The sequence below is a fragment of the Dermatophagoides farinae genome, chromosome 6 (genome assembly GCF_024713945.1).
Source record: "Dermatophagoides farinae isolate YC_2012a chromosome 6, ASM2471394v1, whole genome shotgun sequence".
Taxonomy (NCBI): Eukaryota; Metazoa; Arthropoda; class Arachnida; order Sarcoptiformes; family Pyroglyphidae; genus Dermatophagoides; species Dermatophagoides farinae.
The window spans coordinates 2,409,614-2,977,658 of NC_134682.1; the positions used below are offsets into that span (position 1 = coordinate 2,409,614).

The 568,045-nt window shown below is 29.9% G+C and overlaps 93 protein-coding genes, 2 long non-coding RNA genes and 2 other non-coding genes across 159 annotated transcripts; 60 read left to right on the forward strand and 37 right to left on the reverse strand.

The window, feature by feature from the left end:
• Positions 1-8,916: 8,916 nt before the first annotated feature.
• On the reverse strand, positions 8,917-11,926 carry LOC124493353 (lysine-specific demethylase 7B). Of its 2 annotated transcripts, XM_075732385.1 has the most exons (3): positions 11,713-11,926; positions 10,009-11,642; positions 8,917-9,946 (listed from the first exon to the last, which is right to left on the reverse strand). In XM_075732385.1, the coding sequence occupies exons 2-3, from the start codon at positions 11,594-11,596 to the stop codon at positions 9,312-9,314; spliced, it is 2,223 nt and encodes a 740-aa protein (XP_075588500.1). In that variant the 5' UTR covers positions 11,597-11,642; positions 11,713-11,926; the 3' UTR covers positions 8,917-9,311. The 2 variants fall into 2 exon arrangements, with proteins under 2 accessions (XP_075588500.1, XP_046912378.2); XM_047056422.2 differs by having other exon boundaries at positions 10,009-11,926.
• Positions 11,927-19,792: 7,866 nt separating this feature from the next.
• Positions 19,793-22,780, forward strand: LOC124493423 (uncharacterized). Its single transcript, XM_047056500.2, has 2 exons — positions 19,793-20,997; positions 21,051-22,780. Exons 1-2 carry the CDS (start codon positions 20,594-20,596, stop codon positions 22,621-22,623), a joined length of 1,977 nt encoding a protein of 658 aa, XP_046912456.2. The 5' UTR covers positions 19,793-20,593; the 3' UTR covers positions 22,624-22,780.
• Positions 22,781-22,795: 15 nt separating this feature from the next.
• On the reverse strand, positions 22,796-23,867 carry LOC124493426 (CDAN1-interacting nuclease 1). The gene has a single exon (XM_047056502.2). The coding sequence runs from the start codon at positions 23,767-23,769 to the stop codon at positions 22,858-22,860; it is 912 nt and encodes a 303-aa protein (XP_046912458.2). The 5' UTR covers positions 23,770-23,867; the 3' UTR covers positions 22,796-22,857.
• Positions 23,866-26,346, forward strand: LOC124493424 (uncharacterized). The gene is made up of 4 exons (XM_047056501.2): positions 23,866-23,898; positions 23,958-24,057; positions 24,128-25,244; positions 25,312-26,346. The coding sequence occupies exons 3-4, from the start codon at positions 24,826-24,828 to the stop codon at positions 26,240-26,242; spliced, it is 1,350 nt and encodes a 449-aa protein (XP_046912457.2). The 5' UTR covers positions 23,866-23,898; positions 23,958-24,057; positions 24,128-24,825; the 3' UTR covers positions 26,243-26,346.
• A 2,605-nt stretch (positions 26,347-28,951) lies between these two features.
• On the forward strand, positions 28,952-104,039 carry LOC124493662 (uncharacterized). 2 transcript variants are annotated; one of them, XM_075731886.1, is made up of 6 exons: positions 28,952-28,978; positions 54,820-55,918; positions 65,564-65,666; positions 96,736-97,091; positions 100,246-103,185; positions 103,258-104,039. In XM_075731886.1, coding segments are annotated over exons 1-5 (4,473 nt in total). In that variant the 5' UTR covers positions 28,952-28,976; the 3' UTR covers positions 103,159-103,185; positions 103,258-104,039. The 2 variants fall into 2 exon arrangements, with proteins under 2 accessions (XP_075588001.1, XP_075588002.1); XM_075731887.1 differs by lacking the exon at positions 28,952-28,978 and adding an exon at positions 50,472-50,841.
• LOC124493369 (forkhead domain 102C) lies at positions 29,887-32,202 on the reverse strand. Its single transcript, XM_047056442.2, has one exon. It carries the CDS (start codon positions 31,823-31,825, stop codon positions 30,140-30,142), a length of 1,686 nt encoding a protein of 561 aa, XP_046912398.2. The 5' UTR covers positions 31,826-32,202; the 3' UTR covers positions 29,887-30,139.
• A 273-nt stretch (positions 104,040-104,312) lies between the features above and the next one.
• On the forward strand, positions 104,313-106,019 carry PGS1 (Phosphatidylglycerophosphate synthase 1). The gene is made up of 2 exons (XM_047056318.2): positions 104,313-104,530; positions 104,593-106,019. Exons 1-2 carry the CDS (start codon positions 104,327-104,329, stop codon positions 105,856-105,858), a joined length of 1,470 nt encoding a protein of 489 aa, XP_046912274.2. The 5' UTR covers positions 104,313-104,326; the 3' UTR covers positions 105,859-106,019.
• A 556-nt stretch (positions 106,020-106,575) lies between these two features.
• On the forward strand, positions 106,576-109,077 carry LOC124493257 (diaminopimelate decarboxylase). Of its 2 annotated transcripts, none has more exons than XM_047056326.2 (3): positions 106,576-107,228; positions 107,300-107,731; positions 107,795-109,077. In XM_047056326.2, exons 1-3 carry the CDS (start codon positions 107,060-107,062, stop codon positions 108,814-108,816), a joined length of 1,623 nt encoding a protein of 540 aa, XP_046912282.1. In that variant the 5' UTR covers positions 106,576-107,059; the 3' UTR covers positions 108,817-109,077. The 2 variants fall into 2 exon arrangements, with proteins under 2 accessions (XP_046912282.1, XP_075588005.1); XM_075731890.1 differs by having other exon boundaries at positions 106,660-107,228; positions 107,798-109,077.
• Rat1 (5'-3' exoribonuclease 2 Rat1) lies at positions 108,923-112,174 on the reverse strand. Its single transcript, XM_047056577.2, has 2 exons — positions 112,121-112,174; positions 108,923-112,058 (listed from the first exon to the last, which is right to left on the reverse strand). Exon 2 carries the CDS (start codon positions 112,008-112,010, stop codon positions 109,092-109,094), a length of 2,919 nt encoding a protein of 972 aa, XP_046912533.2. The 5' UTR covers positions 112,011-112,058; positions 112,121-112,174; the 3' UTR covers positions 108,923-109,091.
• A 3-nt stretch (positions 112,175-112,177) lies between these two features.
• On the forward strand, positions 112,178-114,571 carry LOC124493500 (protein KRI1 homolog). The gene is made up of 2 exons (XM_075731888.1): positions 112,178-113,658; positions 113,734-114,571. Exons 1-2 carry the CDS (start codon positions 112,288-112,290, stop codon positions 114,562-114,564), a joined length of 2,202 nt encoding a protein of 733 aa, XP_075588003.1. The 5' UTR covers positions 112,178-112,287; the 3' UTR covers positions 114,565-114,571.
• Positions 114,572-114,580: 9 nt separating this feature from the next.
• LOC124494272 (putative ferric-chelate reductase 1 homolog) lies at positions 114,581-120,348 on the reverse strand. The gene is given in 9 exon segments (XM_075731889.1): positions 114,581-114,944; positions 115,036-115,372; positions 115,448-115,534; positions 115,602-115,717; positions 115,802-116,305; positions 116,468-116,834; positions 116,931-117,038; positions 117,040-117,459; positions 119,950-120,348. Coding segments are annotated over 8 exon segments (2,142 nt in total). The 5' UTR covers positions 117,451-117,459; positions 119,950-120,348; the 3' UTR covers positions 114,581-114,732.
• Positions 120,349-121,202: 854 nt separating this feature from the next.
• Positions 121,203-126,005, reverse strand: LOC124493665 (uncharacterized). Its single transcript, XM_047056766.2, has 3 exons — positions 124,026-126,005; positions 121,936-123,957; positions 121,203-121,871 (listed from the first exon to the last, which is right to left on the reverse strand). The coding sequence occupies exons 1-3, from the start codon at positions 125,371-125,373 to the stop codon at positions 121,264-121,266; spliced, it is 3,978 nt and encodes a 1,325-aa protein (XP_046912722.2). The 5' UTR covers positions 125,374-126,005; the 3' UTR covers positions 121,203-121,263.
• A 45-nt stretch (positions 126,006-126,050) lies between these two features.
• Positions 126,051-130,397, forward strand: LOC124493563 (lamin Dm0). Of its 3 annotated transcripts, none has more exons than XM_075732116.1 (5): positions 126,051-127,263; positions 127,351-128,085; positions 128,140-129,439; positions 129,519-129,596; positions 129,670-130,397. In XM_075732116.1, the coding sequence occupies exons 2-5, from the start codon at positions 127,625-127,627 to the stop codon at positions 129,706-129,708; spliced, it is 1,878 nt and encodes a 625-aa protein (XP_075588231.1). In that variant the 5' UTR covers positions 126,051-127,263; positions 127,351-127,624; the 3' UTR covers positions 129,709-130,397. The 3 variants fall into 3 exon arrangements, with proteins under 3 accessions (XP_075588231.1, XP_046912615.2, XP_075588232.1); XM_047056659.2 differs by having other exon boundaries at positions 126,051-127,257; XM_075732117.1 differs by having other exon boundaries at positions 126,051-126,539.
• Positions 130,398-130,488: 91 nt separating this feature from the next.
• On the forward strand, positions 130,489-131,116 carry LOC124493474 (uncharacterized). Its single transcript, XM_047056550.2, has 2 exons — positions 130,489-130,695; positions 130,800-131,116. The coding sequence occupies exons 1-2, from the start codon at positions 130,525-130,527 to the stop codon at positions 130,977-130,979; spliced, it is 351 nt and encodes a 116-aa protein (XP_046912506.2). The 5' UTR covers positions 130,489-130,524; the 3' UTR covers positions 130,980-131,116.
• On the reverse strand, positions 131,077-137,252 carry Mob3 (MOB kinase activator 3). 3 transcript variants are annotated; one of them, XM_047056767.2, is made up of 4 exons: positions 135,620-137,252; positions 135,091-135,208; positions 131,803-132,266; positions 131,077-131,737 (listed from the first exon to the last, which is right to left on the reverse strand). In XM_047056767.2, exons 1-4 carry the CDS (start codon positions 135,683-135,685, stop codon positions 131,504-131,506), a joined length of 882 nt encoding a protein of 293 aa, XP_046912723.2. In that variant the 5' UTR covers positions 135,686-137,252; the 3' UTR covers positions 131,077-131,503. The 3 variants fall into 3 exon arrangements, with proteins under 3 accessions (XP_046912723.2, XP_075588429.1, XP_075588430.1); XM_075732314.1 differs by having other exon boundaries at positions 135,638-136,813; XM_075732315.1 differs by having other exon boundaries at positions 131,146-131,737; positions 136,445-136,813.
• Positions 137,253-137,701: 449 nt separating this feature from the next.
• LOC124494341 (uncharacterized) lies at positions 137,702-141,636 on the forward strand. The gene is made up of 4 exons (XM_047057513.2): positions 137,702-138,398; positions 138,465-138,541; positions 138,608-140,072; positions 140,144-141,636. The coding sequence occupies exons 1-4, from the start codon at positions 138,315-138,317 to the stop codon at positions 140,381-140,383; spliced, it is 1,866 nt and encodes a 621-aa protein (XP_046913469.2). The 5' UTR covers positions 137,702-138,314; the 3' UTR covers positions 140,384-141,636.
• LOC124494342 (uncharacterized) lies at positions 140,815-141,525 on the reverse strand. Its single transcript, XM_047057514.2, has one exon. It carries the CDS (start codon positions 141,523-141,525, stop codon positions 140,815-140,817), a length of 711 nt encoding a protein of 236 aa, XP_046913470.1.
• A 103-nt stretch (positions 141,637-141,739) lies between the features above and the next one.
• Positions 141,740-147,449, forward strand: LOC124494339 (cysteine--tRNA ligase-like). Its single transcript, XM_047057512.2, has 3 exons — positions 141,740-142,901; positions 145,533-146,299; positions 146,907-147,449. Exons 1-3 carry the CDS (start codon positions 141,782-141,784, stop codon positions 146,928-146,930), a joined length of 1,911 nt encoding a protein of 636 aa, XP_046913468.2. The 5' UTR covers positions 141,740-141,781; the 3' UTR covers positions 146,931-147,449.
• Positions 147,450-159,731: 12,282 nt separating this feature from the next.
• LOC124493735 (uncharacterized) lies at positions 159,732-165,174 on the forward strand. Its single transcript, XM_047056840.2, has 7 exons — positions 159,732-161,644; positions 161,847-162,086; positions 162,160-162,236; positions 163,538-163,623; positions 163,729-164,009; positions 164,106-164,263; positions 164,324-165,174. The coding sequence occupies exons 1-7, from the start codon at positions 160,513-160,515 to the stop codon at positions 164,504-164,506; spliced, it is 2,157 nt and encodes a 718-aa protein (XP_046912796.2). The 5' UTR covers positions 159,732-160,512; the 3' UTR covers positions 164,507-165,174.
• A 113-nt stretch (positions 165,175-165,287) lies between these two features.
• Positions 165,288-166,502, forward strand: LOC124493741 (uncharacterized). Its single transcript, XM_047056845.2, has 2 exons — positions 165,288-166,097; positions 166,180-166,502. The coding sequence occupies exons 1-2, from the start codon at positions 165,344-165,346 to the stop codon at positions 166,368-166,370; spliced, it is 945 nt and encodes a 314-aa protein (XP_046912801.2). The 5' UTR covers positions 165,288-165,343; the 3' UTR covers positions 166,371-166,502.
• Positions 166,503-169,798: 3,296 nt separating this feature from the next.
• On the forward strand, positions 169,799-178,233 carry LOC124493736 (uncharacterized). Of its 4 annotated transcripts, none has more exons than XM_075731892.1 (6): positions 169,799-170,581; positions 174,622-176,812; positions 176,885-177,050; positions 177,114-177,403; positions 177,474-177,631; positions 177,690-178,233. In XM_075731892.1, the coding sequence occupies exons 2-6, from the start codon at positions 174,883-174,885 to the stop codon at positions 177,876-177,878; spliced, it is 2,733 nt and encodes a 910-aa protein (XP_075588007.1). In that variant the 5' UTR covers positions 169,799-170,581; positions 174,622-174,882; the 3' UTR covers positions 177,879-178,233. The 4 variants fall into 4 exon arrangements, with proteins under 4 accessions (XP_075588007.1, XP_075588008.1, XP_075588009.1 ...); XM_075731893.1 differs by having other exon boundaries at positions 169,799-170,574; XM_075731894.1 differs by lacking the exon at positions 169,799-170,581 and adding an exon at positions 170,841-170,918.
• A 2,487-nt stretch (positions 178,234-180,720) lies between these two features.
• LOC124493739 (trypsin-1) lies at positions 180,721-187,201 on the forward strand. Of its 3 annotated transcripts, none has more exons than XM_075731895.1 (7): positions 180,721-181,642; positions 185,177-185,478; positions 185,544-185,729; positions 185,797-185,977; positions 186,039-186,250; positions 186,408-186,692; positions 186,775-187,201. In XM_075731895.1, the coding sequence occupies exons 2-7, from the start codon at positions 185,178-185,180 to the stop codon at positions 186,858-186,860; spliced, it is 1,251 nt and encodes a 416-aa protein (XP_075588010.1). In that variant the 5' UTR covers positions 180,721-181,642; position 185,177; the 3' UTR covers positions 186,861-187,201. The 3 variants fall into 3 exon arrangements, with proteins under 3 accessions (XP_075588010.1, XP_046912799.1, XP_075588011.1); XM_075731896.1 differs by lacking the exon at positions 180,721-181,642 and adding an exon at positions 184,937-185,095; XM_047056843.2 differs by lacking the exon at positions 180,721-181,642 and having other exon boundaries at positions 184,936-185,478.
• A 626-nt stretch (positions 187,202-187,827) lies between these two features.
• LOC124493740 (tryptase-2) lies at positions 187,828-190,023 on the forward strand. Of its 2 annotated transcripts, XM_047056844.2 has the most exons (7): positions 187,828-188,313; positions 188,385-188,476; positions 188,555-188,661; positions 188,724-188,998; positions 189,250-189,387; positions 189,470-189,489; positions 189,650-190,023. In XM_047056844.2, the coding sequence occupies exons 1-7, from the start codon at positions 188,220-188,222 to the stop codon at positions 189,809-189,811; spliced, it is 888 nt and encodes a 295-aa protein (XP_046912800.2). In that variant the 5' UTR covers positions 187,828-188,219; the 3' UTR covers positions 189,812-190,023. The 2 variants fall into 2 exon arrangements, with proteins under 2 accessions (XP_046912800.2, XP_075588012.1); XM_075731897.1 differs by lacking the exon at positions 189,470-189,489 and having other exon boundaries at positions 189,250-189,391; positions 189,643-190,023.
• Positions 189,510-192,623, reverse strand: LOC124493738 (uncharacterized). Its single transcript, XM_047056842.2, has 4 exons — positions 191,350-192,623; positions 190,947-191,284; positions 190,729-190,868; positions 189,510-190,664 (listed from the first exon to the last, which is right to left on the reverse strand). The coding sequence occupies exons 1-4, from the start codon at positions 192,085-192,087 to the stop codon at positions 190,231-190,233; spliced, it is 1,650 nt and encodes a 549-aa protein (XP_046912798.2). The 5' UTR covers positions 192,088-192,623; the 3' UTR covers positions 189,510-190,230.
• A 546-nt stretch (positions 192,624-193,169) lies between these two features.
• On the forward strand, positions 193,170-200,248 carry LOC124493668 (uncharacterized). Of its 3 annotated transcripts, XM_075731906.1 has the most exons (8): positions 193,170-193,705; positions 193,825-193,950; positions 195,727-196,036; positions 196,117-196,607; positions 196,724-197,525; positions 197,650-197,731; positions 199,652-199,814; positions 199,903-200,248. In XM_075731906.1, the coding sequence occupies exons 2-8, from the start codon at positions 193,855-193,857 to the stop codon at positions 199,951-199,953; spliced, it is 1,995 nt and encodes a 664-aa protein (XP_075588021.1). In that variant the 5' UTR covers positions 193,170-193,705; positions 193,825-193,854; the 3' UTR covers positions 199,954-200,248. The 3 variants fall into 3 exon arrangements, with proteins under 3 accessions (XP_075588021.1, XP_075588020.1, XP_075588022.1); XM_075731905.1 differs by having other exon boundaries at positions 193,170-193,950; XM_075731907.1 differs by having other exon boundaries at positions 193,170-193,950; positions 196,814-197,525.
• A 2,697-nt stretch (positions 200,249-202,945) lies between these two features.
• On the forward strand, positions 202,946-206,288 carry LOC124494330 (uncharacterized). Of its 2 annotated transcripts, none has more exons than XM_047057504.2 (7): positions 202,946-203,390; positions 203,540-203,643; positions 203,711-204,407; positions 204,486-204,849; positions 204,920-205,316; positions 205,386-205,560; positions 205,627-206,288. In XM_047057504.2, exons 2-7 carry the CDS (start codon positions 203,578-203,580, stop codon positions 206,007-206,009), a joined length of 2,082 nt encoding a protein of 693 aa, XP_046913460.1. In that variant the 5' UTR covers positions 202,946-203,390; positions 203,540-203,577; the 3' UTR covers positions 206,010-206,288. The 2 variants fall into 2 exon arrangements, with proteins under 2 accessions (XP_046913460.1, XP_075588019.1); XM_075731904.1 differs by having other exon boundaries at positions 205,386-205,554.
• A 66-nt stretch (positions 206,289-206,354) lies between these two features.
• atos (atos homolog atossa) lies at positions 206,355-219,328 on the reverse strand. 6 transcript variants are annotated; one of them, XM_075731901.1, is made up of 9 exons: positions 216,151-217,045; positions 214,885-216,039; positions 212,553-214,666; positions 208,160-208,230; positions 207,937-208,051; positions 207,700-207,870; positions 207,548-207,607; positions 207,295-207,470; positions 206,355-207,221 (listed from the first exon to the last, which is right to left on the reverse strand). In XM_075731901.1, exons 3-9 carry the CDS (start codon positions 214,446-214,448, stop codon positions 207,050-207,052), a joined length of 2,661 nt encoding a protein of 886 aa, XP_075588016.1. In that variant the 5' UTR covers positions 214,449-214,666; positions 214,885-216,039; positions 216,151-217,045; the 3' UTR covers positions 206,355-207,049. The 6 variants fall into 6 exon arrangements, with proteins under 6 accessions (XP_075588016.1, XP_075588015.1, XP_075588013.1 ...); XM_075731900.1 differs by having other exon boundaries at positions 214,790-216,039; XM_075731898.1 differs by having other exon boundaries at positions 212,553-214,718; positions 214,790-216,039.
• A 965-nt stretch (positions 219,329-220,293) lies between these two features.
• Positions 220,294-222,571, reverse strand: LOC124494007 (ATP-binding cassette sub-family F member 1). Its single transcript, XM_075731911.1, has 2 exons — positions 222,206-222,571; positions 220,294-222,070 (listed from the first exon to the last, which is right to left on the reverse strand). The coding sequence occupies exon 2, from the start codon at positions 222,067-222,069 to the stop codon at positions 220,393-220,395; it is 1,677 nt and encodes a 558-aa protein (XP_075588026.1). The 5' UTR covers position 222,070; positions 222,206-222,571; the 3' UTR covers positions 220,294-220,392.
• Positions 222,572-222,805: 234 nt separating this feature from the next.
• LOC124494009 (delta4-sphingolipid-FADS-like protein ifc) lies at positions 222,806-227,821 on the reverse strand. 4 transcript variants are annotated; one of them, XM_075731908.1, is made up of 5 exons: positions 227,596-227,821; positions 227,182-227,536; positions 226,288-226,975; positions 225,944-226,164; positions 222,806-224,630 (listed from the first exon to the last, which is right to left on the reverse strand). In XM_075731908.1, the coding sequence occupies exons 2-5, from the start codon at positions 227,225-227,227 to the stop codon at positions 222,919-222,921; spliced, it is 2,667 nt and encodes an 888-aa protein (XP_075588023.1). In that variant the 5' UTR covers positions 227,228-227,536; positions 227,596-227,821; the 3' UTR covers positions 222,806-222,918. The 4 variants fall into 4 exon arrangements, with proteins under 4 accessions (XP_075588023.1, XP_075588025.1, XP_075588024.1 ...); XM_075731910.1 differs by lacking the exons at positions 225,944-226,164; positions 226,288-226,975; positions 227,182-227,536; positions 227,596-227,821 and adding exons at positions 224,888-225,068; positions 225,495-225,906 and having other exon boundaries at positions 222,806-224,822; XM_075731909.1 differs by lacking the exons at positions 225,944-226,164; positions 226,288-226,975; positions 227,182-227,536; positions 227,596-227,821 and adding exons at positions 224,888-225,068; positions 225,456-225,906 and having other exon boundaries at positions 222,806-224,822.
• A 42-nt stretch (positions 227,822-227,863) lies between these two features.
• Positions 227,864-229,848, forward strand: Parp16 (Poly(ADP-ribose) polymerase 16). Of its 2 annotated transcripts, XM_075731912.1 has the most exons (5): positions 227,864-228,549; positions 228,605-228,772; positions 228,839-229,214; positions 229,288-229,414; positions 229,536-229,848. In XM_075731912.1, exons 1-5 carry the CDS (start codon positions 228,253-228,255, stop codon positions 229,645-229,647), a joined length of 1,080 nt encoding a protein of 359 aa, XP_075588027.1. In that variant the 5' UTR covers positions 227,864-228,252; the 3' UTR covers positions 229,648-229,848. The 2 variants fall into 2 exon arrangements, with proteins under 2 accessions (XP_075588027.1, XP_046913100.2); XM_047057144.2 differs by lacking the exon at positions 229,536-229,848 and having other exon boundaries at positions 229,288-229,418.
• A 728-nt stretch (positions 229,849-230,576) lies between these two features.
• On the forward strand, positions 230,577-232,286 carry LOC124494008 (uncharacterized). The gene is made up of 2 exons (XM_047057142.2): positions 230,577-231,127; positions 231,209-232,286. Exons 1-2 carry the CDS (start codon positions 230,687-230,689, stop codon positions 232,100-232,102), a joined length of 1,335 nt encoding a protein of 444 aa, XP_046913098.2. The 5' UTR covers positions 230,577-230,686; the 3' UTR covers positions 232,103-232,286.
• A 400-nt stretch (positions 232,287-232,686) lies between these two features.
• Positions 232,687-234,812, forward strand: LOC124493356 (uncharacterized). The gene is made up of 3 exons (XM_047056425.2): positions 232,687-232,971; positions 233,045-233,834; positions 233,941-234,812. Exons 1-3 carry the CDS (start codon positions 232,894-232,896, stop codon positions 234,075-234,077), a joined length of 1,005 nt encoding a protein of 334 aa, XP_046912381.2. The 5' UTR covers positions 232,687-232,893; the 3' UTR covers positions 234,078-234,812.
• Positions 234,813-235,543: 731 nt separating this feature from the next.
• LOC124493670 (uncharacterized) lies at positions 235,544-242,313 on the forward strand. Its single transcript, XM_075731848.1, has 10 exons — positions 235,544-235,763; positions 235,888-236,587; positions 236,695-237,446; positions 237,514-237,545; positions 238,277-238,911; positions 238,967-239,691; positions 239,755-239,783; positions 240,707-241,249; positions 241,378-242,077; positions 242,161-242,313. The coding sequence occupies exons 2-10, from the start codon at positions 235,924-235,926 to the stop codon at positions 242,311-242,313; spliced, it is 4,233 nt and encodes a 1,410-aa protein (XP_075587963.1). The 5' UTR covers positions 235,544-235,763; positions 235,888-235,923.
• Positions 242,314-252,313: 10,000 nt separating this feature from the next.
• On the reverse strand, positions 252,314-253,071 carry LOC124494324 (cuticle protein 16.8). The gene is made up of 2 exons (XM_047057496.2): positions 252,927-253,071; positions 252,314-252,828 (listed from the first exon to the last, which is right to left on the reverse strand). The coding sequence occupies exons 1-2, from the start codon at positions 252,933-252,935 to the stop codon at positions 252,523-252,525; spliced, it is 315 nt and encodes a 104-aa protein (XP_046913452.1). The 5' UTR covers positions 252,936-253,071; the 3' UTR covers positions 252,314-252,522.
• Positions 253,072-256,337: 3,266 nt separating this feature from the next.
• Positions 256,338-258,100, forward strand: LOC124494037 (cuticle protein 10.9). Its single transcript, XM_047057176.2, has 3 exons — positions 256,338-256,770; positions 256,886-256,940; positions 257,239-258,100. Exons 2-3 carry the CDS (start codon positions 256,932-256,934, stop codon positions 257,557-257,559), a joined length of 330 nt encoding a protein of 109 aa, XP_046913132.1. The 5' UTR covers positions 256,338-256,770; positions 256,886-256,931; the 3' UTR covers positions 257,560-258,100.
• A 422-nt stretch (positions 258,101-258,522) lies between these two features.
• Arl6IP1 (ADP-ribosylation factor-like 6 interacting protein 1) lies at positions 258,523-259,630 on the reverse strand. Its single transcript, XM_047056393.2, has 2 exons — positions 259,219-259,630; positions 258,523-259,144 (listed from the first exon to the last, which is right to left on the reverse strand). Exons 1-2 carry the CDS (start codon positions 259,362-259,364, stop codon positions 258,691-258,693), a joined length of 600 nt encoding a protein of 199 aa, XP_046912349.2. The 5' UTR covers positions 259,365-259,630; the 3' UTR covers positions 258,523-258,690.
• tho2 (THO complex subunit 2-like protein) lies at positions 259,571-265,076 on the forward strand. Its single transcript, XM_047056445.2, has 10 exons — positions 259,571-259,909; positions 259,974-260,100; positions 260,176-260,307; positions 260,373-260,494; positions 260,558-260,849; positions 260,917-261,855; positions 261,910-262,793; positions 262,848-264,408; positions 264,479-264,577; positions 264,660-265,076. The coding sequence occupies exons 1-10, from the start codon at positions 259,851-259,853 to the stop codon at positions 264,723-264,725; spliced, it is 4,281 nt and encodes a 1,426-aa protein (XP_046912401.2). The 5' UTR covers positions 259,571-259,850; the 3' UTR covers positions 264,726-265,076.
• Positions 264,585-266,134, reverse strand: Rpp30 (ribonuclease P protein subunit Rpp30). 2 transcript variants are annotated; one of them, XM_047056446.2, is made up of 7 exons: positions 265,969-266,134; positions 265,737-265,900; positions 265,513-265,677; positions 265,342-265,458; positions 265,205-265,272; positions 265,062-265,141; positions 264,585-264,983 (listed from the first exon to the last, which is right to left on the reverse strand). In XM_047056446.2, exons 1-7 carry the CDS (start codon positions 266,048-266,050, stop codon positions 264,745-264,747), a joined length of 915 nt encoding a protein of 304 aa, XP_046912402.2. In that variant the 5' UTR covers positions 266,051-266,134; the 3' UTR covers positions 264,585-264,744. The 2 variants fall into 2 exon arrangements, with proteins under 2 accessions (XP_046912402.2, XP_075588029.1); XM_075731914.1 differs by having other exon boundaries at positions 264,585-265,141.
• A 24-nt stretch (positions 266,135-266,158) lies between these two features.
• Positions 266,159-267,556, forward strand: mRpL28 (mitochondrial ribosomal protein L28). Its single transcript, XM_075731915.1, has 6 exons — positions 266,159-266,412; positions 266,470-266,595; positions 266,648-266,927; positions 266,991-267,123; positions 267,198-267,246; positions 267,327-267,556. Exons 1-6 carry the CDS (start codon positions 266,240-266,242, stop codon positions 267,391-267,393), a joined length of 828 nt encoding a protein of 275 aa, XP_075588030.1. The 5' UTR covers positions 266,159-266,239; the 3' UTR covers positions 267,394-267,556.
• Positions 267,557-267,692: 136 nt separating this feature from the next.
• Positions 267,693-271,173, forward strand: Gart (trifunctional purine biosynthetic protein adenosine-3 Gart). The gene is made up of 3 exons (XM_047056419.2): positions 267,693-268,087; positions 268,150-269,281; positions 269,344-271,173. The coding sequence occupies exons 1-3, from the start codon at positions 267,940-267,942 to the stop codon at positions 271,031-271,033; spliced, it is 2,970 nt and encodes a 989-aa protein (XP_046912375.2). The 5' UTR covers positions 267,693-267,939; the 3' UTR covers positions 271,034-271,173.
• Positions 271,174-271,244: 71 nt separating this feature from the next.
• LOC124493350 (ubiquitin carboxyl-terminal hydrolase 48) lies at positions 271,245-277,303 on the forward strand. The gene is made up of 12 exons (XM_047056418.2): positions 271,245-271,672; positions 271,756-272,271; positions 272,352-273,087; positions 273,146-273,710; positions 273,790-273,956; positions 274,026-274,330; positions 274,403-274,664; positions 274,738-274,932; positions 274,990-275,121; positions 275,808-275,856; positions 276,053-276,085; positions 276,777-277,303. The coding sequence occupies exons 1-12, from the start codon at positions 271,479-271,481 to the stop codon at positions 276,797-276,799; spliced, it is 3,177 nt and encodes a 1,058-aa protein (XP_046912374.2). The 5' UTR covers positions 271,245-271,478; the 3' UTR covers positions 276,800-277,303.
• A 2,743-nt stretch (positions 277,304-280,046) lies between these two features.
• On the forward strand, positions 280,047-287,904 carry LOC124493932 (uncharacterized). 2 transcript variants are annotated; one of them, XM_075731916.1, is made up of 6 exons: positions 280,047-280,162; positions 280,283-280,804; positions 283,743-284,264; positions 284,440-284,966; positions 286,375-286,702; positions 286,764-287,904. In XM_075731916.1, exons 2-6 carry the CDS (start codon positions 280,297-280,299, stop codon positions 287,726-287,728), a joined length of 2,850 nt encoding a protein of 949 aa, XP_075588031.1. In that variant the 5' UTR covers positions 280,047-280,162; positions 280,283-280,296; the 3' UTR covers positions 287,729-287,904. The 2 variants fall into 2 exon arrangements, with proteins under 2 accessions (XP_075588031.1, XP_075588032.1); XM_075731917.1 differs by lacking the exons at positions 280,047-280,162; positions 283,743-284,264.
• Positions 287,905-289,892: 1,988 nt separating this feature from the next.
• On the forward strand, positions 289,893-292,626 carry LOC124493931 (uncharacterized). Of its 2 annotated transcripts, XM_075731919.1 has the most exons (6): positions 289,893-290,421; positions 290,497-290,731; positions 290,812-290,848; positions 291,017-291,379; positions 291,441-291,596; positions 291,660-292,626. In XM_075731919.1, the coding sequence occupies exons 1-6, from the start codon at positions 290,261-290,263 to the stop codon at positions 291,956-291,958; spliced, it is 1,251 nt and encodes a 416-aa protein (XP_075588034.1). In that variant the 5' UTR covers positions 289,893-290,260; the 3' UTR covers positions 291,959-292,626. The 2 variants fall into 2 exon arrangements, with proteins under 2 accessions (XP_075588034.1, XP_046913008.1); XM_047057052.2 differs by having other exon boundaries at positions 291,441-292,626.
• A 143-nt stretch (positions 292,627-292,769) lies between these two features.
• Positions 292,770-295,274, forward strand: LOC124493929 (voltage-gated potassium channel subunit beta-2). 2 transcript variants are annotated; one of them, XM_047057051.2, is made up of 4 exons: positions 292,770-293,416; positions 293,597-294,835; positions 294,907-294,995; positions 295,078-295,274. In XM_047057051.2, exons 2-4 carry the CDS (start codon positions 293,632-293,634, stop codon positions 295,213-295,215), a joined length of 1,431 nt encoding a protein of 476 aa, XP_046913007.2. In that variant the 5' UTR covers positions 292,770-293,416; positions 293,597-293,631; the 3' UTR covers positions 295,216-295,274. The 2 variants fall into 2 exon arrangements, with proteins under 2 accessions (XP_046913007.2, XP_075588033.1); XM_075731918.1 differs by lacking the exon at positions 292,770-293,416 and having other exon boundaries at positions 293,435-294,835.
• On the reverse strand, positions 295,227-300,117 carry LOC124493928 (uncharacterized). Of its 2 annotated transcripts, XM_047057050.2 has the most exons (11): positions 299,190-300,115; positions 297,687-299,128; positions 297,483-297,629; positions 297,274-297,424; positions 297,122-297,208; positions 296,925-297,071; positions 296,323-296,862; positions 295,932-296,256; positions 295,848-295,871; positions 295,561-295,793; positions 295,227-295,496 (listed from the first exon to the last, which is right to left on the reverse strand). In XM_047057050.2, the coding sequence occupies exons 1-11, from the start codon at positions 299,922-299,924 to the stop codon at positions 295,338-295,340; spliced, it is 3,990 nt and encodes a 1,329-aa protein (XP_046913006.1). In that variant the 5' UTR covers positions 299,925-300,115; the 3' UTR covers positions 295,227-295,337. The 2 variants fall into 2 exon arrangements, 1 of the variants encoding a protein (XP_046913006.1); XR_012832281.1 differs by lacking the exon at positions 295,848-295,871 and having other exon boundaries at positions 295,915-296,256; positions 299,190-300,117.
• Positions 300,118-302,197: 2,080 nt separating this feature from the next.
• Positions 302,198-309,927, reverse strand: Mi-2 (chromodomain-helicase-DNA-binding protein Mi-2 homolog). Of its 2 annotated transcripts, none has more exons than XM_047057415.2 (7): positions 309,820-309,927; positions 306,033-308,937; positions 304,639-305,948; positions 304,445-304,572; positions 303,378-304,250; positions 302,941-303,316; positions 302,198-302,875 (listed from the first exon to the last, which is right to left on the reverse strand). In XM_047057415.2, the coding sequence occupies exons 1-7, from the start codon at positions 309,857-309,859 to the stop codon at positions 302,766-302,768; spliced, it is 5,742 nt and encodes a 1,913-aa protein (XP_046913371.2). In that variant the 5' UTR covers positions 309,860-309,927; the 3' UTR covers positions 302,198-302,765. The 2 variants fall into 2 exon arrangements, with proteins under 2 accessions (XP_046913371.2, XP_075588035.1); XM_075731920.1 differs by lacking the exon at positions 309,820-309,927 and adding an exon at positions 309,093-309,231.
• A 212-nt stretch (positions 309,928-310,139) lies between these two features.
• On the reverse strand, positions 310,140-311,309 carry LOC124494270 (uncharacterized). Its single transcript, XM_047057443.2, has 2 exons — positions 310,851-311,309; positions 310,140-310,777 (listed from the first exon to the last, which is right to left on the reverse strand). Exons 1-2 carry the CDS (start codon positions 311,150-311,152, stop codon positions 310,333-310,335), a joined length of 747 nt encoding a protein of 248 aa, XP_046913399.2. The 5' UTR covers positions 311,153-311,309; the 3' UTR covers positions 310,140-310,332.
• A 63-nt stretch (positions 311,310-311,372) lies between these two features.
• On the forward strand, positions 311,373-312,429 carry LOC124494271 (dnaJ homolog subfamily C member 8). Its single transcript, XM_047057444.2, has one exon. It carries the CDS (start codon positions 311,501-311,503, stop codon positions 312,230-312,232), a length of 732 nt encoding a protein of 243 aa, XP_046913400.1. The 5' UTR covers positions 311,373-311,500; the 3' UTR covers positions 312,233-312,429.
• A 76-nt stretch (positions 312,430-312,505) lies between these two features.
• On the forward strand, positions 312,506-318,173 carry melt (ventricular zone expressed PH domain-containing protein melted). 2 transcript variants are annotated; one of them, XM_047057347.2, is made up of 4 exons: positions 312,506-314,120; positions 314,210-314,354; positions 314,425-316,701; positions 316,769-318,173. In XM_047057347.2, exons 1-4 carry the CDS (start codon positions 313,912-313,914, stop codon positions 316,979-316,981), a joined length of 2,844 nt encoding a protein of 947 aa, XP_046913303.1. In that variant the 5' UTR covers positions 312,506-313,911; the 3' UTR covers positions 316,982-318,173. The 2 variants fall into 2 exon arrangements, with proteins under 2 accessions (XP_046913303.1, XP_046913304.1); XM_047057348.2 differs by having other exon boundaries at positions 314,425-316,698.
• Positions 318,174-318,218: 45 nt separating this feature from the next.
• Positions 318,219-319,445, forward strand: Spx (Spliceosomal protein on the X). Its single transcript, XM_047057358.2, has one exon. It carries the CDS (start codon positions 318,283-318,285, stop codon positions 319,432-319,434), a length of 1,152 nt encoding a protein of 383 aa, XP_046913314.2. The 5' UTR covers positions 318,219-318,282; the 3' UTR covers positions 319,435-319,445.
• Positions 319,446-319,460: 15 nt separating this feature from the next.
• On the reverse strand, positions 319,461-321,785 carry LOC124494184 (serine/threonine-protein kinase RIO3). Its single transcript, XM_047057353.2, has 4 exons — positions 320,403-321,785; positions 320,001-320,336; positions 319,827-319,943; positions 319,461-319,762 (listed from the first exon to the last, which is right to left on the reverse strand). Exons 1-4 carry the CDS (start codon positions 321,477-321,479, stop codon positions 319,622-319,624), a joined length of 1,671 nt encoding a protein of 556 aa, XP_046913309.1. The 5' UTR covers positions 321,480-321,785; the 3' UTR covers positions 319,461-319,621.
• Positions 321,786-323,560: 1,775 nt separating this feature from the next.
• Positions 323,561-326,317, reverse strand: LOC124494186 (uncharacterized). Its single transcript, XM_047057354.2, has 7 exons — positions 325,693-326,317; positions 325,425-325,632; positions 325,235-325,360; positions 324,964-325,160; positions 324,361-324,901; positions 324,213-324,287; positions 323,561-324,150 (listed from the first exon to the last, which is right to left on the reverse strand). Exons 1-7 carry the CDS (start codon positions 325,891-325,893, stop codon positions 324,110-324,112), a joined length of 1,389 nt encoding a protein of 462 aa, XP_046913310.1. The 5' UTR covers positions 325,894-326,317; the 3' UTR covers positions 323,561-324,109.
• A 382-nt stretch (positions 326,318-326,699) lies between these two features.
• Positions 326,700-330,008, forward strand: LOC124494191 (uncharacterized). The gene is made up of 7 exons (XM_075731934.1): positions 326,700-326,896; positions 326,986-327,480; positions 327,574-327,943; positions 328,091-328,413; positions 328,499-328,772; positions 328,875-328,949; positions 329,249-330,008. The coding sequence occupies exons 2-7, from the start codon at positions 327,478-327,480 to the stop codon at positions 329,287-329,289; spliced, it is 1,086 nt and encodes a 361-aa protein (XP_075588049.1). The 5' UTR covers positions 326,700-326,896; positions 326,986-327,477; the 3' UTR covers positions 329,290-330,008.
• A 786-nt stretch (positions 330,009-330,794) lies between these two features.
• On the forward strand, positions 330,795-332,713 carry LOC124494190 (uncharacterized). Its single transcript, XM_047057359.2, has 4 exons — positions 330,795-331,566; positions 331,641-331,966; positions 332,038-332,329; positions 332,405-332,713. The coding sequence occupies exons 1-4, from the start codon at positions 331,164-331,166 to the stop codon at positions 332,518-332,520; spliced, it is 1,137 nt and encodes a 378-aa protein (XP_046913315.1). The 5' UTR covers positions 330,795-331,163; the 3' UTR covers positions 332,521-332,713.
• Positions 332,714-332,845: 132 nt separating this feature from the next.
• Positions 332,846-334,924, forward strand: LOC124494187 (uncharacterized). The gene is made up of 2 exons (XM_047057355.2): positions 332,846-334,315; positions 334,379-334,924. Exons 1-2 carry the CDS (start codon positions 333,329-333,331, stop codon positions 334,736-334,738), a joined length of 1,347 nt encoding a protein of 448 aa, XP_046913311.2. The 5' UTR covers positions 332,846-333,328; the 3' UTR covers positions 334,739-334,924.
• On the reverse strand, positions 334,700-337,033 carry LOC124494194 (glucose-induced degradation protein 4 homolog). The gene is made up of 5 exons (XM_075731936.1): positions 336,522-337,033; positions 336,242-336,399; positions 336,034-336,178; positions 335,857-335,954; positions 334,700-335,791 (listed from the first exon to the last, which is right to left on the reverse strand). Exons 1-5 carry the CDS (start codon positions 336,864-336,866, stop codon positions 335,728-335,730), a joined length of 810 nt encoding a protein of 269 aa, XP_075588051.1. The 5' UTR covers positions 336,867-337,033; the 3' UTR covers positions 334,700-335,727.
• Positions 337,034-337,920: 887 nt separating this feature from the next.
• On the forward strand, positions 337,921-339,284 carry LOC124494196 (ras-related protein Rab-22A). Its single transcript, XM_047057364.2, has 6 exons — positions 337,921-338,048; positions 338,149-338,228; positions 338,308-338,389; positions 338,464-338,535; positions 338,625-338,748; positions 338,812-339,284. Exons 1-6 carry the CDS (start codon positions 337,971-337,973, stop codon positions 339,039-339,041), a joined length of 666 nt encoding a protein of 221 aa, XP_046913320.2. The 5' UTR covers positions 337,921-337,970; the 3' UTR covers positions 339,042-339,284.
• A 106-nt stretch (positions 339,285-339,390) lies between these two features.
• On the reverse strand, positions 339,391-348,306 carry LOC124494200 (uncharacterized). 2 transcript variants are annotated; one of them, XM_075731932.1, is made up of 6 exons: positions 347,732-348,306; positions 347,036-347,672; positions 343,925-344,399; positions 342,056-342,464; positions 341,725-341,972; positions 339,391-340,239 (listed from the first exon to the last, which is right to left on the reverse strand). In XM_075731932.1, the coding sequence occupies exons 2-6, from the start codon at positions 347,198-347,200 to the stop codon at positions 339,980-339,982; spliced, it is 1,557 nt and encodes a 518-aa protein (XP_075588047.1). In that variant the 5' UTR covers positions 347,201-347,672; positions 347,732-348,306; the 3' UTR covers positions 339,391-339,979. The 2 variants fall into 2 exon arrangements, with proteins under 2 accessions (XP_075588047.1, XP_046913323.2); XM_047057367.2 differs by having other exon boundaries at positions 347,036-348,301.
• Positions 348,307-353,587: 5,281 nt separating this feature from the next.
• On the forward strand, positions 353,588-355,543 carry Cpes (Ceramide phosphoethanolamine synthase). The gene is made up of 3 exons (XM_047057361.2): positions 353,588-354,412; positions 354,505-354,798; positions 354,935-355,543. Exons 1-3 carry the CDS (start codon positions 354,305-354,307, stop codon positions 355,523-355,525), a joined length of 993 nt encoding a protein of 330 aa, XP_046913317.1. The 5' UTR covers positions 353,588-354,304; the 3' UTR covers positions 355,526-355,543.
• Positions 355,544-355,567: 24 nt separating this feature from the next.
• LOC124494180 (uncharacterized) lies at positions 355,568-362,159 on the reverse strand. Its single transcript, XM_075731929.1, has 5 exons — positions 360,973-362,159; positions 360,096-360,813; positions 359,200-360,038; positions 358,505-359,106; positions 355,568-356,665 (listed from the first exon to the last, which is right to left on the reverse strand). The coding sequence occupies exons 2-5, from the start codon at positions 360,677-360,679 to the stop codon at positions 356,105-356,107; spliced, it is 2,586 nt and encodes an 861-aa protein (XP_075588044.1). The 5' UTR covers positions 360,680-360,813; positions 360,973-362,159; the 3' UTR covers positions 355,568-356,104.
• A 1,136-nt stretch (positions 362,160-363,295) lies between these two features.
• LOC124494182 (amidophosphoribosyltransferase-like) lies at positions 363,296-368,534 on the reverse strand. Of its 3 annotated transcripts, XM_075731930.1 has the most exons (11): positions 367,642-368,263; positions 367,332-367,535; positions 365,958-366,001; positions 365,601-365,858; positions 365,215-365,495; positions 364,840-365,137; positions 364,710-364,780; positions 364,450-364,639; positions 364,221-364,385; positions 364,003-364,134; positions 363,296-363,918 (listed from the first exon to the last, which is right to left on the reverse strand). In XM_075731930.1, the coding sequence occupies exons 2-11, from the start codon at positions 367,520-367,522 to the stop codon at positions 363,737-363,739; spliced, it is 1,812 nt and encodes a 603-aa protein (XP_075588045.1). In that variant the 5' UTR covers positions 367,523-367,535; positions 367,642-368,263; the 3' UTR covers positions 363,296-363,736. The 3 variants fall into 3 exon arrangements, with proteins under 3 accessions (XP_075588045.1, XP_046913307.1, XP_075588046.1); XM_047057351.2 differs by having other exon boundaries at positions 367,332-368,534; XM_075731931.1 differs by having other exon boundaries at positions 365,943-366,001; positions 367,332-368,000.
• A 1,274-nt stretch (positions 368,535-369,808) lies between these two features.
• On the forward strand, positions 369,809-377,968 carry ATP8B (ATPase phospholipid transporting 8B). 4 transcript variants are annotated; one of them, XM_075731924.1, is made up of 15 exons: positions 369,809-369,823; positions 370,005-370,581; positions 370,690-370,849; positions 370,960-371,021; positions 371,150-371,595; positions 373,359-373,417; positions 373,493-373,606; positions 373,691-373,789; positions 373,874-374,079; positions 374,166-374,496; positions 374,561-375,268; positions 375,329-376,379; positions 376,438-376,661; positions 376,728-377,057; positions 377,128-377,968. In XM_075731924.1, exons 5-15 carry the CDS (start codon positions 371,565-371,567, stop codon positions 377,815-377,817), a joined length of 3,843 nt encoding a protein of 1,280 aa, XP_075588039.1. In that variant the 5' UTR covers positions 369,809-369,823; positions 370,005-370,581; positions 370,690-370,849; positions 370,960-371,021; positions 371,150-371,564; the 3' UTR covers positions 377,818-377,968. The 4 variants fall into 4 exon arrangements, with proteins under 4 accessions (XP_075588039.1, XP_075588037.1, XP_075588038.1 ...); XM_075731922.1 differs by having other exon boundaries at positions 370,005-371,021; XM_075731923.1 differs by lacking the exon at positions 369,809-369,823 and having other exon boundaries at positions 369,939-370,849.
• A 2,797-nt stretch (positions 377,969-380,765) lies between these two features.
• Positions 380,766-384,170, forward strand: LOC124494199 (uncharacterized). Of its 2 annotated transcripts, none has more exons than XM_047057366.2 (2): positions 380,766-381,478; positions 383,586-384,170. In XM_047057366.2, the coding sequence occupies exons 1-2, from the start codon at positions 381,058-381,060 to the stop codon at positions 383,648-383,650; spliced, it is 486 nt and encodes a 161-aa protein (XP_046913322.1). In that variant the 5' UTR covers positions 380,766-381,057; the 3' UTR covers positions 383,651-384,170. The 2 variants fall into 2 exon arrangements, with proteins under 2 accessions (XP_046913322.1, XP_075588052.1); XM_075731937.1 differs by having other exon boundaries at positions 383,604-384,170.
• A 2,955-nt stretch (positions 384,171-387,125) lies between these two features.
• LOC124494181 (protein O-mannosyl-transferase TMTC3-like) lies at positions 387,126-398,573 on the forward strand. 3 transcript variants are annotated; one of them, XM_075731926.1, is made up of 9 exons: positions 387,126-387,811; positions 392,650-393,035; positions 394,701-394,715; positions 394,806-394,927; positions 395,455-395,639; positions 395,742-395,857; positions 396,007-396,236; positions 396,372-397,506; positions 397,566-398,573. In XM_075731926.1, exons 2-9 carry the CDS (start codon positions 392,664-392,666, stop codon positions 398,157-398,159), a joined length of 2,769 nt encoding a protein of 922 aa, XP_075588041.1. In that variant the 5' UTR covers positions 387,126-387,811; positions 392,650-392,663; the 3' UTR covers positions 398,160-398,573. The 3 variants fall into 3 exon arrangements, with proteins under 3 accessions (XP_075588041.1, XP_075588040.1, XP_075588042.1); XM_075731925.1 differs by lacking the exon at positions 387,126-387,811 and adding an exon at positions 390,905-391,095; XM_075731927.1 differs by lacking the exon at positions 387,126-387,811 and adding an exon at positions 392,364-392,578.
• Positions 398,574-399,059: 486 nt separating this feature from the next.
• On the forward strand, positions 399,060-400,933 carry LOC124494188 (uncharacterized). 2 transcript variants are annotated; one of them, XM_075731933.1, is made up of 3 exons: positions 399,060-399,094; positions 399,247-399,962; positions 400,041-400,933. In XM_075731933.1, the coding sequence occupies exons 2-3, from the start codon at positions 399,537-399,539 to the stop codon at positions 400,842-400,844; spliced, it is 1,230 nt and encodes a 409-aa protein (XP_075588048.1). In that variant the 5' UTR covers positions 399,060-399,094; positions 399,247-399,536; the 3' UTR covers positions 400,845-400,933. The 2 variants fall into 2 exon arrangements, with proteins under 2 accessions (XP_075588048.1, XP_046913312.2); XM_047057356.2 differs by lacking the exon at positions 399,060-399,094 and having other exon boundaries at positions 399,104-399,962.
• A 180-nt stretch (positions 400,934-401,113) lies between these two features.
• On the forward strand, positions 401,114-402,381 carry Arl1 (ADP ribosylation factor-like 1). Its single transcript, XM_047057365.2, has 3 exons — positions 401,114-401,566; positions 401,639-401,832; positions 401,894-402,381. The coding sequence occupies exons 1-3, from the start codon at positions 401,428-401,430 to the stop codon at positions 402,101-402,103; spliced, it is 543 nt and encodes a 180-aa protein (XP_046913321.1). The 5' UTR covers positions 401,114-401,427; the 3' UTR covers positions 402,104-402,381.
• P5CDh1 (delta-1-Pyrroline-5-carboxylate dehydrogenase 1) lies at positions 402,241-404,933 on the reverse strand. The gene is made up of 5 exons (XM_047057352.2): positions 404,444-404,933; positions 404,116-404,299; positions 403,349-404,055; positions 403,128-403,284; positions 402,241-403,077 (listed from the first exon to the last, which is right to left on the reverse strand). Exons 1-5 carry the CDS (start codon positions 404,590-404,592, stop codon positions 402,490-402,492), a joined length of 1,785 nt encoding a protein of 594 aa, XP_046913308.1. The 5' UTR covers positions 404,593-404,933; the 3' UTR covers positions 402,241-402,489.
• An 89-nt stretch (positions 404,934-405,022) lies between these two features.
• Positions 405,023-406,596, reverse strand: LOC124493675 (uncharacterized). Its single transcript, XM_047056775.2, has one exon. It carries the CDS (start codon positions 406,144-406,146, stop codon positions 405,118-405,120), a length of 1,029 nt encoding a protein of 342 aa, XP_046912731.2. The 5' UTR covers positions 406,147-406,596; the 3' UTR covers positions 405,023-405,117.
• A 1,000-nt stretch (positions 406,597-407,596) lies between these two features.
• LOC124493357 (uncharacterized) lies at positions 407,597-409,542 on the forward strand. Its single transcript, XM_047056426.2, has 3 exons — positions 407,597-407,719; positions 407,806-408,296; positions 408,361-409,542. The coding sequence occupies exons 1-3, from the start codon at positions 407,677-407,679 to the stop codon at positions 409,492-409,494; spliced, it is 1,668 nt and encodes a 555-aa protein (XP_046912382.2). The 5' UTR covers positions 407,597-407,676; the 3' UTR covers positions 409,495-409,542.
• Positions 409,543-409,617: 75 nt separating this feature from the next.
• Positions 409,618-412,592, forward strand: LOC124493676 (uncharacterized). Its single transcript, XM_075731942.1, has 5 exons — positions 409,618-410,416; positions 410,494-410,803; positions 410,955-411,365; positions 411,448-411,734; positions 411,899-412,592. The coding sequence occupies exons 1-5, from the start codon at positions 410,116-410,118 to the stop codon at positions 412,405-412,407; spliced, it is 1,818 nt and encodes a 605-aa protein (XP_075588057.1). The 5' UTR covers positions 409,618-410,115; the 3' UTR covers positions 412,408-412,592.
• A 156-nt stretch (positions 412,593-412,748) lies between these two features.
• On the forward strand, positions 412,749-417,487 carry LOC124493411 (uncharacterized). Of its 2 annotated transcripts, none has more exons than XM_075731941.1 (6): positions 412,749-415,255; positions 415,324-415,468; positions 415,541-416,578; positions 416,674-416,994; positions 417,061-417,091; positions 417,170-417,487. In XM_075731941.1, exons 1-6 carry the CDS (start codon positions 415,073-415,075, stop codon positions 417,387-417,389), a joined length of 1,938 nt encoding a protein of 645 aa, XP_075588056.1. In that variant the 5' UTR covers positions 412,749-415,072; the 3' UTR covers positions 417,390-417,487. The 2 variants fall into 2 exon arrangements, with proteins under 2 accessions (XP_075588056.1, XP_075588055.1); XM_075731940.1 differs by having other exon boundaries at positions 413,070-414,222; positions 415,066-415,255; positions 417,061-417,487.
• Positions 417,488-417,924: 437 nt separating this feature from the next.
• Positions 417,925-424,448, forward strand: LOC124493410 (uncharacterized). 2 transcript variants are annotated; one of them, XM_075731939.1, is made up of 5 exons: positions 417,925-418,022; positions 418,127-419,116; positions 419,197-423,475; positions 423,573-423,732; positions 423,826-424,448. In XM_075731939.1, the coding sequence occupies exons 3-5, from the start codon at positions 419,324-419,326 to the stop codon at positions 424,308-424,310; spliced, it is 4,797 nt and encodes a 1,598-aa protein (XP_075588054.1). In that variant the 5' UTR covers positions 417,925-418,022; positions 418,127-419,116; positions 419,197-419,323; the 3' UTR covers positions 424,311-424,448. The 2 variants fall into 2 exon arrangements, with proteins under 2 accessions (XP_075588054.1, XP_075588053.1); XM_075731938.1 differs by having other exon boundaries at positions 419,239-423,475.
• A 1,426-nt stretch (positions 424,449-425,874) lies between these two features.
• LOC124493677 (protein RCC2 homolog) lies at positions 425,875-428,002 on the forward strand. The gene is made up of 3 exons (XM_047056777.2): positions 425,875-426,498; positions 426,558-426,892; positions 426,950-428,002. The coding sequence occupies exons 1-3, from the start codon at positions 426,192-426,194 to the stop codon at positions 427,754-427,756; spliced, it is 1,449 nt and encodes a 482-aa protein (XP_046912733.2). The 5' UTR covers positions 425,875-426,191; the 3' UTR covers positions 427,757-428,002.
• On the reverse strand, positions 427,911-429,975 carry LOC124493254 (peptidyl-prolyl cis-trans isomerase FKBP4). The gene is made up of 3 exons (XM_047056322.2): positions 429,575-429,975; positions 428,362-429,515; positions 427,911-428,297 (listed from the first exon to the last, which is right to left on the reverse strand). The coding sequence occupies exons 1-3, from the start codon at positions 429,708-429,710 to the stop codon at positions 428,127-428,129; spliced, it is 1,461 nt and encodes a 486-aa protein (XP_046912278.1). The 5' UTR covers positions 429,711-429,975; the 3' UTR covers positions 427,911-428,126.
• On the forward strand, positions 429,949-432,897 carry cass (apoptosis inhibitor cassowary). 2 transcript variants are annotated; one of them, XM_047056321.2, is made up of 6 exons: positions 429,949-430,338; positions 430,402-430,563; positions 430,633-431,091; positions 431,153-431,218; positions 431,283-431,691; positions 431,747-432,897. In XM_047056321.2, exons 1-6 carry the CDS (start codon positions 430,261-430,263, stop codon positions 432,292-432,294), a joined length of 1,722 nt encoding a protein of 573 aa, XP_046912277.1. In that variant the 5' UTR covers positions 429,949-430,260; the 3' UTR covers positions 432,295-432,897. The 2 variants fall into 2 exon arrangements, with proteins under 2 accessions (XP_046912277.1, XP_075588063.1); XM_075731948.1 differs by lacking the exon at positions 431,153-431,218 and having other exon boundaries at positions 430,045-430,338.
• On the reverse strand, positions 432,318-433,127 carry LOC124493255 (uncharacterized). Its single transcript, XM_047056323.2, has 2 exons — positions 432,859-433,127; positions 432,318-432,617 (listed from the first exon to the last, which is right to left on the reverse strand). The coding sequence occupies exons 1-2, from the start codon at positions 433,007-433,009 to the stop codon at positions 432,394-432,396; spliced, it is 375 nt and encodes a 124-aa protein (XP_046912279.1). The 5' UTR covers positions 433,010-433,127; the 3' UTR covers positions 432,318-432,393.
• A 969-nt stretch (positions 433,128-434,096) lies between these two features.
• LOC124494001 (ATP-binding cassette sub-family G member 1) lies at positions 434,097-438,054 on the forward strand. 4 transcript variants are annotated; one of them, XM_075731946.1, is made up of 6 exons: positions 434,097-434,529; positions 434,877-435,022; positions 435,586-435,961; positions 436,045-436,669; positions 436,731-437,180; positions 437,251-438,054. In XM_075731946.1, exons 3-6 carry the CDS (start codon positions 435,609-435,611, stop codon positions 437,938-437,940), a joined length of 2,118 nt encoding a protein of 705 aa, XP_075588061.1. In that variant the 5' UTR covers positions 434,097-434,529; positions 434,877-435,022; positions 435,586-435,608; the 3' UTR covers positions 437,941-438,054. The 4 variants fall into 4 exon arrangements, with proteins under 4 accessions (XP_075588061.1, XP_075588058.1, XP_075588060.1 ...); XM_075731945.1 differs by having other exon boundaries at positions 434,398-434,529; positions 434,700-435,022; XM_075731947.1 differs by having other exon boundaries at positions 434,398-434,529; positions 434,700-435,022; positions 435,589-435,961.
• A 118-nt stretch (positions 438,055-438,172) lies between these two features.
• ldbr (lariat debranching enzyme) lies at positions 438,173-439,807 on the forward strand. Its single transcript, XM_047057135.2, has one exon. The coding sequence runs from the start codon at positions 438,252-438,254 to the stop codon at positions 439,611-439,613; it is 1,362 nt and encodes a 453-aa protein (XP_046913091.2). The 5' UTR covers positions 438,173-438,251; the 3' UTR covers positions 439,614-439,807.
• Positions 439,808-440,937: 1,130 nt separating this feature from the next.
• On the reverse strand, positions 440,938-442,218 carry RpL10 (ribosomal protein L10). The gene is made up of 4 exons (XM_047057136.2): positions 442,078-442,218; positions 441,878-442,019; positions 441,752-441,814; positions 440,938-441,547 (listed from the first exon to the last, which is right to left on the reverse strand). The coding sequence occupies exons 1-4, from the start codon at positions 442,098-442,100 to the stop codon at positions 441,113-441,115; spliced, it is 663 nt and encodes a 220-aa protein (XP_046913092.1). The 5' UTR covers positions 442,101-442,218; the 3' UTR covers positions 440,938-441,112.
• A 50-nt stretch (positions 442,219-442,268) lies between these two features.
• On the forward strand, positions 442,269-443,037 carry LOC124494005 (U6 snRNA-associated Sm-like protein LSm8). Its single transcript, XM_047057139.2, has 4 exons — positions 442,269-442,397; positions 442,472-442,512; positions 442,576-442,703; positions 442,790-443,037. Exons 1-4 carry the CDS (start codon positions 442,367-442,369, stop codon positions 442,878-442,880), a joined length of 291 nt encoding a protein of 96 aa, XP_046913095.1. The 5' UTR covers positions 442,269-442,366; the 3' UTR covers positions 442,881-443,037.
• Positions 442,975-443,799, forward strand: LOC124494004 (uncharacterized). The gene is made up of 2 exons (XM_047057137.2): positions 442,975-443,353; positions 443,417-443,799. The coding sequence occupies exons 1-2, from the start codon at positions 442,975-442,977 to the stop codon at positions 443,692-443,694; spliced, it is 657 nt and encodes a 218-aa protein (XP_046913093.2). The 3' UTR covers positions 443,695-443,799.
• Positions 443,800-444,110: 311 nt separating this feature from the next.
• Positions 444,111-448,498, forward strand: LOC124494000 (uncharacterized). The gene is given in 4 exon segments (XM_075731949.1): positions 444,111-445,031; positions 445,095-445,575; positions 445,636-447,642; positions 447,716-448,498. Coding segments are annotated over 4 exon segments (3,963 nt in total). The 5' UTR covers positions 444,111-444,209; the 3' UTR covers positions 448,369-448,498.
• Positions 448,390-452,732, reverse strand: LOC124493505 (uncharacterized). Of its 2 annotated transcripts, XM_047056584.2 has the most exons (7): positions 452,502-452,732; positions 452,047-452,438; positions 450,920-451,993; positions 450,154-450,850; positions 449,957-450,098; positions 449,675-449,882; positions 448,390-449,543 (listed from the first exon to the last, which is right to left on the reverse strand). In XM_047056584.2, the coding sequence occupies exons 2-7, from the start codon at positions 452,175-452,177 to the stop codon at positions 449,327-449,329; spliced, it is 2,469 nt and encodes an 822-aa protein (XP_046912540.2). In that variant the 5' UTR covers positions 452,178-452,438; positions 452,502-452,732; the 3' UTR covers positions 448,390-449,326. The 2 variants fall into 2 exon arrangements, with proteins under 2 accessions (XP_046912540.2, XP_075588065.1); XM_075731950.1 differs by having other exon boundaries at positions 448,390-449,882.
• Positions 452,733-452,741: 9 nt separating this feature from the next.
• stv (BAG domain-containing protein starvin) lies at positions 452,742-458,337 on the forward strand. Of its 6 annotated transcripts, none has more exons than XM_047056471.2 (3): positions 452,742-453,458; positions 455,640-456,478; positions 456,565-458,337. In XM_047056471.2, the coding sequence occupies exons 2-3, from the start codon at positions 456,215-456,217 to the stop codon at positions 458,119-458,121; spliced, it is 1,821 nt and encodes a 606-aa protein (XP_046912427.1). In that variant the 5' UTR covers positions 452,742-453,458; positions 455,640-456,214; the 3' UTR covers positions 458,122-458,337. The 6 variants fall into 6 exon arrangements, with proteins under 6 accessions (XP_046912427.1, XP_075588068.1, XP_075588067.1 ...); XM_075731953.1 differs by lacking the exon at positions 452,742-453,458 and adding an exon at positions 454,282-454,857; XM_075731952.1 differs by lacking the exon at positions 452,742-453,458 and adding an exon at positions 455,154-455,249.
• A 930-nt stretch (positions 458,338-459,267) lies between these two features.
• On the forward strand, positions 459,268-459,393 carry TRNAY-GUA (transfer RNA tyrosine (anticodon GUA)). The gene is made up of 2 exons: positions 459,268-459,305; positions 459,358-459,393. It is a non-coding gene; the product is annotated as a tRNA-Tyr (tRNA).
• Positions 459,394-461,136: 1,743 nt separating this feature from the next.
• Positions 461,137-463,133, reverse strand: LOC142597595 (uncharacterized; the record flags this gene model as incomplete). Its single annotated transcript, XM_075731850.1, has 3 exons — positions 461,137-462,351; positions 462,764-462,806; positions 462,911-463,133. Coding segments are annotated over 3 exons (606 nt in total), but the record flags the coding sequence as incomplete, so codon positions are not given.
• A 6,399-nt stretch (positions 463,134-469,532) lies between these two features.
• Positions 469,533-472,031, forward strand: LOC124494104 (uncharacterized). The gene is made up of 5 exons (XM_075731623.1): positions 469,533-470,441; positions 470,814-471,040; positions 471,095-471,193; positions 471,257-471,348; positions 471,403-472,031. The coding sequence occupies exons 1-2, from the start codon at positions 469,533-469,535 to the stop codon at positions 470,841-470,843; spliced, it is 939 nt and encodes a 312-aa protein (XP_075587738.1). The 3' UTR covers positions 470,844-471,040; positions 471,095-471,193; positions 471,257-471,348; positions 471,403-472,031.
• Positions 472,032-478,546: 6,515 nt separating this feature from the next.
• On the reverse strand, positions 478,547-491,542 carry LOC124494105 (uncharacterized). Its single transcript, XR_012832282.1, has 5 exons — positions 489,764-491,542; positions 479,813-481,189; positions 479,176-479,655; positions 478,944-479,113; positions 478,547-478,871 (listed from the first exon to the last, which is right to left on the reverse strand). It is a non-coding gene; the product is annotated as an uncharacterized LOC124494105 (long non-coding RNA).
• A 2,413-nt stretch (positions 491,543-493,955) lies between these two features.
• TRNAY-GUA (transfer RNA tyrosine (anticodon GUA)) lies at positions 493,956-494,081 on the reverse strand. Its single transcript has 2 exons — positions 494,044-494,081; positions 493,956-493,991 (listed from the first exon to the last, which is right to left on the reverse strand). It is a non-coding gene; the product is annotated as a tRNA-Tyr (tRNA).
• An 871-nt stretch (positions 494,082-494,952) lies between these two features.
• Positions 494,953-496,742, forward strand: LOC124493936 (uncharacterized). 3 transcript variants are annotated; one of them, XM_047057061.2, is made up of 3 exons: positions 494,953-495,084; positions 495,697-496,002; positions 496,079-496,742. In XM_047057061.2, exons 2-3 carry the CDS (start codon positions 495,723-495,725, stop codon positions 496,594-496,596), a joined length of 798 nt encoding a protein of 265 aa, XP_046913017.2. In that variant the 5' UTR covers positions 494,953-495,084; positions 495,697-495,722; the 3' UTR covers positions 496,597-496,742. The 3 variants fall into 3 exon arrangements, with proteins under 3 accessions (XP_046913017.2, XP_046913016.2, XP_046913015.2); XM_047057060.2 differs by lacking the exon at positions 494,953-495,084 and adding an exon at positions 495,516-495,532; XM_047057059.2 differs by lacking the exon at positions 494,953-495,084 and adding an exon at positions 495,534-495,612.
• Positions 496,743-496,835: 93 nt separating this feature from the next.
• THADA (Thyroid adenoma-associated protein homolog) lies at positions 496,836-502,574 on the forward strand. The gene has a single exon (XM_047057054.2). It carries the CDS (start codon positions 496,914-496,916, stop codon positions 502,464-502,466), a length of 5,553 nt encoding a protein of 1,850 aa, XP_046913010.2. The 5' UTR covers positions 496,836-496,913; the 3' UTR covers positions 502,467-502,574.
• On the reverse strand, positions 502,458-503,988 carry Vha26 (V-type proton ATPase subunit Vha26). The gene is made up of 4 exons (XM_047057062.2): positions 503,803-503,988; positions 503,544-503,719; positions 503,165-503,485; positions 502,458-503,103 (listed from the first exon to the last, which is right to left on the reverse strand). Exons 1-4 carry the CDS (start codon positions 503,833-503,835, stop codon positions 502,953-502,955), a joined length of 681 nt encoding a protein of 226 aa, XP_046913018.1. The 5' UTR covers positions 503,836-503,988; the 3' UTR covers positions 502,458-502,952.
• Positions 503,989-504,181: 193 nt separating this feature from the next.
• LOC124493935 (toll-interacting protein B) lies at positions 504,182-506,724 on the forward strand. Its single transcript, XM_047057058.2, has 4 exons — positions 504,182-504,390; positions 504,460-505,845; positions 505,910-506,129; positions 506,197-506,724. Exons 2-4 carry the CDS (start codon positions 505,352-505,354, stop codon positions 506,545-506,547), a joined length of 1,065 nt encoding a protein of 354 aa, XP_046913014.2. The 5' UTR covers positions 504,182-504,390; positions 504,460-505,351; the 3' UTR covers positions 506,548-506,724.
• On the reverse strand, positions 506,658-514,889 carry LOC124493934 (uncharacterized). Of its 3 annotated transcripts, none has more exons than XM_075731750.1 (4): positions 514,480-514,889; positions 513,896-514,300; positions 509,048-509,174; positions 506,658-508,939 (listed from the first exon to the last, which is right to left on the reverse strand). In XM_075731750.1, the coding sequence occupies exon 4, from the start codon at positions 508,913-508,915 to the stop codon at positions 506,918-506,920; it is 1,998 nt and encodes a 665-aa protein (XP_075587865.1). In that variant the 5' UTR covers positions 508,916-508,939; positions 509,048-509,174; positions 513,896-514,300; positions 514,480-514,889; the 3' UTR covers positions 506,658-506,917. The 3 variants fall into 3 exon arrangements, with proteins under 3 accessions (XP_075587865.1, XP_075587864.1, XP_046913013.2); XM_075731749.1 differs by having other exon boundaries at positions 513,896-514,405; XM_047057057.2 differs by lacking the exons at positions 513,896-514,300; positions 514,480-514,889 and having other exon boundaries at positions 509,048-510,911.
• Positions 514,890-514,967: 78 nt separating this feature from the next.
• Positions 514,968-518,849, reverse strand: LOC124493683 (mitochondrial glutamate carrier 1). Of its 3 annotated transcripts, none has more exons than XR_012832309.1 (7): positions 518,056-518,849; positions 517,316-517,459; positions 517,174-517,247; positions 516,931-516,991; positions 516,702-516,851; positions 515,618-516,630; positions 514,968-515,508 (listed from the first exon to the last, which is right to left on the reverse strand). XR_012832309.1 is itself a non-coding variant. In XM_075732309.1 (7 exons), the coding sequence occupies exons 3-7, from the start codon at positions 517,378-517,380 to the stop codon at positions 515,889-515,891; spliced, it is 1,092 nt and encodes a 363-aa protein (XP_075588424.1). In that variant the 5' UTR covers positions 517,381-517,459; positions 518,056-518,104; positions 518,394-518,540; the 3' UTR covers positions 515,632-515,888. The 3 variants fall into 3 exon arrangements, 2 of the variants coding, with proteins under 2 accessions (XP_075588424.1, XP_075588425.1); XM_075732309.1 differs by lacking the exon at positions 514,968-515,508 and having other exon boundaries at positions 515,632-516,630; positions 518,056-518,104; positions 518,394-518,540; XM_075732310.1 differs by lacking the exon at positions 514,968-515,508 and having other exon boundaries at positions 515,632-516,630; positions 518,394-518,540.
• Positions 517,866-523,023, forward strand: LOC124493453 (uncharacterized). 2 transcript variants are annotated; one of them, XM_075732308.1, is made up of 6 exons: positions 517,866-517,911; positions 518,527-518,794; positions 519,497-519,582; positions 519,647-522,266; positions 522,333-522,409; positions 522,474-523,023. In XM_075732308.1, the coding sequence occupies exons 4-6, from the start codon at positions 519,675-519,677 to the stop codon at positions 522,568-522,570; spliced, it is 2,766 nt and encodes a 921-aa protein (XP_075588423.1). In that variant the 5' UTR covers positions 517,866-517,911; positions 518,527-518,794; positions 519,497-519,582; positions 519,647-519,674; the 3' UTR covers positions 522,571-523,023. The 2 variants fall into 2 exon arrangements, with proteins under 2 accessions (XP_075588423.1, XP_075588422.1); XM_075732307.1 differs by lacking the exons at positions 517,866-517,911; positions 518,527-518,794 and adding an exon at positions 519,085-519,325.
• A 26,059-nt stretch (positions 523,024-549,082) lies between these two features.
• Positions 549,083-552,940, reverse strand: LOC124494323 (uncharacterized). 2 transcript variants are annotated; one of them, XR_006959185.2, is made up of 4 exons: positions 550,823-552,940; positions 550,556-550,770; positions 550,351-550,501; positions 549,083-550,145 (listed from the first exon to the last, which is right to left on the reverse strand). It is a non-coding gene; the product is annotated as an uncharacterized LOC124494323 (long non-coding RNA). The 2 variants fall into 2 exon arrangements; XR_006959186.2 differs by lacking the exon at positions 549,083-550,145 and adding an exon at positions 550,194-550,285.
• Between the last annotated feature and the right edge of the window lie 15,105 nt (positions 552,941-568,045).

Consider the following 568,045-nt stretch of genomic DNA (forward strand, 5'->3'; position numbering starts at 1 on the left):
GATAATATAGAAAGGTTTACGAGGATATAAAAAAAAACTATCCCGAAATATAAAAGAAAAAAAAATTCCGTTAACAATCGATATATAAATCAGCTATATAGAGACAGAAAGCTAACCAGGCCAGACACATCGAGAAAATCCACAGCTCAAACACACACACACACACACGAAGTTGTTAAACAAGTGGAAACTGAACAACACGGTTGATTGATCATAACCTGTTCATAAGTTATGACAAAAATGTTAACTATTCCGTTTTTTTGTTGTTGTTGTTGTTGTATTTGCTTTTGCTTTGTTACCGTATTTGAAATGTTCAAAGAAAAAAAAAATCAAACTGAAAAAAAACGATTGATAGAAGCCTGGTGCTGGATTGTGGTCATCAATGATGACCTATGGGGAGCATCATCATCATCAGAACGTTTACATAATTTAAATAACGGGCCATTCAACTCGTCGTCGTCGTCGTCGTCGTCGTCAATCATCATTATGAATGAAAATGGTGATGATGATGATGATGTGATCACACACAGGTGATCTTCAAGTAATGCCGATAGCTATTTCTATGATCAAATGGTTGAAAACCACTTACTTGCTATGATTTGATATTGTCCATTCCAAAAAAAAAAATTCAACTCTTTGATTCCTTTGCCGTTGTTCAGCTAGTTTATTGATGTTTGTCTGCTGTGTGCTATTCAATAGATTTAGGATTCTATTCATTTTTCTAGAAAAAAAATGATTGGCATTTTTTTCCATTCATTTTATGGGCCTGTTTTTTTTTGTTTGTTTGTTTGTTTGTTTGTTTTACCAGACAAACAAAACAAAACATGAAAACAAAAATGACAAACCTTAATCACGACAATCGAATCGACCTAAACCTAAATATAGACCTAACAACAATCAACTTATCAAAAAATTGTGTGAGTGTGTGTGTCCATATCATCAGGCGCCAAATCAACTTCCACTACTTCTTCAATCATGATAATTAGGTAGAAATAATAATAATAATAAGAATTTTATATTTTGAAAAAAAGTAAATATTTGTTCATTCCGAGTATTATATACTCTGTTTATGATGTTGACAAATTAGGTGTTGAAAATTATGATTTCATTTTTTGTTTTTTTTCAATCAATCCTAGTCTTGAATTCCATATTTGATCAAAAAAAAAAAAAAAAACATGTATGATGATTGTTGACCATATAAAGGAAAGGAATGAATCCATATATTATTTTTTTTTCTTTCATCATTTAAATTCATTAATAACTTTTTGCTTAGTTTTTTTTTCAATTGAATCAACAAAAACAAAAAACAAACGTTTAGTAATCATAATAATAATGATAAGATTTAGAGGAAAAAAACAACAACAACAACAACAAACGACAAACTGAATAAATTCAACTGAAAAATGTGAAAATATTTGTGTCGCCAACATGAAAACGCACACACACACATCCTACTACTATTTAGATCGGGGCGAAAAAAACTAATCCACATGCTGCCATTGAACATTGTAATGTACACACACACACACACATATCCTGTGTGTATTTAAAATGAAACAACATTCATATAAACGATTTATGATGAGGTCAAGAGGGATTAATAATAATAATAATAATAATAATATGACCACCAAGTCCGGCCGGCTATTTCTATCTAATGCCTAATGATCATTATTCATTCATTATTTCTTTTTTATCCATAAATAATGTGGATTTAGGCCATCACCACCACCACCACCACCATCACCATTTCATTTGATAAAAATCAATCACAATAATCGAATCAATAAAAATATTTGATAGAAAACAAAAAAAAATAATAATAATGATTATTGATTATTCATCACTAAACACTTGTGTACACATGCGTCATGCAACTTCCGTTTGTAAATCAATAAATTTTTTTTTCTTCTTCTTCTTCTTCTTCTAATGAATGATTGGAATGTCTGTGTTTTTCTTTAGGCGTTTGTGTTTGTGTGTGTGTGTGTGTGTGTGTAACAATATTTTCTTTTATGATTCAATCCCTTTTTTTCACTATAATAATCAAATAAACGAATGTATTGATCAATCAATCAATTGATTGATTGATTGATTGATTTCCGTTACAATGAAAATTATTGATGAGTTACCTGGAATGGTGATTCTTTTAAAATTATGTTATTTTATGAATAGAAATTAATATTGAACGGTTTAAAAAAAAAAATTTTTTTTATGAGAACCAAGGTGATTATAACATTGTTTGTTTGTTTGTTTGTTTGTTTGCTTGATCGATTTTTTATACTTATTTTTGGATAAAAAAAACCGGCCACTTTTTACTTTAGAGTAGTGTGTTGTATGGGAAAAAAATTGGTCGCTTATCTCGCTTTTACTATCTTGCTATGAATTTTCCTACTGGAACTGATTACTTTCTCAACGATATTTTTTTTTGTTTTCATTGAAACATTCAACAGGTTGTCGTCGTCTGTTTTGTGATGATGTTGTTGTTGTTGTTGTTGTTACTGCTGCTGCTGTTGCTGCTATTAACCTGAATGGATTGATATAGACAGATGAAAAATATTTAAAAACCGGCATAGACATGAAATGAAATAATTTTTCTAAATAAATAGATTTAGCCGGTAATTTGGCGACATAAACAGCAAACAAACAACTCAAAAAAAAAAAACAAACATTCATTGAGATATGATAATGAATAAACAAAAATGTCATCAAAAGCAAAGCAAAGTAAAAAAACATTTCGGATGATCATTCATCCTCATCATCATCATCATCATCATCATCATTATCGGGTTTCATTCAATTTTAATTTCGGGCGTCACATTAAAAGTCAAGTTTTGAAAAAAACAGAAAAAAAATCCTCATAATCATCATGATGACCCTATGTGTGTGTGTGTGTGTGTGTGTGTATACAGGTAATTCACCTCTGACCTCAAATTTTTTTTCGTACATTGATCGGGTCATCATCATGCTATGTATGTGTATTGCCATCATCATACTTCTGCTGTTGCTACCATCATCATTTGCTGAATTTATCATTTTAGCTACATTTAACTATGATTACGACTAAGTTCATCGACATTATGTTGATGTCTATAGAACAAGAATAGTGTGTGTGTGTGTGTGTGTGTGTGTATGTGTCTGTGTTATTAAAGTAAAGCGGAAAACAACAAAAAAAAATGTTCGGTATCTCTTCTTTTCGATATCATTCAAAAAAAAATATTCACAAAATTCAGCTCTTATGGATGGTAGTGGTGGTGGTGGTGGCGGTATTTAGTAGTATTTAGTGTTCATGACATCCACAACAACAACAGGAAAAAACCAAAATACACATCCGTTGAATATAGAAAGAGAGAGAAAAATGTGAATATTTTTTTTTTTTTTGGGTTTTTCATTCACATTCTCATCATCATTGAAAACATTCGCAAAAATGATGATAAACAGTTTTGATGATTTAAATACAATATATAATATATATGGTATTAAAGCCGGCATTTTTTTTCTCTTTTTTTTTCACTACAATCTCTTCAAGATTGGATTTTTCATCAATAATCTCCAAGTATTTGTAAACCAAAAGAGAGCAAGAGAGTGAGAGAGAGAGAGAGGTTAACTAACAACGACCTAAGTTTTAGTTTTTTTCTTCTTTTCATTCAATACAATATTTGTGACCCAAGCCAAAATCACTATGTATGTCTCTGTATGTATGTTTTTCATTCATTCATTCATTCATTCATTTATTCAGTGATATCTTTCTTGTAGAGAAGAACAACCGGTGTGTGTATGTGTGTGTGTATTTGTGTTAAGGGTGAGCCAAAACCAAAACCAAAGAAAAAAAACGGATAACTTTTCTCTATTTGATCTACTCGATTTTTTTTACTGTTTTTTTTTCTTCAGTTCGACAAACACAAACATTGAATGTGTTCAGTATTCGATCGGTATTCAAAGTGTCCGGTTGATTGATGATGATGATGATGAATGGTTTGTATGTGTTTTTATACCTGTGTGTGTGTGTATGTTACCAGATGATGATAATGATATCCGGTACAACAACATTACAGAATTCGATGTTAATTTTTGAATATCATCAACGATGATTGTGTTGATTGTGAATTTCTTTATTTTTTTATTTTTTTTTTTTTTTTGGTTTCCGAACGAATAAATTTGATGGTAAGTTTGATTATTTATTATTTCGATTGATTGATTTAAATTCTTGTTGTTTAAATAATTCTGAAATGAATTTCAGAATTTCAGGATTATTACTATGATAATATCTATTGTTTTTTTTTAATTTTGATCGCCACGCAAACAACGACAACAACTGCAGACAAATCGAGTTGATTATTATTTTTTAACCGGCACAATTGACAATTTTTTTTTGGTGCCACCTGTATTACTTGTTTGTATATTTTAGGTGTATCCGTTGTTGTTGTTGTTGTTAGCTTGTCCGGCGGTTATCTTTGGCTGCTGCTTCTGCTTGGTTGGTTGGTTGGTTAGTTGTTTGATGGCCTGTTCTGTTCATAAGCCGGTTATGCATGACTGGCTTAACATTTAAGGCCAGTATAAAAAAAAAGAGAGGGGAGATATTTTGAAATACCGAATAATAAAATATCTGGAGCAAACACACAGTGTATGTATCGTTGTCTGGTGTGGATAAAATGAATCGGCCAGACATTTTACAAGATTTTTTTTTTTTTTGCTTCTTTTCTACACCAATCCTATATTACTGAATGGAATGTTGCCAATCAATGAACTTATTACACACACACACATTTTTTTTCTTGGCTTCCATCATCATCATCATCATTACGGCATATCCCGGACAACGTTTCACCGGTGTGTGACGCCAATTGTCGGTTGATTGTTTGTTGCAATACAGCAAGCAAGCAAGTAAGCAACAAATCGGTTATCGAACTTTTTCATTTTATCCTCTCATCAAATATCCTGTTCATCATAATTGTCTATGTGACTATATTTCGATACAATACTATCTATGGATTATTAACTCATTCTATTATTTATTTCGAATTAAGATTTTTTTTTTGATGATTTTGTCTTCATTTTTCTACCTTAATCTCTGAATGATCATCTATTACAATTTTTGTTTTATGAAAATTTTCATTCATAATTCGTGAAAAAAAATAGATGACATAGATTTTGTTGTTGTTGTTTTTTTTCTCATTTGATTGCTCATGACATTAAACGACAACGACATCAAATTGCAATTTACAATTGCAATTTTTGCGTTTTTATTTCTATATAAATTCATTCATACAAAATCAAAAAACAAAAAAAAAAATCCTTCTCTCATCATCGATGATCATCATAGTAAAAACGAGGAGGATGATGATCATGATGACAGTGTGTGTGTGTGTGTGTGTACAGGTTAAAATAGTACATGACAAACTTCCGGCTTGTTTGTCATTTTTCTGTGCAACAACAAAAGCAACAACAAAAAATGAAATAATTTTGTTTCTTTTTTTAAAAAAGTTTATATTTAATTTCGTAGTAATTTTTTTTTCTTTTTTTTCTGTATATAATAATGAGTTTTTTCTTAATGAATTATCGTAGATTCATTTCATTCATTCATTCATTGAATTTATTTTTCAAAAATAAAAAAGTTAAGCTTTAAGCAATATGATGTGCTATTTTTATGAATCAAGCCATCATCATCATCATCACCATCATCACCATCATCATCATGATCAGGATCAACAGACAACCGATTTTAACCAGCCAAGCAAGTCATTCAGTTAGTGATAACATACACACACACAGCATTTTTTTCTCTCTTTTTTTTGTTTATTCTTTCAATTTTCATGACAATATGATTATCCCCTTCGTTTTTTTTTCTCCAAAAAAAAAAAATTTTTTTTTTTTTTTTTTGATCATTGTGGTGATGGATGATGGACATCATATTAAAGAATGTAAAAACAACAGAAAAAAAATTGGCAAAAAAAATGCCAAACATTCCTTTAATAACACAGACACATACATACAGAAAAAAAAACATGATGATTGACCACATATTCAGGTAAATTTTTTTTTTTTTTGATTTTTTCTCTTTAATAAAAAAAAACTTGCTACTCTTTTTCATCATCATCATCATCATCATTGCTGAAAGATGACTATTCTGGTTGGTGAGAATTTTATGTAGCTCACACACACACACACAGTGATATTCATCAGGTTTTCAGGTTTCTCTATAATTTCTCTTTCTCTCTCTCTCTTGTTGTTTCAGGTGCATTCACAAATGTGTGGACGTCGTCGTCGTCGTTACATGACAACTCGTTATGACGCCCGTAATATACCGCAGCAAGTCACACACACACACACATTTTTTTACCTTTAATTTATGTGTGAGAGAGAGAGAGAGAAAAAAAAAGATAACTATGCTGCTGTCCACACTAAATAGCTATAGTGTAGACCTCTTACTAGTTCTTTTTTTTTCTCATTATTTGATTTTTGACAAACAAACCAAACCAAATCAAAAAAAAAAAAAAAAAAAAATCCGGTTGAAAATCGAAAAAAGAGAAAAAAAAATTTTTTTAGTAGAGACTTGCATTTAAAGAGTTTAGTCTGTATATACTATGTCTGTGTGTGTGACGATGAATAAAACGTTTAGTTTTTTTTTCATGAATTGAATCTCATATAAAGTGTTTGGCGTCAAAGTTTTTGAAATCAACAACAACGATGGATAATGACGCCAGCAAAGATTTTTATATTTGCTACTATACACATACACATACACACACACACACAATCCCGTTCGTTGTGTGTGTTTGTTTGTTTGTTTGTCTGTTTCTCATAGTGAATTTTCAATTTGGCAAGACAAGATATAATATAGTTTGGATTGATTTGGTGTATGTGAATTCACACATACTACAAATATATTCTGTTTTCATTTGTGTTTGTGTAATGTGTGGTTATGATATATATTTTTCTAAATATTAAGAATTGATCATCATTATCACATCGAGATAGATGACCATCATAATCATTGTTCATCATTATGATATTTATGTGTGTGTGTGTGTGTGTGTGTATGTGGTTAATTCTAAAATTCTATTTCATTGTGAATAAAATCGTTTATTAATATCCGGTTATAAATAATTCGGGAATTATTTTTTTTTTACTTCATATCACAAACTTCCTTCTCTTCAATGCTAATGCTTCATTCATCATCGTTCAGAATGGACATGAAAAAAAAATTGGGTCTGTTGACAAGCTTTTCAAACAAACAAACAAAAAACAGCACATCAACCCACAATCAGCAACAGTAAGATATTTTATTGAATAAAAAAAAAGTGGCCGGCGTTTATTGTATGCCAAAAAATGGTGAGAGGCACCCAGAAAAAAAAATTTATTATTATTATCACCGTTTGAATTGATGATGATGATGATGAGTATGCTTGTTTCAATGAATCTCAATCCATCCATCCATCCAAAAAAAAAAATATACAATAGATAACAAACAAACACACACACACACACACAGTGAAAAGAGGAAAGAGATTCATTCGAGTCAATATAGTCGGCCTTTATACCGATTAAATGCATACCAAACGGAAAAGTCTGGTATTATTTATTATTATATTCATTTTAAGTTAGAAAAAAAAACTTGTTGCGCTTCTCACATCAAACGACGAACCATCATCATTATTATCATGATCATCGTCGCCTTGTGTGTGTGTGTGTGTGTGTGTGACACCATACACATACATACCAATTTTTTTTTGTTCGGTTTGTTTGCTCCCTTCTTCCTTGATTGTGCTATAGCAAATAACAACACGAACATAGATATACAGACAGGCTGACGACCTGTGTGTGTGTGTACACTCCCAGATTCTGTTGTTGTTTTTTTTCATATTTTAATTTACCAGAAAAAAAAATCTCAAAATTGAATGAATTTCTGTTTTTTGTCAATGTTCATTCTGATTGGTCAGCATTAAATGGACAAATTTTGATTTTTTTTAAACTTCTTTTTCACACACACATTTTGTGACGTCATCTTAATCATCATTTGGTTAATATATTCGCAACAATTTATAAAAATTGCATTTTTCAAAAAAAAAAAAAAAAAAATTAAAAAAATTAAAATCCATCAAAGATTCTTTTGAACATGCGCATATCACATGTGTAAATCTGTTGCTTGTGTGTATATATAATATATATATCTGGCGTAAATATATCCAAAAAAAAAAAAATGAAAAAAAAACTCCAAACGAAAAAGAAGAGGAAAAGCAGTAGCAAAAGCTACAAGTGGTGTGATGGATTTTTTTTTTTTTTGGCGAAGGAGGAGTATGAATAGGATAAAGGGCACGGAAGCGCCTGAATACATATCAGTATGTCTGTCTGTCTGTACATCCATCCATCCATACATCTCTATGGTATGGGCAAGTGAAAAAAAAATATCCATTCCATTCGATTTCTATGTTTGTGTTGATTTTTTTTTTAATATTAAGAGAAGAATATATTGCGCATACATTGAATCGTCGATTATGTTTGTGTGTTTTGTGTAAATGTAAAATGTTTTTTTTTTGTCCATTTAATTGATCGTCAGAAAAAAAAAATACTGTGTGAAGAAATGTTGTTTTTTTTTATAACTCATGATGGAATTACAATTCATCATCATCATAATGATGATTTGTGATGAGTGAATACAAAATAACAACAATGAAAAAAAAATAAAAACAACTACGCCATGTGATGTGATGAATTTAAATATTTTTTATATATTATTAGGTAAGTAGAATTAGTTTTATGAATGTTGAATTATAGTGGCCAACAACAACAACAACAAAACAATGGTTGTTGGTATTTATGGTTTTTTTTTTTTACCAATTTTCATTTATTATATGACTACCTCTTTTTTTTCTTTATTTCTTTTTTTTTTAAATCACCATTCCTGGTTGTTTCGTTTGCTTTTTCCATGATGATGATGATGATGATGGTAGCCGTCGCGCCGTCAATCGATCGGATTCCCACCCCAATTTTTTTTTCTAAGGATTGATCGATTTGAATTGGTAAGTATACCTGATTTTTTTTTGTTTTGTTTCTACCTGACAACAACGACAACTACCTGTGTATATTATAATACAACATACACATACAGTGTCTGTAGCATCATCATTATCATTGTTTGAAGGTAAGGAAATATAAAATGAATAGAAATGTGATGATTGTCATATACCTTGTTCAATTTTTTTTCTTTTTTTTCTATTTAATCGATCATTCATCGGACATAACAAAATAAGGATAGAAATTATACAACCAAAATATAGTTATTTTGCTTACAATTTTTTTTCTTCATTTGATTATTACATGGACATCATCTTAAGTTTTTTAGCCAATCGTTGTTTCGGAGTGGCCAGACCTTTTTTATATTTTTTATTCATAGTATTTACAGCCATTGATGACGATGATTTCTCTGGTGGTTGTTGTTGTTGTTGCGTATGATGATGATGAATATCTCCTCCTGTTTCAACGGTGCTTAACTTTGTTGTTGTTGTTGATGATGATGATGATGATGATTGGCCATGTTTTTCAATTTTTGCCTGTTGCTTATTGATAATATCAGCAGCATTACTACTGCCAATCATAGTTGTCGTCGTCGTCGTCGTCGTAGTCATTTTGGATTGCTGCGACGAATTTTTCGAATATTTCTTACCACTGCTGTTACCGTTACTATTCATTGCCGTTGATGATGTTGTTGTTGATGTAGATGAGGTTCCTGGTTTCCAGATTTTATCATTATCAATATTTTGTTGATGATCTTCAGGTGAATCTAGATCCATATAGATATAATCATCATCTTCACGTTTAGTACTTTCAATTATTTTCACCAATTCATCATCATGTTGACGTTTTTTCTTTTTTTTAGATTTTGAAAATAATAATAATTCGTTGCTGACATTTTGATCACTATTCAAATCATATGGATCATCCATCGATCCTGGTTGGTGAAAAATTGGAAAATTTGGTTAATCAACAACAACAACAGATATAATAACTTACTCCTGATAACATCCTGGGCAAGTTTCATATTAACTTTAATTTTTAAATTTGAATTTGATGATGATTCTGTATCGACTAAATCTTTGATTTTTGTTTCCTCAGGATTTAATGTGAATGGTTGTGATGATGATGATTGTTGTTGTTGTTGATGATCGATTGTATCTTTTGATTTAAGTTTTATTTGATCTTTATTTTTGTTTTGATTAATTTTCTTCTTTTTCCTTAGGCATCGATTCAGGTCACGTATAATTTTCGAACAATTTACAGCTTTAGGTATTAATTGTTGTTGTTGTTGCTGCTGCTGTTCATTATTTGATCGTTTTGATTTCGATCTTTGTAGCCAGAATCGAAGTTTTTCAATCAATGCTGCTATACCCATCGATAGATGTTTAGGTGGTTGATTTTTAAGATTTTCTTTCGCCAATTTTAATATATTTGGTGCAGCATACCAATTGGTCAATTCATAAGCAGGAAAATCTAGACCAGGTTTCTGTAATGATTTAAGAAAATCATTTATCGATAATTGTGTGGCAATATTTAGACTGTGTAGGAAATAACCACCGAATGCAATGGTATCATCTTGTGTGAGAATCGAATAAATCCAACCATTAGGTATGAATATTGTTTGGCCTTGTGTTAATTTTATTTTGAATACATTAGCTACATTTCTATAGAACATTATTTCATGTAGATTTTCTGATTTGATCCATTTTTCAAAATGTGCTAGATTCTCACTATTTGGTTCAATCAAATAGAATGTTTGTTCGCCTTCGATTATATGATACCATGCAGATGCACCACCAACATCGATATGAAAATCATTGTATGCATTACGCATTGATAAGAAACAATATTTCGATAGTAATGGTTTAAAAGGCACATCTGGCCAATACATATCGACCCAGCTAAGTCTTTGAACAATCCGTGGTTGTACAAATTGTTCGCCTTTAATATTTTTAGACATATTCACACGAACAGCATATACATCTTGTCGTTCATCTTGGCCAAGTTTAAATTGAGCCAATAGATAGGCTAGTTTAGTTTTCACTTTAATCTGACGAGTAACTTCGATTGCATCGACTATTAAATCTTCGGAATAGTATTGACAAGCTGTTATTAGATTGAATTCTGAATCCATAGACATTTCTAGACCATTTTTTGTTTCGACTACAATTGGTCGATCAAAGCCACTTAGTATTAATTCTTTCAATGTTAATTGTTGTCCACGCATACGTTTCACATCGACCATTGATCTTGCATCCGGTATCGATGTTGATCGTTTTAAGTAGTTGATAAAATCAGGTGTACCCGTTTGTATGGGTAATTGATCGGCATTTTCAGCATTTCGATTATGACGATGATGATTTGTGATTGTTTTTAATATGGATGGTCCTGTATATGGGCGACATATTTGACAATAAAATACTGATGTTTCTTGTGCTTGATGGACTAGTAGATTAGCACATTCTAGATGAATAAAACGTTGACAATTGTTGCATGTAATTGATGATGATGATGAACCGAAAACGACGCCATCTTTATTATTATTATTTGAGCTCATTCCCTGTCCACAGATGCATAAGGCCATTTTATATTGCTGATGATTATTGTTTTTCGTAATCGTAATAATGTATCTTTTGGTCACCAATTATGCACATTATTAAGATGAATTTACAATTTATCACATTAATCATCAACACTTACCAACTTAATGTTGTTGATGATGATGATGATGGCTATATCAAAATTGTTTTCATCATTTTAATCGACACATTTTTTTCATAATTTTTTTTTTATTTCAGTCAATCGAATTTGAAATAGCAGTGGTAGCAAAAAAAACTACACACTGGGCAGAGACAAACACACACACACACACACAACAGGCGAGTAAATGTTATTTGTTTTGTATTTATTTGTGCTCAATTGTGCATTGTTCATAAATGACGTTTAACTTTTTTTTTTTTTTTGTGTTTGGCCGGGCCAATTGTGGTTGGTCGACTGACTGGCAGCACAAAAAAAAGGCAGTAGCATAACGTCACAGTATTTCTTGTTGAGCTTGGTATATTATTTTTTTTTTTTTTGGCGTGGCGTGGTTAGAAGGAAAAGAAAAAAAACGTGTCCTTTATCCCCGAATCAAACTAATAAAAAAATTATAAGTTTAAAAAGACACATTGTTCCGATTTTGTTGTTTTCATGTAATTTGAATTTGACTAATTTCTTTTTTTTTCTGTTTCAGATACGAAAATTCTATCAAGATACGAAAAAGTGGATACGAATCAATTGTGGAAGGAATAATTCTGAGCTACAAATGGGGTTTTCACAATGATTTTACACAACCAATTACCAGGTTGTTGGAGAACAAAAAAAACAAACCTTAAAATCATTCCATTCTGTGTATCAAATTCTTTTGTAATTCTTTTGGAACAACAAGAATTAGATACACTGTGGAAGGTTTGAAAGATTTGCTACCTAAATGTGAGATCATTGTGAAAGCTGTTTTTGTATTGCTCAATTTAATTCAACGCCCATCATCATGAATTGAATTTTGATTTTGGTCGACCAGATTTATCTAATTTTTCCATTCTTTATTTTAATTTCTTTATTTTATTCTTTTAGTATGGTAGAACACACACACACACGCAATTTTTTTGTCAATTTACCAAATGTGATTTTATCGATTTTTAAAATAAAATAATTGAATCTTTTTGTTTTTCTGTTGTTTAATCATCATTGAATGTAATTGTCTACAAAAAAAAAAATAAAGATTCATTGACCAAATTTTATTTGTGACCATGTGATGTGTTTGTGTTTTGTTTTTCTTAAGAAAGAATTTTTTCCTTGGAAATTTAAAAGGCCATGCCATTTGTTGAATGCACAGACACACACACACGCAAAAAAGCATATCCGTATCACAACGCATGAATGTAATCTTTTAATTCCTGGCCACAAGATGGCACAACAATTGTATTGTTTTTTTATTCAAATTCAAATCGAATGTTGTTGTTTCAGTGAATCTCACATAAATTAAGTTTCGACCTTTAGTCAGAGGCCAATGTGTGTGTGTGTGTATCAATAATCAAAACATAAAGACAAGATAGAAGACAAGATACATTGATGGATGGATGTATTGCATTGGTGTAAAAAACCGTTTGTGTTTCCGAATGATTTTTTTTTTTGGTCGTTGATATTGATCAAAAATGAATTTGTTTTTTTTTGGATTTCATTGCAAAAACGAAACAAAAATTTATCACACACACACTCAGTTATCTAATGCTAACAACAACGGAAAACAACCAATCAACCAACCAAGATATCAATATGATCATCATCATCATCATCATCATCATCGTCGTCATTTAAGTTGATCGATTCGATCATCACCAGGAGATTTTTTTTTTGTTGCATTTTTTTCAATTTAACATTTTTTTTTCTTCTTCAAAGTCGTGGGAAAGTTTGGTGGATATGGTAAATTTTTTTTTTGTTTTATGCCATACATAGCATCAATCAATCGATCGATCGACTGATTGATTGGTTGATTGATTGATTGATTGATTGATATCATCGTTTTGCTTATATATTTTTTCTTTTTACCGACAACAGAAAAAAAATACAAACCAAAGATAAGTGGACAAAACATGTAAGCAAGTTACAAGTCTTGAATGTTTTTCCATCAAAAAAAAAAAAAATGACGACGATGATGATGACTGCCTATTGATTTTGGGTTTGTGAACCAAAAACAAAAAAAATCATGACCAGAAAAAAATGTGAATTTCATCTCATTATCACAAAACTATAACATGATGATGATGATGATTGGGTGCCATCCATCCAATGATAACGACGACTATGACGTTTATTTTGTGTTTTTTTTTCTATGAGAAATTGTTGATTATTAAACTCAGCATAAATTCCTAGACAACCGCCACCACCACCACCACCAAAACAACAACAACAACAACAAAAAATGTAATTTTCAAAATATAAATTGAATTTTATAAAAAAAAAATCCGGTTATCCCCATTGAGAATGTCATCCAATAGAATATTATGTGGGCATTGTTTTTGTTTTTGTTTTTGGTTTGGTCGGGTTAGAGCAAAACAAAACAAAAAACGATCATCAAAGTATAATGTCCTGTTGTTGTTGTTGTTGTGTTTGTGTTTGTATTGATGATTTATGGATGTTTTTTTTTCTACTTTCTTGCTGTTTTTTTTTCATTGAAATTGTTTTGGATTTAAATTAAATTAGAATTCTGTTTTTTTTTTCATCATTTACTATTTCTAGCCACTGTAATCATTTTATTCACAAATACATTGAATGAGTGATTTCTTGTGAACCAAATAAACAAAAAAAAAACTAAAAAAAAAAACGGCAGCTACCACTTGCTGGTTGGATTGATGATCAAATTATTATTTTTTTTCTTCATTTTTATTTTTTTTTTCACTATTGAAATCCAAATCAATTTATCATTGCTGAGATGATGTGTGTGTAAGTGAATAGAGATAGATAGATAGATAGTCTGGCTAAAAGTTTGAGAAAAGTAGAAAAAAAAATCTATCATCAATTTTTTTAAATAAAATAGATAGATATCATATCTAATCTTAAATCCGGTATTGTTATATGTCCGAATGGTCCGAAAATATACACAATATGCAACATGATTGATAATACAATCGCACACACATGCAGATATGATAATGTAATAGCCTGGACAATACATACAAATTGATGATATCCGTAATGATAATTTTTTTTTGTTCGGATTTTTTTTTCTTCTGATTCATATTATGATTATGATTGTGATTATTATTATTCGGACAAACTTGTGATAAAATCCAATTGGAATTTATTTTTTTTTTCACTTTGTAGTTGTCTTCTTTTTTTTTGTTCATTGCTCTGTTATCATTTAAATTTGATCAGTGTCATAATATGTCAGTTGATATTAGTGAGTTTGAATTATACCCATTTTATTCGTTTAGCAATCACACTATAGTTGGCCTTGTTGGCTTGTTCACACACACAGACACACAATTACAGAAAAGCATCTAGCATCTATTTAGATAAATGTGTGTGTGTTTCGTGTAAAAAGTGACGGCCAGATCATGTTATTTGTAACAACAACAACAACAACAACAACATGATAAGATCTCAAAATACGAATTTCATATCTAAAATAGACATTTTTTTCCTTTGATTATTATTATGGACCGAACAACAACAACATTTTGTATGGCGGCAAATGTGATGATAAATTTTCACAGCAAAAAAAAAAAAAATAAAACAGTAATCATTACAATGCCAAAACAGACAAGACTTTTTTTCTCTCAATCATCAATCTATCCATCAGAATAATAATAAAAAAATGTTTGATAACTGATCATCAACATTTCAATATATTTGATGTTGTTAAAATCATCTGTTGTTATGAATGAATAAATGTGAAAAAAAAGGAAGGAAGAAAAGCACAAAAAAAGGTGTGTGTGTGTGCGTGCGAATGTTGTCGTGATGTCACGAATTTATTATATGGCTATTTAAAAATGTGAATCTGAATTCTACAACAACAACAACAACAACGAGAACTAGTTGAAAAATAAAAATTGTTGTGACCAAAGGCGTGAATTAAAATGAATGATTTAAACTGTTACTTTCAATTTATCAATTGTTGTTCAATGACCTTTTTTTTGTTTGCAAGTTCTGCCCATTGTTTGTTTGTTGGGCTAGTCATTTTTTTTCTTGGGTCCGATGATTTTTTTTTCACTTTGAAGAAACCTTGTCATTTTGGTTAGGTGATTCTTTTTTTTCCATATCATAATATCGATATGCATCAATGATAGTGTCAATAGTGAGTGTGTGTGTGTTTTTTTTTTTTATTCAAAAATCAAAAATCGCTTAACCATGAAAAAAAATGAAAACAAAAAAATTCAAAATCGATACAGTAGTTGGTAATTTGATTGATAATTTGATAATTGGTAAATGATAGGTTTTTGTCACCTTTTTTTCGCTAAAGTGTGTGTGTGTGTGTGTGTGGCCATCACTAATATTGGTTTTTGGGTTTTTTTTTCGTACGAAACTTATTATTATCCACTCGTTTTATCTGATTTATTTTCTGTTTGTTTTTCTCAAGATCTCGGTGTATGTGTGTGTGTGTGAGTAGTTGAGCATTTCCGAAATTGATCACCATTTCATTTTTTTTTCTTCACTGGATAAGGACATTACTCTCTAAATATAGATTGCTTCCTCATCATCAAAATTTTTAAAGTTTTCATTTCAGAATTTGGATTTTTTTTTCGGTTTCAAAACAAAGCATATTCATACACACACACACGGTATATATATCGATTTCATAATTTGACCGCAGAAATTTCTTTATAACCAAAAACATCTACCATCTACATCGTTAAGCGTCATTATAATATATCCAGCCCTCGAATTTTATCTTCCATGGATTCATGGTTCAATGAGAATCATCATAGAATGAATGCCGCTTTGAATTGAATTGAAGTGAATTTTGAAGATGGTGTTTTGTTGACTATCATGGTCGGTTCGATGGTCTTTTTGGTCGGTCGGTCGGTCTTTGGTCTACAACATTCATCAACAAACAACCGAACCAAACCAAGATGGAAAAAAAAGACCAAAGACCGAAACCAGATTTTTATTTTTATTTACTTGACTTGACTTTGATTTTGCTTCGACTCATTGCGAATTTAAACTCGCGCGCCAATTGTTTGAAAATCAAATGAAAGAAAAAAAAATATTAAAATTTTGTTAAATTTCCATACAAAATTTGGCCACTTTAATGCACAACAGAGAAAGATTGAGTGGAAATCATTATCCAAATCTTTTTTTTTTTTTTTTGATATTGCTTGTTTTTCATCATGACATACACATGTGCGGCTTTATTCAAAAAGCGTCCATATTTTCCGCCACTTTAGTCGAACCAAAAAAAAACAACACAACACATTTCAAAAAGCTTGTCTTATTGTTCAAATTTTCGGGGCCCATATTACATAGTTGATCATCATCATCATCAACAATTGTTTCATGGATGTGTTATATATCATATCATGCATATAGATCAAATAAAGGAAAAAAATGCCGTCCTTTTTTTTAAAAAAAAATATCAGTAAATTATGTCATAATGTATTCATCCATGTTGTCATTGCATACGAACATTTTTTTTTCTGAACATCCGAATATTTCAAATTTGAAACAAAAATCATCAGTATTGAATAAATACATGATGATGACGACAACAGAAAAAAAGTATCGATTATTATTAGTATTGATTTGCATATCATATCTGGTTTTTTTTTCTTGATTCTTCTATTTGTTTTTATTATATATAAATAAATATCATCAATGCTACTACTGATCAGTGAACGAAAAAAAAAAATTTTTTTTTTTTGATTCATTCAATTGAAATAAATTTAGACACCATACACACACACACACACACACATAATAGATTTTCTTTGTTTCTATATGTGGAAAAAAATACTAATATTTAGAGTTTTAGTTTGTTTGTTTGTTCAATGTTGTTGTTGTTGTTGTTGTTGTTTTTGATTTCGCTGTCAACACAAATCCAAACATACACAAACACACACCCACATTCAAAAAAAAAAAGAAAAGAAAATGTTCTGGTAAATTGGATTTTTCATACCAGAACATGTTTATTTCCGATTTTTCAAGCAATGATGATGATGATGATGATTATTATTTTTTGTTTTGATTTTGGATTCAAATGTTTCGTGCAGTCAATTATTATTGTTGAATAATAATAATGTCACCGTTAATATTTTATATTTCTATATATTATTATAGTTTCAAAATTGATTCTGGTTGTAGTTAGTTGAATTTAAAAACTTGGATGCCTGTCATAAATGACCAAGAATTGGCTTTTGTACATTTGCATTTAGATGAACATACACAACACACGTAAAATCTAGTGTATTGAAAATGTGTCTGTTTTCTCTTCATAATATTCCAATGAATAAGAAGAAGAAGAAGAAGAAGAATCATCATCATCAGCAGCAGCAGCAGCAACAGTTTTAAATAATGCAAAATCATTGTTCTTGTTCATTCATTCATTTAACTGTGAAACTTAAAGGAAGCGAACAAAAAAAAAGAAATTCTCAATCTGAAACATTCAAAAATTTTTTTTTCTTACAGTATAGAATAATGACAGAATTTATTTTGTTTCTTTAGAAAATTTTTCTTATTTGATCAATTTTTTTTTCTTTCTCATTCTCTTTGTTCGTTGATATGCTCTTTCGATGTCTATCTGGGTGATGATGATGATGTTGATATTAAAAGAATATGGAATGGTGACAATCTCATGATGATGACACTATCAGGCATGATGATGATGATGATGATGATGATGATGATGATTAAGATCAGTTTTGTGGAAAAAAGGCGCCATGTTTTCAACTTATTCTTCTTGCATTATTTTTTTTTTTTTTACTCAAAAAATATTTGGCATCATAACCACAACAATTTCATGTGTGTGTGTGTGTGTTCACATATGAGCCAAAATTTATGAAATTTTTTTTCCATTTCCATAACCAAAAAGAAAACAAAAAACCTGTGTAATGAGAATAAATTCATTGCTAGAAATTTTTTTTTTCATGATTGGGTTTTTATTCACTGATCGATTATATCTTAATCATCATCACCATCATCATCATCATCACTGAAAAAGAGGTGTTGAATAAATAGCAACGATTATATATCATAGCTAATTGATTTCAAATGAAAATTAATCACTTAATTATTTTTATTTTTGCTTTTTGTTTTTTGTTCATTTATATAAAATTACCACTTTTTTTTCCACAATACAAATATAAACTAAAAATGAATGAAAATTCATTTTTACATCCATTTATATGATGAATAGAAATGAATTTTCTTGTTCTCACTTCATCATCATCATCATCATCATTACAAAAATCGTTCAAAGAAATTGCCATTAAGAATAGGATGCCTTTGTGTATGTGTGTAATGTGACATAAATGTGTGTGTATGTGTTTTTTTGTGTCCTCGAGTGTGATACAAACAAATAATTGGAATATAACAAAAGATTCATTCAAAAAGAATAATAAAGATTGGATTTTTTTTAATAAAGAAAATTCTATGTTTTTTTTTCTTTAATATTCCTTAAGATTAATTTCGATAATCGACAACAACGAACAACACTTATTTTGTTTTAATAGTATTAAAAATTAATATTAATGAATCACTTCAATCAACACTGATTAATTAGTGCCTGAATAATTATCACCACACAAACACAACCACCTTTCGATTGTTTAATGATTAATGATGACAAAACCATTTGCAAATGTTGAAAAAATCAATCAATCAATCGATTTGTAACATTATAAAAAAAAATCAAACAAATTTCCTATAATGAAATCATTCGAAGAAAGAAAAAAAACATCATCAAACCCCATTTTATTCCATTTAACCGACTGGTTCCGTTGGTCATCCTCATTATTATTATCAATGTGAAAAAAAGATGTATACTATTCAATGTAATGGTGGAGGTGTGGCTTCAATGTTAAACCACTTGATGCTTGTTTTATATACTTCAATTGTATCTAATGTTATTTTTTTTTTTGGGGAGGATCTTGGCTACAACAAAATCATCAATCGATGCTTGACAAAGTTACGCCCATTGAATTTTTTTTTCCATCATCAGCTTGTTGCTTTCTATCCTGAAAGAGTGAGTTGTGTTCAATGTTTTTCAAACACACACACACACATACACACACACATCTCTTATGCATAAACAAAATCCATTCAATATGGTTTTATTTGAACAAAAATCCTCGATTCATTCAACATCGATATCATTTTAATTCAAACAAACAAACAAAAAAAAAAACTAGTTTTTGATTTGATTGGCCATTATCATCATCCAAAGAATAATAAAAAGAAATATTTCTGTTTTTCAACCAAACAACCAAACATCTTTAAATCTGTCATATATTACAATTATCTCTTATTTAACGAACAACAACAACGAAGACGACGACGACAACGACGACGATCAAAAACCAAAAAAAAAAAAAAGAAAAAGAAAAAAAAACTTTCATCAAACCAAATTGTCAATACAATAATCATTACATATATTTTTGAATAAAATTTGTGAAGCTGAAAAAAAAACGACAAACCTCTCAGAATGAATGAATGAACACAATGAATAAACATTCTTTGCAACAACACACACACACACACACAAACAATTGTGTTTAATTAATATTAATTTAGCTTTATACTAAATACCGGCAGTTTGTTATTTAACAAACAATCGAATAACATTCAATTTTTTTGTTTTCGGTAAACACGAAACATCATCATCTTATCAATTATCGAATCGATTTTAAAAACAATAAAGCTTTGTCTATATATGTCGTGTGTGTGTGTATGTGTTGCTGTTGTTTGTCACACCGTCAATCTTTGAGTTTGTTTGTTTATTTGTTTTTGACATCTTTTTCTCTCTCTTTCATCTGAATCGTGTCCTTTTGTTTTAGTTTTTTTTCATCAAATACTAATAATACAATCACCGAATGTTTAAATAGCCGAAATGGATACAACAACAACAACAACAGCATTGTCAACAGCTGCTACGACTAATGATGATGATACATTAATAATACCGATATCAAAATATTCAATACCATTAGCAGTTGCTGCAAGTGGAATTGATTCAACATCATCCAAACAATTGAATGGTGTTAATCATATTAATGATGATACAAATCCTGAAATTTATGAAGCTGTATCAAAAGTGTTACAAAATTATAGCTGGTCATTAGTACCGAAAACAACAAAACCGGTTAGTTCAACAACAGTGAAACAATCACAACATGTAAAACGTCCAATGAATGCATTTATGGTATGGGCACAAGCTGCACGTCGTCAATTATCGGAACAGCATCCTCATCTACATAATGCTGAATTGAGTAAAACTTTGGGCAATCTATGGAGGTAAGGCGAACAGTTTCCGGTTAATATTTTAATACAATTTTTTTTTGCCATAGAAATTTGGATGAAAAAACTAAACAACCATTCAAACTGGAAGCCGAACGTTTACGATGTCAACATAAAAAAGATCATCCAGAATATAAATATCAGCCAAGAAGACGAAAATTATCAAATAAAGCTAATAATAACGACAACGCTGATAAACCTCAGCAACAACAACCGAATAGTAGAAGAATTAATCGTAATACAAAACGAAATATGCAACAACAATCACGTAACCAAAATGATGTTGTTGGTAGTGGTGTTGTTGATCATGATAATTGTTACAGTGATGATAGTAATGGATTAGCACAATGTAATGATCATCATCATCAAAATATGGATCATGATCCAATTAGTCCACAATCAATGGAATCTACATCGAAAGGATCATCTAATTATATGGCTAGTAATAGTCCACCGACACCGCCTACAACACCGCAATCTGCAAATCGATCTGGATTACATCGCAATAGTAATAATAGTAATAATAATAATGATAATCAACAACAACAGGCTGCATTTACATTGAAAAAATATGAATTCTCACCATATGCTCATCTTGTATCACCAATCGATAAGATTGAAGATGGTATCGATTGTATTAAAGATCATCAATCAGTTTCACCACCAACAACAACAGAATCAACAACATCGATCATTGGTTTACATAATTCGAATAGCTATGATAATCATCTACAACATTCGGTTGGTGGTGGTAATCACAATCCTCATCATCAAACCCATCATCATTTGGTCAATGATCATCATCATCATAGTCCTGGTAGTAATTGGTCTCGATTGGTTGAATCATCACATGGACCAACGTCATTTTATCATCCGCATCATCATCATCCACATGTTGGAAGTGAAGCAACAAGTTTGATAAGTGGAAACGCTGATTCGAATACATCGAATACTTTATTAGGTCCAAGTAGCAATACGGCTGCCGTTGCTGCTGCCGCAGCAGCTACAATGATTGGACAATATGGTGGTGCTGCATCAACTACTACTCCATTCATCAATAATATGTCTGCATATCATCCCGGTTCACATGGTCATCAAAGCTGGTCAAGATTTGTCACCGATAATCATCATCATCCATATGGTCATCATCATCATTATGCAACCACAGCTGAAACAGCTGCTAATTATGCACCACCACCACCACCACCACCAGCGGCTCCAAGTTCATTTCATGAATATTATGTAGCCACAACAAAACGTAATAATATGACCAATTATAGTGCAAGCCAAATCGGTAATAGTTCGACAGGATTTATAACAACAACGTCAACAATGGCAACAACAACAACACCACCGGAAACGTTAAACGATCATCATCATCATCATCTAGCAGCAAGTTCATTATGGAATTCTAAAGCATCATCACCAACAACCGCTGCTGCTGCTGCTGCTGCTACTAATGTTTATCATTGTTCAAAATTAGATCCATCTTTTGAAACAAATGTACATCAAAATTCATTGCTTGCTATGAATAGTTATCGTATGATGTCATCGAATCCATCATCATCGATCACAGCCACAATCACCAATACGGCAACACCAGAGACCATTAATCTTAGCTAAAAAGAAGAAAAAAAAACGTTAATCTTCTTTTTCATTCATTATAATATATGATTCTATAATTTAACGATTATTTTATAATTATAAAATATAATAACCATGATTTTATTCTACTTAAATTAATTTTCAAAAAAAAAATAAAATAAAATAAATAATCACATGCACAGATTTAGTAAAATATTTATTACAAGTAAAATTTAAAATTTTCTCAAATAAAACAAAAAACAATCAACGTAATCAAGCAAATGCTGGCATCTGTTGCATGATGATTAAATTACGAGTAAACTCTGCCGGTATAGCATCATCGATGAAACCATGTTTATAGAGGACAATACCATTACCGAAACGATTTATATATGAAAGATATTGTCTTTCATAATAATCGATATGACAATCGATCGATGCAAACATTGCTTTACATTCGATCCATGTGATCAACATTATTCGTTCATCATTATTGTCGATTGATTCTTGTTTGATTTGATCCATTTTATTGATACGAAATAATCGTACATTGTTGTCATCATCTTTGTTGTTGTTGTTGTTTGATTGTCGTATCAACACTAATGGCAGATTAAGACGAAAATCTGGCGTTACATCATAATTTCGATCACGTAACTGTTGTTCACATAGGAATGAAACTTGATTCTGTTGTAAATAATCACGAATTTCCATCTCAAAGGCCATACCAACATTTAGACTGATTTTTTGTGAGAAAACACCATCCATTAAATCATATAAATTGATTTCCATGATTTCATAAGCTAATCGTCCATTAGCACAATGATTGGGATTCTTTAGCCATAGTTGGGCTGTATCTTTGTTTGGCGATGTTTGATTAACAATATATCGCATCAATGAATAAGCACATACATTGTATTTTTGTGCCAATTCTAGGATAGATAACGTTCGAGTGGTGGCAGTATTATTCCATTCGTGTAGAATCTGTTGCATATTAGCTTTGGTATTTGAATATTTATTCGGATATTCTCGACGAAATTCATAGCTGACCAAACTGTAAATAAGAGAAAAATCTAATGAATATTTATTACAAAGAAAATCGATATTAATCTTCATTTGATTGACGCCATTTTGTTGCGTTAAACTTTTTAAATCCTCGATAATTGAATCGAAAAGATATTTTTTCATCCCGGACAATTGAGAATTTAAATTTTTTTTTACACGAAAAAAACAAAAAGCGACTATTTCGATTAAGTGAAAAATCTGTCAAAATAGATCGAATTGCTCAATTTGAATCAATCATTCAGGTCCAAACATGTGAGTTTAATCCAAATTTTTTTTTCTAAATTTTAAATTAAATTTTGTAAATTTTACAGAAAACTGCCCAAAATATAAACCAAAATCGGATGAAGATTAAATATGCAATTAATTCGGGACTAATCTGTATTATTTGAAAACGTTACGTCAAAAAATCAGGTATTATTATTAGTGATGATTATTCTCAACACCATTCTAACGATTATTTGTTTGAAATTTATTCTACTAGTGTGGTGTTCGATAATCAAATTAGACTACAAGTGGTATTTAAGCTACGAGCTAAAATTTTCGATACGATCATTATTTTGCTTTGTTTTTGTATTTTTGAATGCATTTATGCACCTAACCTAACTCATCGACCATTGAGCTATTTCTTGCTTACAATAACTTGGTGGCAGAGGTGAAATTCGAATTCACATCCCAAGAGATTCTTTTTTGGTTATAGAAAGAAATCGAAAAAATTGTGATCATCATCATTAATTTAATTCACAAAAAATTAAAAAATTCTGTCATAATACACAGCATGTTTCTTTTTTTTATATGGCTAAAAATGCTGAAAAATTATTGTTCCGATCCGCTAAACCCGGAATCATTTTTATGTAATCAGAATTCAATTCAATTGTAAATGATTCAATGATAAAGTCAAATGTTCCATCCAATTTTTTATTTTTTTTTTTTTTTTCATATAAAATTTATTGTAAAAAACTTTTTCGCCTATTTCAATCCATGTCTTACATTTTCTGTAGATATAGACGAAATTGTTTTGGCGCTTTAAACCAATACAATTTCATTGTTTGATTGTTCAAAGAACTGTGTGTGTTTTTTTTTTGGTTGCAGTAAAGCTTTCACAATTTTTTCGATTATATCACACCTAAAAGTGCCTCAATTGTTTAAAGAGAAAAAAAACAAATTAATACAATCATCAAAATGCCTGACATTATAGATCTGACAATGGAAAATGAACTGAACGATATTTCTATGACAAATCCTGATGATAGTATTAATGTATCGAGCTCTAATGAATCATTTGAGAAGCCTTCAGCTAAAAAACGAATCAAACTTTCACATGAAGATCGTATCAGAATCAAAGCTGAAAAGGAAAAATTACGTGAAGAACGTGAACAATTACGAATGGAAAAAGAAATGGCCAGATTGGAACGAGAAAAAGTTCGTATAGAAAAAGAGAAAATGAAGATGGCTCGAGAAAAACAGATTCTTGAAGAACGAGAAAAGAAACAGAATGAACAACAGATGAAGATGCAAATGAAGGAGAAAATTCGTAAAGAAAAAGAAGAAGAAAAAAATCGTAAAGAAATGGAAAAACAAAAGCGATTGGAAGAGAGACAGTAAGTTTTGTTATAATAATTTAACTAGATTAAACTAACCAATATTATTTTTATCCGAATTAATCAGGGCCATCGTTGAAGAAGAGAATAAAAAAAAAGAAATGGCAAAAAAATTGGAGGAAAAAAGTCGAGCCGTTCTTTTTAATTTTCTCAGAAAATCCAGCTCAGGTGTTAGTGAAAATGATCAAAATTCTTCCTTTACGAATCGAATGGCAATGTCAACAGATAATGAAATGGATTGTGGTGGTAGTGGTGGAGAATATTCATTTGTTCCGAAAAATCTAATCAATTCATTTGATTCCGATCAATTTGAACGTTTAATTACCGATCAGAATGAATCTGTCGAACATTTATATCTTGCCTGTTTATTGTCTGGTCAAAAAGTTCCTTATTCTTGTCCAATCATTCAATCATCTTCATCATCGATAAATGTTGATGATGAATTACTTGAACAATATCATCCAGTTAATTATATTTACCTGAAATTTCATGAAAATCTTAAACCACCTTATTTTGGACCTAAAACATTGACTACTGAAATGGATGGTCGACGTCCATTTATTAAATTAGAATCATTGGATTATGAAGTTGATAGTGATGAAGAATGGGATGAAGGTGGACCTGGTGAAAGTTTAAGTAACACTGATTCTGAACCAGAAGAAAAAGATGATTATGAAATTGATAATGATTTTTTTGTACCACATGGTTATCTATCTGATGATGAATTTAATTTGAATTCCGATCTAGCAGCCAATGCTAACAATGAATCACAATCAAGAAATAATAATAGTCCATTAACTAAAGAACAAACATTGCTTAATGAACGAAGTAGACTTGCCGATAAATTAACACCACAAGTGATTGGATGTTTTTGGACATCATCATCACCAACATTGGAACAACAACAACAACAACAGCAGCTATTCGGTATGGATAAATTAAAATTTCTGGAACAATTTAAAATCTGTCTTATACCATCGATTGCTATTAAGCCATAATAATAATGGTAATAAACCTGAATATATTCATCCTTTGTGGTTGTATAATTATCAATCATTTTTGTATCGTTTTTTTTATTATTATTAAATTTTTGAAAAACACTGTGTTTGTATGAATAATGTTCAATTGGAATAAAAAATTCATTTTTTATTTTTTAATTTTATAAAAAAAAATCTACCTATTTGCTTTCTGTTATTTTTTTATTTTGTCGTATGTGATGGTAATAATTCAATGGCCATCAATATACTCATTAAATACAGGAAATAATCATTCGAATATCATGAACAATTAGAAAAACGAACATCGGAAGTTATTTGTACCAAGTTGTTCATCATTAAAAATGAAACAATTTTTTTTTCTCTGTTCAATAAAAATATCTTGCTCAATTGTTATGCACACAAACACTACCGTGTGTGTGTATAGAGTATATGCATTGCATTGTGTCACGACAATGGGAATTTTTTTTCATTCATTCATTGTTTGGATACGATATGATGATAGTAGTTGATCGATTTGGTCTTTGTGTCATCCGTATTTGATTCACGTGTGAGTAATTCTATTCATTCTGATTTTTTTTTGTCATTTGAAAGTAAGTTTGATTCGATTCGTGTACGATAATGATCCAAATGGAAAATTGAAGCAATTTTGAAATTGAATGAAGATTTTAATTCCTACAATTTTTTTTTTTTGCTAGCTTGTTATTGCGTGACAATTAAGTATCGGTAATTATTGGAAAATTTGTTTTTCAAACGATATTGTTGTTGTTGTTGTTGTTGATGATGATATTTGAAAACAAACAACAACAACAACAACAACATGATTGTATTGATTACAATCGGTTTTTTCATCTTACATCATCGTTGTTGTTGTTGAACAAAGTCAATTAAAGTTGATTGTGTTATACACAAACACACACACATCCATACACAGGACATATGACAACCGATATTCGGATACAATCATCATTTTGAATGATTCATTTCATTTCTGGATCAAATTTGTAACGCGATCATATGTATCCTGTTATTTTCTCATCTTCTTATTCTGTGGAAAAGTCCAAACAAGCTAGAAAAAAAACGAATTCGATTCAGTTTCATCTTCATAGTACGCCCCGATGAACCAAACAATAAAAAAATAGTGGAAACAGGAAACTCAATTTTCTAAGCTCGTATTTTGTTGAGAAGAGAAGAAAAGAGAAAGAAAAAAAGCCGCTGAAATTGTTGTTGTTTGAATCAATGAATGAATGAAGAATTGTACAATACAATTGCAGAATAAATAGAAAGATGAACTAGAGAAAAAAAAACGGAAAAAATGATAAATTCATTTGGCTAAACTTCAATTGTATGTTGTTTTTTTATCTCACCGAATATAAGGAATGAAAGTGAATTTTTTTTTTTCTAGTTGCACATACTTTGAATCATATATGATAAAATGAAATTCTATGCACGTATTTTATATGTTTGAGAGAGCATATGTTTTTAGCAATTACACGATCTATGGGTATTAAATTACGGAACAAGAAAAGGAAGAAAAAAAAAGAGAAAAACAAGAATTTATCAGAAATTCTTTTTGTGATTCTTATTCAAAACTATTTTAACATCAATTCGAAAGACACTATATTAACCGAACTATACTGGTATACCACTTTATTTTTAGAGTCATTATTTTATTGATTGATTAATCCATTTGTTTATTTATTTGTTGTTTTTTTCTGTTCTTCATAAATCCATTATATCCAATAAATCGATTGAATTTTGATAAGTGTTTGATTAATTGATTGAATTTTAATTTTCTATGTATATTTTTGCCGCCTGATTATACAAAACTATCGTTACGATTTTTTTTTGTTGAAATTATTTTTTATATCAAACAATGTGATCACATGACAATGGATGACGGCAAAATATTAACAATTCATTCAGGCATATAAATGCATGAATTTTCGAACATATGTACCCTCTCTCTCTCTTTTTCTCTCACTGTGATAGATTCGAATCCAATTGATTGATTGGCTTATCAATAGATGAAATGATGGTTGAATGAAGCAATTATCCGAAAAAAAAAATTTGTAACCATATTATTTTTATTTGTTTTTTTTTAAAGTGACAAAATAAAGTTGTTTCAAATATCGGAATAATGATGAAAAAACGGAAATCATTCATTCAACCCGTTCGTTATCAACAATTTATTTTTATTTTTTCATTCATTCACAACCAAAAACAACAACAACAACATACACACACTTTTTGTCACCCAAATACGATATTCATTGTTGTTTTTTTTTTTTTGGTTACTGACCGATTTCATACTTTGAAATTGTACCGAAATGATTCACTTTATATATGAATTATGACAATGTTTTTTTTTATTTACATTCAGAATGATTGAATCAAATCGAGCGAAATGAAATGAGTGTGTTGTGTTGTCACTCATGTGTTTGTTGAAAGTGAAAATCAATTTTGTTGTCCGATACAAATGAATGAAAAATAAGCCCTGCAGGCTATTGAATATATCCAAAATATGTCATATGTTGTGTGTGATGTCATTGAATGTAACAAAAATAAATATTTTATAAATAAAATGTCTCAATACTAACGAAAGTGATAAACTGTCACCCATCAACCCGAATATGACTAAAGACATTTTTATCATTCAATATTTCACAGAAATAATAATTGACTTAGTGTCAAAAATATTTCAACCAACAACAACAACAACAAAAATTTATATCCAATGTAAGTTCCCAAACATCTTTCTAAATATGATACACACACACACAACATTAACATTTACATTTATTTTCCATTCATTCAATTCATACCTAGAGGCTGTTTTTCAATTTAACACCTGAACGCCTTTTTTTCACACACAACAACAACAACAAAAGTGACATTTTTATCATCATACAAAAATTTGTATCAATTTGTTAATCTATTAACCTAAAAATAGGGTGTTAGGGTGTGTGTGTGTGTATGTGTGAATCATCTGAAAAACAGGCACATCCATTTATTTTCTATAGAAATCTATGAAATGATAAAAAAAGAAAGAAAGAAAAACGGTGATTGATTTACACTTGCATGGCTTTCAACAACAGCAACAACAACTAATTGACTATAGTTAGCTTCTCTATTTTTTTCCAATGTAATATTTGATTGTCTATTTCTGTTTTTATGATGGATTTTGGTAACGAAGAAGAATTTTTTTTCATGTCTATTCGTGTGTGTGTGTGTTAAAAAATTCAATTTTGAATCCTGGTCCATTTTTATTATATAGAAAATTACTGATGAATGATGATGTTGATGACAAGCTAAGTGTTAATGTAAAAAAAACATAATGTTAAATTGAATGGTTGAACAATTCTAATGTCTGTGTGTGTGTGTGTGTGTTCATGTCGATAATCATATTATTCATTCAATTACCACCAATATATATTGGCCCTTTATTTTTTTTTTTGTTCAATTTCATTTTATCAACATCGAACAACAGCAGCAATAATCATCATCTAATCGATTCGATTGAATATTGGAAAGTTTTTCATTTGCTTTTTTTTGTTGGAAAAATGCAGGCGACTTTTTCCATTGTGTGTGTGTGTGTGTGTTAATGGAATTTGTAATAATGAAAAATGGACTGATTGGGCAACGACTTTTTGTTTTGTTTTTTTCTTATTTGATTCAAATAGAATAAATTTGTATTTTTTTTTAAATTTAAATTTTATTTACATTTTAAAATTGTCACTAGAATTTCAATCAATTGATGAAAATGAATTCAAAGTGCCAAAAAGAGATAGAGAAAAAGAGAGAGAGAAAAGGAAAAATAAAATGAACAGCAATCAAAAAAGAAAGGATTGATAGGAGGAGAGAAAAGGTTTGTATGAAATTGTTTTTAAATTGATCGAATTAATCTTTGCTCAAATTAACCGGTTGTTGGTTCGTAGTGGTCGTTGTAGTAACCAGATCCACAATTTCATCATTATCATCATCAACATCATCATCATCATATTGATCTTGTTTCACTGATAATGAATTGTCATCACTGATTGATTCATTATCAGGAATAATTGATGATGATTTTTCATTATTGATGAGTTCTTCATCTACATCATCATCTGAACCAAAATTTAATGTTGGTGATACATTCAAACGATGATTGTGATTCAGATGATGATTGTCCACATTATTTGATGCCAATAGACTTTCAATACTGAATTCCATACGATTTGTGGCTGATCGTTGATGGTTAATCATCATCGATCGTTGTTTATCCATCAATGATGTATAATGATGTTGTTGTTTGACATTTTCATTATGATTATCGAATCCCATCAGACGTTTGTAGATGACATCCATTTCATTTTGTTGTTGATGAAGTTGTGATTGTTGTTGTTGTTGCTGCTGCTGCTGTGATTGATTCATTGCGAATCGATGTGTTAATGTTTGAAAGAAATTTATAGCATGTTGTGTTGCAAGAAATGCGGCCGCATTTGTTGGAACGATATGATTAGGTAATAATGGCTGTGTAGATGTAACCGTTGGTGGTACAATCGAAGATGGTGGTGGCGGTAGTGTTGGCGGTGGTAATGTTGGTATTGAATGATGATGATAAGCCAATTGACGATTAACTGCCGCTATTGGCGGTTTACCATTAGCAGCCACCAATGGTACTGGTGATGAAATTGGACTATCATCATCATCATCGTCGTCATCATCATCCGGTACAGAAAGTCCCATATGACGTCGAACTTTTCTCTGTGCTTTACGTCGACGAAAATCACCTTTTTTAAAATCCTCTAGATTCGCTGGATGAATTGCCCAAAAATGACCTTTACCATTGGCACTACGGGTTGATTTAACAAAACAATCATTTAATGATAAATTATGACGAATACTGTTACGCCATCCTGGTCCACGATTACGAAAATATGAATAATTATCCAGAATATATTGATATATATCGGCCAAAACCATTTTCTCATCAGGCATACTTAATATTGCCATTGCAATCAATCCAATATATGATTGTTGTGGTTTAGGATCATCATGTGAATATGGATAACGTGAATGATGATGATGATGATGATGGTGGTGAGGATGGTGATCTGAAGATCGATTATAACTACTATTGGTCGTCTTCGATGTTGGTTGTCGATTAATAACTGTTGTCGATGGCTGACCACCACCAATAAATACTTGTGGTGGCGTTGATAAGTTTGTACCATTATTCATTCCATTTGCTACCAATGAATGATGGTTATGATGATGTTGATGAAGATGATGTATTGATTTTGGCAATTGATATTCAGCCAATCGTTCTTTGTTAAAATGTTGTGCTAAAATTGTTGCCGCTGTTGTTGATGATGATGGCTGTACTGCTGGTGTTGTTGGTGTATGATGATTTAGACAGGAATTGGATAATGCTAGTAAATGATTCATATAAATTAATTGCTGCTGCTGCTGTCTTTGTTGTTGTTGATCAATATCATCAATTGATAATCGATGTATCGATGATAATGATGACGACGTTGATGTTGGTAATGGTGGTGATGATGATGATGATGATGATGAATTATTCTTAATTAAATCCATTTTTTCAAAAAAAAAAAAAAAATATCTGAGATTGAAAATAAAATGACCCGATTTTTATAATGACAAATGTTGAAATGATGATGATCATCATCAAATCATTTCGGTTCTGTATATGTTCGGTTTACAAAACTTGCAAAAAAAAAATTCATTCATTCACTCATTGTGTATATATAAAAAGTTCCCAATGTGCACACATATATTTCACATACAGATTTGTTTGCATTCAGTTTTTGTTTGGATGTATATAAAAAAAACCACAACAACAAATACACACACACACACACACAGCCAAACAACAACAACAACAACAATAACAATAACAACAACAACAACAACAACAACTATAGCCACATAGAGAAAAAGGCAGACCTTATTTTTTTCCTATCTATGTATGTGTTTGTTGTGTGTGTTTAAAAACATACACAACAACAACAACAACAACAAATTTGCAACAAACTTCATACAAATATTTTTATTTTCTGCCTCAAGCAAGTAAGCAAGCATTGTATGTGTGTATTATGTAAAAATATCCGAATATAAAGGTGGAGCCTAAAAAAAGGTTAGAATCTTTATGTTTGTATTCTTGTAATGTAGTGAAAAACCATTTTGAACAATTGTTATGATGTTTAATTAACACAAATGGAGAAAAAATCAAATATTGTGAATTCCGTTGCCTTCAATTGATGATTGTGTGTGTGTGTGTGTTTTTTTTCGCTGATCGTTGACATAACAACAGCAGCAGCAGCAATATCCTTATTTCATTTTGGATATTTTTTTTCATACCCGATGATCATTTATCGTGTTCATTGAGAGCGCATGTTTTTTTTATTTTTTTTTTTTTTTACTTGCTTAATATCTGACCACACCATCAATAGCTATCCTATAGCTATTAGTTTGTTAAAGCTAAAAAGGTGTGTCTTGTACTAGATTTTCTCCTCCCATTTTTTTTTTATTTGCACTATTTATATTTGTTTGTTAGTTATTCATTCATTGTTGTTGTTGTTTTTTTCCAACAAAACGGATGTGATTATCAAGCCAAACCAGAAACATACAGAAGCATCACAATTTTTGGAAATTTTATTTTTATTTTTTTCATTGCTTCTGGCTTTGTTGTTATTATTCAATTTATTTCAGGTTTGATGTTGTTTTTGTATCTCTATATGTATGTATAGAACACTGAATTCGGTACGAAAAAAAAACTACGTTTTTTTCTCATTTTCAGACACAAACCTAAACGAACAATACAACATCATATTAATGGGAAGCCATTTTTTTTGTTGTTTTCTTCATCCTCATCATACAATAATTGTTGTTTTGTTATCATGTTGTGAATGAACAATAAAATGTATATATGGATGTTGTTGTTTTTTGTTGTTTAACACCAACCATGGCAAATACAATTTGATCATTTTATACATTGACCTTTTTATTGTTGTTTGAAAATTGTACATTTTGATAATAATAAAAAAAAAACTGTGGACCGGAACTATTTTATTTTTCGACTATTTGAATCAGAGAAAAAACACAACATAGGACAAGATAGAAAACCTGGACCTCTCTCTCTCTCTCTCTCATTCTCATTGATTATGAACTTTGATTGATTTGATTGATAAATAAAAAAAAAGAGTTGATCATTTTTTTTCTGAGTTTCTGACTCTTTTTTTTCACTACCAAATCATTTATTCTGTATTTTTTTTTTTTTTTGGATTTTCGTGTTGTCATTTCATGAATGGAGACAGAACATTTTTTTTTCATTCAATAATAAAAATGATCATCATCATTTGACCGAGACGTAGACAATTTGACTGACTGAATGATTGTGACAGCAGACACATTTGTTTTTGATCACAAATGATGATTGTTTTGTAAAAAGAAAAAATCTTTTTTTTTCTTAATCACTGACTTAACACACACACACACACACAGTGGTCAATCACAGTTGTTAGTTGAATCAATTTAACACTTTTTTTTTCTACTGCTGCTTCTGTATATCTGTTGATAATGATGGCACCAAACAAAAACATTATTGTAATAATCTATTGTCCATTTGTTGTTGTTGTAGCCATTGTCCATTAACTGTTGTATGTATGTGTGTCGATTTAGTTGCTCTTTTGTTGTTGTTGTTGTTGTTATTATTGTTGTTAATTTTATTGTCATTTATGTACAGCAACAACAACAACAACAACAACAACAACAAATTAAATCCAGACATTTTGTGAAAATGTACAAATATTCATTCACGCGAACAGAACTGACAATATTCAATGTAGTGAACAAAATAGAAAGAGAATTAAGATCAGATCAGACAAATTGTCACCAAAAAAAACATTGAAAACAAATTTGTGACAATAACATGCAAACAAAAACAACAACAAAAAAGGATTTTTGTATGTAATGAATGGGTTTTTTTTCTGGAACAGACATTACATTAATTAAAGATTGACAATAATAATAACTACAACAACAACAACAACAACAAAACGACAGCCATAATTCGTTTCATTCATTTTTATCAGTTTATTATTCATCTGGTGATGATGATGATGATGATGATCATGACCCTATAGGTGTGATAAATGTTTCCATGATGATGATCATCATTGTGGAAACATTTACGAACAGATCAGACCATTAACAGTTTTTTTTTCATTTTCAAAACGATTTTTTTCCTTTACCCTGCCAAAATATATGATATAAGTGGTGCTGATAGTGGATATTTTTAATCTTGATTCATAATTTATTTGTTCCACGTTCTGTGTTTATTTATTTATTTATTTATTTATTCATGATTCACACCTTGATGAGTGGTGTTGGTGGTGGTGGTTCATCCACTTATTTGTTCATTTTTTTTTCCTCGTTTGATTCAAATCAAAATCAACAAAATTATTAATACATTAAAATGGTTGAAACAGAAATCATATTTAGGTGTGAATATTATTCATTTATCTAGAGAGAAAAAAAAGTGTAACATTCAGGTAGATTGAGTGGTGTTGAATAAAATGGTTGGACCACACCATGAGTTATGGTTTGATGGAAATTTTTTTTTTTTGTTTACATTTTTTGAACCAATTTTTTCTTTCTATTGAAGTGTTCAAGAACCATTATTATTATGGATGATGATGGTGATGATGATGATGATGATCTTGATCTTGATGGACAACACACCCTGACACCACCATAACTACCATCACCACTAAATGAGCCAATCAATCGTTATTTTTCCGGAGTAGTAAATCCAAACCACCGCAATCATTATCGTCATCATTATCTCGATAATGTAAACAACATTTGAATCTCGTCTAAGCCTTTTTTCATTCACACACACACACAGATATTCTTGGTTGTTGTTGTTTACCATTATTTCATTTCATTCATTCAAATCAAATCCAATTCAAATTCACGAATGAAAACTTCATTCATAGTTTTTTTTTGATTGTGAAAATTTTTTTTTTTTTTGCAATTTTATTCAAGTGATTATTAAAGTTTTTTTTGTGGGTAGCCATAAAAATGCGTGCGTGTGTGTGTGTGTGTGTGTGACACAATAGTAGACCTCAAATCCTCAAATCCTCATATTATATTGTTATATATGACTGTTGTTATTGTTGTTGTTGTGTAAATAAACAAATCTAAAGGATTTATATCCCACACGCACACACACACACAATGGATCAATCAATAATATTTATATATTCATTAGTCTAGCCATTTTGGAACCATTAAAGATGATTTTTTTTTCTTCTTCTTTTCGTTGATTATTTGTCGACTATGACGACGATGACGACGACGACCAGATAGAATTTTTCATTCGTTTGTGATCCAAATAAATATTAAATAAGAAGAGGATCAAATCATTTTGCTATTTGTTATTATAGTTGGACTGAATGTTCAAAAACTTTTTGCTTGTCTGCTGTATTTTTAATCAGATTTACATTTGACCGATTATAATATTAAAAGATTGTGGGACAGCTGACTGTGATTGTGATGATATAATCTTAAATCAGAAAAATTTATTCATATCGTGCATATAGTAAGTTGTTGTTGTTGTTATTGTTGTTGCCATTTCACTTGGTACAGAGTTGAATGATTTAGACTGAATTTATTTATTTTCCCTTAAATAATAAACACATCATGATGACGATATTGGTTTTGAACAAAACAAAACAAAACAAAAAAAAATGCGAGAAAAATTGCTTTCAAGTGTCCATAATAATGTATGTATGTCCATTATATTGTGATGGCCATCAAAAAAAAAAAAAAAAAAATTGTAAAAATGTTTTCATCTAAAATATGTCTTAACTTAAAGAAAAAGGGGCAGCAGTGGCGGGCTGCCAGTCAATTTTAAGGTTATATAGCCTCACTATTCATCATCATCATCATCATCATCAACACTAACCTTTAGATTCTTGATCAAAAACAACAACAACAAATGTATGTGTCGAGTGTATCTTAGCAATAGTGATCATCATCATCATCATTCATAGGTTCAAGTGTTAATGCTCGCATTGCAAATCATCATCGTCATTATTATTAGTCAGCCATAGAAAAAAAAAATAACAATAATCCAATCCACATTCATTTGATATAGAATATTGTTAAAACACACACACACACACACATAGCAATCTTAACACATTATGGTCAGCAATGATGATGATGATGATATTGATTGAATGATATGTCAACAATCAAGTTATTTATGTATGTAGAATTGATTCAATCACACACTATAACCACACGAATAAATTGTTCATAGAAAAAATGTATTTTTTTTTTTTTTTTGTTAAATGGCCATGGTATTCATCATCGTTAATGTTGTTGATGTTGATGAATGAATGAATGACAGGAATCCATTATAGTTGCTCAATCAAATGGTAATGGTGATGGCGATGATCGTCAAATATCAACAATTGTTTTTTTTTCTTTTGGAAAAAAAAGAAAAACTAGGAATTCGTTAATTTAACACCTCTGGGTTTTCAGTTTTTTTTCGGTTTAAACTTGTGATGGAGATTCATCATCATCATGTCAATCATTTATCGTTTTGTAGTTTTGTAATTAGTCGCTGGTCATTTTTTTTTTCTTAGTTCAAATCATCATTTGTTGCTTTCTGGAAAAACGTTGTTGTTGTTGTTTTTGTTGATGTCCTGGTTTATGGTCATAATATCCTGTGGACATTTTCTTTACATAATAATCAGATTGATGTTTGAATGACAATTGTCGTATCACTTTTGTTCCATAATTTGAATGCCATACACACACACACACACGCCACCTATCAATCAGGATTCGAACAATATCATTGTCTGTTAATGACCTCTATTGTTGTGGAAACAAATAAAAATTTACTGAATCATTATCGATCACATCAGATAGATGGCGTACATATTGCTTTATGTTATTTTTTTCACTTAAAATTATTACCATTATCATTACCATAATATTTTCTGATCGAATTTACTAACCGAACATAATATTTCAAATTCTTCTAAAATCAAGTGGCCAAATAATGTCAAGTGGTTTGATCAGATTACATTTGCTTTTTATTCGATTCAGCGGCTGATACAAAAAAAAAATAGAATTATAGAATATCTGAGAGAAAGAGAGCAGGATAAACAACGAATGAATTTTTCACTCAAATGCATTTCCCATTTCACATATGAACGGGCATACATACATTTGTTGTGACCGGAATGATCAGACAAAATGAAAAAAAAACAAGAAAATTTTTTTTTGTTTTGTTTTGTTTCATTTGTTCGTTATTTTTGTCGATTGGGCACATCTTTTTTTTTGTTGCTGTTGCTGTTGCTGTTTAACTAAAATACACAGAGTGTTAAGCCTATCAAAATTAGGCAACGAACCGAAAGGAATTACTAGTTGAGCAAACAGAACAGAGCTACATATCCGATAAAAATAACAGAGAAAACAGTTAGACAGTGGTGACTGGTGAACAACATCCCGTTTGAAACAAAAAAAATTTTTTTTTTTTTGCCAATTCAGGATTCAGGACTAATTAAGGCGACCACAACAACAACAACAATTGGAATCAGCCAACTAACCATCATCAGTATATTAACACGATCTTGTTCTATCTAATTTAACCCCCGTTTCCCCGTATGATCTACATATTATTGACTACTGTATATGAAATATGTGTGTGTGTGCGTATTATTTATTATTTAGCGATTAGAATACCATAATGATAATAGAAAAAAAAACAAGTTCAGAAAAAAAACAACCATGGCCAGTGTGGTGCTGTTGTATACACATTATTATTCTATCACAATTCACAACAACAAATCATCTAACAAAGTTAAGAGATAAAGAATCGATGGATAAAGAATCAGGTTCGAATGATTCGTAAAAAAAAGAACAAAGAAGAATCATCCGCTTTTGATTCATATAAGTGTGTGTGTGTGTGTGTAGTGAGGATTTGTTGGTTGATGATCATAATGCTAATGTTGTTCATTGTGTGTTTTCAATTGGCAATTTTCTTTTCTTTTTTTTTGTTTTGTCTCCCCATTTATATTTCATATAACACTATACAGAATATATACAGAATCAAGATACTCAAAACCATTCTGTTGTTTCCTTTTGTTTTATGTTTTTTTTATGTATTCTTTACTTCCATTTTCTATCATCTATCTATATTTTGATGATGATGATGATGATGATACACCAAGTGTGATGGGCGGCCAAATCTAATTATATTGTGTGTGTGTGTGTGTATGTGTTTGGATTCTATCGATGCACAATACACAAATTGAATATGGGTTTTTTTTTCTCTCTGTGGCACGTGAGACTTAGCATCAGGCGGACATCAGTATGACGGCACATATAACTCTGTGTATATGAATTAGATTTTCAGAATATTGGATTGGATTTTTTTTTCCTTTCAGAGAGAGAGAGAGAGAGAGAAAAAAAAAGAGACATCCATCCATCGCCAATTGATATCGGCAATATAAAAGAATGATGATGATGCGGAACCATTGTTGTTGGCTGGTTGATTGCTGTTGATATTATTACCATTGTTGTTGTCGTTGTTGTTGTTGTTGTTGTTGTATTATCGTTCCAGAAAAAATGATTCAATTTAAAATTGAATTTTTGAAATAAATAAAAAAATTTTCCGTTTCATTCCCGATTATTCCCGGCTTACCATCATCATTCAAAGTAAATTGATCGAATTTTTTTGTTTTCAATGCACACACAATAGCCATGCATGGGGTCATGGCTACAATTTTTTTTTTTTTTTTTTTGTCTCAACAGGATCTTGATTGAGCAATATAATCATAAGGAACCACACGCACGCATATATTAATGGTTGTCTAATTGGCAATTCTAAAACCAAAAAAAAAAAAAAAATCCAGTCCAACATATGTGTGATGTGTGTTTGAAGAAAAAAAAATAAAGGTGCGCAATCTGTAATTGTACGTTTTTTTTATCAACCAGATGAAATGAATTGACAAAAAAAATAACTTGAAAATGATGATCATCATTATCATTTTCAAGCTTATTTAAGCTTTGTAAATGATATATTTATTTGCTGAGGTGTGTTTCATACATACAGCAAATATCATTCATTCTGTATCCACAAGAATTTAATGAAAAAAAAAACAGAAAGATCAAGAGAGAGAGAAAGATTCAGAAAGTGTCTTGACAGGCCAAATATAAATATACATGGTATAGACAGGTATGGTCATCTGACAGACTGACTGACTGATGGATGGATGGATGTATGGATTAAATAAAGATTTTTTTTCAGCTTGAATATTTTCAAATGACAATCATTCTTTTGTTGTTGTTGAGATTAAATCCACTCATTCACTCACTCACACACACACACACAATAATCCAATGAATTTTGATTGAAAAAAAAATACAATAACAACCACAAAATAAGCAATGATGATGATGATGATGATGATGATGATCACCTTGTCATCATTTCAATACCATGGACAAGTTAGTATTCTTTATTTTTTTTTCGTATACAACAACAAACGGAAAAAAAATTCGTGATAATAGAACAAATGTGTATAGTGGTTTTATATATTTTCTGTATGTTTATTAATAATAGATTTCACACATTTATTTATTTATATATTTATATTGATCCATAACCAATAATAATAATTTGTCTCCAATCATTCAAACTTTGGTGGTTTACTTTTTTTCCATTCATTCATAATAGAGAAGTAAATACTGAGTGTGTGTGTGTGTGTGTTGTGTTTCATAGAAGATGGTGGTGGTGGTGGTGGTGGTATGCTGTAATTAAATACACAGTGTATTGTATTCTACAATCACGGATGTTGTTGCAATGGATGATATTGTGATCCTCAATATATAGAAAAAGATAAAAGATAATTTTTTTTTAAAAAAAACTTTTTTCATTCATTCATTCACTGACTGGCTTACTAAATGAAATATAATGAAAGAAAAATGCAATTTCTTACAACCAAAAAAAAAAAAAATTGTGTGTTCCGCCTTATCATTCTTTTTCTCCCCCCTACTACCACCACCACCACCTTAGTTAGTGGTGATGTAGAATGAATGTCTTAAAAATTTTAAGTGGGAGGTGTATGTATGATAAAGGCATGATGATGATGATGATGATGATGACCAGCAAAATGGCCAACTTAGCCCAGTGTCATATAAGTAAATATAATTGATAGATGTGAGAGATGTAACGATTCGCGCGACTTTTTTTTTCTTCTTTACCCTAATAACATAATGAATAGTGTGTGTGTATGTGTGTGTGTGTGTCCGATTTTCATCATCATCATCATCATATGTGGCTTTTTAAATATATCCATCATCATGATATTGTGATCATCATCATTATTATTATTATTATCATGAAAAAAAATGAAAAATAACGAACAAACACACACACACATTGAGAGAGAGAAAAAAAATTTATGATATGATGACCAATCACACACATCATTGGATATGAATTGAAAATTAGTGATTGAAGATCATCTTCATCATAATCATAATAATCATAATAATAATTTTGAGGAGCGGTCACTAAAAATTATACTAAGGGTATTGCATTTCATTCATTAGTTCATTGATGGTGTTGGTTGTAGTCAAATATACCATAGTAGTATTCTGATCAACAATGATGATGACTTTTATCTAATTTGAATTTTTTTTAATTTGAATTTTTTTCATTCTGAAAAATTATGCTAATCTTTTCATAATGATTTTTTTTTTCGTTGATCAGACAAGAGATAAGACAAGATTAGACTAAATGTCACCGAAATTTTGTTTGTCATTATTGATGGAATAATTTCTCATTCTATTCCATTGATCATTATAGATTAGGATTATTCAATTCATTCAATCAAGAAAATCCGGTTCAAGTTTTTTTTTTGTTTACTCCAAAATTCAATCATTGTTGATTAATGTAATCAACAATGGATGAAGATCGATGCATACTGTGTGTGTGTGTGTGTGTGTGTGTGTGCAAATATAATTAGTTTCATGAGATAGAGAGAAAAAGGAATTTTTTTGAATGTCAATGTGAATTTAGCATATATAGATAAATAGTATAAACAAGTTTGTTTGTTATTTATTTTTTTTTTTTTTTTGATGATCGGCCAAAGGGGGAGACAATATATAATTAGATTAATCAATCAAAAAAAAAATATTATTTTTTTAGTATAAATATCGATCGATTGATCGATCTATTGATCGTACAATAAATTGCTTTCATTTTTTGTTGTTGTTGTTGTTGTTTTTGTTTTTACCTAAACATTTTTCATAATATTTTTATTTTTTTTGACACACACACACAGAGTATAAACAAAATTGTGGCTAAATGGCCACATTTTTTTTATTCATTCATATAAAAACACAGTGTTTATATTTTATATTGATCATTATCATCATCATCATCGATGATTGACTTTTGCAAAATGGATTTTTTCTTTTTGTTTCTCTTTGTTTGTTTGTTGAAAGTTAATGAACTAATTATTTTTTTTTTTGTTCATATGCAAGAAATAGAAATGGAGAGAGAAAAAATGAGAACAGAAATTTTTTTGTTTTGATTTTTTGTTTTTCTCATTTTTCAATACACATTTACATTATATATATGCTTATGTGTTCAATTAATTATCATCAGCATTCTTTAAGATTGAAAAATGGACAGAGAGAGAGAGAGAGAGAGAGAGAGAGAGATAGAAAGAGGCAACCTTTAAGAGAGAGAGAAAAAAAATGAAACAAATTGTTTTTTGGAAAAGACTATCACTATTTAATGAATGCAGAAAATTGATCGAAAAAAAATAAAAGAAAAAAAAAATTTCAATTGGTCAAACGTTGTGGACATATTGTATATATGTATGTGATGAAGTTAGATGGTGTGGTGGACAGGTACACACACACACATATACATACAATATACAAAGATCATCGATCAGGTGCATTAATAATAACAAAAAAAAAACTTCTTTACCTGTCTCTCTGTATTTATGTGAAGCACGTTTTCTATTTATCGTTTTTTTTTTGTAATGCATTCTTTTGGATGTCAATTTTGTGGGTGTGTCATTCTTCTTCTTTACAATGATGATGATGGAAATGAATTTTTTTTTTTGTTCATTTCATAAAGAAAATCTTGTCGTTGTGTATTAGTTAGTTATTATGATGATGATGATTTTATGCATTTAACACACTATGGTTTGAATGGAATTTTCTTTTGATGCTGTTGTTGTTGTTGTTGTTGTTGTTGCTTGGACAAATAAATCAAAGTGAAAAGAATGCAAGTTTTTCTTTTTTTTTCTCCGTTCGTTTCCAACCCTATTATTACGATTATTTTGAAGATTTTTTTTTTGTTCGTTGTTCATTGGTGACTTTTTTTTTACTTCGTCCCCATTTTGTATCCACATTTTGGTGTAAAAATTGTATTTGACCAGTCCCAGTAAAATGTCTAATACTACACTGAGTCAATCATTCAGTCAGTCAGTCAGTGTTTTTTTTTAATTTTTTAACCTGTAACCTTAATTGTTTTAATCATAATTCGTTTCTTTGAAAAAAGACAAAAAAAATACTCATATTAACTCGGTATGTCCCTACCTTCAAATAGTCGTGTTTTTCTCTTTTTCATTCTGATTTGAAATTTGTGAAAAAAATTTTTTTTTTAAACAATCATAATGAACATACAAATAGTGAGAAAGAAAATTAGATCCGTTTTGATTATGAGATGATGAGATCAATGTACAAACAAACAAACAAACAAACACACAACAACAACAGCAACAGCAACATTGAGTATCCAGATATTAACCAGTTTTTTTTCCATTCTCTTGTTTGCTTCAATGATCATCTATTTCATTGAGTTTTTTTTTGTTTTGTTTTGCACAAAGATCCAGTCACCAAGTATTATATTTATATAGTGTCATCTCTTTGTAGTTTTATTTTTATTTTTATTTTTTGAAAAAAAGGTTGGATAGACAATTAATTGTTGTCCTCTTTCTTTCATTCTTTTCTTACTGTCAGTCTTTCCCTTTGTCGCTTTTTGGTTTTCTGGTATTCTTTTTTTCTGAAGAAAAATAAAAAATTTTTTTTTATTCATCATCATCATCATTATAGTTACCAAACTTATGACTGTGAAATTTGGTTGAAGCCATAAAGTTATAATACAACATAAAATAAGAAAACAACAACCAATGTGTGTTATGCCCACCAAAAAAAAAAAAAAAAAAATGAAAATAAAAATGAATGTAGACACACACACACACTAACTATGCAGCAAGAAGCCAATCGGATGCTAAAGAAAAAAATAATAATTTCAATTTAACTAAAACTTGTCGCTAATGTTAAGTCCAGTCAAGTCAAGTCAGTAAGCAAATTAAGTCTGGTTTTGTCTGTGTGTGTGTGTATGTGTGTGTGTGTGTGTGTGTCTCATTTATGTCATAAATAATGAAATTGTTCATTACATACGATATATAATAATGGTGGCTGAATGTCTTTAGTATGTTTGTGTGTGTGTGTGTGTGTGACTTTGGACCATATAGCTCAACATAATCATGACATGTCTAGGGTAGTTAAGTTTTGTGTTATTATTTTCGGTCGATTTTTTTTTTCGTGTGTGTGTGTGTGTGTGTTTGTATGTAACTTGTGAATCTGTTGGTATAGTCAAGAATATAATTTTTTTTTTTCGACAATCCAATGATTATTATGATGACGACGACGACGACGACGATGTCCATGTTTTTTTTGCTTTCTTCATTTGTTGTTGATGTTTGATGATGATGACTCTGATGTGTGATGCAAAAAAAAAAGAGTTGAACTAAGCTTAGTTGTTGTTGTTGTTGTTTTGGTACTGCTGTAATTCGTTTCATTTCATTTCATTTTGGCCATCATCATCATCATCATCATCATGTTTTTGGCCCATAAAACTTATGATTTTTTTTTGTTTTGTTTTATTTCGACCATAGTCCATTGTGTGTGTGTGTGTGATTGTCAGTAGTCAGTCAGTCAGTCAGTCAGTCATTTATTCATTCATAGTAACATAGGATTGGATCGGTTGGTTGATTTTATTTATTTTTTTTTTTCGTCTAGTTTTTGTCGTCGTCGATAGTTATGATTATTATTATCTTCCGATTCTAATAGTGTGACTATTTTTTTTTTTTTTTGGATGGTGGGGCTGATTAGGGAAAAACAGCAGTGTAAAGGGTTAATATATTTTTTTATGATGTTCTTGTTGTTGTTTATGTCGTTTTTTTTCTTCTTCTTTGAGGATGCTGAAAAAAAACAGCAATGTCTCTATAAAGTTATAGAGAGTGAAAAAGGGTAGAAACTGTCTATCTAAAGTTCAAAAGTCAAATAAGATTTGTGCATGATATGATGATGATGATGACGATGATGACGATAAAGCCAATATTTATGTGTAACAAAAACAAAGTTCTGCCATCAAAATTCATGAAAAATCAAAAAAAAAAAAGAAAAGAAAAATACACGAGAATCATCTTTTACTGAGTTCAAGAAGATGAAAAAACTTTTGAAATAATTTTTTTTTCATTTCTCCTGTTCTCCAAACACACACACACACACACCAACATCATTCATATTCTCATATATGCAAATCACACACACACACACACACACAAACAATCAAAACTAATTCAATTGAAAAATCGTCAAACAAAAAAAAAGAAGTTCTTAATAAACAGAATGATGATGATGATGATGATGGAAAAATTATGGTCATAAAGAGTTATGATGGCCCTAAAAAAATGGCTAAACTCTTTACGACTATCGGAATTTGTGACTCAATTCATTGATTGCTTTTAGCTTCATTTTCATTTTTTTTCTCTCTCATTGTGAAATGGAAAAAAACATCTTTTTTTTTGGTTTTGTTTCGATAATTCGATTTTTGTTTGTTGTTTTTAAAAGCAATGAGATTACCAACTGAGTGAGAGAGAGATAGGTTGAGAGCAAGACCACCTGGATTTCTGTGTGTGTGATTGTCATCATCATCAACTGAATGATGATGATGATGATGATGATCAATTCCAGGTAACAACAAAACATAATGTATTTCACACAAGTTGTCAATGTTTTTTTTTTTTTTTGAAGAAGAAGAAGCGAGAAAATGAATGTGAGATCAATGTCCATTTGTTGTGTTGTAAGGTTCCAATAAAAATAACAACAATAATCAAAGTTTAATCAATTTTTTTTCGGGGGGAGGTGTACGGCAAAAACATGATTGAAAATAATAACAAAAATAATTTCATTTTGTTCCAGTAACAACAACAACAAAAAAAAGTAAAAACACGATTCATCATCGTCGATTGTGAACAAGTATTCAGAATGTCGTTTGTTACCGAATCATTAACACTATTTATGTGTGTAGTAGTATATATTGACACACACACACACACACACACACATAAATAGACCAAATGAATGTGTGTGTGTGTATGTGTGTTTAATCAAAGGTAGAAAAAAAATGAAGCGAATCTGAAAATAAACTAAAATCAAAACTAAAACTCATATCACGACAATACCAGAATAATACCGAACAGTTATTGTATTATTGTATAAATTGACAAGACACTACGCAAAAAAAAACGCATCCAACCATGACCACCCGCTATAATGATAATCATCATCATCATCATCAAAAATAATAGAGGAATACACACCATTAGAAATGAAACATAGAAACAATATAATGATAATAACAACAACAACAAAACAACAACAAAGTATTGGTCATTACCACCCCCAAATTTCATATATATTCAGTTTGATTAATAATAATCACCATCAATGTTCGTCATGTCATGTCATGTACGATACCATACAATGTATACAAAATAAAAAAAAAATACACATCTGTAAATTCGACTTGAATTTTTTTCCCCTTTGTTTTTTTCTGATACAAATCGTTTTATTTCTTTTGTTTTTCTGGTGTGAATGAGATCACACAATCGACAATTGTTTAACACACGATTGAGGGTGTGGGGTGTGTGTGTGTGCGTATTCGTGTGATGGTGACAATAGAGAATAATGATGGAACCATCAGAATCATATTTATGAGCTGCTACTACAATTTTTTTTTTGATCATCAACAATGAAAAAAACATGGAAAAAATGATATTTTTCAAAACAAGAATCATCATTAAATTGGTAAACTTACAAACAGACCAATCCTAAGAATTTTAGGGTTTATTTATTTATTTTTGTTCTTACTCAACACAAATTGTATGTTTGCACGAATCATTTTGTCCATTTATATTGTATATTCTTGGAGACATATATGGAGTAGTGTTTTTGTGTGTGTGTGTATATATAAATCAATTCTGTTGGAATCGCTCCCAATAAAAATGTTGTTAGATAATAATGATGATGATGATGATGATGATGACGTGTAACGCCAGATAATAGGTCTATCCAGTATATTCACTGGTACCACTGTACTTGATCATTTTTGTTTCAGTAAAATACTAAAATAAAACACATGACACATGCTTATATAACCAATCCATTTTTTTCTTTTTTTTTCTCTCACTCTGTGGCCATTGATCATCATTGTTGGAATGAAAAACATGCAATTCTGTTTGATCCAAACGATTAGGCCACACACATGAAACAAATACAGCATGCATACAGGAAAAAAAACAAACAAACAAACAAACAACATGTGTAAGTGTGTGTGTATCAGAACCATTAACATCCACTATTTCACAAGAAAAAATCGACACACATGCAATGATAATGATGATGATGATGATGGTTATGTGATTGTTTTTTTTCTGCTACTGCTGTCGTTGTACCTCTTGGCGACAATTAATAATAATAATTCAAGCAAATCCATCTATAGAGCGAGAGAGAGAGAAGAAAAAGGACATTATCTCACCCTTTTTTTTCACATCTCTTGTTGTTGCTGGACACATAGCAAACAAACAAACATCATTTTTTTTTATTTTGAAACACACATGTCGAAAAATCTCTCTAATCGAAAAGGAACCAGATATGTTCCTGTTGTCCAGTTTGATTAATGTTTGGATAATTATTTTTTTTTTTTGTCGACCGAACAACAACAACAACACTGACTGGATCGGGATTCTTGATTCTTTGGTTCTTTTTTTTCTCCACTGCTACTTCTGCTGCTGCTGCTGTTGTTGTTGTTGATGATGATGATGATGGTGACATATTTATGGAACAAAAACATGTGTAAAAAAAAGAATAGGAAGCTTAACACACACACACACACCACTATTAGTAGTGCTCACACACATATATGGACAGTATTCAGTTCAGAAAAATATACAGGATGAAATTTTAGGAAATAGGAATCGAAATCGAAATCGAAAACGAAAATGTTAAGCTATAATTAATATTTCATAAATGATTCTTTGTTAGTTTTGCAATAGCAGCAGCAACAGCAGCAGTAGTACATCATCATCATCATCATCATCATACTTGAATTTGAGAATCAATTAATCAAATTCTCTTTCTTTTTCACTATATATTATTGATGTTGAAATGATGGTCAAATGAAAAAGAATTACTTTTGCTTCGTTTATTTTTTTTTTCTTTAGAAATTCATTTCGATCATTGATGATGATGATGATGGTGATGGTTTGACCTGACTGGCTATGTTTATATACACATACTGAAACAGCAAATGAGAGATGAGAGAAATGTTGCCACAGTAGTTTAAGGTTTCTTCCTGATGGTGTTAATAGATTTATCCAAAAAAAAAAAAATCTAAATCACTCACTCATCCATCCATTCATTCATTCATATTTCATATGAAATGGTCATCATTAATATTCGATGATTATGTATGTGATATTTTGATGTTTAATCTTAACGACAAACCAAATAAACAAATAGACAAATGATGATGATGATGATGATGATGGTGAAAAATAAAAATATGAAAATATTATAAACATCCACAATATACTAATACAGGATTATGTGATCATCATATATGTGAACACTTGTGATCTAAGTCGATTCATTCATTTATTATATTGATATTCGATATGATGACACCTAAGCTATCGATTCAATGAAAAAAAAAGAAAAGAAAAAATTCAAAATATTATGATGATGATGATCACTGTGGAAACTGTCAACATATTTTATATATTATTGAATTAAACAAGTTTTTTTTCCAGTTTTTTTTCACAATTTTAGTTACAATGAATGTGAATATATAAAATATATATGTTTTCGATGATAAAAGAAAATCCTCACCAACAACAACAACAACAACAACAGGAAAAAAAATTATTGTCCATATTGGTGGTTATTAATCATTATTAGCATCACACACACACACACACACACACACACACACACACTCACATTATCCATATATATACGATACAGTGGATTTCTTAAGATTCCTAGTTATTTTTTTCTTTTACAAACATTGGCTTTTTTTTCCACTGTGATTCGATTAGTTTGGATTTTCTTTTTTTCATTGCTGTGTGTGTGTATATGCATGTGTCAAATGGTGTGAATACGAATTTTTTTTTTCTTTTTTACTTCATTCATTCTTTTTATGCTCGTTTTGTGTTCGTTTTATGGGTTGTTGTTGTTGATGCTGTTGATGCTGATGCTGCCTGATTCGATTGAGATTCGTCATTATGTAAATAACACAAACATGGATGGTATAATAATAATATAAACCACAGCACCATTGTGACTGTAATATTGTGTTATGGTTATGATATTGAATTGAATTAAGAAAAAAAAAATTTGAATGGATGCGGCAACAACAACGACGACGACGACGACGACTACGGATCGTATCGTATCGTATCCGATCAGGCTTCAAACAACAACAACACCATTCACACATTTCATTCATTGAATTTTTTTTTTCATTGCCTGAGAATGAATAATGGTGTCGTTCATTTCATTCCATTCCATTCCACACATTGATGATGTGTTATTCTTTTCATTGTTTGATTTGGTGTTTTTTTTTCTATCTGGTTTTTTTTGCCGTGAATAAAAAACCAGCTTAGTTAGTGCGTGTGTGTGTGTGTATCAGAAAGAATTTTACAACATCAACAAACAAGATTTAACCTCGTAATGCATCAATGTGTGATTAATCAGGAATGATTTTTTCTCCCTTGGTAAGAGGGGAAATTCTTTTTTTTTTTTTTTTTGACTTGCTGCGACAATAGAATCGACACAAGAAATCTGACATTTTATTTGGCACGAATGGTTTTTTTCTGGTGGCTTTTGGTTTGATTTGGTTTTTTGTTTCTAATTAATTACTCATCATTAATGATTTTTTTTCAGCATAGAGAACTTAATTATTAAAACAACATCACTATGGGTGTTTTTCATTGTGTTAATTTTTTTGTCTTTGTTTTTTTTGTGCCCAATGTAATTAATGTATTAATTAACACACATCATTCGCAACCAGATGAAATGAATAAATAAATGATGAATGTCTATGGAAATGAAATTCCGTTAACCCTTTTTCTGTTTGTGTATTTTTGATTTTTGTTTTTTTTTATTATCAAATATGAAAACAGAATATTATTATTGACATTAGAATGTTAATACAGAATTTTAGAATAGAATAAAAGTTCCACTTGAAAAGTATCATGGATTCCTGGATTTTAGTTTAGTAGTAGTCCTCATCATCATATATCAAGTGTATTTGTGTGTGTGTTCAATGCTCCATACTCAATATATTGATGCTTATGATATAAACTGACAATATGGTGTGTGTGTATGTGTTTTAACACTGTGTGTTCTGAACATTATATGCCAAGGCAAATTGTTGTTGTTGTTGTTATTGTGGCTTGTGCTATAAGTGTGTATGGAATGTTTGTATATATATGTATAATAATAATAATGGCTGCTTGTAAATATTCTATGTGCGCGTACAAATATAATAACAACAACAATATCCACACAATAACGTTCCATTTCAATTTGATGGCCAATTTTTTTTTTGTTCTTTACTCTGGCGTGCTATCCACACTCCAAGCACACACACACACACACACACACAGAAATTCAGATGCAAAAACAGAAGCATAGGAGTTTTTCAAGTAAATTTTTTTTCCAGTTAGTTTGAAGTGAATGATTTTTTTTTTTTTAACAAACACGCTAGTATTTCTAACAGTTTTTTTTATTTAATACTTTGATTGTGGGGTGATGAACAGGCAACGTTGTGAAAAAAAAGATGTTACTGTATTCTTTGTTTGTATGATTGTGATGGTGATGATTTTGGACCAAAAATATGTCGATATTTCTCGATCCAAATTTTAATTGTGAATTTTTTTTTCTGTTGATTAATTCTGTTGTAATATAACCAATGTATAATTCATCTGAAAAAAATGTGAAATCAAAAATAAAAAAAAAATAAAACAAAACAATCGAACCATTAAGTGATCCTCATCATCATCATCATCATCGATTGATTGATTGATTGATGAAATTGTAAACATCGTTTTTTTGTTATCTCTGTTTTACAACCAATCAAATACGAATACATAATAATGGCCATGGATCATTCATAATAATGATCAATGGTATGTTTTTTTCTGTTTTTAATCATCGATATCGATCTTGTATTTTTATGAATTAATGAATATATTAATAATGAACAATTTGAATTCATTCTTTTTTTTTTATCACAAAAATATTAATGATCAATGTGGATAAACATTAAATGTTTTGTGTGTGTGTGTGTGTGTTTCTCTCCTATAAATTGTCATTGTCTTGCATTATTAGTACCAATGATTTGATGATTCTTTCAATCGATTAATTGGTAATGTGCGCACACATACACACACACACACATGCAACAGCAATCAGAATAATTAATCCACATTATAATTATAATCATCATCATCATTATAATCGATAATCATCGTTTTGTTTTTGAATTGTTTTATTTAAAAATAAAAAAAATTCACCTGACATTATTATTGATATATCGATGGCTATGAATTGGCTATGAATATCATAAATGTTCAATTGAATAATAATGAAACAAACAAAATATATATCCTTTTTAAACATGAGCTCTAACAACAACAACAACAACAACAATCAAGTAATGTGTTATTAACATTTTAGATGATGATGATGATGGAATGAAATTTTCTTTCATTTACAATCACAAAATGTCCACATCACACACTGTGTGTGTGTGCTTAGCCAAAAAATTTTCAGGTGAGACACCTTTTTTTCTGCTATGTATATATACAGGCATTCAGAAAAACATTGAGATTGAGAGAGTTCAATCAACAACAACAACAACAACAACAACCACTTGAAATGAAATGAAAGTCACGATTGTGTTGTTTTTTTTTGATTTTAAAAGAAAAAAAATGAAGGAATTTTTTTTTCTTTTTTTTTTGCTTGATTAATAAAGATCATTGTGCGTATGTATGAGTGTGTGTGTGTGTGTCCAATAAGTGTTTATTTTGTTTTATTTTCAATTTTGATTCTGTGTCCACTACCATCATCATCATCATCATCATCACCACATTATCATGATGATAATGATAATTCAGCTCAATTCTAATCAAGTATAGATCCCTCTATCATATATATATGTGATTGGCCCCTTTTTTTTCCTGAAAATAAAAAAAAAATCATCTTATTAGATGGATCTAATAAGATGATTATAATGATGATGATGATGATGATGATAATGATGGGCACCTATGATGTTCATTTGATTTTGTTTTAAAAATTGAATTGATTAAAAAAAATTTTTCTTGTTCAAATTACAAATTATTATTATTATTATTATTAAAAACCAAGTCAGTGATTTTGTCAGTGTCAGTGATGATGATGATGATGATGGAAATTAACTTTTTTTTTTTGTTTTTTGTTTTCGTTAGAATGAAATTAAAACATAGAAATGGAGATTTATTGAAACATATCAACAACAACAACAACAACAACAACCTTGTTGTTGTTGTTGTTGTCCAAATCATAATACACTGGCCATTATCATTATAATCATCGAAAAAAAAAATTTTTTTTTTGTCTGAAAATGATGATGATGATGATGGAGGCATTGTGTGTGTGTGTGTGTGTTTTCATTTGTAATTCCTGATTGAAATTATATTCATCATTAATTCAGGCAAGTTTTTTTTTGCGATTGTACGTTTGTGATTGTATTATATTGACAAAAAAAAAGTTGTTGTTTGGCCAACAAAAAAAAAATATGTCCACGATTGATTGACGAACAACAACAACAAAGGCAATGAAAGCCATAATCATCAATAATTTATCATCATGAAATTTTACTACTACAACTACTACTACAATGTTATATTGTTAATTTTTTAATTAATTTTTTTTTTCGTTTGAAAATTAAACTACGTCCACCTCCACTACGTAAATTAACCAATTACAAGCCACACATATTTAACACAAAATGATGATGATGACATTAAATATTTGATGATTAGCCAATCACAGCCAAGTTGTTGTTGTTGTTGTTTATGTCATTATTTGTATTCTGTCACCATTTGTGTGTGTATAGCATGGTGTAGACATTAACATTTTTGCCCAACCCGAAAAAAATGATGATGATGATGATGATAATTTTCACATAATAATAATCAACCACAACATCAATGTATTGTTGAGACAATATAAAAAGATATTTTATCTGTATGTATGTTTGGTTTGTCAAGCCCATATTTTTTTTTCCTTTTTCTTTTCACTGGTTATAGTTCTTCTATAGTTTTTTTTTTGCTGGTTGATTGGTTGTCACCAAACAAAAAAAATATTGCTATATCTAAAGCTAAATTTTTGTTTCCACAAACAAAAACGGGCGACAAACGAAAAGAGGATTGGCCTGGCGACATTCAATGCATACAAATATAGAAACAGATAGAAATAGCATATATAACGCGAAAAAAAGACCAAAAAAAAAAAAAAAATTATTCAACGATGACGAAACATAAAATCTACGGCGACTCTATGTCTCTGTATTTCTACCAGAAAACCAACGAATGAAATAAAATGTCCTCTATGTTATAAATGTGTATGTGTGTGTGTGTGTATGTTGATTCACTGGTTGGCCATCATTATTATCATCATCGTCATATAGAGGGTGGAATTTTTTTTTCTTCTTTATTTCCTAATTCAAGAAAAAGAAAGAATAAAATTCTGCAAAGCTATATAGAGTGTGACATAATACAGAATGTGATTGTGTTGTTTGTAGCACATGATCATTATTCATATCGTCATCAAAAAAATGGAGTAAAATAAAAAAAAAAATATTTTCACTTTAACAAAAAAAAAAAAAAAAATAGATGATGACCTGAACCCATCACATCTACAATTGAAGCCTTCTTTTCTCTTGTGTTATATATCTTTATATCCAAACAAATATAGAATCTATGCGCATTCTCGCTATATACACACAGATGTCTTTGAAATAGCAGCAATTAACTTAACAATTTTTTCGATTTTTTTTTTTTTTTTTTTTTTGGTTTGCAGAATGACAAACATTCCAGCACACACACACACATTTTCTGTTTGACTGTATAGTATGTGTGTGTGTGTGTGTGTGTATGGTACCAAGTATAAAGCCATTGTATATTCTTGTTGCACTGAATTCTGAACAATACCAGAATCCATAATGATGATGATGGCGTGAGTTGACGACGAATATATGTGTTTGTGTGTGTGTGTGTGTGTATGGAGGATACTTATATTTTCAACCAAATAATAGATAACAACAACAACAGCAACGACGACGAAGACGACGACGACGAATACGGGTGGCGACAAAAGTTTCTTGAACGAAAAAAAAATTCAGTTTATTAGGCGTGTGTGTGTGTGTGTGCGCGCGCGCTTTAATTATACGGGCGACAAACTTTTTTTTTGTGTTCGCGTATACCACACATATATACAAAAAAAATACTGAATAGAAAATAAAAACGACAACAACGAATGTGACTTACAAGTATTATATTTTGTCACACTTTTAGCAATTGTATATGTTATGTGTGTGTGTGGAGTAAAGAATGTGTCCAAAAAAAAGGTGTGTTTGCATCCTTCTTGGCCACTCCTTTTTGTTTCCAATGTATATTTGTGTCTTATTGCCATCGTCATCGTCATCATCATCATCTATTTCTATGCATCATGATGATGATGATGATGATGATATGAAAGAAGTAAAGCATTATTATTATATGAGCAAAGACTTTAAATGTGAAAAAAGATGTGATAGAGACACTCAAACTATGTGTGTGTATGTGTGTCTTTATCATTGGGCAGAATTTGAAACAGGAAAAAAAAAGTCACAAACACAAATACTCACACACACACACACACACACAAACGAACATTGTGTAGGCTAACCATATCAATATCAAACGAACATGATCAGAATGTGTCAAAGAATAATCCAGAACCATATTGGAGTTAGAGCCATATTCTTCGACTACAATAAATTCTTTTCGCTGATGATGATGATGATCATACTTGATTAAGTTTTTTAATGTTTGATTCTATTTTTTTCCATTCTTTATAAGGAATATTATGAAAACGGAAACTTCAAAACCGGAAGTAGATTCGACTAAGAAGACGACGAATAAAAATTCCGTTTCAATGTCTACCAATTTTATATCACCAATATCGATGATTTTGCAAAATCATCATCATTCTTTGGGTGTTACAAACCAAGAACTTTGTTCACCACCACCACCACCACCACCACAAGCACCACAATCAATAACATCAACATTATCATCAATAACACCATTAGTGCCATCGAATCATCATCATTCAGTGAATATTCTATCAGGACAACAAACAATACCACTACTTTCATCACCATCATCGTCATCATCATCTTCAGGAATTGTTTCTATTCCGGCTTTAGCGGCACATCATCATCACTATCAACACCAGGCGTCATCGCCAGCATCTAAACAACAAACATCTTTAGCTTCGACAACAACAAAAACAACGGCAGCAAACATAACTAGTTTGAATAATAATGTTCGACTACCTCCGCCTACATCATCATCACTATCATCATCATCATCATTATCATCAAACACTTCTTCGATTACAAACAACCACAACAACAACATCAATAATCAAACGATTCTGTCATCAACATCTTTAGGTAAAGATACTAATCATAATCATCGTCGTAATAGTATAGTGTCTGAATCATTACATCAACGTATCAGTAATCATAATCTAAATAATAACGCCGGACAACGCCCACCACCACCACCACCAATACCACCATTTTCATCCACATTATTATCACCATCAACATTTTTAGATAATTTATTATCAAACTTTACAAATGCTTCTTTACCAATGTCAATAGAATTGGCGCCATTAGCATTAGCAGCTATACAACAACAACAACAACAACAACAAAATCATCATCATCATCATTCACAACATAATCAACAATTACACCGTGATCTAATGCAACATTTACTTCCGTTTGCAGCATCTAATTGTACACCCATACAACCACCATCATCATCATCATCATTGCCGCCACTTCCACTTCCAATTCGTACATCATCATCGTCATATTTTCCATCTTCATTGAACAACGGCAATATCAATAATAAACCATTATTGATGCGTTCACCAATGGATCTGGTAAGTGAAAATCATTATCGTTAACAAATGTGTTTAACACTTTAAACAACATGTTTCGGTCATTTTTTTCTGTTTATATGTTGTGTTTGTATAGAAAAATTATCTAGTTCATTTATGAAAAGTCTATGTAAACACACACACAACTATGTGTCAAAAAAGGTCATAGTTTCTTGATCATATTGATTGACATCATGTGTCAAACACACACACACAAACACACAAACACATGCATATGTTGTGGCAATTAATTATAATATAAACTTGTGTTCTACAACTAACTAACTGAAAGATTTTGGGTGATTGGCCCAAATCATTTGTTACCCATTAAACAATCCGAATCTAATTTTTTTCTTTGATTCAAAAGAAATGGGAAAAAAATCATTCATTAACAAGTTGACTGATGTTGTTTTTCATTTTGATTATATGGACCCGAAATGGTGCCAAATGTTTATATGTGCACCCTCCTTCTTTATACATTACATCCACTGTCAAAAAAAAAAAAATTTTCATTCAATTGAATGACCTATACACAATACACACAGATGGTCAATACCACACCATTTGATGATGTTTAAATAGACAATCATCGATGATGATGATGATGATGATGATCAACTAAATGAATGAATGATTAATAGGTTTTTGAGGGTGGGCATTTTTTGTTTTGTTTAAAATCGGTCAAATTTTGATAACAAATTTTTTTTGTAACAAAATTTGTAACAAAAAAAAAATTCTTCAAAAACAATTCAAACAATGTCGTACTACGGTAAGTGAGTAAGTACACCAAAAAAAAAAAAAAAAATCCATTGTAATTGTTTGTCTGATGGATTTTCTATTCCGTTTTCATTTATTTCTCATCACTGATCGATTCTCGATTGAATTAATGTTGTATACATTGAAAATTTACAAAAGCCTGATCCTCTGATCTTATTTGTTGTTGTTGTTGTGGCTGTGGTTGTTGTCCAATCAACCAAATTCCTAAACCTAAAATGGCACAAATGATGGCCATCTTCATCAATTGTCATTGTTCATCTTTCTGGATGATTATGATTATGATTTTGATCGTCAACATCATCATGGTCTAGCGACGTCGATATTCAAGTAGTCTCTATATATGAATGAGTATGTGTGTGTGTTTGTATATTGAAGAATACATCAACAAGCTGCTTCTGGTTATCGGTATTTTTTTTTTATTGTTTACTTGTGATTATTACCAATGAATGGAAATGGGAAAAAAAGCAGAAGAAGTAGAAGAAGAAGAAAATGTACAAAATTCAACATATTGAATTCAATGATTGTCATTTGTAAATTTGATCAGAAAAAAAATTGTAGTTTTCTCTAAGAACTTTGCTTTTTTCTTTTCTTCTTTCTTTCTTTTCTTTATCTCTTCAAAATGTAATTAGAATAGACAAATAGAGTAATCAATTTGTACAATTTTTTTTTCTCTGAGAAAAAAAAATGAAAGAAAGAATTTCAGTCAAAAAGTCAAATATGGTTATCATCGAGAAAAATAAAATGTTTCGAACCCATAATGTGGTATGTGGGTCTTTCTGATTTTTTTTCAGGGTGGTTGCCCATCATCATCATCATTATTATCATCATCATCATCATCGATTTTCGATACTTGACGATCACTTTGGTGTATGATTGCTCAGTGTGTTGGTCACACTTGATCGCGTACTTGGTTGTCATCAAATTCAATCAATTTTTTGGTGACCAAAAAAAAACTTTGAACAACAAGCCAAAATTATTATTATTATTGGTGGTGGTGGTCAATTTTCGACCATTTTGTTCACAGAACAAAAAAAACCACCACCACCAATATTTATTTATTCATTCGAATTTTTTCGTTTTTTTTTTGTTTCGATTGGCCGAACAACTACAATATTGAAGCAATTACAATATTTGTCAATGTCAAAATGTAGTTGTTTACCTTTTTTCTCTCTCTCTCTCTGTCTTTATTTATAATAGCGATCGCTATGTGCCATCATCTGATGATGATGATTGAACTCAGAAAAAACATTACCATTTGGATTACCTGATTTTTTTTGTTTATTCTATTTTTTTTTCTACAATATTTGTTATTTTCTTTGATGATGATGATGATTCAATTGTCTAGTTGCTGTTGCTGTTTTTATACCACTTAAAATCGACACATCTGGACAGATAGATAGAGACCAAATAGAATTCATTGACATTTCACATTTGACATGACAATCACCACATATAGAATGTGTTTAATGTATTTTGCTTTGACTTTTAGCAATAGCATTTGCCCCTCAACAATAAAGATGTATATAAAAAAAAATTGGAATAAAAGGTTAGGGGTTAATTAAACTCCTGCAACCAAAAGAAAAAAAAACACTTAAACTTCAACAATACAAGTTAAAGTCATCATCATATTCTTAAAAGTCAAAAAAAAAAAATGTCGATGTTTGATGGCTGAAATCAAAAAGAAAAAAAAGGTGATGGTCATTGTAAAAGGGGGGTCGTCCTCTAAAACCATGTAATAAGGTTAGTAAAAAAAAAAATGTAATTCTTCTTGTAGATTGGGAAGTGTAGTTGTTGTTGTTGTTGTTGTCGTTATGGTTCTCTTCTTTATTCAATTCCTTTGTATGTGATAATCAAACAGAAATTTTTTTTTTAAAAATTCACTTGTCATGTTGTTTGGTCAGTCAATGTGTGTGTGTGTGTGTGTGCGTATGTGTGTTGAATGTCAATTAAAACATGGATTTCAAAGAAGAAAAAAATTCAATTTTTTTCTTCTCTTCGTTCAATCAAAAAAAAAAAAAATAAAAAAAAAATTGACATCAACCACCATTGTCTCATCATCAACATGTCTCATTCTTGTTTCATATTTTCTCTTCATTTGATACTTGTCAAATCTGCAATGTCCGTTGATGAGAATACTGATGATGATGATGATGATGATGATGATGGACGACTACATCATTTTGTTGTTGTTGTTGTTTTTCTTGATCAAAATAAAAAAAAAGATGACCACAAACATGATGATGATCTATTGATGAACAATGGACATGTATAGAGAATAAAAAAAAAATGTGTAGCCAATCACGTTTTAATCATGATTAAAAAATGATGATGATGACCACCGTATATTAAATGGACAAAAAAAAGAGATTGATATTACACTAACATATCAGCATTAAAATTATGCAATAATAATAATATTGTTTAGGTGGACATTTGATATTTTTGTTTGTTTGTTTGTTTGTGTTTTGTCACATGTCATTCATTTATTCATTTATTCATGCGCAATTTCTTGTCAATAATTAGTGATTTTTTTCTCTTGCAATCCTCTTCTAAAAATGTTTTCATCCTTTTTCTTTTTTTTTTTTTGATTTTCATTCATTCAAATATAAATCTGAATAGATTATCGCATATCGCATAATAATAATAACTATAATTGACCACACATCATATGACAGAGCTACATGGTTAATAATAATAATAATGATGATGATCATGATGATCAAACAATGATTATTGAATATGATGATGATGATGATAAGCACAAAATTCATATCCATATGATAATGTGAATGGCAATCATATCAAATGGAATATTTTCATCAACAACAAATTGAAGAATTTTTTTTTTTCGTTTTGTCTTTGTCCTCAAACACATTTCATCTTTGCCAAAAAAAAAACTGTACAAGTTTTTTTCTCTTCTGTTTGTTTGTTAGTTTGTTTGTTTGTTTGTGTTTCCATAATAATAATGATATGTCAATATAGACAAAAACACATTGCACGACGACGATGATGATGACGACGACGATATAAACAGCCCGACAATGGACAAACAATGGTGATGATGATGATGGAATGACAATCAAATATTTTTTCTTCTTATTTCAAATATTTTGTTTGTGTGTGTGTGTGTGTGTGTGTATGTGTAAATTGAGAAAGAGAAATGTGAACTTGCTTCACTTGAATAGATGCGGCCACATGTCGCCAAACATCCATCTATTCATCCATCCATCCATCCATCCATTTAACCACACACACACACACACAATAAGCTTAACAATTTTTTTTTTCGTCATCATAGTTATTCTCTACCTATTCTCTATGATGCTGGTGTTGTTGTTTTTATTTTATTTTTTGTTTCGTTTGGTTTATGGCAATTATTAATCCATCTTTTTTTTGTCAAAAAAAAAAAAAAAATTTTTTTTTTCTGTTCACAATCAACCACCAACACAATTGCATTCCATTGTGTGTGTGTATGTATGCACCACACATCATACCTGTGTCGCCGTCGCTTGTTTGTCTCCTGTTTATATTTTTTTTTTTACGGATGATTCTTGTTTGTGTTTTTTTTTTTTGGTTGCATTTTTGTTGTTGTTGTTGTTGATTGTTCAAGTTTATCTATTGGCTTATTATTTTATTGTAGAAAATTTTTTTTTTTATGAACAAAGAGAACTTTCAAAAAAAAAAAAAAAAAATTTACGGCACATACAAAATACCAAATGTCCATTATTCTTACCTGTTTTTTTTCTCCTTCTTCTTCTTATTTATTATTATTGTCCAACCAATCTGTCCACTGTTCACTGTGTGTCCACACACACACACACACATACATTAAATATTGAAATAGACAAAACAAAACAAAATTCAAGCGCCATTCTTTGTCAATGAAAAAAAAATGAAGCTTATTGCTATGTCTATGATTTGATTGCTAATAGTAAGAATAGTAAGAAAAAAAAGGCGATTCAATGTTATTTCGGTGTGTGATGCTAATGTCGATTGTCTTGTCTTGTCTTGTCTCCATTCTGTTTTTTTTTTTTTTTTTTGAATAATTTTTATTTTTATTGTTATGTTGTTGTTATTCGGTTTCAAGCTTCTGGTTGTTGTTTTGAATCATCCTCAACAATGGATGGATGATTTGCTTGAATTGACAAAATGTGATTGCTATGGTGGTGGTGGCGGTTGGTCATCATTATTTATTTGCGGATTCTTTTTTTTTTTTTTTGTTTTGTTTTAATTAATCACACTGAGAGAGTTAGGAAAAAAATGGCCTTCGAAATAGTGTCATGAAATGGTTCATTGATTTTTCTAGTGGTTTTTTTTTCTTTTCCACAAAAACTAAACTAAATCAAATCGAAAAAAGAAATTCTGGTCTTTGAACATTTCAAGATAATGACATTTGTCAACAATAATTATCTGGCATTTATCACACTTATATTCATCACGCATACACACATGCACACATCAGGAGAAAAAAAAGAGTTGAATTTGATTAAATAAATGTTTGTCATTGCTGTTATTGCTATTGCTAGCCACCAGTGTTTATTATTTATTTTTCCACATTCATTTCTGTGTCGTTTGTTCGTTTGTCCGTTCTTGTGTATGTGTTTTTAGCACTGGACAAATATTTGACCATTCGAATTCACGAATGAAGTGTGGCCACATTTAGGCTTATGGCTTTTTTTTCATTTGGATGAATATTGATGATGATGATGATGATGATGAGATCCAGTTAGATTAAGATATATGTCATCAAATAAATGAATGTATTGTCCCCACCATTATTAACCACTTGACACCCTCCATTACAATATTCAAAGGAAAAAAAGGATTTTTTTTTTCACAAGTGACCGTTCAATCAATGTCTAAACATTTTTTTTTAGCCATTCAAGCAAATGAACAACAACAACAACAACAACAATCAATCGATCGATAAGATCTCGTTTGTTGGTGCTCTCTCTCTCTCTTTCTCTCTCTGTTTCTCTTTCTATTTTTTCGGATATGATGACCGATCGATTCCATTAACCGTTTTAATATTAACATTGAATTCATTTTCAGTTCACTTTTCATTTAGAATCTAATTCGTGTATACACACTATATATTTGTGTGTGACATTGTGCGATTTTTTTTTTGTCATTGAGACTAAAACCTACTGGACTTTTGTTTTGGATGTTTGTGGATTCAATCAAATATTGACGTTTTTTTTTGGTATTGTTGTTAACTATGTGTATGTGTGCTGTACTGATTATTGCTTGTTAACGCTAGGCAACAACAAAAAAAAACTAATGGCCCGTTATTCAGGCTAGTATGGTCGGTTCAATATCAATGATGATCTAAAAGTGAACAGAAAAGAAAACAAAAAAGCAAATGAATTCATGATTCTGAATCAGTGGCAGCCGGTCATCATTATTGTTAACAACAACAACAACAAACGATGAACAAATGATGTTTAGATAACAACAACAACAACAACAACAACTCTTGCATACCATTTTTTTTCTTGCTTTTCTGAAGTTATATTTATTTGCGAAAAAAAAATTGGCAAAGAATCTTAATTTATTTAACACATTAACGCTCTGCCAAAAGTTGTCTGACTATATTGACCATCAAATATAACGACAACAACAACAAAAACAACAATACATTTGGGAAATTAGTGGCATTCGACATCAACATCAATAACAAAATACACAACTGGACAACAGAAAATGGACATTTATTAATTAGCTTTACTCACAATATTCAACAAAAACAACAACAATAGTAAATAATGGCCAAATGATGCCTTCGAGAGAAAAAAATCGACAAAAAAAAAGAAAAAAAAAGAGAAAAACGGAAAAACACACAGAGGACCAGTGAATGGGTTAATACATATGTGTGTGTGTGTGGATGTAATCGGGTACGTTACCCGGGTATTTTTTTTTTCATTCAATTTCTGAATGATGACATTAATAATGACACAATAAAGTATGTGGTAGCTGAAGTGTACATCATCATATTATATATATTCAATGTTTGACCAAAATAGATGAAATAGATTTTTTTTTTTTTGGTCCGATCTTTTCTGTTGCCCTTTTTGAATGATAATGAATAATTCAACATTTCAAGATTTGGCATTTTATTCATAGAGTGCTTGCAAATAAACACACACACACACACACACAGCGAGTTAGAGAAAGAGAGAGAAAACGTCAAGATTTTTTTTTTTTTTGGATCAAAGTAAAAAGTTACCTAATCATAATGGTAAATTTTGCCAGAAATAAAAACTCTATGCTGTTGTTGTTGTTGTTGGATCCATAAAATATAATGGTCATTTGTGTTGTTATTATTATTATTTTTTTTTGCACACCTTATCTATCCATAGATTTTGTTTATGTTGTTGTTGTTCTAGTTTCATTTTTTTTACCTCTGATTTAGATTTCAATTATATGTGTATTCGTTATGTGGGTTCGGACAATTGGCGATTTTTTATATTTCGTTTGTGGTGAAAATCTTTTTTTTTTCTTTTTTGTGTTTTATACGTGTGAGTGTGTGTGTTTGCGCCTTATATATGGGCTTGTTTTTTCATTATAATGTTGATGATGATGGTCGAGAGATGACCAAAGCAATGAATCCGTTATTTTTTTTAGGTAATTATGATTATTTAACACATTGGTGATTGTTGTTGGCTACTATTTACGATGTACTCAATGGTTTGTGTGTGTATGTGACATCCTTAGCCCGTATTTATATGCTTCTTTAGTTTTATATCTGAATGGCAATTTAATTAACATTTTTTTCTGATGTTAATGGTGGTGTTGGTGGTGATGGTGATGATAGGGTCATAAACAACAACGATGATAATGTTGGTTGATTGGTTGTTGTTGTAGTACTTGTATTTTTGGCCATTATCATCATGGATAACAATTTAATGACTTTTGATTATCTCTCTGATGTGTGTATGTATGCCATTGTGGCCACCAATATCATCGTCTCTTTCTCGATCTCTGGTGTGTACATATAAGATTTAACTACATTCGTTGGATCTGGTCGGCTTTTTTTTCGTTTTCATTTCTCAATCTCGAGAGAGAGAGAGAAAGAGAGGATTTTGACTCTGATTTCATTGATGAAAATCACACCAGATGTACAGATTTTTTTTCCGTTTTTTTTCCATTATAAACAAAAAAAAAAAAAAACATACACACGAATTTGGTTATCAAACAAACAAAAAAAAGAAGAAGAAAAAGAGTGAAAAACAAAACAGTCATTGACATCAGTCAAGAATTGTGTCTCATAATAATCACAATAATCATAATCATCGTGACGATTATGATTTTTTTGACTTTTATATGTTATATAGATGCATCTATTAATATTTAGTCGGAACAAAATATGTAATGTATGTGTGTATGATTTAAATGAAAAACAAAAAAGAAGAAAAAGAAAAACATTATTTATATGCGGTAGCGTCTCAAACGCATACATACACACACACACACACACATTGTGATTATGGTCCATCGAATTGTTGTGTACGATTTTTATGATCTTTTCTCCTCTCCATCTTTCAATGTTTGTGATGATGATGATGATGATGATTCTTGTGATGTTTTGCCGACATTTTTTTTTATATTTGACATTTACATATTCACAATGCTTTTGTGAATATGGGTATTCTATCGAATTTTTTTTTGTGTTTTGGTGAAAAAAAATTCACTATTTTTGAATGAAAATGTTCATATATATGGATTTTTTTTGGATGTTAACCCCTTTATTTTCTAAACAACAAACAATAATCAATTTTGAATGTGTGATCCATTCAATGATGATGTGACCCATTCATATAAACAAAGGTAAAAGGTCAAGTTAGTTATTTGAACAAAATGAACAACAAAAAAAAAATTTCAAATTAGTGGAAAACAAAAAATACTAAGGACCACATCCCTTGTGAATTACGATTGTTTGATTGTTGATTGATTGTGTCCAATAAGAAGGTCCAGAGAAAAAAAGCTGAAATGGTAGAATAAAATGAGTTGAACAAAAAATAATGAAATAAAAATAAAATAAATCGACTTGTTTTATGTTGGTAACCATCATAAGCATCATCAGCATCATCATCAAAACATACGTTTGAAATTGATGCGGCTGCTGCTGCTGCTGTTGGCCCAGATAATTCTCTGGCCATCTCATCAATACCATATTCGTGTGTGTGTGTATGTGTGTATGTCGATCTTATGTAATGTTCTGGGAATGGTTCCATTACTTATATTCAGGCACACACACACATACATTACCCATTTCCCATTGTCTCTTTCTTTATTCATATGAATGTGCGATAGATTGTTCCTTTGTTGGATCGATCGGTTTTTTTTTGAATGCGTGTGTATGTGTTTACATTCAAATAGGCATTCAAAGACACAATTGTTGTTGCTGTTGTTGTTAATGTAATTCTAACGCATCAATTATGGATATCATCATCATAGATGGTCAAGTCATTCATTCATTCATTCATTCATTCATGCATTTATTCCATTGATATAGTGATCAAAATCAAATTTTTTTTTTCTTCACGCACACACTCATACACACACACACACAAATATTTGATCTTATCCAAGTTGTGATGATGGTCATTTGGATTCAAAATTATCATTATTATTGTCGTATATTGAATTATTGATAACAACAACAACAACAACAACAATAAAATAATAATAATAATAATAATGATGATGATGACCACAAAGAGCAATCCTTTTGATTAGATTTTTTTTCTTCATCATTATTATTTTTATATTTAAACATTAACACTTTGAACACCATAATATATGTTTCATGATGTGGTTTATGGTTTTTAATCAATGTATTGTTTTGTTTTGTTTCGTTAATATGATTAGGTGCTACGTTGTTCAACACCAAATTGTCTTTGTGAATGTTTTACACCAGGAAAACCATTGATGCGTCATTGTGCACATTGTAATCATGGTTGGATAGCACATGGTAAGTTTGTTTTTTCTTGATATCAAACTAAAAAAAAAAAAAAAAATAAAATTCTTTTCCGTTATTCTAATGGTTGGTCATCATCATCATCTTAGTAGATGACCATCAGACACATATATTGAATGAAATTCTTAGTGGAAAAAAACACCTTATGTTGTTGCTAGAATATAATATGTAATATGATGGTTAGATGATTATCACTGAGGATGCCAAAAAGAAAAAAAAATATTCAAAACCTTTTTTGTTTATTTGTTTGTTTGTTATTGCCGTTATCGTTATTGTTTCTTTTTTTCTTTATTTTTCTCTATTCACTTTTTTCGTTGATTCACATTTCGTGATGTAATCATCATCACCATCATCCAATGGTGTTGTTGTTCATTGATCTGTATGGTCTGTATAGCCATGTGATGGATATATCCGATAAATCATTGATGGAATTGTGTGTGTGTTTGAGGAAATTTTCATTTGAATTTTCATTGCTGCAAACTTTATGATAGTACGTTGCATTTTTTTTTTTTGTTTCTAGTAAAATATCGATTTAAATTCAATGTTTGGTTTCGTTTGGTAAAGTATGAAAAAGATGTGTGTAGAAGATAAATAGTGGCAATGAATCGATATGTAAGATAATAGATAGAGACAAAGACAATTGGCAATGATGATGGTCAATGACTATCACTATTGATATATTTTGGGATTGATGATTGAAATGGAAATTTTTGAGGAGTAAAAGAAAAAAAAAGTCAAATATACAACAACAACAACAAAGGAAAATTCCAACATCCAGATAATAAATACCGTAGATGGGGTGAATTTTTTTTATTTTTGTAAAATTTTCAAAATTTATGAAAAATTTCCATCATCATGATTCTTTTTCTTTTGGTGTATGATGTTTGTGTGTGTGATTAATATGCCTTTTATGTTAATCGGACAATGCCAGATATTTTGCCATTTTTTTGTTGCTGTTGTTGTTGTTGCCTGTATCATCTGGTTTCATCGGGAATCATGATGATGTTTTTTGTTGGAACTTTTTTTTTTGCTGGAACCCAGTGAATGAATGAGTTTTGGTGATTTTCCCCTTTTTTTTCATCTTCAGTGTGTATGTGTATTTTTTGTTATCAAAATGATTCACGAATGAAAAAAAAAATCGAACAAATTATTATTATTATTGGCTGTGGCAAAAAATCCTATTTTTTTGGGTAACTGACAATTTTTCTTGTGATTCAGTTATCTTCTGTATATGTGAATGAAAAAAAAATTGAATCAGTAAAATGATGATGATTATGATGGCAGGCAGGCAGGCAGGCAGTCATACACACATGCATGCATGCATGCACAATTCATACAGGCAGGATACAAAAAAAAGATGACAACCTAAATTGTCCACTTGGGATAATCACTTATTCATCCACTCTCTCTCTCTCTCTCTCTCTCATTTTTTTTTATTATTCACGTTTACCATAATCATCATCATAATAAGTCAAAAGAGAATGTAAAGCCCGAATAATTCATGACAACATATAAGTGGGCATTCTTTATTTTGTTTTATACAATACTTTGCATTGACTTTAAATTGAACACACACACACACACACATACTTATCCATATCTTATCCATTCATTGCAGAGAAAAAGAGAGAAACTGCTGCTACTGTGTGTGTGTGTGTGTGTGTGTGTGTGTGTGTGTGTGTGTGTGTGTGTGAAATGAATATAATGGAACCCAATTTGTCATTCAAAAGTGTAATGTTTGTTTGCCTCGTGTGTTTTCTATACACACACACACACCGATATCAGGCTATTATGTAATACAGAATATTCTGCCTACTAGCTACTACTTACTATACCTACTACGTGTGTAATTTGGACACGTGCTCGATTACTACGACCATTACAACATTTATTTTTTTTCCTCTTCTATACCATGTCAATTAATCACAAATTAATTTAATAAAAATACACGCAATAATAGTATGATGATGCAATAGGAAAAAAAATTATGAAAATTGTGACTGTTATTCAAACAAATCTACATCATCATCATCTCACCAATCTTATTATCATCATTTCTGGTTATTTTTATTATTGGTTATTTGTTTTTTTTTATTCATTCGGTCACGTTCTTGTTTCTGGATCGAAAATCGATTTTTTTTTTGGTTCTTTTTTTCCACTCTCAATATTGAATATTCTGCCAATGTGTAGCGAAAAAGGTAATATTCAAAATAATCATTTTTTTGTGTCGTTTGGTCGATGATGATGGAATCTCTAGAGGACACTTTTGCATAAATATTGACAACTTATATATATGAATGTCGGTTGACAGCTGAATGATGATGATGGAAAAAATGGCCTCAATTTAGCATCGTTATCATTATTTATTTATTTATTTATTGATTAATCCATCCACCATATTTTTCCAGTAAATTTAATTCTCGCAAAAAAATGAATAAAACCAGAAAAAAATGATTCACAAATTAATGAATGAAAATATAACTAATGTGTGTCACACAACAACGAATAAAATAGCCAATTGAATTGTAAAACCTGGCTTCTGGCTAACCTTGGTTGGTTGAATTTTTTTTTTTGATTCACATTCTACAATTGTCAATATGTCAAATGGGTGTGTGAGTGTGTGTGTGTGTGTGTGTGCATCTGGTGGGATGTTAAATGACAAATGTGGTGACATTTATCTTTGTCATTTTCACTGTCTGGATTTTATTTTTTAAATTCTCTCTGTCCGTATTTATTATATTAGTTTTATTATACAAAAAACAGATCAGCCACTACATTGGTGTCCTTGTGTGTGTGTGTGTGTGTGTACATTGCAATCAATCTAACACTATGACATGACATTTTTTCCAATTTATTCTTTGTTTTATAATAGGAGCCAGTAAATAGGGAGATAAAAAAAGTAAAGAATATCGTTGAATGGCTATACTTTTTTTTGTTTTTGTTGCTTCGAATTTTATAATTGAAAATGAACAAAAAATCCACATTCTTTGTGTGTGTGTGAGTGGATAGATTTGATAGTCGGATGTTCTTGTCATCATCATCATCGTTTATCTGGTTCTTCATGATTCTACTTCGTTTTTTTTATGTTCGTATCAATAAGTTATAAATTACTCAACATCATCATTATCATCATCTTTATTCTTCATTGTCGTCTCGAACCATTAGACAAATCAAAAAGAATTAAGTAGAAAGATAGAGAGCGTGGAAGAAAAAGAAAGAAAGAAAGAAAAAAGCTAATAATTCATAATTATAATGAAAAATCTCGCTGCAAACATACACACACACACACACAGATAGATAGATTTTTTTGAAATTGATTCTTCGTCTTCATAATGATGATGATGCGACAACAGTGAAAAAAACAGAGACAGAGATAGGGCAGATATACTTGGAAAGAGAGTCAGGTCAGGCCCTACAATCAAAAAATCAAATCAAGCAAAAAGTGAGATAGATAGAGATACACACACGACATGATGTTCAGACGCGTGCTACTTTTTATGCCTAATATTTGTGTGTGTGTGTGTGTATGTGATATGTAATATGTCCACATACACACAGACATACAGAATACATGAACAAATTGATGCGGCGTGTGCCAACCAAACTAAACATATATAATGGAATCTAAACTGATATGTCTCTGTATATGGTATTTTGAAGATGACGACGGTGTGTCCAAATTGGTCCTGTTTTATGTCTAAAGTTTTTTTCTGGCATTTTTTTCCACTCTTTTTGATTGTTTCTGGTTTGATGTGACTTGATTTTGTGACTTTTGAATTTCATAGAATTTTTAGGTTGGAAAAAGACACCAGAAAAAAATATTTGTGTGTGCGTGTGTTTGCATGTTGTAGAATGTGATGGAAAATGGAATGAAGAATTTTTTTTTCAGAAAAAAAAATTAAATCAAGTCATAATGATTTTTCCTAACATCCGGTAATGACATTCTCTCTCGCTCTCTGGCTCTGGATGTTTCGAATTTTTATTTTTAGTACAACATTAAAAGCCAATAATGTCCAATAAGAATAATAATAATAAACTGAAACTGAAATTTAACCCCCTGCTTTCCCCTGAAATTCTTGTTATTTCCATTCAACATGTCGTATAGCTAGAGAAAAAGAGAGTGAAAGTCGATTTTTTTTTTTACATTTGATTTGATAAATTCAAGATGCTCATTCATTCATTGATGATGCCATCTCCCTTGGTGTCTGTGTGTGTGTGCAATTTGTATGATGAAATGAAATAAATTGTTTATTAAGAGAGAAACAGTCACCATTACCACCACGCAAATATAAACAAAAATCTAGAGAATTTTAAAATGATTTGAAACCAAAAAAAAAAAAAAAAAAAAAAAATTGGTTGCATGCCTGCTGCTGCTGCTGTTTGTAAATGTCGTTGTCGTCGTTTTTTTTTGGCTTTCTTTTACAATCAAATGAATGGCTCCACATGTATTAATAATAGTTAACCACTCTCTTTCTCCCTCCACTTCCCCCCTCCCACTGTATAAACATTAAATCCGATGACAGAAAAAAAATGAGAAATTCTTGTTATTATTATTTGGTTGTGATGATAACTTGTGGCTTTTTTTTTGCTTCTGTTTCTGTTGCTGTTGTTGTTGTGACTAGGACGACGACGATGACGACGATTCTTGTAAAAGAATTTTCGTAATGAAATTTTTTTTTTTCGTTCCTGGCATGAATTCTTCCAGAATAAGTAATGAACACACACACACACATCAGTCATTATTCTAGGCAATACATCATTTGATCAAATCACAAATGACGTTAATTCATTTATTTTTTCATCTGAATTAGTTGACAAACCAAATAATTTTGGTTTAAAGTTTGAACAAAAAAAAATTTTTTTTATTTGTTTTAGTGGTAATGTGCTGTGTGGTGTGTGTGTATGCGTTTTTTTTTGTACGGAATTTAGTGTATATATTATCAAACACATATTGATTTATGTTATGTTTGTCTTAATCAAAAAAAAAAAAAAAAAAAAAATCCACACACACACATATAGAGTGAGAGGAAATTTAATGTAAATCCTTTTTTAATATATGGCACACACACACACACACTGGCTCGTTCATCAATATTTTTTTTTGCCTTTCTAATTCTATAAATCAGTTTTCGGCATTTTTTTCTGTTCTCTCTTCAAATTTCTGTATGATGAAGATGATGATGATGATGATGGTGGTGGTGTTGAAAGATGCTGATCGTATGCTAAGATATAGATTATATAAGATGCATCAACAACAACAAAGAGAGAGAGAGAGAAAAATGATGTTTATTTTGAATGGGGCGCTTGTTTTTTTTCTAGGGTAAAGAAAGATTTAACAAATTTTTTTTTTTGCTTCTGCGGCTGCTGCTGTCGTCGTCGTCGTCGTCGTCATTATTATTCTTGGCATATACAATTTTTTTTTCTTGTGACGAATATTTTTTTTCTTCTCTCTGTAAGATTTCATTATGGATTCTCAATTGATATTAATAAGCTGTGTATATATATATGCTTTTCATTCAATCTGATGATGTGATGTTTTATAGAATTAGCAATTGGCTATCCTATTGGTCTCTGTTTTTTTTTCTTCAGAAAAAAAATCACTCAAACACTTTAAATGAGAATGAATAGCTATGATCACAAAACAACAACAATGATGATGATGATGACGATTATCCAACCGATCAGCCATCAGGCACACCCAATAATATAAAGTATATTTGGTCGAAAAATTATAATAATAATAAGATCAAAAAAAATGAATTTCAATAGACACAATATGTTTCGATATATATAAAAAAAAATATGAATGTCCATCCCGACAATCTTTCTTTATGGTGATCATGATGATGGTGATGGTGATGGTGATAGCCAATAAAGAACAAAAAAAAAGATGATATCAAGGTGGTGGCCATTTTTTTTCATTTTTTTTCGAACCAAGACGACCACGATGACGACGACGACGGGTGACTATATTTATATATGACAAGGCTGACACTACCACAAATATTTTTTTTGTTTTTTTTTTTTGTCAATTATTTCTGTTTTTTACCGAGTTTTTTTTTAATTACATTCGATTTCATTCTTTTCAATTTTTTTTTGTTCTAGATTCAAAGAAAAAAAAAATGATTGTTTTTTTCTTTCTCTATGTGTATATTAAAGGTCACAATTTTCTTCATGATCTTCGGTGATATGGATAATCATTGATTGGTGATGGTACTATAGTAGTAGCAGCAGTGTTGGTATTTTACCTTGTTTGTTGGATTTTGTCAATAATAATAAGATTCGTGACGCACCTTGATTTGCCCCGTGTGTTGTTATTTTGACTGACCCTCTGCCATATTTGCATGTTAATTAAAAAAAAAATAACTACAGCCAGTTATTATAAACAACAACATTCTCTGTTGTTGTTGTTGCTATTTAGATGAGTGTCATCTTTATTTTTTTTTTTTTTTTTGGGAGCGACGATGACCAGAATGATGATGATGATCATGACGACAACAACAACCGAACAAAAAAAAGAATGTTATTGATCATCATCAATATGATGATGATGGTGATGGCCTTTGATCCGAGGCCGACTTGTCGTTTTTTTTTCTTGTTTTTGATGGTCAATAATTTCTGTTTTTTTTCTACATCCATCTATCTATCTGTTTGATGAGTGAACATCATCAACCGGGTTTATGTTTGATAATTTTCGCTTGTGTTTGTAGGTGTGTGTGTGTGTGTGACATGATAATACCCGAATGATGTTCGTGTGTGCGTATACTTTATATGTGTTTTATTTATATTCAAAGATTCATGTAATGACAATTAGATTTTTTTGTTTTGTTTATTTTTTTTTATTACAATAAAATTTTGGCCATAAATCCATGGGCGATTTTTTATTTATTATTCTGCCGAATCTACCGACAGAGCAGAAAGTAAAGTGTTAAATCAATGAATAACAACAACAACAACAAAGATGCAAATCACATACTATACTATAGTAGTAAAAAATTTTAGCTGATATCCAACTCAGTTTAACCAGTTTAACGTGCATTGATTATTTTTTTTCTCTTTCAATAAAAGCCACTGTCCACCACCACCACCATCATCATCACACTGTCATCCACAACAACAACAACAACAACTGTCCACCATCATTAAATTAAAGTCAAGCCAGACAATTTGGTTGATTGCAATCATGATAGAATAAAACTAGAATGAATAATTATTTATACCATACATACATATAATATGTGTATATGACAAGATTGATTGAATTGATTGAATATTAGGCGTATACACACACACACACAACACAGCACACTTAGTCTATAGAAAAGATGTGTGTGTGTGTGTGTGGACAATCAACCACTTAATTACATAGTTTCTTCGAATCATCATCAAAATGATGATGATGATGATGATGGTTGAATTGATGTCGCATTTATAATAATAATATTACGACGGTCAATGTCGTGCTATAAGCATCATCATCATCATCATCCACTACCAAAAATAGCAATTTGAATCTACCTTGTTTGTTGTTGTCGTTTGTCGATAATATTGATGATGTTGATGATGATGATGATGATGATGACAATATTCAAGTCGATTGAACTTTTTTTTTCTTTTAAAAAAAAGTTCTTCTTTCTGGTCAAATATGATGATGATGATGAATTGAATCGAAAAATTTAAAGAAGCGACAACCAAACATTTCAAGTCAATAGCATCATTAATATTTGTGTTTTGTTTTTGTCTCAATAGTTTTGATGCCTAAAACTGAATTTCAAATGAGAAGAAGAAGAAAAAAAAAAAATTTTTGTTCGTAAGAATGAAGACACTCACTTGTTGTTGTTGTTGTTGTTGTTTTGATTCGATGACTTTTTTTTCGATCATCATTAACTTTATACAAATTGTCTTTTTGTAGAAGCCAAATACACACACACATCCATACCAAAATACAAACTACTTGTTGTCATCATCATCATCATCATCATCATCATTGAAACCAAATGACGAAGATTTCGACGACGACGACCAATTCGACAAGATGAATAGATCGAATCTTTTTCTTCTTTTTTTTTTATTCTTTACATTGAATACACTGCAGTGTTCAAGTCACGCTGCCGGTTGCCTCTCTTTCTTATTATACCAGCATGGTTTTTTTTTCTACCTGGATATCGAAGAATGTCGTTCGTTCGTTCGTATGGATGTCATTTTGTCAAACGATCATGATGATGATGATGATGATGTGGACCTCCTAAGACCAATCATCCAATCGATAATGTAAAAAAAATAACATAGCATCATCATCATCATCACCGTGAGAATTCAATAGATGATGATGATAATCGTGTGTTTGCTGTATATAAATTGTTGAACTTTTTTCCATCATCATCATCATCATCATTTGAATCAGGAATTTTATTTATTTCATAAATTTTTGTTTTTTTTTTATTCAGACATACACATAGGCAAGCAAATTAGGCATACTAGTTGTTTGTTTGAGAGAAAAAATTCTAACTTCTGCCCCTTATTGAGTGAGAAAGAGCAAGAGAGAAAGATTGTCTAAAATGTCATTTGAAAAATGGACAACAACAGCATACATATGCCCAGTGGTGACTTAATTGATGATGATGATGATCAGATACCCTCCACATGTGTGTGTGTGTGTCCATAGTCTTTAAATCTTTTTCTTTGATCTGATCATCATTGTTTTTCTATCTCAAAATATCACTCATTCAGTCATTCTTAGCATCTTGATGGATGCTGTGTATGTGTGTGTGTGTGTGTGTGTGTGTGTGTATTTCTCTTTCTTTTCATTGAATTTTTGTTGTTGTTGTTATTTGTAATGTGATGTGATCGAATAAAATCACATCGATCACAATGAACATTGTGGACATTCATTCATTCATTCATTCATTCAGATAGAAATTGACCATTAATATTTCATACATAGACATATAAAATGAATATACAAAATTTTCAACGACAACATCACTTGATATTGATAGATAATGGATATCTTTTATATATATGTGTATTATATTGAAATTGAAATTAATAGCTATCATGGGTTTTTTCTTTGCTTTCTCAGAATATTGTGGATGAAAGTGAAACTTTTCCATTTTCCACACACACACACACACACATACACAATAACAACAACAACAACAATGATGATGATGATAGTGATAGAATTCAATGATGATCAATTGTCGACACTTTAATATCAACAACAAACATCATGTGGCGACATTTATTCATTGTTCATTTATTCGTATGGATGATTTTGGCCAATATGATTCCATACTGAGCCAATTTTTTTTTGATCATCCATTCCATTTTGGTTTATACATTCGCCATTGACATTGAAAATTACAAAAAATCAATTAAATTCTGCTGGCCATATCAACATCAGCTAGTGACCATTTGGAATTAGGACAATTAAAAATCAATTATTCTGTGAATGAAACCGAATATCATTTTAATATATCTTACTCACTCCATGCTGAAAAAAATGGACCCAATCATATTGATTAGTTTTTAGTGAATAATGAAAAATAAATCCACCGGAAAAGAAATAGCAGCAACAGCAGCACTATTAATATTGGAATAGATTTGAAGTTGATTTTTTTTCTTTCTTTCTTTCTTTTTCTTTGATCACCAATCAATCACCATGCATATCAAGTATATAGTGAATGAGATGAGATGAGATGAATAGTTTGTCCACACACGATCTTCTAACGAATCTTTCGAATTCAAATCAGGATCGTGAATCAAATATTTTGAGTCAAATTTTTTTTTCTCGTTTTTGATCAAAAGAGAGTGGTGGTGGTGGTGGTGGTCAAGTTGATTGTGATGATGATGATGATGATGAGATTGAATTTTTTTTTTTGCAATTGAAATCATGTCGTAGCCATGATCAATCTCATCTCTCTCTATTTTTCATGGCTTCATGTCATGAATGGGCTTCTTATTTCAACGAATGATGAGTCAGTCGTGTTAAATATCAATGATGATTTCCCACATACATCCATCCATAATGTGTTATCAATCTTAAATCTTTTTTTTTTCATTTCCAAAATTCATTCGATATCCAACAATATATTTTCGATGTAGTATAAAATGTGTGTGTGTGTGTATGATTTTCTTCTACCTTTTTTTGTCGTCATCATCATTTATTTATTTTTTGAATGTTTGAATGAAAAAATAAAAATTTCAAAAAAAAACACCACCATAAACAATGAGTGTTCCATAAGATGAAAAAAAACAATCGATACTTTTGCCGATGAACAATCGTTTAGTCGTCCTTCATATATATATCATTTTATGATAGACAAGCATTAGGTAGATAATATCTCGGAAATGTTTTCATCGACATTATCATCAGAAAAAAAGGATGGTCAGTCGGTGACCAGTTAATTTATTCAATTAAATATTTTTTTTTCTCTTGTCGTTTATATATACCATTATTATTTTCGATTATCATCTTCATCATCATTGCAATGACCGAATGTATTATGTGTATACATTAAAACAATCAAATGACTAACGAACAAAAACAAAAAAAACAAGCCGGGATCAAAAGATGAAAATGGCTAACTTGGCCACGAGTCATCATCATCATCATCATCATCACTATTTCGAGTTCATTAGACGGATGTTATGTGGATATTAAGATAGCCAGCAAAAAAAAAATAGGCGATAACAAGTCCATTTCATTCATAAAACTAAAGAAAGGGAGAAAGAGGAAAAAAAAGAGAAACAACAACAACAACAACAACAACAAAACATCCCAATCATCCAATCTGTCCAAACGCGCCAAATATCCATTCACAATTACTCTATTTCTTTATGTGTGTGTGTTTTTGGATTGAATTTTTTTTATTATAAAATAAAAATTTTCCTGGTTCCTCACATTGGTTCATTGATGAAAAGCTAACGATAGTTGTAAACTGGAGAGAGCGAGAGAGCCGCATAAAGACTTGGCACATCTTCTAACACACACACAGACACACACACAATGTGTTTACTGTTTCAGTTGAAATTCAATTCAATGTTGTTGTTGTTGTTGTTGTTGTGTTGTTGTTTCAGGTTTTTTTTCTGTATTTAAACAAGCGAAAACCAAAAAAAAAAGCCCGAGGGTCATTCATTCATTCATTTTGAGATTATATACTCAAATAATCAATGAACAGTGATAGCAAGAGAGAGAGAGAGAACGAGAGATTGAGAAAACTTTGTGTTAAAATCTTTTATATGGAAAACTAGCTAAACAAAAAAAATAAAATAAAATAAAATAAGAAAAAACCAAATAAATGATAAACACATACACACACACACACACACAATGTTCAGACTTGACACTATTCACTAAGAAGAATTTGCAGAAGAACAAAATTCTTCCATTGATAATAATGATGATGATCATAGTCTATGTGTATGTATTTGCGTAAGTCTTGTGCCACACACACGACATAATTTCATTGATGATGATGATGATGGTTCATTTCACATTTATTTAGTTTCTTTTATGGAAAGTACTTTTCAATTTCATTGTTGTTGTTGTTGTTGTTGTTGTTGTATGAAAATGGTAAATGTAAATTTTATTTTAATTTTCACGTTGATCTTTTTGTTTTTCTTATTTTGGATATATCGAAATCCATTTGATAATGATTATAATTTTTCCACAAATGATAATGGAAATTATAAAGAGAATGATGATAGGAATTAGTAACCGGATTTGCATCATTTCTCTGGCTTAATGGTTTATTTAAAAAAAAATTCAAATCAATTTGAATTTTTAGCAATTACTTTTTTGGAAAAAAACTTTATGAATTCATTTAAAACTCACTATTAATGAATATAATTTCAGAAACAAAATTTGATTTCCGTTCAATGTTTTGACATTTTTCGATTTTTGGATGTTTATGGTCGATGATCCATAAATATTGTTTTTTTTTACAAAATACTAATATATGTGTGTGTATTAACCCCATGACTACTCTGTGTGTGTGTGTGTGTGTGTGTGTGTGTGTGTGTGTGTGTGTGTGTGTGTGTGTGTGTGTGTGTGTGTGTGTGTGTGTGTGTGTGTGTGGATATAGCTCATTTAATCACTGAATTTTTTTTTGTTGTTGATTCAGTACCACAACAACAACAACAACTAGGTTTATAGAACCGAAACGCCAAAAAAAAATGATTCTTCTTAGCATCATCATAATCATCATCATTCTTTTCTTTAGATAATATTCAATACATGTGTAATTAAATTTGTTGACATATAGAACTACTACTGCTGTTGCTGATGTTAGAAACAATATTTGAATAGGCTTGTCTGAGATTCATGAATGATTCTTTCGATGAATCATAGACTAGAATCTATTGTGTGTGTTTGTGTATCACAAAAACATCGATTATTATTCGGTTATATGGTACAAAAGGAGAGAGAAAAAACCATTATATATCATCATCATCATCATCTATTGTCAACCCCTTTATCGTAACAATTCTTATCACATACAAACACATTATGTATTTGTATCGATTATAATTAAATTCCTTTTTTTTGTGTCGTACATTCTTTGATTCCATCATTCATTGTGTGTGTGTGTGTGTAGAAAAAAAACGTCAATTTCTTTTCAATATCATTCTATTATTTATTAATCTAAGGTTAAGGTTATCGATGCGTGTGTTTGTATGAATCTCAATAATGAAGTAAAAAATTTGTCTTTCAAACAATGTCAATAAAGTGTTTTTTTTCCTGTTATTATTATTCTGGTCTCTACCGATATGATACGAATATTCATCAGTGTGATAGCGTGGTGGTGGTGGGGGCATTATTATGTGAATATTATTTAAATAACTATTTTCATTTTATGTACGTGCGGTGGGGACAAGGGGTTAACTGTTTTTTTTCTACTTTTTTTTTGCTCATTTGTCCTTGCCAAGAATGAGAGGAAAAGTGTGGGTCTAGATTTTTTGTGAGTCAAAACAGCGAAACAGAAATAAGAAGAAAAAAAAGAATCCAAAGTCAAAGATTTTTTTTCGCTCATGGAGAAAAAAGAATAAATCGAATGAACCGAAACCGAACAAAAGAAAAAGAAAAATAAAATAAAGGGTTCCATTCGATGATAATTTTTTTTTCTTTTTCATTCATTCATTCATTCATTCGTTTTAATGAGTTTCGTTCCGTTATTCTGGTTTGTATATGTGTGTGTATATAGTTAACCCCATGCATACCGTTTGTGTGTGTGTGTGTGTGTATGTTGCTCCAATGTATCGGTGTTCAAACATAACACACACACACAGAGAGAGAAAAAAAAAAGAAAAACATAAGTTGATGATGCGTAAAAAGTATCACGCCAAGTCACATTAGATATTAACCCTAAGAATGATGATGATAGTGGTGGTGGTGGTGGCAAATTCAGTTTACTTGTACCAAAAGGATGATGTTTTCTAACCAACTAACTAACTTGACATTAGAACAGAATAGGTAGTTGTTGGGGTCCGGGGAGAAAGAAAGAAAAAAAATCCTCAAATCACATTGAAAATCCATTTTCGTTGTTGTTGTTGTTGTTGTTGTTGTGTTCCAGAAAAAAAATGATTTGAATACATTTGGTTTATTCAATTTTTTTTCCTCTTTTTTTCCATTCGATATTATATGTATGTGTGTGTGTGTGTGTGATCAGAATGATGATGACTTTTTCCATTGATTCGTTTTTTTTTGTATTGATTTTCAAGGAATGACTAAACACTATGATGATGATGATGATGATGATGGCTATTAATTTCAAAGTTTTTTTTCTTTACGTTTCTCATATTAATTATATGTATAGTTTGTACCAGTAATGTGTTTTTAGTTTTGTTCAAAGCAAAAAAAAAAAAAAAAATTACGAAAAACGAAAAATCAATTAACTGAAGAATATTTCGATCAAAATATTTGGAATTTATTGTGTGTTTGTGTGTGTTAAAGTGAAAGAAGATGTAGAGAAACAGAAAACTACTTGTGTGAGGAGTGGCTTCATCATTTTTCATTTTCTGGCTGCTGGCAATCACAGATTTATATACTGAATAAAGAAGGAAAAAAAATGGAGATATTTTTTTCGTGTGTGTGTGTGTGTGTGTGTGTGTGTTAAATCTATGCTATTTTTTTTTACCTGTTGTGTTGTGTTATGTTTTTTATCTGGCTATTAATTTAAAAACTATGAAAACTGAAGAAAAATCGCCGATCATAATATTCAACAATGAGGTGAGATGGTAATGTACCTAAGAAGAAAAAAGAAAAAAAAATTGGAACAATTACAACAACAAATGAGCGGAACATAAGCAATTAAAAATCTAATAACAAATGAATACGTAGCATACGATGAATGAATGAATGAATGAATGAAATCTTTGAATACAAAGAGACAAACGAACATTAATCGAAAAATCTCGATAAATGAATATGAAACACTTGCTTGCTTTATTGTTTTTTTTTCTCTTTTCAGAATAAAATATAATGAGAAAATTATTTTTTTTTTTTTTGGTTTTCTTGATTCCATTTATGATTTAGGATTATTATTGCTATTTTACCGTGTGTCTGTGTGTGTGTGTGTGTGATGCAATATCCACCGCCATTATCATGATCATCATGATTATTATTATTATGGCTTCTATATCGGGGAAAAAAAAACAATGGAAAATTTATATATTTTTTATTTTTGACAAATTAACTTGTGTATGTGTGTGCGGTTTGGTTGAATGATTGAATTTTTTTTTTTGCCCACAATTTTACTAAAATCATTCTATGGAGAAAAAAAAATTCAGTTATGAAATACACACACACACACAATGAGAAATATTTTACTGAATAAAACAAAAAAAAAAATTCGGCTTTTTTTTCTGTTGTTGTTGTTTCACCTCATTACAACCGAAAATTCACATACACACACACACACACACAGTGTTGGTTTGCATACAATTTTTATTTTGTAAATATTCATTGCCTTCATTCTTTATATCCTATCTACTACTATATCATCACATTCATTATGTACCATACACACAATGTTTAACAACAACAACAACAACAAAAAAACATGATGACAAGATAAGACAATGTAAAATGTGTGTGTGTGTGTACAATTAACAAGAAATCGAATGAGAATTAATGTGTTCGTGTGTGTGTTTTTGTATGCTTGACGATCAAGTTGACGACTACGAAGATGATGATGATGATAGCAATCTTAAACATAATGAATGAATGTTTTTTATTTTCACCTTCTATTACATTCATGTATTTGTTGTTGTTACCATTGATTAAAAATGGTTGTTGTTGTTGTTGTTAGGTATAACCATTGGCCAGATCAATATATAGACGGATTAACATATGAATTTAATTTTTGATTCAAAAAAAAAACAAACAAAATTTTAATGGATACAATTCTGTCGTGATGATTATGATGATGATGAACATTTTCAGACGGTTATTATTATTATCAATGATGTATTTTGTGTGTGTGTGTGTGTGTTTGTGTTGATATAATGATTTAAAAATGTAAAATAATCTTTTGAGCATAAGCATAATCATTCAAAAAAACCCCTTTGATGACTTTTTTTTGTATGTGACTGATGCTAATGTTATATAATGAGCCTATGCAGATGTTGTTGTTGTTGTTGTTATTGTTGTTGTGGCTGTTATTTTTTTGTGATTCGATTTTTTTTTTTGAATCATCAACATGACCCAATGATGATGATGATAGGATAATATTATTCTCCTATTAACAGCACTTGTGTCGTCTTTTTTTTCTTTTGATGTTCACTTTTACTTTTGCCTTTTATAACAATTTGTCAAATAATTAGAGAGAGAGAGAGAAAAAGAATCGGCTGTCGATACAAATATATGTGGTTGTTAAAGTGTTATGTTTCAACATTTTTTTTTTTTTTTTTTTTTGGTTTTGTTTTTTGTTCCTGAATTGAACAGAAAAACAGCTGTAACTATGTACATTTGTTACTGCAAAGAATAAAAAAACAAAATGATTCGTTTTTTTTTTGAATCCAGTATTATTTAGTAGTAACAGGCGGTTAGTATTTATTCGAGAAATGTGTGAAATTTTTTTTTTTGCCATTCTCTATCTCTCTTTCACTTTCAGTATCATAATAATAATAATGATAATTGAATGCAAAAGGGTTAATCACACACATACACACACACACAGAAAGAGAAAAAACAATCATCCAGGATGTTACAAAGACATTATATTTACTATATTTGGTCTTTTTTCATATTATGCTGTTTAATAATCTACTTAACCCCTGTATGTGTGTGTGTGTGTGTGTAATGATAATGGTCACAAATTTCAATGATGATTATAATGATCATCATCAAAAAATTGAATCTATCAGTCTAAACGCAAACAAAACAAAACAAAAAAAAAATTCCAAATGCCCATTGACGAATGAATGAATCAATGTTGTGAATAAATTTTGTAATTTTTCTATTTTTTTCGAGGAATCCTGATATATATAAAAAAAAAATACTGAGGTGCAAGAAAAAAAGTTGCAAAAAAAATTCCATTTGAGAGAGAGCGAGAAAGTGAGAAAGAGAGAAAGAGAGACTATTTTGCACAAAATTGCTATTAATTTTTTCCACCTCTTTTCAGTTCCAAAAGAATGGATCAAACACAGAAAGAATGAATGAACCAAAATAAAATGAAAAAAAACAGTCGTTTAGACACACACACACACACACACACACACACACTGTCATCAGAATATATTTTTTCTGTCCAAACAATAATAATAAGAATGGTAAAAAAAAATTCTTTTTCTCTCTTTCTCTTCTACCATTCAACACTCAAATTTACCAGCAGAAAAAAAGGGCAACTTTAGAAAAAAAAACAAAAAATTCCCGAAAGGCCAATTTGCATTCCCGAACATCTCAGATGGAGAGTTCAGCAATTCTCAGGCGCAGTCAAAGTTTAAAAAACTGTAAATCGTGCATCATTGCTCATCTCTCTCACTCTCTTTCACTCGTATGGTTGACTTTTTTCTGTTGTTATTATTATTGAAAGAATCGTCGCATTCGTGAAGTATTCATGCGGATATTTTTTTTTTTTTTTTTGGCACAATATTTTAAACAATCAAGAAAAAAAAGAAAGTGTAACGATTTCCAGTAGTGGAATGGAAGAAAAAAAAACGTCAAATTTAATTTCTGCAAACTTAGCATATTATGAATATTAGGCCGAAAATGGAACAACAACAGTCAAACTTTAAAGTGTAGTTCGTGTGTGTATTTGGTGAAATTCAGAATTCAGAATTCAGAATTTCAAATCTTTTTTTTTTTTTTGGTTTCTAATTTGATGGAAAATTCAACCGGATTTTCGTTGTTGTTGTTGTTGACAGCGATTGTAACATTTTTTTTCCCCACTGGTTGTTTGAATCATTCGACCATCACATACAATTGAGAAAATGTCAACAAAACAAAAATGTAATCTTACATTTAGAAATACTGTATGTGATTTTAATTGCCCCAAAAAAAAAACATTTTGTTGTTGTTTTTATGCAAAAAAAAAATCACAAATCAAATTTAACAAATGCATATGATTCGGACGTTTTTTTTTCGTTTTTTTCAGATGGATCGGTCGATAAGTTGTATGGTGAATATTTATATGATTATAATCATCATTGTAAATGATGTTTGATTTCGAAGAGAAGAAAAAAAAACGATGACAAAAACACATTGAATTTGCCATTGTCAATTAAGAACGATAACCGAAATTGATCATGACAGTTTTTTCTTTCATTTTGATTATTTTCTTCTTCTTTTCAATTTTTGATTTTTACAATACTGAATAAGGATGCATCAAAGAGAGTGAGAGAGAGATAGAGATTTAAACATCCAAACATACAGTTTTTGGCCAATTTGATTTGATCATCATCATCATCATTTATTATCATCGTGGTCGGTCATTATTACAATCGATAAAATATCCATCCGATAAATCGGTATCCGATGTATATTTATTTCAAACGTATAAATGTGCACGATTATACCACTAATCGGCATATACAATCAATATCTATATGTTTTAAATACTTTTGTGTCGTACATACACGACACAAACACACACACACACACACATACATAATTCAACAAAGATGAGTTGAAGAAATTCTTATGGACAACAACAAAATTAGTTACCTATAGATGTACACACACACACACACACACACAAACATCATACATTTATTCAGGATCCAATCTTTTTTTTTTTTTGTCTTTTCAAAAATATCTGATTTTCGTGACCATTTCTTTCTTTCTTTCTTTCTCACTTGCTAATCATCATCATCACCATCATCATCACAATATATATGTGTGTCTCCTTCTTCTTGGCCATTGATTAGTTAGTTAGTTAGTTAGTTTAGTGTTGGTTGTCTATCTTTGTGTTTTTTATATACGTTTGTTGCCATTGAACATCCGAAATTTTTTTTTCTTATAATTCGGGTCTCATCATCATCATCATGATCTGTGATCGTTATCATCATTGAATCCAATTGATTGTTGTGTTTGTTTGTTGTTGTTGTTGTTGTTTGAAGCCGAAAATGGATGGATATATGATGGTGGTGTTTTGTTTTTGTTTTTTTTTTTTTTTTTTTGGTTTGCTGGTATAAAATGTCGTGTATATATTGCTGCTTGTTTATATTTTTTTTTCTTCAAATTTTTTTTTTTTTTTTTTTTTTGGTTTTCATCCCGCGCAAAGACTTGACAAATGTTGTGTCACGAGAATTCGTTTTTTTTGGCTGGGTGTTCATTTTTTTTTTTTTTTTTTTTGGTTTGTTTGTTTGTTTCAGCCGTCATTTTGTGTTTAACATATTTTTTTTATTTTTTTTGACCCCCACAAATTTTTATCCCTACACTTCAAAAAAAAAACCAAAATGATGATTTTGATCTTCAATAGACAATGATGATGATGATGATACACGGTTGTTTGTTGAGATCGGTATGATCAATTCTTGTCCAAGATTTTCTGTATTCGGTGTCTCTTTTTGGGTCGTCGTGTGTTTTTGTTGTTGTTGTTGTTTCGATAATATTGCTCACACACACACACACACATTCATTCATTCATATCGAACCAAACAAGATAGATAGAGAGAGAGAAAAATGTTTGTCACGATTTAGCATGATGAAGAAGATAATTACAAATATATTTTAATTTTTTTTCTGTTGTTGTTACGGAGCTAATCACTTGAAGATGAAAAAAAAATCAAACACACACACACACACACACGATGGCATTTATCTTCGATGAGCAAAAGAGACAGTCTGTGTATAATGTATAGACATTTTTTTTTCTATTTATTGGTGATGCTTAAAAGTTTTTTTTTCTGATCAATCTAACAAATGAATATAATATATATAAAATGAACAAATTCGAACGACATTTAATGTTGTGATCATGATGATGTTGATGATCATGGACAACAACAACAACATATAGATAGATATTGATTGTAATATCTTGTAGTTGGATTATGTAATTGCAATTATCACACACACACACACACAGAGCGAGGTAAAATATAAACATGCATGGCTATTAAATACCATTGATGTTTTATTCTGGCCACAATGAGATGATGCACGATGATTATGATTATGATGATGATGATGACGATCTCATCATCTTTCTCTTTTCGATATTTATTATTATTATTATTACCAACAAAAAAAAGAAGAAAAAAAGATAAAATTCGTGTCGTTTATATAGATATTTTTTTTTGTGTTTAAGGTTTTATTTATAATTGAGAATTTGTCGGCTGATAAAACAGATGCTGTTGATCTGTATATCTAATCTAAATACAATCTATTGATTGTATATGGTGTCTATCCATGTTTTTCATTGTTTTTTTTTTTTTTTTTTTTTGGTTGATTTCTATTATGTGTTATTGTGTTCTAATAATAATCATCATCATCATATCGATCATTTATTCATTCTTTGTTTTTTTTTGTTTTTTTATTTTTGCGAAAAAATAAATTTTTTTTTCCCGCAGAAATTCGGTTTGAATTGTATGCGCGCTGATTTCGGTAATTGAATTTATTCATATTCATTTCACATACATGGAAAAAAAATATTGTTTGTCTTTTCAATGAATTCTATGTTGTTCAATTGATGTAGAGATTGGTTCCAGAATATTCTGAAGAAATAATTTGTAGAATAACCGTGCAATAACATCATTATCGTTTTTTTTTTGGTTTTTCGGTTTTTTTGAGTGATCCAAACTACAATATTTTTTGTTTTGTTTTTCACCCCCAAATTCATTTATCAATGGATATGAATTTTGTTGTTGCTGTTTTTTTTTGGCCAATCAATGATCAGTAAATCAGTATTGATCATTACTACCACTTTATTTTGAAGTTTTGGTTAAATTTGGTTCTTTTTTTCTCATTCTTTATACTGTATGATTTACTGATTGATGGTTTTGGTTGGCAAGTTGTTATTGTTTTTTTTTCTCATTTGCTTTGTTCAAGTTGTTGTTGTTGTCTCTCCATTAACTCAATATACAAAAAAAACCCGATAATAATAATAATAATAATAACCTTCGACCTTGCGGGCCTAAACTAATGTACACGGGACAAAACTTGTACGCTGCTGTTGATGATGTGTGTGTGTGTGATTTGACTGTGATCATTCGGGCAATAAACAAAACGAAATGAAAAACAATGATTTCTGGATAAACACCAGTTTTTGTGTGTGTGTGTGTTTGGAATGTTGTAAAGACTAATTGCAACAACAAAACAGCGATGATTATGATCATCATGGTGATAATCAAACCAGGGCCTCAAATTTTTCTGTTGTTGTTGTTGTTGTTGTTGACTGGTAGTTTTTTTTCACTTCATTTAATAGCTGGTTGGCCTAAATATCAAAATTGTTTGTTTGTTTTAACATTGTAGAATTTAGAAGGACATTTTTTTTCTGGAATCTGGATTTTTATTTTTTTTTTGCACCATCATTGCATCTTCAACTGGAATAGTAATAGTGGTGTGATATATCTAATCTAATAAATTAATTTGCTCAATTTAGCACGTCAAATGTGCATTTATGTTGTTTGAATGTGCGGTCCTGTAGATTGTTGGTATGCAAAACGTTAATTTTTTTTTTTGTTCACCAGAAATTTTAATTTCAATTTCAGGTCATGATAGTGAATTTTTTTTCTCTTTCTCATACACACAATGTCTGTTTGTTTGAACCACGGTGTGTTTTTGTAATGCCAAAGTGTTATAATTAACTTTACCATTGACATTTGATGATGATAATAATAATGATGTGCTGTAGAATGAAATTAAAATCCAAAAAAAAAAAAAAAAAAAAAAATGCAAACATTCACCCAAATAACAATGATAACCTAAAATTTGATGACTGTGTGACACCTAATCAAAATGACAACCCAATATTTAATACATCAAACAAATCATTGATTTTGAATGAATGATTGGTCAGAATGGACGACATGCCTTTCATTTTTATTTTTTTTTTTTTAACCATTTACACGGCTAACTTTATCACATAAGCTGTCCCAATATCCCTCATGGTCCCTCATCATCACCATCATATCTATCATGGACACACACACACACACGCACAAATAAACATTCCATCTAATGATGATGATGATGGCCAATGGTTGTCTAATTGTCAATAATGTCTATCTATTTATTTCTATATAGTCGATTTATCGATGATGATGATGATGATTATGATGAGGATGAAAATGGCCACAATATATACAATTGAAAAACCTTAAAATGACTATGACGACAATTTAACTAGAAAATTACATATCTTTGGTGCCTTGTCTTTTCATTCATTCAGTGTATGTTTCTCCCGGCAAATTTTTTTCTCTTCATTCATTCATTCATTCATTCATTGAGTGAATGTTTTTCTTTCTTTTGATTGAAAATTATTATTGAAAATGTAAAAAGAAAAAAAAATTTATTCTGGAAAAAAATATACTTATCGATCTGGGCGAAAATAAGGGCGGTTAAAAAAGAAAAAGAAGAAAAAAAAATAAAATAATGGGGGCTGACAATATATATATTAAATTGATTGGTTTACCATTTCATTTTAGGTCGTGATGATGACGATCAAAATGATGATGATGGTGGTGGTGGTCAATTTTTAAGAATTTTTTTCGTTTGTCATACGAAAAGTAATGAGAGAATGAGCTAAGCTAAATAGCTCGAACTAGCTCAGCTAGATACCAAAAAAAAAAAAAAATTTTTTTTTCATTCGATTTTGTTCTATTTGATGGAAGAAAGAAGAAGAAGAATACACCTAAGAAAAGTCACCTGTGTATTTGTGACAGAGAGATTGAAAGATGAGCAACAATAATAATAATAATAATAACAACAACGACCACAAATTCAAGTCACAAAAATGTGATGTTATATGTTTCATGACTATAGTTTTTTTTTCTCTTAACAAAGACAAACGATCCGAACATTTTTCGACATATTCTCTTCAGATGAACAGATGAAGAAGAGAAAAAGCTCACGCGACAACCCTGTGACAAGCGGTATAACAAACAAACAAACAAACAAAAAAAAACCACCCGGACTTAAGGCGTACGTTTTTTTTCATCAAATAATCGAAGAAGAAAAAAAAAGAAAATTGTATTCTTCGATCATTTCAAAATAGAAAAAAAAGTTTGAAGAAGAAAAAAACCAAATTAAAGCGGTTGACAGTGAAACATACACACACTCACACATCTTTTTTTTTGGGTTTTTTAAGCCTGAAGCCATTGTGTGTGTGTGTGTGTGTGTGTGTGTCAGATCTATGGCCAGATTTTAGGTTTGGCTATTCTCCTTATTCACATTTTGGTTGTATAGAATCATCATTGATTGCTGAATGTTTTGCTTGGCGCACACATTGCATCAAATGTTGATGACCGTCAAGCATTAATATTAACACAGACGCAGACCGTGATTTGAAGAAAAGTCTTTGATCTTTAAAGAAGAAGAAGAAGAAGAAATTCTTCTTAAGGTCAATTGTCTCTTCATCATCATCATCATCACTCTTATTATTATTATATTTAAAGAAACAAGAAAAGAGAGAGAAAGAAAGCTCGACTGGAATGTCGTTATATTGTTCTTTGCATAAACATACATAGCATCTTAGCTTATTCATTGTCATAATCACACACACACACACACATACACACATCACATCACAATGTCAAGCAAGCACAAAAATTGATGCGGCTTCTCCTTCCTTTTTATTCCCCTTCCCCCATACCTCATTCAATCATAAGAGATATGATAAAATGGCCAAAAAATAAAAAAATTTTTTTCTCTACAATTGGACACCTACACATTCTTTATGTTAATATTTACACGACATCAGTTTCAGGTTGAATATATGAATTTATCAATCCTATATTTTTTTGTTTCATAGCTAAAAATTTTTTGGTCAATCAAACTGGCCATAATAACAATGATGATGATGATGAAATGATGACACCCTTTTGTCCAATTTTGTTTTTTTTTCACTACTACTAAAATCAAAGATCAAGATCGATCGATCGATCGATCCATGGCACATATGGCACATTTATTTTATTTTTTTTTTTGAGAAATGAGTCTGTATCGTTTATCTTTTTTTTGTTCTTTTTCTGGTCATCATAGAATCTATTATTATTATTAAAGTTTTTTTTTCATTGAAAAAAATCTTTCATGAGAAATTCAATATATAATTTAGTTTTATCATCATCATCATCATCATCATCAAGATAGTTTATGGTATTTAGAGCATTATTATGTAATTATTTTTTTGTTGTTGTTCAGATTCAGTTTATGGAGGTGGTGGTGCTGGTGGTGGTAGTGAACTAAATCGATATCATCTATAATAATAATATGAACATCCGATCATCACGACAACAATGACAACAACGATGATCATCATCAACTTTGATAGAATAAATCAGATCAAAGATGATGATGATGATGATGATAGAAAATCCTTAAAATGTCATTTGAATCAAAAAAAAAGAAAAAGAAAAATCTTTTCCACCATTGATCATCAGAATCATCATCATAAATGTTTGTGATGGTCACTAATCTGAAAATATCTATGTGTGTGTGTGTGTGTGTATGTGTATGTGTGGTTAGTTCATAGTAGTAGTTGTCCGTAGCAATCATTTATTTTTGAGGGTGAAAAAAAAACGAAACAAATTTTTTTTTATTTTGATTTCGTTTATATCGAAATCGAAATGATGCGTTTTTTTTCTCAATTTTAACTTTAAAAAGAAAGCAAAAAAAAATAACAAATCTCTCTCTCTCTCTCTCTTCTCTGTGATGACCCCTCTCTCTCTCTGAATGAGATTTCTATTTTTTTTCATCATCATCATTTTTCTTTTGAATGAATGAAGCAAATTTCTACTACGATTCCAATGATGATGATGATGATGATGATAATAATGGTTGATGATCATTATCCGAATGACATACGATCATCCTCATCATCATCATCATCGGATAGAATTTTCATGTTTTTTTCCGTTTTCACTTTTTTTTTCTAAAAAAAAAAATTTTTTTTCCTTTTTTTTGTCTGACAAACTAAACACTTAATAATAATATAATGATGAGATGATATGGTGTTAATGGGGAAATGGGACTACTGGTCTTTTGATTTTGATTTTTTTTTTTTTGTTTGTTTGTTTGTTGCTCGGATATATACAGAGATACGCCCGCCAATTTTTTTTTTTGGTTCCACATCCAAAAAAATTTTTAATTTCATAGTAAAAATGACACACTTTGCAATGTCTTTTTTTTTCCGGTCGTTTTTTTTCGTATAATTATCGATCACGAATTGATTCTAATTATAATTGACAACAAACAGATCGATTAAATCGTTTTTTTCGGTTGTTTTGTTTTGCTATTTTTTTTTTTCTTTTGGATCATCATCATGATTATGGCTATCGGTGCAATATCTGTTTGTGTTTCAACAAATACCTGGAATATTTTTAGTTGATGTATGTGTGGATTTTATTTTTCATGAATAAAGATCATCATCATGCTTGGTCTCTCTCTCTCTCTCTCTCTCTGGTTGATCATGAATGAAATTTTTTTTTTCACCAAAAAATAATGCTAATTATAGTCCAATGTAAGTGTGTGTGTGTGACCCATCAAGATGATGATTATCATCATGATGATGATGGCCATCTTTTGGCCACATTCTTTTCTCTCTATCTCTATATATGATTGTAGTTGTTGATTGAATCTCATCATCACACTTTCTGATGATTATTATTACTATGTTTGTTTGTTTGTTTGTTTGTTTGAATCATGCCCTGTTGTTGTATGCATACTTGTGTTGTTTTATTTGTGGCAGCCCCTTTTTTAAAAAAAAATTCATATTTTTTCAGCAATGAAAAAATCATGATCATGATCAACAGCAACAACAACAACAACGAATTGTATATTGGATGGTTTTTGAATGACACATCTGTTTATAAATTGAAAATTGTTGTTGTTGTTGTTCAACTGGATATGACAATCAATTATCCACATATATTTCTATAGGAAAATTGGAAAAAATCCGGGAATAGATAGAAATTTTTCAAATTTTTTTCTGATTTAATTGTCTCAACTAAAAAATGATGATGATTATTACTTGCAATGATCCTCATCATCATCATCATCATCATCATCATAATCAATGAGAATAATTTTCTCGGTCATCAAATTTGAAATCTGAAATAATAATAATAAGAATCATAATCATAATCATCATTATTATTATAATCATCATTTTTCTCTCTCTCTCTCTCTCTCTGTTTATAAAAATAGTTGCACTCATTATTTTTGTTTTATATATATTTACTTGATGATGCTAAATAGCATCCATGTACACATCCACACACATTTAACCTCTCGAATGAATGAATGGATGGATGACAAATGCTGTAAAATAGAAATCGTGATCAATAAGTAACATTGTTTTGTTTTGTTTTTTGTTTGCTGCTGCTGTTGTGATTGGTTTTAATGAAGAAAAAAAAATAAACAGTTGTGTGCATCTTGACTGAACTGATTATTATGATGATGATGATGATGATGATAAACCTGTTCATCATCATCATCATCAACGCGTTTAACTGGTTTTCAAAATATTCGATCGATCGAACGATCGATGAGACACACACACACACACACATACACACGCACAAATGGATCAATAATCGATATTGATAGATTTCGATGCTCGATAAATGATGATTGGGGACAAGTTTTTTTTTCTTTTCTCTTTTTCTTCATTTTTTTTCTACCTGAAAATTAAAAACAACAACTGTCGTTAAAAAGATGTGTAGATTTGCAGCTGCTGCTGCTGCTATTTCAAATACCACTTCTTTATGTAATTCTTGGATGCCATCAACATCTCCTCTTTCATAATTTGTAATTTTTATTCACCGATATGACCGAATCAAAGTTTCTGATCGATCAAAACTAAAATGAGAAATGCACGAATCTGTGTGTGTGTGTGTGTGTGTGTGTTGCATACATCTCACAATTTTATTTTATATGAATTATGATCCATGCAATTATAATTTGATCATCATCATCATCATTTAAAAAGTTTGGGTCATTTAATTTTTTTTTACTTCATCTTCATTCGATTGAAAATTAGCAAGAAAAAATGATTTTTTTTTCCAAACCAATTTTGATATCAATTCAAAATTATTAATATTCTTACGTTTTGTCCATCACATTTTTACTTTTGGTCAAATTGATTTAGTATAAATGAGATAGAAAAATGAAACCCACATAGATTTACTAAATTTGATGATCAGGATCAATTGATCGATCTATCGATCGATTGAATAATCATCCGATCGATCAATATCATATCACCATATCCAATGGTTTGATGTTATGACCACCACATGATATCTATGAAGAAAAAATAAATTCGATGCTCTTTAATTGCTTATTATCCTCATGATCATTTTTTTTTCTGGATAATTTTTCTTCATTTTTGCTGTGATCATGAATCCAAAACAAAACAGTGTCGATTTCGATCTGACCATGTATTACTAATATCGCAATAGGATCGATTTTTTTCTTTCTTCTTGAAAATATTTCTCTCCGTGTGTGTGTGTTTTTTTGAATGATTAATCGGTGATAATTACACTTGTTCCACATTTTCTTTCTTTTTTTTTGGTTCCAAACACTCAATACACACACACACACACACACACTGTTTCAAATGTCAAATATTTCGGCCTTTTGACATTTCTGTCCTTCTAGACGCCGACCGATCATTGTTGATGATGATGATGATTCTGACTGTGTTTGTGTGTGTGTGTGTGTCATGAATGCACACCACAAGTGGTATTTTTCTTATTATTTTTTTTCTGGTGACTTTTTTTTTCTTATTTTTGCTCAATTTAATTACAGTTTTCAATTCATTTCGGGTCCGTTCGTTGTCGTCATCGTCGTCATCATCGTTGTCGTTAAATCTGGGAAACCAAATCGAATCAGGTTCATTTTCATTTTCAAATATACCTACACACAGACAAGGTGTATATATAAATGTTTCACCTTGATTTGACATTGAGAACAAACAGCAATACTAATCGACCGACTGACATTTCTTCTTCTTCTCGATAATCGACATCGAACCTCTCTCTCTCTCTCTCTCTCTATCTCACTGTGAAACATATTTGAAGACATTTATCATGACGACGACGACGACGAAAACGTATTTTAATGGTCGTTTGTAACCATTGACAATTGACATCTTACATTTGGACTCTATGTTTTGATGATGATGATGATGATGGTGACTTTTGGTCGTCGGCATTTTTTTCTCCATAAACACTGTGTGTGCCTGACACCAATAATTAACTCTTGGATTTTTTTTCTTCTTTCTTTCTTTTTGGTTGTCGCGAATTATAATTTTTTTTTTGTGAAACCCACCGAAAAAAAAATGAAAACGAAACGAATCGTTGATGATGATGATGAGTTTATGGAATTAGAACTAAGTAAAAGGATTGTGTGTGTGTGTGTGTGGAGACAAGGTAAGAAAAACAAAACAAAAAAATCGAAAATGAAAATGAATTTTTCTTGTTTTTGTTTCGACGACACACACACACACACACACAAAAACAAATTGACTTTTTTTTTCTTCTTTTCCAATCATGATTTTCGGTTTTTTTTATTCATTTGTTTTCGGGTGTTTAGAATTGTTTTTTTTTTAACAAAAATCATCGGTCATTGATGGATGAGTTTTATTTTCGACAAACCAGAAAAAATGGTTTGTCCACAGTCCAAATCTTAGACACATATGTCTAGTTCGTGATGAGATATTTCGTCTTTTTTTTCTCAATAATAATTGTCCATTGTGATCATCATTTTGGTGATCATCATTTGACTTCAATTTTTGTTTTGTTTTGTTCTTTCGGTCGGCAAATAATCTTTATATATACATGCCCCCTTTATGATCAGGTGATCAATGAATGATTATAGAAAAAAAAACTCAACCACCCACTCAACTTGTTGATGAATCAGTCTCGGTTTTTTTTCAGTCAATTTTCAAATGGCGACATGTTTTTTTTTCTTGATCCAATTATCTCAACAAAACCGACACACACACACACACTGGCTATTGTTGTCTATCTATCTATCTATCTGAAGGGTTTAAAGTTATGGTCAATACCAACCATGTCATGTCAAATCATGTCATGTCACAGAAAAAAAATAGTGATGATTAACCGTCAACCACGAATTTTTTTTTATATTTAATTCACTTAAAAATACCTGTGTGTGTGTGTGTGTGTGTGTGTATTATGATTGTTTGTGTTGACAATTGCTCATTTTGTTCCACACTTTTTTTCAAAAGGATCAGAAAAAAAGATTGATTAGATTTGAAAACAAAACAAAACAAAACAACACAACAAAAAATTAGTTTTGGTTCATCATCATCATCATCAATACCTGAAAACTCTTTAATCAAAAAGTCAGAAAAAAAATCTGGATCTTTCAAAAAAAATGAAAAACGAAAGACAAATGATAATAATGGTGTGTGTTTATGTGAGAGAAGATAGGCTTGATGATGATGATGGCAGCTAGCTTTAAAAAAAACTGACGCACCTATTATCGATGACTATGACGACAACGAAGTCGTAAGAAAGATGAAAAAACGTCAAATCAAGTTTAAGCAATGAACAACAACAGGCCACTACATCATATACAAAGCAGATTTAGTTAGTTAAAAAAAAATTTTTAGTTAGTTAGTTGATGAGTGTTAGGTAAGTAGGTAGGTATGTTTCATTCACAATTGAACACAATTCTCAATTCATTCACAACTCAAGAAAAAAAAATTCTTTTAATGAATTGTATATATGTGTGTGTGTGTTGCTTATATGCTAGGATCCTTTTTCATTCAATTCATTGTAAAAACTAAAGTCCAGTCTGTCACACATACACACACACACACACACATACACAACACATACTACAGTAACTAACTTAATTAACTTAAACAACCAACACACGGATGTCATCTGTCGTTGTCTCTGTATGTTTTTTTTTCTGTGTATATTTATCTGTGATCATCAATCCCACCCATCATTCATTGGTTTCATCATTTCATTTCATTTTGATGTTGTTGATGATGATGATGATGATGATGACCTTATACTACCAGGCAGCCATCTAACATTGTGTATTGTCGATTGTGAAATGAGAAGCAAAAGCAAATGAGAGAGAAAGAAAGAAAGAAAAAGATAGCTGACCTTATACATACATACATACATACATACACACAGTCTGTTTGTCTGTTCACCAAATCCAAATGATTTGAAAAAAAAGAGCCAAAAATAGAGAAAACAGACAAAACATAGAAAGAAAGAAAGAATGAATGAATGAAAAAGAGAGAAAGAGAAAGAAAGAGGAGTAGAAATAGTAACCCTCCTACCAATCACACCTGAAAACATATCTTCTCCTCCGCCTCATCATCATCATCATCATCATCAATGGATAACGATGAAAAAAAATATATGGAGTGATTTTGTTTTTTTTTTTTTTTTTTGGTTGATTCTTTTCAGTTGTTTAACAACATTGTCATAGAAGAAGACGAAATTAAAAATCCAGTTTGTCGTTTGTATTTTGTTGTTGTTGTTGTTGTTGTTTTCTGGTGTTTGTCTTGTCATTTTTATATATTTATTTATTATATTCTTTTCCATTCATCAGTGTCTCTTTGATGCTGAATGCGACAACATCACATTCACCATTCATTGTAATCGTTCGACAAATTTATTTTTTTTTTCATCGTTTTGTTTCGCATCTGGATTTATTTTGTTTGTTTGTCAATGGATGCTAAATTGATCGAGTCTGATCATGTTTGTTTGTTTGTTTATCAATGTTTGTGCCATGTTTCTGTTCGTTGTTTATTTATTTTTTTGTGATTTTTTTTCCAATTTTTTTTTGTGAATAAAGTGAATTGATGATTGATTCTTTGTTTTATTGGTTCATATCGATTCTTTTGTTTAATTCCTGGTTTTTATTTATATATGAAAAAAAATTTTAACAATAATATCCATTTGTGTTGTGTACACTATGTGATTATAAATTAATTAATAAAAAGTTAAAAGATAAAATTCAAGAAAAATTTTATAAACAAACAAAAAAAATTCATTCCAAATGACTCTGGGCATAGATATTGCTCATCGTCGTCGTTTGGCTATGGAATATTGTCAACAAAATTTTCTACAACTACATCATCAACAACAACAACAACAACAACAACAACAAAAACAATCATCAGAAATGTTGACAACATCTAATCATAATAATAATAATCGATTAAAATCAATTAATGATCATATATCAGCTACATTAGCAAAATGTCATAATAATAAAGATCGTATTGCAGCCAGTGAGTGTTTGTTGTTGTTGTTTATTCATCAAATTTTAATTATAACTTATTAATTGCAATTAATTACAATTACAACATAGTTATTTGATTCATAGAACAACAATTAATTACTTAACTTTTTATTTTTTATTTTTTATTTTTGCATTTTCATAAAATAATTATAGTGATGGAACGATTAAATCTGGATAAATTACTTAAATATGGTCCAACAGCATCATCATTGGCTGCGGCAGCAGCAGCAGCAACAGCGGCAGCCGCCGCCGCAACACAGAATATACCAGGATTTCCTCATACAACACCACCTGGTGGCGGTGGTGGTGGCACAAATACAGCCACCGGTACTGGAAATACATTATTCGACATAGCATCATTAATGTTGTTTGGTACACATGCATTACCGATACGTTTGAAAATATTATTGGATCGTTTATTATGTACACTTGAACATGATGAATTAGTTAATCTGTTACATGCATTCGGTTGGACATATGATGATTATTCACGGGGATATATGCTACAGGTAATTTGAATAAATCTTTTTTTTTTGTTTAATATTACATTACATTTGACAGTAATTCAATCCTATCTACGAATCAATGACAATGGTCAATATTGATCAATATCGATGAATTAAACATTGAAGATTGTATTTGTTATCAATTTTATTTTGGTCAGATCATATCAATCAGTTTTAGGGCTATGATAGATGGATGAAGCAACAAAAAAAAAAAAAAAAAATACTTGCATATCTACCTATCTATTAATCCTTGATCTTTTACAGTGGAGGCAATAATAATAATCATCATGATGTGATGTGATGAGCATTTCATATCAGTAAGATAAAGAAGAAAAAAAAATGACATGTAAATACGTCGATCTTTTTTTTCGATCAATTCGATTTTATCATCAGCGGATATAATCGTATTAAATTGCCAAAATAAAAAAAAAAATAAAAAGTCTGAAAGGAAAGGAATTATGATGATGATGATGATGATGATGATGAATCCAATTCAACAATTGTTGGATATATCAGTGATTCATTTCATTTCATTCATTCATTTAATTCACAAAATAACGTGAATTAAATTTAGGTATCACCATCATCATCATCATCATTTCTTTTGCTGTTCATCTGGATTATTTATTCAATCAATTGATGTATGTGTGTGTGTTTGTGTCTGTCCAGATCAATTATTCAAATTTTGTGTTACAAAAAAAAAAAAAAAAAATTCATTCGTCTGTGTCCATGTTTTTTATTTATTTATTTACATTCAATCTGTGTGTGTGTCTGATTGATTCTTCGGATGCCAATGGATTTAAACATCGACATACTGATACGATTGATGACAACGAAATAAATTCAAAAATAAAAAAAAAACATTTCCGAATGACCATTTGCTCGCTTGTTTTTTAAATTTTTTTTTTTTGGCCATAGGCTAACTGATCATTTTTTTTTGTTCACTGTTTTGTTTGTTTGTTTGTGTTGTTATGTAATACCGACCTTTTATTTTTTTTTGTCGTTTGTTTATTATTTGTTTGAATCGCACCTTTTTTTATCTCTCTCTCTCTCTCTCTCTATCTTTTTCTCTGTCTATCGTTTTGATTGATTCACAACCGACAAGTATAAAACAACAACTACAACACACACACAAGGAATTCATTGATTAATATAAATAAATAAATAAATGTCGTATATGCATAAAAAAAATAATTGGAAACATTCACCAATAACAACAACAACAGTATTCACAGGTATTCACACATAAGATGGATATAAAAATAACTTGTTGCAAATTTTTTTTTTTTTTTAGTTATTGTCGTTTGTTGGATGTATAAGTGCATGTGTGTCGTGTTTGAATATATAAAATAAAAAAATACAAAATTTATTAGCCTGTGATGATGATGATGATGATGCCATCATCTCATCCCATTTGTGATCATCGTCATCATTGAATGATGGTGATCCAAATGAGAAAAGTGTAATAAAAAAAAAAAATTCAAAAGAAGCGGCAAACATCTATCGAATCGAATCAAGAAATCGAATTGAATATATTTGTCAACAATCGGCTTTTTTTCATTTTCTCTTTCTCTCTCTCTCACTCCTAATTTCACGGCATTTTTTTTATCAATTTTTGTTGTTGTTGTTGTTGTTGTTGAAATCAAAATTATCAATTGTTTTGTTTTTAAAAAACTTAATTCTAAAAAGAAAAAAAAATTATTACACAATTCTATGTGACAAAAAAAAATGAAAAAGAAATTCTTAATAATTTTTGATGACCTTTGTGTGTGTGTGTGTGTTTTTTTTCAGGGTTCTTTGACTTTCATCGGTCATCATCATCATCATTGATATTGGCGGCGGCTATGTTTTTTTTTCTATTTGTTTGTTTCGGTCATGTTTATTGCTTGTTGTTGTTGTTGTTGTTGACAAGCATACATCAACAACAACAACAACAGCAACGAATAAACATTAAAAAAGAAAAAAAATGTAAATTCCATCTTGATGATGATCATGATGCCTCGAAGCTATTTTTAGCACAATATTATAATAATATCTATACAACAACAACAAAAAAAGAGTGCATCTTTGTGTGTGTGTGTGTGTGTATTATCAGTGATCAATGTTCAGTTTTTATTATTTGTTATTATAATTCTACACATTGCTGTTTTTTTTGTTGTTGTTTTTCAAATCAAAGATGTGATCTTTCGTTGTTTATGAAAAGTTCATGTATTTTTTTTTTGTTAATTCAAAATCTGATCTGAATTTTTAAGAAAAAAAAATTATTTTCCACTATTCACATCAATATTGATCGATCGATCGTTTGATTCGTTCGATTATAGTCATGTCACTTTTTTTTCTTGGTTTATTTTGCGACGAATTTTTTTTTCGATGCTTCTGTGATTCTTTCATAGATTTTGTATGCTTTTTCCTTTCTTTCCCTCTGCTGTCTTTCTTGAAAGTTTGTATGTTTTGTATGTTTATATTTAAAAGAAAAACCATCTTCATCATTAGTTTGTTGTGTATACACACAAAAAAAAATTGACGACGATGACTGGTTATATGGCTGAATTTTGTCAAAAAAAAACCAAACCAAACCAAACCATGCCAGACACACGAACAAAGAATGCAATCCAGCTTGTCAGCCAAAGTTCCAAAGTTCTGGCTTTCTTCTTCTTTTTTTTCGGTTTGTTTTTGATTTTCTCGATTGTTGATCATTGTTGCCATCGCAATCATCATCATCATCATCTAGATGATGACGACAAAGACATGGCCAAAATGTTTATTTTATAAGAATATTTTGATGAAAATTAAACTTTATGTGTTGTTGTTGTTGCTGTTGTTGGACACATTGAAAGACAAGCAAGCAATCATCATTTCAAGCCTGGCAATTTGTTATTTAGTTAAATGTCCCCCGAGAGAGAGAGAAAAAAAATGGCACATTATATTCGTTTCGTTGTTAGATTTTTGTTTATAAAAATTGTAAGAAATTCTTGTTTGTATACAATACACATATAACCATAAAAGAATATAGACCAAATGTCAACCACCACCACCACCACCCTCTTGGATTTGATGTAAACAACTAAAAAAAAAAAATGCAAATTCAAATTTCACTCATTCATGATTTTCGATGACAAAATCTAATCTATTCTATTTTTATTTGATAAATTTCTAGGATTCAATCGGTAACATTCTAACCAAATGGATAATCGTATCAAAAGAAGAGGAAATCTATATTATACAATTATTTCTAAAATTTCCGGAAACAAAAATGATTGCACAGAATTTCGTTATGAATGAATCGATGATGATGTCAACGGTACCATCATCATCATCATCATCAACAACAGCAACAACAACAATGAATAATTCCATAACATCACAATACTCAACACCTTCACCACTACCACCACCACCACAAATATCACCATCATCATCATCATCATCATCATCATCAACAACAACAACAACTACAGCAATCAATTCAACAATAACAACAGATTCATTATCATTAATGGTGAATGATAGTGCAATATTTAATAATCATCAAAATATTATTACAATGAATAATAAATTTTCATCATCAAATATCAATAATAGTAACATGAAAATCATCAATGATTATAATGAGCTTAAAAAATTTAATTCAAATGATTCAAATAATTGTAATATAATGAATAATAATTTAATTACAACCAATAAGAACAATAATAATAATAATAATAATGAAAAACAAACGATGGCAAAACAATCATTGAATCATTCAATCAAAATGGATCATCATCATCATCATCATGCAAATCATCATCAATTGTCAAAATATGATAAAAATGGAAAACATTCATCTTCATCTTCCACCACATCCACTTCATCATCTACTTCCGTTTCATCAAACCATCATCAACATAATAATATTCATGATTCATTATCTGATAAATTTAAACGTTCATCAAGACAACAACAACAACAACAATTAGCCAATGAATTGAACGAAAATGAATCGACAATGATAATTAAATCAGCCAAATTGAATAATAATAAAAATGATATGATAAATAGATCATCGACCAAAGAAAAGAATCAAATTCAAGTATCATATGATAATCTTAATAAATTGGATAATCTTATGATGGCAGCTGCAGCTGTTGGTGGTTGTGTATCACCATTCAATGAATTTTCATCAAAAAAATCATCAAAATCTAATAATGATCTTCACCTTCATCATCATCATGATGGTGGTCAATTTTTACCACCACCACCTCCCACCATAGGTGTTTCTGTATCAGCTGCAACTCCTACTTCACAACCACCACTACCACCACCACCGGCTACAGCAGCAGCCGTTGCTAATTCATTATTATCATCATTACCATCATTGGCAAATTTTTCACCATTATTAAATCCGGCTACATTATTGGCTGCAACAACTGATCCCAGTAAATTTCCGGGAGGACTTTCAGCCGCTGATTATTGTAAAATTGATCTCAACAATCCAAATGCTGCGGCGGCTGCAGCAGCTGCCGCAGCAGCAGCCGCTGCCGCTTTCAATAAAAATTTGGATTTTAGTTCCTTTACAGCCACGACAACAACATCAGCTGGAGCAACTTCTACCACTCCCAATAACAACAGTAATAACATGAATGTTAATGTCGATAATAATAATCGAAACAATAGTAATGATAATATCAATCCAAATACTGCAACCGGTGTCGAAACAATAATGAATCTAAGCCAACCGATTTCCGGTAGTGGTGGTAGTGGCAGCGGTAGTGGTGGCAAACGAAGTCATGGCCGTAATCATGATCGTCATCATCGTCATCATGATAAGAATAGTGGTAAACAATCCGGTGGTGGTAAACATTCACGTAAATCAAATCATCCAACTAAACGACGATGGGATCCATTAATATTATCATCATTGACAACAAACCCGACAACCGGAAAAAAACGTGTTCAATGTAGTGTTTGTCTAAAAACATTTTGTGATAAAGGTGCATTGAAAATACATTTCAGTGCCGTACATTTACGTGAAATGCATAAATGTACTGTTGATGGTTGTAATATGATGTTCAGTTCAAGACGTAGTCGTAATCGTCATAGTGCCAATCCAAATCCAAAACTACATACACCAAATTTCCGTCGTAAAATTAATCCACATGATGGTCGTACGGCTAATCCATATCCTATATTGCCACCACCACCAGGTGCATTATTCGGTATACCCGGTATGAATGGTGGTGTTATTACGAATCTGGAAACCTTAAATTCAACATTCAATGCTAGTACATCATCAGATCATTCACCAAAAACATCATCTGATTATGCAATTGATTTTAATTCAATGTCATCACATAGTTCAAGAGCAACACCTAATGAAGAAATTGTCGATGATGATGATGATGATGAACAATATAGTGATGGTGATGATGTTGGTCAAAGTGATGATGATGATGATACTACAATCACCACTGGAAGAGATATTGGTATCCGTGTAGCCGATATGGATGACGATGATGATGATGATGATGGTGATGATGATGATGAAGATGATATTTGTATTGATCTCTCATTTAAAGAAGATACTCATAACAATAATAATAATAAAAATACGGGAAGAAAACGTAAAAATTTTAATCCAATAAAATTCTCATTAAATAATAATAATAATGAACATTATCAGTATTTGTCCAGTGATGATGATGAAAATGATAATGACAATAATGATAATAATAATGGTCAATTGTCATCAGCATCATCATCATCTTCGTCATCACCTTCATCACCATCTTTATCATCAAGTGATACGGAAAATTATTCATCCGATCAAATCAATGTCACTAATAATAGTAAAAAAATCAAAATCAATACTGATGACAACGGTGATAGTAATGATGATAATGATGGTGGTAATCGAATCGTTAAAAATCATCGCCAATCCATTGTAGATGATGATGGTAAATCCAATAATAATCCTGATAATAATAATGATACCGATATCGATGTCAATGATGATAATGATGCTGTCGATGATAGTGATGTTAATGAAGAAAATAAAAACAAAGATCTCGATGATGACCAAAGAACATGATCAAAGAAAAAAAAACAACAAAAATTGGTATGTGTTATATTAATTGTTAATTATGTAATGTCATTTTTTTTTGATTATTTTCTTTTCTTCATATTTCAGATGACTGAATCATATCTTAATTCACACTCACTTTATTTAATTTATCGATTAAATCAAACTCATCATCATCATCATCATCATTTGTGGACATTGTGTATACATTTATTGTCGTTGATCAAATTTTTTCTCATTTCATTTTATCATCAGTGTTTTTTTTTTGTTCAAACACAAAATGATTTTGAAATTTTGTAGCTTTTAATTATATTCACTCAATCAATCAATCAATCAATCAGACACAATTTTTAACATCGTTGCCATCCTATCCTATCTAAATATATCTTTCAAATGTTTTAAATTTTCTTTTTTTGATATTCTACTATTATGTCCGATTTTAGTTTCTTTTTTTTCAATTTTTCTTTGTATCTTATACACCAAAAAAAACAACAACAACAAAAATTTATCCAATTGACCAACAAACACGGACGAATTGCACAGATTGAATTGATTTTCGCTGTTATCAATTTTTTTTTTCTTTCTGTCTATCTTCTCATTCCTTGGACATACTAATATATTAATAATAATAATGTAATGTTTACATAATTTACGAATTTTTTTTTCTTCAATTCAAATTAAATCTAACTCAATCGATTGATTCGATTTTGATTTATATATAGATTAGATTGACAATGTAAGATGCCATGACAAAAACCGGTATTATGTTTTTATCATCTTCATCATCATCATCATCATCATCAACGACGATCAACAATTGAATTCATTTGACATGTTTTTCTGCTCTATCTCTATTGACCAAAAAAAAAAAAAAAAAAAATTCAAGAAACATTTTTGATCCATCGCCGCCATATATACTTAATTTGTAAATTATAATTTTCTTTCTCTTTTTCTTTTGATTAAAAATAATTAAATGATGCTTTTGAAATGATAGTAGAACATTTTATTTTTGTCGTTTGAATCGTAATTGATTATAAATTGAAAAAAGTTAAATAATTTGGATTCAAATCCCAGAATGAACCCAATGCTGCCATCTAGTATCCAAGATGATTGATTTTGGATAAATCATATATGAAATATATATATATGCTCACATGGTTGATAATCATGATGCAACATGCGAATACGAATATCAATCACTGTTCATTGTTGTTGGTATAATCATATTCCAAAAGAATCGATCATTATGAAACGATTATTGGATTCGTTATGCGATTTGAATCTGTTATTGAATAAAAAATTTCAAGTACCAACTTTTCATGTACATTCATCGAATATATCGGTGATAAAAACACCAACAGATTTCTATGAAACTTTAAAGGTATTGATTTCGAATTTTTTGTTGCAAAAATGTTTAATTTTTTTTAAATTTCATCGTCGTAGAGCCTATCGGATCAATCCACGAAACGAATTTGCATATCATCATTATATATTGGAACAGATCATTTGGAACAAGATCTAATCCAAAGTTTTTCTCAGGCTAAATCAAAATCACCTGAGTTAAATTTAAACATTTTACTTGATTATAATCGTGCTACACGTGAAACACCGAAACCGGATCAACCCGGTTCATCAAAATCGATTCTATTACCATTGATAAATAAGGGAGCAAATGTAAATTTCTACCTCACACACGTAAATAGTCGGCATCAAAGATTTTGGCAACGTCCAAAATGGAATGAATTAATTTCTTTGCATCATATGAAGCTATACATTTTTGATGATAATATTGTCATAAGCGGTGCAAATTTAAGTGACCTGTATTTTACTAATCGTCAAGATCGATATATATTGATTCGTGATACACCGGCACTTTGTGATTATTTTGATCAATTAATTCAAACGATTGGAAAATTTTCACTCGAACTTAAATCGAATGGTGATTTTCAATTACATGATGATTGGAAATATGACCCAAGAAGATTTCTTCATCGATATCTATTCAAAATGGAAGCTCATAAAGCTATAAGGAAATTGAATGAAAATTTTCGAGATAAAACAAATTCCGATGATCAAACTGATGTTGATACAATTGTTTTTCCATTATTACAAATGAAAACTTTGAACATTCGGGATGAAGAAACATTCACCACAAGTTTATTTGATAACCAATGGCCTGATTCAACCCGATTCAACATAGCTACCGGATATTTTAACTTAGTACGAAAATACCAAGAAAAATTGACCGAAAATCCACAACTACCACCAACAACAATTCTCGTGGCTTCGGAAGAAGCTAATGGATTCTATCAGGGAAAAGGTCTTTTACGTTATGTGCCTTCTGTTTATACATATTATCTACGAAATTTTCTCCGACGAATCTCTACAATGTCCAATCCAAATCAGATTTCAATACGTTATTATAATCGATCAAAATGGTCATTCCATGGTAAAGGAATATGGCTACAAACACCCGAATATTATTTAACAATGGTTGGTTCCACTAATTTTGGTTATCGTTCCGTATATCGTGATAATGAAGCTCAATTAGTTATTGTCACACGAAACGATCAACTGAGGAAAGATTTTCAATCCGAATTTGTCAATCTAGTCCAACATAGCCATACGATTCGAAATTGGCAAACAGATCTACCACGAATACCGTTTCTAATACCATTCGTTGCAAGCATTTGTCGGACTTTATTCTGAAACGGACTTGTTCGCAAGTAGAGTACAGTCTGTCTGTATAGCTTTTTATAAATTGAATAATTGTATTAAATTGAATTCAATTAAAAAAAATCTGAATGAATTCAATGAAATATCCATTATAAATATGAAATGTCCATTTTGGGCATGTCAACATCATCTATGGTTATTATTATTGTCATATCATTATTCATCATATCATTATACGATAGTTTTTGTTGATTTCACGATTATCATCATCTTATTGATAATGCTGGTTATATATTTGAAATTAAACTTCATACAATGATAATAATTTATCAACCATTTCATTGCTGCTGCTGCTGCTGAAGCTGAACTATGACATTGATTTGATCGGATATTGAACCTTGGATTGTTGTTGTTCGCTTTTTTTCATCACGACGTTTATCATTAAATGCCCCCCAAAAAAATAAAATAAGATACATTTGAAAATTTGGAATCGAAAAAAAATCAATTTATTGACTAACTTACTGGCTGACTGATGCGGCTCATCGATCAACAAAACATTCACGTATTGATAATATAAATACCATCATCGATTTGATTTATTCGTTCACTCTCGAATCTGTATCGAGGTTTATTTTTTTTTATCATCACATATTTTTATGCCGTTTGATGTGTGATGTTGATTTTGTGGTAAACAAATGAAATTTTTTTTTTCATTTATCTCTTTCTTGTACTCCTATCCGACACATTGTCATTGACAAAAACATAAACCAAACCGAAAAAAAATCTATTTTGTTCCTCTTTCCATTTATTTCATTTAATAATCAACAGAAAAAAAAATCGAATCAAATCAATGATTATCAATGGAAAAAAAATTGAAAATAGTGAAATGTTACCAGTAGCGTATCTTATTAGCATGAAATTATTATCAATATTCGATTGTTATTATTTTCGAATGATCTGGTTTTTCATTTTTTTTTTCGTTGCTTTTCCACTCGATTCCAACTTTTGATTAGACGGCCATTCATGCACACCCCACTAATAGCCGCCATTGATTTTTTTTACGATCATTTCAGGAGCAATTCGAATTTTTTTTCTCTTTTTTTCGATTGGTGTTTATTATTTGTTTGGTTGCAATCATAATCATCATTTAATAATTATAGACCAATTTTCAAGATCATCATTTTAAATCAACAACATCAACAACAACAACAACATCATCATCAACAACAACAATATGGCTGAAAAAGAAGATGGTGGAATCATGGGACAAATTCGACGATTATCACGTCGACTTTCAGGTAATATCCTGTCGGCCGATCCAAAAGATGTTCGTGCATATATGTCCCATAATGAAAGTAAACGTAACATTTATAGCTATGATAATGAAGATCAATTAAGAATTGGTAAGTTTGTTCATCAATTGTGTTTGGTTTACTGTTAGTGTTCGCCATTAATATTTCAATCAATTTTTCAGGCGGAATTCTTCTCAAAGATTTGGCTGAAGAATACGGTACACCACTTTACATTTATGACATTAATCGAATCTATGATAATTACAATCTATTGGCTGGAGTATTGAAAACAAAGAATTTTCTGCTTAGCTATTCAGTACGAGCGAATTCAAATCTAGCCATATTGAATATTTTTTCAAGATTAGGCTCTGGATTTGATGTTGCTTCGGGTGGTGAAATTGCTCGTTGTTTAGCTGCCGGTGTTGATCCATCACGGATAACGTTTAGTGGATGTGGAAAGACAAACGATGAAATTGATTTGGCCATAAAATCGGGTATCTATTGTATAAACGCTGAATCATGGGATGAATTGAATCGAATCGAAAATGTTTGTGTCAAATATAACAAGATTCAGAATGTTTCGATTAGAATTAATGCTGATACACATTCTGAAGGTAATTTCTTTTTAATTGAATGAATGAATTGTAATTTGAATAATTCTTACTATTATTAATTAGGAGCAATGAGTCCAAGTTTACATGGTCATTCGACCACAACCCAATCGAAATATGGTGTTCCGATTGCCGATGCATTGGAAATTTATTCTCGTGTAAAGGCTTCATCAACAATGCGAATCAAAGGCATTTCATGTCGTGTTGGCACACATGTAACACATTTGGAAAGCTATCTGGAAATTCGTGACAGATTGTTGCATTTAGCTGATGAATTACGGCAAGAATCAAAAATCTGTGTCGAACATATTGATTTCGGTGGTGAATTCGTGGGCAATCTGAATGCAATGAATGCCGATGCAACGGAAATTTCGAATTGGATTGAAAAAATAGCTTCACCAATTTTGGAACGTGGACTCAAATTAGTGTTAGATCCGGGTATAAATTTTATGGCCGATGCTGGTGTGTTATTGACGAAAATCGAATACGTTAAAACGAATACAAGCCATTCGAAAGAATCGTACGGCGGTACATCACCAAAGACCGGTTCATTTATCAGTTCACATGCTGGCCATCATTTGAAACATCATTCAACAAAACGTACATTTGCCGTTGTTGATGCTGGTTTTAATGATTTTGTACGTACAGCTATGCTTGGTCAAAATCATCATATTGTGCCTGTTCATCAACAACAATCCGTAATGGTCGCTGGTGTAGCATCAGATTTTAAATACGATATTGTAGGCCCAATAACCGATGCTGCCGATGTTTTTTGTCGAGATTTTTCATTGAACTATAAATTAGCAGCCGGAGATTATTTAATCATTTCGGATGCCGGTTCATATGGTTCATCAATGTCGAGTAATTTTCAATCACGAAATAAATTGGCAGAAATTTTAATCATCGAACGACAACCGATTGTCATACGTGAACGACAAAAATATGAAGAACAATATTCAAATGAAAAATTGGTACCAGAATTAAAATTGAATTCATCGAAAATAATTGAAGAGGCTGAATCACAAGAAGAATTACTTCAACAATCGACAACCAATATCGATGAAGGAGATAATGAGAATAAAGAATAGAAAAAAAAATCGATCAAAACAATCGATTTGCTTCCGCAATTTTTTGAACACTATCACGGGCATTTACTGATATATATCTTATATATTCATTTTGATAGTAGATTATTTAGATTGAGTGAATATTATATATTTTTTATTATTATTATTTCAGAGAAAAAAAAATCCCGCCCACAAAATAAGATTGATTAATTATTTGAATACATTCAATTGATTGAATTCATTTATTTATATAATTAAATGAAAAAAAAGAAACGAAAAAAATGAATGAATGTGAATCAACGATGAGATCGATTTGATGAATTTCCATATGAATGTGGATAACCTCGGCGTTGTTGTTGTTGCTGTTGTTGTTGTCGTGGACGATTAACATAATCACTTGTATAATATGATGAGAATCCTGATGTTTGTGATGGTGGTGGTGGTGGTGGTGCTGTTGAATATCGACTATTATTATAATAGTTTGATGATGATTGTTGATTATAATTCTGATAATAACTTCCAGTACTATAATGATTCTGTTGTTGTTGCTGCTGTTGGCTATAATAGCTTGATGATGAATAATTTGATTGTTGTTTGGGTGGATTACTATTAGAATAATGATGATGATTATTATTATAACCAGAATTTCGATTTGCATGTTGTTGCTGATTATATCGATTATTAGTATCGGAATATCGATTATCAGATGGATATTGTTGTAAATTATACTGTTGATGACGATAATTTTGATATCCATATTGATTATGATATTGTTCATGACGATATTGTTCACCACCATGTTCTTTTTGTACTAATCTTTCAATCATTCGATGACCACTGCTAGCTACATTTGCAAGATCTGAACGTCGATTCATACCGATAATTGGACGATAACGTTCGAATTGATCAAGATCCTGTGGTCGAAGAACCGTATCCGGTTTTCGTGCATTTTTCAACATTATGGCAGGAAAGATAAATTCTTTTGAATAGGTTGGATCATAAAATTCACAACATAATGTCTGTGAATAAATCATTGAAAAGCTTGAACTTTTCTTTAATGAACCGGATATTAAATTCGGTTGTGATTCAGCGGCTGGTATAGCTTTTGATTTCGAATCTCCATCATCATTATCATTGTTTTCAGCGGCGGTTCCATTTTCAATTACATTTTGAATATTATCAGAAAGAATTGAATGTTTTTTCGATGTAAAAATCAGATGCGAACCATGACAATTACGGCGTTTTTCACTTTCAGTAAGATCTTTGTATACGGTTTTCAATGCTGCAAACAATCGTTCTTCATCAATGAACGGTAATAATGCAACACCCATCCATGCAGCTTTTTTACCATTCAAATCAATCTTGAATGTTGTTGGATAGAAATCAATGATTGGTGAATCATTACGTGACATAAGTTCACGCCATGTAGGTGGTAGATTTTTTGATGATGCAGCTGGAAATACGCTCATCAATTGTTCCAACGGCTTGAATGGTTTTGCCGTACGATCGAATTCAACATTGATTTGTTCGATATTTTTAAAATCACTTGCAAAACATGCATAATGAAATGGGAAAAACCATTTCCAATCTGGACAACCTTGATAATAGTAAAGCATAACCCAACAAAGTCCAATAAAATATTCATCCGCAACTTGTTTGCTAATTTTATCCACTGATTCGACACCGAATTTATGTTTATAATAACGTTCTTTCCATCCATCATTATGTAATTGAACAAGATCTTCAGGTCCATCATCATCATCTGAATCATCGCGTTTTCGTTTTATTGATGATGAAGTTTCACCATCATTCGGTTTGATTAACATTTGTTCTAATTTATGATTGGCTGCTGCTGCTGAATTAGATCCTACATCTTTATATGCCATACGTACTTTGTAAGCTTCTTCTCTTGGATTATTGAATGTTTCGGGCCGTTCTGAACGTCCAACCGCTTCTGGTTTCATCCATCGTAAATCCTGTTCAGCTTGCATTAATTTTCGTCGTTTATTTCGTTCTTTAAAATTTTGATCATTCTGCTGTCGTTGTTTAAAGATTCCATCCTCATATTCACCCAATTCTTGTAGTACTAATTGTACACGATGTTTATTAACATAACCATTTTTCGTAAGATACATATCTTGTGGATCTGGATATGCTTCCATTACATATTTATAGATTTTTATCAGACGATCAATTGCATTCTCACGAATTTCCAACGATGGTAAATGTGGTAGAAAATCATTGCCGACAAAAAAACATAGAAACACATAATCATCGATGAAACGTTCGAAATTCAATTGAACACTTGTGTTTGATTTACATTCTTTTTCTAGATATTCTCGTAGAACATTCAAACGAATGTAAATGAATTCCGTATCAGCAGGTCTAATCTGTTCCTCTTCGGGTTTTGGTTGTCCGGTACAATCTTTTAGCTCATGACCAAGTTGACCACAAAGATCACATGGTCGTGGTTGATTCGGTTTAAATTCTTCACGTAATATCGTAAAATTTGGTTCATGTGTAGCTAGACCCAACATGATAAGGTCAGCGTCGGCACCATAAAGACAGTGTGAAAGATTTGCATCAAAATTTTTATCCGCTTTTTGACGTCGAATATAGTCCATAATTTTATGTTCACCTTCACCCGGTACGGATGAATCACTTAGAATGATAACTAAATCTTTGGGCCATATCGAATGTGGATCATCATAATCATCGCTTAGTTTACGATTAATCCAACTACGTAAAGCTTCACTTAGATTGATCATAAAATCTGTACCAGGTGTAATAACATTCGAATCAAAATGAGCTGAATCTTCTTTTTCGGGTACTTCGATTCCACGTGCCAACAATTCATCTTTAACCTTTTGTACTTGAATCAATTTTTCATATGATTCTTGTGCTGCACGAAATCTTCGTGAACGTTGCTGATTCATTTTTGCACGTGGTGCTACACCATCGACGGCCATGTATACTAATTTTTTTGGTTTCACAATTTTCATTATATTCTCAACATATTCAAAAATGGCCAAAAACATTTCTTCTTCATTCGCTGGTGGTGGCTTGTTTTCCGGATGACTACAAGGATGAATGATGCCATTCATATCGAGATAAAGATTATCGAAATGATATTCGCCTTTAACACCATCATCACATTGTACTACGATTGATGGATATTTTTTCGATAACCATCGGAAAAATGCTGGAACTCCCATTTTTGACAAGTTTTTCGAAAAATTTTTTAAATCTTTAATCAAATAATTCTAACGAGAACAAAAAATTTCTATGATTAATATTCAATTGAAAATGAAAGAAATTTAATTACCCGAACAATTAGAAAATGGCCAAATTATAACACAAAAAAATAATAAACAACATAATCTATGAATGGACCATTACTCCACGTGCATTTTTAACTCAAGAATTATTCTTGTTGATGATAGAATCGATATTTGATTTTCAAATGTTTGTAAATTGAATCAAATCTGCAGAATGACATCATTTCAAAAAGAGAAACTTTTTGATTCAGATCACGATGATGATGAGAATAATAAATTATTTTCAAATGATCATCCATCACCATCATCATCAACATCGACGCTCGTAATTAATACGGAAAATTCTTATGCACAAAAATATGATGATTGGCGCCGTAAAGAAGAGTTACAAAAATTAAAAGATAAATATGGTGATAATCTTGATATTATGTCTGAAATCGATGATGATGATTCAGGTGCTGGATCCAATTCAAGCAATGAATCCACTAGTGATGATGATGATGATGATAGCAGTGAATCATTGTCCGAAGATCCATTCGATGATGATTTTTTCGCTGTATATTCAGCATTAAAAAATAAAGAATCAAAAATTTATGATAAAAATTTCAAGTTTTTTACCAAAGAAGATGATAAAGAAGATAAAGAATCTAAAACTAGCCCGAAACAAGAAGAAAAAAAGCTAACCCTACAAAAATATCATGAAAAATTGATTGAAGAAAAGAAAGGCATTACCGAAGAAGATGAATCAATGATGATGATGAATAATGAATCAAATGATGAACAACAACAACCTGAAGGCTATTATGAAGAACTTTATAATATCCGTAAAGATATTAAAAACATGTTCAAAGAAAAATCTGATCAAAATGATGATGACGATGGTGATGATTTATTTTCGATCAAAAATTCTGATAAAACTCTGAAGAAGAAAGAAACTAAACCAAAATCAATGCCTGAATTTTGGGCAGATGATCAAAAACTTGATGAAGATGAAAAATTCCTAAAACAATATGTTTTGAATGGTGGATATGTGCCTGTAACGTTAGATTCCAAAAATCGTTTAGATCGATATAAAAATGTTGATAGCCATTTCAAAGTTGTCGATCAATATACTAGCCCAACCGAGCAGCCAGAAAAATTTTCAGTTGCCGAAAATATTCGAAAAACTTTAGAAGTTCCAAAATTTCATTATGAAGAACCAGATGCAACGATCATTAAACGTTATCCACGTAATATTAATTCTATACGTGATACAACTGTCGTTAATGATAAAAAATCCAAACGAGCCGAAGCCCGTGAACGAAAAAAAATGGAAAAAGAACAAGAATTAAAACGTCTTCGTAAAATGAAACGTGAAGAAATTGAAAAGAAAGTTGAGACATTGAAATCGGTTTCTGGCAATGACCGGCTAGATCTGAAAGATATCGATCTTAATGTTATTATTGATGATGAAAATGATTTTGATGCTGATAAATATGATGAAAAAATGAAATTATTATTCGGCGATGATTATTATAATAATTCAAATGCTGAATCGGATTCTACTAAGCCTGTGTTTAACTATGTTCCTGAAATTGATGATGAGGTAAGCTGTTGTTGCTCTAGATTTTTTTTTTTTTTTTTTTTTTTGATTTTAATCTAAATATTATTTAATTTTTAGCTCGATGAAGAAATGAATGCAGAGATTAATAATAATGGCAATAGGAAGAAAAGAAAGAAAAATAAACGAGAAATCAAACAACATAAAGATATTATGGCCGATGATGATATTGGATTATATGATGATATTGTTGGTGGTGATTTGGCCACCCGTTTCCGTTATCGTATGGTTGAACCAAATGATTTTGGTCTTACCGATGAAGAGATATTGCTTGCCGATGATAAAGAATTGAATCGTTGGTGTTCATTGAAAAAAATGACACAATATCGTTCAAAAGAACATGAACAATATGATAGAAAAGTTTATCAACAAAAATCACAGAATTCGGAATTGAAAAGAAAAATTCTTAAAAGTATTTATGGTGATAATCCAAATAATGATGACAACGACAATGAGAGTAATATTATGTCAAAAAGTAAAAGTAAAAGAACGTTATATCCAATTGCTAATCAATTATCAGATGATAATGATGAAAAGGTTAAAATAGATGACCATGATCCATCAGCTAATGGTAGTGATACAAAAATTGATACGGTGGAAATTAAAACGACTACGAATAAACGCAAAAGAAAACGGCGAAACCATAACAAAACAAAACATCCAGAATCATTATCATCAGATAAAGTCATTGAGCAACAACAACAACAAAAACAATCATCAAACGGTGGAATTGAACAACAATTGGTGAAAAAATCAAGAAAAAGACGTCGATCAAATAAGAAACAAAATGATTCAAATGGAACCACCAATGAAATTGCAGGTGTTAGTGTTCAAAGGCTAAAAGCATATGGATTAAGTAATCGAGAAATGAAACGAATGCGAAAGAAATAAATGTATAATATGCAGGTTTTCTTTTCTTTTTTTTAATTATAAAAAACAACAATAACAATAAATGATGATGAAGATGAATGAATATAACATGACAATTTTTTTATATATATAGAACAAATATATGTTAAAATACACACACTTATACGATAAAATATTTTTTTTCTCAAATTAAATTAAATTTTTAATCATCGATGGTATTGCAATGAATATTGCAAGTATAGTGGCCAAAAATCCAATCAATAGAATATAAATTGCCAATAAAAAGTAACGAATTGATGATGATGATGATGATGATTGATTGTGACGATGATTATTATTACCATAAATATGTCGTTGATTATGATGATTATGCATTTCATGCATAGCAATATCCGGAGATTCTATGATGATGAAAAAAAAAAAAACAAAAAAATGAATTGTAATTATTTTATATTCATAAAATTTTTTTTTCATAACAAATCAAATTATTACTTAAACCATTTGATGTAGCCAAAGCAGCCATCGATGATGATGATGATGATGATGATGTACAAAATGAATGAAATTGAAATAATAAATGTAAAACAACATGACAAAGTATCCAAACAATAGCTATGTACAGGAATGAATCGGAAAGATTTGCAAGTTTAAGTTTACTTGCCAATAGAATGGCAGCAGCAGCCGTAATTTGACCGGCAGTACCGCCGAACCAATGTGCCCAATTGAATAGCCAACGTTTTGATGTGCCGGGATGTGGTCGAAACAAGGCACCAATCGGTTGTAGTATGGCCAATGTAAATGCAATTGAACCGAAAATTTGATGAAATCCCTAAAAAAAATTATTAATAGAAATAAGATTAATAAATTGACAAATAAAATAATGAAAATTAATATATATACTGACCACACGATATTCGCCAATATAATAAAATATGCAAATCTGTGCAATAATCATCAAACAGATGCTAAATATCATTAGACTACGATGAAACTATTATTCAAAGACAGATTAAACAAATTAATTTAATATATAATTCTTGTGAGTATCGAATCCATACCGCAAACCAGATTTGTACACCACAAAGTAGACGACCAGGCCAGGCTTGTTTAAAATAACGTGCCAATGTAATGGCAATTGGTACCATGCCAAACCATGCAATCAACATAAGACATCCTAAATTTTTTTTTTTTTTTGGAAATAATAATAATTCAATGAATGAATCCATTAATCGATGAATGAATAAATGTTTTTTTTTACCATGTACACGAATCAATACTGTAAGATCTTTGACCTGTAGACTACCGGCAATGATTGATGATAGATTTACTGGTTCTGATGTTCGTAGCTTCAAATCATGATATTCTTTATGATTTTGTTCACCATCATTATCATATGATCCGGTCGCTAGAAATATATGATATGATCGTTTTGAAATATCATAATCTTTATTTCCAATCCTGAATTGTCGTTTTAATCGCCATTTACAATGAACAATACCATCGATAAATTGTCCCGTTTGTTCTTGAAGAATATCCATTCTTTCACGCTTAGATAATGGTTCATTTGATTTGCCAATGTTATGACTTAGATCCACCATGACACGGCCATTTGAATTGACTAGACAATCGACAACAAAATCGTTGCCCATACGATTATCATCGGACAATGCCATTGAATAATATGAATTGGCCATCGATGATGATTGTTTTGATGGTTTAGCTTGTAAGCTAAAATTATTTTCACCATTTTCATTCTTCCAAACTGTCATTGGTCAAATTAATCAATAAAAAATAAATAGAAAAAAACGGATAATAAATGATTAAATCACATTGGGCTGTCAATTGACTTTTGTATTGTATTAGAAATCGAACGTGAATTGGAAAATAGCAATTGAATGAAAGAAACAAATAAACAAAAACAAACCTGACATTAATGCACGACAGGATTTACTGCCAATACAATTGCCATTATCATCATCATCATTATTGGCCAATCCAATACATAACCGGTTCAAACATTGATCATAATCAATATCGAATGATTGCATTTTTGCGCCAGACATTGGCTGATCAATTGGTTGATTATCGATCAATTTCGAATACATTGATTCATCTGTACTGTGGCCACGATAGAAATAGATTGGTTCAGAACGAATTTCATTCCAATAAGCTTGTTTTACTTGTACAACAGTTGCTTGAAAATAAAGGCTACCATTAAATGTTTGACTATATGGTATCCATCTTGCTAATACACGGGTTTTTGGTTCACCATCTGAATGTGTCCATGTATTCTGTCAGATTAAAAATGATTATTAAAACATGAAATGTGTGAAATTCAACAATAACAGATTAGATTGTTGAAATGTGTTTTCAAAAAAAAAACTTACATGTACATGTGATAAACAACTTTTCGTTATTGTGTTGTTTGTCAAACGTTCGAAATATCCATCATCAATTATTTGATTATCAACATCATCGCCAAGATGATTTCGTAAGTGCTTGTACAATAAAGCCGGCAAATGTAACATGTGCTGTTGCCTGAAGTTCAATGGAGATTATTTGCTGTGAATGTCGACGATCATTTATTATATTCGTGGTTAATTTATATGGTGCCGGTGTATTCTGTCGGCTACCATGACCCGGTATCATTGTTGTACAAACTTTTTGATTATTTGGTGCACCACTACTATATGCTTCGATGGTCATAAATGAATTCATTAAAATGAATGTGGCCAAAACTATGGTAACTAACATTGTCTTAATGAAAGCCATGGCTGTCGGAAACAATAAACAACAATAATGATGTTGATGATGATACGATGCAAAAGAAATGATCACGTTTTGTCGTTGTTGTTGTCCATTTGAATATTGTCGATAAGAATGGTCGATTTGATTATTTGAATACATTGAAAATGGCTTATGAGATGGCCAAATGAATGAATTGGATTGAAATTGGTGATGGGAGGGCCAAAAAAAAATTAAATTTCAAGAAGCAATAAAATTGTGCTAAAAGGAGAATTCTATTTTATCCTGGCAAACAAACAAACAAACAAAACAAAACAAAACAAACTAAAACGAAAGAGAAAAGAAAAGAAAAACAAAAATGATTCAAAACACAAAAATAGAAAATGGTCAAACACAATCGATATATATTGATATATATAAATGAATGAATGAATCTACAAATGTCCTTCACAGATATAAATAAAAATAATTATGTTAGGTAATCTCAATTGGTCAGTGAGAGAGAGAGTGAGAGATTGAAATCTATTGTATAAAATGAATGACAAATCCAATGATTGAATGTGTCATCATTGCACGTGCAATATGGATAATATATAAATATATATAAAAAGAGGGAAAAAAACCCAAATGAAATTTTCCGCAAAAAATTTTCTTAAATGCCACTATGATTCGAATTTGTTGTAAAATCAAATCGAATCAAAATTTAAAATGAAAAAAAAATAATAATAATTTCGATGACATCATCATCATTATTATATCATCTCATCATCATAGGCATTATATATGTCAAACATTTCCAGATTTAAGGTTACCAAAAAAAAAAAAATAAAAAATTTCATCTTTATTTTACATTGAATTGCATGAATATCATCATGCTATTGTTGTTGTTGTTGTTGTTGTCAATTATATAATCAAAAAAAAGACAGAAAAATCATTGAAACCGAAAATTTTTTTTCCCTATTATTATAATGATGATGATGATGGTCATTACGTCGAAAAATGAAAATCATTTTCTACAAGACCAATAAATAATAATAATTGTGCGACGATGACGACGACGACGACGACCACCACCACCAACAACAACATCAGCAGCAGAAAAGTCCTTTTCCTTTTTCTCGTTTGTAGTTGCTGTTGTTTTTTTTTCAAGGTAAATTTTCTAATTCTCAGAAAAAAAAATCGATCAAATTGTTGTTAGCAACAATGTCACACACACACACTTGAACACGCACACATTGTCACCACATTTAATATTGTTGAATGAAAAAAAAACACCGATCATTTTTTTTTTTTTTTTTTGATTGACACTGTGCAGTGTTAATCGTCTTCGTTGTGTTTGTGTTTTGAAGGTTGAAAAAAAAATAATTTTTGAAAATCTAATTCGATTGATTGACCCTTGATGCAGATTCATTCATTCATTTATTTATCGATATTATAATTAGACAAAAATGATTCATTATGGATTATCTGGCAATGGCTTACCTCTCTTTTCTTTTTTCAATGAATATATTTTGGATAAATGATCAATACACACACAAACACACTTGAATGATTTTTGATCTTGATCTTTTCTCTTATTTTCTTGTTCTTGAATGATAAAACCACAATTAAAAACAAGATTTTAATTACTGTTGTTTGCTGTTAATTACCTTGATGAAACAAAAAAAAATTGTTGTGATTAAATGAGAGAAAAAAAAATATCTGATCTGTTGATAGAAATGAAGGCAAATGAATAAAATTCTATCAACCAAATCTAACGAAATGAAACACTAACAAAACAGAAATTCAGTTATTTTTGGTTGATATTGGCAACCGTTTTAGAATTTCAAAGATGAATTTCTGTTTTGGTTTTCTAGTTTGGCATGCATGCAAATAGACAAACACATATAAACGGAGAAAGATGACGGTGAGAAACAAATCAAGTAAATGACACGAATTATAAACACGAAAAAAAAACGAATTGAAAATTAATCAATGAAAAAAAAAATGAAATGAAATCAACAAATGATGGGATGAATGAATGAATCATTCAAATTTGAATGCAATATAGATATATTGAAAACCAGTAAAGAGATAGAGAGAGCGAATGTTGAATGTCGAATCAATTGGCCTGAATCAATTCTCTTTTTCCCGGCTCAATAGGCGAAACATTTTTGAAATTAAAATGGATGAATGAAATAATGATAACAAATTATTGCTTCCATCATCATGTATCATAAACAAAAGAATGAAAAAAAAACGAAAAGAAATGATTGATTCATTCAACAATAAAAAAAATAATAATGATTATCATCGCTGTAATCAAATTATAAATTGAGATTCAGACATGTGGAGAGATTGGACAATCAACAACAACAACAACAACCACAGCTATGATATAGGAAAAATTTCGATAAAAAAACGAAATGAGGATTTAAAGAAATCATCAATGACAATTATAAACAAGGATTTAACTGGTTTTTTTTCGCAGTGATTATCGTCATCAAAATTATATATACACATAGTCCAAACAACAACAACAACAAACTAGCAATTTAATTTTTTTTTTTTTTTTTTTTGAAAAACATTTTGAAACATTGAAATTTCAATGTTAATGTTGCTGAATAGATTGGAGAATATATAACGTATTTTATTCTGTAGAAAAAAATTTTAAAAACTTACTTGTTGTTTATTTGATTTCAAAAATGAAAATTGATCAAAATGATATATAGTTTTGATGAGTTTATCGGATCATTATTTTTTCTGTTTGTTTAATAATAGTCAAATGAATTGAATTTTCCGTAAATACACACACACACACACACATTACTGATGATCAGTTCAATGAGAATGTATGGCTTCATACACACACACACAAAAAAAAACAATGAACGGCAATCAATCAATCAATAAAATATTGGCAACGTCGACTATTGTTGATTGTTTCATTCATTTTCAAATAATTGTTCTCTGAATGAATGAATGAATGTTTTAAACACAAGAAAATTTTGTTTTTTTAGTCGGCGCGCCGTTAAAAATTTTTTTTTTTTGCCGTGTGTTGGTGTGTGTGTGTGTTGAGTCTACATTTCATCGATATAATAATTGTCGAAGACTTTATTTTTTTTCTGAATACAGGCATTTAGAAAATCTATGTGCTGCTCACCATTTACTATTCAAAATTACCACCACCACCACCACTATTCTATCATCAAACACACCAAACTGGCTTCAACAACAACAACAACAACAGCAAAAATCTTCGGAATGATGATGATGATTGTAGATGCAATGAGAATTGTTTCGAATTGAATCATTGGACAACGATGACTGTGATGAAAAAAAAACAGGATCCATACAAAAAGTTGTTTATTGTGGCCAAATTTTTGTTTGGCCAAAACAACAATAACAACAATGATTATGGTGATGGTGATGGCCATACAAAACAATCATCATAAAAATTAATAGCGAAATGGTGTGTGTGCGTGTGTGTTTGGCCAAACAATAGTATTATACATCTAGTATTATAAAATTTTTTCATTAAAGTTTGACATAAATGTCAACAGGTCGTAAAATAACTAAATATCATCATATAACAAATTGTACTTTTGTTGTTGTGCTAATTATTTGATGTTAATTGATAATTTTTTTTTTCATTACATTTTGATATAAATAAATTCAATAGTCGAATGATATTGGAAATATCGATTTGATTCAATGATAATGATGAGAAATTTTATGTTGTTTATTCGTAGTCAATATATAGTTTTTTAAGATTATTAGAAATATATCATAGGTACGTTGGCGTTTGGTTATTCGTAGCCATATGAATTGGCGATTTATTCATAAAAAAAAATTCGAAGGACATTCGATTTCACAAATGAATTTTCACTTTTTTTATTTCAAAAACAACGCTTAGAACGCCATCTGTCATCTGAAAATCTTAGTTTATTTATTATTTAAAAAAAAAAATTCAATTCAATTCAATGATGATGATGATTATAATTGTGGTAACATTTGTCGATGAATTTTTTCACAACGTTTACGATGATAATCATCGAATGGTTCTGTTCTTATTATCAACATTATTATGGCCAATAAACGATAGAAAAAAATATTGAATATTAATTGTCGAATACAATGATAAAAATGTTGATCATATGGATTATTGATTGCCATCATTTGATAAAGTACAATAGGAATTTCATTCGATTGACAACGTTCAAATCCATATTGAAGTATCAATAATGCTTCCAATACAAAACGATATGGTGATAAATTGGATAAAAATTGATATAAATAATTTAATCGTTGAATTGGTGATGCAAAATTTGATAATAAAAATAATAATGTCATCCAACCAGGTAATATGGTTATTAAGGCAAAAAAATTTCCATTCGTTATAATGGCTAATGAATGGCCCATTCCTTGCATTGCTAATGAACCAAAAATGAACAATAAAATCATCCAGAAATACAGGCCATTAAAATGAATCGATGATTCATAGATATTGGCAATGTAAACAACAAATACAATGGTTGTAATGAACATTGGCAGAAATTCGGCCATTGATTTCATCAAATAAAATGCACCGGTACTATACCAACCTATATATTACAAAATTGAAAATAAAATTTTAATTTTAAAGAAAAAAAATCTTTCTGGACAAACCATTTCGATGTTCATTATGGAATAATATCATTTCACGTGTAAATAGAATACTAGCCGGTATTAGAATCCAGGTAAGAAAAATAAAAGTCATATATATTGTAAAACGTGTATTATCCAACAGATCTTTATTCATCGTTTTCCATCCGTTTGGTTCATCATCACAAATTGTATTGTTGAAATCTTCTTCAATAAAATTAAAACAACCATTTTGTCTGGCAATTCGATCTGGATAAAACTGTCGTAATAATACAATGAGTATTATTGGAAATATTGACATTATTATTGTCCATTTAAACAATGGATTATGTATATAACGTTGTAATAATATCCATGATGATTTTAATGAAAATCTTTCGCGATTTCTTTGGATACCATCAATTATTAATTGTAATTGTTTTGGAATTTGTATTTCAGCATTTTTAATGATATGATCATCGGTAATATTGACCATTTTTTGTACAATTGAATCTGTCATTTCTAATGAACAATAATTGATAAGTTGTTCGATTGGTGAAAATTGATTATGATGATGATGATTCAATTTTGAATCAAAATTCAATACCTTTGATAAATGGTTGACAATTGCATTTGGTCGTCCAGAATAAACGCACACACCATCTTTGGCTAATACGTATACTTCATCGAAAATTGTAAATATTTCTGTTTGTGGTTGATGTACGGCAGCTACAATTGCTACATTATGATCGTATGCAATCCTTCGAAGACAAGCAATAACAATTTCGGTAGAATTTGAATCCAAACCACTTGTTGGTTCATCGATACAGATTAAATTAGGCATCATTATGGATGTCATTTCCATACCTAACGCTAAACGTTTACGTTCACCATTCGAACAATTCTGTACGGCTATATTGGCTGTCTGTATAATTGATAATTCATTAAGAATTTTATCGGCTATAGCTTCATGATCAATTTTTTTCAATTGAATCAAATTCTTCAATCGTGATGCATATACTAATGTTTGTCTGGCCGTCAGACCGGACATAAGATGACCAGAAACATCTTGTTGTAGATAACATCCTTTGATTGGTTGAAATCGATTTAGATAAAATTTACTTTCATAACTTAGACGTGTTTTCCATTGACCATTTAAAATTTTAAGCAATGAAGTTTTACCCGAACCAGATGGTCCCATCACAGCATTCAATGTACCGAATCGAAATTGTCCATTTAAATTTTTCAATATTAACATTTTTTTCATATTATGATTATCAATATTGTTGATTGAACGTATTTCATACAATGAACTGGATGCAAATAAATGAATCGAACGCCATGCAATTATAATCTTTTCGTTATCTTGATTTTTCTTGATTTTTTTCAATTCTTTTGATGAATTATTGATTTTTATCATTTCAGTCATCATATCATTGGCATTCCGATTATCATGATGATGATGATTAATGATATGGATAATATCAGTGAATGGTGAGAATTTTTTTGGCCAACAAAAAATATTCGAACCAATAAATTTCATCAACATTATCATATAGGTAATAAAACGTGTCAATAAACAATGTACAATGATAAGGTAAACATCACTGTAAACATGATCAATGTTGACATCAAAATCATCGAGAATTGATGATTTATGGCAACGATTTAGGCCATAAAATGAATACATTAATCCATTTGAAATAATTTTCACTGGGAATAGATTGGAAAATATTTTCATCGCCGATATTCGATTCAGATTAATCATAAATCCACTGAATAGAAATGTTGATTGAAAGAAAAACATTCCCACTATGATTGCCAATTCTGATTTACCGGAAAATATTATGCTCCATAGATGACCAAAACTTTGTAGGTAGATATTATTTAGCCAAATGAAACAGATAAAATGTACGAGTCTATACCAGTTTAATTGATGATGTTGATCAACATAACTATGATCAACACTGAAATAGATCATTATACCAATTAGCGATGATAACAGACCAAGTTGTATAAATGTTATTGAGGTTATCGATGTGAATAATACACCGAAATGATACCATTCTATATATTTAGAAATTATATTAGAAAAATATGCACTTGAAGGGATTGAATTTTTTTTTTGCACTTACGATTTTGATGTTCATTGCGAAACACGTGAAACATTGATGTAATCGATATTGTACTTAACATCATTATTGAATATCCAGATATACTTTGACAATACCAAAGATATATCATATATTCATTCGTATTGATTTCATTCTGTAAACGTTCCATACAGGTTTGATTACTGTTGATTGTTGATTCATTGAGTTCATCATTATCATCATCCATACAACCATCATATTGTACAATTTTTTCATCGAAAAATGATGCAATAAATGGAAAAACGATCATATAGAATAAAATAATTGATAAAAGATTTTGCCATTCGATCATAAATACAATACTGAACATTCGACGTAATTGTATGTAAAGATCTTTGAATCGAAATGATTTCTGTTGGATAACAATGCCTTTATGTTGAAATTTGAGCCGATTATTATCATCATCAGTCATCATAATTCGGTTAAATTGTTCATTTTCATTTTCCAATGTTAATTTTGTCCATTTTTGTATTATTGGATTATCGATACCATCACAGGCAATTTGAATGAATCGTTCAATTGGTGATAATAATGATGATGGTTGTTGATTACTAATTTTTGTTTGATCGGTAGCGATTTTTTCATCCAAAAATTCCGGTGAATCTGAATAGATACACAAACCACCTGTGGCAAGAATATAAATCTTATCAAACAATGTCATAATATCCGTATTTGGTGTATGAATCGATACGAATATTGTCATACGATTATGATGAGCTAATCGCCATAAACATTTCATTATCAATAATGCAGCATTACTATCTAATCCAGTAGTTGGTTCATCGATGAATAAAAATGTTGGTTGCGTAAGTGACATTAATTCCTGTGCAATAATGATACGATGTTGTTCACCACCGGAACATTGATCAAATCGTCGATCCAGAATCGTTTCATCCATTAATAAATCATTCATTATGATTGATATATGTGAATCAATATCATATAGATGTGAACGATCATTTTTAAAACGAAATGCATATGATAAAATCTGTCGAATTGTCATTCTTGTATAAATGCTGTCATTCATATTTTGACCAATAAAACGTAATGTTGTCAAACGTTTCGATTCCAATGCATTCAGATAGAGTTCCGTATGAACACTTAGGCCAGATTTCAATAAACCGGAAAGACATTTTAATAGGGTTGTTTTACCAGAACCACTTGGTCCAAGAAGCCCGTTCAATGTATAATAACGAAGATGACCATTTAAACATTGTAGAATCGAAGATTTTTTATCATTCAAAATCAATGGATTATGATGATGATACGAAAGATTACGCCATAGAATTGAAATTTGTTGTTGCGATTCATTATTAGAATTAATAGACATATTTTATTGATTATTGATTGACTGAAAAATCATTAACCAAAACTTGAAACAACAACAACAAAAAAAAACGTTATATAACAAATTTCTGTATAGAAAATTAATTATTTAAATCAATGATTAATGATCGATCAAGTGAATGATCAATGATGAAAATGATTGTCGGTTCAATATGATGTCTAATGCTGATTGTTCGATCATTTTATACAACAAATTGCAATGAGAATAATAACCAGACAACAGCCGACAAACATCTCAAATATGACGTACCATTTTTCTGATTACAAATTTGATATGGTTCGTTTTGTTTTGTTTTTCAAAATGCAAAAAAAAAAATATATGGTTAATAATAAAATGATATATGGGGAAGGAGAAGAAAAGAGAAAAACAAAAGTGCACTTTTTGAATTTATCTATTTATTATATCAGGATATAAAATAACAATACAATCGTAAATCAATAATTGATTCGGTTCGATTGTAATGTCAATATATAATACAACAATAACAATTAATAACAACAACCATATGCAAAACAATATACTTGATGACGATGAATGATTGGTTAAAAATTGAAAGAAATAATGAATAATCAAAATCAAAATTATTTTATTAAAAAAAAAATTTCGAAATGAAGATTTAAAAAATTGTTTATTAAATTTTTTTATACATTTTTTCCGGTACATCGATTATGGCGACATCTTTTGATATTATTCATGAAATATAAATATGTAGTTTATAATTATATGAAAAAAAGGTGTGGCTTCAAATTTTCTAATATTTGGCTTCATGATGCATATATGCATGAATGCAACAGACTGTTGCTTTAGCTACTGCTGCTACTTTATTAGCAATTTGTTTTTTTTTCAAACGCATACAAATTAATTGGGAGTGGTATTAATCAATGAATAATCCTGACAATAGAACCATATTTATGAATATCTCCCGGCAAATGTTTACGTCTGTGTGTGTGTTTGGTTGGTTGGTTGCTGCAACAATTGATGAGTTTTTTTTTGCCAATAAACCAAAAATCAATGTTCACGATTATGATAACGACAAAGAATTGAGAGAGAGAGAAAAAAAAAGTTGTTCTTGACAACCATAATTACCTATAATAGCTTTTGGCATCTGTCTCGACGATTCAATCCAAAATTAAATCAAATCAATCAAGGTTATCGAATTGGCCATCAAACAACAGAATAGATTTTTTTTTTTTAGAGATCAAGAGTTTTGTGGATTTTAATCAAGTTGATGATGATTTTTATATTTTGATGAACAAACAAAGTAAATGTGATTATGTTGAGCATATGAAAAACACAAGTGAATGAATTGAATCTTTTTTTTTGTCATTCTTGGCATTCATTTTAATAATTTCAAGTTTTTTTCAAGTGTGAATTTTCCGTTTTTGTTTTTTTTTTATTCAAATAATAAAAAAAACCTTTGTTCATAATCGTGAATCATTGTGTACAATGTTAAGGTTCTTATCACATCACTAAATTGCCATCAGCATCTTTTTTGATCATATCATATAATCATCATCATCATCATAAAAAGAATCCACCCAAGTTTCTTTTTTTGGTGTATATTCCCGCCATCTACACAAAACATAACATCCATATACACCGGTTACCACTACCATAATCATCATCATCTTCATCATAACTATCGTCAACCACGCTGGTTCTCAACCAAAAAAACAATTATCATTAACCAACGTTGAACATCATTTTTTTGTTTGCTATTTTTTTTTTGATTCAAAGCGACACCACCATAACAGCAGGCGCAAATATATATTGTCTAAAAGCTAGCGTGGTGTGTGTGTGTGTGTGTGTGGTTAAAGTTGAAGTCCACAAAAAACCATTGAATCAGAATTCCCCGCTTTTTGGTCTGTGTGTGTATGTGCATGTATTCCAGCCATCTTAACTCTCATCTCGATCGACCTCTAACCTCTATATTTTTCTTGATATGTTATCATTCACTAGAGCCTTTTGTTGACTGTACTCATTTCAATGGGCCGTGTGTTGGCAGATTTTTTTCTCTCTATTTGATTATCATCAATCGATTTTTATTGATAACCAGCGACACGCGAGACCAATTGAATCCAATCAAAAACTATTAATTAATCAATTATATTTACTGCAGTATTTATTTTTCCATCTGATTTGAATTACATATTTCGTGAATCTCTTGTTTCAAAATTCCTATCATTCAATTTCATCGTCATTTTTTTTTCTTGGATAAAACATCACAAACAACATGGCTACTAAATCGAAAAAAACAACCACCACATCATCAACAGTGTCATCATCACAACAACAATCAGCACCGACTACCTCGATTGAAATATCTGGTGGTACTGGCCAAACAACAGCTAGTTCAACACGTGCCGGTACACCATTAAGACGATCACAAACACCAACGCGTCCGGTATCACCGGGTCGACTATCTCGGATACAGGAAAAAAATGAACTACAAAGTCTCAATGATCGTCTTGCTGCCTATATTGAACGTGTTCGTTCATTGGAAACGGAAAATTCAAAACTTCGAATTCAAATCCAGAAATCGATGGAAAGTCGTGAAATTCATACGATTAAAACAATGTATGAAGTTGAATTACATGACACACGACAAACATTGGATTCGATTGCAAAAGAAAAAGCACAATTAGAATTGGAATTGAGCCGTTTACGTGAGGAATTGAAAGTTGCTGAAGCTAAGTAAGTTTTTTTTACAATTAATTAGCCTTGTGAATTAATTAATTTTTTCTTTAGGCTAGCCAAAAAGATGAACGAATCAAGTGGCTTAGAGAAACGTAATCAAGCACTGGAAATACAGATTGAAGAATTGAAAAGTAAAATTGCACAAGCATTAGCAGAACGTAAACGTTTAGAAGGTGAACTTCGGACATTGGCCGAAGAGAATAAAAATCTAGAAGGACGATTAAAAAGCGTACAGAAACAGCTGGAAGAGGAAACAATATTACGTGTTGATCTTGAAAATCGTAATCAAAGTTTAAATGAAGAATTAGCCTTCCAACGTCAATTATTCCAGAATGAAATGGAAGAGATACGACAAAAAACATTTGAATCAAAAGAGATACATACAGAAGAATTGAAAGCACAATATGAGGAACGATTGAAATATGAATTGGATGAATTACGTGCAAACATGGACGATATGATTCGTCTTAATCGCCATGATCTTGAAGAACGATATGAGCTACGTATAGGAATGTTACAAGAAGAAATGGCTAAAAAAAATTCCGAATTAAATAACGCTGCTAATAAGATCAAACAATTGAATTCATCCTATACAATGTTTGATAGTGAATTGGAAACATTGAAAAATGAGAATACATCAATGAAAAAACGTTTGGAAGATATGAACAAATTATTGTCACAGGAACGTGATTGGAATAAGATCAAAATGAATGAAAAGGATAAAGAAATGGAAGAGATACGACGTGAATTACAACGAATTACCGATGATTATAATGATCTTTTGGATGATAAAATCAAATTGGATGCAGAATTAGAAGTGTATCGAAAATTATTGGAAGGTGAAGAAACACGATTAAATATTTCATTAAGTAGTTTGGGTAGTGCTAGTGGTGGTGGCAGTGTAAGTGCCTCTGGTGGTGGTGGTGGAGGACTATTCAGTTCACAAGCAATTAGTTCATCATCACGTTCATTTATTCCACGTGGTACTAAACGCAAACGAATCGCATTACAAGATCAAGAATCAATTATTGATTGGGTTGTAAATGCAACGGCTAAAGGTGAAGTGGAAATATCCGATCATGATGTTGAAGGAAAATATGTTCGTCTTTTTAATAAAAGCGATAAAGAAATATCGCTAAGCGGTTGGTATCTATTACGACGAGCGGATGACCTCGAAACTCGTTATAAATTTCATCGTTCAATTGTTATTAAACCACAATCAACAATAACCATATGGAGTTCAGATGCCGGTACACAGATACATAATCCACCATCGGATATTGTAATGAAATCACAAACATGGTTCACTGCTGATACAATGTCAACAACATTATTTAATAATAATAATGAGGTATGTGTTTTCATAATGATGATATTTTAAAGAATTTTAAATCTAAAAATACAAATGATAAATCAATTTTTCAATATAGGAAGTTGCATCACGTAAAACTGAAAAACGAATTACATCATCATTTCAACGAATGTCATCGGGTTATCTTAACAATGAGGTATTTATTTTTGTCTCTATATATAACAAAAAAAAAAAATTCTAAATCTCATTACTTCTTTTATTATCGATAGAATAATGTGGAAAATAATCAAAATTGTGCCATAATGTAATTGCGCCTAATCGATTTCGAAAAAAAAACAATTTGTTGACACCATCATTCTTGGGTGAATTTCTGGTAGTTTTATTATTATTTTTATTATCATTTTAAACACCTTTTCACACATTCACCAAACATCCAAGAAAATTTAATCGTTTATTGTTCTTATCTTCTATTTCGTCTATCATAACCAACATTCATCATTTGCTTTGATTTGCATTCTCCATTTGAATTTATTCATTTGTTTTTTTAATAACAACAACAGCAACAATATAAACAAAATTCTGGGCATACACAACAAACAAAAATCAATTACTACAATAATATTTTGGAAAAAAAAATTACTTTCACGAAATATATCAATGCACACACAATCACAATTCATTTTTGATTTGATAATGCTAATTAATTAATATTGATTGATTATAACAAATTAAATATGTATATGTACTACTAATACTAATATAGAATGAGAGATTGATTGATAGTATTATTATCATCATCATCTAATATTTACCAGATTAAATCAAAAAAAAAAAATCCGGTTTTTTCCCATTGTTCACACACACACACACACCATACCATATATATTCGATTGATTGATTATTATCAAATAGCAAAAACAAAATTAATTTTAAAGTTAAACAACAACAGAAAAAAAATCAATTAAAATTTAAATATTTTTTTTAGAGTATCAATCAATCAACAATGTACAATCGATTTGGTTAAATGAATTTGATCGATTAATCGATTGTCAAAAGAAAAATTTTTTTTGAGAAAAGAGAATCGATATAATAATTTATAATAGATTTAAATAATCAGATTATAAATGCAGTCTCCATCATTAGCATCATCGTATGATCCATTATATCCTTTACGTACACGTTGGTGGATTTGTAAATCGATTTATGATTTATTCGATATTCAAATTCATCAATTTATGTTACAAGTTTTTGGTCCATTAGAAACGTTTCATATATTACAGAATCGTTTGGAAAAGGTAAGTTTAATTGATTTAGTTGTTGTTGTTTGTTGATTGAATGACACATGATGATTTATGACTTTGATCTTTTCTTTCGATTCTTATCTACAAACAATAACAAGCTTAATATATCGGATCAATTATTCGTACCACTGGGCGTATATGCTGTGTTTGTATTGATCGATGGCATTGATCATCTTATAGAATTTGTACGACATGAATTGATCAATGCTTCGATATTGGAAGGAATCAATTTTAGTGATGGTGATAATCCAACTAATGATTTATTGGATGTTGATTGATTAAAATAAAAAAATTCCTAACTGTTGCCGTACATAACAACTGCTGCTGCCATCTAGTGATCAATAAATTTAAATTTTTCAAGTTAAAGAAAAAAAATTAATTTAAAACATTTGTTCTTTTATTCATTATCATAACATTTTTTTTACAAAGAAACAAATGTAATGATTCGAAAAAAATAATATTTTAATGTTCAATCAAAATCGATAAAAAATTCAATAATTAATGATGTAATGTGTCTGTGTGTGTGTGTGTGTGTGTGTGTGTGTGTGTGTATAGTTCATGGATGGATGTTTGAGAAAAAAATTCCAAAAAGTATTTATTTTTATACAAATTACAAATAATATTATGGTGGAGAAAATTGAATGGATGAAAACCAAAAAGAGGCTAGACACACATCATAATCATCGGGATGGTTAATTGGTTTTTTGTTGGACAAAAAAATAAAAAGTTTGCAATCTCAATTATAAATATACAAAAGGGCGAATAAAACTTAGTGTGTGTGTGTGTGGGTGCGTGGGTGTTATCAGACATTTTTTTCATTACTATTACTACTACTGTTACTATGATGTTTATCATTATTATGATGTTGTTGTTGTTGTTGTTGTTGTTGATGATGATGATGATGATGGTGATGATTATGATGTGATCCATAATCACCGTTATTGCCACCACCACCACCACCACCACCGCTACCACTGAGCATATTAATCTGTAATAATCCACGGCTTGTATCGCATAATCTTCGTGTCATATCGGCCTAATAAAGAGAAATTTTTCAATTTTAAAAAATAAATAAATATAATAAAAATAAAAGAAACTTACCAATGGTTCAAATTCTTTAGCATTGACAAGATCAAATTCTTTGACAAAATAATAAAAATGTTTATAACAAGTATTACAATGAGCTTCAGCACCGACGGCCATCAATCGATCAAAATGATGTATATAGACATGTACAAATACACGGAATAGACGAGCAAGAATTTTCTTACAAGTTGGTAAAAATGTTTTCGGAAATGGAACATCACTTTTTGTTGGAAATAATGATTCATTATTGATCTGTGTTTCAATCCAATCCATTAATAATGAAATATATTTATTCGCAGGTAGTGGCACTGGTTTTTTATAATTAACACCATCAGCCCATAGATATTCATATTTATGTCCACCGGACATACGTGGACATGATTCATCCGTACAATAATCGGTTACAATACCATAGATAAGATTTATACGATTAAAAAAATCGACAACATGTACAGCGATCCAATCGCATAGATCTTCGCCTATAATTAATGTTAATCAAAATATACATTAAGAATTAGTTAAATTGACATGACATCCTGTTTATAAGTGTGTATAATTTTTCATTGAATGGACAATCAAATAATATATATGATATGACATGACATGGGTATCGACGTTATATATTGAAAGTGTATAAAAGAGGAAATTGAAATTTGATTCCAATGGGAAATTTGATAAAAATCCTACAATAATTTGTTACAAGCAAGCATGGTTATTTGTATGGACAAAATCAAATCCGGAAATGTATTCATTTTCTATATATTTCTCTCTCTCTCTCTCTTTATGATAAACATCGAATAGCTGTGTTTGTTTGCTATGTGTTATCAATTCGATTCGATTCATCAACATTACATTGCCCTTCTCTTTCACAACAGTAACGAATTGAATTTCATTCGACAGTGATTTCAAGTCAAAAAATAATGATGATGAACTCGATGTCAATGGCAAGAGGTTTATTGATGAAGATAATAATAATGATGATGACGAAATGGTATCATCAACATCAATATATTCAATGGATGGATAAATTGCAATTGACAGAAAAAAAGAAACTGAACTAAATTCAAGTCAAATTGACAATGTCAAGTTAAATAACACAGACACATTGTACGTTACGACGATATGCGAATTGTTCCATTCACATCCAACAAAATCGAATGCAATCTGCTCATAGTGCGTGCGTGTCATAGGCCTTAATATTAGAAACGAAAGGTTTGGAACAATGGATCACTTTTTTTTCATTCATTCATTTTCTTTTATAATGGGGAACGAGAAAAAAAATTCATGATAAACACAGAAAAAAAGGCCATAATATTCAGTCGGTGATTATGTTACAATTTTGTTGATCATGGGTCACGAAAAAGTAAAGTGTGAAATAAAAAGGCAAAAAAAAAACATTGCAAAATCTAATGACGATCCAAACAAGAAAAAAAACACATTCACAATCAAATCGAAATTAATTTAATGATGAAATAAAAACAAAAAAAAAACCAGACAGAAGAATCTGTTGTCTGTAGTTGTTTTGATTACACATTCATGCATTCATTCGTTCAAATAAAACAATACAATCAATTAAAAAGAAATACTCAATCACTTGAATAATTGATTTATAGGCTGTTGTGGGATATGAATGATATGTGCACTGAAAGTCAAAATTAAAAAAAAATCTGATTAGTAAATAAAATGAATATGATAAATGATTGAAAATTTCATTGGTGGAGAGAAAAATCCAGAAAAAAAATGTTTGATCAATCGATCAAAAAAGAAAGAAAAATTTTCAGGAATAGCAACAGTATAAACACACACCTTGGGTGCTATATTGTGAAATTTTATTTTATTTCGATATTTCGATATTTATTTTCATCAAGCAAAACACAAACACACACCCACACACACTACATTGTGATCATCCTTGATTATCATAAAAAAAGAAAAGAAAATTAAAATTCAATTCAATCAATCCATCAATGGATGATCCGAGACAAAATGACCACGACTACCAAACATCATTGATCATCTTAGAATGGCAAAAAAAAATAAAAAGAGGAAAAAAATCATTATTTAAGAAGGGAAAAAATTGTTTGCCCATAAAAAGTTATCATATATATATAATATTCATAATAAGAACATGGACACGGATTTTTTTTCGATTTGACCCATTCCAAAAATGTTTATGTTCACAAAACGTAATGACTAGAAAAAAAATCAATGATGATCACATATAAAAAAGCCCAAAAAAGTTTTTTTTTGTTTGTTTGAAATGGAACATTCATGCAAAAATGACCTTATTATTATCATTATCTTTGTTTCGTTTTTTTTGTGTGTGTGTGAATAAATAAAAACTTTACACACATAAAATTGTGGCTATTGTGGTTTTGTAAAAATGATTATTTGTGGGGAAAGGAACGCATGGAATAGACACAAAACAGAAGTGGAAATTTTAATTTTTTTTTGTACTTTTTCTAATCACAAAAAAAGTAGGCGTGTTTGCAATGTATTTTTTTAAAAAGGAAAATTTCAATTGAAAATGCTTCAACTGGGTGATATTGTTTGGTACCGGCGTTTGTTGTTTCTAGACGGTTTTTATTTTCGGCAGAAAAAAAAAATCTATTAATTGAATTTCAAGTACAGTTATTTTTTGGGTTAACTAAATTTAGATCAACATGTCATTTATGAACGAACAACAATATTTCGTATGTTTAAAAAAAAAGATTCTATTTTTCGAATCTTTTTTTTTTATAAAAATGTTCGACAATTAATCAGATTTAACAGTATATCATTGAGGACCCGAATTTTCGGTAAATAAAAATTCAAACATCAAACAGATCATCCGACTGTTAATATTTCTTCATTGAATGGAAAAAATGATTTTGCTTATGATGATTGAATGACATTGATCATTATGATTATCATTATCACAAGGTATGATGTTTTCATTTTTTTTATCATTGATTTACTAAAACAAAAATAGCTTTATATTGAAATCTAAATGACAATTTTGTTTATATTTCTTTTTAATAGGATCTTATTCATCATAAAAATAATGATGATGTTTTCCATGAAATCTTATCTCGAATAATGCTCGTAATTGATCAAACAAATGGATAACGACCTAAATTTAAAAGAATGAATTGGGAGGCAACAACTAATCATCAAAAAAAAAAAGAAAAATTGGTTCATGTTATCATTCTTTCCATTTAAAATGTTCGTTAAGGATGCAAAATCAAATCGTTTCACAAACCACACAATCATTTTTTGTGTGTGTGTGTATGTCATTATCATCAATTTAATAAAAAAACTTACCTTGTGGTAGTTTAACAACCTCACGAAGATTAATGCCCGAATTTAGACTAGCTATCGCTTGTTTATGTAATGAATATCGTAATGTTCCGGGTTCGAATTTTTTCTTTGGTCGAAATGTCTGCGTTTTGTTTTTGTTGTTTAGATTGGTTAGTCGATGCATCACATAATACAAACAATATGAATGAAGATGAGAAACAAAAAAAAATTCCAATCATTAAACCAGATATATAGTGGCATCATTTATTGAGAAAAAAAAGAATGAATAAATAATCGATTAGTTGATTGATTAAATTCGGATATAATAAGAAAACAACATTTGTTGTTGTAATCGATCAATAATATCAAAAAAAAAAAAAAAAAAAAATTAAAAAGAAATCAAAATAATGATTAATTCTAGCCTTAAAGCAATATATTTGAGTTTAAAATAAATAAATTTTAAAATATGATTGATAATGATATGATAATAAAAAATAGCAAACAAAACAAAAAGAATTCTCATATCATTCAAGAATATTCATTTCGTTCCTACATTTTTATTATTGCCTACTTTTTTCGATTTACTAAAAAAATCAACAAAGGAAGACATTGATGCCATTGTGTTGTTGTTTGGATATAATATTTGATCGTTGGCTATGTTCAAATGTCAATATCAATTGTAAGTTAAAAATAACGCCACAACAGCAGCTGTGATAATTTATGGTATTTGTAATTATTTTAAACACAAAATAAAAATTAAGATTTCTGTTCCAAATTGGAACAAAACAAACACAATGCACACAAACAGCAGGTATGTATATTATCTTGACAAATTGGTCGTAAATTTTAGATTTTATTCTATTTTTTACTTCTTGCTGATAATTGATGTCACCAAAAAAAAAGACAATCAAAACAAGTAGACACCAAATAAAAAGATGACAATCTCGAAATAAAAATCAACGTGTTGACATTATTAACGACAATGAGATTTTTATTATTATTATTTCGTTTGTCGTTAAATTCGATGATATTTGCTGCCAAACAACGGAAGACACAAATATAAAGTAGAAAGATTTCAACAAATGAAAGCCAAAAAAAAATGGAAGATTCAAGCCAAAAAAAAACAAAACTGTCAAACTTTGAGATAGTTGTTAATGACGATGATGATGAATAATAAAGGATTGACACATACACACAGGAGATATAATAATGTAGATGATGATGATGAATAAAAATATTTCAAGGTAAAATTTACAAAACACAGAAAATAGTTTCGAAAATCTTCGAATGAAATCCAATATTCACATCATTCGAATCCGATTTCCACCCAACAATCAGTACTTATTAGTAAGATACAACACATACAAATATGACAAACTTTTTTCATTCGTCCAATTAGTTGAACGGAAATTGACACATTTCATTGATTTGTGATGATGGTGTTGATAGTTTTATGAAATATTTTTTCTATTACCAATCAATCAATCATTAGTTAATGATAAACATTGATGACAAACACAGAGTAGTATCGATCGATTAAATTGACATCATATCAATTGTTTCAATTAGCGAGGATAAGTGTTGGTGGTGGAATTATTTGTATTCGAGAATATTTAAAACATTTGGAGATAATGTTTTTTGAATGAATTTTATTATTTCAATTTTTGTTGTTTGTTGCTTGATTTGAGTTTTTTTTATATATATTTATTTGATGATGAGTGAGAGTGGTAGTAACACGCTTTCAAATGAAATGAAGACACGATAGATGGATGAATGGGGAAATTTTTTTTTTCTTTTTTGGAAACAAAAAAAAATCAAATGCAATGGCAATGTTGTTGTTGTTGTTGTTGTTGTTGTTATTGCTATGCTGCTAGTTATTCTACAATTTTTCTCTCCCTCTCTCTCTCTCTCACACACACAATGAAAAAATTGCATCTATAGTAGTGGTGTATAAATGTAAAAAATTGAAATGAAAAAAAAAAAACAGAAAACTAAAACTAAATGATGATGATGAAATGGAATGGAATGGAATATAATTAATTTTAAAATCATCTCTATTCAAATGAACACAAGAATAAAGAATGTAACAGGTGTGAAGATTTTATTTTTTTATTTTTTTGTTTGCAATTAAAAATTTATACCAATTTATGCCATGTCTATCCAATACACAATGACAAACATATCGAAAAATGGAAAGAAATAATTTTGATTTTTCGTTTCCAACAATTTCATTTAATTAATTATTCAATAATTTTTTTTTGATTGATCACTTGAATCCATTTGTTGAATTAAATATCGATAATCGATTGACAATGGTTTCCGGTGGCAGAAATAAAATAAAAAAAAAGATTTCAAATCTAAACTAGATTTGAAATTTTGCCTCGGTTCATTCGTTTTAGACAATCATTGACATGTATTTTGCCAATGTCCATATGTTTCAGTTATATTATTTTTTTTTTTTTTTTTTTTTTTGATGATAATTGATTTATATTTTGTAAATGGAAATGATTTCATTAAATTGGAAAAATTTTATTCAAAAATCTTTGGACAAAAAAAAGAGAAAAAATTTACTTTGAAAAAAAAAATTCGATCCCACCATTTCGATCCAACCACAGATTTTTTTTATTTAGTTTCTTTATCAAAAAAGATCGATAGAGTAGATTTAGACGACGGTGTTGAAATTTGTTTGCCTGTTTTTAACACATTCCAATTCATCATCGAATATATTCATTGATCATCATCATCAATTGGATAAATGTTTATTTATATTAATATTAATATGAATGAATACTGAACGTAAACATTGAACGATTATGAAATGAAATATAAATTTATCATTTCATAATCATCGTCTGGTCATAATAAATGGTACAAAACGCAATATTCTGTTCCAGAATCTGGTCTTTCACAATCAGTTCAAATCTTCAAGCTCAAATTTATTTATTCAAAACTGAAAGTGCCTTGTATTAAAATCAAATTCCCCATCTCAATCATCTGTATATAGAACCGAATTTTTTTTTTCGGTCCGCTACACCAATTCGAACTGGTGGTGACCACCGGTTCCAAAGAAAAAAACGTTTCATACATTGACACTATACCTCTACTCTCTCTTTGGTCTACTGTTGGTTTGGTTCTCGGTTTGAGTGTGTTTCAGTTTGGTTTAGGGATCCTAAGTGTTGTTGTTTTTTCTCTAGTGGCAACTGCAAAAAAAAACATCTAGCACCAACAAAATACGATACAAGAATAGGATGCCACCAAAACCCATACGCAATTATTCTGTAGGCGATCTTGTATTTGCCAAAATTAAAGGATATCCACCTTGGCCGGCTCGGGTAAATGATGAAATTTTTTTTATTAATTTTTAAAATTTTAAAACATTACTTACTCATTGATTGTAGATTGAAGAAGATTTTCCCATCGGTTATAAACCATATCCTGGACGTTATCCAGTCTTCTTTTTTGGTACATATGAGCTGTGAGTTTTTCATTTTTTGTTTTGGTTCAAATTTTTTTAAATTTCAATTTTTTATTTCAAAACTAGTGCTGTTGTATCGGCCAAAGATATCTATCCGTATCAACAATATAAACATCAGTTAGGCATTCCACGTAAGATGAAAAATTTTAATGAAGGACTTGAAGAAATTGAAAAACATCCAAATTTAACAATGAATTCTGAAGAAATGTTACGTTTACGCGATGAACGTGAATTATCTGGACATAATAATTATGATGATGAAAGTGATGTATCATTTAAGAAATCTGATGATGACGATTCGGCTAGTTTCGATGATGATGATGATGATGATGATAAAAGTATTTCTAACGATGATGAAGAAGATTATAGTCGCAAATTATCCAAATCGAAGAATGATGGCAAGAAAAATCGATCGTCATCAAATCGAAAACAGAAAAATGTTCAGAGCGATGAAGATTCCAATGATGATGAATTTGATCGTGAAAAATCTGTAAAAAATCGTAATAGAAAAAATATCAAAAAGAATTCATCATCTTCATCGAATAATAATAATAATAATCATGGCAAAAAAGTGGAGAAAAAAAATTCCGGTAAATTTAATCGTTCATCATTTATGCTTGACAATGACAATGATTATGATAATGATGAAAACAATGTGAAAAATCAAAAAAAGAAACCAAATATCGGTAAAAAACGTAAAATAATTAAACATTCAGATAGCGAAGTAGAAATTTCCGATATCGATGATGATGATGATAATGAAAATGACAATAATAGCAAAGCCAATGATATTGATTCACCAAAAGATAATGATGATGAACATCATTCTAAAAAGAAGAAAAATAAACGATTAAAAATTTCGTCATCATCATCGTCTTCATCGTCGTTTTCGGATGTTGAAGATTCAAAAATAAAATCTGAAAAAAGACGACTCACCATTCATGATGATAGTGATTCGAATGATTCAAAGTCAAAAGAAAATGCCCACAATAATAATAATAACAACAACAACAACAGCAATAATAACGATGATGATGATGATGATATGATACAAACACCGAAGAATTCGACAATGACCGAAACAATTGAAGATGTAATGAAATTGAAACAAAAATTACAAGATGAAAAATTGACACAAAAATTGGAAGAAAAAGAACGAGAAAAAGAGCGACGAAAACGTGAGAAAATGGAACGTAAACGTTTGGAACGGTTACAGAAGGCGAAAAATCGTAACCAAGAAGATTCGAATCGAATGATCAATGAAATGTTAGCGACAATCGATTCGAATATTAAGTTAAGCCTATCTAAAACAAATGCTAATATTGATAAATGTCTAGAAACAATGGACAGTATCGATGATGTAAAAATGAAAATTACATCGAAAAATGTATCAAATTTTGGCGATAATCTTAAGGAATTGATTTCATCATTGAAAAAATGTCGAAAATATAAACCCGAAGAACGTGTACGACAAAAAGCTGATCATTTTCTTAATAAATTAAAAGAATTATTCAGTTCAACCGAATCTCATGTAAGTATTTTTTTTTCTTTATCAAAATTCCAACCAATTTAATTATCCATTTCGAATTATCCGAATATTAGAGCTCTCAAGAATTTCGAACCATTTCTGATTCTGGTAATGTTGATTCAAAAACGAATGATTCAATGCCATCAACAACAACGACAACCATCGACGAACAATTGGCACCAGAACAACGGAACGAAGAAACCATGATAGATCGAAAATCATCCAAAAATGAAACAGAAAATAGTAAACTTTCGGCAACAATTGAACAGCTTGAATCAAAACTACAACCAATCACCGACGAAATGGAAAGCTAAATAAATCGAATCAACAAGTTACACACACACTCTTGATTTAAACAAATATGCACATTCTTCTTCACAATAGAATTCAAATTCATCACACATTATATAACCATTTCCCATTCATTTTGTCTGATACAGATCATTTTTTTTGTACTATAGAATTATTATTGATTGATTGAAATTTGTAAAAAAATTCATTTTTTTTCTCATAAACAAACAAAACAGAAAAAATATAATTTGAATTGCCAGACAAATAAAATTTTTTTCATCAAACACAAAAAAAAATTAATTAAAAAAAGAAATTACAATAATAACCGATTCAGTGATCGAGAACATAAAAAAAAACCAAACGAAATGAACAATGAATTTGTTTGTTGAGTATAGTATTATAAGCCAGAATAAAACAATTGCACCATTTTCATATCCTATTATAGATCACCATCCTATTGTAATGGTAGAAATTCTAATAAACATTGACCATTATTGAGGTAGTTTTGTAGATTTTCATAAAGATGTTTAGGTAAATTGTCGATAATATATGATGGTAATATAGATCTGGATTCACAATTCGATGTTGTTGTTGTTGTTGTTGTAGATGTACGTGATGATAATAATGATGATGATGATGATCGATGTAATTGTTCAATTAATGAATATAGACATAATTCTTGTAGACTATGTACACCATTCTTAATGATGACCAATATGAATTCAAAATCTTGTTTATGTTGCCGTGGAAATAGTATACGATCGGCTACTTGAAATCGTTTCTGTTCAGAATATTTATCCCATTTATGAAATGCAAGTAAATCACGACGATTAGCGACCAATGCATCGAATATGGCTAAATTTTTTCGTTCAATATCTCGAAATATCCATGGATGTGTTACATATGAATCAATAACAAATTTACATCTTGGATTCAATTTTGAATAAATACGTTCATTGCCATCATAATCGATCCATGTAATATTTACCTTACGATTTGATTGGTTATGTAGAACAATTTTCACTGATTGACGACTTTCAATAGATTTTAGTCTCGTATGCACGGTTGATGGTTGTCGATTATGGCCATTTGACATATGAGCAACATTGACAGACAAATTGTCATTCGTATTATCGTCATTATCATTATTGGATTCTGAATTCATTTTTTCTTGAGCAATCAAACATAGGAGAGAAAATGAAAATCACATCAAATAAAACAATAAATTTGTTTTTTTTTTAGCATCGATATTCATACACACACACAGATCAATATCATCGAACGTTTCGATAGTCACGCAAACACATACCCCAAAAAAAAATTGCCGTTACATTCTTTTTGGATGGTATCCTCAAAAATGATCATGTGATCTGGTTTGATTTTGCGGGATTCTTATTATTCTTGAAATATCAAAGAAAAAAATGTGGATTCCACGTTCCTGGAGCCGGCTGATTCAAAGAATCGTAGCTGTTCGAGCATCATTAATCGCCAGACAATATCAACTATCGAACACTAGTGGAATCATTGAATTTGATCAGCTTCAATTACGATCAACATTCAACAAACAGAATCGAATCATTCCGAATGTTGCCTATTTAAATCGTTTGGATCGTCATGATGCTAATCTTAATCTTTATTGCTGTGGTCCAACTGTTTATGATCATAGTCATCTAGGTCATGCTATCGCCTACATACGTTGTGATCTAATCATTCGAATGTTACAAACATACTGTAATGTTAATGTATATTTCGCCATGAACATTACCGATATTGATGATAAAATTATACGAAAATCTCAAGAAATCGGTGTTGATTATCGACAATTATCCAATGAATATTATCAATCGTTTGTTGAGGATATGAACTCATTACGTGTGACAACACCGGATTATGTTGGTAAAGTTTTGGATAATATCGATACTATTAGTGATTATATTCAACGAATCTATGATAAAGGATTCGCTTATATTAGTCCTGAAACGGGTGATATTAATTTTGATTATGAAAAATTTCTACAGAAATATTCTATTGAAAATATACCAAATTTTGGTGGTAGTCAAGTGACGATAAAATCTATCGGTAAACGTTCACCAAAAGATTTTGCCTTATGGAAATCATCGAAACCTAATGAACCAAAATGGTCATTGAAATTGGCCACTGGCCAACAACAACAACAAGTGATTGCCGGACGTCCAGGTTGGCATGTTGAATGTAGTGCAATATCACATTCAATTTTTGGTGATAAAATTGATCTACATTTCGGTGGTTCAGATCTAGTGTTTCCACATCATCATTGTGAATCATGTTGTAGTCATGCATATCTATATCAATCGGAAATTAATTCAACAGGTCATCATCATAATCATAATCATCGCGAATTATATTCAAACGTTAATGTTTGGCTTCATTCTGGCCATCTAATTCTTCGTTCAGAAAAGATGAGTAAATCATTAGGCAATGTTATTTTGATTAAAGACTTTCTTCAAAAATATTCGGCAAACATTCTTCGATTACTATGCATACGAACACATTATCGTGCTGGTAAGTTCATTCTCATTGCAAATAAAATGAAAAATAAATAATCAATATATTTGATGATCACACCTGCCGACAGAATTCTTGGAAATTTAATTCAATTTTTTCCCATTATTATCATCGTACCTATCATAAATGGCGACAAATTAGATTTAATTTTATGTTATCCAATTAGATTTTTTGATTCCATTTCAGTCATATATCTTCGAGTCATTCTGATTCAATTTTTTCGCCTCTTGTCTCAAACATGTGTGTTAAAATAATTTATGATTTTGATCATTTAAAAAAGATTTACGGATTAGAGGGATTTTCAAATCAATATTTCGAGGTCATCATCATCATCATAATCATCAAGATTGACACATTTGAACATTTAAAAAATGATTGAATCTTGATTTACTTTCTAACAAAAAAAATGATTCGTCTTTCATTGTAGAATGTTGTAAGATGTTCAACCAACAAAAAAAGAGCCTAGAAGCATCGACATAAATATAATTTGTTTATTAGTCCAAACACATCATCATCATAATCATTGAATTCATTCATATTTAGTATGGACAAAAAAAATGGCCACTTATATATTGTATTTGATGATGGTGATGTTCAAATAACAAAGTTAAACATATCGCTTAAAATAGATTGATCAATAATGTGGTCATGCCGGGCGGCCGGCCGACCGGCTCGGGTCAAAGTTGAATCCGGGAGAACTTATTAAAAAAAAAATAATTTCATTTCAAAATATTATGACCATCCATCCTTCATCAATGAAAATGATCAAAACGAAGACGACATTGAATTATGGTCAAATTTATTTTTATTTATACTCAGACTTTTTAAAATTCAATTTCAATGAATATGAATGAAAAGGAAAAAAAATTTTCTTTTTTTTTCAAATTTTTCATTTCAATTATTCCAATTATCTGATAGTTTCGAAAGAAATTGTAAATTAATTTTCCGTTTCACCTGGTCATTCATCTTCATTCATTTCTTGTATGATAATGATGATGATATGATTATCAATCGGATATGGTGGTCACATTTTTTTTAGAAAAGAGTGGACACTGAAAAAAAAATTGTCCCAATTAATAACTCTTTTCATTTTTTTTCTGAAAATTTTTATTTCATTTTAGATAATTTTTTTTTCAATTCCTTCGCTATATTGACCTAATGATTATCATGATAAGTTTCTATGAAATGATTATGATTCTATTATCTATAGAAAAAAATTCGATTTTATTTCGACCTATGCTGGCCATTGAACCGGACATTATTATTATTATTATTATCGTTTCACTTGATTTTTCCCATTTTTTTGTTGATTAATCATTAATCAATAAATGAATCAATCGATCGACATACAAATTAGGATGTTGTTTATTGTCCAAATGAAATGATGATGATGATGATAATCATTTGGGTTGAATTTTTTGTTTTGTTTTTTTTTATTGTTGTTTTCATTGATTCTAATGATGTAAAGATGCGAATCAAATTTGTTTTTGCTTCAGATTGTTTTTTGTTTTTTTTTGTTTGTTTGTTTGAATAACATCGATAAATTGGTTTCACTTAAAATGATGTTTGTACCTAATCTGGTCTCCATCATTATTATTGTTAATAACTGATGATGATAATGTCGATAATGGTCGAAAAATCGTTAAATATAACAACAACAACAACATTGACCAAATAAATGTTTGTTTGTTTTGTTTTTTTCTTTTCTTTTCATTTTCTTCTCTACATCATCATCATCATTTTAGATCTATTTTATGCTAATTGTAACCTGTCATAATCTTTTTTGAATGATTTTCGATAACCGATTATGATGACCATTATATATCTTGTAAAGAACATTGAACGTTTTATATATTGGGTGTTTCGTGTGTATGTGTGTGTGTTCATTGTGTAGTTTCGATGTTTGAGATGATATTTTTAGTTAACTTTAACCGTAATGGCCATCGCCAATATGATGATTATGGTGAAAAAAAACACTTTTGACGATCAATGCGTACTATATCAAGATAGATCGTCTTCAGTGGTTGGTTGTTTGTTGTCCAAGGCAAACATGATTATGATTCGGTCAAACTTGATAATGTTAAGGAATGAACGAAACAATCGTTGGTCATCATCAAAACAAGAACATTTTGCATGTTTGAATGATGAATAAAATCAAATCGAATTAAACATGTTGAATGTTTGTTTTTCATTTATTATTTTTCTCTTTCTCTCTCTGTTTACGTTTCTTATTTTTGGATTATTCAATTTATGCCAATTTATTTTTGAGGGTCAGCAAATAACTTGAAACAACAATAACAACAACAAAGGTGAATGTTGATTTGATTGAGTAGGATGAGGATTTCTCGTCGTTGTTGTTGTTGTTGTTGATTAGATTATCTCTCATTAATTGGATTTTCATTTTCTGCTCATAAATTAAAATCCATAAAAAGCGAAATTTGCGAAAAAAAAACTTTTTTCTTCTTTTTCTTGTTGTGGTTCATCAATTTTGCAATTTTTCGATTGAATTAAAAAAGCTTTCTATTTTTTCCCCTATATATCATTTGTTTAACTTGATTAATTAAATCCTCCTAATGATTAAAATGACCGGATATTAATCATCATCGTTTTTTTTAAATTTATTTATAGAAATAGATTTCGATGAAAAACTTTTACTTGAAATGACGGCTTTTGATGAAAAATTACGTGAATTTATACGACATATTGAATGGGCCATATATAAACTATCATCAACAATCATAAATGATTCTAATTCGGATCTAATATCACCAATGACCGCTGTTGTAAATGATTATTCTTCAATCGATAACGATGATGATCGATTATCACTTGGTCAATGGATCGATCAAATTGAACAAGAAATATGGTCCGGTATTCTAGATGATATGGATATGAATCGTCCATTAGTAAGAATTATACGTTTAGCTAGTCTATTTCCGAATACATTACCCGTTTGGTTAGATTCCAGTTATAACAACAATGATGATGGATGTAATCGACAACAACAATTATTATTCGAATGTATACGATTACGGCAATTATTACGACGATGGTTTTCAGCTACATCATTAGATTATGGTCTTGATTTATCATCATCATCATCTTCAATGGCCAATGTTATTTTGCCTGATCAAATAGCCATTGTTGAATATTTGACCGAATTTCGTCGTAACATACGTCAGTCAACATTAGTTATGCTTAAAAATTTGAAAAAAATCCAACAACAACAACAACAGAAACAAAAATCCGATATTAACAATAACAATGGTCATGGCCATTCAGAACAATCAAATACTAATCATCACTTTGATCAACAAAAAAATGAAATGATAAAAATTCTTGAACATTGTGATCAAACAAGAACATTTCTGGAAAGGCGTGGTTTTAAATTAAAGGTTAGTAGTGTTTGTTTGTATGTATGTTTCCTTTCAGGTATTATAATTCAAATTCAATTCCTTTTGTTCATTCGTGGATAACCGAAAAGAAAATGGATTTTTTTTTCTGAAACTGAAAATTATTATTAGAGAGAGAGCTTTGAATGATTGTATCAAATCAAAATTTTTCATCCGAATGATAATGACATTCCTGCATGCATCTCTTTGGCTACAAATATATAATCCGATCTTTTATTTGATCATTTCAAACACACACACACATCGTTTGATTAAGATTAGCGCGAAATAAGGATTATCACACTATGGAAAAATTTTTCCACGAAAAATAAAAAATGTTTAGACAATGATTCTCTCTTGATTTTTATATAGAAGGATTAATAAATGAATGAATAATAAGATGATGATGATCTCAAATTTCAAAACCAACATGGAGACATGGATTATTAAAAAATTTATTTTTTCTTCATCTTGTTTCGTTGTTGATTTTCAGTTTCATTTTTTTTTGTTTTTATTTCTTTTTCACGATTTTTCCCTTTCTGTATCTTCTTGATTGTAATCGTTATTTTTTTTTCGTTTTTGTTTTTGTTTGGTTTTCTTGATCAAATAGGACCAACGATCTTCATCATCATGAGTTGCTGAGATTATCGAAATTGGTTCATCATCATCATCATCATCATCATCATCATAATTAGTAATTGAACAATAATTCAACATTATAAAATGTATCGATTTTTACCTGATTTCATCATCATTTGATTAAGATGAAAAGATGATAAATTTTTCTCCAAAAAAAAAGATAATGATAATCCGGTTATTATTATTATTATGGATGTGTATGATGATTAATCAACGAATCAACGCCTACATTATGTCATGTAAAAAAAAGTGATCTGTAGCCATATCATACTCAAAGAATGACCAATGGTGAAAAAAAAAATCCAGGCCGAACATCATCGTTATCATCATCATCATCATCTGATTGAAGAATTATAATTAGAAATTTTTTGTGAAATAACAAAAAAAAAAATTTCGACACTTGTCAAAAATATTTTCTTATGTTGTTTGATCCTGAATTTCAAAAAAAAAAAAAAAATTTTATTGCGATCCAAATGATTTCAAAATGAATAAATATAGGTGATCATCATGAAAACGGGTACAAGATACAAACAAAAAAAAACATGCGAAACAAAATGTTTAACCAAAAAAAAAATCGGACAATAACAATCCTGGATAGAAAAAAGAAAAAGAAAAATTAAACTGATCTAACCTTGTAGTTGTTGTTGTTTGATTTTGTATGTGTGGTATCGCGGTATTATTATATTTGATTTTGGTTGTTGTTGTTGTTGTTACTGTTTTTTGTTTGGTTGATCTATTTTTATGATCAGTTATCCAACAACAGCAGCAGCAACAACAACAACAACAACAACAACAACGACGACGACGATGATGAAAAAAATATTAAGCCAAGTTTGGGATTTTGCCAATTTTGTACACAAACAATGAGACGAAGGATTTGGCAAATTTTCTTTTTTTCTTTCAAAGTCTTCAAAATTATTATTATTTAACAATGAAATAATATAATTATGTTTTTTTCTTTGTCGGTATCTGATTGATTGATTGATTCACTGAATGAATGAATGAATGAGATATGAATGTTTTTTTTTGTAGAAAGTAGTGAGAAAGATAGATACATACATAATCATTGTAATCATTTGTCGATAATCTTCGACCACACATACACACACACATCGAGAAAATTTATTTTCAATGGCCAGAATAATAATAATGATGATGATACATAATGATTCGGCACGTTAACCATTGATTATTATTGTTGATTATGATTATTATTGAAAATCAATCATTCGATGATCGTGAATTGAAATTATTTGTATTTGTATTTTTATTTTTTTTTGATGATGGAAAATTTCATTTTTAGAAATTTTTTTTTCTCCATTTTGGCCGATAAAAACGGTTGGATATCATCATAGTGTGTGTGTGTGATCCAGATATTTTTTCTTTGACCATTTTGGTTGTGGCATTCACACACACACACATTTGCATGCATAATGGCAATTTATCATCGCACGAATAATCATCATATGTATGATGGGAACAATGGAACAATGCTGAAATATCTGGAAACAAAAAAAAAAAAAAAAAAAAAAAAAACAAAACGAATTTGAAAAAAAAACTTTTTTCTTCTTTTTTTTTATTTTGAAATGATAACCTTTGCTTTTTTAACTAACTAATTTTCACAGCATCACCCAGAATTGTTTGATGCATTGAACCTACACACACACACACACACACACACACACGCAACGGGAATTCAGACTAAACTAAAAGGAAATCATTGGGTTATTTTTAGTTCAACATAATCATTGCTGTTGTTACTGAAAAATTAAAGTTTTTTTCAAAAAAAAAAAAAAAAAAATTCGTAAATTATGGACACACACACACACCAGGTGTTGATCATGATTGTTTCGAACGTTGAAAAAAAAAACGAATGACCGATGTGCTTCTTTTAATGTGATCACTATATAGTTATATACTATACCATTTTAGATGGATTATCTCTCATACTGTAATTCCATTTTGAAATTTAGTTCAAAAGTTTTTTTTACGTTTCATTTCAAAAAAAAAAAAAAAAAAATGGACGACATTTGAATTGTTGAAAGTTTGTTGTCTTTCTAATTATATTCACATAAGAAAATGTCCAAAAGACTATGCAATGATTTGCTATAATTAAACAGCTTTGATAAGCATAGTGAAAGTTTTTTTTGTTGTTGTTGTCGTTGTTGTTGTTGTTTTATTTTGTATTTATCTGGCTACATTTTTCAAACATACCGTATCATACACAATGATGGTTTTTTTTTGTATTACATCTAATATTGTAATCATGGCAATAATCTCTGTCATCAGGTGGTATGTATGTGTGTGTGTTGTTGTTGTTGTTGTTGTTGTTGTTTATCCTTTACATTGGTCAAGATTAGAACATCATTATTATCAGCAAGCAACAGCAGCAGCAGCAATTTCTATAATAGGGATGTGAATGAATAAAAGTAAAATTAGTAAAGAAAAAAATTGTTTACCACCATCATCATCATCATCATCATCGTAATTATTATCAAAAAAAAAACTTGACAAAAATGCCATTATATGACATAAATATGTCAACCTATTTTAGTTATATTAGTTTGGCCTAAATAATTTTTCAATAAGCTAAGAAAACAAAACGACCCTCAAGCTTCTGTCCATCAAACACAGATACAAACTATCGATAATCATACTAATTATCTAGTCAATCAAAAAAAAAATTATTGAACATATATTTTGATCAGATAGATAATAAATAAACAAACAAACAAACAAAATTATGATTATCAACAATGTTTGGACATGATGATGATGATGATGATAAGGAAAAAAACAAGAAAAAAAATTAACTAAATCCAAAAAAAGGGATTGGTTCGATGATTTTTGAGAAAAAAAAAATAAAAGAAAATCATAATAATAACTTGGTCATATCTTTTCATCATCATCATCGTCATCATCATAATTTCTCTTTCAATCATTGATCGATTACTAATAATAATCGATCTGATATAATCGAATAAAATCAATTTATTTCAATCTACATACATACCTGTGTATATATTTGGTAGATTTTCATGGACAACCATGGTTTTGGTTGTCGTTGTTGTTGTTGTTGTTGTTTTAGATCTGGAATTTTGATTTCTGAAAAAAAATAGTTGTCGTCAACAAACAGATTTTCACAAGAATTCCAAATTTAGTATCATTTTGTTGTAATCAGTTCACATCATCATTTTTTTTTTTTTTGATGGACTTGAGATTTTTTTTCCAAAAAAAAACGTTTGAATTTGGCCCCATCATCGTCGATGTTGTTGTTGTTCGTTTTAAAATTTGAATTTTTTTTTAATTCTCGAAAAAAATTCAAATTTTCGCCTTATCATATGCAAATGAACAAAGATTTAAATCCGTTTTAGCAGCTGAAATTAGAAAGCAAAAAATAAAAAAACTTTTGAAATAAACCAAATTTTATGTTATATGGGAAAATTTTTCTGTCACATATAGCCACCATTTCATTATCATTAAAGATACCAAAAATATCAATTTCATAGTAAAAATGATGGTCACCACAGATTAACCAATTCAATTGATTTGATCATCAATTTTGTTGATTTGATTTTTGGAAGAGATGAAAAAAAAATCAATGTTTTCAGCATCGAATGGCAGTCATTGATGATGATAATGATGATCATTGAACAAACAAGGTCGGTAACCCATTTTTTCTTTGAATTATGCCAATGATGTCCACAAAATCATTATTTTTTATTATTATAAATACCACTAAATAGATGACCACCATCACCATCATGAGAAAATTTCAATCAGATTGATGGATTCAATCTATCAATATCTTTCATTCAATAAAAAAGAAAGAAAGAAATGAGAAAGAATAATGTCAACTTTTTTGTAATTCGATCGATTGATCGATAGTTTCGTCCATTCATCCATCATCATCATCATCATTCAAAAGTTCGATGACATTCGAATGAAAATTTGCTTTCACTTTTCGATTATGTTGATGATGATGATTATGGTAATAAGATATATAGTAGTTTTTGTATGAACATGTGGGAAATTAATTGTTGATTTGATAATAATAATTTTAGCTATGAATATAATTGAATTATATTCATTTCATTTACATCAATTGATGATTATGATGAGAATGTTAATGGATTATTATATTGCGTGCCATCTTGTCGTTGTTGTTGTTGTTGTCGTCGTTATACCACAATTCGATCCATTTGAATAATAATGATCATCATCATCATCATCAATGGGATGGCACTATCTGATTACCACCACCACTGCTACTACTACTACTATTACTATTGAGAAAAGAAGAAAACGAAAAAACTATTTATATTAACTCTTTTTTTTTGGTTATTTTATCATCATTAATATTATATTGCTACCTGAATGTTTGTGGTGGTGATTATCATCATCATCATCATTATTATTATCATTTTGGCGATGTATTTGTAATATGCATTATATAAAAATAGATTACACTTTCGATCATCATCATCATCATCATTATCTCTACTCATACGTCTCATGTCGATTGACGATGATGATGATGATGATGACCGAAAATATATCCGCGACATTTTCAATAAAATTCAAATTGTTATTGATGATAGATGAATAAATTTTCACTGTACTGTAATGTAGACACCCATTGATAATTAGGTTTTTTTTTTGGAAGGGAAAAAAATCAATGTAAATCAATCATTAATCAGATTTCAGATTCATTCATTTTTTGGATCAAAAACCGATGATTTAATTTAATTTAATTTTTTTTCTTCATTGAACAACAACACACATTCAAAAAAAAAATCTGATTATTCCATTGGAAATGGCAAAACACCACCACCATCACCATCATCAATAACCTGATGATCATTATGAAAATCTATTGGAAAGTAGATATCATTGGTATCATTATTATGTGAATGGAAATCGAATATGCCACTGAATGATTCATATATTTTTTTTTTCCATATAGATGACATTAATGATATTATATATGAAAATTGAAAAGAAATATATGGCTGATATTGATATATATCCGTGTTTTCTATGGTGGTTTGTTTTCTATAAATAATAATGATGATGATGATGATGATTATCACACACCATAATATATTGTGAATGGTAAAATGGTCAAAGATCTCATTATTATTCATCATCGCCATCATCATATGAAATGAAAATGAAAATGTCATCATTATAAAGAAGTGATGATTGTATTTTATTTTTTTTGTATTTTCACTTTCAATCAGACAGTTTTAACCGGACAGTACAACAACAACAACAACAACAACGACAATAACAATTCAAGAGTTCATTACCTGATTGATGATGATGAGATTCAAAATTAAAAAAAAAAAAAATTTTTCTCATTTCAAAAAAGTGGTTTATTTGAATCAACCTAACTAACTGCCGCCACCAAACCAAAATACATGAGCTTCAGGATACGAAAACAGTACGTATATATGGGGGCAATGACGATAGTTATTTTTTTTTCTTTTTCATTTGAAAGTAAAATAAACTTTTAGAATGAGAACCCGTTGTTTCATATAAACGCGTTTTTAAATTTAGACAACAACATCTAGTAAACAATACCCAGTTACGACCATCATTATTATCGATATCAATGATGATGATGATAATGATGATGACAAAATGAAACAACAACAAAATGATTAAATGAACAGTATGGAAGGGGAGATGGAAAAAAAAGGAAGAAAATGATAAAAATAACTACATATACGAATTTTTTTTTCTTATTGAAATGAATTTTCAAGTGAAATATTGTCGTTAACGTTGAAACGAAACGAAACAAAAAAACAGAGCATCCTTCTTTTTTCTGATTGTTTATTGTTTTCACTTTCTTTTCGTTAAACGTTTCAAAACGACAACAATAGTATTTCATTTCGTGTGTGTGTGTGTGTGTGTGTGTGTGTGTGTGTGGGTGCATTTTCGAATGAAAATGATGATGATGATGATCTAATCTCATTTGAAAAATAATTCATCATCATTTATCAATGAAATGGAATTATGATACAAAAAGAAAAAAAAATTTCATCACAAATTAATCAGGTCACATATATACATAATATTCTGGATTCAATTCATTCATGTTTTGATTTTTTTTCTGTTTATGGTGATAAAATGTTAATTATATTCATTCATGCAAATTAATTTAGGGCGCCTAGTTTAGCTCGATATTGATTTATTCAATATGTTGGTGAGAAAATTTTTTCTGTCCACAATATTCGTCAGTAGAATTTTGTGGCAAACAGGCCAAATCATAATTCAATCATAAATCAAATTAATGATTTGAGTCGATCACGCATCGAAGGATGATAATATCGACGACGCATAATTTCCATCGTTTTACGTTGGCCAGCATGGCACAATTCTTCATGAACATTTTTTATGACAATATTCAAAACTTTGGTTGGAATGCAAAGTGCAAAAAGCCCATCAATGGATCTATAGAGGACATCCCCCTTTTCCACGAATTGATGCGGGTTTTTGATCACACATTCATTTAACAATTGATCTTTTTTCTGCTCAACAGACCAGTTAAATGATTCAATCAAACAAATTCTTGACAAAGCATCGGCCACGACATTAGCTTTACCATCAATATGTTTAATGTCGAAATCGTATTCTTGTAGCTTTAATGCCATACGACCCAATTTATTCGTAAGATTTTTTTTTTGATTGTAACCAAACTAATGGTGTATGATCAGTTTAATAATTTTTTTTTTTGTTGCGATACAGAATAGCCAAAGAGTGAAAACAGCCAGCCATTGAATTGAGCCAAAAAAAATAAAAGATAGAGATCTTAACTTTGGATACATCTTTAGCTGAAGAAATAAACTGCAGCAATCTTTTCATCTTTAGCGTATATTCAGATATCTTGACATTTTCTTCAATATCTTTTTCATTGAATTCTTCATTAAAATAACTTTCATGTTCAGCCGCCAATTTTTCGGCCAATTTTTTAATTTTACTTATAGTTTCTTGATCCAAAACAAGTTGATTCAATTCATAACGATTAAATAAGCAAGAAATTTGACGACGTAACAATCTAATATTAGCAGGGTTCATGACTCCTGACACCAGAAGAGTTTACGCGAAAAATAACAAGAGCGATAAACTTGTTTAATCATTAATCATTAATCATAATGTAACATATATAAATAATAATAATAATATAAAGAACACGTATTGTTAAGACTAATCGAATATCGAATATTCTAGTAATAGTAGCCGTTACAATAGCAAAATAAATAAGCGCAATGAAAAAAAATCGAAAAATAACACGTTATATATGAAAGGCACCCATATCACAGCACATATGTGCCGGATGTTATAAATTAATTTACTAGGCTAAGCCTTTACTTTGTCTTTGACGGTTTGGCAATATTTGTGTTGAGAAAAAATCAGCCACTAGGTGGCGATATACAAAAAAATCACAAATGACTATTGTTGACTTGATTTCATGTTTTTTCTTTATTTTTTTTCTGTAATTTTCCTATCATTATCGTTTGATTATTGCCACGATGAAGATCGTTGATTTGTTCTTGTGAAATTGAAATAAAATAATCATTTTTCAAAATAAAGTTATATAATAATAAGTTCATATAATTTATAGGTTAATTATAAACCGGTGACATAGTTTTTGTAGTGACCAAAACATATCACTATAACTAACAATAACTTCCTGTACTTTTTGGTAATTATTTTGTTTTATTTTTTATTTTTGAAAGTTAAAATTACAAACATTTCCGGCCGAAAACAAGTCGTGCACAACAACAACAAAAAATATAATAAAGTGTTTATGATTATTAACCGAAAGAAATTATTATTGTTTTTGGCCAACGTTTTTTTTTCCTCACTTTCACCACTTTTCCTTTTTTTTGTTTTCATCATCAAGCAGTTTGTTTTGTTTTTTGTTTTTTTTTTGTTCCGGAAAAAAAATTAACCTGGACTTATATCACCATCATGACAATTCCGGATTGAAATCCATATATGATGATGATGATGAGAATGGAAATTTTTATTTTCATCTAAAAAAAAATTTCGCACGATATCTGTATTGTTATGATTATGATCTATTTTTAGCCACCATCAAATGGTTACATCATTTGATTTTATATATAATCATCATAAGTTTCAACAGGAATCGAAATTGGTCAAAATTCGTGTTGTTCCAAAAACAAAACTATTTAGTTCTATAGAAAAAAAATTGACCTAAATTCGTGTAGAATTTTTTGTCATTTTATCATCATCATCACATAGTTGATATAGTAAACGATAATCAAGATCATCATTATGGTGAAGAAAAATTTATTCAATCCAAACAATAAAAAACAAAACAGAAGCTATGTATAAAAATGATGATGATGATGACGATAAATTATCAGATGATAATGATGAAATGATAAGATCCTCTTAGCCCTTTTTTTTCGAATGTTTTACACTATAGTGGTGTGTAAAGAAGAAAAAAAAAGAACATCATCATTTGCATTGATTGGTGATAAGTTTTTTTTTGGACCACTTTTACAGCGGCTATTTTTACTAGTCATAAGGCCGATTTTTATCATCAGAAAAATATGTTTTTCTTTTTATTCATCTTCATCACAAACGGCCAGCTGATCATCATCGACTCTTATCATTGACCACTCATTTGGTCAATGATGTCATCGTTTTTATTTGTTCAAAAGATTAGGACAATTCATTTCATTTCATTCATTCATTCACTTGACTCATCATGATGATCATCGGATCATGAACCCAACTTGGAGCAAAAAAAAAAATGTTCAAAATTCACTTTCATTCATCCTTTTATTAAAGTCGAGTTTCAATCAAGAAAAAAGTGAGAAAAAAAAATCATTTTATCTTCGGGTAAGTTCTATTTATGTTTTTTTTTTCACTTATATTTATTTATTTATTTATTTTCGATTTCAAATTGCCAATTTTTTTTCCAATTGAACTGACTAACTGACTGAATGAAAGCAAACAGATAACAAGATACCTGAAGCTGGATATATATTGATTTATTTTTCAACGTTTTCATCGCAGTCATAATCCGGTCATTGGATTTGTTTGGATCATGGATTTTTTCTCCATTCACACACATTTGACTAATTTTTTTTTTTTTGGATATTTCGATTTGATCAGCAAAAAAAATCTGATTCATTTGACAAGGATTTGTTGTTGTTGTTATTCGATTCATCGAATCGAATCAATCAGAAAAACTTTCGCTAATCGCCGATTTGTCTTTCTCTCTATATGTGTGTGTTTCATTCATCCGATAGATGATTATGATTAGGATAAACGTTTTTTTTCTGTTTGAGAAAGTTAAATTTCTCTTTCATCCAAAATACACCATTCATCGAAAATGTTTTATAAATTTTTTTTTCTATCTCATTCATTTCAAGATTCATTTTTAGACTTTAGACACACCAGCGCGTACATTTGAATCGGTTGATTGAACACATATTGGTGTTCATAATAGATAATAGATAATAACCGAATGGATCAATTTTTTTGTTTTGTTTTGTTTCGTTTCTGTTTTCGGTTATTTTTTTTTTATCAATATTCATGAATTGTAACGAATTTTTCGCTTCTTTTTCTTTTTCTAGAAGTAATCATCATACAAAATGGATAAAAAGTTTTTTTTTCTGATTCAATAATTATTATGATCGTGGTGTTTATATGTTTCGATGATTGTATGGTTTTTTTTTTTTTTGAAACCACATTCTAAGAAATCAGAATGAAAAATGATACCACTATTTTAGGACGGATTTACGTTGCTGAAATGATTATAATTATCTATGATGACGATAATGATGATAGTGGCATGGTTATTATGGATGAAAAACAACATAATGGTTCATTTGATAAAATAAAATCATTTCCTATTTATGTATTTTATCGAGAATTATTATTGGTTGTCAACAGCAACGACAACATGATACCAGTTTTTTTTCACCATGGAAATTGTTGTTCTGAAATAGAAAATTATTGTTTATTTTGAATTATGTTAATTATAATAATTGGTACCTTGTCAAAATGTCACATAAGAAAGGTGTGATTTTTTTTTTATTTCTTGGATTGGAGCTGTCATTCATTGATTTTGTTTCCGGTTTTTTTTTGCAAATTTTCTATTAATTATGGTGTAGATGGTAGATTTTTTGCTATGATTTCATAAATTTGGTAAAGATTTTGGTTAATTGCTCGAATTTGATTGATCGATCGATTGAGTTGCACTGAGAATGAACTCAATACAATTGATTTCAAATCAGAGAGAAAAAAAAATTAGAAGTTGTGGAATGGAAAGAAACACATGATGAGATGAAATGATTTTTTTGAAAAAATTTTTCGGTTCGTTTGTTTTCGAGTGAATGAATGAATTGAAATTGTTTTTAAAATGTCTTTGCTTTTTAATTTCGTTTATTATGGAAGATTTCAATTTCAATTTTTTCCATTGACTGGTCTTTGTTTTTCTATATTGGCCATTCAATGATGATTGTCATTATTATGGCTGATGGATTGTAATTTAAGTCACCATACTGTTCAGAGAACATGATTTCTCATGTGACCACAATATGTTGGCTTTGTATTCAAATGTTCGTATCGTTGTTAAAAAATACACATTTTACCATAAATCATAATGATGATAATCGGTTTTTTTTATATTTATATCAAAATTAGTTGATTGGTTCGGATTTTGGTAATGGCAACAAAAAAAAACACTGGAAAAGAATCGGAAAAAAATTGATTCTTTTTTTTTGTTGGAAACCACAAAATTGTTCAATATGTGATATTCGATACTACGGTACTATCGATACTATCGATGATTGTGTTTGTGTTCCTTATTCGCGATCATATTTTGATGTTCTATGATTTGACGATGGATAAACTATTTGGGAACAACTATTCACTTCGTTCCAAAATAGATGCCATTATTATCATTTTTTTTGCCCTCACAAAACTTTTACTGATTATTTATAAATCGATTGATTGATCAATAATGATTGTTGTTGATGTTGCTTTTTTTTCACTATTTTCTCCAGGAACATTCACCAAACACTCTTTCCAAAGTAAGTACATTGTGTTCGTATTTATGTGTGTGTGTGTGTGTCTGTATTATATTATCATTATTATTTTCCCGAAGCGAATTGAAAAACTCACTTTGAAATGAAAAATGAAGCCACCGTTGAATGAAGAAGAAAAAAACAATTCTTTTCAAACTTTTGAACAAATCATCATCATCATTTTTAAAAACCATGTTGTTATCATCGTCGATAATCGATCGATATCATTATCAACCAAAAAAAAAAATGTTCGATGAATATATTGTCTATAATAGATAAAAAATAAATAAATTAGACATAAACTAAACTTGCAAAAAAGAGAACCCCGAAATTTGGCAAGCAAAAAAAAAAAAAAAAAAACGAAAAACGAATATACCGATTTAGCAGATGAATTTTTTTTTGGCCAAACAAAAATAATCTTTTCCGAAATTTGTTGTACGTAAAAACAACAACAAAAATGGCAACAGAAATGGCCGTTTTTTCTGGCCAATCGATCGGTCGATTGATCACCGATGATAATGATGATGATGATGGTGATGTAATAGTTTCGAAAAAAAAACTTGTCAATAGTTTATCAATCCTGAGATTTTCTTCTTCATTTTTGTTTTATTCTGGCGAATAGAAAAGAAAACAAAAATGAAAAATTCAATTACAAGTTTTGTGTTATGATCAATGTTTTTTTTCTCATTTCTCATCATTTTCACAACTCACACTAGCTAGATTCAAACTTTGTTTTTGCATTTACTTCTATTTCCATCATCTGATAATTTTTGTCTGTACTTATTTATCATTCATCATTTATTTTATCACAGATACAACCGTGAATACATTTTACATAATTCTACATTCAAATGGGATCCAAATAAATCCGATTATCATCATCATCAGATCAGAATGTATATGAATACTGACTATTTAAATGATGATATGGTATTTACCCCTCACCACCCGAGATATAATAATAATAATAATCATTAACAAAGTAAGTTTTATCATTCATTCATTCGAAATTTGTTATCGATGAATTTATTTACAGTTCAATCGTTTACCCATACACACACACACACACACACACACACACACACAAACAGACATTAAAATCTTGTTTCTCTCTCTCTCACTCTGCTTTAAGAAATAGTCAAAAAAGCTAAAAAAATGTCTGAATTTACCCGAGCAAAAAATCCCGTTTTTTTTCTTCGTATGTTACGATGAATGAAACAAACTATATTCTCTTTCTCATTATAACCGTTTTTGTTGTTTTCGGTTTTTTTTTCTTGTACAATACTCAAATGAAAACCCGATATATATAATAACCGTTTCTAGGTTATTACAGACACACAGGACAAAGCTGGTCTGTTCTTTCTGTTCTATTCAACAACAACAACAATAACAGGTGGAAAAAAGCTAGTCTTTCTGTATAGGTAAACAAGGTAAACTCTTCGCTTTTTTTTCGTTGGACTTTTGATTTTTTTTTCTCGTTTTGTTTTGTTTTGTTTTGGTTAGCAAGATGAAAAAAACTAGCGGTTTATGCAACAGGTGGATCCATGTTTTCTGTTTATTTATTTCACATGAAAGCTTGTTCAATAGAGAGAGAGAGATAGATTTTTTCTCTCATTTTCTCTACATATGTTTCTATTTGAATTTTTTTTTCTCTTGGGTTTGTAATGATGATGATTATCGTTGGAAAAATTACCATTCGTTACCATTCGTTAGTTCATTCAGTTGAGGTTTGTTCATTTGGTGTGATTTTTTCAATCAATCAAAAAAAGTAAATTTCAAATTTTCAATTTAAAATATTTTTTTCAGATTCTTGTTCCACTTTTTCCCATGTGTATGATGATTGATTTTTTTTTATTCTCCTACTTTGTTTTATTAATCCAATTTCATCATTGTTTGTGTTATTCCCATTTTGTAATTATTGATCATCATCATCATCATTAATGTCTGTGTGTGTGTCTGTGCATGAAATTAGCATCGTCATGATGATTAACATTTTTTTTTTGACTAATTGAAATTTTAATCCATTATTTTGTCAGGTTCCAACAATACGTTTTTTCATTCAACGATTTCAATTCATTCACATTACAATGATTATCATCATGATGATAATTAATGTTTTGATGTTTAAATTTCAATCAGAATTTGAAATGTTTCACTGAAGATTCATATTGAAAAGAATGATGATGATGATGATGATTGATCTGGATTGAAGTGATTTATGTGTGTTATTTCTTTTTTTCTACAAATTGTTTCGTACTAATAAAATATTCATCAATGTTCATTTCATCATCATCACCAACAACAACAACAACAAAATCCATCATTTGTTCTGGAATTTTTCAATTAATAAATTGAAGAAAAATAAAATTATATGACCAATTTTAACGAACAACAACAAAAACAGAATCTTGTTTCAATCGAAAAACAACAATTATTCGTGTCAACAACAACCACAGTCGTCACCACCCATGCAGTCAATGCGGCCAAAGGTCGAAGACGATGCTAAATGCCTTGGTGATCATACAAGTGGCCAATATAATAGTTGTCACTACTATTGTTGTTGTTGTTGTAACCTGTACTACTACCACCACCACCGCTGCAAGCGCCAACAATATAATCAATACAAATATTTATTCACAAAAATACGATATCGATCCAAGATTAAAACAATCAAATCAACGACAAGAACAAGATTATTATCCAAACCAATTTTATCATCACTATCATCGAGAAAAGCAACCAAAACATCAACAGCAATCACAAAAACGGCGAATCGCATTGCCTGATATATCGTTGAATTTAACGAAAATTCAACAACAACAACAACAAAGAAGAAGAAATCACCTCCAACATCATCATCAACAACATATTGCATCAGCAGCGGCGGCAGCCGCCGCCGCTGCTGCTGCGTCAATCCATTTATTAACAATCAATTCAGCATCACTTATTGCTAATCCGAATCGTATTGATAATGGTAATGGTAATGATGATCAAATATCCGTAGCGGAAACTTCAAATACAGCCGTAGCAAATTATTGGCCAAAATCTAAACCATTGTATAATACAAATATTCATAAAACATTAAGAACAACAGCAACAACAACAAATCTAATCAATATTCCAGCGTTTTCATCAAGTAATTCGCATATTATCTATTCACGTTTATCACCATCATCACAATCATCATCATCATCACCGTTATATAATACAGAATATAATAATCTTTGGCCTAGAATTGATCATTCACCAAATTATTATTATCCATTATGGCTTCATACTACAACAACAACTAAAAAATTGAATAATAATAATCGAAATCGTAAATATAATCTGAATTTCGAATCACCATCATCATCGTCCAACACTGAATTGATCTCATCATCGTCATCATTATCATCATTCATACCAATAACAACAACAACAACAGCAAGAACGACCGATATCGTTGTCGGTTATAATCATCATCATCATGGCAATGGTGTTGGTGTTTTAGATGATGATGATGATGATGGTATAGGAACTACAACTTCTTCGTTGTCATCTACCTTCATCATTGATGATCATCATCATTCACATCATCAAAATCAGGATTATCATGATGAATTTATACTCGACCGGACAGCACCAGACAGTATGTGTTTGTTTTTTCTTATTTCTTTGATTAATTTCATTTTATCTGTCGTTGCGTTTTTGTGTGTGTGTGTATATGTTCTGGATTTTTCTTCCATTAATTGAATTTTTTTCTTTCCTTTTTTTTATTTCTTATCAATTCTTCTTGTTAATCGGTATTTGGTTCAATTTATGAAATTTGGCAAAAAAAAAAATTTATTTAGCATCAGCTGGTTTTTTTGCAAAAGCATTGGATAATGTTGTACGATTTTTACCGACAATGCGTATGAGAGATCGACAAAATCCTGGCTGTGTTGGTGGTACTAAATGTCAATTTTTTGTATTCTGTTGGATGTCCGGTGGTTCATTGGGTGCATCATGTGGTCCATTACATACTTGTTGTGTAACGCCAAGTAGCCAGGATATACAGCCAAAATATTGGGGACCAGTTATTAATGATCCACGTATGTATTTACAATAGCTGTCAGCTGCATCATATTTGTTTGATTTTCATATTAATATAATCGATTATTTTAGAATGCGGAAAATCGGCAACAAGAATTAGCCGTATTGTTGGCGGATCGGATGCATCATTTGGACAATTTCCTTGGCAGGTTTGTATTTTTTTCAATATAAACTTTTTGACGTGTGTGTGTGTGTGCGTAGGTGATGGTAATGTAAGTTTGCAACAACAGATTGTTCATTATTTGAAATATGATCAAAAAAAAATTGGATGCATCATATGTAGGTTTGTGTGTGTGTGTGTGTTTGAATGAATGGATGCGGCATCATTTGACCGGTGTTGTTGTTGTTGTTTCAAGTGTTCTTTTTTGTTATTTGTTGAATCGGGGGACCATCTTGGTCAAACAAATCATTTTTTTTTCTCTCATATCTTCATTTTCTTTCATTACAGGTTGAGATTTTTTTTGTTCGGTCATAGCACTACCCGATTTATCATGATGATGATGATGATGATCCAAAGTCTCTTTACCTCAGTGTAATAATAGTGGAAACACTTGGATAGACATAGGAAATTTTATTTTATTTTTATTTTAAGATCATACCATTCATTCTTTCCTATCGATCACACAGACACACACACACACAACACACATCATTCATAGGTATGATCATCATTCGATATATAACATATTAGAAACCAGAGAAAGAAAGAAAAAAAAAATAACAACCGCCATTCAAATGTTGAAAAATATAAAGGAGACCTGCTTCTCTTCTTTCTTTTTTTTTTGAATTTTCTTGCTTACCTGCTTGTTTGTTTGTTTATTTGCCAAAAACACATACACACACGCTTACCTGTTGTATATATATATATGTTTACAACAACACCATCGATAGTGCTGGTGTGTTTGACCTAATTTTCAATTCGCTTCTTCTTTGGTTTCATCATATTTTTCATACATGAAACATGAATGAATGAATGAATGAATGGAATAATCGACGAACCAAACTAAAGATAAATTTTCTTTCTTTTTTTTGCTTGCTTATGTGATTTTTTTTAAATAAAAAAAAATTGGCGTTGTTGCTGTACTTCGATACAATCGAACAACAACAACAACCTCACTGGAATATCGATAACGGGATTCACCTGTTTGAAATTGAAGAAAAACTTTAATTTTTTTTTCTTCTCTATGTCAAATTAAAACAAATTAGCGTTGATAATGATGATGATGATTTCAATGTATAGAAAAAAAATACTAGAGAAATTTGATTTGATCACGATTGGATTTATTGGTTGTATATAATATATAATGATTATTGCCATAGTAATTTAATGTAATGATGATTTATGTTTTGTTTTGAATTTAATTTTCATTCAACCGAAGAATTGTTTGTTTCTTTGGTGATTGGATTCTTTTGATTAATTTTTGTTTTTTTTTAAATTATATTTTGTCAGGCATTTGTACAAGTTGGCGGTAGTCGATGTGGTGGTGCATTAGTAGGACCAGCTCATGTTGTCACAGCCGGACATTGTGTTGCTAGGTAAATAGATATTTTTTTTTATTCTAAATTAATTAATTAATCCATGGTTTTTTTTCGTTCACTGACTCATCGTTATTGAATCAACCATTCATTTAATGGAAATAGGTCACAACATAACCCTTCAAGTATTAGGGTTACATTAGGCGATTATATTCTACATTCGGAGATTGAAAGCCTACCACATGAAGTATTTACTGTTAGTGAAGTTAAATTACATCCAAATTTTCGTTTCACACCACAAGCTGATCGTTATGATGTAGCCGTATTAGTATTGGATCGTTCTGTACAATATCGTGAAAATATAATGCCCATTTGTTTACCACCAAAAGATACAATCTATATTGGCCGTATGTCTTATGTTGCTGGTTGGGGTGCCTTACAAGCAGGTATGATGGAATCATCCGTTTTTTATTCACTGATTTTAATAATTTTGTTTTTTTCCCTTTAATCATCATATGTTGTTGTTGTTGTTGTTGTTCAAGGATCAAAATTAAGGCCAAAAGTATTGCAACATGTACCAGTTCCTGTAATTGAGAATAATATCTGTGAAAATTGGCATAAACAACGTGGTATTAATATTAAAATCTATGATGAAATGATGTGTGCCGGTTATGAAACAGGTGGTAAAGATGCTTGCCAGGTATGAGAATCTTTCGGATTTTTAGGAAAATTTCTCTAATTTTATTCTAATGAAAAAAAGGGTGATTCTGGTGGTCCATTAATGCTTAATGAATTTGGTGTTTGGTATTTAATTGGAATCGTTTCGGCTGGATATTCGTGTGCCAAACAATACCAACCGGGTATCTATCATCGTGTTAGTAGTTCATCCGATTGGGTATCGGCAAACGTATTTCCATCTGCACATTTTCGTGTACCCAGTTGAAAAAATATTTGACCCAAAAACGTCCATCCTTCTATCGTTATAATGTTTGTAAATAATCTGATGATAATGATTATAATATGATATTATGTCTTGTGAATGTGTGTATGCCGATAATGTATTTATCCTTTTACATCAACCCAGGTTTTAAACTACATCCTATTACACAAACATACATATACACACAACATGTGTAAAAATTCAAAGAACTTTTTTTTTGTTTTGTTTTTTTTTCTATTTCATTCACTCCCACACCATCAACCACATTTGAATATATGCCACTCTGATAATCTCGTTACTTAATCAAATGAAATCAAATAGCTTAATGTTTGACTTATTTATTTTTTTCAAATAATTAACCACATCCAATAATGTTCAATCGTTCATTACCAACCAACTATCGATCGATTGTTTTTTCTTTTTTAGGAATTGAACATCATTCTGTTTTATTTTTCTTTTTTTTTCTCTTTTTTTGCTTATTTCAAATTAACAATTTGGATTCATATATTGTGATTTATTATACTTGGATTATCAATTGAAATCGGAAATTATCCTTGCAAACATTTACATGTTGTTCAATAATATAAATATACTATTACTATATAGCTAAATGATGGTGATAGAAAAAAACTGAAAAAAAATTAATAATAAATTTTTTTTTTTGCTCCATTAATTTAATTATGGAATTTAGCCCGAAAATTTTTTTTGCCAGTTCCCATTTCAGTAGGTTTTGCTTTCCATCATTCGATATAAAAATCATGCAATTTGGATACAAATATCGATTGACCACCAGTTGAGTGAAAGTGAGTATAATTATACGATAATCAATCAATTGATTAAATGACAACTTTTCTTGATAGAATTCAATCATTTTTATCGATTATAATATCTGATCGATCACAATCATCAACATCATTATCATCATCATCATCATCATCAAGTTTATTACATTGTTCATCCGAATCATTAAACAAAGACAAAAATAATAACTGTAAGCCGAATAAACATCATTTGAAACATAAAAATGAAATTGAAGATGACGATGATATTGTTGATCAGCCATGGATAGATATAAAAGATTTACCATCAAGATTAAGATTAAAAATTTATTCCAATCAAAATGACAATCAAGATTATTCAACAACGATACAACAAAGACAGCCACGGCCACAACATTGGTATCAACGAATACGTTATGATCTTGGTGAATGTCGTCGTTTTACATTTATACAAATCAATATTATCTGGTTTACATCATTGATTATATTATTACTACATTTACGGAATTGTAATTCATCATCATCGAATAATAGGGATAAAATAATCATCAATAAATTAATATGCCAATGGCTTATCATTATTGTATCATTGAATTTTTCCATATCAATCATATTATTAATCATTTTACAATTTTATATCTGTCATATTGTGAGAATTTTTTCAAAAATTCCATGGTTATTCATTGAAATGTTTTTATCAATATGGTTACTAGCGACAATATTTTTATCATCAATGATAACCACCTGTTTAATAACTGGACAAACATTAATAATCTTATTGTCATGGATCCAATTAATGATGACCACTTTTTATTGTAAGTTAATTGTAATTCATATATCCGATTTATTGCTAATTGACCACTTTATTTATTTTCTTTTTGATCTATAATATTCTAGTGATCAATCGTTATTATAAACATCGAATGAATATATCCTATGCACAAGATGGTGTTTCCGCGGATAATGATGATGAAAAAGATTATGTTTATTCAATCAAATCATATTTCTGTCGACATTCATCAAAATTACCATCAACACCACCACAAACGCCGACACCGACACCACCAATAGCAAAAAATAATGAATAATATCCATATTATAATAATGAATGATAACAACATCCACAACAACAACAACAAATTCAGACAAATAAAAACTAAATGGGCACTTCTGTGAATATATTTAATATGTAAATAATAATAAATTTATTATATTCATTATATTTCGATTACATGAAAATCATTTCCGATTATTTTACATGTACCTAGTTTAAATAGTAATCAAATTCAATGATTTATAATCTCTAATACTACAACTAGTAGTAGTAGTGATCCAGGAACACAAAATGTTTTTTGTTGTCGTTTTTGTTGTTATTGTTGTTATTATTTCTTTTGCCTGCTCAATAATGATGATCTATTGGTCAGTTTTGTTGTTGTTGTTGTTGTTGTTGTTGCTGTTACTGTTCATGATGAATAAAATAAATGAGACAATTATTTAAATTCACAATTCACATCACACAATACTCATTTGAATATTTTTAATGTTTGTAAATAAGTATTTCTTTGTTTTTTGTTTGTTTGTATGTGTGTGTGTATGAAACAACAACAACTGGATTGGTCCAAAAAGATTTAAAAACCACAAACTTTTCCATCATCGGAACAGGAAGAATTACCAAAATAACAATGCATTTGAATTGATTAAAAATGATAATTACAAATGAACAAATTGATAATAGAATGATCCTGAAACAGATCTAATCTGACATTAGTAATAATAAAATAATCACTTTTAAAACAGCAGTGTTTTTTTCTGCCATCATTGGGGGATGTTAAAACGATTCAGAAACGAACGAACGAATGAGGAAAACATAATCATCGACCTTATACGACGTTAATCAATCATTGATCATTGTCGGGGTTGTTGTTTTTTTTTTTTTTTAATAAGATCACTTTTCATTAACTTTTGATACAGTGTGTGTGTGTTTAAAAAAAAACTTGGATTATAACATACAAGAATAGTGTCATCACCATGCTCATCATTGATCGATCGATTAAAGGACAATGTCCTCAACAAAAAAAAAATTGTACCGATTTGTATCAAATCAATTTAGATTGCTTGAATTAACTTTTTTTTTGAAGGTTTCATATCACAGATTTTTTTATTTCAAACCACCACCATGGCAAAATAGAAAACGAATGTGAATCGAAAAGTTTGTATTTTTGAACCAAAAATTATGATAACCGACTACTAAACATGTATTTGAAATGAAATTGAAAATTGAAACAAAAAAAAAAAATTTCAATGTTGATAATGATCGCTGATGATTTTTTTTTATTGAAGCGACAAAAAATGAAATAAAATAAAAACGTGTTGAAGAAAAAAAAACTGATATCATTTGCGATGAGTATACAAATTTATGGCAAAAAAATTTTTATCTGCCAAAAAAAAAAATATATTTAAAAATAGCAGCTACCAAAGTCCCAAAAATAATATCTTTGGGATTTCTTCCACTCGTCCATCTGTTTATGGTGTTTTTTGTTGTTGTTGTTGTTGTTGTTGTTGTCCATATATTTGTAAAACGATTCAAATGTTTTTTTTTTCATCAAGTACAAAAATGAAAAATTTTTGTCTTTTTCATTTTCATTTCAAATGAAAACTTCTTTTTTTTCTCTTGGATTTCACTGATTTCCCTGTTCATTAATTGTTTTTTTTGCCATCAAGCAAAAAAAATGATTCGTTTGTAGCTATTGTGTAAATATCTCACTCTTTCAAAGTTGAAAATGGTTAAAACATTATTTTTTTTTCTTTTGGTGGTGGTTTCGGTTATTATCATCATCATCATCATCATCCGCATTATACATGATTATGATACACTTTTATTCACATTTTCGCTACTCTGTTCCATGATTATTGTTGTTATTATTATTATTATTACAATCCATAAATGTGGATATAAAAAAAAAATTTATATTTAGATGCTTGTCTGAAAAAAAACAAAAAAAAAATAACTAATAACGTAACTTTGTCTATTACCAAAAAGGGTGTGCAAGTGTGATTCTCTCATAAAATGTATGATATATATGCGTGTGTGAGTGTGTGTTTGTGAAAGATATCCATGGAAATTTAATTGAAATGGTCAAAAAAAAACAGGTTACCGAGAAAAACAACAAAAATGATGACAACTTGTTGCACACACACACACACACACACACACAGAGAGACACAAAATTTGTTCATTCATTTTATTATTGCATCCATGGCAAAATGTCATTTTGGAATAATTTTTACAAGAAAAAAAAAGACTTTTGATTAATATAAATGTAACACACTGACTGAGGAAATGTTTCAAAGTTTCAAATGCAAAAAAAAATTATTTTTCCAATCAAATCAAATTGAATTATTACTTGTAAATTGCAAAGTTATTTGCTCATTCAAATTCTTTTCCTGTTTTGGTCAGTTTTGTTTTCTTTTTTTTCAAAATATATTATCACCTATGATCAATTGTTCTAGTTTTCTTTCAACAATGAAAAATTTCATGTTTTTTTTTCTATGAAAAATTTTAGAAATTTTTTTTTTGTTCTACCTTTTGATGTTTATGTGTGTAATTATTATTATTATAGTTTGTCCGGTTATAAATGATGATAATCGTTCAATTTTTTTATCCCTACTTAATAATCGGCTCATATTTGAAACAAAAAAGCTTGTTTAAGCTTGTTTGTTTTTCTATTTTCATATAATGAATTTTTTTTTTTGTGGTCGTGATGATGGGGTTATATGGTTTTTTTGTTGTTGTTGTTTCTTGTATAACCAACAACAATAACAACGTGAACAATGAAGAAGATTGATCCATTTTCATTTTTTCTTTTGTTTGTTTGGTTGTTTGTTTGTTTAATCGATAATTATCAGATTATAAATACACACACACACACACAAATGATGAATACATAGCCGGAAATTGTAAAGGAAAAAAAATGCAAAGAAATTCACTTTCAACAACAAAATAAAACCGGTCATTTGGTTTGTGCGTGTGTGTGTATGGTATTGGTAATATTTTGTCACCTGTACACTTGTTTGTAGTCGATTATTCGATTTTACATTTTTTTTTCGCTAAAACGAACAAATAAATGGGAAAAAAAATATTGAAGATGATCCATCCATCTAAAGTTTCATTCAAATGTCTCAACAACAATGTTTGTCTGTCTGTCTGGATTGAAATTTCATTTCCAACTGGCTACTCTTTTTTTTTTGTTGTTGTTGTTGTTGTTGATTCATATATATTGCTGTCAAGTTTTTTTTTTTCTCTCTCTCTCTCTTTCTATTTCGCCAAAGTAGCATCGAAATATGTTTGTTTCACCACATATTCAGTTCATTTTTTTACTTTTTTCTTTCCACCATTTTCGTTTGTTATGTTCGTGTGTGTGTATATATTTCACATATGAAAAAAAATCAAATTTTTTTCCAATGTTTGTGTGATATTTTTTTTTGTTTTTGTTTACGATTACTAATCTGAAAAAAAATAAAAACATTAATTTTGAATGATGATGATGTTTTTCAAAGGCCGCACACATACATTTGTTTGTGCACACACAACTTGGTCAAGTGATTTGATCGTTTGAACTGTATACAAAATATTTTACCGAAACAACATTGTGTGTGTGTGTTGTGTGAAATTAAATTGATCAACGATCGATCGATCAATCAATTTTTTTTTCACGGGAACATTATTTCGGCAATTCATACAGATTATTTTCAAGGTATCTAATCGATCATCGAATCGAATACAAAAAAAAAATTGTTACCGATCCAATGCCAATATCATCATCAAAAAACAACAACAACAATAATTTTGATAATTGTTTCTTTATCAAAAAATGAAATGAAATTCAACCACCACCACCCCCACCAAAAGTCGACACATCCAGTTCAAAATTTTTCATCTATTTATTTATTTGTTTTTCTTGATAATCAACGATAATCATCATCATCATCATCATGATCATTAAATATAATCATCATCATTATCAACAATAGAAATGAAAAAAATAAAATAAAATAAACGTTTCTAAACAGAGCGAACAACACACAAACAATTCCGGATAATCATTTAATGATTTTTTTCTTTGAAAATTGAAAAAAAATAACTGAATACCACCGGCCACACTTAACCGTTGTCGATTGATGTTTTTCATGTGTGTATGCGTGTGCAGTATACTTCCTTCCTTCTTCGTGGACAATTTTCTTTTTCTTTTTTCATTTCAAAGAAATTGATATCAACAATCTTCAGCCATCATAGTAAGTAGTAATTGATTGAAAAAAAAACAATTTAAAATTGAATCAAATTAATTTTATTTCTTTGTAAAACAAAACAAAACAAAAAAAAAAATTGAAATATTATCATCTTGAAAAAATTTGAATCTGAATTTTGAAAATTGAAAATGAAAATGACCCAATTGAATAATGACAATAATGCTGCTGCTGATGATGATGATGATAATGGTGAAATGAAAAAAAAAAATAATCAAACAATCCACACACAATGCAGTTATATAGCAATTAATCTTATGTGTGTGTGTTTGTTTATCTGTATTAAACATTAAAAAATTGTTCCAAGATGATATCATTGAAATTGTATAATTGTAATTATAATTAACATTAATTATAATCCAAAAAAAAAACAATCATTAACAGATAATAAATGACATCCTGTGTGTGTGTGTGTGTGAATGATTTTGGATTGTTTTTGTTTTGCACGTGCCATTAACATGTATTTATTTTTTTTTCACAAACAAACAAAATAATTTTGTGTATATATAAATTCAATTCAAAAAAAAAAATTTATTTTATCTTTTGAATTTGTTTGTGAATAAAACTTTGCACTCGAATCATTGAATCATTGAATCATTGTTTACAATCGTTGATTTTCATTTCATATATTCTGGGTCATTCATTCATTCATCCAGACAAGTGCAATTATTCATCAAGATTAAGTGATGATGATGAAATAATCTTATTATCAACAACAACAACAACAATAACCAAAAACAACCTGTTGATCACATTTTTTTTATTACAATATTTTGGTTTAGAACAAAAAAAAACATAAAAATTCAGGTTTCTTTTTCAAAAAAAAAAAAAAATGAAATCCGATTATAATCAATTCAACCGATGATTTGTGGTGTATAATTTATTATCAAAAAAAAAAAAAAATTTTTTTCTTTTTTGTTGAAATGATAAATTATCACCAATTGTCTTTTTTTCGACATTTTTGGTGGTGGTAATTTACCAAAAAAAAGTCGATGATGATTTGTCAAAAAGAAAAATACCAGAGAAACAAAAAAATAAGGCGAGGAGATTGAAATTTTTTTGGCCTGAAATTGCGAGAAAAAAAAACCGAAAAAACATTCATGGCATTCATTTTCTGATTTAGTTTTTTTTTTCTTTTGATTTAGGTTTTTTTTCTGATTCGATATTTTTAGCAATTTCAATCCCGAATAAATGAATGAATGGAAACATGTGATTATTATTCATCATCATCATCATCATTCTTTATATAACAGGAAAAAAACAGCTTTTTCTCTGTTAAACAGCACACACACACACACACACACACGCGATCCATTTCAAAATTCGATGAATCTATTGATTTTTATTTTCAATCTATTGATCATGATCGATTGTTCACAGCTGATGACAGCCTGTGAATGGCAGAACAAAACAAAAAATAAAACAAAACAAAAAAATAAAACAAAACAGAAAAACAAATCGAACAATGTCAACTATATATAGTTAGAGTGATCACTGCTACACTGTTGCTATCAACAAGTCGTTTGATTTCTGTCGCCGATCATTGATATATGATTTTGGTTAGAAAATCTGAAAATAAATTTTTTCAAAAAAAAAAAAAAATGATTACAACCATTCTCACTCTCGATAATGATCCTGTTTTTCATTTTTTTTTTATTTTTATTTTTTTATTTAAAAATCAAAAAAAAAAAAAAAATTATTCAGTGACATATCACCGTCAAATCATTTGGTTAATCTTTCACTTTTTTTTGTCTCTCTATGTATCTTTTGGCTATTAATAACCGCAATGTTGAAATTGAAAATATGGTCATTTTTTTTGTTCGTCGTGATTAAAAAACAAAAATCGAAAGCTTGTATCACATTTATTCATTGATCATAATGAATTTCTTTTTTCTTTTCTTTTTTTTTCTCCAATTCAAATGTCAATGTCCACATGTAACCAATCACTATCTCAGTAGTCTTTTCTTATCTGATATGGCCATCATGTCATCATCAATGTTGATTATGCATTCTAAATGCGATTCGATTTCACATTTTCCATTAATAAGTCATTGATTTCTTTTTCTGATTTTATTTTTATATCATCAAAATGATTTTTTTATGCTTGATTTGAAAAAAAAATAAAATTGGAACAACAACAACAACAACAAAATAGAATTAAAATCAAATCAATCAATAAAATTCAATTCAATTTAATTCAGAAAAGAAAAAACAGGTTCACCAACAACAATGACAATGACAGTGCAGGCCATTGACAATGACAATAACAACAACAACAACAACAACAACGACAGCCACAGAAGAAGAAGAAGAAAATGAGAATTATCAAACAAATTTTTTCATTTCATTTGAAAATGAAAAACAATAAATTTTTGAAACAAATGAATGAATGAATGTATGATCAAATGGTCACATATTCAAAAAAAAAAAATTTTGATCAACTAACCATTCATTCATTTTCTTAGAGCTTCAGTTTTTTTTGTTGTTGTTTCAAATTGTGATCATCATCATCATCATTACTAATTAAAAAATTATTTCATTCATTCGATCATTGTGCACACACCATACACACACGAAATAATGATTGTACCTGGCAATAATAAAAAAATGAACTTGATTCTATGGTTCAATGATTTTCATTATCATCATCATAATCATCGGTGATGATGGTGGTGGTGGTGACAAAAACCAGTTCAATTTTTTTGTTTCGCTTTTACCAATGATGATTATCAGAATTTTGTGTATTTTTTTTTATCTCAACATAATGTGTTGCATTGTTAATGGGCAATCTTCGCTATTATCATATTTTTTTTTTGTTTTTGAATTATATAACATATATTCACAGTGATTCAAAAAAGACAACGAAAAAAAACAACGACCATATGATTATGAATGAATGAATGAATGATTTCAGATGAATAACAAAAAACCGTAACAACCAATGCATGCCAATGCTCACCACACACACACCGTTATATTTTTTCTTTTTATTCTTTTTATCGTTTTTTTCATTGAACACGTCGAAGATTTTTTTTTTTTTTGCTTTGAAATATTTAAAAACTTCGTCGAAACTTTGATTGGCTGGTTTTCTTTATCTTTCTCTTTTTTTTTCTTGTATGAAAAATTTGATTTTTTTTTCGGGAGCCATGAGAGCCAAGCAAGTCAAAGCCAAATTAAACGAGAGCGATCATCAACAACAACGATGGCCAATTTTAAGATTTTTTTTTAGTAGAAGAGTGTTTCTCAGTGTGTGTGTGTGTGTTTGGTGTTTGGTCTATCCCTTTTTTGTTATGTTGTTGTTGTTGTTGTTGGTTAGTTACCAGGTTGGCTCTTTAAAAAACAAATTCTATTGTGTTGCTTTCTTGTTGTTGTTGTTGTTGTTCATTGATTTCGATGATCATCGTGGTTGTTGTTGTTGTTGTTGCTTATAGTTTGTTTATATTTTGTGATGATGATGATGATGATCTAGTTGCTCTAGTAGCTAAAAACGACAACGATTATTATTGAGGTTTTTTTTTCATTTGGTTTTTGTTGTCCAAAACTCTGTTCTTCTGTTCACATATATACCGGCCCGATACGATCCGAAAGAAGAAGAAAAACAAAATAAAACAAAACAAAAAACCCGAAATCGACCGACCCGAACGACGGGCAACAAAGAAAGAAAGAAAAAAAAGATTAGTAGAAAAATGGTAAAAAAAATTACTTGTCTTTGTCATCATCATTATCAATGAGCTCAAGTTTTTTTTCTGTTTTTCTTAATTAAAATTGACAATGATGATTGTTCGATGATGATGATGATGATAATGATGATTGTCAGGCACTTCACTCCGTCAAATTTCATCACACATTCAACATTGCTTTAAATAATATTTGAATCACAGTTAATCTTTTTTTTTCTTCGTTTTTTTTTCTTTTTCTTTGGGTTTTCTTCTTGTCATGGGTTTGATTTCGTCGTCATCTCTTGCCATCATTCTGTCATAATCAAACAAACACAAAATGACATTCTATCGTTTTTTTTTTTTCCAAATGAAATAGTTTCAAGATGATGACGATAAATATTTTGTTGCCGATAACATGTTGACGTGAACAGAAGTGGTTGAAAAGAAACAACTAGTCAGATCGACGACGACGACGACGACGACCAACCAACGTTATGATTTCAGTCATCAATTTGGTTTAGCCAAAAAAAAAAACAAAAAATCCATTTGGAACTAATGTTTGTAAATAATAATAATAATGAAATCTTATTCAACAAGGTGATAGAATAAACAACAATTTAAAAATTTATATTCAAAAATGTCATCAATAAATAAAAATCATTGTTGGAATAATCATTTTCAATTATCGATTTTATCATCGATACAATCAACAATAACAACAACATTAACAACAACAACAAAAACGGTAGCTATTATAATCCTATTGACCATATTGGCCAATCATAATCATCATCAGATATTATGTCAACAACAACATCCTCATCCTAATCATCATTATCATCATCAACAACATCATCATCATCATTCTTATCCTCATCATTCCAATTATTATTTATCACAACAACAACATCATCAACAACAACAACAACAAACAACAAAAGCTAATCAATTTCAACCAACACGAATTTATACCATTCGTACTGGACGTGCTATCGATCATAATAAACAACAAAATCATTATCATTTAAATAATAATTTACATAATAATAATGATAATGATAATATCGCTTCAACATCACAACAGATATCATCGACATTATCATTATCACAGCAGCAGCAGCAGCAACAACAACAACAACAACAACAATCTTCTCAAACATTATCATCTCCGTTTTATCGAACAATTCCATCATCATCATCAAGTTCATCGTCGGCATCTTCGTCTTCGATGATCAACGTTAATAATAATAATAATAATCCTCATCATCATCATCATAATCATCATCCATATCATCATCAATATCATCAAAATTATAATTCACTTCCTCAACAACAACAACAACAACAACATGAATCAAGACAAATATCACCAAGAAGCCATCAGTCATCATCATCATCATCATCATCATCATCGATAACACCATTAACATTACATTCGATTAATAATAATGATAATAATAGTAGTAGTAATACCGGAAATTCAGGAATGATAATGTCAAGTAGTACGAATAATGGTGGCGTTTCCTCTTCAAATATTATAGCCAATACGGCAACAACAACAACAACAACAGTGATTCATCATCCAAGCACATGTTCGAATGATCGATCTCAAACAGCATGTACATTCAATTTATTATGTTATCTAGCAAATGGTATACCGATTGAAGGTTGTGAAGAGAATCCATCACTTACATGTTGTTATATAAGACTAAAAAATCCAATACCATCTACAATAACTGCAGCAGCACAGAAATTAGATATTGGACCTAGTTATTCATTATATTATCAACAACAACAACAACAACAACAATCACAACAGAGAACACCAACAATTTCATCCGAACAAACATCACCATCATCATTAACACCGATTACGACATCTTTAACATTGTTTGAATCGCCGACAACGACGATGACTACGGCGACGACGACGACGACCACCACCACCACAACGACAACAACACCGATTCCACCAGTGCAATCATCATTGAATCATGATACACGTTCCACAGTTGGTGGTAGTTCATTATTGATCAATGATAATAATGGTTATCATCATCACCATCATAATCGTAATCATCATCATTTTAATCATCATAATTCATTACCATCAATGACATCACTACATATGATTTCGTTGACCAATAATAATAATAATAATAATAATCATTTAAAATCATCATTTCGTAATCAACAACAGCCATTAATAACGGATAATAGCGTAATGAATATGAAAATTCATAGTTTAGATTCTCATTATAGTACATCACCAATACAATATCTTCATCATCACCATCACCAACATCATCATTCATCACCATCATCATCATCATTATCGGGTTATAATTCTGGATCGTCGTCAACATTTGAACAATCATTTAGTCAGAAAAATGATCTACTTTCACCATATGAGCCACAATCGATGACAACTTATCGTAATCAAAATGAATTTGATTATGCAGTTAATAATGCTATACGTCGTACACGACCAGATAATATTATGAAATCGGTATTTCAGGAAATTGTTAATCGAAAATATTATGCACGAAATTATAATATTGATGATAGTAAGTAATATGATCATTTCGATTTATTCATGGTATTTAAAATTTGCAATTTTTTTTTTTTTTTGGTTTAAGTTTGTGGTAAACCAATGTCGAAACCACGTAGTCGTATTATTGGTGGACAGGATGCATATTTTGGTGAATTTCCATGGCAAGTTCATATAAAAATTACTAAACATCAATGTGGTGGTGCATTAGTTAATTCACGATTCATTGTTACCGCTGCACATTGTATTTATCAGTAAGTTCAATTACATCGAATCAAATCATATGAATTGAATTTGGATTTTCAACTTGACTACAGAGCTCCTATGCATCAATTAAATGTGATTATCGGTGCACATGATATTGAAGATCATCGATTTCAGGATATACCGCCACAATATTTTCGTGTATCACGCGTTATATTGCATCCGAATTTTCGTTTTTCGGCCAGTCATCCTGATCGTTATGATGTTGCACTCATTAAATTGGATAGTCCGGTTCGTTTTAGTGATAGTGTATTACCAGTTTGTCTTCCAATTGAAGAGAATTTAAATTTTGAAGGACGTAAAGGTGTAGTCACTGGTTGGGGTAAAACTGATCCAGCATTAAGTAAGTTTCTTTTTTTCTGGGACAACAATGGTAATCTGGTCATATTTTTTTTTTTGTTTACAAATTCAAGGTAATCGTTATGGAACACGTTTATTACAAAAAGTTGATGTACCAATTATTGATAATGGAAAATGTGAAACATGGCATCGTACACGTGGTATTGATTTACGTATTTTCTCTGAAATGATGTGTGCTGGTTATGAAGATGGACAAAAAGATGCTTGTGTTGTAAGTGTTTTCTTTGTTACCTTCAATTCACGTCTTAATATTTTTATATATCATTTAGGGTGATTCCGGTGGACCATTAGTGATCAATATAAATGGCCGTTGGACATTGGCCGGTATAACATCGGCCGGTTTTGGTTGTGCACAATCTCGTCAACCGGGTATTTATCATCGTGTATCACATACGGTGGATTGGATACGACAAACATTACATGATGAAGAGGAAAAAGAAAATTCAAATATCATTTAACATCAATTGAAATTGATTCATTGATTCAGCAATAATAATCAAAGGAATGATTCCCACCGATTTTCAATGTGACATTTTTTTTTTTTTTTTTGATTGACCAGATTTATAGAAAAGAATTTTTTTTAAAAGTTGCTTGACCATTACGATTTTTATTATTATTATGCAAATGATATTTATTTCAAACAACAAATTTTTAATTACACACACACACACACACACACACACTCATTCAACTTTATTATCTTTGTTCATAGAATTTTTTTCCATTCATTTTTTTTATCATCATCGTCATCATCATCAATTATCATTTGAATTTTTCTTTCTGAATAATAATAAAAAAAAAGAATTAATTTTTTCTTCATCTTTGTTAAATAACAACAACAACAACAACATTTCAGTAATTCACAGCCAGTGGATGGTAAATAGAGATAAAAGTAATTTTTTTTTATATTATCATTTTATTTCGGTAATAATAATAATAATAAAGATCATCATCATTATATCGTGACCGTTTTCTTGTGAATTGACCATGGCAATGGAAATGACCGGCAAAATGGTCATCAGAGAAAACTCATTAAAAAAAAAATGACCGATTATTACTGCCTGGACAGTGGCAAAATATGCCACCGGTCTTGTTGATCAACTATAGTATATATTTTCTATTTTTGTTTTGATTATTATTATCTAGCTTGGTGCCATTTGTTTCAATGTTGATGATGATCATGATCATGAAGATGGTGGTTACTTAGTAATAAAATGAAATGAAATTTGTCCCAGTTTTCAAATTATGGATGTGAATTTTTAAATAGTAGAAAAATTTCCATTCTATGCCAATAGATGGCAACATTGGTTTGTTAGAATAAGTCACAATTATCGATGCGTGTGTTGAAAACACAACTTTCATACATGAATGAATTTTTTTTTTATCAAAGAAAATAACAATACAAAAAAAAATCTATACAAAAACCAAGTAAATGAAAAAGAAGAATATGATGATAAAATCAGTTAAGATTTAAATGCATCCATCTCACTAATTATTATGATGATATGAATGAAAAAAAAATGTGGATTTGAATCAAAAATGAAAATTCGCAATATTTCCCCTTGTGTATCTACTGAACGGAACCTATACATACAAATAAAACAAACAAATCATAATCATCGGGTTGAAGAGCTGTTTCTACTATTTTTTTTCATCAGTTTTCTTTGTTTAATTTAAATAAATAAACACAAAATAACCACTATGTGTGTGTCCGTAAATCAATTAACACAATAGTGGTGGTGGTGGTGGTCAATATCCGCTTTTTTTTGGTATTTTGGTCATCATTGTTTGTTTACAAACACACACACACACACACACACATGCACTATATTCGGTTTTTTTCAGAAAGAAAAAACATTTATTTTTGGCCCATATATAAATTATAATTTACTGAAAAAAAAGAAGAAAATAGAAATCATCTGATCTGATCAAAAAAAAAAAAAAAAAAAAAATTTGGCTGTGATGTTCGTTCTCAATATGCTCGAGGCAAATTGTTGAAAGCGTAAACATACTAACAACAACAGTAACAACGAAAAATAAAGTGAAAAAATAATGCAATCATTATCATCATGATGATCGACAGCAGAATGTTTCTATTTTTCATTTCGATTTTTTTTTGACCAAATGAGACCTAGTGACCTAGATCCGATTTTTTGTTTTATATATTTTTTTCTGGCTAGATTTTTTTCCGTACGATAATCAAAATGTAAATTAAACAGTGTGTATATCTGGATGATGATAATTATCAATTGAGATTTTTTTTTATAATTCGCGATAGGTGAGAGTATTAGGTTTGTGTTGTTGGTGATCATCTGTGAATGAATTTAATTTTTTCCTTGAAGATTTATGTAGAAAATCAATCGATCGATCAATATTGGATAATTTTTTTTGCACGAATCTTTTTTTTCTGTTTTCATCCACCCATAATCACACACACACACACACACACACACATCGATTGATCACCATGTTGGATTTAATTCAACAGCAACAACTTCTATAAAGGTGTGGATTATATCTATTTTTCATCGCCAAAAAAATCTGAATGAATAGAATAATGATTCATCAATAATAATCATCATCTCACCGGTTCATATTCTAATTGATGATGATGATGATGAATTTTCACGATTCGTTTCACCATTTTTTTTTTTTTTGATTATTCCAGTTTTTTTTCATGATGGAATTCATTCTTCCCCCCTCTCCAGCATCATATAACTTGGTTTGATTTGTGCATTTGTGTTGTTTGAAGACAAAAGAGAGACCTTTTTTTTGGTTTCGTTTCGGATGAAATCATCATCATCATCATTAATATTTGTTCATGAAACAAAATTCAGAATGAAATGAAATGATGATGATGATGATGATGTAGGCAAATAACCCATTTTCCTACTTATTTTGGAAAAATAAAACATTGTGTGTGTGTTATGATGATGATGATGAGAGATGCATACACACATGGTATATTTTGCTTATTTCTCTTTCCATTTCAATTTCTAGTTTCTTTACCTCTCTGGTGATGATGATGATGATGTGTGTGTGTGTGTGCGATTATTATTATTATTCGTTTTGTGAATAAGAAAAAAAAAATATTCAAAAAAGATTTCTCTCATTGATGACTCTATATATATAAGTGTGTGTGTTCATGCATTTCGTTGTGATCACTATCTATCTGTCTCACGTTTCATTCGTTCAATGTTTAGGTTTGATTTTTTTTCTGGCTCTTTACTTTTTTTTTTGGTCTCTTAACAAACAAAAAAAAATTTTTTTTTCATCCATTCAAATATTGATAATCATTACCAAGGTGGATATCATGTGTGTGTGTGTGTGTTGTGTGTGTGTATATGGTGGTGCTGATGTGTTCATCATTCAACCTGTTGCTTAGTGCTTGATTGTTGTGTGTGTGTGTGTGTGTGTGAAATCGTTGTCGCCGTGAATTTGATGGATTTTCAATTTTCATAAATTTGACATCGACAAAAAGAAAAAAAAGAGAGAATCGATTTGAGATTGAAAGAGAATTTTGCCAAAAAAAAAAATTTCTGTCTAAAGAAAATCTTTCTCCATTTCGCCATCACCAAAACACAATCAACAATCATCGATTGTCAATAACACATACATATGATTGATCCATTGATGTAGCCGGTTAAAAACATTGAACAACAACATAATAATGTCCAATTTACAAAATAAATTGTCATAGAATCTATTCATTTTCACAATGTCATATTCATGTTGTCCACCATATCGAAATAAAAACAACAGCCTAATTTTAGCTTGTCAAATTCAATGAATTTCTATTGTGTATGTGTGTGCGTGTGTGTTTGTGTAGTGTTTGTACGCTTGAATAACAACAACAACATATAATCATGATCGATTCGAAATCATAATGTTTTATCAATAAATGATCCACGTATCCGTATCTTCAAATTTTAATTTTTATTGTTGGATGAAATGATTTTCCAATCTGATCAATTATTTTTGATTCATTTAATCAATAATAAATGTTGTCAACATCATCATCATCATCAACAACATCAACAACAACATCATTGGAGATATCGTTATCATCAACGTCATCATCATCATCATCATTGTTATCAACAATTTTCAATCAATCAATTTTTATCGATTTAATTGAAAAAAAATAAAGATATTCTGATCATCATTATCATTTTTTTTTCTATTTTCATTTATCATTTGTTTTTCACAGTTAATAATGCAGGTAACTTTTTTTTTGTTTTAAAAAAATCCATTGATTGATTAAGAAATATTTATCGATAAACAATTCGATTAATCTTGAAAAATCTGAATGGGTGTGTGTGTGTGTGTGTATGTGAAACAAACGAGAATCAAATCAATAATAAATCATACACACATTAATAAGATTTATCCGTTTGATTTTGGTTTCTGTTTTTGTTTTTGTTCACACCAACCCGCACCCTTATTTCCATATATGAAAAGACACACACACACACACACCTTAACCCAAATCAAAAAAAAACAAGACGAAAATCTACAAAGAATTCAACAAACGAACAAGCAAACAAACAATCAATGACCACCACCATCATCATAATCAAATTATGATTCAATTCCAAATGATAATAATAAATCATCATTATCGTTTATGATGAATCACCAAACACACACACACACACACTGGGCAAGCACAATAATCATAAAATCATCAATCGAGTGTATAATCCATAAAAAAACAGTTGAAAAAAAAATTTCAATTTAAAAATTTGATTATCAAGATTCAATAATGATGATGAAATGACACTTGTTTGTTTGTTTGTTTGTTTGTTCACTGACCTTCATCATCATCATCATCATCATTTCATGATAATAAAAATGATTATTATTTTTCAAACAAACCAAACAAACTGAACAAAACAATGTTTTTTTTTATTATTATTCACATGGTAATATATTAGATGGTCAAATTATTTGTAAGGAATTGTGTACCCCCCAAGTAAAAATTATTTCAATCAAAAAAAAAAAAAAAAAAATGAAAATTCACATTATTATTTCGTTGAAGAGAATAGCCATCATCATCATCATCATCATCATCATTGATGATGATGACCACATGTGGTCACTATCTGTGACCCACTTGTAGTTAGTGATGAAAAAGAAGCAAAAAAAATGATAAAATGTCCATTATGGAATTTATTTCAATCAAAGAAAAAAAAATGAACATTATTTTTATTATTCCAAATGTTATACCTAAGTCGTCATCATAATGATCATGATGATCATTATTATTTTGGAATAAATAATTTCTTTCCAACAACGACAACAACAACAACAACAACCACAATCGACCGATTGACCGCACATTTTTGTTTTGTTTTATTTTGTTTCGTTTCGATGTCATCGGTACAGCATACAAAAAAAAAAATATTGAATGGTTGAAATGTTGTTTTTTTTTGTGTTAGAGAAAAAAAAGAATATTAAGAAATGAAAGAAACAAAATCATCAGAAAAGTTGAGAGAGAGAGATAAGAAGGTTTATTTTCTTTTCTTCACTCATTTCTTCATTCACTATTCATTCAGTATGTCAGCAAGTCAGTCAGTCAGTCAATCATGGCCAATATGGCTGATTTGTCATTTAGGTTAAGTTCATTGTCAATTCTATTCTAATATCATTAATTGAAAGAATCTTTTCGTTCGTCTTCATTGTCAATGTAGTTGTTGTTGTTAGGATTTTCTTTTTTTTCATTATATAATCCATATCAGTATGAATAATCATCATTGTTAATTACAATTTTATTTTTGTTCTCGTTTTTTTTTTCTTGGCTGGAGTACCAGTATTCATCTTAACGAAATAAGCCAAATGAATGAATGATCTAGTACTCGGTAAATGTATTGTTTTCTGTTTGTTTGGTTTTTTTTCTCTCTTTGTTTATTTTCCCAATTATTCAGTTAATGAACCGGATATGGAAACATTGATTTCCGGTCAATGGTTTTGTTGTTGTTGTTGATTATGATGATGATGATGATGATATTTTTTACATGATCAAATCGAATGATTAGTCAAGGTTGTCTGATTTTGTTATTTTTTCGGGGTTTTTTTTTATTTCATGATCATAACCGAACGATAATAAGTTGAAATGTAAATTTTTTTTTGCAGTATGAAATCTGGTTGCACCAAGAAGAAGAAGAAGAAAAAAAAAACTTGAATATTGATATGAAATCAATCAATAATTTTTTTTTGCTGTGTGTATGTGTGGCCAATATAATTATCTTCGAATCATATAATAACAATATTATTATATAATTATTATGACATAAAAACCTAGTTCATTACTTAAAGGATGTTAATATTTACATCTTGCATAGGCACCGGCTATTTCTTTTTGAAAATAATGACCAATGGTCAATTGCTGTGATGAATTTATTTATTTTTTTTTTAAAAAATTTAAAATTAAAATTTCTAAAATGAAAACGAATTTTTTATTTCATCCCCACATCTCTGTTATTCGATATGGTTATGATTATGATTATGATGATATTTGAGAGTTTGTTTTTTTGCATAAAAAAACAATTTTTGGCAATTAATGTCAGGATTTATTTTCTTCATCATATAGCATCAAGCAATTTTCTCTCTCTCTCTCTCTCTCTCTCTCTTTCTGACCACCAGATAAATTAGTGGCAATTCATTTTTTTTTGTTTTTGTTTCCATTTTCATTTCACATCACATTATTACGTACATTCGTACCGTTATGTTAATATCAAATGAAATCCAAACCGATATTATCATTTTCAAGCCAATAATGATCTTTTTTTTTGTGTGTGTGTGGATGATTTCTAAAATTAGCCCTGTGAATAGTAAAAAAAAAATGATAAGAATTACCACACAAAACATTATAAAGTGATGAAGTCCTGTGTGTCTGTGTATAATAGCCACCACCATGACACATCTCATCATCAAGTGTGTACAGGTTTTTGGGATTTCTCTTTTTTTACAAAAAAAAAAGAAAAAAAATCATTTGAACAACAACAACAGCAGAAACAACGATATTGTTGGTGATGGTTCGTCTTATTTTCACCTGAAAAAAATGGTTTGTCGGTGTGTGTGTGTGTGTGTGAAAGTAGGTTTTGACCTATCTTTTTTTCAGTATTTCTTGGAAAAAACATTTTTCTTTCTTTTTTAAGAAATCACCATCATCACACTTTAAATGTCGGTCTATATATAAATACATCACCAAAAATGAAAAAGGCTGGCCAACCAGTCAGTAGACAATTTGATTCAATTTAATCAATTGTCAATGTTACATGGCTGTGACAATTGATCGATTCTTGCTGATTTATTGTTTCTTTTTTTTTGATTTCTCGGTCATTCACACCTCATTCAAAGAGAGAGAGAGAGAGATAGAGAGGTCAAACATTTTTTTTCTCTTTTTCCCTTTGATACTGAAAGTGTCTTTTTTTCTTTCTTTCTGAAGAAAAAAAGCAGATTATAAAATTAGATTTAAAGTGGTGGCGGTGGCGGTGGTGATGTCGGTTTTTTCGCTCTCATTTCATCGTTTATATTCATTCATTCATTCATTTCGAATGAATGGTCGACGATGATGATTTAGATTTAGAAAAGAAATTGAAAATGGACATTTGGCCTAATTTTTTTTTTGTTTTTTTCTCATGAATAAATGGGTTTTTCTGTTTTTTTTCTGGTTGACTGTATTGTTTTGTTGTAAATATTGAATTTTTGATTAATTTTTTTCGTTTTTTTATTTTTTTTATTTTCAACATAGAATGTTTAGAGGACTTTCTCTTTTCCTAGTCACCATCAATCTATTATCAATATGTCATAATAATCGATTGAAATCACATTTTCTTTCACGTTCATCTGGAACGACGGCAACTGCGGCCATTACAAATTTAACAAATTTTCGTTTTTATAAATCACTAAATTCATTGTCACCATTGAATGCATATCCATTATTAGCTACCGGTTCGATAACAACAACAACAACAGCGGCGGATCAACCATATGATTCCAAACAAGTATCGAATACATTATGGAATCTATTGAGTATTGCCAGATTTTTACTATGTAAGTATGGTATCAATGTATTGTATTCAAAATGATTCATTTTTTTCATGAAATTTTTTTTGTAGCATTTCCACAAAAATGTCATTATCAAAGTGAAACACATCATTGTACATTCGGTATAACATGTTGGATGTCTGGACATCGGCCATTAGATTTATGTAATGGTGGTATATTCTGGAGTTGTTGTGTACCATTTGAAACAATTGCACAGAATACAACCTCGGTCATACCGGAAGAAGTATCCGATCCAGGTTTGTTTCAAACATTTTTTCGTTCCTAATTGATGATGATTTTTTTTTTTACTAATTTAAAATTTAGAATGTGGCCGTATAATGTATACAAGAAATGCTAAAATAGTTGGTGGTGAAAATGCAAAATTTGGCCAAAATCCATGGCAAGTGGCCATTGTTAAACATCAATTTTTAAATCAAAAAATTTCCTGTGGTGGTGCATTAATTAATCGTCGTTGGATTGTAACGGCTGCACATTGTGTCTATAAGTATGCCTTTTGTAATCGATATTTTTTCCCAATAACAAAAAAAAACTCTAATTCTCCACAGAACACCGGCAAATAATATTAAAATACGACTTGGTGATTATAATCTTAAAGCACAGACTGAACAATATCCACATGAAGAATATGGTGTCCGACGTAAAGTGGTACATGAAGGATATAATCCGGCAACATATCAGAATGATATTGCATTGTTAGAGCTTAATCAAGATGTGATATATAGGCCACATATATTACCCATTTGTTTGCCACCGAAAGGTTTATTTATTTTTTATTTTTAGTTATTTTGTCTTTTTTTTGACTCATTCCAGTCCCATTTTTATTATACTATAAAAAAATTATTACGAGCAAATTAAAATTAATCTAATCTAATCATCATTTATTTATTTTTTTTTTATGGACAAACAAAAAATAGGACGAAATTTTACCGGTGAAAAAGCAACAGCTGTTGGCTGGGGTCGAACCCAATACGCTGTGTCAACATCACCGGGTATATTGCAAAAAGTTGATGTCGAAGTATTGGATTCAGATGATTGCCAAGAATGGATGAAAAATGCTGGTCGTAGAGAGAAAATTTTCTCCAATATGCTTTGTGCCGGTTATAAAGATGGTGGTCGTGATTCATGTCAAGGTGATTCTGGTTCACCACTTAGTTTACGTGATGATAATCATATCATATTGATTGGTCTAGTATCATGGGGTAATTTATTTATTCTCAAAAAAATTTTTTTTTAATTAGAAACAAAAAATTAATTGATTTTTTTTGCCATCAATTAAATTAGGTGTTGGATGTGCAAGACCAAATCTACCCGGTGTCTATACACGTATCACTGAATTTGTCGATTGGATTCATATTCATACAAATTGAATGACTAACCACCGAAAAAAAAACAATGACCGGTTATTACAACATCATTACAACCACCACCACCACTATTGTTTCATGAATCAATTACCTGATCGATTAACTTTGATTGATCTTGATTTTTTTTTTGATTGATTTTTGTTCATTATTTTTCTGATTGTTTTTAGATTATCAAATTTTTTTTTTGAATGTCAGTCACAGTCCTTCAATATGAATGATTTCTTTGTGTAATAATCTTTTTTTCTGAAAAAAATTGAATTTGTAAATAATTTTTATTTTATTTATTGATTTTTTTTTCTGCTGCTTAATAAGAATAAATGTTGTTTATTTTTTCTTTTGCTCAATAAGACGACGAATAACGAGTAATAAGTTGTTGTTGTTGTTTTGGTTTCAATCAATCATTAATCCTTTGGTTATTATCATGATCACAACACAGAAGGCTATATATTATCAATGATAATGTTTTTTTTTATTTTCAAAATCCGAAAAAAATTGGGTGAAAAAAACGATGTCGATACCATTATAAAATTATTTTGAATTTTGATGATGATTATATTGCCCCTTTTAAAGATCAAATTCAATGATAATCCACCACAACCGACCAACATGATGATCATATCATATGAAATGTTTATCAAAATAGTAAGCCGACAAGCAGGTTTTGCTACTGTTTTTTTTTTCATCACACACAAAAAAAAAATGACCGAAACGATCATTCAGTCAATTTTTTTTTTTACATACACGGACATTGACCATAACTTCTTCTAGGTTATGGCTACAGAGATAAACTTGATCACATACCACCACCACCACCATCATCCGTTCAATGCTTTTGACCGTACAACATTTTAATGGTTAATGATTGTTGTTGTGGTGGCGGTGGTGATGGCGGTGGTGGTGGTGGTGGTCATAGCCATATAGACATAGACATATAATTTATATTAGCATCCATACTACTTGTTACTAAAAGTTCAACGTGGTCTTCGTCCTTTTTTTTGTTGTCGTTCATCTTCGAATCGTTATATGTTATCGGTTTTTGTTTTGTTTTGGATTGTGTTTTAGTTAAATTCATTTTTCGGATGATTTATTGCGTGTTGTGAATTTTGATCACCGGAAATTGTCGATTGTCGATTGTAAATGTTGTGTGATTAAAAAAAAAAAAAAATTTTGATGATAACAACAGTACAACGGCGAGAGTTATTACAGGCACATTTTTTTTTTTTTTTTGGTGATTTAAAATCCCACATACAAACAAAAGGAAAAGAAATTTTTTTTTTTTGAAAAAAATACCGGAAAACCAAATAAACAGAAAAAAAAGCCAACAAGAATTGAATTTGTTTCTTCAACGAAACAATCGAGAGTATGCGCATAGAGGCGCTAGATGTTTTTTATTCTGTCATCTTCATAATCATTCATCATTGTATCATAGTGAAAGCATCAGACGATGGCCAACAAGGTAAATATGTGTGTATTTGTATTTTTGTCACAAAAAAAATTGAAAAAGTTTTTTCATTCATTTATTCATAGCTTGTGGAATTAATCGATATAATAATGAAATTCCATTGACCGAACGAATTGTCGGTGGTAATCGTTCGTATGAGGGTGAATTTCCATGGCAGGTAAAGCTAATAATTGATAAATGATTTCAATTTGATTGATAATTATGATTTTTGTTTTGGAAAAAAATAACCAAAAAGGTTTCAATACGATTAACACATCCACAAGCGGGTAAAGTTGGCCATTGGTGTGGTGGTGTACTCATCGATAATGATTGGGTTGTAACCGCTGCCCATTGTATCATTAAGTAGGTGCATCATATTCTATCAATTCTAAATGTTAATTCTTTAAATTTTTTTTATAAATCAGTCCATTATTTATGTTACCACAAGCTAAACATTGGGAAGTACGTGTTGGTGAATATCATCAAAAAATGGAAGATGGTTATGAACAAACATATCAGGTGGCAGAAGTATTTCATTATCCATTATATAAAGGCTATGATAATGATATTGCATTAATGAAATTGGCTAAACCGGTGATAACATCTGAATTTGTGAAACCAATTTGTTTACCACCAAGTATTTATACTGAATTTTTTGAAAAAGAATGTGTTGCATCTGGCTGGGGAAAATTAGATCATAGTAAGTAATTTTATAATAATTTTAATTGATTCGGTTAGGGTTACCAGACCCAGAGGAAGACAAGAGGATAGATGTCCTTCTTTATAAGAAACTTTTTTATCTAACAAAAAAATTTTTAACCAATGTAAAACTGTATTATTAAGCAAGTTTTCCAATAAAAAAAAAATTTTTTTGTCCTCCTCGACCCCGCATTTGACAACCCTAGATTTGATTGATTTTTTTTTATTCATTATTCTAATTCTGATCGATAGATAAAAAAGGATCCGATGTATTGCAAAAAGTACGAATCAAAGTATTCGATAATGCATTATGTCAGAAGGCATATTTTTCTAAATTTAAAATTGGAATAAAAAGTTGGCATCTTTGTGCCGGTACCGAAGATGAACGTGGTAAGTTGAAAAAAAATTCATCTTTTTATCATTGATTAAAATTGATTGGTTTTTTTTCTGTTTCTCCATGTGACGAAAACAGGTGGAAAAGGAACATGTCATGTATGTATATTTATATTTGATTTATTTGTTCAAGTTTCCGAATAATTTTATTTGTTTTTTCAAATTCAAATTTCAAAACTTTGAAAAATCGAAAAAAAATTCGAAATTCCAAAAAAAAAAAACAAAAAATAAAAATCGAATACAATTTTTGAGCATTCAGGGTGATTCTGGTGGTCCATTACAATGTAAAATCGGTTCCACATGGTATCTGGCCGGTGTCACTTCATTTGGATCGGGATGTGCTAAACCAGGATTTCATGATGTATATACCCGGATAACACATTTTATGGAATGGATTAATCAGCTTAGATTTCTTTACTGATTTGTGAGATATGAATATGCGAGAGATCCAAGAAAAGAATAATCGATTGATCTTCTTAATGAATTCTGTCAATATATTTGCCAAACAATTATAATTACACCACCTTTATCATTTTTTTTGCCATGGTTTCATCATCATCATCATCATCATCATCATCATCATTTTAGATTTTTTTATAATAAATTCTATTTTTTCTAAAACTAAAAAAAAAACACACACACACTTAATGAAATGCCCAAGAATATATATGGTATATATAGATAATAAGATACGTGGTAAATATACGAGTATATATATGATATATTGTTATTGTTATTATTATTCTGGTTGATGCATGATGTGATTTGACCATTTTTTCGGCGTTTTTTCCCTTGTTGTTGTTGTTGTTGTTGAATTAGGTTTGCTGTATGTGGATTATTTTATAATTTATAATTATTATAATCATGCTGTTGTAGATAGGTACTATATGTATCTATACTAAGTTTATCGTTTTGTTCATCATTCTGAGCATTATGTTGAATATGATGATGATGATGATGATGATGATCCAATGTTTTATTCACATTACGAAGATCATCTTTTAATTTAATCAACAGATCTGAAAGAATGTTTTGAAATTCTTGAAAATCCATTGTTGTTGTTGATGTTGTCGATTGACGATTATTATTGTTTTTGTTGAATAATTTCTGAAATTCCAATGGTGATAGATATTGGACAAGAATTTCTTTATCAATATTTCGAACAAAATCAATTGCTTCACGTTCAATCATCGAACGATTGACCATTGCACGTTCATAACATTGCATTATATCATTTTCTTTGTCTATATCATTACGATGTAATGGATTTGTAACTGGAAATAATGAACCACAATTAATCATTTAATTCAAAACAAAATCATCGTAAGTTTTAATTACCATTTTTAACAATACCAGCAGCACGATAATTAGCAACCATAATATCAATTTCACTTTTACGAAGATTCGATAGGATTTCCGATAAGAATAATGCAAGTTCGGAAATTTTATTGGCAAGTTGATGTAATTTAAAATTTTCACTATAGGAAAATTTTACAGAAATTTTTTTATTGCCAATGTTATAATTCTAAACACTGAATGTATATATTATCACTAACCTGTAAAGATAGTCTTGAGCCGATTCATTTGGATTATTATCATTGATAACATCAGATAACAATGGATTATTCGTCATCATCATCAATGGCCATGATGAAATTGATGTTTGTTGATGTTGAATTTTCGTCACATAAGTTTCAAGATTGGTGATTTTTTGTTCAAGTTTTTGCCTTTCACAAAGCCATTGTTCACGATGTTTTCGTAGATTTTCTCCATATTCTTCACGTAATATATCAATTTTTTCACGCAAATAATTCCGTTCCTTCCTGGTACGATCCAATTCTTCACAAATATTTTCATTCTCTTCACTCAATTCGTTTAGACAATTGAAATAATCCTAACATCGAATGGTGGAAATTAATGGTGACCAAAAAAAAAAAAAAAAATTCAATTACTGCTTACCTGACGAATAAGTTCAAATTTCTTTTTGGCATCATCACTCATATCGAATCGTTCAATCTCTTCGGGAAGTAGATATTTATTGCTTTTAAAACGATTAATATCGACAATGAATTTATTTGCAGCTAGTGCAGCTGCTGCCGCACGATGATCTGTGATGATATTACGATGTTGATGGTGATGGTGATGATTTTTTCGACCCATCGGAATGGCCGTAAATACTCTTCGTGTAATTGCATCCGAATTACCGTGAAAATCAACAACACCGCCATCATCCAATTGAAGGTTATCCATGCTTTTCGATAATGTACTATCAATTTCATCACAAAATCTTAAATTGTTTTTATATTTATTCAGATTATCATCATATTGTCGCTGACGATGATGGCGATGATTAAAATAACGTTTACCATATTCGATTGCAGCTGCATCCGTAATCGATTCATCCGTGCTTGTATTTGTGAAACCGGACGATATCGAAGTGGTTTCAGACATCTGGCTTAATCTTTCATGAGCTAGCTTTTTTTCAATGAAATCTTCGAATGTCATGATACAATTTTCATCATTATCATTATTTACGGTGTTGAATAGATCGATTATCTCTTCAATATTATAATCAGAGAATTCACTTCGTGATGATAATAACCTCACATCATTCTGATTGACTAATCCATCTGAATCGGTATCGCATGCCTGAAATAGATGCCATAATCGTTGTTTTTCTTCCGTCGTTAAGCTCATGATGATGATGATGATGATGATGATGATTTTTTATGGATCATCAAATTTTCGGTTCGAATTATGGAAATTTGATTTCTTTAATTTATAACAATATTCGACGATGACAATGATGATCTAAATCTACAACGCATTTTTAGCAGCTCACACTCAATCAAACTGAAACAAATTGGTGAATTTTCGATCAACTAACAACAGCAAAAACATCAAGACCCAGAGAAGAAAAAAAAATACAGCTCAATGACTCTTGTTTGATCCAGAAACAAACAACGCATGTATGAACCTAGATTTTTTTTCCCCAGTCCATGCAATATAATTCCCAATTCTCTTTCTGTCTGTGTGTATGTGTGCGGGTACAAAAACCGAATAAGTAGTGTTTCTGGATCATGGACAAACTACAAAATAAAACGCATATATACACATACATACACACACGCAGAGAAATAGAATTTATAGAATGTTCTCGAATTTTGTATTTTTCTTTGAAAAACAATTTTCCCACATAAAATCAGAATCAAGGACATAATTCAAATTACCTCTATTCATTTATTTATGATGTGAAAGTTAATTAATTAATTGATTAATTAACTGAAAATAAAAGAATAGCTTTTAATTATTCAAGGGTTACTATTTATTGTTTTTTTTTATTAAATGATAAAATCTGAGAAAATGTATTACAACTACGACAACCACGAGAACAACAACAACAACAACCGCAAAAAAGGTGTTTAAAGTTCAACGAACTATAGAGTGAGATGAAAAAATGGTCAACATTTTTTCTTTTTCATTCATTACATATTTGACTTTTTTTTTTCTCTCTCTCTCTCTCTCTTTATTTGTTGACGATTCTACATCAGATGATATGATGTAATATAATATATCGGTAGCAAAAAAATGATGGAAAAAAATTATCTAAAAAACTTGATCAAATTCATTAACACACACACACACACATTGAACACACAGGTAATGTAGATTGGTTGGTTGGTTGCTTGGTTGGTCGTTCAAAGATGGGTAGATCAAATTTTTTATTTTTCAAGAAAAAAAAATTTCCTAAAAATGTCTGACCATGATGATGATGATGCTTATGGATGTTTTTTTTACCAAAAAAAAAAAATTTCCAAGTTATGGTCCAGCTTTAGTAACGACGACAATTGACACCTTCATCAAACATTATCAAGAGATTTATTGCCTTAGTAGAGAGCTACCAATCAAGTTGGTTAGTTTAGGAGCAAAAAAAAAATGGAATTTCAATGAATGAATGAATGAATGAGCAGCAACATCTTGACCATAAAGGATGCTTGAGTTTTTTTTTCTACCTTCGACAATTTTCTATTGATTTTTTTTTTACCAATTTGTTAGTAAACGGTATGGTTTACACACACACACACACACATGCACACAAGATACATTCATTGAATTGTTGTTGTTTTTTTTTTCAATTTCATTCAACCAAAAATCTAAATGTTTTTGTTTTTTTTTTTTCGTTTTGTTTGTGTCGTATTTGATTGTTTGTATTTTTTTCCCCCATTGAATCTAACATTTCTGTGTGCGTGTGTGACTGATGACCAATGAATGAGATCATCCGCATCAATTGTAATCAATAAAATAATTTTTACCGGTAAATAAAAAAAAAATTTCTGGAATCGAATCAATATTTGTTTTTTTTTTCTGTACACACACACAAAAAAAAACATACCACGATCGTGAATGATGGATCCACTGCAAAAACGACAACAGCATCTAACAACAACAACAACAACAACAAGAATGATAAAAAACAACAAAAATGCAATGCTATTATTTAATCATCATCATAAAATTCATATCTCGATGCTATTTATCCAAACAACAATTTTTCTATTGGTAAGCATCATTGAAATTATATACTAATAATAATAAAGTACTCGACTATGTGTATGTGTGTTAGATGAACCATGATTTCCACTCTTTTTTTTCTAAAAATATGTTTGTGTGTGTGTGTGTATGTTTAATGCTCGATTAAACATTGTTGAAAAAAGTAATAGAAAAAAAAATCATAATCCAATTTGAAAATATAAGTTCTGAGAAAATGATGATGATGAGGTCATGTTGGTAGAAAATAAATAAATAAACCCTATTCAAAATCATCATCATCATCATCATCACCAAGATGAACCACAGATGATTAAACAATTTAATAAATCATAATCATGTGGATTGGTGATCAAATCACCTGTTAAACACAAACACACACACAAAAAAAATACTGATCATACCTAATGAATGATGATTGATATGACTATTATGTATGTATGTGTATTATATTTTTTCATCAAACACGAATTTGAACGAATTATCAGTTTTTTTTTTCATTTTTCTGTGTAAAGAATTTTTTTTTTGTTCATTATCATTGTTTCATGGAAATTTTTGCATCGCGAAACACACATATACACACAATATATTTACTATTTACACATTTCCAAGAAAGTAGAGAGAAAGAGAGGGATTGGTCCAAATTGTGGTAATTTTGGATGCCAATCAAAAAAAAAAAAAAAAAAAAAAATACTCGATTCACAATGATGATGATGATGATGGCAATGGATCATCATTACAATAACGATCCTGAGCTGTTTACCTGTAGAATATATATGTTCGTGAATCACCAAGCTCATCATCATCATCATCATAAACAACAATCAACATCTTTTTAATAGATATTATCCAGAAAAAATTTTTCGTGCCAAAAAAAAAGAAAAAGAAAAAAGTTTTACGATTTGTCGATTGATTTTTTCGTTTTGCTTTTTTTAAAACAACATTATAAAGGATCGTCTCTCTCTCTCTCTAGTTTATCAAAATTGTTGTTTTATGATGATGATCAACCATTATTCAATTGTTGTTAGGTCATTTCATTTTATTCAGAGTTTTTTTTCCTCTTTTCTCATTCAAACAGTCCGTTTATCGGTTCGGGCTGATAATCGTGATGGTAATTAAATTACCACCGATTTAAATGTCCATTACCTGTCTATTTGGGTATTCAGCAAAAAAAAGACAGGAAGACAGATAGAGAAAAAAAACCAATGACTTGACTTTTGACTTCCTAATTTAGTATTTTTTTTCTGTTCTATAGAATTTCCACGATATGTCATCACTATTTTTTTTTTTTTTAACAACAACAACAACATTGACTTTATTATCTGACAGCAGAAAACAGTTAGTAATTTCTTTCTTTTTTTTAGAATCTTTATTGTTAAATGATTTGAAATTAGAATATCACACACACACAAATCATTTCTTCTAATAAATTTGACCTCTAAGTGTGTGTGTGTGTCAAATTTTCAAACCAAAAAAAGAATCAAACAACTTTTTTTCGCTATCCAATCATTAAATTGTCAAAAAAAAAAAAATAAAAATAAAAAAATAAAAACATTCACATTTCATGAATCAGACATAATGATACATTTGATGTAATTGAATTAAAGAAAAAAAGGAAGAAAAAAAAATATTCTGTCCACCATTCTGTTCACCATATACATTTTGTTTGTTGATTGATCAATGATGATGATGATGATGATGATAATGATGATGATGATGAATTCCGCAATTTTTTCAATTATTCATTTTTTTTCTTTTTTTTTCATTGAAAAAAAATATAAATTCTAGATTTGTTTCCTATTCAACAATGTTGTTATCGGTAATCGTTTACCATTAAACGATATTCGCAGCAGCAGCAGCAACAATAATAATAATAATCCAATGAAAAAACAGGAAAAAAATGTTGAATCAATTGCTGATAATGTTCATCATCATCATCAACAACAACAACAGCAGCAGCAGCCACAACAACAGATAATGAATTCAAATATCGATAATAATAATGGTAGTAATAATGGTTTACCGATTGATCGACAACAACAACAACAACAACAACAACAGCAGCCACCATATTCATATCAACAAAATCAATTTCAATGTAAGTAATGATAGAATTTTTAATATTTCGTTTCCGTGATATTATTTTATTTCTTTTTTTTTTCTCCGAATAATATATAGCATCAATATCATGTGGACAATTAGAATTCTATGTACAATTAACATTTGATAAACCATTCAAAGGATTAGTTTATGCATATAAAATGTTTAAAATTGAACAGAATCCAATGATTACAAATCAACAACAACAACAAATTTATGGACATTATTATTATCCAATTGAAATATTGGATTCATGTACAATACGTGGTAATGGTGCATCGATCGTTTATCTGGAATTATCATTTTTAAGTGAATGTATTGAAAAATTACAGCCATTTTCAATGATGAATACAAATTTTGCTGATAATATAGAAGATTATGGTAATAATAATAATAAATCCAATTTCAATGATACAATGATGAGCAGACAATCGAATCAAACATCATTATTATCCAATGTTGATGATACATTATCATCATCATTACCATCAACAACAACAACAACAACAACAACGACAACAACAATGATGATGATGAATGAAAATAATGATGGTTTCATCAATACACATGTAAGTGATTTTTTTTTTTGATAAATATTTCCATATTTCTTTCAATCAATCAATCAATCAATCATTAATATTGGTTGATATTGTTTTTTCTCTTCCACCCATTTATATTGAAAAAGACAATCAATCTAGATGGATTTAATTTTCGTCGTGCTTTGAATAATAATGATATGATGCAAATGAATAGTTTTTATCTTCAAAAGCAGCAGCAGCAACAACAACAACAACAATATTATCATCATCATTATCATCATCAGCAGCAAGAACAACGCCAACAACAACAACAACAACAACATCAATTAAATATAAGTAAAGATGATACATATCAATTATCACTTTATATACAGAATGATCCAAAAATTGAACAAAAATATGATAGTAAAGTTATTGTACAATGTTCACCAAGAGTAACAAAAAATATAATTATGGAACATAATTCAAATTTAAATGATTTTTATCGTAAAATGGATGATAATAATGATCAAAATGAAGATGAAGATGTGATTGACATGGATGATAATGATGATAAAACTGAATCACAATCACAATCATCATCATCATCATCATATCCGGCAAAAGTAAGTAGTCAACAACAATATCCACAACAACATACACGATCAATAATGCCAAAAGCAAATTTAACAATTACATCGATATATGATTATTATCAACAACAACAAAAACGACAACGGCCAAACAACAACAACAACAACAACAACAATGATGATGATGGTAATATTGGTGATCATCATCATAATCATCATCATCATCATCATATGATGAACAATGAAATTGATATAACAAATCTGATTGAATCACGAATGGATATCTTACGTGGGCGTATACCATTCTTAAAATTGATTGATAATAATGTAGAACTAGGTGATGATGTAACATTGATCATAAGAACAAGGCAACTAGGTAAATAAATAAATAAATAAAAATAGCGAACAAACGAATTATTGTTGTTGATTTTTGTTTTAATGATGATGATGAATTTTTTTTCATTTTTTGTTGTCTTTATTTCATACAATTCACAAAATAGATGATTATGATTCTAGAATATCTACCTGTTATGCATATGATGAACATGATACAATGCGTTATGAATTGACAAATCAAGATGGGTAAGTTATAAAGATTTTTTTTTATCTTTCATTTGTTGTTTGTTTGTTTTTTTTTATCGGTGAAAAAAACATTTCAAGATCTATTTTTTTTTTGATTTTTTGACCATTTTGTCATTTGTACCTACCATTTTCAAAGTGATAAGAAAAAAAAACCAGGAAGACAAATAACGAATTGTCGTTGTTTTGTTTTGTGTTTTGTCATTCGTCACTTGATGATGACAAACAACAACAAGAAGTTGTTGAAAATTTTTTTTTCCACAAATCATCATGATGATTGAATCAAATAATGTTCTTGTGTATACATTGTTTGCCTGAGTGTGTGTGTGTGTGTTTATGTCAAGAATCAATTGAATTTACTATTTATCTAGATTTGTGTTCATTGTTTCTACAAAACTTTTTTTTCCCAATAGTAGAAAAAAAAGATAGGCGAAGAAAAGCTAAAAAACAAACAGAATCTATGTATGTCTTTGTATGTAAACAATAATGTTTCTTTCATTCTGAATCATAATCATTCAATTCATCAAATATTAAAATTTTTTTTTTCGTAAATTTGATAGAATCTTATCGTTTGATGTGAAAATAGTTCAAAATTCATCGATTGATACGATCGATGATGATTTGAATTGAATAGCGAAATGATTATGATAAGAAAATTTTAGCATTCGAAACAAGAATTTTCAATGTTTTTCATTCGATTATTGTATTACTTGGATGAAATTTTTTTCACCAACAACAACAACAATAACAATGATTGATGAATCAAAATACATTTTTGGTGATGATGATGATAATGTTCAAATCTAGTGGCCTAGAAAATCGAAACAAAACAATATATAATCACTTCTGGTTTGTATACAAACATTGTAAAAAAAAATTAATGATGATATTCTGTTTCTGAATATAATCATTAAATCATGTATGTAGAAATTATGGCCACACTTTTGACTGATTTATTATAATATTGTCCAGGTGATGATGATTAACGATACGATTTTTTAGGCCATATGAATAGGAAATAATGAAGATGATGATGATGATGATCATCATCATCATCATCATACGACCCAAAACTGTTTTGAATAAAAAAAAAATGACCATCAACCATCATTTGTAGATGTCCAAATCAATCAATCAATTCATATTTTATTATTCTGTATATCCAGAATCCATAATAAAAACACTATCAAAGTCAGGTGTGAACCATTCAATCAATCTATATCATTATCATCATCATCACTATGATTATTTATTGAAAAATCGTGTTTAGAAAATTTTTTTTTTTGCTGAATGATAATGATCATCATGATCATGATGATGATTGATATGATTCATTCATTCAAGTTAACCACGAAACAACGATGATCAATACAATGAATACAAATCATTAGAATTTCCGTTTTGTCGAGCATTTTTTTTTTGTTTTGTTTCTTGTTCGATTCAACAATCTTCGATTAGGTCGGACAACAATTGTTGTTGGAGAATAAGAAAAATCGTCTACAGTTTTTTTCCTGTCTTTTCAATTGATTGATTGATCGAATTGATTCAATTGAATTTATCGGATTTTTTTTTTACTATCGAACGCTCAGCAGCTGTTATTCATCATTATCATCATCATCATCATCAAAATCACCGTCAATGAATATCTTTTACTGACTAATTGATTGACAAATTATCGATTATTATTATACTACCAAATATACTGGTAATTATATGGTTTATACGAAGCAAAAAAAAAAAAAAAAGATTTTTGTTACAAATTAACAATGAAAATGATCAAATTCATTCATACTAATGTGAATGACACATTGTAATATTTGAAAATGATTTTAAATTCTTTTTTTTTGTATTTTTTTTTATTCTCTATTTTTCTTTCAACATTTTTTTCTGTTCAATCTGATTTTTTTCTTCTTCTCTGAATAGATGTCCAGTCGATTCAACCGTAATGACAGCATTCAAGGTGATGCATAATGTTGGATCCGAATCAAAAGTTTATTATACAACATTTCCTGCATTTAAATTTCCGGGTAGCCAATATTTAAATATACAATGTACATTATTAGTTTGTCGCCAGATTTGTCCAAATGTAAGTGGTTAATTGGTTGGTGGTGATCATATTAATGATGAAGCTTGAAATTGATCTTTTTATTGTCTGTTTAATCTGATTTGAATAGCCCACATGTGATCACAATCAACATTCAAATCGAAACACACAACAATGGTAAAAAATGTTGACCAAAAAATCCTGTTGGATCCCGAGAATTAATTCCGAACATCATCAAATAAAAAACATTAAAATAATTCGGTGCTAAGGTGAAATGGTAAATTTTTTGTGTCATCATCATCATCATCATCATCCCTGATTATGTATAACATCTAAAATCTTATTATACCCCTTTTTTTCTCTTTATTTTTAAACACACACACACACAAACGAAAATAATGATTATTGTTTTGTGATTTCGCAATGGATATATTATGCGAATTACTATTATACAACATCAACAACAGTAAAAATAATAAAATATAATACAATGTTCACAATCAAACAACAAAAGGTAAAAGGTTATTTTGTGTGAAGTAAGAAAGCAATAAAGAGAGTGAGAGAAAGAAAATCAAAGAGAATCGAAACGAAAGAAGAAGAAAAGTTACTTGATTTTTGAAAAGGGGTAGCTTAAAACTCTGTAGAATCGTTTTTTATTTTGCTGTCTCTCTTTCTCTTTTTCTCTCTTTTTGTTGTTGTTGTTGTTGTTGATCATTTAACCGTTGGTTACACCATAACTATTTGAGGAATGTATTTCCGTTTGACAAAATTCTAGTTGTTGGGTATGGTTTTGTGTTTTTTTTTGTTGTTGGGGGTAGGTAAAATAAATTCTCATTGAATCATTTGATATTTAATCAACGGCCAAACGAGATAAATCCATTATTCAACTGTATCATACAAACATTGATGCATTGGTCATAGCCATCATCATAGAATTTTATTTCATTTTCTTTTTCAAATTGTGAACAGAATAAAGTTGTCAAATGAAAAAAAAGTTTTTGTTTTGTTTTATTTTTATCATTCATTTATTCTAAAGTTGTGTGCATGATTCATCGAGAAAAAAAAATCATCATCATCATCTTTTGTTTGTCAAGTAAATTAGAAAAAAATAAATGAAGTTTCACAAGCGTTTCCGTCATCAATCAACTGAGAATACACAGTGATGATATTGACGAAAAGATTTTTTTCATGTGTGTGTTTTGTGCGAACAATTTTGTCAATTAACACCTATTTTTTTAATGATAATCATCATCATCATCATCATCATTAATGCAATAACAGAAAAAAAGAAAAAAGAAAAACACCATCTGAATCAACAACAGTCATTTCATTTGTCAACAATCTATATCAATCATCATTTATCAGTATCAAGAATATTTTGTTGTCGTTTCATTCGTTTATAATTGTAAGTAAGTAGGAAATTTTTTTTTCTTCATCAGAGAATTTTATAAATTTCCTAACCATTCTCTTCAAATAACTTTTTTTTACCTTTTTGTCATTTATAATTCTGGTCACCTTTACGATAATGATGATGATGATGATAAAATTTTCAACAAAAAAAAAACGTAACATTTCACAAAAGTTTACTCATTTCGTTTATGATGGGAAAAAAAACAGACAATTTTCATTAGTTGAACAAATAATGATAATAATATATCATTAGTTTTAATGAGAATCAATTATCAACATTAATTTGATTGTTGGTTGCCATTATAATGTTGATGATGATGATTATCATCATCAACATTATAATGGTAACCAACAATGATGAGCATCATTTAGATAAATGTCTTGATGGGGCTTTGGTAGTTATAAACACAATATCAGCATCATCATTATTGATGATAATGATAATGTAACGGTAGCAAAACAAATTTATTTGAATTCAAAAAAAAAAAATCAAATCAAATCAAATCATTACTTAAATGGAAATGTTCATCATTGATGTTGGAGACAAATTATTTTATTCGAATTACAATGTTTTTTTTTTGCATTTTTTTCCATTCAGTTTTGAGGAAAAAAAAATTCTGTATTCTAATTATCACATTCATATATATATAATATACAATGGCCATCTTCATGACAACAACAACGACGACAAAAATGAAGATTATTCCGGAAAATAAAAATTCCATTGAATTGAAGCACAATTATAATTGTTTCCAATACGATTATTATTATTATCCGATATGAATGAATCAGGAAAACGAAAAAAATAATTTTTTTTTACCATTCAAAACACCAGTGTGTGTGTGAAGACCACCTCCTCGAAGACACATGTGAATTTGAACAAAAAAAAAAAAAGATTTAAAAATTTTTTCTAATCATGAATTCGATTGTCATGTCAATTTTTCTCTGCTGCTGTTGTTGTTGTTGTTGTTGTTGTTGTTGTTGTTGTTTTCCTTTTGTTATACAATTGTTGTTGAACATTTTTGTCCATATTATAAACACCATCACCGTGAATTTTTTAAAAAATATGTGCCGACAAAAGATGGATAGACACACACACACACACACATCTCAGACAAAAAAAAAGTTTACACTAATTTATTTTTTTTTGTAAAGCTTTTGTCAATTCATCCTTGTCATCAATCCGAATCTGACATACATGTGTGTGTGTGTGTTGTGTAATTTAAGAATTGAATTTTTTTTTCATTTAATTTTCTATTCAGTCAAAGTTCAAAAGTTTCAATGAATAAACGAATGAATGAACGAATGAATGAATGAATGTTAAAGGATAAAAGAAAAGATGGCCATGGCCAATTTTTTGATTTTTCAATGAACACCCTTTCAACGGTATTGATTCGAATTTTTTTTTCTCAATTTGGTTTTGTCCAAAATGAATAGAAAACAACTGGTGGGTAATTCAAAAATATGACGTTAGTTTTAGTGTCGAATAATCAGTAGTACACCATTTCATTATCTGACCTAGCTTTTTTTATATATATTTTTTTTCTTGCATTCATTCATTCATTCATTCGCACAAACAAACAAACAAAAAGAAGGAAAGAAAAAAAATCATTCAAAATTCAATCAATTTTCTTTTGTTGTTGTTGTTGTTGTTGTTGCTACTAGTTTTTTACATTGATCATGATGATGATGATGGTTTTAGCCATAAATGGCGCTAATTAGAGGGTTTGTTTATCATCGGTTTTTTTTGAAATTTAAATTTGGCTAATTTTTTTTTCACCTGTTTTTTTTATATTTGGTTATCACAATTCTATTCGTTTCTTTATGCATTTGTCTCGTGTGTTGTCAGCCAGATATGTATTCATTTCGATAACCGGGAAGAATCATGAATGAAAATCAATGGAAATACAATCAATTCACTTTTACCATCATCATCATCATCATCAGTGCTACTACCAATATTATTTTACTTTATTATTTTATGACGATATACTTTTCCAAGTGTTTGTTTTCTCATATTGGAACACGGAAGTGTTCTTCATGAATTTTACTTTACCCTTCTTCAAATGATATATATATGATCATTCATTGACTCGCCTTTGTTATCCTTATGTTTTCTCTGGCCATCTTTTTCTTTGAATGTTAATTAAATTTAAATAGTATCCAAAATGATCTCTTGCTTTTGTTTCTTTCTACCTAGTATAACTGGTTAGTTGATTTCGGAAAAATCAGAGCGAATGAAATTACCCACTTGTTTTTGTTTTGTTTTGTTTTTTTTTTTTGCCAGATTGTTTATTGTTATTTAATGAAAGATTATTGATTTTATTTTTCTTTTTATTACCGCCATCTATAATTAGATTGGTGATACGACGACTACGACGACGACGACAATAAAATGGCATTTGAATTGTCATATCAAATTGTATTCATTCTGACCATTGTTTATATTAATCATGTACATGTAAGTTATTCGATTTGATTTTGATCATTTTTATAAATTTTTTCTCTACCACTTTCAATAACTGTAGTTAATTAGAAATGATCAACAACTTCGTAATAATCGTTTTTATTATAAATCAGCAAGATTAACACATGAATTTCTTCCCATAAATATTTCATCATCGAATGATTTGAATTTGGATGATAATAATAATAATAAATTTCCAAACATAACGGATAATGGTGTATTAATGATAACAACAACAACGGCAACAGATGAAAATGATTTGATCAATGAAACTAGCATAATACATTCTGATGTTCAAAGTGATAATGTAACTACAAATCACACAATAAATCTACAATCATCATTATCATTACCGTTATCATCTAATAATAATGAAAATCGTTTACGATGGGTAGATTCGATCCGTCATCAAAATTTTCCATTATACATGTCAAGCATAGCCGGTATTCCAAGTGGATTTCGAAATCCATTACAAACATCTACAACGGCTAAAATTTCGGTCAATATGGGACCAATCTCATCATCGTCATCGACGACGACGACAACAACAACGACTACAACAACAACAACAACAGCACCAACAACAGCAATCACTGAAGCTACAATTGAACCGATAAATTATCATTATTTGCCAAATCAAAATTTTCACATCACATCGGCAACAACAAGTGGATCATCATCGTCTTTGTTTGATGATGAAATTATATTCAATTCACCTACGACGATTATAGGACAGTTAAATATGACACGTGTTGAACGTATGTGTATTTTTTTCAAATATCAACTCTCAACAACAACAACAACAAAAAAATAAATTTGATTTTGTTTGATTCTAGATATTGTTGCTGAATGTTCGGATGAATATATGAAAGTTGTTATTCGTTTTAATGGAACATTCAATGGTATTATCTATAGTTCTGGTTATGTTCATGATTCAAAATGTATATACGTGAATGGATCGGGCCGTAAACATTATGAATTTTTTATTCGTTTGAATCAATGCGGAACATTAGGTAGACAGGAAATGTATCATCCATCTATGCCCGGTGAAGCACGTAGACGTGATCATCTAATGTGGAATACATTATCCATTCAATATAATTCATTGATTGAAGAAGAATATGATGAACATTTTCGTTTAACTTGTGAATATGGTAGTGATTTTTGGAAAACAGTTTCATTTCCATCCGTCAATGTTGAGTAAGCAATATTATTGATGATGATTTGTTCAATTCATGAATTATTCATTCATATTTTGTTTTTTATTTAGAACAAACACTGGTAGCCCGGTTGTGTTCACCATTAATCCACCACAATGTCAAATGGAAATCCGTCGTGGATTCGGTATTGCTGGAACACGTACTACTGGCCCCGTTACTGTTGGTGATCCATTAACATTGTTGATTCATATGAAAAGCGATAAAGTTGGTTTCGATATTTTGGTTAAAAATTGTATCGCTCATAATGGTGCTCAACAACGATTACAATTAATTGATTCAAATGGTTGTGTTACGAATGAAAAACTAATCAGTCCATTTCGTGGTACATATAAAGCTGAGAATGGACATCAGGTTAGCCTGTTTGCTTATATAAAAGCATTCAGATTCACCGGATCATTAGCATTATATCTTGAATGTGATATTCATATGTGTCACAACCGTTGTCCGGTAAGTGGATTTTTTCTTGCCCAAAATTTTTAAATTTTATTTTTGATCAATTTTTCATTTACCAAATAGCCACAAAGATGTTATTGGCGTAATCTATCAAAACGATCAGCAAAACTACAAAATTTTGATACCGGCCTAAATACAACAACAAACGCATCAATTTTGTCCGAAAGTATTTCACTCGTACAAGCGCTTGAAGTACATCATGATCAAGATGAAGAAATGACATTTCAATCAAGTAAAGGTAAGAAAACATTTCTTTCAAATTTATCGATGAAATTTTTTTTTATCTTTTTTTCCATCATCGTAGATGAACTTGGTAATAAACAAAATGAAGAAATGATTTGTTTACGACCGATCGGTATCATTTCAATGATATTATTTTTTCTATTATTATTAATTGTTTCATTTGGTACATCCATTCGTTATTGGATTCGTATAAGAAAATTAAAATATCTAAAACATAATAATATTTATAATAATGATTATCATAAATCAACCCCATTGTCTACGCCATCATCATCGTTGGATTATCGTAATCATCATAATCATAATCATCATCACCATCAACATCAACATGATCAATCAGCGCCTAATACAACGCGAACAATCTGTTCAATGAATGGTTTTTCCGACACTCCAAATTCTGTATCCGTATTTCCATATCGTGATCGATTCTGTAGATTTAGCTAAATATGAATGGAGAATGGGTAAAAAAACTGTGTTTATTATGATTCATTCACAAAATTTTGAAAATATTCCATTGTATACAGAATAATTATCAAAAAAATAAAACAGACCAAGACACACACACAATTATAAGCACATTTACTCATCATTAGCTTTTTCATCTTTTCATCATCCAGGTAAAATCAAATACATGTCCAATATTCATTATCGTCATCATCAATATATAGGATCTCGGGTGTAATACAGACAGGATGAATGCACACACACAGACACACGCACACACATCCATAAATGCAAACAGGATATAGATATTATCATATCATCATAATTAATAATTGGGTTGACTAATGTGTTGATAATAAAAGTTTATTTTGATTTATCAAAGTTAACAGAAAAAAAATCGATTAATCGGAAGTAAATTTGTCAAATTAAATTTTTTTTTTTGTTTATTCATCATTATTATAATTTATTTATCATATAATATTATGTTGTTTTTGCTTTTTTGTATCTGAAAATAATAATTTCAACAAAAGTTTGAAAAAAAGTTACAATCCACTAAAGATTGACTGTGTTCAATCGAGTGATTGATTTGATTCGATTCCAAACACGGATTGCTTTCTAATAACAATAATGGCCGGGCTTCCTTTTCGATACAATTTGTTTTTTGTTTATTATTCTGGACTGATCAATCGGCAAAATTTTTTTGTTTTGTTTTAAATATCGACAGTTTTCATTAGTTGAGACACATGAGGAAAATAAGAAAGAATGAATGAAAATAAGATAAAGACAGAGAAAGATGATCATCAATTCTTATAGGTATCGTATGTGTGTGTGTGTGTGTGTGTATGTTTACATTAGTATTTATATTTGTACCACATATTTTTGTTTCTTAACAAAATTTTGGAAGAAATAAAAAGAGAAAAAATTGCCCCATATATGTAATTCAAAACTAGAATGTGTTTGGTTTTTTTTCTCCATAAAATGACATTAATTCCAATGAATGAATGCGATGATCATTGAACCATCGATTGATTGAATGATTGCTAGGTTTTAATATTTTTCGAATACTTTGGATTGGAAGGCATCTGAACAAATGATCGTAATTCATATGGGGCACCACCATTCATTGTAGCTACATCTAGATCATGTTTCCGGAATACTAATATCCGTATGTCCGTATGTAAACGTATACGACCAGATTTAGAGCTTTGAAACCTTCAGGAAAAAAAACAAACAAAATGGATCAATTTTCGAACAGTCAATCAACGAAAACTCAAACTCATTATACCTGAGATGGATGAGGTAACGTAACCATTTACGACTATCCGGATGATGTTCATTAGCATCACTTGGCATGAATAATGTACGTTGTCGTAAAAATGTACGACAATTCGGTGGCATATCAGAAAGATCATAACGTACGACAAACATTTTTACCACAGTTCTATTTGGATTGAACAGAGTCTAATGCACGAGTTATATGGAGAAAAATGTTTTTTTATTATCATTACACAAAAATTATAATGTCAAAGAAAACTTACCACCTGTACAGTTCCTTGTCGAGGTATATGATATCCTTTTTCACCAAGATTGATATGGCCCTAATGTTATTGTTGTGACAGACAATGGTTGTAAGATTTTAGGAAAACAAAAACAATGAGGATAAAATAATGATTAAAAAAATTTCACATACCAAATATGGTGAAGACATTTTCTCTCCTTTATCTGTATCTTGTAGAGTATAGAAAAATACGGTCACAGGAAAAGTCTTATGTGATGGACAAAAGCCACCGCTTGCACCGATTTCGGCTGTAAATCCATGTACAATGCTAGCCGGATCAAGACGACCATTTAATACCGATTCCTAAATAAGAAAAAAATAATCAATTATTTATCAATGAATGAATAAAAATTTAGAATAAAGACAAACCTCAAAATTTCCAAGTAAACCACTAGTAGTGGTAGGGGCTGAAAGACTTAGTTTGGAACGAAGATTCGGATGATGATAATCATCTTTTCCGTCTGGATCTTTATGGAAAAGAGCCCTGTGGTGAAAAACAAAAAACAAACAAAAAAAACAAATAAAAATCCAAATAATTTAAATCAATTTGTCCTTGTATTTTAACAAACAAACAAACGAAAAAATTGCTTACTTTTTAATTGCATTCACAGATGTAAGAGAACTGTCAAAATCGAAACAAGTTCCAGATTTACGAATTGGAGCCTGAATTAAGGTAACAAAACAAAACAAAACAAATTAGGAAAAAAAAGAATTGGTACACAAAAAGTTAATGATGCATGAATGGATACCTATATTAAATGATTTATATTCAACATGATTTTATCTTAGTTATAATCATTATCATATCTCATCATTGGTTATATCACACACACACACACACACCTGTCAATTTTATCCATCATCATTAATGATATTTTAAACATAGCAAATCGATTAAAAATCCTTAATGATTATTTTTCATAATTATATAAATTTCATTTATAAAAAGTCTGAATCAATAATCAAAATATCCAAAAAAAAAAATATAAAAAATTTAAGTACTTTTTATATCCACACATACACTATCATGTCAGGGTTATTTTTTTTCTCCTTTATGATTTCCTGCTCAGAAAATAACTATGCGATTATCATATCACACACACACAGACAATCGACAATTTTAAATTATTATTATTATTATTCACCACATTAAATTTGATGATTTCATATAAAAAAAAATCAAATAAATAAATTGCCCACACATACACACACACACGTGAAAGCACACTTACTTCAACAAAAAAAAAATCAAAACCTTGGAACCTTGGAACGACTATCCAAACAAACACTCACAAGTCACATTTAAATCTTTTGTATAGTAAACCTTTTTTAACACATTTATTTTTTCTTTCGTAAAATAATAGAAAAATCATCCACAATCATCATCATCATTTATGATTGTATTGTACTAAACATTTTGTCCATGAAACATACATATAAATGTGAATGGCATGGCTCCCATTTTACTCCATTAATAATAACATTGGTTTCGTTATTCTTTCACTAACAACAATACACTATTCATTTGTTTCTTTTAATATTCATACACACACACACACACACATATTCTATTCGCGGCCAAGGCGTTCATCATCATTATTATTATTGTTATTGTTGTTGTTGTTTGAAAAATGAGATATTGTTTTCAATATATTTACACCAAACATACATAGCCAAATATACGTACTACTACTATATGAAATGGATGGTGAAAAAAAAAACAGTATGAGTGAATGTGCGAAATAAAAAAAAAAAAGAGAAAATCCAAGGATACATATGTCGTAGTTGTCAAAGTAGCTAAAAATCAAATGAAAAATAAAGAACAAAAAAAAATGATATATAAAGTGAGAGAAGAAGGAAAAAAGATAATGAATCTTGTCGCCTTTTTTTAGGTTTGCAATCTGATACGATAAGTTAGAACCATATGTTCATGTGTCAAAAAAAAAAAAAAAAATTTGAAATCAAAATCGAATCGAATCGATTGATCGAATGGAAAATAAACAACACAAATGCCTACAGTAAAATTGATCATTTGTTTTGTTTTGGTCATTCTCATAAATGTAACAGTAAAAGAGATAGAGAGATGCCATTTTCAGGATAACAAATTGATCAAACGTCCTTAAATAATTGTTCAAATAATTTTTTTTTCGTTCATTCTCTTCACACAAAGTTTTTTTTTTAAATCCAATCAATTCACAATCTCAAGTCCAAATAATTGGATGTTTATTATAGTTTTTGTCTTGCTTAATAAAAACAAAACAAACAAATGAAAAAAAACAAAAAAAAATATTCAGAAAAAAAAGTTTCAAGAAGCTTCTAGGCATCATTGATTTCTCCATCTCTCTCTTTCTCTTATTTCTCCTTGAAATAAATTTCAAGATCTTGGTCTCATTGGATTCGAAGCAATAGGCTATCATCATCATCATCATCACTGATTCTCAAAAGAATAAGAAGGACATAAACAGAGAAAAAAAAATATAGTTCAATGCAATTAGGTCATACCAAACCTATTTAGATATATATTTGTTGCTATATACATACGTATATTGTATGTGCGTGTCACTATTGATGATTAATATATCGTGTTTTATTTTTGAATGATAAATATAAAATCTGTAAAACCGAAAAAAATCCTTCATTCGAACATCAAGTAAAAATTTAGATATACATACAAATGTATTATGTATGAGGAAAAAATATAATCAACTTTAGTGCAACAACGATTCTTTCATCAAATATCATTTTCACATTGAATTGAAAATCTTCATATTTTTTTCTCGCTATAATGTCATCTTTTACATTGACAAGATGAGATGAGATGAATGTATAAAATTTCATTTTGAATAAATTTTTCTTTCTACATTTCTCTCACTATGCAATAGTAAATTGTCACTTGTGTAGAAAATGATCCAAATGATCATTAAAAAGTGCTCATTTTTTTTTGCAAGGATAATTTTCCTTTCCCCATTTTTTTCGGTCAAAACTCTGAAAAAAAACACGGAGATTACAACCATCATTCACAAGTTTTATGTTTATTTTTCTGGAAAAATTGAAAATTTTTTTTTCCATTGTTTTTCATCAAATAAAAATTCCAATAGAAAACTATTATTAATGCAACTCAATCAAGTTATTTGGATAATGAGTCGAAAAAAAATTCAGATTAATCAAACAAACAATCGAACGAACGAACGAGAGAAAAAAATGACAACAGAGAAAAATCATCATATATAGACATGGATCAAATGTTTTCCATCCATTCACATATTGTCTTTATGGATTTCCATTGTTATGTGAAAATGGCAAAAAAAAACAAAATTTAAATAGGATGGAAATGGAGCATATACAAAAAAAAATGAATAAATTAAGCACCAATGATTATATATTGATAGTAATCATGAAAAATGAAACGAGAAAAAAAAACTGTCAATAAATATGTTTGTAATGTGAAACAAACCAAAAAAAAAAAAAAAAAACAGACTTTCTCTCTCTCTCTTTCTTCCTATTTAAACCATGTAACCGGGAAATATTGGCCAAAACAAAACCGGAAAAGATCATAAGAATTCACATCAATGCGAAAAAAAAACGATTCAGATAACCATGCAAATAATGGGGAAACAAAAAAATATTGGCAAATGATCAAGATCATCGTCATTATTATTATTATTATTATTATTATCAAGCAGAGAAAATGTGAAAAAACCTATAATATTTAAAAAAGAGTAAAATCAAAATGCAAAAAAAAACGAAATCATAACAAGGAAAAAATTGAGAAATTGTCTGATAATTTGCCTGAAAACTTATTGGAACCTAGATGATTTGTGCGTGTGTGTGTGTTGTGAAAACCTTGATGAAATGGTGGTCAGTCTCACTTGCAATTGCATTGCCAATGATAATGGCAATATAAATTTTCAATTGACATGAAACAAACCATTTCATATATAAATTACGAAAGCAATTTTCCATTTGAAATGCAATTGCTCAATCAATTTTTTATATGAGTTCCAGCAGGTAGGATCCTATACATTATCATTGAATTACTAAACCGGAACAACAGCGACAACAACAACAACAGCAAAAAAATCTACTATTCATTTTTTTAAAAAAGCTAATTTAATGACAAGCAACAAAATTAAACAACAACAACATATAACCAAACCCATCATCATCGTACGAATGAATGATTTCATCCTAATTAATGTCCATTTGGTTATACGTCATTTTTTTTTGTATCCCTCTTCTCATCATCATCATCATCATTTTGTATATATTCTCTTCAAGTCTAAAACACAAAACAACGAGAAGAAACCTAAACCAACTTAAATGATAATAATATAATAATCATTATCTATGATGAGAAAAGAACTTACTATCACTAACAATTCAAAGAAAATTGTTCCACAATCATGAATTGAGATGATGATGATAATTTTTATCATACAAAACAATACGACCAATAGTGGTCAATAATGATGATAGATATTTTAGGATATTATTTTCATGATATATCATGCAATTATATAATAAAATGGAAACAGTAAATCAATACTTTTTCAAACTAAAAACAAGTTTAATCCGTTGAAAATTATGTCATTATTAAAATTGATCCTCATCATCATGTTTTTTACTTATGGATTTACAATTTTTTTTTATAATACCTATAGGGCACACATATATTACATGTACATTTAATAGATAATGATGATGATCATCATCATCCTTTGGAAAGTATTAAAAAAAAAAATAATTTAAACATGCCTGCATGCATGCATATCATTAATAGGTTTTTCTTTCTCTTTCTTTCAATTCAATCTCTATCCAACTTCTTCCTATATGTTCCATTTTGTGATCAAAAGAAACAAATAAATATAATAAATGTAGGTCAAATTCAACAAATAATTTAACTAAATTGGCTGTGAAAGTTGCAATACAAACAAAATAAATATTGTTAAAATATTAATAATAATAATCTTTAAACAACTACTTACAGGACTAGAATTAAGAGGAAGACCGCTTCGACGATGAAAGACTAATGTAGTTGCGCTATCCAGAGATCGTTGAAATTGTTCCTTTTCAGCTACGGTCGGTATAGTATGCGTATGTATTGATGGACCAGCAGCAGCAGCAGCAGTAATAGCTATATCATTCGATGATAGAATTGATTCCGTATTTTGCTTTGCATTATTGTTTTTCAAATCATCATCATCATCATCATTGATAATTGGAGATGATCCATTCGATGTACGGGTTTCAGATTTACCATTTATTGTAGATGTCGTTGCTATTGCTGACGTCATCGATGATGATGATGATGTCGTCAATACAGGTTCAATATTCGTCAAAGATAGTGATGACGTTATTGATGTCAATGGAGATATTGATGTTGTGGTTGTTGTTGACCATTTTTTTACCGAATAATCTGATATTGTACTACCAACACCACGTTTTAGCCAACGATGATCATCATAAGGATAGCGATTATGATGATGATGATGATGATAATGTTGGCTATGGTCATGATGATGATGATTGTAATGATAAATTCGTCTATACATCGAAGATGATGATGTAGTCGATGTCGTTGTTGTTGATGATGAAGAATTGAATTTGTTATACAATGGATTTGTTGGATCCGGTAATATACCATCGAAGGGTTTTATTGATGATGATAATAATAAGGAATCAACATCATCATCATCATCATCATTATCGTTATTATTTTTATTTTTATTATTCGTATCGCTACCAATATTTAAGCCATCATCATCAAGATTCTTTCCACAATCACGTTGTTGTTCTATAATTGTTTCCATTTCTTCATCATCTTCGAAAATTTTTTCTACTTTTGACGCAGATATCGATGCCGTTGATGATACGGTTGTATTTTTTACTTCCGTATTGGGATCACCATTACCATTACAGCTACTACTACTACCATCCATTGTAGAAGTACCATTATCATCATTAATTGATGATGATGGTGTCATAGATGATGATGATATTGTTGTTGATGAAGATAATGGATCAACTTTACGCGTCTTTGTACGATATTCAACAATTAGATTACGCATTGTTCCACGTGGATTAAAACCATCACCACTAGTACAACTATTGTTGATTTGTTGATGATATAAATCCTGGTATCGTAGTAGATTATTTTGATGGTGATAATGAATATTATTATAAGGATTATTATTATGGTGATGATGTTGATTCTGATAGGTTGAATAATAAGAATTACATGAATGTATTGTTTTTGAACGAGAACGAAAACCACTATGACCACCACCACCAGCACCATTTGAACTTTGATTACAACCACAACGAAATTTATCAGTTCGTGTATTATGAATACATGAATGATAAAATTGTTGCTGTTGCTGTTGATGTTGACATGAACGTATATCCTGTGTCAAACTTAATGGCCTTTTAATCGATGATCTTGATATCAATGGAAATGTATTTGAATTATAACGATTATTATTATTATCATTATTGCTGCTGCTAGTGGTCATCGTTGTTAATGTTGCTTGATGACCAATTATCATTGATTGATTTCGTATAGATGTCGAATCTTCATTAATTTTACTGGTTACTGATGATGTTGAAGAGGTGGCTGGTGATGATAATTGAGCCATATTTGTTGTAGACATTTCATTCATCATTGTTACATCATCGTCATCATCATCATCATCATCACCAATGATATTTGATCTTATTGTTGTTGACGACGATGATGAGGATGGAGAATTATTTTGACCTCGCCATCCAATAACACCAACATCACCACCACCAGCACCACCATGAAAAACATCGCCAATATTAAGACCAGCTAAATTATTGGCTGTAGTTGTAGCTGTAACATCTTTTCCGTGTTGATGCATCTTTTTTTTTTTTTTTTTTTTGGTTATTCTCTTTTTTTCTTTTTCTTAAGTATCACTCTTTTATATATTGCTTTATTTATATATATATGTGGTTTGTGTGTTATCATGTGCGTGTGGCGTTGTTAATAAGATATTTCTGGATGATGATTCAACACCAAACAGCAAAAAATGTTGTTTTTTTTCGTTTGACAAAAAACTATAAAACGATGGGCTGTCTACTAAGAAGAAAAAGAAATAAAACCAAAAAAAAAAAAAAAAATTTTTCTTCGTCTTTTGTTCCAGGATAGATTTTTAAAAAATTACCAACGTGAATCATCATGCATTGTTATCATACAACTTACATACACACACTACACCACACCACACATTTGGACATAATTTTGGCTGACTACTAAAATGGGAAGATACACACACAAACAAACAAACAAACACGTACACGGAAACAAAGATAACTAACGTTATGAACAACAACAAAAGTAGTCAATCATCAAGCCATCGTCATAATGATGATCAATCAGTCACATAATGTTCCACATATGCATGTGCGTAAAAAAATAGATGTTGAAATTTTTCACTTTTGATGAACCCTAAATCGCCAATTTTCAAAATCAAAGGTCAAAATTCAATTCACACACACACACACACACTTATACATCACAGAAATTCAATTCAATCACCATCATCATCAACTCAATGATGGAACAATATTGATCATCATCATTGACTATCCTTTCATTTTCATTGTATCTTTATTTGTCGATGTTGATGACCATGATGATGATGATGATGAAGATGGATATTGATGTTTGGCCATAGATACATCGAGTGATGATTCGTACGAATAAAATTCCATCAATTTATGGCCAAATTGATCATCATGGTCATCTTGATGATAATGATGATTCGAATGTTGATCAAATATATTGATCAACCATTTAGTTATTAGCGTAATATCATTTTGTTCTTGTTGATCATCACCAAACAGACGACAACGACTACGATGATGATGATGATGATGATAATGACGTTTAGAATTGTCCTGTTGTTTGATTATTATGTTACCAATAACAACAGAAACAAGCGAATTATGGTTATACGTTATTATTATTTTTCTAGTTCTATCCTTTATTATTATTGGTTGTATGATTTTATCATCTGATAATAATAATAATGATATTAATTTGATCGTTGCTGTGGTTTTTTTGTTGTTGATCTTTGTATTCGAATCGTATTCGTTATCGTCGTCGTTGTTCAATTCTGGTCGATGAAATTGTTGTTTCTGTTGGTTATTATTATTATAAAATTCGTTGTTATAATGATAACTGTTATTATTATTTCGGTGATTAAAAAGATAATTTTTTTCCATAAAAATATTTCGCATATTTTGATTTGGTTTTTTTTTGTTTTGTTTTCGTTTCGTTTATTTCACTCTATATATATTATATCTTCAAAATTTCAGATAGAGCAAGTTAGACTTTTATCTTTGATTACAATATCAAATAAATCAACGAAAGCAAAAAAAAAAAAAAAAAAAATATTTGTGTTTTTTCGAATAAAAACAAAAATCTCGTACAGTATGATTTTATCAAATCTAAAAACGACAAAAAAAAATACAAAACAATGGATCAGAAAAAAAATGAACAGAGAGATAAAACGGTTTATGAAATGAAATAAATAAATCTAAATCGAATTCGTAACTTACCGTAATTCTTCAGAATGTTGTTGTAAAACAATATATATGTCTTATATATGTTGATTTTAAATGGATGGACCCAAATATTAAATAAAAATCACATGAAAGACAACAACAACAACAAAAAAAAACTCAAAGGATAAACAAACAAAAAAAAAAACGACGAGAAATATACGCTGTTGTTAATGTCGTTGATGATGATGATGTTGATGATGGCCAAAATGTGTGGAAAATACGAAACGACGACGACGTTTTTTTTGAAAACAAGATTTCGTTCTCTCTTCTCAAAATATTTCAATCAAAAAAAAGAAAAAGAAAAAGAAAGAAAATCTGTTTTTCTCTTTCTAAGTTTGCCTGATTCACCTGCAACATTCACTCAATAATAACACATAATATATGATGTTTAAAACATTTGATTTGATGTTTTCTTTTTGAAGAAAAATGGACAAATTGTTCCAAAATATTTCTACTTCTACTTATTATTATGATGATGATGATGATGAAGATGATGGTGTTTGGGTTCAATTGAATTTTCTTTTTTTTTTGGGGTTTTGGCTTATACTCTATACTCTCATGTTGATGATGATGATGATAATGATGATCTTCTCTTTCCTGGACCTTTTCTCTCTCTCTCTCTATTCACTGTATATGGAATAAACTTTTTTCTCTTTTTTTTATTTCACTTTGCTATGCACTATACAACAACAACAACAACAACAACATACACATTTTATACTTTGACTGACGATATTTTTTTTTTTCGTTTCTCTTAGCTATACTGTATTTGCAAATGATTTCCTTCATTATAACATGGCATTATACACCAGTATACACACAATATCAATACAAAACAGAACACTACCACCACTTTTAATAATAAAAATATAACAACAACAACAACAACAATCAGCAGAAAGAAACAGAGTGAAAGAAGGAAAAAATGATAATATAATTGAATGAAAAGAAAAAAATCCTGATCCTGAAAAAAACTTTCACACACACACACATACACAAATACGCATGTCATCATGTGTTTAAATCTCCAAAACCACCACTACCATTCTTCAAACATTTGTTGGAAACAAACAAATTGCCATTCTGACAATATAATAATAATGATGAATTCACATTCACATTTAAAAAAAAAAAACAGTATCCTTGGGTGTGTGTAGTAGTAGCAGCATAGTAAACCAATATATATAGTTGACCAGAAAAAAAACAGCTGCATGACGTCATTCATCTAATCATTCATTGTATTTCAATCAAAAAAAAAAAAAAAAAAAAAAATGAATTTGGATTCTATTCTATCATCCACAATGCATGTAGCAAATGCAGACGATATTTTTTTTCCATTCATTCAATATATATGAAGCATTGTGCATTGCAGGCATGTTTTATCAAATGCAGAAGAAATTATGATCGCTCAGCTGTTTAAATGCGTATAGGTTTGGGTTTTTTTTTCATCATCATCATCATGTCCTTTTAATGCTTGAAACAGAACACACATTATAGATTTATATTTATATATGGATCTAAATAAAATCAAAAAAAAAAAAATTTCATCTAGAATCTCATTTAATGAAAAAGTGGTGGTGGTATATTTGAAAATAAAAATATAAAAAAAAAATAAATAAAAGGGCACGAGGTCATTAAATCATCATATCATATATATCAGAGGCTATATGACTACTATATATACCATGTATATCAGTCAGAATGACTTATTGGTTAAAGGTCATTATAATATAAGGAGATATAGCTATTTCCTCTTTTATTATTTTCAGATAGATTTTCAGACCCTTAGCAACAACGAACAACGAAACAGACGACGCATGAAATTCAATGTGCATGCATGTTTTATTTTTTTTCGTTGTTGTTCGTGATTCACCACTATTCGATCATCATCATCATCATCATCATCAACAACAACATCAACATCACAATTCGCTATTTAAATAGCAATCGACATTGTTCTGTTGGTCGTCATCATCATCATCATCATCGTTTGTCATTGTAAAAAAAAAATAGAAAAGAATAAATGTGTGTGTGAGAGAGAGAAAAAAGAAAAGCTGGAAAAAACTGGATTTTACCTTCTCTCTCTCACTTTTTTTAAACATAAAGTCAATATTATAATTGTAGCTTGGTAGCGACCAGGTAAAACAAGATTCAAAGAAATGAAATGAAAAAACAAATTCCTAACATTGAACAAAAAAAAAATATTTGGTTGTCAAAAAAAGAGGGTTGGAAGAAAAAAAAACTCAATCAAGAATGGTCCATTGAGTGAAAGGAAAGGTTTCCAAGTTTACACTTACAAATTTAATTTCAAATGACCTCAAATGTCCAAGATCTTTTGGTTTAAACTCAATCAAATGTGGTACAACTTCAATAAATGATGAACCACTACCACTATGACATGTCAGTGATGATGATGATGATTATATCAGTGTCAATAGTGTCATGTTTTAGCTTTACATAAAAAAAATCACTGAAAAGGAATTTAGTCTAGAAAAAGCTTAGGGCATTGAAATTACATCATATAATCTTCATTGAGTCCAATGATCTCATTGATTGCATCATTCACATACATTGATCAAGAAATAAACATATGGAAAATAGATTTGTAACAACAACAATAACCAAATCATCATCATCATTATGATACCCTCTTGTACTACGGTCTACAGTAAATGAAATCCAACTAATCACAAAATCAATCTCTGGTACCATCAACATCAGTAATGATGATGATAATGATGACATAGGACAACGAACTTGGAACACAAAAACACACATGTAATTGAATGAAATGTTTCGGAATACATTACTTGCATTGGAAATTAAATGAACACATGAAAATGATCCAAAAAACAAAAAATGATGATGATGATGATAACAATCAAACATAGACCACATATATAGAAATTAAATTGAATATAAATATAAATGAATCGTGAAAATAAATAAATTAGGAATTGGAAACAAACTAATTTAAAACAACAAAAACAACAAAAACCACTATAATTTAATTTGTTTTCACTTCTCTCTCTCTCTTTCTTTCGCTTCGTTCTATTCGAAACATGCAAAAAATTCTAAACATTTTAATAATGTGGAAAATTATTATTAGAAAACCTACCTTTTTATCGAATCTGAAATTGGCTCTTGTTTTCATTCATTCTAAAACGATGACGACATTATACGCAATTGGTCAAAAAATAAAAAAAATAAAAATTACTCAAATGCAAATGAATAGCAACTGGGGAAAAAAATGATGAAATACTGGTGAAAATTTATTTGTCATTGTCAGAATCATCATCATCGTCATTATTTTTTTTTTGTTATTAATTGTGATTTGAAAAAAAAGTACACAGAAAAAAAATTATTTCGAATCGAATAGGAAGAGAGACACACACACACACACACACATGAAAGTAAAGTGAAGGACAACAAAATTGATTACTACACACTCTTTTTGTATCGATTTAATCGATATTACCAACGAAAATTCTATTAGTTATGATTTGAATTTTTTTTCTCCCAATATCGTCCATCCATTGATTGATTGATTGATTATGATTATGATTACAAAAAGAAAATAGTTTAGTTCAATGAATTCGAATAATAATAACATGATATATATATAACAAAAGACGAATAGAACAAATATAGTTGATTTCGGTCTTGCTCAATACAAAATAAATTGTTTTTTTGTTTGTTTGTTATTCGCAAATAACGAATAATAATCACTTCATAATAAACATTGATCAACGATGTAAAAAAAAAGTGATCGAGGCGTAAATTTTGTTCGTTCATTCATCACAAACACACACACACATTCACTTTCGATATATTGTTTTAATTGAATCCAATTAACCTGTTTTTTTCGTTAATGTTGCTCCATAATCATCATCATCATTATTATTTATTTGTTTACCCCGAAAAAAATGTATTATCAACAACAACGATAAAATTTTGGATTATCATCATCATCATCATCATTATCGTCATTTTTAACCAATGTATTCAATCATCATAATCGCGATTGATTGGTATTTGTGAAATTATTTGGCTTGGGCAAACATAAATGTATGCAAAACAAGAATTTAAATTATGAACCATATACATCATACTCTCACGCCATCTGACGTTTCAATATCTAATGAAAAAGGATTTTATAATTTTTTTTATTCAAAAATTAATTCAGAAAAAAACAATAAATTTAAAAAAAGAATATAATTAACAACAATAATAATTTCATATAGCTCCAGCCATTTGGGCTGAAACCGATGGATTGTTGACTTTTTCACCTAAAGCCTGTAGAATTTCTTCACGATAATCATCAAAATCGCCATCAATTTCAGCAATAGAATGATCTTCAATCACCCAAAGTTGACAATCAGTTTCACGGATCAATCGTTCATCATGGGTGACAACGATTACGCCGCCTTGAAATTCGTTAATGGCTTTAGCCAGTGCATCAATAGATTCTAGATCAAGATTATTGGTCGGTTCATCAAGTATCAATATATGTGGGCCACGTAATGCCATTTCGGCTAATGCAACACGTGATTTTTGTCCACCACTAAGCTGTCCATTCGGTATTGCATGTGCATGTGATACAAGACCAAATGATCCAAGTTGTTTACGTGCATCCTGATATGTTAGATTGAATACACGCATCAGATATTCGGTTGGTGTTTCCGATGCTGGTAAATGTTCACCAGAATGTTGATCAAATTTAGCAATACGTGCCCGGTGATTTTTTCTCAATTCACCACTAACAGGTTCAACTTCAGCTGCAAGTAATTTTAGAAAAGTTGATTTACCGACACCATTTGGACCAACAATGGCAATACGTGAAGACATATCGATACCAAAATTTAGATTTTTAAATATCAATTTTCCGCGTTCATAACCAAAATCAACATCATGTAAACCAAGAATTGGTGGACTTAACGAAGGTGGATCAACAAATGTAAATCGTACCATGTAATCTTTTTGTCGTTTAAGAAGATTGCCCACTTGATGTTCACCTGATTTTCGTGCCTGATGTTCTTTTATCTGTTTTTCTGCTGCTTTACTTGATTTACCAGATTGTTTTAGCTGTTTCAATTGTTTTTCCTGTTTGCCCAGTTCTTTATTAAATTCTCGTTTCTTTTGTTCATACATTTTTTTGAATTGTGTATAATTTCCACGATAATAGAATAATTTTTGTCGATCCAAATGTATGATATCCGTACAGACGTTATCCAAAAAAGATTGATCATGCGACACGATAATCAATGTTTTTTTCCATTCCTGCAAATAATTATCCAACCATATGACAGCATTTAAATCCAGATGATTAGTCGGTTCATCTAGCAATAGTATGGATGGTTCAATAAATAATGCTCGTGCCAATGATACACGCATACGCCAACCACCGCTAAAATTTTTTGTCGGTCTATCTTGCATTTCGGCCGTTACGAAACCAAGACCTGCAAGAATTCGACGTGCACGTGATTCAGCACTATCAGCACCTATAGCTTGTAGTTCATCGTATATTTCTGTCATACGTTCATAATTTTTTAGGCTATCCGTTTTTGATAGTTTTTCTAATTCTTCCATTAATGCTTCACGTTTTTTATCACTTTTTAATACAACCTGTACGGCAGGTGTTTCATCGGCCATCACTTCTTGTTCGCAGAGTAAAATATCCAATTCTGGTGGCAAACGTAAAGCATGTTTATCGGCAATATGACGTAATAATGTTGTTTTACCATGGCCATTCGGTCCTACAAGACCATATCGACGGCCCAATGTAATCGATAATGATGCATTCACCAATAATTCTTTACCAGCAGCACTCATTGAAAATTCGTACACTTTCAATGCATTATCCACTAATGATGCACCAGATGTGGAAATGATAAAATTCTTATCCAATGTCATACTGTAGTGAATCGAAAAAAAAACAAATTTGAAAAAAAGAACTTTTGTTTATTTCAAAAAAGTGTCTTATATCACAAAAAACTTTTTACAAAACATGTGCCAAAACCACTGACTCGAATAAACACACACTACATACACAGAGAAAAAAGTAAGCAGGGTAAACTGCAAGATTGAGTGCTAAAAACCTTCCAAATATGCAGTTTACTGTTACCACGAAAAAAGGAAAGTTGAAATGTATGATGATGAATCTTTTCTAATTCTTGTTTTTTTCCAAGTTCATTCTGAATATTGAAGATTGTCGTTGATATAAATAGCCTTTTGGATGGAACATGGCCAACCAGATCGTCATAATCAAAGTTCATTCCAAATGATGAAAATTTTCTCATAGGGAATTGATTTTTTGAATTAAAGACGGCCACAATGATTCCATAAATAAATCGATAAAAAATGTTCCGTTGTCATTGTTAAGCCTTTATAACCGAAGATGGGAAATGAAACACAAGTTGGTCGCGATGGAATGAATAAAATTACTACCCCGAAAAAAAATAAATTATCAACAACAACGATAAAATTTTGGATTATCATCATCATCATCGTCATTTTTAGCCAATGTATTCAATCATCATAATCGATTGATTGGTATTTGTGAAATGATTCTTTCACATACATGCAAAACAAAAATTTAAATCATGAGCCATACTACTCATACTCTCACGCCATCTGACGTTTCAATATCTAATGAAAAAGGATTTTATTATTTTTTTTAATCAAAAATTGATTCAGGAAAAAGCAATAATTTAAATTAAAAAAAGTAAATAATTAACAACAATAATAATTTCATATATCATATCATATAGCACCAGCCATCTGTGCTGAAACCGATGGATTGTTGACTTTTTCACCTAAAGCCTGTAGAATTTCTCCACGATAATCATCAAAATCGCCATCAATTTCAGCAATAGAATGATCTTCAATCACCCAAAGTTGACAATCAGTTTCACGGATTAATCGTTCATCATGAGTGACAACGATAACGCCGCCTTGAAATTCATTAATGGCTTTAGCCAGTGCATCAATCGATTCTAGATCAAGATTATTGGTCGGTTCATCAAGTATCAATATATGTGGGCCACGTAATGCCATTTCGGCTAATGCAACACGTGATTTTTGTCCACCACTAAGCTGTCCATTCGGTATTGTATGTGCATGTGATACAAGACCAAATGATCCAAGTTGTTTACGTGCATCCTGATATGTTAGATTGAATACACGCATCAGATATTCGGTTGGTGTTTCCGATGCTGGTAAATGTTCACCAGAATGTTGATCAAATTTAGCAATACGTGCACGATGATTTTTTCTCAATTCACCACTAACAGGTTCAACTTCAGCTGCAAGTAATTTTAGAAATGTTGATTTACCGACACCATTTGGACCAACAATGGCAATACGTGAAGACATATCGATACCAAAATTTAAATTTTTAAATATCAATTTTCCACGTTCATAACCAAAATCAACATCATGTAAACCAAGAATTGGTGGACTTAACGAAGGTGGATCAACAAATGTAAATCGTACCATGTAATCTTTTTGTCGTTTAAGAAGATTGCCCACTTGATGTTCACCTGATTTTCGTGCCTGATGTTCTTTTATCTGTTTTTCTGCCGCTTTACTTGATTTACCAGATTGTTTTAGCTGTTTCAATTGTTTTTCCTGTTTGCCCAATTCTTTATTAAATTCTCGTTTCTTTTGTTCATACATTTTTTTGAATTGTGTATAATTTCCACGATAATAGAATAATTTTTGTCGATCCAAATGTATGATATCAGTACAGACGTTATCCAAAAATGATTGATCATGCGATACGATAATCAATGTTTTTTTCCATTCCTGCAGATAATTATCCAACCATATGACAGCATTCAAATCCAGATGATTAGTCGGTTCATCTAGCAATAGTATGGATGGTTCAATAAATAATGCTCGTGCCAATGATACACGCATACGCCAGCCACCGCTAAAATTTTTTGTCGGTCTATCTTGCATTTCGGCCGTTACGAAACCAAGACCTGCAAGAATTCGACGTGCACGTGATTCAGCACTATCAGCACCTATAGCTTGTAGTTCATCATAAATTTCTGTCATACGTTCAGAATTTTTTAGGCTATCCGTTTTGGATAGTTTTTCCAATTCTTCCATCAATTCTTCACGTTTTTTATCACTTTTTAATACAACCTGTACGGCAGGTGTTTCATCGGCCATCACTTCTTGTTCGCAGAGTAAAATATCCAATTCTGGTGGCAAACGTAAAGCACGTTTATCGGCAATATGACGTAATAATGTTGTTTTACCATGGCCATTCGGTCCTACAAGACCATATCGACGGCCCAATGTAATCGATAATGATGCATTCACCAATAATTCTTTACCAGCAGCACTCATTGAAAATTCTTCCACTTTCAATGCATTATCCACTAATGATGCACCAGATGTGGAAATGGTAAAATTCTTATCCAAAGTCATACATTCTTCTAATAGTTGTTCTTCTGCTTCACGTGCTTTCTGTAATTTAAGTTTTCGTTTTTCTTTGTGTGTTAATTTGGCCATTTTATTCGTTACTTCATCAACTGATTTATCATTATCACCTTCGTTATTTTCTTGTTCATCATCATCAACATTTTCATCGTCATCATTATCATCATCATTGACGACTGGTTTTGATGATTTCTTCGTCTCTGATTTGGTTTCACCTAATTTCAATTGCAATAACAATTTCAGAATTTCAAGCAATTAATTTAATTGGTAAAAAACTTACCTTTATCGTCTTGTGAGGATTTACCAACTTTTTTATCTTTATTTTTCTTTTGTTGGCTCGTTTTTTTACCCACAGTAGTCACTATTTGATCATTTGCATTCTTCAAATCATCATCGGTTATAATTGATGGCACTTCATCATCCGAATCTTCGAATCGATTAGTTTTCTTTTTTTTCGGCATCTTTTTATTATGGAATGAAAAAAAAATTAAAACAAACAACGAAATTAGTTAGAATTGATGATTAAAATTAGAAATGTTTAAAAGCCGATACAACAAAAAAAAGGTAGAACAATATTTATATCACGTGGCACATGTGATTCGAAATGAACGACTATATATAAAAAAAATCGGCGATACTATCGATAATGGTCAATTTTCAATATATTTTTTTCAAAATTCAATTTTTTTTTTATTTCAAATTGATAAAATTGAAAGGTTGTAGTCACAATTATTATTATTATTAAAATATATTCAAATACAATTTAAGTAATCAAAATTGATCGATAGAATTATCATTAGTTCACTTTAGTGATTGATGAAATTATTAAAAAAAAAAATCCAACATACAATTTGAATTATCAAGTAAATAATAAAATTGAGATTAACTAGAACAGTGGTCGGCGGCAACCTTTAGTAAGTATTCCAACTTTTTCGACCAGTGCCAATGTAATGATATGGCTTTTAGCTGCCGAATGGTTGCCGAGTAGTCCTGATCTATAGAATAATAATATTTTCTTCTTTCAAATAAATCAGGATATAGTGATAATAATAAAATAAAATAACATAATAACGGTTAATATAATCTTATATTTTGGTTTTGTTTCAATTTATCATTAATGTTTAAAAGATCACACATATATATGGATATATAGTTTTTTTTTTTTAATAGCTGATTTATGAGATTCACAATTTGCTGCAAGTCATCATTATTAATGTAGCTGTTTTGTTTTGTTTCATTTTTTTTCTTTTTGGCTGCCTGAATTCATTCATTGTGTTTCTGTCGATTTGGATTGATTAATCTTCATTTGGTTTATTGTTCTTTGGTTGATGTGGACGTTTCACTCGTGAATATGGTCCAATATTTGGATCAATTATGTAACGATAAATAACATTAGTCCATGAATGATGTGAATGTAATGAATCATAATATTCCGGTGCAATTTTTCGTACTTGAGGTAATAATATACCTGGTATGGATGGAAAATCATGATGTTCAACATGATAGCCAACATTAAATGTAATCCAATTTAATGGTCCATAATATGAGCAAGTTTCAGGTATGAGCATTAATCCATTATGAGCATAAACACCATTGATAAATTCACATTTAGATAATTCATCATCGACGGTAATTTCATCACCATTTTTCAATTGTTCAAGTTTTTTAGCCTTTTCAATCAAATCTTTTTTGTTTGTATCGAACATTATATAATGTTCGGAGATGAAATGACCAGCAACTGGATGTAAACCCATTGCAATCAATGATGAAAAAACCATATATAAAACCATACGAAAACCAAGTGTTTGAGCAATCACAATATCAAACAACAGCTGTATGATTAGGTTTAACAATTCAAAAATGTTTGGTGGTTTTGGATAGACAAAAAATGGCCGAAATCCATAGAAAAATGGTTGTAACAATACCCAAATAAATTTCCGTACAGTTGTAGTAAATATTTTTGCTTCAAAACGTGATGGAATATCGGTATCGATGACATCATCACCTTGATAACGATGATGTTCAAGGTGATATTTTTTGAACGTAACACTCATTGGAAAACCGATCGGTAGATTAGCAAATATACCGAACAATTTATTATATAATGGCCGATTCGGTCCGAATGCTTGATTATGTGATATCTCATGAATGGCCAATGTTAATGTATGATTCAATACACCAGTAAAACAATATCCAAACAGAATAAATAGCCATAATGAATGAAAATGACTCAATAAATATACGGTGATTAACTGTATGATTACAATAGCTATAACAATCCATTTAAAACGGCTATCGATTGTCATTAATTTTTTGATTTGTGGATATTTTTTCAATATTAATTTTCTTCGTGTTGCATGTGGTTCATCTATATATTATTATATAGTTGGATCATTTTTTTTTCGAACGAATCATTCAATCAATCAATCGAAAGGACAGTTTCGATTATTCCATTATTAGTTGGATCATTTTTTTTAATCGATCAATCATTATAGAAAGAATAAACAAATATATTGAGAATTAATAATAATCAAACAATAATTCATGATCAAAAAAAAAAACGTATAAACATACCCGTATATGACCATTCATAATCACAACGTGATACTTGGCTGCCCATATTTTGATGCAAATTTTTTCGATTCTTTTTTTTTTCTTTTGTAAAAATAATCTTTGCTCAATTAGAATGTTTAAATTTTTGAAATGAAATAAAATGAAATTCGAATTTTTCGGCTTTTGCCGTTTGTTCGTTTAGTTTGTTTTGAATGAAATCGTTCTTCAAGACTTGATAATAATTTCAAGTTTTTTTTTTTGTTCGATTCGAGTATTTCAAAATTGAAAGTAAATATTATCAAAAGCACACGTAATCGACAACGAAAAAAAAACGTGAGTTTTTCAGGTTTTTTTCGATTTAATGCTAGATAAACACCTATCAAAATGAGGAAATATAAAATATGTAAATTAATAAATAACTCAACAACTACATACGATATGATATCAAATGGTGAAATCTGAGATGAAAATTTAGATACTACCGATATAGAAAATGATGCACAAACAACAACCAAAAAAAAAAACAAGAAAATTGTTAACAAAAACAGCGATAAAAAAAAAAAAGAAAAATGGCCGGCTTCAGCGCAAAATCTTTAAAAAATAAAAATAAAGCATCACAGACACATATAACAGAAAAAAAAGAAAGTTGGATTGGAGAGTATATTCTCCAAAAATTTAACTAAATCGATTCATCGATTTGTCTATCGATAGTGTCGTTCACCAATGTTGATGATTGATTTCATTGAAATATATTAAACTAGATTCAAAAATTTAAATTATTGAAATGCATTCATATTCAATATCTTGATTACACACAACATACGAAGTTAATTGTCCAATTTGTCCAATCAGAGATCTATGTTCCAAGACAATTGTCCGAATTCGATCTATGATTCGATGATAGATATGTTCGCCAATATTGGCGCTCACTCATCATTGTTGTAAAGTAACAGTCAATATTGGAGAGTACTCGCCACACTTTTTTTCTGTGAAATCTATCATATGTACCGATAATCATCGTTTGATGAAACAAAAAACAAAACAGAATTTGTATCCATGATTCTACATTGAATGTTGATCAAATAATCAATAATGTATGTTGACAAAAATCATCTACAATCGAATGTTGATGATGATGATGATGACGATGATGATGATGACAATGTTATCCATCAACCTAAACAACAACAACAAAAATTTGAAAATTTAAAAAAATTTTTCCTTGAACAATTTTTACCAAATGAATGGCCGCAAAAATATCTTTGTTATGATTTACGTTTAACATTGTTTGCATCGGCATTGTATAGTTTAAAAACGACAACACTGTTGAAACCATATCCCAGTGATTATTATGATAATGACCATCAAGAAATTCGTCGTAATGAATTAGTAAGTAATTGGAATTGTTTTATGTGACAATACAATTCGATTCTTACATTTATAGATGAAAGTTTTTGAAACAATATCCGACCCAATAAATCGTGTACTACTACGTAAGACGGAACAACCACAATGCTATCAAGATCGTCATACAGTGAAATTAGTTCATTGGGTTCTTTCGCAAGGATCATTCAATCTACAACAAGTCAGAATCGAAGACATTGATCAAAAGGTTTGGTTTGAATCATATCGACCATTTAATATTTATTTTTTTTCATCACAATATCCTCAATAATAGGCACGTGATATTCTTGAAGATAATCTTGAAGAACAACGAAATCGATTACGACCAAATTATCTGTTTGCCATAACACATCCGAATGATTGTCAACGTAATCGTAAATTCAACGATCTAGCCGCACAATATGGATCATTCTATGCGTTTCATGGTTCACCTATGGAAAATTTTCATTCCATTCTCCACAATGGATTAATATATAGCCTAAATAAACGAAGTATGTTGGGTATTGGAACATATTTTAGCTCAAAAATTGAAGTGGCCATTCTATTCAGTCCGTTTGGAGCGAATAATTTTAAAGGATCACGTTTGGGTAAAAAACTTAGCTGTGTTGCCATGTGTGAAATTATCGATCATCCAGATATTGAGGCTAAAAGTAATAATAGATTTGATTGATTTTGAAAAAAAAAATAAAAATTTCAATTTTTTTTTCGTTTTTTCTTTTTTAGAGAAAAAAGATACTTATTATGTGGTTGCCAATGATGAATTGATACGCATTTCCTATCTATTATTATATTCATCCGATTCATCGACCAATAATCTTCATCATTTGAATGTTTCATCAATACCATTCGGGTAAACATACAATATATCTATGATGATAAGTTCGAAAAAGAAAAATTTATCAATTTTTTTTTTAATTTCATATACCTGATCAAAAAAAAAAAAAAAAAAAAAAAAACAAACAAACAAACAGAAAACCAGAATCGATCGAAACGACCACTACATCTAATGTGACTTTTTTATTGATAATGTTTTTATTTGCTTTTATCGGATATTTCATTACCAAATCATCGGATCCATGTTGATGCAATGAAGATTTCACCATTATGCCAGCAATGGAATTCCCAAAAAAAAAGACAATATATTTTTATTACCTGTGATTATTTGATAATATCATTTTAGATATTCCATCTATGAATATGAGTGTAATAGGAATTTTTCTTTTTATTTTTTCTTTTTGATAATTTTTTCATTATGAAATTAAAAAATGTAACTCAATAAAAAAATTTTTTTTTTTTTTGATTTTAAAATTGAAAAATCATATATACAGTAATACCCCGCTTAACGCGGGGGTTACGTTCCAAAAATTCTGAGCGTTAAGCGAAACAGCGCTAAGCGGGGCTATCTTTACATAATGCATTTTTACCCTTCATATACAATGTAACAATGTAATGCAATGTAGGGTAATTATACAGCGTTATATCGAATCAGCGCTAAACGGGGCAGCGTTAAGCGGGGTATGAGTGTAATATAAAAGAGTAAGCCAATTAGTGTTTGTGTGTATACATCCAACAGTAGGGAATGCCTTTGAGCAGTGCTTTTTGAGAATGCTTTCAACGCCATCTGTTGGTAAAATGTTTCTGAAGTGGTGAGATGTAGCTTTGATAATGTTTTTTTTTTAAATTGTTTTAGCTTTAAAAATTGACACCTTTGGCTGGATGCCAAGTAGGGGGGGCGGCGCAGCCGTCCCCACCTGCGGGTGTCCAGCTGTATTGACCGTCAAGGATTGATACCTTTGACTGGATGCCAAGTAGGGGGGCGGCGCAGCCGTCCCCACCTGCGGGTATCCAGTTATATTGACCGTCAAGGAGAAAGCCCCGCAGGGCCAGCCTGGGCAGGCGCGAAGCGCCTGTACCGGGCTGGTATTCTATAAAAGTACAAGTATCGATTGTATCGGTTATAACAACGGTGTGACCCACAAATGAGTATTATATCCGTTTAACGTGCGTTTAACACTGACGTATATAAGCAAATGTTTTTTTTTTTGTTTTTTTGTGAGTTTTTTCATTGTCAGCATTCTATTTTCTTTTACAATTTAAAAATTTCGATTTTCAACAAAAAAAAATGGACAAAAATAAATTTGTTTATCATTCTCAAAAATATAAACATTTATTATTGGACGTTGAAAAAATGAGCCTCGATGATGATGATGAACTTTTGAAAGCAAAGGATGATGAATATCTTTTGCAACGTTGGAATTGGATAAAAAGAGCTCGAAAAAGTTACAACGAATTGTTACCGAAACTTTGTGCCAATCAACTCGAAGATAATGTATTGGTTCATTATGTTCGAACACGATTATCTTTGGAAAAAATGGCCATACGAACATATTGTTTTTTGGAACTAAAATCTTTAATCATATCCGATAATACTTGTTTTGAAATGTTCGATGTTGACAACGTCAATGATGACAATTCCTATAATGATGAAAATGATCATCATAATCAGCAACACCAACAACAACGGAATTATTCATTGTATTCGCAAGTTGTTTTGCAACAACAAGTGAGTTATAATTTTTGGAATTTTATTTTTTTATTTTTGAATTATGAATCAATCCAAATCATAATCAAATTGTTATTTTAGATGTCGGTGAAATTCGCCAATCAAAATGCATCAAATTCATATTTTCAATCACCAATCATACTTCGAGAAAAATTTCATCATCAACAACAACAGCATCATATACAGCAACGGCATCCATATTTCGATATGAATGAACATCTGATGGCTATCGAACGTATAATGATTGATGTGAAAAATATGGCCAATATTGATCGTAAATCGATCGAATTTTGTGCATTGGGTATTGATTGTAATTATTTTGAAAAAATTGTTGAACGAATGTTTGAAATGATTAGCCGAGATTTTTGGTCCGATGATAGTATACAAAATTTAGCTAAATTCTGGAAAAGCTTATATGAACTGCCAGTGAATTCAGAATACTGTTCAGAAAAAATTCGTTCTATGTTTCCAGTGATTAAACTTGGCAATATTCTTACATATTTATGCTTAAAAGATGTGGAAAATTCAATAAATGATCAAGCAACAAAATTTATTCAACAAACAAATTTCGCCAATACGAATGATCGTCATTTAAAATTTTATACAATTACATTGGTTAAATTGATTGCTAATCTTTATCGTGTGAATGCCATCCCTTCACAAATGATCATTTTCTGTATGAACCTATTGACTTATATATCATTAGATGAAAATTCTGATTTCAATATGCCATCTGAATTTAAAATGGATTGTTTATATATATTGATTGACACATTAGGTTTAGAATCGATCAAAAATTTATGTCACAATCGATTCATTTCAGCTGAAACAGATTCACAATCATCAGATTTCAATGAAATAATCAATCGTCTATATGAAATTTATATGACTGCTAATGTATCGAATTGTTATTCAAAACATGTGATCATGCGATTAAGCACCATTATTGAAAATCATAATCACCATTGGCGATGAGATAATAATAATAATATATAAGAACCGAAAATTTCGTTAAAGCAAAAAAAAAAAAAATTATCCATGTTTTTATTTTTATTTTGAGGAAGATGGGAACTTTTTTGTTGAAAATTAATATTTGAATAAATAAATGAATGTCAAGTTTTTTTCGATGTAAACAATAAAATTAAATATGAAATTAAAATTGAAATAGTAATGATTACCAAACAATATTATGATCATATAGATGGGATAAAGATGATTTGGATACATTCGATGATTATTATTACCAACATTGAATGCGGTAATTTTTGTTGGCTGTGGTGGTGGTGGTGGTGATGATCCAGATTCATTATCTTGATTTTTTTCCACATCAACATCGTTATTCATTTTTGATTTTCAGTGATTTTTGTTTTCGCAATAGATGATTGATCAATTAAAATTTTGGAAGAAATGAGCCAACAAATGTAATCGATTGCATATATGTGTAATTACATTATTGATTTGATAATATCTTGTACCCACCGATCGTTTTGGATAACTGCGTATGTTTTGGAATTGTTTTTTTTTTTTTTTTTTTTGATAAATAAAGCGGAACAAATATCAGTTTAAACTATTTCGAAAATAATCACATCAATTAGGTATATATTGATGTAATTTAACAAAACGCAACAATAAACTCAAAATTCAAGAATTTTGATTTTACTTTTTTTTGACTTTATATAAAAATGAAATTACCAATAAGGTCGTTGTGAAATCTTTTTATTTTTTTTTTTTTTTTTTGCTAAAAAAGGAGCAATAAACAAATTATTATGAAAACCAACTTTTGTTTGTTTTTATTTTATGGATCAATTATCATTGAATTGATTGTAAACGTTCAAACTAAACCGGTATGATTGAATGAAATATCAATTTTTTTTATTGGAAAAAAAATCATTTTTTGTTTTAATTGATATACACCAGAAAACTTGTTTCGAATTACGTCAAGAAATTATCAACCATATTGTTGCTGTTGGTCCATTTTTTCATGATAATTATTTAATATTTCTAACAAATAAATGGATTGCCTATAATACTACAATCAATTCATTGATTGGTGACATTCAATTCGATCTGTTGACCGATACGGAAATCCATGATTTTGGGCCTGTAATGAATAAATTTATAAGCTTACGTCATCTAGAAAAAATGCCCATTTCCATATATTTACCTGGCCATACTTGTGATAATAATAACGATAGTGAATTAATAGTGACATTTGTATCAAAAATTGATCATTTATATCGTACATATCGTTTTGATTTCGATATGAATCATTTGATTCTGAATGTCGAACAAAGTCGAACGAATCGTACATATCAGAAAATTATCATTAATGATTGTCATAATCGTACCATATTAATGGATAATGGTCGATTATATCTATTGGATCATAATGAAAATCATAATCGTTATAATATTTGTGTACAACGATCAAACATTGATCGTAATCGTATGGAAATCGGATCAACAATCAATGAATGTAATGATATTGATCAATCAAAATTAATCTTTTCAAATGTTCGTTCAGGATTTCTAGTATCGAATACTGGCCAATTATATCTAATATCTAAAGATTATCTATTGATATTCACACATAATACAATTATTGATCATGATAAATATTTTGTATTGACAACAAAATCATTTTATGAATGGTTAGATTGTGGTGATTATTCTTACATACAACAATCACAACAATCAATGAATGATGGTAAGAAGAGAGAGAGAGAGCAACAAGCAATTTATTCATTATTACATGTTCATTTATCCATTAATTTGATAAATGTATTTAATTTTTTTTTGTCTACTTCACACAGCTGATCGTTTCGTATCAACAATATCCGGATTATTATTTTTATTCTTTCTTATCTATTCACTTTTTGTATTTTATTTCATGTTCAAATCGAATAAATCATCATCAACATATGGTAATAAGAATCATAATCGAATGTGAATGACACCGATGTTGAAAAAAAAATTCAAAAAAAAAAAAAATTTTTATTTGCATTTCATTCTATTTTAACCATTTTGGTTCAATAATCATCAATTGTTTTTGTTGACATTTTTTTTTGATGTTGCAAAACAAACATATAAAAAATGTGCATACATAGCAACAAATATTTAAACATAAACTGATCATCATTTTTCTTCTTTGTTTTTTGTTATCATCATCTCTACTCATCTGTACTCATTATGATATAGTAAAAGTAAAATGATCTTTACAATTCAATAACAACGCAATGGCGTGATCAAAATCCATCTTCTGTATATAATGTTGATGATCTCTCTAATTGTCAAATTTTTTTTTTTTTTTTGGAAAAACAACAACATATGGTATGATAATGATTCGTATTTGTTTTTTCCTAATAATAATAATTTCACCGTTGATGGTCAACGGTAATTCAACAATGGTCACCACTACCATGTTGTCGGATAAAAAATCATCACCAATCGTATTATATTGTTGGATTTGTGATTCAAAAATTGATATCCAATGTCTTAATGCTATTCCACATGGTATACCATCGTATTCGACACCATCAAATATTCGAAAATATTTTCAACCATGTAATTGGTCCATAAATATTGTCAATTATCAATGTTTAACTATTTATTCAACTAATAATAAACAAATGGTTATTCGTCGCCAATGTGGTTATGATGATTATCATTATTCTTGTTATAAAAATCAATCCGATTTAATATGTCCATGTGATTATAATGGATGTAATGGATCATCAACAATATCATCATTTTTTTCATTTAATTTGAAAATAATTTTGGTTTTTTTCCACTGTTTCTTTTTTATTGTCACCAATACTTTTTAAATAAATTCAAATAATAATTTCGGCCATATACACACACACACATTGGTGTCGATTGTAGAAATCTTTTGAAAAACAAGAGAAAAACAATTCATAAAAAGGGGCGACCAACCTTATTCGATTTTCAAGAAAGTTTTCAAGGTTTTGTTCATCGCAATTTTTAATGATAATTTTTTTTTTCATAAAAGAAAATTTTGTTTACAATGAAAAAAACCAACACACACACACACACATGCACTCGATCCATATTTTCAAATATTTGATATTTAAAATGGTTTTTTTTCAAAGAAAAAATTTTGCAAAAAAAAACAAAATCGATAATGGTAGAGCCGGAAATTATTAAGATATTTAATTTTTTTTTCTTCTTTCTCTTCATCGATCGTGAAACCATTCGATTGATAAATGTTGAGAAACAAAACAAAAAAAAAACTGACGACAACGATTTTTTTTTTGTTGCTGTTGTCATTTTTGTTCGTCATATCCTATGAAATGTGAGTATTTTCCAAGAAAACTGTTATCGCACTTGTAAATTGGAAAATTTCTCATTTTTTTTTCTACAAAATTCTACGAAATCAGAATTTGTTGCTATAATGGAATGACGATAATTATCTGATAAACGCATGCATTGACATTTTATTCAAACTGGTCATGTTAAAGGTCACATACATAAAAATTTATTAGATATAAAAAAAACACCCACATAACAATCAACAAAGAGTGCAAAGAATAAAAAAAAAGACTAAATCGAATTTTATCGTGATCAAACGTTGACAAATTCTTCAAGAATAAAAATAAATCGTCATATTCTCGAGAAGGTAAATTGAAATATTGCGTTCTACAAAAGTATTGAATGAATGACAATAATTTTTTTTTTATTACAAAACCTGGAAAAATTTTCATGTTAATTCTTATTCAATCAAATGATGATCATATTCGTAGCTGACAATAAAAACAACGACGACGACGATAAAATTAATGATAGAAAAAATGGTTGTAAAAATTATGATGGCAAAAAATTGGTTAATGAAAAAAATTAATTTTAATGATAAATATCTAAATCGTTTGTATTTAATACTTGGCCCTATCTATCTAAGTGCATATACACCAAATCAATATGAATCTATTTATCATTATTATTCACATCTAATGTTATTGAATTCAAAACATTCATCATCATCATCACTATTGTTGCTGTCATCATTATCAAATCGAATGAAATTTACATTATTAATATCATGGATTATTGTTTTCTATTATATTTCATTAACACTTGGCTACAATATTAATAATCAAACATTTCGTTATTTAATGGGTGATTTAACAATACTAGTTGTTGGCGATAGCCATAATTCATCATTGGAAAAAAGTTTTCTAACATTAACTAGTTTTACGTCATTAATATTTTTAGTGATCATACATGTTACATTTCAAACACAGAATTGTAATGCATTACGAACATATCTCTTGTATATTGGTGGTGATGATAATATACTTGATCAAATGAATAATAATAATGATCGAAATTATTCCCGTTCAACAGTGACATTGTTCCGTTATATAGAGAAAAATATTTTAAATCGAAAATATGAATTTCGACAACTATTTAATCGTGTTTATTGTTTTGCACAGATATTTCATTGTATGTAAACTAAAAACAAAAAAAAAAATTTTCATTTTATAAAATTTTTATCATTTTTTTTTCTCATTTTCATTTTCAAAAAAAAAACAAAACAAAACAAAATCCAGTTATATTAAATCTTTTTCTACATCAATATAATACGGACAATATATCCGATGGAAAATTATTATGGCAAATCATCATACGAATAATAATGATGCAGATTAATATTTCTGTAATAATTTTTTTACTATCATCAGTATATTCACCATTAATGATTGCTGCCAATCTGATTTTAATTGGTTTTCGTAATGTAAAACATTGTCGCCATATAATAAGATATGAATTGAGCCGTTATCGATCAATAATGATTAATAATAATAATAATAATGATAATAATAATTATTATTCTGATATGAAAACAAAATCATCAACAATAACAGTGATACAATGGGAGATTAAAAAAGCAACAATCATATTCATACGTACAATCATATTCGCTGAAGAAGTACAAAAATATCTTTCCAGATTATTATTATGGGCATTGATTGTGACAATTGTTGCTAGCCAAATTACAAGAAATTGTTTGGAACATTTAATCATCATCAATCAACATATGACCATAAAGATATTTCTTTATTATTTTCTATGTCTTGATTATTTGGTTATCATTTTACTAACATATTTTGTTTCCAAATTGAATGCCGAACTAAATTCATTACATATTGAATTGGAAAAAGTAATCATCCAAATGAATACGATATCAAGTTTTCGTTTTAAATTTCAAATGGCATGTTTTTATGAACGTATTATTGGTAAAAAAACATTCGGCATATGCATCGGTTCAATTACAGTACTGACAAGATCAGTATTTATGCGAGTATGTTCATATTATGTGGAATTTACATTTTTTTTTTAATTAATTTTTTTTTTGGTTCCAAAAATAGATCATTATCTTATATATTCGTTTCACGATTTTATCATATAAATTTGAATGAAATTCCGCTGTTGTTGTTGTTGTAACCTATGGAAACATTGAAAAATTGGAATTTTTTTTACCGTTTTGTTTAGAATATTATCACTTGATCATTTTATGGATCGATTACTTTGCTATCCTCAAATATATTCGTGTAATAGATATCATCATCATGGTCGTGTTTGATAATTTAAACGATTCATTTCTTTGTTGATTGTTTTTTCTTCTTTGAAAAATTCCAAGAAAAAAAACACAATAATAAGTATGATCATTATATTGGAAGTCATTTTGTTGTAAGAAAATTTCAGAATAAAAAAAAATACAAATACAAATACAAATGAATTTGAATACTGAATGAATTAATGAATGCTGTTTTTATATCGTTTGTATTTAACGTGAAATAAAAAAGAAAAAAACTTTTTCTCTTCATAAATGATTCAAATATCAACAGAATCATGATCTAAATGAATTAATTCATATTCTTTTGTATTCGTCGTTTCAACATCGTGTGTTTCACCACATTGATTATTGCTGACAATTTTTTTTCATTAAGAATTTAAGCGATTCTTACCAGAACAACATTATTCGTTGTATTTAAACGTTTTTCTTTTCATTATTTATCAATCAACAGTGACCAAAGTGGTCGTTGTAATGAAATTGTGTTTCACTAATTTTGCAAAAAAAAATTATTCATCAATCATCATGAATGTAATCGGTAATAAAAATTGGCAAAAATTTCAAAATAATTTTTACTATCAAATGTCACGATTATATCTTTGTTCATTCACACCGATAAATTATAAATCAATCTATCATTTTTATACACATTTCATGTTATTGGATGACAATGATAATGAATATTCATCATCATCATCATTATCATTATGGTCATTATTACCATGGAAAGAAAAATTATGTTGCTATTCAGCAATACTGATTATAATCTATTATCTTGGTATAAGCTTGAAATTCATTATCATTAATGATGATTTAAAATTTATATTCGGTGATATTGGCCACTGGATTACTAATGAATCTAGATTAGCTATAAATCTATCATTATTAGCCGGTTTTACATCGATTATGTTATTGATAATCATTTATTATTCATTGAATACAAACAAATCAATTTCATTGCGAACATTTCTTTTATTTATGCTTAATGATGATGATGATGATGATTGTGTTGGAAATAAAATTGATGATCATCATCATCATCGTTTGTTTGTTGTTAATCAAAAACATCATCATCATCATTCACGACAATCAATGATTATCATTCATTATTGTTTTATTGATCTAAAAATGAATAGAAAAAAATTTAAATCAATTTTCAATAAAATTTATTGTGTTGCACAATGTTTTCACAGTAAGTAAGAATAAAATTTCCAAAATATTATCATTTCATCCATTTACATTTACAGTGATTCTAAATCTATTCATACAATCATTCCGTATGACAACATATATATGGTATAAACCATTTTGGCATATAATGACAAGAATATTTAGCCTACATATTCAACATATTGCATTCAATTTTATGATTCTACATGGTATTTATTCACCATTATTAATTTCTGGTTATCTTCTTTATATTGGATTTCATGTAATACAAAAAGTTAAATACAAATTATATAAATCAATGCGTCAATATAAATTGATAAAAACGATTTTCATTATTACTAAACGACATTCATTATGGTATCGATTAAGTAAAATTCAATCGGATTTAGCTAAAAATCTTAATATCTATAGCCGTATTGTTATTTTCGTTGAAAATGTTCAAATTGTTTTGGCGAAATTATTGTTCTGTGCATTATTAGTTACATTTGTTGCCAGTCAAATTACATTGAATTGTATTCGTAATCTATCCAATGATAGTACAATCATTTTGATTTATATGTATTATTTTTTAATCATGGATTATGCCGTCATCATTCTATTATCATATATTGTATCGAAATTCAATTCAAAAATTAATTCAATTCGTTTTGAAATGACACGTATTATACGGATGACAAACGATTATTGTGATAATCATCAACGATTCGAAATGATGTTCTATTATGAACGATTAGTTAATAAACACTCATTTGGCATTCAAATTGGTACAATTACCGTACTTTCTTCGGCCATATTCATGCGGGTAAGTTGTTCTTGTGACTTTGTTGTTGTTGTTTTTTTTTTAATATCGATTTTGATTTTTCAGTTAATAATCACCTACATACGTATTACAATGTTATTGAATAAATTAAATAATACATCAAATGAAATTGATCTTGTTTGTGGTGGTGGTGGTGGTGGTAGTGGTGGTCGATCTTCTTGTAATCACGATATTTATCAACATTGACATTTTTATTTTTTGCCTAACGAAATTCAAAAGAAACAACAACAACAACAACAAAAATAATGGTTAAATATTAAAGAAAAGAAATTTAACGAACCAACCGAAATTCTATGATTCATTAATCATTCGGTAATGAGATTTTTTTTCTACATTTTTTAAAAAAAATTCTTTTCCAATTCATTTTTGTTTGTTTTGTTGCTAGGTTGCTTAGCATTTAGAAGATCATTTATTGGTGAGTTTTTTGATGAAATTTTTTTTTTCACCACCAGAATTGGATTGCTACATTTAAATAAATATTTCAATGGAATTTTAAAATTGATGATGATGATAATAATGATAATTATCATTATTATTTGATGTGGATCCATCTCTCATCATTATCATCAAAAAAAAAACAATCGATTGTTCGAATCAATCATCGATTATTTTTCCCCAACCCCCAATTAATGGATATTTTATTTTGAACATTTTTCTTTCCTTTTCTTACTATTATTATAAAATTTAAAATGAAGTTATTATGAAGTTTTTTTTTTGTTATTTATTTTAAGTACACGAAGAAGGCATTTATGTCATTTGCATGAAGTTCCTGTTTGAATTATGTCGTTTATAAATGAGAAAAAAAAATTACATATATTCATCATTCTCATTCAACGAAAGAATGATTAAATCGAAAAAAAAAATTTAAAAAGAGAAGAAATGATGATTCTTTATTTTTTTTCTTGAAAAAAAATTATTATAAAATTCCAATTCATTTATTTGATTTTCAACCGTCAAAAATGGCAATACCCACAGTAACAGCAACAGATTATAAAAGTGAAACATTTTTAAATAATATCTATTATCAAATGTCACGATTATATCTTAGTTCATTTTCACCACAAATACATCAATCAATTTATCATTATTATACAAATTTTATGTTAATCACACATCGTAGAGCAATATTGTTTATACCAATAAAAGAGAAAATTTGTTGGTGTTTATCAATATATTTGGTTATATATTATTTCTGTACCAGTTACAAATGGATCAATATTGATGATGATACAAAATTTTTATTCGGTGATCTTGGCAATCTGATTGCTGAAGATTCTATTGCTGCATCATTTAGTATATCATTATTGGCTGGTTTTGCATCATTAATGTTTTTAATTATAATCTATTATTCATTACATACATTATCATCACTTGGTTTACGTACATTTTTATTGATAACACAAAGTGATGATCCATTCATATTTGAACAAATAAAACATCAAACCAAACAACCAATATCACGTGCTACAATTTTAACATTAAAAATTTTAGATAAAAAAATTCATTTAAAACAACAAAAATTTCGTCAAATATTTAATCGTGTTTATTGTATTGCACAATTTTTTCATGGTAAGCATATACACACATTCATAATGATTGAATTGAAAACTAATCAATTATAATTCATTACATTCATAACAAACCAGTGATATTAAATCTGTGCATACAATTATTCAAATTATCTAAATATTTGCAAACAAAACCATTACGTTTGATATTTTTGCGTATAATTCTACTGCAATTAGCATATATTGCATTCAATTTCATGTTCATCTATATTTATTCACCATTAATGATTGCCAGTTATCTATTATATATTGGATTTACATCCATAAAAGTATTGAAAATGGAATTAAATCAATCAATGAATAATTATCGATCATTAATAATGAAAAAATTGCGACTACAAACAAAATTTTTACAAATTTTCTTACGAAAAATTGAATATGAATTATGTTTCAATATACGTGTATATAGTCGTCTGATTATATTTGCTGAAGATGTACAGATTGTTCTGTCAAAATTATTTATCTGTGCATTATTAGTTACATTTGTTGCCAGTCAAATAACAATGAATTGTTTGAAACATTTATCACCCGATAGTACAGTTATAATGATCTTTATGTATTATTTTCTTGTAATGGATTATGCAATCATTGTATTGTTATCATTTATTGTATCAAAATTTAATGCCGACCTCAATTCGATACGTATGGATCTTAATCGTATTGTTCGTTGGACAAACGAAATGGCATCGATACGTTCAAAATTCACGACAATGTTATTCTATGAACGTTTAGTGAATCAAAAGCCATTTGGAATAAAAATTGGTGTGATTACCGTATTGACAAAAGCTGTATTTATAAAGGTAAGTCGTCTTTTCAGTTCCAGTTATTCATTCATTTGTTAATTAATTTAATTTTGTAAAACAATTCTCTCGTAATAATCTAGCTTCTTATATTCTACATACGTTTCACAATGTTATCAGGCAAATTAAGTAACACATTAAATGAAGTTAATAAAGCCTCATTTGATGATGGTGTTGGTAGTGGTGGTGGTGGTGGCGGTGATGATGGGCATAAAATAATAAATTATCATCAATAATATAAAAATAAAATTTCACAAACTTTTTTGATTACTGAAATTTCCAAAGTAAGTATTGATTTTTGGAAAAGTTCAATCTTTTTTTTAGCAAAAAAAAAAAATGATTTCTTCATTTTTTCGATGTTCTATTAATATATATTCATCTTCAGATTCATAAATGTCCATGTGTGTGTGTGTGTGTTTCAGGTGATTACAGCAATAAATTTTATTTGACACTTTCAAATTTATTTTTCTTTATGATAATGATGGTAATAAAAGTTTTGTGTGTGTGTCTGTAAATTCCTTTTGGGTCGATATATAGAAAATCTGAATATTTTTTGTTTTTAGATATGATTGTGATTATTATTTCCAAAACAGAATCACAGAATCATAGTTCATGTGTTTTTGTTTTGCATTGTTTTTGATTGGCAAAAAAAAATGTCTTATTCCATGATAAAAATATATAATTTTTATGAAATTATTTCTCGATTCTATCTTTGTTCATTTACAACAAAATTCTATAATTCTATCTATGATTTTCATACACGATTAATAATGATTGATCATAATGATTGTTGGCGATTTCAATCATTACCATGGCAGGAAAGAATACGATTCTTGATTATCGAAATATTTATTTTCTACTATATAACATTCAGTTTGGGTATTATTGAATATTCGGACACATTACGTTTTGTATTTGGTGATATAACAAGAAATGTTTTTGTGAATAATAATAAATCGGAAAAATATATGGCCATGTTTTTCGGTTTCTGCACACAGATGCTTGTATTTGCTATATTTCAAACATTTGATCCCCGATCATCATCATTATCATTTCGTATGTTTGTAATTTATACAAAAAAATTTGAAAAAATTCCAACAAATTCTGGCCAATATTCTCGTTCATCATCCATTCTGATGAAATATGTGACGAAAAAATGTTCGCCAAAAATTCATCAATTTCGTTTACTATTTGACATTTTCTATTGTTTTATCACAATATTTAATCGTAAGTGAAATATTTTTTTTTATTTATGGAAAAAAAATTGATTTAATTTTTTTTTTCATTTCAGTCATACTTAACATTTTAATGTATATTATTGAATTGGAAAAATTTTCATCTACATGGCCATTATGGCAATTGATTATTCGTTTCATATCATTACAATCTATTTGGATTGTATTCAATTGTTTACTAACATTCATTTGTTGTCCATTAATAATCGGTATTTATGTTATGAAATTAGGTCTAAAAATCATACGAAATATACGAATGGATATCCAGAATGGATTAAAAAATTATCAATTATTAAATGAATTATTGAATAATCATAATAATAATAATATTCCAATCATCATGAATATTATCAATCGAAATCTAATGAAAACATTACGAATGTATACAAGATTAATCATATTTATTGAAGATTTTCAACGTTATGTTTCTAGATTAATTTTTTGGACATTAATCGTCAATATTGCTGCTAGCCAGATGACATTATTATGTTTACGTAATATTCATTCAATTCGATGGATAATATGGATAATTTTTGTCTATTGTCTGCTATTAGAATATTCAATTTTAATTTTATTTACATATTTTATTTCAAAATTTAATACAAAACTTAATTCCATACGTTTTGATTTGGAACGTGTCGTACATTGTCGTGGCATGAATGCGGCTGATAATAATCGTTCATGGCTGAATGGATTACGTTTACTTTTGTTTTATGAACGTATGATCGATAGAAAACCATGGGGTATAAGTATCGGTATGATTGCCGTTCTCACTAAAGCCGTATTTGCCAAAGTAATATTTGAAATTTTTAAATTGTTCATTCTTGAGATTCTAAAATCTAAATATTTTTATCCATTTTATATAGATCATACTTGTATATGCTCGTTTTATTATTTCATTACAAAAATTCACCTAAAAATCATTAGAAAATGAAATGAAAAAACAACATTCATAATTCATCATTTTCAACGTCAAAAAAAAAATAATAATGATCGAAACACCATTCGAAACCATATTGTACCGGATTTCCTTAAAAGTATTATTTTTTTCAAGAAAATGAATTCTACCAAAATAACAACGACAAATCGATTTCGTACCTATGAAATGAAAATGTACATTTCGGCATGATTTATATTGTCTTTGAATGGAGATCAGGTGTTCACACACCCACACACAAAAAAAATGTACATTTCTTTACAAAAATTCATTAGTAACCATAACGAAGTTGAAAAAAATTTTCACAAAAAAAAAACTGTAAATTCTTATAAAAGATATGGCGATGATTTCTATAAATGAATTTGATTTTTGCCATATCATTAGTGTGTTTCATACAAAACCAAAATGGCTGAAAAAAATCTTATGAACATGTTGCTTGATAGATGTAAGATTTTTGTATTTAAAATTTTATCCATATTTTATCTCAATTCATTACCATCATCGTCATCACAAAGTTTCAATCATCAATCATTATATGAATTTTATGCTAGCTTTATGTTAATCAAATCATCAAATCAATCATCAAAATGTTTATTTTCATTATTACCATTAAAAGAACAATTTCGTTTTATCATTTTGATTTTTATGAGCTGCTATTCTATATCATTAAATTTTGATTCCATCCAATATTCGGATACGATGAAATTCATACTTGGTGATATATGGATCATACACAGTGGACAACAGACTATAATGTGGAATCGTTTCAAAAAAAGTATGACATGGCTTTTCGGCTATTCAGCATTATTATTTGGTTACGGTATTTATAAATCATTTGATACGAAAAAATCTCGTGCATTTCGTACATTCATCATTTTTACGATAGAAATGAATAATGATAATAGTATTACTATAGAGAAATTATTTACAAAAAATCCCAACAGATATTCACATTCAACGGCCATTTTATTTATTTATTTGGAAAAAGAAATTGGATTGAAATTTATAAAATTTCGTCAATTATTTTTTCAAATTCATTGGTATTCGCTAATTTTTCATTGTAAGTTTTTAATAATTTTCCCAATACAAATAATCAATTGATCAATATTTTCGGACAGTTATCCTCAATATGATTAGTCTATATTTTGAATTGAATCCACAAAATTTTGGTTATCCACCATTCTGGCAGATAATTTTACGTTTTATATCATTACAATTTCAAATTATCACCCTAAATTTTCTGTTTTCATACGTTTATGGTCCATTTTGTTGGATTTTGTACATAATCTTGTTGGCATCTAAAACAATTTTACAAATTAAACGAAAAATTTCTAATAACCTAAAACAATACATTTTAATAAGAACAATGTTGACAACGAATAATTATGAAAAATGTTTCATGTTGGCAAGAATTGAGAAGAATTTTCTTGATTCATATTCAATGTATACAAGATTAATAATATTTATCGAAGATTATCAAAAATATTTTTCAAAAATATTTCTGATAGCATTGATTCAGGCAATAGTGGCTAGCCAAATTATATTGAATAGTTTAAAATTCATACAAAATGATCATCATATTGTAATCATGTTGTATTATTTTTTATTTGTGGATTATGTAATCATCATCATTTTATCATTTATTGTATCAATATTTAATTCATTTTTAAATTCCATACGTTATGATTTACAACGTACAGTATGGTTGATGAATTCATCACCATCACGTTTTCGTTCAAAATTTCAAATGTTAATGTATTATGAACGTGTCGCAATGTGGACAAGTTTATAAATCGAATTTGAATTTTATTGGAACGAAATCACTGTGTGTGTTCGAAGGTGTGTGTGTTCAATTGTATGCTGACTCGGAATTTTCGGTTGGAAACATGCTCGTTTCTCTCACCGACATTCTCGGTCGAAATAGGAAGAGGTGGCAATAGGCAGGAGCGTGCGCAGCCAGTTGACTGCTACAAACGATTAGTAAAACGTTCAAAACCATGGGGTTTGAAATTGGGTGTCATTACTGTTATGACTACAGCAACATTTGCAAAAGTAAGTCATTATTTTCTTAATTAATTGAATTTTAATTGATCAATTAATTTATTATTGTTTCCAGTTAATAATGGCTTATGCAAGATTTACTATGCTTTCAAGTAAATTATTTTGAATTCATATTCTCAATTGAACAGTGCGATTCTGTTGAATAAAATTAATTAATTAATTCTGAATTCATATGAATGTGTTTATTTGACATTCAAAAAAAAAATTCTGTATAAAAAGGCAAAACTGAATAATAAAAAAAAAAATTCAAACGAAATTCAAATGATCATTTATTGCTTTTTCCATTATAACCCAAGGACGATCAATTTTTCTTGTGACAACGAGAAAAAAAACACGTCAACAACAAGATCCAGATAAAAAGAAAACCCATTATAATCGATTCTAAAAATAAAACAAAAAAAACTAGATATATTTGAAATATAATGATTATAATAATAAACGAACCTGGAAAATTATCGAACGTTTAATTGAAAACTAACGAGTAAGAAAAAAACTTTTTTTTACCTTTTTTCAAATAAAATGAATGATATGAATGATTAAAATTGACAAAAAAAAATTCATCGAAAATTATTAAAACATAGATGAAAAAAACAAAAGCAAAAAAACAGAAACATGATCGAGAAATTGTTGAAATTTTTTCTTTTAGTCATTTCGTTTGTCGTTTTTTGAAACAACAACCAATTGATGATAACCAAATGATCAAATGATTATGGCTAATAATAATATTTCTATGGACAAAATTCTATCATTGATTTATCGTCGATTATCATGGTTCTATCTTAGTTCTTATGAACCAAAAACATATGGATCAATATTTCATTTTTATACAAATTTTTTTCTAATTCCAAATTCATCATCATCATTTGAATCAAAATGGATACTATTTTCATTGCCTACAAAGGAACAGATTCGTTTTCTATTAACAGCCATAATGATTGTATATCATTTATTGAAATATTTCAAACTAATTGAATTCACTGATTGGTTTCAATTTATTTCTGGTGACATAACCATTATGATTAGTTCATCATTTCAATCCAATCTATCATTGATATTAGCTGTTTCAGGTTTAGTACTAGTTACAATCATTTATGATTCATTTCGAACACAAAAATCATTAGCATTTCGTACGTTGATACAATATACAAGACAAGATCAACAACAACAACAACAACAGCAATTCTCTCGATCATCATCCATTCTAATGGATTATGGCTGCATAAAAATTTCATCAAATTTCAGTCATTTACAATCATTATTCAATCGATTTCATAGTTTTGTTCAAATATTTCATTGTAAGTATTTTATTTTTATTCATAATCATAAATTTTACTCGATTATAATAATAATAATAATAATGTATTTTGTTCTGAAATTTTTTTCACATAGTTTTTATCCATTTTACTGCATTAATTGGTGAAATATTTGAATGTTATTCAGATCAAACAATCAAATATATAATAATACGAATGTTTACATTTCATATGAATGTTATTGCATTGAATTTTTTATTCACATTCATTTATTGTCCAATATTCATTGCATTCTATCTATTGTCATGGGGCTATAAATTATCTAGACGTTTTGAATGGGATATTGAAAATTATTCAACAATACTTTTATTCGGTACACAATGGTTACCGAATAAACGGATAAAAACACAGCTAAATATGAATATGATACAATCATATAAAATGTATACACGTTTAATCATATTTGTAGAAGAATTGGGCAAATATTTTGCCCGTATATTATTCTTTGCATTAGCGTTAACCATTTTTGCAAGTCAAATTGTATTGAGTCAATTACGACATTTAAGTGTGGAAACATATTTTACATTATTAGTATTAATCTATTGTTTATTATTAGATTATCTTATTATCATTTTGATGACATATTCAATATCAGTATTTAATAAACAATTAAATTCCATTGGTTCATATCTACAACGTAGTATTAATAAAACAAATCGTTCATCGAATCTTTATTTAAAATTTCAATTAATGTTGATCAATGAACGTTTAATTGGCCGTAAACCATGGGGCATTCGTATTGGTGATCTGACCGTTGTAACAAAATCGGTTTTCATGAAGGTAAATTTGTTTTGTTTTTTTTCTTGATTGTAAATGATAAATGATTTAATGAATCGATTTTTTTTCCACCCATATAGATCATTATACTTTATGCACGTTTTACATTGTTATCAAATAAATTATCCTAAAATGTCATTGTAAACAACAACATTTTGACATTATCAATAACAACATGATGATGGTAATTAACGGCGATGATGATTAATAATTTTAACAACATATAAATTCATTATATTAAATTAGTATTGCAAAATAATAAATGAATCTATAGTGCAATATAAAATATCGAAAAACTAAAATATAGAAATTCTATGGATAAATGTTTGTATTATTTTCAATGTGTCATATGTAACTCCATCTTTTATTTCGGTTTATAAATATATATATATTGAAATTATTTTCATACAATTGTTATTTTTTCGATATATATATAGTTAATTGTTGTTAATCCAGTTATTAATATCAAGACAAATTTTCTTATAAAACATAATTGTAAATGGTATGTTCATCAGAATTAATTCAACATATTTGAATTTGTTGATAAAAAATATCTGGCCACAATTGAAACCAAAACGATTTTTTGCCATTGTTTGTATAAACAGATTTATTTTGATTTGTTGCCGGATCGTAAAAAGAAACAAAGATTTACGATTACAATTTTTTGGAGGAATTAATTTATTAAATTGTATATGTTGATGTTTATTTATTCGTCGATTATTAGTATTATCATTTATTCGAGAATATAATTGTGATATTCGAACATTCCATGCCAATAATCGTTCACAACATTGTTGATTAAATGAAGGAAATATCGATAATCGGGCATAGACACCAGTGGCCAGACAAAATATAGATATAAGACATACGACGAATATCGAACCATGTATAGTTTCGGTAACTCCTTGACTGTAGAATATAGTGGAGAAAATAATCGATGCCTTTGATATGGTTTCCATGGCCAACAAAATTATTTTGAGATCAGCATTAAATTTTGCAATATGATTGAAAATACGGTTGTATTTTTTTTGGAAACTATGCCAAACGATTTGCATTTTCATTGTATTCGATAATCGAAGATCGAATAATGATCGTATTGCCAAGAAAAATTGTTTAATCTGATTGATAATAAGTTCAACTACTATGATCAATGCTTTGAATGGAATCAAAATCAATGAAATTAAGAACAAACAATGTATGTATTCTATTATAATCATTTGAATCGAAAACAAGAAAACTACGGTAGAAATTTGATCGTTATTGAATAATATAAATAATTCATAAATAATTCTTAACATCCAATATGTGATAGCCAAACCGAATATGATTGCCGATTCAATCGATAAATAATCGGCAATTGTTATTAATCTGAAAAGATATTTTCTATTTTGAGAAGTAATTTCCATTTCAATATTCTTATGATGACTAGAATAATAGATAAGAAAATCATTGAGGCCCGATTCATATTTTAACAATTTACGTATAAATATGATCCATAAAAATTCCAAAATGCAACTGACAACTGTCATGAATTTAACACAAATTGTAAAACAAGAGATGTGAAATATACGTGCCGAATCATCATTTGTAATAGGAAATACAGCTCGTCCCCATTGAATTTTTGAAAACCACATTATCGTGCTCATCCATCCAGTGATTGTAATTAGAATGGCCGGTCGTATTGATGAATACGTTAATGGTATTTGTCGTTGTTGATATTGCCATAATTGATAATTGATTCGAATAATCAAATATTTCAATGAATGAAATGAATATTTAACCAATGGACGAATAATATGATCGGATTTTCGCTTAAATGGTAGGATATTCATCGTCATTTATCGTTGATTTTCAACAATAAACTGTATGTATTGTTCAAATTTTGCTATTGCTATTGAACAAGAGAAGCTTCGATTGTCACATTTTGTTGATAGAAATTAATTATATGTTGGTGTTTTCTTTTTTATTTTTAATACTGAAAAATATAATGATTGTCATTATACAAACAAATTCTGTTTTGTATTTTGACAATTTACACTGAAAATTGATTACAACTACTTTAAAGAATCATTATTATTAGTATTATAAAGATCTCTTTAGGTAGGAATTATTGATTATTCTTTATTATTTGATGGAATTGTTAATTAATGATCATCAAATAAGAAGGAATAAAAATGAAAAAAAACGACAAATATACAACAATGAACAGTGGGTAAAAATAAACTAATGAAAATTTTAGAAGGAATGTACCAAAAACAAAAACAAAAGATCATTGAAACTACATTTGAAATTGATTTCGGTGTTGACTGTTTTTGTTTTTTGTTTTTTGTTTTTTTTTTCATTGACCATAAATGTCAAATTTCAATCATACATAGCAATGTAAAACTAATAATAATAATATTCAGATACATTCATTCTTGCTCTAAATAATGTCGACGACTATAGGTCAGAATATACATTCATTCATTGTTTGTTTGGTGGTTGATCATTATTGTTTAGATTTTCGTTTAAAAATTGAATTTCGAGTTTTTTTTCTTATTTGGAACGATGAATCATGTGTGTGTGTGTGTTTACATGTGAATAGATAATATTTGTATGTCATCATGATTTGACATTAAAATGGATTTTTTGTTGTTGTTGTTGTTGTTACCGAATCAAACAACAAAAAAGAAAAAATTAGTTAATTGAAAATTTTATTTTCCATTTTCTTGTTAGAAATTTCAATTTATTGTAATCATTACAGACAGACAAACAGTGGCCGAATGAAATGATGAATAAATTATATAATCATCAACATCATCGTTATTTTGGACAACAACAACAACAACAACAACAACAAAATTTATTGTTGACAAGCGTGTGAACGAGCATCAAATCCGGATGTTTGTAATTGAAAATTTTATAATAATGGCACAGGATTGATGAAATAACAACAGACAAACAAACAAGCAAAAAAAAATTTCAAGTTTCAAAATAAAATTATGGCCATGTAAAAATATTTTTCTTTTCACTTTTTCTTCGTTTCACGCACACACACACACACGCACGCATATCTTATTTAGACATTTATTATTCGATTCAAAATGATGATGATTCAGGCATTACCTAATAGATTTTCAATTATTCATTCATTCAAGTGAACAATGTTAATTTTAACAATGGTTTGTCTATCTGCCTGTTTGTCTGTGTGTGTGTGCGTGTGTTTTGTTTTTCGAAATCGCTAATAATTGATTAAGGATACCGTGTATCCAATTATTCAGTTAATATTTTAATAGAAAAATTTGTAATTCAAAATTTCTACACTCCTTTTTATCAAATTATTGTATCGAAAAAACAGTGTAGGTCATGGTCAATGAATAATGCGTGTGTCTGTGTGTGTGTGTGTGTGTGTGTTTGGAATATGAAGTGGAAAGCAATTTTTTGTTTATGTTTATGTTTCATTTATCATCATATAGTCAAAAAATAGCATCAGTGAATCGCTCAAATGTTTGGTTTTTTTTCATTCGAATGTTTCAATCTTTTGCATTTGAATTTGATGTCAATATTGGAATGGTGGAAAAAATAAAAAACCTTGAAATCGAAGATGATAGTGATGATGAAAAATTAATTTTTTTTTGTGAAATACACAAAATTTCCGATGAAATATAAATTCGTGATAAAGAAATAAAAAACCCCTGAAGCAATTTTGAGTTTGATCCAGGAATCGACAAAAAAAAATCTTGATGACATTGAAATGGAAACATTCAATTCATCAAATTCATCCAATTGTGAAACAGCATTGATGGCCAAAAATGATGAAGAAATAAATATTGAGATTATGATCACGGCTTGTTCATAAATTTTATTACGGATATGAAATTCATGAATGAATGATGAATAAAATTAAAAATCGAAAACAGATTTCAGACAAATATCACAATTAAGAACTAGATTTTTATTTTAAAAAAATTTTTGAAAAGAAAATGTGTTCCACAACGAGAGAGAGAGAGAAAGAGAGGAATGTATCGAACATTATCATTGTGAAAAAATACAGAATACGTGGACATAAGACATTTGGCTACAATATGAAGTGGCTGGATTTTTGATTGTTCGGTGAGAAAAAAAAACCATACCGTTTTTTATTTATTGAATTTGATAATTAGCAGCAGCTGGTGCACTGTTTGTAAGACCTGGTTCGTTTGACACAATATTAGCACGGAAACCATCATCATCAGCAATGTATTGAACAGTACGAGTTAAACCGTTAGCATCAGAATATGTGTATGTACCTTGAACAACACCACGTTCATCAGCAGTTTCTTGTCTTGCAAGTCTTGTACCATATTCATCGGTTTCATCATATGCAAATGAATATGGATCAGGTTTTTCATCTTCTGGTGTTGGTGCAGCCGAAACCAAATAAATGCAGAAAATAGTGATAAAAAGATGCTGTTATATATGAAAACGTGTTGATTTTAAAATCAATCACAAACAGTTGGATGAATTAACAATTGGAAATGGATTGAAAATCTAAATCGATTACTTACTTTGAACATTTTTGGTTTGTTTTTTTGTTTTTTTTTTTTTTGGCAGTCAAGCAGCTACAATATTTTGTAGTTTATCAATGAAACATTTGAATCCAAGTTAATTAGTTTTTATATGTTTCAAAATATGTCTCGTGTACAATGAAATTGAAATATATGGTAACACAATTTATGGTTACACACATATATGCAACAGATGTAAATATTAATAAATATATATATTGTATCAAAAAAAAAAAACATGATCGCCCAAATAAATACATAAATAAAGAAGAGTATAGACCCGTTAACAAGTGAAACTTTTTTTTTTTTTTAGTTGTCCTCCTCCCCTTTTGTTTTATATTTGGATAGATAGCATAGGGAGGATGATCCATTTGATTTGATTTGAGAAAAAAAAAAATCCATCAATACAACCTCCACCATTTGACTACGAATATCTATCATGAATAGAGAATAATCAATTGTGTGTATGTGTGTGTTTGTGCAATGCTAGAGAGAGAGAATGAGAGAGAGAAAGAGAGAGAGAGAGGAAAGATCATGATCCTGGAACGTGGTGGTAAAATTGTGTACTTGTGTTTGGAAATCTGGAATTTTAATTTCTTTCTCCATCATCACTATTTTTTTTTCATCACCATTATTGTCTGATGATTATTATAATCAATTTTTTTTTGTTTTTTGAAAATGATGATCATATAATTATAAATAAATGAAAAACAAGACGATATGAATTGAATTTGAAATGAATTTTTTTTCTTGTTCGCTAAATTCTTGGAATTCAATGATTCGAATTTATAAATAATTCGAATGGATCGATCAGCATACAGACAGAGTACGTTCATAATAAATGTTTGTATTTGTATTTTGGAATTTGAAAATCATGAAATCATTGTAAACATTGTCATTGACTTTGACCAATATCATCATCATCATCAAATTGGAATGAAATTTAACAACAATCAAAAAAAAAGTGAATCAACAATCGATTTAACAAATGATAATAAAAAAACACACACACACAAATTTTATGGCAAACAGATGGGCTAGATTTGAAAAATTTTTAAGTTTTCTTTCTACTGTTGTTGTTGTTGTTATTATCCCCAAATATACGAATCACGTATTATGGATACACCATATATAGAGATACATCGACAACAACAACAACAACAACAACAGTTATTTCAATTCAATTCAATTCATCAATGAAAATATGGCCTGATCATCATTGTTACTTTTTTTTATTATTGCTGCCCATCTCTCATCATTATTATGAATGTGAATCACACACACACACACACACACACACACACAAACAAGCAAACACTCAGGCAAATGTTATTGGAATATAATATATGATGATGATGATGATCTGATCATAATAAAATAGGGGCCATGAATTGTTTTTTTTTATATTTTTGTATTAAAATTTTCAAGTTATCGAATCGACCAGGTCAAAAATGCAAACACACACGCACACACACGCACAGACCATATTTTTACAGTTCTATATTCTACAGAATTCCTTTATACGTGTATATGTCAAAACAATATTAATTTTTTTTTTGTGAACTTGAAATTTTTTTTTTCTCAAATTTTTTCATAGAAAAAATGAAAATGAAAAAAAAAATTTTTTTTTCTTTTCATTTTGTTTCAACTTGAAACAAAATTTATTTATTTTTCTTCTGTTCCCTTTTTCTCGTTCATTCATTTTTTTTAATGTTGTAAATTATGTGTGTGTGATGACCAATGAATTTTAAAATTTAATTCAATTTTCGAATAAAAAAATTAAATAAAATAAACAAATCGGCCATGCAAAGTATATACATACAAAAAGATTATGATCATCATCAAGTCATCGTCATCACGATCTTTTTCGGATAAAATTTTTTCAAAAAAAAATTTTTTTTTTTGCTCTTTTTTCGTTCTGTTTGTTTGTGTGTGTGTGGAAGGGGGGCGAACAGAAAGAATGATGCGTGATACAGTAAAATTGAATGAATCAATGAGATTTTGTCAGTGATTGAATCAGTGTCAAATTTTTCTTCTTTTTTTTTGTTAAAGAGGATTATCATCTTTTTTTCAATTTGAAATTTTTGAATTTCAATTGCATTATTTTTTTTTTAATTTATTTTTCACGAGACTAAATTGATTAACATTTTTTTGTTTTCTCTTTTTCCAGCCAAATGTTCGAAATGCATAGGTCACACATACACAAGAGTATATATACGTGGTATGTGTGACATTCATGTATGATGATCGTTTTTTTTTTTTTTTTGGATTCCAATACTTGTATTTTGTTTTGGGGGTAAGATGCAAAATGATTTTGTTTTCTTTAAGAAGAAGGAAATGTCCTTTTTAATTTAACAAAATTTTCAATTCATGTAATGTCATGATGATAATGATGTTGATGATGCTGATGATGATGATGATGATGAGCAATGAGGGATAAAAGTGGAGAGAAAAAAAAACTATTTTCAGGATCATAATCCAATCAATGATGATGGATTATGGATTCAATTTAGAATTTTTTTGTTTTTCTATTTCAAGAATGAAAAGAAAAATTTGTAATGTAAATTTTTGCCATCATCATTTTATGCAAATGTACATTATTTTTCATCGTCATCATCATTGAATGTTGATAATGGTGGAAAAATCATTTATATATTCAAGTTTTTTTTGCAAAAAAAAAAAATAAATAAAATAGAAAACAACAGCAACAACAAAAATGATGACGATAAGATGTCCTCGAATTTTAAAGAAACTGATGATGATGATGATAATTTATGACGAATGTGAACGAAAAAAAAAGAATCGAACATTTTTTCGTGTGTGTGTGTGAATAAAAAAAAATTGATTACGTTATTTGTGAATAACATATCTATCGATTAAAGATTATAATCGATTGTCCATTTATTTTCACACACACACATATTGTTTTTGTAACATTCGAAAATTTATTATTATTATTATTATTATGATCATATTTAGCATTTAATTTGTCAATCTTCAGATAAGATGAAGATCATACTTGAAACAACAAACGAAAGAAAGTCAAAGGATCAATGAAAATAATTTATGGTTACATCAAAATTTGAAATGGCTTTCGACCTGGATGTGTTGATACAACAACAACAACAACGACGACGACGACGACAACAAAAAAAAACAAAATTAAACTTGAAAATAATGTACACAACACAATTTGAATGTTAGCTTCACTGTCGAACATTTCAACAACGAGAACGATTCATTGCCCCCCCGCATAGGAACATTCGAAAAAGAGTCTTCTGGGCCAATTCCTCTTTTTTTTCCTTCTTCATTTTCGAATGAAAAAAAAACGTTTCAAGAACTTTTTCTTATGTAATCACCACCACCACTATCATCATCATCATCATTGAGAGAATGAAGAGAACATTCAATATATTCACAATGATAAGATAAACATTTACGTCTGTTTTGATAATCGTTACAACAAATGCATCGTTGTCTTCTTTTTTGTTGTTGTTGTTGTTGTTGTTTTTCTGTGACCATCATTTTGTACTGTTTATTTATTTATTTTCTTTTCTTTCCTTAAATCATTTATAAACTATGTGGACATAACGGATGAAATGGATGGACAAATGATATATTATATGCATAAAATGGGGATGGAAAATGTGAATCTTCGAATCCAAGATCGAATAAAAATGAATTAAAACACGAACAAGACACTGATGAAGAGTAAAAAAAAGAAGAAAATCTTCCCGAAAGTAAACGACGAACGAGCTGGACAATATAAAAAGTCAAACACTTGTCCATGGAATCCTAGTTTACAAAACAAAAAAACATTATCAACTTTTGTTTATACAGTGTGGTACGTTTACGTGTTTTTTTTTTGTTGTTGTTGTTTGTTTGTTTGTTTATTGATTTCATTAAAAAAAATTTTTTTTTCGTTTCTTCAATTTAAAATAACCGTTTCATTTTCGTAGTAATTCATCGATCCATTGTAGATTTAAATAATAAAATCGAATAAAAATGTTCAAGGTAATTTTAGTAATTTTGCTTTTTTTTGTTGTTAAACACGATCAATATTGATTGATTGAGCGATTCGAATTCGAAACACGATATCCAAATTAGATGATGATGATGATGGCCAAGACAGATGTTAGTCCGTGTGTGTGTGTGTGTTTTGAATGTTTAAATTTTTTCAAATTGAAACTAAATTTTCAAGTGTAATTGATATTGATATTGATGAATCTAATTATTATTGTTTTTTTTTCATTTTTTTTAATCATTTCGTTATTTATGAATAAACAATGTAAAAATTGTTCGAAATAAATAGGAAATCATTACATTAACATTATGCTGTTTGTTTATTGCCGTTTATGCTGCACCAGCTACAACGACAGCTGAAAAAGAAGAACCACCACATCCATATAATTTTGCTTATGAAGAAAAAGATGCAAATTTCACCATTACCCGGCAAGAAGAAATGGATGAACATGGTACGGTAAAAGGTTCATATTCATATATTGATCGTGATGGTGTATTCCGTACCGTTAATTATATTGCCGATGAAAATGGTTTCCGTGCTGCTGTACAATCAAATGAACCTGGTCTTACTAATTCAGCACCGGCTGCTGCTACCATTCAAATCAATTAACATCTCACAGACACACATAATAATAATTAGTGTTTATCATTTTCTGATTAATTTTTGTTCTTTCTTTTTTTTTATTGAACCTTTATGATCACATTTAACACCTTTTTTTCTATCTAATTTATGCATGAATCACTTACTTTATATATTCAATATTAATTTCACTGTATTACTTGCATACTAAGCCATCAATAATCCACACATATAATGCTGTTTGATAATCATTATCATTATCATCATCACCATCATCACCATCATCATCATAATCATTGTTGAATTTCTGGCAACACCAAAAATACCAACTTTCTGTATGTACTGTTTATATACTCAGATTCATTGTACAATGATACACCTTACTTCCATGTACACACACAGACACCCAACAGGTATAAAACATATATATGGTCAATCTATAATATATAATCATTTATGTCGTTAGCATCTTAAAAGAAAAAAAATATTACTGATAATTTTTGTGAAAAAAATAAATTCTCATAATAAAAATTTTAGTTTGTGATTTAGAGAAATAAAAAACACAACAACATGCGTTTCACGTTTCAAAACAAATTTTATCTGTGAGATGAACCAACCAATTATATTATCTTATCCAAGGTCTTCAAGAAAGTTCGATCCAACAACATTCGATTTCAATTATCAGATAGATCAAATACCTGATGATCTAGATTGAAAATGTTTACAAATTTTCATCATCAAAATTTGTACTGGATATTTGATAATTATTTTTTTTTAAAATGAAATTTAATTGATTATATGATGATTATCATCATCATCCGAGATTTGGCTTGTTTTGACTTGTAACTGATAAATGATACAGAGATAAAGTATCTGTGTGTGTGTGTGTGCACAAGTGTCAAATTTTCAACAAAAAAAAAAAAAAAAAAAAAAAAAAAAAAAAAAAAATTAAGATTCAATGTAAAAAAAAACATGGAAAAAAATAAATTCAAATTTTTCAAACAAATCGAATGAATCTATTAAGATTGATTCGGAAACGTTTATTAATATTTTTTTTTTAAAGAGATCATACATAATGATCATATATGTATAACTAACAATAAGCTGCTATAAATAAAGATCTGTATAAAAGAAAACAAATTTTTCAATTACAAGCTGTTTTCAATTGGTTTTTTTCGGTGGATTCATTGGCCTATGTTTGGAAAATAGTGATCGTAATCGTCGTTGAATGGCAAGAAAAAAATCTTCAATCATATTATAATGTGAAAGTCCTGGATACAATACGATAAACATTGTGGCCATGTATAGCAACAATAAATTATGAATCTGTGTACCAATCCAGGCAATAGCCATCAATGTTGTTAACAATGTCGAATAATAAAGTTTAGTCTTTGTATATTTCCATGAACAGAATAGTTGATAAAATTCCTTTACATTTATCCATGTTTCTGCAATAAAATGGCATTCATCGTTGAATAATTGTTCAGCTGAATCATTCCATTTAGGTAATGCAAAAATTTCATTAAGGAATGGTAGAAAATAATCGATTAATGTGGCTATTATGCCAATGAAACAGATTTTTGAAATAATAGGTACTTGTACTAGCCATAGACACCTATAAATGAGAAACAAAACAAAAAAAATGATTACAAATAAACAAAAAACAAAATTCAAACAAACGATACTTACATGAAAATAAAAGTGACCAACATGATAATGCACGGTGCATGATAAGATTTGTTCCAGATAAGAATTGAATGCATACGTACGACAATATCACGTATTGGAATCAATTTCTGGCGAATAGATTCAACTGTCTTATCAAATTCAGACATATTTGACAATGTTTTTTTTTCTTCTTTGGCTTTGTCAATGTTAAAAACCGATGAATGTTAAAATGATCACAATGTAACAAAGCTTTTTAAATTGATCACCGTCGTCGTTGGTGATCGATGAATAATGTTCAATTTGATCCGTTGATTTGTCGACCAATTTTGTTTGTATTAATCATAGATGAATGAAATTTTAGTTTTATTCATTCGGTTGTTGAATTATATCATTGGCTATGCGACGCAGAAAAATTTCAGTTATTTTCTGAACCATCGATTGTATCGATCAAATCGATTATCATAATGCCGTTCATGTACCATTTTTTTGTGTGATCTGTGTGTGTGTGTGTATCAATCAATATAAAAAAAATTGAAGAGTGAAAGTTTGATTTGATTTTTTTTGTGACCTGGAATTCCAGAATAATTTAATTTAGTTAGTCAATATATTATCATTATTGACCTTAGAAAATTGAATTCATTAGAGCAAGAACAATGGTTACAACTATGTCGACAATGCCGGCATTGTTAAAAAAAGACAACAAAACTGAAATGTAATTTCTATTGTATGAAAATTCAAATGGATAATCATTGAGTTTTTTTTTAATTCTAATACAGAATCAAACATTGTTCATCATTAAATGACGTCGATGTACTTCGTCAGACTATCTATCATCTTGGTCTTCAGGTGGTTCATGGAGAAGTTATTGCCGATTTAGCTGTTTCAACTTTTTATGAAATAATTGTAATTGAAAACGATCGTTATGTTCCACACCACCAGCATTTGTGATTGACTAATTGTTTATTTTTGAATTTCCAGAAATCCAATGAACAAATCACAAGCATTCTAAGCGATGTCATCACCATATTGGATATTGAAAGTCAAGTACTTGGCCAGATTGATTCAAATAAGCGGGAAAACTTTATCGAATTTCTTAAACTCGCTAATAATGTATGTTGTACAGAAAAATAAATCTTGTAAAAAAAAATTAATAAGCCACATTTATCTTTATTCAGAATATAGTTTCAGATTGGTTGCTCAAAGAACGACTTGATTATTCAACACTAGCCGATGCTAAAGTAATCAACAATGAAAAAGCGGCATCAACCAAATTCATCAAATTAAAGACCAAGCTATAGTAGGTTATCAATTCAATCAATTGAATTATTAATGTTTATATTTATTCATTTTTACTTTTAAGTTATAAACAACAAAAATTCAATCTATTTCGCGAAGAAAGTGAAGGCTATAGTAAATTATTCACTGAACTATGTCAGGATGGCCAATTTGATCCTGATTACATGTTAAATACGATCAAATCATTAATTGGTTGTTTTAATTTGGATCCTAATCGTGTGCTTGACATTATACTTGAATGTTTCGAAGCCCGTCTATATCTTCGGGATTCATTCCTGAAATTAATCAAAAATTTCTCCAACAATCCTGTAACGTTGAATCAGATTTTGGCATTTAAATTTAGTTTCTACAATGATGTAAGTCCATATCGATTGGTTTTTCTGGAAATGTCTTTAATAATCCACTGATTTCTTATTATTTCAGAGTGATAACGGAATCGAAGATCCATCTGCATTATATGATGTAGTAGCTTTACTTTTGCATAATAATCTGATTCATATAGAAAGTCTCTATCCATATCTGTCTCCATCAGATTCGAAAATTTGTGAGATATATCAAAATGATATAAACGAAGCGAAAAATTTTCCGAAAAAAATCTCAGCTATTTTATCCGTGGAAGGAGCCAAACATGAAGATATTAATATATTTGAAGAAGTTCGATCACAACATATTAATGGTAATCAAAAACTTGGCTTCATTTTAGCGCTATTAAAACTGGGTGATTGGCCTAATGCTCAACGATTGATGCAAATGTTACCTGAATATTTTGCCATATCATATCCTGATATTGGTGATGCATTGAGTCAATTGATACACTATCTTATTGGTCCATTGTATAAACGAATGTCACCATTACCATCCATACTATCGACACGGATTCATTTGCCCGATGGAAACTATTCGTTCGAACCAATTGAAAATATGAATGAATTTCGAACGAAAATTATGCCAATGATTTTAACCTTTGGCCCATATCTTTACCGTGATCCAATGCTTATGACAAAATTGCTCAGGATCATACGTTCTGCTTTACAGGCCAATTTCAATGATTTTCGTTATGAAGTTATAAACCTCTTGAACGTTACCATTTTGCCATCATTTTCGCTTATTGAAAGTAATTCTGCTCTTGGTGAAGAACTATGGTCATTGATGCGCCTGTTTCCATACAATGAACGATTCCTTCTGTATAACATTTGGAAAGTTGAACCAACAAATCCATTGCTGATAAAAATGAAATGCTTCACAATGCGTCGTATCAAATACATTATGAAACGAATAAGTAAAGATAAAGACAGTATTAAACAATCTGGAAGGTCGATCGGCAAGCTTAGTCATTCGAATCCAACATTTTTATTTGAATATGTAAGTGCAAGATTATTTAGAAATTAATATTTTCAATCTAATCTTTTTCTATAGATGCTTGGACAGATTCAATCTTATGATAATTTAATTGGGCCTGTTGTTGATTCGCTCAAATATCTATCATCCGTATCGTACGATGTTCTATTATTTTGTGTCATAGAAGCATTATCGAATCCATCTCGTGAACATTCAAAACATGAAGGAACGAGTATTTCACCTTGGCTTCTTAGTTTGGCCAATTTTTGTGGATCTGCTATTAAAAAATATCAGATTGAATTGCCTGGTTTATTGCAGTTTGTGGCCAATCAACTAAAACTTGGAAAATGTCTGGATCTGTTAATCCTAAAAGAGATCGTACAAAAAATGACCGGCATTGAAACATCAGAAGAAATGACCAATGAACAAATTGAAGCATTGAGTGGCGGTGAACTACTTCGAACTGAAGGTGGATCATTCAATCAAATTCGAAACATTAAGAAATCTACTCTCCGGCTGAAAGAAGCATTACTTGAAAACAATTTGGCCATGCCATTATGTATTCTTATGGCACAGCAACGAAATTGCATCGTGTTTCAGAGTGAAAACACTCATCTTAAATTAATTGGCAAGCTATATGATCAATGTCAAGAGACACTTGTTCAATATGGAAATTTCCTTTCGAATTCTTTGACAATCGATGATTACAAACGAAGGTTACCATCATTGAAAGAATTACTATTGGAATATCATCTTAGTCCTGATGTCACTTTTTTTCTAATGCGACCCATGATTAGCCATGATATTACCTCGGTATTTGAAGAACTTGTTGCCCAACGAACGGGTGAAAAATCCAAACAAGTCCTATTCGAATGTTTCAATCAGGCCAGTGAAATGGTACTGAATCCGATGGTAGAATCGATAAAACCAGCGTTGAGTAGCCAGGTTTCAATCGATCTCAAGTAAGTTAACTTATATTTTTTTTAATAGTGAAATATTAACTCTTTACTTAATAGTGCTAGATTTTTTATCAGTTTCTGGACACTCACAATGTATGATCTTCAAGTTCCTGAAAAAAGTTATCTTCGTGAACGAAACAAAATAAATCAACAAATTCAAATTCTTGAAGATAGTAAGGATATGGTTATAAGTAAAAAACGTAAAGAAAAAGATCGGCTGATAAGTATTATAACCAAATTGACGAATGAAGCCCAGCAACAGAATGAACATGTGACTAAAGTAATGCATCGTCTGGAAAATGAAAAAAAACATTGGTTCGAATCTAATGTTAACAAGATAGATGTCACTACGAATTTTCTTCAACACTGTTTGATACCTCGATGTAAATTTACAGCTTTGGACGCTTTGTATTGTGCAAGGTTTGTTCATTTTCTACATTGTCTCAAGACACCCAACTTTTCCACGCTAATCTGTTTGGATCGAATTTTCGGAGACATTTCGAATACGATGAGCTCATGTACAGAAAATGAAGCAAATCATTATGGAAGATTTTTATGCGCCATTCTCGTCATTGTCATGCGATGGCATAAAGATATTAAAGTATTTGAAGTAGAATGCGCAAAATATCCGGGATTTGTGACGAAATTTTGTGAGAAAGATCCCGTTCATATCGACTATGAATCGTATCGTCATGTATGCCATAAATGGCATTATCGGTTGACCAAAGCATTTATTCTTTGTCTTGATTCGGGCGATTATATTCAGATACGTAATTCATTAATTGTTCTGACTAAATTGTTACCACATTTTCCAGTAATGATCAGTTTTGCACAAGCTATTGAACGTCGTTTGGAAAAAATTCGCACTGAAGAAAAAGAAAAACGACCCGATTTGTTTGTCTTGGCCACTGGATATTCGGGTCAATTAAAATCCAGAAAAGGAACTTTTATACCTGAAAGTGAATTCCATGAAAAAGAGAGCAAAAAAATGCAATCATCGAATTCTTCATCCTTCCATCAGCAACAACAGGCTCAACAACAAAAAGATTCTGATGGCTCTCAAAATCAATCACAAGCAAAATCAGAAATGACAACCATTGAAATTAAAAAAGAATCCTACCGCGGAGATGATGTCCAAAAGCTCTCTAGCAGCAACAGTAGTAAATCTAGTAAAAGTAGTTCATCCAAAACATCATCAAGTCGGATTGTTGAACCGGAAACAACGATGGAATCATCATCAAAGAAATATAAATCTGAATCGATGACCCGAATAAAGAAATCTGAGGAAAAAACATCTTCATTATCAATTTCAAGTCATTCTGCCAATTCTAAGGATCAATCTACAGTTGCTTCGATCAAAATCGAATCACGAGCATCATCTGCCTCCAGTTCACCTAAGCGTGGTGATTATCGTATTAACAAAGATGATATCGATAGCAGCATTAACAATGATTATCGTAAACGAAAATTAGAGTCCACTCGAGGATCAACTGAGCGTGATTTGACAATAAATGATAAACGATTTAAAGAATCGGAAATGGCACATCCTGCATCATCATTATCGCAGCCAACTAGATCAGCATCACATGAAAAGAAATCATCGTTACGAAAAAGACAGGTTTGAAATCACTGAAAAAATGTGGCTGTTGAAACAAAAAAAACCAATAATTCGAATCTTTTAATTGCAGACCAAAGATTCCACACCATCATCGATCATTCAAGAAGCTCCAGATATGATGAAACAAGTTCGTAAAACAAAAGATGATTCTTCAGGTTCAAGTCGAAAGGTGAAAATTTTTTTTTGTGATTAAATTTATTTTTTTAACTTTATTATTATTATTAATAATAATGAACAAAATATATTTATAGAATGCAAGTGAAAGTTCAAGTAGTAAACGACAATCACGACGTTATAAAACCGATGTAGACAAATAATATAAATCATCAAAATGGATTAAGTTTTCTGTTTCTTCGCTTCCGGTATGGTTTTGATTATTGTTGATGAATTTGTTTCGATTGATGGCTGCGAACGTTTTATCCCACTGGACGACGTTTTTGATGTTTTCAAATTTTCATCCATTGCACATAATTCATCGTAAATATTATCATTATTATTATCACCACCACCATCATTATTATTATTAATTAAATCATCAATAACAATAATACTTGTGATGATATTTCGTCGTAATTCTATTTTATTTTTTAAATTATTATTATTATTATCAATTATTTTTATTATGATGAAAATAGAACAAAAATTAAAAATACCTGAATGTTTGATAACAGTTTCCGTATTTTTATATAATGAACGTTTACTTTGATTTTCTTGTAGGCCGAACAATAGACCACTATATAGGGAAAAGAAAAAGAATAAGACAAAAAAAAGAATGTTCGAATTTGTATTTTCTTACATGTAGATGACATCATGTGGAGATCTAATGTTCGTAGCAATACTGGTTCCACTTGATAGGATTATATTCTGTAGGTGTGAAAAAATAGGGAAAATTAGCATTATCACGATAAAGATAATATATTAAACTCTACAAACCTTTGACCTGGTCTTATCGACTAACATCTGTCCAAATGCTATAGTTTGTCGACGTTGTGATGAACTTGACAGGCAATTTGAATAATTGATTTCAATACCAATTCCTTTTGAAATGGGCTAATGAAAATAAATGTAGAGGCAAAGAAAATCAGAACGAGTAACAATTCTTACCAGTGAAAAATTGGCCTTTTTTATCATATTCACAATTGACGAATTAATCGAACTAAATGTGAGAATATCGAATTCAAAATTTCCACCATTCAAATAATTGAGAATCTTTTCATTCATTGGTTCGATAGCCAATATGTCGTAATGTTTTAGGTTTTCATTTTTTGACTAGTGAATTAAATATTTCGAATAAGAATCTTTAATCGATAATCATCATTTCCACTTACCAAATGAAATAAACTGTTAGAATCTTCGATTTGGACAGTTAATCGTGTGTAAATTTTTATATTTTTTTGATTACCTCGAAGTTTAATAGTTGGTGGAATTGGAATTTTCACATCTTTACCACAACCAGTAATTTGAACAGCTAATGCTATTCGTTTGTAATCGACTATCAAGGAAATATAAAATTGGAGAATTAATAATCAACAAATCATGACCAACAACAAACACACATACACTTAAGACAGGATTCGATCAATTTCATGATGGATTTATCCAAATCAAATCCATCATTATAGATGATTAGATTTAAATCCATTTCTTTTTTATTTTTAACACAAATTCAATGCACGTGGGTTATTTGACAATCCGTAAACAATTTGAAACAATATTCAAGTATCGATTGTTAACTATCGATAAAAATATAGAGGATTTCAAAACCTCGTGTGATCTTTTAAATATTTTTATTCTTTTCTTTTTTTCTGGATCAGCTGGTTGCATCAATATCATGGTTCGGTACGGCCGAATACCTTCGTGGTCATTTCCACATATTACTGCCCGATTACCTGATCATTTTTATCGTCATCGACAAGAATTGACTAAACCTTCCGAACGTGTTCATGATCGTCCAGTGCCTACAGATTTTCTTGATTATAAATACGATTCGGATCTTTCGAAACCGTAAGATTTTTATCGATTCTTTTTTATTCATCAGGCTCTAATTCATTTTGAGTATAGAATACGAGTTCCTGATGTTCCTATACCGGTGACCTATCCAAAAGAAGCTGATGCTGGCCTATGGGGAGGTGAAGGTATCGTCAAAGGTTATGTAAAACCTAGAAAATATTTTCAAGCTGGTTGGCCGTAAGTATAAATTCGTGTGATATAAAATTTATTTTCAACTTATTCTCAATAGACGACCAAAATATTGGTTTCCGAATTTAAAAAAAGTCGTAGTGCATAGCGAAATTCTAGACACTCATTTTCAAATTATTTGTACGCGAAGAACTTTATCATTGATCGATGATTATTATGGATTCGATAACTATATACTTCGATCGAAGGTACAGGATCTAAAATCACAGTTAGGTCTAGCACTTCGTCGTCAAATGTTACTAAAATTAGCTCGAAAAGAATTTAAAGATAAAGATCATGAACAACAAATGTTGGAGAAATATGGTGATTGTATCATACCGGTAAGTGTAAATATTGGAGCGATTTTTTTCTGGCTATAATTCCATCAATCTTCAATTATGAAGCTTGAAGAAGCTGAATGGTTTGGTCTCACCGTACCACAGGCGATAACAAGACATAAAATGATAATGGCCAAAGAAAATCAACCTATTCCATTAAAATATGAATTGGCTAGAAAACTATTACATGATCTTGAACGTAAGTTTGTCTCATTTGTATTATGTGTGGAAAATTTTTTTTTTGTTATCATTTTGCTCGAACTAATGATGTAGATCCACCACCGGAAACCGATGGTCAAAAAGTACAAACAATAGAATCAGGGTATGATACGATCATCTTCATTTATCGACAATTATCATTATTTATCAATCAATTTTGTTTATTATTACTCTCTTCCATAGATGGTTCAATAAAATCAAATCCACATTGGGACTGAGTAAATCATCATCATCATCATCATCATCATGATATCATTTTTTTTCTGAATATTTCTTATCATTGTTTCGAAATAAATAAATTTAATTATTCGTAGTAGTTAGAAGAAAATCATTTCTTTTTATAATATAATCTTATCAATTATAAGCGCCTGTACCAAGATTGTAAAAATAAAGTTCGTATATGAATAGAATGATGACATGATCACGGTATTGAAATGTTGTTGTTGATTAGGGGAATGCCCAGTGTGAGAATGTATCGAACGATTCGATTCAAAATGATGATACGAATAAGAAAAATTTCAAGTTTTCACGTAAATTTTTGCTTATTGCCACTCTTGTTTTTGATGATATAAATCTTGTTTTTATTTTTATTTTTGTATTTGTTTGTATGTGTGTGTGTGTTATGATATGATAGAAAAAATAAAATTGCTTGGTAGTTTCAAGGACTTTATGTGCTGAATTTTAATTTTATTTGCAGTTACTTTCCGTCCATCCATCATCATATTTATTTTTGCGTAAATTTTTACCATCATTTCAGGCTTCTGGTTTTTAGCAATTTGTAAAAAGTGTAAAAAAAATGTCTAAAAAAGTGTTGGTTATCGGCAATGGTTCACGGGAACATTGTATTGCTTGGAAATTATCACAATCACCAAAGGTTTCGAATATAATTGTTTCACCTGGAAACGGTGGTCTATCACAATGCGGTGGTAAAATTTCCATGATTGGTATGTATGGCATTTCTTTACATTTGATTCAAATTTTATGATTTTATATCTCTATTGGTCAGATTTAAATTTATCGAATCACAATGAATTGATTGAATGGTGTCGAAACAATCGAATCGATTTGGTAGTTGTCGGACCTGAAGATCCTTTGTCGAAAGGCATATCCGATTCATTGAATTCAAATGGAATTGTTTGTTTTGGACCAAGCCAAAAAGCAGCTCGCATTGAATGTGATAAAGCTTTTGCCAAGAATTTTATGAAAAAATATAACATCCCAACGGCTGCTTTTGAAAATTTCACCGATCATGAACGAGCCAAAGAATATGTCCGTTCTAAAGGTGCATTGGTCATTAAAGCTAGCGGTTTAGCCGCTGGTAAAGGAGTGATCGTTGCAAAAACGGTTGATGAAGCGTGTGAAGCTATCGATGATATGATGCTGCGTAAAAAATTTGGTAAAGCTGGTAATGAGATTGTCGTTGAAGAATTTCTTGATGGCGATGAAGTTTCTGTGTTTGCCATGACCGATGGAGTGAATCATCGAATCTTGTTGCCGGCACAAGATCACAAACGAGCATATGATAACGATGAAGGTCCAAATACCGGAGGCATGGGTGCCTATTGTCCATATCCATTTTTAAACGATGAACAATTGGATATAATCAAAGAAAATATCATTCAGAAAACCATCGATGGTATGCATCAGGAAGGACATCCATTCGTTGGCCTATTATACGCTGGTCTAATGATTACACCACATGGCCCAAAAGTCATTGAATTTAATTGTCGATTTGGTGATCCAGAAACACAATCAATTCTTTCATTATTGAAATCAGACATCTTTGATCATTTCATGGCCTGTATGTATGGTCAAGTGGATGAAATTCGATTCGAATGGGATAATCGTTATGCTGTCGGCATTGTTCTTGCAAGTGGTGGATATCCAGGACCAATAGTCAAAAATATTGAAATACATGGCTTAAATATTTTGAATCAATTAAGTGATGTTCATGCATTCTACAGTGGAACTGCTTTGAAAGATGGTGATCTTGTTACAAGTGGTGGTCGAATTATGACCATTGTGGCATTAGATCATTCGTTGAAACAAGCGGCCATCAAAGCACGAAATGCCGTATCGATGATCAAAATTGAAAAAAGTTTCTTTAGAAACGATATTGCCAGCAAAGCAATTAGACGGTAATTTGATAACCAGAATGAGAGAAAATTATTTATAAAATAATAATATTTACCTTTGCTAGATTGGAGACACAAATTGATTACAAACAAAGCGGTGTTGACATCAATGCAGGAAATCAATTAGTCGAACATATCAAAGAATTTGCTCGACGTACAACTCGATCCGGTGTTATGGAACAGATTGGTGGTTTTGGCGCTCTGTTTGATGTGAGTAAACTTGGAATGCAGGATCCAATTCTTGTATCCGGTACTGATGGAGTCGGAACCAAACTGAAGATTGCAATCGATACGGGCATTTTAAACACGGTTGGCATCGATTTGGTTGCCATGTGTGTCAACGACATCCTTGTCCAAGGAGCTGAACCGTTATTTTTTCTCGATTATTTTGCTTGTAGTCGATTACGGGTGGATAAAGCTGCCGATATTATCAAGGGTATTTCCGATGGATGCCTTCAATCAAATTGTGCTTTGATTGGTGGAGAAACGGCCGAAATGCCTGGCATGTATGTTGGAGATGATTTTGATTTAGCCGGATTCGCCGTTGGTGCTGTTGAAAGAAGACAAATGTTGCCAAGAAAAAGCTCCATTGCTGAAGGTGATGTCATCATCGGTTTGACATCAAGCGGTGTTCATTCGAATGGATTCAGTATGGTCCGTAAAATTATGGAAGTCAATCAGGTCAATTTCGGAGATCAATTTGATGAACAAAGAAAATTTCACGATATTCTTCTGACGCCTACGAAAATCTATGTAAAATCTTTGATGCCTGCTATTAAAACTGGAAAAATCAAAGCTTTGGCACATATAACAGGCGGTGGTCTTATCGAAAATATTCCTCGTATTTTACCGAAAGAATTTGGAGTCGAATTGGATGCAATGTCTTGGCCAATGCATGAAATATTTACTTGGCTTAAACATGCCGGTAATGTTGCCGATCATGAATTGCAAAAAACATTTAACTGTGGCTTAGGAATGGTGCTGATTGTCAGTGCTAAAGATGCCAATGCTATTCAAGATCAAATTAAAACTTCAAATGGTGAAGAAAGCTATCAAGTGGGCAAAATTATTCGAAGATCTGATCGAGCTGTAATTGTTAGAAATTTTGCTCAAGCAATTGAACGTAATTCATCGAAAATAACGATTAAACGAACAGAACGAGAAAAGAAGCGTGTAGCTGTGTTGATTTCGGGCAGTGGAACCAATCTGAAAGCCATAATCGAATATGTCAATCGTAATGCACATAAAACTTGCATCAATTTGACCATGGTCATATCCAATAAAAGTTCAGCACCAGGATTACAGTTTGCCCGGGAAGCAGGTATTCCAGTTGAAGTGATTGTCAAGAAGAAAATACAATCACGCGAAGAATATGATCAATTATTAAACAAAGCATTAGATGATGCTCATATAGATATTGTTTGTTTGGCTGGTTTCATGCAAATGTTGACGGAAAATTTTGTCAATAAATGGATGGGTAAAATGATCAATATTCATCCATCATTATTGCCAGCATTTAAAGGAATGGATGCTTATGGACAAGCATTACAATATGGTGTAAAATTTACTGGATGTACGTCACATTTTGTTGTGCCAGAAATGGACGCTGGACCAATCATTGCACAGGGTGTAGTAGATATTCGTCCAGGTGAAACACATGATTCATTGGTTGAACGTGGTAAAGCGGTTGAACATCAAATTTATCCAAAAGCATTAGAATTGGTTTGCAGTGGTCAGGTGAAATTTTCAATGTAGAATATAATTATTTAAAAATGTGTTAAATATAATTTGATTTGATAAATGAAAAAAAAACTTCTTTTTTTATGTTAATCACAATCATTATTATGTGTTATCATTATCAAAAAAAATGAAATAAAATTGAGTCGAAAAAAAAATCAATTGAAAAAAATTTTATTTTTTGGCGCCATCACTGAATTTGTAGCCGAAGATTGAAAAAAAATCAATCGGTAACGTATGTTATGAGTGTTAAACCAATGTTTTTCTATGTGTATCTGTTTCGGTGATGTGAATTTTTATAATAAATTACGCGATCAACGAAGAATTTTGTATCAATCTTTTCATTTTTCTGCTGAATCCTTTAGTGTTTTTTTTTCTGTTCGTTTGTAATATATTACTGTTTCATTCAATTTAAGTATATTTATAACACCTCTCCAATAATTGATACAATACAGTGAAATGTATGAAAATCGAATATATTGATAATCATCAAACACGAATATTAATGGCAAAATTATCGCCGAACAAGAATTATTTCACTAACATGGATCATGCAACGGCCGCTACTGATGTGCATAACAATGATACATTCTTGGATTGTATGATTCTGAAATTTTATAAATTAGATATTGAACCATGTAAATCACGCGCAAATCGGTATGTAATTTTATTTTATTTTCTTGTTTTTATTTTTCGAAATCATATATGACAATGCAATTTTATTTTACATTTTATTTTAGTAATTGTACTAATAATGCACGTTGCCTTAAAGGTCTTGGCCAGGCAACGTGGCTGATTAATCAAGTGGAAGATATACAGGAAGAGGATAAAAATCTAGCCGGTGAAGAACAATTTTGTTTTCGTGGTTTAAAAAATCTTGGAGCCACATGTTATATAAATACATTCCTACAGCTATGGTTTCATAATGTCGATTTAAGGCAAGCAATATACAAATGGCGACCAAATGCCATATCAAATTTAATTCCAACATCATCGTTATCAGAACAATTTCTCGTAAATCCAATCACATGTCTTCAATTGGTTTTGTCTATGATGCAATACAGTGTACGATCAGTTGTTGATCCAACACCATTTATCAAATGTCTAAATTTAGATGCATCACAAGAACAAGATACTCATGAATTTTTAAGTCTTTTCAATTCATACATACAGAATAAATTGAATCATGAGAATGATAAATCTATACAGAAAACAATCAATCAACAGTATTGTATGAAAATTGCTTACATAATCAAGTGAGTTTTCACATTGTTTTTACCATTTGAGCGTTTGAATTTATAATCATAAACTTTTTTTATTTATTATCCAATTACAGATGTAGCAAATGTAAATTTGTTAGTGAACGTGAATCAGATTTCTACGAACTTCTTCTTCGTGTTAAAGGATTCAAAGATATTGATGAATGTATTGGTGATTATCTGAAGGAAGAAAATCTTGATGGAACAAATAGATATGCATGTCAAATATGTAATGGATTACAGGATGCTAAACGATTTATTGAATTACGAAAATTGCCACCAGTTTTGAATCTACAGCTACTTCGTTTTGAATCATCGAATGGCCATAGTCGAAAAATTAGTTCATTTCTCAAATTTCCTAAACGACTTGATATGAGCAAATTCGTGCGGCCAGAACAAACAAATCCCACCAATGCAAATGTATACAATCTGTTTGCCGTTCTCATACATGAAGGCCAAACCGCCTATTCCGGACATTATATAACTTTCATCAAAAAAGATAACTTATGGTTCAAATTTAACGATGAAAATGTTGAACAATTAAAAGATTTTAATCTGAAAATCGATAATGATGATGATTTTCATAGCGGCCAAAATGGTGGCAACAATGATGGCACTGGTAATGGTCGAAATGAAAAAGGATTCCATAAATCAAAAAATGCCTATATGCTTGTTTATAAACTGGATACTGAATCTAATAGACCATTACTGAATGAATTAAGGCAATCCAATCTACCCGATTATCTTGTTGATTATATTGAAAAAGATAATCAAAAATATCTGCAAGAAAAAGAAGATTTACTAATTCAAAAAGTTCGTATACAAATTTGATTCTGTTTTTTTTCTAAATTAATATTTTTTCCTCCTTCAGTGTCAAGAACGGCTAAAAGAGCTTAACCATCAGAGATTGGTCCGTCAAATTTTCTCCAAAATGGAACTGATTCAACCGCAAACAAAGCAATGTGATATAACTGTTAGTAGCAATATGAATAACAATCAAAATCATAGTCAATTAAATGAAACATTTGATGCTATCGATAAATCATGGTTGATGAATTTTTTTCGTGCATCCACATCGGATGAAGTGCCCGCTATCGATAATAAATCATTATTATGTATGCATGGAAAACTAAATGTAGATTCGTCATATAAATGCATATCAACAGAAAGTGCCGATCAAATTTATTCATTATATAAAAGTGATATTCGATTGAAATTACCCGAATATTTCTGTAAACAATGTATACAATATCGAATGTATATGTCTAGATTGAAACAGACGATTGATGATGATCAAAAATTGATTCGTAATCTTGGTAAATTTAAAAATTGTCAAGATGAAAATCTATATTTTGTGGGCAAAGAATCAATGAAAAAATGGAAAAATCTTCGAATCGATTCTATTAAACGCCAATATGAAGTTGATTTTAAACCTGGTTTGTATTATTCATTTATATTTCAATTATGAATTCAATTGATTATGGAATTTTTTTTTCTGTTCATTTTTACATTTAGCTACTAATTTTAATTTTAATGAAGATCTTCTTTGTCAACATGGACAGCTTTGTTCTGATTCATCCAAACGTACCCTTATTCGTCATCAAGCTTGGCTAATATTAAGGAAACATTTTCCTGGATCACCAGAATTTGATGAAAATGCATCGCCTTGCTCGGATTGTTTGGTATGTTTGATGAGAAGAAATCTTTTTTTCTTAAATTATTTTAATCTTGAATTCTGTACGTAAAAATAGGAAATCGATCGTAATAGACAAATTATTCGTGATAAAAACTATGATATAGCTTTGATTCAACGTTCTAGTCTGATTAATCTTTACAATGGTGAACTTTTTCGTTATTGGCCTGATTTACTTGCCGGACATTGTTATCATATGATTGCAACAAAATTCTATATGGCATGGAAAAAATTTGTTTCACATCCAAATACAACGCCATCACCTGATTCATTGATGCAATATGAATCGAATATTATTTGTACCAAACATTCATTATTCATATTTCCACCATTTGATGATAAATATGTTGGATATGATAAAATGTAAGTAAAATAATCATCACACATCATTGTCATATGATCGAAATTTTGAATATCGTTTTTTCTTTGCGTTAGTTACCTTATTTTAGACCAAAATGAATGGACAGCTTTGACAGAATTTTATAACTTTTCCATCGATGTATCATTTATTCGAATAAATGATAGTGAAAATTGTGATCAATATGAATTAAAACCAGGATTCTGTTCTTATTGTCATCAGACATTTGTTCAAGAGGAGAAACAAAAACGATTTATCTATGATAAATTACCTATTTATGTGAAAAAAATTGTCACTGAGGATGTGAATACTGATGAAGATTTTAATAATAATAATAATGTATGTCTATTGAATTTTTTTTCCATTAACTTGAATTTTCACTTATTCTCTTTTTTTCTGATGCGGGGTTTAGCCAATCAAAAAATCTAAAATAATCGACTCTAATCATAATCAACAACATAGGAATGATTTCGAAACGGTACAAAAAAATAATCAACAGCAGTCACAAACGAATCAACGAAAACGTACGTTACGAAAACGGCGTATGTTTAATGAATTGGAAATTCTTTCCTCATCACATGATAAATTAAAAGATATTAAAGTTAAGGTAGATGTTTTTTTTTGAAAAAATTCAAATACTCACTATGTATCAATGGTTTCATAGATAATGCAACATTTTAATGTGGCCACATATGATCAAGTATTATGGTATAATGGTAAACAATTGTTATCGGCACAGAATAATTGTACAATTGGAGAATTGGAAATCGAACCACACACTACATTGTTACTAAAGGTAAAAACGAAACAGCCCAAATAATTATAACCAAATCAGAAGAAAAAAACCTTATCTTTATTTCACTAAAGAAGGGGTTGAAAATATCCATTTTGGATATCTAATTTTTCTTTTGAATTCGATTGAAATCACCGGGCTTTTATGAAAATCAATTATGTTTGTGAACAATACATTGCTTACGGTTAAAAAGCTACAACACTTGATGCTTTTTGGTAATCGCGCTTAGCTCTTTGATGTGGCAAACAATTGATTGTATGAATGAAAGCGAGCGCGAGAAAAAAAAAGAGAAAAGAAAGTTTAGACCCGTACGTAATAGTCGGGATCGTGAGAAAAGCACCTTATAACCTTTGCCATTCGACAATATGTTTGTCTCATTCATATGCATATAATAGTCATTCTCCCACAATCTCTTTATGTGACTGGCAACAATCATTCTCGGGCAGGTTGTTAAACTCTTTCGTTATGTAATGATATTATATATGATGATGATGATGTGCATAGGTGGTCTTGTGTTGGCGGCGGCGGCGGCGGTTATTGTAGTTAAATAATCAACAAATAACGATATATACGGCCCAATGTCAAGGTTGCTTACAAGGATGGGAATTTGAAAATTGAAATTTTTTTTTTGCATTTCCGTATCAAGTTTTTTCTATAAATTTTTTTTTCGTTTTCTCATCATCATTCAGGTTGACGATATGATGGATGAAAATGTTTCACCCGTAGAATGTACTAACGGTAAGTTGTTTGTTGTAGATGTTCCGAAAAAAAACGCAATGCAGGATGGATTTTGCGTTTTTTTTCCTTTTCATGATGTTTTTTTTCGTTGTTGGAATTTTTGTTTTTTTTTATTTACCTAAAGTATTTGAAATTTAACCCTTTTTTGTCCTTGTTTTTTTTTTGTTTCTGTTTTTTTCTGTACATCATCATATAGTCGGTAATAATGGTCCGGAAGTTGGATTCAAAGGTGAGTTTTTTTCTTTTTGGTAACAAGATAACAAACATGTGTGTGCGTGTGTGTCGAATTTGACCTCAGTAATGTGACCTTATTATGTGAAATAAGTGAAAAAAATGATAACTCAACTTCAAGGCTGAGAATCATCATGATGATCATTCGTATGACGAATTATTGTTATTCAATCCTTTTTTTTGATGAAAATTATTTTGAATTGAAGAAAATGAAAGAAAAAAAAGTTTCTTTCCATTTAATCTGTCATTATATCTCGATGATGATGATTGGTGATGAGCGAAACTGATAGTAGTACAATAACCCCCTCCCTTTGATTCATTTAAATTTAATGTATGACAAGAAAATCAATGTAAATTGAATTTTTATTTTCTTTTGAAATTGAAAGAAATTATAATCCCTTTTTTTTTGGTTAAGGTAATTTTGTGTTTGAGATGTTTATCCTTGATATATAATGATGATGATGATGACAATAAGAAATGAATGATGTATGAAAAAAATTTGATACAATTGTCACAAATTTACGCATATTGCATACACCATATGTGTGTATGATTTGTTAATATCATTGTCAAGAAAATATATATTGATATATGATGATGACATTTTTGGATCACACACAAGCACACACAATGTTTTTTTTTCAATATAATTGAATAAATTTATATCATATCTTTCATTTTTTTTTCAGGTACTCAGCTTCATCTATTTTGAAAATTTATTTTTGTTTTTCGCCATTTTTCTGGCCATGTGATTCAATCTTACTTGTTGCTGATGCTGATGCTAATGCTGCTGCTGTCGCTGTCGCTGTTCAACCATATATTCCAACAATTTTTCAAGATGCATATACGGAGCCAAATTTTTTTTTTCATTCTGCATTCAAGGCCTTTGAAAAGAAAGAAACAATATTTTTGTGATTATCATCATCATTATATAACCAAAAAAAAAAAAAAAAAAAAAAAAAAATTTAACAACAACAAAAAATCAACATTAAAAAAAATAACTTTGTATCATTCACACACACACACACTAACACTAACAAACATCGCTATTTATCATAGAAAAATCATATAGAATTATTATTCATGTTTATAAAATTTTTTTTTTTACAAAAAAAACAATCAGATTGAACCCTTTCGTTGTTTTTTTTCTTGTTTTTTTTCATAGCTAAACAAAAAAAAAAGATTAATAAAATTGAAAAATTTTTTTTTCTCAAAATTCTTAAAGGTGACCCTTGGTAAATGGGTCGATGCTAGTGTTTAATGTCACACATCTTTACATTTATCATAACTAAATTTTCGTTCATTTACTTTAACCCGTTGTTTGGTGAGGAAAGTGTTGATTTTTTTTTTAAATTCTTAAAATTTAAATTAGCCACCTCCTTTCTTTCACATACTGGCTTGTCGATTTTTTTTATCTTCGGGATTGTATTATTGTAAAAAAAACGGTCGACGATGGTAGGAGGAGTTTTTTTTTGCTTTTCTTCTTTCCATTGGCATTTTTTTCAGCGGTAGTGGAGATTTTTTTTTTATTTTGTTTTTTTTTCGTTCATTGACAAAAAATTTTTTTTTTGCTTGTTTTGTACGGTGGCGGTGGTGGTTGACGCCTTTATCGAGGATGTGGCTGATTGAAAAAATTTTTTTTTTGTTATAACTGTTGAATCCAAAGAAAACCAGAAAAAAAATTTGGATAAAAAAAAACTTAGCGTGTATGTTGTGGATGGATAACGGGATTCAACAGCCAAAAAAAAAAAAACATTGTTTCATTCACATTCGAATATTCACATCGTTCACACAAATCGTTCGATTTTTCTTTGGATTTTTTTTTGGTTGATTTTTGCAAAAAAAAAAAATTTTTTTTTCTTGTCCATTTTTTTCGATTGCTGATTTTTTTTTCTTGTTGTTCATCTTCTCGGTGTGTGTGGGTGTCTACCATTATATTACAATAATAATCGAAAACGATGCTCGATTGCGAAATTCAGGTATGTCCATGTTTTTTCTGATTATTTTCGATTTCATTTTGGTTTTGTTGTTGTGTGATTTGAGACCATAATTTGTTAAATTTTTTTTTTTTTTTGAAAGAATTATTTGCTTTTACCCTTGAATTTTTTGAAGGTTATGATAATGAAAGGATAAAGTGAAAAACAACAATGAGGTCAAACTTGATTTTTTTTTAAATTTGTTATTTTCACAAATATTAATTTTGTGGATCATATTACTAAAAAAAAATCGATTGCTCGGAAATCCTTTCTTTGGGATTTTTTTTTTATTGTTTTGTTTGACTTTTGGATCATCATTTTTGTTGTCATTTTGTTTCATGATGATCTTTGAACGCTCGTTCGTTTATATGCTTGAGAAGTTTAGCTATTTGTATTTTTGATTCATACTTTCGCGTATATACACAATGTATTTTTGAATTTTCTTTTTTTTTCTTGACTTTGATCGATTAGATATGGATGGCTTTCTTTTTCGTTCAGTTCAGTTCAGTTCAATTCATTCATGTGAGGGTTATATAGAAATTATGGATGGAAAAATTACATCGTTGACTTTTTACACTATATGACAATAATAATACTGATGATGATGATGATGATGATGATGACGATGATGATGATGATGATGACATAATGGAATGTTGTCACTTCGTTTATTTCCATCTCCTTTCAATCCATTGATTATAATCGGTACTCGATCATAAATATCATAAATGTTTTCCTCAAAAAGAAAAACAGTATACGATTAGTTGCACGAAAACACATAAACACACAATGATTTTAGTATTACAATTTTAAAATTGATTGATTTTTTAAATCTTCATAGTATTGAATAATGATTTTCAATATTAGATATGGCCAATTTAATGATGATGATAAATGAATCGATAATGATTATTGGCTTACCGATGTCATTAATGGAATCAAGTGTTTAATTGAATCAGAATAGTTGTTATGTTGATGTTATGAAATAAATTTTACTTATTGGAACCAGTGAGCATAGAGAGAATATGTCCAAAATGAAGAAAAAAAAAAGAATAACGTACAAGTGATGATTAAATTTTTTACATTCGAGAAAATGGTTCGTTGATTTTCAATTTAAAAAAAGTTTCTTTCGAATCATTGATTGATAGTTAGTTGTACATAAACATTCCTTTTTGTTCAATTGAATATAAACTCCTAATTGATTGATCGATCGATTCTAATCAATAGTGATCATTAATGTGTGATTCGAAATTGATAATGATAGACTTACTACTACTATATTGGATCATTTATATTGGTTGAAAATTTCGAATTTTTTTTGTCGATTTTCCAAAATTTTGATTCAAACTGGCAAACAAAATTAAAACCGAATCAAGTATGAACATAAAGCGTTGAAAAATCTTTGATCTTTCACATCGATGACAAAAAAAAAAAAATAAAATCTTTGTTGATTTTATTGAAACAAAATAAAAATTCAATTTGAATGTCAATCGTATCACCATGATGATGATGATGATCATCATCATCATTAAATCAATGTTTAACCACTTGTTGATGAAAAAGCGATAGATGATTCAAATCAATGAAGCGTTCGATTCGAATTCATTTTATATTTCGACCTACCTGGTCGAACTGTTTTAGTGTCGAATGAGTGGACCAAAAAAAAGTTTATGGCTGATTGATTCGTGAATTCGAATTCGAGTGTTTTTTCTTTAGATCCAACCAAAAGAAAAAAAAAGATTCAATTTAATGAAATTGAATCAAGTTGACAATAAAATTTTTTTCCAATTGTCATCTTGTTTGAATTAAATTTTGTTTGTTTTTGTCTTTTTTTTTTCATTGTTGTTGTGTAAATCAATTTATCTCAAATGAATCGTATCCAATTTGTTATTTTTTTTGCCTATTCTTTATTTGATCTTGTTTTACAAATTTTTTTGTTTGTTTATTTTACATAAACACATAGAAAACCTTATTATGGCCAACAACCGGATCATCATCATCATCATCGACAGCTACATCGGAACAATCTGCTCATCATTATTATTCATCACATCATCATCCATATCATCATCATCATCATCATTCGAATGAAATTAATGGTAATTTTTGGTTATATTAGATTTTAGAAATTAAAAAAATTATTTTTATTTATTGAATTTTTTTTTTTTTTTTTTTGACATTTTCATTTTTCTAACCAAAAAAAAAAAAAAAAATAAAAGGATTCAATCGTTCAATGCCAGTAAAAACGAATCAGGCTGCAGCGGCGGCAGCAGCAGCAGCTGCTGCTAGTTCCGATCTTATTCGATGGATGTCGGTAATGTCGTCTTCGGTCATTTCGGCAGCTACGGCAACAACAACACAAACCAACGTTGATGGCACGACGACTAGCACGAATAACAACAACAACAACAACAATAACAACAACAGTCCAACACAGCATCACTATCAACAACAACAACAACACCCAAATCGACATCAAATTGATACAAATTTTGGATCATCATCATCACCACCACCATTATCATCATCATCTTCTTCATCAGTAGCATCATCACCACAAAATATATCATCATCAGCATCATCGTCATCATCATCATTATGTGCTCGTGGTTCATGGAATAGTATTGAGTGGCCTGCTCATCAATATTCTCAAAATTCTAATCGTTCATCATCATTGAAATTGAATAATACGTTGATTCCACAACAAACTACATCTTTATCGTTGGCAAAAAAAATCACAGGTAAGCTAGAAATGTACAAAATGACTAAATGGCTATATTCAAATGCTGTGTGTATTAGTGTTATATGGGTACGATGGACATTTTATTTTTTAATTTTCATCATACAACATACCGATCATGGTCACATGGTCGTGATTTGATCATAAAAAAACGAAATCTTTGCACTTTTTTTCTTGTTATCAAATCAAATGTTTATTTTATTTTCAAAAAACTTTCATTCTTTGTATAATTATTATTAATAGTTTGAACAGAGAAAGGTTATGATTTCCAGTTATTTGAATTTTTCCTTTTTTTATAGCTTTGAAAATAGAAAGAAAATGACCAATAGCTTCATAGAAAAATCCTATTATGACCAATAGTTGATGGTTATTTGGGCATAGTTATTGACTTTTTTTGGAATGATGATGATTGAATCAATCAATATTTTGTGAGTGTTTGTGTGTGTGTGTGGAGCAGCCACACATATATATCATAATAATCACACAGGTGCCTTTAATGGTCTATATTAGATTCTTTTTCATTCAATTTTTGTTGAATAAAAATGATTTCATTCAACATTCTCTTCATTCATATTCATGATATTCAATAATGATTGACCATTGGCTATTAAAAAATGGTTTTTATGATTTTTTTTTCAATTAGGTGATAGTATTGGTGAGGGGGTATGAAATATACAATCAAGCTTTTTGATTGGATGATATTAAGGTTTTTCTTTCTTTCTTTACACAATTGTCTTGTAGAAATTTTTGTTCATTTGTGTTTTTTTTTGTTGTGAAATGTGTGAAAAAAAATCAGTAGGCAGGGGATAGTATTGAATTCGAAAGAAAAAAAAAATCTGGGAGGGAAATAATAATGAAAAAATGTGTTGCGCATAGGCAGCTAATAATATAATAGTAAATTGTAAATAAAATAAGTGTGTTTGTCTTTGTCTTTTTGTTTGTATTTGACAACAACAACAACAACAAAAAAATCATTACATACACGCCTTTTTTTCGAAACTATAGTTTTCAAAAAAAAAAATCAATGAAACGGTTAATGGCTCCGCCTTGTAGATTTTTTTTTTGTTGTTCGTTGTTGTTGTCACTGTGAAAAAACGGTTTCTATTGTTTAGAATTTTTCATCAAAAAAAAAATAAAAATGAATGAAATTAAGCCATTCACAATATGTGAATATGAAGGTCAGTTCATCAAGAAGAAAATTTTGTTTACTGTTGGTTTTTTTTTATTCAAAGAATTCATTCTGGACTTTTTATTGTATTCATATTCCGGAAATTCTTCATTGATTAAATGGAATTTTTTTTATGATTAAAAAAAAATTTCTAAATTTATCTGAAATTAAGCAAACACAACGTTCGTTCAATTAAATCTAATACAAACAAACATTAAAGTGCGAGAAAGATAGAAAGTGATCTACTATACCGATTTGTGTATAATACGGTTTATAATACCGCTAGATCGATTATTATTATACGTATTACCATTTTACGTATTATTAACCCGCACGTTTTTAAAATCATGTGAAAGGGTTTCATTTTTATTTTCAAGGTGACTTGGAGGATGGGAAACAGTCGAATCATGAAAAAGTGATGATGGTGGTAGTGTGTGTGTGTGGCGGGGGGAAAGGGAATAAGTCTGGTAACCATTTTGAACTTTGTGTGTGTAGTACTTTTATATGAATTAAAGGACAAATCAAAAGGACACGACCAGAAAAAAAGGGCAAGGACCTTTTGCTCTAAGGACTATGTCGTGAATGTCAACTGCTGCTGTATGGATGGCTTGATGATGATGTTTATTTGTGTTGTTGTGTATATGAACTTTTAGCTCATTGGTTGTTTGAAAATGAAAGATACGTTAATATAAAAAAAATGATGCGAATGATGAAAAGTGGATATTTTTCACTTGACAAAATATGATTTCAATTTGATTTGATTGAATTATTTTTCTGCGTCTGTGTGTGTGTATGTTCGATATACTGACCAGAAAAAAAATGATTTAAACCGGTAATAAACTGTATCGATCGTGTTTTTTTTCCGTTTATCCTTTGAGCATATTCCATATTCATTTTGTTTCGATTTTTAAATTTCCTAAATATTTTTCATTTCATTTTTTTTTCGGCCGCAACCATTTTTATATAATGATCTATGGTTGTAACCGTGGTATTGTAATGAATATCCTGAATTGTTTTTTTTTTTTAATCATATTCGGGGCGTTAACACTAGCTTGAGAATCATTCAACAATTTGAACATCTAGCAATTAATTTTTTGTTTGTTGTGTTTTTATCCCCCCATTTAGTTCTAGTTCTAGCAGCATTTTATGATGATGATGTTGATTGTATGGGATAAATAAGTTTTTTTTTTAAATTTCTTTCGGACCAAAGTGAAAAAATTTTTATTTATTTTTTTTTTTGTTCCAAATTTTTTCACTTTGCATATATTTCACATTATTTTATTATGAAACTTATACACAACATAATAATACAAGTGTGTGTGTACCGCATTCCAATTGATATGAATTGAGTGTGTGAAAACTTTTTTTTTGTATATACGAACCAGAAAAACTATATGAAGTTCCATTCTTTTTTTTTTCTTCTGGAACATTTTTTTACAACAAAATAAAAAACGAATAGAATTGTTGTATATATGTGTGTGTTTATGGCCAATTTGTAAAAATAGTCCATTTTTTGATTTCATGCCGTATGTATTGTGTGTGTGTGTGTGTGTGTTTGCTTGCTGCACTTTTTTTAATTTTTTTTTTTTTTTTTGGTTTCGTCATTTATGATGTTGTTGTTGATGATGATATGATGATTATGATGATGTGTTATTGTTGTTTTTGATGATGTTGGTGGTACCAATGTTGTCTTTGTTATTATTATTGTTATTATATTTACTATCAAGAAATATATTTTTCACAATTTTTTTCGACCAAATGACCATAATAGATCTTAAAGATGATTCATCAATAATGATGATGATGATGATGAAGAAAACGACGGCAAAAATGGAATCATTTTCAAATCCATCCTTAGCAATATCATCGACACCTTTACAATTACAATCACCAACATCTTTATCGATTATCAATAATAATAATAATAATAACGATAATTATAATTATTTGTGCAATAATAATAATATAAATGCCAATAATACCAATACAATAATCTATGGTGATCGATTGATTAGAAATGACAATAATCTAATCGATTCACATTCACAATCATCATCATCATCATCATCTCCAATATTTAATGATCAACAGCAACAACAAGTAAATATTATTGAAATGAATAATATTATACAACATGATGATGATCATCAAAATACGAATCAACAACAACAGAATAATCTACCACCAGTGATATCATTGTTTAAATTAAAAAATTTTCTCTATCAACCTAAATTTAAAAATTTACTAAATACAACAACAACCAATGTTAATAATAATAATGATGATCAAAATGGTACACAGATCATGAATGGTGTAAATAATAATGTAGATGACCTGTGGTGTAATCTGATTGATTTTTTTTATCCTAATCATTTTTTATTTTGAAATTATTATCCATTTCATTTTTTACATTTATTGATTGTCATTAATAATTTTTTTTCATTCTTTTTTTTTGTTCCCAACCTTAGGAACTTCTAATGGAACGTTGCCAGTGAATGAAACAATATCAACAACAACGCCCGTTATAAACAATGAAAATGAATCTATAACCAATACAACGAATTCTTCTGGATTTGTATATGGAATAAATTCTTCTTCCAATATTAATAATAATAACACTGATTCATTATCGCCAAACAATTCAACATTATTTAATCGACATCATTCAGTAACAAATTCCATTAATACTAATAATTCTTCGTCATTATCAACAACAACAACAACAACATCGACAGTGGCATCAACATCGACAGTTGGACAAATTTTAACAAGTATAGCTAGTAATAATAATACTGTTGTTGGTGGTCAACAATCAAAATTTTCATCATTGAATCATTTTCAATCTAATCACAATTCTCAACAAAATCAACAACAACATAATCATCAAACAAATTCCAATCAGAATCTAAATCATTATCATCATCAACATGGTTTGTCGACCAATGGCAGTATAACTCCATTTAATCGAAAATATCAATGTAAAATGTGTCCACAGGTATGTGTGTATTGGAAATTTTGTTTTCCAAAAAAAAAAGTTTTTTTCATGCATGATATGATGAACATTCAAATTCTTTAATTTTTTCTCCATACAATATTTTTTTTGGTTTGGAATTTTTCACTTGTGATTTGTAGGAAAATTAATCCATTTGATTATTATATGAACTTTAATCGATTGGTTTCATTCGTCAATATTTGCTTAGGGAATCGATTTTTTTTTAATTTTCAAAAATTTAGGTGAGATGGCTTGAGATGATTTTTATTTTTCTCTAATGTTTTAATTTTGTTACTATTTTTTTCTGGTTATAATTCTCATGAAATTTGATAAAATAATTCAAACAAACAAACAAACAAATAAACAAGGAAAAAATAGAAATCATCAAAAAAAATATTCATTTTAGTCAAAAAAAAAAAAAAATGTTCATACCAATTCCTAGAAAATCAAATTCAAACCTTGATATTGATTGATTGATTTTATAAGTTTGATTTGATTCGATTTGATTATTATTAACAGAATGATATAATCAGTTCAAAGTAGAAAAAAAATTGATAAAAAATGGAAACAGAGTAACAACACATAGCTCATCAACACCAATCAAATAAAGTAATCAAACACTTTTTTTCTGTTTCAACTTTTTTAACTGTGAACCAAACAACAACAAGGGCTGTATTGATTTTATTTTTTTCAATTTGATGATGATGTCAATGTGTTTATGTGTGTGTGTTGTTGTTGTTGATGATGATGATGATGATGATGATAATACAAATCTAATGCGGCAATGATCATTCGATCCATCAACAACTGTTGCTGATCACATTTTTATAGCGGCCATATAGCCACTGGTTGTGGTGATGATGGTGGCCATCATCATCCATCACCCAATTTAACTCGTCCATTAAATAATCATTCATTCATAATCGATACATTGAATTATCGATTATGATGATTGTACATCAATATCATTATCATCTACATTTTTCGATCATTTTTTTTCTATGGGGATGGAAAATTTTCTTAACAAAAACGAAACATTTCGCATTTTTATTTATTAGTCTAAAAATTTAAACAGTATGAATCAAATGGATCTTCATGATAATAATCATACAAGTGTTGTTGTTGTTAGCCATTCACCATCTTCACCATCATCATCATCATCGAAAACGACGACAACGATCGTAACATCTAAATCATCAGTAATGAAATGAAAATTTTTTTTTTATTTCAACAAAAAAAAATCAAATTGATTCTGATTTATTGTTATTACACACACAGATCTAGTTTATTTTATTAATAATTTAATCAGATTAATTTTGTTTACTTTGGTCAAATTTTTTTACTTGAAATTATTTTGGCCAGATTTTTTTTTATTTAATTTAATCTAATTTTATTTTTCTTTTTTTTAAAGGTTTTCTATTCAAAAGCCGACATGCAACTACATACACAGGTACATATGCGTGAAGCTAAGCCATACCGATGTACAGAATGTACTAAATCATTCGCTAATTCATCATATTTATCGCAACATAGCCGGATACATTTGGGTATCCGTCCCTATCTTTGTGAAATTTGTCTTAAAAAATTTACCCAGCTATCACATCTGCAGCAGCACCAACGGACTCATACCGGCGATAAACCGTATAAATGTCGTTATGGAAATTGTACTAAAGCATTTTCTCAATTGTCAAATTTGCAGTCGCATTCGCGTTCACATCAAACGGATAAGCCATTTAAATGTAATATATTTGTAATGCAATATATATAATGAAATAACCTAACTCTAAAAAAACCTTTTAGGTAATTCATGCTATAAATGTTTTGAAAGTGAGAGGGCCCTTTTAGAACATATACCTAAACATAAAGATTCGAAACACTTGAAGACACATATTTGTCAATATTGTGGTAAATCATATACACAGGAAAGCTATCTACAAAAACATTTGCAAAAACATACGGATCGTGCTAGTGGTGGTTCCGGTTCGGTGGCAACAACTACATTGAAACGAAATTCATCAGCATCGGCTCAGCATCATCATATTCACCATCAACAACAACTTCAACAACATTCCCATCAACAACAACAAGGTGATAATGCAACCGCAGCAACCACTTCTTCTGGTATACATTTGATCGATAATAATAATATTCATTATTGGTCCAAATCGAATCCAATTGAATGTAACCTTAATTCATCACAATTATCAATAACGAATGCTAATCGTCAACAAAATCATTGCATTCTACCTATATCGACATTCGATCCATCGTCATCAGCGATTTACGTTAATAATAATGGTCTGGATTTACAAATGATCGCCAATAATTCCAATAAATCAGCTACGACTAGTACAACAGCATTTCCATTACCACAAAATTCCATAAATTCATCAAATAATCAAACATTTCGAATGACGTCTTATTTTCCAACGCACGAGCCATTCAATTTTCCAAATAAAATTTCTGGTATGGATACAATCACCGGTATGGTTGTAGCAACAAATCCAAGTGGTAGTGTAAATGTCAATGCGAGTAATAAAAAATCATCATCAACAACATCATCTTCAATTGTAACGAATTTATCATCATTAGATAAGAATGCTGCCGTTAATCAGCCGATTTCATTTCCAAATCAATTGATTGCATTGAATCAGATACGTAATTTTGTAAATACATCAACATCCAACATTGTTGGAACAACTATTGTTGGTAATGAACAACAACAACAACAACATTCGATCTCATTGAAAGAAACGACCGATTAATGACAATGACAACAAAATAATCATCATCATCACCACTCATTAATTATGTTATCGACAATGTTCAGTGTGTCTGTGATTCATCCTATATACCACTTTTAATTATTAATATCTCATCATCATAATAACCATTTTGCTTCCATGAAAAAAAAGATTAAAATAATATATCAACCAAAAAATTTTCTTTCGTTTTTTTTTTGTTCAAAAATATTGAATAAATTCAACCTACTAATAATAATGTATGTCACTCTGTCATCATCATCATCATCAGCATCATCATTATTAAAGCCAAACTAATCGCTAATAATCAAGATATATAAGATATACATCAAAATCCTATCAATTATTTTTTTTTTGAACAGCTACAGTAATGAAAACCAAAATTTGACAGTGAAAATTTCATGGAATTATGTGGAAGATAAAAAGATATATGTATTAGAGGTGGCCATGAATGATGATGAATTTTATATTATATCTAATTATAATGCGTGTGAATTATTGTATATACTACATACACACACACACACACACATGAAATGAAAAAAAAACATCGATAATAATTTTTTTTTATATATATACTCTGATGATGATACAAAAAACTATACAGATCAAAGATTTATCCTAAATCTTTATATCAAATGTGGATCAATGTCCTTGTTTACTTGGTTACAATTTATTTAACATAAAAATACAAAAACGAAACATTGTTTGTTTTTTTTCTCCAATAAATCAATTCGAATCTGAATGATTTTTTTTTTAGTAGATATGAACGATATATTTATAAATAATACCAAATAATCATCAATATATGAAATGAATAAAAAACACACGCACACACACTCATACAGATATTTCACACAAACTAATTCTATTTTTATATAAATTTTGATTTGAAAACACAAAATCGATGAAACAAAAATTGTTTGTGCACCCGAATGAAAAATAATAACCTACACACCCACCCACACACATGCACACACACATACTTTTCACATATGTCCAATGAATCCAATAATGATAACAAACAAACAAACAAAAAAAACAATGAATGATTTAAATATTACTAACCCTAATGAACATATATTCGTTAAATTAATCGATTGAATTTTTGAATTTCTTTTTTTTTTATTTTGTCAACAATAGAATGATGATCCATGATTCATATATATATATACACACACGATTCATCATATATATTATATAGCTCAATTTTGCATGGACAAATATACCACACACACACACCTACTGAAAACACCCATATGATTTTATTGGATTTTTTCTTTCTTTTTCATTCTCTTACTTTATCGTGTATTCATTTTCATATTAATCATCATCATATTGATAACCGCTTTTTCGTATTACATTATTATTATTATTATTATTTTTTTTTTTTTTGAAATTTCAAATATAAATCAGATACAACAAAAAAATATTAATAACCAATCAACCAATCTTAATAACATACATACATAAACCCGGATAAATTTTTTTTTTCGGATAATTCATCCATTGATCATATATAATTCATCCATTTATTTAACAATTTTTTTTTGTTTTCCTGAATTTTAATGTAATGGTGTGGTATAAGGCTGAACAAAAAAAAAAAAAAATTTTTTTTCTAATCAATCAATTACAAAAATAAATTGAATCACATTTTCATTTTTGTCTTTGGGTTTTTTTGTTGTTTTCATTTTTTATTTTTATTTTTATTTTTATTTTTTTGCCTACAAATCAATTTCGAAATCAAATTCGATGTGCGCGCATATTTTGTTTTTCTCAATTCTATATGAATCCCGATCTTTTGGCGTATTTTGTATATTCATATGCTTGTTGGCTTGTCCTGTCATGTTTTTTTTTCTTCTTTCTTTCTTTCTGTATCCAAGGCTTTTCTTTTTGTTGATTTTTATATTTGACAAATTTTTTTCATTTTTAATCTGATTATCACTAGATGGTGCTATAATTCAGTTTTTATATACTTTATTCCAATGCTACTATCTTTCACCTGGCTCGTTTGTCATCAATTCCAGCTCCCATTTTTTATTTTGTTTTTTGCTACATTTGTAGCCATTGTAGACATCCATAATAGTGCCAACGGCCATCAGCAGTAGTGGTACAACGAATAATAATGAGTCCTAAACGCCTTTTTTTTTGTAGCTTCGACACCCTCACTTTGTCTGTCGTTCTGTCCATCCAACCGTCGGTGTCTGCCACCATGGTTTTGTACTGTGTGTTGTGTGTATTAAATAATGAAATGAATTGAAATGAATTTTTGTGAATTTTTTTTCCAGGTGTCTTTTGTTTTTATTTTTTTTAATGATAATCATCATTTTTTTGCGAGGGAATTATTTCCAAAAAAAAAATTTAATGAAAATTGAATAAATTAATAAGAAAAGTTCAATGATTACCAAATCTGAACAGTTCTTCCATGTAAATTGATTGATAATTCAGTTGACGAAACAATTTCAGCAAAAAAAAAATTAATAAATTATTTCCGCAACAACAACAACAATTGATTGGACAAACAAAAATCAAAAAATGTCATTATCACCAGCAACAGCAGCTGCATTATCACAAGCTGGAAAAAAACCACATTCATGTACAGAATGTCGTAAATCTTTTTCATCCGTTCATCAATTGGCCCAACATGCACGACTACATACGGGCGAACGTCCATACGGATGTACATATTGCGAAAGGTATTACGATTGAACTTCGAATAATCAATTAGGATATAATAGAACAATAATTTTAATTCAACTCATTATTAACAGGAAGTTCAAACAATTGAGTCATCTTCAGCAACACACCCGCCTACATACCGGTGAAAGACCGTTTAAATGTGATTGTGGAAGATCATTCATTCAACAATCGAATCTAACCCAACATATGAAAACACATGAGGATTCATCATCAGCATCCAGTAAAGATGTTGATAAGAATTTTTTCTGTCCACATTGTGGAAAAGGTTTTAAAGGACATAATTCATTATTACACCATCAGACCAAGGTTTGCAGAAAGAATTTATTATTCTCATATTAAAATGAACTTAAATGTTGATTTAATTCAAATTTATTTTTCTCTTTTAGAAACATGCTGACCTGATGAATCCTACGCAAATCGTAGGTAACTTGAATCAAAATCCAAACTACTTTGCTACTAAATGACACTCTATATATTTGATCCCATTTCTATTCGATCCGATTCCACAATTCCAATTAAATAATATTCTTATTGTAACATAAAAAAACCATTATATTATTATTATTATGATCATCATTTGTATATATATAGAAAAACAATTAGGAATAACCGTTGGTGTAAATCAGCAAATGATTCCAAATCAACAGCAGCCACAACAACAACAGCAACATCAATTATTATCCCAGCCAATAACTCAAAGTATCCTAACATATACGTGCCAACTTTGTAATAAAATTTATTTGGATGAATCGTCTTTCAAAAAACATTTTGAAATTAATCATCAACATCGTCAACAACAAGAATCATTATCATCTTCATCATCATCATCATCATCGACAATATCGAATATAACCAATTCATCAGCTATGGCATTAGCTACCACACCAGCGATGACAACAGCAATTACATTATGGCCATGCAGTATATGTTCGATCGTTTTTGCTAATGAATATAGTAAGTTTTTAATTTCCAAATTTAATACATTTAGATTGATTTATTTATATTATTTCTAAAGGTCTTTTATCACATTTTGAGCAAATGAGATTCGATCCTAAACACCAGAAAGATACTCAACAAATTGTATTGCAAACGTTAAAACAGCAGCATCAACAAACTAATCTTCAACACCATCAGCAACAACAAGGGCAAAAAGTTAAAGAAGAAAATTTCGGTGAGGAAATCGCTTTGAATCTTAACGATATTCTTGTGACAAGTTTGATTACGAACGGAATAGAACTTGAAACTCCGGCAACAACAACGACAACTGCTGTGATTGCAGCACCTGCAAGTAATCAAATTGTATCTGCCAATATGATCGCACAGAATATGTTAGATAATCTAAGTCAACCAACAAATAGGCAGACAGGAAACGGTACTACAACTCATCATCAGCAACAACAACGATTTCATAATGGTTCAACACTAAAGGCTGTCAAATCGTCCGTACCAAAAGCAACAACCGTTACAACAGTACAGACTTCATCATTATCGAATAATTCGAATACTAATAATAATTCTACTTATTGGGCATGAAACAAAAATGATACAATTTCAATCCAATTTGATTAAATAATCAAATCTAACCAGATTACATCATTAGTGAATGTCCAATAATGATTTGGATCAATCGATTATATAATATAACTAATATATTATTTCAAATTAATAACCTGGCTCTTGTCTCCCAATTTTATTACAATCTCTAATTTCCAATGATTCTCAATACTTTTTTTTTGTTCGTTTTTTTTTGTCTTTTTTTTGTCTTGTAAATTCTAAATCCATTTATATATGGTCTCGAACGCCAAAGAGCAATCACACATACAGTATACAGGAATAAAAACACTGATCATCATCCACATTCGAATGTATCGAAGAAAAACAAAGCAAAAAAAAAAAATTAATCCACACAAATAGCTTGATAAAATCTTTGTACACTTTAAATTTTTCATTATTTTATCATTCACATTAGTCATTACAAATATATCTCAACAACACACACACACACACACTAACATTATTCATCCATTCATATCTTCGATTTTGAAATCATCATTGCAAAAAGAAATCCATTTATAATGGTTTTTTTTAAATTCTAATTTATTCAATGTATCTGTACTACTATTATGATTAATTTTTTTTTAATTTATATCTGGATTAGAGACTTTGGTTCCAAAATTTCGTATTTTTGTCGAAATAATTCGTATATATGTGTGCATGTGTTTGTATTCCCTTCCACTTTCCACCAACAAAAACTCATCCTATGCTCATTGCTGTGATATCATCAAAATATGTACAAAACAAAAAAAAAGAAAAGAAAAGAAAAAACATCCAACGACAAAGAACGGAAATGATGGACCTAGTCGAACAAATATTGAATCATATCGGTGTTTCAGCTTTTGATAACATTCAGGCTAAACTGGTCTAAACAGTTAGTCAGCCCTTTATGGTTTTTTTTTGGGGGGGCAAAAGCAACAACAACAAAAAAAATTTTCAAAAAAATGCGAATTTTTTCACATAAAACTGACCGAATCCAGAATTCAAGAAAAAAAAATTTCAATTTGAATTCGATACAACAGACCAGGCACACATGGATGCGCACACACACTCACACACACAGACATTGATAGACAAAAGCTTAAGTTCAAGAATAAAATTTTATTCTTTTTTTTTGTAATTCTTTGAAAAAAAATTTGGTGCATGATTTTTTGTTTTTGTTTTTCATTTTCATTCAATTTGATAAAAATCCGAAAATCACTCATTCTCCTCGTCCCCGCATAATATAGCCATATGTGGTATATTCTGGTTTGCCCTCACACACACACAGACACACGATCGATGATATATAGCAAAGAATAATATGGCGTCCAATAGATTCTTCCGTAACGAAGAATATTTTCCATTTTGGATGATGTGAGCAACATTGGTAGAATATAGTTCTATATGCTGCTCAAATTATTCTTCGCTCGGTTTGTTTGTGTTCATAATTTTTCGGTTTGTTATTTTATTGTTTGTTTGTTTACTTTTTTTCTTCTTTTTTTGTCTCATCCATCCAAGACTAAACTCGGATCAACGACCATATTTTTTTCGTTGTAGTAGTTTTATTTTGTTTGTTTGTTGATTGTTGTTATCAGTTTTGTTTCGTTTATTTCTTTTTTTTTTCCTTTCGTTTAGTTCGTTTTTTTTCTGTTTCATTCAATGGAATAAAAATGTCAAACAGCCAACAAGAATATCATATGATTAATGAAGATACTTTACATTCATCAAATGTTGTCAATGATAATCATCAGGAATTTTTCCATAATTATCTGGCTTCATCACCATCAGCAACAGCCAATGTAACGCAACCAACGGCAATGAATAATAATAATAATTTTCAAACACAACAACGAAATTCTCAAACACCGCTCATCATGATGATGAATAATAAAGCAAAATCCTTTGATCAAGGTGATCTTGATCGTCAACGTTCACAATATCATGCAGCCATGGACAAGAAAAAAGAATTATTTTTCAAAAATGAAAATATTGTACAGATTTTCGATAAAATATATTCAAATACTGATGATAATAATATTGATGATTCATTAACTGGCAACAATAATAATATCATCACTATCAATCATTTACCACCACAGGAAAGAGTGGCTATGAAATATCGAAATATTGGAAAAAATGGTTTACGTGTTCCTATTCTTGCCTTTTCGGCATGGAATAGTTTTAGCCATGTTTCTGAAGAAACGGCCGAAAAAATAATTACAGCAGCACTTGAAAATGGTGTCAATTATTTTGATACCGGTGATGCATTTGAAAATGGTCGAGCTGAAACATTATTAGGTAAAGTGCTCAAAAGACGACCATGGCCACGAAATTCTTATATTATATCGACAAAAATATTCTGGAAAACTGGACCATCGGCTCATATGGGCGCAGGTTTATCGCGAAAGTTTATTATTGAAGCAGTGGAAGCATCACTTCGTCGATTACAAACGAAATATATTGACATTATCATCGTACATAAATTGGACGCAATGTGTCCAATGGAAGAGCTTGTTCGAACAATGTCCTATCTAATCAATCGCGGTCTTATTTTTTATTGGGGCACATCACGATTCTCTACAATGCACATTGCCGAAGCTTTCTCCATTTCTCGACAATATAACTGTCCACCGCCAATTTGTGAACAAATGGAATATCATATGTTTTCTAGAGATAAAATGGAATTACAAATGCTTGAACTATTTCATAAGGCCGGTATTGGTTGTATTACTTGGTCGCCCATCTCGTTACAGAATGATGAAGGTATTTCACATATCACTCGAAGACAACAGAACAAAGAGAATCAGCTTAAATTCAATAAATTACAAAAATTATGCGACAAACTTCAATGCGATCTCACACAACTTGCGTTAGGTATAATATAATTTGTTTAAAATTTCAAAATTAAATTAACGTTTATCTTGCTAATCTTTTTTAAAACATAGCTTGGTGTCTACAAAACGAAAATGTCAATTGCATTTTGGTTACTGCAACAACAGTTGCTGAACTTTATCAAAAACTTAATTCTATTAAAGTATGATGTTTTTCTTAATAATTTTTTTTCGTAATCATCATCATCATATTATTAATCCATTATTCATATTAATTATAAACAGATCTATCCTGTATTAACTGAAATGGTCAATAATGAAATTGAAATGATTATTGAAAATAATCCAGTAATAAAACGTCAACATCCGAAAACACCATCCATCACAATCGATGTGGTCAATGTGGAACCGGAATTTGTTTGATTTGATGAAAATTTTTGTTTGTTTGTTGATTTTTAAATTGAATAAAAATTTTATTTCAATTTTTTGTTTCGTTTTACATTAACAAAAAAAATATATGTATCCATTTGCCATATTTTGCAAAATTATGATTTTGTCATTGTCTTGGACAATTTTGGATATTCAATTAAACGCCAAACAAAAACAGTGCCATTAAAATTACATGATGCAATAAATGATTCGTTTGGAGCAAATTTCACATCCGTCACGCTACCACCACCTTGTTTATATTGAAAGTATGATGCCTTTTTAAATGGGAAAAAAATCAATTAAAACGTTACAAGTTGATAAATGGCTATCTAAACTAACCTTAGTATCATAACAGGGATAAGCAAATAATCTTATGAAACCATTTTCATCACCAGTAACGATACATTTCAAATTGGGTGAATAATTCTTACAAATATTGATGACATCTTTGAATTTTTCATTATCCCATGTACCACGAGCATCTTCTAATCCGCTACAAGTGACATTATGCCATTGAAGATTATCGGAAAAACTTGTTACATTTCGAATGTAACGTGTGTTGGGTAAATCCCCTAAATAAAATAAAATTGTTAATTGATTAATCATTATGAATAGAATAAACTTACATAGTATCAATTCCTGATACATGTCTTCAGAAAATAAACAAAAAATTTAATTATTGAAAATTCATACAACAATTGAACGCTTACTATCATCAACTGAAGTTAATATGAATTGTGTGTCGATTGACCATTGTAAGGTTAATATTGGCGATGGACCTTTAAGAATGGAAACCTTATCATATGTATGTCCATTATCTCGAACAGGTATCACATGAAGACATCCATCCTGACATCCAGCAGCTAAAAAATCACCATTTACATCATATGACATACAACCAATGCAAACGGTTGTTAATTGAATATATTGGATTGGTTCACCGGAACCAGAATTGAAAATTGCAATTATACCGGTTGCGGAACCAACTGCCAATACTTGACCTGCCGGATGAACGCTAGAGGACATTCCTTGTATCTGATGTATAGAATCAATGAAAAATGATTTCATTTGAATTGGCAATAAATAAAATATTACACTTACACTAGAATCCGTTTTCCAAACAAGGCCAAAATCATTCCATTTACATATTTTTCGATCTAACGATGCCGTATAAATATTGTTATTGTAATCTAATGAACATGTTCGAATGGCCATATAATGACCCTCAAAAATGATCTGATAATCTTCGGTTTCTATAGCCGATCCTTTCAGGATAAAATTATTCGAAGTTCCAATGTAAATATTCATTGATTCGTCCAATTTCTTCGGCGGTGTAATAGCCGATACCGAACCGCTTATCGATGGCAATTTTACTGCGTTTAACAATCTAAATTCATTATCATTGACATCCCAGGTTTTAATAGCACCATCTCGATCACCACTAATCAATATGTTCTCTTTGGTCAGCTTGAAACAAGTTAATTGCGATTCATGACCTTTAACTTCTTTGATGGCAAATTCTAATACTTTATCAACTTCGAATGGTGCCCAAATGGTTAAATTGCCTTGAGAATCACCGGTCAATAAACTGTTATCCTGGAGAAAAGCAGCACAATGAATAGTTTTAATGATTTTTGATTGCTAAATGAAAATGAGAAAAAAAAAATAAAAATTTCATAACGAATGGATAGCTAATTTCAAACCATTTGTAATGCAGTCCTGCTATCGATGGATCGATCTTTTTTGAAATGCCATACAACTAGATGCATTTTGCCATAAGTGACCACAATATCGGTTTCGGTAGGATGAACAGTCAAACCGTATAGTTGTTCGTTATTGTCCAGTGATTTCTACAATCAAGATTTAATTTTTAAAAAAATCATTCAAAATTCCAACATACCGTTGTATTGGCAATATTAATCTTGAGCCTCCAATTCCATTGACTTATGTTGGATTCTTTACCACCTGTCAACATAAAGAGTGAATTCTAACAAAAAAAAAAAATACTAGATAAGTAAAAAAATGAACAAATTTCTAAACCGCTAATTATACATTTGTCGTGAATTCCATGTCGATCAGCTCACATTTGTTCGTTAGAATTTTAACCGTTTTTAGCGTTTTGATCGACCAAATACGAATCATCATAGTAGAATTCGTATCATGTCCAGTTGCAATGTATTCACAGCTAGGATCTACTCTAAGGCTTCGTTCAGGATTTGATTAGAAGTTGATAATCAACGTGCCATCAAATATTGTCTTACCAGCAAATATCATGTTCATGTTCAGTATAAAATCTTTGTTTTCCGGATTGATGATTCCATAATATGGCAAACACACCGGAAAAGAATGCCAACTCTTCGGTATTCAAATAGACAAGATTTTGTACTTGTTTACCATTGTAACCGTAGCTTTATTATGGGAAAAAAAATTTGAAAACCATAAATTCTTTGAAAATATGAACTTACACTTTGTCTAATTCCAGATAATATTCAGACGTTGAAAGCGTGCCATGCAAATGCTTTTCAATATCACGCAATTTGTTCAGCGCTATAGATGATTTGGCCTTAGCACCAACGTTAAGATCCGATGGTCCTCGTTTCATTTTTGTTGAATTACTCGATTGATTATTATTGCTGGAAGATAGGACAAAACTTTTGGATTTCACAGGCAGTTTGAAGGGTTGCTTTTTTATATTAGAAAATAGATTTTCTGATGATTTTCCCGCGCGTATTGTCATCGTTGATGTGTTGAATATTTCATTATTATTATCTGGAACTTGTAATCGCAGACAAGGAGTAGGAGATTTCGCTTTTCTTTGTCGCTGGATAAAATTATTGTTAATTGGTGTTTTATGCTGCGATATTTTAAGACTTTCATTCGATCCAATGGCTTTTCGTTTTAAGATTGGCGTCAAAGTTTCTTGTTTTTGTTTTTGTTTGTTGATTGTTTCTGTTGATCGATTCAATGTGGGCAGTGATCGTTTTGAATGCTGACATTGAAATGATAAATCATTTTCGCTGAAGGTACTGTTTGTTTTATAGTTTATATCATCGCTACTTTTATTTAAATTTCCAACTTTTTTCTTTGATGTATCGATTCGGGCATTAGGTCGTTTAATCTGTGATATTCTTGAGAGCTTTTTATCGGCTTGTTTGATTGGTCCCCTAGATATAATTGGTGGTTCTGGATTCAATTTCATGGCACCTCTTGGCAAACTTTTAGTTCGTTTTGGAGAATTTCTTTCCGTTTGTTGTTTTTTCAATTTCATTGAATTCTTACGATTTCGTTCAGCTTTAGATTGCTGCTGTTGTTGTTGTTGTTGAACATTGAGATTTTGTTGTGGGCTAATACTAGGTGATACTAGTAGACCTTCATTTTGAATCTGTATTGAAGTATCGTTGAGCAATTTTTCCACATAATTTTGTATCTGATTATATTTATCCGAAGTAATCTGATCAAGACCAAATATTGGTCCTAGACATTGTTGATGTTCAGGTTGTTTACTTCGATCCACAAATAATGGTGTGGACATATCGAATTTTGGTGTTGATATTTTACGTTGATTGGTTGCTTGCGTTTGACGATTTATACGACGATTTGTAACTTCCGGAGAAAACGGTAAAGTATCATGATTGATTGTAGGGGATATTACCTGATTTGATTGGACTGATGATGAGAAATTTGTGTTCATATTGTTATTCAACAATGAATGTGAAATCAATGTTTCTAGCTGTTGTTGCATGGGAAATCCATTGCAGTGATAACAATTATTATCGATTGGTGATTGATAGCCTTTCGGTGTAGGTGATCTTGGATACATTGATAATGGTTCATGAGGATATTCGTTATCAATATAGAATAGATTAATGTGTGCTAAATCATGTTTTAATTGTGATATACTATTCACCTAAACATTGAAAACCAAATAAATTATTGTAAACAAAAATTCAAGAATTAATTTGTCTTACCATTTGACCATTCGATGTGAACATAACTCTTGGACATTTTAGTTGAACAGCATCGCCTAAATCGGTCAACAAAAGATCGAATGATTTTGGTGTTTTTAAATTTAAAATTACTTTCGAATGAATATCATGGTTTTTATTGTTGACTATCGTAACGGTTCGTATATCACGATTAGGTGTATGAATTATCGTTGTTTGTTGTGGTTTTTCTATATGACAATTATTATTAATATTTTGATTCAATTTATGATAATGATGATTAACAGCATAAACATTGTTAAATTTTGATGATAATGGACGCAATAATTTGAGATCATCTTCACGTGCAAACTTGTGCCGGACAGCATTTGTTGGTGTACCGGTAGTTAACCGTTGCGATGGATTAGATGATCCGTATGCAAAATGAACAAAATTCTTGGAACAGGATATAACATATGTTTGATCATGTTCAAGTTCGTCCAATGATCGAATTAGTTTACCATTTGAAGTGAATATATAATGAACACCATTTAAAAGGCGAGTTTTTTCCGTTAAAAATTCATAAAATTGTTCAAGACCGGTAAATTCCTTTCCCGGTATAATTGATACGGTCAACTTTGAACCGTATGGCCGGCCATTCTGATAGAAATGTAATTTTTTTGCCTTTCGTTCTGATGCCTCACGAATAGCCTTCGAAGATATTGTTGACGATGGTGCTGGACCAATATTAAAATCTATTGGCAATCGATGATTATTCATTCATTCGTTATTTGGGATTAATCAAAAATTTAAATCAAGAATTAAAGCCATTAATTCATTGTGATGATATATAAACACCACACACCATACACACATGAAGCAACTCAGTTTTTTGTATAATCAAGACGAATGAAACAATTAAATAGATATGACGCCAGCCTTTAATGCAATATACGATGAGAGAAAAATGTTTCATTTCAAATTTATAAAAAAAAAATTTTTGCCCATAATGGTGAAATTAGTCATAGTAGTCAAACACATGCACACAAACACACACACACACACACTCACCACGGTTAGTCACTAATGAAATTCGAGCATTTCATACCACAATTCTTATGCATGAATAAAAATTAGAATTAACGATCAGTCACAATGAAGAATTTTTATTCTGTTTTTGTTTGTCCGGGTCAGAACACCTGAGACTATCTAACTGGGATTCTGAATTCTAAAACGGTCACTTCCGTCTGCTAGAATAGAATACTACACTAGTTGACAGCCTTGACAACCGGACAATCTCATTGTCATTGCTGGTCAAAACATAAATTACATTTCATTATAGAAAAAATTTGGCTACCATGCGACCAAAGAGTTCTTTGTACCCTGCGATGATGATAATGATTGTAAAAAAAATAATCGAACCACTATCACGAATCAAATCCTTTTTTTCTCTCATTCAACTACAACTTTTTTTTTTGGTATGTAATCCATAAGTAATGAGCAATCATATAGCTTAATAAATTATTGTATTAACAATGAATGACGTTTTTATACGATTGATAAAAAGGTAGAAAAAAAAACTAGTGAAGGATAATTAGGAAAAATGGAATTACATAGTACATTTGAGATTGCTTCCATTTTGTATATATACAAATGTTATGTATATGTTTGAGAGGTGGATCACTGATAATATGAATGAATGGATGGAACAAAAAAAAAGAATTTTTTTGTTTAGTTTTGTTTTATTAATCGAATATATTACGCTTATATAGGATTATATTATATTTTTTTTCTCATTTATTATTCTAACGAAATAATTTAAAAAACATGATGACTGTTTCATTTTTCCCATACTATTAGGCATTTAATAATTGATGATGATTATGTCTAAATTTTAATGGAATTTAAGTCACTACTTGGAATGAAATTTGGTTATAAACTGACTTAACTTTAGATTGACCGATTCTACCATCATTATCATCATTTTCAAATTGTCAAACTAATCGAACAAAAAAATTGTAGCAAATAACAACGTTATGAAACAGAATAAAATTCCCAATGGTATCGCCATTTAATTGTATGCCATTCAATGATTAATTGAATCTGGTGAATACAAATCCACATCGCATATGTATTACATAATAGTAAGCAATTCGGTAGCCAAAAATTCAAAAACAACAATAAAACACGGAATGAATAAATTATAGTCACCCTAAATCAAGAAAAATATATAAATTCCAACAAAACAAAAGAAAAACAAATTTCTGATTCTTGAATCAGTTGTGCGTCATCATTATCATGACCATCATCATCATTGTGGTTCATCGATCATGGATTATTTATTCAAAACACGAATCTGCCCAAACACACTCTCGAACGTGTGGATGGATGGGTATCTGTAGATGGTTTATTCTCATAGAATGAAAGATATGAAAAACCATTTGGCCCTGAACTGGGTCAAAGATATAGAAGTCCATTATCATATATCAATGATTATATTTCGTATACACAAATCGTTTTATTTCGAGAAAAAATTTGTTTCCATTATATTATCTATATTTTTCTCTAGAACAAAAAAATTAGGTAACAGCTTGATTTATCTACATATCTATCTATCATTATATGTATAGAATCTGCACCCATTTTCGTACACACACACACACACACACACACACATAAATTCATAACAGCATAATATCAGAATGGATAAATTATAATAATTTGTTAATAATCCTAATATGACCAGTAGACCATGCAACCGTACAATATGAATCTAATTAACAATAATGTACCCTATTTATATATGTCAACCATGGATGGTACCATACCGATTAAATCGATTCTTGAATCATTATATAAAAGATTATCTATAATTTACTATTTTGATTTTTTTTGTTGTTGTACTATTTTCAAATTTTTAGATTCGACACCCACACACACACCCACACACACTCGATTATTTCAAGTTTTTCTTAGTTTTTCATAATTATTTTATTTGTATCGCTTGTACGGTGTAATGTTTTTTTAAAGGGGATTTTTTTCTTTACATCCAATTTATTAATATTAATAATCAATTTATTCATATTGATATAAGTAATTTTTAGGAAATTTTTTAAAATTTTGACAAATCGTTAATCATTCTTGCAATAAATGTAAATTTGGGCGTTTGTGTAAAACAAATTACAAATTATAATAATGTGTGTGTGTGTGTGTGTGATGAGATTTTGAAAATGATGACTACAAAAATCATTTTTTTCAATAAAACAATCTTAAATATCAAATTGTTAGAAGAAAGTTGAAGTTGTCATTTGAAAATGCGTATAGAAGTATTTTAGCTGAGTCTGTGTAATTGTGATAATAATTTACATAGTACAAGAATAAAGAATATTTATGAATTATATAGTTAAAAACCAAAGATGATTAGTAATTGATGGTGATGGTCACAATGAATGAATGGAGGGATGATGATGATGATGATTATAAAACTAAATGATAGTGGATGTGAGACCAAATTGACATATGCAAACAAGTGGGATGAATGGTTAATGCAAAAAGGAATCAAAGGAAATTCCTAGATTTTTTGATATCATTAATAAAAAAGAACCTATATTGAAATGACCATCACTTGGCGGCCGTAGTTAGATTACTAAATGCTGGTCCTTGATTAGCCAAATCCATGTGGTTATTGACAACAAATGGTTGTGGCTGCGTGGTCAATCGAGACAGGATGCCTAAAAATAATATTTTAAATGATTATAATTGAAATGGAAAGAATTTCATATATTTTTGAAATTACCTCTTTCCGATAACTGTAATCGTTGTGAAACGGACGGAATTCGAACCAATGCATTTGGTAATCGGCTAGCATCGGATTTCATGTCCGAAAGTAATTCTTCCAATTGATTCAATACTTTATGCAAGATAGCGTTCACTGGTTTTTGGCTACAATCCTTAACGAAATCTTTATGTGATTCAACATAACTATCCAATTCGGCGAATCGAGTATTCAATGCCATCACAGGATGGTTAATATCTTGGGTTAAATTTAGATATGCAGCACGACGTAATTGCTCTTCAATGACCAATGCTTGTTCAAGCAATTTGAAACGCCGTGCTAAGAATTTGTTTTTGATTTCCAAAAAGTTTCCTTTGCCAGCATCCATTTTGAAAGGCTATTATTTAAAAAAATGATTGGATATTTGAAACAAAACTATAGATTACAAAAAACCTTACCTCATTTATGATAACAAAGACAGGATCATTTTGTATATCTTGCCAGCGACCATATCCATGTTTAATGATGCCGGCAAGAAGCCAATAATCATGCCGTCGATGCCAGATTTCATATTCACGGCCGGATGCAGCTTTTTCCTCATTTGTCCATAAGGAATGAAGTTCGGTGAAGCCACCGTCAGCAATGTTGAACATAAATCTTGGTACTCCATTATCTTTACTATCTTTTTTCGATGATTTTATATCAGCTTGATGCTGTGGTTTAATACCACTGGATAAATCCGTTGGAATATTTTCCTTATCTTTTTCTTTATCGCTGGTACCATTTTTGTTCATGGTTTCAGATTCGTTTTCAGTCCCTGCTCTCTCTTCAGTCACTTTTTTATCTTTATCAACATCATGATCATCGGCAGCTTCATCTTTGATTTCTTTAGTCTTAGCGCCCTCTGTCTGATTGTCTATCGAATCATCGAGTTTTCCATTTGTTTGTGGTTGTTGAAGGTCCTCAGCATTGTTATTTGGAGGTGGAGGAGGCATCATTATTTCTGGCAATTCCATCGAAATGAATCCATTGATATGTTCAAATTCTTGGACTTTCTTCCGAATCAACGACATGACACCGATACGGGTGAGAACATGCTGCCTAGAGATACCTTCTCGAGGAACACCGTCGGCAAACGTTTCCGCGTTGTCAGGACCAGGTTCACATAAATGTCTCATAAATAATGAAACATAGGCCCAAAAATTCTTTTCTGATTTACCACGAAGATCACGAACAAGCCATTGAGAATTGAATGCATCTTGCGGTGGCATTCCGTAACGCATAATAGCGTTCAGGAATGCTTTTCGTTGTCGAGCATTGAATCCCAAGACCTAAAACAAAAAAAATGTTAGTGACTACCTTTAAAACTTTGCGAAACTATTTGTCGAGCATTTGTTTTCTAAACATCACAAATCATAATATAGCGACGAAATTTTCCAAAGGATAAACACATCAAAAAATCCAGATATCTTTGTAATGTCAATCCTGGAAAAGCGTCGCAACAAATGCAAAAAAAAATACGTACCTCAATATTGCCACCAACCCTGGCCAATAATGGCGGTAACGGACGATCTTTATCATTACGATCACGATATTTACGACGCATAAATTTCTCTTCTCTGTTCTCATCATATTCATCATCTTCATCACCGTCTTGAAATAAAATTAAAAAATAAATAAATAAATACAAAATCAATTAGTTGATACAAAAGTCCATACCTGAAGGAACAGAGAAATCGGAATTGTAATCTGAGACATTTTCTTGCCAATTTTGATCTTCTTGCGAACCACCCATAGCATCATTATAGTTGACCTGTTTACGGAGCCGTTTACCTTTGCCCAATGTTCGAGCGAGATCTTCTTGTTGCTGTTCATAATGATGACGAAGAAGTTTTTCCCAATAGGCTGGATCGGCACTTTCAATATCTTGTTTAAGGATTTCGGTTTCAGGTTCCTCATCCTCTGCATCTTTTGTAACATAAGATGCCACTTTAAATGAACTTAAATATTCATTAGCCCAAAGCTCTTTCTGCTCGATTCCTTCTTTTGTTCGATCAAGAAGTTCTTCGATAGCTTTATCATCATAATGAATTGTACTATCTTCAGCACCTTCTTCATCTTTGAATAAATCTTCAGTGCCAAATCGCAGAATATCATCGAGTTCTTGTTTGGACATTGCAGCACTACGGCCACCCATACCAGGTCTCACTACCAAATGTGTTAACATCATTTTCTTTTTAGCCACTTGTGTGATACGTTCTTCAACCGATGCACGAGTGACAAATCGATAGATCATCACTTTGTTTGATTGACCAATACGATGAGCACGGCTAAATGCCTGTATATCATTGTGTGGATTCCAATCCGAATCATAAATAACGACCGTATCGGCTGTAGCCAAATTGATACCAAGACCACCAGCACGGGTGGACAAAAGGAAACAAAACTGTTGTGCTCCTGGAGCGTTGAAACGATCAATGGCTTCTTGTCGAAGTGATCCGGTAATGCCGCCATCAATTCGTTCATATTTATAACCTTCGCCTTCGAGAAAATCTTCAAGAATATCCAACATTTTAGTCATTTGTGAAAAAATCAATACTCGATGGCCTTGTTCATATAGTTTACGCAACATTTTTTGTAATAAGATAAGTTTCCCACATGCTTTGGTCAAGGCATTTATTTCATAAAGGCCATTTGGTAATTTGGGTGCTTCAACAGCCGCACCAGGAAACAGGTAGGGATGATTGCAACATTTTTTCAAATCCATCATAATGTTTACGAGGGAAACCTGATGTCCACTACCTTTGGCATTAAGTGCTTCGAAATTTCTAGTAAGAATATATTTGTAATATTTTTTCTGCATCGATGCCAAATCAACACGAACAATGAATTCGCTTTTAGCAGGTATGCCTTTAAGAACATCAGCTTTCAAACGACGAAGAAGATGAGGTCCAAGTAGATCATGTAATTTTTTCACCTGATCTTCTTTAGATAGATCAGCGAATTCATTGAGAAATCCTTGCATATCACTGCGAAAATTTTTAATAAAAAAAGGTAGAAATCAATATCAATCAATATATCAATATAATCAAAAAAGAGAATGTGAGACTTACTTGAAATTTTCTGAACTTAAAAAGTTCAAAAGATGAAACAATTCTTCGAGATTATTCTGTAATGGTGTACCAGTTAATAGTAGTTTGTAATTAATCTTGTACGTATTCAATACACGAAAATATTTTGATTGATTATTTTTTAGACGATGTGCTTCATCGACGACCAATATTTGCCATTCAATCGAACTCAATGTAGCTGCATCGATACAATTCAATTCATATGATGTGAGCAATACATGAAATTTGATAGGAATATCTTTACGCATTCGAGATGCTTTCGATCCACTACGTACGGCACCATCTTCAAAGCTGAGTTCATGTTCACGAATCACAGCTCGGCTATCTTTATCCCCAATGTATGTGACAACATAGAAATCAGGTGCCCATACTTCAAATTCACGTTCCCAATTGATTATAGTAGATAATGGTGCTGAAACAAGAAACGGACCACGACAATGACCTTCTTTGTACAGTGAATATAGAAATACGATCGTCTGAATGGTTTTACCAAGGCCCATTTCATCAGCCAAAATTGTATCGGTTCTATGAGCCCATGAATATCGCAACCAATTGATACCTTCAAGCTGATATGGATGGAGTTCCATTCCGGTATGATCAATATATTCAGGTTGTCGTTCATATTTCTTTTTCGGATCAACAATAGGTTTTTCAGGTGGTGGACTGTAGCGTCGAGGTTGCAGTTGTTGGACATCACCTGCTTCTTCTTTGGAACTCTCACTTCTTTTTTTACTACGACCACGAAGTTTTTGATTTTTGGATTTACCAGCAGCTATTTCGGCTACTTGTCTTAAATCCCAATAATCATCAATAGCTTTCTTCATGTCTGGAATTTGAAATTCAATCGATTCTTCAAATTCCCACGAGCTTTGATCATAGGGAAGATCACGCCATTTTACAAGATAAATATAACGGCCATCACGTAACACTTTGTGATTAATAATTCGATGTATGTTGAGCCAATCTGGCCGTATACCGTATCGATAAAATCGTTCCTCAAGATTTACGTCACTTCGATCATTTCGTCTAAGTTTTTTTCGCTTCATACCAGTAGCTGCCGTAATTTCTTCGGGTTGTTTACTATTATTAATGGTTTCACTACCTTCTCCTCTGATTGATATGGCTTCACCATAACTTGATCCATCGTCCAATGGTGGTGGCTCATCCATATCATTTTTACGACAATAGTTTCGATACAAAGATGGATGATATACTTCAAGCTGAAGTTCGCTAATCCAACTACAATGCCAATAGCTCATATCATGCCATTTAATAAAGAACTCTCGCTCTTTTTGCAAATGATGTGAAGCCGATGATAGTAGTGGTGGTGCTTTGGATGTCGATGGCGTTGGTTCTGGCTCCATCATTGTCGATGATTGTTCTTCCTGTTTTTCTTGTTGTTGCGTTTCTGCTGTTTCGTCTTCAGTTTTTGTTTCAACGATTTTTGGAGGTGGTTTCTTTGGCTTTTCCACCCAACGCCAATGAAGAATTTTGGCTACTTTTCCTTTTAATGGTTCAACAGAACAACGTGGACAACGCCATTCACCATCTGGTACAACTTCTAACGGTGGATTCAGGCAATATGTATGATAGGCTAATGGACATGCATCACAACAAAGTAATTCACCACCATCTTTACAAACACGACAGAATTCCATATGATGATCATTGGTCGGTTGTTCTATTGAGTCATCATTTTCTTGATCTTGAATACCTTCACCTTCACAATGTGGACAGCTCCATTTTCCTTCCGGTGCTTCTTCTAATTCAGGCTCCAAACAAACTAAATGATAGGCTCGTGGACATGTATCGCAAAGAATAATTTCACCGCCTTGTTGGCAAACTTCACAATAATCTTGATGGTCAGTTTCATAGCCATTCTCTTCAGAATCATGACCTGGAAAACTATCGGTCGTTTTTGTTTTTTTACGTTTTTTCATTTTTTTCTTTGATTTTTTTCTATCTTTCGCTGATGGTGATGGCATTTGAGCTTCTTCTAAAGCGGCTTCAAATTCTTCGTCACTTTTGTTCATCTCACCAGGACTATCCTCTTCTTCTTCCGAACTGTTTGCACGTTTACGTTTACCGATATTACTAATCTTTATTTTAATCGATGGTACTAAACCTTTACCAGATTTTGATTTTCGACATTTTCCACGCGTATCCCCACTTTCATCAGAGGGTATTATCATCGGCAAATTCTGTTGTTGTTGTTGAAATAAATTATTTTGACAGAATTCACGCCACTTGGCCGAAATCAATACTACCATTTTACTCATCGGTATTTTCGGATTTTTATTTGCAATCAATGGTCGTAGATGCTGAGAGAATATTTTATAGCTTGTCAAATTTTGATAATCAGCTTCAGTGAATTCATAGTCGATATCTTCAATGTTGAGATCAAAGCAGATTTCTGACACACTTTTTTGTGCACGTTCTTTTTTACTATCTTTTCGTGTCGATATTGATTTCCCTGATGTTGATTGATATGATTCTTCTTCAACATATCCAACCGCACCACCATCATCAACATCTTCATCTTCATCATCATAATCTTGATCATAATCCGGTTGACTTTTTTTACGTTTTTTCTTTTTACTTCGCCTGCTTGATGATGATGATGAATCTTTACCACTACCACCGGCACGTGTTTTTCGTTTACCATGTGATCGTAAATCAGCTTCATATTCTGGATCATCAGCATCATTCATTTCGGTTTCCGTTGCAGCTGATTCATTATCATCATCATAATTTTGATCATCCATGCCTTCGGATTGATGTTGATATTGTTGTTGTTGTTGTTCATCCATATCAGTATCATCTTGTTCATTTGACATCATCATCATCTTGTCGTCGTCATCATAATCATCACCGTTATTGTCATTTGCTATAGAAATTAAAAACAATATATATAAGTTAAAATTGAAAATAAATTAATGAATATACGAATTAATTGAATAGTGGATGGATAATGGATAACAAAAAGATAAATTAGAGCGAATGAAGAATAAAAATAACTGTTCTAGCAGCAAAGAAACTTACTTGAAACATAACACCCTCATTAAGGGGGGGATATAACAATTTTACAAATATTCTGAGGGTGATTTTTTCTACAATGAACACTCGAAGATAACTGAAAAAACAGTATTATAAGAATCAAGAACAATCGATCAGATATCGATTCGTCCTTCGCCGTATAATAAACACACACAAAAAAAAACAACAATAGGCAAGAAAAAGAGGGGATTCCATTGTTCGTAACTGTTTGTACGAGAAATAAAAAGGGGCGGAAAATTTTTACGAAAGGGTAGTAGCATAATGATCGACTAACAATAAGGCGGAGCAAAATTATTTTATGTTAAAATAGAACAATTGAGCTATAGAAATAGTTACGCTTATAGTTATCCTTAAGGATAACAATTTTATATATATGCTCGATTCGATTCGGATTAATTAATTGATGATTGGAAAATTTTTCATTAATTGTTTGATATAACGATAATTAATTCTAGTGCAAACATTATAGTCAATAGAATGGCATGCAAATATAAATATAAACATTGTTTAAAAATCATATTAGTCCACGTGTGTTACGAATGTTTTTGATTGATTTTTGAATTTCATTTGAAATAATTGTGCAAAGTAAAATGAAATTTTGGGCGAAAAAAAGTAAAACTTTTCTCAAATGATTACTGATAATGATTGAATGAATTGATTTATCGGAAAAAATGGAGATAATATTTGGAACAAAACAAAAATGACAACTTACATTTGCCGGGCGAATCAGTTTCGTCATCTTTTCGGCCCATTTTTTTCGGATGCAAATACACAAATACATACAATAAAGCAACGAGAGCTGTCTGTCCAGAAAGATCAATAGATGCGATATCATTTACGGTGCTACGTCGATTGTCAATTGTAGTCGTTTATTGTTCGATTGCTAGCAGCAGAGAAATATGAATGATATAAAACAAAACAACACCATCTATTGACAAGAATTATGAAAATTCTTTATTTAATTTCAATAATGTTCAAGATATTATATGCGATGGTGATTTCGAGTAAATATATGAGATATACCCTTGGCCATTAATCAATTAATCAATCAATCATTTGATTCTTTTTTTTTATTAAATTATATTTAAAAAGGAAATATATCGTTATACATAAATATTATAGGAATCAAATCGTAGAATATGTACACGTGAATAATTTATATGGAGTAATTATGCAAAAAAAAAAAATTCATTTCTTTTGAAAATTCTTATCATCATCATCATCATCATTGGTGAAACTTTTTTCGTGAATATGTTTTTGTACCTAACAATATTGTTGGTTTGAAATCTATGTCAATGTTTTTCAATATTGATGTTTGATCATCTTTTTCTTTATGATTATTATTATGACTATGATTCTTTACATTAATTGTGCAGTTTAATGTTTCGATCATTGAATGATCATGATGAATATCTTTTACATTGTTGATTACAGGAATTTTCTCGGTTGGTCTCTTTTTTGTTTTTATCGATTGTTTCATTCGTTTGGATAGTAGTAGTTTTTTACGCAATTGTCGTAATTCTTTTGATGAACTTTGTAGTTCAGAATAATCTATTTGAAAATCTTCGACATCCGATTCATTTATACGTTTTAGATTTCTTGTGAAATAAGGATTAAGTTTTGGTGCCAAAAATCTTTCGGGAATTTTTATTAGTTTATCAAAATTTTCACTAAATGAAAACAAGAGATTTTTTTTAATCAAAACCGGAAAAATTAATAATTTATAAACATACAAACACATACCTAATTTTGGCGTCACAATAGATAAGCTCGGGCAACAATGGTTTTTTATCGACAATATCGTTTGTATTAATCATTTGATAATGCATATCCTCATCGGATAGCATTGTACTTTGATCTTTAACAAAATAAGCATTTCGTTTTGTTTTCTTCGGTATTATACGTACTTTTGGTTCTTGCACATCTTCCGGTGATAGATCTTTGAGCTGAATAACCATGGTTTCGGTGCTATTACCATCGATTTCATCTTTAATACCATCGGAACCGATTACATTTAGCCATTTTTCTTCATTCATAAATGACATTTTTCTTCTTATAATAAATCTTCAATAACAATAACAATTAATTTCCACATTGATTTTATCGTTATTGTCATTAAGAATGAAAAATAAATAATTTGATGATAAACAAAACAATATTTAGTCATCAAAACTTTCGACTCATATGTGTGATTTTATGTGTGTTTATTTATTCGTGAAAATTCTATATAGAAAAAATTACCATGTCATATGTGAATGTCTCACATGTCTTGCATTTTGTTTACAAAATTTTCATCGAATTTTGCAGTTTCGATTTTATTGTCGATTCTTGGCCATCATCATTATCGCCTTAAAATTATATAATAATTAAAAATAATTATTATTTCAACAATAATGGCCAGCAGTAGTAGTAGTAGTAGTGGAAATGAATTTAATTCATTCTATTCCGAAGTGAAAACGATTGAAAAACAAGATTCAATCTATACATCAGAACAACAAATTCAACGGCTTTTACGACCCGGATCAACGTATGCAAATCTAAATCCATTCGAAGTATTACTCGTCGATCCAGATGCATCGATTGAACGAATCAAGAAACAGTATAAAAAATTATCTATTCTTCTTCATCCTGATAAAAATCCAAATGATCAAGAACGAGCACAACGTGCATTTGATGCATTAACCAAAGCATATAAAGTACTTGAAGATGAAAAAAGTCGTACAAAAGCATTGGAAATTGTTGAAGAAGCAAAATATAAATTAAATAAAGAAATTCAAGAAAAACGAAAACGTTTGAAACAACTGAATCCTTCGCGAAAAGATCCTCGTGTCGATGAAGATGATCCAGAAAAATATAAACAATCATTACGTGTTGTGATAATGAAATTATTTGCCGAACAAGAACGTAAACGACGAATGATGCAAGATAAAGTACAAGAGGAGAAAAAACGACAACGTGAAGAAGAAATTGAACAACAACAACAAAAAGAAGCCGAAAAAGAATGGCAAAAAAATTTTGAAGAAAGTCGCCAAAATCGTGTAGATAGTTGGCATACGTTTAATAAAAAAGCTAAATTCAAACGTAAAGATATACGACCACCAAAACATAAGGCCGAAGGACGATAATATTTTGAATCATCATCATTGTTCTATAGATTTTGTTTGGTTTTTTTTCATCACTATTTTGATGTATAGGAAAAAACGATTTTTCAATTTCAACCATCATCATCGAATTCAATCATCATCAATCATATAAATTCATAAACAATTAATGTTTAATGGCTGTAAAATAAAATGAAAATAAAAAAAAATTATAATTATAATTATCAAATTTCAAAGGTATATTTTGGTTTATTTGAATTTTATTTAACCTGATTGACATTTCGAATCTGATGATGATGATGATGATGATGATGATTCGAATTCAAATCAAATGGCGGCAGCAGCAATCAACAGGTTGATGCCATAATATACAACCGCGCAAGCTTCTCACATTCATTTTGTTTGGGGGCTAACTTGTTACAGCTAAAGTTTTGTTTGGAGCCCATGCATACATTTATGATATGTTGTATATAGCTTGGCCTGACCCTGCTTGGCTTCTTTTTATTTTCGATCGATTCTTCATTATAATGACTCGATTTTTTTTCCGTGGCTCTTGTTTGTTTGTTTGTTATCAAGTCGAACAGGTTACCTTTTCGTGTTGTCGATGAACAAAAAAAAAGTTTTTTTTCTCGTAGTTCTAAAAAATGATCTCTTGTTTTTTTTTGTTTGTTTGTTTGAGATACGTTGATGGATATTATTCAATATTCAACAAGTTGCCAAAGAAATGGTTCTTCAAATTCATCAAAGTTTTTCTATTTGTGTGTTTGTCAACAATTGTTGATGCTCAATTGAACATTACATTACATTTTTATTATTAAATTAGATTAGATATATATTTATTACATACATCTCCATATATTTATACGAAGATTGAAGAAAAAAAAGAATCTTTCATTCAATTATTGTGTTGGTTAAACAACCGGTGGCCACCTATATCAATAATCAAATATCAACAATAACAACAACATCACCACTACTACTATTTAACATTTACCATTATTATCATCATCATAATCATCATCATCACCATCATCATCATTGTTGTCATGGATGATGTTTAGAAATGATATATCCCATCATATATATATAGCGAATTTGAACAAGAATAGATCAAATGAAGAAAAAAATAATAATAATAATAATTGCCTGCAATATTTTTAGCAACATTTTGCTGTTGATGTTGTATATATATACAAAAAAATACAGTTTTCCTGTTTGATCTGATTCGAATAATAATTTTCGAGTCATCAGCATAAGAGAATTTGTATTCAGAATTACTGAACAATATTCTATGATGATGCCACAGACAAACATATTATTGTTGATATATGTTAATGGTGGATGATGGAAACAATTTTTTTTTTGTTTTCATTCTGAATCTGAATTCATCATCAAATATAATAAGTATATATATGTTGATGAAAAAGATGTAATCAACTTGTTGCTCCATTTATTGTGATTTGTTTTTTTTTATACGTGTGTTTGTGTTTAAGTGTGTTTGTGCTTCTTTAGTTCTCATCATTTTCTCATCTAAATTGATAAGATGATGTATTGATTGATATTGATAGATTGAAAAATGATTTTGTATACAAAAATTAAAAAAAAACGACAATGTCATCAAATACAATAATCAATAACATTCATCCATCCATTTTTTTTTTGAATATATGATAGCAACAAATTAATGTAAATCATCATTCACAATGCATCCATTATTTGTTGAAGTTTTAAGTAAAAAAGATCTTAGCCGTGCTGGTGAATTATTCGCCATCGATGATCGTGCCATTGTTAAAGATCTATCTGAATTATTGGCAACAATAAAAAAGATAAGCAATTCACCATATTATATTGATCGTCATAATGATCAAAGTGTTGTTGAAATTTGTCTAACACGAATTATCAGTGCCATTAGGTATGTTGATGAATCACAGCAAATTGTTATTGTTATAAAAAATATAATGATGATGATGATTCTATTTTTCATAATTCTATTGTCCACAGAGATACGAATACAATTGAAGAACATGCTCGTGCATTAGTAGCATTACTTGAATCATGTTTACTTTATAATCTGAAACCAACAAATCGTGATCAGGATCCACCACATGCTAAGATTGCAAGCGAAGTTGTTTCATTTATATTTTTGGTTAGTTTTTTTTCTCCCAAATGAAAATCCTGTTTACCGTTGTTTTTTTTTAAATTTTTTTTCCAAATAGAATCATAGCAAAAAATCTGTCATGTGTTTGGCCGTACCAGTTGCTGTAAAACTTCTTCATAGAGGCAACAAAGAACTTAGTCGAAATCTATCTAGCTATTTATCATTGGCAGCCATACATAATGCCGATCTATTGGCTCCATATATACAGCCAATAATTGATTCGATAATCAGTGGCAATTATTCATTGGTACGAGTATTATCGAAAATCTATGTGATCAATAAGGAACCAATACATGATCATATCATGGCACTTGTTTGCCTTTTACCGCAATGCGATACATCGGAAAAATCATCATTGCTTAATCTGTTTGCTTTGATTTCTAAACATAAACCGTCTATACTTGAAGATGATCTTCATCAGCTTAGCGATTGTCTTCAACATCCACAGACGGCCTATACGACCATGCAGATTTTTCTTGATATGGCTCATCATAATAATAAAAAATTTATTGATTACATTCCTCGAGTGATTGCCTCATGTGAGATTCATTCCGGAATGGTATCGATAGCGGCCGAATTTCTTGGAATTGTTGGCAAATTAAATATTTCCGAAGCCCAAGATTGTGTTCGATTTTTAACATCACAGCTATCAAAATCTGATCTCGGAACAACAATAACATTATTAAAACAGATTAAATCAATTTCCGAAGTTTATCCATCAGTGTTGCCGAACGTTATGTCCATTATCATTGCACAGACAGAAAATTCAACATCATCGACCGTACAATCGTATCTTCAACAATTAAATGTGATCAATCAGACAAACAATTCATCAGCTAATCGTGTGAATTCCAATTCAGATTCAATATCAAGTACAAATTTGGTCAATAACCTTGTCAATTCGGTCAATAAGAATTGTTTTCTCAGCAGTGATATTTCGAGCCTTATTACAGCCCAACAACAACAGCAGCAATCGAGTCGTAGCACAAATACAAATAGTAACATTAGTTCCACCGGTGGAAAACTAGGCGGAAATAGTGGATTTCACATCTGGAATCGTAGCATACCAAGATTACATGTAGTAAGTGGTGGTAGTCAGATACATAATCAACCACCATCGAATGTACATCGAAGTCTGACAGCATTGGTTGCATCAGCCGGTGGTGTCAGTGTCGTTGGTAATAGTGGAAGTGGAAATGGCGGTGGTGGTGGTGGTGGCACTAATGCTGGTGGTGGATCATCATCATCGAATACGGCTAGTCGTCATTACATAAATCGTATGTCAATCGAATCAATGAATACGACGAATACACCGTCTAGTTCACAGAAAAGTGCATCATCATCATATTTGCTTGCTTTACAAGAAAAAGAACTTGCATCAAAAAATGTCAATTCTTCGATTGATTCACAACTTCAGCAACAGATATCTGGATCATATACACTTAAAAATAATTCAAGTAAAAATGAATTAAATTTCATCGGTCGAAACAGTGGTAATGGTGGTGTCGGTACTGGTAGCATTGTCGGTAAAGAATTAAGTAAAGCACTTCATCATCATCATCACCATCATCATCATCATCATGTGATTTCATCCGATTCCAATTCATATTCACCAATGTCCAATGCAGCTACTTGTGTATCGAATGATTTAACGTCTAAACAATCATCGAATGATTCCCGTCAGATAACTGTTTTCGAACCATATCCAATGCGTGATGCTGTACAACATTTTTGTGAAAAACATAATGATAAAATCAAAACATATATGCAAAAAGTATTGGTAAAAATCCCATTACCTGTTAAATGTACGATCGAAGAGAAACGTTCGAAAAAGATTGCGAAAATCTATTTCGCATGTCAAGCCAAAGGTGAACATTGTCTTTATACCCGAAATTATTTTGTAATGAAAACGAAAAATGCTCGTGTATGGATACATTTAATGTTTCTAGCATTACAAGCAAAAGCCAAATCATCACTTTGTACACGTGAACCATCGGTGAATGCATTGAAAAATTGTTGGGAAACCTTAAAGGTGGATAATAAATCATTTCTTACGTTGGTCACATCAAATTTTCCATCAGCTAAAGATCAAGAAATTCTTATCGATGAATTACGTTCGAATCGTTATTTTGATGTTTTTAAATTTAATGCCATCATGCAATTATGGGGCTGTTTTCTGTGCAATCACCCGGATAAAGCAACCGGATTTCTAAAGAATTCCGAACCAGTTATAGAAGGACAGTTAAAAGAAAAGAAAGGAAAATGGAAATTTTTTCGCCGTTGGCGTACGAGATATTTTACCCTTTCGGGAATTCATCTATACCGAGACGAGGTGGTTTCGAATGTTTTATTCTGATCTGATATTCTAATCGTAGATTTTATTTTTTTTTTAAACAATATAGACCGGCGACAAAGATGGCCAACCGATCGAAGTGGGTAAAGTACAGAGTGTTCGTGCCATTGGTAATTCACGTGGTCGTACCATACCGAAAGCATTTGAAATATTTACCAATGATAAAACTTATATATTGAAAGCAAAAAACAGTCAAAACAATCAGGAATGGATGCAATGTCTTTCCATAGCGATGGCACATTCACAAGCCAAAGACCAATGAAATATCGATAATAACATCAACAATAATGGCTATATAAATATCAATCATTAATCTATATCTATCAATTCATCATTTCGAACAACCTTTTGACAAACAAAGGTTTTTTTTATCATCCAATAAAAGCTTTTATTTATATGAAAATTGAAAACAAAATTAAAATTTTTCGATCATTAAATGGGGAAAAAAAAATTCATATCATAATTATTTTTGGCATTCAATGCGCATGTGTCGTCCGATAGTGTGAATCGAATATGAGTTTGTTTGTTTCATTTCAAATAATAATAACAATATTTTAAATTCAATGAAAAAGAAAATCATCTACAATTATTGATTAATGATTTTATTTCAATTTACATGACGAATAATCTTGATAAAATATGGCTGAAACCAATGAAATTGAACAATTTCAATACGATGATGATGATGATGATGATAAAATCCTTTTGATATCACCATTCAACAATAGCCAATCATTATCAACAAATCAAAAGCAAAAAACAATCGATGATTTTATCAGACAAGTTCAAGATGAAAAGTTTGATATCAATGTGATTGATAATGTCGATCAGCGAATAAAATCATCTAATGATACATCAATTGTTATGGAAAAATATTTTGATGAAGAAATTGTTTACATACACTGTCCGATTTGTTGTAAATCGTCGAAAAATATCAATCACATCAGAAATTGTGCACAAAAATCAAATATTGCACCCAAAGAGGTGATATATAATCTTCGAAAAATAAAAACAATCAAACGAATAAAATTGAAAAAAATAACGAATTGTAATCAAAAAAATTCTCAACGGACCCTTGATAATACATCACTAAATCGTCGAAAAACATTATTTGTAAATGATAAGGATTTGAAAAAATCGATATTTGAAAAAAATATTTCAAGATTGAAAATTGTCGCAAATCGGATATCCGATTATAATGAGAATGGTGAAATTCCATACCATCAACAGCAAATAGATAATCTACCCGAATTTTGGTTAGCTTCATTTCTGGATTTTCAATCCGAAAAATATCAATTGATTGAATTTCAAAAATTTTTTTAAAACGAAAAATTGATCCAACATCTTTGCCTATGTTTTTTTTTGTTAATTTAATTTCTTAATAACTATCCGGTTTTTCTATACCAAGCATTATAATCATCTTGTGAATAAAATCTTTTTTTTTCATTAAAAAACGTTGTATATGATGAGCACCCTCAATTGATTAATGCGCTCTCGCGTGTTTATTTTTTTTTTAAATAATTTCATCAGGTTTTTTCTCTCAAAGTTTTTCAACGATAAATTATGGCTGCCGGTCCGATTGCTGAACGTAATCAGGATGCTACAATCTATGTCGGCGGTCTTGATGAAAAAGTTAATGAAAGTATTTTATGGGAATTATTTGTACAAGCTGGTCCTGTCGTCAATGTTCATATGCCTAAAGATCGAGTGACCAATCTACATCAAGGCTATGGTTTCGTTGAATTTATGTGCGAAGAAGATGCCGATTATGGAATCAAAATTATGAACATGATTAAACTTTATGGTAAACCGATTCGTGTGAATAAAGCATCGGCACATCAGAAAAATTTGGATGTTGGTGCAAATGTTTTCATCGGTAATCTTGATCCAGAAGTGGATGAAAAACTTTTATACGATACTTTCTCTGCTTTTGGTGTTATACTTCAAACACCGAAAATTATGCGTGATCCGGAAACAGGAAATTCAAAAGGCTATGCATTCATTAATTTTGCCAGTTTCGAAGCATCAGATGCCGCTATTGAAGCGATGAATGGCCAATATCTTTGTAATAGGCCTATAACGATTAGCTATGCATTCAAAAAAGATGCCAAAGGTGAACGTCATGGTTCGGCTGCCGAACGATTATTGGCCGCTCAAAATCCATTAGCTCAGGCTGATCGACCTCATCAATTGTTTGCCGATGCTCCACCAACGGCCCCGACAACTGCAGCTGTTGCGGCACCAATGATGGCTCCAATGATGGTTCCAGCAGCTGCATCTTCAACCATTCCAACTATGCCACCACCACCACCACCGGCAGTCAACATGTATTACCATGGACAAGAAGCAACTGATCCGGCCGCAACAATGAATATGATGGCCATGAATATGTTGAATTGGCAACATGGTCTTCCGGCGGCAATGCCACCACCACCACCACCTCCTCCACCACCTATGATCAATCATCATCAACATTTGATGGCGATGCCGCCACCACCACCACCTCCTCCTCCTCCATCTGGTCAATCGCAACCGGGAGCATCAGCTATGATGGCAATGGCTCCCCCACCTCCACCACCACCCATGATGATGCCGAATGGTCATCCACATCCGCACCTAGTACCACCTCCTCCTCCTCCACCATCACCCTTTCCAGGAGCAAACATTCATGGGTTTGGTATACCTCCTCCACCACCACCCCCTTCTTCGGGTTAATAATTAAAATTGAACGAAAAAATTGATTTTGTACAGAATGGATAGATTTATTCACAAAAAAATTTATTGCCATCAACATACAAAATTTTAATAAAATTTTTTTCAAAAAAATTAATTCGATTCCAAAAATTGCTCACACATAAATCAATCAATAATGAATTCTTTGCCACATATCCAGGAACAATGTCTATGCCTTTACAAAACCTTCGGCACGATTCTGTTGTAATGCTTTTTCAAACAATTCATCAAACATATCCGGTTCACATTGTTGTTTCGTTTCAAAAGAGCAAATGTCAACATTTTTTCTACTTTTCTCATAGTTTTCCATCTGTGTATAATTGTAAAAAATGAAATAAGAAAATCTATGACAACAACATTGATTCAAATAATACCTTGTCGAATAATTCAATGACAACGGCATCATGTTCCAATTCGCTCATATTTTTGCCCGTAATCGTTTCAAATAGTTTGCAAGGTGATTTAAAGTCGCATAATTTTTTTGAGAAAAACTATACAAACATATTGATTGGTTAGCTTTCTGTAGACAAAAAAATTTTTCATCTTACCTTGCAAATATTGACACAATCTCTCCATAAGAATCTGAATGCCATTGGATGTGTAGTTCGCACTGATTGTGAAACATCAATACACCATAATTTATTCTCATACCACAATAGATTATATTCACTTAGATCAGCGTGAATCATATCACATTCTTTGTACAATCGTATCATTAATTTTTCAGTTTCAGTCCAAATTCTATTGAATAATTCTTCGGGAAATTTTAGATTTTTAATTGTTGGTGCAGGGCGGCCTTCACGGCCAATAAACGTCATGATTAGGATATGTTTTTTCAGTAATACAACTTCAGGGCAGGCGATTCCAAATTTACGTAATCGATTCTAATTATTTTATAGATTTATTTTTTTTTAAATAAATTTGTCCAAAATTAAACTCATATAACTCACCAAATTGTGCATTTCTTTTTCTGCCCATAAAGGTATCGTTAATTTTGGATTTTGTTTAGATAATTTTCCCGTTTGTTCAAGAATTGGATCACCAACAATATATTGGATACGTTCACGAAATTCGGTGATGGTTGTTTTGAAAACTTTAACAGCCACTTCACCCAATGGAATACCTTTTTCAATATTCTGTCCAATAGCATGAATAACTACCGATTCTTTACCGGTGGCAATAATACCATTCATCGTTTCCAAAGTGCCACCGTTAATCAATTTAAATAATAGAATTCTACTTTTAGCATCGACAGCTTTTTCTGCTGATGATTTTTCCTTTTTCTCGTGCAAACGAGCCATACGTTTTCCTTCACTGATGCTATGTACTTTTAATGCATTGTATACATTATTCGATAATTTCATCGGAAATCCACCACCATCACCGGTTCGTATATCGCTTTCAAATTCCATCACCTTACAAGCATTACGACATTTGTTCAATTCAATATCATGTTTAGTGGTAACTTCACCATTTTTGGCCACCACATAACCTTGTTTACCAATTTTCGGTGCTTGTTTTTCTTTTTGTTCAAAAAAATCCCAATGTTTTGATTCTTCACCGTATTCATGATGAATCTCATCATCCAGATCAGAATCACCAAGATCTTCATCACGTATGCGGCGAAGTTTTTCAAATGATAGCTGTACTTTTGAATTAGCATTGTATTGTTTTTCTTCCAATTTTAACATTCGATCATGTTCAAGATCAAGTTCATGTTGTAATAATTTTGCCAACATTTCATCATTGGAACACTCTAATTCTTCGGTCATATTATTCAATGGATTTTCATAATCGGGTGTAATTTGATTTTCAGATTGATTAGAAATTTGTTTATAATCTCTGGAAGAACATTGATTGACACTAAGATCCAATGCCAATTGTTCGGACATGATATCATTTAATGAAATGGATTGTTGTTGTTGTGGTGGTGGTGATAACGTTTCAATCGATGTTAATGATTGTTGTTGATGTTCTTGGCCAATCGAACTTTGGCTAACTAATTCGGACCAGGTTTTATTCGACATTTCTTTATAACAATTTCTTTTAAGCACTAAATTATATATATTCAATTCAATATAAGACTGTCACACTATACAATTTATACAAGAATCAACAACAAAGTATTTATATACAATCTTAGCCACCACAACTCAATTGCACCACAACATCGACACAACAATTATCAACATAAAACGATGAAAACGTTTTTCTTACGCAATCCGTATGAATAAATCCAACACAATGAGCCAAATCTAAAGCAAGAGGAACAGAAAAAAAACGTATAGAAAACGTAAAGATGCAAAAATTCATTTTGACATAATCGATTGTATCGATTGTTCTGTTGTTCATTGGATTTTTTTTTTCATTTTCTTTTTGAAATAAATTTTTTGGACTGAAAAATTCATTTAACTTTCGTGGAAAACATTCAATCATTCATTTTCAGTGAAAGTTAAAAAGAAAATAATTCTTTAGAATGATAAACAAAAATTTCGAATGATTTTCAAAAGGTAATAGACACATATATGTTGTTGTCAAGGTAATAAATTAATTCTCAATTCAGAATTATTAATGATTTCTCAGATTATTTAGTGCTATCATCTATTTATTTCATACAAATTTTTTTATAAAATTTGATCATTAAATGAAAATTCAATATGAATAAATTTATATAACGAAATTTGGTGATGAAAAATAATCTACCACATGTAAAACCAAAACGATTGTTGGTCATTGTTGTTATGAATAAATTTAATTTGATCAAATGTCGTAAAATGATTCGTTTTAAATAATAATTCGGTATCGATTTGTTGAATTGTGATCTAGCTATCCAAACAAATATTGATCGTACACAACGTTGATTATATGATGGTAAACGTGAAGCACGTGAATATAATCCATTTATAAAGCAGAATATTGATATCGATACTATAGTAACAAAAGTATTTTCCGAATTCATTAATGTTTGTTGACTATAAAATACCGCTCCAGTGATGATCGCTGATTTCGATATGAATTCATTGAATACAAAATGTACACTTGTTGTTTGATTCAATCTAGCTGTTTCAGCATAAAGTTGAACATATTGCATTTGAAATTTTTTCCAATATAAAATATTTCTTATTTTAAATGGATTCATATTTCGGTGATCATCTTCCAACATCGTTTTGGTCATTTCGAACAATTGTTTTAATCGTAATTCAATGAATACCATTGTGAATATTAGAAAATTTGTGTTCATACAAATTTCACTCATTATATAGGCAATATAAATAACTGTTATCGAATAAAGTGGTAAACTAATGATCAATTGTATCAAGCTCAATATGTTCAATTGATAAAAATGAATGTATGCATAAATATTAATGATTAATAAAATTAAATGTGCGAAAATGATTGTTCGAATTATGATGATAGCCACCATGTTAGTTATTGCATAGAAATTTATTAAATATGAACGAAATTCTGGACAAAATCGATCATTAACGGTACATGAACTGTTTGCTAAACAACAATCTATCAATGAACATTGATAAGTGGTGGCCTGTTTAAATGAATAAAGCCAAAAACAATGAACTAAACCAAATGCAAAAACCAAATTAATCATTATTAGATCTATTCGTTCCATTTTGATTATTCGTTCCAATAGTCGTAAAGAAATTGTATAGTCATTGTTTGGCCAAATAATACAAATTATAAAGGTAATGATCGTCAGAATTTCCATTGTAGTTATCCAAATTGAATTTTGAATTGTTTGTAATGACCGAATCGAAATTTGTCGATGTTCATAATCGGATAATGAAAATTCTAATCGTGAATTGAAGAATTTTAAATTTTCAAAATTTTGTAGAAAAATTGATGCAATATCTCGTTTTCTATATGGTCGCATAGGATAAATATTTTTTTTGATGATAAGCATGATTTCGTTTTTCGTTTAATGAATTTGTTTCGTTCAAAAAAAAAAATTGGAACAAACAGATGAATTTGAACAAAAATTTGTGTGTTCTATTAACAAAACCAATTTGAAAAATGAACGAAAATTCGAATAATTTTTTTTGTTTGAACGAGAATGTCAACACACACAAAACGAAACATTTGTACTCTACCATTTTCGAATTGTATTATCTTTTTATTCAGTGTAATTGGAATTTTCTATAAAAAAAATTTAGTTTTCCGATCAATTGAATATTATCATTATTCAAAGAAAAAAAAATAAAACAGAGAGAGAGAACCACACAAATACAACTAAAACATTTTTCTTTTCACGTTAATCGACAAAAAGAATCGTTAAAGAATCGTTAAAGAATTTAAAATTTAAACTTCAAACAAACAAAAAAATTTACCAAAATTCATTATTGCATTACATTGAAAAAAAAACATGACATTAAAAGAAATTTTTTAAATGAAAAATTAAACATATCATTACACTACAGAATATTATTTAATCAATAATTGTCGTTGAATGAATGAAAAGAAATAGGAAGCTTGAAAAGATTTAAAGAAAAAAAATCGAATTATTGTTGAATGATGAATGGTGAATTATTATTATAATTTTTCTCTTCAACCAATTTAATAAATAAATAAAAAAAAATTTGGACCAGACCCAATCAAAAACTGAAAAAGAAAATTTTTGCCACTCCCATTTCCTTCCTTCCCTCTAAATGACGCATGGTAGTTGAGTATATTTCAATGAAAAACCTAAAATTAAATTAAAAGTAATTAATTGCTAAGAAACCATAAGAAATTGGTAATTATTTTACCTGCTTGTGAATTGATTGCATTGCTAAAATGATCTCCATTTGATCGTACTCGTAATTGAAATGGTTTTGAACGAGCTACAAAGTGAAAATTGATATTTTTTTGTTTTGTTTAAAAATGACAAACAAAAATTACTATTTATATACTTACAGATGATGAAATCATGTTCAAGCAATCGTGCACCACAGAAACGATCCTCACCCTGTCCAGTACCTTCGATCGATCCTTGATCGATACCAATAAAATCATCGAAATTACATTGAACACCACTGGCACCGTTTTGACATCTGTGAATATATAAGGAATCCTTATCAAGGGTTGGATTATTCTTTTCCGACATATTATCTTCACGATTCTCTGCCATTATCAATGAATTTTCTGTCACTGTTGATGGTGTCATTGTTGTCACAGATGGTGAAACAGTTTCTTGATTATCATTCAATCCATACAACGTCATTTGTGTTGCTGTCGAATTGATAACTGGTTCACTATCTTCGGTTTTCCCTTGCATTCCAAAGAATGGGAATGATTGTGAACAATCACTATATTCATTATCTTTGCCTTCGAATGGTGCACCAAACATAAACATTCCTGGATTTTCAGTTTCCCATTTGATTGCACAGAAATTTTCCTCAGTACGAATACAAGTTGTGTAACGTAAATTGGCTAAATATCGTGCCCGATATTCAAGCTGAAAAAATTTTTTGTAATAAAAAAATAAACAATCAAGTCAGGAAAATAATCTATGCATACTTTTGGTCCAAAATTAAAACTACGTATAACATCTGTGGCCGATCGATAATATTGTAAACAGCCAGAAGGAGCCATATCCAAACTATTACAAGTGATCATATTTATTTTGATTTTCCATTTTCGCAACACACGAGCTCCATTTGTTACAATTGATAATACTACCGGATTTTTGCTACCTTGTCCCATGTCAATATAAACTAATAAAAAAAAAATTAAATTATCACAATCACTTAAATAGATAAATTCAAATTAAAATTAAAATTCAGCTTACTATGTTGACCAGCATTTTCACCGCATATAATTGGTAAACGTTCACCGACTGTTGTACGAACCATAAACGAATCGGTCGTACAAAATCCATTCTCATCCGGTTGTGACATTGAAAATTCTTCGAAATCTAAACCGAAAAAAATTATTATCAATTCAATATAACCAAATTAATGGAAATGCCGAACACATACCCAACCGTAGTTGGCAGATATTTTCCAATTTTTTAATGGTCACTTGACAAGTATTTGTCTCGTTTTCATAACCTGGATATTGTTTATTAACGAAAAATGTTTCATTCTGATTGGTTTCACCACCACATGTAAATTTAAATGAACAACACGCAGCAAAACCATTTGCACATCGACCAATAACGGCACCTTTACGGTTCAGACATTCACTCTGAATGAGAAAAAAAAATAATGAATATGATTTCAATCAATCAATCGATGAAAATCATACCTCGTAAAGACAGAGACCAGTCTCTTCATTTTCACCATCACAAGCCGTATTCTGATATCTAATGGCCGAAAATATTCCCGGCAATGATATTGGCCGTAATTGACATTGACCATGATCGACTAGTTGTACCAGAATGATTATAATAATGGTGGCAATAAATGTCCACAATGTGAAATGATGCCTACACGATAGCAGCATCATTATTATCGGTTGATTACTAGTTGTTATTAACACTGATTGATGAATGAATTATATGAATGAAAAGAAAACAAATCAAAACAAGAACAAAGAAATGCTGTGAATTGATTTCAGAAACAAATTGAATCAATTATTTGATGGTAATGATGGAGAAAAAAAATTTTTTTATTCGTTAAATTTAAAAATTAAGAGACAGAAAAAAGACAAATGAATAATAACGATGATCGTACAACGAATCTCTTTCCATTTATCTATGCAACACAAATCAACTGGTTACTGGTCATCATCATCATCATAGACGGGCATTGAATCACAGGATTTTCTTCTTCTTTTTCTTCTTCTTCTTCCATATCATCATTCAGAATGCTTAAATGTTGTCTATTCTAGTTTCAAATATTTCTACATATTTTTCAAGCCAGAACAAACCAGGAAATTACCATAATCAGCTTATATTCGGATATGTGTGTGTGTGTGAGATTCAATACAGTAGATGCAGTTTACACACACACATTTAAAAAAAGACGCCACCATTCTGGCCATCCAAAAAAAAATCCAGTTTCCAAACATATAGTTGTGTTCAACAACCATCATCATCATCATCATCATCAATACTAAAACAGACGATAAATAATTTTCAATGATAAAGGTCACTGTATGTTCATGATAATTATGGTCACAAAAAAAAGTAATGACCATCGTTGAACAAGTTATTGGTTAGAAACCAAGTTTGTTAAGAAAAAAAAAGATGTTCATGATGATGATGGTGATTAACATAATATATAAATTGATTGCCAAAATGAACAGAAACTAGATGATCATGGACCAATCAATATTTCAAAGTAAAAATGATTTTATTTTTTCATTGATGGAAAAAATAATTATTTTTTTTTGTTTCACCCCACCTCCTCCTCCTCCTCATCGCTAATGTCAACGCTTTGGTATGCCTTTAACGCTTTGACCTTTTTTTTGATCATCTTGATTTATGATTTTGATTGATTGTGAAGAGGTGGTAAATTAAAATTTGAATAAATTCATCCATTCATTTAGTATATAACCTGAATTTCTTTTTTTATTTTCTTCATGACGGAAATATAGATCAAAATGAGATTGAATGGTCATTTTATGATTGAAGCAGACCTATGGTCTGAATTTTTTTTTTCGTTTGTTTGTTTGAACGGGTACCATCATCATCATCATCATCATCAACATAATTCATGATCAACATTCAAATCGACGAACCGGTCTTTATTATTTTCCATCTTTTCGTATTTTTCTCTCTTTATTCATTCATCGGTTTTAGAATAGAGGAAATTCAGGCGAAAAAAAAAATTCATCCACTATAAAAAGCTCGTTCTATATTCTAACGATTGGCCAATCTGTATAAAATAACTGTCCAGTGTCAATCAAATCAGCATTTTTCATTTTTGTTTTTCTTTGTTCATTATTATTTCAAATAAAATAATTTCGGCTATGTTTTGATAGTTTTCTTCATTTTCATCTGAAATTTAAAAAAAAAATCAAATAAAATAAATTCATCAAATAAATTGAATCAACAATTTGAATATAAAATAATAAAATTTTAATAAAATGGTAATTACTCTTACATCACTTTATTTGTTCTTCTTTTGTTTCATTTATTGATTATTGGCCACTTAATTCATTCATCCATCTTTAATTGATTAGTTTCGTATTAGTTTGCTATTGGTTCCATTGGCAATTGCCACCGTTGTCTATAGTCAAGGAGCATTTCGACCACCATCAATTCCAGCAATTATTGCCATTCTACGTTACCAGAATAGTCCATGTACAACCGATTCGAATACACCGGGTACTTGTTTAGCACAAAATGATTGTCTAGCACGACAAGGTACACCGGATGGTACCTGTGCTTCTGGTTTTGCATCATGCTGTAATTTCAAATTTACATGCGGTGGCCGTACTAAAGAAAATGAAACAATTTTTGTCAATCATTTGTATCCAAAAACCGATAATGGTACCAATACCTGTCAAGTTACCATTGATAAACAGCCAAATGTTTGCCAACTTCGATTAGGTAATCATCCAATTGATCGATAAATCGATTTTGATCAATTTTTAAAATCCATTTTCATATTATTGAAAAATATTGATTTTCAATTTATTCACTTTATCACTTTTTCTCTCAATTCTTTCTTTTGGTGTGTTGAATCGATGAAAATAGATTTCGAAGAATTTTCATTAGCACAACCGGATGAAAATGGTCAATGTACAACTGATTCGTTTATGGTACGTACCACTGTTGGTGAACGATTGCCAATTTTGTGTGGTGAAAATAATGGTCAACATCTATATGTCGATATGGGTCGTGGTTCGGCCAATCCAGTCGTATTATCTGTCGTCACCAATGGCGATATGATTGGCCGTAAATGGAAGGTCAAGATCAACATGATTCCATGCAACAATCTTGATATGGCTCCATCAGGATGCTTACAATATTTCAGATCACCATCATCTGTTATTCAAAGTTTCAACTATGGAGTACCAGTACGTGGAATGAACGATAAATTTGACATCGATTTTACTTATTAATTTGATTTTCGAATCCACAATTTTTTTCATGATTCATTAGATGGAAGGTCGTGCCCGATATTTATCCAATCTACGATATACAGCCTGTGTTCGTGTTGAAGAGAATTTCTGTTCAATCAAATGGGAAACCGAAACGCCCGGTTCATTCTCATGGGGTGCACCATATGAAGGAAATCTTACGGCTCGTGGTGCCAGCGGTGGTCTTTGCAATGTCGATGATTTCATCGGTATCGATCAGGGAAGTGCCGAAGGTAGCGGACCAGGTGAAGATCGTCTTTGTGGTACTAAACTTTTACAAGATGATTACGTTATATGTGAGTATTTTTTTCATATTCAACATTTTTGTTTTGTTTATCAAAAATAATTTTTAATCTAATCCGATTTCGAATAAAAAAATCAATTTATTCCTAAAACAGCTCGATCAAAGCCATTCCAACTTAAAGTACGATCAAATAGTGATCAAAAATTGAATGCCGAAAATTCTCAACATGGTAAGTTTATTCACTTTATTATTTTCTATAGCATTTCTTGTTTTTCGATGACCAAACTGGTGACCGATAACCGTTAAGCTCAATGACCTCATCTCGAATGTTAAATTTTTATTTGACCCTTCACCGTAAACAGTTAGTTAGGGTTATGATTAGATTTAATCACACATTATTGCATTCATAACATAAGTCAAACCTGTTGCCATTGTTGATAACTTTAAAATCTGGACCCACCTTGATAATTTTGTATGATAATAACTTTAATAAATTTTTTTTTTCATCTTTCATCTTACCTTCTACAGGTTTCAGTCTTCGTTATGTTCAACTTCCTTGTGTGATTTAATTGGCCTTCCTCCCCCCTACCAATCTGAGTTTCATACTGTTCTTTCTTCCAAATACTTTTATACCTTTTTCCCGGACATCAATCAAATACCCACATCCTTCATCTGCTTCACCAACTCTAAATTATTTACAATAATGAAACAAAAAAAGGACTTGACCTAACCTTTCATATCGAATCGAATGGAGATGCACTAAATTTTTAAACTCGATGCAACCAATGATGAATGAAAAAAAAACAAATTTTTTTTACGAGCTTATTATGGCCACCATCATGAATAAATGAGGTCGAAATGATGATGGCTCCCAATCGTCATCGTTGATGCATTCAAACAATCCAATAAACCATTCGTTCTGTACATACAATTATAACACTTGGCAATGAACTTGAAGACTATGAAAAAAAAACGGAAAATTTTCTTTTCCTTCTTCCCAAGCCCATGCTGCTGAATATAATGTTTACCTGATTTATCACATTGATGATATAACGGAAATGATCTTCTTTAATTATCATCATCTTCGTCACCACATCATGTTTCTCATACATACATACATACATACATAGACACACTGAATATCTCTGAATTTTTTTTATCTGAATCAAATCTCATACGAATCTCTAAATTATTTTAATCAATTTAACCATTTTATTTATTTATTTATTTATATCGAATTAATGATGACCATTAAATTGAATTTTTTTTTTGACGAAAATCAAAGAAATAACCAGATTTTTTTTAAATTATCAAAGCATCTTAATTTTTTTTCTAAAAAAAAGAGAAAAAAACGATGAAATTGGTAGGAAATTTCAAAATTATTCTACAGGTTGGAATAACCTAAATTTGCAGACAATCGTCGTCGTCGTCGTGGTTGACCATTTGATTAAAATTCAATGTGATAAGTTTGATATATGGCCATGAAGCGTGAGCTGACAACTAAAAAAAATGGATGTGCATCAAACTAGTTTCATCTATGATAGATATTTGGTTGGGTTTTTTTTTGAATTTCAAATTTAAATGTAATAACAACATTGAAAATGGAAAGAGGAAAAAATCTGCTGAATGCAAAATTGGTTCATCATACATATATATGATGATGATGATGGCAAGAGATAACCCTCGACTAGATAGTTAGAACAAGACAGAGAGAAAAAAAAACTCAATAAATAAATTAATGAATTATTTTTTTCATCATTTTTTCATCAAAAATGTTGAAAGATTATCCGTCCATTTATCGTTCCAGTCAAAAATTTATGCGGTTAGTGACCCATTACTTCCGTACTTGAAGTAATTTTTTTTTCTCATATCATTCAGCATTTTGATTCAGATTGGTTTTTTTAAAGTTCGAGTTGGTGATTACCCGAAACATAAAAAAAACGAAACATGATGTTGTAACAACTAGTTTGAAATAATCATTCCGATATGAATATCAACAAAAAAAAGGAAAGAACAGGCACCATGAAAAAAGCACAGGTACGAACAGGTGAAAATTAATCTTGTTTCTTGTTTTTTTCTGGATTCACACACACAAACAACACCAAAAACTGGGTACTAAAATCAAAAGAAACATGAAAAAAAATTTGTCCGATAATAATAATTAAAAGTACCATTCAAAAGTCTTCTTCTTCTTCTTCATCGTCGTCGTCTTCGTTGTTGATATTTCGTAGTTGTTCATCTACAAACAAGACTGCCGTAATTTGAGATTTTCGTTATTTGTTTGAAATTGTGTAGTGTTCGTCTTCATCGTCGTTGTTGTTTGCCATACATAGTTGAGATTGGTTCATTCGATCATTCAACATTTATTCGATCATATTCGATTATAAAACACCGGATTAAGTCATTAAGAAAAATAATATACACGAACACGTACACATAAAATATGTTTTTCAATCATCATCTGATTATTACGTTAACTATCGTTTTGGCCATTGGCCTTGTGAAACAATCGGAACAAACAGATGCAACAGCACGGCAATTTTGGCGACCAGGCGGTATACCATTATTCAATGCATTACGTTTACAGAATACAGCATGTTCGGCTGAAAGTGGTGAAGCTGGAACATGTATGTCGGAAGCTGATTGTAAAACACGTCAAGGTTTCAGTGTAGGAACATGTGGTCGTAGTGGTCTGGTCTGTTGTAATATGAAATTTACCTGTGGTGGCAAGACAGCCAAAAATGAAACATTATTTGTTAATCCATCATATCCAGCCGGTGAAAATGGTACAAATACATGTCAGGTGACCATTCAAAATAATCCGGGTGTTTGTCAACTTCGATTGGGTAACGTTAATGGATGAATTTGTTATTGAAAAAAATTTTGATTAAAAATTCTTTGATTCTTTACATCTGTTTAGATTTGGAAGAATTTTCTTTAGCTCAACCAGATGAATATGGTCGTTGTACTAAAGATTCTTTTATGGTCCGTACAACTGTTGGTGAACGATTACCAATGCTTTGTGGTGATAATAAAGGTCAACATCTATATGTCGATATGGGTCGTGGTTCAGCTAATCCAGTCGTATTGTCTGTCATTACAAATGAATTGGAAAATGTTAGCCGTAAATGGAAGATTAAAATTTCGTTCATCAAATGTGACAATTATGTTATGGCTCCATCCGGTTGTTTACAATATTATCGATCTCCATCCGATGTGATCCGTTCGTTTAATTATGGACCAAAAGTATTTTTAGTTATTTCATTTGATTCACAACAAACCAAATTCATGATTCTGTTTTATCTATTTTATCATAGATTGATGGTCGATCCCGATATTTGGCTAATCTCCGATATACGACCTGTATTCGTGTTGAAGAAAATTTCTGTGCCATTAAATGGACAACGGAAACACCGGAATCATTCTCTTGGGGTATTTCCAATGATCCAATGTATACATCACAGGCAAACATTAGTTCATATGGATTAACTGGATCATTATGCAATGATGATGATTTCATTGGTATTGATCAAGGTTCACAGGAAGGCAGCGGTGTTGGTGAAGATCGATTCTGTGGTGATCGATTATTCTATAGTAATTTGGTCATTTGTAAGTTATTTTTTTATTTGTTTTATTGAATTTTATTATTATTTACCAATAATTTTATGATTCCAAATTATATAGCTCGATCAAAACCATTCCAATTGAAATTGCGTTCAAATAGTGATCAAACAGAAAATGCTCGTTTCTCACAGAATGGAATAGCACTTCGATACACACAATTACCATGTGTAAATTGATAAAGTGATTCTGATACAAAAAACAACAACAACAACAACAACAACAACAACAAATTTTATGGTGAACAAACAAAACAAAACAAAAAGAATTACAAATCATCATATAATTTTCACACATTATTATAATAGGGACAAACATTGAAAACTAAATCTATTTATTAAAACAATTAAATTTTTTCAACAATCTAACAAACAACATTGCAACATCAAATCAAGAATTATGAAATTTTTTCTATTTATTTTATTTATTCATTGATGAAATCTTTTAATATCTATTATTCATGATGACAGAATATTTTTTGACAAAAATAAAAAAAAATTTTCATTTTTCAACAACCAAACAAACAAACAAACAAACAAACAATGCCAGCCAAAAACGAGAGTCATCCACATGTGATTCATCGTCGTATTATTATTATTATTATTGTGATAATGATCAATTTAGCTTTTGTTAATTTCAATTCAATGATTGATTTCCTTTCATTCTCATATGTTTTGCGAATTTTACATTCAACAATCACAAAACATTATATCAATAATAGCCATCAACCGAGAAAAAAAATGGCATTGATAAATCAGGATGTTGTTGTTATCATCATCATCATCATCATTGGCTTCATTGACAATTCAATATTATGGAAACTTGATACAATTTTGCTTGATTATTATAGCAAATATAAAATTCAAAGAGCGAGCATTTTTTTAATAGTTTGATAGCTCGGAAATGTTTTTCTCTGGTCGTCGGTTGTGTTTGTTGAGAACCGAATGTGTATGTGTGTGGTACAAATAAAATTTTTTTTTTGTAACAATGTTATGGCCTAATATTGAAAATCTTGGTTATTATCATGGCCGTTTAAATCGTTTAGAAGCGGAAAAACTTCTTGCACATGATGGACAATTTTTACTTCGATATACTGTACAACAAGTGAATAATAATGAACAAAAATTATTGGTTCTATCCTGTCAACATGGTAATCAACATTTACATTTTATAATTCATGAAATCATCATTGATGGCATTGGATGTCGAAGATTTTATTTCGAAAATGAATCATTTACTACTGTATCAGATTTAATTAGCTATCATGTGATTAATCGAATTCCAATAACCATCGAATCTGGTGCCATTATTATTGAACCGATTGAATACCGGTTGGATTGTCGAATGATTACAGCTATTCGATTGGATGACTCAAATGATGACCGAACAACAACATCCGTTGTCAATGTTTTACTTGAACATGATGCTGAATTTTTGGCCAAATATTTACTCAAAACTAATATTCGATTCATAATGAGTAAATGTAAAATTGTTGGAATAAATGAATCAATGTGTTCGGGTCTTGAATTAATGCTGTTGCCTGAAGGATCACAGCTTCGAAAAGATCTTATTATTCGACATGAATGTCTTAAATATTTTGTCATAACAACTATTTTAAAACAATCGGATCAATCAAAACAATTGGAATTGATACGAAAATGGATGGATATTGCCAATCAATTAGAGAATAGTATACATGATCATTTTGGTTTCGGTTCAATCATGTTTGGTCTTTGTTTTCCAAGAATACAGGATTCAACAATGTGGAAAATTTTTGGACAAAAACATGGTGAATACATTCGTTTGTTTGAGAATAATCTTCGCTTTAAATTCACTAATTATATGAACAATGCTCGAATCTCATCATCACCCGATTCATGTTTACCGTTTATCATTCAACTTTGTCATATTATTGAATGTTCACATATTGTCGATACGAATTTGTTGCCCAAACTAACCGATGATAAATTCGATGTAAGTCTAATTTAATTCAAAAAAATAGACTTCAATTAACAACAACAAAAAAATTTTCATTAGGAATCTCTACTATTGGAATATGATAAACAAATTGGCCTGAATAATTTTGGTTTCGATGATATAATCGAATTAACTGAACTTAGTAATCAGATTATTGAAAATCTCGATCAATTTGATCATAATTGTCAATCGATATTTTTACGATCCAATTCTAATCACCAACAGGTTGATACAAATGTAGATCGATTATTTCGTACGGATTTTCATGTTCGATTTTTATTTGACCATAACCACCATAAACATCAACGAACAAATGAAAAACCAAAATTAAGTTCAGAAGATTTTTATCGTCTTGAATTAAGTTTGAATGATGATCATCAATTTGTTGGTTGTGTGAAATCAAGAAATTTTATTTTTTAAATTTTTTTTATGAATTTATAATGATAAATTTTAAATGGATGAATGTTTTTTTTGTGGGGGACGGGGGGAGATTTTTTTTCCACGGAACAATGATAACACAAATACATTATACAGAAACCATGCACATTTGAATAATTTAAGAACATTGTATCAATAAATAAGATATTTTGTTGTATGGAAAAAAAAGAATATTCTTTCAAAGAATTAAAGACAAAATAATAATAATAATGATGAAAAACATCAAATGTCAAATGTATCTGTGATTTCAAATCTATCAATCAATCAATTTGAATAATAAAAATACGAACAAAAGACAAATAAAAATTAACATTCGAATTTTTTTTTCAATCTAGATGATGAATGAAAGAAAGAAAAAAAAGGAATATCATTTTCAGTAGAAGGAGTAGCTTCATCATCATCATTCGTTATTATGATTCTATTGATTACAGTGATTCAGATATAGAATTCAGTTACATGATGACAGTTGTTTGTTTGTTTTTGTTTCAAAGTTTCATATTCATCGTGAAATAATAATAATAATAAAATGATTTAATTCTCTTTCTCTCTCTCTCTGTGTGTGTGTGTGGGTGTGTGTGTGTGGGTGTGGGTGTATGTTGGTTTGAATGACCAAAATGAATGCATGAATAAATGTTAATCTAGTTGTTTTTTTTTATGTTGATGTTGTTGTTTGGTATCAAGAAAAAAAATTGCCTTTTGTGATTTAGGTGAGTATTTTCAATAATAATTAGTTTTTGTTGTAATTTTTTTTATAATATATTTATACCTGGTTTGTCATTGTTCTCATTTATATAATATATCATCTCACTCTTCATTCGAAATTATTATTATCATGTAAAATTTATTCTGTAGTAAGAAATTCTATTGTTGTCTGTTGATTTGTTCTGTTCGGTTATTTTTTTTCATTGGGTATGTGAATTGTGATTATAGAAATGATTTAAATATATATATGTGACTGTTGAATTAATTGATCAACGAAATTCGTATACTTGAATCGAATTTTCTGGTATATGTTTGAGGTTTAACGATTGGAACCTGAAGATAACCAAAAAAAAAAAATGAAAATTATTTTTGAAATTATCAAATTGATAAGATATTACCATTCTGACTGTCTATGATAGTAATAACCTTCAATGGTTGCTTTCGATTTGGTAAAACAAATGTAATAGAAACCGGCAAAACTGGCGCCATTTATGTCCTATAATAACATTAAATTAAGAAACAAAGTTGTAATTAACTGAAAAAAATCAAATCGATTCATTCATACATTCACTTACCTTTACTGTATGATCAGGTACAAGAAAATGTTCCTTCCACCTCATGAAAATATGATCGTTATTTTCCAATTGTTTATAATCGAAATTATCACAATTAAACGTTTTCGAATATTGTGCAAAACTATCGAAACGGTTCCAATGTTTTCTGCATATAATAAAATGTTATTAATTAAATGATTAAAATTATTGGAAAAAAAATTTCACTAACCTATCAATATCTTCATCGGCTTCCCATTTTCTCGTTAAAAATGGATATTTTTCCGAAATGATTTCGCCATCGAAAAATGTCGTCAATGTTGGATATTCTTCAGTCAGGCCTTTAATCATTAGATAGCCACAAAGGTAGGAGTTAGATTCATCAACATTCTGTTAAGAAAATCATATCGATGAATAAAAATGAATTACCACCGTATTATTTTGGAAAAAAAAAATTTAAAAATAGAGAATTGTTAACATCAACATTTGTTAGTGAATAATAAATTTCATACTTGAAAGATGACTTCAACTTCATACGAATTGCCTTTGGATTTTTGATAACCACCGAATTTCGATCCAGAAAATAACAACGAATGTGTGATGCCTAATTGTGATGAATGTATCAACGGTGATGGACAGAACAATGTTGGCTTAATTTTCGGTTTATTCACTGTCGATGTTGCTGTCGTCGATGATTTCATCATACTGTTATAATTGTTTACATCCGCATTTTTATTCGGAAAATTAGCCTTCTCGTGGCAACAATCATCTTCACAAATGCAATCACAATTATCATCAATATTGTGAAGCATTTGCTGACTGAATCCAGTTATATTGGAACTGTATCGAACGGGCATAATATAATAAATATTACAAACTATAGAAACGATGACGATGTTTCGATTGGTGATTACCAATCAATTTTTTTTTGCCGATCTTCAAAATGCCGCTGTTATTGTGGCTAGATGAATTAATCGGTCACCGTTTTGCTTGTCGAAATATGTGGTATATATGGTTGATAATTGAATTTCATCTAAAAAAATGATGATAAATTTAAAGTTATAAGAAAACAAATTTTGTTTTGCCACTTCTTGATAACCACTGATTAACACGTACATAAGAAATGAAAATTGTTTTGGCCAATCAAAACAAACGGATGAAATGAAAAAAAAAATAAATTTTTTTTTTTTGATTTTTTTTTCTGTCGTCACCGAGTATATGTCTAGTTATTGGCAATGTAATTTTCCAATGTTATGATTGTTGTTGTTTTCGTTGCCAAATATTATTATATTGGATGTATAGAAATATTTCATTTCATGGATTTTATGGATAAAAAAAATTGTTGGCTGATGACTGACTGAATATATTTGTTGGATATAGAAGGAGCGAAATTGATGGATATATTTTCATTCATAACATATATCATAGTACTTTTTATCCACGATAACTCAATGAAAATCTGATAGAAAATAGTACCAAATGGAATTGTTTTTGTAAAAGAGCGAGCCAATTCATCCGTACGGATAGAACGTTACGGCCGTATGTTTATAAACAATCACCATTTGAAATGAAATTCGAGAAATATATTGTTGATGCATATATGCATATTGAGGAATCTACATCATCATGGACATTGCATCTATACAAATGTCATTTATTGATCACAATTATCGATGATTTAGTTTATCGCAATAATCATCATCATCATATATAATAATCAACACACATGTTACCATAATTGCATCGCCTATAAAATTATGATAAATATATGCGCACATTCATTCAATTTTTATTTTTCATTATTATTAACCCAAAAATTATATCGAAAAGTTTGTTAAGATTAATATCGGCGTTTTCATTTTTTTTTGTTTTGTTTTTTCGTTAAATAAATAAATTTCAAATTTTTACAGACAAAACAATTCTTTGATTGAAATTCGTTGCAAATTTTGTGAATTTTCAACATGTCCAAAACAAAAACAAAAACAATGATTTCAACACATAAACTTTGTAATTTAGAATATAAAATTTGTTTACTTGGCGTAAGTATTGTTGGATTATATTTCATATATATGTTTAAACAAGAAAAAAAAATCAATCATTTAGTATTGAATTACAAAATAATTTTTATTTTTTTTTCAGGACACCGGTGTTGGTAAATCATCGATTGTTCAACGTTTTGTTCATAATACATACAATGCTTGTATGGAGAATACCATTGGGTTTGTTTATTCATCATGATGATGATGATGACATTCATTAGATTATTAATATCTACATTGTTTTTGTTTCCAAATTCAGTGCTTCATTCATGACAAAAACTATATACATCAAAAGTACATGTTATAAATTGAACATATGGGATACAGCCGGACAAGAACGGGTAAGATTATTATTATTTTTTTTTGTTTATTTTCAATGAAACAATTATAAACACAATCTTATTTATATATCAAGTATAAAGCATTAGCGCCAATGTATTATCGTGGAGCAAATATTTGTATCGTTGTCTTTGATGTTACATCAAAGGTAATAAATAACAAAAATTATTTTTGGGTTTTTAAAAAATTTGAGCTTAATATTTTGTTGTTGTTGTTCCATTCATCCATATTCTTTAGTCATCATTTGATTCGGTTCAATCATGGATACGTGAATTACGAACATATCTATTGGAAAAATGTTTAATTTGTATTGTGGGCAATAAATCCGATCTTGCCGATAGGCGTGCTGTTATGTATCATGGTAATGATTTTGATCTTTTTTTTGAAATTTAAAATTTCATTTTGATTTTAATCAATTCTGTAGAAGCAAAAGAATATGCCGATAGTGTCAATGCATTTTTCATTGAAACAAGTGCCAAAAGTTGCAGCAATGTCACCGAATTATTCATAAATAGTTTGAATCGATATCGCGAGATGGAACAATCATCATCGTCATCATTGACTGGCAAAAAAAATAGCCTCATTCATAAACAACAAAGATCGACAAGAATATCATTACAGGATGGAACGACAAATTCTGGAAAATGTTGTTAGCTATATATAAAATATATATTTTTTTCAGAAAAAAAAGAACAAAATTTCGAAAATCCATATATATCCATTCATTGACATATATACACACACACGAGTCATTTTATTGTGATATTTTTTTTTCTTCAAATTCATTTTTTTTCCATTTTATCATTTTATATTATCGTTTTTATATGGCTTTCGTTATCGACTTTTAAATATTAATCCTTCAAACGGATAATAATAATAAAAAAATACGGTCCAAAATCCATTGTTGTTGATGCTGATGTTGATGATAATGATTTTGACATTGACATTTATCGTTTAAATTCGATTGCCAATCAATCTATACAAGTGGCGAAAACCTTGATTGATTAAATTTTAAAATAAAAAATTTTATTCATTTCAAATTTCTATTATTTCCTGTTTTATGCACCAGAAAAAAAATGACAAAATGGGAAAAAAACAAAATTCATTACAGCGAAAAAAAGTGGTAAAAGAAAAATAGTCATCATAGTAGGTTGTTTATAAAAAAAGAAAGAAAGAAAGAAATAAATACGAGTAGAAAAAAATTCCAAATATTCATCAATCAATATAAATTATGAAAAAAATAGATTAAAAAAAATGTCGGAAATTTTACCAGAAAAAATAAAATAAAATAATCATTTCCATAAACTTTTTCTATAGATATAATAAAAAAAATTCAATAAAATTATTCAAGGAAAAAAAATATATTAATATATAATCGATTAATTTGAGCATTTGTATACTTATTAGAAAAAAAGAATCATTATAGAATTGAAAAAAAAGTAATAATAATAATTGTCTGATCCCGGAATTTGTTGTTGATGCTGAAAAAAAATTGCTGCAATTCATCGGTGGAACGTCGTCTTTTTTTTTTTTTTTTTTTTTTTGGTGAACCACAAAATTAAATTTAAAAAAAAATCCAATTGCATATTCATTTAAGCCACTTTTAATTGTCTCAATGCTTTATTCTCTTTTTCCAGCTCACGTACACGTGAATCCAACATTTGTACACGTTTTTCCAATTCTTCCATATATTCTTTTTTCTTACGACGAGATTCTTGTGCACTGATTTTATTCTTAATTTTTCGACGAATTTTTTTCAAACTTCTTTCTTCACTTTTTGTTAATGGAAATCGTTGTGGTATTGGATAACCTTCGGCGATTAATGTACGTTTTTCTTCTTCGGTTAATATAACTAAAATTTTTCGGATGGCGGTGAATGGAATGAATAAAAATTAAAAAAAAAAATACACAGATATGATTAGAATCAACATCGATCAAATAGTTCAGTAATGAAGTAAAAAAAAGGATAAATTTCGAATGGGAAAGAAAATTAAACCTGTTCAACATTTAGAGAAAATTATCATTTTGGGCAATTCGACAACAACAACAACAACAACAACAATTTTTTTTGGCCAACAATGAAATTGTTAAGAAGTTTATGTGTCTGTGTGAATCTTTCTTTCTTCGACAATCGGGCAATCATTCATTCATTCATTCATTTTTGCTTGGTTTTTTTTGCTGTTTTGTTTTGTTCAATCTCAATCTTTATTTTTTTTTTTCATTCATTCATTCATTCATTTATTTGGCCAACAAGCAAGCAAGCAAGCAATCCATTATCTTGATTCGAATTTTTTTTTTCATTTACTTTTGTTGTGTGTGTGTGTATATTGTTCATAATCACACAACATCATTGTCTGATTTTTTTTTATTTGTTTGAATTCTTTCATCATCATCATCGAAAACCTACACCCTTGATTTGTGTACGTATGTTTGTCTGCAGATTTTCTACTTATTTTTTGTTGTTGTTGTTGTCTGGATCTATTGTTATTTCTCGGTTATGGTTCAATTTTTTTTCATTCATTTGAGATCATTTTGTTCATTCAAGTGACAATGATGATGATGATCAGATCTACTCAGAGAAAAAAAAACCATCCCTCCTGTTTGAAAAACATTTTCTTTGTTTATTTCCATCCGGTATTTGATTTTTCTGTTTCAAATACCCGGTTACTTTGTTTGATAGGTTGATGGTTTAGTTTGAAAAGAATTTTTCTTTTTTTCTTTCTTAAAATAATTTGGGCCGGTTAATGAAGAAAAGAAACAGAGTGAGAGAGAGAGAGAGAGAGAGAATTTAACTTTAGATATTAACACTTCAAAGTAAGTGACTTAAGTCACCGACCTATAAGAATCAAATAAATTGTAGGTTCAATCATCCAAACCAAAGTTAAAACAGGTAAACTAAATGAGCAGGTAACCAGTGTGTGTGTGTGTTACCACGTTAAATACCGGTTCCGGAGAGCTTGTAAAACCTGTATGTTGCCATTTTTGTGAATAAAGAAAAAAAGAGAGAGAATCTTTTTTTTCACACAAGGTATATTTCTTTTCAAAATCTTTCAAAGTGTTGTAATCATCATCATCATTTAATATGAGAAAAGTAAGAAAAATATTTTTCTTTTCTCATTCTCTCTCTCTCTCTCTCTCTCTTTCTCTATTTATAGGAAATCATTGACCAAATCATGATGAAAAAAAAAGATTTCCTGATTTTCAGTAAATTTTTCTTCAAAAAAAAGAATGATTTTGTTCAATTCCCTGAAAAGTTTCCTTGAAATTTTTTTTTTTGTTATTTAAAGGATATATATTAAGAGAGGAAATGGAGCGATTCAATGATTCAGAAGCTTACCGGCTGTACCATGTGTTGCATTTTTTGGTTGAATCGATATTAAAGCATGTATACTTTGATTATTCATTGCTGTTGTTGTTGTGGATGATCCAACATTTGTTATTGTCATCGTTGTTGATGTTGTGGAATTCTGTTGTTGTTGTTGTTGTTGTTGTCGAGATTTTTTTATTCGACCAGATGTTGTTTGATTTCCATCACCATTTCCATTACAACTACTACTACTGACAATAATTTCATTGGTTGTATTTCTATAATGGATTTTTTTTTTTTTTTTTTTTTGGTTAAATTTTTTTCAAAAATCAATCAATTAATCATCTTCAATTTTTAATACCTTTGTGTTTCAGAATCTGATCCACATTGTGATGATGGTGGTGTTGGTGGTAAACATGGATTATTTAATAATGCAGCTAATGTAGAATTTTGTACAGCTACTGTAGCCAATGATGGTTGTTGTTGTTGTTGTTGTTGTTGTTTTAATTTTGTCGATGACAATCCATTGATAATTGTCGTACCTTTTATTGTTGTTATGGCTGACGTCGTTGAATTATTAAATAATAAAGAATTACTATTATTTGAAGATGATGATGATGACGATGAAGAAGAAGATGATGATGATGATGATGAACTTGATGATGATGTTGGTGATGATAATGTTCCTGTTGTAGTTGTTGTTGTTGTCGTTGTTAGACCATTACCAATAGTATTTGTTGTTGTTGTAAATTGCAGCTCAAGGTCAATGTCTTTGAAAAAAAAGAAAATATTTTTTTTATATAAGAGATTTATATATATTCAAAAGATCGAAAGAAAGAATTTTATCAAAACAAAGTAAAAAAAAAAGAAAAAAAATCAAGGAATGAATGAATGAATGAATTCAAAAAGAAAACACGCGAACAAAATGCGGATATATACGATGATGATGATGATGATGATAATTACAATAGTGGTTGTTGTATAACAAAATGAAAACATGGCCAGCGAACGAAAAAAGAGCGATGACCATTCATAATAATAATGGGGGACATTATTATTATTATTATTATTATCATATGTCAACCACCCCCCCTCAACCCAAACGAACAAGTTAAATTCATTCATGCATTTTTTTGTTATAATCAAAGGTCAACAGCATCCAGGCACAACAGCCCCCATTAAAAGTTTTTTTTTTTGCTGTGGGGGGAGTAGTATAAAACAATTCATAATAACAGATCATTGGTTATAATGATGATCATGGTGGTTGGTTTGTTTGTTGGTTGTTGTTGATCAGGTGTTGTGATCAGGTGTCCAAACCGTATTTATGTGTAGGTAGATAGAGAAAATTGTATTGAGCAACAAGTAGCATTGTTAAAATTTCAAATGAATTGAAATTGTTGTGAACAACAAGTTGATCATTCAGGTTTTTATTTTTATTTTTTTTTCGATAAATTCACATTCGAATAAATCGTGTGCCATATATAAGAAAATTGGAAAGAGAGGAAAAGAATTTCGTTTGTTTAGCAAATGAATATTATCATATTTGGGTTTGGTTCGATTTCGTGGTTCAATCAATTCAATATAGAATGGAATATATATTTTTTTCCAATGTTCAATTGATTGGTATTGAATAATTCAATCAATTTTAATTGATTGATTCGGTTTTATGTACAATTTTTTTCATTCTCTATCTGAGGATCAAGTTAATCCGGTTTTATTTAGTTGATTGGTTAGCTAGGATAGGTCATATCAAAAAAAAATATGAGGGTTATTTTGATACATAATAATAACCTATTTGGAGTGAGGATAAGTAACTCTAACCACTACATTGAATAGAAATGAATAAAAAAAATGATAATCGAATATATAATTTTCATTTTAGATCGATATTTTTGACGTGGCTAAAACAACAACAACAACAACAAGTAACCAACAAGTAGATTTAGATTATTCAACCTGTTCATCATGATAATCACAGAAGATCATCATCATTATGATAATTTTTAAGATGAATATATTCAATTATAATAAGTAGCTAAATTTTTAAATTCCATGAATTCTCTATGACATTTTTTTGTAATCTTTTCCATTTCTCAATTCTCAACTGATGATGAAGGGTGTGTGAGAATAATAAACTTTGTGTGTGTTAAATTATTTACTTTTTTTTATTGAGAAAAAAAAGTGTGAAAATTCTCGACATTTATTTATTTATTTTTTTTTTGCAATATACCTGATGTTAAAGGTGAACGTCCGGCAGAAGTATTATGATTATTATTATTATTATGATGGTGGTGGTGGACCAATGTTGATAAATGAGGATGATGATGATGATTATGATGATTATGATTATGATGGTTATGATTAGAATGCATTGTTAATGTTGATAATTTATTATTATAATGGCTACTATTATTATTATGACTATTATGTTGTATATTTGTTGCAGCAGCGGCAGCAGCAGCCGCACGTATAGCTCTCATTGATGATGATCCATTGGATAAATGTATATTTGAACGTTTTATTGACGCTGCTGCCGATGCGGATGATGGTATTGATGCTGTTGTTGTTGTTGTTGTTGTAATACCATCCAAACCATCTTCACCATCACTTAATGATAATGTTTCCGACATAAGACGATCATTGAATATAACTAAACTATAATTCCGTCTTGATATTGATGATGATGATAATGGCCAATATGGTTTCTAAAATTATTTTTTTGAGATTTCCGGTTTTGTTCCAAAAACATATGAGTGAAGGTCATCATTGTCCATGATGATTTTGTCCAACAGAAAATAAAAATTCATAATTCCGATAAAAAGAGAGAGAGAAAAATAAAAGAATCAATTAGAATTTCCTTCGCAATATTATTAGGTCAAAAGTTATCAGCGAAATTACTCTTCTGTGTCGTTTGTTTGTTTGTTTGTTTGATATTTCACTATATATCACAACATAATATTTGTCGGTTGTTCAATATGATATTGATATTAGTTTATTTTATTCAAATTTTTTTTTTGATTGTCTGTCTGATTTGATGTGTTCAAAGTTTGTTGAAATGTGGGGGTTGGAATGGTGGCAAATTATGAATCATAAATAATAACGAAAACCTTGATGAATGAATGAATGAATGATTGGTGGAAAAGGGGAGGCTACACACTTATTTTTTTCCTGGAAATTGCTTTCGCTCTCGTTGTTTTTTTTTTTTTTTTTAATGACAGACTGTGAAATGTGAGAATGTTAAATTCATCGACATTCATATTCCGGAAATTGGTAACTTTGCCGGCATGAATTTTTTTTTGTTCTATCTATTTGATTGAACTATAGGAAAAAAAAATGTCAAAAAAAATATACACATTTCAATCCTGTATATTTCCTGTTCACAACATACACACACACACACACACATGTAACTCTTCGACATTTTGATTTTTTGTTTTAAATTATCAAGCAAGCAAAACGCACACACACACACACATATCTATGTATGAAACTTGTCTGATGAAATGAAATATCAAAAGTAAAAAAAAAAAAGAAATTCGATTATCATCAAAAAAGCGCGACTGGCGCGACATGTACAAAACGTGGCCAATCAACTGTGAATTAATTTCTTTGGAATTATTTATCACAGCAAAAACTGCAGCAAAAAATCTCATCGTGGGTTTTTTTTGCTGCCATTTTTTTCCACTCGAATCGTGCTTATAAGCTTTTGAAGCTGATTGAAAGAATGTTGTTGTTGTTGTTGTTGTTGTTGCTTTTGTTAATTCTTTATTGCATTTTTTTTGGAAAATACTCGATAGAAAAAAAATATCTAGGTGGACACACCATAATCTATTGTAATGTTATCATGCATAGATGTCTAGTTGATTTATGAAAAATCAATCATGACTGGCGTGTCCTGCCATTTAACACACACGCACAGACAGGCAAGAATGTACACGTTGGAATCATACCGTTATCAAATCTCTATCTTTCTCGCTCTTTCTCTATCTCCCTCTCTCTCTCCCTCTCTCTCTCTCGCAAATTTTGATTGATTTGATTGGAAAAAAATTTGTCATTCTCAATCATCAATATGAATTATTGTTTTTTATTCATAAATGTGATAAAATGACATAAACGATTCTTTCAAATGAGATGCAATCGAATCTGTTATTTCATTTTTTTTCTGGAAAAAACCAATGAACCAATGAAAAGTAAATATCGTTTTTTCCAACCATGATGATGATGATGATGATGTGCAATTATTTTCAATTCAAGATTGCACACAATGCACACATGAATGTATACTTTGTGTTTAAATGTCAGCAGCAGCAACAGCAAAAAAAGTGGACATTTAAATTCCAACATTTTTTTTTTTGCTTTTTTGTCTATGACTTTTTGACATTTGTCATTTAAAATGATTAACACAAACACACACACACACACCAAAGAAAGATCGATATCAGCGTGGCCATAAAGATAAGATACCGGTAATGACTGAAATGAAAAAAAAAAATTCAATCAAAGATAGCATACGCAAACGCAATCGTCTTAAGTGTACCTGTTGATCATTATTTTCTGAAGATTTTTTTTTGCTTGTTTGTTTCTTTAGATAAAAAAGTAATTTTTTTCAACCAGAAAACAACCTCTTTGTTTCATTTTAATATCCTTTATGATGTTCATCAGATTACAGGATTTTTAATTTGTATTTGTTTTTTTTTTGTATTTGAATAAATCTGTCTGATTCAAGCAGCTTAATTTATCAGATTTTGATCATTCGATTGTTGTTGTTGTTGTTGAATCGATTTGAATCGAATGATTTTTAATATGTTTGTTTGTTACAGATCCTGATCTATGGTTTTTTTTAAAAAAAAAAGATTTAGATTTTTTTTTTTAGTTCTTTTTGCCATTTGTGTATGAATAGTAAAATCGCCCTTATATAGAACATTTATGTAGAACAACAAAATTCGGCCATAGACATTTGAGGAAAGGCAACAACAACAACAACAAAGATTGATGAATCGATGATTGATTGTAATGAATGAATGGATGAATAGAAAAAAAAATTTTTTGGCCCATATAAAATATTATTATTATTGTGAATGGAATGGGCAAGAAAAATATGTAAATGTTTAAAACAATGAATGAATGAATGAATGAATGAATGAATGAATGATGGAATGAAAAATGTTCGAATTATTATTATTTTTCATTTCATTTGCAATGAATGAATTTTAATATTTTTTTTTTAAATGTTGTTGTTTCAAATAGAACAACAAAAAAAACATTAACAGACAAACACATAGACAGACAGAAGATTGGTGATGATAAAGAGAAGATATCTAGGTGAAAAAAAATCACATACCTGTAATGATTGTAATTCATCATCATCATCATCTTCAAGTAATGAAACATCATCGCATGTAGCATTATCTTCACAATCATCCCAATTTAATGGTGATGAACGGCTTGATGAGAATGCCGTTTCCATGTCGATGCTTAAGCTCGATAGGCTACTACTGTTCAACATTTTGTTGTTGTTGTTGTTGTTGTTGTTTTTTCCAGGAATTATAGTATTTGTGTTTGAGAAAAAAATAAAATTCAATAAAAAAAAATTTTTTTTGAAATTTTATTTTCCAATGGTTCCAGTCGTCGGTCACACGAAAATTATTTGATAGAAAAATAGATTATTTGAATCTTGTGTTCTGATGAAAATGGAATGGAAAAAAAAAGAAAAAAATTTCACAAATTTTTTCGTTTCAGGAACAGGAATTTATAAATTTCCAAAAAAAACGACGATGATGATGATGATGATTTTGATGACAAATTAAAATATATGTTTGGATGAAGTGATGATCCTCATGTACACACACACACACAGGGGACCACTTGAGACATTAATTTTTTTTTTATATTCAATTGATAATCAAAATTAATCAATCAATCAATTAAATCAATTGATAATGATTAGGCACAAAGAACACAGACATACACACACACACCTGTACAGAAATAAATTTTAAAAAAATGAAACAAAAAATAATTTTTTTTTGTTGCTCACTGATAAAATCTAGGATTAAGAATTTTCTGTTTTTTTTTGTTGTCGTGGATTATTCAATTGAAGAAGCCAATATAGAAAAAAAAATAAAAATCGTAAATGCCGGTAAATTGATTTCTATTTGGAAATAATAAAAAATAATTGCAGCATCACACACACACACACAAACTCGTTGTGTATGAAATAATATTTTGCCGGTATCCGTATACGGCACTTATGCACACATAGGCACCATACACACACGCACACATCGACGATGATAACGTTGATGATTATGACGACGACAACGACGACGACGACGATGATAACTATACGACTGACTGCTCTTTCCTTTCTCTCGATGATCGAATATACACATACACAACTGAATTCACTTGTTGAATTAGAAAAAAAAATCAAATTCAATTCAGGGATCCTTTCTGAAGGAGACAACAACGAATGAAATGAAACGAAATGCAAAAAAAAACCCGTAACCTAACCAAAAAAATAAAATAAACGAATCAAACTAACAACTACCACCACGATGATGATGATCAACAATGAGGATGACGGCAACAACAACGACCACCACCACCATCACTATCACCATGGTCATATTATGCCATACCACCATTACATCTTCTAACATCACCAAAACATTAATAATTTTATCTTCTATCTATCCATCCTGTTTTTTTTCTCTATGTTCTATACGGCACATACACACACATTCCATGAAAAAAATACCGATTTCCAGTTTTTTTCAATTTTTTTTCAAAAACACACACACACACACAAGTTAAATAAAGTGGTTAGGATAGAGAAAAAGGCAGACCCACACACACACAGGGAGAACGAGAGAAATTACGGATCGACTACGGCGTGATCAAAATATATCTTTCAATAATAGTGAATTGAATATGTACAACGTTAGTTTGTGTGTGTGTGTGTGTCTGTATGTATTTTGGATAGATGAATAGAACTGATAGACTAAAGAAGAAGAAGAAAATGATTATGATGATGATGATGATGATTATTTTGATGATGATGGAGAAGAGAATTAAAATACCATTGGGCCCCTACCACCTGTAATATAAAACGTGTGTGTGTGTGTGTGTGTGTGTGTATGCGATTGGAATATAACAGCATGAGAAATGAATGCGTGTATACAAACTGTATGTATAAATGGTCAGGTAAAAAAATTTTTTTTTTTTTTTTGGTAAAATTGCTATACATTATGATGAGATTTTAATCTCTCTCTATCTCTCTCTTGCCTTGGCTATTCTTGTCTTCTTTGTCTATAGTATTTCTTTTTCTTTATTCAACAAATAAAATGGAAAAAATCTGTATGAATGTTACATATTTTTGTTGTTGTTGTTTCGTTTGAAATAGTAAAAAAACTAAACTAATGCAACAGGTGTCTGTCAGTTTCCTATACGTTTGTTTTTGTTTTTTTTCTGGACAATCTGAATGTGTGTGTGTGTGTGTGTGCATGTGTATGCGGCGATAAACAACCGGGATTTGTCAAAATTACAATTGAGTTGTTGTGTACGTTTACCAGATTCGATAATCATTCGGTCCATTGAATGTTAAAAATCAAGAAAGTCAACAAAATCCAATCGGATAAGATAATAAGCAAGCAAGCAAGCAATGATCATATATTCATTTCGTTTCGTTTACACACACAAAAAACAAGAAGAAGATGAACAAGATAGATAACCAGTTTTTTTTCTGCATGCATTCCATTATTCCTTGATTACTGTAAATATTTTTTTTATATATTCATCTTCTTTTTGTTTGCTGCCTGACTGTCTGTCTGGTATATTCACATTATTCTTGGATATTTGAATTTAAATTTGAATTTCTTTTATTTTATTTTTTTTCATTCATTTTCACCGTTATTTTGATAAAAAGACATGTGTACTCAATTCATTTCTCAATACTTTGATCGATTGTCGATTGTCGATTGTCGATTGTCGATTTTGATTGATTGAAACACAATCATTCAGCCATTTTGATTCAGCCAAAAAAAATTGGCTATATAAAGATTAACCTATGATTATAAATAAAAATAGGCATTCAATTCGAATTGTAAAATATATGATGATGATGGTTGAATGGTAAGAATGTTATGAAATGTGAAAATAAATAAATAAATATATTTTCATCAGTTTTTTTGAGACATATCAGACAAACAAAAAAAAGAGTTGAATTGAGAAGCAAAAAAAAAAAAAAAAATGGTTGGTTAGATATTTTTTTTCCCCACTCCCTTTATAAAGTCTGTTACCTATCTCTCTCTCTCTCTCTGTTGTTATTATTGTTGTTGTTTAAATACCGAATGAAGAATAATAAGAAGATAACCGATGATGATTTGCCAGAAGTATCATTATTATTATGGTAATCGCCATCATCAATGATGATGATGATGATGATGATAATGAACAGAACCACGAACATGGAGTCGGCAGCGATGTTGATGATGATGATGATGATCCAATCAAGTTAAGTTAGTTGTTTTTTTCCCATTGAATCGTTATTTTGATCATGATGATATATCAGTAAGATAGGGTGGAGAAAGAAGAAGAAATTGTTCAAATATTATTATCAAAGAATTCGAACACAAAAAAAACAAACCAATGATTCGAAACCATTCGAATAACAAGTTCTTAACATTTTTCTTTTCTTCTTTTGGGCAAAGAATGAACAGAGTAAAGATAAAGATATAGAAAGAAAAGCTGTAGTATGTTGATGGCGTTGGCTTAACAACGGCAAGTAAACGAAGCGAGAAGTGAAGGAAAAAAAAGAGTCTGGAAAAAAATGAAAGAAAACTTGTTGATCATCATCATCATCATCATCGTCGTATAATCATAAAAAAGGGGAGCTATTGATGATTTGGGAACAAGGAGCAACCCATTGCCATGCCATGCCATGCCATGCATACCTGAAGATGATCGTCGGTGATGATGATGATGATGATGATGAAAATGACAACCAGGCATGACATGGCATGGAATATATGATTTTGATTTTCTGTTCAATTTTGAATTAAATTTATCTAAATTTTTTTTTCTTTATTTCTTTCCCTACTGGTTCGAAGGTTTTCTTTTTGATTTTATTGAATCACTTCATTATTACATATTGGATCGTCAATGGAATGGATTGAAAATGATGAATTTTGTTCAACTCTCGATTATGATGATGAGAATCGATCATTATTGTGACATGGATAGTTTGTTTCTAGGGAAAGATTCCTATTTGAAAATTTTTTTTTTGTTCGATCCATTCGATTCGAAAATTATATTGGGTGTGAGCCGTTTTCTCTCAATAAATAAATGTAGTAAAAAAAATTTTTATCAATTTCACACACATACATTCTTAATAAGTGGATACAATGTTCTCCAATGTCGATGTTTTTTTTTCTTCTTGTTGTTGTTGTAGCCAAATGGAAATAAAATGCAGCAGAAAAAAAAAGAAAAAACCAAATTAAATGAATCGATTCGTTGGAAATCATTTTATTTCATCAATTTCAAATACCGAAAACAAGTTTATAAAATTGAACGTAAACACACACACACAAGAAGAAAGAGTAAGAGAGAGAGAGAGAGAGAGAGAGAGAGAGAGAGAGAGAGAGAGAGAGAGAGAGAGAGAGAGAGAGAGAGAGAGAGAGAGAGAGAGAGAGAGAGAGAGAGAGAGAGAGAGAGAGAGAGAGAGAGAGAGAGAGAGAGAAAAAATAGATAAAAGTTACAATCTATTCGGCCAATGGCCGAATCTCGGATAATTTGTTTTTATAACAAAATCAAAATGGAATAAAAAAACAACAACGACGACGACGATGATGATGATGATGTTGTAATAAACAAAATTTATGTTTTACCATTTGATTAATATTATATCAATTATCATTATAATCATTATCATGATTCAATGGAAAAAACAACAACAAACAGTAAATAAGATGGGCAATTTCAAATTTATCATGGTTATATGTTTAAATTTTTTGTTTTCTTTTTTTTTGACCATTTGATTTCCACCATTGCTGAATAGTAGCCATAATCGGGAAGAAAAAAAAAGAGAAAAGATAATAATAATAATAAGGTCTTCGGGTTAATTCCATTGCCATCATCATCATCATCATGAGTATTTAGTAGCGGTAAATTTTTCAAGAAAAAAAATCATGTTATCTTTCCCATTTGGATTTAAAAAGAAATTTTGTGAAAAAAATAAAATTGTCGCCTCTAAAAAAAATTTTAATGACCCTTGGTTGTCCATCATCATCATCATCAGAGCACGGTTAATCATAAATTTGGTTGAATTCAGATTCAAAACAAGATGATGATACAAAATGAAATGCAATGGCCGTAGTAGATGAAAATATACAAAAAAAAAAAATTCCATCCAGCCAAACGCAATCAAGAAAAAAAACGAAAGAAAAACAAGCTGATTGCTATAATCAACACATAATGGCAACAATTTTATGAATGTTGTGTTTGTGTATTTATATGATGGCTATTCAAAATGTCTTTTTTATTCATATTTATGAATAAAAGATTCAAAAAAAAAAAAAAATTTTTATTTGTTTGCCGTGTCGATTAGAATCACTGTTGCTGCTGCTGCTGTTGCTGCAGTGGATGAAACACGCCAAAAACAATCGATGAATTCGATCAATAGATGTAGATAATAATGATAATGATAATTTTGGGTGGAAAAAAAACAAATTTATATCAATCGATCGGTCATTCATCTAGTCATTTAAATAAAGTGAAAATTATTCCACACACACATGGTCAATTTTTTTGTTTTGTTTTTCGTTAGCTATTGATAAATGAATCTTTTGATAGAAAGATCAAAGAAATACCTATGAAGATAAATGAAGAGAAATTGAGCTAGATTCAACAAATTATATTATCATTATCATCGTTATGATCGTCATTATGATCGATGAATTTAATCTTTTCTGTTGTTGTTGTTGTTGTTGTTGTTGTTATTTAGGCCTGTAAAAAAAATTTATATTGAATTATATTTTCAAATGCTTGAAGCTACTACTGTTTTTTTATTTATTTATTTATTTATTTGTTTGTTTGATGTTTGAATGATTTTCAAACGAAAAAAAAAATTATTATTATTATTGATGATTAAAATTGGAACAAGATCAATAATATATGTTCTGGGTGTTGTCCGATGTATTGAAAAATAAAATAAAAAATAACAAAAATTGATCTTGGACCTTTCTTCTTTTTTTTTGCTACATTCGTAAGATTAAAATCGATCATCATTGTCGATTGGATATAATCAATCGACAATGATTTCATTTTTGTGTGTGTGTATAACTTGTAATAAAGTACTTTTATTAATATGTAAACCTTGTGAATTTTTTTCATTTTTAATTCAGAAAATTCAAATTTTTTTTTCTCTCTCCTTCATTCAATCAATTCCATTCAATTCATTATTCATTATTATGAACAAAAAAAAAATAAATCCCCTTTCCACTGCCATCTAGTAATGATTTCGGTGTATTGCTAAAATCATTTTATCTATTTTCGATAAAATATTTTCAATATATTTGGTTGCTATTGGATTTTTTTTTAATACATATAAAAATGACTAAATTCAAAAACATTTGATGATCATTTTGTTGTTGCTGATGAAGATATAATGTATCCAAGGTTATTGTTATGGCTACGAAAAAAAAATAAAAATTAATCATCATTATCATCTGATGATGATGGATATTATCGATGATAAATATAATCATATTAATTTGAATTTTTTAACCAAAAAAGAAAAAAGAAAAAACCAATACAAACAATTGTAGATTGTTGTTATGTTGATTGTAATTATCAATCCAATACAATTAAATACAAAATCCGATAACAAAAATACACAATGATCATTTGTGATTTCTATGGTGTCGCCAATACTTGATGGAGTTTGTGTCTGCATTTAATTTCATGATCATTTCGAAATTAATTGTCTTGAAAAATTTATTTAATTTTCCATACATTGATTCTATTAGTTAGCCACAATCAATAGTTGATTTTGTTTTATGATGAAATTGAGAATCGGATTTTCCGGATATCTCCGATTTGGATTGTAACCTGGATGGATTGGATTCTATGATATGATATGGATTCATCATTGGATTGCATCAACAAACATAACAAAACGACTTTTATTGCATTACGTGCCATTTTTTAAATCATCATCAGCAACAACAATCAACAGGCATAAGGTCTTATTGATTGTGATGTTTTGTTGATTTATCTTCATGAATTTTTATTTTCTTTTTTATTCTGTCGAATCATTCTCATGTGTGTTTTTTTTTGATTTTTGTTTCTGATTCTATAATCTTTTTTCGATAATTTTTATGTTTGTGTGAGTGTGTGTATATGGTGTTTCTTCGTCAAATTCATAATAATAATAACAATAATTGGGTCATTGCTAGTTGGTTTTTTTTTTCATCGAATTCCCTGCAAAAAAAAAAAAAATTCATCAACGAATCGATGCCATAAAAGTGATATCGTATCGAGTTTAGATTTTTCATTCGAAACAAGAAAATTTTTCGTTCATTATTTATTTATTTTTTTTTTTTGTTTGAAAATGTTAAAAGATAATTATTCTACCATTATTTTCGCCATATTTATCATCTTTTTTCTTCTATCCGATTATCAATTATATGAAATCATACAAAATGAATCAAATATGAATGTAAGTTCTGTTCAATTTTTTCTCCATTTATTATTATTATTATTATTATAAATGTCATTTATTAACAATGGCAATTTCTGTTCATTCGTTAGATAACGATTACAGTGAAAACTGTGATGATTGATCATGTAAATCTTTATATATTTCATCCATTGACAGTAATATTTGTTGAATATACCCGTTTATTATACATATTTCCTTGGATAACGGCAAATCATGTATCATATATGGGCGTTGTTTTTGCATTGATTGCTGCACGATTAATCCTAAGCGATAGTCTTGCTATCCGCCGAATAGGTGTTTTAGCATTTTTTGGTCGCCAATTTATGGATGATCTTGATGGCTATATTGCACGTTGTCGTTTAGGTATTGATGCTAAAAAACAGGTACGATTATTATTTTGTAATTCGATTCTATGATAATGATTAACGAGAGGGAGAGAGAGTGATTAAATAAATGTAAGAAATGATAAAAACATTTTTTTTTGTTTTGTTTTGTTCTGATTTGTCATCCATAATACAGGTTTCGGTAACCAATTCCAGTGGTTATATTGTCGATGGTATATGTGATGCAATCGGTGTTATCATATTCTGGTATGCTGCATTCCGTTATGCTTATCATCGGCAACCAATTGGTGCAAAATCATCAAATGTTCTACATACACATACAACATATACATTGTTAAATGATGAAAAAAGTTATGATACCATAATGATGAATAATAATCATCATCAACGTTTTCAAACTATAAAACATTACCTTTTGCTATTGATACAAATTGGTCTTTCATCATTAACATGGAATCTATTTCTAAATCAATATCATTATACACTTGATCCAAGTATTACCGATGGTTTCAATGTTCGTACAGAATTACAAGAAGAAATTTTTAAATCATCATTAATGTATACAATAGCATGGTTTTGGCGTTTATTGAATCCACATTCATTTACAAATTATCTATTGATTGCCATTTGGTTGAATCGTACAAATCAATGGGTAAAACAATCGAATAAATATGCATTCTATCTAATCATTGGACTATCATTTTTATGTTTCATTCATTTGAAAGATATAAAATTTCGTCTTACCGATCATTTAACATTATTCTAATATAGAAAAAAAAAGAAATCACACAATCAATCATCAAATTCAAAATCAAAATCAAATTAATATCATCATCATCATCATCAGGTGTAGATAATAATATCAAAATCATGTTTATCAGAATAAAATTTTTTTTTTATCTCAACAAGCAATGAATAATAATAATAAGAAATATAATATGAAAATGTGTGTATTTGTATAGAGAATATCATCATATTTGTTTTCGTTTTTTTTTTTGTTTGTTTGTTCAATAAATTTAAAAATTTATTTTAAAATTCATTGTGTGTGTGTGGTGTGGTGTGGTGTAAACAAAAACACGACTAGATTCTTTTGAATGAATAAATCTTCATCATTTTTGTTTGTTTCATTTTTATAAATGTCGGATGTTTATAATAATCGTAGCGATGATATCATATTATATATGAATGAAGATGAAGATTGTTGTTGTTGTTGTTGTTGTTGCTATTATTGACCGGATGTTACACACTCAACCATATATATTTGTTTGTATATAATCAAAACAGATACACAGATAGATAAAAAAAAACAATAAATTTTTGTTTTTTTTCTGATAAATGATGAGGATCAATTTTTTGATAATTTTGAAATGACTCGAATTAATGCAGCATTTTCATCTTTTAGACGCATATTATCAGCTTTAATATCATTCATTACTTTCAATTCTTCTTCCATTTCAGAAATATTTCGTTGTAATGAACGTTTTTCACGACAAAAATCTTGTTCACGTTTCTTTTCCGATTCTTCCACTTCTTTTATACGTCGTCTTAATGATTCATTTTCACGTAATAATTGTTTACATAATTTTTTATAATCAATTTCATCCGATGATAATAGATTAGATAGATCTTTTAGATTATTGCCCGTATCTTGATTGCTGGTATCATTATTATTATTATTATTATTATGAAAATTTGATCTAGAATAATTGTTTGCTGATGATGAATTATTATTATCATATGATGCCAATGAATTTATCGATGATGCTGTTGACATTGGATTACTGTTAGTATCATCGGCCAATGATGATTCACGGCTACGTGCTGAATTTAATGATGATAATGATGATGCATTCGATACTGGACGATTAATGATTCGTGATGAACGACTGGATGTATTTACTGGTGTCTATTTATATATAAATTAAAATAGAAAAATAATAATTTATGATTAGAATTCGAGATTTAATTCAAATTAAAAGTGAAAAGAAAAAAAAATTTTTTGGCTTAATTCTCTCATTACAGAATAGGTTTGTGTTCCACTGCCAATCGAATTTAAACTATTTTGTGATTGGGATCGTAAACGATTCGCAATAGATGATGATGTAGTGGATGATGGTCGACGAACATGAGGATTACGACGATGGCTACCTGTTCCTGAACTATATGAAGGTGTCGAGGCAGCAGCCGATTTTATATATTGATCAACAGCCGATTGGCCAACACCGGTGCCACCACCACCAGCATATAATGATGTTAATGATCGAGATATTGGACTTGAACTAGTCAATGATGATGATACTCTACTTGATGATGGTTTTGATGTTGATGATGATGACGATGATGATATCCTTGGATTGTATGACAATCCAGATCGTCGTCCAAGTGATCCATAAGACATTATAAATGATTACAATAATCAAATCAATTTATAAAAAACACACAGACACACACACACACACATACACACAAACAAAATAGACAAACGAACAACAAATTAGACAACAATCAAAATTAATTAATTAATCAACTATATTTGTTTGTCATTTTACGTATCAAAAATAAAATAAAATGATCAAAGTATGGCAGCCGACAACCAGTGTATTAGAATATTTGAAAAAAAATAAAATAATATAATTCAGAAAAAGAAACGCAAATAAAATCAATTTCATTATGTTTTTATGCATTTGTAGATTTGTGCGTATGTAGATTTCAACATTTCCTCATCATCATCATCATCATCATACTATAGGTATTTTGGTCTTGTATAATCATCATCATTATCATCATCATCATCATCATCAGAATCATCAAGAATTCATTTCATCAATTGCCCACCAAAATAAGACCAACCCTATACACAGACAACAACAACAACAACAACAGAAACAACAAGCTAAACACAGTGAATAAAAATAAAACCACGGTGGTGGCAAAATTATCACAGAAATAATCAAACTACCGAATGTGGATTTTTTTTCCTAAAAATAGAAAGGACAATGTTGTTTAGAAATAGATTCTTCACACACACACACATACACACACTCGTACAGAATTATTGCTAAAGAAATGGTTTTGGATGACTGTGTGGTGATATTTCAAAACATGAATTTCATATGAATACAATGTTCCCATTCTATCTCTCTGCATGTCGGTGTGTATAAATATTAATCAAGAATCTTTTAAGAAAAAAAAAGTTTGTCTAAACAAATCTTGGAATTGAAAAAGAAAAACGAGAACACATGCAATATATGAATCATATAGACAGACAAACAAACAAACAGATATTAAGAATCAAAATCGTAGTAGTTTGTTGTTGTTAACGCAGTCGGTTGTTTAGGGAGTAACATGGTGAAAAAAAATAACAAAATTCTTTTTTTGATATAAACATACATCCTGTAGATACATACAGAATACACACACACAACATACGGAATTTGGATGAAAAAATTGTAACACAATTCGTGGGCAATAAGTGTGTGAAGATTGTTGAAAATCCAATACATATCAAGTCAACTGAACTAGTTATAATAATTAAATATTCATTCATCTAAAAATAATAATTATATATTATAATTTAATTAATTAACAATATCTATTCAAAGCTATCTATATTTGAAAAAGAAGAAAATTTGCATTTGACAAATTTCCCTCCCGAATTATCGAATGATGAGGATAATTGCCTTGACATTTGATATGAATAAAAAGACTAAATTTATATTAATATTTGATAATTATAAATACTTACACTCAATGTAATGTCAAATGCTGCATCAATCTGTCCGTGCGTTGTTTCACCTTTGGTTATTACATTGGTATTATTAACATTATTATTGTTGTTGTTATTGTTGGAACTTATTAATGGATTCGTTGCATCGGCTAATATGTCTGGTGATAATGCATGACCACTATCATCTTCAATACCGGTTGAACGTCGTTTTATCCTTCTGCGTCTTGCAAATTCAGCTGGTGTTGTCATCTGGATTTTCATTGTTATAGGCGGTGTTTCCGTACCAGTAGTTGTTGATGATGATGTTGTTATTGTTGTTTCACCATTGTTTATCGATTGACCGGAATCAACTTTGGTCAATGGCATTGTTGATGGTTGTTGTTTCGGTAATTTAATAGTCAATGATGTAGGTTCAGACAATTCATCATTAACATTCAATGATCGTCGTAGGCTACTAAGCGAAACGATTGCTGTTGTTGAACATGAATTGTTATCATTCTCATTAGTCAAATTATCGGCAACATCTTTGTTGCTATTTTCATTATTGATATTCGTCATTTCTTCATCACCATCAGCTTGACGTTTGATGTCTGTAGAATCAGGAGATGACGTATTTTTAGCTAAAGAAAAAAAAATAAATTAATGAGCAACGATTGACAGATCATTATCATCATCGTACGATCAAAAATGATTTTTTTTTTGTTCTGACATACCCATTTCCATCATTTTCAATGCTTGTTCAAGGTCTTCACGTTTGACGCCTTGCGTCGAACGTCTTTGTTCACGTTGACGTTTTGCAAATATTTTCCTCTGTGTTTCTGATTCTTTGGCAATCTTTTCCTTTTCTTTGGTCACTTCAATTAATTCGACAAATTTTGGATCATTTTTACATAGTTCTAACACTGAACTAGACATAATATTATCACTGGTTTTTTCAGTCATCAAATCAGGATTGGCACCAAATTTCAACAATAGTTCAAATGTTTCAGGTTGGCGCCAAAATGCAGCTGCATGTAAGGCTGTATAGCCATCACAATCACGAAATGAATCGAGATCAACATTGGTGGCGAATACATTTAAAAATTTTTCCAATGAATCTTGATAGCCTTTGGCTGCACAAACATGCAAGATTGTTGCACCGGATAATGAATCTCTTGTACGTTCCAGTTCGGTTCGTATATCAAACGATAATGAATCGATCTGTTTTGCTTGAATCCAAGCATCAATATCACGATCGATTGCCTTTAATTCTTGTTGACGAAGATTTTTATACACTTCTTCATTTTCATCATCATCATCATAATCGGTATCATGATTTTCATCACCAGAAATGCTTCTAGCTGTAATACCAAATCTTGTCCGACGATTCGTAATTGATGATGGTCGCGTTTTTTGATCATAATTCAATGCAAAATTCATCTGATGGCGAATTAGATCTTCACATTCTTTTGTTTCACATACATCGCAGGCTAGTTCATTATCGCAATTCAATGCAAATAGATCACATGCATGATTTGAAATTAATATTTTGACAATGTTTAGATTGCCGCAACTGTAAAATAGAAATTGATTAAATTTCGATGACAAATAAAATAAATATAAACCTTACTTGGCACTGGCATGTAATGGTGTCCAGCCTTCATTATCCTTGTAATTAATGTTGGCCGATTTACTTAATAACCATCTAACCATTTGTTCATTATCATCGATACATGCCTGATGTAAGGCGGTTAAACCATCGCAATTCGTTACATTTACACCACCGGCATCTCTTAATTCTTTTATCATTAATAAACGTTCACATTCATCTACATCACGTTGTGCACAAGCGGACAAAAATAATGTTGTCGGTGAGAAACAAACTTTGGTCGGTGTCCGCTGTTTATTATTCGATTCTTGTTTTTGTTGTTCAATCTCTTCAATTTCACGCCAACGTCGTAATTGTTGTGCACGACGTTGTAAGGCATTTTGATTACGATTCTGATACGATGATAATGATGATGTATCCAAATTTGTTGTTGTTGTTGCTGCTGCTGCTGCTGCTGCTGATGATGATGATGATGATGATGTTGGACTTTGAAAAATTAAATTTGATGATGAAGAATCATATGATGCTGTTGATGAGGACATTGATGATGATGATGATGATGATGAGGATGGTACAGATGTATGAAATGAATTCGTTATCGTCATGTATGGAAAAAAAATTCGATCAATATCAATACGGTAACGAATCAAAGTAAAAAATATTTATCAAATTTTCACTAGATGATGATGGACGGCATTTGATGATCATATATTTTTTTTTCTCAAAAAATAATAATTTTCTTTGCAAATAAAAAAAATGATTCATACAAAAAAAATTTTTTTTTCTTAATGATGATATTAATAATAATAATAATACTTGGAGACAAAGACAGCCATTGGTATTATGGATTCGAGAGATTCAGGAAAGGCACAATGTAAAACAATAACAACAAACACACCCCTTTTTTTCCTGGATATAATTTATATGAATTTGTAAGGCCAATTGTGGGTGGTAATAGTGGTGGTGGTGGTGGTGGTTGATGTTGTTATTTAGGATGGCGGTGTTGGTTGTTTTTTTTTTTTTGTTGTTGTTGAACATCGATAATGAATATATGTAAATAATATTAACCAGAGTATATGATCATCGTTGAGAAGAATTTATAACAATACAGGATAGATAGATATAGTTGTGTGCAAATTTTACATACACACACACACACACACTCAAACAAAAAAAAAGCAGACAGAACAAATGAAAATGATGATTTTATTGATGTTTGTGTGATGATAAAAAACAGAAACAGAAAGAAAGTTTGAACAGAATTTTCTTCTTTCTTTTTTATCGTTCATTCATTCATTCATTTCGTTAGCTTGTACTTGTTGATGAACGCGATTCTGTAATGTGAAACGATTCGAAACTTTTTTATACAAAACCGTTCGAATTTTTTTTTCTGTTTCTTAGATAGATAAGTCTTCAACACACAAACACACACACACACGATATGAATAACGATTACTAACAAAAAAAAAAATCTTGCGTTTTTTTTTATTCTTGATAGAATTTCTATATGCGATTCTTGCTTCTTTGAATGATGATTGCTTTTGATAAATAATAATAGTATAATAGTATATATGGATGGATAGATTCACGGTTGGAATGTAGTGATGAAGAAGAAGAAGAAGAAAAAAAAATTCTCTATATAATTATCATCATTATAGAGTGAAGAAAAAATACGGACATAAAGTGTTAATAATAATAAGATGAATTTAAACAAACATTTAGAATATATATTATTCAATAGAATTTAACTAATTTCATTATATTTTTTTAATTCAAATCGTTACATTTGTTTGTTGCTATTTTCTTCTTTGAATATATTCAAAATATATGTTTGATTGAATTATATTAATGGCTGCTGCTGTTGTTGTTGTTGTTGTTGTTGATGTTGATGTTTGTTGTTGTAGAAGTATAATGAAAAAAAAATCAACGAAAAAAAAACGATCAAAACCATTTGCTTCTTTCATGAATATATATGATAATTTTTTTTTCTTTTTTTGCTTGAATTTCATGAATATTTTTTTTTTTTTTTTATTTATTTGATCGCTGGTTGTCGCCACTGCCACACCACAACAACATACTCATATTGTGCTCACCCAACAACAAAGCAACAAGCTTATAAGCCACCCATATGTCTAAACACACACACACAAACACACAGGAGAAACAGAAAACCCAACTACGCATGACTTGTAATTTTTTTTTTCATTCAAAACTGGCTTAAAAAAAATATTTTACAGATAGGTGTGTTTAACCTAACCTAACCTAACCTAACCTAACCAAACCAATCCAAAAAAAAAACCATTTTTTTTTTGACAAAATTAGCCTTATTTTTTTTTGTTACCTTTTCTATTTCTATATATTCCAACGTTAATCCAATCAATGACTTTCATTCGATGGACAAGTTTTGGTAAATGTATGTGACATTTATTTTTGATTATAAATCCATATATTCATATAAAAAAAATAAATGTAGCCAGCGCAACAGTTTATAATAATATAGAGAAAATATTCTGTAGTCGGTTGGTTGGTGAAGCATCAATCACAATAATGATAATAATAACAACAACAACAACAACAACAACAACAGCAGCAGCAGCAGAAGCAAGTGGATCATCATTGTCTACATATAGACACCAATATATATATGTGATGATCATCATCCATGGATGATCGGGGAGAAAAAAAAGAAAGAAATTTTCTGAAATAAATGAATGGCGCCAGCGCAATCCAATCTCTAAATATTATATTGTTAACAACACGCCGTTGGGCGCCACACCATTTATAATGATGATGATGATGAGTATATTTATCCACATCCATTATTTTCAAACGGATTCGATTTGAATTATTATTATTATTATTATTATTTGTTATATATTTATGAATGTATACATAAAAACATCATCATTCTAAACCAGACGGATGTATGATAATATCTGGTGTTTGTCGGTTCTTTTGCTATTTTTTTTTTCTTTCGTCGGAAAGTTTTTCTTGTTTGATTTGATTTGATTTTTTTTTGTCTTTTTTTTCTGGTTGAAAATTTTCCTATAAATTCAATTCAATATAAAATAATAAAATTTCAAATATTTAGAAAATATTGAACCAGGAAACTGATTAAACTAGTAATGAAAATAAAATTCATATGAAATTCAAATGACAAACGGCATTTTCAAATGGCTAATGGTATTCCTGGCCACTAGATGGCTGCACTGTGATGATGATTTTTTGATTCGAATTTTATTTTTTATTTTTATTTTGATTTTTTGATTAAAATGTTTGGTAATTTTGAATTTTTTTTTTGTTTTGAAAATTCAAATTTAAATTTCACATAAAAATCATAAAATGAAAGAACGATTCAATATTAATTGATTGATTGATTGATTGATGAATTTTTGTTTCTGCCTGTTGTTGGTTTTTTCCGTAATTTTTTCTCATATATGGAGTGACTAGCTACAAAATATTTTTTTCCTTGATATATTACCATATATATTCAAATCCAATTTATATCTCAATATTATTATTGCTATGAATTCAAGTTCAATGTGTGTGTGTTTGTGTGTATGTGTGGATGTGTGGATGTATACAATTCCATTCGATAGTCAATCAGTTGTAGTCGATATTAAAACAAAAAATCGATAAAAACAATCGAAAACAAAAATTCATTAAAAACTGAGTTTAACAGGATATTGTCCGGTTAAACATGCAGTACAATGGCCAATCTGATTACGTAACTCTTCTTTGCTCACTGTTTTGTTTGGATTATTCATTATAATATGTTCTTTGATTCCAGTCTGCACAGATTTTCGTAATCCATCAACCGATAAATATACCAATGATGCTGCGCCTATTTTTTTTATATATAATGACAAGAAATGAATATAGATTAAAACAAAAAGAGTCATTTGAATGAAAAAAAAAGAACACTGACCAACTTGTTGTGCCAATTGATCTGCTTGAAAATGATTAGCAATCAATTCCTCTTTTGTAGGTATATTGATGCCCATATAGCAAGGAAAATGTAATGCCGGTGATGCAATTCGGATATGTACTTCTTTGGCGCCTATATTTATTGAAATTTAAAATTTTAAAATCATATCTCACAATGCCATTTACAAGACTATTTTTTTTCATTTTTGATTTACAAACCGGCATCTTTGAGTAAACGAATCAATTGTCCAATAGTTGTACCACGTACAATCGAATCATCAATCAATATGATTGATTTACCAATAAAATTCAATGATAATGGACCGAATTTTTTTGCTACAGCTAAACGTCGTAATCGCATTGATGGTTGAATGAATGAACGACCTAATTTGATTAAATTAAATTTATTGATGATTAAATTTTTTGATTAAATTATTTATCAACATACCAACATAACGATTTTTGCAGAAAACTTCTATATACGGAAGTTTAGCTTCTTGTGAATAACCTAATGCAGCTGGTATTGATGATTCTGGTACGGCTGCAACAATCAAATCGGAATTATCATTACTAGCACGAACTACTGGTGCTTCAATGGCCAATTGTTGACCACATTTTCTTCGTACTGAATATACCATCTGAAATTTTTTTGTTTTGTTTTGGAAATTATCCGATATATTACAATATTTTCAATAAATCACCACTTACCTGTCCTTCCATCATTGAATCAGGTCGTGCAAAATAAACATATTCAAATATGCAAAAAGCTGGTGGTGCATCTATTCAATTATTTAATCTTGTTAATTAACTTTATCAAGAAATAAAATCAACAACATACTATCTGGCCTAGGTACAATAGCCAATGTTTGTGGTGGTTTATGTTGTTCTAATTTAACAATCTCTCCGGGCATCACATCACGTACTATACGTGCACAAACCGATGGAAATGAACATGATTCAGATGAAACAACCCAACCATCGACATTATCGAAATTTTCCATTTTACCCAATGGTGTATTCGGGGGCACTAATGCTCCCAAACATAATGGTCGATTACCGAATGGATCACGTATAGCATAAATGCATTCATCAAACAATATGGTCAATGAATATGATAATGGTGTCAATGACATAAGCTGAATGAAATTAAATTTAAAAAAAAAATTTGATCACTAATATTTATATTCAACAAATCACAATATTCAAAACTAACATGTAATATTCTGGCCACAAAATTAGCCTCTTTATCACTATCATGTGAAAATTGTGTGGCAAATTTACTTGGATACATTGATTTTGAATCGATACTTTCTGTATCACTATTTGGATCCACACTAATTGGATTATGATGATGTTCAGAATGACCATTTGTCATCGATATCTGTGGTGATGACATACGATTCGGCATCTTATATCTAAGCATTAAATACTCTTGTTTAAATTGTTCCGGTGGCTCCATAGACAATGCTTGTGTTATAAGTTCACTATCACTTCCTTGATAATTAAAACAGAACAAAGAAAAAAAAATTTAATTTTTTCAAAAATGATTCTGTTCTGTTTTATCATTTTATATAGTAAATAAAAATAAATAAATTATACCTGTTGAAAGACCAACACCATTGGCTAAGATTCGTTCACGTAAACGATTCGAATTGACTAATTCACCATTATGTGCAACGGCAATTGTTCCATAACTAGTATGTACCATGAATGGTTGTACTAATTGTACATTATCAGCACCACCCATTGTTGAATATCTTGTATGGCCGATACCAAGATTACCTTTTAAACTCATCATGGCTGATTCATTGAATATTTGTGATACAAGACCAATACCACGATGAATTGCCAATGGTTCTATTCATCATCAAATAATATGTGATAAAATTTTTTTTTTTATTTTCACTTAGCTAAATTAAAATTCAAAATAAAATATTTCACATAATGATGACTAACCATGTGTCCATTTGCATGTAATTATACCAGCTGATTCTTGACCTCTATATTCATTGATGATGTAAATAATAAAATTTAATTTGAATTAAAATTTCTAATAATTTTAGCATTAATCAATAAAATTTTCTTAATAAATGAAAAGCGAAAAGAAAAGAAAATCATCCTATTTGATAATAAAATTTCTGTTTTTTTTTTTTTTTTGATTTCAAAATTCACGCACACAAACAACAAACATTGGATTGCATGATGAACATCATCATCGTCGTCGCCGCCGCCGTTGTCATTTTAAACCAATCATAAACAAACAAACAAACAAACAAACAAACTAAAAAAAAAAATTAAAAACGTAGAAAGAAATCAAAACATGTGATTTGTATCATGTGACGAAGAAAAAAGGGAGAAAAAAATGATTCGGTAATGATAATTTGTGGCTATCAAATAGATTCGATTTTCAAATGAAATCATCAAATATGAAAAAATTTTTTATAAGAAAATCAATGTGTATGGCACGTTCGCAAAAGAGGTTTGCAAAATTTTTTTTTTCTTGATAAATAATAATCTAGTGATGATTGTGTGTGTGTGTGTGATCTAATTCATAATGGAAATGTTTTTTTTGTGTGTCTGTGTGTGTGTGTGTGTGGAATTTTTTTTCTTCATATCTAGCTAATAGTCTAGCTGCTTGGCTTTTTTTTGGAGAATTAAAAGGGAAAAAAAAAATTTTATTCATCAAGATTTATGTATCATCAGCTGATGATTATGATGATAATAATTGTGGTGATGGTCTGATAAGTGTCAAAGATCTTTGATTATTGATGATGATATCGCTGTTGTCGATGATGATGATGACAATGAACGGTATCAATCAGCAACAAATTTTTTTTTTTTTTTGGAAAAATCTCTCTTCGATCAACAATCTTTCGATCTTTGATCAAATCGATTGATCAATCTTTGTGAAAACATATATACAATATTTATTTATTCATACACAAATTGAAGACTTTGTACCATGATAACAACAACAACAAAAAAAAAAACACGCACACACACACACACATACACACAATCTCTAACTTGTACAAATAAATATTTTTGTTATGAAGAAAATGGCAACCAGAAAAAAAAATATCAAGAGATGAACCGAATGATTGTCATCATGATCATCATGATCATCATCATTAACGAATCTCGATGATTATGACATGATTCGACGACATTGTAGAAGGACAGATTTTGTTTTTTGCTTGTTTCTAATAGAAAAAATTTACATAAATTCAAATTTTTTTTTCATAATAATAATATATTTATTAAGACGTAGAATGTGATTGGAAAAAGGCAAAAAAAAAACAAAATGAAAAATGAAAAATGAAAACAAACCTGTGTTGAAGACCAACCAATCCAAGACAAATAATATGAGCAACATCCAGATTAGTTGGCCAATCACCATTAGCAATGCAGGCAAATACACCACATTTATCCTGCAATTGTTCAAGATGATCATTATCGATGTCATCAATATTATTATCAATATCATACAGTAGATTTACGTGACCTTTTTTTGAGCACATTTTTTTTGATTTTCTAAATATTAACAAAATTTGAAACGAAAAAAAAAATTTGTAAATAAGAATTTAACACCGAAATGAATTTGAAAATCGGAATTGATGTATATATATCACACGAACACAGCGAACACCAGCGAAATGGTAACAGTGAAATGATGAAAGATTTTTTTTGTATTTTATTTTTTTTTGTTCTGGTAAATTTTTTTTTTTTACTGTTTGTTGCACGGATGATGATTCACACCCACAATGTATGTATATAAGAGATTGGGAGTGGACAAATTAGAAAAAAAACGTGGTTTTGAAATTGTTTCCACACTATTTTGAATTGAATTGATTGATTACAAAATGAATGTGTGTGTGTGTGTATGTAGCGCAGTGTATTATTATTGGTGGATCATTCGATTCATATCGAATAATAAAACACCAGTAGTCAAATGATTCAGATGATGATTATTGGACGATTGATATCATTCATTTCATTTATATATGTGGAAAAAAAATTGATAAAATTCATTTTTTTTTCTGAAGAGAATGATTATCAAATAGTAGATATTGATTCATTGAAATGACAACTACGATGACAACAACAACAACAACAACAACAACAACAGTAACGACAATGACACAACAACAACAACAACAACAACAAGTAGCAATAAAAAAAAATTATATGCAGATTATTTTTTTTTCTTTTTCATTAGAAAATGGGATATAGATCATCATCATCATGATCAAACACAGCGGTCAATACTGTTGGATTTTGATTGAATTGAATCATTTGATATTTGCAATTTGAATTTTTCTTCATAATCATATTTGAGGGAAAAATTCAACGATATGATTGTATCATCATTATCATTTGTAATGAAAATATAAAAAAAAAATTATTCACACACACAACAAAAAATCAGAAATCAATCAAATAAAATAAATCAATGATATGAGATAGATTGCAATTCAATGTTTTGATAATACAAAAATGAAAAAAAAACTTATAGCCAGTTTTTGATAAAATGAAATAAAATAAAAGAATCGATTGATGAGTGCAAAAAGAATTTTCTAATCATCAGGCATAATATAAAATACTCGATTCGAATGAAACGAACAAAAAAATAACGTGGTTCAATCGGTACTGTGGAATGTTCATTCATTCATCATCATCATCGTAATCATCGTAACGATGGACATACCTACCGTCCATCGTTACCATATATCATCAACATTTTTATTCGTCATCGTTGTTGTCACATGTTAACCACCACCACCACCACCACCACCAATTTTTTTTTCTTGATTTCCTTAACCAACAACAACCACCACATTTTTATTTCAATCCATCCACAAAAATGAGATATATCTTTCAGTCTTTTTTTTTTATATATATCCAGTTTAAAAAAAACCCACATCCAATGATATGATGATTTGATAAGATCACTATATTCAGTCAGTTTTAATCAAAAGAGAGAGAGAGAGAGATAGAAAAAGCTTTTTTAAGTTGTTGTCGTTGATTATATATGATTAAATACACTATACTGTTCCGACAGAAATCTTGCAATATTCAATTGATAAATGGTCAAACATTTATGTTTGGAAAAATATTTTGGTGAAAAGAGAAAGTTGTACTATGATTCATATGGAAAATATTTCAATATTTTTGATTAGACAAATTTATGAAATATAAAAATGAGACAAAAAAAAACCTGAATTTTTGATTTAAAAAAAAAAATCTTTGAAATTGAAAAGAAAATATTTTCAACAATAACAAAAATTTCCATTACTATGAGGGTAGGCTTTTGTCACGCCATCTAGTGTTTCTATGGTCACACACACACACACATATGTTTTTTTCTTCTCAATTCAAACACGACAGGAAACGGCGCAGAATCGAATCGAATTTTTTTTTTTTTTGATCAGAATCCAATACCAGCCACACTCACAAGTCTTGTAATCTTGTCTGGAAAAAAAATCCATCCAGAAAAGATTCTCGAATATTGATTGATTTTAATATTATATTTTTTTTCCGAAATCAAAATCCAAAATAATATCATTTATTATGAGTATGTAAAAATACCAATCTTGACATTGATCATTGTGATTGATCATTCTAATCATCATTATCAATCTTATCTTAATTATAGCATAATCCTAATACCATACATACTCACAAACGATAATGATCAACGAATAATTAATTATTGTGAATGAATTACTATTGTGTTTTATTGATAAAATCAACTGACAACAACGATACAATGATATCAACAACAATGCCATGACAACTTGATATCCGGACATTAATATCAGGTATTTTAAATTTCATTCATTTATCAATGACTATGATGATGATGATAACTTTTTTTTTGTGTGCTTGTGCGGTAAAAAACAAATAAAAAATTTTTTTTTTAATCATCATCATTCAGTCACAATTGAAATTATCATATCATCATCATTTTTATTTTATTTCCATAAATTTTTTTTTCCATAGATAATTACATACAGCGAACCGAAAATAGGAATAGAAATACTGATTAATCATCATCGATGATCATCATCATTATAATAGCCATTTTTTTAAAAATTGGATTCAACAATTTTTTACATTTTAGTGTGATTCAGGCTACGAACAATTATCCAATGATTCTGTTGTTTTGTTCACTCACCAAAACGTTTATCGTCTTATTTGATTATATTGGAAAAAAAATTTCAATCAATTACGGAAATCATTGTGAATTATTTAAAAAGTGTATATTGCTGACCTGATTATCCGATATCTGATTCTAGTTCCGGCATATAGAAAACAAACAAAAAAGTAAAAGCCGTTACAAATTATATCTCATCATCATCATCAATATGATAATCATCGAGTGATTGTTTTGAATTTGAGCAATTTTTCTTTCAATCCGGAATCGCTTACCTTGGCTTATTTTTGTTTCATCATCAACATCAAAAAAATGATGATTATGTGTATACTAGTGACAAAGTTGATTCATAGTTTTTTTTTCGGGCCCCGATCACCATCCCCATCATCTCATTAAGTAGAGAAATTCTTCCTCGCTGTGTGTGTGTGTATGTGTGTGTGTTTATGGTTCCCATCCATCCATTTTCATATAAATATTTTCTTCTCATTTACTTCAATCATTGATCTATCTGATGATCGGGTTCTTGCATAGGAAGAGACTAGAAAAAAAAGGAGAAAGAAACAGTGAAAAAACTTTTCTTTTTGTTTCTGGTCCAATCGAATGATAGGCGCACCCAAACACACACACACACACATGATCCCGTTATCTTCAAAGTACCACAAACAATGACATTGTGTGTGTGTGTATGTATGTATGTATTACCATCATATATCGTGTGTATAATAATAAAAATAATAATATTTGGCGTGCCAATCATTGAATATTTGTCCCTCGACAATATCCATATTTTATTCTTCTTAGGTGTTGTTTTTGGTTTGGTTTGGTTTTGTTTGGTTGATCGGTTATACACCGTGTGTATTAATGTATGTATTGGCTGTTATAAGTGCAATTTGCTTATCAATAAAACCACTTTCAACATTGGATGATTTTTCATTGTTATATTTCTTTATTTTTGCATTTTTTTTTCTCTCTCTCTCTCAACTGATTTTAGAGATTGGCTTCAAATCAATGTTTATTTTGATTTCGTTTGCAGGTTTTTGTCTGTGTGTGTGTGTGTACGGTTTGATTACATATCCGATCCATTTCAATAATTTTACAAGAGTTCAATTGGATTCTTGTTCAAACAATCCAAACAAAAAACAACAACAGCAACAACAACATCATCACATCATATCTTTGTTTATGTTTTTCAATTATAAATGTTACCGATAATTATTGCAATCAAATTGATCGTCATGTGAATCACCATCATCATCATCATCAGAAATAATGTTAAAAAAGAAATTTAAAATAATAACAAAATTGAAAATTTGTTCTAATCAACAAAAAATCATTATTCATCAATCATCATCTTAATTTCATTTTCTTCTTTTTTTTCAACATTTTTTTCTTCATTCACACATTCAATGGCTATTCGACGTAATCGACGACGAACAGGTAAATATCTATCTATTATTGATTTTAAGAATTTGTAATTCTCACCATAGACACAAACGTAAAATACAATTCAATCACCTTATCGATTTTTTTTATATATAAGATTCAAAATCAGTTCAATAGAATATAGAAATTAATTCACCATCAACGTTATTATCGATCTTGTTTGTATGAAACAAAAAACAATTTGATTCCATCATCTAACTAGGTAGTAGTGGTTTACATAAATGTCCATCATTGGCCTTCTTGTTACATAATGACAACAAGAAGTTTCTTAAATGGTTTTGTTTCAAAACGCCGAATATATGTGTATGTGTTTGATTGTCATGACAATCATGAATATAAACAAATCAATCAATCAAACAAGAAAACAAGAAAAGAATATAAATCGAATCAATCAAATTGTTTTGTGACACAAATCGATGACAAACGACAACATGTGAAAAATGAAACAAGACAAATAAAAAAAAACGCTCAAAAGTCCTTGACAAATGTATTTATCAAAAGATAACGGAATTTCAAGAATTCTCAAATATAAATCTAGAAACAAAAATTTGTATCTGCAACTAAAATTTTAAATTATTTTCCATCTTTTTCTCACCATTAAAACAATCGGACACAGTTGTTGATTGTTTTTTTTCGACTTTAAAGAGAGAGAGATGGCGATGAATAAAATTATCGTAATTGTCATTATGAACAACATGAACAGATCAATCAAATCGATAGATCGATCGATCGATTGATTGGCCGTTCAATATATATATATCATACACACAATAAAAATGACCTAATGATAAAAATCGAAAGCACGATAAAAAACAGAATGAAAGCAAAAAAAATAAAACACCGGTCCATAGTATTCTGAGGGCCAAAATCAATTTTTTCAATCTATACTTTTTGATGACAATCATCAATGAACTGAGAACAAAATAATTTTTTTTGTCCATCAGACACTTACAAGTAAGATTCTAACAAACCAACCAAATAGCCAGCCATCCAGCCAGCCATATTAGTGTCACCCAATCAATCTATCTATCTATGTATGTGTGTGTGTGTGTGTCTGTATAGGTTTTTTTCTGGCTGAATTGAATGGAATATAATTTATTAATTCGCTTCTTTATATGCCCTTTTTTCCCTTTTCCGATCATCATCATCATCATCATCGAATGAAATTACCGCACCCAAAAAAAAAAGAAAATAACCGCAGTGTCGTCCGTTTTCATTTTTCATTCATTCGATCAAATAACAGAGATTTTTTACAGTGAAAAAAAAACAACAACCTTACCATTATTATTGTTAACTGGGTGTGTTTGTGTGTTTGTTATCTATGTTAAAGATATTATTATTGACTCAAATTCAACTAAAATCTAGAATATAAAAAAAAATTGATGATTCTGTGCATTTTTTCATCATTGTCGTTGTCGTTTTTTTTTGTCGTCGATTTAAATGAAGAAAAATGTGATTTTTTTTTTTCGTTGGTTAAAAAAAAAAAAATTATGTCGATGACAATTGATTGACCTAAATTTTGTATTTTATATTGTCTTGAATTTTATTTTGTTATTGTCCTTGTGTTGTGTTTGGAAAACAAAACAAAACAGATTTTATTTGGCCCAATTTTACACACACACACAAAAAGATGAAAAAAAATATGAATCAACATTTTTTAATGGACAATATGAATAATAAGATTTTGAAATTATTAAAATTTTTCTATAATCGTACTATTTTCATTTCCGGAAATTTTTTTTCCATTCTTGAAACAGAAAATGAACGAATTATTCGTGCCAATGATCCAGTATTTAATTCAAAATTTCATTATGCAGTATGTATATATATATTGACTATTATTTTTCCAGAAATAATTTTCATTTTTTTTTTATAAAAAAATTTTTTCCAGAAAAATTATATAAAAACTTCCAAATATACATTGTTAACATTTTTACCATTAAATTTATTTGTACAATTTCAACGTTTGGCAAATTTTTATTTTTTATGTTTACTAATATTACAGGTGAGTGTGTGAATTTAGAATTTTAAATTGAAAAAATTTTGTTTTTTTTTTGTTCGTCTATTATCGCAAAAATCACTAAATCAGCTCATACCATTCATATCATCATTAACGCCAATAACAACAGCTGTGCCTTTGATTTTTGTATTATTAATCACAGCCATTAAAGATGCAATCGATGATATTGTAAGTAATATATGGATTGTTTTGTTTTTCATTCTTTTTGATCACCAATCATCCATTCATTCATAAATTCATTCATTATTTTAGCAAAAACATCGAAGTGATAATCAGGTTAATAATCGTCTATCAAAAGTATTACGTAATGGTAAATTAATCGATGAAAGATGGTTCAAAGTACAAGTTGGTGATATTATACTTATTGAAAATGATAATTTTGTTGCTGCCGATTTACTTTTACTATCAACAAGTGAACCTAATGGCCTTTGTTATGTTGAAACTGCCGAACTTGATGGGTAAGTGTATCATCATTATTATTAAAAAGAAAGAAATCTATCATTTCATTTTTATTTTCATCGTCTGTTTTGTTTGTTTACAACAGTGAAACCAATCTTAAATGTCGACAAGCTTTACCTGAAACTGCCGAATTAAGTGACAATATTGATCGTTTAGCGGAATTTTGTGGTGAAATCAATTGTGAAGCACCGAATAATAATCTTACGAAATTTGAAGGTGTACTCAAATGGCGTGATGATAAATTTTCACTAGATAATGATAAAATGCTTTTACGTGGTTGCCGATTACGAAACACTAAATGGTGTTTCGGTGTCGTCATATTTGCCGGCCGTGATACAAAATTAATGCAAAATAGTGGTAAAACCATATTCAAACGAACGAGTTTGGATCGATTATTAAATCTTCTCATCTTAGGCGTATGTTTGATTTATGTCCATTTTTAATCTAAATTAATTTGAATTTCTTAATTCGATTCAATAGATTGTATTATTCCTGATTATAATGTGCCTTTTTTGTACAATTGCTTGTGGTGTATGGGAAACGCTCACTGGACAATATTTTCGTATTTATCTACCATGGGATCATGTTGTACCACCGAATCCAACATCTGGTGCAACAATCATATCGATACTTGTATTTTTTTCTTATGCTATCGTATTGAATACTGTGGTGCCAATATCATTATATGTTAGTGTGGAAATTATACGTTTTTTCCATTCATTGTGGATTAATTGGGATATTAAAATGTATTATGAACCAATGGATACACCAGCAAAAGCTCGTACAACAACATTGAATGAAGAATTGGGACAAATTCAATATATATTTTCCGATAAAACCGGTACATTAACACAGAATATAATGACATTTAATAAATGTACAATAATGGGAATACATTATGGTGATATTATTGATGATCGTGGTGAACCAATTGAAATCACAGAACATACACCAGCCGTTGATTTTTCTGCAAATTCATTGTATGAGAAAAAATTTAAATTTTATGATTCAAAATTATTGAATGAAGTTAATGAAGGCAATGAAGATGTACATGAATTTTTTCGTTTATTAGCCGTATGTCATACGGTTATGTGTGAAGAAAAAGATGGAAATCTCGAATATCAAGCACAATCACCGGATGAAGCTGCCTTGACATCAGCTGCACGTAATTTTGGATTTGTTTTTCGGGTAAGTTTGTTATTCATGAAGTGATTTTGAAAAAAAAATTTAAATTCATTTTTATATTAGAGTCGGACACCGACAAGCATCACGATCATTGAATTGGGACAAATACAAACGTATGAATTATTGGATATTCTAGATTTTAATAATGTACGAAAACGAATGTCAGTAATTGTCAGACAGAATGGTCAAATAAAATTATATTGTAAAGGTGCTGATAGTATGATATTTGAAAGAATGGATCCATCATGCGAAATGATCAAAGAAACTACAATGGAACATTTGAATAAATTTGCAAGTGAAGGATTACGAACATTATGTTTGGCTAGTAAAATTATTGATGAAAATTTCTATCAATCATGGAAATATCGATTACAAGAAGCAAGTTGTTCATTAGAGAATCGTGAAGAAAAAGTCGATGCCTGTTATGAAGAGATCGAGCAGAATTTAATTCTTCTTGGTGCAACAGCAATCGAAGATAAATTACAGGATGGTGTACCACAAACAATTGCTAATCTAGCATTGGCTGGTATCAAACTTTGGGTATTGACTGGTGATAAACAAGAAACAGCTATCAATATTGGTTACAGTTGTCAATTATTATCGGATGATATGGCCGATGTATTTGTCATAGAAGGATGGGAATTTGATCAAGTCAAAGGTGAATTAATGGCCTGTCGTGATATAATGAAAATGGTTGCAAAACAGCAGCAACAAAAAAATTCCAATATGAATTGTGATGTATCTGTGATAACATTCGAAGATGATACAACCAATATTCATCCAAGTTGTAATAATATCAATAATAACAACAATAAAATGAATGCCTTAAATTCATTGGCTACTACATATAATGTTACAAGATTGAATCCAAATCCTGATTCAATGAATGATTCAACAGAATTTGCATTGGTTATAAATGGCCATAGTCTGATACATGCATTGGATCCAGCATTAGAACGATTATTTCTTGAAGTTGCATCAACATGTAAAGCAGTGATCTGTTGTCGTGTAACACCATTACAAAAAGCATTGGTTGTTGATCTAGTCAAAAGATATAAAAAAGCCGTAACATTAGCCATTGGTGATGGTGCCAATGATGTTAGTATGATCAAAAGTATGTAAAATTTTTTTTTTTATTTAGAAAAAAATTAAATTAAATTCTTTTTTTATAGCTGCTCATATTGGTGTCGGTATTAGCGGCCAGGAAGGTATGCAAGCTGTATTATCAAGTGATTTTTCTATCGCACAATTCCGTTATTTAGAACGTTTATTATTAGTACATGGCCGTTGGTCATATCTACGAATGTGTAAATTTTTACAATATTTTTTCTATAAAAATTTCTCGTTTACATTATGTAATTTATGGTATGCATTTTTTTGCGGTTTTTCGGCTCAGGTAAGAAATTGATTGATTGTAAAAAAATGTACTAATTGTTATTTTGTTTAATTGAATCTAAAATAGACATTATTCGATCCTGTTTTTATATCATTTTACAATGTATTCTATACATCATTACCAGTGTTAGCAATGGGAATATTTGATCAAGATGTTGACGATATTTTTTCCGTTCATTTTCCATTACTTTATACACCAGGAATAATTGATTTATTATTCAACAAACTGATTTTTCTTAAAAGTGTTGCACATGGTATTATTACGTCTTTCGTATTGTTTTTTGTATCATATGGTACATTTAAAAATGCTGTCGGACCTGAAGGTATTAATTTGGATGGACATCAAATATTCGGTACGGTTGTATCGACCATTTTAGTGATTGTTGTCACAGCACAGGTAGGTTTCAATTTTTTTTTGATGATTAATTTGTTTCATCTCAAATTATGATTCTCAAATCGATATCTAGATTGCACTGGATACATCATATTGGACTGTATTCAATCATATAGTTATATGGGGTAGTTTGGCATTTTATTTTTCACTTACATTATTGATCAATAGTAATTTTATTGGCAATCAATATTTGGGATGTTTTCGTATGACATTAAGTAGTGGACAATTTTGGTTTACAATGTTCATCATATTGATTATATTATTATTTCCTGTTATTGCTGTTCGTTTCTATAATATTACCGTACATCCAACATTAAGTGATCGTTGTCGTATTAAACAAAGATATCTAAGGAAAAAAGCATTGGTACATTCATATGATCCATATATACGAAGAAAAAGTTCAGCATTACGTAGTCGTCGTTCAATACGATCAGGTTATGCATTTGCCCATCAAGAAGGATTTGGTCATCTAATAACTAGTGGAAAAATTATGCGTGGAAAAACACAAAGTTATAATTTAAATGTTCCAAATAATCACCGAATGACAACTACGACGACGACGACATCCACATCTAATACAATGAATTCGAAAGCTAATTTAACAACATCATCTAATCATCATCATCGTCATAATCAGCAGCATCATCATCATCATAGACATGATCAACAACAACAACAACCACATCAATCGACAATCAATCAATTGAATCGAGCAAAAGTAACACCTATATCATATAATAAACAACCACCCGATATGATTTAGTTTTTGATAATTAATCAAAATGTGTAATTTTATAAAATTTACCTGAAGAAAATAATGTTTTTAATTGTGTAAATTGTTTGTTTTTTTTCGTTGTTGTTGAAAATTTATTTAGAAAATTATTATTATTAACAATTTAAAATTTGAAATTCAATTTGCATCTATCGATCTGATTGTTTTGTGTATTTGTATTTGATCAGTAAAAAAAAAAATATATCTGAGCACCCAAACACCCCAATACAGATAGAGAAGCTGAAAAAATCCAGGTTCAGAAAAAGAAATTTAAGCTCAGTAGCGATTCGTTTATTTTTTTTTTTTTCATTCATTCAACACAGGTGTCAAGTGATTAGACAGCTTTTTAGTTTGAATTTGAATTCAAGCTATGATTTTTTTTTTGACCATCACGATGATGATGATGAAGCAAATTATATTCGTCGTCATTTTTTTTTTCTCTTTTGGTTCACAATCTAGCCTAGGGCCCATAGGTTGTTGTTGATTACGATATTTATATTATAAATGATGAATCATGACTGGTAGCACATCCAGATTTCTCCCTCTTAGAGCTTAATTTGTGGCCAACGATCATCATCATCATCATCATCATGAGCTTCTGCGTTTGCTACTATTGTTTATGCTAGATCTTTTTTCAATAATTTACTTTTATTTTTTTTTTACTATATTGAATGAAAAACATACATTGACAGTGATATGATAAATTTGAATGTTTGTTCTTCATCAGTATAGTGGAGAGTATATAGTTGTATATGTTTTTACACCTAATCATCATCATCAGGGTTTGTTGTTGAATATAAGGGCAAAAAAAACTAAACTAAATCAACTAAAAGAAAAAAATAGAAAAATTATGGCTTGTGGCCAAAGATTGATTTTTTTTTCATTTTCGTTACCTGGACAAATCTGGGCTCAAGTTTTTTTTCTTCTCTCGTTGCATACTATACTATATATACTGTATATTTCTTTTCAAATATAGATACGGAATATTATAGCTTGCACAGCTTGTTTGATGTTCGAACAAAGAGTAAGTGAAAAAAGAGATAACGTTGCATCCATCTTTTTCAAGTTTTGACAAATTTTCAAAAAAAAGACGAAACAGAAAAAAATAAGTGAACAACACAGGTGTCAACGAACCTAGTGAGGATGATGATGATCAGATTGCCCCTGTGTGTGTGTGTGTGTGTTGATGGCCGAACAACAACAATTCAACGAAGAAAAAAAAGACAATAATAGCCTCCGTATAATTTTGGGTGGATTCGGTTAAGTTAAAATTGAAAATTGACCGCAAAAGATGCAAATGAATTGGATTTTAAATGTTTTTCATTTTTTGAATTCGAATCATTAGCTGATTGTGTTGTAACCATGTTGTGCACACATCATACATGATAATGTGTCTAATGATGAGTTTTTTTTTCTTCATTTCTATCCATATTTACTGAATCTGGGATTTTTATTTTTCTATTTGGTTTTTTTCTTGTTCACTGATCATTCGGTACCAAATGCATAATGGTATCATCACCCAATAATGACCATCATCGTCATTAAGATCATCATCTGGGACATGAAATGTAATACCATATATAACTAACTCACATGCACCAAAGTTCGAGGGTCGTGTCATTTTCATTTTCATTCGATCCGTTCGATTTGATTTGTCCATCTTTGTCGTCGTAGTTGTTGTCATCATCGTCAAACTCTCACCTCGTCCAACAAAACCTTAACCTCAAGATGAACTTGGTTTTTTTTCTTTTCTTTTTTTTTGTCATTGGTTGTATATTTGACTGGTTTGAGATTGACATTTGGGTGTTTTGTATTGCCATGTGTATTATAGTGGATTTGATCATATTTTTATTTTTTGTTGCTTTCCATTCTAGGCCACAACACACATACACACACACACATATGACCAAAGATTTATCGATTTTTTTTCTCTTAGTCATTGGGTTCGTATATGAGTGATATTCACCAAGTCCAGTGATTTGAATGGAATATATTCAGCTGAGCAAGAAACAACAACAACAACAACAAAATCAGAGACAAGTGCAATAAGGCCCATCGAACAAACAAACCAACAACAACAACTACAACAAAAAAAAGCAAACCTTGCAAGGTTCATAACGTAAAAAAAACGAAGGGAGAGAAAAATATTGCCTGGGCTTTAGATTTTAATGAAACCAAAAGGAAAAAACGAAAGAAAGAAAGAATATATTTTATTTGCTTATTTTCGTTTGTTGCTGTTCGACCAGGCTTTTTATACAACTTGTTGTTATTGTCGTCTTCTTAGTCGTCGTCGTTGTCGTCGTAGTTTTGTTATTGTCGTTGGTTACTATGTGTGTGTGTGTGTGTGTGTGTGTGTGTGTTTGTGTATGATCTGATTGCATTGAAATCCAAGTTTATAATGACGTTTGTGTGAAATGATTGCATACACAACAACTTGTTGCTCTGGCTCGATACAAATCATCAATCGATTTTGAATTGTGGTCCAAAATTACAGATTATACAGCAACAGTCAATTTATTGTTGAACTTTTTTTTGTAGTTGTTGTTGTCCACAAATTAAATTGGTGCAACTTTTTTTTCTGCTTTCTCTTTTACAATTCATATATTTCATCTCCCCCCAATTTACCCCCTTCTCCTCCTCTTATTTCTTGTATTACTTTATATGGCCAGTGTTAGGTTGACAGGTGGCCATCATCATCATCATCATCATCATCATCAATGATCATTCGCCAATCATATTACGTTCATCTGAGGATTGGTTGCAGCTAGTCAACCAACCACCAATCAGGGTGCAAAATACACACACAAAAAAAACAACGATTACGCTAGCTATAGGCTGGACTTAAGATTTAGAACATAATAAAAAAAAGAGACAATCAAATGAAGAAAAGAAAAAAAAATGAAAATAAAGTCTGGATCTATCGTACGATAGCTGTCCAGTGTCTGTTTGGACATGATATCAGAAACATTTGTTTGAATTTTGCAACTTTAAACTTTGATTTTTTTTTTTTTGGCGCGCATTTACTTTGTTGAAGCAGAAACTTGAATTTTCATCAATTATTTTATCATCAATCGTTTTCAAAAAATTTTTTTCTCTTTTCTACATAATTGTGATTTTCAAAGCAATGATCATATTTTGGCCATAGATTTTACAAGTGACATTCAGATTCCTTAATATTAATTTTATCCGGAAAATCCCTTCGATTATTATTTAAAAAAAAAATACAACAAGATGAAAGCTATCACAATGACCGAAATAAGCCGTACGACTTTATGGTCATCAAATAATGATACACATGGTCATTGTCATCATTATTCATCACATGGATGGAAATCATCATCACAACGGGATCTATTTCGTCCAGTTACAGTAAATGATGAAAATTTAAATTTTAAATCATCATCAAATAAATTAAATCGATCATTATTTGGTCAATCCGATCCATTGGAAACAAAACGTCTTCTTTATGAACAAATGAATTCTCGACGAATTATCGATCGTAATCGTTGGAATTTTGATTTTCATACGGAAAAACCGCTTCAAGGCCGTTATGAATGGCATAAATTAACCCGTTCGGATACAAGTCCACCACAATCACCATTTGATCGCCGTACACCAAGTCCTAAATTTTTTTCCAATCATTATCAGGATGGTGAGTAATTTTTTTTCAGTTTTTTTTCCAGTTAAATCAAATCACAATCCATTCAATACCATCCGATTTTTATTTACACTGTACCACCTTGATTTATTAATTCACCCATCCAAAATGGTTTTTTTTTTGGCCATGTGGACTTGTTTATTTTGAAGTCTAGTCACGCTAGTTGTTGCATGTTTAGTCATAAACTATCCACATATATAACTAGTCCTGGACATTAATGCTTCGCGCCAAAAATCAAATTATACCTGACTGTGTGTATATGTGTGTTGTTAGTGTGTGTGTATAAGAGTTTGATTTTGTTTAGTTTTGTTCAGTTTTTTTTTTTTTGGTTGGGTTTTGATTGCAACGTGCGTAGTAAAGTGAAAAAAAACTGGCTCAGTTTTCTTTACATGATCACAATAAAGATCCAGACCCAATGTAGACCTTCGTTCACGATGATCGAGACGTAATTCAACAACAAATGATTTTTTTTTTGTCAAAGATTTACGCGCCAATTTCAATAAGCTCTTCTTTTCTTTTCATTCAGTATTCAATTACGTTTGTTTGAATAAATCGTGGACCCTATTTTATTTTGACCATTTTTGACCATTTTCTTGGTCCACAAATATAATTTGCTAGCTGGAAAAGGATTGTTTTTTTTGGGTTTTGAAAATTACATAATAATAAAAAAAAATCTAGAATCTCACTAGGTCTCGCAAAGACCAGATGACCTTTTTTTGTACTCATAAACTTACACACACAAACACAGGTGCTACCTGTCCAAAAGAAGATGGTAGATAATTTCAATTTTTTCACTTGATGTCTATTCGATGTCCTCGAGCAATTTTGTTTTTTTTTTAGTTCATTCGTTTTCCAAAAGTGACACTCCTCATTTTATTGATTATGATAATGATGATGATGATGATGTGGGATGTGTCATTTTAGTGTCATGCACGTGCAAACACCTGTTGTTTGATCTATTTTTGTTGTTGGATCTAATCGGTAAATTTCTGATTTATAAACCATCTTGAAATTTTAACAATTTTGTGACAATACTACACTTGTTACACTTGATGTGAGATTTAATGTGATTCAAAAATCTATAACTCTGTTGGTCAATGGTTCTATAGGTCTATAAGCTACCATAATAGCCATATAAATAAGAAAAAAAAAGATTCGCCCGTAAATCTCGTCATCATCATTGTCGACAACGTCATTTTGGATTTTCATTTTCGTTATTTTTTTTTATTTTCACTTTATTCTCTTTCGTTGTGTGTGTGTGTTGATCTGATTTTTTGAGCCCGGACAAAAACTCAAGGCCATTTTATTTTGTTTTCTCGGCCAAAGGTCATTCTTATATATATTGTATATAAACGATGATGGTATATTGTATCGTGCGCGCGATCACTTTATTTTCAATCGCGTACGTGTGTATGCTCTATTTCAAATCACAATTTTTATTATTTTTTTTTTTTTAAAAAGGCTAGGCCCTTAGGTTTTGGTCAATTTTTTTTTCTTACTACAAATCGTATATACTCTTGTGTGTGTATGTGTGTAAGTTTGAGTGAATTTGATTGCGTGTGTATCTTAACACACATACATACAAGGGCAACTTGGCAACTCTATAGATTTCTATTTTTTTTCTGATAAATCAGTGTTTATGTGTGATAATGGACCATAGGGGCCATAAATGTATAGATATATAGAGCAGAAGGTAAGAACCATAGCATGATTTGAGTGAATGATCCAAAATGAAATGATTTCTCCAATCTAATATTTTGTACTGTTTGAAAATGAAAAAAAGCTACTGCTTTGGTCATAGGACCCTAATCATTATCATAATAATAATGATGATGACAATGAAGACGCAAAAAATACACTAAAAATAATAAGATGAAACTTTTTCACCCAAAGTCTAAAGGAAAAGAAAAAAAAACTCTGCTAAAAAAGGCCCTACATCGATCGATCGATCAACAACAACAACACACACACCTACACATTCATAAAATTTTGTCCCTTACCACCAAATTGATAATGACCAGTTTTACTCAATAAACTCATTTTTTTCTTTTTTTCTGGAATACTCAAACATGTTGGTGATGGATTTGAATTACCCAAATAGAAATCAATGGTCAAACAGCTAATAATAAACATAATAATAAATTCTATATGGATCAACGTAAATGAACAACAACAATCAATCCTGGTAAAATGGTCAATGCTTTCATATAAAACTGACCAAATGGTCATTTCTTCTGGTCTATCGCCCCCGCACTACAGAAATTATTGACCTTCAATCGTCGTCATCATCATCATCATCATCATCAATGTCTGATTCCAGTGAAAATAAAATTAATCCAAGAACAATTCTATGGAGCAACTAAATGGATCTCATTGATCTCAATCAATCAATTCAAACCAGAAAAAAATTTAAAAAAAAATTCTGTAAAATATCTTTCTTTATTATTTGCTTTTTGTTTGTTTGTAAATGTTTATCATTTGTTTTCATAGCCTACACCACACACACACACATATCTTTTATTTAGACCACATTAGCCAGTAATTATCAATTAATTGATTAATTTCTTTCAATTCATTCATTCAAATCATGTAAAAGACACTATCGATTCTTTCATTCGAATATCAGATTATCAGTTGATAAATTGCCCATCACCATTTTGAAGATTGTTTTTTGTTTGACACAAACACACCTATTGATACAACATTTTATGGATTCATTTTTTTTCTCTTTTTCTTTGTCAATTCATTCTTTTTTTTTATTTTTATTCAAACTTTGATCGATCTCAATCGTAAATTTGTGTGTGTATGTCTTTTTTTTGTATATATGTGTTTACAAGTGTCACCGGTAAATAAAAAAAATAATTTTTTTTCCACAAAACTGCTAAACATAAAGGTTCACACCTTTTTTTTGTTTCTTGAGCCCGGGATCAATATTGCCATCAAACACACACGTACACACACACATACACAGGTAACAAACAGGTAAATGTCACCAAAAGCTCAAAAGCAAACAAAAAAAAGGCCTTCGACCTCAATCGTTATCATCAGGTTGATGGCAAAAAAAAGAGGTAGACTGATTTTAACTTTTTTTCGAATGATAAAATATTTCAAATAAAAAAAAGTATTGCCATCTATCGAATAAAATTCAAACTTTTCACTAAATTAACATATCATTAACTCTTTTGAGAGAAAACAATAATTAATGCGTAATTTGCATATAATTGAATTGAATACAATCAATCGAAACAGGAAATTTTTATTATTATGTCAATTTAGATAAATTTCAATTCACATTCATTTATATAACAAATAAACAAACATACAAACCATGTTCTGTTTCCGGTGGTTAAGTGAACCAAAAACTGAACCGGAAACTGAAAACATTCTGTTATCTCATTATTGGTTTGTAATAATAAATTACAAAATGGTACCGTTTAACGAAATGATAATTTGTTTCATGAAATAATTGAGATGATCATGATTGTTCTATAGTTCATTCATTCATTCAATATTTATTGAACTTTTTTTTTGTCGAAAAAACCATAAAGTTAATCAATCGTAGCTGTAAATGAAAATGAATCGTTTTTTTTTCTCTATTCGGCAAACATCACTGATGTTTTTTTTGTTGTTATTGTTGTCCCTGGTTGTTTGAAAAGTTTTTCTGTTCTTGTTTTTTTTTCTTCACACTAAAACAAAACAAAAAAAAAACAAATCGACAAGTATTTTATCGAATTGATCACAATGATTCATTGTAAAATTTAAAATTTGTGGTCATTTAAAAAAAAATTACAATCAACAACAATGACAATGTAAATTGAAGCAAGGTTTTTTTTCTGGTCTCTGTGTAGCCAAGAATCGAGGAAAATTTGATTTATAACAACGAAAAAAAAATTCATGTCCAAACACCCACATACACTTAATGGCTAGTGGTGAATCAAATGGCAATGGATTTTTTTTTGTATCCAGAAAAAAAAGTAGATGTTGTCAACATCCTCATCATCATCAACACCATTATTCGAAACCATTCGGCATTTGTGTGTTTTTCACTAAATTGTGCTTATTAAAAAAAAAACGGTTGACAATAATAAAGAAAATTTTTTATAAAATGAATTCTCAAAAAAAAACGACAACAACAACAACAACAAAACCTTATTCTGTGTGTGTGTGTGTGTCAACGGAGCATATTGAAAAATCTTTTTCTTAAATTCGTTGTTAACAAAGCCAACCGTCGTTCGTTCGTTCATTCATTCGTTTTTTGTTTGTTTGAAACTCGACCATTATTATTCGGTCCATCAACACATGAAAATAAGATAAAATCTTTTCTACAACGATCTAGAATAGACTAGAAACGTTATCACTTTGAACGGTGCAAAACAAAGCAAAAAAAAAAAAAAAATATTGAAAACTTATACTCTCTTACGCGGTTAAATTTCTGGAATTGAAGAATGCATTGTTTATATATTACGTATTTGTGTGTGTGTGTATGTGATTCAATCAACGGTGTAGAATTTTTCCTCCACATTTCATTCGTTCATTCATTCGATAAATCGACGATGGTTATCGTTATCGTTGTCGATGTTGTTGTTGTTGTTGTTTCTATAATAATCAGAATAAAAAAAAGTGAATAAAAATCAATTTATTATTTGACAATGGTGAATGAGGAAAAAAACCGTAAGAAAAATAAATAAATAAATAAACCAAACGAATTTGAGAAGAAAAAAAATATTCAACCACGTTCACAAAATCATCATCATCATCATCAAACTGATGAAAATGTGATTATTATAAGTGAATCAACCAGAATTCGCAATGTGATTCTGGAACAGGAATGAAAAAAAAAGAGTTTTGAATGAAAAGAAAAATTGATTTGTAAAATGTCATTCGATTATTATTGCCAAAAGATCGATTACAAAGATCAAAAAGAAAAAGGGGAATATCAATCACATCATATGCGCCTCATTGCCCCTTGAAGCTAATTCACAGTTTTTTTTCTTTCAATTTCATGAGAGAATTGGAAAAAAAATTTCCAATTTTTAAAAAAATAAATCTCATGTGAATCATTCATCTAACAATGGATTTCATAAAATTTGAATCGTGGCCATTTTGATTTCAAATTCAAAACAAAAAGATTAGGCACAAGTTTTTTTTCCTTTGTTAACATCCAAACAGAGAAGACAATAGAAGGGTTAAAAAACGAGATTTCTTATTTCGATGTGTGAGTACAACGGGTTCATAATCATTGCATTGGATTAAAAGGTGAAAAAAAACCAGAACAACTTGCGTTTTTTTTCTGGAAAAAAAGCTTGCATGTTTCGGCCATACTTTACTAACACACACACACACAGGTTAAATACCTATGCTTTGACCTTTGCCAGGACTACCTTTACTCTATACCTCTCTCTTCATATGGTGTGAATGTATTATGTTTGGCTTGGCCATTTGAGTTTTATTTTTTTTTTTTACACCAGCCATTGATGATGATGGTGATCATCAACTCGAATCAACAACAACAACCACCACCACCACCACCTCGCTTGAATGTTTCTTTCGTCGAGTGATGGTGATGTTTTTTTTGAGTCGAATTTTTTTTTACAAGAAAAAAAACTTGACTTGAAATGAAGATCTGGTTTTTTTTCTGGTAATACGAGGATTCTCCTCATTCATTCAACGCCGAATTTTTTGTTCTCATTTTTTTCAATAGCCAATTCATGTGTCTGTGTGTGTGTTTGTGTTGCCGGTTATATTCAATTCAAAACAAACAAACAAAAAACTGGTTAATGTTTATAATCCAAACATCTGAACTCATCATATGAGGTTATCGGATTTTCTTTCTACTATTTTATTGTTTATTCTCATATGTATTCTTCACTGTTTTTGATTTGGTTATTTTTCTGGAACAGTCAGATTTTCAGATGTTGGTTTTCTTTTCAAACAGATTGTTCACTGATGGTTGTGCGCAGATTTTTTTTTTTTGATTCAGAATCAGAATGCCAAAATTCATTTATTCAGCCCAACCACACACACCATGTGTATTTTTTTTGTGTTGTTTACATATATGTGTAGTAGGCGTATAAATAATTCTTGTGATTCTGTTATTCTTCAAATATACACATACACATAAGATCGCATTTTATATGAACACATTGTATTCATATGGAATTTCAAATCAAATAATACAGTTACCTCGTGTGTTTGTGTGGATAATTTCATTATAGTTGTTGAAATCGATCGATCGTTTGACATTTGATTGATTGATTAATGTCATCATCATCATTATCATCATTTCGACCATTATCACCTTGACAACAACAACAACCAAAAAAAAGGGTAAGTTTAAAATTCAAATAACATTTTTTTTTTGTTCAAGCTAAAATGATGATGATATTTAAATTGATTTAAATTTTTTTTTCAAAAAAGTTTTCAACTTTGTGATATAATAATACACTTTACCCATGATTTTGATTACGCAGTCCAATTGTTGAATAATTTACTCGGTTAGCTTATTCATTACTGTCTAATGTGGGGTGAAATTTTATATATTTAATTAATTTGAATAAGTTCTTTTTTTCTTCTTCGGTCCGTGTTCTCGTTGTTCCAAAAAACAACAACAACGGGGTTTGACTTTAATTAACTCTTTTTTTTGTTCAATTTTCACCCATTACAATTCATTTGGTTTTGGACGAAAAAAAAATGAAAATGAAAATGATGATTAAGAATTGTGTACAATAGAAGGGGTGGCACTGCCATTCTTTGAATTTTCAACTTTTCAAGCAGCCGTTCGCTTATTTTCATTTAACTTTGTTAATCGTTTTTTTTTTGCTAGTCGCTATTTAAAGAACAACAAAACAAATGAAAAAAAAATTCTGTCAGTAAAGATTTGAATTTGGAATCAGATTCCATGTTGATTCGTTGCATAGTGTTGACTTTCATCATCATCATCACGTCCATCAGTTCGGCCAACAAAAAAAAGAGTTTCCAAATCCAAATCGGTAAAGTTATCAATTTTTTTTATTCGTTTCATAATTGCAATCGTAAACATCTGGACCTGGTTGAATGTGAGTGAGAAGAAACTTTCATTTCATGATGATAATAATAATAATAATAATTTTGTTTATTAATTTCATTTGATTCATTTTTTTTATTTCATTCACATTGATTTCTCGAATAATTTCATCATCATCGATTCGATTTCGTTGATTACACCCAATGGAGAAAAGAGCAAAAATTTCAAACATTCGAAATATAACCCAAGGCTGTAATAATAATAGCCGCCACAAAAAAAACATCTTTTTTTTCTGTCGAAAGTGTGTATTCTCTTGTTCCACAAATTGGAATACATTCCGTTTTCCATTCAATCATCAATGATCTTTAGCCATGTTGTTGTTGTTGTTGTTAGCCATAAAAATTGCATATAACATTACGATTCTGGTATTTATTTTCTCATTTTCTTACGATGATGATGATGATGAGTATGGGTGGTGTGTAAATGATGTGTCTGTTTATGTTTATTACAAATGTGATGAGTATTTAATTGCTATAACAACTGAATTTTCTTTTCCGTTTTTTTTCAATCTTTTTTTTTCATTTGACCATTTGAACATGATTTGATAATTACAACACCACACTACTATACTATACAATTTTGCCAATTTTGTTTCAATTTTTTTTTCTTGGTTCCGGTCCATAGACCGGAAAAGAATTGCCCTCCAGAATCATCCAAATCATCATTCTCATAGTAAGTAACAGTTTGGTGAGTCGAAGAATATTTGAAGCAGAAAAAAAATAAAAATTTCGAAAGATAATATCCCCATCAATAGTGTATGCGTGTTTTTTTTTCTTTTCGTTTCTACAAATATTTCACATCATCATCATCATCATATCTTTCATATCAATCTCTTCTAAAAAACGTTTAACATTGGACTTGAACGAAAGAAAAAGGGCAAAAAAAGAGAAAAAAAATTGAAATAAATCAATTATATCGTTGAAACTCAAAGTATTCATTCATATTGGCGGCAAAAACAAAAGCAAGAATTTCTAATGCAACTTTACTTCGTTCGTCTTATCTTGTCCAACCAAACACAGCACACACACACACACATAGCATTGATGTATTCGGTTGTCCATATCTCGATATCCCGAATCTGTTATTCTTTTTCTCACATTTTTTTTTTTTTTTTTTTTTGCTAGAACCGCCAATCATGAAAATCATCATCATCGAATTCTAATTCGAAATACAGTAATTCTTGTGATTTTTTTTTCTCGCTTTGTTTTTTTCTCTCTTTTGCCTATCCAATATCATGGATACTAAATTGGAAAATGAAAAAAAAAACATTCGAATTCGATTAAATCAATTCGAATCGAATATCGAATATATATATAAAAATATCGATAACCATTGTTCATATGGTTCGAATGTTTGAATTAATTTTTTTTCGTTGTTCGTTTCGAGTTTCTATATATTCTCGGAGATTGTAATTTTGTTTCTAATTTAGCCAAAGAAAGCATAGAGAAAATCGTTTGATGCCCAGATTGAGAATGTGAGTGTTTTTTTTTTCATTACCCGAAAAAAAATTCTGATAAATCTGATATCTTGTTCCTATTGCCTAACTCTAATTATGATTATGATTATTATTATTATTATCGCTGTTTTATATGGCCCGTTTGGCAGTCATCGTTCAAGTAGCAGCAAGAATATCACACACACACACACAGAGAGAGGGAAAAAAAGGCAAATCTATTTCAAGTATAATGAACTGGAACGATATGAATTGAAAAAAAAGTATTCAAGTATCAACAACAACAACATTGAAACGGAAACCTTCATGTGTATATAAACAAGACAAGAAAAAAACCATAGCTCGTAATGATCATCATCATCAACATGAAATCATCAACATTCGTGAATGAATGAGTGAGAAAGAGAAAAAAAACGAGTGGTAAACTGGAGATATTTTGGTTTCTGCCCCCTATTTGTCCAAACCAACCAAATAATATCACTTATATATGTGTTTATAACAAGAAAATAAAAGAATCTACTTACATGTTATGACGATGATACACACACACCACATGTATATGAAGTAGCGATAATATTTTTTGGTCCACGATATGGAAAATGATTTCGTTTTCTTGAAGAAAGAATTGGTTGGTGGGTGTTTTCTGCTGCTACTGTTGTTGTTGTTTGACTATAATTGATGAATACATTCAATAGGTGTGTCCGGGTATAATGATCATCTTGTTAAAAATTCCATTATCACAAAAGGTATAACAAAATATTAAAATTTCATTCACCAGGTAAAAAAAAAGATTCGAAATTCATGTCCATAGATGACGTAATTCCATTATCATGAATGTTTTTTTGATCATCTCCACTGGTTTTAGTATCCGGATTCCGGATATTATTATTATAATTCATTTCCATAATCATCATCATCGTCATCATTCTACCGCAAAAATGAAAAAAAATTCAATCAAAAATTATAAGAAAAAAAATTATGAAAATGATCTTTCATTGAATCATCAATGGAATTTTTCATCATCATCATCATCATGACCATGATCCATGTGTTCACAATGAATGTCATGTTCTCTCCCCTCATCATGCAATTTGTGTATGTGTGTGTGAAATGTAAATTATTTAAATTCCAGTGATCATCATCATCATCAGAATCAGAAATTATAGTTCATCAGCAACAACAGTAACAACAACTACAAAATAAAAATAAACGAACGATGTAGATCCAAAAATCATTTCAGCTAGTATAGTAGTGTGAATGTCGATTAAAATTTTCGTTTTTTTTACACTAAATGAAATGTTCGGACGAATTTTTTTTCTTTCTTTTTTTTGATCGTCGAACGGCTATTAAGCCTTGATATTCTGGTTCTAGTTTGTTGTTGTTGTTTGTGTGTAATTTTAACGCTATAATGATGTTGGCAATTCTACAAAAACGAATGGGTATGTTTGAGTTTCATGGCTGTTGTTGTTGTTGTTGTTGTTGAATCGTTTTTATCGTTGTATGTTTTTTTTTATTTTTTTGGTTTCACAAATTGATTATCGAAATTATTGTATTGTTATTTGTTGGTTAGTTGGTCAGAGTCTGATTTTTTTTCTCAATACAATAAGAATCGATTCTTTATTATTGATTTTATTTGAACAAATGGGTGGTGGTGGGTGTGTTTTTTCATTGATTTCAATAAAATTTCATATTTTTATTTAATGATGATGATGATGATAAAAAATCATAAAAACATATTCTTCTACAATATGATAGATATTCTACATCTGGTTGATTCTACTTTTTCGAATACACAACAAAAAAAATCTCAAACCTTCGAACGTGAAAAAGACCATGCAAACATTCCAAACATTCGATTTTTATTTTTTATTTTTTTTGGTGGCTATTCAAACACCATTATGAACATGTGTTTGTGTTTCATTAATACGTTCATATAATTTGTAATGACCGAATCGAATAATAATTATCATCAAATGAATAATATGAAATGAGAAAAAAAATGAAGAATTTTTTTTTTTGCTTTAACCAAAAAAAATGTTACCATTCACCACCCCCCTCTCTCTCTCTATCTACTCCACCCATCTCACAGTTTATTTTTCATCATTTTTCTCCTATGTTTTCTTTGTTTGTTTGGTGGCGATTTTCAATGAGAATCCAAAGTTTCGATTTAAACGACAACAACAACAACCGCAACAGAATTCCATACAAAACAAATACAGAAAATTCCAATCTGAAAAAAATTTTTTTTTTCGTTGCCAACATTGAATTCAATTCAATTCTATTTCGAATAGATATTTGAAACATTCATTCACCACGAGAGAGACAGAGGGAGAGAGAGTCTGTTTTCAATTGTTTTCTGTGTTCGTGCGTGTGTTTAGAATTTTTTTTTTAAATTTCATTTTTTCTGTCCATTCAGAATTAAGTTTTTTTTCATTCATTCATGAAAAAAAAAATTTCACAATTGAATGAAAAAAAAGTGTGAACTGTGAATGATCATCATTTTGTCTCCGAATCAAATGTTCAAAGAAAAAGTGAAACAGCAGCCATGATGATCATCATTAATGTTTTAAAATAAATTGTTAGCGAATTGAAAGTTTTTTTTTAATTGATCACTCATTGATTAATTTTTACTTATATTTTTCTATATAGATTTGTGTTCAATAATGGCTGCTTTTCGTTTCTATACCGATTCATCGAATGGCTATGATGATCATCAACATAATCGTCGACAAAAACAACGACTACCAATATGTTTAAATCAAATATTTCATTTGAAAAAGAAAAAAGATAAAAATGTTTCAGATTTATCATTTTCATCAAATTCAACATATTCATTTTGGACTTATTTGAATCATCATAATCATAAATCCGATATAGTTATTGTGATCATTTGCCTTTGTTGTTATTATAATGCATTGAATTGTGATTTTGTTTTCGATGATATATCGGCCATTAAAGAAAATCCAGATATACGTACCGTGACACCGATTATCAATCTATTCTATAATGATTTCTGGGGTCTACCAATGGATAATGTAAGTTCCAATCATCAAAATTCTAAATTTATATGGCTAACTTTTGTTTATCTCTAAACACAATAAGACAGAAAAATGACTGTTTGAAACACGCAAATGAAAAAAAAATACACACACAAATACAAATAATTTTTTATTTCATACAAAAGATAAAAATTTCGATTAATAATTCTTCACAATATTACATTATTCTGATAAGCGAGTGATTTTTTTCCTGGATTTCAATATAGAATCCAAATCTAACCAAAAGTCAACCATTGTTGTTGATTTATGTTCATGATCATCATCATCATCATCGATTGTTGTTCATATATGTATTCCAGAATATTCTTTTAGCCATTTTTATTTTATCTTTGAAAAAAAACAAACAAACAGACAAAGTTAGTCATAGTCATATTCTGACTTGTACTTGAGACAATGACAACCACTTGAATATATAATATAAAGATGATGAAAGATGTACTCGTTGAAAAGTTTCAACATATAAATGGGAATGAAATAAATAAACAAACAAACATATATGAATACAAATGATAAGATTTTCATTTTGAATATAATCATCTTGTATCGTTAATGTAAAAGCTACAAAAGCTAATTAGCTTTCATTTGATATATATACAAACAAACTTTCCCTTAGTGTTCCAAACAGTTTATTATACAATCATTCAATTTGATCAAGATTTGGATATTTGTTGTTGTTGTTGTTGTATTGATTTCGATTACAGCTGCTACCGATTCATTATTTACTATGTTTTTATTTGATTTTTGTCAATTTTTTTTTGTCCTTTCCACTTTTTTTTCTACCAATTTGTCTTGAAATTCTGGCCAGTTTGTAACATATGCATAAAGATCAAGATAAATAGCCAGAATAAAGAAAAAAAGAGATTGAGATATATATAAAAATAAAATCTCAATTAATTTGTTTATTGACAGATTGAAAATAATAATAAACACTAAGAAGATGAATATAAATTCCCGATCGATTGAACCTATCCATTCAATCCATCAATGTAGCTATATATAATTAAAATCTAATTTACTCTCTCTTTCTCTCTCGATCCTCATCATCATCATGTAATATTAATATAATGACATGAAACACAGCAACAACAGATTGGCAATGGGAAAGAGAGAGAGAGAGGTATAGTTCGATGATTAATACTTTGAATGTCATGAATATTCTGTACGATTTATTTTATTTTATTTTTTTCATCTGCATGTGTTTGCCTGATAATCATTTGACATAATGATCTATTAGGTTTTTTTCCAATCTGTATATCATCAAGGATCTAAGGTTTTTCTCTTCTATATCCTGTTTATTTTTATTTTTTTTACTCACAAATAAATTCTATGGAAATGAATTTTGTCAATGACATGTTGTCGTTGTTGTTGTTGTTGTTGTAACTAATATTTTTTTTTGTTCTGCCGAACGTTCATTCATTAATACCCTATTTAATAATGATAATGATGATATGATGTAGTGGTGACAAATCTTTTTCATGTTGTCAAACGCCCACCTAATTAACTAATCAATCATTTTTTTTTAATTTTTCTTGTTGTTGTTGTTGTTGTTGTTGTTGTTGCTGCTGCTGCTGTTTCATTCATGCGTTCACTTCATCATGTTTTGCTTTATCAATGAAATTAAAATTGATTCGATACATACAGGAAAAATCACATAAAGTGAGTATGAATTTGAAATTTATTTTTTTTTTTGTTATTTTCAATAAATTTTTTTCATTTTTTTTACAATGATTATAATATATATAATAGTCATATCGACCATTATGTGTGCTTACATTTCGTTTCAATTATTGGCTACATCAACTACGGCCATATGGATATCATTTGATCAACATTATATTGCATACAATCGTTTCGTTGCAATATTTTCGGTAATTTTCATATTTTTTTTGTGTTTGAACAAACAACAATGAAAGCGAACGAGAAAAAAAAACGATTTGATGATCATTACGGATAATTCTATAATAAATGGTGATCGTCTGATCTGATTGATGATGTGCATGCAAATCATCATCATCATCATCATTGTATCAGACTAAAAATACTGTAGGCTATGATTATTAAGGATGGATGCATCCGACGACAAGATTCAATGATGACAATCAAACAAATCAAATCAAATCAATCGTTTGATGTATAGAATCATATTTTTTTCTGAATTAATTATACAAAAAAAATGATGAGTATTTTGCATGTCAAAAAATACAACATTTTTTTTATTGCATGAATCCATGAATATGTGGGGCGTAAACAAATGGTTAGATAGATAGATGGATTCATATTATTCAGTATATATGCATGAATAATTTTTGGATTATCATTTTTTTTTGTGAACAAGTTTTTTTTCCTATATATCACTAATCATTACTGATGTTATTATTATTATTTTTTTTTGCAGATTTTGTCAACTTTTCATGTCCACAAAATCATCATTTTTAGCAGCCATATTGTTTTCAGTACATCCCATACATACGGAAGCTGTGACCAGTTTAGTTGGTCGTGCTGAATGTCTTTGTGCAATATTTTTTTTAGCTACAATTTTTTCCTATCACCGTTTATTGATGGCTATTGATTCGAATAACAGTAATTTCTGATTTATTTTTTTTTATTTTTGTTTTGTTTCATTCATTTGTTACGGTTGAATACTTTTCTTATTTTTTTTTGTTTGTTTTGGTTTGCCCATAGAATGGATATGGCTAATGGCATCGATTACATCAATCACGGTATCTACATTTAGTAAAGAACAAGGTATCACATCGATTGCCATCTGTATGGTCATTGAAATATTCTTCAATCAAAAAGTAATTATCTTTCGTATAATACTCTTGTGACAATTGTGCTATATAAATTAGATTAGTTTCTGGCCTAAACGTTGAACATCTTTTTTTGTTTTGTTTTCTCATTTTTATTATTATCATCATCATTTACTAAAAAAAATTTTTTACATCAGCTACAACGTCTAGCCTCTAAATTGTCATTAAAAGTCTATTACAACAACAACAACAACAATGATTACAAACAGACAAAATCATTGAAAAGAATATCATCGCTGTCGGTATTGTCATGTCCCAAATGGATTAAGGAAATGATCACAAGAATAACCATCATCATAGTATGGACCATTCTCCTGTTGACCATTCGTTTTTGGTTAATGCGTTGGCAATTACCCATTTTTACCAAGTAAAGTTTTTTTTTTACATTTTCGATAGAAATTTATATACCGTTCATTTTCACCTATTCATCCATTAAAGATTATGACTTTTTGAACAATATACATACATTCTTTTTATTTCATTTATTTATTTATATAAATAGGTTTGATAATCCAGCCGTCAATGCACCGAATCGATTAAGCCGTCAATTGACACAACATTATCTATATGCATTCAATATTTGGCTTTTGCTCAATCCATGGACATTATGCTGTGATTGGACGATGGGATCGATACAATTGATTGAATCATTTAACGATCATCGTAATATTGTTACATTGATTTTTTATTCATTTTTCTTTTTGTTAATATACAAATCATTTGTTGTAAATGATGGCTGTCGTATCATAATGGTCAGTCTGTCGCTAATGATATTTCCATTTATACCAGCATCGAATATATTTTTTCCTGTTGGTTTTGTTGTTGCCGAACGTGTATTGTATATACCAAGTTTTGGATATTGTATGCTTATCGCACATGGTTTTGGAATGTTATCGTATCATTTTGATCAATCGAACAAGAAATTTATAGAAAAATATGTTATTCATTTCGTTTTCATCATATTGATCATTGTACATTCATCACGAACCATTATGAGAAATGAAGATTGGAAAAATGAACATAACATATTTGCATCGGGTATTCGTGTAAATTCAAATAATGCAAAATTATTGAACAATTTAGGCCATGTTTATGAGATTGAAAAACAATATTATAAAGCTCTTGATCTATTCCTTGAAGCCGTACACCGTCAACCGGATGATATTGGTGCCTATAGTAATGTAGCACGTGTTTATAATCACATCGGACGTATTGATCTATCAGAAAAATATTATTCAAAAGCAAAAACGATATTAATGTCTGAATTACGACAGACTTCCATTAATGATCAACAACAACGTTTTGCTCGTATAGCACCAGTTCATCTGAATATTTTTCTCAATTTAGCCAATTTAATTTCACGTAATCAATCACGATTACAAGAAGCTGATGATCTTTATCGTCAAGTGATACGAATGCGTCCCGATTATGTTGAAGCATATATTAATCGTGGTGATATTCTTTTACGAATGAATCGTACGAATGAAGCGAACAATATTTATCGTACAGCATTAAATTATGATCATAATAATGCCGATATCTATTATAATCTTGGTGTTGTAGCCATACATTCGAATCGTTTTGATATGGCTATTGATTATTTTCAGAAAGCAATCGAAATAAATTCAAAACATTTGGTAAGTTTTTTTTGTCCAATGAAAATCTATGTGTGTATCTAATTTTATTTTTATTATAGCAAGCATTATTCAATTTTGCCATTGTCGTACAAGATGCCAAACGTTTTGAATTATTTGATCAGGCATGGAAACGATTAAAAATGTTAACAAAATATGATGAAAATAATGAAAGAATTTATTTCAATATGGCCATGATTTCAATGGCCAATAAAAACTATACCGATGCTGAACAATTATTTCGTCAAACATTACAATTGAAACCAAATTTTTCAAGTGCCAATTTTAATCTTGCATTATTATTAACCGAAAACCATAGACCAATCGACGCATTACCATATTTACAACGATTACTCAAACAACAGCCTGAACATTTTAAAGGATTAACTTTACTTTGCGATATTCTAATCAATAATGTCAAAGATTTTGATCAAGCTAGTCATTGTTATAAACAAATATTGAAATTGGATCCGAAAAATATCCAAGCCAAACATAATCTTTGTGTTGTTTTCATTGAAAAAGACCAATTGGATCTGGCCGAAGATTGTCTGAATGAAGCACGACAAATAGCACCAAATCAAGATTATATTGATCGCCATCTAAAAATAGTTCGTTTACGAATAATTAAAAAAAGAAATATAAATCATAACAATTAATCGAAATTGATTAATTGATTAATTTCGAAGATTGTTGGAATTTTGAATGAATGGAAAAAAAATTCCAATTACAAGCTCTGTCCTCGTTTTGGTCAGATCATTGTTTGTGATATTGGTTTTATCGAAAACCAAACATATCAACAATCCAACGATTATTGGCACCGGAAAAAAAATCTGGAACAAGAGAAGCGATTTCGTTTGATTTTTCTCTTTCTCTCTCTCTCTTAGTTTAACACATTTCCTGACGAAACAATTAATGTAATCGATGATGCATGATGATTTCAATGAACAATTTCGAATATGGCAACGAATAAAACGATGATGATGATGATGATAGTTTCCGAGTTTTAGTTTTGAATGTCATTTCATTGCTGAACGAAAATTAAGAAAAAATAAATATTTTTTTTCTATTGTCAACTTTTTTTTTCATTGTTAGATCATCGAGTTTGATAATTTAAATCTGTCTTTTTTTGTGATGATGAAAAATGAGATGAAATGAAAAGACCAATCGAATAATAATGTGGCAATAAATTAAAATGAAAAATGTCGAAATATTTGTATTTTTAACGGCTAAAAAAAAACATTCAACATGCGACCATTTCAACCAAAGACGCTTGCATGATTTTTGTTGTTGTTGTTGTTGTTTTGATTTTGATTTTGATTTTAAAAAAAATTTCACCAAGTCGTACCTGTTGCCGTTGTGATAAAAATCATTGAAAGAGAAAAAAAATGACGAAAAATAAAAAATCTCCATGGCTATATTATATTTGAAATGCCGTTAGTTTATTTTTGTTCATTTTGAATGACTAACGAAACGAAACAAAATATTTCAATGTTTTGTGTGGCCATTCAAGCCTGATCAATATAACAGGATCGGTTGGCGATATTATTATCAAATACCACCATCAGTTTGTTGTTGTTGTTGTTGTTTGCAGGTAACAACAGGTTGCCAATTTTGGGCATAGTTGGCATTTTTTTTTTTTTTTGATGTTGATTTTAACGAACACAACAAACAAACAAATAAATAACAATAAAATAAGAACGAGACTTTCATCTATTTTGTTTTGTTTCGTTTCGTTTGAGTTAGCAATTTTTATATCCAGAAAAAAAACTTGACTCTTGACAATTGACCTGTTGATAAATAATAACCCAAATAAAAGAACAACAACCATCCAACCGATCGAGACCTGTTGATACACCGAGTAAAAAAAAAATGAATGCATGAATGCTTAAAGTTGGAAAAAAAATTTACTCGATTATTATTGTCTATGTTTCTCATATATCCGAATATAAACTATCGATTTCGTTTTTTTGTTTGTTTGTATTCGTGGCCAAAAAAAAAAATTAATTGTTTGAACCACGAAACTAACAACAATAATGATGAATTTCAACCATCAGAATTCAATTAATTGTGATATTGATCGTAAATCAATGATGATGATGATGTATGATTCATCGAAATGTTCAAAATATATCCATTTCACACCAATCGCCATATATTATTATTTGATTATTTCATGTATCATTCTAATTCAACATGTACACACTATTGAATCGGATCGTATACCAGATATGTGTGAACATGAAAGCGTATATTCAGCTGCCCGTATCCGTTTTGATGATCATTTTGAACGTTATTTTCTATCTAATGGCCATTATTATTGGTTATATAATCTGAATGAACAACCACCAAATGAACAAATGGCATTGAAAATTCCCTATAATTTTGAGCCAGATATAGCCATTGTAAAGGATATAAGTAAATGTTCACCAAATGGATATCGATCACTTTTATTGATTCAGGTATGTGATTTGTTTCCGAGATTGATTTCAATGTTTACAGAAAATGAATTTTAAAAAAAAAATTCTTCATTCAAATAGATGAAAATTACGCCGAATAGACAGGCCGAATGGTTTCAATTAGAAATGAAAATTAATCGTTGGAATAGTACGACACCAATTTTCTGGAATGAAATACAAAAAATTGCAAATTGTGATCTAAAAACAGAAATCTGTACGGCAACCGATTCATATTTCATGACAATGGCATTTGATTTTAAACGTAAATTGGATGGAGCTTTCGGTGTGATTGGTGACATTGCCTATTTTATACAAGGTGATAAAGTTTTCAAGGTTTTATATAAAAATCAATGCATCGATAATCCATATGCACAAGTGATTGCATATCCGGGCGTATTCATCGGTACAACGACAACAGCAGCATTAGTTGAACCGGGCATTAATGATACTATCGATGTCATTCTCTTCGATCATGATGTCCATTATCGTATTGCTGGCCAGGAAAGTTTGGCCGATATACAATTCACCAAGAACATAGCCGAACCTTCATATTGGCGATCAAATAATCCGGATTATTTTAAAACATGTCAACATCCTAACATAATGCTTGGTTTGAATACATTTTTTCAGGATCTTTTTACCGGTTCCAAACGACATTATTATCTTCGACGTATTATTCTTTCTATATTTTTTATAATTTTCATCGGTATATTTCTATTGGCAATTCTTTTATTCATTCGTAATAATCGTAATCAACAACAAAAACATCGTGAAGGTAAACAAATCGTTGAAAAAGAAACTCAACCAAAAGAATTAGAAGCATGTCTTGAAACGAATGTGAATACAGCGGACACAGGCAAAACGAATGGTAATGCTATGATGTAATGAAAAAAATGGCCTAATAATAATTGTGATCTCATTTTTGTTACCCTCATTATAATTTGTAAGAAAATAAAATTTAATTATCTTGATGACTTAATTGCAGAAAAATTTTCATTTTGTAAATTCAACCATCGATGTAAATAACTAGCAGCTGTGTATACACATGTAAAAAGAATCGAATAATAAAATTTAAAAATTCCAAAAAAAAAAAAAATTTCCATATCGACTTTATGTGCTTTATCCACTCAAAATAGCCACTGCTTATTTACCTACACGTCAACCCGTGAAGCGGCGACACTGCTAAATTATATAATTCTTGCTTGGATAACAAAAACACACAAACACATTCCCGATTATTTTTTCGCAATTGACGGCATCAAGATATTAATTCGAATATTCAATTATTAAATGATACTAAAATGACAATTCTGTGATGAATGTTTGCTAACAATCATTCGGGAATTCATTCATCGAAGTAACGAAAAAACAAACGAGCGTGATTTATCTTTTCCATACGATATTTGTCATCAATCCTTTTATCATATTGTACTTTAATTTCTGAAACAAATACAAAGTCATTTACAATATGGGCAATCTATTATCATATTTTAAATCATTATTTGGTTCACGTGAAATGCGTATATTGATACTCGGTTTAGATGGTGCCGGTAAAACGACCATTCTTTATAGGCTTCAAGTGGGTGAAGTTGTCACAACAATACCAAGTAAGTTTACATTTTTTTTTTTTTTGATACAAAATCATTAAATTTATTCATCATTGATTTTAAAATTGACAGCTATCGGTTTTAATGTCGAACAAGTCACATATAAAAATCTAAAATTTCAAGTTTGGGATCTTGGTGGTCAAACATCGATTCGGCCGTATTGGCGTTGTTATTATTCAAACACTGATGCCATTATCTATGTTGTCGATAGTAGTGATCGTGAACGAATAGGCATTTCAAAACAAGAATTAGTGTCCATGCTCGAGGTACTAATAGCGTTTTTATTTGATAATTAATTATTGAAATTTTTTACCTTTATTTACAAAGGAAGAAGAATTAAAAAATGCCATACTAGTAGTGTTGGCCAATAAACAAGATATGGAAAATGCATTATCCGTTGCCGAAGTACATCGTGAACTTGGTCTTGATGTATTAAAGAATCGAACGTTTCAAATATTTAAAACATCGGCCATTAAAGGTGATGGCCTCGATGAAGCGATGGAATGGTTATCGAATTCGTTGACAGCGAATAAATAAATAGCCCGTTGATGATGGTGATTTTATATTAATAATAATAATGAAAAAAAAAATAAATGTCCCATTTTGATTTTCTACACCAGATTATACTTGAAAACAAGTGGAAATTTTTTTTCTTTATAAACAAAACTAAAACATTTTGATTGTAATCCATATTTGATTTTATTTAATTGTACATATTCGTTGGTTTTTTTAAAAAAACCCAACAAAACAGCACGTTTTTTTATAAAATAAAAAAAATCAACAAATTTATTTATTCACCTGTGAATTATTTCAAATATCAATATTTCATTGCGTTAATTTTTTTTCCCAATCGGTAATATGAAGAGGTCATAGAATGAATTGATTGATTAAAGACATCAAATTTGAGTTTCCTATAGAAAGAATTATTTCCAATTTGGTAATGGGACAAATGTTTCTTTGATATTCTGTGGAGAAATCCAACGAAATAGATATTGAGGTGCACCGGCTTTATCATTGGTACCGGAAAGTCGTGCACCACCGAATGGTTGCTGTGCAACCACAGCTCCAGTACATTTATCATTAATGTAGAAATTTCCTGCTGCAAATTTCAATTTTTCCGTAGCTTTAAGAAGGAATTCACGATCTTGACCGAAAATTGCTCCAGTAAGACCATATGGTGTTGATTTATCCACCAGATCCAAAGTTTCATCAATTTTATCATCATCAAAGACGTAAACAGTTAAAATTGGACCAAATATTTCTGTAGTCATTAATTTACTTCGAGGATCCGTAGTTTCAATAATGGTTGGTTGCACAAAAAATCCTTTTCCTTTATCCGATTGTCCACCGACCAATATCTTGTGATTGGTTGAATTTTGTTTGGCATGATTTAAAAATGATGTATTACGATCCCATGATGCTTCGTTAATTACTGCCGATAGATATGTGTCCGATTCAAGTGGTGATCCAACTTTTAGCGAAGCAGTTATTTCCACTAAACGATCTTTGATCTGCTTGAAAATTAATATCATTAAAATGTTTCTATAATATATACAATTACCTTTGGCCAAATCGATTTTGGTACATACAAACGTGAACAAGCCGAACATTTTTGACCACTGTATTCAAATGCAGCCCTTATTGTCTGTGCAATAACGGTATCCAAATCAGCTGATGGATGAATGAAATGAAAATCTTTGCCACCACATTCCCCGACTCTGAATCAATTCAAAAAAATCAATAGTCATAAATGAATTTTTTTTTTGTTTTCGATTTACTTACAATCGAGGAAACGTTTTATTGCTGTCCAAGTTGGCTGCAACCGTTTTCCAAATGGCTCGAAACGTAGCCACACTACCAGTAAAATTTACGGCAGCTAAATCCGGTGAAGCAATCACATTCTGACTGAATGTCTCTGGTGTTGATGGCAAAAAGCTAATGACACCGGGTGCGAAATTGGCTTCACGAAGAATTTTATATACTATCCAATTCGAAAGTAAAGCATTTGGACTTGGTTTCCAAACGACAGCATTGCCAGCCAATGCTGGCGCCGATGAAAGATTGGCGGCAATGGCCGTGAAATTGAATGGTGATATTGCTGCAACAAAACCTTCAAGACCACGAATACGAAAAGCATTTCGAATCTCCGATGGTGAAGGACTTAATGGTTGATAACGGTAAATCTGTTCGAGATAATGGGCATTGAAACGAAAAAAATCTGCCAATTCCGCAGCCGAATCAATTTCTGCCTGTGCAAACGTTTTTCCTTGACCCAAAACGGTGGCTGCATTCAGATCTTGACGATATTTACCACTGGCTAATTCAGCCGCTTTCAACAAACATTCGATTCGATGATTAACATCAGTCTGTGACCATTCAAGATTTTTGGCCAAACTTTTCTCAATGGCTTGTTTGGCCAATTCTGCTGTGGCCACATGATATTTAGCTAGAATATGACCATGATCAAACGGTACCAATTGTGTTTCAACCTAAGTGTATTTGAAATAAATGAATGAAAACATTCTATAAATTTTTGGATTAGGACTAACATTGCTTGTGGTGATTTCCTCGCCACCAATAACCAGTGGTATTTCTGTCACTGTTCCAAGATAATGTTTAATACGTTGTTCAAGTTCGGAACGTTCTTTCGATCCTGGTTGATAAGCGAACATTGGTTCATTTTCCACATGACATGATTTTATTGTCGGTGGTATGAATACCGGAGATTGACTACTATATTTATATGAAAAAAAAATTGAAAAGATATTAAAATTGAAAGAATGAATGAATGAAAATTAAAAAAAAAACCAGTTCTATAAATCACAGAGGAACATTGCTCTTTGAACGAAACCCAATGAATTTTAATTAAACACTTACGATAAACCTCGAACATTTGAAACTAGTTTGGCAGTTTCAATAACATTAAAACGAAAATTTTGTCCGATTAATGATGATGATAACGATGACGATGAACAAATGGTTCGTTGTGTTGAAACGATCGTTGATAGATAACGTTGACAGTACATTTTTGTTTTATCAAATGTAAATTTTCTGTACTTTTTTGAATTATGAACTTTGGTATTTTTGTTTATAAATTCTGGATCAAAATGAATGAAATCTATATATGTATTTTATTATTTTTCTGGATAAAAAGACTACAATGTCATTGAATGGATCGACAAGACGAATAAGTCATTTATCAATAACAACCACACAACGTCAACAACAAAAAAATGATCATAACATCATCAATTATCATGATGTTTTTTTTTTCATTGTCCTTATATGCTACATTCATCATCATTTATTCATTTTTTTTTTATTCACACGACAATTGGCATGATAACAATGATCAGTCGGTTGGTGTGCAAAAATGACGCTAGATGGTGATGATTGCGAAATTTTATTGATAATTTGAAAATTTTTCAACACATTCGAATTTTGACACATTTGACCTTTTTTTTGAAGAAGGAGAAAAAAAGTTGCCAATTTTATTTCATTATCAAATTTGCAAGAATACAAAAGTTTTTTTTTCTAAATTTTATTATTAATCAACACTTGATAGAATTATTATTGTTTTTGTTATAATCATTATTATTGTTGTTTGTAGACATTTTGATGGAATCAAAATTTTCATTTTCACCTTCAGCAACAATTTCACGATCATCTTCAATATTGGTTAAACCATTTTGGAATGTTCTGAAAGTAGCATTGATTATAATCCATGTCCAATGGAAATTGATGGTAAAGATGAAAAAATATAGAAAATATATAAAAATATAAATGGAATTCCATTCACTTTGACCACAGGATTGTTGTAAAAATTGTAAACTTTCCAATACAATATATGGATAAATGAATAGACGATTTTGAAACCAGAAAATGGCAAGTATTGATAATAATAATAAACGTATTTGATTAACATTATTCTTTATAAATTGTAATTGTAATTTAAGTAAAATTTTCAATGACACAATCAATTCATTCAATTCCAATAGAAAACCAACGGCCGAAGTAAGATATGTTTTACCAACCATATAGGATGTTGTAGCTATTATGATGACAATAATATGATGTATTAAAAATACAATGAGATCTTTATCTCGTTCATCATGATAAATTAATGCATATGATGAATACAAATAATAAGATATATGGATTAGAATGCCAGCAATGTATATAAATGGTAATGATTCATCAATTTTGTTATAATCAGACCATAATAATGATAGATTCTTCAGACAACCAGTATCGGTATTGAATTTCCAACTTATAGCCACAGATAACATTATCATAATAAAATTCCATCCAAAACGTATGAAACGTTTTCGATATTTTTCATGAATAATTTCATTCTTCACAAATTTATCAATAATATGGATGGTAAACAAATGTCTTCCAATCGAATGGATCCATATAGCCAATGAAAGGCTGATGATTTCAATTAAAAAGAAATTATTTCGATAGAAAAGTTTTATTAAACAATTGAAAAAATCATTGAAAAATGTATGGCCATCAATCTGGTTGAATAGCTGATATGTACCGTTGAAAATGTCAACATAAACATTCACAATTTCCATTATTTCAGTCAATTATTATCAAACTATAGAAAGAAAAAAAAAATTTCAAAATCACAAAATATTTTTAAAAGAGAAAAAAAATATTGATTCACTGAACACTTGATATGTCATTCTGACCATTCATCATCATCAAATTGTTTAAATAAAAAATACTAATACTAATGGCCATATTATTTTTCATCCATGGGTATAATAATAAATTCACTGCAGTGGAAAAAAAAACATTGGAAAGAAAATGATATTGAAACGTCAATAACTTAAAGTGAAAAAAGGATATCATTTTATCTGTTCGAATATGAATTAAATATCCAAATCAAAAGATACGAATTGAATCGATAATATCGTGTGGAGAACATGTGATTTACTTTGTATCAGCTAATATATTCGATTATGATGATGATGATAATGATGACATTGAATTGAATTGCCGAATTGTATAATTTTTAAGAACAAAAAAAAAAAATTGTCAAAACAAATGGATTTTCAGCTTGTTTGACTGGTTTAAAATTTGCAAATTTCTTTAACTTTTTTCTGCCTAATCAGTAATCTATTTGAAAACAAGAAGAAAAACCCAAATTTGAAAAAAAATGAAAACAATTAGATAATAATGATTAATATAAATTAAAAATCAATTTACCTTTGAATAGGAAAAAAATGCTTTCACAGAAATGTGGAAAAAAAACACAAAGAAAATCCAAAAAAAGACCGTAATGACATTTCCTAAACAAAAAAAAATAAAAACCATTTCATTCATTCATTCAACCAATCATCGCTAATTTGGATCCATTCATTATCCATTTGAATTACAATATATCCAATGAGTGGAAAAATTTCCATATATTCCAATCATTCGTCTGGAACTGATAGTCAAGAAAAAAAATGCTTTTTTTTCTCCTCATTATATATGACACACAATTTCATATCTTAAAAAAAAACAATAACAACAACAACAGCAACACATTGAATATAAATGAACAAACAAACAAATAATATTCAAAACAATTGAAGAGAATATGAATTAATGAATTTTAACAAAAAAACAACAACAACAACAACAAAGAAATTATTTTCTTCCATAAGGCGATAATATGAAGCAACAAAAAAAAAAATTTTCATATATTTCAAAAATGAGTACACAACGATTATCATTCGGCATTTTTGGTTGATTCTCTTCTGTTTCAATCTAAATCACAAACTGGTTTCTTTCTCATCAGACATTCGAATATTATCAGCAAACAAAAAAACACCTGGAACTACTTGCCACACTTGTCAACAGATTTGGATCATAATTTAGATCATCAGGTTGAAATCATAATAATGATTATATTATATGGGTAGTACAAACAAAACAAATAGCCAAAAAAAAACAAAAATGGAGTAATTTTCATATATCAAAATCTATATAGAAAATGAAAATCCATTTCTGTAGATAGTTGATCTGACATTAAACGACAGTGATGATCATATTCGATTGTTTCGTTCCATCAAAATTGATTATATTTTCACTATCGATTCGAATGTTTTACAACAATGAGTCCACTACCATCTCCAATACAGCAGCAACATGTCACATGTTTGTATTTTTTATTTTATTTTATTTTTTTTGTTCGAAAAAAAACTTTAAAATAATTTTTGTTCCAAAATTTAAAAAAAAATTAGTATTACCATCATTGATACCTGTGGCAACAATCAATACGATTAATGTGAAAAAAAATCAACAATCATCAGTAACGGCTAAAAATGGTGATACAATTATTGTACAAAATGGAAAAACATCAAATTCATCAACAACGACTATTACAGTACTGAATAGATGTAAACAATCTCCCCAACGACAACAACAACAACAACAATCGGAAAAACGAGAATCCAAAAATCAAATGCCAGATACATCGAATGGTAATATTGAAACAGTTAAAGATGAATCACCACAATCACCTAAACAACAAATATCATTGGTAAAATCAACAATAAAAAAATTATCATCACCATCACCATCATCAATGTCCAATCAACGACAACGTATCTATCATAGTTCAATGGATATATCAAATGATGATGATAAAGAAGATGAAAAAAATGAAGATAAAATGATACAGAATAAATGTCCATTGATAAAGATGAAAAAATGTCAACGATCAGAAAAATCGGTAAGTTTTGTTGTTTTTTTTTGAATACCTAGAAAATCAATTCGTTTGTATAAATCGTTTGTAGATTGATTCGAGTATTATGACAAAAAATCGTGCACAATCAGAACGAAATCTAGATCGTATAAGTGATACACAAGTAATGAAAAAAATGAATGACCAACTTAAAATGGGCAACCGTCACAATCAACAACAGCGACAAAAACAATTATCTAAACAATTAATGGAAAAAGAAATGACCATAACGGAAATCTATAAATCTTTAATGGATAAGGAAAAAATATTGGAAACGTTATACTATGAAATTAATGATAAAAATGAAAAAATATTCGAATTACAAGATGAGATCAAAAAACGTCGTTATGATATGAATGAAATGAGTCGTAGAATTATTGAATTGAATCAAGAATTAAAACAATGTCGATGTCAACAAAATCAACAACGTAACAAGCAACAATCAGCAATCATACCAGTTACAATGCCTGTCATTGATTATAATCCATTTCCTGTTGATATTAAATCAAATGGTATCAACAACAACAACAACAATAACGATGATTATTTTGATGATGATGATGATCCGGAATGGACGAAACCATCGATAATAGCAAAATCGTCATTATCATCACAAACTGTTCCATTAAATCGATCATTATCCCATCTATCGTTGGAAAGTATAAATAGACAATCCAATTTTCACCATCCACATTATCATCATCATCATCATCCACATTTACAAAATCTACGCCATCATTGTGACGACAATTATAAAATGCATACGAATACTTCATCCACAACAACAACAACAACAACAACAACGAATCGTTCGAATCAATGGAGAACAAAGATACCTAATGCATTGAAAAAAATAGTGAATAAAAAGAAAACAATTAGTAACAATTCAACAGCTTCACTATCATCCACCTCTTCTTCCTCTTCATCATCATCATCATCATCATCGACTATATCCGATTCAATGAAATTGAAAAAAATAAATGGTGATTATGGTATGGAAGAATTGAAACATATACTACAGGAAAAAGAGATGCTTATAACAGAATTACGTTTGGATGCAAAACGAACTACAAATAAATTATTTGATTTAGAAATGACATTAAAACGTAGAGATGAAGAATCAATGATAATCAAAAAGAATAGTGAATATTTGGAAAAGATTTATAAATCTAAATTAATTGAATGATGATTAAAAGTATTGATTTCAATCAAAAAAAAAAAAAAAAAAAAAAAAATTAAATAGTTTGTACTTGAAATGACAAACAAACAAACAAACAAAAAAATTTCAATTATTATGGCAATCGGATTTTTTTTTTTGAATAAAATATGAAATTTCGAAACCGGAACAACCATCATCCTTATCAATATCCGTTTTTGAGCATTTTATGTATATATATTTGACATTTGTTTATTGTTATAAAATTCAATATATGGCCATCATTATTATATATTGTCATCATCATCACTTTATTGATGTAATGATGATGAACATGTGTAAATACATAAATACAACACACACACACACACACACATAGAGAGAGAGAGTGAACAAAAAAATCATTTCCGGGATATCACCGAATGATTCGAAACTATTGACAAAAAAAAAACAATCAACAATGATCACGACATTTAGTTTAATTATTATTTTGACAAATTATTCATACCAATCAGCAAAAAAAAAAATTATCCACATTTATTATTTTGTGTGTCTTTCGGTGTTGTATTTTTTTTTTTTTTTTTTTTTTTGTTAATGTAGATATTATAATTTTGACAAAAAAAAGTGGCTGCCATTATTTGGCTTATCAATATGATGATTGAAAGAATCATCTCTTTACAATTTATTCTTATTATTTTGCTACAAATACAAAGATACAAATCATCATCATCATCATTGCTTGAAAGCATCAACAATTCATCAATTGTCACAGGAACATGTTCAAGACCAAATCTACCGCCAACTGGTCGAATACGTTTTGCATCCATGGAAAAAGTTAAATTTGCTGAAAATGAGACTATTTATATTCTATGTGAAGAGAATCAATTTCCACATCAGGCACAGAAACGTAAATGTCATCATGGACGTTGGCTTGGTAAACAGGCACGTTGTGGTAAGTAGTTTGATTAAAGAGAAAAAAAAAATCTAGGAAATTAATTTTTTTTTCTCATTTTGAACTTAAAAAAATAGGTAAAGCAGTTGTAACGAAAATGAATCTATTAGAAGCAACAAGTTGTTCAGAATTAGATCAACCATTATTATTGTCAGTGAATTTAACACAAGTGGATGAAACACCATATCCATTGCCACCAAATTCATTTCATTTTACAAGAGTACCGGACAAAACACCTCTTTCAGTAATAGGTTCCGATTGTTATCATTGGTATATGCAATTTGAACAACCAGTTGAAATGCAATATTTATTGATTGATATCAATATCAAAAAAGAGGATTCAATAAAAAAAGATCGACCTAAAATTGATATTAAAATTAAAAATAGGTAATTATAACATAACAACATTAATTAATTAATTAATTAATTAATAATGTGTTGATTAACAATATAATCCTAAAAAATCAATTTTAACATCGATCGATGACGGAAATGGTGGTGTGGGGGCGACCAAAAAATAAAAAAATAAAAAATGAAGAAAATGTCAACTAGAACATACAAGCTATCAAGTGATTGAACAGGATGAAATATTTGGAAATTATTTTTTCTGTGATTTATATGAAAATATTACAATCAAAAACAATAGTGACTATAATACGACAACAGCAACAACAACAATGATGATGCTTGATGATGATATTATTAAAACGGATAATTTAGAAATGATTATACAAATAAAAGGTAATCGTAGTGTTGGCCTAGAAGCAGTATTTATTGGTGAAACATATAAAAAAATATTAAAACATTTGGGAAATAAATCCAATATTGATTGTGGAAAACCAGAAATGAAAAGAACAGGTGTTCTTGAACAAATTGATCTATCACATATTAAGCTAAGGTGTAATGATTCATTTATTTTTTCTTCAAACAACATCAACAACAATGTCAGGTATGTTGTTGATGATGATGAACATTAAATCAATCATTTTATTTTTTCTGATTGTCCTTTTATTCATTATTATTATTATTAGTTTTGAACTTCTCAAATGTGGTACAAATGGATTATGGCAAGGTGAATTCCCAGTATGTACACCAAAGAAAACGTGTTCGAAATCAGAAATTTTTGATACATTAAATCCAACAATACAATTGGAACAAATTGGTAATGTTTATTGGTTTAATGAGAGCGAATGGTTTGCCATCGAACATACATGGATACATTATACATGTTCAAATTTTGATGGTATTATGGTTGGTAAATCTGAACGTACCTGCCGTGGAGGTCATTGGACCAATAAAGTACCACATTGTACCACAGGTAAATAATAATATTTCACTGTAGGTGGTGGTGGTGGTGGTGGTATAATAATAAGATTGATGGATTGAATTTTTTTTCTTTTTAACACATTTCTATCTCTCTCTCTTTCTCTCTGGACTGTCAATCCCGTTTACAAAAATGTTTTTTCTCTATTCCATTTCTAGCACTTAATTCGGGATCAGTTACAATTAGTATCATCATAATCATATTGGTCATATTGATTGCTGTATTTTCATTGATTGTTTATCTATCGATTCGTGCACATGGAAAAAAAATAAATCGAAAATTAGAATCAGCAAAATATGAATTAGAAGAAAAAGCATTGAATAAACAAATATCAGCATCATCCGATGGTTATTATAGTGATATTGGATTGGAAACAATATATGAAGATTGTAAAGAAATCTATACAGTACCTGATTATGAAATGGCCGAAGATATTCGTTATGATATTGATCCAGCAAGAAGAATGCAACCAAAATTGTTGCCATTACCATTCTCATCATCATCATCACAACAACAACAACAGCAACCATCTAATAGATTATCCGAACAAATACAATATCAATCAATGGAACCTGAATATCTAGCCATGACAGAAGGAACATTAAATAGACCAAAAACTAGACCACCATTAACACCAACATATTATAATGATGATGTTTATGAATAATCTATAGATGAAAATCTCTATAATACAAAATTGTTGTTGCTAGGAATCGAATATTTCGGGGGGGAAAAAAATACAAAACTTTTCACTATTTATATAACTTAATGTGTAAATACTGTCATTTTTAAAAATAAATTTTATCCATAAATACACAATAAAAAATGACAACAACAATGCTTGAAATATAATTTGATTATGACATTGATATTTTGTTGTTGTTGTTGTTGTTCGATTCGAATCGTTATTTTCAATGATTGACAATCATCATCATCATTATTGATTATTATTTGTATGATATTTGATATCAATATCATCAATACCAATGAAACAAACGAATCATCAAAATAATCATAATCAGAAAAAAAACAAAAATTTTCTCTCCATATATATCACATGCAACAAGTTGGCCAAACAACAACGACGAAAATGAATGATACGATTACTATGTATCGATTGCTATGTGAGAAAAAAAATCATAACAAACAAACAAACGGAAGAAATTCATTTTCTTGGTGCTCCACTTTTTATTGTTCACAATTTTGTCAAATAAAAACAAAAAAAAAATTTTTTTTTATGTTTACAAATCAAGATCGATTATCCATTACCATCATCATTGTTCTATAATCGTTTTTACATTCATTGAAATGATCATCGAATGAATCAAATAAAAAAAAAGAACTAAACTAAACTAAACTAATGATGATTATCCATCAATGATTTTTTTTTCTTTATTCACCAATATATGAGCAACAAATCGTCAATGTCCACAATACACACACACACACACACCACCACCATTTCCATACATTTTGTTTTGCCTCTTCTTTTCATCATCATCATCATCATCATCGAATCTTCAATCGGTCATCATCATAATGGATGTAGTGGATATACAGTGGTGAATATATTAAACTCGTTCTTAAAGTTTTATATGTATACACAATAACAACGAAAAAGATAGCGGCCACCATTTCTATAAGAAAATTATCTTACCCTCCTACACACATACCGATGTGATATGTTCTCTATTCTTTATCATCACATCACGCCTTTTTAATTAATTCTACATGCTTTTCAAATCATTCAAAGAATGATTCATTGGTGAAACAAAATGCAAAAAAAAACCAAAATTTCAATCATCATTTGATTTGAAACAACAACAATAACAACAACTGAATTAGTCACCATGCAACTTTTATTTTATTTTTTTTTTTGTACAACGAATCTAATCAACAACAAGACATATACACACCCGCTCACACAAACACACATTGTTTGTGTCATACTTTTCCTTCATCAAATTCAATTTCTCTTTTTTTTTAAATTCAATTTTTTTTTTTTTTTTTTTTGGTATGCGATAGATTTTTTAATATTGTCTACTATATTGATGAAATAAAATAAAGCGTGTGAGCAATTGTGTGTATCTACGGCAAAATCAACGATCGATGATATATCATCATCATCATCATCAATGGAAAGAATGGAACAATCATCATCATTGACATTACATAGTGAATAATAATAATGATGATGTTGATCATGATCATCACAAATACAAATGATATATACGCTTGGCCACCATCAACATCATCATCATTATTATTATTATCCATAAAATGAACAAAATACACATTACATAGAAAAAATTTTTCAAATGACAACAACATCGACGATTGCAAATAATCAAAGCAACATTAATGTATACATTTTCTCATCATACATATTATGCTTTTTCAGGACTGTTTGTTTGTTTGTATCCCTGGGACCTTATGTGTGTGTGTGTGTATGTATACAAAACATACAGCCAATCTATGTGTGGTGTGTACTTTGACTTTTAACCTAAAACTTTCGATGATTTTTCACAACATGTATACGTGTGTTTTTATATGGTACCTATTACCTTATTAACTTGGGAAAAAAATCTTGTTCGACCTGACCGCGCGAGATTGTTGTGTTTCAATAGAGAAACAGAGGGGGAAAAAACCAAATATATATTGAGAGGTAGAATTTAGAAACCGACAAAGCAAGCTTTCGGGGTATATATACCAGACCAATACACACACACAATCAAACTGACACCACCTTTATTTTTTGCTCGCGAACTAACTAAATAATACAACCACCGACCTGCTCGCTTACCATCATCATCATCATCATCGTCTTTATCATCATTATCAAGAGACCACCATTTTCACTATCGCCCGCGCGCCCAAATAATATCTTCTTCTTAACGTGTTTTCTATTGTGTGTGTATGTGTGAGTTTTCCATGTCTAATACAATGGGTTAGCTGGATGAATTTTTATTTTCCATTATTATAATCGAATCACCGTAGAATGACCGCTTTGGTATTCGGTGTCATTTAACTGTGTTTTTTGTACAAAACAAAACAAAAAAGTTACATTTCTTTTGGATCTTTATTGTGTCGTCTTAGGGTCAAATGAAAACTTGGGTCAACTGAGTGGTTTTGTTGTGTTTATGTGTGTGTGTGTGTATGGTTCACATTCCATTCGATCGTTGTGTTCATCGTCGATGGTCATTCAATTTGAATTGATTTTTGAAATTTTTCTTTTCTTCAACAAATATTATGGTTGACATTACTTGAGTCGTTTATTTTTTTTTCTTAAAATTTGTGTTTTTCTTGTATTATAACCAAAAAAAAGAAGAAGAATGTATCCATCAAGAATATTTCGTCATCATCAAATATTTATTCATTGTTATATTATGCTACAATTATCATCATTATTACAATTAGTCAATGGTTTTATTTGTGATCAACAATGTACATGTATACAATCATCGGGAAAATTCACAGCCAATTGTACTGGATTAAGCTTACATCGTTTACCTCAGGTAAATTCTATTTACATGTGTGTGTGAACAACTTGTTGATTAATTAATTTATAATTTTCTGAATTTAGTGTACGGATTTAAATCCTGAACAACAACAACGTATGAAACGTATACAGGTTCTTTGGTTACAACGGAATAATTTTGCAAAACTAAATAGCCATATATTTAATAATGCATGTTTGGATAATTTGCAAAAAATTTATCTACAACAAGGTAATATGAATCAATCTTGATTGATTGGTGATTGAAATAACAATTTTTTTCCACATTATATTTCATATATAGCTCTAATTGCCGAAATCGATGACAATGCATTCTATCCATTGACCAATATAATTGAATTATCATTGTCGGAAAATTTTCTAACTTTGATACCAACGATTGCATTTGAACATTTAATACGATTACAAACATTAGATTTATCCTGGAATCGTATACGTGAAATTTCAAATAATTCATTCAACAAATTGGTTAGCTTACGAAAATTATCATTAGAAAGAAATAATATCAGTTATATTGATATTAATTCATTTGCCGGTCTTATCAACATACAAACAATTAATCTTGCATCGAATCATCTTACAATATTGAATCCAGATTCATTTATATTCCTAAAGAATCTTCATACATTATATCTAGAATCAAATGAATGGAATTGTAATTGTCGTATGCAACCATTCAAAAGAATGCTTATACAACAACGAAATCGGCTACAGATTATTGATCAGCCACGTTGTTCAGGAACATCGGTCATATGGAGTAATTTAGCATTAGATCATTTTCAATGTGCACCGAAAATCTATCATAATGTTTCGGATACAGATATAACGTTAAGTGAAGGTTCAACATTACGTATGAAATGTGCCATTGAAATAGAAACATTTGGTGATCCAATTGTTGATCGTGAATATTTATCTCTATCAAATATTAATTGGTATTGGAATAATATACAAATTATGAACAATTCAAAAGGCTGTGATCATAATTGTAATAAACATATGCCCATATCACATTCACAAGAATTTCAAATCGATGAATCGATTGAAGAATTGAATGCAACAATCAAACTTAAAGTATCACAGCTAGCATTATATTCAGTGATGACATTGAATGCTGGAAATTATCGTTGTAGTGTTGTTAATCATGCTGGTAGTGATGAAATGTTCTATACCGTTTATGTTGTACCATATTATTCACATAGTACAAATTTTTTTCAAAATGATCAACATCCCAAAGTGATAACACCAGCTAATACGGCTAAAAGGCCATCATCTGATTCACAAATTTCATATAATAAAAATATTATAAATCATCAGGATGAAAGTATGTGGTTTTTTATTTATCATCATCATGTATTCGAGATGATTATCATCCATTCATTTTTCATTTTTATTTTTACTATTTTTATAATGCAACAGATGCCGATCATGTTCTATTTGGTTTAGTGCTTGGCATATTAAGTGGCTTATTCCTGGTTCTAGTCATATTTAGTATTATGTTTGTTTTTTTTGTACGTAAACAAAAAATTGTGCCGACAAATCCACAAGAATTAATCATGATTGATACTGTATCGAATACCGATAATAATACATCGATCAATACATTGGATGATCCAAATCAAGAAACAAATACAGAAACAACAACCGAACGGAATGCATCACAAAATGAATTCAATCCGTTATTAGTGGTAAATCCGGTAAAAAAACCACCAAGACTTGGCATACCGGATGTTAGTTCAAGTAAGTATTTAAAATGTCAAAAACTGAATTTATTGATCAATTCATTTATTCATTTTTAATTGATAGTATATTCCACTCCATCTTGGACGTTAAATCGTACAAATACATTGATACATAATTTACATTCTGCTGTTCATCCACATAATATTCTCAATAATAATAATAATCATCAACATCATCACATTAATCGATCTCGTTATGCATCGTATGCTGAATCAGAACCACTTTATTCACCACTATATAGTACATTGTATAGAAATCATCATAATCGTCATCATTTTTTGGCCAATCGAATATTGAACAACAACAACAACAACAATAATAATAATAATAATATAAACAACAATGATATAATGGCCGATACATTCATTTCTGATACTGCATCAGAAGTTTGAATTTTTGTTTATCTCATCATTTTATTTTTATTTTATTTTATTTTTTTGAACATAATCGATAAATAATGTACAAATAAAAAGTTTTTATTCCTGCTCTCAATGTGGATATTTGATAAAAATTGTATGAAACATGAATAAAAAGAATGAAATAAATGGTAAAATATTGATTATTGGATATCAATCTGGAAAAAAAACAGCGCGCATTCGAAAAAGAATTTTAAACATCATATCATTTATGAACAATCCAAAATAAAAATGGTAGTAGCATTGTGAAAAGTGATTATCAATGTTATATGTATATAATAAAAATAATAACGTCATCGAAATTCAGTTGACACATGCGTACAAAAAAAAACCTAATGCCGATATATAAAGTTTATTTATTTTTGACAATGACTTAAAAAACTGCTTCTCAAACATGAAGATGGCATAAAAATATATATGCCATTTTCAAATGAAAATCAAAAGCCTACACATAAATATGAACAAAAATGGGCAGTCTTTGCTCATATAAATATTAAACCAAAATCAAGTTTGATGAGGAAGATGAACAAAAAAAGGTGGAGCATTGCTATTAAAAAGTGTTGAATACAGAAAAAAAAATTGATTTTGATCATCACATTATTATTGAGGGTGAGTTTGATTTTTTTTACCGTTTCATTATAAATAACATAACATTATTATTATATTTGGCTTTGCTCTTTCTCTCTCTCTCTATCTTTTTCTTTCTCAAATAGTGTAATTTTGAACCTATTTTATTATAGAACAGAAAGAGACGCATATATAGTAATGATGATAACGGGATGCTCAATAACTCAATCTTGAAGTAAAAAAAAAAAATTGTTTCCTCAAATCATATGCAATTCTCATCATTCAGCACATCACATCATCATCATCATCCTCTCCCTCTCCCTCCTATCGCTCACTCTTTCTTATTTTGTGTGTGTGTGTGTGTGTATGTGAATGTTAACCTCAGCATCATCATCCTCCACACACACACACACATACACAGATATTTATTCGATTCCAAAGATTTGGATCTTCTTAATCGTTTTTGAAATCATTTTGTCTGTTTGTTTACAAATTATTTTTTTTTCTTTTTTAAATGTGTTTGCGTAACTAATCCGAAAGGATTATTACCATTAGTATCATCATCACATTATCATTATAAAAATTTTTTAAAAAAATTCTATTTGTTTTTTCCATAAAAAAAAGAAGAAAAATTCAAATTTCAACTTTCAATAAACATTCTTCCGAATGTTTAGAATTTAATTCTTTTTTTTTGTTGTCTGCTTCCCCTATATGATGATGTAAGAGGGGGTAGTAGGGAAAAATTGTGCTACTTCATTATTCCAAATTGTTCGTTTTGTGTGTGTGTATGTGTGGGTGTATGATATATATGGTTTGGTCTGTTTGTTTGATATCCGTTGATTCGACATTTATCATTGCCATTTTTTTCTCGTCATCATCAGCATCATCATCATCATCTTTTTACTTTGATTTTTGTTTCACTCCCACTTTATAATTCTATAAATTGTTTTGTTTTTTTTTTTGGTATTCTGGACATTTATTACTTTGAATAATGATGAAAATATGAAAAAAAATTCAAATGTGAATTCAATATTTTACAACACCACCACCCTACTTTTTTTTGGAATTTCATTTTCACCCGTCACATACGTTCAATACGGGCAAAAAAAAATTGAAACAACAAAACGAGTGCAATGGTAATTTAAAATTTTTGAATCAATTCTTGTACAAATTTCGAACGAATTTCTTTTCGGATTCATTATTAAATTGATCTCAGATTGAATTTTTTTTTGTTTTTTTTTTTGGTTGCTAATTTTAGCACATTCAGTCATTTAAAAAAAAAGTCAAATTAATCAATAATAAGCATTCCCGTGAATTCTGACACCAACATATATATAATAATAATGCATCATATAAAAAAGTCTGTAAATAAATCGGGCAAACATGTCGCAAAAACAGCGCCCAATTCTAGGAAAAAGAATGGCACAATAATGAAAAATAAAAAATCCAATCAGTCTAAAGTGAAAAGAAAATCACCATCATCAACGAAAAATGTTCCGAAATCTAAAACAAAATCGACAAAAAAATCGATTGCCAAATCAAACAAAACGCACAGTGCAGAAAAGAAAAAAACTGCCAAAAAGTCAGTCACTGCAACTACTGTTTCCGTAACTAATAAAAATTCAAAAACACCCAAATCAACGGCGAAAAGGAAAATTAAAAATGCAAAATCCAAGTCCATAACGAATAAACGATCAATTTCAATGAAAAATACTAAAACTATTTCGACAAGAAAAAAGAAAGAAAATGTTAAGGTTACTTCAAAAACGACGATGAAAAAAACGGTACCAATTTCACCGAAATCCAATAAAAGAAAAACTTCAGCAGCAGCGGCGGTGGTGGTGGTGGTAAAATCACCAATTTTACCGAAACCAACAAAGTCAACAAAATCAAATTCCGGTAAAAACGCAACCAAACTTGTGGCAAAGAAAAAACCAATAAAAGTAGTCAAACAAAAACAATCGAAAACGACAAAAAAACGTCGAAAATTAGTTGGTCATCGTGTGGCTAGCTTGAATGCGTTGGCAAAAGTGAAATTATTATGTGAAAATGGTCAAAATGCAACAGTAACAATGGCCGGGAAACAAAAATTACAGCATCCTTCTACAAACATCAAAAGTGGTGATGATGATGATAAGAATAAAAATGATTTCAATGTGATCAATTCAAAGTCATCATCAATGAAAAAAGTGAAACGAATCAATACTAAAAGTGATGCTCAACACAAATCGAATACTGCCTACTCATCTACTTCATCATCATCTGTTGCTATATCTAAAAAAGTGATGCCTGTAAACGCCTCTTCCACATCATCATTAAAAGTGAAAAATTTAAAAAATTCAACCAATAAAATGAAAGAAAAATCTACGATTAAACGAAAATCTACTTCCGTTAATAATCGTAGTAATAATAAAAATAGAGTTAATAAAACGAAAACAAAAACAACAGTAGTGGCAAAGAAAAAATTAAAGAATAATAAAAAAAAGAAAAAGAAATCGATAAAATTATCAATCGATCCAGATGTAGAAATAATCGATACAAGAAGAAATAAAAGAATGGCAAATTTGAATGCATCGGCTATGATGGCTGCAACATTTTCACCGGAAAAAGAACGTCGATTAGTATTGGCTAGTGCAAAACCATTGTTAAAATCATCAACAAGTGATCCTCATCATCAACCATCATCATCATCGACCACTAATCCACAGCAAATATGGTCAACAACACATCATAGTAGTATGGTTGAAGAACATATCGAAATGACAACCGTCAAAACGACGGTAAAATTACGACATGATAATACAACCGTAGTAGAAACAACAACGACAACACAACAACGTATCGAACAACAACAGAATCTATTGAATCAATCATCGGATAAAAAACGAAAAAATAAAACGACAACGAATAAAAAACAATCAACATCGTCAAAAAAACGTAAAACAATCAAAAATAATCAAATGATAGGTGATGCAACAAGTCCGAAATCACCATCAAAATCTATTTCTACTACTTTGTCTTCTTCTTCTTCTAATCTCCCTCCGCCGGTTACAATAACAGAAACAACATTATCACCAACTATTTCAGCATTTACGCCTTGTCCTTCTGGTTCATCTACACCTTTAATTATTCCGGCAACACATCCTCCTTCATCTATTACTACTCATCCACAAGGTCTAGATTTGATATATCAAGTTCCTTCTCATTCTCATCGTTTTACTTCATCTCAATCATCTCCTGTAACTGGTGGTACAACATGTATAGATTCAACAATGATCAATGAAAATTCAACAATGATGGCGGGTAAAAATAAAAGTCAAAGATCAAAGAAAAAGCAAAAATCAACACCGCCTATTCAATCAACAACATCATCATCGACGACGAATACTATTCAGCCCTCAAATTCATCAATAATGAAAAAATATTACCGTAAAATTGAAACACGTACTGTGGAACATCAATCGTCAGCGGCAACAGTACCATCAAATGCTGCAGCAATTTCAGCAGCAAAAGTTACAACAGCAACAACGTCCAATATTATACATCAGCATGATCCTAGAACAAATTTTTATCATCATAATACTAATGCTATTGCACCACCAAATGGTATGATGACATTTTCATCATTATCACCATATAATGCCGTCGTTGGTGGTGGTGGTGGTGGTGGTAGTTATATGAATCCATCACTAATTAAACCATACAATCCTCATTCAACATTGATGCCAACAACAAGCAATCAGCCAATCGGTTCAAATCATACACATTCAACACCTTATTCATACCCATTTTCATTATCACAATCATATGGTCTTTATAATCCGGCCACTGTTTCAACGGTACCATTTCAATTAATACCATTTGGAAATAGTGGTCACGTTTTGGAACAACCAACACCGTTAACAGGTGGTCATCCATTCATATCACCACAACCATTCATAGCTGCACCACCACCGACAATCTATCCATATATCAATCCATCATTTACACCAGCAGCCACACCGATTTCGGCTATTGGACAATTTTTTCAACTCCCAACTGCCACCTTACACCAGCCAGCAACAGCAACAGCTAGTCCATTTTTGGGTGTGCATTATTTAGCTGGATCAAATTCAATCGGTGTAGCTTTACCACCAAGACATTCAACACAACCATCTAGTTGTCATTATCAACCTCCACCGACAATTCCATCATCATCTTCAACATCAAACCAATCATATCTGAATGTATTTACGGGTAGTAGGTGTACGCCTTCATCATCATCTTCATTATCCTCAAACATAACCAATAATCAAAGTGATCGAATTATTTATCCAGTATCGATTCATCATCAATCTGGTCAATCACCATCATCATCATCTACATCGACATCATTAACTGTTGATACAACGAATACGTCCATGAACACAACACGCCCTTCATTGATCGCTCATCAATCACAACCGCAGATTATCAATCTAAATGGTGCGACTAATACTGGATCAATACCATCGGCTTTAAATTCAATTCCGAATGTCATACCTTATGGATTTTTTCGTCCACAATCATCATCAACGATATCGATACCAGTATCAACATCATCATCATCTACTGCTACTCCAATATCCTCATCGATTCGTCCATCTACATTGAATTTTCTAAATTCAAATTTCATACCGCCACAACAACAGACTCCAACATTTTTTGTTCATACACGTATACAACCACCGAATCTTTCATCATTAAAATCAACGATAACAATGAATTCTATAAAAAAGAAACCAATGATGATGAAATCAAAATCAAAAACATTGAAAAATACAAAAAATAATCAACGTAAGAATGCATCAACAAACGGTGTTGTCGATGAAGATTTATTAAAACAATTTGATGTTGATAATAAAAATGGAAATGTGAGCGATGGGAGTTGTCATACAGGAAGTATGATAATGATGAATAAAAAACAAACAAATAAACAATTATTATCGATGGAAAATAGTAGGGGAAAAAATACATCAAATAGTGGTAAATCGAAAAGAAAAACTAATTTGAATTCAAATTCCGATCATACCATCATGGCGAATGATTATAATAATGAAACAACGGTGGTTGCCGGTGGAAGAAAATTTAAATCAAATCTCACAATTGAATCAAATGGAAAAAATTTATTATTGAAAAATGGTATTGGTACAATCGCCACTGCCACTGCAACAGCATCATCATCATCATCATCGTCACCATATCCAAAAAGGCGTAATAATCTATTACCAACAACAAGTATAACATTGGTTTCAGCAAGTAATTCGAAAAACAACAGCAGCAATAATAATAATAGTAATAGTAATGATAATGATAGTGGAATTGAATCGAATGAAATTGTACCGCCACCGATAACATCAACAACGACAGATAATTGTGAATTTCGTTGCGTAATGGGTAAACGAACAAATAGAAAACCAATCATACATGGTTGGTCATGGGAAGGTGAACCAATGGAGAAAAATATTTTTATTAATGTAAGTGATTTATGATCAGGAATTGTGATTTTAAAATTTTTTTTCATTTATTATTTTATTTGCATATATAATGAATCATGAATCCACTATCAATTAGAATGATGAACAATCATATCGACGTAAATGTTATCCAGCAATTAAACATAATGAAGGTGAAATCATACGACCTGGTGATTGTGTATTGCTTAAAAGTGGTCCAAGAAAAACGGATCTACCATTTGTTGCTAAGATAACATCATTATGGGAATCACCTGAAAGTAAGTTTTGTCGTTTCATAAATGTGTTGTTAAAACTATTTTTTTGAAATGTTTTTTTTTCTCACTTTTATTTTTGTTTTGTTTCTAAACCAGGAGAAATGATGATGAGCTTACTTTGGTATTATCGACCTGAACATACAGATATTCAGGATATTCCATTTATAATGGGTGAAATATATGCCTCAAGACATCGTGATGCAAATAGTGTTGCCTGTATCGATGATAAATGTTTTGTACTCACATACAATGAATATTGTCGTTATAAACGACAAAAATGTCGAAAATTGCAAATGTTTGCATTTTTACAACCAGATTTAACTGCTATGATTGTGCCAAATGGTGAACCATGGTCCAGTGATGAAAATCAATCATCGAATGATCAATATCAACAACAGCAACAAATAATAAATCGTTTTAATCGTTCAGTATTACGAGTAGGTGATAATAATCGTATACCACCATTGAATACATTACCAGAGCTTGTATTCTGTTGTCGTAAAGTCTATGATTTTCGACAGAAACGAATACTTAAAAATCCGAGCTATGAACGAAATGAACGTAATAAATCCAGTGCTTAATAAACAAACAATACTACACACACACACACACACACTTATAAACACACACACACAAAACACAAATCTATTCTTAATCCACCGGGTTTTGATAAATAAAAAAAAATTAATTTCAACTTAATTTTGAAACCTCGGAATAAATAGTCTTTCGTTTCGTATTTGTATAAAAAAAATGATGAGAAAACTTTCTCTCGACGCCTCGAATTTCATTTCATCAAAGTAATTTTAATTGATTTTTCAATTTTTCAAATAGTCATCATCATTATAATAATCATCATCATCATCATCATCATCAAAGAAAGAATCTCTATATATTTTTCGAATGAAAAGAAAAAAAAATTTTTTATTTATAACTACCCTAAATAGTCATTATCATCAAGAGATTATCTTTTACATCCCAACACCCCCACCAGAATCTAATTTACACAATTTCACATTTCTATAAATGTAATGAGATCATTCTCATTCTCATTATATATTGATTTATTAATGTCAAAATTTGCCTTTTTTACATACACACACACACAGACACACAAACAAAAAAAAATTGTAACAATTCCAACATTGTAAATTATTCATTCACATTCGAAATGAAAGTTTCGTGTTTATATTCTTCATTCAAACAATGTGATTTGTGATTTTCTTTTTTTGGAATTTTAAACACACACACAAGCACACACATTTGTATTCAATTAGTTTTTTTTTATTTCTGGGACAGGTGCAACATTGATAATCATCAGCAACAAGTGTGTGTGTGTGTGTATGTCCAATTCATTGAAATCTTGAATTAGTCAAAATTGAAATTCTGTTTTTTTTAATTTTATTTTACTTCAATCACACCAACACACACACGCTACATCACAGACCAAATTCATTTTTTTTTTGTTTGTTTGTTTGTTTCAGAATTTTAAAACAAATAAAAAAAAAAGTTTTTGAGATAATCAACGTCAATACACTTACACACACACACACACACACTTGAATATAAATCGTTTATAAATAAAATTATTATTATTATTTCAAATGAATTTTTTGAAAAATTAAAATTTTTTTTTTTTAAATTTATATTCTTGGAGCGCATGCGCCCCCGTAGCATTAAAGTTTTTTTTTATTGATTTCAATTCAGAATTTTACTGATATTGAGCATCCTCTTTTTTTTCCCAGCATGTGTGTATTCATGGTGGCCATTTAAAAATACCACCAAAGAAACCGCTTTTATTTATCAAATATTTTGATTGATTAATGATTTTGTATGACAATGATCTTTTTGACAAATAAAAAAAAATGACGGTTGATTGAACGATTGAATGATTTCACATAAACACACACACCTATGAATGATGGGGGGTAGAGGTATTCATATCATCGACCAACCACAACATACACACACACATATACATCACTGACATTTCAATGGCGGTTTTAGTTGAAAAAAAAAATTTTTTTTTCTTTTTTCAAAAAAAAATAGGGGCCACCCATTGTTGTAGTGGTATAGTTCTACACTATTGTTCATTCTTTGTCTATTGATAATTGTGTGTATGTGTGTGTGTGTGTGTGTATTTGTCTTTGTTTGTCTGTCTATCTATCTACCACAACCACCACTGTCCGTTTTGTATTATAATTTTAGTATAATTTGATCGAATTGTTGGATTCCATTATTCTTTTTGTGTACGAAATTTATTTATTTTGTATTTGTGGGGGAAAAAAAATTTCCATCATCATCATCATCATTATCATTATTTTCCCTTTTTGTGTTTATTTCACACATTGGCATTTGATTTGATTTGATAATAATAACTGTGTGAGGCAACCTTGATTGGGAAACAAGTTGGGAAAAAAAGGAACCCGAGAAACGAAAAAAATTTGTTTTTTTTTCTTATGTGAATGGCGCCGAAAAAACGTACAGCCAAATCGGCTAATGATTCGATAAAGCCAACCAAAAAAAGTCGTAAACAAAAACGATCATCGAATCTATCATCTGATTCGGATCTTGGTTCAGATAATGAAAATCTCAACAATAATGGTAATAATGATACGACAGCTGAAGAAACTTCAACAGTATCAAGCGATTGGTGTATCAAACCGGATGATCTTGTTGGTCGTCTTCTTGTAAGCGGTGGTACCAATTGGGATCTAATTGGCCGAAAAGAAGTACCGAAAACGGCAGCTGCTGCTGGTACTGCTTCAAATGGTTTGTGTTTTGTTTGTTGAATTCTAGTATTTAAAAAAAAAATAAATTTTCATTCAAAGGCCGTAACCTATGGGGACCTCATCAGACTGAATATCGTGTTCGATTTGCTGTTAGTGGTTGTACTGCATGTCATTCCATAATTGTCACTGAAGATGGTAAAGCACTTACATGGGGGCGTAATGATCGTGGCCAATTGGGACATGGTGATACAATTCGTCGTGATGTTCCTACTGAAGTTGAAGTTCTTAAAGATTATCAAATAGTTGGTGGTGCTGTTGGTCGTGGACATACATTGTTTCTTACATCCAAAGGTCAAGTTTTTGCTTGTGGCGATAATAAAAGCGGTCAACTTGGTGTTGGTAATCAGATACAGACCGTATTGGCTCCAACACGGGTTCGTTGAATACATTACTCGAATCTAGATTTATCTAATCAATCTTATTACTTATAGGTTGCACATCGTGGCAATCCAATTGTCAAATTAGCATGTGGTGCCGAATTTTCATTGATTGTTGATTGTAATGGTAATCTATTTTCATTTGGATTTCCACAATATGGTCAATTGGGCCATAATACTGAAGCAAAGTATTTTGCATCTGGTAACAAATTGGCATATAAATGCGAATATAAACCACGAAAAGTTTTGCTATTCATTGAAAAAGGACGCGATGGTCATGTTACACCCATTCAAGATGCACGAATTATTGATGTTGCATGTGGTATTAATCATTCACTTGCATTGGATGATAAGCAACGTTGCTTTTCCTGGGGTTTTGGTGGCTATGGAAGACTAGGGCATTCCGAAACCAAAGATGAAATGATGCCACGTTTAATAAAAACATTTGATAATCGTGGTGTAAAAGCTATTTGGTGTGGTGGAACATTCTCACTCGCATTAGATCAACATGGTTTACTTTATTTCTGGGGCCAATCAAAAACATCGGGTGAAGCAACAATGTATCCGAAAAATGTACAAGATCTTAATGGTTGGAATATTCGATCAATTGGTTGTGCTAATCGTTCAATTGTATTAACAGCCGATGAAAGTGTTATTAGCTGGGGTCCAAGTCCAACATATGGTGAATTAGCATATGGTGATACAAAATCCAAATCATCAACAACACCACAAGAAGTTAAACCATTAGAAGGAATACATATTCATCGTGTTTCAACTGGATATGGTCATAGTCTATTCATAGCACGTGAAGAATCGGAACAGGAAAAAGCATTGATTAATAAACTACCTACATGGCCATAATTTTTAATTAAGAAAAAAAACTTAGATGGTTTGATTTAGCTTATTTATCAACCAACATTCATACATCCATTATCATCGTCATCATTTAATATCTTTTGAATTTTTGATAAAAAAAAACAAATCAACATTATCACATTCTATTCATTTGGAGATATGAATCAAAGAATTGAAAATTTATTCTTTTTTTTTGAACATTTTAAAATTATTGAATTCAATAATAATGAATAAAGTAAAAATGAATTTTGACTTTTTGACATTTTTTTTTTGGATGTAAGTGGTGGTTGTGGTGTGTGTGTGTGTGTAAGACGAAAAAATAAATTTAAGATCTCCATACAAATTTTGGTGTGTATTTGCGTTTGTTTTCAGTTCATCAAGCATTTGCAGCTTGTTGTTGTTGTTCCGGTTGTTGCTGCTGCTGCTGTTGTGGGGATTCCGAATCCTTAGCCTTGGTTTCATTGTCACCATCAATGTTGAAAATTTTCGAATCATCTGCTGCAGTAGTAATAGTAGTAGCTTGTGCGGCTTTTTTCTTTGCCTCTTTCTAAAGATGGGTAACAAAGACAAAAATAATTAAAATTTATGAATAATAAAAACCTTTCAATTACCTCGCTATCTCTTTTGGCAAATATTTCAAACATATTCTTGTATTTCATCTTCTCTTTTTCCATATGTTCTTTAATACGATTAATACAATTAATCATTTGACTTTTTGCTGCCGAATTTTTCGGATCAATTTCCAATAATTTTCCAAAATCTTTTTTAGCCAATTCATATTCTTTCTGACCATAAAATGCTTGTCCACGACGGAATAGACCTTTTTCATTTTCTGGATCAATTTCTAGTGCACGGTCACAATTTTTTTGTGTTTCCAAGAAATTTTCCACTTTCAAATAACACATGGCTAGATTTAAATTACCTGCCAATAAAATGTCACGTGCTTTTTCCTTTAGTTCTGGTTCAAAATTATCTGTTTCAGTACCAATCAATTGTATGACACGTTTATATTGTTTGATGGCCAATTTGTATTTAGATTCTTTGAAATATTTTGTTCCTTTCGTTTTGACCAACAATGCCTGTTCTATGCGTTCATTATTTTCCATATCTTCAATTTCTTTGAGATTTTCAAAATTTTTCAGATATATTTCATATTTTAATTGTTGATAATCATTTGGAATGCCATATTCTTGATTGCCTTGGCCATCACCCCATACATATTTTGGCTTGACAATTATCTCGCAACGTTCATCTTTTTTCATTTTTCTCACAGCAATTTCAATTGCTGGTACAAGATTCTCTTCAGAACCTTCACCCAGATAGAATGTCACCTGACGTGATTCAAATACACGATCTTCATATTTGCCAATGTATTCAATGTTACAAGTAGATCCTTCATTTGGTGTAGACCATTCGCTACCATCTTTAATGATACGTCGCAAAATACCACCATCAGCTTTTTTTGTTATATCTTCCAATTTCCAATCAAACAATTCAATTTCAAAGATCAACGTAGAATTTGGCGGTATGGTAGGTGGTGAACCACGTTCACCATATGCCAATGATGGATCAATTTTAAACGATGCAACTTCACCCCGTTTCATCGTTTTAACGGCAATATCCCATCCTTCGATCACTTCTTTGGCTCCCAATGTGAATACAAATTTTTCATTGCGATCACGTGAACTATCGAATTGTGTGCCATCCAATAATTTGCCCACATAATGAACCGAAACTTTATCACCATTACCGGGTTTTTCCCAACCTAAATATACAGAAAAAAAGAATAAAATTTTGAACCATTTATATCGAATTAAGCCATACCATTTCCTTTGGTAATGATAGTCTTCATAAGCTTTCCATCTTTTTGTGGTGAAATATCAAATTCACTTTGAAGAGAATCCGATTCGGTTGAATCTCCCAAACCAAGTGATGACACGGAATTTTCTTTACTACTCATTATGTTTGATTGAAATAATAATAAAAAAAATTGATCGCTATGAAAAAAGTCACAATGAAATTACAATGAAGAAAAATAGCGAAAGTGAATGAATGACATGAAATGTTAGAATTTGTGATTATATAATTTCTTTCGAATTTTTTTTAAATTAATATAATAAATTTCAAGTGTTTTTCTTTGCTTCGTTCGAGAAAATTCGCCAAATATATTTATTACAAAAAGGATCGATGAACAGACTGAAATCACATTGCTTTGTGCCGCGAGTGTGTTCACACATAAAATGCATGCAAAAGAAAAATTCAATTGTCTCATTATTATTGAACCATTCATCCACAATGTGACTATCAAACGCCATCTATCGACGACAAATATATTTTTATCTCATATCTATTCGACATGCTGCTAGCTATTTTTTTTTCATACACGCCGGTCAATTGCTCATATCACGAAGAATTTAATTGAAAAATTTGAGTCCACCAGTGTTCCAAAAATTATTGACATCCAAAAAAAAAGAAGATTCTTTGATTTTTGTCACTTTTTTTAAAAAACAATGGCTTCAATTGATCCACTTGATCAACTATATGAACATTATAATAAGCTTGATTCCGCCAAAGAAAACATCAAACAGGTAAGATCAGTTGGTTGATTTGATTTGGTTTTCATATGACATTTTTTCACTTTATTTACAAAGTTTGAATCCGATTATTTGGCCATATTGAATGCTGTACATGGTAGTCCACAGGAAAAACAACTTTGTTCACAATTTATATCGAAATTTTTTGTTCATTTTCCTGATCATTATGAATCGGCAATAGAATTATTGCTAGATCTTTGTGAAGATGATGATCCTAATGTGAGTGTGATTTTAATGTTGGCTTAATTAATTACAAAAATAAATTTCTGCTGTTGATTTGTCATATAGATTCGACGACATGCCATTAAAGAATTGCCAAACATTTGTCGTGATCGAAAAGAATTAGTTACAAAAATTGCCGATGTTCTTGCACAACTATTGTTGTCGGAAGATCCAATAGAATTGAACATTGTCAATCAGGCACTCATAACATTGGCCAATTATGATATTAAAAGTTTTCTACTCGCTTTATTTGGCCAAATTCTCGATGGTGAAGATGAAACACGTGATCGTGTTGTAAAATTTTTTGGCACAAAATTTCGAACAATCAAACCGGATTTATTGACCAAAGAAATTGAAGAATTCATTCTGGAAAATTGCAAAAAAATTCTAATCGATGTGACCAAAGAAGAATTCATTACATTGATGACATTGTTGGCTGGACTAAAAATTTCCAAAACTGTTCATGGTCATAATAATTTGTTGGCCATTGTCAAAGATCAATCAGAATTAAATAATGATTTTATTGTAAGTATTAGACGCTTTCAATTCAATTTGACAAGTTTAATGTTTTAAATTTTTTACTTAGCCTTCTGAACCGGACTCATTAGATAAATTTCTTATGTGTGTTCGTCACGGAATTCCGTATTTTTCGGTAATTTATCTATCATTATCATTGTTATCTAAATTAATATTGACATTAATTTTTTTCATTATAGCAATTCTCACCATCGACTGAATTTGTTCAATACATTTGTTTAAAAATTCTTCCACATTTGGCACAAATTGAACAACAACAACCAGGTTTGGAACTGGAAGTTCTTCAGGCTCTATCGGAAATTATTTCATTCGTATCACCGACACTGGAAACATCTCAATTTGAACAATGCCAAAATGCCGTTTTTCAATGTTTACTTGGTTACATACCAAAACCACCAGAAGATTTGAATACATCAGCTACCGATTTATCATCCACCGATGATTTGCCTAGTACACAATTTTCACATGTCGAATGTTTACTCTATTCACTACATCAGTTATGCAAATTGAATCCGAAATATTTCGAAGCTGATAGTAAGGCAAATGAATTCAAGGATTTTAAATTACGACTTCAGTATTTGGCTAGAGGTAAGTTTTTTTTGATAAAAATTGCAATTTTCCAAATTTAATCAAATATTCATAGGCGTACAAAGCTATGTAAACAAATTGAAAAAAGTCATCTCTACCTTGAAACCATCAGAATTGAAAACTCCGGAAAACAAGATCAAAATGATTGCATTGAAAGCAACATCGAATATCAATTCATTAACAAAAGATTTTTTTAAAATTCCACCATCCTATAAAACATCTATACAATTATCATTCAAGAGTTCAAAATCAACAACGACATTGCATGCTGCTGCTTCCATACCGACTTTAGCATCGGATAAAACCGATAATGGTGGCGATTCATCTTCTACTGCTGATCCAGCTACGATTACCAAAAAACGTCCGCTGATTACTGCACCGGAAGGTTCAGAAACAACCTCATCAACAACAGTGAAACGTGAACGAAAATTTTATCAACCACCAGTGGGTAAGTTCAATAAAACATCACCCGGATCATTTCGGCCAAGATCATCATTTAGTCGAAATTATAATATCAATAACCAACGATTTAATCAACGTCAACGTGGAGGATTCAGCGGTGGTCGAGTTGGAAGAGGAGGAGGTGGCTTTCGACGTTTCTAAATAACTGTGTAGTGATGGGTACATAAAAAAGAACATAAAAATTTTTTATTCGATTGGAATAATCAACATTTTTCATTCTATCACATTTAATCAATCAAATCAATCGGTAGCAAACATTTTTAATGAATGTAATTCAATCGAATCGGTTTGTCGACGACAACCACGACGATATTTTCTATCCAAATGATGTTGACGTTTTGTACGCATCAATATACGATAGTGATCATATTTGTATATATAATTATAAATGACAATAATGATCATATAGCCAATGGCCATTAATGTTATGATGATTATGGCCAAATCGAATGCAGTTATTTTGCCTATAATGAATAATAATAATGATAATGGATAGAGAGAATAATATTAGTATATTAGTATTTTTTTTTTGTATTTTTCAACAAAATAAAATTGTCATTTGTTTTTTTTTTGTGGAAATTATGAAATTTTTTTTCATGACAATGTCATTTATTATTTTTTTTGTATCTTTTCTGCACTTTGATTATTTCTGATGAAAATTATTCTACTAATTGAATTATATAAAGAAAAAAAATTATTACTTACCTAATAGATGAGAATCGAATAAATTTTTACCAAATAAAACATCTTGATGATGATCATGATAATGATGATTAGAATCTGATGATTGACTGGGGCTGTTACGTCGGTTGTTGTACATCAACGATGTTTCAGTAAATTGTTGTAGAATGTTCATTTTTAATTTGAAATTTATAGAAAAAAAATTCAAAATTCAATTTAAATTTTTTAAAATTTACTCAAATGAATTGTTTTAAACCTGATGATGATGATGATGATGTGATGATGCTCACACAATTCGATTATGCGAGAATGATTTTTACCAAAAAAAAAAACACGATATTTACTAATCGAATAAATTTGAACATTTCATTTATGGATTTGCCATGAGCGATAATTAGATGGTTAATGAAATTCGTTTTTTTTTCCAACCATCCTTTTGATGGTCATTCATTTGAAATTCATTTGGTTTTTTCATTTTTATTATTATGATGATGATGTACATTATTCATTTTCCATAATGATGATGATCTACCATTGCAGTGGCCCATGGTCAAACGAAATTTTTCTCTCTCTATTTTCATTCAACGGTGGGGGGTGGGGAAGCAATTCATCTTAATGGGCTAAAATTTTAAATTTATTTCAACATCAAATAATAATACTTTTATCTTTATTCAAATTATACATTCATCCATCTTTATGATGATGGTCAATTTGACCTTGTTGTTTATACTTTTCAAATAAATCGACTACAATACATGTTTGTATTGGTCAATTTTCTGTTTGTTTATTTTAAATTTTAAAACATCTATATCTATAATATATTGTGAATTATCAACATGTTATTCTGATTCGATTGTTTATCATAATAATGCACCGGTGGTGCATTTAATAAAAAAAATTGACAAATATTCAATGATTAATCATCATTGATAGAAACAAAACAAAATTTTCAATTTCACATTTCATGATAAACAATTGAATATAAATTGGTAAAGTGCTACATTGAATACAAATTGTTGCTATCCAAGTAAAAAAAAAGAGAGAAAGATTTCAAATGTAATGCGCATTTTGATGACAGAATTATAACCGTTTTTTTTATTATTATATAGACTGAATGCTATGTCATTTTATTCCCTTTTCCCTTCAACGTCGTCGTCGTTGTTGTTGTTGTTGCTGTGGTGGTTGTGTTGTTTGATCCAAATTGGCCAAAACTAAAACAAAACAAAAAGGAAAGGAAAATCGAGCAACACCATGTTGTATATATGGTGGTATGAAAAAAAAACGTAATTTTCAAACAACCACGATAGGGTTAGGTGATTCGTTTATTATCATTTGACTATTGGATTTTGTGTTTGTGTCAAAAAAAAAAAAAAAATTGTTGTCAATTCTGACACACACACACACACCAAATAAAATCTTTCACAAACAATAAATTGTCCTTTTTTGTCGTGTGTGTGTTGTTCGTGAAGAATTTTCAACTTTTTTTTTTTGATTGACAATACAGGTTTTCACAAGGTGTTTTTTTTTTGTTTGTTGACTTTCAACGTTTTTAATGTTTTGTGTATTCGATTCGATTGTTATTTATTTTTGTGCGTGTATATATTGTGGCTACATAATAGGCCAAAATACACCGGCTAATATAAATAAAAACTTGATTTTGACAACGATGACGCGAACGAAAAAAATCAAATGACGGTAATGATCACTGAATACTATCAATACCTGCCTGCCTGCCTGCCTATATATAATGGAAGATCTGATCAAATATCATTTGTGGTTAAATATCGAATTTTTCTTTTTTTGACATTAATCAATCAATATTTGTTCGTTAATTTTCTTTTTTGTTTTGTTTTGTTTTTTCTTAGTGACATTTTATTATTATACATCAAAGTAATTCTAAAACACATGTGTACATTGGTGTTTAAATTTAAAATTTCTCTCTTTTTTTTTGTCCAATTCATTCACATTCAATATAAATATATTAATTAAATTGGTCATCTTTGATCTTTATCGTCGTCGGTCTTCCTTGTTTTCATTTTTAGATTTTCCGTTTTTTTTTCTTTCATTGGATTTTTATTTTTGGGTGATAAAAATTTTTTTTCTCATCCACTAATACTTGTTTGCAATCCTCATCATCATCATCATCATCGTTACTGACTATTATCATCATCATCACCGAGTTCACAAGGTAAGTTCATTTCCCTTTTTTTTCATTTTTTATGCTTTCATAAATCCTAATCACACACACACACACAAACGCACATACAAATTCATCTCTTGATGATGACAATACAAAATACAATACAATGATGAAGATCATCATCATCATAATTATATGAACAACAAAATGGGAAAAAAAAGAAAAGAAAATTTATTGTCTTGGTCAAGTCTTTAATATAGAAAAAAAAAATTTTTTTTTCCTAGTACAATGATTCATCAATCGTAGGACGTTCTATTGCATCCATGATGACAATAATAATAATAATGATGATTGTTATATAGGAATTGTAGGAAAATTTTCAGGTCTATCCATATGATGATGATGATAATGATGACTAAATGATAATGGTCATGGCATTGTAGAGAATCATTCATTTTTTTTCCTTGATAATTTCTGTTTTTTCTTTTCTTTTTTTTTCGCAAGACGGTTGTTGTTTTATTGTTTGAATTTTTTTTCTGTTTCCTTTCATTTTTATTTTTATTTTTATATTTCATCGTTCATTCGTTGTTTGTTTGTTGAATAAATTTCAGTAGTCAAGTAGCGACCATCAACCATGGAACCTATAGTGATCGATCCACAATCATCATCTTTAGTATCAATAAAGAAAAAGAAGAAGAATGATCCATTAGAAAAGAGACAATCATTGAAAATGAATCCAATTAATATTGATAAAAATAATATTAAAAAAATTGAAAATGAAGCCATCCATTTTTATTGGAAAAATCTTTCATATAAAACGGCTAAGAATAAAATTCTGGTCAATAATTTAAGTGGTCATCTTCAAAGTGGTTATTTGACCGCCATTCTTGGTCCAAGTGGATCTGGGAAAACAACGTTATTTGAATGCTTAGCTAAACGTCGTATAAAAGGTATGACAGGACAAACATGGGTATCCAGTTCAATTAGGTAAGTGGCTTTTATTTTAAATCAATTTTTTTTGTTTGTTCATCTAATTCGTGATTGATTAATTTTTTTTCACAATCACTTAGTGATTTTAAAGAGGTTCGCATCATCTATAATCCACAAAAAGATTTTCTATTCTCTGTATTATCTATACGTGAAAATCTCAACTATGCATGTCAATTACAACGTTATTGCGGCCGTAATATTGATATACTTAATGATAATACAATCAATGATGATGGTGATGTTAAATTATTGGATGCATCGAAATATGATTGCCATAAAGTGGAAGAAATTATTGATCAATTAGGTCTTACACAATGTGCTGATGTACGTGTGAGTAATTGCAGTGGTGGTCAAAAGAAACGTCTTTCGATAGCATTGGAATTGATATTTTCACCTAACGTTTTGTTATTGGATGAACCGACTACAGGATTAGATTCTGTATCATCATTACAGCTTGTACAGTTATTGAAAACGATGGTTAAAAATAATCCAATCATCATCTGTGCTACAATTCATCAACCATCGGCTAAATTATTTTCATATTTTGATGATCTTTATGTTATATCAACATTTGGTACATGTATCTATCGTGGTCCAGGTAACCAGGTTCTGGATCATTTTCAAAGTTTTGGCCTTAATTGTCCCGTCTTTCATAACATATCAGATTTTGTACTTGAAATTGCTAGTGGCCTTTATGGTGATGAGGTATGATTTTTGTTTACAGAATTATAATTATATAAATTAATTTGTTTTTTATATTCATTAGATCATCTATAAACTAACGGATGCTGAAGCATCACAAGAATTGATTGATCAGAATAAATATCAAGTAAATGTTAATGTTGATCGAGCACTTTCGAAAGAAATGGCATTCGATCAGATACAATCATCATGGGCATTGTTTAAACGTTCATCATTGATATCGTATCGTGAACCATTCAACTATGCTCTCAGATCATTTGGTCTATTGATGTTAATGGCAGTACGGCTTGTATTGAAAAATCGGCAATCCACATTGATCGATAATGAATGTTTCAATTCAACACGTTTTGCCAAGAAATTCATTGAAATGGGATCTAATCCAGAAAACTATAAAATTACTGCATTTCTAAGCCGTGACATTATATTGTTAATCACTTCGGTAATGTTTACGGTTATCATTAGTTTGGTACCATCATTGATGCTGTTTCCTCTTGAACTGTCAGTATTCATCAAAGTAAGTTTTTATCATTGTTTATTATCGATTTTATTCATTAATTTTTCCATCTCTCTCTCTCTCTCTATAGGAACATTCCAACAAATGGTACACACGATGGTCATATTATGTATCGAAATCATTTTCGGATATACCACCAACATTGATATTTCCATTAATATATGCAGTGTTTACTTGGTTTCTGGTTGAATCACCACCCGGAATCTGGCGTTTTTTCATCTACATTTCATTGATCATTTCAACCAGTTTACTTGCCCATAGTTTCGCTATGGTCATATCAATACATTTTATTAACAATACGATTGCTGCATTAATTTGTGGTGCAATGTTATTCGTACCGTTTTTCATATTTAGTGGTTTTGTTATACCGGTCAACAAATTGCCTTATTATGTACGGCCATTTACTTATCTATCCGTTTATAAGCTTTCAATTGAAGCCGTTTTGATTATATTCTATGGATTTGGTCGCTGTAATCCGGATCATACAGGTTTATCATTATCGGATTTTACCAAATATTTTGGTGATTCAATTATGAATATAACCACCTGTATGGAACAATTAACATCATTACCACCCGTTCAATATATAATTGATGGTTTTAACAATGAAATCAAAACAATTAATCAATCTATCATTTTGAGCCGTTTCGATCTGGATAATATTGATTTATTTATCAATTTTGGTTTTATCATTTCATACATAATTATATTACGTGTATTTGCATATGTCATATTAATGTCGAAAAGTATTGCCAAATGATTGATATTTACAAAATTGAATTTTTTTCCCGAAAGAATTTCGAAATGTTATTCTGTCATTCTGGTAAATTGATATATTGAGATTTTAAAGAATAAAATTTTATCACAAAAAAAACGAAAATTTTAAATTGTCGTCACTTCAATTGATTTCGATTCATCGCAGTTCATCAAATCAATGAATTTTGTAGCAATGAATGGCGCTATTTAAATAATTCGAATTTCGATACAATCGATTGTTTACGATTGTGAGTGGTTTTCATGCGCGTTTTTTTAATGATTGGATGATCAAAATTTTCAATTATAATTTAAAAGATGAAGATTGCCGTTGTCGGATGTCTACATGGAGAATTGGACATTGTCTATCAGCAAATTGAAAATTTTGAAAAAAGTAAAAACATTATTATCGATTTAGTGCTAATATGTGGTGATGTTCAAACAATTCGAAATGAAAATGATTTTAAATGTTTAGCTGTACCGCCAAAATATCGCCGTCTTGGCGATTTTCATCAGTACTATTTTGGTGATAAAATTATTCCAAAATTAACATTGTTCATTGGTGGTAATCATGAAGCATCGAATTATCTTCAAACATTACCGTATGGCGGTTGGGTGGCGCCCAACATGTATTACCTTGGATATTGTTCAGTCATTAGATTTGGACCATTACGAATCGGTGGAATCTCCGGTATATTCAAACAACATGATGCTAAATTAGGACATTTTGAATGTTTGCCATATGATCAGGGAACAATGCGATCAATATATCATATGCGAGAAATGGAAATCTATAAATTACTTCAATTACCTCGAACAGATAATTATAAAAATCAATTGCTCGATATTTTCATGTCACATGATTGGCCCATAAACATTCATCAATGTGCAACCGAACGTAATTTGAATAATCTTTTGAATCGTAAACCATTCTTTCGTCAGGAAATTGAACAATGTCGTCTTGGTAATCCATTACTTCAACCATTAGTTCATCATTTCAAACCGAAATATTGGTTCGCTGCACATTTACATGTAGGATTCAATGTGACTGTAACACATTCTAATTCACAAGAACAGGTATCTAGTGAATCGAATCAATCGCTGCCCGTAATTGAAACGCAATTTCAAGCATTAGATAAAGTTTTACCAAGAAGGTATTTTCTACATATTGAAGATATCAAAATCGATCAAGATAATAATGTAGTCAACGATTCATTGAAGTTTGAATATGATCCAGAATGGTTAGCCGTATTGAAAAAAACCGATCACCTTTGGAAAGGATCTCGTGAACAGATAAATGGAATCAACATTTTCAATTGTGCTAATGAAATTGAAATTACTCAGAATGATCTCGATGAAATTGCTAAACAATTTTCAGATGGTGATTTTTCCATACCAAATAATTTTCAACCATGTAAACCAGTATTGGATCGTACAAATGATTCAGATGCATCAAGAAAAATCAACTATACAAATCCACAGACAACTAGCTTTTGTTCAAAGCTAGGAATCTGGGATCCTAACGAAATATTCATAGAACAAAAAGCTGATGACGTAAAAAATCCTGATGAAATTGATCTCGACTCTAGTAATGATGAAGATGACGATTTAGATAAATCATCAAATAATAAACGTATGAAATCTGATATGTTTTTCATTGACACAAAGGGTACACTTTAAACGTAATCATCACTATCATTTGATTTTTTTTATGTAAATAACTATGAATAGAAAAAAAAATTTATGAAAATTCAAAGATTTAATCAAGGACATTTTTCGAAATTTTTTCAAATGGCATTTTATTCGAACGTTTAACTAAAAAAAACTGCCAAACCTGTCCACAATCAATAAACAAAAATAAAAATAAAAACAAAAATAAAAACAAAAAATAAAAATAAAAAAATTCACCATGTTTGTAGATATTTATTCGTAATGAAAAAATGTCTTCCATGGAATCACGTCAAGTAGAGATTGCGTTTGATTATTGCAGATTTATCAAATCTTTGTATATTTGGCGCGAAAGGAGAAAGTTGGATTCCCACTAAGAAACTTTATTTTATTTTTTATATAAACCCTCGAATCGTTAATTCATTTTTTCATTCATTCATTTTCAATTTATATTCTTCATAAATCGATTATAAGACAAGCTTTTCACTCATTTATCAACTATTCAACGATGGCTAATTATATCAATCAAAATTTAAATCTATTGAATGATTCTTATCATATAATAATGATGCAATATTATAACCAATCTTGTCGACCATTTTGGTTGGATCTTCGACAAACAACATTCGATTCATTTCGATTGAACAATTATTTTTTTGCTGAAATTTTATCCATCGTAATGGTAACCTGTATTGTTTGGAACTTACGTCATTCATGGTTTGAAAGATTTATTGATAATTTGATTGCCAATAAAATTCTTATTCCAGAAGATCGAAATAAGTTTGATGAAAATTTTTGGACCTTCATACATCGTATTATACTATTTCTGTTTGCATGGAAAATTGTATCCGAAACCGATGATTTTATCAATATTGGCAATTACAATAAAACCATTCCGACACAGATTAAATTATTTTTCCTGTTTGACATTTGTGAATATATTCGTTCAGCAATAGAATTAATTGTTGGCTGTAAAAAATATAAAGATAATTTGATATTCTTTATGCATCATATGGTTGTCATAATATGTTTAACATTGACATACATGGTACGACAACATTTACTTGCGGTACTATCCATATACATCTTAGAATGGAGCACGATTTTTGTATTTATGCGTTCTATTCTTAAATTAAAATTTTCTCGATTACAATGTTCAATGGCCAGTTATAATAACATATTTCGAACAATATGGTTTTTTGTAACGCTAACTGTTTGGATACCAAATAGATTATATAAATATCCTTTTTTCATGATACCACTTGCAGGTGATACAGCACAAAAGCATTGTCAACTGGAAACATTATCCACTATAATCATCGCTTACAGCCTATTGTATATTATCTACTTGATAAATTTTTATTGGACATTTTTATTGTTCAAAAGTGTATACATCATACACCAACGTGGAATAGAAAACTTTGAAGATTACCGAGATACAGATGTATTAGTAGAAAATAAAAAAAATTGTAAATAAAAATTTTTTTTTATTGATTTTGAATTCAAACAAATTAATTTACTCCATGCAATTGTTCCTGAATTCGAACCCAATCGGAAAATGGGCCACGATTCGGTTTGTAATAGCATGTAACACCATTTGGAACCAATCGGCCATCGGAACGCATCTGTTCATAATCTTTCAGGTCCCATTTAGTGAATCCCCATTTTCTTGATACGGCAATCTTTTGTCGGCCAGGGAACTTGAATTTGGCACGACGAAGTGCTTCAATAACATTCTCTTTGTGCTGTTCTTTGGCTCGTACCGAGATGATCACCTGGCCAATGTGTACACGGGCAACTGTTCCTAATGGTTTACCAAATGCACCACGCATACCGGTCTGAAGTCGATCAGCACCGGCACATGATAACATTTTATTGATCCGTAATACATGGAACGGATGAGCACGAATACGAACATGGAAGGCATCTTTGCCGCACATTTTTACCTATTTAATGAGCAAAAAAAAACATGTTAGTAACCAATTGCATCTGAGAACAATTAAAGGAAAAATTCTTATTCCAAGATGAGAGTATGATCACTATGATTATCTATCAGACTTAATTTCTCGAATAAAATCAAGCTTAAAAGCTTTGTCTATTCTAGAACTCAATAGTCTGAATACTGGAATTATTGATTGATGATAACTTACCAAGTATTTGTTGGCACAAATACGAGCAGCTTCCAATGCTTCGCTTGAAATTTGTTCGAATTCCTTTATTGAAAGAAAAAATTCAATCAATCATCGTAATGATCATTTAAAGATTTATAAACATACATTTGAAATCAAATGAACGCATAGCGGAAATTCATCGACACGTGCTTTTTTACGGCCTAAATCGAAAATGCGAATCTTTGCATCTGGGACACCACGACAGAAACGTGATTTTGGATATGGTTTGTTTTTACAATACCGATAGCTATAATCATAAAATTTCAATGTAAAATAATTTTCAAAATTTTCAAATCAAAACTTACCAACGAGCTGGTCGACGTCCCATTTTAAGACCAAAAAAAACCAAAATTTACAAAAAAAACGAAATTTTCACACACAACACACACGTCGAAATGAGAGAAACGGAAACCTTCAAACAAGCACGAAACAAAACACACGCGCACACAATCACCCCTCAATCCCCCATAAATCGTTCATAAAGAACGTAAATTAGAAAAAACTCAACAACGTTTTGAATCGTGTGTTGACTTTTATAACCGTTTGATTTTTCTAATTTGAATTTTTTTTTACCAAAAAAAAGATTCCTCAATTATGGCAAACAATTTGGAAAGTTATGTCGGAAGTAAGTCATCTAATTAGTGATTAAATTCTGAATTGAAATATAATTTTTTTTCTTCGTGAAAATTTACCCAATAGGAACAGTTTCTGTTATTACGGTTGATGGTCGTCAAATTGTCGTATGTATCATTCTTTTTTTTCGGATTTATTGACCAATTTTTATATTTTTAAAACTGTTACAGGGTACATTAAAAGGATTTGATCAGACAATTAATATAATCATGGAAGAATGTCATGAACGTGTCTACAGTGTTTCGGCTGGCGTTGAACAAGTTTTTCTTGGACTCTACATTATTCGTGGTGATAATGTGTATGTTACTTTTATATATAGAATTTATTCCTTTCTTCAAATAAAATTCTAATTATGATTTTTATTTTTTTTGATTATGAATTCAGGGCTGTCGTTGGTGAAATCGATGAAGAGTTGGACAAAAAAGTCAACTATTTAATAATACGAGCCGAACCATTAAATCCTGTTGTACATTAACTGCAATGTGTTTTTTTTATTGAATGATTGATATTCGACATTTATTTTTAATTCTATATAAAGCTCGTAACTTTGTATTGAAAAATTGTCAATCATGTGTAAATATAAGTATATACCGACAATAGAGAATAATAAAGAATTTTACAATTTTAATAAATTGCGATACTTCATCTTTGAATTTCTCACCACATATGTTTCTGATTGTAATTCGAAACTAAATTGTTTTTCATTCATAAATTTGAATGATTTTTTAAAAATGATTCACTTAAAAAGGATAATATCTGTATCATTGTATCCGTTGCAAATAATACGACAACGAACAGCTTTGACTACTAATCTATTGATATCGAATGGTCATCATCGAAGACTTCAATCAACTAAAACCGAAAATAACAATGTTGAAGATGATAGCAAACCAATTCAATATACAAAAAGTAAAGCTTTCCGTTACAAAGCATATGAAAATTTTAGAGGTAAAAATAAAATTATTATAACGTAGAAAATTTTGATTTTGATATTTTTCATCTATATAACAGAAATAGAAAATGAAGAATCCACTGTACCACCATACAATAATATTGCCATAAAATTATCATTCGCTATATTTTTAATCTATTTTCTTGCATTACGTGAACCAAACGATATCGATGATCTATTATCAAGAGACTTGTTTGAAATTGTTCCTGAATTAGAGATACCAATGCTTGAAGCCGATATGAAACGATTAGAACAACAAGGAATCAATGTGGATGATTTGAAACAAAAATTAAATGAATTAAAACGTTTAGAAAAGGAAAAAGAAAAGCAATCATAGAAAATTTACGAAGCTAATTTCAAGTTATTACAATTTATGCCTAATCATTAAAGATATACTTTGTATCCATTGCCATGTCAATAATAAACTTGTTTACTAATTTAATTCTGTCAATATGGAAGATTGATTTAATAATCATTTTCATATGATCAAAGAGGGTATCGAAAAAAAATTGTATTTATTTTGAATGCAATAAATGTAAAAAAAGAGTTAAACTGGCCTTGATTAATAATCAGTTAACGGTGAAATGAAAACTTTGAATGACATCATAGCCAAATAAAGATGACATCAATACAATTTGTTGATTGATAAACATCTTATTTTAAACATAGATGAAGCAATGAAATTTGCATAAAAAATTCAGATTCCTTTGAATGCAAAAAAAAAAATATGAAATTGATAGTGTCGAAAAAAAACGGCAATCACACTGAAATTTTATGAACAGTATAGTTATTGATTAGGATTCAGTGTGGTTGATAAAATGCATATCATTTTAATTTGAAGACAAAATAAACATGATGATGTCTTGTGATTATAACACATTGAATATATCGATTGCTTGGCGTAATCTTAGCTACGAAGTCAAAGATTTATTTCGTAACCGGAAATTAATTCTTCGACAATTAAATGGCCATCTTAATTATCAAAGTTTGAATGGATTCTTGGGCCCAAGTGGTGCCGGTAAAACAACTCTATTAAATTGCCTAAATGGAACGTTAAGATCCGGTATTACATTGGATTCAGAAATTTATCTCAACAGAAAAGAGCAACAAACACCTGTGATTCGAATGATTGAGCAACATGTTCATGAAACTATTCTTGGCCAGTTGACAATACGACAAGTTTTATATTATGCATTTCGATTCAAAAATGGTCGTGAAAATTTGTCTCAAATCGATCAACACATTAACAAAGTTATAAATGAACTTTTATTGGACAAAAACATTTTGGACAATAAGTTCGAACAATGTTCAGGAGGCGAACAAAAACGTGTAGGTATCGCCCAAGAACTCATGTCTTTGCAACAACCAAGTTTTTTGTTCATAGACGAACCGACAACCGGTCTAGATAGTAATTCGGCTTTATTGGTCATGCAATGTCTTCGAAGATTAGTTGACCACAACGATCGTCTTACCATTTTGGTGTCAATCCATGCACCGAATTCAGAAATGTTGAATCTGTTTGATAAACTTTATATTCTATCTAAAAATGGTGTCTGCATATATTCAGATGAACCGAAAAATTTGTCAATTTCTTTGGAAACAAATTGCAATAGTGAATTGAGCGAAGAAAAACCAGCAATTGAAGAATATCTTAAAAGTCGCATGCCATGGTAAGTTTTATAAAATAATAAGTAAATTTATTTCAATCAATCATATACCTGATACATAATTCTATAGAATTTGAAAATGAAACTTGTTCGTAAATTGGCAGATACAGTAGTTCATGATGAACAAATAAGAGCACCAATATCTCAAATCAATGGACAATTAAGATTTTTAGATCGAGGAATTCAAAGAAATCGTAAAGCTTTCAGTATGGGTGATTTATTTCTTCAATTATATAGAATGTTTGACATTCTGTTGATAATTGAATATCGAAAGTTAATCATACAGATTATTTTATTGGCATTATTATCAGTAATATTGAAATCTGCATTCAATCCACAGATGGTTACACCCGAAACTTGTATGCCAATCAATGTTTATGATAATGAATCCTATACAAAATGTGTGGATAAATTGAATGACGAAGATTACAACGCACAGTACAAAGCATTCATGGGACATTGTACCTTGGATTTTGCTTTGATTCTGATCATTGTGAACATTATATCATTTATGAAAATTTTCAAAGTTTTTTGCAATGAACATCGTAATCGTAAGTAAATTCTAACCATTCTAAACATCTTCCATAACGATTAATATTTTGTGCTCAAAGAATGGTACAGTTTAGGAACATTTTATATCTCATTTTCAATCGTTCATTTCATCGAATTATGTTTCATTTCATCATATATTGTCGTACTATTATATTTTCTAATCGATCATTCCTATGTTGATGGACATCAAATGAATTGGCTACGTCTTGGAAACATGATCTATTTTCGATGGATGTATGATCTTTACTTGCAAAGTTTGGCGCTATTAGTATGCTTGATATTTTCGAATTATTTGGAAATAGCAATAGTTGCCGGAGGATTTATTGTACAAACCATTCATTTGTTAAGCGGTTCACTTTATAATCTGGAACAAATGCAAAATCCAACACTAAAATTGTTAGCCAATATTATAAATTCAAAAGTACCCGTCAACGGTTGGCTATATTCATTTTATGTTTTGGATCGCTGTGATTTAGAAAAAGAAATTTCTTATATCATGGTCGATTATGGTATCGATACGAATACAGTCTATAGTGATGTTATCAAAATATTTATTAATATTGGGATAATTCGAATTGTGACAGTTGTTTTGATGTTTTTTCGATTTTCAGCTGATTTATCAACTAAAAAATTTTCACAATCCAAAAATGATCAATTGAAATTGATAAATTTCGATGCAGAAATCGATACTAATTCAGAATATGTTAATAGTATCGATACAAAACTCGAAATAGAAATAACTCGAAACAAAGAAGATAAAGAACTTGATTTTGAGAAATTTACACGTGGAAAAATTATGATAGCATGGCGTTCTGTCACATTGTTTGCCACAACTTCAATATATGAAATACGTTCGGTTAAAGATATTAAGCCTGATTCTAAGCTAATATTGAGGAATTTGAATGGTCAATTCAGATTCGGAACATTGAATGCATTGATGGGACCTTCCGGTGCAGGCAAGACATCATTATTGAAGGTGTTGAATGGTCAAATGAAGACAAGATTAAGCCAAGAAAGTGAATTTTTTCTGACAAAATATTGTCCAACTCGCGTATGTTATTTAACACAGGAAGTATCTGGACATTTGATGCCAGGTTTAACAGCTCTACAAAGTTTGATCTATGCATCTAGATTGAAAAATGCTTTTGAAGAATCATCAATAAATCATGAAAGTATAGCCAGAAATTTATTGAATGAATTAGGTATGGCTGATTCTGCTGACAATTATGTTCACAAATGTTCAGGTGGAGAAAGAAAAAGATTAGCTCTTGGTTTAGAATTGACCAGTCTTCGAATGCCGAATCTTATTTGTATCGATGAACCAACCAGCGGATTGGATAGCAATTCGGCCGAAGTTGTAATTGCTTGTTTACATCGTTTGGCACAGCTACACAATCTAACCATAATAGCAAGTGTTCATCAACCAAACGTTAAAGTTTTGATGATGTTTGATCAGCTATATGTATTGGCTAAAGGAGGTGTTTGTGTGTATTCAGAAAAACCGACAAACATTCGAAAATATCTCTCGAGAATATCGACAAATGGAATGATGAAAAATGATATATTTCCAGTTGAAAAATTAATTAAATATTCTTGTTTGGATCATTCAAATTCGTTTGTTCAAAAATTGGTCAATAACGCTAATGAAATAATTTTGAAAGAAAATCCAAATGAAGATACAATATTTGTCATGGATGGTATACCAACGAATAGGAATTATTTTTCATTACGACATTCTTTCATTTTGATTTGCCGATATTTGAACTATTTTAAAGGTTATCAATGGATTCCATTTACAATATTGTCAATTCTATTGATTTATCAAGCCAAGAATCTTGGATCAATGTTCAATGCAAAAATTGCCCAATCAAGTGGATGTGTAGATTGGGATGATGATTATAATAATACATGCACTAATGAAGAAAGGAATAAAGAATTGCTTGATTTGAAACTCAATTTTGTTCGCAATTATGCCATACTGTTTAGTGTAACTTTATTACTATTAATCCAGACATCATTTTTTTTCTATTATGATATTCGATTTTTCTGGAATGAACATCGTAATGGTAAGCAATAAATGTGTATATGTTTATCATAATTGGATAATATATTATTGATGATTTTATTTTTATACCAAAGGTTGGTACAGTGCCGGTGTATTCTATTTAACACGAATCATGATCGAATGGATACAGATTTTGGTCGTATCGGCTATTTTCGATTATATAATCGATATTTATGAACCAATTAAATCGGGAATGTATTTTTGGCAATGGTTTTTTCATTTTATGGCAATCATTTCAATACAAGGTGCTGGATATCTAGTAGCCACTATGACCAATGATGATCCAATTACAATGGCCATTTTATTGGTTGGTATTGGAATATCGAATGCACTATTGTCCAATGGCGGTACACCAATACGACAATTACATTATTTCTATCAATTTTTATCCAATTTTTCACCATTAAGATTTGCAATCGAAGCAATTATGGTTAGATTATATGGATTTGGCCGTTGTTTTCCAAGACAAACACCAGCAATATTATATAAATTACGTATCGATAATGATGAATATTTTTATCATTGCATCATAATGATAATCATAAATGTTTTATTATATCATTCATTGGCATTCATAGCAATAATAATTAAATCGAATCCATTTGATCGACGAAGACGACGTGCAGAAAAAATTCTTGAACATCATGAAAAACTTGAACAAATTAATGTTGCTATACCTGGACTTGGTTGTCATCATGAATTTATAATCAAACGAATTGAAATTTAAATAATGATGAAAAAAATATGAATTATTAATCAACCAATCATCATCAATATTTTATTGATTATTGTTAATCAAATGGGTATTATTAATAATATAGTAATAAAAAGTGAAAACAAAAAAAAATAATAATAAAGCGCTCAAATTTTTTTTTTGTATTTGGGTGTGTGGGTGTGCGTGTGTGGATGTGGTAAAGAAAAATTTTTTTTTTTAACACTACAATAATAAATCAATAATTATAAATAATAAAAAAAAAATTCGAGGATTAAAATCAACAACAATTTCATTATAGGTTGATTTTGTTGATATAGAAAGTCAACACACATATAAAAAAGATGATTTTTTTTTTGGATGGGAGATGAGTTTGTTTTGGATATTTTGATTTCCATCCAAAATCTGACCATTCATCTGATTTTTATTGGTTCGATTCATTGAAAGAGAGCGTAAATATATACTTTATGGACAATTCCTTCTTTTTTTTTTGGTTTTTTCAAAATGAAATGAATATTTTCTTGCCTAATAATAATTTGATTTTTTTTCAACACAGATCATCAATAAGCTATAATCGATACCTATATTCACCAACAGAACACAAACAAACACGATATACAGACAATAACAACAAATAAAGAGACGAGATGTCTCAAAAAATAGACCAAATGTGACCGAGATAATAAGTAGAGTCCCAGTTATTGTGTTTCAGCAACAAGTTTTCGAACAAAAAAAATCTTTGACTACCAAACAAAAATTTGATGGTGATGATGATGAGAAGGAATTTTTTTTCTTCTTCATCGATCCATATTTTCGAAAAAAATGAAAATTGCATTGAAAAATTCTGGAAATGTAAATTTCTGGACATTCAGTTTCTTTGATTCCTTTTCTCTCTTTGTCATCATCATCATCATCATCATCATTCACCACAATCACCATCCTTCTTATATTCCTGTTTTTTTTCTCAAGCAAATTATTGACGCTGTTGCTGTAGCAATGATGTTTGCGATGCTTTACAATCAATTATCCTATCACCAATATCAGCTACTTTTTTAGCCATTGTAATAGTATTGTCCGTCTGTTGTTCAACATATTTAACATCAAATTGTGATAAAAATTCTGAAAGATTGTTATCATTATTAAACGATAATTCTTTACGCAAAAAAGACAATGGAATTGTCGGTCGATATCTAAATAAGGAAATAAATCGAAAAAAAACAAATTGAAAAGTGATTGATTGTTCGAGAAATAAAAAAAAAATATTATAAAACGCATTAAGACTGCCAAGCGGCTCATATAAAAACAATAAAATAATACATACGACTTGATGATAGTCATTAATGCTAATTTACGCTCTCTTTCAATGAACCAATCCATCAGATAGCCAGACATTTTTGGTGCCCGATCATATAATCGAAATAATTGATGATAAAATTTAAGTGACCATGCATTACGTACACGCAATGCATGTGATATTACCTCATCTTGTTTATCATATTGATCAAGTTCATGTAGAATATTTTGAAGATCTAATCATCATTAACAATAATATGATAATAAAAAAATTTAAAATTACAAATAACAATGTACCAGATATACTTACCACTTTCATTTTTCGAATAGATATAATATAGAATCAAATAGCCAATGAATTCACAACGATTTGGAGAATCGCCAACATTTTCTTTTTCTTTATACAAAACTTTTAATTGACTTTGACATTGATTGAATTCACCGTGATCACCCTGTTTTGATATGAAAAAAAAATTAAAAAATAAAGTTTTTATTATCAAATCTTACCTTTTCCAATGCAATACGTGCATGTGTTTCATATACATCAACAGTGAAATTATTCCTAATACATTGTACAGTAATATCTTGGCGTATAGATTTCAGTTGATCACAAACATAATTATAATCCTGACCAGTACGCCATTTAACTTTGACCATTTGTAATGACTTACGTAACACTTCTAATGGCCTTACGGTCGATGGATCAGGTGCTTGTGTTAACCTTAGATATTGTTTCTCAAGATTATCATTTGTACCAACAATCGGTTCAATTGTCGATAAATCAAATTCACCATAACCATCATAATCAATTTGAAAAGATGTGGATGATGAACGTTGATTATTATTATTAAACCTAATAACTTCACGATTATTCGACTTTTTAAATGAATTCATTTTGATTGATGGTTGAGCATTGATTGAATCTTCAAATCTAGCTTTTCGTTTGGCAACTTTTTCTTGGCTAAATACATCTGTCGATGTTGATTTAGTGGAAATATTTTCATCATCACCATTATCATTATCAAAGTCATCATCGTCATCATCATCATCATCATCAAAATCATTCCAGAATGGTGATTTCTTTTTTCCTTTGTTATTCTGTTGTCGACGATTTTTTCGTTTCCTTCCCCGCTTATTATTCTTGCCACCACCACTATTCATTGATTCAATAAGTGGAATAAAATCATTATCATTATCCTTATCACTATAGAAAATGAAAAATGTATTTTTAAAAAAAAATGAATTTTAAAAATAATATATAAAATGTACTTACTTTTTATTACTCTTATTTTTATTATTTTTTCTATCATTTTTCAATTTTTTACTGCCAGATGATTTTGTCGAAACACTACGATCAACAATGAATGATGAATGACGCTTACCCCCAGAACCATTATAAAATCTATCATCCCCATTACTACTGCTATTCGATGATGATGATGACGATGGACTTTTTTCCGGGCTAGAAAAATATCCTTTATATTTATACGAATCGCCTGCCGTCGTCGATGTTTTTGATTGATGATTTTTATTATTAGCAGTCAATTTATTTTTGTTACCGTCACCCGATTGATTCAACAGTGGTAATGGTTCCTTTTTCCAATCTTTCGTATAAAGAGTACCATTTTTCAATGCCAATGTTAACTTGCCTTTCAAGATTATTTCGATACGATCTTTATCCAGATCATTGTTCGATAAAGCGAATGCTCGATTAACATAATCTTGTAAATCTGGTGGAAAATTATTAGTCGATGACTTTAAATCTGTTGATTTTTGTGATGATGATGATGATCTGGTTGAAGATTCTAATAAACCTAAATTACGTGATTTTTCTCCTTCATTACTATTTTTATTATCTGACATCATATTGTTATTATGCTGATTATGATTTTTCGTACCAAAACTAAACCCTGACGATGATGAATGCTGAATTTGTTTTTGTTGTTGTTGTTGATGATTCTGATTTGTTTGGTTTTGTAATTTGAACCTGATGAAATTATTATTATCATTATTATTACTCATATTAGTGTTACTATTTGATGATGATGACTTTGAAGGTGATGAATAAGAACTATTATTATTTATTAATGGCGCTGCATGTAAAGGTGTTGTAGATGGTGTAGTAGGAAGGGATGGTGGTGGCGGTGGTGGTGTTGGCGCTTGCTGAGTCATCATCAGCTGATGATGATGACTCATCATTGTATTAACATGTGCAGGTCCAGCTTGATGAGGAACGCTAGCCGTTGCAGTTCCATATGAATAATTTTGCCAAGATTGTGGCTGTGAATAAGTGGATGTTGCTTCCTGTGGCTTATATGTTCCATGTTGATTCCAATAAGATGGTGTACTATGAAAAATATTCGAAAATTTATTCAAGTTTTCAAAGATCAATCAACTTACTTGTAAACATTTGACCAACCATAATAGGCTTGTTGAAGCTGTTGATAAGCAGGTGATTGTGATGCAATAGTAGCGACGCCATTTACTTTGGCCAAAGATTCTCGGGCCTTAACCCAAGCTTCGGGTTCCATTATTATATATATAAAAGTGTATTTTGTGTTTAAATTCTAGTTTGTGTTCGTCAGTATGTGTGTGTGTGTGTATGTGTGAATTTATGTGTATCTGTGTTTTGCAATTCCAATTCGATGGACAATAAATATAAAATGTTTTCTCAAGGAATAAAATACTTTACTTGATTTCTATCATCAATAATCGAATATTTGATGCAAATATTGAAACTGTATACAATCAATGGTTGAAAAATTAAATATGCAAGTGCACAACAAATAAATCTATGGAAAATAAACAAAATGGCAAAATTAAAATTTTTAGAATTTCACATTTAATTAAATTACCTTGAAACGTGAGACGCGAAATAAACAAGCAGAAAAAAAAATCAATCGATGATATTAGAGCTAATTATTCAATATAATAAGACAATAATTTTAGAATTTTCATTATACTTGAATTTAATTTAGATCAAATCATATGTTGGGAATTTGATAGTGATCGAAACAAAACAAAACAAAAAACAAATTTCAATGACAACAAAACAAAACAGTGAAAGAATTTTCTATTGCTCATTCATGCTGTACATAGACAACGTTACATGTTACGATGATCATCGTCCACGTTTGCATCTCTCATTTTATGATGATGTGATGTGATGATTATAATATTTTTTTTTTTTTGGATTTTATTTCTTCTTAGTGATGAAGGCAATCCTGTTAGAATTGATTGATTTGAAATCAATCAAAACAACAAGTGTATACAAACAAATAAATATGTTGACGTCGACAATGATTGTGATCGATAGTGATGACATCAATCGATAAATTTATTAAATATATTAATCAAACAATTTTGTTTTTTTTTCAACCACTTGTAGAACGTTTCGAATAATTATTTTTTTTTTTTTTTAATATTTAAAACAATTTGTTTCATTCAATTCGAATCATTTTGGGTCAAATTCTATGTTCATTTATTTTCATTTCATGAATAATTATTCTCTTTATTATTTTAATGACGATGTTGTTCTACAATATTTGTGTCAATATTTTCTACATGAATCATGTTATTGTTGAACATATCAAAATAATCATACGATTCGTAATGAATTTTTTACAAACATTTTTTCATCAATCATCTAGAAATCGTCATCAACAAAGTTTTCTATTTCAATCAACATCAAATAATCGTAATAATCGTCTCAAGTGGAAATAATAATTTTTTTAAAAAAAAATTTTGAATTAAAAATCAACCCCACCCGGTAATATTTCAACGAAAACTAGATCATAACAATTTTTTCACAGGTAAGTTTCCGGTATTTTTGTATGTGTGTGTGTGTGTGTGTGAGTGTGTGACACCTGTTGTTATTGGCTGTTTATTTCTATATATCTCACATTCATTGCTTGCTTGAACATGAACATTCCAAATGTTCTTCCATCATTCATTGTTATTGCATAGGAATTTTTCTCTTTTATTTCATCACCAATTGAAAATTCTGATTCTGATGATGATAGTGATGAGATCTAAATATGTCACACATCACAACCACCTATGATGATGATGATGATGATGATGATGATGATGATGACGACATAAACAATCAAATAAAAATCTAACCCATTATTCTTGTCATTGTTGTAAAAAAAGAATTTTTTTTTCTGTTTGTCATTGCAATTGTAATTGGTTGCATCATAGATTGGAAACCACATTTGAATTGTAAAGAATTTCGAAAAGAATCATGAATGTATGACGTCGTCATCGTCGTCGTCGTCAATGATGACAACGACATTTTTTGATCAAAAATGCAATATGCAATGACTGTCTTTTCTTCTGCGTGTGTGTGTGTGTGTGTGTTCGAAAAAAAAATGAATCAAATTGAAAAAACAATGGAATATTTTTTCCTTTGTATCGATAAGTGATGTGTGTGTGTGTGTGTTTGTGTTTGACCTTCGAAAAATTGAACAACACAATTGAGATGATTTTTTTTGTTTTTCATTGCCAAACAAAAAAATAAATGAATCGAATCAAATTGAATAAAGTTGTGAACGAATGGGGGGATGGATATAGTTTTATTATTCAGATTACATGATGAATAAATGAATGAATGAATGAATAATTAATATTTGTCAAAATTAACAAATTTTCTCTATTTTTGATCAAATTTAATTGTTCAAACCATGGGTGAAAAGGGTAGTATAGTAGTTGTGTTTTACACATTCAAAATATTAACTTAAAATCAAGCTTGGTTATTTGTTTTTTTTTTATTTAATTTTCAATTGGAATTTCACTACATATGTATGACATTGTGTATAATATCCTACGCAGATACTCGTAAAAAGTTATGATCATTGAAACTTGTTGTTCTTGTTGTTGTTGTTCAAGATCATTTTTTTCGGATGCTTCGTTTGTAAATTTTGATTGCATCAAAATAATAATAATAATAAGAAAATGATGATGATGATGTGTGAACATTGCATTTCACTCTTTCCCTCTCATTGTATTTTTGTTCATTCTATTCATTGGATCGAGAGAAAAAAAAAGTAGTGTTTATATCGAAAATTATTCATTTCATTCTCAAATTATCATATATCGAGAGAAAAAAAAAAATCAGTCACATGTTCATGTATATAAACACGGAAAAACAATCCCATATATATAACATATCGATAGTCAATATACATATTGATTTATTATCGGATCAAGGTTTGTCCTCATTTTTTTTTTATTCCAATCTTTTTGTGATTATAATTCTGAATAAATTTCTTAATCAATGACTCATCGTTTCGATTGGATTTTTATGAAGAATTTTTTTTGTTATATAAGAAATATAAGAAATTATTATTTATAATCATCACTAATTAAAGTGTAAAAGTATTTTTTTTTTTGCCTATACATTACGACTAAATGGCGTCATCATCTTGATTCAGTCATTGTCGGTGTCCTCGATTAAGGTTAGATATACAATATATACAAGTATATATTATGATTATTGCTACTGCTACTCCCACACAAACACACACACACGCACACACTACACCTACAAAGCAGAGATAATTATTGCTATGCTGCTACTGTTGAAAGAAGACGCTATGCGGGTGTGTATTAGAATCCAAATTCTAAATAAACAATTCTTGTTTAGGTTTTAGGTACAACCAACCAATGATAATGGTATTTTTTTTTTGGTGAAAAACAAACTAAAAAAAAATGCCAACCATGATCATCATCATAATCTATTAACCTTCTTATATATTGAGCAAGAGAAAAAAAATTCAACCAATCAATCAATCAATCAATTATCAACCGAAAAAAGCTTATTGTGGTAAAAGCTGAAAAAAATTTCTTTTATTTGTAGTTAGTGGTGGTGTTGACTTTGTTTGTTACTTTTGTTAGTTGCCTATTAGTTTCATCATCATCATCATTCAATTTTAATCCTTACAATAATTATTCATTTTTTTTCTATTCATTTAATCGTTTTTTCTCTACAGAGTAGACGACATTTTCCTCTGTTTGCTGATTCGTCCTTTTTCCAGTATCTTCCAGAAGTTCTATTAAGTTCATTCTTCGAGAATAATTCTTATTCAAACAACAGTGAAATTACTCGTCATCATAATCATCATCATCATCAATTTTGTCTTGTTTTGTATTAAAGAATTTTTTGTTTTATTCATTGAAAAGCTGTCGATACGCGCGACACACTCGACGCCCCCAACGTTTATTTTAATCAATCGCCGACGCCAATCTACATTGAAATTTTTTCACATTCACTCTACACAAGCGTCGTTGAAGTAATCGTCATCATTTTTTCTTTCCATTCGCTTTTCTTCTCATCTGATTTACCAACAACAACAACGCATTACGTTCTCGTATAACGCCAACGTCAATCATAATTTCGTTATTTTTTTATGATTATAAGAGAGGTAGCGGATTCATAAACACTACACAAAGAATATAATTCGGCCCCTTTTTAAATAATACTTTGAAAATATCCAAGAGAGTAGGCAAGCCAAACTTTTACGTCCTTGTTGTTCATAGTTTTTGTGTAAAGAAAGAAAGAAAAAAAATGAACAATTCTAACAACAACAACCGAATGAATATTGATCGAGATTCATTCACAAACAACACATCAACTGGTAATGATAATCGTTGGGATTCGCATACACGTTCACGTGCTATTGATGAATTTGATCGTCGTTTTAATGAGCTTAAATTAAAATATCCAGAATTGGCATCAAAATCATTGCGATCGAAAATGTTTGAACCAACAACAACAACTGCTGCTGCTGCTCAGCAACATGATCATTATCAACAACATCCACCGTCACAGGTTAGTATTGATTCGTTTCATTTTTTTTATTTTGAGTTTTTTTTTTAAACATTTGTCGATTAATCAACATTGTTTGTTCCCTTTAGGATAATTTCAATGTTCCAAATAATGATTCTACACAGCAACCATATTATAAAGATCCTATTGCTGAATTTATGAATGATTCACGTTTTCATCATCATCCACATCAACAATCAATTTTTCATGATATGAATCCATCATCATTTTTTCGTTCTCGTTTTCCTGAAACAAGATATCATCATCATGATACATTTTTTAATGATACAAATGATGCAATAAATGATGAACAACAGCATCAACAGCCAAAAGTACATCACATACCGATCCAGATTGAACCACGTACGTCTGGTGGAATGGCAAATAATGCATTACGATCACAATCAAATCGAGGATCTCGTGAACAATCACCAATGCCACCACCATCGCCACCACCATTATCATCATCGAATGCAGATTATCAACAACAAAAAGCTCAACATTTAAACCAGCAACCTCCGCAATGCGCTTCTTTAACTCCACCTCCTCCTTTGCATTTCCAACAACAACAGCATCAACCACAACAATTACCAATCAAAAATGAGCAATCATTTGCACGATCATCGGATAGTAGTCCACGTATGGTTCGTTCAATTCCAATACAGATTAGTAAATCTAATTCTTCACCATCTACAACAAATGAACGACCACAATCATCATCACCGCAACAGCAGCAGCAGCAGCAACAGAATATTCCAGTAAATGAATCATCATCTGATCCAACAACATTAGCCGATCCTAATAAAGTGTATGCAATGAGTTATGAACCAATTATTAGAAAAAACGTTTCAACACCGGAATCAATATTATTGGATGAAGAAATGCCCAAAGTTGTGCCGTTATCTTATGAACCAGTAATACAATGTAAACAAGCTGTCAATCAACAGACTGCTGCAGCAGCAGCAGCACCAACACCACCATCATTCTCATCAAATGATGGTGACAATGGACAACAATTGAATGAACCATCAACTAGCCAAAATCAACAACAGCAGCAGCAGCAACAACAACAAAATACAGAGAAAAAAGAAGAGACACCATTCGATTACATTGACGAGATATTATATGATTTAAGAAATTGGGAACAACAAGTACATGAATGTCAAGCAACAACGGCCGATGATAAAGGATATAAATGGTTAGATGAAATGCTTACATTATGTGTACTTCGTCTTGATTGTATCAATATTGATGGTGATGAAGAATTACGTAAATATCGCAAACAAGCTATCAATGAAGTGAATCGTGTCGTTGCTTTATTAGAATCAAAATTACAACATGAAAAAGATTCAAAATCTAATAATGTTGAACATGATGATGATAAAAATGAATCAATAATTAATGAGGATGATGATGATTCTGTTAAAAAAACCAAAGACGAAAAAATTGATAAAAAGAAAGATGGTAAACGTACATTTAAGATATTTTCACGAAAATCTAACAAACCATCCACATCCACATCTACATCGATAACAGCATCCGATTCAAAAGATACGGATAAAAATAATAATGATTTAAAATCAAATAATTTAGACCAAAGTGCCAACAACAGTAGTATGATTGTTGGCCGTGAAACAGAGGTGTAGATTTTATATTTTATTAAAAATGTTTATATCTATTTTGTAATGGGGAAAAAAAATGAAAGTGTGATGCATTTTGTTGTTATAAAATTGTGTATGAATCATTGAAATTTATTTTACATCAGAGATTATTATTGTATATGAATAATTTTTATTTCATGTTTTCTGAATGATAATCTGAATGACTGATTAAAAATTTGCAAAACAAAAAAAACAAAAAAATTTAAATTCTACTTTTCCATTCCATCATGAACATTGTGTTGTAAAGTGTTTTGATTTTGATTTTTTGGGTTTATTTTTCTCTCATTCCAAAACAAAAAAAATCAACAGTTGTTATCAGCCAACAATCTAGCCATGTAAAACATTGAGAGGCAGAAGTAGCTTCTGAACACAAGTGTAGCCTGTGAGCTGTAACTTTGACAATGCTTTTGAGAACTGTGTTGGCAGCGACATTTCTGTTGTTGCGGTGGTTATAAACAGCAACGTTTGAACTTTCATCATCGATTTATTTGCTGCAATGATTGTGTCTTGTCTTTGTTTTTTCTTTGTCATTTCAATCATATATATACAGCTTCTTCATCATCTCATTAGACGCAATGTGCACGTCCGAGGTAAATGACTGTATATATGTTTGTTATCATCATCATTTCTTAATTCAACAGGAATAATAGAAACGGAAATGATGATTGAATTTTTGAATAAATTCATCCGAAGATATTCATCAAATTGATGACTGTGAAAGTGATGAAAACACAATTCTTTCAAAAAAGATAAAAATTTATTTAATTTGTTTAATTGGTGCTATATCTATCGTAATTCAAAGACTGGTGCAAATGTTGTCAAGTGAGTCGCTCTATTTTTGGCTTTCTCTATTTTCTTCAGTCGCTATTTTCATCAGTCGCTATTTTAGGCTTTCGCTATTTTCGGCTTTCGCTATTTTTGGCTTTCGCTATTTTGGGTCGGAATCGTTTTGCTTTGCTTTCGTTTTGATGAATGTTGTAAGACAGGTTTTTTTGTTGTTTTTGCCTATCTAATTGTATCGATGTTAATCATCATCGTTGGTCATCGATAATTGATAAATTGAAGTAAAACTATATTCGATTATGTGTTCCGGAATGGTTCAAACATGACGGAACCGGAAGAAGAAAAGATCCGAGCTTAGCTCAGTTGGTAGTAGCGGTGGACTGTAGTAGGTGTAGTTGTTGAAAAAAGGGGCGGAAGCGCTTCCGATTTCAACCGGAAATCCATAGGTCGCTGGTTCAAATCCGGCAGCTCGGATTTTTGCCTTTTTCTTTGCTGGAAAAGGATACCATTAGCTAGGAATTGGAATTGGTCAATCTTTTGTTGATCAATTTAATTGTGGGAGTGAAAATGAAAATGTTTTGGGAGATTTTTGCTTAAGAAGTTCCGACCACTTCCGGTTGATTTGAAGAAACTTAATAGATAGATTTAATGATAGATTTCAAAGGTAAAAGAACAAGTGATTTTAAACTGGAAATCAACATCGCTGGTTCAAATCCGGCAGCCCGGAATTTTTTTGTCTGGTATCCTAAGTGTCTTTATCCAGCGCTTCCGAAAAACCAGGAATGATGTCCAGACAGCATACTAATCGAACAATTGCTACGCGGGGAAGCTGACTTTCAAATAATTTTTTAAAAATATATTTACAATATAATTGCTGCCTGTTTCAATTTTACGAAGACTGAGTAGTATTACTTAGTAAATGATTTAAAAGTTATACGTAATGAAAATAAAAATGATTTTATTCGGAAAATTAAAATAAGATATTCCATCAGACAGTTCTCCTTGCAGGACAGCTCTTCCGTCTGGAAACAAGTATACAAATGGTGCAAAACCCCAAAAAATCTCAATCAAAGCCTAAAAACAATAAAAACCGACAACGGATGGACAAATACGCCAAGCTAGTCATCTGCTCAACAAATTCTTTCCTGACGACCCACCCGACAACATTGGACGACGTCCCATTCAGCTCCGAAGAAGCATATGATGCCATTTTGACCGAAAACGATAATAAAAGCCCTGGTGAAGACGGAATTTGTGCCAACATCATCAAACATCTCAACAATCTTTTTCCCACCTTATTCTTAAACATCTACAATGCATGTATAAAGCTCGGTACATTCCCGGACAGATGGAAAGTATCTATCGTCAAAGTAATCCCACAATATGTGGGGAATCAGCCGAAAAACTACTGAGCCGTGGGTGTCCACAAGGAGCCAAATGTTCTCCTCTATTATGGAATATTCTTTACGATAATCTCCTCAAACTGCATCTACCGACCGGTTGCTATCTTCAAGCTGTCTGGTTCCCTAAGTGTCTTTATGTGCTTCATCCAGCGCTTCCGAAAAACCAGGAATGATGTCCAGACAGCATACTAATCGAACAATTGCAACGCGGTGAAGCTGACTTTCAAATAATTTTTAAAAATATATTTACAATATAATTGCTGCCTGTTTTCGTGCGTTACACGTAGGGTTTGCACCCGGTTCCAGGTCTGTTGGGAACCGAACCGGTTCAAAAAAAAAAAAAAATCCCGGTTCTCAAAAAATTATTAAATTGCCTTTGAAATGTTTTAAAATGTTGTTTTAAAAAAATTTGTCTGTTTTTTCTTGTTAAATTAAACTAACTTAAGAATAAGATGGTTTAGTTTAATTTGACAAGAAAAAATAGACATCGACAAAGATGGCTTGACTTTTCGATCGATTGCTACAAGTGATTTTATGATGGCAAACGATATTCAATTTCACTGGATGAATATACATCAAAGCAAAATCGATGATATTCATCATTATTCTAATTTGCCGATTATTTTCTATGGAGATTTTAATGCTAGGAATCCTTATTGGAATGATACAATAACGAATCGAAATGGATATAAATTTAAAGAAGTGATTACTGATCTGGAATCACAAAAAAACTTGATTCAATCCAGCATAATGTGCAGGTTTTATATCAAATATAATTAGTAAGAATCTGAATTTATAATGACAAATGTTTTATTCTAATTGGATTAGATTTGGATTTTTTTTCCCGTTTAGAAATTCACATGATTTTCATTATCGTGTTTTTTCGATTTGATTTGATCAAAATAAGTTCCAGAAATGAGACAAGAATCTTTTTTTTTTCTTTAAAAAACAGAAAAAAAACAAACCATCACCACCAAATAGATAGTTGGTTCTCTTTTTTTGGCTACAATACATGAATCAGGAAGCTTAAGATTTTTCTCAGCCAGTTGTAGCGCATTTCGTTTCACTTCGGAAAACAATTTAGATATGTCACCTTCATATTTGATTTTGTGATTTTGCCGGAATAGGTCGAATACATTTCTGGTTTGTGATGATCGATATTTATGCTCTAATTTGTTTATCTTCTCAAGGGGTGTCTCATAGTTGATCACTGTTTCTCGGTCCATGCAATTCAGAGTGATGACTTGATTAAATTTTTGCTGTTATTAATTCCGATTTTTTGTTCTTTGATTAGACCATTCTTCGGCTTATAGTCAAACTTCGGGTCGATATAATCATCGCACTCCATTGCAATAAGACATTCCTTGATCGATTCATACCAATGATGATACGGTACTTTGTCCAAATTTAAAAATTGAACGTTTTTCGGGTTCAGTTGCGTCATTATTGATTATTGATCAAAGATGAGAGGCATGAGGAAAAAAAAGAAACGATGCGTAGCATGTAAGCTGCTCGGGCCCATAACCTGTTGGAAATGTTTAAGTTAACTTTATTAATCGAACCAAAAAGAAGAAACGAATACAATGAGATAAATGATGAATATATAATAAAAGCCTTTTTAAAAGCTCGAAATCGGCTTGGCACGCTTTCAATCAGCCGATCTATCAAACTCTGCCGTAATTCAGCCCATTACTTCACCAGGAGCTCGAATAAACCAACAGGAGTCGATGGATGAAGCTTTGTCTGCTTCAATCGGCGCTTCAACGAGTACCATAGGTGCTCGATCGGATTCATATCCGGACTCTGAGCAACCCATTCCAGTTTTTTTATATTGGATTTTTTGATAAAATCCTGTGATCGCTTTGACATATGGCATGGCGCCCCATCTTCCTGGAAAAGGAAGTTCCTTTTCTTTACTTTATTTCTTCTATCACGGAAGATGGGGAATAGCGTCGTTTCCAACATATTGATATATTCTTCGCTATTCATGCCATTAGAGCAGAGTCTTAGCTCTGATCTCCCACCATGTCTATTTTCAAGGAATAATGATTATTGTTATTATAATTAAATCAGGCCGAAAAAAATCTTACCATATAGCCCCCCTGTTATTTATTCGAAGCAATACGTGACACAATCACAATTAAGTATAAAGAAATAGTTTATTGATAATTGAAGATAATGATGAAGATAATAAACGATACAAATATGAATAGATCACAAACATTAAGAAAACAATAATAGATGAGAAAGAGAGAGAGAGAGAGAGATAGAGCAATCATTACAAGTCAAGAAGAGCACATGGTTGATTCGAGTTATTTCTTTTTATATATCTGTCACCGTAGCCACACATATGCGCAATGACAATCATGGTATGACGAACGTTTACATATTTACATAGTCAATGACTAAATGTTAACACCCCCAAACCATCACACTGAAACCGTTGTGTTTCACGGTGGCTTGTAGCCTCTTGGCTTGGTATGCCTGGTTTTTCTTACGATATACGTAAGTTCATTGAATTGCGAATACCGGCACTCATCGAAAAAAATCACTTTTTTCCAATAGTCCGTGGGCATTTCAACCATTTTATTTGCCCATAGCCGGCGTTTGTTTTTGTTTTTTTAGATAGCAGTGGCAGATAATTCTGGCCCCATATTCCAACATCGGAATGTATTTCCGAACGGTGTTTGCGGAAACATCCATGTGGCTCGCCAATTCTTTGCTTGCTGTGGCCAGCGTTATTTCAATTTGACGACCTAGTCTTCTCAGTGTCCGTTCTGACGGTCCAGGACGACCTGGTGGCTTGATCGCGTTTGATTATTTTGATCGTATGTTTTAATGATATGATGAACGTTTGATTTACTGGTCTTAATTTTTTCTGCTATGTTTCGAATGCTTAACCCGTCTTTATGATATTGTATGACAATTCTGCGCAAAACTGTTTTTTCAATTTGTTTATTCATGATTTTTTAATATCAAAAAATTGTAATGGATAAATCAATGAATAATAAAGATAACGTTAATGGATGAATAAATGAATCAAAGAAAAAAAGTTTTTAAAATATTAAATATTTATAATCACGTTTAACAATATCAACACGACAACTAACATTCGATGGCTAAACCATCGAATTTTTCAGATAAAATGTTGAAAACAAATTTACCACTTAATTCGAAAATAGAATTACTAACCATCTGTATTACATTTGTTCATTTGTTTTACCCGATGACTGATATCTGAGAAGATATTAAGTTTGCTAAAAAGACCAGTCGTTTTTTTGCATAACATTTTGTGTATGAACAACAGGTCTTTTTTAGCAAACATAATATTTAGATGAATAAAAATCGAATCTATTGATTTTAAATATATCATCAGAATCATAATAATCAACCAAAATTTAGACACAACAAAATTCCAGATACTACTGTACTTTGTAGTTTCGAAGAATTGTAACTGGGTCGACATAAACACACAGCAAAATTATTCTGAGGCAGAGGGGCAATCTCCATTGTAGAGTGTGATAATATTTCAGCAAAAAACAAAACAAAGAAAACACAAAATTGAAATATTAAAATGTTGTTTATTAATTAGCTGTATTACATATGACGTGTAATAGAACAATAATCGTTTTTTAAAAAAGAATGAATATTATAAAGGTGAGTATAAATGTCACCAATAACATAACGGTGCAATTACATTTGTTCAATAAGTTGAAGTAATAACAAATATATGATGGAAATTTGCTAAATGATTCTACATCATTAGATTCATCATGTGAAAAAAAGCAAAAACCATTTAGTTTGCAAACATTATCTTCCAGAAAAGGACATTTATAATCCTTTTTTAAAAAGAATGAATATTATAAATGTGAGTTTTTAAATTCGATTATATTATTATCAATCCGGCTATATGCGAGCCGTCTTCATCTTGATCGGTCATTATCATCAATTTAGCGTTCGACATATTAAATATAAATGAGATTCTTTTCGCAATTTCCGCATACATTTTATACATAAAATATGTTGACAATTATCGATGCGAATGTTGACGCATAACATAGTCTATGAACAGCCCAAAACAAGTGTGACGGTGACGAGGCGAAGAGCGGCATGATTACAGCCTTGAAGCCTCAAACCAAACTGTCCATGTTGTTCGAGTAAATTAATGTTGTTTGTGCCAACAAAATTTTGGGCCAATTTCGTAATTAATGGCATCAAGAATCTTTCACCATGATAGTACGAAGTGTATCGTATCCAGAAATAATTAATGTCAACATTATAATATGATCTCTTTTCTATTCTTATCTGACACAAGTGCCTTTGAGCCAGAGTGTCTTTAAAGTTATAATAAATAAATGGTACGAAGTGTATTTTGCTACCATTTCTCCTCCGACGTCATTGGATTCGTGGCCAGCATCGTATTCAACAAGTGTGCGAAACCCAGCCAATCTTTAGCCTTCCCCGAAAATGCAAAATTTCATTTTCGGAATCTTAATCGGTTTCCCATAAGTTGTTTTTTGTTTGCTTCACGTACGTTTATGAATTTTCCATTTAATGGACGCAACAATATGTGTTCCAGTTGATTTTTTTTTTGGTATATATCTTCGTATAACTCCAAAAAAAACCGCGAACACCTAAAAAAACCGCGAACATCAAAAAAAAAATCAAAAATTGCAAACGAACACTAAAAAAGAAACGGCCCAACAATCCTACCTACAAAGAATGTGAGGTGTGTTGAAAATTGAATGATTTTAAATAGCCAACATGAAACTGAATGAAAATGTCCAATATGCGAACAATAGCGACAGCTTAAGTAGAAATAGTTCACTGTAATCAAAATTGCATCATTATCTTTATTATCAATAAAAATGAATATGTATTTTTTTTGAAGTATGAAATAAAATAAACACGTGTTCATTCAATGGAAGCAGAAAATGGAATAAATTTATTATTGAGCTTCATCAATGTCATACAATACAAAATAATAAATACAATAGTGATTATTCAGATATAACGTTATAACAATTCTTCCTCTTTTCAAACAAAACATCATCACACACAGAGAACAAACCTCGGTCGATCTTCCAGGCTAAAATTACCTTCTTGAAATCGTTGAAACCACCGTTGAATAGCACGGGAAGTGACAGCGTTTTCGTAAGCTTCGTTAATCTCCACAGCAGCTCTGGTATTTTGCTACCAGTGACGCTAATTGGGCTACGTTCACCTTATCAACAAATCGATTGAGTGTGTTATTCGATGAGTTGATGCCGAAATATAACGGCCAGAATGCGTTCCACATATTGAACATAAATGAGATTCTTTTCGTAATTTTCTCATACATTTTATGCATAAAATATGTTGACAATGATCGATGCGAATGTTGACGCATAACATAGTCTATGAACAGCCCAAAACAAGTGTGACGGTGACTAGGCGAAGAGTGGAGAAATCGAAAAACGAGCGTGACGTTTGGAGCGAGCGACAGACAACATGTTTTTGGGATCAATCGTGACGACAAGGCCGGAAACGACGTTTGACGAACACCACGACGCATACTTATTATTTTTTTTTCAATGTTAATATCTGATCAACGATTCTTCACTGACGATGCCAGCCAAACGAAATTGATATTCAGCTTTTTTCAACCATGTTTCGGGATTAGATTCCCAAAATTCTTGTAATTTGACTGATACCGATTCAACTTTACTCACCGTTTTTTCATCAGAACTTTTTTGATTGTTGAAATTCTCTTTTATAATAATTCTTTCAAAAATCTGCCAACCGACCTACGAAAAGCGGTGGAATCATTAATTGGTAAGTTTCACTTTTATGCTGCTTAATAAACTTCCTTCAACCGAATCTTTGCAACATTAAGAACATTATACTAGGGCAAAAACCGTGGAAAAAGGGGGAGAGTATAATAAGATTATTAGTAATGCAAAACACAGAATCAATAAAAGGTTTGATAATTGGAGCCGATATCAAACCAAAAAAAAGTAAGTCTTATATATACATTATGTGAATGTACTTATAAGTAATATATATGTCACGACATTTATGAAGAGTCGTGAATGAGGAAAACAACGTGGTGTGGAAAAAACGTGTCACTTGAATCTTGGTAGTTGAAGCGAACGTGTCTTTTGTAACATATTACATTTTAATAAAATTGAAATAAAACCAAATTAGTTTTTATTCGTGACATATATATATTTGATTTTGAATTTTTTTACAAAACAGAAAAGCCATAACAACAACAACAATAATCAATTAATGGCCATGATTACACAGATCACTCAACAGTTTATTGATTTCAGCATCATCAAGATATATAAATCCAGTTTGATCTTGCCACGACTTCTTTGCAAACTATTGCCATCCAATATATGCGATGTCAGTTCATATCTTTTGGGTTTAATAAATTTTGATGATTGTCTTTTTGATGTACAGCTCATTATAATAGTTTGATTGGGCTATTTTCATGTAATTCAATAAATTGGTTTTGTAAATTTGTTCTTCATCAATTGATAATTCATCTTTTAAAAAAAGACGAACAAAGTACAACATTTTGCATGCAATGTGATGTATTTGTTTTTTAGTACCACTAGTTTTTAGATATTTTTCTTCGCTTATCGTGTCCATTAAAAACTATAATTTAAGAATGTTAATAAATAAAGAAAAACAAAATAAAAAATACCTACACGAAATGATTAAAAAAAAAGATTTAATTAATAAAATTTGAAATGAAATTATATGTTGACTGAACGACCACGTGGAAAAGAATGAATCGAAAATCGAAAATCACAATATATAAAGCTTGTATGGACCATGTGCTTCGATTTCGAGAATAGAACTTTTTTGATATTCAAAAGTATCTATTCATACAGTTACATTTTTTGCACACACACATCAAAGTAACGGATCACCATAAATGTAGCGTGCATTCACAAAAGATGTAGCATGTGCATAATGGGGAGATGAAAAATTTTTCTTCACTCAAACACGGCAAAATTAACGTGTTTTCATCAAATCCGCACTAATTCTGAACTGGTCGTGTTAGGTTGGATTTGTCATTTTCTCGATTTTGAACCGATCGTGTTAGTTTGGACTTGTCATTTTCTCGATTGTGAATTTTGAATTCTGAACTGGGCGTGTTAGGTTGGATTTGTTGTGAACTTATATTTTACCAGCCGTGGTCAGGCGCTTCGCGCCTGCCCTGGCTTAAAAAGCTGATTTAATTTATTTTATTTTATAAATCTTAAAAAAATTATAAAAAATGATTACAAATGATGATGATTTGATGCTACTTCCTGATAAACGATATTGCGCATCAGGTTATTCTCTGATTTTATTTTTATGCCATTTCGGCTTCTTGCTCGGGACAGTGCCACATACAACTGTCCATGTGAAAAAATCGGATCATTTAGCCATATACCTACTTTGTTAAAGCTCTGACCTTGGGCTTTGTTGATAGTCATAGCAAAATTTAACCTTATTGGAAATTGCCTGCGTTTCAATTTAAAAGGTAAGTCTTTTTCGTAATGTAGCTCTATTCTTGGAATCATGACAGATTGTCCTTCTCGGGATCCAGTAGCAATGGTACATTGCTTAATTAGTGTCTCAGGTATGATAAATCATTAATCGTTATTAATTATTAGCAAACGCACATTCTTATCATATTCAGAATTGATTGCTCCAGATCGATTAGAGTACTTTGAAAAAATACATGTAAGTTAAGAACAATCTTTAGCTTAGTTCTACTATAAATTGTTCCAACTGCATTGGTCGAAAGTTTCAGCAAATTTTATCAATCGTATGATTGATTTTATGGCCAGTAATACAGACGGACGTTAGTATTGGAAACTAACTAAGCTGATAGAGCTTTAACGAACAACTTTACCAATTGATTTTAAAGTAAATGATTTTTTTATATATTGTATGTTTATATTTTAGTTGTGTTTTTTTCGAATTTCGTTGATTATCTCAATACCGCCAAATGATATTGCTCACGAGCAACACGTAAGTATTTCCTGTGTTTTATTTGTTGGTAGGTACATAGGATAATCATTATTATTAACAAAACAATTACAGTAATACCCCGCTTAACGCTGCCCCGTTTAGCGCTGATTCGATATAACGCTGTACAATTACCCTACATTACATTACATTGTTACATTGTATATGAAGGGTAAAAATGCATTATGTAAAAATAGTCCCGCTTAGCGCTGTTTCGCTTAACGCTCAGAATTTTTGTAACGTAACCCCCGCGTTAAGCGGGGTATTACTGTATTATAAAAAAAAAATCTTTTCCCTTTTCCCCTAAACATTGTTAAAATTGGAATGAGTACAAATTTTATGAACGGTTTGCTTCTATTATACCTCTATTTTCTATATTTTCTTTTATTTTATTTTTTTTCCTTTGTTTTTATTTCTCCCATGCTCACAATGATTTTCGTGAAAAAAAATCAACTTTTTGAAATTCTAAAATGAAAAAAAATTCGACTTTTAGACATTCGAAAATGAAAAAAAACGTCATGGTTAATAATAAAAAAAAATCGAATTTAAAAATAATTCTAAATAAGAAAATCGAACGAAGAAAAAAAATTAAAAAAAAACGAACGAATCTTTCAAGCCACGTTGGTTTATATTAGAATTTGCAAGAGTCTTGAAAGTATATGATTCAATAATAATAATGGATTCAATAGTTTGGTTTTAAACGGTTTTTTAATAATTATAAATAACTGCTAAACATGCTTAATTTATAGAAATAGTTCACTATTGATCGTACTAATCAAATACGCTCAACAGTGACATTAATCAGTAATTCAATCTTTCTTACAACAATTCCAACAGTTTATCATCAGTTGTGTTTTCGTCGTGTAAATGAAGTGAACTAATCTACTATGGCATCTAAATTAATTTTCTTGTTGGTCATCTTTTCTTTTGTCGTCCCAATTTTTGGGTATCATTACAAGATAAAATTCTTTCATCCATCGTATGGTAATGAGGATCTGTTAAAAGATTTTCGTCAAGATTTCATGATCAAGCAAAAATTTGTTTATGGACCTATGTACCATCTTAAAAGATTGTGCCATGATACAATGGATCAAAGAAAAAATGGAATAGAAAAAATAAATTCAATTTATGGTATTGTCTCTAAAAGGGATGGTGATGTAAATCAATTGATTGTTGAAGCCCGAAAGATTATTATTCATGAAGCTGAATCTGATGTGTTCAAATATTTTGGAAAAAAAAATTGATGAAATTAAGTGGAATAATACCATAAATCTCAATAAAGTCTTACGTTATGAATTTGGCTGTAAAAAAGATGAATTTATGATAATTGAAAAGTGTCAATACATGGGTAATAATGAAATATCTTTGGTTCTTAAAAAAACATCGATCTCCAAGAATTTGATTTCATTATTCGATAAAGACCCATCATCAGGTGAAAGGTTGAATAAAAAAATTCTTTTTCCAAAAATTCGTGTCTCGACAATTCTCCCGATTTCATCTCCAACAACTTCCACCATCACCACTATGTCGTCTTCTTCCACCACCACCACCACGTTGTCTTCTATTACCACTACCACATCGTCTTCTACTACTACTACAACTTCAACAACCACAACTACTCGTAAACCAAATATGTCAACAAAATTGTCTAAAATAAAATCGAATTTTCAAAATGACAAAATTTTGGATGAAAAAAATATATCGAATTTGAAGCCTAAATGTGGTTATCCGAAAATATTTTTCCACTCCAATGAAATGACTATGCAATCGGATGGAGTAATGAATAATTATGATATTGATAAAAATGTATTAGATTGGAATGTATTGATGAAAGAATTGGTTTCTGAAATTGGAAAAGTAATGAAAGAAAATACGAATGAAATAAAAGCCGAAATGATTGCAGAAAGAAAAATCATTATTAATAATGATAATCGAATTGGATATTGGAGTATAACTTTGGATATTCTGATTAATTTATTGGCGACTATTCCATTTTTCTTGATAGGGAAATTTTATAAATTGATCGATAAAAATAATGAAGAAATGAAGGAACAAGAACGAAAATGCAATGATGATCCATTGGTTATTCTAGAAATTGAAGATGAAGTGAGTTTCCATACCCCTTATTCTTTCTTGATTCTTTCCTTTCTCACCTGTTTTTTCCGTCTTAAAGTGGGGGGATGTAATATCCGATGTCCTCTCATGAACTTTTGTCCCAATTTTTAATTGTGAAATTATTTCACAATCTTTCTGAATGTGTTATTTCTTTCCTAATTTAAATTTGTATTTCCTTATTGCTATCATATTTGATTAAGTCTGATAACCTCAAATAACAGGTTTATTCAGTATTTGTCAAATATTTCCTAATTTTCTTTGTCCTAATTTCATTTATTTTCTTTCTCTTTTTGTTTTATGTTCTTAATAAACAATTTTCTTTCAATTTCAAAAAATTCGCAATTGATTGGAATTTGTTGTCAGGAATATGCACCGACGGTGCACCAGCCATGATTGGAACCCGAAAAGGGTTTATTGGAAATGTTAACAACAAAATTGGCCCGAGAAACCTGACCAACTTTCATTGTATTATACATCAACAAAATTTGTGTGCTAAATCCATCAAGTTCACAAATTTTATGGAGGTTGTGGTCAGGTCAATAAACTTCATCAAAGCTAGGGCTCTGAATCATCGTCAATTCGTAAATATGGTAAGTATATTTTGATTCATACTTTGAAACTCGTATTTTAAATGATTTTTGTAGTTTCATTGCATAAGGAGCAAACAAACATTGAGCTCCAATTCGAAGATGAAATAAATCCACCAGACATCTTAGATCAAACGGTGTCAATATCATATGAAAGTAAATAATTATATCATTTATCTTTATATATCTTGTTTCAATCATACTTTTGATTCATTTAAGACGATACATTCAAATTGACGAAGATAGAAAACGTATTTAATGGTTTTAAACCAATTAAAAAAATTGAAAAAAAAAACAAAATGATTCGATAAGTATGGGCATTTTATTTTTATTATTATTTTCATATTTTTAACTCATATATTCAGATTTCATATCTAGGAAACAATTGACCGATTTTGCAGCCCCAGAAAATGTCCAGCAAAAATTTTCGGCTTTTTGGCAAACATATACGAAAGAAGAAAGAAGAGTAAAAAACACAATGACCAAAATTAATGATATCTATTCGCAATCACCAGGGGCGGCCGAGGTGCCTGTGCAAACTGTGCACAGCACAAGGCCTCGCGCTGTTTTCGCCCTTTCCGCGGTTGCGGAAAGGGCCTCGCAGCTTCAAGTTTTTAAGCCATTTTTGCACAAGGCCTCGCGATTTTCTCGGCCGGCCCTGTCAATCACAACAACTTGATGAAGACCAATATAATGAATTGGTAGCACATGCCTCGACTATTTATTTAAAAATGATAACGATGATCGAAAGAAAAATTTAGCTCATCAAAAACGACAAAAAACATCAAAAAATGTTGATGACTAATATATCGATCGGCGACGCATGGCAATTATTATTATAATAATCTATCAGAACAAGCCGTATCATAAATAACAGTTACCGGAAAATTGTTAATAAAAATTGCACAATGAATGGGTTGTAGGTCAAAACGCCGAAAACAAAAACCCCGAAAACCGAAACCAAATGCCCGAAAACAAAAACCCCGAAAAAAAATTATCCCGAAAAAAAATTATCCCGAAAACAAAAACCCCGAAAACAAAAACGTAGAAAATGGCTTGTTCCCTTAAACTTTAAATGAACGAAGATTAACACTATTACTGTGAGAAATTTCATGTACCGGATTCTACGAAAAGAAGTCATTAGATCTAGTAAACGGATGAACGAATGAAAATAAAATCTTCACTGAATTATCTAGCTAGATCCAGGAAAACATTTTTCTAACACGATCCATCCAGCCACATGAAATATGATCAAAAAAAGAAATTTTTTTAATCGATTTTATTACATTTTTTTTTTGTTTTCAAAGAATAGCCGCAATTAGATTATTTTTTCATACACATTGAGAACAATAAACAGTGGTTGATCATAATCAATAGTCAACAAAAGCGTAGTTTTTTTCGCATAATCATTTCCATAGTTACCAGAATGCAATTTCTTCCAGGCAAGAAATGAATGACCACAATAACCACAATAACCAGCAATACCTTGTACAATACGGTTTTATCAAATTTCAAACGTTTTGATCTAGGTTGATCAGCACGTATTGATTTTATTTTACGTTTAAACTTTTTGTGATGAAATTCAATAAATTTGATTAAGCTACTTACTGCATCAGATTTTGACACAATATGAATACCAAATGTAAAACGGGAATAATGATCAACAATTAGCATGCCATATTTACATCCTTGAACAGATGGAACTGGTGCTTCCCATAAATCAATATGTAAATTTTCAAATGGTTTCACATTTTTATAAATCATAGGTGTACGATGAAGAATCGAAACAGATTTATTCATCATACAATCACCACAAGTTTCAAATTTTAACCCTTTGCACTCGGCATCAAACCGAAAGTTACATATATGCTACTCGGCACTATTTCGAATGTTGTGCATCCGCTACTCGAAGCTATTTTATGACAAAAATGTACAATTATGAAAGATCATATTATTGGAGCCATGTAAGGTTTATATAAATTTATAGACATCGAGACTATATGAATTTATAGATATCGAGAAACATATTTTCAAAAAAAATAAATATTTTATTTATAATTTTTTTTGTATGGAAAATTTCGAAACAATTACCGATGTGTATCGTAGGCTTGTTGGGACAAGTGTCACAATAATACTAGGTTTGTCTTCTTTCACCTGGCGTTTTTCTGTCAGAACAGATAATACAATCTTTTTTTTTTCTTCCCCAAAAAGATTAGATGTAGCTGATTATTCAGCCTGATATCGGTTGCATATGTGGCCTGATGAATTCATGTTTCTCTAAAATCCCCTCTTAGTTGATCAACGAGATTTTTTACATATTTATAATGTTTCATCGGCACCTTATTATTTTGCTCTTCAATTATTTTGCTCTTCTGCACGATAGACAATGTAAGAATTTATCACGCACATTTCGACCCCTCAAAAAAATAGTTTGCGCCACCATTTTAGCGACTTTCGTAAAAAGCAATAAGTTGAGGCGTACTGGTCGGCAATATCAACGCCACCCATATTCGCGGTATAGTCCAAAACCATTTTTGGTTTATCGATTGATACAACATTTCCACCGCGTAATATTCTGCGGGTACTTTTCATCGTTGTATCGTGGTAGTTGCTGAGCATCGTTACGATTCTCTTGTCTTTCCAAGCAAGAAGCAAGTTTTAAATTAATATCTAGAGATTCATGATGATATTTTTTGATTTGTTGTCAATAATCCATAGATTAAATGAAATTTCATTTTTTGTTATTTGGGCCACATTTTCTTCAAAATTTATCTTAAAACCACCTTCAATCAATTATCGAACAGATATCAAATTTGAACTGAAACCTCCATAGGCCACATATTTCAATTTGGTTTTGGTTCAATAACAACATTACCAATTTTTCTCTGATGTAATTGTATTACCATTAGCCAATTCAAATTCAATCTGTTTATCTTCTTGATCCATAAGTAAATTTTTATCAATCGTTGTATGAGAAGTACATCCAGAATCAAGTATCCAGATATCTGATAATTTTTCAGCACATTTCAACATCAACGATTTTGCAGCTTTCTTCTCTTTTTTGTTATTTGATTTTGTGAAAATGATGAGCTAGAAGAAGATTTATCATTAGATGATGTTGATGGAGAAACTTCTGTTTTATTGGAATCAATTTTTCGTTTTGTCCAACATCCTTCAACTTTATGTCCAATTTTATGGCGAAATGGGCATTTTATATTATTTTTAAACTTTTTCTTGAGATTGAAATTTGGCCTTTTCATCATATTCAATGAATTCATTCATGATGTTGTTCATTGTACCATTCTGGTTCATCATAATTCAATCAGCCAATTGTTCAAATTTTGAATTTGATCGTAACATGCTCATAATAATCACGCAAGATGTTTATCAGTGTATTTACACGATTCTGATTCAATCGATTCAAATTTGACAATAACTTTGTTCTCAAAGAACTACTTTTATATGAACATTGGCTCGCTTCAGTAAAATCAGCATTTCGAAGTTGTGGTAAATAGATCAATAGGTTTTTGTTTTCGGGGTTTTTGTTTTCGGGGTTTTGACCTACAACCCAATGAATGAGCTTCTTATAATGGACTGGGCGCGCTAGTTTAAATCATCTGAAGACACTGTAGGACAATTCAAAGCCATGGTTGAATTCTGTGGACATAACGATTTGTGATGACGTCCACCACAACCGCCACATTTAATATTTGATCTGCAAGCTCTAGCGATATGACCAATTTGGAAACAATATTACGACGACGAAGAGAAATCAGTTTCTGTTTACGAGATTGCACAGATCCCACATTGCAAACGGTTGGAGTATGACTTTAGTTACAAAAAAAAGCCGCTTTGTGAAAGAAAAATTGATTCGTTTTGTCAATTGATTTATTGTTTTATTGAATGATTTTTTGTTCTTTAAAAAAGGGGAAGATTTGTTGTAACATTGTATATGAATGGTCATTGCTGTATTCATTATTTTATGATGTTTGACATTGATTGAACTCAATAATAAAATTATTCGATTTTCTGCTGCCGTTCTATGCACACGTGTTAATTTTTATTTCCATCAACATCAGCATCAACATTAGCATTTATTCTTGATGATTCATACTCATCAAGAACAAGTTTTGAAGAAATTTTTACACAACCAAATTGCACCCCAAACAAAAAACCACCATCAAAACACAATAATAAAAGAAAATTAATGGAGAACGATAATGATATTTTAGAGATAATCAAAATGAATTTGGAAGGCAAAATAAAATATTCAAAGAAAACTGAAAGTATAAAACGATATTGCGAATCAATGGATAATTTGATTTCACAATTATCATATCAGAAAATTGCCGAACTACAGATTAAAATAACGGAATTTCTATTGAAAGAAGCAAAAAGTGATGAAGCAATACTATGTTGAACATTCTGTTTATGATAAAACATTGCTAAAAAAATAAAAAATAAAAAAAAATTGAATTCTGTAAATGAATATGCATAAAAAATTTGAATTGAAAATGATGTTTCATGTATAACAAATGGGAATGAAGACTTGGATTGCAACCATGGAGTGTTGTCAGTTCTCATACTTATTCCCAATTGGGAATTAGAGAACACTCCACTTTCCGCTGATCTATAATAATATTAATAGCATAAATAAACGTATGCGTATATACGTATGTAATATCCATTATCATTAACCGCGAAGCTGAAATTGACAAATTCAAATACTTTGAAAAGATCATCGATCAAATAAAATGGAATAACACCGTTAATCTTAATAAGAACCTTCGATACGAATTTGATTGTGATAAAAATGAATTCATGTTAATCGATAAATGTCAATATCTTGGAAATAACGAAATATTTCTGGAACTTAAAAAATCATCAATTCCTAAGAATTTGGTCACGTTATTTGACAAGAACCCATCACCGGGTAAAAAGTTAAATAAGAAAATTTTATTTCTAAAAATCCGTGCAACGACTATTTCTCAGTTCATGACATTTCCATCGAAGGTCAACAAATCAGAAGCTCCCACAGACGTTGGATAAGCCATATTATTTATACGAATCGGATTAGACAGAGAAAAATATAGATCACCTTGCGAAGACAGTGGACCACGAGGATTGATTGAAGTTGAACTAGGACCAGTCACATTGTTAAATTCAGAAGCCAACTCGTCATCCTCAATGGAAATGGAAGCGAATTTTCGTACGTTCGAATGCGATTAACGCTTCAATTTTTTGTTTGTAAAGATCGTCTTTCGACCTTTGTTCGTCATAATCTTGCTGATTTTCCAATAAACATAATTCACTGACGATATCGTATTCATACTGAAGAGATAATAATTGTTCCAACGATAGAACAATCAACTGACGCGACGCTTTGGTAATCTTAATTCGGAGAGCTCGACGTTTTGACAGATCATCAGACATCGTAGATCGAAGAATATTAATACACACGTCCCAAAGGAAGATGAATGATATTGTGATGATCAGAAAGAAAATGAACTTTTCTGTTATGTAAATAATGAGAAATAATGGATCGAAGAAAATAAGGGCAAGCTAATTTTTGTAATTGTTGAATAATTATTGAATGAGGGGCATTATCAAAAGCGCCTTTGAAGTCAATTGAAACGATTGCTTTGTGTTTAAATTTGATATTGTTTAAATCAGAGATGATTTTGTCAAGAGCACTAATTGAAGATTTATTATTTCTAAAACCATGTTGAGAATGATGAATCAGATTATTGGATTCCAAATGATGGACCAAGTACAGATTGACAGTTTTTTCATAAATTTTGGAAATGGTGTGTGTGTGTAACATGAGTGGTTCGTGTCGCGTAGGACATGTTTCGAGTGTCGGTTGTAAAAAAACATGATCTAGGTGGTTTTGTGGCTTGTTCATAAATTTTGGGTCAAAAAATTTTGCAGCAACAACCGTTTTCCCAAATACTGGAAAATAAATTTACAAATATGATTTTGTTGGCAAAGGATTTTTGATTTTAATAGACTGTAACACTATCCAAGAGTCTGGCATGAATTTGTCCAGATGTCGGAATTTGATTTTTGATGTATTCGGATAGCGATTGCCATCTTTCTTGCCCATCGGAAAATTGGCTCCATTTTCCTTGATTTACATAGTTGTTAAAATCTTCAATGAATTTAATGTAATCGTCCAATAATTATATCTGTTAATGGATGATATGAATTTCAAAAGATTGTTTAGCTTTATAATCAATGCTTACTTGTTGCCTTATTTTTCTTTATTTTGTCAACGATCGAACCGAAATGCGATCAGTATTCAAATCATCATTATATTTTTTTCTGTTACAAAAAATGTAACATCATGTGTGAACAAAAGAAAAATTTGTTAAAAAACACGATATTGTAGCAGTCAGCTATATATAGTTACGCATATTCCTGTTGAGTTTTCAATGACACGTAGCACTAACAAAAACTGCACAATTGGTATATATAAGAACAACCAGTCGTAACAAGAACAAAAGCAAGACTAGAACTTTATTTTTTCAAACTCAATAATATCAACAGTAACAAAACAGTTCGATAATTCAATTAACATAAATACATTATTTCATATTTAACAATTAATCATAACACTCCCCCTTGTTGAAACACAAATAAATTTCACGTTTAGACTCATCTCGTTTAAATTCGAGACCAAGATAGTTGCCAGATTTCAAGACCTTTAGTTCAAAACTTCCTTTAAGATGACAAATAATAAAATCAATATTTTCAATTTTTGGTGCACAAATTAAACCATCATCTACGTATAAAGTGACCATTGTAGGAAGATTATTGCCGACAAACTTAACATATAGACATGGATCAAATGACGATGACACAAAACCAATATTCTTAATCACTTGATTGTAAAACCACGGAGAGAAACAGATGACGTAAGCGTAAGAAAGGTTTATAACAAATATGGTTTTAATAATATTGAGTATATTCGTGAGGAAAAAACAGAGAAGAAACAATGGTAAAAATAATAGCATAACATCGAATATTTATGCTCGAAAGGAGAATTGTAAAAATTCCATAATTGAATAATAGAACACAGCTAAACTAAGCCGTTTCACAACACTTGATCGAATAGCTTATTCCAAGCTCGTGGAGCCTGTTTCAAACCATACAAGCCTTTATATAAACGACAAACCAGATTTTCATTTTGTACAAAACCAGGCGGTTGTTCCATGTAAATTTTGTAGAAAATAACAATGAACTTTATTTGAATATAATAGTGTTTTTATATACAGTGGCTATGTGCCATACAAAAAGCACGTATGCTTAGCCAATATCATTTAACACACCCTTCTGGCTAAACATACGTGAAGTAAATACATTTAATTTAATTTTACATAAAGGTTTGGTCAATGCATCTGCTAATTGATCAGATGAAGATATTCTGGTAACTTTGACTTGATTATCACCTTTCATTTTGGAGACTAATAATTTTTGATCATAAGCAAAATATCGCGATCTTTTGAATGCATTATTATCCATTATTGAAATAGCCGCACTATTGTCAACATGTAGTATGTTAGGTGTATTGATTCCGAACTCTTGAAGAAGCTGTCTGATTGGTTCAGCATTTTTCCATCCTTCTAATGCAGCTGTTAATTCTGCTTCACAAGTTGAATGTGGTAATCTTGACTGTTTTTTCGAAGACCAATTAATTGGTGATTTGTCAATGAAAGTAACTGTACCACTGGTTGCATTTGAATTACTATCCGAACGAAATTGAATTCGATTCGTTGATGTTCCATGTTTGCAAAATAATCTTTTGCTTGTTCCGGTGACGAGCCACCCAAACCTGTAGACAATCAAATAATATTAAAAAAATTAGATATTCAAATAGAAAATCAAAATCGATAAAAAAAATTACCTTTCAAGTATTCGATTTCGTATGTTTTATAATTCGTTGTTTTTTTTCTCCATTCTGTAAATTGCGGTATCGAATAGAATGAACGGTAGAAATTATCACCATTAAACACATTTATGACCGGTGTGATTAATCTTAAAAATTTCCACCATTCGGTTAATGAATTCAAATTTCTGAAATTCAAATTGCAAAAAGAAAATTATATTTTGTTCAAATGAATTGTCTTGAAACATACTTGAGCTCCTTTTCCTTTTAAAGAAAAATCATCTTTGATTTTTAATGGACCATTTATCCACTTAATTTGCTTGATAATTTTTTCAATTTGAGTACTCGACATTGATGCCGATTTTAGCATTATTTGAGCAATTTTTGGCCCAAATCCTTCCACGATGTCGTGAAAAAGATCGGGTGGTGAAACTTGGAATATGTTTACGCCAATCCCATCCAAACATGATTTTTTTTATACCCAATGGACTTTTATATTTTTTGTTTGATAATTTTTCCAATTCCTCTCTATAGAGGCTAGAGAAAAATATTTTTATATATATGTAAGATAAGAACAATTTTTTAGCATGAATCTACTATTAATTGTTCCTACTGCAATGGTCGAAAGTTTCAGCAAATTTAATCAATCGTGTGATTGATATTATGGCCAGTGAAATTGACAGACGTTAGTATTGGAAATTATCTAAGCTGATTGAGTATTAACGATCAACTTTTATCAATTGAAATTGAAGTAAATGATTTTACAATTAAAAATTTGGACAAAAGATCATGAGAGGACATTGGATATTACATCCCCCCACTTTAAGACGGAAAAACAGGCGAAAAAAGGAAAGAATCAAGAAAGAATAAAGGGAATGGGAACTCACTTTTGACTCCAAACATAAATTTTCTTGGATTTCGATTTCTTGAATTTCAGAAATGTTTAAATTCTGAGATGGTTCCTCCTCGGATATCCACATTTTCGGATTTTCCACATTTAGGCTTTATATTTTTTTTCATCTATAATTTTATCATCTTGAAAATTCCATTTTTATTTTAGACAATTTCGTTGTCATATTCGGTTTACGAGTAGTTGTGGTTGTTGAGGTGGTAGTGGTAGTAGTTGACAACGTGGTGGTGGTGAAAGAGGAAGACAAAGAAAATTTGATCGGGGAAATAGTTGTTGAACGGATATTTAGAAACAAAATTTTCTTATCTAACTTTTTGCCCGGTGATGGGTTCTTGTCAAATAATGTATGTTGAGGATGAGAGATAATGAAATTACGTTTGTGTTAAAAAATGTATTTTTTATTTATAAATCATGAAAAAATAAATTAATTACATTTTTTTATACACCAAATCATCAAAAATTCGAAACATGCTGTTTTTCAACATACATTCATAGATATCGTTATTTTTTAACAATATTTTAACAAACGGACCAAATTTAATGTAACCAAATTTTTAGAAACTGATGATTTTTTAAGCTCCAAAAATATTTCATTATTTCCAAGATATTGACATTTATCAATTAACATGAATTCATCTTTATCACAATCAAATTCGTAACGAAGGACTTTATTTAGATTAACGGTGTTGTTCCATTTTATCTGATCGATTATCTTTTCAAAATATCCGAATTTGTCTAATTCAGCATCACGGTTGATTTTTGTTTTTTGTTTTCCCAACAATCTTCAACTTTACGTCCAATTTTATGACAAAATGAACATTTGAAACCATTTTTAAATTTTTTCTTTTCTTTGGCTGATTTAGCTTTTTCAGATTTTTCATTTGAGCCGAAATTAGATGAAATTGATTGAGATTTAACTTTCTCATCATATTCAATAAACTCATTCATAATGTCGTTCATTGTGCCATTTTGATTCATCATTATACGGATCAGCCAATTGTTCGAATTTAGAATTCGATCGAAGCATGCTCATAACAATCACACAACGATGTTTGTCGGTGTATTTACACTATTTGGATTCAATAGATTCGAATTTTGTTATGATTGTTTCCAACCAAGTTCTTGACCCACCGTTGGTGGAGTGGGGTGGATTCGACCCGAAAGTTGGAATGTTATTTGAGAAAGGTGGTTCATGTGTTTCACTATTTTGATTTTGGTACCTTCCATCTGGATATCTATTTCTCTTGTTTTTCTTTTTTTTCTTTTCTTGATGATGAGCATTGCTTGCGTTTTTCTAGGGTTTGTTTAGAAACTACTGCGCAAGTGTTGAAACCAGAGGTCATGCACGTCAGCGCTACGAAATCGAACAAAAATTAGAAATTCTAAAAATTCAATTGGCTTTTTGATTAATTTGTCGATGTATCTCACTAAAATAATAAACTATTAAAAATTCATCCTTTTTACCAAATGTTTTGTAAACGTGGAAGTTTGTTCCACGACAAGTTGATAAGAATATTGTTACTGTCAAATGGATTTTTCGAATCAAAAACGATGGTCGATATAAAGCACGATTGGTAGCTCGTGGCTTCAGTCAACGTAAGAATGAAGATTATTTTGAGACGTACAGTCCGGTGGTGTCGATTGAAACAATTAGATTGACGCTTTCGATCGCTGCAAGATTGAATTATAAGATTTGTCAATTTGATGTGTGCACTGCTTTCCTGAATGGTACAATTGATGACGAAATTTGTTAAATGATATTGGCTAAGCATACGTCCTTTTTTTTGTGGCACATAGCCACTGTATATAAAAAATACTATTATATTCAAATAAAGTTCATTCTTATTTTCTACATGGTAGCAAGCGGTGGTTTTGATTTTTTCTTTTCTTTTGTGAATTCCAATATGGATCAGCTACAATTGTTAAATACGTTGTCAATTACCGGTATTAAAAAGTTTGATGGAACAAATTTTAAATATTGGCTGGATGAAGTCAAGCTTTGGTGTGATGGCTGTAATCTTTCTGATTTACTGGAAATAACTTCTGAAGATAATGTAAGTGCTAACATTAAAAAAAATTGAAAATGTTACGTGCTCGAATTTTAAGTTTTATCCGAGAAGATATAAGAGAGGCATTTTTGGATTGTGAATTGCCTAGTGAAATTATAAGTCAAATTAAAAAATCGTTTCGACAAACAAAATCAATTTTATAAAACAAATTTGGTCGATAAGTTAATGAATATGAAATTAAAATCTGATGAAGATTTAACTGTTTTTCTTTGTCGTTTTGATTCATTGGTCTTACAAGCTAAAAATGCTGGTGCTGTGCTTCAAGATGATGTAATAATAAATTTTTTGTTAAATTCCTTGCCAAATGATTATGAAAAAATTAAAGAAGATATTCTTGATAATACTGACAATATTCCCGTTTCTTTGGATAAAGTAAAGGACAAATTAAGAGCAAAATTTAATCGTCTTAAAAGTCGAATTGTCACGTCATCAGAGAATCAAGCTCTTCGAGTTCGAAATCAACGTGGTAATTTTCGAACGGAAAATTTTTCAAATATCAATCGAAATTGTTTCAAGTGTGGTGGTAGAGGTCATATTGCAAGAGTTTGTCCTAGTGGTAATTTTTTCAACGAACAAAATCATAGATCTATTTCGAGCAACAATCAAACAAACACACTCAGCTCTCAAGTGAATACAAGTCATACAGTGGCTATGTGCCATACAAAAAGCACGTATGCTTAGCCAATATCATTTAACGAATTGTAAATAAACTTTTTTTAAAAATTTTAACTTTTGGATTTGATTGTTTATTTTCAGTTCTTTTGGTGATGTCTTTCCATGTCTGAAGAAGATAAATTCACCACACATCAATACTCAACACGATCAACTGGTCCTGCTCCTAGTCTCATACCAATCTCCACTCAAACAAAAAAACAAGAAAAAACCAAAACAAAAGAAGAAAATTACTGTTGACTTGACTGAAATTCTAGAAGAAGAAATGGCAGATCAAGGTGCTTCAAACGCCGGTCAAGTTGTGACTCAACATATCACTTTACAGCAACCACATACCCAAGGTCTCCCAAAAGATGAGGTAGTAAATCTCGAAAAAGACATGGCTGACAAAACAGTCGGGGGTGTCAGCGTATTTAACAATCAAGGATATGCAACATACACTGGTACTATCCCATTTGCCAAGGTTGACTGTGCCGATTCTACTGAATGTTTCAACAATTTGGTTCGCGGAAAACTAGCATCACCTTTCCCAGCATTCCCGGTAGACACAACTCGTACTGGTATGAACACTCACGAGTTTTACATTTGGTTTTGTCAAGCAGCTGGTATGGGATATATTCTTGACCGTTTAACATTGTCTGCTGAAAAAATTTCATCTGAAAACGCAATGCGTTATGGTATTGGCACTTTGGTCTCGTACAAAATCAATGAATTGACCGTTTATCCGATGAGTGTGGTCGACAAAGTTACTTTCGCCATTTTGAAATCAGCATATCCTGCTTCAATAATGACAGAGGCGTTGTGGATTACCTACAACCAGAATCAAAAATTTTCGTATTTGGGAACAATTTTCAATTACACTTTCATGACACGTACTTCAATGACTGTTACTCAACTAATTGCATATTCATATGCAAAGTTTTGCTTTGCTATGATAGGAAAAGAACCTTCAACTTCAACATGCAATCTGGTCAAAGCTTTAACAGGGGCCAAAGCTGACTTCTATTTCACCCCTGTCGAAATAGGGGTATGGGATGACATGGCTTGTGTTACAACCGAATTGAAACAAGAGATGTTGAAGTCCATGTTCAAACGACCCAATGAATTGACTGAACTGTTTGAAATTTTGTACAACCGGTTCAAAACATATGGCCTAACATCCATGATCGCGATCACCGAAGCTATTGACAAGTTCCCTCATTTCCCTTGGGATTATATCACATCAGAATGGTATCATGGTGAAATGGATAAATACATGTCAGCTGCTGAAGCAGTTACCGCCTTAGAATTTCCGGCATTGTATAAAGATGTTCTTACCGCACATCCAGTAACCGGCTATCGAAAGCTGGCAGGTTTTTGTGCTAAGGTCCTTGAATTCAGTGGTGTTAATAACACCTTGAGAAACCATGAAGGTCTCAAGCGGATCCGTTTACCAGATGACCGGGTCCAGTATATTAAAGGTCTCGTTGCTGCACCAATTGGATCGAGAAACCAGAGATTTTCACAGACAACATATGATCGATTGAAAAGATATTCAATGAAATTGTGTGGTGCTAATTTTGATGATCCGAATATTGCCGCAAGCCGACAAGGTATTATATATGCAAAAATCCGAGAACGTGAAGAACAAGAACAAGCTCGAATGCAGCAAATGTTACAACAATTTCATCAACAAGTTGGGCCGATTCCTGCAGCACCAGCTGCCCCTCGCCAGTGAGACATTTTTGGTTTGTTCTCAGTCTTATACTTTTTTCATTTTTATCTTTTATTCCAATTTAAAAAAACTAAACTTTTGAACTAAAAAACTTTAAAAAAAAACTATGAAAGAAGATTTGAAGTTCATGATTATGCTGATTGTTCAAAATATCTTGGCCTTAACATCGAGGTTGATAATGCTGCAATCTTCATTGATCAAACAAAATATATTGTTAGCATACTCATGCCAGACTCTTGGATAGTGTTACAGTCTATTAAAATATCAAATTTAAACACAAAGCAATCGTTTCAATTGATTTCAAAGGCGCTTTTGATAATGCCCCTCATTCAATAATTATTCAACAATTACAAAAATTAGCTTGCCCTTATTTTCTTCAATCCATTATTTCTCATTATTTACATAACAGAAAAGTTCATTTTCTTTCTGATCATCACAATATCACTCATCTTCCTTTGGGACGTGTGTATTAATATTCTTCGATCTACGATGTCTGATGATCTGTCAAAACGTCGAGCTCTCCGAATTAAGATTACCAAAGCGTCGCGTCAGTTGATTGTTCTATCGTTGGAACAATTATTATCTCTTCAGTATGAATACGATATCGTCAGTGAATTATGTTTATTGGAAAATCCGCAAGATTATGACGAACAAAGGTCGAAAGACGATCTTTACAAACAAAAAATTGAAGCGTTAATCGCATTCGAACGTACGAAAAACCAATTGGCTTCCATTTCCATTGAGGATGACGAGTTAGCTTCTGAATTCAACAATGTGACTGGTCCTAGTTCAACTTCAATCAATCCTCGTGGTCCACTGTCTTCGCAAGGTGATCTATCTTTTTCTCTGTCTAATCCGATTCGTATAAATAATATGGCTTATCCAACGTCTGTGCGAGCTTCTGATTTGTTGACCTCCGATGGAAATGTCATGAACTGGTGTCCGTTTCGTTTGTCTTTTGAGGACGAAGTTATGAAAAACCCGAATTTGTTGGATACTAAAAAACGTAATCTTCTACTTTTACAAAATGATGCTTTGGACCGTGGAATGGATTTAGTTCGTCAAGAGAAAACATTGCAACATTATCTCTTCTTTATTTTTACCAATAAATTTATAAAATTTTCCCATTATGAAAAACGGTATGGTTGCCAATAAATTGATGATGATGTCCAAAATTATACCCCAAAAACCGATACGTTCATCATTGTTGATGATGATTTTTCTTTCGGCTACCATTTCAACTTTTATTTCTTCGGTATTTGATTTCATAATTTGAGACATTGGATATTACATAGATATTCACATGCCCACGTCGATGAAAATATTGATAAAACTTTATACGACGTACTCACTATAACAAATGAAATACCAAGTTACCGAAAAAAGAACCAAATAATAATAAATATTAAAACGATGATTGCTAAAAGAATTTGAAGCGTTAATTCAATTAACATAAATACATTATTTCATATTCAACAATTAATCATTAGTCTAATAGTCTTAGGGTTACCAGACGTCCGGATTTTGCCCAGACATGTCCGGATTTTCAGTAATCTGCCCGGACTTTGTTCGGATTTGAAAAATGACCAAAAAAATTAAAATTTGTGAAAATTTCATCATATGTTAATTTATAATAAATAATAAACCAATTATAAAGCCACAAAACGTAACAAATTTTATGAGTAAACCCAAAGAACTGCTAGAAACTCATAAATATATGATGTAAGCTTTACATTAATGTTTACAATTGTAAAGCATTAATGCTTGGCAAGATTTTTTCAATGGTAGCAGCAAAGTAATTTCAGAAATTGAAAGTCTTAACGCCTTTCTCATATGCTTCCATTTTCCGTTTTGTTCTTCGTTTCCTGTGACTTGTTTTGTTTTTATTTGGAAAATGTACGTTTTTTTATCGATGAGTGTGGACACCTCAAATGTGCGAAACATTAAATTTTTTTCCATCGTCGTCAGATACTTTGATAAAAACGAAATCAACAATAAATTGGTTGATTTTCTTAATATTATCGGCGAAACATCTGATATTCTTGTAGAATGTGTTTTAAAAACAATCGAAAAATTCAAATTGTATTTTCGATTTATTGATTTTTGTTTGGCTGATAAATTTTTACCTGAAAAATGCCGATTTTTGTTTAATTTTTTGAAAATAATTTCCAAGAATTTTACGCCACTGTTTATGAATATCTGAAAAGTTGGAAACTTTTCATACCACAAATGAATTTGTTCAAAAGTATTCAAACTAAATTGATTTATTGTTAATTATTCATTTCTCCAGTTCACGAAATATGGAAAAGTAAAAATATCACTAATTCTGGTTTGAAATTTTCTTGGGTCAAGCCCAGTGATATATGCAGATTGATCATGTCAAATAAATCGATTGTTTCTCAAATATTGTTGGAACAAGAAATTAAAAAAAATAATGAATTTGACAAATTGGCATTCAACGAACATTTACAATGCAATACCGAACGAAAAAAAAACTTTTGGGTACACTCCAATTGGAGTTTGGATTTGACGATTTCTCAATCGTCAATCAGCTCGGAGTGAAGAATAATAACCACACGTATATGGCATTATATTTGACGTTTCCACATATACCATTGAAAATGAGATTGAAACAGAAAAACATTTTCATGGTTATGCTGGTAAACCGAAAAGAAATGAAAGATGCTGGTTATAATCTTAACGATATTTTCAAGCCAATGATTAATGATATGAAATTGGCTATGTCTGAAGGTATTGCCATAAATTCCACAGAAAACCAAAAATTCGCAATCTCCATTAGCGCCGTTTGTAGCGATAATAAAGGAATTTATGAATTTTTAGGTATTATTCATATATTAATGTTTATAAATAAATTAACACAAGTATTAATTATTTTAGGTTATAATACGGCATTCCAAGCTCGTTCATTCATATGTCGGGTATGTGGAGCTAAAGGGTCCAAAAATGAGCTTGGAACTTGCAAAGAAATTATTGATTTCAAAAATATATGCTATCAAAAAGCCTGGAAAGATGACGAAGCTGAAAAAAATATCAGATAAAAAATTTGAACTGGCAAATTATTGTGTTTTCAATGATTTACCAAATATTTGCATTTCTGATTTAGCCCCATTGGACTGGTAATTAATTTATTTAACATTTATCGCTTTCAGATTTGCTAAATTGAATATTCTTTTTTTCAGTATGCATGACTTTGATGAGGGCATCGCCGAGCAAATAGTTTTTGCAATTTTAAAAATTTTGAAAATCTCGACCGATTCGGTTGAGAAAATCGTAAATCGTAATCGTAATCGTAATCGTAATCGTAATCGTAATTTTTCAAGAACGACAAAGTCAAAATTCGTGGTTTCAGCGGTTCCACCAAATCCAAAGGGAAAAAATTTAAGCTCAAAGGGACCGCAGCTTCTGTAATTTTTTTAAAAATCAATATATTCAACACATTAATTTTTTTATGTCGATTGGCTTATCAGAAGGATTGTGGATACAACGTATTATAGAAAATTTTGATATTGTTCCATCTACTATTGCAATATATGTTAGAACGACATCCTACGAATGCACACATCTTCTGGCTGGTGTACCTCGAGTCTCTGACTATATCAGAATCTGCAACATCAAAAGAAACCAGAAAAAGATGGGTACCGATCCGGAATCGATCAAAAACTTGTTAGCGATCGAATACGATAAAACAAAAAACTCATACCTGAACGATGCGAACGAGAATTTTCGGGCCTTCTTCCCAACAGGGGTGCCAAAGTATTTCTGGCCAAATTTCTACACCACACAATTTACGACCGGACATGGATGCTTCAATGAATACCTGTCTAAGATGGGGAAAGCAGAGAACCCATCGTGTCCGTGCAACCACACAGACACACAAACACCAACACACCTACTCACACACTGCAACCTATTTAACACTCCCTTCAACACACCACATTTATACACCAACACACAAGAACACACATACATTTTTACAAAGACATGTAAATACATAATACATACACTAAACACACAGCTAAATCTGTGATTCTTTTCTTTTACTTAATTTCTTTATTTTATTTTATTTCTTTTTGACTCATCCCTTGCATTAGTGAAGTGCAAACACCCTAGCGGGTGAAGCACTAATAAAAGTTATTATTATTATTATTATTATTGCAATATATGTTGATAATAAGTCTACAATAAAGATTGCTGAAAATGGTCCTTTAGGTGAATCGAAACATATCGATACAAGAGCCCATGCTGTGAAGGATTATATTGACCGTGGTTTTGTGAAATTATTGTACCTGAAATCTGAACTAATGTTGGCTGATTTCCTTACTATTGGTTCCCCTCTTTGAATGTTTTCCAAAATGATGAAATCAAGATGCCTTTTTGGTATTCTGGCAATTACCATCATGTTACACGGGATTATAAAAGCCATCGATATTCGACTGGATTACGACATGGAGAAAGAAATCTTTTTCCCGATGGATTACGAAACTCATCCAGAAGATGTCCATGAAATTAACGTGTTAACCGATGCGACCGAATCGAGCACCGATCGATGTTAGGTTACGGGATGTTGATAATGAAGGGAATAGTGCTGATCGGTGATTTGATGAAATATCCTTTCCGATTTTGTGCTACCAGAGGTCGAAATCAACCACCGATTGAACCATGGAAGGGAGATATTCCTCTTGTCAGGGCCGGCCGAGGCGCCTGTGCAGACTGTGCACCGCACAAGGCCTCGCGCTGCCTTCGCCCTTTCCGCTGTACAACACAGGGCCTCGCAGCTCCAACTTTTCAAGCTATTTTTGCACAAGGCCTCGCGATTTTCTCGGCCGGCCCTGCCTCTTGTCATATACCCTCACCAAACCACCGACTTTCGGAAATGCCATTTTTCCTTTATAAAAAATAATAATCAGAATTTTGTAATCTAAAATTTTTCCTCAAAATCCTCTGTGAAACAATAAATTTTTTAAACAATTTTTTTTTATAAACTAATGATGAATGTTAAAAGAAATATTGAATTAGTTGTATAATGTAACTGTTGAGTATATTTAATTAGTATGTTCAATAGTGTAAATAATGTATATATATGAAGTTTGTTAACCAGTTATTTATTATGATTAAACACATATTTCATCAACTGCTAACTATTGAATCTTATACTTCCAAGCCTCTTGCTAAATTCTTAACAATGAACAATTACACTAACCCATAAACTAAAAATGCACAGAGACAGAACCGCAAAACGTTTGGAAAAGATTTCTTTAATGTTACAATAAGAGAATGTTGTATGATTGAAAATAGGCAAAATAACGTAATATAATGGAAACCAAACCAAAAGATTACCAATGCCTAAAAATAGCGAACAGCTAACAGAAAAAAAATTATAACCAATTTAATTTGAAACATAAATATTTAACAAACCTATTCATCTTTTTTACTGATACAATTGGACTATCACCTTTATGGTTTCTACAAATTGATAATAATGATGAACCATTGTTGTAGTGAGAATCAATTGAATGCAAAACGAACAATATTTAATAATAAATATGTCGTGGGATCGTTTGTGAAAATCGGATTTTTATTTGTTGTCGAGTTGTGTGTGTTAGTGTTCGTGACTCGGAATTTTCGGCTGAAAAACGTGCTCGTTCTCTCTCACCGACATTCTCGGTCGAAATAGGGGAAAGTAGAAATAGGCAGGAGCATGCGCAGCCAGTAATGCTACATATATACAGTGATATAATACAAATATACAGTAATACCCCGCTTAACGCGGGGTTACGTTCCAAAAATATTGAGCGTAAAGCGAAACAACAGCGCAAAGCGGGGTTATTTTTGCATAATTTACATAATGCATTTTTACTCTTCATATACAATGTAACAATGTATTGCAATGTAATGTAATTGCAAAGCGTTATATCGAAACAGCGCTAATCGGGGCAGCGTTAAGCGAAGTATTTCTGTAATGTCGTAAAATATGATTGTTATATACGACCATAATTACGTTCTATATTATGGGGGAGGATAATGGTCTGGGGGAAAATTACCCCATCATTTATAAATTTGCCTCCCCCATTTACACACATTAACACATATACACGCATATACACATTCGACGTCGGTTCAAATCCCATCGCGGCCGCCTGGGTTAATATAAAAAATAGTCAGTGCTGGGGGTGGATAGTGGTTTGCGCATAATCACTTATAAATTTGCCTCCCCCTCGCTTATAAAACCTATTTGTTGGGGAGGATAGTGGACAATCACTTATAAATTTGCCCCCCAATTATTTATATACACATACACACTTGCGCATAAAGTAATTTAAAAAATAGTCAGTGTTGGGGGTGGATAGTGGTTTGCGCAATCACTTATAAATTTGCCTCTCCCTCGCTTATAAAACCTATTTGTTGGGGAGGATAGTGGACAATCACTTATAAATTTGCCCCCCAATTATTTATATACACATACACACTTGCGCATAAATAATTTAAAAAATAGTCAGTGTTGGGGGTGGATAGTGGACAATCACTTATAAATTGGCCTCCCCCTTGCTTATAAAACCTATTTGTTGGGGAGGATAGTGGACAATCACTTATAAATTTGCCCCCCAATTATTTATATACACATACACACTTGCGCATAAATAATTTAAAAAATAGTCAGTGTTGGGGGTGGATAGTGGACAATCACTTATAAATTGGCCTCCCCCTTGCTTATAAAACCTATTTGTTGGGGAGGATAGTGGTATGGACCATAATTGTCCGATCACTTATAAATTTGCCCCCCAATTATTTATATACACATTTACACATTACATATAAATTAATTTAAAAAATAGTCAGTGTTGGGGGTGGATAGTGGACAATCACTTATAAATTTGCCTTCCCCTCACTTATAAAACCTATTTGTTGGGGAGGATAGTGGTATGGACCATAATTGTCCAATCACTTATAAATTTGCCCCCAATTATTTACATACACATTTATAATATCTAAATTTTCTTCTAAATTTAATTGTATAATAATACATACCAGTACACAGGGCCGAGAAAATCGCGAGGCCTTAAATTTTTATCATAGGCGAAAAAAAGAAATTGGTGAAATATTCGAAAAACACCGAGAAGCTATTGATTCACTGGCGGCAAAAAATATTGATGAAGTGTTGGCGGGACTGGTAAAAATTTGTAAAACATCAGATACATTTGCAAACAGGAAAATAAGTCATGAGATAAAAACAATTATGACATTTCATTTTTAAAATTTTTATATTTCGAGAAATTGAACTTTGAACTTTCATCCTATATATAGGATCATGGGCACACAAACAACAAAAATTGCATATTGTATTGGATATTATTGTTATTTCATCAAATACAATTGATATATTTGGTTTTTCTCATAGAAATCATTTTATAAATTAAAAATAGATCAATTTGGAGTGTCTTTATTTTATAATTGACTATATGATTTAAAATTTCCCCGTTATTGTGGAATATATTAATTGACAAATTGTTAAAATTGCCTTTGCCACACAATTGTCATCTACAAGCCTATGCGGATGATTGTCTGATTTTTTGTGAACATCCGAACGCTGATAATTGTACTTGGCTTGTTAATAATTGTTTAGAGATTATCTATGAATGGGGATTAGCCCATGGACTAACTTTTAACCCTTCCAAATCGGAAGCTATGATTATTACCAAAAAGAGAAAATTTAACATTCCAAACATGAAAATCAATCTTTCGGTTACAAATGAAAATGATACTTGTTTTCAACATCAACATTATTATCATATATACACTGATGGATCCAAATTCGAAAATTATGTTGGTGCTGCGTTTGTTGTTTTTTCAGTCCATGAAAACCGTATACCATTTTTGAGAAAAATGTTTCGTCTGGATAATCGTTGTTCAATTTACCAAGCCGAACTTTTGGCTGTTGTTGAGGCTATAAATTGGGTTGTTGATAATAATGTTCCTGGCGTTAAAATTATGTCTGATTCTCAAGCTGTATTGTTGTCGATTCAAAAAATCTATTCTTCCAATAGGATGGTACAGCATATTTTTCAAAAAATCGTCAATTTTAATGGACATATTTGTTTCGAATGGGTTAAAGCGCACAATGGAAATTTTGGAAACGAATTAGCTGATTATTTAGCCAAAAGAGCTGTAGAATCGCCGATTTTGAATTACGATCTTTTGCCTTTATCCTTCTTTAAATACGAATTCAAAAAACAACTATATTGTGCCTGGAATGAGATTTGGACAACATGCTCTAATGGATCCACTACTAAAAAATTTTTTCCACTTGTCAGCATCAGATCAGGAATCAATCTGTCTCCCGATTTCATTCTTACCCAATTTCTTACAGCAATTATATTGTAAATATATTTTTAAAAAATTATTTGAAAGTCAGCTTCACCGGTCGGTAGATGCAGTTTGAGGAGATTATCGTAAAGAATATTCCATAATAGAGGAGAACATTTGGCTCCTTGTGGACACCCACGGCTCAGTAGTTTTTCGGCTGATTCCCCACATATTGTGAGTTTGGCTTTCCTGTTTGTGAACTGGCTTCTGAATATATTGACGAGGTTTTTGGGGATTGAAGCGGTTTGAAGATCACTTGAGCCAGGTTTTGGGATTACTTTGACGATAGATACTTTCCATCTGTCCGGGAATGTACCGAGCTTTAGACATGCATTGTAGATGTTTAAGAATAAAGTGGGAAAAAGATTGTTGAGATGTTTGATGATGTTGGCACAAATTCCGTCTTCACCACGGCTTTTATTATCGTTTTCGGTCAAAATGGCATCATATGCTTCTTCGGAGCTGAATGGGACGTCGTCCAATGTTGTCGGGTGGGTCGTCAGGAAAGAATTTGTTGAACAGATGACTAGCTGTTTCTATCGGCGTATTTGTCCATCCGTTGTCGGTTTTTATTTTTTCTAGGCTTTGATTGAGATTTTTTGGGGTTTTGCACCATTTGTATACTTGTTTCCAGACGGAAGAGCTGTCCTGCACGGAGAAGAACTGTTGACATTTTAGTCATCGACCATGTAAATCGTTGAACGCTGATCATACGATGAACTGTCTGGCGCCTTTGCGTGGATATGTCTTTAGATATAAAATAACTAGCTCAACTAAACACATGGTTCTTGGCTTGTAATTGATTTTGTGCTCTCTATTGATCTCTCTCTATCTTGTCTTGATTGTATTATGCTTATGATTGTGATTTATCTTTCATCATTGATTCATTATATTCATCAATAAACTATTTCATTATTACTAAATTGTGATTGTTATTCGAAGTGCATCAAATAAACAACAAGAACTGTCTGATGGAATTTCTTTTGGTCATAATTAAATTTTAACATAAAAATCATTCAAATCATATTTTTCTTGTGGGATTAAAAAATAATATCATAAAGTTTTTTTTAAAATCGTCCAAGCGAGATGGCTGAGAAAATTGCCTTAACTGAAAAGTGACCGGAAGTTTCTTCAAATCAACCGGAAGTGGTCGGAACTTCCGGAGCAAAAATCTCCCAAAACATTTTCATTTTCACTCCCACAATCAAATTGATCAACAAAAGATTGACCAATTCCGATTCCTAGCTAATGGTATCCTTTTCCAGCAAAGAAAAAGGCAAAAATCCGAGCTGCCGGATTTGAACCAGCGACCTATGGATTTCCGGTTGAAATCGGAAGCGCTTCCGCCCCTTTTTTCAACAACTACACCTACTACAGTCCACCGCTACTACCAACTGAGCTAAGCTCGGATCTTTTCTTCTTCCGGTTCCGTCATGTTTGAACCATTCCGGAACACATAATCGAATATAGTTTTACTTCAATTTATCAATTATCGATGACCAACGATGATGATTAACATCGATACAATTAGATAGGCAAAAACAACAAAAAAACCTGTCTTACAACATTCATCAAAACGAAAGCAAAGCAAAACGATTCCGACCCAAAATAGCGAAAGCCAAAAATAGCGAAAGCCGAAAATAGCGAAAGCTGAAAATAGCGAAAGCTGAAAATAGCGACTTAAGAAAATAGAGAAAGCCAAAAATAGAGCGACTCACTTGACAACATTTGCACCAGTCTTTGAATTACGATAGATATAGCACCAATTGAACAAATTAAATAAATTTTTATCTTTTCTGAAAGAATTGTGTTTTCACCACTTTCACTGTCATCAATTTGATGAATGTCTTCGGGTGAATTTATTCAAAAATTCAAACATCGTTTCTATTTTTTCCATTATTCCTGTTGAATTAAGAAATGATGATGATAACAAACATATATACAGTCATTTACCTCGGACGTGCACATTGCGTCTAATGAAATGATGAAGAAACTGTATATATATGATTGAAATGACAAAGAAAAAACAAAGACAAGACACAATCATTGCAGCGAATAAATCGATGATGAAATTTCAAACGTTGCTGTTTATAACCACCGCAACAACAAAAATGTCGCTGCCAACACAGTTCTCAAAAGCATTGTCAAAGTTACGGCTCACAGACTACACTTGTGTTCAGAAGCTACTTCTGCCTCTCAATGTTTTACATGGCTAGATTGTTGGCTGACAACAACTGTTGATTTTTTTTTTGTTTTGGAATGAAAGAAAAATAAACCCAAAAAAATCAAAATCAAAACACTTTACAACACAATGTTCATGATGGAATGGAAAAGTCTATTCTAGATTGTTTGTCAATACAATAGTTTTATCTAATCTAATGAACCGAGACCACCTAACCTAACCTGTTTCCGGTAACTGTTACTGTTATTGAAACCAATTGAAATACATCGGCGCCGCCCATTTCAACTGCGATGAGCAGAATTACCATTCAAAATGAAATTAAAACCGACATACACAAATTCTAATTGGATAACCCAAATTTTCATTGATTAATGCTTGAAAATCTTTTACACTTGTAGATCGAATGAATTAATTTAATCAGTGAGATTGAAAATGATAATATATAAAACGAGAGGAAAAAAAACAATAAATCAGATTGTTTAAAACTATTGAAATATAATGATGATGAAAAATGTTTATAATCCAAAAAACGTGTGTTTTGGTATATGCCATGAAAAGTAGTCATTAAATTGGCAACAACTAATCAGGTATAAACCAGGCTCATTATGTTGGTGCTTCGATGTTTTCAATGTTTTTGTGCTCATGATCATTGTTGAGCACATTAGATCATTATTAGAAGTACTACTCTACTATTGACCAAACACTATTTGATCCAGAACATTTTTTTTATTTGACAAATAATTTTCTTTCGTTTCTTTGTATACTTCTTGATTAATTGATTGTCATCATCATTTGAATATTGTTTCTAATAATTTAATTTTCTATTTTACTTATCTATATAGATAATTGAAGAAAATATATACATTCTATGTTGTCTGTTACGGATATGGATATAAACATCATTGATCAAGAATCATGTTCAAAATTAATTATGAGTAATGGTAACTCACTTTATTCAACCCAAATCTATGGCGATATTGATACGATCAACAAATTGAAGCAATCATCGAGTTTTAAAGCATTGACTAATAAAAAACCATGGCCTGTTAAAAAGCAAAAATTATTAAAAGCTAGTACTAGTTCACCGTTCAAACTGAGACCAATCATTATTAATTCGAATACAAATTTTGATGATAATGATGAAAAAAGTATGTATGATTATATAAATTTCATTTCAAATACTTATTTATTTTTTTTCCCATGTATTTTCATCAATGTATATAGATTTGAATATTGCTCCATCAGTAAATTCTGATGGTAAAGAAGAATTTCAATGTCCAATATGTAAATTTTCATTTAGCAGACTTTATGATTTAAAACGTCATTGTCGTACACATACTGCTGATAGACCATTTGGATGTAAATATTGTGGTAATATGTTCAAAAGAAAGAAAACATTGAAATTACATATTCGTATTCATACTGGCGAGAAACCATATCGATGTCCAATTTGTAACTATTCATCAACACAATCACAAAATGTTTACAAACATATTCGAATACATACGGGTGAAAAACCATTCAAATGTGATCAATGTAACAAAAGATTTTCGGAAAAACAAGGCCTAAAACTTCATAGTACCATACATGATTCGAAACAATTTCGATGTAAATATTGTCCAAATTTTTACAGCCGTCGTGATACATTACGTGCTCATATGTATGAAAAACATAAAACCGAACGGGATCGTGAATATGAAGCTATTGTTGCTGAAGTGATTGAATTGAATTCATCAAAATGATTGATTATTTCGTTTGCTTTTTGAACATTTCTCATTTATTGATAATCGTGTATTGGAAAAAAAATTTCTTGTATCCAAATTATTATCATTTTTTTTTCTTAAATTCATTGAAAAAAATTTTTGTTTTATTAAAAAATCACTAAAAATTGATATTCTAATAATAATAACGAATCGTTTATAAGAACCATCTGTTGGATGGCTGATGGAAACTATATTGATGATGACCATGTGTATTTTACATGTGTGTTTTTATTTTGATTTGTTTATTTTCTTCTTTAATGATTCGATAATAATAATAATTTTTAATTTAAAGAAAAATGCAATCAAATTTCAAAACTTTATTTGAATCAATGATTGATAATCATCAATCGATTATTACGGATTTGCCAGATGAAATTAATTGGCTTGAATTAATGCAATCAATTGATGACAAGTATTCCAATTATTTGGTCAAACAATGCCAAAATGTTTGCAAGTTTTTGAAAACTGGATCCGATTGCCGTGATAAGATATTGAATATATTTTTCTATCTATTATTAGATATTGAACCAAATTGTTCTGTACAATTATTTCTTCTGAAGAAATTGAACAAAGAAAATGTATATAAATTATTTACTAATCTTGTTGAATCATCAATAATTGGCATCGAATACTTGCCATCGAATGCTGAACGAATTCTCGTGAATCTTTCGATTCTTTTCAATCATAATTTAATCAGTAAAGATTTTGGATTTTTATCCAAACTTATCGCAGCAATCTTTCGATTTCATCGGATACGTCGCAAAAATTTGGATCTCTATTGTCATGAAGATTCTACTTTTTCATCAACTGATTTATTCGGCAAATTTTCATTTTATTTTGACAATGAATTCAAATTGGCAAGCTTAATTCTTAATTGGATGCGTAAAAATGTTGAAAAATTAAATCCGGATTTTGAATGCACGCTTCGAGCATATTATAGATCAATATCGTTATTGTTGAAACAATATTTCTTTACAAATACCGTATTGATACAAGGTTGCCTTGTTATCATTAATGTTTGGTACCTGTTGTATTCAAATAATGAATTATCCGTATTCCATGATAATATCGAACCATTATCGTTGGAGTTCAATAGCGAATTTTTCATGACATTATTATCGACATTCCTAATGGAATCATTTAAATCACCAGCATTACTCACATTGAATATTGGAAATTTGATAAAACAAATGTTAACTATCGATCATTGTGATTCAAATTTCGTCTACCATCTTGCATTACTCCAATTCAATTGGGCTAAAACAATCAAATTTATTGTCGAAAATCATCGAGCAAAATTATCATCGACTATCATTGAAATTGTTATTCGACAAGATGTGAATGAAATGTTAAATTTTTCAATCCAAAATTGGTCACATACAAATGTTGATTACATTTTTTCCACTGCATCATTATCTATACAAATTTTAAGAATCATTTCTATGTCATCTTGGTTCGAATCTTATCTCATCAATCAATTATATTCAAAATTCTGTGAATTTAATCATTCCGATTTTCGTTTATTTTGCATTATATCTGATTCGATTGGTATAAAAGAGTTTGGAAAAATTTTTCAACATTTATTACGAAATGAATATAGTTTATTGAATTCTATGGAAAAATTATTATCAACAGTTTCAATTTCTTCATATGATAATGATACGAATGATGATGATGATGATGATGATGGGAATTTGTTTATAAATCTCTCAATACGAAATATTGATTTTGTTGAATACTTATCAATAAGATTAAAGTTATTTTATCCGGAACATATCGATATTCTTTGTGATGAATTTCTTAGATTATTACAAAAATCGCCTTATCGACAATCACAATATTTTCTTAAAATTATTCTTCCAAAACTTTTTCAACATTTTCCATCATCAAAAATGATTGTCAAACAAATATTCGCACACGTATTTAGTGATGGTAATGAACAAACATTATGGACAATGAGGCCAGATTTAATTTTGCTATTGCTACAATTAAATCAAAAGGAAAATTTACAAATTATTGATGAGAAAAATGCTGTTCAAAATTTTGCCGAAAAATTTGCTCTTCAATATATCAATAATAATGATGATGATTTACGGTTACATACATTACGATTGTTAATCGAATCGAAAATGAACAAAAAAGATGAATTGAATCAAATAGAATTAAATCTTATATATCGGCTATTCAAAAATTGCGACACCATTCAACGAGCATATGGTCGTGATCAGTTAATCAAGTTGTTTAGAATATTATTCACTAGAATTGCTCGAGCGATCACCACACAACATAAAAGAAACAAAACGGAATTTGTTGGAAACAATCAAATCTATTATGATTTCATTCAAATGATATGCCGATATTGTTTTGATAATCTACATATAAATCGATATTTTGGTTCATTGTTGATTTATTTACAAATTTTACATTTATTAGTCGACAAGTTACTTGTATCGACTAAACCGTTATTAATTATGCTACAAGATTCATGTATCACACCTGTTGATCGCCAATCCTTAATGTTCATGCTTCAACATAGTTTACAAGAAATTCGAACCGCTGCCAAAGATTTTATTGTTTCATGTTATCACTTGAAGCTTATAGCATTCACACAAAATGAAATTAATTTTCTCAACAAATGGTCCAAAACAATGTTACAATCCATCCAGCCTAGAGAATCACAAATCGGTGTCATTCTGAAACAGCTTACAGTTTCTCTTGATGATAATAATGGTTATTCTTCACATTTTGATGTAATTCAAACATTGATTATTGAATTAAATCAAAGAATCGCAGTGATTAATGTAAATATAACAAATTCTTGTACATCACCATGTTATCCATTGCTTTTAGCCATACGAACATTACTGTGCAATGAAATTGATTTGAATAAATTAAAATCTGATCTTCAAAATGATGAACAGAAATTGTCTTCTTGGAAAATTTTATTCATCCAAATGATCGATTCTTGTATGGCTGCTTGTGAATCGATCATATCGATTGTCTGTAATGATTCACCAGAAGGTCACTTACCAGCTGTAGAAAATTTAGAGAATATAAATTTTGATTTTCATGATGATCATATAAGTGAATTGTATATGATATCACAAATGCTTTTGATAAACGGTTGGATGACAATCAAAGAATCAGTTCTTATTATAAGTCACTTGGTAAATTCGTTTCCATATCATCGATCGGCAAATGAAACGATAATATCTTGTGTATATATCGATAAAATTATTGATTTTTTATACAAAAATCAACTAAACCTTGTACATCGTGGAGCATTTGAACAAAGTTCACAAGGATTCAATCATCTTATAGCATCATTGTTGAAGAATGAATGTAAAATATGTAGAAAAAAAATTGAATCAAAAATTGATGAAATCAAAAAACGTTTACAAAAACGGGAAGATGATGGAATGTTTCCAACTTATGTTTCGATTACTCGTCGGAGTGCTGGACTTCCTTTCATTATACAATCAATCATTGCTGGCGATCTAAATGGCGTTTATTGTTCAACATTTATCGGAACATTGGTCGATATATTGGATACTGAAAAAATTGATCAAAATAATCAAAGACAATCATGGCAAATTATTCATTCATTGAATATTTTAAAATCACTGATACATGATAATCGATTATCATCGGTGACAGCTATTTGGATTGAAAAATTATTTAAAATAAGCATTTTATGGTTTAAACGTGATACATATAATCATTGTCTTCATGATTCTAATTCTACAAATTTTGTTTATTCAATACAGAATTCCACCTCATTGTTATTGTGTTCATTGATAACAAAGGTTTTTGGTGTGAAACGTAATCGTTTAGATACAAGTCGTAAAAATCGAATGTCATCATTATCATTCTTTCAAAGTTATCCATCACTTTATTCATTCATTTTACGACAATTAGAATCACCACAAATCTGCTATGATCATTCACAGTTATTGTTCATAAATCCTATTCTTATAATATTGTCCAAATTGATTATTTCGAAAAGTGCAAATAATGTTTATGATGCAAATAAATTTTTGCCACTAATTAAGAATATTATTTACGAATGTCGTGATGCTCGTTTACGTCGTTTAGCTGTTCATACCTATAGTCGATTATTATCATCAAATAGCTATTCAAATGTTATTATCGATTTGAATGAAAAATTGATTGAAAATGAAATAAAAACAAAAAAACTAAATCATTTACATGGTTTAGCAATGCTGGTGGCTGAAATTTCTCGAGAATTTTGTCTACAAACAATGAATTCAAACACAGAATCTAAAGATTTATCATCTTCCTCGTTAATCAAATTGTATGATAATTTGATGGAAATATTTAAGAATCAATGGATCATGAACGGCCTAGTATTGGGAATACTTCATCAAGCTCATTATAGAATCTTTGTATGTTTGAAATCAAAAAATGAATCCATTGTTTTCAAAGATCACACCGTAATACTCGAAGAAAAATTGGTCAAACTAATCACAAATAACAATGTACAAGATGATTATAGCGTCAATTTAATTATCGATTATCTCATCCATAGTTTTATTGATTCAACTTATCAAACATTTTTCTCGACACTCGACATGATCGTTGCAAGCAAAAAAACTTTTGAAGCAAAATTGACTCTTTGGTACTGGCTCAATAGTAGAATACTATTGAATGATCATGATGTGAAACTAGACCGTTTGGAATTAAATCTTTTGAAATTCAAATTATCAAATTTGGATACTATATACATTGATAACATAGAAGAATCTATCAGAATTCAAAAATATTTGGCCAAAAATTTTAATCATCAAATCAGATTAGATCAAGAATGTATTTATAGCCTCATTCAAAATTCTATTGAAATAGATAAGTTTTTCACTGTCCAAAATTTGAATGTTTTCAATAATGTTGAATTGCTTATTTTAAATGAAATATTTATTCTTATTTTCATTGCAAGAAGAATTGGACTTTTCATTGATATGAATGACATTGTCAAAAGGCTTGCAAATTCAAATGTTTATTCTTTTTTGGATCTAGCCTTGGAAATGGATGAAAATGACACTTTATTATTACTAATTGAACAATGTATTGAAGATTTTGATGAACCGATTTTGAATTCATCAGTATGGTCTAAATTTGTAGATAATATCGAAAATCTAGCAGCAAAACTGGAAAATATTTCCGATCGTTTGACAGCTATCTATTGTATTGGCAGTTGTGTACGAAAATTTCCATTTTCCAATCTATCTACTAATCAAGATTCATATGATATTTTGGTTCGAATTTCTATTCAATTTATTCAACTTTTACAAGATAATGAAAAAATTATTCGCAATGCTTCCGTCGTGCAAATTACAAAATTAGCTACCATGTTTCTAAATGAAATGAATCAGAATATGTCACCACAAAAAAATTGTATCCGATTATTTGTACAGATTATGATGACAGGAACCGAAAATCAAAATCGAATCCAACAAACAATTCGAGCCATTTTCCAAATCGCTTTACATTTTCTTGCCAATGACAATACATTAGAATCTTGTTCATCGGCCAGATTATTCGATAAAACAAAAATGAACATTTTCATTGATGAATATTCAATATGGATGGATTTAATTGATGAACTTTACTTATATTGTCAACAGCAGCAAATTATCGAATCAAAGATTCATAACATTACATTGGAAATATTTCTCAAACAATCTGATGATTATATATGCAAACAATTCGAAAAAATTGAATCAGAATTAAATCATGCAAAAGATCTGGATGATGAAAATACAGAATTCATCTATAGCGATCGATCAATAAGACGGAAAAAATTTTTACAATTATTTCAACGATTAATTTAAAAAAACAAATTATTTATGAATTGTAGAATTTTTTTTTTGTTGAAAACACACAAGGGGATTTACAAATTTTTTTTTGTTCTCATAATAATAAATTGCATTATTAAAGATTTCTTGATTAATTATTAAAATTGAAATGAAGAATCACTATTCGAATGTTTCGATTTCGTCTAAAATTTTTTTTTTTTTTTTTGGACACCGCAAAATCAGCAAAAAATTCATAAAAATTTTCACGTTTCCTGCAAAATTATCTAGACTAGTTTCTTATAATGATATAAAATTCAAATTGGAATGCAACCAAGACCGACGATCGAGAAAATCGAACAAACGAATTGGAAAGAAAGAATATACACAACACGAAAAAAAAGCTTAATAATAAATTATTAGAATAAAACGGGCGTTGATATTGTAAAGTGTGTGAAGCATGTGTGTGTGTGTGTGTGTGTGTGTGATGGGTGGAAATGATGTCTAAGAAAGAGCGACGTGTTTCTAATCATCAAATTTTCGATTCGGATTTCGTTGAAACAATGCCACCCGAATTTCCGGCAAAAGCTGTTGACTAATCAGCTCTAAACGACTTTCAAGCGTATTAGTAACTTTAATTTTACCAGCTTGGGCATACAATTCAATACCACCACAGCTATGTAAAAAAAAGATGAAAACATTAAGCTAGGATTTTATTTAAATTTGATGTTACTTACGTATCTGATGAAAGATAACGATCTTTATCGATTTTGATCGCAACATTGCGTTTGGTGGCAGCATTATATTCTTTTTTAACAGAATCCAATAAAGACTCTACCAAGGTCAAATCTTGTTTACGGCAGCAGATAACAACTTCTGATTCGACCAAACGGAACACACTTTGGGCAATTAATTTTTGCATTACTTTTTTGTATAGTTCATTATCTTTGGTCACTTCTGCCAATTTTTGTCGCGCTTCTAACAGAACATTTTTGATTAAATCTTCACGTTGTTTCAAAACTCGAAGCCGTGATTGATTTTGAAGATGAGAATTATAACTACGAACAAAAAAAAATTAAGCAACGTATAATGAGCACTGATTATTATTAAACTTACATTCTTCGTTTTAATTCAACTTGTTTTTCTTTTTTCTCGAAAAATTCAATAATCTTTAACCGTTGTTCTTGTACGAGACGACCTTTTTCAATGTTGAATTCTTCTTCAGCTTTGGCTTCGATTTCTTCGGCTTTTTCATTTGCTTCTTGTTCAATAAAAGCAACCATGTGCTTAATCTTTTTCATTTTCAAACGAATAAATTGACAATGGACAATTAACATGTACTCAAGTTAATTCATGTACGAAAAAAAAATCATACCTGTTTTTGGACATCAGCTTCACCTAAAGCCATTTTGATAATTCGTTTGCTAACAACAACAACAACAAAAAATTGAAATATTGGTCAAACACCAAAAATGTTAACTATGAAAATAATTACTGGGCGTTATAATCACTATCGATATTGATAATAACGATGATGATCAATTGGACTAAAAACCGAGAGTGATGATATATCACGGACATCATCATCATCATCATCATCAATAGTATAAATCAATGGTAGCAGCATCGTTAAAAGTCACGACCACAGCTACAATATAACCGGTTGTCCATTCATTTATTCCATATTTTTTAGAGATAATTTCGGGCTGGAATAAATCCTGGAATAAATTCTTATTATTGATAGAATTTAGATTTAACAACTAATTGCAATTGAAATTGATTTTGAAATTAAATTCTTGATTAATTCAAAAAAAAAGATTCTTTTTCGTATTTGAAAATTGCCACTACGAATGTAACGTCATTTTGATATGACTGTAAAGAGTAGTGGCTCAGCGGCTCATGTTCATAAATTGCCAGACACAGCAAAGGACAAACATTGTTGCCGTTGTGAGTTCTGATCAAGGTAAGTTAAGATTTTTGCTATCATCCAAATTTCGAATTTCTGAAACGTTTTGTTTTTTCCATTATCAAGATAAAGCCATCTAAACTTCGGAAAAAAATGTATAACATTCGTATGTTTCAACGTTTGGGACGTTTGGTTTCAAATCCAAATGTTCAATTACAAACCCGTCGAACATTGTATCCTCATTATATTAAATACATGGCAGTGAATGTTGGTCCAAAATCAATCGGTATCGTTGAAAAAACTATTGTCTATCTGGGATTTTTGTTTGGAATTCTTGGGCCAGCAACATACATTATGTATGATGTGGGCAAAAAACGTCCAGATAATAAACGATAGAATGAATGAATGTATCAAAAGAAAAAAAAAATTATAATCGCAATTCAATTCTATTTGAATCGATCAATTTGTCTGTCTTGTTAGAATTTTTATTTGCCCATAAATTTGAATACGATGTATAAATAAATCAGTAATGATCTATAGATTTTAAAAAAAAGTTATTTAATTTCATCAAAAAAAAAAAATTATCAGGTTCCATATTTATTCATTCATTTCATTTATGAATGAATCCAATGAATCCTTGGACTGGTGGTGGTAGTAGTATTTGAAACAATTAGTGCGACTACTTTGATGTTGAAATATATAAACACACATTGAATTGGTAGTGGTATACAAAACTGTACTATTTGTGATATATATACATTTTTAGTGATTGAATCGTATCAAAATAAATTGTGTTGGAAGTTTTTGGAACGATTGCATTTATCATCATAATAATAACATAATCGATTGATGATTTCTTTTAGATCAATATGGTAGTTGTAATATGACAAATGACAAACATCGTCATCATCATCAATAAATAGAAATTAAATTAAATAAAAATATATTTTGTATCACGAATTTTCTACAAAGTTCTTGTTATTATCATTCATGTAGTCGTACTGATTACGAATACAAGATGAGCGAAACCAAACCGAAAAAATTGTTAAGTCAAACAATAAATGGTGATGATCATAATGTTAATCCTGATTTAAATTCATCTGAATCAACAACAAATGATCAAAGTGTTAAGCAAAAAATGCCAAACGTACAAAATGTAAACGGACATTCCGTTGTTCTTGGACAACTACCAGATGATTTTCTTCGTCTTGATTCTGCATCGGCAACGAATCAACGAACTTGTAACCAGATTGAACTTGACGAAGAATTGGCTGCATCACTTCAACGACAATATGATTCACAAGCATTGGCACAACAACGTAACGTAGCCAATTGGAATTCCAATTATCGTGCTTATTTGTCCATAACGTTTGTTGAAGCTCATTTGGTCAAAAATTATGGCCTGATGAGCATGAGTCCATATGTTCGAATTCGAGTTGGCAATACCATCTATGAAACAAGAACCAGTACTCGAGGTGGAAAGAATCCAAAATGGAATGAAACTTGTCGTTGGTAAGTTTTTTTTGTTTATAAAGCTAAATGATATATAAGGTTTATCTAATTTGAATAATTTTAGTTATTTACCAATCGGATGTGATACCATCGCAATAGAATTGTATGATGATTGCCTATTTACGCAGGATGAATTAATTGCATGGGCAACGTACAAAGTACCTGAAAATTTTCTACGATTCACGACAGAAACACCTGAGCATTCATTTGAGGAGAAAATTGTCTTGTCAGGCAAACAAGGTGAAGGATTGGAAGGTGAATTGTTTATTTCTGTCAATTCTAAGGTAAGTTATTATTTTTTTTTGTTACCATATTCATGCTATAACCTGATTCTCATTGATTCGAATACAGCCTGTAACGGCCGAAACATTGCGTACATACATGACGGCACCTATTTACCATTCACATTTGAACGCACCCGGAATGCTTATTTCCGGTCCACCAATACTTGCGGCTCCATTGATTGTTCATCAAAGTCCTGTTCCGGCAACCACTTTATTACCACCATCATCTCGACAGCCGCAGCAACAAGTTGCTGTCCAACCACAGCAACCTATACAAATACGTGATGAAGATGTTCAAACATTAAAGGAAATGTTTCCTAAAATTGAAATCGATGTAATCAAATCTGTATTACAAACTGAACGCGGTAATCTTGAACGTTCAATTACCAATCTGCTGGAATTAAATTCAACTACTTAAACATTACATATTACTTCCTTTTCGACTACATCTTTTGTGCAACAAACATATTTATCTTGATACTAATTCACTTTTTCCTTTTTTTTAAAAAAAAAAAACGAAAGCAAATCTTTTAATTATTGTTATGTTTCGCTTAAATGTTTTTTTTTTAATAATAATAAATCGTTGCAATCATCATTGATTCCAATACATGAATTGATGAATGAAAAAAATTTCATCTTACATGATAAGGTCAGCGAACTGAACGAAGAAAAAAAAATTCTTAATAATGATAAATGTTATATAATGAAAATTAAAAATTCATAGATGATAAGATCCCTTGATGATGATGGTAAGTGGTCCGTAAAAAATTCGATTAATTATCCGTTAGCTACAGACATGAAATTTTTTGTTGATCCGATACGTTTTTGTTCTTAATTATATCCGAATTAATAATATTATTATTATTAATCATCGGAGCTAAAATTGTTGACGAACGTTTTTCAAAATAATCAACATTATCAACAAGACATTCGGTCAATTCGGATAGATCTTGTTTACATTTTTCACGTAAACGATTTTCTTGACGAAATTGTGACAATACAAGATTTCTTTGATTCATATAATACAATAGTTTTCCATATAATTTCGGTATTAAACGATCAGCTAAATTTACTCGCATACGAAGCTGTTCAATTTCCGCACCATCTCCATTTGACATTTTCCCTCTAGTAATTGGTCCACAAAAAGATTTATCTCGTTCTTTTATGCCATCATAATTCTGGTCATGGTTATGATTTTCTTGATTATGATGACAAGTATGATGATGTTTAAGACTATGATCATTTTGATGAAAATAATTATGATTATTACTAGGATTGTAAGACGAAGATGAATTCCTAGTAATGTCGTTGTCCTTAGATTTGGATGAATGTTGTGATTGTGATGATGTTGATGATCCGATTGACATTGCCGGTAACGATGAGTTCATTGAGCCACTACTACTACTACTCATTCTCATCATCATCACCATTCTTTGTTGTTCATCATCATTTGTTCCTGCCATTGATGTATGTTCACTGTTATCAATATTATTTGTTTGATCCATATCATAATCTAGATCCGATAATGTCAACAATGATTGCATATCCGTTTGTGATGGTATTAGATCCGTACTACAACCACTATCATTATCATGTCGACATGAATCACAAATTTCTTCACAATAAACAACATTTTCATTGTTTGTGTTTTGTCTATTGGTCAAATGATGATCATTTTTCACATTATTTGCCATTTCAATAGTCATAGTCTTTGAATCTAAATTGAAAAATGAATTTATCATTCGTTCTTCTTCAAGTGAACAATCATTTCTTTCATTATGTTGATCACTACTGCTATGTTTTTCCATTTCATCATTTAACACCATTGAAGTATTATTTTTAGTCATCGATGTTGTTGTTGTTGTTGTTGTTGTAGAATAATATTTGTCATGAATCAATTCTTGAATATCATCACCATCATCATGCATCATACTCATCATCATCATCAACATTGATGTTGTTTGGCTTCCGACATCACTGCCACCACCACCACCACCACAACCACCACTTTCATTCAACGGATCACGATCAACATTTGGACTTAGACAAAGCGATGATGATGATGTGGATGATATTGATGGTGAATCCATATGATAACTGCTACTACTATTAGAGAAGCTATTATTATAATTATAATTTCGTTCAACATTTTCGGTCCGTTGATTGTATGATAATTTCCGGTTACTATAATTATTATGGCGCCATTCATTCAACATTAATGGAATGCCATTACGACAGTTTAATAGTGAATTTAATTCACGAATAATTTCATTCTCTTTTCTTAGCTGCTGATTTTCCATTTCGAATTGTTGTATTTTTTTATCAATTAATTTGACCAGATTCATAAAACGCATTTCACTATTAAGATTATGTAGGCAATTCGTCGATGATGATGATGATGATGATGATGATTCTTTATTTGTTAACCAATGTGATGTTTGATGTACAACAGATGACCAAAGATGGCCGAATGACCAACATGGTGATTGTAATGGATTGGATGAAATATTTTCTGGATGATTATATAATTGATCACAATATGGACCATGACATAGTTTAAATTCCAATAAACGCATATCACAAGCACAACATTCACAACAATGTTGTTGAACAAAATTTTTCAAACACAATTCATGTGATTCTAATGAAAGCATCACTTCTTCAGTACGGGCTGCTGTATTCTCTAAATTTCGTCGTAATTCATTGATACGGTTAGCTGATTCTTGTTTAATTTCCATTATATTCGATACAAGACATTCATTTTGATCAAGTAAATCTTTGACCATATTACGTAAAAGATTTACATATTTCTATATATTCAAAACGATATAGTGAAAAAAAAGAAAAATTTATTAGTCAAATAATTGAAAAACATAATTAATTCATTATTAATTTAACTGAATCCTTATCATACTAACTTGTTGATCTATGCTTGCTATTAATGAATCGTCTAATAGCCATTTTTCACATTCTAAACGATATTGGTTAAATAAATCATCACAATCGGATAACTGTTGTTGTTGTTGTTGTTGTTGATTTTGGTCACTGTGTTCCATTTCATTATTATTATCATCACCATCATCATCAAAATCATCAATACAAGAATTCAAACTAGACAATGATGATTGTCCACCAGTATTGGTAATTTTCATTGCCATCGTTGCTATTGGATTCATGATGATACGTAATAATTTGAATTCATATAAAAAACTATCGATTTGTTTTGATGTAATCAAAAAAAAAAATGTATACAATAAACAACACGTATGGAAAATGGAAAAAAAACAAAAATCCACTACCATTCAACCAATAATTTGAAAAATAAACATGATGGCAATCATCATCATCATCACACACACACATGTACATGAACCAAAAAAAAAATTAGGACAATATTTGACATGAAAAACTTGAAGCAAAACGACAAAACAATAACACTGTTAATTCATATATAAATTGATGATGAATGATAATAATTAAAAAATGATGAGCATAATCATCATCAATGGCGAAAACGTGATAATAATCGAACGAATGGATGGATGGATGAATAAATATCTGAGAAGAATTTTTTTTTTGTTTGGTTTTTACGATTTATTTATCTATATATAAAAGTATGAGTCAAACAATTTGTCATAGTCACACACACACACATACACACTGATGTTATCGGTTGTACAAATAAAAAAAATTGATAATTGCCAATGGCAATGTTGTGAATGTTGGATGATAACAAGAATTTTTTTTTTGTTAAAGGAGAAAACAAGCAACATCAAACAAGTATTCCGGTGTCGTTACGGATGTCCAAATGTGTGCAATCAAATGGAATATATCAAATAACAGGCAGATGGATGATATAACAGAAAACAACAACAACAACCAGACACAAATAAAACATCAATGGATCAATACGATATGGTCATTATAGATAGTTTATATTATGGATGACACGGCAAAATCTATGATGATGGTGATGATCATGATGATGGTAAAATTTCATTTTTTCTTAATCCATCAGTGTCATATCGTCAAAATGATGAATTAAAATAAAATTACTTTAGATATAATCTACATTAAAATATAAAACAAAAAAAACAATGAAATATGAGCAAGGGTGAAAAAAAAATTCATCCGGCTCATCCAAAAATGTGTGTGATCATAAGAAACGAAAATAAAAATAAAAAACGTGGAATATGATGACTTGAAGAATCGTAATATAAATCTGTCTGCGTGTGTGTTGAGCAATATTATTAGGATTTTTTTCTTCTTTTTTTTTGATGAAATAGTTGAAAGTGTTTAGCTATATATGATTGTTGCAATGCAATTTCGATGAACCACCATCTTGATAATGATGATGATTTTTTTTTATCACCACAAGAACAAAAATATACAGAAAAAATTTTTTTTTTTATAAATCACAAACTACCACCACCACCACCACCACCATCATCATCATCATCGAAGGATGTCGCATTGAAAGAAAATATTCATACATGTACATGATGCATATGTCAACCAACAACGGAACTCTCATAAGATGATGATCGTCTATGTATGTATACATTTAAATTCACAAATGTAAATGATAAACGAAATTGAATGATGGATAGAATCCAAATGGCGTCGAATCATTATTGAGTTGAAATTTTAATTTTACCGTTATATTACTATATGACATCGTCGGGTGCCGATGATGATGACAATAATAAAATTATTTATTATTTTTTTTCTGAATCAATTTTTTTTGTTTTGTTTCTGAAAGAGACTAAAAAGTGAGAAGAAAAAATCTTGGCAGTTAACGGGAGAGACAGAAAAAAAAGTTATCACGGTGTAGAAGAATAAAAACAGAGAACAACTACAACAACAACAACATGGCAAAATGATTCAAGTCACGATGATGATGATGATCATCATCATTATTACGACTTTACGACTTTTGACATTGATCTCATTTCTCTCTCCCTATCTTTTTCTCTCTACAACTTGTTGATGATAATTTTTCAATTTTCAACATTTATTTGGCGCCAATTTTTTCTTTTTTTTCCTGCAAAATGAGATTTTGTTTTTTGTAGAAGAAAAAGAACAGATAATTCAATGACACTGAACAAGAAAATTATTTCAAACAAAAAAAAAACAAAAATGAATGACACCTGTTGTCGATAGTGGGATAATGATTTTTTTTTCTTACATTCCATTTTGGATCGATTATAGAGAGAATTGATGTTGATGATTATTTGAATTTTTCAACAACAACAACAACAACAACAACGATGATGATGATATCCCACATTGAATATTTTGACAATTATCATGATGATGATGATGATGATGATGATGATAATGATAACGACAGTTTAAATTTGGTCTTTTCATATCTTTTTTTTCTGCAATTTATCACACACACACACACATTATTTACAATTTTTTTTTCTTGGATTCAAGGTTCATTGAATGTGATAAAATCAATTTTCGTTTTCTTTTTTTTTTTCTTCATTCCAAAAGTCAAAAGTCATCAATTTTTTTTTTTTGCAAATCAAAAAAAAACATCCATCTTCATCATTATCATCATAATAATGATGATTGATGGAGAAAAAAAAAGTGTAAAAATGAATTTGATGAATTGAAAATAATATGATGATGATATGATGATAAAAAAAACCTTGACATTTGATGAATGTAAAAATCATTTTAACACTTTAATGACAATAAATAAATATAACTACTATGAATGAATAAAATGTGTGAAATGTAAATCAAACATCATCATCATTATCATTATCATTAGATGAATGTTGTTGAAAAATTTTGAAAATTTTTTTCAACTAATTACATATAGTCATTCATTCATTCATTCATTAACCCATTGACAATCAGAATTTTTATTTTATTTTTTGTTTAATGAATATCATTGTACAGGATGGAAAAAAATGAACATCCTATTGTTTGTTGGATGTTTGCATATTTATTATCCTCAAAAGTCATATAGAGACGAAATGAGAAAATGAAAGTTTTCATTTTCTATGAACAAACAAACAAACAAAAAAAAATAAAAATCAAACCATGTGATTTGATGATACATTACATACGAATATCATCATCAACATCATCATCAAGAGCTATATTTAGCCTGTTGTTGTTGTTGAATTATTATTTCCACATTCCAACAAAATGAGCGAAAATTTTGTCTATGAAATATGAAAAAAAAACATATACCATGAATATACGACAATGATGATGATATCATCATCATCATATCATCCGGATAATTATATTCTCGAAAACAAAGTAGTTAGGCATCACCAAGTAAATTTTTTTTTTTAAGGAAACAAAATCTTTTCCACTTCAATGTTAATAATTAGACTTTTATTGTCAAATTTTTTGTTGTTGTTGTTGTTGGTCCGCTACCTATTGTAGTTTTTCATTCATATTCAATTCATTGTTTGTTTTATTACAGAAACAAGCACAGAGAGAGAGAGATACAGGAAAATAATCTAAATATACAAAAAAAAAGAAGAAATTAAATTATTTTTGTCATCATCATCATCAATTGATGTGTTGCGAAATTTTTTTCTACAAACAAACAAACAGAAAAAAAACAATGTGAGAAACATACACACAAACACCTACAATAAACAAAGTTTCACAAGTTAATTGTTGTTATGAAATATAAAGAAAAAATTTGTTGTTGTTGTTTTTGTTCCAAAATAGCAGTGAATGAAAAAAAAAAAATTCAGGAAAAAAAACCACCTTCGCATGACAATGTTATTTTTTTTTCATTTCCATTCAATCATCTTCATATATGTTGATGTTTAATTTAATGATAATTTAACACAACACATATGTGGACAAATGTAGAGCAATGTGGACATACACACACACACATACACATCAATCAATCATCAATGAATTTTTGATTGAAGATTTTATCATAATAACAACATGAATATGAATAGGAATAGTTAAAAGGATGAAAAATATATTTTCACACACACACACAAACACACACCACTTTTAACCATCGTCATCATCATCATGATCACTACCAACACCTACACCTCCTAATTAGTCATCATCATCATGAATATTTTTCTGGGTTCCAAGTGTGAATGATGAAACAAAAACCTTGAGAAATTTTTTTTTTTTGAAGTGAAAGAAATGAGATTGGATATTTGTGCATGTGTGCGTGTGTAGGTGAGTGGTGGGAGGAGGTAGGAGTGACAATTCTTTGATAATGAATGGTAATTGTAAATATTGCAATTACATTGCTTGGCCACCGTTAATAAACGGCAATGACCAGTGTCGATTGTGTGTGTGTACATGTGTGAAGTACAATAACAACAACAAATAACAAAAAAAAATTGACAAAATGATAAAAATTAGAAAATTATTAACAAACATAAAATTCAACTAAATCCATAAATTACGCCTACGCAAACAGCAAACAAAAAAAAACTGTCACGATAAATAGCATCAAAAGCCGAAAACGAAAGTCAATCATTCATGATGTGAATGAATGAGAAAAGATAACTTTCACAGAAGCTGATTAGAAAACGGATTTTGTTGTTGTTGTCGTTGTTGTGTCTTGAAACAAATTAATCAAGATCAACAAATGTGATTATCCAAAACGAAAAAAAATTGAAACAATTAATGGATTAATCATTTCGTTATCATATTAACAGGGCAAAATCTCAGAATTTTTTCGCTCCGAAAAAAACTAGATTTCAGAGATGGCACCGTATGTATTCGAAATTTCATTTTGTTCTGACCTGTTAATGACAATAATGAAAATTCGAATTCAATTAACAACAGTAAATTAATGATGATGAGAAAATTCATTTTCCATAATTTATGATAATGATGATGATAAAATCTATCTGTCCGTTTATCTTTATGTTTGAAGCATGATGTTGATTATTTTGTTCTCATGTTTATACATAAGATTCGAATACAAAAACAAAATTTGGATGTAAAGTCTTTGATTTTCATTATTTTCCATCGCATTTTCTTGTTGATGATGGTGATGATAATAATAACTTGACCACACACATAGGGCGAGTATGTCCAAATTTTTGGAACGAATAATTTTTTTGTTGTTGTTGTTGCTCTAAATTCCATCGAAACGGATGGATTACATTTAGCGGTGGATAACGATGGTGGTGGTGGTGGATAATCTAAATATTATAAATGATTAATTTTTTTCTATTCGAAAAAATTATATTTGAAACAAGAAAGAAAAACCCCGCCAACGAACAATTTGTAACTAGAACACGAGCAATCTTGTTGAATCAAATTTCAAAAAAAAGAAAGTTTTGAAAAAAACAGAATTTTTTGTTGTCAAGAAATTACATACCAGGATTTCGTCATTATAATGAATGAGATTTTGTTATGGTTTTCTATGTATAGTTGCTGATGTAAATATCGTTTGTTCCACTATTATGGATCGTTGTCAATAAATTGATCAATCAATCAATTTTTCGCTCTTTAAAAATTGAGTCATTGTATGACTAAAATGTTTTTTTGAATGATACAAACTTGACTCATTGCTCAATATTGACGCGTTGGTGTGTTGGAAGAAACACGGATGCGGCTGGACATATTTGGTCATCGAAAACATTGATCCATATTTTTTTCATCATCATCATCATCATGATCATCAACAATAATAACAAGCATCCTTGACGTCGATAATTTTCGTATGTAATTACGTGAATAGACAAAAAAAAATATTTGAAAATATGAAAAATTACAATAAAAAAAAAATCGAATAAACTATTTTCAAGAGAAAAACGGAATAATTATTTCTAAACAATCGATGATTAATTACAAAATAATCGATTGTTTTTTGATATTTCGAATTTTATTTGTTAGTGAATTTTAATCGAAAAAAAAATATATCTTCAAATTCAAATCACAAAAAAGTCAATTTGAGAAATAATAAATTGTGTCTTTCTTTATCTTTATGTGTAAATGTATGTTGTGGATGTGTTTCTATGAAATACCATCTCGGATGGTTAAATTTTTGATTCATTTTCTAAATTTCTCATATTAATTTTAACAATGACAATAAAGATGACAAACAACATAACAATGGGTTTTTCTGAATACAAAAAAAAACATCAGGAAAAATTTTGATTTGAATTTGAATGTTCAAAATAATCGATATATATAGATGATTAGTGAAAATCATGCACACACACATACACAAACAAGGATAGAGAATTTGGAACGGAATCGTTATTGTTTTTTTTTTTTTGAAACATTCGAACAACGGATATTTCAAAGTGTGGGTGTGTGCGTGTGTATCTCTCCAAATACTAAAATAAAATTGATTGAAAATTGAAAACAAGTGTGTGTTGTGTGTGTGTGTGTGTGTGTGTAACTATAGAAACCCACCGTCAGGCACGAACGTTAAAATTGACACCTTTGGCTGGGTACCAAGCAGGGGGGCGGCGCAGCCGCCACACCTGCGGGTATCCAGCTATATTGACCGTCAAAAAAAAAGTCATGTGTAATAATATTAATATAACAACAGTAATAACATGATGATTCCAACAATAACAAATTATGCAAATTAATTTTTTTTGTAACAAAAAAAAAAAAAAAAATAGAAACACGTTGTATATGCGAAATGTGAAAAAACAAAACAAAACAGAAAAAAAACTAAAAAAAATGCTTTGGTTTTTGCAATAGTGGACGAATTGCTGGGCGCCGTGTGTATTCTGTTCTAAGAAAAAAAAAATTTTCTACAATTTTTTATCATCATTTCGTAAAACTTTTGAAAAATTTTCTCTCATTCGTAATTGTTTTGTTTGTTTGTTGTTGTTGTTGATGATGATGATGATGATGATGATAATGTTTAAAATCATTGCTATTGTTGTCGTTTGATTTATGAAATTTTCCAATTAAATATTCTGCAACACCCAAATAATAAACTGTTTGTGCAATACCGAATAATGGTGCAATAACCATTACACGACAACCGGCTCCTTTGAAAAATGCTTTAATACCTTCATCACGCCAAATTCTAATAAATGCATCACGTATTCCAGAATAATGTTGTTCATGTTCAGCTCTTTTTAATGTTTGTAATCGTGTTTTAATCACATCTATAGGATTAACAGCAGATGCAGCTATTCCTCCAGAAACACAACCAGCAAGAAATGATGCCCAGAATACCGTTTCACCACCACCACCACCATTATTTGAAGTGGTTTTTGGTCCCAATTTGTTTAAATTAGCAAACATTGGAAAATAGATTGCCGAGAATGTTACATCTCTGACCATTGTGGCTGCCGTACCACGATATAAACCAAAAATTCCTTTTGTTCGTATCAGGTTCAATGCAATTCGTGTGGCCGATTGACGTTCCTGAATGCCAGCTGTTTGTAAGCGGCCAGCATCTTGTAATTGTATTTTAAGCAATTCCATTGGTGTAGTTACAACAATTTGACAAAGACCAGCTAAACTTCCGGCAATCATTTCTCGGTGTAATGTTATATTGCTATATTGATAATATAGAAAAAAAATCAGTAATGATAAAATGTTGGAAAGAAAAAGAAAAACAAATCTTACCCAGAACGATCAGAAAGTTGGTGACGAAAAAAATCATTTGCCGTCAATTTGATTGCCTTTTCCGGTGTTATCAATAGAATATTGACAGATGATCCACGATACATTCCGAAAAAACCTTCTTTTGCATAAGTTTTTCGAAAACAATCGGCCCTGATGAAAATGAATGCAAAAATGATGAGTTAATCAGATTCATGATGAATAAAAAAAAAATTCAAATTTGTAACCATACATTGATTTATATTGTGGAATTTCTTTTGGTTTAATACTTTGTGATTGTAGCCGTGTTTTTACTGGATACAAATCAGCGGCATTACATCATCATTATCATTATTTTGATAAGAAAAAAAAAATTTGTCATACAAAAAACAAATATTATATAGATATAGATATACATTGGTGGTATTAATACTGTAAATATTTGTCAGGAAAAAATTTTCTTTTTAACAATTATAATAAACGAAAATAAACATACCTAGATCAATAGGAAAAACACATGTAACACCAATAATGCCGGCAATACCTCCATTGATAATTTTTGGTATTAATCTATACGATTAGACAAACATTAGATGAATGATTGAATTCATTATGGAAATAAAAAACAAAAAACTTACGGAAAATTCGGCTTAACAGATGGTATTGTCGACAATGGTTTATCCATTGTTTCCATTGCATCCATGATGATGATAATGATGTAATTTTACCAAAAATTTTTTTATTGAAATTTCAATAATTTCAATATAATAATAATAATAAACCTAATTTAATCATATAAATCAAATGAAATGAAATAAATGAATATTTTCAACCATATGAATCGTTTATTGTTGATATACAACATTTTTGTTCGAGTAAAAAACATCAAATTGAAATTGCTAATAGATATAGATATACATTTTTGTTCGAGTAAAAAACATCAAATTGAAATTGAAATAAAAAAAAAGACGAAAAACAAAAAAAAATGCACACGTGTTGATCATGAGATAATGTCCTTAAATTTTGTTTTTTATTTTCCTTTTCATTTTTGAATGATGACTATGACAAATTTTTTGTTTTGTTTTGTTTTGTTTTTTGTTTTATTATATTCGAACAATGGAAATTTTCTTCATCAGTGGTAAAGGAATAATTTATTTTTAACTTTACAAAAAAAAATTTTTTTTTCTCATTCATCATCATTGCTATGATGATTCTGCTATATATGTGTGTAGGCGTGTTTAATATGTGTCCTAATTATTCTTTAAATCCCAATATCTCTCTCTCTCTCTCTCTCTCTCTCTCTAATGACAAAATGATTCTTAAATTTTAATCAGATTAAATAAAAAAAAAAAATAAAAAATGAAAAATGATATCGAACCTTTTTTTGATGAGTGAATGTGTGTGTGTATGTGGATGGATGAAATGGCCTGATGTAATTTGAAACGTTTACGTTGTTGATAATATGTAGAACAACAAAAAAAAATTATTTTTCGTAATTAAAACCTATCGCTATTCGATGAATTGGATTTAGGAATTCATCGAAAATAAAAACTCTTTAATCAATCAATCAATAATTGTTGAGAATGAACAGAAAAAATAAATTTTTTTTTTGAAACAATCACTATCACATTTGATTATTATCCATTGATGATTATTGATGATTAAAGAATATATAAATGGCTGTGATTGAATTTCCTGGTGATGATGATTCCATACCTGTTTAAATATATATATCGACAAAATTTCTTTTTTTTGTTTTGATGTTTGTTATTTTTTTGTTTGTTTCGATGATTTATTTTTGAAGGAAAAACAAAATATTTAATTTTTTTTTTTCGTTCAAGATCTTCAGAACATATATGAACAGGTTTTTTCCTTCTTTTTATTATCTCATTATTATTATTATCATCACGATGATTTGACCTCGAATATAATCATTATCAGCCGATATATTTAATTGGTTGGTTGATGATGATGTCATATTTCTCATATCAGCAAATATTTATCATCATCATCATCATCATCATAACTACCATGCTGTTTATATATATGTACTATATTTCAGGCATGCCATCGTTAAGTGATCAAAAAGAAAGAGAAATAGCAACATTGAAAAAAAAGTAAGTATACACACACACACATACACACAAACTAAACAAATGGATTAAATTCATGAGAATTCATCATGATGATGTTATCAAATCTAAACCAAAATTTCGATATAAACAACATCCATAATTAATTAGATTCTATAGTTAAGCAGGCAGATATAATACACATACACATACACTCACACACACACACACATACACAAAAAACATAGCTCAAAAAATTCTTGCTAAAGAATGAGAATGTATATTATCATTATCAACAATAAGATGGCAGCAGTATGACCATGGATTCAATATTTTTATACCTACTTTATGAACGGTATGAAATGAAGCTCGAGCATTTTTTTCTCTCTTTCTCTCTCTCTCTCATTCATTCATTCAATAATATTTTATCGGCGTCGACACTTGCATGCAATCAGCAGCAACGACTGTGAATTTTTTTTTTTATGTAGACTTTTCGGCGTGCTATTCGTTTTTGATTTGTTTTCTGTCATCAATTTTTTGGTTTTTGAAGAAAAAATAAAATAAAATTATCATCATGTAACAATTTTTCTCATCGTTAAATTATTGATTTATATTGATAAAAAGCGACGTTTTTTTTCATTTTATTGTTTTGAACTTACTCTTCTTTCTACTTGTTTCTAATTTCAATTTTTTTTTTTTTTTTGCAAAAAATTTTGGGCGATATTTAACCAATCACACCAATCAAAGATTATGCTAGGCGTATTGCCGAATCTAAATTATGATTCGGTTTTCGGCACATCATTTTTTTTAACAGTACAAACACTGATTTGAATGTAAGTTTGAATTTTCATTTTTAAATTAATTTTTCTTAAAAATTATATATATAAATTAAAATAGAAATAAAATCAACCATAACACCATAAGCATGGATAAATTTACATTGGAACGTGATGATATTGATGCATTGAATGATGAAACATTTGGCTGTGATGTTGGTGAAATCAATGATGATTGGGAAGAAGAACATGAAAAATTTGTGGAAACAACGCATGATAAAAGTTCAGTATTTGTCGATACTGGATCGATTATACATTGTGAACCAAAACATTCGAATTATAGTGGCAGCGCCTTATCTACTATCGGCTTATTGAATAGTTCGATGAATAAACATTCAAATGATGATCTATTATTTCCAAATTGTGAAGATTTAATAGCAAAAAATTTACTGGATGTTGTTAGTGATGAAAATGATATTTTTTGTACCGAATCTGCATCATCATTTTCTTTATATCATTATTTTGATGCCGATGATAATGATGATGAAGACGATGTTGATAATAATGAATTATTTACAAATGGTCTATTTCCAAGATCAAATCGAAATAAATCTTTACTATCAAATAAATCATCATCGCAATTATCATCATTGAAAAAGAAAAGTAAAGCTATGAATATTGATCTTGATTCATTACGGCCACCATCACCATCGATTCTTCCATTTGATCATACATTTATGTCAAGTGTTTGGCGTCCACCATCACCACCAACGGAATCAACACCAATAGCAACTAGTAATAATGTATCACAACAACAGCAGCAGCAGCAGCATCATCATCATACACATTCACCAATAAAGAAAAACATTACATCACCGTTATCTGGAATAATTAAATCCAATGATTTCGATATATTCCGTAGTCCAAATTTGGTCATTCGAGCTGAAGATCTTGAAGCAGATTTATCACGAACATCGGATTCATCATCATTGAAATCATCTACACCAAATCGAATTCTCGAACGATCAATACTATTACAATCACCATTCACCACAGCCAATGATAATAATACTAACCATCAAAATCATAAGCAGTTGTCATCATCATTTATGGGGTTAGCAGCTTTATCACTTGGTGGACATTTATTGCCACATCATCAACAGCAGCCTTCGATAAGTACAGCAGTGACCACAATCCCATCATCTAAAACAGTACAACCGCCTCCAGGTTTTAGTACCACTTCATCATTATTAGGTTCAAATAATAATCGTGTACATCCGTTCATGTTGATGAATATGACCGATTCTACATCGAAATCGCCACCACTACAGCCATTGAATCGTAACACATCCAATCAAAATAATAAAATACAGCAACTATCATCACCGATTCGAGGATCGATGCCACCCATGATTGATCCTCGATTAATTCGATCACCACAACAAATGATGAATGTTTTGATGGCACATCAATCGCAACAACAACAACAACAACACCAGCCATCACAAACAACGAAAATTCAATTTCCAATACCAGCAAATGTGATTGATCCGATTTTATTTCAACAGCAACGATCCATTATAAATAAATGTATAATTACACCGGCACAAGCTCAACGGTCTTATCATCATAATCAGAATCATCATAATCATCATCAACATTATAATAACAATCATAATAATTATCATCATCATCATCATAGGAATAACAATTATAATCAAGATAGATTTGCCGGTTTCATGACACAACGTGAAAAAGAATGGCTACTAAAAGTGTTTCGATTACAATGCAAAGTTAATGATCCATATGTAGAGGATTATTATGAAGTGAATTATATGTTGAAAAAGAATGCACACAAATTTTTGCAAAAACAGAAAGAATTAATGATATCTAATACTAATGAAACAAATGGTGTTGGAGGTTCGGATGTAAAAATCATTCAAGATTTACCTAAAATTATCCATCATAATGATAATAATGATATTGATGATAAAAATAATTTGCAGCCAAAAACGGAACAAAATCCACAACAACAACAGGAACCGATTCTTGTGTTACCACAGATGGCCATACCATCGGCAGAAGAAAGCCGTCCTAAGTATATACAATTCGATAAGGCCTTGGGCAAGATTCAAGTGCTGAATTCAAAATGTCCTCGAAAATTAGTTGAACTGAATGAAACTGATCCGTCTATATTTGTCAAATATCAATTGGATCGTAAAAGTCAATATTTGTTAAAAATTGAACGTCTTTATCAACATTTGTTGAATATTGAAGATGAAGATAAACGAATGCCAATATTGCCGGATGATGTTAAACAACAACATCGTGATCATCGTACCGAATTGTGTCAGAAATTATTCAATGGTTTTATTCGTAATATTGTTGGTATAAAAAAAGATGAAAGTCAAAACTTTATTCTCATCAATCGAGTCTTGTTGACATTAAAACGAATGTCGATGGAAATTGATCCCGAATTGTTGGCTATCAATAAAGGTCTATATTTGATTGTACGAAGTTTGGATAAATTTGAAGATGAACAGCATTTAGTTGTATTGACAAGTTCATTATTACGATCAAGTTGTTTTGAGATGCTAAAAAAATTGGAACAAAAAAATACAAGTATGAATCTGGTAAACATGTTGGTGAAAGCGATTGGTCGAATTAAAATGGCTAAATCCTTGATCTATTTGGTATCGTTAATTGATGATTCCAAAATTTTCACCAATGTAGATAATAAGGTAAATTTTTTTAGGAATTTTTCTTTGTTGTTTATATATTGATTGGTATTTTTTGAACGAAAACAGAATGGAACAAGTTTATTGATTGGCCTTTTCAAACAATATGAGCTTGCCGAAGACAAACTTTTGTTCATCTATTTTTGGTGAGTTTTTTTTCGTTGAGGTGTTTTATCCATGTATTTAATAATCAAATTTAAAATTTCATAGGAAACTATTCGTACAAACGTTGATTAAATTGATTCCTGAAACAGAAGATTCATATGATTCATGTAGAATACATTTGAACTATTTACAACAGCTTTAATTGAAGAAATGAAGAAGAAAATTGATTTTTTTTCAATCATGGCTGCCATTGTTTTTTTTTCGAAATGGATACTTGAAATTATCATCAATCAATATATATTATTCTGTCTGATTATAAGAACAAATAGAAAGTCTGTAATTATGAGTTGTATCAAAAAAAAAAAAAAAAATGAAAAAAAGTGTGATATATACTTTAATAATAAAAATCTACTTTCTTTCATTTTCATCATCGTTCCAGAATTAACATCATGTTCTCTCGCCCCCTCCATCAAATGAATTGAATTTGAGATTATCACAAAACACACACACACACACTAAATTCATGATAACATTAATATAATAATATTAAAAGAATTTAATTATAAAAAAAAGAAAATATTATTCAGAATTTTATATATTCTAATTCAATTGCAAAAATAAATGACCAAAAATGACCAAAAATTTTTTCTTCTTATACCGAGCGTTGATAGATGGCGCCAGTAGATTCATAAAATTTTTTGAAATTTTTTTTTTTTACAAAAAATTTTTTTGTGATTGATTTACTTAATGTGGTTGTATATGTTTGTACAGCAAAAAAAAAAAAAAAAATGAGCGCGCATTATGTTCGATTGCCTTAAAGCAATCAATGATGATGATTATGATTTTTTTGTGTATACGAATTTCCAATTTAATTTAAAATTATTATTATTGCTCTCCTTGAAATGTGTATGTGAAAAACGATGAATGTGATTTTGCCATTTGGGAAATATTTTTATTCAGTTTTTTTCAGTTTTGATCTATTAAAGTTCCTGAAACATGCACACACAAATATAGAAAATTCATCTGGATTCATTCACATTTACGATTGATTGATTGTATTCGATTTTTAGGTTCAAGGTTCGATTGTTCAAATATTATTCGATTCAATTCCATTCATTCCGTGTAGCGAGAGTGAGTGAAAAAGCACTCGTTCACCAATTGATAATCTGATTATCGATGCGATTATTATTATCATTTGATATCTGAATAGATGAATTTCTAGTTTAGATATTAAATTCAATTGATAATCATAAATGGGCCCTTGCGGTTATATGGTTGTTGTTGTTGTTGTTGCTGTTTTAACATGGTTATGTTCTATCGATTATTTTTTTGGGAAAAAAATTCACAAATTCTCCAATCAGAATTGGGATTTTGAGATCTTTTTTTTCTCTTTCAGCGATATTTCTCGTTATTTTGCGTGATTTAATTTGTTCACACACACACACACACAAGTGACAGAGAAAAAACCAGGTTTTTCATTTCAACATTTTTTTCACACTTATTCTTCTGATTTTTCTGTCTGATGATGTTGAAATATATGGACACAAAATGGATTGATCCAGCCAAAAATAAAAATAAAATTCAAGATTTGATTCATACCGATGTTATAAAGTGGTACTGACGTCACAAATTTGCTTGTGATTACCGCGAAAGGGTTAAAAAAACTTTTTAATATCCTTATATATGGGAGTGTTTAAATTTGAAATTACAAAAAAAAAATTTTCATGCTCAAAAAAATGAATGATGGAATCAATTTGATCCATAACACAGTAGCTATGGGGGAAAAATCCTTTACCCAGTAATAATAATAAAGGCGATCCGCATTAAAGCCACTAATTGAACTTTTTTTTTCCTTTAGAAATATCGTTTTTTTTCCAATTTATAGATCTTTTATATGAATCGAAATGAAGCAATAAATTTTTCTTTAGAAACATATTGCTTTTACAAAAGGAAAGGAAAAAAAAGAGAAAAGTTTCATTTCATTTCATTTCAATTAATTTATTTTTTTCAAATCTTAAATGAAAAAAAAGCAAAAAATGACTGAACTCTCCATGGAGTTCCGGTGTCGTATTCTACCATTTTCTAATATTAATTATTCGAATCAACCATTTCTCTCCAAAATGTTACTATGAATGATTGTGGGCCGATTTTTTCAATTTAAAATTTTCTTCATCATTTCATATTCAATGTTCATCATCATCATCATCAGTTTGTTTCCACTTTTCAATTCTTGTAATTGCTTTTTGAAATTATTTTCTACAGTCTATAGTTTAATTCAAATCAATAATCGAAAAGTTATTTTCGAAATTTTTTTTTCTTTGTTTTCCATATAAATCAAATTTCAAGCAAAAAAAAAAGGAAAAAAGTTTCAATTCCAACTCAAACAAAGAACAAATAAACGATTTTGTTCTATACACAAAGAATATTGATAATCGATCCGGAATTGAATGAATAGAATTTTTTTTAAGAAAAATAAAAAAAAATCTGTTCCATGTCAAAAGTCAATACAATGCTTGTGATAGCTGTATTTGTTTTGCGAACGAATGATGATGATGATGATGAAAGTATCATCTTCACAATCATCATTCATTCATTTTGAACCATATTAAAATCGCTTGAATAAAACCAAATGAGAAAAATAAAATCAAAAATTTTTCAAGAATTACAAAGACATCCACACCCACACACACACACACACACACACATCTGTTTGAATTGATAGAAAAAAAAACGAAGAATTACAGTGCAAAAAACCATGAAAAGCATTCAAGCCTGCAATCACGCACACACACACACACACACACACACACAATTCAGCATTCTCAATTTGTGAATATTGATTTCAAAGAATAAAATGAAAGAAAAAAAAACCAAATTTAAAATTCTCTTGTTCATTCTATGAATAATGTACGGCACTTTCGTCTTCTTCTTTTCTCTTTTATATTTGATATTTATTTATATCGATATATGATGATGACATTCGATAATATAAACACACAGAATCACACCCACTTGAGACATATTCGTACAAAAAAAAGAATAAGAATAAAATTGAAACTTTTGTTCCAAAACATGATTCATATATGAAACCAAGAAAAAAAAATATTCAAAAAAATTCAATGAAACTGTTTCCCTAAAAACACCATTGTTCTTACCGATGAATCTCACCAATTTTGATGCAGATAATGATGAGAAAGAATTGTGTGAAAGTTTAAATTCGAGAATAATTCTTGGTTCATTTCAAAAACATTGTGAATTGTTAACATCATCAGTGAACCGTTTTAATAAATTCAAAATATCATTTTCCTCAGATATTGTTTCGACATCTATGAACGGCTTGTTCCTATTATACCTCTATTTTTTTTTGTTTTCTTTTCATTCTTGCTCATATTTTCTCGACTAGAAAAAAAAGTTCGAAACTGATTTGATTTATAATGATAAAATGATAAAATCGAATTTCGAAAACACGATGATGAAGAAAATTTTCGAATCTCTAAAAAACACATTGCCGTTTAAATTTCATTTTCGATTTTGATTTGGTTCAATTGATTCAGTTGAATTTGATTATTATGCTAGATTGGAAGGAAGAAAATCAAAATCTATTGGACAACATTCTTTGGTCAGATGAATCCATATTTCATGCTGGTGGCTTTGTTAATCGACACAATTGTCATTATTGGGGAAGTGCCAGTCCATCGGCTACAATAGAAAGAGTTCAAATTTTCCCGAAAGTGACTGGTATGGAATGACATCGACAAAACTAGTAGGACCGTATCTTATTCGGGACACAAGGAACAGTGAAAGATATTTAAAGATGCTGACCGAATTTGTTTTCCCCATCATTTCGGAATGGAGTAACAGCAAGGAGTTAATTTTTATGCAAGATGGCGCGCCCTCACATTATGCTAAAGTGATCAGAGATTGGCTTGATGGTCAATTTCCTGGCCGGTGGATGGGAAGACGTGGGCCAACGGATTCAGAATTCAGATTCCCGGATAAAAAACAAAAAATTGTCATTATCGTCATCATTATCATTGTTGTAGTTTGTTCAAGAATAAATGAATGAATAAATAAAAAATAAAACAAAACAAACCTCGAACTATGAATGAAACTTGAATACTGGTCTAAGAAAAAAAAATGTGAAACGATCGTATGTGGAACTTTTTTTTGATGGAATATTTGCCAATATGCACACACTATTCCATTATTTAGCCATGCAGCAATTGTTGCAGTAACTCTAAGTAAAAGCAAATATTTACATTCACCACATTTCACATATATAACTATATTTCTTACTATATTCGTCTTTTTTTTCTATTTCCAGAATATAAAAATTTTCTATATTCTATATTCTTCTTCGTTTATCATTTCTTCTGTTATACAACATGTATCCTCAGGACTATTGTGATGACTTTTTTTTTCTTCTTTATACATGTTGTGAAAATGTTGTTTGAAATGATGGCTTCACTGTCATATAACCATACACAAACATACACACACATTGAATTGCTTAATATTACGTGATGGTTCGTTTTTCGGTAATTCGATTCTGTCCGTTTTTTTTCTCTCTCTCTCTATGTGTGTGTGTGTGTGTGTGTGTGTAAGTGTCAACGAAAAAAAAAATTCTGGAACTATAGAATCATTCTTTGATGTGACACGAAATGTGTCAAAGCCATTTAACCAAAAAACATACACATGAACTATAAACTTAACAAATTCTTTGTTTGTTTGTTTGTTTGTCTAGCGTTGACTCTTTTCTCACCATCACTTTTTTTCCAGTGCCATTTTGGATTTTTTTTTTTCTTTCATAACATCCCAACACATACACACACACATCAAACATGAATTTTTTTCCCTTTGTTTCTCATTATTACCATTTTACTTATTATTTTTATAGTGAACCAAAAAAAAAAATTTCTTTTCACTCACACACACACACACACTTGAAACATAAGATTCTCGATTACTCGAATTATTCATTCATTCAATCTTTATTAGAGTGAACTATTTTTTTTTTGTTTTTGTTTTGGAGAATGAACAATTAAATTCTTGAGTATCTTTCAAACACATTCATTAGAACAACAACAACAACAAGAATCGTCGTTTGTATATATTAATGAATGAATGAATGAAGATGTAAACAAAACTTTAACAAATCGACAAAATGATGACAATATACCAATGATAATAATAATAAAAAATCGGTAAATTTTCTTTGTGTTTTATCGGAAAATTTCCAAGAAAAAAAATGAACATACTTGAAAAACAAAAAAAATAAATTGAAGACATACAATAAATTTGCACAAGGATTATATTTCATTATATATATTGGTATTATACAACGAAAAAAAATGAGGATTTGTATAGGATTTTATTCGTTTGTTTGTATACAATATTGGTCAGTTTGTTTTTTTTTGTTTAATTCTTTTTCTGAATGAATGAATGAATGAATGAATGATAGGAGAAAAAATGATTTGAATTCTATAGTTCTATTGACCATTATTGCTAAACATAATTTATGGACCGATGGATAGAAAAACTGAATTTTTTTTTCTCGATGATGATGACGATGAAAACTGTTACCAATTCATTTCCACTTTCCCCCCAAAATTTTATGATTGGATATGAAAACCGAGAAAGAATCAGACTACCGAAATAAAAAGCAATCCAGAATTATTTTTTTTCCAACAGATTTAGTATAAGAAAAATTAGAAAGAAATCACAAATACTCGAGTGCTTTTTGTTTTGATTCTGAATCACATAAGTGTTGTCTGTTAAGCAAAACGAGAAAAAAAATTGTTTTAAAAGCCACTAAAAAGACTTCGAAAGAGGTGAAAAAAAAGATTCGAATTGATCATTCAGTATTCGTATTTTGTGTGTGTGTGTGTGTGTGGTGTGGGCAAACATTATCTTACGCATCGATGCCATTCAAATTATCATCATCATCGTTATCATTGTTTTTTTGGTGGGAAATTTAAACGGAATGACAAATTTTTTTTGTTTTGTTTTTTGAAACTCAATGATTACGTGCAAGCGCGCGAGCTCCCAGATGATAAATTGTCGTGAAATACCAAAATAAAAGATAATTTTTTTTTCTTTTTTTTTGTCATTATATAATCCTCATCATATATACGCCCCGTGTTTTATATAATTCAAAGACACATTGATATACACGTTTGTGTTGTAGATCTTTTTATCTTTCTTTTAATTGCATATGTCACTTTGTCTTTAGATTTTTCTTTTTCTCTTTTTTTTGGTGTGGTTCTCCGTGTGTTAAAACCAAAATGAAATTGATCAAGACCGATGATGATTGCCATATAGTAGTTTTTAAATGATTAAATGATAACCATCTAATCGTACCAGGAGAGAGAGAGAGAGAAAGAGATATCATCATCACGGCCATAAGATTATTTAACTTGATCGAAACAATTCAAAACGATTTATCTTCAATTTTTTTTTCTTTCATTATCTATTTTCATGATTTCCGAAAATTTCTTTTTGTTTTGTTTCATTTTATTTGATTGTGGATCCTCCCAGACACGTTCGTTCGTTCGTTTATTCATTCGTTCACACCGTAGGATTTTTTTTTTTTTTTTTTTTGATTTGAAGAAATTAATCTATCAGCCAATACAAATGATGATATGATTCGTTTTCATCTGTGTAAGAAAAGTATCTGGCGATTAGAGATAGAAAAAAAACCCGTCCATATAATTCAATAAAAATTTCAAATTCAAAATTTTTAAATCACCTTTCTATAGAATCAATAACGATAAATTACATCGTATTTTTTCCATCATTTATCCATATTCGATATTCCATCGATATTTTCTCTTTTAATTATGGCATATAAAGAACCACCATATAAATATGTTTTTATGTGTGTCCAATTATTATCCAAAGACATTTTGTTCAAAAACATAAACACACACATGTGTTTGTATGTATACGTTATATATGATTATATCCATATAATGATGATGATGATGATGATGTTTTATGATGATCCAATATATATATTTGGTGCAAGAAGATTCTTGAAACTTTTTTTCTTTTCAACACGATGATAATAATCATAATAAATTTGGTATATATTATCATCACCATATAGGCCATTATCATTATAAACATTATCATCATGGATGTAAAGAAAAAAGAATTTCATCTAATTGAACTAATAAATTAACTCTCTTTCAGTAAATAAACGGATTCTGACCAAAAAAAAAAATTATATCGCCAATGACGTAAGCTTATTTATTAATTTCAATTCGATATATTTGAAAATTTTATCTTTCTTTCTTTTCACTCAAATTTTTTTTTTTTTAAATAGAAATGTATCGACTGATACTCATCACCGAAAACAATTGAAACGAGAAAACAAAAACAGCCGTCATTGGAAATTAATTCTTGTGGAAAAAAAACGATAGAATTTATAGAGAAAAAACGCCTTCCATTCGGTCGTAAGTATCAATTAAACTTTTTTTTTTCTTGTTCTATTTCAAACATTCACTAACAATTGGCTACCAAAAAGAAAAAACAGTTTCACACGGAGAAAATCCTAAAGAACTAAAAAAAGCTCATCATCATCATCGAATACAAAAAAAAATGAAACTTTTTTTTGCTCAATCCAATCAAACTTTATTATGATGATGATGATGATTATTATTATTATTATTTGAAATAATAATAATCATTATTATAAGCAAAAAAAAATTTGAACCAAACATGGCCAAAAAAAATAATATCATATACCACCTCAATAATAATAACAAACGAATGGTGACGAATTTCGAACATCCAAGATGACGTACTACTAATAATCTCAAGAAGCATTTCCATCGTATAGAATTAGAATTCCCTGCTAAATTTTTATCATCCGAATATCCGAATATTGAATCATGAGCATGACCATCATGCAATTGAATTCAAATATTCACTCATTCATGACTTTTTATCATAATGTGAATGTAGTACGAATATATGTAACGATGCATATGATGATTGATATAGAATCATCATTGAAACAAGAATGTTAAAAAAAAAGATTTTCACCCTGAAGCATTTTTCATTTCTCTTATTCTTGTGTATGAATTCAACCATTCGTAAAGTTATAAAATTATGTCGAAACATGTGAATATTCTTCCCTCATCTTTATCATTTCTGTGTGACAGTTATTCAGCATATGAATAAAGAAAAATTTGGATGAAACCATTATGATGAGATATATGGATGAAAAAAACATTGAAATCCAGACAAAAAAAACCAGAAAAAAATTGGAAACTAGATAAAAAAAATGTATCATGAATTGAATGGTTACGTCATTTTAAATTAATTTGTTGAATAATTTCACCGATCTTTTTTTCTTTCTAGGGCTTTCAATTATGATTATGATCAAATTCTGACTTTTTTTTATTCAGTGGAACAAAATTCAAAAAAAACATCAATATAGAAAAACCAGAAAAAAGTTTGGATTTTTTTTCTTGCTCATAAGTTTGAACTTTGGTGAACTTCCACACACACACACACACACACACACACACACACTGCCTTAAATATGAAGAAAAAGAATTTTCAAATCTAAAAAGCTCAGCATTGTTACTAATAAGAATATTAATCCAGATGAACAAATGTAGAAAGTGAAAGATTGAAAAAAAATGAATGAATGAATGAATGAATGAATTGAGAACAGAAAAAGTTTTTCGGATGGATGGCTCATTAAAATATTTTGTTGTTGTTGTTGTTGTTGTTGAAATGTTTTGTAAGCCGCCAACAACAACAACAACAACAAACGAACAAAAAAAAGTTTACCACAAATTGTCTTCCTGTTTGTTAGTGTGTAAGTGTGTGTGTGTGAGAATTGAAATAATTATCTCAAAAACAGACCACATACCGTGTATGATCATGATGATGATGATAAACATCAAAAGTATTTCCATTGATACAAATTGGATTGGATCGGAAAAAAAATATCTTTATATTTACAAAATGATTGGTAGTTGTTTTTTTTTCATTTTCATTTTGAACTTGGTGCATACACATACACACACCGAATTCAACCTTTAATAAACTTTTATCTTTGTAAATGATTTTTTTTTCTGTTTCTTCTAACCATTCTATGTAGTGAAAGAAAAAAAATTCAGTTAACCAGTAATGTCCAATACTTAAATCCATGATATTGATTATGATTATGATCATCATCAATGAACAAAATGAAAAAAAAAGTTAAACACAATGCACCAATAATAATACAAACAACAATTTTAATGATAATTAGACATCACACAATTGTGTAACATGATGATGATGATGATGAGATAGATGATAGTAATAGAGGCAAAACACACACAGAGAGAGAGAGGGGGGTATTTAAGTTGTAAGTGATGTTTCCATTTTTTTTTCGTTTGCATTATTATTATTGTTGTTGTTGTTGAATAGAATAATTTCATTGATCCATTTGTGTGTGTATGAGTGTGTGTGTGTGTGTGTGCATGTGACAGATGGTCAATTGGGTAAGAAAAAAAAAGAAATTCGTTATAATAATACCACCAATAACAATAGTCAAAAGCAAGTCAACTAATACAAGCAAACCATACACATTTGGTTAGCTTTGAATCTCAGGAAAAAAAAATTCTAAAAGAAGAATCGATCCACCACCAGATATACAGAGAGGTTCAGAGGTTATTACCATCATATCAAAGAATTTTTTTTTGTTCTCTCTCTCTCTCTCTCTCTCTTTGCTGCTTTATAGGGATAATTCTTTCGGCGATTTGATTCATTTGGTATTTTTTTTCTTTGGTTCCAATCGTTGACAACAACAACAACAACAACAACGAAACTATAGTGGTTATAACTTGATGTTTATTGTTATCTTGAAATTAATCACATTGAATCCAGAGAAGAAAAAAAAACGACCAGTTCCAAGTTTTAACAACAACAACAACAACAACATTAGCAATAACAGCGATTCATTTATTTATAAGGGCAACAACAACAACAATAACGCCCCAACGGCAGTACACACACACACACACACACACACACATCAGGTTTTATGTGAGAAGTAAAAAAAAATTGACGGTAACAATAATGTCGGCATGGTCCTTAATACCAAAATAATTAAAAAAAAACTTTATCGACACATGGCCCGAATTTATATATTATGTACCGGCCATTTGTGACAATATAACAAAAGGTGTATTGTATATGAAAATAACAAGTTCCAGATCACAAAGCCTATTTGTGGTCTATCTATATATATGGATGTATGGAATCTTTATGGCCTAAAGGCTTTCGATCACCGAAAATGTTGTTGATGTGAATTTATTTGAAAAGCTTATCGAACCAAAAATATTATTGTTAAAGTTCAATCAATTTGTTATGAATTGATCTGAAAAAATTTTTTGTTTCTGCGAAATCGGATATAATAATGATGATGATGATGATGATGAAAAAAAAACAGTAGAAATTGATCGTTAAATGAAATAAAATGAAAAAAAAATTTAAATTCATGCTTTTTCTTTATCTACCGTTTTTTTGGATCGAAAATAATATCCGGCCCTATGTGTTTTTGAGAATCAAATTGCATTCCATTCATACTGTCCAATATTGCCGGTAATACCCGAGAGAGAGAGAGAGAGTGAGAGTAAGAGAAAGTAGTACCAGAGAAATATTTCAATTTCAATGGATCAACATTAATTCTAGAAACATTCAACAATGACGATGATGATGATGATGATGACACGCGACTAATTATTTTGGCAATTCTACACTAAACCCAAAAAAAAGCTTTATATTGTCTTGTATGTTTGTGTGTATGTGTGTGTGTCTGTTTGTATTATTATATAATCTAATGGTAATTGAGTTTTTTTATTCTCTTGTTTTTTGTTTTTAATTCTGTTTTGGTCCAAAGAACCGGACGCGTCAACACCCAATAAAAATGTTTTATTTTGGTTGGTGTTGTTTGGTTGCTGTCAAGTTCAATTATCCATAACCATGGTTTGGTTGTATATTTGTATGTTCATATGCTAACGCCCAATTTCAATGTAGAAATGAAAATCATTTTTTTTCTCTCGTCTTTCGTCGTTGTTTTGTTTTTTTCAATTTTCGATTTTCACATTATTTTTATTTCATTTTGTTTTTTGTTTTTTGTTTTTTTTGATACAATTTGTTCCTGGATCACACATGAGTGTGATTCACACACACACACACACAAGTGTAGAACGAACATGAAAATGAAAATAAAAAAAAAGTCGGAAAAAAATTGAAATGAAACTCTGGTAGATTTACATGATGATTATTACATACAAAATGTTTCGAATCTCAATTTGATTATCGTGTGTGTGTGTGTATGTCCAAACGAATTGCATTGATGATTATGATGACAAGTCATAGTACTTGAATATAGGAAAAAAAACGAGTGCCGCTTCATTTATAAGTGCCATAGCTAATTTTCTCTTTTTTTCTTTCGTTTTTTTTTCTACTAGATGACCAACGGCTGAAAATTGTCTTGTTTAATAATAATAATAGAGTTTATTATTTGATCCATGAATAAGTTCAAAGTGCAAGCTATAAATATAAATACACGAGACCTGACATGTGATGATGGTGATGGTGCATGCACCGTGCACGTTCAATCATTCGATCCAACAACAAAAAATAAAAACAACTATGTGTCGACATGTCAACACAATGGTAATACAATGTCCATACGCCATGGTCAATCATATATATACATTCTATTCAACATCATCTAATCATGACATAAACTTTGACATGATAATTTGTATACAAATTCAATCATTCCATGTAATAATAATGATGATGATGATCGAATGGACGGAACCTAAATCAAATTTTGCCCATTCATTCGTTTGTTTGATTTTGGGTAATTTTCTTTTATTTTTTCATTTTTTTTTGTTTCTTTCAAAAATTTATATATGCAAAATTTTTTTCCATATCAAAAGGAAATCCTGTCTATTTCTTTTTCTGTGTGTTTAGAAATGTATGATGAAATGAATTGACAATCAGCTATTACATCATCATCATCATCATCATCATACAATCCTACAATCATTCATTCTGATTCTTATATGTAGAATCTGGATTTTTAGAAAACAAAACAAAAAAAAGAGGTGGTTAATTCTAATTCTACAAGTAATAAGTTTGAATTTCAAATCTTATATAGACAACAACAACTAAAAAAAACTAACCAAATCGACCAATAAAAGTTCATACATACATTACCATTGTGAATGAATTCAATACACAACAACAACAACAACAACAACAACACTGACAAACAGAAAAAAAAGTCAAGCCTAATCCATCAAGATGCTATCAAATGAAATGGCGATCAATCTTCAAAGTTGAAAAACAAGAGAACAAAAAAAAAAAGAAAAGAAAAGTTTGCCTACACACTCACACATTTTAATCGACATCGTAACATATCCGTATCGGTTCGTTTTTATTTCATTTCGTTACGCATAAAAATTTTTTGGATGGATTCGTAACCGAATCCATCCAATAGAAGCATATATATATTAATGTGAAAAGATCATACTGATCAAATCGTCGTCTACGTTTCGGTATATACACAGAAAAAAAACTAAATGAAAATCAAAAAGAAAAAAAAAACAAATGAACATAAAGTCTGTCAAAGTCACATCCATCATTGTTATTGTGTTCACTGGATCACCATATAATATTAATAAAGTTTTCAATTGGATACCAAACTATCATCATCATCAAAACCGAATTAAAGAAATCTAAAAAAAAAAATTTTTTTTTAAACAAGAAGAAATTGAAACCACCATCATCAAAAAAAAAAATGGATTGCCTTTTGATGAACAGCAGCTAGTTCCTGGAACAACAACAACAACAACAGCAGCAGCAGTATCAATAAAAGAATTACATTTTCATTATGTTGATACGAAACCTCAATGATGACCAATCTAAACATACACATTACCACATTGATTTGATATGTAGAATGTGACCACCAATGGTGAATGAAAAACATTTTCATATTTTTTTTTTCATTTCTTTCATATATATAAAAAAAATCCATTTCAATCCAATCCAAATCAATCCATCTTATCTTGGACAACAGCAACAACAACGACGATGAAGAGAAAAAAAAACACAAGATGAATAAATTTCAACAACATCAACAACAACAACAACAGCGAAAATGAACGATGATGATGTATCAAAATCAATCATTACATCAAGACAAAAAAAACGGAAATCGTATACGAAAATTGTAATAAATTCATAAACAGGCCAGTGTATCTCGCAATGAGAAAGGGAATGGAAAAAGAATTTCAAATTCCGACCATTGAAAATGAATGACGAGAAAAAAAATCAATTTATCATTATCAATTCCCAACACACACACACACACACACACACATAACCATCATGAATATATCTGATATGGGGAAAGATTGAAGCAATTCGGAATGAACCAGAGAAAGTGATAGAGAAATAAAAAAAAAACATTGAATTATCCTCGATAAACAGACAGAGAATAGATGAAAATATCAAAAGTTGGCTAAAACTTTTTTTTTTTTTGTTTGTTTGTTTGTTATTTGGTCATAGAAATCCTGAATGAAGAATTTTTTCCAGTATTCAAAAGATAACGACGACAACAACAAAAACTACATTTTCTCTTTCACATAAATCACTTGTAAAAGTTTTCTTAAATTGAAATTCGGAATTGCAATGAAAAAAAAATTCTCGCCATAGTGAGAAAAAACAAAAAAAAAAAACAAAAATTGACATCAGGAAATGGTTTGCAATAAAGAATATTCTCTCGTTATAATATAGATGTATAAATTGTATCGAAAATTCGAATTTCTGTTTTTTTTTTTTTTTTTTTTGTTTGTTTCGTTTTCATTCATTCTGTCACAACAATGAAATTGGATTGAAGTTTGAAAAAAATGAATGATTCTCGATTCTCAACGAAAGAAACAAAAAAAAAATTTGAATTTGAGAAAAAAACTTTCAATTTGAATATTGTCATTGTTGTGAATCAAAATCGATGGTTTCATATTTATCAACTACTTTAGTGGTTGCATGATAAATTCAAACTGAGAATGAATAGAAAATAATTCAAATGATTGAGTTGTTTTGATTCTACGAAAAAAAAACAACAACAACAACAACAACAACAACAAAGAATCGATTTAATAGACTATGGTTAAGTAGAATCATTCATTCATTTATGCTGATTTGACAATTGTTTTCTTTCTTTTCTTTTTTGATTGAACGTACACATTTACCGCACACACACACACACACACACACACACACACACACACCGGAAACAATCAAAATTCTGGATGATGGAAATCTGAAAAATTTTCATTTCAGTCGGTTTTTTCCTCGATTCCCATTTTTGCATATTTACATTTATCATTGTATATATCATAAAAGGACTAACCGGATATTCATTTTATGTTTTGATTGATTGATGAATCATCATCGTCATCACTGTTTTCATGTTTTTCATTTATAAACTGATTTGATCATCGATTAAATTACCGATCCAGCAAAAAAAAAACCAACAACAGAAAATCGTCGAGTCAATCGTTGAATTTTATTCTCCTGTTTCCACATTTTTATAGTTTTTTGTTTTGTTTTGTTTGACAATTATTATTTTTATGTTCTCAAGTTCCAGGGACACATCTGGAATCACACACATACACACACACACACACACAAAAAAAAAGACCTATGGCCATGAATTCATGTTTTTATGGCAATTCTTTTTTGTATGATAATATTTTGACACATTTCATCATATAAAATAAACTAGAACAGAATTTTCAACTGATTCTGATCATTCGAGATCTATGAGCATAATTGTTCTATTGGTGGGAGATTTTCCATAGAAAATTTAAAGCCTATTCAAACGCGGTGTATTCTGATTTTTTTTAGTCTGCAGCAGATGGTGGTGATGAAAACCCGAAAGATTTTTGCTTTTTTTCATTCATCCTGATTTACGAATTTCAAATCATTATTTGATTAAATTCAATTATTTCTAAATGAAAGCTGAAAAATTGAAGAAAAAATGTAATAATGATAGAATAAATGAATGAATGCAAAGAAAAAAAAACCTGACGTTTCGTAAATGATGAGCTTGATGATTTGTGACAATTTTCGGGCTTGATAATTTTGAATGATAAAATTCTGTTGATTCTTGAAATTCTTGTGTGATGGTTAAGGTTTGTTTTGTTCCATGAACTTGTCTTAAATCAATTTTGACAACAAACACAAAGGGAACGAAACAAACATAAATGTTTGCAAATGGAAATTTTGTCATCATTTTTTTCCCGACTGTTTTTGGTTGTGTCACCATCATCATCATCATCATTTTGGTCGTACCAGATTCATTCATTTATCACATTCATTCATTCTTTGGAATTCAAAATTCTTTGGCAGTTATGCCGAAACAGCAAAAAAAAATAAAAACATTTAGAAAAGTAATATTTTTTTTTTTGGTCGTTGCAGGAATATTCACTACAAAATGGGCTTCAAGACCATCAAACAGACACACAAACGCACACAATTTAGATTTGCATAAATGCACGAGAATGAAAAAAAAAATACTTTCAAGAATTTTGTATCCAATTCAATTCAAATGCAATGAATCGTATTTGCAATTCTGTGTGTATGGAACGACATTTTGCAAAAAAAAAACAACAACAACAACAACAATGACAATTTTAGCGATTTGTTTCAAAAATTACCCCTTTCATGACAGTTTTGAAATTATGATGACAATTTTGTTCTATGAAGCGAAATGTAATCATATCAGACATGACTGTTTTTTTTTTTTTTTTTTTTTTTTTTTTTTTGGTAGAAAACAAAAATATGATAAGAAAATCAAAATCTCGAATCTCGAACCAGCGAATTTTATTTCATTCTCATTCACACCAATAAAATTGTTTCTGTTTCAAAAGAATTTTTTTTTCCTCGAAACTTTCAAATTAATATTTATATTTATTTTAACTGGAATCACTTTAAATGTAAAGAAAAAAAATTTCATTTGTTTACAAACGGCAAACGGTTTATTCAAAGAATTTGATTGTCTTTCCATCATTAGAACGTGATATGTTTGGCCATAACAAACAAATATTTTGGAACATCGTTCCAGTAGTGGCAAATAAAATCAAAAATTTTTTTCCCCAAAGAACAAAAAAAACAGACCGACAAATAATTTGGCTTGTGTACAAATGTTTTGTGTTTTCTGTTGAAAATTTTGTTTTTTATTATTTCATGAAAAACTTTTTAACATCCAATACAAACACACAAACATACAAATTGGATTTTGTTTTGTTTGTGTATGTGAATGTCTAGTTGAATGATGATAAACATGAATGCATAGAAAAAAAAATTTTGAAATGGAATCAAATAAATACACGACGTGATTTGAATTGTCACCATTAAAAGAAACAAAAAGATCAAAAGTCGAATTGTCAAAAATTTGGCAAAAGTTTGATGATCCTGGATTCAGATCCAAAGGAAAGCACGGCTAATTTTTCAATTTTTTTTGTCCTATGCATTCATTTTCATTCTGATTCTGTTTCCGAATTTTCATTTTTTTTGCATTTCGATGAAGAGGAAAATGAAAAATTTTTTCCAAAATCGATCGAATCATAGTCGGGTGAACAAAAAAAAGGAAATAGACAAGCAAAAACTTTTGAATTCACTTCACCCTGCCAAAAAAAAGGCTAACATTAATTCTGTTTCGACTTTATTGCCACCTTCTTTTTCTTTCCCATCCTAAGAAAGAAGAAGAATCAAATTCAAGACAAGAATAAATGTTTCGAATGGCAATGAAGGGAACGAATGAAAAAAAAAACAAAACGGAACCGAAAGCAACGGCTGAACTCTGTGAATGCCTTTGTAAATTAAATTTGAATCTTTTCTGGCAAAGAATCGAAAAAAAGAATCAAACTGAACATGTGAAAATGAATGGAAAAAAAAAACGAAACAAAAAGAGAAAAATCAATTGAATTGTAACAATTTCCGATGTGTCGTCGTCATCGAAATTATCATCATCATCGATTTTAACTTTTGATCATTGCCATCGGTACCCATTTGAGTTTGAGCATTCACGATTGTGCTAATCTATCACAATTCGTTTCGATTCATTATTTGGGTGGGTGTTTGTCACGATTTTTTTTTTTAAACTGGCCAACCAGTATTCGGAACTAACTAATTGTAACATCAATATTTTTGGACAAAAAAAAATCCAAGTTCATTTTTTACGATACGTTAAAATCTAGCGGAAACAAGAATAAAAAAATAAATTCTAAAGCAATGAACAACAACAGCAGAAGAAGGAGCAGCAGTTTATTGGCTTCGATTCAGAATGAAAATCGATTCTTTTTCTTTTTGTACGTTGTTGTTTTTTCTTCTGGCCCCTTTCTTCAATTCATCACATACGATAATCGTTTAAATTACATTCTGTATTTTTTTATTAAATCCAATATAAATTGAAATTGGAACATCAACAATGATAAAACGACAAAACATTATTGGCTGCCAATATTGGATGATCATTGGATTTTTAATCACGTGCCGTTTCTACCATCTCCACAGTTGATGAATTCATAGAATGGTCTGAATTTTTCATTTGTTATTTCGTTTTTTTTTCTTCATTTCGGATTTCATTTTCCGTTTCCGGACTATGTTTTTCTGGTTTGTTGTTGTTGTTGTTATTGATGATGATGGATCATTCATTCAATTAATCTATGTTCAGTATGGTCAATTCATTCATTCATTCGATCGGTCATACCGAATTCGTAGGTTCATTTGTCTTGTCATTTGGTCATGTTAATAGTTGATTGTTGGCTATTCGGGCCGCTATTTTGGTCGTCTTATACACGGATACATGCCAAGAATATTAAACATCGACAGATTCAAATACACACACACGCACATAGAGAATTATTTCGTTTTGTTCATTGACTCATTCTATTTTGATTCATTCATTCATTCATTTAAAGGAATCGAATGGATGGATGAATGAATTGCCGAGAAACGATTGAACCAATCGACCGAATCATATACCAACACACACACACACACACACACATACAGACAGAGAAAAAGAAACAGACATTCACATAGTGTCTAATGTTATCTAATTGCAATTAATGAAATAAAAACCTTCCAAATAATAGTTGGTCGAGTGATTAGACACGCGGATGCATCAAATGAAGATCCGGACATCAATGAAAATGAAAGAAAGGAAAGAAAAAAAACAAAACAAAACAAAAGAAAAAACATACGACTGACCGATTCAGTACCAGTTAAATTGTTTGCGTGTGTGTGTGTGTGTGTATATGTCGCATCTATAGATCTGAGATATATTAGTGATGTTAATCAATGTAAATCGTAAATTTTCTATCTTCATTTTCATACTTATTTAGTTTTTCTTTCATCAAGAGAGAATTTTGTTTTTTTTTTGTTTTGTTTCATCTTTGTCATTGCAATCAATTTAAACTGTCGGTTTCAGTATTGAACGTGTGTATTTTCTCAGTTAATCAGCAATCAATTCAAGAATTATTCTTTTTTTTGTGGATTAGAATTCCATATGCCTTCATTTCTATTATTATTATTATTTTGTCAATCTATCCGCTGCTCATCTTGTTGGATTAGTTTCAATGCTATTCAAAATGGATAGGATTTATTCTTTGAATATCAGATACAGATTCTGTCTTTTTTTTGTTTTGTTTTGTTTGGTTATTGAGAAAACAACATCTAATATTGTATGGCCATACGAGACCAATCAATGAATACAATATCAATATAACAGCTAGACAATTGATCGATATAATCATCATGATCATTATAAAGAAATGGGGTAGATATTATTATGAGACAATTGAGAAATCAATGGCCTAAACATATAATAATCCAATACTGGAAAATATTGTCATCAAAATCATACAAGAGAAAAAAATGTAGAGACATTTTTAATTGCTTTCGAAGCAATTTTCTTTTTTTTTATACAATTACTATTGGGACACATTTATACAATGATGATGATTATGATGAAAATGAAAATCTTTCCGTTCATGAATGATCTCAAATTTCCTATTTTTTTTCATTTCAATCAACAACAACAGAAACAAATAATAATAATAATAATAATAATGAATCCTTTGGTCCAATTGACAATGTGGTCACAAGGGTACAATTCACCCAAACAAATACAAACTGCTTTTGTCAGTATTGTGTGCCTAAGTGTGTGTGTGTGTGTGTGTGTGTGTATGTTTCAATTGATGCATGTGACAATTGAACCGGAAACGATTGTTTCAAATTGATAGTATAATTCTTTTCATTGGTTGAAATCTAAAATCCTAATAAAAGTCTTAATCTATGATGATGATGATGATGATTATGACGATAACGATTCGAATCGAATTGGATTGTAGAATTTATTCGATTACGAATTTCATTCATTCGATCTTTATATTGATATCATTTTCGCAACAACAACAACAACAACAAAAAAATGAAATCAATTTTCAAGTGAATGTAAAAAAATTGAATTGAAGTTATGAATTATTATCACCATCATCATTATAATCAACGATGAAAAATTTTTCTTCCGGTTTCAAATAGAAACAACAAAAAAAATTGTCATCAAAATTCGCTACATTCATTCATTTTTTGTTCGTTCTCAATTTAATGACGAAAAAAAAAGACAAAAATTTTCGTATACTGAAAAACAACAGTAGCAAAACAAAAGAAAAAGAAAAAGAAAATTGAAAATTGAAAAGGCAAGCAAAAAAAAAATTAATTGAATCAGTCAGTATATATAGCAAACTAAATTGATTAAGTGCAAAATTGATGGCAATTGTGATGAAAAAAAAATGAAATAAAATGGGCAAGAAAATGTGTGAAAAAAAATCATTCAATCTAATTGTTCATGTGTTCTATAACAAAATAACGGATTAAAATAATGATAATGATTGAAATTCAATAATTCGATTCGATCAATTTCGATTCGATTGATTCATTAATCGAACAATGAACAAAAATATACACATGTTGATTTCGTACATTGTTCATCATTCATTCATTCATTCAATGATGATCATCAAATGGAATTTTCATTATCCAAAAAAAAAAACTTTCTCCCATTTTTTTCGAAAAAAGATAAAAAAGAAAATTATAAAGGAGATGGATATATGGATCAGACAAAAAAAAAATCACTCGCGTGATCGTGATCAGCTTTGAGGCAATAATTTTTTTGATTCTATTATCATCATCATTTTATGCATGCAACACATGTACCATATATTCGATATTGATGATTATTATTATTTTTTTTCATTTTGATCATATCATCATCGATGATAATAATAATAGAAAATTTCATAATTGAAATGTAAACATCGAATAACATGATGATGATGATATAAGACATATCATCATTGATGATGATGGCCAAACACACACACACATACATACACAAATTATGGATCATGTCTGCATCATCAATATGATTGAATAATCTATAAATTGAGATTTACAATCAATTTTGAAATGATGAAACCACATGATGATCATGATGTATAGCTACCGATGCTATAATATTTCTGTTTCAATCATTTTTGTTGTTGTTGTTGTTGTTGCTGCTGTTGCTGAATCCCAATTTCAAGAAATACATTTGAAACATATGATCATTAAATTCTGATTATTACATTTCAAATAACAATGATGATGATGTTCATAAATAATCATGGAATTTTTATATGGAACAAAAAAGAAAAAGTTTTTTTCATTTAGTTTGAAACCATTAATGTCATTTATTTGAATTTTTTTTTCTTTTTATTCATTTTTTTTCGTATTAATAATTTGGGTTTTTATTTCATTCTGAAATGATTTTCTTCTCATTAATGGTGGCTTCAAGCATAATCATCATAAGTTTGATATTAATTACGAATAAAATGGTGGAAAAAATTCTAAATTCTCAAATCATTGAAAATGAATGAGATAAAATGAAAATTTTAATTGTTCCAAAAATGGAAATATAGTGGAAAAGTGGAAATTAAAACATTCCAATTCTGAATCGAATTTTTTTTTGTGGGGAAATTTTTAGGAAATTTCATTAATTATCATCATTAAAAAAAATCGGAAAAAAGTTTAGTTTCAATACAATCATGTCATTCATTCATTCATTTCATTTTTTTCGTTATTGTCGTCCCAACTGATCAACTGATAGGAGCTTCAAAGTTCATTTTAAAATTTTGATTTAAAAAATAAACATTCCAAATCAGGCTGATTTGAAATGGTTCCATTTTCATTTCATTTCATTTCAGTTTTTTTTTCGTCATGAAAATGGTAAATAATCATCGTGAAACTTGTACAAATGGCAGCAGAAAAAAAAGGAGCGACCTAAAACAAGTTGATGATGGCAACGAAATAAATATGGTTAAAAATTGTTTGACAAGTGATAATTTCAACTTTCAACGAGTGCAAAAAGATGATGATGATGAAAATATCTTTTTTTTAGCGAAGAAAAAAGTTTTCAACATTCAAGAAACTGTTTTTATTATTTTGTTATTTCTCAGATAAATCTTTTATTTGTTTTGGATTACACCCATTCTAGCAGCAGCAGCAGCAGCCGAAAAATTCTTCAAAAACAATTGAAAATGAATGTAAAATCAAAGGAGATACAATGTTGAATAGAAAAATTGAGCAAAAAAAAAAATCTTTTTACTTTTTTTTGCTTGTTGACAATTTTGACAAGTAAACAACACACACACACACACACACAAATAGAAAAAAACTTGTACATTTTGGATATGTATCCAAATAATCAATTTAATACCGACATATATTATATGACCTAAAAACCTAAAAGTGAAAATGTATTCGATTCTGTGGCTTGTTGTTGTTGTTGTTCATTGTCATCGACAATGATGATGATGATGATAATGTTATTGTTTGATTGTAATGATTGGTGTATGTTTAAATGTTGTTTCGTTGTTTTTACAATGAGAAAAAAAAATGTTGTAATCCAAATCGTATAATCGATTGTTTGATATATAATAATAATAATAATAATAACATCAAACATGAAATGACGAAAAAAAACGAACAACTACAATAAATATTGGAAAATTGAATTCAATATAATGAAAAAGTAAATGGAAAATTTTCGATTCTTGATTCTTGATTCTTGTGTTGTTGTTGATAGCCATTCGATATATATATACAAGAAAATGAAAATCTAAAATGACGATGATGATATACTTTGGCATACTATTATTATTGATTATGATGTTGATGATGATGACAAGCCAAAAAATTTTTTTTTTTTTTTCATTAAAGAAAGAATTGAATAACAACATTTCCATGTTCTTCAAGACATTCTTTCGATTGAAACAAACGTGTGTGTGTGTGACCTGAATTCAACAATCAAATTCTGTGAGTTTGTGTTTGAAACGTTTGTTTGGTTTTTCAAAGTTGACGGTTAGTTTCGAGAATTTGATAATAATAATAATGACAATGGTACTGATGTTGATGTTGAAATGATAATGAAATCAATTTTAATACAGGCCGATAATTTTTTTTTTGTATGAAATTCGACAATTGTTTTCAGCTTTTTTTTTTGTTTTATTTTTGAAATTTTAAAGTGGCCGTTGTCAACATTGATTTTGATTTGGTTTTTCAACAACAACAACAACAATATTGATGATGAAGACATTTGAGACAATAATAAGTTTTCAACCATTCAACCATTCATTTCATCATTTTGATGGACCAAAAATTGATCATCTGGTCTGGTTGAAAATTGACCATATATGAAAGAATATAGAGAGAGAGAGAGAGAAAGTGGAAAATAAAAACTGTAACAACAAGCAAATCCATAGATACATTTTCCAATCAAATTCAAACCGATTTCAATGATTCAATTATACGTTCGGGATTTTTTCCTTTTTTTCTTGTTTTGTTTTTCTCCACTCAACAAAAGAAGCGATGATTTCAATGTTGATAAGACCAATTGAATGACAAAATCATTTTTGTGAAAATTGAATTTGATTCAATTTTCGGATTCTTAAGAAAATTACGATGGTCAATTCGTTGATTCAAGTATTTGTCTGTGTGTATGTGTGTCCGAGCAATGTCCATTCAACCGTCATCTGAACAGTTGAACAGAGATCCGGTATAACAAAAAAAAATTTGTAATTGTATTTCTTCAAATAATGTTCACCAACAATATTCTTCATGGATGATAAGAACCTTCAGAATTCAATCAGTTTCAAAATGGCAACAAGATTCTACAGAATTCTAGGAATCCGTAATAACAATAAAATATAAATAAAATGGTCAAACAGAAAAAAAAGAAAAGCAAAAACAGAATATGGTTACAAAATTTACAAATTTAGGTTTTTGGACTACAATGACTATATGATATAAGTACAAACCAACAACAGGCATCCACACAATTGTCTTTTCAAAGTTTTCATTATGATTATTCCAAGAATTTGTTTTGTTCTATTCTTATTGTTTTTTTGTGTTTTTTTTTTGGGGGAGGGGGTGAAAGGAATGGTGGCCAATTTTATTCCTGTTTCATGTGTTTGTTATTCAGTTATTAGCGATCGGAATTTCTATTGTTTTTTTCCATACGAAATAATATTACCAGGTTTTTTTTCGTTGGTATTCTATATGCCGAAAAAAAATGAGGAAGAAGAAGAAGAAACATTTGGAAAACTAATTTTGAATCTCCATATTGTCATTGTATCATGGTCAGGTTTTTTTTTTTTTGGTTACAAATGATAATAAGCAATACGTATTTGAAATGCCGACAAAGAATCGACAATGGAGGTAAAATGAAGTGAAGCATACGATTCTTATATATATACAGAGATCTCATTATTATCTGCTTGTTATGATATCCAATATTTTGTTCTACAGATTCTGATTTCAATTCAAATTCCAAGAGAATTGTCATTATTTGTTGTTGTTTGAAAATCCCAACAATTCTCGACAACTTGTTCATCTTGTACTTTGTTTTTTTTTTTTGAACGTTTATGATTTTTTTCATGTTTGATATCGAAATCAATTTCATTTTTTTTCGTATGTACAAAAGTGTCAACTGAAAATTGTGATAAAAACATTTTTAGTAATCAATTTCATTTTTTGTTATCCATTGTTTTTCTTGAAATTTTTTTTCAAATGTTTTAAGTGGAAATTTTCAATTTTAAAACACACACACACACACAATTGAACAGAGAGAATCTCGTCCACTGGAATTGTGAAGGAGAAAATTCATTTTCAACTTTTCGATTAGTTTTTTTTTCTTGCTGGTTCATCTTTTGAGTTTGATTCAACTTTTTTTTTTATTTCTAAAAAGCTCACTTATGATGGCACAAGTGATAGAGATAGATAGAGAGAAAGAGAGAGGTAATAGTTTGATGAAAAAAAAATTGAAAATGGATTCTTTGATGTCCAAAAAAAAAAAAAAAAAAAAAAATGAAAAAAATCGAGTAAACTTGCCAATTTTCACACTTGGACTGAATATATGTATACAAGTTTGAGCCTTTGACCAATTGATCATGCGTAATAATTTGAAAAATTTATGTTTTGGAAAAACATAAATTTTTTTCTTCTATTTCTGGTTAATACAAAACAAAACAAAACTCAAATTTTGACAATATGGATCCAGTTTATGTCAGTTTTTTTGTTTTGTTCCAAATTACATCAACATTAATAATTCGGATTAGAATAGTAGTGGGTAGAATGTTTTTGTTTTTTTTTTCACCATACACACACACATTCAAAATCGCATTTACATTGGTCAATTGCATTTATGCCTTCCATTCGGTCATTTTGGCATCATTTGCAATGATAATATTCTTTGGTCATTGAAATTTACACTCGAATCGTTTTGAATTCTACAATTAAATTCTTAGCAATTATTTTATTTTTGGCCAAATCGGCATCATGGATTCGATTCTGGACAAAGAAAAAAAAACAATACGAAGTTAATTTAAAACAACAATAAACGAGATTTATTTTCATTTATTTGATGGAAAAAAATATTTAATTAAATTTTATGGAATTTTACTCCACTGCCAAGTCCATATTTTATTTTGACCAGAATTCAATTGAAAAAAAGGAGAAAAATTTCAATATTTCGAAAATAAATCGTGCCGAATGGTAAATATTCAAGACAATAAGAATGATGTTCAGAAATTCTTCAATATTTCAAGAATCCATTTGGCAAGAATTAATACATTGCGTTTCATATGCAGTTTTAAAACAACAACAATGACAAAAAAACTATAGCAGTTGAGTTGCAGAAAAATGAGTTGCAGAAAAAAATGATTCAAATCAAATCAAATGAAATGAGTTTTTTTTCGATTTCTTATTCTTATTTTTTTTCATTTCAAAATGGAATCGATCCAAAAATCATGATCATATATTTATTAAGAAAATAAGAATAATAAATTTGATGAAAAATGATGATGGAAAACAACCATGATGAACAATTCAACATTTCAATGATGAATGAAGATAATTCCCTGAAGAAGAGAAAAAAAATGTCGATATTCTTCGATTTGATTTCCATTTTTTTTTAGTTTGAGTCCCAAGTTAGGCATGATGCCATCATCATCATCATCATCATCATGACTTGTTGGATCAGTTTCCTTTTCTTTTCTTTTATTTTGATCCAAAAAAATGAACATTTTTCATATGTGATGGGTGTTTTTGCAATCATGATCATGAAAATATGAATTTATATCCACATTTCTAACGTTTTTCGACATTAGTTTCAGCTGAAAAAAACCAATGACTTAGTTTGATAATGTAATAAATAATTCTACCGAAAATCGAAATGAATCGTGCCATGGATAACAAACAAACAAATAAGCAAACAAACAAACAAACAAACAAACGGGAAAATCATTCTGTTTTTCTACGAAACAAACTTCGCATCTAGAATTCCAAAAAAAAAACAACGATATACCACTATTAAGTTAATTTTGTTCAAAAAAAGAATTCTTACTGAATTCAAAAGAAAATCAAGAGAGAAAAAAAATGAAAATAACAATAACAATGACAGATTAGATTAAAGCACAATCGACAGAAGAATAGAATAAAATAGAATAACCGAATCCCCATATGGATCCGGTTCGTATATCGGATTTTTTTTCCATTCTGGATCTCGGTCCTCTGTTCCAATGAAAAAAAAAAATAAAACGTAATTGACATCTGACTGACTGGTGTCTTGGTGTCAGCATCATACATTCTGATCTCTCTCTCATTCTTTTTCTTGACGCCCATTTCTATCGTCCAAAATCGAATCGAATAAACTGAAAGAGAATACAAAGAAAAAAAAATAAATTCCAAAACCTACTATCATCCTGAAATGAAGGAGACAACAACAACAACGAAAAAACAAAATTGAAAAAGTCAAACATCATTCCTGAATGAAATTTCAAAATTCTTCTGCTAATATTTATGTGTGAGTGTGTGTATTCTACCATCTTTTTTTTTTTTTGGTTGTGAATCATCGATTTTATCAATAATTTTTTCATTGCAAAAAAAATATAATGAAAAACAAAATTTGAACATTCGAATCACGAAATGCCACCACGAGAGAGTGAATAAAAAAAAATGGTTATTGAAAGATTGACTAAAATGGAAATAGGAGAACGAGAGAGAAAGAGACAGAAAAAAAATATTTGATAAATGAATCCAGCTAAATTAAAAAAAGAAGAAAATAACAATGACAATCATTTGATGATGATGATGAGCTTTAAAAATTTGACAACAAATCGTACAAAAAATCATTGGAATTGTAGGAATTCTGGCTATTATGACTGCTGATGCCTTTAATCGAATATCGCCATTTCATCATTTTTGGATGAATGATGAGCTCAATGATGATGATGATGGTCAACGACATTACATTCGATTCTATCTTCCGAGATCAGATGATGATGATGATGATGTTGTGGAGAGAGTGAAAAAAAAACTGAATTTTAAATTTTTTATTTTGTTCAATGAAATTCGGGATTCTGCGTTTTTATAGATTTCGATGATGAAAACCAGAGATGATGATGCTGATGATTATTATTTCATATTTCATATACACATCTGGATATTTCATTCAATTAATATTTGTTCTGTGTGTGTGTGTGTGCGTGTTTATATATTCTGCCATAAAACAATTCTTCAAATATATAAATGTTGTTGTTGATTTTGTTTTGTTTTATTATTATTATTATTATTCTGTTTTCATCATCATCATCTTCTCGTTATGGTTTTTGTTGTTGTTGTTGTTTTTTTTTCATAATATAAAATACACAGACAGACACTTGATCGTATAGAGAAAAAAAAATTATGAATTATATAATGGCACATGAATATATATATGTATGGACTGAGTGAATGAGTGAGTGAAGAAAAAAATCCAATATATCTTGAAAATTGACAGCTTGGATCAAACTAACACACACACACACACACACACACACTATATGTTGTCGTTATTAGTGTGTATGTACGTTCGAAACCTGAATTTGAAAATGAAATACAATATTGACGATATACGATGATGATGATGATGACGTTGACGTTGATGATGATGGCTATATGGTGACATTGGTTGTTGTAGTTGTTGTTCCAAAACGACCATCTGGGTTCCACAATCAAGTCAAGTCAATATATCAGCACATAGTCATCATTTTTGTTTTATCACGGATACGATCAAAGCCAAAACCGAACTGATATAAATATTATCTGGGTTTTTTGTTTTGTTTTTTAATTTTAAAAATATAAAAAAAAACAACAACACAAGAATTTTTCCGAGAATATTAAACATCATAGTATAATGATGGTAGTAGGTAGAGTAGAAGAAAAATTCATATTCAATACATATGCTATACGAATGAGAAACGGGAAAATCAAATTAAAAATTAATAACGATAAAAGCTTCATAACATACCGTTGATAATAAATATTTTGGATAACCGTATCCGGTCTCTTCCGTCGTCATCATCATCACCATCAATATCTGAATGATAAGCACGGTAATTCTTTTGCACAGCAGGATATTAAACCACAACAAAATCAATGGAAAGATCTAAATCCCATCACTAACCAAACTAATGAAATGAAATCGAAAAAATTTTTTCTTCTTCTTCACTTACATTTTGTTGAACCATTTGAATCGAATATTGGTTTGTGATGAAGATGAGAATTTTATGGATGGAATTGGTGGTGAAAAAAAAAATTCCATAATTCTTTTTAAATGTTTGCGTTGATTTTTTTTTTCGCTGGCAATTTTTTTTTATTCCAAGTGATGGTCAATACTCAGGAATATTCAGGATCAATATGGGAAAAAAATATAAATCTATGGCGAAAACTTTTTTTTTTTTTTGATCATTTAATCCTTAAATAGTAAAAAAAAAGCTTACGAATATATCAGCTTGAGATCAGCGGCCACAACCAGAGATGTTTATCGTCATCATTTATCATCCAAGATCATCACAATCATCATCATCATCTTGGTCGTCGTCGTCTTTTTTTATGATGATAATTTCAACAATGATTGAACGACATGGTATGAAATGGAAAAAAAAAGTTCAAGAAATTCATTCATGTGCATATATTATTTGGGTGAAGAGAGTAGATTAATTATATGATTATTCCATGTATGTATGTATTTTTTGGGCAATTTTTCATCATCGTCATCTTTATGAATACCATATAAAAAAAATAATAATATTTCAATTCATCATTGTCAAATTCTACATTTCAAATATATATAACTATGTAACAATATTGGAATTATTATTGTATAAGAGAAAAAATAATTTTGTGGCTAAAATGGATTTGCTCGTCATATCATCATTCATTCGTGATATGATGATTTTGATTGATTGATTAATCGACTCTCTATGATTGTAGTATTCATTTGTGAGTGTTTGTGTATGTGTGTCGAATTGAAAAAGAAATTGGAGAAAAAAATGTATTCGAATTTGAATTTGGTCGAATGTGTTGTTGTTGTTGCTGCTGCTGCTGATTCTTCAGATTCACAAATATGAACATAAACTTTATTTTTTTCGTTTGTTTCGATTCAATTCCATTGATGCTGATGATGGTGATGATGATGATAATTTGGTTCCTGTGATTCAATTTAATCAAATTGAATCAGATTCAATTATAATGATGATAATAATAAAAATAATGGAATAAAATTCTGGCCAACATTGATTCGTATGTGATTGGTGGTGGTGGTGGTGGTCAAGTCAAATCAAAACAAAAAAATAAATTATGTAAATGGGAAATGGGATGTTTTCATTTGAATGTGATTGAATATGCAAATGAATGTTGTATATATACTGGCCAAAAATTGACGTCGAACAAAAAAAAAAATAAAAATTGAAGACCACATTGAAATGAATGACACATTGTATATGAATGGCAATAACGAGAAAAATATCTAAACAAAAAAAAACAAAAACAAAAAAAAATGTCAAACTCGAACATCATTTTTAAGTGACATTCAATTTTTTTTTCTTTATTGCACTATATTCTTTATTATAAAGACTGGACTCTATCTTGATCCATCATCAATTTGACATTTTGGACCGTTTGGACTTTGACGATGAAACATTTTGATATTTCCATTTTCTTTTTTTTTTTGGTTTAGAGTTTCATTTTTTTTTGTTTTGTTCATGAAACGATATAATCATCATCATCGACATCATTATAAAGAATGGAGACAAATTGAAAAACGATGGCTACATTTTTTACTGGTCAACAGAAACAAAACGATCATACAATTGAAACGGTGATTCTTTGAAGAGGACCTTTTGATCGATCCAAATTTTTTTTTTTTTTTTTTTTTGCAACAATCAATTCAAAGTGTTCGAAATCGTATCTATACTATAAACAACAACAACAAAGAAAAATGAAAAAAAATACTAAAGAAAGTTTTGCCTATTTTTCAATCTAATATCGTTGTTCGAATGTTTTTTATTCAATCAAAAAAAAAAAAAAATTGAAACGAAGAAACATTGAAAAAAAAGAAGAATAAAGTGAACAATTTAAAACAATTGAATTTAATGATGATGATGATGACGACGACGACGACGACCATCACGATTCACGATTCTGATGATCATGATGATGATGATGATGATGAAGACGACAAGAATGACAAAACGTCTTTTTTTACGAATGTAAAATTTTTTTTTTTTTGAAACACAAACATAGGAATTCATGGAACAAAACACATAACTTTGATACTGAACCGTTGTTATTTCATTTTTTATATTTATGCTTTTTTTCACATACATTTTGATAACACACACACACACACACAAATATTCGCGTGTCAAGAATTTTAAAATTCTATTTTTTTTCAATGTTAAAAAAAATCGTAAATGCCCCCACTACTACCACCACCACCACTACGCTTCATAAATGAGCTCAATTTTCTTTGCATCAGAATTGTTTTTTGTCGTTGTTGTTTTTGTAGTTTTCTTTATAGAATCATTATTATTGCCCATTATTATTGGAAACTTTAGATTCTCTCTTTCTTTCACTCACTGTTTTTTTTGATATTGATAAAAATTCGTAAATTCTTTAAGGGTGGCTCGATTCTTAACATTGAATTTGAACACATAAGGCTACTACTACTTATATTCTTCGAACTATTAAACAGCAAAAAAAAAATTCAGTTGAATTGGCCATAACCATATAAACTTGGGGGTGTATATAATGTTAGTGGTGGTCTCATTGAAGGTCATTATTATTATTAGCATCATTTTCAACGTTTATGAAGCCAGAGAAAAAAACTGGCTGGCAATTTCTAACGGTGATCCGTGCGTGTGATCCAAACACACACTTACACAATGACCATCACTATTGTAATCATCGAAATTTTTTTTTTCCTTTTCATTTCATCTTTGCATTTCAAGTGAAATATAAAACTTTTGTTGTTGTTGTTGTTGTTATCGTTGTACACTGTTGTAACAACATGCATATAAGAAATGAAACAAAAACAGAAAAAAAATATTCCAATGGACCTTTGAGACTCCATCATCATCATCATCATAATCGATGGACCAAACACGTAGGGATTTTTCTCTTGCTTGTTATTGTTTTTTGCTTGCTTGATGTTTTGGCTTTCAAAAATGCAATATCCATTTCATTTTTTTTTATTATTGATATCATCATCATCATCATCATGAGATGAATATAGAAATGTTTTTCTTTTCTTCATCATTTTTTGTTAGTTTTTTTTTTGAATAAAATGAAATGTTTTATGAAAACAACGAATGATGATGATGATGATGATGATAGGTTTTTCACGTGTCCATACATTTTGATGAGTGATACAAATTTTTTTTTATTGTTTCATTTTCGTTTCGGTAACACATTTCATCTTATTTCTAGATTCTTTATTTATCGTTTTTTCTATGCTTTTATGGTGCGATGGTTAAAATCGAGCTTTGATACTTTTGTTGTTGTTGTTGTTGATGTTGATGTTGGGTCAATTTTAATAGTTCACGTCGATTGAACGAAATTATCATTATTATTATTATCGTTTTGAAATAAATGAATCGTTTGTGTGTGAGTATGTGACGATTTTGATTTTGAATTGTCGTTTCAGAATAATCGTGGAATTGATCAAGATCAAGATTCATTTTGGCCATTTTCTTTCGACATTTTTTTTCGGGTGTGCTGAATGCGGTGTGTGCGTGTATGTCCATTCCATTAGAGTTAGGTTTTTGTTTTGATAATGTTTTATATGGTTTTAATGTTCCATTATTATTATTATTATTTTTGTTTTACATACACTTTGATTATTTCATTCTTTTAGTTAATGTTTTTATTTTTGTTTGTAATTCACTGGAATGAATATTTTTTTTTTTGGTGTTTTGTTTTGTTTTCACGTTTGTATCCACCATTGCACATTTGTTGAAATTAATTCGTGAATTCATCATCATCGTTTCATTCTGGTTGTTTTTTTTTACAACACATAAATAAGTATCTGGTTTTTATTGTTTTACAACCAATTTTTCATTTCGAGATTGTTGTTGAAATTTTTGTTTTTCATATGATGATGACGATGCCATAGTAAGGATCTTTGGTACTGGTTTTGAATTTAAATATGATAAACAAGCATTGAATTGATAGCCGGTGGAATGGTTCCAAGAGAATGTGTCAACAATTTGAATGAACAAAAAAAAAAAAAAAATACTTGGTCACATTGAATGGAAGCACAAGCACTAAAAAAAAAAAAAATTTAATGATTGTCATTCTTTATTGTGTTTTTTCTTCATTCATCTTGGAATATTGTTTCCATTCAATGAAATATTATCAAGCTTGAATCACGTACGAATTGATTATTATCATGATGATGATTTGTATATCAATTGTTAGTAGTTTATATCAGTGTGTCAAGTCAACGACATTTCGAATGTGTTTGTGTCAGTGGAAAAAAAACCGATTTAATTTTCATTTATCACACACACACACACACACACAAATGGCACAAATGGTGAAAAATTTTGGTCGATTTTTTTTTCTTACCGATTATTTTAATGTATATTTGCATGAATTCTGCATTCTGGAATAAAAAGAAGTGAAATAATAAGAAAATGAAAACATTGAAACACAAAACACATAACCAAACCTTTAGGAAAAGAAGGATGAAAAAAGAATTTGTTTCAAAACCAAAGAATAAGTGGAAAAATGCAAATCAAGGCAATTAAATGTTCGTTATGTGTGTCTGTCTGTCGTCGTCGAAGTTGTACAAAACAAAAAAAAAATTCGAAAAACTTTTCATCAATGTCCTGGCATAGAATAACGGAATTCGTTTTAACTGCGGCAGTTGAAACTGTTTTTTTTTCTTGTTTTTGTTTGATGAGAATATTCTTCATCATCATCGTCGTATTGGATAAGGTCGAAATGAGAATAAAGTAAAATTTTCACTCAAAGAAAACAGGCATAACGTGATAAACATTCGTGCTGTTGTCTATAAGTTGAATTTAGTAGTTGTTCCTCGGGGAATTTTCTTTTTTTTTTGTTTCCTAGTTTTTTTTTTATTTTGACTCATCGTTGTTTAGACACGATCGTTGAATGTCGAAATTGATGCATGAAAAAAAAGAGCACCTCATTTCATTTTGCGAATAATAAAGAAAATCTAAACAATTGCTCATTATTTCCAAAATGACGAAAAAGAAAAAGTGAGATTCAAATATTCTTCTTGTTATACAAGATGTACCATGTACTTGACGACAAGAACTCTTGTTTATTTGGTTGTTGTTGTTGGTAATAATAAAAACGTCGATCCACAAAAGTCCGTTGGGTCTTTACGTTTTCAGTTTTTATTTTTCAAGAACAATCCTGGTCCACATTTTCATTTAACTGTTATATCGTCGACGACGACGACGACGACGATTATGATGACGATATTATTTCTTATAATTATTATATTCATCCAGCAGGTTGGCCAAAAAACAACTGAATCAGCAGCATTTACAAAAGTTCCAAATTACCACCGAAAACAAAAAATAAAGACTGTGTTTCAAACTTTTTTTTCATAACAACGAAAACAACAACAATCGTAAACAAATGAACAGAAAAAAAAATATTAAATCGAGACAAAATTTTGACATAGTTCGAAATTTTCACGCAAAAACAACCTAATTGTCTATTTTAACTTTGTAGGTCGAACATTTGGTCATTTATATTTTTGCAAATTTTTACACCAATGGTACATTGCATCAATTTCCATTCCAAATATAATGATGATGATTCAAAGAAACCCAATACGGAATCAAAGAAAAAAAATTAACCATTTGCTAGCACAATCATCATCATGAATACGGTAAGGAAAAGAAAGAAAATCCTATCTATCTGAATTGATTGCTAATGATGTCTGTATGTCGTTTTCTTTCATTATGTTCATTTTTGATTCAGAAACAACGAAAAACTAAGAAATAAAATACCATGGCCATCTTGATGATGATGATGATGATGATGATGATCAAACGCTGAATATAATCAAACTAATTTCGAATGAATCTCATCTAATCAAGATGTTGATGATGACTCTATTTATTTGACGAAAAGAAAAAAAAATCAGTTGCTCAAATTGAAGATATTTTTTTCAATTTTCTTGACGAAAAAAAAAGACTAAAACACGATGATGATGATGATGATGATGATAATTGATTAAGATGAAAGAAAAAATAACGAAGGACGACACATATCCAATCAAGTGTACATGATTTTTTTTCTCGCATTTTTTTTCATACGAATTCTGATCAATCAATCACTTTCGTTAGTGTGTTTATGTTCAACTGTTTTCATTCAACACAATGATCACATCTTCTCAAAATAAACTTTCAAAAAGGTTCAATAAAGCCGCCATACATTCGATTACAAAATCTACAATCCGTTTTTTTCCATTGATAATTTATGGTTCCATAATGATGATGATGAAATTGGAAAAAAAATTCTTTTTTTGTACCACTTTCACCAATAATAGCTTGGCAATTATTTCAAATTCAAAAATGAATGAAAATTTGTTCTGTTTTCGGGTAATTTACTCTTTTTCCATGGTTAATTGTTATATGCTCAACATGATGATCCAGAAAAAAAAGTTAATTAAATCTCCCTTTTCAAAAACAAAAAATGCAATCATTGTTTTTTTCTTTCTTTTTTTGGAACTCTTGATCCAATACGTGAGAGAAAGAGAGAGGGAAAAGGATTGATGGCCAAACAAATTCGAATTGAATTTTTTCTTTTTTTTTCGAAAAAAACTGATTCGAAGAAAAAAATCCGATCATCAATCTTGTAGACATTTTATATATACAGAGGAATAATTTGACTAATAAGAAAGGGATTAAATGATTCCAAGATGTGCAAAATCATTTTATTATTTGAAAAAATCGAATTTATCAAAGGCTAAAAAAATGGTCACACAGCGATTCGTTTTTTTTGGGGGGGGAGGTGATATTCCAGTGAATATTCGGTTCGTTGATTTTATCCATCGAAATATAATTTGTTCAATAATTAATTAAGATCTTAGTCTATCAACTCTATATGCTGGTTCAATCTTTCTCTGTACGTTTGTCTGTTATCTCTAGAGTCCTTTTTTTCTCGCTTCAATTCGTTTCTATTCACCACTTTTTTTTCCACACCGGAACAAATGAATTCTTTTGGATTTTGTGTGATCAAAAATAGCCACATTCGATAATCGACAAATGATTCATTCATTTCAAAAAAAAAAGTCAAAATGAACTTGATTTTTGGAATTTTTGGACGTGTCATGAATTAATGAAATATATTCACCATTAGAGATTGATCTGAATTTGAATATTTTATTCTTTACTGTTGTTGTTGTTATTGTTGTTGTTGATATTCAATTCAACACACAAAAGTGTGTTATCAGTTGTCAATGAACAAACAGTGAATTATTTAATGAAGAATGAATATAAATCTGAATTAAAATGAACACACACACACACACACAACTAAAATACAAACAACAATAATAAATCCAAAATCACATTCAAGTAAGCCTAAATTCGTTAATTGAGTCATAAACATTTTCGATTGTTTTTTTTTCACTGTTATCGTTGTGTTGTGTGTGTGCAACAACGATAGTATCAGATTTAAATTGAATGGCTTATTCATTGGATGTTGAATTGATCATTCAGCCATTCATTTATTCATTCATTCATTCATCGATTGTTTTAGAATCTATCAAAGAGAATGAAAAAAAAACAATGTACCAATACAATCCAATTGACAAAGTCAGAAAAAAAGTGAATGAGATTTATTTGGGTTTTATTTTTTTTTTTTTTTTTGGATATTCTTGCATTTATTCTAGGCGTGTGTCACAACTCTGTCGGTAATGTATTGGGATAATAATGATGATGATGATGATGGTGTCAAATAACTTTTGGCCAGATAATTTGGCCAATGAGATAGAAAAAGTTGTTCAATTCAAGTCATTGTCAAGCAAGAAAAAAAAATATATATTTTTTTTCAATTAAGTCTTATCGCTAGTCAAACAGATTCGATATCCTGGATCATAGATGTCGTTTTGTATCTTGAAACTTGCGTAGTTTTTTTTTCTATAGCTATAACTAACACGTGACACACACACACACACACACACGCAGAGATATATTTTTGTTGATTGTTCAAAAAACTCAATGAAGCTATTACATCGTTGACGTTCATTGCTACCACAAAAGAAAAAAAAACTATCTCTCTGGGGATAGTAGCAGAAAATAGATCACTGTTTAGCCTGTGTGTTCCAGGACCAGGAATGTGGAATTCATTCAGGATTCATTCGACAAAAAATCTTATCCTGTATAATTTTTTTTTTCATATGAGTCATTTAGTCAATTTCTAATTTTTAAACAACACACAAAAAAAAGAATTGAAATCCAATGGAATTGATTGTGAATGGGACATTCCGAATTTTTCTATATTTTATTTTGGCTATTCAATGAATGCAATGCAATGAATCTGAAACCCAAGAGAATGGAAAAAAAAAGATTTTCCAGTCAAATGAATCCAATTTGTTTATTGGATTGATTATTATCATCATCATCATCATCAAAGTTATTGTTTGCAAAAATAATTTTGAATATTGAACCTTGACTATATTGTCGTAGAACAAAATAAGTTGACATTGAATTTAATAAAATTCGAATGCCATTGAGAATATTCATGTGTGTGTGTGTGTGTGTGGTTTTTGCGTGATCCAAAATCAAGACTGAAATTCACAACAAAATTCTGCTATTTAGATTTCATGGTTTTCACAGAAATTGCCAGAATTAATCGAGATTTATTTTATTCACATTTTGTTTTTTTGTTTTTTTTTATATCACACGAATCTGAAAATTGAATGGATCAATTCATATGATTGATCAAAACAAAAAAAAACAAATTCTCGAAACCACTGGATAAAGCAATAAAAATTGATGATCCACTGGACATGAAATCTGTTTTTGTTTTTTTTGTGTGTGTGTGTGTGCGGCTTAATCTGTGTTTGTGCATTTTGTTTATTCTTGCATTTTGTTCACTATTCATGAAGGATTTTTTTTTATTTCCAAAATTCGTGCATTCCATACAGAATCAAGATATTTACATTGTGTCATAATGTTAGTGTAGTAGTTTTTAAACGAAATAGCTGTCATTTTTTTATTTGTTCCATTTTTATTTTCATTCATTCATTTAGTATTTTTTTTTTTACTGGCTGGGGTTTGGGGGTATCATCGTTATCATCATCATCATCATCATCATTTGTGACAGAATGATTACCCCGTTGTACATGACATGGTAACATATATAACAACTATCAAAATTGTGTCGTTGATTTGTTTTCAGATTTTTTTTCTCTCTTTCTCTCTACAGTATTCAAGTGACAATGACAACGATTTTGTTTTGGACATTGGTCAATTCAAGTGGTTTTTTTTCTTGCATGTCCATTCTCATTCTTGCTTGTCTCGTTTCTGTCATTGATGTCGTTGTTGCTATTTTAATTAAAAAAAATAAATAAATAAATTGTCCCCAAAAGCGTTTTTTTTCTCTCGCTCTCTCTCTCTCGATTCTTGCTTGAATGATCAAGCGAAAGAGTGAGAGAGAGAGAGAGAAAAGATAATTTCCATTTAGTATCAAATTTATCAAGTAGACACCAACCAACCAACCAACCAACCAACCAACAAATCAAACGCCTTTTTTGACTATTCATGATTCACAAAATTTCCTGAAAAGAACGGATAAAATGTATAAAAATCCGTGATAATTACAATTCGGAATCAATTACACACAATACACGAACATTAAAAATGAAATGTGAACAACCGAAACAAAATCATTATTTTCAAATCGACATTCAAATGAACAACCAGAAAATCTTTCGTTGATTTAATGTATATTGTTTTTTGGTCAGAATTTAAAACTATTTGAAACTAAAACCAGAATTGAAAAAATAAAGTTCTGACCAAATGAAGATAAGAGTCAAAATAGACATTGTAAACAGAGAGAGAGAGAGAGAGAGAAAAAAAAGAGAAAAACTGGCTATTTAAACATGAAAAAAATTTTTTTTTTTTTCGAGCATGAAAACTTTATTGTCATCGTCGAGTCATCATTTGTTGTCGTCATAATCATAATCATAATCATCATCGTCATCATCATCATCAAAGCCATAATAAAAATAATAACCAACCAACTAACCAACAAGAACAAACCATCATCAACCATATATAATAATGATAATTCTATTCAATGGACCGACCAAAAAAAAAAACCGACTAGAGCTAAACGACGTTAAATGTTGACTATGATTTGACTTTCATCTCTCTCTCTCTCTCTTTCTATGTCTCTCATCTATATCTTGGAACACTTTATCATTCACATTTGTTAGTGATATTGTTTTGTAATATGAAGAAAACAATATTATGTATGAAAATATGAATAAATGGAGAGCGACAACAACAACAACAACAATAAATGAATGAATGAATGAATGGACAATCAAAGTGAAAGTAATCATCATCATCATCATCATAATTTCGTTGGAAAAAAAAGGAGAAGGCTATTTGTTATTATTATTATGTATGTAATCTATAATATGTAAAACGAAAAAAAAAAATTTATGGTCAATAATATCTACACATACATGTGTTGTATATTATTACATACATGCAGAAAAAAAAACTTTGATGATAACATTGAAATATATGCATAGATAGAAGAAAAAAGAAGATTTATAACCCAAATATCATCACCATCACACACACACACACACACACAATAGTCAATCATCATACTATTTGCTAATTTGTTTCAAAAAAAAAAAAAAAAACAAAAACAAAATGAACAACCAGTCAGAAAAACAAAAATTGTTGTTCATTTTTTTTGTGGCGCATGAAATCATTTTTACAGATCATTTCGAATTTGTTTCCGTATTATATCTTACCATATAAATTACTTTAATTTGAAGCAACAACAACAACAACAACAAAAAAAAACATTCAATTTTCATATTCACAATTAATTCAATGATTTCGTTTTTTTTTATAAACATTGATAATGATGATGATCACTGTTGATGATATGAAACAAAAAACAATTTATTATGGCTAGATGCATGATCATCATCATCATCATCATTGAATTCAATTCAACAACTGTTTGAATGACAGTGATGAAACGATTTACACACACACACACACACTGATGATGATAAATATGTAATGATCATTATCATCAAAAAATGTTTAGTTTGAGAGAAAAAAAAATCATTTTCTGGCTAATTTCAAAAATTTTTTTTCAGATTTGATCCAATTTAGTAGTAGTATGGATTGAAACAAAACATTGGCTACACACACACACACACATTGCCTAATAGGGAAAATTTTTTTTCTTCCACCGCCCATCAAGATTGAAAATAAAACATTCACGATTCAAAAATGAAATGAAAATCAAAACACAACATGGGAAAAAATTGAATAAAATTTGTCGAAATTTTATCCAAAAAAAACCTGGTGAAATGACGATGTTGTAGAAAAAAAAACCTGTAAATTCATCAGATTTACATACATTTTGTAAAACACAAACAAACAAACACAAACACACACACACACACAACATCACAGGTAGAAACAGAAATCAAATCAATCACAATTTCAATTTTAATGATTACAAGATAAATAGTGTGTGTGTGTGAGCACATTTCCGTTATTTCGATTAACAGTACTACTACCTAATATAATGATTCTATTTTTGGAAACAAATCAATCGCATAGAAAAAGAACAAAAAAAAACAAAACTCCAAAATAGAACAAATGTTATTGATGAATGTCTATTGTCATCATCATCATCGATTTTATTGTTATTGCTGCTGCTGCTGCTGATGTTAATGTTTGTTGTTGTTGTTGTTATAACAAAAAAAACTTCAAATATGGATTATCATCATCATCATTCATCGTAATGATGAAAAGCAAATTCATTTCAATATAAATTAAATAAGATTTTCTTCATTTCTTGTCATTTTCTTCGTTTCTTGTCATTTATTCAAAATTTGACATTATTACATGATTTGAATATATAATATCTGTCTGTATGTGTGTGTGTGTTTGTGTGAATTGTGATTGAAAATTGAAAAAAAAAATTGATTATCATGATTATGTAATTGATGATGATGATGATAATGATGAAAATACAATGATACAAAATGACTAATGATGTAACCGGATGTAAATGATTGTTGATTTTGTATTGGTCTATTTTTACTTTCATATCAATTATTCATAAAATCAATGCTATTAAATGTCAATAAATTTGAAAATGGATCAATAATTGATTAATGCATCAAAGTTGATGATGATTGAGCAATTACTGCCGTCTTTTTTTTTTTTTTTTACCTGCTGCTGCTGTTTAATTGCTGATCTTTTTTTGGTTTTTGTTTGTTTTTCCATCCACAATGACCAGATCTATCATCATGATAATGATGAAACATTCATTAGTGAAAAAGTGCAAAATTTTTTTGGTTTTTTTTGGCTTTTTTTCCCAAAAAATTATTTTCCAATTTAACAATGTCAAAAAAACAAAACAAAAAATTTAATTGAAACGAAAAAAGTCACCACCAACTTGTAAACCAATTTTCAGTTGAATGAAATTCATTTTATATTATTAGGTTTCTAGGACGACTCAGTGAAAAGAAAAAATTTTGATAATTTTGAAATTAAAAATTTATATTTATTCATTTCTTGTTTTCATTCCCAGCGACCAGCGTTGATTCGTTGTCTAGTTATACCGCTGACCACTTCATTTTATTTTGTCTGGTCATCATCATCATCATCATCATCACCGTCATCATTATATAACACATACACAAATAATAATTGCCACCATTTTGTACATCCTTATTATCGAAAACGATAATGTTAATGTGAAACAAACTGAATGAATATAAAATCAACACACGCAAACACTTTTTGTTTTTTCTTTTCAGTACTACTGAAATTTTTTTTTTTGTTTCCATCATCAATATGGATTGTCTAAAATGGGTGTGTAAGTTTTTTTTATCATCATCATCATCAATGTTTTTTTTTCCTGTCGTCCATGTTATTATGTCATTTATTATTGTTTTCGGTTTTTATTTGACTTTTTCATTTTATTTTCGTTTTGTTTTTTTATTTTTTCAAATTGCGTGCTTGCAAATGTGTTTATTGCATCCACATTAACCCATCCTATTATCATTATATACACCCTACCACACACATCATCATTAGGTCATTTTGGATTGTTCGGCAAGTCAGTCAAACACAAATTGTTGCTTCCAATTGTTTGTTGATTTTATTTGTCTGAATATTATATGATCCAGAAAATTTTTTTTCTTCAATATTTGCTACCGTTTAGCAAATATATTGCTGCTAAACTATTCAAATTGGATTGATTGATCAAATGATTTTATGGCCATACATTCCGGTTTTGTTTTGTTTTGTTTTTTTTTTTTTTTGATATTTGCAAAATTATCCCTTATTGATGATTGGAAATTGGTTTTTTTTGCTTTGTGTTGATGATTTGAAATGGTTGTGGCTGTCGAAATTTTTTTTTTGGCACATCAAATCACGTGAGGATTGCTGCTTATAATGATGAATAGAATGAATGATGGTAGTTGCTATTTTAACATCAAACAACAGACATATACTGAAAATATGATGACTTATGATGATTACAAGGTTATTTCACTATAGATAAATACCAGGTGCTGAATTCAAATCAACAACCACATTGATGATGATGATGTAATTGTACTTCGTTGAACATTTCACCTTTAAATAGTGCCATTATTGGCACCTTTGAATGTTTCTTTGTGGCTATGTAATATACTATGAGATTTTCAGATCTTTTTTTACCCATGCATTGGTGAAGCACACTGGAAAAATGGAACCTAAACTACAAAGGCAAAAAAAAACCGAGAAAAGAAAAAGTTCAAAGTTCCAGACTAAAATTTTCGTTTTGTTTTCTGTGAATTAATATCATTATCCTGTTGTTGTTGTTGTTGTTGTTTTTGCACAAGTTTTTTTCCAGTTTTTTACATCTGATGATTTTAATTTGATGAAATTAATTTTGTCTATTTGGAATAAGACGGATAAAAACATTGTTCCAACAAAACAAAAATTTGTTGTTGTTGTTGTTGTCCACTTTCAAAAAAAAAATTTAATAATGTATCACTCTCACACAGCAGTGTCCATCCTTGTTTTTTTTCTGTCTAAAAATAGACATTTTTTTTTGTTATCGCGTTTTTAGTAGTTAGACATGATGATACACCTGATGTACACGGTGTGGTTAAACCACCATTATTTAGCCACACATTCAACATGTTGTTGTTGTTGTTGTTGTATTTAACACGATTCACATCTAGATTTTTCTCTTTTACTTCTTCTCATTATTATTATTATTATTATGCATTAAATAATGAATAAATAATGGGACGTAATAATAATAAAAGTTTTTTTTTGATGTTGAAACAGAAAAACAAAAATCAAATAACAGTAGCTCAGGTTTTTTTTTATTATTATAATAACTTTTATGTGAATGTATGCATCAGTTTAAAAACTATCGTTTAGAAATTAACCAAAAATTCAGGTAGAAAAAAAAATCACAAATCAGTTCATTGTTGATCATCACTAATTCTAATGATCATCATCAATTGATTGAAATTTAGAAAGTTCGAATCATAAGCCATAATGATGGTCATAATAAATTTACATTTAAATTACGATTTTGTGTGTTTATTATCATTTTTTTTTGTCCAAACGACATGGAGATTATTTAAAACAAAAATTGCTGAATTTATCCCTTTTTTATCATATATAAATTTCATCATCTGACTTTAATGGCTCACCACAGACACACACACACACACACACTTTTTTTGCATCGTAAAAGTTTCTTGTTTTTTTTCATTTTGAATAATTAGCCCATTCAATCGATTGATCGATTCGTTTATTCATTCATTTATTCATCAATGTTTTTTTTTATATATGTATATTGGATAGAAAATTACTTGTAATTTCATTTTATGCTACCTAAGCAAAATAATGTTGCTGCTGCGGCTGCTGATTCCATTGTTTCATTTATTCACGATAATGATGGTACCAATTTTGAATATTTTTTTTTTCATTCGTTCTTATTAACATGAATCTAATGATATTTAATGAAAAAATAGAAAGAAAAAAAGAAAAAAAAACATTCCATTTCACACAGTGGCAGCCACAAATTATCACATCATCGTCTTTTCGATGAATAATTTGTATGCATTTTTTTTTGATGTTTGTTTGTTTTAATTCTTATTACTTATTCTGATGAATGAGAAAAAATGAATGATAATTATTCTGTATTATTCCAGAATAATGATAGACAAAAGAATTTCAATTCATTTTCAACTATTTATTTATTCGTAAGAAAAATATATATGTAAATTGATTTGAATGTTTTTTTTTCTGCCATTAACCTTATTATCTGTCTGTATAAATGACTGAATGAATCCGATGATGATGATGATGATGATTTGCTTTATTAAATGGCTTCATAAATCCTGTTTATTATGATAATATTAATAAAAATAAATCTAAAATTGAAGATTGTGGCTATTCCATTGTCTTAACATTATTATCATCATCAACAACAACAACAACAACATTCAATTCGGAGATTTCGAAGACAATGGCCAATGGCCATCAACAAGAGAACGGCAACGATATCATTAAATCATCAGCTACCATAATTCAATGATGATGTTGTTGATAGCTGAATTTTTTTTTTTTTTTTTTGCTGCTGTTGTGGCAGCAAATTATCACCGATTTAGACTTTATTATTATTATTGTTTTTAAAGAGATATAGACAACAACAATAACAACAACAACAAGTTTCAATGATGAATTAGGATGAAATTTTTTTTACCTCTTTGTTTGGCTATAACAATTAAGAATATGCCATTTTTTTTGCCGTTTGAATTTTATTGTTATAAATCAATTTTTATTTCCATTTGAATTGTTGTTGTTTTTTTTTTTGTTTTGATTTTTTTTCAATTTTTCTTTGTTGTCGTTTTTTTTTTGTTTTGAGGTCGGATAATAAATTTTCTTTGAAATTTGAAAAGAGAAAAAAAAGTGTTTGGAAATTGAGGTTTGAATTTTCAATCGATCACATAGTCAGTTTAGCCATTTATTATGACGACCATAAGAAAAGAGAACGACCACAAAACTTTGGTTTTTTTTCAAAAAAAAAAAACTAAATCCAAAAATAGTTTGATTTCTGTCATGAATGATTATGACAATTATTCTTGTCATCATCATAGCTTTTAATGAGAATGAATGAAATGAAAAAAAATGGTGACAAAATGATGAATATTTTTTAAAAAAAAAAAAAGATCGTGGACCTTTTTTTCGTTGCTGTGTATATATATATGTTTCATAAATACAGCAATAGCCATCATTATAATCATCATTAACATTTGATAATGATGATGACAGCTCAAAATGATGGAACCATCATCTCCCTCCCCAAAAAAGGAACTTGATTTAGGAATTAAAATTTTGTCAAATTTTTTTTTTGGCTGCTTCAGCTCATCATCATCAGTAGTTCAAGATCTAGTTTTTCTGCCTGTGTGTGTGTGTTTGGCTAGTATTGGCCACTTTGGTAATGATGATCTTAAAACCATAAAGTCGACCGAACTTTTAGTGGATTTTTTTTTTTGGTTTGTTTGTTTGTTTGTTTGGCCATCAATTTTCTTTGATGATGAATTTGACGTAAAGTTCTAAACTTGAAAAAAAAATCTTTCTCTAATTCTGCAATGTTCAATTCATCAAACCCAATAAGGTTCGAATGAATCATCATAATTTTACATTTGCTTTTACATTCTGTTTCTGTAATCATCATTTGATTTTTTGGCTTATATGGCCGAAGAATAATGAAACAGAAAATAATTCTCGACAAAACGAATAAAATTTTTTTTTATTTTCCTTCATCATTTTCAGTTTGAGGTGCGAAAAGCTTATGTGAAATACTCGCAAAGATAGATGATGATGACAGAATATTTTGTGTGATAAGACAACATCAACAAAATGATGATGATGATGAGAGCCATAGAAAAAAAAACGAATGAATCGATGCCAATTGATGATGATAATCTGCTTATTGCAATTTTTTTTTATTGCATGAAAAACCTAAAGTAATCATGGTCGTCGGTTTGTTTTTTTTTTATTATCATTTCTTCACTTGTTTCATCATAGATTTTTTTTTGTGTGTGTGTGCGTGTGCATTTTGACATACACGACGAAGACAAAAAAGGTTGATGAAGGATTTTATGTTTTGTGTTTGTAATTCATTTTTTTTTCATGTTTTGTTTTGTTTTGAATCTTATTCTAATTGCTTGTCATTTGATGACAAATTTTTTTTTATCTGGTTCCCAAAAACTTACTGTTTTTGTGATTTGACAGCCATATATGATGGTGTGAGATGAGAGAAAAAAAATGAATTTACGAACCAAATTGTACATGTGATGATGATGATCCGATTCTATTGAAATCTAGACACCAGTCGGTTGATGAAACTACCAAATGAGAAAGGGCGAGAGAGAGAGAGAGAAC

Excerpts from the sequence above, each read along its gene's own strand:
- LOC124493353 (XM_075732385.1), bottom strand. The coding sequence starts at position 11,596 with ATGGCCTTATGCATCTGTGGACAGGGAATGAGCTCAAATAATAATAAT. Across the intron at positions 9,947-10,008 it reads TGCCCAGGATGTTATCAGGA|GATCGATGGATGATCCATAT; the intron begins GTAAGTTATTAT and ends TTCACCAACCAG.
- LOC124493423 (XM_047056500.2), top strand. The coding sequence starts at position 20,594 with ATGGATACAACAACAACAACAACAGCATTGTCAACAGCTGCTACGACT. Across the intron at positions 20,998-21,050 it reads ACTTTGGGCAATCTATGGAG|AAATTTGGATGAAAAAACTA; the intron begins GTAAGGCGAACA and ends TTTTTGCCATAG.
- LOC124493426 (XM_047056502.2), bottom strand. The coding sequence starts at position 23,769 with ATGAAAAAATATCTTTTCGATTCAATTATCGAGGATTTAAAAAGTTTA.
- LOC124493424 (XM_047056501.2), top strand. The coding sequence starts at position 24,826 with ATGCCTGACATTATAGATCTGACAATGGAAAATGAACTGAACGATATT. Across the intron at positions 25,245-25,311 it reads AAGCGATTGGAAGAGAGACA|GGCCATCGTTGAAGAAGAGA; the intron begins GTAAGTTTTGTT and ends CGAATTAATCAG.
- LOC124493662 (XM_075731886.1), top strand. Across the intron at positions 55,919-65,563 it reads TGCGTTCACCAATGGATCTG|GTGCTACGTTGTTCAACACC; the intron begins GTAAGTGAAAAT and ends TAATATGATTAG. Across the intron at positions 65,667-96,735 it reads TCATGGTTGGATAGCACATG|TGATGGAACGATTAAATCTG; the intron begins GTAAGTTTGTTT and ends AAATAATTATAG.
- LOC124493369 (XM_047056442.2), bottom strand. The coding sequence starts at position 31,825 with ATGGATTTAATTAAGAATAATTCATCATCATCATCATCATCATCACCA.
- PGS1 (XM_047056318.2), top strand. The coding sequence starts at position 104,327 with ATGCGAATACGAATATCAATCACTGTTCATTGTTGTTGGTATAATCAT. Across the intron at positions 104,531-104,592 it reads ATTTCTATGAAACTTTAAAG|AGCCTATCGGATCAATCCAC; the intron begins GTATTGATTTCG and ends TCATCGTCGTAG.
- LOC124493257 (XM_047056326.2), top strand. The coding sequence starts at position 107,060 with ATGGCTGAAAAAGAAGATGGTGGAATCATGGGACAAATTCGACGATTA. Across the intron at positions 107,229-107,299 it reads TGAAGATCAATTAAGAATTG|GCGGAATTCTTCTCAAAGAT; the intron begins GTAAGTTTGTTC and ends TCAATTTTTCAG. Across the intron at positions 107,732-107,794 it reads TGCTGATACACATTCTGAAG|GAGCAATGAGTCCAAGTTTA; the intron begins GTAATTTCTTTT and ends ATTATTAATTAG.
- Rat1 (XM_047056577.2), bottom strand. The coding sequence starts at position 112,010 with ATGGGAGTTCCAGCATTTTTCCGATGGTTATCGAAAAAATATCCATCA.
- LOC124493500 (XM_075731888.1), top strand. The coding sequence starts at position 112,288 with ATGACATCATTTCAAAAAGAGAAACTTTTTGATTCAGATCACGATGAT. Across the intron at positions 113,659-113,733 it reads TTCCTGAAATTGATGATGAG|CTCGATGAAGAAATGAATGC; the intron begins GTAAGCTGTTGT and ends TTTAATTTTTAG.
- LOC124493665 (XM_047056766.2), bottom strand. The coding sequence starts at position 125,373 with ATGTCTATTAATTCTAATAATGAATCGCAACAACAAATTTCAATTCTA. Across the intron at positions 123,958-124,025 it reads TCGCAATGAACATCAAAATC|AATGGTATCATTTCGGTGTA; the intron begins GTAAGTGCAAAA and ends CTAAATATATAG. Across the intron at positions 121,872-121,935 it reads CCATAATGAACATCGAAATG|GTTGGTATAGTACCGGTGCA; the intron begins GTTTGTCCAGAA and ends TGTAATATATAG.
- LOC124493563 (XM_075732116.1), top strand. The coding sequence starts at position 127,625 with ATGGCTACTAAATCGAAAAAAACAACCACCACATCATCAACAGTGTCA. Across the intron at positions 128,086-128,139 it reads TTGAAAGTTGCTGAAGCTAA|GCTAGCCAAAAAGATGAACG; the intron begins GTAAGTTTTTTT and ends TTTTTTCTTTAG. Across the intron at positions 129,597-129,669 it reads CGGGTTATCTTAACAATGAG|AATAATGTGGAAAATAATCA; the intron begins GTATTTATTTTT and ends TATTATCGATAG.
- LOC124493474 (XM_047056550.2), top strand. The coding sequence starts at position 130,525 with ATGCAGTCTCCATCATTAGCATCATCGTATGATCCATTATATCCTTTA. Across the intron at positions 130,696-130,799 it reads TACAGAATCGTTTGGAAAAG|CTTAATATATCGGATCAATT; the intron begins GTAAGTTTAATT and ends AACAATAACAAG.
- Mob3 (XM_047056767.2), bottom strand. The coding sequence starts at position 135,685 with ATGGCATCAATGTCTTCCTTTGTTGATTTTTTTAGTAAATCGAAAAAA. Across the intron at positions 132,267-135,090 it reads GGTTGTTAAACTACCACAAG|GCGAAGATCTATGCGATTGG; the intron begins GTAAGTTTTTTT and ends CATTAATTATAG. Across the intron at positions 131,738-131,802 it reads CTAAAGAATTTGAACCATTG|GCCGATATGACACGAAGATT; the intron begins GTAAGTTTCTTT and ends TCTCTTTATTAG.
- LOC124494341 (XM_047057513.2), top strand. The coding sequence starts at position 138,315 with ATGCCACCAAAACCCATACGCAATTATTCTGTAGGCGATCTTGTATTT. Across the intron at positions 138,399-138,464 it reads ATCCACCTTGGCCGGCTCGG|ATTGAAGAAGATTTTCCCAT; the intron begins GTAAATGATGAA and ends CATTGATTGTAG. Across the intron at positions 140,073-140,143 it reads TCAGTTCAACCGAATCTCAT|AGCTCTCAAGAATTTCGAAC; the intron begins GTAAGTATTTTT and ends TCCGAATATTAG.
- LOC124494342 (XM_047057514.2), bottom strand. The coding sequence starts at position 141,525 with ATGAATTCAGAATCCAATAATGATAATGACGATAATACGAATGACAAT.
- LOC124494339 (XM_047057512.2), top strand. The coding sequence starts at position 141,782 with ATGTGGATTCCACGTTCCTGGAGCCGGCTGATTCAAAGAATCGTAGCT. Across the intron at positions 142,902-145,532 it reads ACGAACACATTATCGTGCTG|AAATAGATTTCGATGAAAAA; the intron begins GTAAGTTCATTC and ends ATTTATTTATAG. Across the intron at positions 146,300-146,906 it reads GGCGTGGTTTTAAATTAAAG|GACCAACGATCTTCATCATC; the intron begins GTTAGTAGTGTT and ends TTGATCAAATAG.
- LOC124493735 (XM_047056840.2), top strand. The coding sequence starts at position 160,513 with ATGCTAAATGCCTTGGTGATCATACAAGTGGCCAATATAATAGTTGTC. Across the intron at positions 163,624-163,728 it reads GCCGGACATTGTGTTGCTAG|GTCACAACATAACCCTTCAA; the intron begins GTAAATAGATAT and ends TAATGGAAATAG. Across the intron at positions 164,010-164,105 it reads TTGGGGTGCCTTACAAGCAG|GATCAAAATTAAGGCCAAAA; the intron begins GTATGATGGAAT and ends TTGTTGTTCAAG.
- LOC124493741 (XM_047056845.2), top strand. The coding sequence starts at position 165,344 with ATGACAACTTTTCTTGATAGAATTCAATCATTTTTATCGATTATAATA. Across the intron at positions 166,098-166,179 it reads AATGATGACCACTTTTTATT|TGATCAATCGTTATTATAAA; the intron begins GTAAGTTAATTG and ends ATAATATTCTAG.
- LOC124493736 (XM_075731892.1), top strand. The coding sequence starts at position 174,883 with ATGTCATCAATAAATAAAAATCATTGTTGGAATAATCATTTTCAATTA. Across the intron at positions 177,404-177,473 it reads TAAAACTGATCCAGCATTAA|GTAATCGTTATGGAACACGT; the intron begins GTAAGTTTCTTT and ends TACAAATTCAAG. Across the intron at positions 177,632-177,689 it reads GACAAAAAGATGCTTGTGTT|GGTGATTCCGGTGGACCATT; the intron begins GTAAGTGTTTTC and ends TATATCATTTAG.
- LOC124493739 (XM_075731895.1), top strand. The coding sequence starts at position 185,178 with ATGTTTAGAGGACTTTCTCTTTTCCTAGTCACCATCAATCTATTATCA. Across the intron at positions 186,251-186,407 it reads CATTTGTTTGCCACCGAAAG|GACGAAATTTTACCGGTGAA; the intron begins GTTTATTTATTT and ends AACAAAAAATAG. Across the intron at positions 186,693-186,774 it reads GATTGGTCTAGTATCATGGG|GTGTTGGATGTGCAAGACCA; the intron begins GTAATTTATTTA and ends CAATTAAATTAG.
- LOC124493740 (XM_047056844.2), top strand. The coding sequence starts at position 188,220 with ATGCGCATAGAGGCGCTAGATGTTTTTTATTCTGTCATCTTCATAATC. Across the intron at positions 188,662-188,723 it reads GCTGCCCATTGTATCATTAA|TCCATTATTTATGTTACCAC; the intron begins GTAGGTGCATCA and ends TTTATAAATCAG. Across the intron at positions 189,490-189,649 it reads GTGGAAAAGGAACATGTCAT|GGTGATTCTGGTGGTCCATT; the intron begins GTATGTATATTT and ends TTGAGCATTCAG.
- LOC124493738 (XM_047056842.2), bottom strand. The coding sequence starts at position 192,087 with ATGAGCTTAACGACGGAAGAAAAACAACGATTATGGCATCTATTTCAG. Across the intron at positions 191,285-191,349 it reads AATTTGAACTTATTCGTCAG|GATTATTTCAATTGTCTAAA; the intron begins GTAAGCAGTAAT and ends ATTCGATGTTAG. Across the intron at positions 190,665-190,728 it reads TGCTGGTATTGTTAAAAATG|TTACAAATCCATTACATCGT; the intron begins GTAATTAAAACT and ends CATTATTTCCAG.
- LOC124493668 (XM_075731905.1), top strand. The coding sequence starts at position 193,795 with ATGATGGATCCACTGCAAAAACGACAACAGCATCTAACAACAACAACA. Across the intron at positions 196,608-196,723 it reads ATGGTTTCATCAATACACAT|ACAATCAATCTAGATGGATT; the intron begins GTAAGTGATTTT and ends ATATTGAAAAAG. Across the intron at positions 197,732-199,651 it reads GAATTGACAAATCAAGATGG|ATGTCCAGTCGATTCAACCG; the intron begins GTAAGTTATAAA and ends TTCTCTGAATAG.
- LOC124494330 (XM_047057504.2), top strand. The coding sequence starts at position 203,578 with ATGGCATTTGAATTGTCATATCAAATTGTATTCATTCTGACCATTGTT. Across the intron at positions 204,850-204,919 it reads TTTCCATCCGTCAATGTTGA|AACAAACACTGGTAGCCCGG; the intron begins GTAAGCAATATT and ends TTTTTTATTTAG. Across the intron at positions 205,561-205,626 it reads GACATTTCAATCAAGTAAAG|ATGAACTTGGTAATAAACAA; the intron begins GTAAGAAAACAT and ends CCATCATCGTAG.
- atos (XM_075731902.1), bottom strand. The coding sequence starts at position 214,448 with ATGCATCAACACGGAAAAGATGTTACAGCTACAACTACAGCCAATAAT. Across the intron at positions 207,871-207,936 it reads GTTTACTTGGAAATTTTGAG|GAATCGGTATTAAATGGTCG; the intron begins GTTTGTCTTTAT and ends TTTCTTATTTAG. Across the intron at positions 207,608-207,699 it reads AAATGTCTTCACCATATTTG|GGCCATATCAATCTTGGTGA; the intron begins GTATGTGAAATT and ends CAATAACATTAG.
- LOC124494007 (XM_075731911.1), bottom strand. The coding sequence starts at position 222,069 with ATGACATTGGATAAGAATTTTATCATTTCCACATCTGGTGCATCATTA.
- LOC124494009 (XM_075731908.1), bottom strand. The coding sequence starts at position 227,227 with ATGGGCAGCCAAGTATCACGTTGTGATTATGAATGGTCATATACGG. Across the intron at positions 226,165-226,287 it reads GATACAAACAAAAAAGATTT|TGAAACTTGCTCATATTATG; the intron begins GATTGAAAAGGC and ends AATGCTCATACC. Across the intron at positions 224,631-225,943 it reads ACCATATTCACGAGTGAAAC|CACGTGAAGCAGAAGAACAA; the intron begins GTCCACATCAAC and ends AATTACAGAAAG.
- Parp16 (XM_075731912.1), top strand. The coding sequence starts at position 228,253 with ATGTATGTTGACAAAAATCATCTACAATCGAATGTTGATGATGATGAT. Across the intron at positions 228,550-228,604 it reads AAATTCGTCGTAATGAATTA|ATGAAAGTTTTTGAAACAAT; the intron begins GTAAGTAATTGG and ends TTACATTTATAG. Across the intron at positions 228,773-228,838 it reads TCGAAGACATTGATCAAAAG|GCACGTGATATTCTTGAAGA; the intron begins GTTTGGTTTGAA and ends CCTCAATAATAG.
- LOC124494008 (XM_047057142.2), top strand. The coding sequence starts at position 230,687 with ATGGACAAAAATAAATTTGTTTATCATTCTCAAAAATATAAACATTTA. Across the intron at positions 231,128-231,208 it reads AAGTTGTTTTGCAACAACAA|ATGTCGGTGAAATTCGCCAA; the intron begins GTGAGTTATAAT and ends TTGTTATTTTAG.
- LOC124493356 (XM_047056425.2), top strand. The coding sequence starts at position 232,894 with ATGAAAACCAACTTTTGTTTGTTTTTATTTTATGGATCAATTATCATT. Across the intron at positions 232,972-233,044 it reads TAAACGTTCAAACTAAACCG|AAAACTTGTTTCGAATTACG; the intron begins GTATGATTGAAT and ends GATATACACCAG. Across the intron at positions 233,835-233,940 it reads ACAACAATCAATGAATGATG|CTGATCGTTTCGTATCAACA; the intron begins GTAAGAAGAGAG and ends TACTTCACACAG.
- LOC124493670 (XM_075731848.1), top strand. The coding sequence starts at position 235,924 with ATGATAGAAAAAATGGTTGTAAAAATTATGATGGCAAAAAATTGGTTA. Across the intron at positions 237,546-238,276 it reads TATATTCGTTTCACGATTTT|ATTTCAAAATAATTTTTACT; the intron begins ATCATATAAATT and ends AAATTGGCAAAA. Across the intron at positions 239,692-239,754 it reads CTTCGGCCATATTCATGCGG|TTAATAATCACCTACATACG; the intron begins GTAAGTTGTTCT and ends TTGATTTTTCAG.
- Arl6IP1 (XM_047056393.2), bottom strand. The coding sequence starts at position 259,364 with ATGTCTGAATTTGATAAGACAGTTGAATCTATTCGCCAGAAATTGATT. Across the intron at positions 259,145-259,218 it reads TTGGTCACTTTTATTTTCAT|GTGTCTATGGCTAGTACAAG; the intron begins GTAAGTATCGTT and ends TCTCATTTATAG.
- tho2 (XM_047056445.2), top strand. The coding sequence starts at position 259,851 with ATGGTTACAACTATGTCGACAATGCCGGCATTGTTAAAAAAAGACAAC. Across the intron at positions 260,850-260,916 it reads AATTTAGTTTCTACAATGAT|AGTGATAACGGAATCGAAGA; the intron begins GTAAGTCCATAT and ends TTATTATTTCAG. Across the intron at positions 261,856-261,909 it reads CAACATTTTTATTTGAATAT|ATGCTTGGACAGATTCAATC; the intron begins GTAAGTGCAAGA and ends CTTTTTCTATAG.
- Rpp30 (XM_075731914.1), bottom strand. The coding sequence starts at position 266,050 with ATGGATTTAAATCTAATCATCTATAATGATGGATTTGATTTGGATAAA. Across the intron at positions 265,678-265,736 it reads CTAACAGTTTATTTCATTTG|TCAAAAAATGAAAACCTAAA; the intron begins GTAAGTGGAAAT and ends TTAATTCACTAG. Across the intron at positions 265,459-265,512 it reads AAAAGGCCAATTTTTCACTG|CCCATTTCAAAAGGAATTGG; the intron begins GTAAGAATTGTT and ends TATTTTCATTAG.
- mRpL28 (XM_075731915.1), top strand. The coding sequence starts at position 266,240 with ATGGTTCGGTACGGCCGAATACCTTCGTGGTCATTTCCACATATTACT. Across the intron at positions 266,596-266,647 it reads TATTTTCAAGCTGGTTGGCC|ACGACCAAAATATTGGTTTC; the intron begins GTAAGTATAAAT and ends TATTCTCAATAG. Across the intron at positions 267,124-267,197 it reads ACTATTACATGATCTTGAAC|ATCCACCACCGGAAACCGAT; the intron begins GTAAGTTTGTCT and ends CTAATGATGTAG.
- Gart (XM_047056419.2), top strand. The coding sequence starts at position 267,940 with ATGTCTAAAAAAGTGTTGGTTATCGGCAATGGTTCACGGGAACATTGT. Across the intron at positions 268,088-268,149 it reads TGGTAAAATTTCCATGATTG|ATTTAAATTTATCGAATCAC; the intron begins GTATGTATGGCA and ends TCTATTGGTCAG. Across the intron at positions 269,282-269,343 it reads GCCAGCAAAGCAATTAGACG|ATTGGAGACACAAATTGATT; the intron begins GTAATTTGATAA and ends TACCTTTGCTAG.
- LOC124493350 (XM_047056418.2), top strand. The coding sequence starts at position 271,479 with ATGAAAATCGAATATATTGATAATCATCAAACACGAATATTAATGGCA. Across the intron at positions 274,933-274,989 it reads TAAAAGATATTAAAGTTAAG|ATAATGCAACATTTTAATGT; the intron begins GTAGATGTTTTT and ends ATGGTTTCATAG. Across the intron at positions 275,122-275,807 it reads ACACTACATTGTTACTAAAG|GTTGACGATATGATGGATGA; the intron begins GTAAAAACGAAA and ends ATCATCATTCAG.
- LOC124493932 (XM_075731916.1), top strand. The coding sequence starts at position 280,297 with ATGCCAGTAAAAACGAATCAGGCTGCAGCGGCGGCAGCAGCAGCAGCT. Across the intron at positions 284,265-284,439 it reads TAATAATGATGATCAAAATG|GAACTTCTAATGGAACGTTG; the intron begins GTACACAGATCA and ends TCCCAACCTTAG. Across the intron at positions 286,703-286,763 it reads AACGGATAAGCCATTTAAAT|GTAATTCATGCTATAAATGT; the intron begins GTAATATATTTG and ends AAAACCTTTTAG.
- LOC124493931 (XM_047057052.2), top strand. The coding sequence starts at position 290,261 with ATGTCATTATCACCAGCAACAGCAGCTGCATTATCACAAGCTGGAAAA. Across the intron at positions 290,732-290,811 it reads TATTACACCATCAGACCAAG|AAACATGCTGACCTGATGAA; the intron begins GTTTGCAGAAAG and ends TTTCTCTTTTAG. Across the intron at positions 291,380-291,440 it reads CGTTTTTGCTAATGAATATA|GTCTTTTATCACATTTTGAG; the intron begins GTAAGTTTTTAA and ends TTATTTCTAAAG.
- LOC124493929 (XM_047057051.2), top strand. The coding sequence starts at position 293,632 with ATGTCAAACAGCCAACAAGAATATCATATGATTAATGAAGATACTTTA. Across the intron at positions 294,836-294,906 it reads TCTCACACAACTTGCGTTAG|CTTGGTGTCTACAAAACGAA; the intron begins GTATAATATAAT and ends TTTAAAACATAG. Across the intron at positions 294,996-295,077 it reads AAAAACTTAATTCTATTAAA|ATCTATCCTGTATTAACTGA; the intron begins GTATGATGTTTT and ends AATTATAAACAG.
- LOC124493928 (XM_047057050.2), bottom strand. The coding sequence starts at position 299,924 with ATGAATAATCATCGATTGCCAATAGATTTTAATATTGGTCCAGCACCA. Across the intron at positions 297,209-297,273 it reads ACATGGAATTCACGACAAAT|AATTCACTCTTTATGTTGAC; the intron begins GTATAATTAGCG and ends TTTTTTTGTTAG. Across the intron at positions 295,872-295,931 it reads ATTAACTTCAGTTGATGATA|ACATGTATCAGGAATTGATA; the intron begins GTAAGCGTTCAA and ends TATTTTCTGAAG.
- Mi-2 (XM_047057415.2), bottom strand. The coding sequence starts at position 309,859 with ATGGGCCGAAAAGATGACGAAACTGATTCGCCCGGCAAAT. Across the intron at positions 308,938-309,819 it reads AACTGATTCGCCCGGCAAAT|CAAATGACAATAACGGTGAT; the intron begins GTAAGTTGTCAT and ends TAATTTCTATAG. Across the intron at positions 302,876-302,940 it reads ATTACAGTTATCGGAAAGAG|GCATCCTGTCTCGATTGACC; the intron begins GTAATTTCAAAA and ends TATTATTTTTAG.
- LOC124494270 (XM_047057443.2), bottom strand. The coding sequence starts at position 311,152 with ATGTCATTTATGAATGAAGAAAAATGGCTAAATGTAATCGGTTCCGAT. Across the intron at positions 310,778-310,850 it reads TATTGTGACGCCAAAATTAG|TGAAAATTTTGATAAACTAA; the intron begins GTATGTGTTTGT and ends GTTTTCATTTAG.
- LOC124494271 (XM_047057444.2), top strand. The coding sequence starts at position 311,501 with ATGGCCAGCAGTAGTAGTAGTAGTAGTGGAAATGAATTTAATTCATTC.
- melt (XM_047057347.2), top strand. The coding sequence starts at position 313,912 with ATGCATCCATTATTTGTTGAAGTTTTAAGTAAAAAAGATCTTAGCCGT. Across the intron at positions 314,355-314,424 it reads TTGTTTCATTTATATTTTTG|AATCATAGCAAAAAATCTGT; the intron begins GTTAGTTTTTTT and ends TTTTCCAAATAG. Across the intron at positions 316,702-316,768 it reads ATCTATACCGAGACGAGGTG|ACCGGCGACAAAGATGGCCA; the intron begins GTTTCGAATGTT and ends TAAACAATATAG.
- Spx (XM_047057358.2), top strand. The coding sequence starts at position 318,283 with ATGGCTGCCGGTCCGATTGCTGAACGTAATCAGGATGCTACAATCTAT.
- LOC124494184 (XM_047057353.2), bottom strand. The coding sequence starts at position 321,479 with ATGTCGAATAAAACCTGGTCCGAATTAGTTAGCCAAAGTTCGATTGGC. Across the intron at positions 320,337-320,402 it reads AAAAAGAAATGCACAATTTG|AATCGATTACGTAAATTTGG; the intron begins GTGAGTTATATG and ends TAAAATAATTAG. Across the intron at positions 319,944-320,000 it reads ATTGTGTCAATATTTGCAAG|TTTTTCTCAAAAAAATTATG; the intron begins GTAAGATGAAAA and ends ATGTTTGTATAG.
- LOC124494186 (XM_047057354.2), bottom strand. The coding sequence starts at position 325,893 with ATGATGCTGCTATCGTGTAGGCATCATTTCACATTGTGGACATTTATT. Across the intron at positions 324,902-324,963 it reads GTTTTAATTTTGGACCAAAA|CTTGAATATCGGGCACGATA; the intron begins GTATGCATAGAT and ends AAATTTTTTCAG. Across the intron at positions 324,288-324,360 it reads TGAACATGATTTCATCATCT|CTCGTTCAAAACCATTTCAA; the intron begins GTAAGTATATAA and ends TTCACTTTGTAG.
- LOC124494191 (XM_075731934.1), top strand. Across the intron at positions 328,414-328,498 it reads GTTTCAACTATGGAGTACCA|ATGGAAGGTCGTGCCCGATA; the intron begins GTACGTGGAATG and ends ATGATTCATTAG. Across the intron at positions 328,950-329,248 it reads TGCCGAAAATTCTCAACATG|GTTTCAGTCTTCGTTATGTT; the intron begins GTAAGTTTATTC and ends TACCTTCTACAG.
- LOC124494190 (XM_047057359.2), top strand. The coding sequence starts at position 331,164 with ATGTTTTTCAATCATCATCTGATTATTACGTTAACTATCGTTTTGGCC. Across the intron at positions 331,567-331,640 it reads TGTTTGTCAACTTCGATTGG|ATTTGGAAGAATTTTCTTTA; the intron begins GTAACGTTAATG and ends ACATCTGTTTAG. Across the intron at positions 331,967-332,037 it reads CGTTTAATTATGGACCAAAA|ATTGATGGTCGATCCCGATA; the intron begins GTATTTTTAGTT and ends ATTTTATCATAG.
- LOC124494187 (XM_047057355.2), top strand. The coding sequence starts at position 333,329 with ATGTTATGGCCTAATATTGAAAATCTTGGTTATTATCATGGCCGTTTA. Across the intron at positions 334,316-334,378 it reads TAACCGATGATAAATTCGAT|GAATCTCTACTATTGGAATA; the intron begins GTAAGTCTAATT and ends AATTTTCATTAG.
- LOC124494194 (XM_075731936.1), bottom strand. The coding sequence starts at position 336,866 with ATGCCCGTTCGATACAGTTCCAATATAACTGGATTCAGTCAGCAAATG. Across the intron at positions 336,400-336,521 it reads AAGTTGAAGTCATCTTTCAA|AATGTTGATGAATCTAACTC; the intron begins GTATGAAATTTA and ends TTTTCTTAACAG. Across the intron at positions 335,792-335,856 it reads TATCATAGACAGTCAGAATG|GTTCCAATCGTTAAACCTCA; the intron begins GTAATATCTTAT and ends GGTTATCTTCAG.
- LOC124494196 (XM_047057364.2), top strand. The coding sequence starts at position 337,971 with ATGTCCAAAACAAAAACAAAAACAATGATTTCAACACATAAACTTTGT. Across the intron at positions 338,049-338,148 it reads ATAAAATTTGTTTACTTGGC|GACACCGGTGTTGGTAAATC; the intron begins GTAAGTATTGTT and ends TTTTTTTTTCAG. Across the intron at positions 338,749-338,811 it reads GCGTGCTGTTATGTATCATG|AAGCAAAAGAATATGCCGAT; the intron begins GTAATGATTTTG and ends TCAATTCTGTAG.
- LOC124494200 (XM_075731932.1), bottom strand. The coding sequence starts at position 347,200 with ATGTTGAACAGTAGTAGCCTATCGAGCTTAAGCATCGACATGGAAACG. Across the intron at positions 344,400-347,035 it reads ATGAATTACAATCATTACAG|AAACCATATTGGCCATTATC; the intron begins GTATGTGATTTT and ends AAATAATTTTAG. Across the intron at positions 340,240-341,724 it reads TGCAACACATGGTACAGCCG|TTATATTAACCGAAGAAGAA; the intron begins GTAAGCTTCTGA and ends GAAAAATTTTAG.
- Cpes (XM_047057361.2), top strand. The coding sequence starts at position 354,305 with ATGTTAAAAGATAATTATTCTACCATTATTTTCGCCATATTTATCATC. Across the intron at positions 354,413-354,504 it reads AAAATGAATCAAATATGAAT|ATAACGATTACAGTGAAAAC; the intron begins GTAAGTTCTGTT and ends TTCATTCGTTAG. Across the intron at positions 354,799-354,934 it reads GTATTGATGCTAAAAAACAG|GTTTCGGTAACCAATTCCAG; the intron begins GTACGATTATTA and ends TCCATAATACAG.
- LOC124494180 (XM_075731929.1), bottom strand. The coding sequence starts at position 360,679 with ATGACGATAACGAATTCATTTCATACATCTGTACCATCCTCATCATCA. Across the intron at positions 359,107-359,199 it reads ATTGAAAATGATGGAAATGG|CTAAAAATACGTCATCTCCT; the intron begins GTATGTCAGAAC and ends TTTTTTCTTTAG. Across the intron at positions 356,666-358,504 it reads CATTTGACATTACATTGAGT|ACACCAGTAAATACATCCAG; the intron begins GTAAGTATTTAT and ends ATATATAAATAG.
- LOC124494182 (XM_047057351.2), bottom strand. The coding sequence starts at position 367,522 with ATGTGCTCAAAAAAAGGTCACGTAAATCTACTGTATGATATTGATAAT. Across the intron at positions 366,002-367,331 it reads TTGGTTGGTCTTCAACACAG|AGGTCAAGAATCAGCTGGTA; the intron begins GTTTGTTTTCAT and ends CAATGAATATAG. Across the intron at positions 364,640-364,709 it reads ATTCAATGATGGAAGGACAG|ATGGTATATTCAGTACGAAG; the intron begins GTAAGTGGTGAT and ends AAAAAATTTCAG.
- ATP8B (XM_075731922.1), top strand. The coding sequence starts at position 371,565 with ATGGCTATTCGACGTAATCGACGACGAACAG. Across the intron at positions 373,790-373,873 it reads AAGATGCAATCGATGATATT|CAAAAACATCGAAGTGATAA; the intron begins GTAAGTAATATA and ends TCATTATTTTAG. Across the intron at positions 375,269-375,328 it reads ATTTTGGATTTGTTTTTCGG|AGTCGGACACCGACAAGCAT; the intron begins GTAAGTTTGTTA and ends TTTTTATATTAG.
- LOC124494199 (XM_047057366.2), top strand. The coding sequence starts at position 381,058 with ATGAAAGCTATCACAATGACCGAAATAAGCCGTACGACTTTATGGTCA. Across the intron at positions 381,479-383,585 it reads TTCCAATCATTATCAGGATG|AAATCAATGGTCAAACAGCT; the intron begins GTGAGTAATTTT and ends TTACCCAAATAG.
- LOC124494181 (XM_075731925.1), top strand. The coding sequence starts at position 391,062 with ATGTCATGTTCTCTCCCCTCATCATGCAATTTGT. Across the intron at positions 395,640-395,741 it reads GGCTATTGATTCGAATAACA|AATGGATATGGCTAATGGCA; the intron begins GTAATTTCTGAT and ends GTTTGCCCATAG. Across the intron at positions 395,858-396,006 it reads AAATATTCTTCAATCAAAAA|CTACAACGTCTAGCCTCTAA; the intron begins GTAATTATCTTT and ends TTTTTACATCAG.
- LOC124494188 (XM_075731933.1), top strand. The coding sequence starts at position 399,537 with ATGATGAATTTCAACCATCAGAATTCAATTAATTGTGATATTGATCGT. Across the intron at positions 399,963-400,040 it reads GATCACTTTTATTGATTCAG|ATGAAAATTACGCCGAATAG; the intron begins GTATGTGATTTG and ends TCATTCAAATAG.
- Arl1 (XM_047057365.2), top strand. The coding sequence starts at position 401,428 with ATGGGCAATCTATTATCATATTTTAAATCATTATTTGGTTCACGTGAA. Across the intron at positions 401,567-401,638 it reads AGTTGTCACAACAATACCAA|CTATCGGTTTTAATGTCGAA; the intron begins GTAAGTTTACAT and ends TAAAATTGACAG. Across the intron at positions 401,833-401,893 it reads AATTAGTGTCCATGCTCGAG|GAAGAAGAATTAAAAAATGC; the intron begins GTACTAATAGCG and ends TTATTTACAAAG.
- P5CDh1 (XM_047057352.2), bottom strand. The coding sequence starts at position 404,592 with ATGTACTGTCAACGTTATCTATCAACGATCGTTTCAACACAACGAACC. Across the intron at positions 403,285-403,348 it reads AATAAAACGTTTCCTCGATT|AGTCGGGGAATGTGGTGGCA; the intron begins GTAAGTAAATCG and ends GAATTGATTCAG. Across the intron at positions 403,078-403,127 it reads CAAAATCGATTTGGCCAAAG|ATCAAAGATCGTTTAGTGGA; the intron begins GTAATTGTATAT and ends ATTTTCAAGCAG.
- LOC124493675 (XM_047056775.2), bottom strand. The coding sequence starts at position 406,146 with ATGGAAATTGTGAATGTTTATGTTGACATTTTCAACGGTACATATCAG.
- LOC124493357 (XM_047056426.2), top strand. The coding sequence starts at position 407,677 with ATGAGTCCACTACCATCTCCAATACAGCAGCAACATGTCACAT. Across the intron at positions 407,720-407,805 it reads ACAGCAGCAACATGTCACAT|TATTACCATCATTGATACCT; the intron begins GTTTGTATTTTT and ends AAAAAAAATTAG. Across the intron at positions 408,297-408,360 it reads GTCAACGATCAGAAAAATCG|ATTGATTCGAGTATTATGAC; the intron begins GTAAGTTTTGTT and ends AATCGTTTGTAG.
- LOC124493676 (XM_075731942.1), top strand. The coding sequence starts at position 410,116 with ATGATGATTGAAAGAATCATCTCTTTACAATTTATTCTTATTATTTTG. Across the intron at positions 410,417-410,493 it reads TGGTAAACAGGCACGTTGTG|GTAAAGCAGTTGTAACGAAA; the intron begins GTAAGTAGTTTG and ends TTAAAAAAATAG. Across the intron at positions 410,804-410,954 it reads GATATTAAAATTAAAAATAG|AAAATGTCAACTAGAACATA; the intron begins GTAATTATAACA and ends TAAAAAATGAAG.
- LOC124493411 (XM_075731940.1), top strand. The coding sequence starts at position 415,073 with ATGTATCCATCAAGAATATTTCGTCATCATCAAATATTTATTCATTGT. Across the intron at positions 415,256-415,323 it reads GCTTACATCGTTTACCTCAG|TGTACGGATTTAAATCCTGA; the intron begins GTAAATTCTATT and ends TTCTGAATTTAG. Across the intron at positions 416,995-417,060 it reads CATACCGGATGTTAGTTCAA|TATATTCCACTCCATCTTGG; the intron begins GTAAGTATTTAA and ends TTTAATTGATAG.
- LOC124493410 (XM_075731939.1), top strand. The coding sequence starts at position 419,324 with ATGCATCATATAAAAAAGTCTGTAAATAAATCGGGCAAACATGTCGCA. Across the intron at positions 423,476-423,572 it reads AGAAAAATATTTTTATTAAT|AATGATGAACAATCATATCG; the intron begins GTAAGTGATTTA and ends ACTATCAATTAG. Across the intron at positions 423,733-423,825 it reads ATTATGGGAATCACCTGAAA|GAGAAATGATGATGAGCTTA; the intron begins GTAAGTTTTGTC and ends TTTCTAAACCAG.
- LOC124493677 (XM_047056777.2), top strand. The coding sequence starts at position 426,192 with ATGGCGCCGAAAAAACGTACAGCCAAATCGGCTAATGATTCGATAAAG. Across the intron at positions 426,499-426,557 it reads TGCTGGTACTGCTTCAAATG|GCCGTAACCTATGGGGACCT; the intron begins GTTTGTGTTTTG and ends TTTCATTCAAAG. Across the intron at positions 426,893-426,949 it reads CCGTATTGGCTCCAACACGG|GTTGCACATCGTGGCAATCC; the intron begins GTTCGTTGAATA and ends TATTACTTATAG.
- LOC124493254 (XM_047056322.2), bottom strand. The coding sequence starts at position 429,710 with ATGAGTAGTAAAGAAAATTCCGTGTCATCACTTGGTTTGGGAGATTCA. Across the intron at positions 429,516-429,574 it reads TATCATTACCAAAGGAAATG|GTTGGGAAAAACCCGGTAAT; the intron begins GTATGGCTTAAT and ends CTGTATATTTAG. Across the intron at positions 428,298-428,361 it reads TTGCCAAAAGAGATAGCGAG|AAAGAGGCAAAGAAAAAAGC; the intron begins GTAATTGAAAGG and ends ACCCATCTTTAG.
- cass (XM_047056321.2), top strand. The coding sequence starts at position 430,261 with ATGGCTTCAATTGATCCACTTGATCAACTATATGAACATTATAATAAG. Across the intron at positions 430,564-430,632 it reads GTGAAGATGATGATCCTAAT|ATTCGACGACATGCCATTAA; the intron begins GTGAGTGTGATT and ends TTTGTCATATAG. Across the intron at positions 431,692-431,746 it reads ACTTCAGTATTTGGCTAGAG|GCGTACAAAGCTATGTAAAC; the intron begins GTAAGTTTTTTT and ends AAATATTCATAG.
- LOC124493255 (XM_047056323.2), bottom strand. The coding sequence starts at position 433,009 with ATGAACATTCTACAACAATTTACTGAAACATCGTTGATGTACAACAAC. Across the intron at positions 432,618-432,858 it reads ATTCGATTCTCATCTATTAG|GCAAAATAACTGCATTCGAT; the intron begins GTAAGTAATAAT and ends TATTCATTATAG.
- LOC124494001 (XM_075731946.1), top strand. The coding sequence starts at position 435,609 with ATGGAACCTATAGTGATCGATCCACAATCATCATCTTTAGTATCAATA. Across the intron at positions 436,670-436,730 it reads GTGGCCTTTATGGTGATGAG|ATCATCTATAAACTAACGGA; the intron begins GTATGATTTTTG and ends TATATTCATTAG. Across the intron at positions 437,181-437,250 it reads AACTGTCAGTATTCATCAAA|GAACATTCCAACAAATGGTA; the intron begins GTAAGTTTTTAT and ends CTCTCTCTATAG.
- ldbr (XM_047057135.2), top strand. The coding sequence starts at position 438,252 with ATGAAGATTGCCGTTGTCGGATGTCTACATGGAGAATTGGACATTGTC.
- RpL10 (XM_047057136.2), bottom strand. The coding sequence starts at position 442,100 with ATGGGACGTCGACCAGCTCGTTG. Across the intron at positions 442,020-442,077 it reads GGACGTCGACCAGCTCGTTG|CTATCGGTATTGTAAAAACA; the intron begins GTAAGTTTTGAT and ends TTATGATTATAG. Across the intron at positions 441,815-441,877 it reads GCGTTCATTTGATTTCAAAT|GAATTCGAACAAATTTCAAG; the intron begins GTATGTTTATAA and ends CTTTCAATAAAG.
- LOC124494005 (XM_047057139.2), top strand. The coding sequence starts at position 442,367 with ATGGCAAACAATTTGGAAAGTTATGTCGGAA. Across the intron at positions 442,513-442,575 it reads TTGATGGTCGTCAAATTGTC|GGTACATTAAAAGGATTTGA; the intron begins GTATGTATCATT and ends AAACTGTTACAG. Across the intron at positions 442,704-442,789 it reads ATTATTCGTGGTGATAATGT|GGCTGTCGTTGGTGAAATCG; the intron begins GTATGTTACTTT and ends TTATGAATTCAG.
- LOC124494004 (XM_047057137.2), top strand. The coding sequence starts at position 442,975 with ATGTGTAAATATAAGTATATACCGACAATAGAGAATAATAAAGAATTT. Across the intron at positions 443,354-443,416 it reads AGCATATGAAAATTTTAGAG|AAATAGAAAATGAAGAATCC; the intron begins GTAAAAATAAAA and ends TCTATATAACAG.
- LOC124493505 (XM_075731950.1), bottom strand. The coding sequence starts at position 452,177 with ATGGAACCCGAAGCTTGGGTTAAGGCCCGAGAATCTTTGGCCAAAGTA. Across the intron at positions 450,851-450,919 it reads AAAAATAAGAGTAATAAAAA|TGATAAGGATAATGATAATG; the intron begins GTAAGTACATTT and ends CATTTTCTATAG. Across the intron at positions 450,099-450,153 it reads CACGTATTGCATTGGAAAAG|GGTGATCACGGTGAATTCAA; the intron begins GTAAGATTTGAT and ends ATATCAAAACAG.
- stv (XM_047056471.2), top strand. The coding sequence starts at position 456,215 with ATGAACAATTCTAACAACAACAACCGAATGAATATTGATCGAGATTCA. Across the intron at positions 456,479-456,564 it reads AACAACATCCACCGTCACAG|GATAATTTCAATGTTCCAAA; the intron begins GTTAGTATTGAT and ends TGTTCCCTTTAG.
- LOC124494104 (XM_075731623.1), top strand. The coding sequence starts at position 469,533 with ATGAAGCTGAATCTGATGTGTTCAAATATTTTGGAAAAAAAAATTGAT. Across the intron at positions 470,442-470,813 it reads TTCTAGAAATTGAAGATGAA|GAATATGCACCGACGGTGCA; the intron begins GTGAGTTTCCAT and ends ATTTGTTGTCAG.
- LOC124493936 (XM_047057061.2), top strand. The coding sequence starts at position 495,723 with ATGTTGTCTGTTACGGATATGGATATAAACATCATTGATCAAGAATCA. Across the intron at positions 496,003-496,078 it reads TGATGATAATGATGAAAAAA|ATTTGAATATTGCTCCATCA; the intron begins GTATGTATGATT and ends CAATGTATATAG.
- THADA (XM_047057054.2), top strand. The coding sequence starts at position 496,914 with ATGCAATCAAATTTCAAAACTTTATTTGAATCAATGATTGATAATCAT.
- Vha26 (XM_047057062.2), bottom strand. The coding sequence starts at position 503,835 with ATGGCTTTAGGTGAAGCTGATGTCCAAAAACAG. Across the intron at positions 503,720-503,802 it reads AAGCTGATGTCCAAAAACAG|ATTAAGCACATGGTTGCTTT; the intron begins GTATGATTTTTT and ends AAAATGAAAAAG. Across the intron at positions 503,486-503,543 it reads GTTGAATTAAAACGAAGAAT|TTATAATTCTCATCTTCAAA; the intron begins GTAAGTTTAATA and ends TTTTGTTCGTAG.
- LOC124493935 (XM_047057058.2), top strand. The coding sequence starts at position 505,352 with ATGAGCGAAACCAAACCGAAAAAATTGTTAAGTCAAACAATAAATGGT. Across the intron at positions 505,846-505,909 it reads TGGAATGAAACTTGTCGTTG|TTATTTACCAATCGGATGTG; the intron begins GTAAGTTTTTTT and ends GAATAATTTTAG. Across the intron at positions 506,130-506,196 it reads TTATTTCTGTCAATTCTAAG|CCTGTAACGGCCGAAACATT; the intron begins GTAAGTTATTAT and ends ATTCGAATACAG.
- LOC124493934 (XM_047057057.2), bottom strand. The coding sequence starts at position 509,431 with ATGGTAGTGGATTTTTGTTTTTTTTCCATTTTCCATACGTGTTGTTTA. Across the intron at positions 508,940-509,047 it reads TAGCAAGCATAGATCAACAA|AAATATGTAAATCTTTTACG; the intron begins GTTAGTATGATA and ends TTGAATATATAG.
- LOC124493683 (XM_075732310.1), bottom strand. The coding sequence starts at position 517,380 with ATGGATGCAATGGAAACAATGGATAAACCATTGTCGACAATACCATCT. Across the intron at positions 517,248-517,315 it reads TCTGTTAAGCCGAATTTTCC|ATTAATACCAAAAATTATCA; the intron begins GTAAGTTTTTTG and ends CTAATCGTATAG. Across the intron at positions 516,631-516,701 it reads CAACTTTCTGATCGTTCTGG|CAATATAACATTACACCGAG; the intron begins GTAAGATTTGTT and ends TTATCAATATAG.
- LOC124493453 (XM_075732308.1), top strand. The coding sequence starts at position 519,675 with ATGGATAAATTTACATTGGAACGTGATGATATTGATGCATTGAATGAT. Across the intron at positions 522,267-522,332 it reads TCACCAATGTAGATAATAAG|AATGGAACAAGTTTATTGAT; the intron begins GTAAATTTTTTT and ends GAACGAAAACAG. Across the intron at positions 522,410-522,473 it reads CTTTTGTTCATCTATTTTTG|GAAACTATTCGTACAAACGT; the intron begins GTGAGTTTTTTT and ends AAAATTTCATAG.